The sequence below is a fragment of the Pongo pygmaeus genome, chromosome 10, assembly GCF_028885625.2.
Source record: "Pongo pygmaeus isolate AG05252 chromosome 10, NHGRI_mPonPyg2-v2.0_pri, whole genome shotgun sequence".
In the NCBI taxonomy this organism is placed as follows: Eukaryota; Metazoa; Chordata; class Mammalia; order Primates; family Hominidae; genus Pongo; species Pongo pygmaeus.
In genome coordinates this window covers 21,416,049-21,992,764 of record NC_072383.2, presented here as the reverse complement: position 1 = coordinate 21,992,764, position 576,716 = coordinate 21,416,049, and the positions used below count along the sequence as shown (strand labels likewise).

Here is a 576,716-nt window from a genome sequence, read left to right as displayed (position 1 = left end):
ATCCCTCACCTTTTTTTGAGACAGAGTCTCACTCTGTTGCCCAGGCTGGAAAGCAGTGATGCAATCATGGCCCACAGCAGCCTTGAACTCCTGGGCTCAAGCAATCCTCCTGCCTCAGCCTCAGCCTCCTGAATAACTAGGACTACAGATGCTTGCCACTATGCCCAGCTCATTTTAAAAATTTGTTTGTAGAGATGGTGCCTCGCTATGTTGCCCAGTCTGGTCTCAAACTCCTGACTTCAAGCCATCCCCCTACCGCAGCCTCCCAAATTGCTGGGATTACAGTTATGACCTGCCATACCTGGCCTCTATGGCCCTTTCCTAGCAACTTTGATGAGGTTGTTCCTCCTTAGACCCTGAAACCCTGATACAAGTCGCAGATGTCCAACCTCCCCTTTCAGCCACTGTGAGCAGCTGCTTCTTTTGTCCTTGGATCACATACAAGCTTTCTTTCAAATTCTTGCCTGCCTTTCTCTAAACCCAATCTTTCCTCCATTGTGTGGCCGGGGTTAAATGTTGAAAGGTCAGGGGTGGAAGGAGAAGACCTAGAGAGCAAAAAGCCCATCCCTTAAAGTATGCCATCAAGACCCTAAATAAACCAGGCACAGTGGCTCATGCCTGTAATCTGAGCACTTTGGGAGACCAAGCCAGGCGAATCACTTGAGGTCAGCAGTTCGAGACCAGCCTGGCCAACATGGTGAAACCCCATCTCTACTAAAAATACAAAAATTAGCCAGGCATGGTGGTGGGCACCTATAATCCCAGCTACTCTCTACACAGGAGGCTGAGGCTGGAGAAGTGCTTGAACCCAGGAGGCGGAGGTTGCAGTGAGCCAAGATTGCACCACTGCACTCCAGCCTGAGTGACAGAGCAAGACTCTGTCTCAAAAACAAACAAACAAACAAACAAAACCCTAAACAAATGTAATTGGAATTTGTAACATTCCCAATTCAGGTAAGGAATCGTAGCTTAATATATTAAAGATTCTAATCACCACTTTCAGCCCAAATAGAAATGAGGTTTATGAGATCAAAGGGAAGAAAATTAAGAGAAGCTTCTCCTTTAACAGCCACATAATTTAGGCTTCCGGGTTCTGCCAAAGATGAGCCATGCCATACTGAGCAAACATCTTGAACTCTCTGGTTGTGTTTGCTATAAATAACCACCACTAAAGCTTACCAGGGGCCAGGCACTGTGCTAAACCCTTCATACACATTAGCTCATCAAATCCTCCCATGAGGGTAATCTGTTAAACTCTGGAGTTAGAAAGACCTAGATTTGTAGAATCTTGTTTTCCTTACTGGTTAGCTGAGCTATCTTAAGCAAGTTGTTCAGACTCCATATGTGTAAAATAAAGCCAGTTATAATAACAGTATCTACTCTAAAGGGTTGTTATGAAGACTTAAGATAATGTCCACAAAGGGTTTAGCATCTCGCCAGGCAAAAGTGCCCAACAAACATGAGTTATTCTCATTAGCCCCGTTTCCCGGATGAGAAAGTGAGGTTTGAGGAGGTGCTGGAGATGATTTTTAAATTTGCCTATGACCTTCTATGATTCTAGTGGATTGAAAATTGAACTTGGTTTTCAAGAAAAATCTACTATATATCTACTCTTGGAATTACACGCTTGTGCCTAAAGTGTAAAACCCACCTGTTTGGATTCAAGCCCTGTGGAAAGGAGACAATTCCCTCCCACCCCCCACCCAAAAAAATCAAACCTCTGAATAAGAGGGGGTAGGAAAGAAGAATCCCACTTTTCTCCCAAATCCCTTCTCCTTAGGGCTTCTCCACTAGTTCTTCAATGGGTGAGGGACATGGTAGAGAAATCCCCAGGGCCAGGACCAACCGGGCTGCAGTGCAAGGCTGGGTAACCGACGAGGGGGCCGGGGATGGCCTCATGGAAAACGCTTCCGTAAATGGGCATGTTTGCCTCAATCTCTGCCCTCCCACGGAAAAGTAATGATAACAAATCCATAACAAATACCTTGTACGGAATAACACATCTATTTCGGACATGATAATACGAAAACACGGTGTTTACAAGGCAAGCCCGGCGGCTTCTCGGAAAAGACCCAGCTAGTTCATGTTCTGGACTCTCGGGATGGCAGCCCACCTAGGGTCACTGGTTTCAGCTAGGTCACCCCCCAATCAGGGGACAAACAGTGCCTTTATTTTAAATGTGCAAAAAGTCAGTTTATGTTTTCTTCAAAGGACATGGTGACAAACATTTACTTTGTTGGAAGCATTTAGTCCTACCAGAAACCTGACCCCAACAAGTTTGTGTCCATGGTAAAGAAGAAAGATAGTGGGGTCAAGGGTATGAACTTGGACTCAAACAGACCCGGGAATGGGTTCTACCACTTGCTGGCTGTGTGACACTTTACCTCTCTGAGCCTCAGCTGCCTTGTATACTAAACAGGCATCATAATGCCTTTCTTATGAAGTTGTTGCAAAGATTAAATGAGATAAATTAAGTTAAATGTTGCAACAGCGTGTGGCACTTCAGTGTTCCATCAACGGTAGCTATCTCAAAGGGAAAACATCAATTTCCTTCAAACAAAATTCCCTATCTTATTTCACACCCTGCCACCTAATGACTTTCAGTTCAGCGTCAAGTTCCCTCTCTAGACAATTCTAAAATAGTATCATTAAGTAAATCAAAGAAACAAAAAACTACACAAAGCAGTTTATTAATAGCCTGCCTTCTTTTTGCCAAACCCCGGACAGTTCACCATTTAATCTCTCAGTTCTTCACACTGCAACTAAACACTCCCGCCTTGGGTTTCTAAATGTTTTCTTTTACTTCTTGACAAGCATGGCTTTGGATGGTGCCTTTTCTCAAGTGGCAAAATCCCTACCAGACCCTGTGCTGGAAGAAAACTTACAACAGGCAGTAGCCACACTTTTTCTCTTTTTACTCATTTGGTTGGGCACGAGAGTGGCATTGACACAGGTGGCTCTGCGGGAAATTCTAGTGTAATCTTACCTAATGCACCTGCAGATCGTGGAAGCAAATGGAGACTTTGGAGCCCACCTGGGTATCTGGGGGCCCCTTTGGGGTCAGTCTGGGTGAGATTTTTTTTTTTTTAACTTGGAATAGATGAAAAAGTGGGCTGCAATAAACTAAATCACAACCAGCCTTATCTCCCAGGGGTTCTCAACATAGAACCTCCCCTAAACTGATTAAAAAAAAAAAAAAAAAACTCTCCTTTATGCTAAGCCTATGCCCATGTGTTTTTAACTGATTTAATGCATTATCAACACAACTGTACAATACGGTCAAATCCACAAGGAGCCTCACTTTGCCTGTCTGTGTGATAGCAAGTGACTTTTCAGTGAAGTTCAGCTGTACCTTTTTTGGTGCCTAGAATAAAAGTGAGATGCCTGATTGTCTGCACCGGACCTCTGAGATTTCCAAGGGAGCGTATCTCCTGGATTAGCCTCTTAACAAGAATCAGTCAGGACTGTTTTTTTAAGGCATTTTTTCTGGGGATTCTAGAGTTGGGAAATGGAGTTGGGTCCAGGCATTGATATCTTTAATAAGCACCCTGAAAATGGTACTTCTCACTGACGATCTTGAGAAATGCTGTTTGGGAAAAGTCTAGGATAATCTAAGATGATAGGGCAGAGAGAAATCTAAATCACAACTCTGCCCCCACCATGGTCCTTACGAGGTTGACAACAGGGACCCCTAAGCGCACCCCAGCCCCTATAGAATACCCTATAGGACTTTTAAACCCCACCCCCACCCCGCAATCTGCCCCCAGAAGGACAACTACTACTTACAGATCTCCAACTGGGGGGACTAGTGGAGAGGAAACTGGATGGCAAGCTCGGATCTGACGCACCTCCCAGGCCAGAGCGTCCAAATCTCCCTACGTGTCTCGGACGCCTCTGTTTATAGACCCGGAGCTGCCCGCGGCTGGGAAAGGGGAGGAGGCCGAAGGGGTGGAGTTGGGGAGGGTCCCTTGCGGCCCCCTCGCCGCGCCCCCTGCAGGGCGCACCCCCGGCGGGAGCGCAAGGAGCTGGGGCGCTCGGGACAAGGGCGCACGGAACAGGTGCGCACAGGGACGGGAGTCTCACCCCCGGCCCGAGGCGGTCGCAGACTCTCCGGATCCCTAGAGAAAGGGGGTCGAGCAGGCAGCGTCTGTGCGGGATGCTTGAGAACGTCTTCCCTGAGTCGGTTCCAGCCGCACAGGCTTTAACCTCTTCCTCCCCGTGTTGGGGCTGTGGTGGATCTGACTTGACATCTCCCACCCCACTTCCCATTTTATTGGTATCGCACTGTCTGGAAAGAGGGCCGGCTGTGCAGCGTGAAGGGTAGGGAAAGGGGATTTCTTGAACTTTGCAAAGTGCAAGACAGGAGGCCTCCACCCTTGCTGGGAACCCTGCAGGAAGGGGAAGTTTTTACTTTTCCCAACTTGCCATCTCCACCTCCACCCACACCACCACGACCAAAATACAAATAAAAATTAAAAATAAGCCCACTGTGATTATTTCAGCTGTCCCCCTCCCCTGTGTGCCACTCGCCAGCTGCGTGACCTTGGGCAAGTCACTTCACTTCTCTGAGCCTTGGTGTCCACAGCTGCAAAATGGGGGAAGGCGGTGGCAGTGATAATTACATAATTTACAAGGTGCAAGTGTCAAGATCCAAGGAGAAAGTGGGTGTGCCCCCAGAGTCTGCGAGTTCCCTTCAACAACTTCCCTTCCCCAAGGATTCTTCGCCTAAAATTGCATTCCCTGTCTCTCTCCATCACAGTCTCTCTCGCTCTGTCTCTGCCACTGTCTCTGCATGTCTGTCACTCTGATCATTGCTGTCTCTCGCTCTATCTTTTGTCTCTGTCCCTCTCGCTTCTCTAGATCTGTCGATGTCTCTGTCTCTCCCTCGTGTCTCACTCTGTCTCTGGTCTCTATGTCTCTTGCTCTCCATCTCTCCCGCGTGTCTCACTCCTATCTCTGCGCTCGCTCTCTCTCTGTTCCCCAGGCTCTCCGCTTCTCCCCGTCCCTCCCTCTCCCCTCCTGTCCACGCACGCACACACAGGCCATAAAAGGAAGTCGAGGCGGTGGGCTGGCCCCGCGCCAGGCCGGGGACCCGCGGGCAGCCCGGGCGCTCCGCTCCCCGCGCGACACCAGCTCCTCCGAGGTTCCCGGGCCGGGCCGGTCCCCCTACCCGGGCGCGGCGGGAGCGGCGGGCGGGAGACAACCCAAAAAGGGCAGGCGCGGACTCCTTCCTGCAGGAATTCCCAGCGCCGCATACCAACTCGGGGCTGCCGGCTCCCCCTGACTAAATATGGTGCCGAGCGGCCTTCCTGCTCCCCGGCGTCCGGGGAGGGGGCCCTTCACGTAGCCACCGGCCACCGTCGCCCCGCGGGGCTAGAAGGGGACCCCTCTGCTTGGGGCAGGCCCGGAAGGGGGCAGCCCCTAGTCCCACGTGGGTTTCTGCTGCTTCAGGCCAGAGGATTTGGAGAGAGGGTTAAAGTTGGGCAGACCCCTCCTGGGTTCTGTACTTGACGCAGGCCCTTAATCTACAACCACTCCTCTTGCAACCAGGTGGAGGGGCTGGGGGCCGGGGGTGGGGGTGGGGGGGGGTGCTTTATTAATACCCCCATTTTGCAGGTGAGAAAATTGAGTCCCTGCAGGGGTAAAGGGATTTGCCCAAGCTCTCACTAGGACAGTCATTGATTGGTGCTGGCACTGGAACCTTTCTGATGACACCATTCACTTCCAGAGAGGAGACATTAAAGGGAAATGCCCAGGCAAACTGGCCTTGAGGCCCAGGGCGTGTCTCTGAGAGTAGATGTCTGGCTTTTAATCTGCCAGTGCTGCTTTCTACCTATTTGACCATGGGCAGGTAACTTTGCCTTTCCATGCCTCAATTTCCCTACCTGTAAGATGGGAAGAACATCAGCTACTTCCTGGCCTTTTTGTAAGCAGTCCTTGAGATGATCCATGTAAAATGAATACGGTGCACGGCTTGATGTTAGCTGCTGTTATTCGCAACAAACATGAAACCAACTAGAGTTGCACCAGGCCTCGGGGATATAAAGAGAGGGCTCTTTCCCTGCAGGCTCCCAGGTCCCTCTGGAGAGCTCTGCATCTCAGATCCTCTTGGGTCCTTCTTCATCCTTCCAACATCAAGCTCACCTGATTTTCACCCTGGAAACTCCTGAGCCTGGCCTTTGTCCTGCAATGGGCCTAGACCAGAGAGTCAAGAACAGCCTGCATTTAGCTGGCTGGGGAAGTGAGGGGTAAAGCTCTGCAGAAAATGATGAATGAGCTGCTCCCCACATGCTTTTAACATCTATGCTGTAAAAGGAGTGGAAATCGTCCCTGCATCAGCGCAGAAGTGATGTGGAGCAGAGAAGTAATGGAAGGGGGAAAATTGAAGTCAATCATCCCCTTCCCATCCTGGAAAGGGAAGGCCATCGGAATCTAACTTGCTGGCCTCGAAGTAAAAAGTGGCATTAATACTAGAGGCATGAACACTGTATTTCCAAAGGGTTCCATTTGATTATTTAAATAACTTGTTGGTAACTTTTAAAAGAGAATAATTATAATGTGATTAACAATTGGAGACTTTGTAACAAACACTCAATTTTACTTCATTCTCTCACCTACGTCTTATATAACAACCCTTTATTAAAAATTAAAGTAGGCAGCCGGGCACGGTGGCTCTCGCCTGTAATCCCAGCACTTTGGGAGGTCAAAGTAGGCGGATCACTTGAAGTCAGAAGTTCAAGACCAGCCTAGCCAACATGGTGAAACCCCCATTTCTACTAAAAATACAAAAATTAGCTGGGCATGGTGGTGCACACCTGTGGTCCCAGCTACTTGGGAGGCTGAGGCAGGATAATTGCTTGAACCCAGGAGGCAGAGGTTGCAGTGAGCTGAGATTGTGTCACTCCATTCCAGCCTGGGAGCCTGGATAACAGAGCAAGACTCCAACTCAAAAAAACAAAAAACAAAAAACGAAAGTAGCCAAGGCCAGGCATGGTGGCTCACACTGGTAATCCTAGCACTTTGGGAGGCCAAGGCAGGAGGATTGCTTGAGCTTAGGAGTTTGAGACCAGCCTGGGCAACATAGCGAGACCCTGTCTCTACAAAAAATACAAAAATTAGTCATGTGTGGTGGTGGGCACCTGTAATCCCAGCTCCTTGGGAGGCTGAGGTGGGAAGATCACTTGAGCCTGGGAGGCAGAGGTTGCAGTGAGCTGAGACTGTGCCACTGTACTCCAGCCTGGGTGGCAGAGTGAGACCCTGTCTTGAAAAAAAATTTTTTTAAGTAGCCAGCCTGGGCTACATGGTGAGATCCAATCTAAATAGATAAATAAATAAATAGCAGCTGGGTGTAGTGTAGCCTGAAGTTCCAGCTACTAGGGAGGCTGAGGTAGAAGGATCTCTTGAGCTTGGAAGGTTGAACTCTTGAGCAGTGAACTATGATTGCACCACTGCACTCTAGCCTGGGCGACAGAGCAAGATGTTGTCTGTAAAAAATAAGGTATGTACTTTAATTCCCTCCCTACCCCCATTTTATTGTTGAGAATCTAGGTTTGGAGAGGTTAAATAACACAGCAGTGGTGGAACAGGAATTCCAACCCCAGTCTTTTTGACACAGGCCATAGTAGACAGAAGTCTGAGGTTTTAAACCCAGATCTCTTAAGCACCAACCAAGCACCTTTGGGATTGTCAGTAAACCTCTCTGAGCGCATTTTCTTAAGGAAAAGCAAAGATGATCAGATTCTTTGCCTCAAGTACCTTTCTGATTGTTAAATATGACAGCACATGTGAAGGCCTTTATGAACCATCTCAGACCTTTCTAGTACCCTCTGGAAGCAGGCAGGGACAGTATGTTCACCTAACAGTCATTCAATAGATATGTGTCCAATGCGTGAAGTTCCGATGTTTGAATCTTCAAAAGTGCATTGTTATCATTCGATCAGATGCCTCTGTTTTATTTCTCATGGCTCAAAAGGTCAGTTCTTTTAAGATGGAGGAGGCAATAGTATCTTTTTAAAATGTCACTTTGAGTGCTGTCAAGTAATTTTCCTTGGCATATCTTTTTTGTGACGGGCTGTTTAATGGGAGTTTCCATGAATTCATGAAACAAGACGGCCAAGGGGAAATTTCTCTTTTATAGTCTTTTTTTGCTGTTGGCTTAAAAAAGCTCCAAAGTGGCTGGGCATGCCTGTAATCCCGGCACTTTGAGAGGCCGCAGTGGAAGCATCGCTTGAGCCCAGGAGTTCGAAAACAGCCTGGGCAACATAGCAAGATCCCTGTCTCTACAAAATAATAATAATAATAATTAGTCGAGCACAGCAGTGTGTGCCTGTATTCCCAACTAGAGAGTGAAGTAGGAGGATTGTTTGAGCCCCAGAGTTTGAGGCTGCAGTGAACTGTGATCGTACCAGTGCATGCCAGCCTGGGCAATAGAGCAAGACCCTGTCTCAAAAAAACAAAACAAAACAAAACCATGAAGTGTGATCCCCTCCAATTTTTAGTAACATCGAAGATTGGGTCTGAGCATGGTTTACTCCTCCATGTGCCTCAAGATTTAATATTTTTTGGCCGGGCACAGTGGCTCACACCTGTAATTCCAGCACTTTGGGAGGCCAAGGTGGATGGAACACTTGAGGTCAGGAGTCCGAGACCAGCCTGGCCAACACGGTAAAACCCTGTCACTACTAAAAATACAAAAATTAGCTGGGTGTGGTTGTGCACGCCTGTAGTCCCAGCTACTCGGGAGGCTGAGACAGGAGAATCGCTTGAACCCGGGAGGTGGAGGTTGCAGTGAGCCAAGATCACACCGTTGCACTCCAGCCTGGGCTACAGAGAGAGGATCGATCTCAAAAAAAAGAAGAAGATTTAATAATTTTAAAGTGTTATCAACCTTGGTCTACTTGACTCATATAGAGTCAAGTAGATCTGGCCCCAGATCTGTGAATAAAGGAACATTGTTCCTGACCACAAGCAGGGCCATGCTCCAACTCTTGCACAAAAGCACTTTTGTTTCACTCATGGTGGCCCCCATGATAGACCTCATACTTCTCTCGATACTAGACTGCATTGCATAGTAACCTGCAATGCTCTTTCCTTCATCATCAGTTTCCAACTCTGATGTCACGATTTGGTTCATGACATTCCTGAAAGATTCTCTATGTCTATCAGGAAGGGTCCTAAAACTCTCAATAAAAGTAGTTCTACAGTTTTTTAAAAATGAAACACACTGGGCACGGTTGCTCACGCCTGTAATCCCAGCACTTTGGGAGGCTGAGGCAAGTGGATCTCCTGAGGTCAGGAGTTCGAGACCAGCCTGGCCAACATGGTGAAACCCCATCTGTACTAAAAGTACAAAAATTAGCCAGGCGTGGTCGTGGGCACCTGTAATCCCAGCTACTCAGGAGGCTGAGGTGGGAGAATCGCTTGAACCTAAGAGGCAGAGGTTGCAGTGAGCCAAGATCACACCATTGCACTCTAGCCTGGGGGACAAAAGTGAGACTCCGTCTCAATAAAACAAACAAACAAACAAACAGAAACAAAAACAAACATGCTCTTACCATATAATCCAGAAAATTCTTCTTAGGATTTGCCCAAAAGAGTTGAAAACTTTTGTCCATACAAAAACCTGCACGCACATGAAGCTTATAACAGCTTTACTCACTATCGCCAAAACTTGGAAGCAGCCAAGATGTCCCTCAGTAGGTGAATGGATACATAACAATGGAATATTACTCAGTGCTAAAAACAAATGAGCTATCAAGGCATGAAAAGACAAAGGAAAATTACAGCTGGGCATTGTGGCTCACGCCTGTAATCCCAGCACTTTGGGAGGTCAAGGCAGATGGATCAGCTGAGGTCAGGAGTTCGAGTTCAGCCTGGCCAACATGGTGAAACCCAGTCTCTGCTAAAAATACAAAAATTAACCAGGTGTGGTGGTGGGCACCTGTAATCTGAGCTACTCAGGAGGCTGAGGCAGGAGAATAGCTTGAATCAGGAGGATGGAGGTTGCCGTGAGCCGAGATCATACCACGGCACTCCAGCCTGGGTGACAGAGTGAGACTCTGTCTAAAAAAAAAAAAAAGACAGGAAGAAAACTTAAATGCCTGTTACTAAATGATAGATGCCAATCTGAAAAGGCCACGTACTGTACGATTCCAACTATACAACATTCTAGAAGAGACAGGAATAGGGGGAGTAGAGAGGATTTTTTAGGGCAGTGACACTCCTCTGCATGATACTAAAATGGTGAATACGTGTCACTAGACATCTGTCCAAAACCATGGAATGTGCAGGCAGTCCCCAACTTATAATGGTTAAACATGATTTTTCAACTTTATGAAGGTGGGAAAATGGTGCATTCAGTGAAACCGTACTTTGAATACCAACAAAACCACTTTCAATACAGTGGTTTTTTTCACTTTCAATACAGTATTCAATAAATTACATGAGATGGTCAACACTTTATTATAAAATAGGATTTGTGTTTGATAATTTTGCCCAACAGTAGGCTAATCTAAGTGACCTGAACACGTTAAGTAGGCTAGGCTAAGCTATGATGCTCTGTAGGTGAGGGGTATTAAATACATTTTGGGCTGGGCATGATGGCTCACATCTGTAATCCCAGTACTTTGTGAGGCTAAGATGGGCAGATCACTTGGATTCAAGAGTTCGAGGCCAGCCTGGGCAACATAGTGAGATCCTGTCTCTACAAAAAATACAAAAATTCACCAGGTGTGGTGGCATGTGCCTATAGTCCCAGCTATTTGGGAGACTGATGTGGAAGGATCGCTTGAGCCTTGGAGGTGGAGGTTGCAGTGAGCCCAGATGGCGCAACTGCACTGCACCCTGGGTGCCAGAGTGAGACCCTATCAAATAAATAAATAAATAAATGCATTTTGACTTATTTTTAACTTGTGATAGTTTTGAGATGTAACCCCATGAGTCAAAGAGCATCTGTACAATACCAAGAGTGAACCCTAATGTAACTATGGACTTTTTGTGATGATAATGTGTCAAAGTAGGTCCACCCATTGGAATACATGGGCCACTCGATGCCAGATCTTGACAGTGGGAGAAGCTAGACACACATGGGTGCAGGGGGCAGTCAGGAGCTCTGTGCTTCCAGTCCATTTAGCCATGAACCTAAAACTGCTCTAAAAAACGAAAGTCTACTTTTATAAAAGTAGTTTTTTGTTTTTGTTTTTGTTTTTTTTCCAGACAAGAGTCTCACTCTGTCACCCAGGCTGGAGTGCAATGGCATCATCTCAGCTCACTGCAACCTCCGCCTCCTGGGTTCAAGCGATTCTCCTGCCTCAGCCTCCCCAGTAGCTGGAATTACAGGCACATGCCACCACACCTAGCTAACTTTTGTATTTTTTGTAGAGATAAGGTTTTGCAATGTTGGCCAGGCTGCTCTCGAACTCCTGACCTCAGGTGATACGCCCGCCTTGGCCTCCCAAAGTGCTGGGATTACAGGCGTGAGCCACCGTGCCCAGCCTAAAGGTAGCCTTTTTTTTTTTTTTTTTTTTTTTTGAGACGGAATTTCGCTCGTTGCCCAGGCTGGAGTGTGACGGCGCGATCTTGGCTCACTGCAACCCCCGCCTCCAGGGTTCAAGTGATTCTCCTGTCTCAGCCTCCTGAGTAACTGGGATTACAAGCGCATGCCACCACGCCTGGTGAATTTTTTAATTTTTAGTAGAGACGGGGTTTCATCATATTGGTCAGGCTGGTCTCAAAACTCCTGAGCTCAGGTGATCCACCCACTTTGGCCTCCCAAAATGCTGGGATTACAGGCGTGAGTCACCAAGCCCGGCCAGTAGTTTTATTTCACTTTTATTTTAATAAGATTCCTGAACACCATACAATCCTCAAATCGTGGTTGTTACCAAAAAAATCAAGTACCAAGTGGCTGGGAAGCATTGTCCCAAATGCCTTTAAAGGCATATTCTCACAAATGTTCATCTTTCACGTACACTTGGCTTTAAAAGAACACATCAAATTTTACATAATCATAAAGGTATGTGAGTGATACACAAATGCGTTCTTGCACATCATTATAAGGCTATTAGTTTGTTCTAAGCAAGCATATATGCTAAGCTTAAATTTATCTTCTTCAAAAGCCACCTCTGCTCCTGCTATGAGGTTTTAGATCACCCAAGTTGTACATTTCCTAAATCCCTCTTCAGTTCCCATTCCCATCCTGTTTTTGTGCAAATCCAAGTTTTCTCCTAAAACTTCTCTAGCATCTCTAGAAGATAACTTCTCCCGACAATTCCAAGAAATCCACGAGTAAGGTACTTAACATAACACATTCATGAGAAGGGTTGGCTTGTCCTCTGTGCTTTTCCTTCCTTCCTATAAACATGTGCAGATGGCAGGAAAGTCCCCCCGCCTCCACCCCTCAACAGCGAAGCTTCTGAAGATCCCGACGGAAGGCCTGGCAGTCATCTCCAATCATTCTTCTGTTTTTGATGTGTGGCTTTTAATGAGAGAACAGTGATATGAACACCCTCTGCACCAAAGTGACTTGCTTATTTTTTTTATTAAATGATACACTGAAAGTATAAAAAGTTGCCTCAGTACAAACAAATTACAGAATAATGTACACAAAAGTGCTATGGACTACATGTGACAATTCTGTTTAACTTCCATCTTGATGATTTTATATCAGTATCCAAAATTATATACTCCAGCATTTTTTCCGAATATAGTCTTACATGATTGCAATTCCTGAGGTAAACTAAGTGTCCACTGCCAACATCCTTGGACAAAAACCAAGTCCCCCGGGAGAATTCAGATATTTATATTCACACATACAATACAATGGAATTCATCATTGTAATCAGATATTACAGATTTAAAAATGGAAAATGGACTCTTGCAATACTTCTGCATCCATATATAATTTTACCAGCAGGGACTCTCGAAATATTGTGTAAGTGTAGTTTAAATGCATTTCATTAATAAGTTTCTGCGTTTAGATAAAAATTCCTGGCTAATCTGTAAGAAGTGAACACTGACTAGCATCGCCAAATAGAAAATCAAAAGTTTCAACAATTTGCAAAGCAGCACAGAATTGACGCCCTGAAGAAGATGCCAATTTTGCTAACTACAGCTCTTACCACTCTTCTCCATGGAAGACCTTTAAGCTAAATGTTGTCAGTGTTTAGGTGTGCAGGCAAAATTTAATTCTGAATATACCATCGAACTTTTGCCAATCAGGAGCTGTCTACCATCACAGTCAGTTGTTTTCAATGAAATGAGCCTGTGGACACTACATTAAAAATACTTCTTTAATAAATATCAAAGTAGCGTATTAGAGATAGCACATACTATTTTTCTATCCCAAGAATAAAAATTGATATTTGATAAGAGTTTAGGAGCCCAAACAAGTAGGGGGCTGGCCCTCTTCTGGCTCATCTGTGATTGCACAACCGAGGGCCACACAGAGATTAAACAATGCCATCTTTGAAAAATCACTTTCTGGTATTTCTCCCAAAGCCTGTCTCTTCATGCTTACTTCACATTCTTTATCTAATAAAATAAACTCTTTATTTTATTTACAGAAAAATTATTACAGCAAATTTACTTCCCCTCTACCTTTTAATTAAATCTTCCAGTAAGCCAAAGTCTAAGGAAAGAAAAAGTACATTGTTGCCTATTGAAAAGGTAATACAAAGCCCTTTCATTTCCTTACAAACTTTAAGGGCCTTTACAATACTTCCTAAATGGCTGGGCTCAGTGGCTCACACCTGTAATCCCAGCACTTTGGGAGGCTGAGGCATGCAGATCACCTGAGGTTAGGAGTTCAAGACCAGCCTGGCCAGCATGATGAAACCTCATCTCTACTAAAAATACAAAAACTAGTCTGGTGTGGTGGCACAGGCCTGTTGTCCCAGCTACTTGGGAGGCTGAGGCAGGAGAATCACTTGAATCTGGGAGGTGGAGATTGCAGTGAGCCGAGATCGTGCCACTGCACTCCAGCCTGGGTGACAGAGCAAGACTCTGTCTCAAAAAAACAAAAAATACTTCCTAAAAACAATACTTTTTTTTTTCAAGTCAAATCCAATAAGCTAGATGACAGAGTTAGCGTTTATTCACAAATGTAGTTAAACATGAGGGGTATTTTGTAGAAACTCAAATTTCTACATACATTAGTGGTGCATTTTGGTAACACTGGGACAATAAAGAAGTTATTTAATAATACAATTTTAAGACAAAAGATACCCCAAACAAAGCATTATCTGTTGACTGCCTGAGAAACATGAAGCTCTTCAATGTTAGTACTTTTCTGCTCCTCCTTTCTTAGGTGCTCATCTGAAATGCATAGAAACCAATGTTAATACTTATCCCAAGTCAAAACATGCAGATAGGTAGACACAGCTACAAATATTTTAGGATGTTACATATTTAATATTCTATGAGTACTTTAGATGCTTTAGGACAATGAAAACAACTCATTATTTTTTAAACACTATTGAAGAAATCAGAGGCCAGGCATGGTGGCTCATGCCTGTAATCCCAGTACTTTGGGAGGCCGAGGTGGGCGGATCACCTGAGGTCAAGAGTTATAGACTAGTCTGGCCAACATGGTGAAACCCTGTCTCTCCTAAAAATACAAAAATTAGCCGGGCGTGGTGGCAGGTGCCTGTAATCCCAGCTACTCAGGAGGCTGAGGCAGGAGAATCGCTTGAACCCAGGAGGCAGAAGTTGCAGTGAGCCAAGATCATGCCATTGCACTCCAGCCTGGGCGACAAGAGTGAAACTCGGTCTCAAAAAAAAAAAAAAAAAGAAAGAAATCAGAAATGTCTGGCATTAGGGACTCTAATTATTCAAAAGAGTTTCTTGACTTTTTTTTTGAATAGCGTACAACCCACAGTAAACCCATGCATAAGTAGTTACAAACCTCTCTCTTACATGTAAGGAATGAAATTTGCAAGAAAGGACAAGGTGTTCAATCAGCATTTTGAGGGTTGCCAAAGCTCTTTAATTACAACACAATGAAAAGCACTTCAAATAGGATCACCTGAGGTCAGGAGTTAAAGACCCTGTCTCTACTAAAAATATAAAAATTAGCCAGGCGTGGTGGCAGGCACCTACAATCCCAGCTACTCAGGAGGCTGAGGCAGGAGAATCGTTTGAACCTAGGAAGTGGAGGTTGCAGTGAGCCGAGATCGTGCCACTGCACTCCAGCCTGGGCGACAGAGCAAGACTCCATCTCGAGAAGAAAAAAAAAAAAAAAAAAAGAACCTAGAGACTAAAAAAAGAACCTAGAGACTTAATATCCTAATGCAACAAAAATGTAATGCAAAAACTAGATTCTTGAGAATATATGAACCCCAAACACTTCCTACAACTGACAAAACATCTTTCTTGCAACAATTTTGATAATAGGAAAAAATATATACATAAATTTAGATAAGCTGCTAGAAAATGCAATTTTATCACTGGATTTTCTAATTCTACAATGTCATTATACACAGGCTTTATTAGTTCTCAGCTGCTTATTCTCAGTGCCAATACTACTTTAAGGGTCTGGAAAACAGATGGAAATCTCTCTCCCTTTATTTTAGGTAACTTTGCTGGACAGAAAAAAATTTAACAATTTCCTCAGAAGGCAACAATTTCAGGTCTTCTAGAAAAGTGTTACAAGAAATGAAGTCTATTATGCTTGATAGATGTGCAATAAAGTTAAGCTGATGATTGTCACCATTATAAAAATCTGGTCTTTCATTCACAATAAAAATCTTCACCAGGAATGTAGTCCCAGCTGTAGTCCCAGCTACTTGGGAGGCTGAGGTGGGAGGATCACCTGGGCCTGTGAGGTCAAGGCTGCAGAGAGCCATGATTGTGTCACTGCACTCCAGCCTGGGTGACAGAGTGAGACCTTCTCTTAAAAACAAACAAACAAAAAAGATTAAAAAATGTGTGTGTGTATATATATATATATATATATATATATATATATATATATATAATTGAATAGCAAAAACTACTTTGCCTTCAAGATTACAAGCACTAACAGCAGCAGTACAAATGCACTGGCTGTCATTTCAAAGGTGAGTGTGCCTACATAAACCCTCTTCATTTTTTTTCAGCACTGAAAACTTGGATGAGAGAAGCACTTTTTCATCTTGGCATGCTTTGGACTTACTTCTTTCTTTCCTTTTTTTCTTTTTTGAGACGGAGTCTCGCTCTGTCACCCAGGCTCGAGTGTAGTGGCGCAATCTCGGCTCACTGCAACCTCCGCCTCCTGGGTTCAAGTGATTTTCCTGCCTCGGCCTCCCGAGTAGCTGGGACTACAGGTGCACACCACCACACCCAGCTAATTTTTGTATTTTTAGTAGAGACGGGGTTTCACCGTGTTGGCTAGGCTGGTCTCGAACTCCTGACCTCAGGTGATCTGCCCACCTCGGCCTCCCAAGGTGCTGGGATTACAGGGGTGAGCTGCCGTGGCCCGGCCTGAACTTGTTTTCAAATAAAAGCCAATTTAGTTTCAGGGTTTGATATTTCTGTTGAATGAGCTTCTGTGGAGACAAGGTGCTGTGATGTAGAGAATAAGGATTTTAGTATCTTCACAACCTTTTCAATGCTGTCAAATAAGAGTTATGGAGACAATGAGCTAGAGTTGACGAAGTAAATGGAAAGCTTAAGTGTGTTACTGAAACATGACGCAATTCTGGCTGACAACTTTCAAGGCACTACACAAAGAGTTTGTGTCAAGAAAATTTTTGATGACCAAGAAAATAATTTGCAAAATCACTGTTCTTCCCCGATTCATTCAGCAGTCATCCTCATTTCTGAGATGTCTACAGAGCTTTCCACAGAACAGGCACCCAAGGTGGCTTTACTGACTTGAACTCGATTCTGATGTTCCTGGCAATTTAGTGGTGCAGGGGTCATGTGTCTAGGTGTCTCTTTCCCTCCCTCTCTCCATAAATACCTTTCTCTCTATGCTGTATGCGTAATCTACCGCTTTCATCTCAGAAGAACAGAAATTGGTTAGGAAATAGTGTTCCTTATAACTTTCTTACTAGTCATGAGCCGTGAGTATTAACAAGGCTGATTATGAAACTTACAAACCAGAAAGTTATTTCTCAAGCGGTTATTTTTCTTTATGGGACTGATAGTATCAATGACTTGGGGTTGCTGTGTTAAGAAGTGTTAAGGTGTACAATATCCACTGGTGACAACTGAACTCAGAAACCCATATTGTCATATATTCTTGGTAAGTGTATAGACTGATAAAGCCTTTTTGGAGGGGAATTAGACAATATCTACTATATTTTTAAATATGCATATCCTTTGAACCAACAACTCTACTTTAGGCATCCACACAAGAGAAACGTGTAGACAAAGATACAATGTTACATCACAATACTGTAATGTGTGGACAATACTTAAAAGTGTGGACAAAGATACAATGTTACATTACAATACTGTAATGTGTGGATAATACATAAACGTGTGGACAAAGATACCATGTTACATCACAATACTGTAATGTGTGGACAATACTTAAATGTGTGGACAAAGATACAATGTTACATCACAATACTGTAAAAGCAAAATATTTAAAACTACATAAGAGTGATTATAAGGTGGGAGACTAGCCTGGGCAACATGACAAGACCCTGACTGCAAAAAATTAAAAAATAAGCAAGGTGCGGTGGTGTACCCCTATAGTCCCGGCTACTTGGGATGCTGATGTGGAAAGACTGACCCCAGGAGTTTGAGGCTACAGTGAGCTATGATTGTGCCACTGCACTCCAACCTGGATGACAGAGTAAGACCTCATCTCTAAAATTAAAAAAAGGATGATTATAATAATAATCTGGAATATGAAACAAAGTTAAAAATGAGATCTACACGTATCAACAAGTGAAAAAAAGCAAACTGCAGGATAACGTGCACCATAACAATGCATATATATTTAAATACACAGAAATGAGTCCCAAAGGGGCTGGGCATGGCCAGATGCAGTGGCTCACGCCTGTAATCCCAGCACTTTGGGAGGCCAAGGCGGGCGGATTGCCTGAGGTCATGAGTTGGAGACCAGCCTGGCCAACACAGTGAAACCTCATCTCCACTAAAAATACAAAAATTAGGCAGGTGTGGTAGCACATGCCTGCAGTCCCAGCTACTTGGGAGGCAGGAGAATCGCTTGAACCTGGGAGGTGGAGGTTGCAGTGAGGTGAGATCGTGCCATTGCACTCCAGCCTGGGTGACAGAGTGACAGTCCATCTAAAATTTAAATAATAATAATACTAATAAAATAAATAAAATAAAATAGAAATGAGTCCCAAAGAATACCCTGCAAACTGCTAACAGGGATACCTTCTATGAACAGGGAGAAGAATTGAGGAGTTAGGGAGAGGCAAGAAGGAACAAAGGAAAGTTAAAGGGAACTTTTTACTATTTAAAAAATTTAGAGATTTACTCATGTACCTGCACAATTAATGTTTTATTTTGCTCGTTAAGTACTTGCCAATTAGTAGGCAGTAATGTCAGTTCCTTACCAATCCCTAAAAAGAGAATTTGGAAAACTTCTCCATAATCTATATATGGAAAGGTATACAGGAATAGCAATCAAATGTGCTGATTCTGCTACTAATTATCTGCTACAGGCCTCAGATGACTTACTTAACCTCTTAGTATTGGAACCTTCTTAAAGTTTTCTCAACTATAAAATAAGTAGGTGGGAATGACTTCTTTTCCAACGTTCCATCCAGTTCAGCATTCTAACATATATAAAAAGATATCTCCTAGTACAGTCAGAAACCACCTCCAAAAGAGGTTATCCTGATTCACTGTTTACTTTTAGACCTCAAGAGACACCAAGCATCTAACATGGTCACTACTGGTCACAGCAGTTTAGGAAACTACAAAGGCAATCCACATTTTAGGCGTTTCCTAAAAGTTTGTGTCAACATTCAAGATTTACATTTGTTCTGATAATTGAAAGCCTAAACTCCATCTTTAACTGTCCTTAAAAATTGACCAGCTCTTGGCTGGGCACGGTGGCTCAAGCCTGTAATCCCAGCACTTTGGGAGGCCAAGGCGGGCAGATCACGAGGTCAGGAGATCAAGACCATCCTGGCTAACACAGGGAAACCCTGTCTCCACTAAAAATACAAAAAATTAGCCGAGTGTGGTGATGGGTGCCTGTAGTCCCAGCTACTTGGGAGGCTGAGGCAGGGGAATGGCATGAACCCAGGAGGCAGGGGAATGGCATGAACCCAGGGGGCAGAGCTTACAGTGAGATGAGATCACACCACTACACTCTAGCCTGGGCGACAGAGCGAGACTCTGTCTCAAAAAAAAAAAAAATTGATTAGCTCTCTACCACAACTGCAAACACTGAGCTATAACCCACTCAATTCAAATGGTGAAAATGGGATCCCATTGCTGGGATAATCAAAATAACTGAGGGCCAGGTACAGGCTCGTGCCTGTACCCCAACACTCTGAGAGGCTGAGGTGGGAAATCACTTAAGACCGAGTTCACGACCAGCCTAGTGAACATAGTGAGACTTCCACGTCCATAAAAATTAAAAAATTAGCTGGGTGTGGTGCCTGAAGTCCTAGCTACTTGGGAAGCTGAGGCAAGAAGGTGAGAGGATTGCTTGAGCCCGGCAGTTCAAGGTTATGGTGAGCTACGATAGCACCACTGCACTCTAGTCAGGCAACAGAGTGAGACCCTGTCTCAAAAAAATACATAAAAATTTGAAAGCTACTAAAAGCTCATTTAAAAAACAGGCAGTCTGAAAGAAATGTGTGCCATTCTCCTAAGAATCTGTAACTTGTAGGTAACTTCCACTCTAACATAAACAGTATCCTAAAAATGCAAATGACTTCTCTATCTGTATTTAGCAATCTTACCTTTTATTTTGCAGTCATGGAGAAGAAAAAAAAAATCACTTAATAAAAAGCTATTTATTCAGTATACCAAGGATCTAAGCTGCTCCAAATACTCATAATTTACATGAAAATCGGAGTTTTCAGTATTTTTTAATTTTACTTTTTAAAAATTTAATTAATATAATTTTTCAATTAAAAAAAATAGAGATGGGGTTTCACCATGTCACTTAGGCTAGTCTCAAACTCCTGGCCTCAAGCGATCCACCTGCCTCGGCCTCCCAAAGTGCTGGGATTACAGGCATGAGCCACTGTGCCTGGCCTGGAGTTTTAAATACTTCTATAAAGAAATTACATCTAAGAATTCTGCCCAGGTATGCCTCCCACCCTTCCCTGTCCAAGATTCTTTCCAAAAAGCTTCTGTTTCTTGGAGTAACACAGGCTAGCCACATTAGATACAAGCAGAATTAAACTCTGACTCCAAAGCTCAGTAGAGACTCCAAAAGAAAAATTTAGAGGAAGAAAATATATTTGCTGGCAGCTAAATGATGAATCTTGGAAAACTCATACCCATTGGCTTTCTTCTACTAGGTTGTCTGCCAAGACTTGGGTCTGAAGGCTGAAGTGAAGGCCCTTTCAGAAATGCATTCTGGATGCCATCCTTAGTTCCATGCAAGAAATGGGCTAAAATCCCATATAAAAGAGGTCTATAGCAGGAAGAAAACAAAACAAAACTGAAAGCTAATAAATCTGCATAAACGGGAAAAGCTTAAAACATTTATTCTTTAAAAGGTAACCTCTGACATCAAAAAGACCAAGTGATTCACTAGACTCTAAAAAGCTGCATGATTATCCAAACTGCAAATTGTTCCTACTTTTAAATTTAAGAGTACCACTTAATTTCACGACAATTTTAAAACCCAGAGAAAACGTGTTAACAATTTAAACCTCATCTACACTGAAATATCATTTCTATCAATCCACAGGAATTTATCTTTTAAACTCCAAAGTCCAGTAGAATATTTCCCAATACCTAAACCCATCTAATACACAACAGGTATTCAATAAACACCTCTTGATTAATAAGTCCTTGCCCTGAAACGGTCTTAGGTCCTGAGAGCCAGGTGACCTGAGTTCAAATCCTGGCTTTGCCATTTGCTAGCTGTGGGACTCTGTGTAAGATTCTTAACCTCTCCAGCCTCATAAATGTTTCTTCCTTTATAAATTAGGATAAGCACCATCCCTCCCTTATAGGGCTGTTATGCACTAAATGAGTTAATAAATGTCAAGTGTTTTTTTACTGTGCCTGGCACATATGAAATGGTATATAAATGTTAGCTCCTGTGTAGCTAACATTTATTTAGATTAATATTTATATTACCTAATATTTTAAAATCTTCTTTATAGTTTACACAACGCATACCTCTTCTCATCGGATCCTCATCGTGTAATGTCAAAATCATCAACCGCGATTTATAAAGGAGAAAACCACAGCCAGGAGATTTGCTAGAGATTCTCTCAGAAAGTAAACAAAGTTTACACTTGAACCCCAAATCTCATATTGTTTTCCTTACAGTGTGCTGCCTGGGGATTTATATTAGTACTCTTGTATAAAGGAAAGCTGCTCTGCTGACAATAAAGAGTGGCACAACGGAAACATTTTCCTTTGTTTCCAATCTCAAATTTGAAAACACAATTGAAAGGATTTAATCTTTATTTTTAATTTTTGTGGGTACATAGTAGGTGTATATATTTGTGGGGAGGATTTATTTTTTGAGATATGTATCTATTTACTAGCTGGTATAATGGTTTACAGTACGACACTTCCTTCCAAAGATGGAATCTCATTGCCCTCTCTTTGAGTGTGAGCTGAACTCACTTCTAACTGGCAGAAAGCTGACTTCAGAGGCCACGTGGTAATGGCCCTGTGCCTTCCTCCTTGCTTTCTTTCTTGGATTGCTGCCTTTGGGAGAAGTCAGATGCCTCAGGACACTTCAGCAGCCCTGGAAAGTTACATGCAGTAAGGAATTGAGGCCGCCTGTCAGTATCATTATGAGTTTGGAAGCAGATAGTTCAGCCACATTCAAGGCTTCTGACTACAACCCTGTCTGGCATCTTGACTCCAACCTCACGGGGGAGCCTGAGCTAGACTTACGTGACTAAGCCGATCCCAAATCCCCAAATATTCCACAAATAATCTATGTTGTTGTTTTAAGCTACCAAATTCTGGAATAATATCATACTAATTTTTCCATGCCGCAGGGAAACCAGGAAAGTAAGTTTCTTTATTTAATAAGATGCCACAACTCTTATGAAAGCGTCACCTAGTAATATAAAACAGGTCTCTTTGTTTACTTTACAGTAATCTTCCCCGAAGTGTTAACTGGTTCAAGATGATTTTTAAATGTTAAAAGTTTTATTTTTTAAATTAATATTCAATAAAATTTACTTGTGATTAAAATTTTGGGTTGGACATGGGGGCTCAGGCCTGTAATCCTGGGACTTTGGGGGGCCAGCCTGGCCTCAAGCAGGAGTTTGAGACAGCCTGAATATAGCGAGTCCCCTAGCTCTACAGCAATTTTATTTTAAATTAGCCACACAAGGTAATATGCACCTGTGGTCCCAGCTACTTGGGAGGCTGAGGTGAGAGGATCGCTTGAGTGCAGAAGGGAGAGGCAACTTGCAAATTCATGGATTAAGGTTTATTTTTTAAAATAAGTTTCAAAAAGATAATTTAAAGAAAAGTGCAGCCTCACAATAACTTGCCTGTAATTCTGAAATGCAAAGTTCTGAAAACTGGATTCTCTTCATATATCTGGCAAAAAATCATCAGATGGCAAGGGTTGACCTAACAAGGCTATTACAGACTTTATCTTACTTTGTGTGAAAATATTAATGTGCCAGGTGTGGTGGCTCAAGCCTGTAATCCCAGCACTTTGGGAGGCCAAGGCAGGAGGGGATCACCTGAGGTCGGGAGTTCAAGACCAGCCTGACCAATATGGAGAAACCCCGTATCTACTAAAAATACAAAATTAGCCGGGCGTGGTGGCATGCGCCCGTAATCCCAGCTACTCAGGAGGCTGAGGCAGGAGAGTCACTTGAACCCAGGAGGCGGAGGTTGCAGTGAGCTGAAATCATGACATTGCTCTCAAAAAAAAAAAAAAAAAAAAAAAAGAAAAGAAAATAGTAATGTGATTGTGGAACACTACTTTAGGACTCCCTGGCACATATATGTAGTATTTGGTATATGTACCATATTACCTTTTTTTTTTTTTTTTTTTTAAAGAATTGAAGTCCCAGGCCAGGCGCAATGGCTCACACCTGTAATCCCAGCACTTTGGGAGGCCGAGGCAGGAGAATCATGAGGTCAGGAGATCGAGACCATCCTGGCTAACACGGTGAAACCCCGTCTCTATTAAAAGCACAAAAAATTAGCCGGGTGTGGTGGCACGCGTCTGTAGTTGCAGCTACTTGGGAGGCTGAGGCAGGAGAATCGCTTGAACCTGGGAGGCGGCGGTTGCTGTGAGCCGAGATCACGCCACTGCACTCCAGCCTGGAGGACAAGAGCGAGACTCCGTCTCAAAAAAAAAAAAAAAAAAGAATTGAACTCTCGCTGTGTGGCCCACACTGGAGCGCAGCAGCAAGATCATGGCTCAATGCAGCCTCAATCTCCTGGATTTAAGCAATCTTCTTGCCTCACCCTCCTAAGTAGCTAGGACTACAGGCATGTCATTTTAAAACCTGAAAACATTTGGATTTTTAAACATATATCTGGCCTCTGGTTTTAGATGCAGCACTGTAGATCTGTAAGTAAATAATATGAGTAATATGTGACTATGGCAAACTTTGTGAATGTCAATCACTGAAGCGTGAGAAGCAAGGGCTTAAAGAAGTTACCTAACTTTTAAAAAATAAAGCTGTTTCAGCAACTTTTTTTTTTTTGCTTCTTCATCCTCTCTCAAACTTACTTCTTTTTTTTTTTGAAACGGAGTCTCACTCTGTCGCCCAGGATGAGTGCAGTGGCGCGATCTCGGCTCACTGCAAGCTCCACCTCCCGATTTGATGCCCATTCTCCTGCCTCGGCCTCCCAAGTAGCTGGGACTACAGGCACCTGCCACCTTGCCCGGCTAATTTTTTGTATATTTAGCAGAGACGGGGTTTCACCGTGTTAGCCATGATGGTCTCCATCTCCCGACCTCGTGATCCGCCCGCCTCAGCCTCCCAAAGTGCTGAGATTACAGGCGTGAGCCAATGCGCCCGGCCTTCTTTTTTAAAAAAATATGAAACGTTTCATGAATTTGCATGTCATCCCTTTGCCAGGGCCATGCTAATCTCGGTACCACTCCAATTTTAGTATATGTGCTGTTAAAGTGAGCACAAACTTCTTAATACTTTCATCTGAAGTAGGTATCTCAAAAGCTACCAAGAAGCCAGTAAGAGTATAATCATTGCTTACTTCCATCAACTGCTAAATGTAAAATGATGTCTTGTATTAAATGATGTAATACCTCACTGCTCATCCTAAGTCACGCTTAGATTCCTCCAATTATTTTTCCCACTGTTCTCAATTATACAATTGTTATACTTTTCAAAACACTTGTTACCAGGTGCAGTGGCTCATGCCTGTAATCCCAACACTTTGGAAGGCCAAGGCAGGTGGATAACTTGAGCCGAGGAATTGGAGACCAGCCTGGCTAACATGGTAAAACACCATTTCTACAAAAAATACAAAAATCAGCCAGGCATGATGGTGCATGCCAGCGCATGCCTGTAATTCCAGCTACATGGGAGGCTGAGGCGGGAGAATCGCTTGAGCCCAGGAGTTCGAGGCTGCAGTGAGCCATGATCAAGCCGCTGCACTCTAGAGATCTGGGCAACAGACTGAAACCCTGCCTTGAAAAAACAAAAAAACCTCACAGCACTTAGGGAGGTGGAGGTGGGCAGATCACTTGAGGCCAGGAGTTCGAGACCAGCCTGGCCAACATGGTGAAACCCCATCTCTGCAAAAAAATATGAAAAAAAATTAGCTGGGCATGATGGTGCACACCTGTAATCCCAGCTACTCAGGAGGCTGAGGCAGAATCACTTGAACCCAGGAGGAGATTGCGGTGAGCTGAGATGGGACCACCGCACTCCAGCATGGGTGACAGACTGAGACCCTATCTCACAAAAAGGAAAAAAGAAAAGAAAAAGAAACACGGGAAGATGAGGGGAAGAGAAAGAGGAAAATGTCATAAAGGAGTTACTATCTGAACAGGGCCAATAGAAAGGAAAGATGCTCCAATAGAAGTTAAGAGGGAGAAAGGTGATCTAGGGCTTCTAGAATAAGGGAATGGTTTACAAGGCAAAGAAGCATAAAGTTGCAAAGTGTCTTCTGGGCACAATCAGAAATCAGGTGTGAGCAGATACAACAACAGACAGGGGTAGAAAGATAGAGGCGTAAAGTGCTATGTTAAGCAATTGGGACTTCACTATACACACAGTGACAAAGGTAGTAGATGATCCTGGAACATTAATTTTACACAAGGATTTGTGGGAGAGTTAAATTTAACTGGAATGTCATTTAAAACATTTGTATGGTAAAGCAAACAACTTTCAGAACTTTTTTTTTTTTTTGAGACAGGGTCTAGTTCTGTCACCTAGGCTAGAGTGCAGTGGTGCGATCTTGGCTCACTGCAACCTCCGCTGCCCAGGTTAAAGCGATTCTCATGCCTGAGCCTCCCAAGTAGCTGGGACTATAGGCGCACGCCACCATGCCTGGCTAACCTTTTTGTATTTTTAGTAGAGATGGGGTTTCGCCATGTTGACCAGGCTGGTCTCGAACTCCTGACCTCAGGTGATCCACCTACCTCAGCCTCTGAAGTGCTGGGACTACAGGCATGAGCCACCGCGTCTGGCTAGAGATGGGGTTTCCCCATGTTGTCCAGGCTGGTCTTGAACTCCTGAGCTCCAGTGATCCATCCACTTCAGCCTTCCAAAGTGCTGGCATTACAGGCACGAGATACCTCACCTGGCCTTAAGAACTTTTAGGATGAGAAAACGTAAGGCTTCAAAGAAAGTTCTAGATTTAAAAAAAGGCTGCTTTAAGCTATGCTCTCAGGTCTCCTATGTACTTTTTTTTTTTTGGCCATACAGGGACTCTCCAGAAAAAGTTTAAGCAACACTGAAATAGAAAAAAAAACGAAGAAAACTAGAAAGTGGTCATCCTCCTTTTCAAGAGCACAGTTGGTGAGAGGAGATACACAGAGGGCAAAGGAGAGAGTAATAGTAATGAAAGCTGTGGGCCGATTCAGTAATCTTGGTAGAAAAAGGAATTCAAGCAGAAGCTTGGGGTTGGAAGTTCATAGATTTTTTGTTTTTGTTTTTGTTTTTAGGAGAGGAGAGATCTGAGTACATTCCTAAGTTGAAGTGAAGGAAGAGTTAAATATGAAGAAAACAACTGACAAGGCAAAGCCTCAGAGGCCAGGCACGGGGGGCTCACACCTGTAACCCTAGCACTTTGCCTAGAGGCCAAGGCAGGAAGATCACTTGAGGTCAGGAGTTCAAGACCAGCCTGGGCAACAAAGTGAGGCCTTGTCTCTACAAAAATAATTTGAAAATACAAATAAAAGTTGAAATTATAAATTAAAAAAAAAAAAGAACAAAGCCTTAGAAGGACAAAGGATCAAGAAGTCAAAAGGTGCTAACCCCAGAAAGAAGATGTTTAGTCACTCTGAAGCCATGAAATTTTAGCTTCAGCAAACACAGATCTTATCTGACTTATTCACTGCTGCACACCCTGGATTTAGTACAATGCTTGACACACACTACATCTGAATAAATACTTGAATTAAAACGAAGTAAAACCACCATGGTGCAATTATGATTCTAATGCAATATTTGGAAACTTCTTTAAAAAAAATTCTTACATCGTATTATCCTTTGATTCTTCAAATGCATTTAGTTCATGGACGAGAAACTGTCTGTCCAATGGAACTACAGGTTGACCAGATTCTGGGAGAAATAAATTCATGAGAACACTGAGTCTATTAAACTAAAAAGCAAATAAGATTTTGAAAAGAATCACATTTACCAGACATACACTTTTCAGATTTTGGAAGAATGATGACAACACATACCAAGACAGATCAAATTGCCTGTGATTTTATGACTTTCGAAATATTGCTTTTGTTAAATGCATGTCTTAATACAGTTTAACATAAATTCACATTTTAAATTCCCCAGGGTTTGGTTGGAAAAATACCGTTTCTATATCCAAATTATAATACTAAATTTTAGAAGTCTGTTTATCAATAACTTATTTTTGAAAAGAATATCCATTTGGTGACAATAATTATAAATAAAAATTAAAGTTAACCTGAAGTGTGGGGCAACTGGAACTTTCACACTTTGCTGGTGGGAAAGCACAATGGTACAGCCACTTTGGAAAACAGTTGAGCAGTTTTCTTACAAAGGTGAGAGTGCACTTAACCACACAACCCAGCAATCTCCCTCTTAGCTTTTTAACCAAGATGAATGAAAACTTATGTTCTCACAAAAACCTGTATGTAAATGTTTATGGCAGCTTGATTCCTAATTGCTAAAACTAGAAACACCTCAATGCCCATCAACTGGTCATAGATGAGCAAACTCAATAGAACAGTGTTCAAAGGAAAAACAAACATGGCTGAATCTTGAATGTATTATACTAAGTGAAAAGAGGCAGACTCAAAAGGCTACATCCTGTATGGTTCCATCTACAGCAGGGGTCCCCAACCCCTGGGCCACAGATTAGAAACTGGGCCACACAGCAGGAGGTGAGCAGTGGGCAAGCAAGTGAGCAAAGCTTGATCTGTGTTTACAGCTGCTGCCCATCACTAGCATCACTGCCTGAGCTCTGCCTCCTGTTGGCAGAATTAGATTCTCATAGAAGCGTGAACCCTATTGTGAACTGCACATGTGAGGGATCTGGGTTGTGCACTCCTTATGAGAATCTAATGCCTGATATCTCTCACGGCCTCCCATCACCCCCAGATGGGACCATCTAGTTGCAGGAAAACAGGCTCAGGGCTCCCACTGATTCTACATTATGGTGAGTTATATAATTATTTCATTATATATTACAACATAATCATAGAAATAAAATGCACAATAAATGTAGTATGCTTGAATCATCCCGAACCATCCTCCCAGGTCCACGGAAAAATTGTCTTCCATGAAACTGGTCCCTGGTGCCAAAAAGGCTGGTGATATCTTCATTGTAATCTGGTAGTAATTATACAACTGCAGGCATTTGACTAAAGCTATAGAACTGTACAGTTTAAAAGGTAAATTTTATTATATGTAAATTACATCCCAGTTTTTTTAAAAAAGCCAAAACATTTAATATGAAAACTTGACTACTGTCACTATATTTCATTCTAGTGAAGCCTAAGTCCCCTAACTGAAATTTTCATAGTTTCTTCTTTTCTGGGTGTAACTGGTATCATACAGCCATCTATAACAAACAAAGGAAAGTAGAGATGCTGATATCAAAGATCCTTAAACCATAAAAATCATAAGTCTATGTAGTTAAGATGTATGTTTAATATTAAATAAAGGATCTGTAATGAAAAATTCTAACTTCACAAAGAATTCATTCTCTCTTGCAAAATCTACTTCCTGGCCTTGTTAATTCGCTGAGGCTCATCTCTGAGGCATAAAGTAGTCAAAGCAGAGATGGAACCTGAAACGAGGGAACCCGATGACACACAGTCAGGGTGCCTCGGACCAACCCCCAGCTGCATCCCCCACCCCACCAAGTCCAGGGGTAACCAGGATTCTGACTTGTTTATATCCAGTCTCTCCTCACTTTTTTGAGAGAAGACGTTTAAAAAGTCAGCAGAAGATATTAAAAATATTCTCACCACTCAATAACTGTTACACTTGAAGAGAAAACTTATTTCTTAAGAAATAAAATTCGACAGATAAAGGGAATTTATCTTTAACTGCCCACCCCAACCCCCAATATCATTCTCTGCCTCCTATCACTAGGATGAGTTTGGAGTTTCCCGCTGATAGAGTCTGGATATTTGTCTCTGCCCAAATCTCATGTTGCAATGCACTCCCCAGTGTTGGAAGTGGGACCTAGCGGGAGTTGTTTGGGTCATGGGGGTGGATCCCTCATGGCTTGGTGCTGTCCTTACCACAGTGAGTGGGTTCTCATGAGATCTGGTCATTTATAAGTATGTGGCACTAACCTTCCTCACCCTTGGCCCCTGCTTTCACCATGTAACGTGCTTGCCGCAGTGAGTAAAACTCCCCGAGGCCTCCCAGAAGCTAAGCAGATGCCAGTGCCATGCTTGTACAGTCTACAGAACCATGAGCCAAGTAAACCTCTTTTCTTCAACCGGGCGCGGTGGCTCATGCCTGTAATCCCAACATTTTGGGAGTCCGAGGCGGGCGGATCATGAGGTCAGGAGATTGAGACCAGCCTGGCTAACACGGTGAAATCCCATCTCTACTAAAAACACAAAAAATTAGCCAGGCATGGTGCCACGTGCCTGTAGTCTTAGCTACTTGGGAGGCTGAGGCAGAAGACTCGCTTGAACCCAATGAGGCAGAGGTTGCAGTGAGCCAAGATCACCCCACCGCACTCCAGCCTGGGTGACTGACGCAGGAAGACTGCTTGAGCCCGGGAGGTCAAAGTTGCAATAAGCCATGATCGCACCACTGCAGTCCAGCCTGTGCAACAGAGCGAGATTCTGTCTCTGGAAAAAGAAAAAAGAGACAGGGTCTCTCTCTGTTGCCCAGACTAGAGTGCAGTGATGCGATCATGGCTCACTAAAGCCCAGAGCACGTGGGCTCACATGATCACCCCCTCCCGGACCTCCGCTCAGCCTCAGCTAGGACTACAGACATGTGCTACCATGCATGGCTAATTTAAAAAATTTTTTTCCAGAGATGGGGTCTCCCTGTGTTGCCCAGGCTGGTCTCGAACTCCTTGGCTCAAGTAATCTAGCCTCGGCCTCCCAAAGCACTGAGATTACATGTGTGAGCCACCCACCCAGCCTATTTTTTAACAAATAATATATTTAATCTGCATATATTTTCAAAGCTTAATACACAGGAAAAAACTGGTGGCAAATAGGACAAAATGTCAACAATTGTTTATTCTCAGTTACAGGAATTATAGATGATTTTTCCAAGTATATGCCTAGTTTAAGTGATTATTTAGTTATGTATTTTCCCTTGTGAGAATCTGTTTAAGCTACAGAAAGAACCCATGTGATTTTTGTGTCCCAGTCACCCAGATGGCACTGTTTGGTAAGAGAATTAGATTTCTAGGATAAACAGTTTCTGAGAATTGGGGAAAGGGAAGAAACAGAGTTTATGTGATAAACAATAACCACTTACCTGCTATGAGGACAGATGCTGTATACTTATATTTGTTGAATTCTAAATACTCTCGAATTAATTCATTAATTAGAAGGTTTTCATGAGACAATGACGGCCGGGGTTCATGGTCATCATCTAGGGCATTGAAAACTTCAGCTCGGATCCTTGCTTTTAAATGCCCTAATACCCCCTTTTTTTCCAAGGTGTCCTTTAAAACTGTTCGATATAAAATATTAAGGCTTCAGTTACAGAGTAAATTTGTCATTCTTAGGCATACTTTGAAAAGAAATGTTGAAAAGGTAAATGGTACAAAAGCAGCTCTCAATCTAAACATTGTGACAAATTATTAAACAATTACGCTAACTACTAACAGCCATGTTTATACTAAAAAATACAGTTCTCATGTTGCAGTGATTTAGTCTTAATGTATTTGAGCAAATTCAAGTTTATTCCTACATCATCAGCACTGTCAGGGGCTGTAGTCTAATAAATATTCTTTTTTTTTTTTTGAGACAGAGTCTCGCTCTTTCGCCCAGGCTGGAGTTCAGTGGCACGATCTCAGCTCACTGAAACCCTGCCTCCCAGGTTCAAGCAATTCTCCTGCCTCAGCCTCCCAGGTAGTTGGGACTACAGGCACATGCCACCATGCCCAACTAATTCTTTTTTGTATTTTTAGTAGAGACAGGGTTTCACCATGTTGGCCAGGATGGTCTCGATCTCCTGACCTCGTGATCCACCCACCTCAGCCTCCCAAAGTGCTGGGATTACAGGCGTGAGCCACCGTGCCCGGCCAATACATAATTCTTTAGTGAGGGGAAAAGGCGGGGGATAGAATTATAGTTGCTTACTGCGACCTGAAGTTAAGCCCCAGTATCTCATATATTTTCAAGAGTGTCTGCCACTGAACACAGGTTCTGCTTGTCACTAACAACCTCTGGTCTAGAAAGATGATTAAAGAAAACAACTACATTCCATAAAAGAAGTCTGTTGGGTTACTGTGTAAAAACCTTTGATGGCAGGGCATGGTGGCTCATGCCTGTAACTCAGCACTTTGGGAGGCTGAGGCGGGCAGATCACGAGATCAGGAGATCAAGATCATCCTGGCTAACAAGGTGAAATCCCCGTCTCTACTAAAAACACAAAAAATTAGCCAGGTGTGGTGGCACGTGCCTGTAGTCCCAGCAACTTGGGAGGCTGAGGCAGAAGAATTGCTTGAACCTGGGAGGCAGAGGTTGTAGTGAGCAGAGATGGTGCCACTGCACTCTAGCCTGGGCAAAACAGTGAGACTCTGTCTAAAACAACCAACCAACCAACCAACCAACCAACCAACCAAAAAAAACACAAACATTTGATAATCCAGAACCCTTTAGGGAGTGAAAAGGTGTTTTGGGTTTTCGTTGTTGTTATTTTGAAACAATCTTGCTCTGTTGCCAGGTTGAAGTGCAGTGGCACGATCTCGGCTCGCTGCAATCTCCAGGCTCCCTGGTTCAAGCGATTCTCCTGCCTCAGCCTCCCGAATAGCTGGGATTACAGGTGTGCGACACCACAACCGGCTAATTTTTGTATTTTTAGTAGAGACAGGGTTTCACTATGTTGGCCAGGATGGTCTCCATCTCCTAACCTTGTGATCCACCCGCCTCAGCCTCCCAAAGTACTGGGATTACAGGCATGAGCCACTGCGCCCTCTGGCCTCGTTGTTTTAAAGACAACTATGAGTTAATTCCTTACAACAGTAGGATTCTGAAATTTTAAGCCTAGTTAGAAATCTACCACATGACTGTATCAATGCCATCTTAAGGAGTGAGGGATGCATATGCAGAATGTAAATCTAACTTATTGATTAGCCAGAGTCACCATGACAAAGCAGTTATGATCATGGGATTTGGCTGTACATATTTAGTATAGATAATGGGGATCTTAGGACTGAATTGGCACCATCCCTTGTAGTGATCTGGAACTTTCTATTTTCAAACAGTTCCTACTGGCTAAATGACAACTTCAGAGAATGAACACATCTCATCCACAGAGTCAAGAACATAGCAAGAGCTCAGTAGGTGTCACCTAGGAGGATTATAATACATTGCTGTATACTACTGGGAAATCAACGTAGTTTAAGAGTGTTCTGCACCCTGCCAAAGGCACCAAGTAAGCACACCGCAATAACAAAAATCCATAAAGACAGCCCAGGAGCTTTTCCAAGTCAGTATGGACATAAGATCTAAGCTTCAATAAATAACATCAACAACAACCCTGGATCATATGACTAAACGGATAGAATCTTCACTGACTTTTGACCTTTCTTTCCCCTCATTTTTAAAGCATCCCTTCAACCTTCTTGCAGATAGGTTAAGTACAGTTATCACCTGATCAGAGTTTGTAACAGGCCCATAAAAGGAAGGTACAGCCTTATTGTACTCTTAGAATCATAACTGAACCCCTATTCTCTAATTCCATCTTTGGAAATTAGATGGAGAGATTTTGTCACTGGCAAGGATCCTGTCCCAATTACTCTGTACTGCACACAGGACAGCCTCAGGCTGGACAGAGAAATGAGAATTAGTGACAGTGTAATGAGGAAAGCTAGCATGTCTCATCGGCACCCCAGTGGTGGATTACCAACCCATGCCTCAGTTGCCTTCTCTAAAATAATGAGCTCTACGTCTCAGAGACAGAACCAAGTAAGGAGGAAAAATATGATCGTGCTTAAAAAAGGTGAAGCCCATAAAATGTAAGGTAACTGGCTGGCAAACAAGTTTTCACCGGGTTTCTTTTGGAGGTCCATAGCATTTTACCTTTCCCTCTATTATGCTTAGAACACTGGGCCATCAAAACCTCTTCGGAAAGGTCTTAACCTTGCTTACATTTCAAGAGTACCTTTTTTATTTTATTTTATTTTTTAATTTGTATTTTTTTTGAGACAAGGTCTCATTTTGTTGCCCAGGCTGGAGTGCAGTGGTACCACTGTAGCTCATTGTCACCTCTATCTCCTGGGCTCAAGCGATCTTCCTGTTTCAGCCTGTGGGGTAGCTGGAACTACAGGCACAGGCCACTATGCCCGGCTCTTTTTTTTTTTTTTTAAATAAACATGGAGTCTCACTATGTTGGCCAGGCTGGTCTTAAACTCCTGGGCTCAAGCGATCCTCCCAAAGTGTTAGGTTTACAGGCATGAGCCACTGTGCTTGGCCCATTCCAACTGTACCTTTAAATCCTCTGAAAATGTATGCAATATTACATGTGATGTGTATTTCCCTGGGAACAGGATCTGTAGATTCATGTGAAGTCTGTTCTTGTGGACAGATGCATGCCTGTTCTGTTTTATAATTGTTCACCAGCCCTGTGCCCCAAATACACACTTTTATACAAGTCTCCTTTCTAAACTCTCTAAGAATTACTAGTTTAAACCCTGGGTTCCCCACAAACTGGAACTGGTTTTATTTATTGGACAGCAATATTGCTCAGTGATTAAGACCCGGCGTTCCAGTGCATCACAACTAGGTTCCCACGCTGTGTCTCTTTCTAGTGAAATCACTTTGGGCTATTTCACTTCTCAGTACCTCAGTTTCCCAATCTATGAAATGGGCATAGGGTTGTTATAATCAGGTAACACACAGGCTGAGTAGTGCCTGACACATGAGGCTCAATGATAACTATTATTACTATTATTTGTCTGGACATTTGCTTCAAAGTAAACAGTGTACAAACGTCATTAATGACTCACACATAACTAGCTTAGAGTATCTTTTCCTGAAAAGACAGGAGAATGGCCAGGCCAGCAAACTTTTTGCCTCTAGTTTCTTCCGATGAAAAAGGGGCCAGGCGCTCACGCCTGTAATCCCAGCACTTTGAGGGGCCAAGGCGGGAGGATAGCTTGAGACCAGGAGTTCGACATCAGCCTGGGCAATACAGCAAGACCCCGTGTCTACAAAAAATAGAAAAATTAGCCGGGCGTGGTGAAGAGCTCCTGTATTCCCACCTGCTCTGGAAGCTGAGCTGGGAGGATCGCTGGAGTCCCGGAGTTCGAAGCTGCAGTGAGCTGTGATCGCGCTACTGCACTCCAGCCTGGGCGACAAAGAGATTCTCTCTTTAAAAAAAAAAAAAAAAAAAAAGCAGGGAGGAGACGGCTACTTAACAGGTTGTTGTAAGGATCCAACAAGACAACCAAGCAAATTGTTTAGGGCAGTGTCTAACCCAACAGGGGTTGTGGGAATTGTAGTCATCAGCCCTGAGTGCCAAGCCTGGTCCAAGTCCTCCAGCCCCCAGCAGGGTCCAAGAACATGCGCCAGGGGCCCAAGATGCAGGCCTGTAGGCCTCTTAAGATGCTTGAAGATTATGTAACTCCTCCTTTAGCTCCAAACTGGCTTAAAACTCGCCAGTGGGCAACATCTTCCCCCATAAGAGCTCCCCGCGAACCAGCCGAGACAGCAGCCAGACGCTCCCCGCAGGCCCTCACGCTGAAGAATGACGCCTGTAAAAGCCAACCCATGTGTTCCGCGCGCTCTCCTCCCGTCCCATCCTCCCATCCTTTCCACAAGATGAAGGCCCGACGCTTCCCATGTGGAGGCCTCCCTGCTCGCACTCACCAGCCTTCAACTCCGCCACAGTCGCCATTTTTCAACGGCCGCCTGGGGCGCGCCTCGGCCCTGTGCACGCGCAGCTCCGCTCCACTCACCCTGCGGCGTGGTCTGTAGCCAATACGCGCACAGCTCTCGCCCCGCCTACTTCCGCCCCTCTCAGTTTACGCGCTCTGCGGTTGAGTGGGTGGTGAATGTCGACCAGAGACTCCACCAATCACCGAACGCTCTCGGAGGGCCCAGTTGAGTGAGACGGGAGTGGGGGCGGGGACTGAGGCAGTTGATAGCCCTGTGGGTGCTGCTGGCACCTTAGTGCTTAACTTTAGCCGGCTGAGTTTTTCATTGTCTCTGCAGCCTCAAGTACCAACTGCTAATAGTTACCACCTATTAACCCTATGGTTCTCAAACTTGAGCATGAATCCTCATCACTTCTATGACTTGTTTAAACAGATTGCTTGCTAGTCCTCCCCATAGAGTTTTTGATTCTGTAAATCTGGGGTGAGGCCCTAGAATTTGCTTTTCTATCGTGTTCCCAGGCGGTACTGGTGCTGCTGGGCGGTCTGGAGATCACACCTCGAGAACCACTGTATTAAGCACTTACTGTGACGCCTTAGCGCATTATTTCCTTATGAACACGCCGTTTTTACAAAGAAGGAAACAGAGTCCTCCATCGCTGAAGAGACTTAACCAAGGTCACCAGCCTGTCCTCTTCCACTCGCACTTACACAGTGCATGTAAGGAGTCCAGGAGCTTTTTATGGAACTAACTAATGAAGGAATAAGCTCTAACATCCCATGGAAGTAAAGGAAAAGGAACAGGGGAATAATGTACCCTAAACTGAGTGTGAGGTTGCAGGATTCCAGTTGTAATGCTGGGAAGATCCAAACACTTGGCTAAATAATAAACATCGATTAGACGTACACCTAAGAGTGGCCGGGCGCGGTGGCTCACGCCTGTAATCCCAGCACTTTGGGAGGCCGAGGCGGGCGGATCACGAAGTCATGAGATCGAGACCATCCTGGCTAACACGGTGAAACCCCGTCTCTACTAAAAATACAAAAAATTAGCCAAGCGTGGTGGCGGGCGCCTATAGTTGCAGCTACTCGGGAGGCTGAGGCAGGAGAATGGCGTGAACCCGGTAGGCGGAGCTTGCAGTGAGCGGAGATCGCGCCACTGCACTCCAGCCTGGGCGGCAGAGTGAGACTCCGTCTTAAAAAAAAAAAAAAAAAAAAAAAAAAAAAAAGTACACCTAAGAGCTGCCGGGCACGGTGGCTTACGCCTGGAATCCCAGCACTTTGGGAGGCTGAGGTAAGGAGTTCGAGAACAGCCTGGCCACTCTGGTGAAACCCCGTCTCTACTAAAAAAAAAAAAAAAACCGTCTCTACTAAAAGAAAAAATACAAAAATTAGCCGGGCGTGGTAGCAGGCGCCTGTAATCCCAGCTACTTGGGAGGCTGAGGCACGAGAATCGCTTGAACCTGGGAGGCAGAGGTTGCAGTGAGCTGACGACAGAGCGAGACACCGCCTCAAAACAAAACAAAACAAAACAAAAAAACAACACACCTAAGAGCAAGGAAACCTCTTTCCCAGGAACTTCCAGCATACTTTTGGTTCCATGTCTATTGTTTTTAAAATTGATACATTGGCCGGGTACGGTGGCTCATCCCTGTAATCCCAGCACTTTGGGAGGCCGAGGAGGGAGGATTGCTTAAGCTCAGGAGTTTGAGATCAGCCTGGGCAACGCAAGACTCCATCTCTCCAAAATAAGTAGAAAAAATTAGCCGGGCATGGTGGTGCATTCCTGCAGTCCCAGTTACTCCAGAGGCCGAGGATAGAGCATTGCTTGAGCTCAGGAGTTCTCAACCAAGCTGGGCAACATGAGACGCATTTCTACAAAAAAAAAAAAAAAAAAAAAAATTAGCCAGGTATGATGGTGCATGCCAGCTACTCCAGAGGCTGAGGAGGGAGGATCACTCGAGCCTGGACTGCTGATTGTACCACTGCACTCCTCTCTGGGCGACAGAGTGAGTCCCTTTCTCAAAAAAAAAAAAAAAAAGAGAGAAAGAAAAATTGATGTTATCACAATTATACATATTTTGGGGAGGGACATGATATTTTGATATACATATACAATGTGTAATTATCAAGTAAAGGCAATTGGGATAAACATCACCTCAAACATTCTTTGTGTTGGAAACATTACAAGTATTCTAGTTATTTTGAAATATACCATCACTAATTGTTAACTACTTTTTTTAAAGGGAGGGGAAACAGCCTGGGCAGCATAGGGAGAACCTGTCTTTAAAAACGAGCAAACAAGGCCAGGTGCGGTGGTTCACGCTTGTAATCCCAGCACTTTGGGAGGCCTGAGGCGCGCAGATCACGAGGTCAGGAATTTGAGACCAGCCTGGCCAACACAGTGAAACCCCATCTCTACTAAAAATACCAAAATTAGCCGGGCGTGGCGGCAGACACCTGTAATCCCAGCTATTCGTGAGGCTGAGGCAGGAAAATTGCTTGAACCCAGGAGGCAGAGGTTGCACTCCAGCCTGGGGAACAGAGTAAGATTCCGACTCAAAACAAAACAAAACAAAAAAAGAGCAAACAGCCAAGCGCGGTGGCTCATGCTTGTAATCCCAGCACTTTGGGAGGCCGAGGCGGGCGGATCACCTCAGGTCAGGAATTTGAGACCAGCCTGGCCAACATGGTGAAACCCTATCTCTACCAAAAATACAAAAATTAGCTGGGCATGGTGGCAGGCGCCTGTAATCCCAGCTACTCAGGAGGCTGAGGCAGAAGAATTGCTTGAACCTGGGAGGCGGAGGTTGCAGTGAGCCGAGATCACGCCACTGCGCTCTAGCCTGGGCGACAAGAGCGAAACTCAGTGTCAAAAAAAAAAAAAAAAAAAAAAAAAAATGAACAAGCAAACAAACAAGAAAACGAGCAAACAAAACAAAAAATTAGCCTGGCATGTGTCCCTGTAGTTCCAGCTACTTGGGAGGCTGAGGCAGGAGGATCGCTTGAGTCTAGGAGGCCGAGGCTACAGTGAGCCACTACCATGCCATTGCATTCCAGCCTGGTGACAAGGGGAGATGCCTTTTCTTTCTCTTTCTTCCTTCCTTCCTTCCTTCCCTCCCTCCTCTCTCTCTCCTTCCTTCCTTCTTCCCTCCCTCCCTCTCTCCTTCCTTCCTTCTTCCCTCCCTCCCTCTCTTTCCCTTTCTTTCTTTCCTTCTTCCTTCCTTACTTCCCTCCCTCCCTCTCTCTCTCTTTCTTTCTCTCTCTCTCTTTCCTCTTTCTCTCTTTCTTTTTCTTGAGACTTAAAAAAAAGGGGAGGCAGGCAGAGTATCTTGACCTAGATTCTAGGATAATGCTCTTTAAACTGCTGGTTAACCAAATAGTAGGTTTTGAAATCTATTCATTAGTAGATCCCCATGAGTACATTTTCAGTGAAATGGAATGTAACAAATAGAAAACATAGAAGTATGGTTTTCTAGAACTTTCCTTTCAGGTATACATGTGTGTTCTGGTACCTGTTGTATTTCTTAAAGTGATCAGCCATCAAAAAAGTTTGAAAGTGATTGTAACCTAGAGGAATCTCTTCCTATTCCAAACCAGATTAATTTTTGACTGGATTAATTTTTGATTGTGGGACACATATCTGTTCTGTAACCTTGAAAAGCTCCTATCTTGTTTCTCTACTCTGTAAAACCACAGTGACTGAATACCTAGCCAGCATTTCAAGAGATTTTTGGGGATTAACTAAATTCCATAGGTGGTATTTTTAAGTCCCTCAGAAAAAGCACTCCTGCGGTGTTATGATATAGGTATTGATTTTCGTCTCCACAATTCCTGGCATCTAACTCCCCTTGTCCTCATTATAATGTTGAGGCACCTTAGGCCTCAGGAAACAGAATCTCCCTCTCTGATCTTCTCCTGTCCACCTCTGACCTGCCCCAAGCAGGACTCTCATCTGACTGTGGGTCAAAAGGCCCTCATTCCAGAGAGGGTTCTGCCCGCTACCCTCAAGGAAGAAATGCTGCATAGAGAGGCCAAGAAAAGTCTCAGCAGACAGGCTTTGCTGGGTTTAGATCGTGCACCTTCTGTCCAATCAGATTTCTTTTTTTTCTTTTTTTTTTTTTTTTGAGACAGAGTCTTGCTCTGTCGCCCAGGCTGGAGTGCAGTGGTACAATCTCCGTTCACTGCAACCTCTCCCTCTTGGGTTCAAGCGATTCTCCTGTCTCAACCACCCAAGTAGCTGGAATTACAGGTGTGCACCACCATGCCTGGCTATTTTTTTTTTTTTTCAGACAGAGTTCCGCTCTTGTTGCCCAAGTTGGAGTGCAATGGCACGATCTCGGCTCACCGCAACCTCTGCCTCCTGGGCTCAAGCAATTCTCCTGCCTCAGCCTCCCGAGTAGCTGGGATTACAGGCATGTACAACCACACCCAGCTAATTTTGTATTTTTAGTAGAGATGGGGTTTCTCCATGTTGGTCAGGCTGGTCTCGAACTCCCGACCTCAGGTGATCTGCCCACCTCGGCCTCCCAAAGTGCTGGGAATACAGGCGTGAGTCACCGCGCCTGGCCTGTCCAATCACATTTCTATACGGTGTTCAATCACACCTATGTAATAAAGTGTCCCATAACAACCCAAGAGAACTGGGTTGGGAGAACTTCTGGATAACAGAACACGTGGATGTTCTTGAAGGGTGTTGCATTCAGGGAAAGCATGGAAGCTCCATGCCCCTTCCCTTATACTTTGCCCTATGTGTCACTTCATCTGTATAAACAAAATTAAGTGTTTCCCTGTATTTTTCAAGCCACTTCAGCAAATTAATGGAAACCAAAACGGGGGTTGTGGAAGCCCCAACTTGAAGGCGGTCCATCAGAAGTTTCAGAGGCCCAGACTTGCGACTGGTGTTTGAAGGAGGGCAGTCTTGGGGACTGAGCCCTCACCCTGTGGGAAATAACACTATTTTCAGGTCGAAGATGTCAGACTTAAATTGAAGGACACCCAGCTGGTGTCAGCTGCAGAACTGATTATTTGCTGGCCAGGTGCAATGGCTCAAGTCTGTAATCCCAGCATTTTGGGAGGCAGAGGTGGGTGGATCACTTGAGGTCAGGAGTTCCAGACCAGCCTGGTGACATGGTGAAACCTTGCCTCCACTAAAAATACAAAAAAATAGCTGGGTGTGGTGGCATGCACCTGTAATCCTAGTTACTCAGGAGGCTGAGCCAGGAGAATCACTTGAACCTGGGAGGCAGAGGTTGCAGTGAGCTGAGATCATGCTATGGGCATCAGAGTGAGGCTCAACCTAAAAAAAAAATTGTATCCTTGCTGGTGGGGGGATTTCCCCACATATTTTTGGGGTCCACAGAAGTATTCTGTGTTGATTATTGGTGTGTTGATGTGCGAGCAGAGAAAAAACTCGGTTTGAGAAAGTTTATATCCAAAAAACTCCTGAATATGTTGATGAGGAACTTGGAGAGGCAAATAATAATGTGATTGACTGATTGGCAGTGGTAATCATACAGTAACTAACATTCATTGTACTCTGTATGGCAAGGACCTGCTCTAAAAGCTTTACATTAAGTATTCACCAACAACCCTATGAGGTGGATACTTACTTGCAATTGTCTCAAGTAAAATTGTATTTAAAAACATACTGGCCAGGTGTGGTGGCTTACGGCTGTCATCCCAGCACTTTGGGAGGCCAAGACAGGCGGATTGCTTGAGGCCAGGAGGAGTTCAAGACCAGCTTGGTCAACATAGCAAAACCCTGTCTGTACTGAAAATACAAAAAATTATTTGGGGGTGGTGGCACACACCTGTAATCCCAGCTACTTGGGAGGCTGTGGCATGAGAATCACTTGAACCCGGGAGGCAGAGGTTTCAGTGAGCTGAGAATGTGCCACTGCACTCCAACCTGGGCGACAGAGAAAGACTCTGTCTCACAAACAAACAAAAAATATGTACTAATGACCAGGCACAGCAGTTCATGCCTGTAATCCCAGCACTTTGAGAGGCTGAAGTGAGAGGATCAGTTGAAGCCAGGAGTTTGAGACCAGCCTAGCCAACAAATCAAGAACCCATGTCTTAAAAAAAAAAAAAAAAAAGTAGCTGGGCATGGTGACACACGCCTGTAGCCCTGGCTGCTCAGGAGGCTGAGGCAGGCGGATTGCTTGAGCCCAGGAGTTCAAGGCTGTAGTGAGCTATGACTGCACCAGTGGACTCCAGCCTGGGCAGCAGAGCAAGACCCCATCTCTGAAAAAATAAATACCTATATACATACATTAAAAACATGCACTGACATTGAGTAGCACACTGAATTGCTGGGGATATGTCAAAACAGGCACTGCCATACATAGTTGGTAGGTAGGCAACTAACACCACCATCCAGAAGGCAGTTTGTCAATATCTAATCAGATTTTCACACCCTTTGACTCATCAAATCTACTTCTAAGAATGTATCTTACAGATATAATCACACCTACTTACAAAGGATATAAGAATATTCATTCACTGTTGATAGTAGAAAAAACTATGCACACCTTTCAGAAAGGCTAAAACAAAGACTACTGATGATATTGTTGGCAAACACACATATACTGCGGGTGGGAAGACAAAGTAGTATAGTCACTTTGGAAAGCAGTTTGGCAATTGCTTATTAAGTCATAGGTACACTTGGCCCAGTAATCCCAAAACTAGGTGTTTGCCCAAGTGAAGTAAAAACTTGTAGGCCGGGCGCAGTGGCTCACGTCTGTAATCCTAGCACTTTGGGAGGCCGAGGCGGGTGGATCACTTGAGGTCAGGAGTTTGAGATCAGCCTGAGCAACATGGTGAAACCCCGTTTCTACTAAAAATACAAAAATTAGCCAGGCATGATGGCGCATGCCTATAATCCCAGCTACCCAGGAAAATTAGCCAGGTGTGGTGGCACGTGCCTGTAATCCCAGCTACCCAGGAGGCTGAGGCAGGAGAATCACTTGAACCCGGGCAGCAGAGGTTGCAATGAGCTGAGATCATGTCATTGCACTCCAGCCTGGGCAACAAGAGCTAAACTCCATCTCAAAAAAAAAAAAGAAAGAAAGAAAGAAAAAAAATAAAAGAACTTGTAGCCGGGCACAATGGCTTACGTCTATAATCCCCACAGTTTATGAGGCCAAAGCGGGATGATTGCTTGAACACGGAAGTTTGAGACCGGCCTGGGCAACATGGTAAAACCCCATCTCTACACACACACACAAGAAATAACAAAATTTAGACAGGTGAGGTGGAGTGGACATGTAGTCCCAGCTACTCCAGAGTCTAAGGTGAGAGACCTCCAGAGCCTGGGAGGTCAAGGTTGCAGTGAGTTGTGATCACACCACTGTACTCCAGTCTGGGCAACATAGTGAAACTGTGTTTCAAAAAAATAAAAAATGTCCTCTGGGGAGGACTCGGTGATTGAGAGTCAGTGTTCAATGGAGACTTACTTTTTTTTTTTTTTTCTTTTTGAGACAGAGTCTCTCTCTGTTGCCCAGGCTGGAATGCAGTGGCACCATCATAGCTCACTAAAGCCTCGACCTCCAGGCTCAAGAGATCCTTCAGCCTCCCAAGTAGCTGGGACCACCGGCACGTGCCACCACCCCCAGCTATTTTTATTTTTTGTAGAGATGGGGTCTCACCGTGTTGTTCAAGCTGATCTCAAATTCTTGGGCTCAAGCAATCCTCCTGCCTCGAACTCCCAAAGGGTTGGGGTTGCAGGCATAAAACACCACACCCAGCCTTACTTTTCTCCATAGACTTATTTTAATTTATTAATTAAATTAAAATAATTTAATTTATTTTATTAATAAATTAATACTGCTCTGCTCCAAATAGAGCAAGAGACTGAGTCTTGTTCTATTGCCTAGGCTGGGGTGCAGTGGCACGATCTGGGCTCACTGCAACCTCCGCCTCCCAGGTTCAAGCAATTCTCGTGCCTCAGCCTCCTGAGTAGCTGGGATTACAGGTGCACACCATCATGCCTGGCTAATTTTTGTATTTTTAGTAGAGACAGGGTTTCACCATGTTGGCCAGGCTGGTTTCGAACTCCTGACCTCAAGTGATCCTCCTGTCTCAGCCTCCCAAAGTGCTGGGATTACAGGTGTGAGCCACCGTGCCCAGCCTAATTTAAAATTTTAACTATGTACATGCATTACTGTGCACAACCAGCTGTGGGCAAGTACAGCCCAATAGCTCCTCCTCTTCACTGCCTTGAGTATCTCTTGCTCGTTGTTGAGGGCCCGTCTAGCGCCATGCCCCATAGGCTGCCTGTAGGAGTCCTTTTGACCCTTCAGGCACCCACATGATTCCGGAAATGTGGCTGAACCAACAAATAGTGGGAGCCAGTGGTAATCCATGTGAGATGTGAGAGGTGCGCATTTTTCTCTCTCTCTTTTTTTTTTTCCATAGAAAAATAAAATGTTTGTAGAAATGTAAAATCTTTTGTTTTTCTTTTTTTTTATTTTTCCAGACACGGGCTAACTCTGTCGCCCAAGTTGGGCTGCAGTGGCACAGTCACAGCTCACTGCAGCCTCAACATCCCAGGCTAAGGGATCCTCCCACCTCAGCCTCCTGAGCAGCTGGGACTACAGGTGTGTGTCATCACACCTGGCTACTTCTTTTATTTTCTGTAGAAGCGGAGTCTCGCTATGTTGCCCAGGCTAGTCTTGAACTCCTGGTCTCAAACAAATTCTCCCACCTTAGCCTCTCAAATGCTGGGATTACAGGCATGAGGCACTATGCCCAGCCTGTAATCTTATTAGAACACAGCCATGCGCCTCCCCGCCAACTTTTTTTTTTTTTGACATGGACTCTTGCTCTGTCACCCAGGCTGGAGTGCAGTGGCATGGTAAGGGCTCACTGCAGCTTCAACCTCCCCTGGCTCAGGCGATCCTCCCATCTCATCCTCCCAAGTAGCTGGGACTACTTGTGTGTGCCACCATGCCCAGCTAATTTTTTGTATTTTTTGTAGAGATAGGGTTTCACCATGTTGCTGAGACTGGTCTTGAACTCCTAGATTCAAGCATTCTGCCCACCTCAGCCTCCCAAAGTGCTGGGATTACAGGCTTGAGCCACTGCATCTGGCCACCTGACTGTTTTTTAATGCATTGTCTGTGGATGCTTTTACATGGCAACAGAGGAATTGAGAAACTGCAACAGAACTCACTTAAAATATTTTACCCAGCACTTGAAGAAAACATTTGTCGACTCTTGAATTCTTTTTCATACTTTTTCTAGGCCACGGGTATATTATTAAGAGATCAACCGTTATTTTTTTTTCAGCTATAGCCAATAATAATAAAAAAGAGCAACTCACATTGATGGTGCCCTTATTGTGTGTGTGTCGTTTCATGGCATCCTGAAGACAGCTGAGAGACAGATGTGATCATCCCTGTTTTACAGATGAAGAAACTGAGGTTTGGAGGGTTGAAGTCGCTTCTGAGTAAATCGCTGAGTCAGTGCAACTCGACCCCAGGTCCACTCCACTCACCCAGCGTTGCTCAGCCATTTTCAGTTGTTTCAGTTCACTGCACAGGCACTTCTCTGTTCTCCCCCTGCCCTCCTTCTCTCCCCCAAACTCTCTCCTTTCCTTCTCCTCCTTCTCCTCCTTTCTCTTCTTCTGCTCCCCAATCCGCCTCCTCCTCTTCCATCTTCTTCCTCCTCCTCCTTCCTCCTCCCAGCCCTCCTCAACCTCCTCCCCTTCTATCTCCTCCCCCTCCTCCTCTTTCTTCTCCCTCCTCCTCCTCTCTTCTTTTCTCTCCCCCAACCCCCTCTCTACTGGGCCTTTGCATGTTCCTATCCCCCAGCCTGGAAACTTCCTCCTGCTCTGGTTAATTTCCGCTCATTCTCCAGGTCTCAGTCTACCTTTTTGTTGTTGTTGTTGTTGTTGTTGAGACAGAGTCTTGCTCTGTTGCCCAGGCTGGAGTGCAGTGGCGCCATCTCAGCTCACTGCAAGCCCCGCCTCCCAGGTTCACGCCATTCTCCTGCCTCAGCCTCCTGAGTATCTGGGACTACAGGAGTGGGCCACCGCACCCAGCTAATTTTTTGTATTTTTCATAGAGATGTGGTTTCACCATGTTGGCCAGGCTGGTCTCAAACTCCTGGGCTCAAGCGATCCACTTGCCTCAGCCTCCCAAAGTGCTGGGATTACAGGCATGAGCCACCGTGCCTGGTCTCCAGGTCTGTTTAAATGTCATTTCTTCCTAAAGCTTTCCTGGCTAATTCGATTCTTCTTCTCAAATGTATTTTGGGGGGTGGAAGGTCTGAGAAGAGGGAGGGGCATAGAGATAAAGGAAGCTTCCAACAGAGGTGCATCACCAGTGCCCTTCTCCCAGGTCCAAGATCATACCCCTTGCTCGAGGGGAGGCCACTTCTGATGCCTGGTCCATGCTGGGGTGTCAAGTTCCAGCCCTCTCACCCCAGTTTGGAACAATTCTGTAGGATCGCCTCAGTGGCAGAGCTTGCTGAGGGAGTAAGCTGAGGCCTTTGTAGGCCACAAGTTTGAGACCAGCCTGAGCAACATAGTAAGACCTTGTTTCTATGAAAACATTTTTTTTTAAAATGAAACTTCCCACATGACAATTTTTTTTTTGAGACAGAGTCTCACTCTGCCACCCAGGCTGGAGTGCAATGGTGCGATCTCAGCTCACTGCCATCTCCGCCTCCCAGGTTCGAGTGATTCTCATCTCAGCCTCTCGAGTAGCTGAGATTACAGGTGCCCACCACAACGCCTGGCTAATTTTTATATATTTTAGTAGAGATGGGGTCTCGCCATGTTGGCCAGGCTGGTCTTGAACTCCTGACTTCAAGTGATCTGCTCATCTCTGTCTCCCAAAGTGCTGGGATTACAGCCATGAGCCACAGCGCCCGGCTTCCCCAAGACAATTTTAAACATAAGAACTATGTACATGCCACAGTCTGGAACTTGGGATCTCAAATAATCTTGGATTCCTTGTTCTTAGTGCCCATATAGAAGGGAGGAAGGCTGGCCTTTAGACTCCCCCAAATCTGGGTTTGAATCCCAGCTCCACCACTGCAAGTCTGGTTGCTCTGGACCAGTTACTTAATGTTCTCTAAATGTCAGTTACATCCATGAGATAAGCTACCTTGCGGGACTTCATTCAGTCCTTCTTCAAATATTTGTAGAATATTTGTAGGCTGAGGCCTTTGCTGGGACTGCGGAGAAGCTCAACTTCCTCCTCCCTTTCCCCCACTTCCTAGGCTTTGATCCAGCCCAGGAGTCTTGATCGAATTGATCTCTCTTTCAAAGTCTTCCAGGGAGGCTATGACTCAATCCTAGAAACCAGGGGCAGGTTCAGGCTGCCTATGGTCTACTTGCTCCACTTCCTCAGGTGCTCAAGGGTAACTCATCACTCAGTAATTTCAGAGCAGAGGGCATCCTCCTCAGTGTGTGCCAGGAGCACAGCAGGAATGTAGGCACCCTCAGAGCTCCCCAGAATGCCCCGACCCTGGACCACGCTGTGGCATTGCAGCCTATGCAGGGCTGAGGCTCTGTTTCACATTGGGTGCCCAATGGACGGCTTTCCAGGACAGATGCCTTGTTATCCCACTCTGCTCTGGTAGGACAAACATTTGTAGAAGGACTGAATGAAGTCCTGCAAGATAGCTCATCTCACAGATGAAACTGACATTTAGAGAACTTTACATAATTGGCCCAGAGCAACCAGACTTAAAGTTGTGGAGCTGGGATTCAAACCCAGATTTGGGGGAGTCCAAAGGCCAGCCCTCCTCCTTTCTGTATGGGGACTGAGAACACGGAATCCATGACCATTTGAGATCCCAAGTTCCAGACTGGCATGTACATAGTTCTTATGATTAAAATTGTCACGTGAGAAGTTTCATTAAAAATTTTTTTTTTTTTTTTTTTTGTAGAGACAAGGTCTCACTATGTTGCCCAGACTGGTCTCAAACTCCTGAGCTCAAGCGATCCTCCTGCTTTGGCATCCCAAATTGCTGGGATTACAGGCATGAGCCACTGCACTTAGCCTCAAAGTAGAATGTTTTTGGTGGGTGGAAGGTGCTGGATATTACTGTCAGTCCTTTAGAGGAAGTAAAATAAATCCTCCAGGTACATTGACATTCTCAAGTCACTTCCAAAGGGATGAGCAATAAATTCATTCAATGCCTTCTTTACTAAAAGCATTAGAGATTAAGAAATTCTTGAAGTAAATCTTGCTGAAATGCATTTTGTCAGGGGAACTCAGTTGAACAAAAACTATAGGTTGAGTTCAGAAAAGGCAAACGTCTTTTACCAAGATTTAGCTGTTTTCTTCCAGGTAGATATGCCTTTTCTTAGGATCTGGAGTGACAGACTGTTGGAAAATAAGGGTTGGGGAAAGCCACAGATGGAATTTTACAAATTGGAGACAGCTACTTAATAGAAACGGCATCTCATCAGACAAGTCAAGGCAACTGTTGAAAATATGACATGCCTCTCTATCAGCCAGTCATGGCCCAGGACACTATGGCAACCAAATCCAAACTGCTGGTTCAAAGAGATTAGTCTGAATCCCAAAAGAATCCTAATTCTCTCCTGATTTATTAAGGAAGAAAACAACAACTGCCTTTATTTGCAATATTATTGCATTGCGTGCAATCCTAGGGAAAGGTGTGGCTGTTATTTTTGAAGAAGTACTCACCCTATACTAGATACAGTATGAAACATTATACATGCATCATTGCATTTATTTCTCACGCAATCTCAAGAGGTAGATGCTACTGTCATCCTGATTTTAAGATGAAGAAAGCAAGCCTTAGGGAGTTAAAGGGACCTGCCCAAGGTCAAACAGCTGGAAAGAGACTTGGCCAGATGCAAAAACAGTCTGATGCCCGGTTCAAGGTCCTTTAGTTTCATCTGTCCAGCAAGTAGACAGAGTATTTGATACTCGGGCTGGACTAGACAAATCTATGATGTGTAGTTGTTCTAATGAACTCACAGATCCTAGCGTGAAGAGTTTTTTGTTTTGTTTTGTTTTGTTTTGTTTTGTTTTTCTGCGATGCAGTTTCGCTCTTGTTGCCTAGGCTGGAGTGCAATGGCACGATCTTGGCTCACTGCAACCTCCGCCTTCCGGGTACAAGCGATTCTCCTGCCTCAGCCTCCTGAGTAGCTGGGACTACAGGCACCCACCACCACACCTGGCTAATTTTTTGTATTTTTAGTAGAGATGGGGTTTCACTACGTTGGTCAGGCTGGTCTCAAACTCCTGACCTCAAGTGATCCGCCCGCCTCAGCCTCTCAAAGTGCTGAGATTACAGGCATGAGCCACTGTGCCCGGCCTTTTTTTTTTTTTTAGACAGGGTCTTGCTCTGTCGCCCAGGCTAGAGTGCAGCAGTATAATCATAGCTCACTGCAGCCTTGAATTCCTGGGCTCAAGTGATTCTCCCACCTCAACCTCCCTGAGTGGCTAGGACTACAGGTGCACAGCATTACAACACTTGGCTAATTTTTTTTTTATTTTTTAATGTTTTGTAGAGACAAATTCTTGTTATGTTACCCAAGATGGTATTGAACTCCTGGCCTCAAGTGATCCTCCCACATTGGCCTCCCAAAGTTCTGAGATTATAGGTGTGAGCCACTGTGCTTAACCAAATGAAGACTTTTTCGGCTGGCTCACCCCTGTAATCCCAGCACTTTGGGAGGCCGAGGCGGGTGGATCACCTGAGGTCAGGAGTTCAACACCAGCATGGCCAACATGGCAAAACCCTGTCTCTACTGAAAATACAAAAATTAGCTGGGCATGGTGGTGGGTGCCTGTAGTCCCAGCTACTCAGGAGGCTGAGGCAGGAGAATTGCTGGAACCTTGGAGGCGGAGGCTGCAGTGAGCCGAGATCGCACCACTGCACTCCAGCCTGGGTGACAAAGCAAGACTCTGTCTCAAAAAAAAACCCCAAAACAAAAATCAAAACAAACAAAAAGCCCAAAGGAGGACTTTTTCATGCTGATAAAGAATGTAGGATAAACCTGATACCCTCTCCAAAATCTCTCCCAATTTTCCTAACCTCTGTACCAATGAGGACTTCCTTTCTTTCCTGACTTTCGATCAATGTAACAAAAATAAAATTGAAGCAGAGAAGGGTTAAGTATGTTGCTCAAGGTCTTGCAGGTGATTTGAGTTAGAGCCACTCTTGAACTCAGCCAGGTGAGGTGACACCTAGTTCCATGACTGGAACCTCCCTGCTGTACTGGTTCATGAGAAGATTCTTACACACATGTCCCTGATCTCTTTGAAGATTTGATTTTCCACCTAGAGCCCCACTGCAGCATCCTGGTTATCTGCACAAGCTCTCTTGTTACACTGAACTGGATGGTGAATCCTGGCTACTTGTGTGGCCTTGGGCAAATTGCTGCACCTCTCTGAGCTTCCATTTCTTTCATTCTTTCTTTCCCGCTCCCCACCCCTCCCCTCCCCTCCCTCCCTCCCTCCCTCCCTCTCTCCCTCTCTCCCTCCCTCTCTCTCTCTCTCTCTTTCTTTCTTTCTTTTGTTGGAGTCTCCGTCTGTTGTGCAGGCTGGAGTGTAGTGGCGCAATCTTGGCTCGCTGCAACCTCTGCCCCCTGGGTTCAAGTGATTCTCCTGCCTCGGCCCCCCGATGAGCTGTGATTACAGGCATGCACCACCATGCCCAGCTAATGCTTGTGTTTTTGTAGAGACGGCGTTTTGCCATGTTGGCCAGGCTGGTCTCAAACTTCTGACCTCAAGTAATACGCCCATCTTGGCCTCCCAAAGTGCTGGGATTACAGGTGTGAGTCACCACACACGTCCTTGAGCCTCCATTTCTACAGCTATTAAAAGGAGGCCATAATAGTAGCTAACTCCTGGGATATTATCGTGGCTAAAATGAACTAACAGGCCAGGTGCGGTGGCTCACATCTGTAATCCCAGTACTTTCGGAGGCCGAGGCAGATGGATTACCTGAGGTCAGGAGTTCGAGATCAGCCTGGCCAACATGGCGAAAGTCCATCTCTACTAAAAATACAAAAATTAGCCGAGTGTGATGGTGGTGTGCCTATAGTCCCAGCCACTCGGGAGTCTGGGGCAAGAGAATTGCTTGAACCCAGGAGGTGGAGGTTGCAGTGAGCTGAGATTGTGCCACTGCACTCCAGCCTGAGTGACAGAGCGAGACTCCATCTCAAAAACTAATAATAATAATAATAATAATAAGATGGGCCAGGCGCAGTGGCTCACACCTGTAATCCCAGCACTTTGGGAGGCTGAGGCAGGAAGATCACCTGAGGTCAGGAGTTCAAGACCAGCCTGGCCAATGTGGTGAAACTCCATCTCTACTAAAAATACAAAAATTAGCCAGGTGTGGTGGCGGGCACCTGTAATCCCAGCTACTTGGGAGGCTGAGGCAGGAGAATCACTTGAATCCGGGAGGCGGAGGTTGAAGTGAGCCAAGATGGCGCCATTGCACTCCAGCCTGGGAAACAGGAGCGAAACTCTGTCTCAAAAAAATTAAATAAATAAATAAATAAAATGAACTAATGCATGAAGAGCACTTAGCACAGTGCCTAGGACATGATAGGCACTCGATAAGTGGGCTGGGCATAGTGGCTCATGTCTGTAATCTGAGCACTTTGGGAGGCCAAGGCGGGCAGATCACCTGAGCTCAGGAGTTCAAGACCAGCCTGGGCAACATGGCGAAACCCCATCTGTACAAAAATTAGCTGAGCATGGTGATACCCACCTGTAGTTCCAGCTACTTGGGAGGCTGAGGTGGGAGGATCACTTGAGCCCAGGAGACTAAGGTTGCTGTGAGCCAAGATCATGCCACTACACTCCAGCCTGGGGGACAAAGCTAGACCCTGTCTCAAAAAAAAAAAAAAAGTGGCTATTTCCTCACCATTCCCCCCTTGGCAGGTCACAGCCCAGTCCACTCCACTCCTCCATGGTCTCCATTCTTGTCACCTGGGCACCAGATGGCCTGGATTAGGTGTGTAAGAACATATCTATGCTCCAGTTTTCTCTTGTCAAATTCCTCATCCTTCCTCTCCCCTTCCCAGATGTTCTCCATTCTCCACAAATCCTCTACCTCACCTCCATCCTCCGCCTGCTTTTTGGTCACTCTGTCTCCTACTCAAGTAGGAAGACCCTAGGAACCCTCCACTTGAACCCTAAATCTCTTTGCATTTTAACCTTTCATTCATGAATTCATTCATTCAAAAGATATTATTGAGCATCTACTATGTACCAGGCACTAAGGATACTACAGTAAATATAATAAACAGGATCCTGGCTGGGTGAGGTGGCTCATGCCTGTAATCTCAGCACTTTGGGAGGTAAAGATGGGTGGATCGCTTGAGGTCAGGAGTTCGAGAGCAGCCTGGCCAACATGACAAAACCCGTCTCTAGTAACAATACAAAAATCAGCTGGGCGTGGTGGCACATGCCTGTAGTCCTAGCAACTTGGGAGGCTGAGGCAGGAGAATCACTTGAACCCAGGAAGTGGAGGTTGCAGTGAGCTGAGATCACACCACTGCACTCTAGCCTGTGCAACAGAGCAAGACTTTGTCTCAAAAAAATAAACAGGGTCGCTACTCACATAGAGCTCACTGGCCAGGAGAAAGGGCAGCAATTCATCAAATATTTAATTACAAACTGAGATAAATACTATAATGAAAAATGCAGAGATTCTGAGACAGACAGGGGCCATAACCTAGCCTAGGTTGGTGGTTATGGAAGCCTTCCATATCAGCATGTGTTTCTTTCTTTCTTTTTCTTTTTTCTCTTTTTTTTTTTTTTTTTTTTGAGATGGTGTCTTGCTCTGTTGCCCAGGTTGGAGTGCAGTGGCACCATCTCATCTCACTGCAACTTCCACCTCCCAGGTTCAAGCAATTCTCATGCCTCAGCCTCCCAAGTAGCTGGGGTTACAGGCATGTGCCAACACACCAGGCTAATTTTTGTATTTTTAGTGGAGTGCGGTGGCACCATCTCGGCTCACTGCAACTTCTGCCTCCCAGGTTCAAGCGATTCTCATGCCTCAGCCTCCCAAGCAGCTGGGATTACAGGCGTGTGCCACCACACCTGGCTATTTTTTGTGTTTTTAGTAGAGATGAGGTTTCACAAAGTTAGCCAGGTTGGACAGCACGTGTTTCCATGCAACAAACTATCCTAAAACTTAGTGGCTTAAAATAACAACAATCATTGATTTCACCCCCAAATCTGCAATTTGGGCAGGATGTGGCCTGGACAGCAAGTCTGTGTTCCACATGGCCTGCTCAACATGGGGCAGCTTAACAGGGGCTGGAGGACCCACTTTTTTTTTGGTTGTCTCTGAGATATAATTCACATGCCATAAATTTCACCATGTTAAACCAAACAACTTAATGTTTTTTAGTATATTCACAGGGTTGTACAACTATTGCTATCTAATTCCACGATATTTCCTTTTCCCTAAAAAGAAATCCTATACTTATCTGGATGTAGTGGTGCACACCTGTGGTCCCAGCTACTTGGGAGGCTGAGGCAGGGGGATCGATTGAACCCAAGAGTTCCAGGCTGCAGTGAGCTATGATTGCACCATTGCACTCCAGCCTGGGTGACAGAATGAGACTCTGTTTCTAAACAACAACAACAACAACAACAACAACAAAACATATACCATTAGCAGTCTCTTCTATTCCCTCTTCCCCTAGTCCCTGGAAACACTCATCTATCTTCTGTCTTTACAGATCTGTCTGTTCTAGACACTTCAAATGGAATATATACTACATGGCCTATTGTGTCTGGCTTCTGTCACTGAGTACAATGTTATCAAGATTCTGGAAAACCCACTTTGTGGACGGCTCAGTCACATGGCTGGCAATTTGGTATTGGCTGTCAGGTGGGAACTCAGCCGGGCTGTGGGCAGGGATCCCAGTTCTTCTCTATGGGGGCCCCCTCCACGGGCTGCTTGAGCTTCCTTATGGCATGGTGGTTGGGTTCCAAGATGGAGCATCCTAAGAGAGCCAAGTGGGAGCTTTTCATCTCTTTTTTTTTTTTCAATTGAGACAGTCTTACTGTCACCCAGGCTGGTGTGCACTGGCATGATCTTGGCTCACTGCCACCTCCACCTCCTGGGTTCAAGTGATTCTTGTGCCTCAGCCTCCTGAGTAGCTGGGACTACAAGTGAGCACCACCACGCCTGGCTAATTATTGTATTTTTAGTAGAGGCTAGGTTTGCCATGTTGGCCAGGCTGGCATCTTTATTAAAAAAAAAAAAGAGAGACAGAGAGAGAGACAGGGTCTTGCTTGTTGCCCTTGGCAGGTCACAGCCCAGTCCACTCCACTCCTCCATGGTCTTGAACTCCTGGTCTCAAGTGATCCTCCTGCCTCATCCTTCCAAAGTGCTGAGATTACAGGTGTGAGCCACGATGTTCGGCCAGCTTTTCACCTTTTATGACCAGTTTCAGAAGTCACACCATGTCACTTCCACAGTAGCCTCAATCTCGTCTGGATTCAAGGGAAGGGAACACAGACCACCCTTCACGATAGGAGTGTCAAAGTCACCTTGTTTGCATTTTAACCTTTCATTCATGCATTCATTCATTCAAAAGATATTATTGGCCAGGTGCAGTGGCTCAAGCCTATAATCACAGCACCTTGGGAGGCTGAGGCGGATGGATCACCTGAGGTCTGGAGTTTGAGACCAGCCTGGCCAACATGGTGAAACCCCGTCTCTACTAAAAATACAAAAATTAGCTGGGTGTACTGGCATGCACCTGTAATCCTAGCTACTTGGGAGGCTGAGGCAGGAAAATCGCTTGAACCTGGGAGGTGGAGGTTGCAGTGAGCCGAGATTGCGTCATTGCACTCCAGCCTGGGTGACAAGAGTGAAACTCCATCTCAAAAAAAAAAGAAAGTCACACCATGTCATTTCCACAGTAGCCTCAAGCTCATCTGGATTCAACGGAAGGGAACACAGGCCACCCTTCTCAATAGGAGTGTAAGATCACTTTGTTTACATTTTAACCTTTTATTCATGCATGCATTCATTCAAAAGATATTATTGAGCATCTACTCATGAATGAATAATTGTGGCCACTTTTGGAAAATACAAGTGCTACAGCTTCCCTGAGAAGATGATGTTGGGGCTGACTGCTGAAGGATAAGCAGGTGTTACTTAGGCACAGGAATGGAAGAGCATTCAAAAAACACGGAACAACATGTTCAAAAGACCCGGGGGAACAATTAGCACACTGGAGGAACTTAAGGCGGCCTTGAGTGGCAGAGGCAGAGAGAAAGGCACTTGTCTGTTGTGTGCTTTCCACGACTGCTGTTTCCACTCAGCCTTCATTGTCCATTTTTTCAGAAACAGTACCCTAAATTCCCTTTGGGGAACCATTGACTCACCCGCCCTCAGCCCTCTCAGTGTGGCTGCAGGGGTGGGTGTTAAGACCCAGGTCTAGCCATTCAAGACAGTTCACCCAGCCTCGCCAGTCTCACTGACTGGTTCGGGTGTGGTCATGTGACCCTCAGAAGGGCCAGTGAGGCTCAAACCCAAGACACCTGCTGCAGCTATTGGACAAGACAGAGTGTTTTGCCTTGGGGTTGCTAGGTAGGATAGAGGCAGGAGTGTTGGGTGTCACCTTTGCCTCTGCCAGAGAATAACCTGTTGAAATGACACCAACAAAGAGAAAGTAGAACTAAGTGACACAGACCATTGAGCTCCTGGACTATGACCAAAGCCAGCTGTGCCACTGGACATTTTAGATTCATGGGCCAATACATGTTGGTTTAGGCTAATTTGAATTTCTGTCACCTGGAATCAAGAGCACTGTTTAAAGGCACCATCAGCGGGTGCAGTGGCTCATGCCTGTAATCCCAACAATTTGAGAGGCCGAGGCGGGTGGATCACCCGAGGTCAGGAGTTTGAGACCAGCTTGGCCAACATGGCGAAACCCCATCTCTACTAAAAATACAGAAATTAGCCGGGCATGGTGGCACATGCCTGTAATCCCAGCTACTAGAGGGGCTGAGGCAGGAGGATGGCTTGAACCTGGGAGGGAGAGGTTGCAGTAAGCCATGATTGTGCCACTGCACTCCAGCCTGGGCAACAGAGTGAGACTCCATCTCAAAAAACAAACAAACGAATAAATAAATAAGACACTACGGTTAGGATTTTTCTCTTCCTGTCCCTAACTGTACATTCTCCATTCCTGGTTCTTACGTACCACTTCAGAAGCCTCCAGCACTTCATCTGGCCTCTCTGCCTTCTCTCTCTCTTTCATTTCTTATTTTTTTTGGGACAGAGTCTTGATCTGTCACCCAGGCTGGAGTGCAGTGGCACAATCTTGGCTCACTGCAACCTCCACCTCCAAGGCTCAAGTGATCCTCCGGCCTCAGCCTCCTGAGTAGCTGGGATTACAGGCACACACCACCACTCCCAGCTAACTTTTTGTATTTTTAGTAGAGACTGGTTTTTGCCGTGTTGCCCAGGCTAGTCCCAAACTTCTGGCCCCAAACTTCTGGTGGATCAAGTGATCCACCTGCCTTGGCCTCCTAAAGTGCTGGGATTACAGGTGTGAGCCACTGTGCCTAGCCTTCTCTCTTTTTTTGTGATCAATAAATGTTTGTTTATTGCATCTTGGTCTGAACGTCATATTAAATTTGGGGTTCCAAAAAACTCTAGAAAACATTTATGAGAACTTGGGAGGTGGAGGTTGCAGTGAGCCGAGATCGCACCACTGCACTCCAGCCTGGGTGACAGATTGAGACTTCGTCTCACAAAAAAAAAAAAAAAAGAACTAAATGTCCCTGAATATAAAATGGTAGGTAAGAACAGCAATTGGCTTGTCGATCAATGATGAATCAAACAGAAAATGCATGACAGATTATGGGGCAGTTTAAAATATCCAAATATTATGTCCCAGAAGAATTTGTCTAGATAATAGATCTTCCTCAGTCCCTTTCAGGGGATGGATGGATACTGGACATACTTGGGCAGGTTTATTCAGGGTAAGCTGGAGGAATGTGTCAAATAGGTAGCTACCTGTCTGATTTATTTTCATCCTATTTTTTATGCTCTTAAAACAAAATAACCGGCCAGGCACGGTGGCTCACGCCTGCAATCCCAGCACTTTGGGAGGCTGAGGCGGGTGGATCACGAGGTCAGGAGATCGAGACCATCCTTGCTAACACAGTGAAACCCTGTCTCTACCAAAAATACAAAAAATTAGCCAGGCGAGGTGGCGGGTGCCTGTAGTCCCAGCTACTCGGGAGGCTGAGGCAGGAGAATCGCATGAACCCCGGAGGGAGGAGCCTGCAGTGAGCCGAGATCGCGCCACTGCACTCCAGCCTGGGCGACAGAGCAAGACTCTGTCTCAAAAAACAAAAAACCAAAATAACTTCCTATTGGTTAAACTTTGTTTTTTTGCTTGCAAATCAAACTGTCTTACTGGTTTCAAAATATCAGTTTCTTTTCTTTTTCTTTTTTTTTTTTTTTGAGACAGAGTCTCACTCTGTGACCCAGGCTGGAGTGCAATGTCGTGGTCTTGGCTCACTGCCACCTCCGCCTCGTGGGTTCAAGCGATTCTCCTGCGCCAGGCTCCTGAGTAGCTGGGACTAGAGGCGCGTGCCACCACACCCAGCTAATTTTTGTATTTTTAGTAGAGACGGGGTTTCACCATGTTGGCCAGGCTGGTCTCGAACTTCTGACCTCGTGATCTGCCCACCTTGGCCTCCCAAAGTGCTGGGATTACAGGCATGAGCCATCGCACCTAACCTTTTTTTCTTTTCTTTTTTTTTTTTTTAAGATGAAGTCCCTCTCTGTTGCACAGGCTGGAGTGCAGTAGCACGATCTTGGCTCACTGCAACTTCTGCCTCCTGGGTTCAAGCGATTCTCAGCCTCCTGAGTAGCTAGGACTATAGGCACGCGCCACCATGCCTGGCTAATTTTTGTATTTTTTTACAGAGGGGGTTTCACCATGTTGGCCAGGCTGGTCTCGAACTCCTGACCTGAAGTGATCCACCCACCTTGGCCTCCCAAAGCGCTGGGACTACGGGCATGAGTCACCATGCCTGGCCAAAAAAAAGATTAATCTTAAACATAACCAGAAGTCTAGATGTTTGACAGGTTTATTTATTTATTGAGACAAGGTCTAGCTCTGTTGCCCAGGCTGGAGTGCAGTGGCGTGATCTTGGGTCACTGCAACCTCCACCTGTGGGTTCAAGACACCCTCCCATCTCAGCCTCCTGAGAAGCTGGGACTACATGCCTGGCTAATTTTTGTATTTTTAGTAGAGACCAGGTTTCACCATGTTGCCCAGGCTGATCTCGAACTCCTGGCCTCAAGTGATCCAGCACCTGGCCTCCTAAAGTGCTGGGATTACAGGCGTTGACCACCGTGCCTGGTCAGTCTGGCAGGTTTAAGGGTTGACTTATGCCTGTGACTGTGACTATCTTTCTTTGTATTCTCATGGCTTACCCCAGGCTGGCCACTAGTAATATATGGTCATCTTAACCAAATTAGAAAAAGGTATTCCAGCTGACGTGGTGGCTCACGCCTGTAGTCTCAACACTTTGGGAGACCAAGATGGGTAGGTCTCTTGAGCCCAGGAGTTTGAGATCAGCCTGGGCAACATAACAAGACCTCGTCTCTACAAAAAATACAAAAATTAGCTGGGCATGATTGTGCATGCCTGTAGTCACAGCTACTTGAGAGGCTGAGGTGGAGCCCGGAAGGCGGAGGTTGCAGTGAGCCAAGATGGGACCACTGCACCCCAGCCTGGGCAACAGAGCCAACCTGTCTTAAAAAACAAAACAAAAAACCTGACATGGGACTTTGAATATTCTAGTATTGAATGAATGAGGAATAAAGAGATGGATGGGTAGATGGATGGATGGACAGATGAATGAATTGATAGATGGATGAGTGAATGGGTGATGGAAGGATGGATGGATGGACAGGTGGATGAATGGATGGATGGGTGGTGGATGAATGGATGGGCAACTGAATGAATGAATGAATGAATGAATAGGTTGACAAGTGGATGGGTGATGGGTGGAAGGATAGATGGTCAGATGGATGGGCCATGGATGGATGAACGGACAGATGGATGAAAGAGAGAGAGATTCATCTGGGCAGCAGACAATTTCCTTAAAAACAAAAAAAGTCTCCTTTTTCGGGAAGATACAACCACACACATGGGCTGAATGTCAGCCCCCAATCATCTACTCGGCACTTCCATAGCACAGGGCACAATTTTGGGCAAGTGCCCATTTTGTGAGGACCACAGACAGGCACCATTTTTTTAAGGGTTGGTGGGGATGATCACCACTGTTTGAGGCCTTGTATTCAAGGATTACAATGTTCAGAGGAGAAAACAGAACGACTTCCAGGATCTCTGCCAGAGCGCCAGGAAGAGCTTCCTCAGAAACATTGAACAAAACTCTCCTCGTATCTCATTAGCCTGATTTGAGTTACATTTCCTTTCTTTTTTTTTTCTTTTCTCTTTTCTTTTCTTTTTTTCTTTCTTTCTTTTCTTTCTTTCTTTCTTTCTTTCTCCTTCCTTCCTTCCTTCCTTCTTTCTTTCTTTTTCTTTCCTTCTTCCTTCCTTCCTTTTCTTTTTCTTCTTTTCTTTCATATCATGGCTAACTACAGCCTTGACCTCCCAGGTTGAAGTGATCCTCCCACCTCAGCCTCCCAAGTAGCTGGGACTACAGGTGTGCACCAGCACCCCTGGCTAATTTTTGTATTTTTTTGTAGAGACGTGCTGTTGCCATGGTGCCTGGGCCGGTCTGGAACTCCTGAGCTCAAGCAATCTACCCAACTTGGCCTCCCAAAGTGCTAGGATTACAGGTATGAGCCACTGCGCCTGACCAGGGTTCTTTATTGTAGCTTGATGTTTTCAAGATTCATCCCAGTTGTAGCATGCATCAGTATTTTCTTCTTTTCATGTCTGAATGATATTCCATTGCATAGATAGACTAAATATTATTTATCCAGTCATTAATTGATGGGCATTTGATTTGTTTCCACTTTATGGACTGTTACGGATAGTGCTGCTATGAGCATTTGTGTGCCAGTTAATGTTTGAACACCTGTATACTAGTATACACCTAGGCATTAAATTGCTGGGTCATATTGTAATTCTATGTTCAACTTTTTGAGGAACTGTCAAACTGTTTTCCATAGAGGCTGTACCATTTTACATTCCTAGCAGCAAGGTACAAGGCTTCCAGTTTCTCCACATCCCCATCATGCTTGTAATTTTCCTCTTTTTTTTTTTTTTTGACACAGAGTCTCACTCTGTCACCCTGGCTGGAGTGCAGTGGCGTGATCTTGGCTCATTGCAACCTCTGCCCCCCGGGTTCAAGGGATTCTCCTGCCTCAGCTTCCTGAGTAGCTGGGATTACAGGTGCCTGCCACTGCGCCCCGCTGATTTTTTTGTATTTGTTGTAGAGACGGGGTTTCACCATCTTGGCCAGGCTGGTCTTGAACTGCTGACCTCGTGAGCCATCGCGCCTGGCTGTAATTTTCCATTTTTTAAAATTATAAACATTCTATTGTGTGTGAAGTGGCATCTCTTTGTGGTTTTTATTTGCATTTCCCTAATGACGAATGATGTTGAGCATCTGTTCATGTGCTTGTTGGCCATTTGTATATCTTCTTTGGAGAGATGTTTATTCAAATCCGGGGCCCATTTTTAAAAACTGGGTGCTTTGTTTTTTTGTTGTTGAGTTGTAAAGTTCTTTACATATTCTGGATAGTAGAGCCTTATCAAATATGTGATTTGCAAATATTTTCTCTCATTCTGTGGACTGCCTTTTCACTCCGTTGATACTGTTCTTTGATGCATAAAAGGTTTTAATTTTGATGAAGTCTAGTTTCTCAACCTTTTCTGTTGTTACTTGTGTTTTTGGTGTCATATTTAAGAAACCATTGCCAAGCCAAAGATAATGAAGATTTCCCTCTAGGCTCTCTTTTAAGTATTTTATAGTTTTAACTTCTATAATTTAGATGTTAACATTATGGCGTGAGTTCAAAGTCCAATTTTATTCTTTTGCATGTGGATATCTCATTGTCACAGGGTCATTTGTTGAAGAGACTGTTCTATGAAATTATGTGTTTTAGGCTGGGCATGGTGGCTCATGCCTGTAATCCTAGCACTTTGGGAGGCCAAGGCCGGTGGATAACCAGAAGTCAGGAGTTCAAGACCAGCCTGGTCAACATGGTGAAACCCTGTCTCTACTAAAAGTATAAAAATTAGCCAGGCATGGTGTTGTGCGCCTGTAGTCCCAGCTACTCAGGAGGCTGAGACAGCAGAATTGCTTGAACCCGGGAGGTGGAGGTTGCGTAAGCCGAGATTATGTCACTGCACTCCAGCCTGGGTGACAGAACAAGACTGCATCTCAAAAAAAAGAAAAAAATAATAATAATATGTCTTTTTCAGCAACTTGGATGGAGCTTGAGGCCATTAATCTAGGTGAAGTAACTCAGGAATGGAAAACCAAATATTGTATGTTCTCACTTATAAGTAGGAGCTAAGCTATGAGTACCCAAAGGCATACAGAGTGATATAACGGACTTTGGAGTCTCAGAACGGGGAGGATGAGAGGAGGGTATGGATGAAAACTACATGTTGGGTACATGTGTAACTACTTGGGTGATGATGAGTGCATTAAAATCTCAAAATTTACCACTGTATAATTCATCTATGTAACCAAAACCCACTTGTACCTGAAAATCTATTGAAATTAAAAAAAAAAGAGAGAGAGGGAAACTGTTCTTTTGCCTATTGAATGGCCTTGGCACACTTGTCAAAAGCCAATTCACTGGCTGGGCATGGTGGCTCACACCTGTAATCCCAGCACTTTGAGAGGCTGAGGCGGGTGGATCACCTGAGGTCAGGAGTTCAAGATCAGACTGGCCAACATGGTGAAAGCCCGTCTGTACTAAAAATACAAAACTTAGCCAGGTGTGGTGGTGGGCGCCTGTACTCCCAGCTACTTGGGAGGCTGAGGCAGGAGAATTGCTTGAATCCTGGAGGTGGAGGTTGCAGTGAGCCAAGAATTCTACACTGCACTCCAGCCTGGGTGACAGAGCAAGACTCCATCTCAAAAACAAACAAACAAACAACAACAAAAAACCAATTGACCACACTGGGTGCAGTGGCTCACGCCTGTAATCTCAGCACTTTGGGAGGTCAAGGTGAGAGGACTGCTTGAGCCCAGGAGTTTGAGACCAGCCTGAGCAACATGGCGAGACTTCATCTCTACTAAAAATAAAAAACATTAGCCAGGTGTGGTGGCACATGCCTGTAGTCCCAGCTACTAGCTCTGTGGGAAGCTGAGGTGGGAGGATTGCTTGAGCCCAGGAGGTAGTGATTATAATGAACTGTGATTGCACCACTGCACTCCAGCCAGGGCAACAGAGCAAAATCCCATCTCAAAAGGAAAAATCAATTGACTATAGAAGTGTGGGTCATTTCCAGACTTTCAATTCTATTCCACTAATCTATATGCCTATCCTCATACCAGTATCACACCTTTTGATTATCGTGGCTTTGTAGTAAATTCTGAAATCACCAAGTGTGAGTCTTCCAACTTTGCTCATTTTTCAAGATTGGCTATTGGGTGCAATACCATGTGAATATTAGGTTTGAATTTTCCAGGTCTGCAAACAAGGACATTGGGATTTTCATAGGGATTATATCAAGTCTATAGATCACTTTGGGGTAGTATTATCATCTTAACAATATTAAGTCTTCTAATTCATAAACGCGTGTATTAGTCTGTTTTCGTGCTGCTGATAAAGACATACCCAAGACTGGGGAATTTACAAAAGAAAGAGGTTTAATGGTCTTACAGTACCACGTGGCGAGGGAGGCCTCACAATCATGGCAGAAGGTGAAAGGCATTTTTTACATGGCGGTGGCAGGAGAGAGAATAAGAGCCAAGAGAAACGTGTTTCCCCTTATAAAACCATCAGATCTTGTCAGACTTCTTTACTACCACAAGAACAGTATGGGAAAAACTGCCCCCATGATTCAATCATCTCCCACTGGGTCCCTTCCGCAACACGTGGTAATCATGGGAGTACAATTCAAGATGAGATTTGGGTGGGGACAAAGAGCCAAACCATATCAACATGTGATGTCTTTCTATTTATTTAGGTCTTCGTAATTGCTTTCAGCCACGTTTTGTAGTTTTCAGGGCACTAGTGTTACTCCTACTTGGTTAAATTTATTTATTTTTATTCTATTGGAAGTGAAATTGTTTTCTTAATTTTACTTTCTGATTGTTTATTGCTAGTTTATGGAAATGTGGCTGATGTTTGCGCATTGATCTTCTTCTTCTTCTTTTTTTTTTTTTTTTTGAGATGGAGTCTTGCTCTGTCGCCCAGGCTGGAGTGCAGTGGCATGCTCTTGGCTCACAGCAACCTCTGCCTCCTGGGTTCAAGTGATTCTCCTGCCTCAGCCTCCCAAGTAGCTGGGACTACAGGAGGTGCCCCCACCACGCCCAGCTAATTTTTGTATTTTTTTAGTAGAGACGGGCTTTCACCATGTTGGCCAGGCTGGTCTGGAACTCATGACCTCAAGTGATCCATCCACCTTGGCCTCCCAAGGTGCTGGGATTACAGGTGTGAGCAACCACGCCCAGCTGCAAACTATCTTTTCAATGACAGTTGTCTCCTAATTTGTTGGCCTCAGCATAGGTAAATAATAATAAAACCTACATTTAAAAACATTAAAGGGCAATGTTCAGCCGGGCACAGTGGCTCATGCCTGTAATTTCAGCACTTTGGGAAGCTGAGGTGGACAGATCACTTGAGGTGAGGAGTTCGAGACCAGCCTGGCCAACATGGTGAAACCCCATGTCTACTAAAAATACAAAAATTGCCTGGGCATGGTGGCCCACACCTGTAGTCCCAGCTACTTGGGAGGCTGAGGCAGGAGAATTGCTTGAACCCAGGAGGCAGAGGCCACAGTGAACCGAGATCATGCCACAGCATTCTAGCCTGGGTGACAGAGAGAGAATCGGTCTCCAAAAATAAATAAATAAAAATAGACGAGTCACTTCCAAGATGGCCAAACAGGAAAAACTCCGGTCTGCAGCTCTGAGCGAGATCAACGCAGAAGACAGGTGATTTCTGCATTTCCAACTGAGGTACTTGGTTCATCTCACTGGGACTGGTTGGACAGTGGGTGCAGCCCACAGAGGGCAAGCTGAAGCAGGGCAGGGCATCGCCTCACCCAGGAAGTGCAAGAGTTCAGGGGATTTCCCTTTCCTAGCCAAGGGAAGCCGTGACAGACTGCACCTGGAGGAATGGTACACTTCCATCCAAATACTGTGCTTTTCCCACGGTTTTAGCAACTGGCAGACCAGGAGATTCCCTCCCATTCCTGGCTCAGCAGGTCCCATGCCCACAGAGCCTTGCTCACTGCTAGCGAAGCAGTCCAAGATTGACCTGTGATGCTGCAGCCTGGTCAGCAACTATCATTAGAGTGAACAGGCAATCTACAGATTGGGAGAAAACTTTTGCAATCTGCCCATCTGACAAAGGGCTAGTATTCAGAATCTACAACGAACTTAAACAAATTTACGAGAAAAAAACAAACAACCCCATCAAAAAGTGGGCAAAGGATATGAACAGACACTTCTCAAAAGAAGAAATTTATGCAGCCAACAGACACATGAAAAAATACTCATCATCACTGGTCATCAGAGAAATGCAAATCAAAACCACAAGGAGATACCATCTCAAGCCAGTTCGAACAGCGATCATTAAAAAGTGAGGAAACAACAGATGCTGGAGAGGATGTGGAGAAATAGGAACGCTTTTACACTGTTGGTGGGACTGTAAATTAGTTCAACCATTCTGCTCAATAGCCACACACTGCGTGGCTATTCATCAAGGATCTAGAACCAGAAATACCATTTGACCCAGCAATCCCTTCACTGGGTATATACCCAAAGGATTATAAATCATGCTACTATAAAGACATATGCACACATCTGTTTATTGCGGCACTATTCACAATAGCAAAGACTTGGAGCCAACCCAAATGTCCATCAATGATAGACTGGATTAAGAGAATGTGGCACATATATACCATGGAATACTATGCAGCCATAAAAAAGGATGAATTCATGTCCTTTGCAGGGACATGGATGCAGCTGGAAACCATCATTCTCAGCAAACTATCACAAGGTCAGAAAACCAACCACCACATGTTCTCACTCATAGGTGGGAAATGAACAATGAAAACACATGGACACAGGGCAGGGAACTTCACACACTGGGGCCTGTTGGGGGTAGAGGGGGAGGGAGAGCATTAGGACAAATACCTAATGTAAATGTCGAATTGATGGGTGCAGCAAACCAACATAGCACATGTATACCTATGTAACAAACCTGCACGTCGTGCACATGTACCCTAGAACTTAAAGTATAATAAAAAAAGAAAAAAAATCCATTCATATATCAATAAAAAAATAGATCAATCAATCAATAAAACATTAAAGTGCAATGTTGACTAGAGGTGGTAAAAGCAGGCATCCTTGTGTTGTTCCTGGTCTTTGCGGGGAAATCTTTAAATTTGTAAGCCTTTCACTGTTGCATATGGTGTGAGTCTCTCTTTCTTTCTTTCTTTCTTTCTTTCTTTCTTTCTTTCTTTCTCTCTTTCTTTCTTTCTTTCTTTCTCTCTTTCTTTCTCTCTTTCTCTTTCTCTCTTCTTTTTCTTTCTTTCTATAAATAGAGACAGCAGGCAGGGCACGCTGGCTCAGCCTGTAATCCCAGCACTTTGGGAGGCCGAGGCAGGCGGATTACGAAGTCAGGAGATAGAGACCATCCTGGTTAACATGATGAAATCCCATCTCTACTAAAATACAAAAAAAAAAAAAATTAGCCAGGCGTGGTGGCAGGTGCCTGTAGTCCCAGATACTCTGGAGGCTGAGGCAGGAGAATGGCCTGAACCCAGGAGGCAGAGCTTGCAGTGAGACGAGATTGTGCCACCGCACTCCAGCCTGAGTGACAGAGCGAGACTCCGTCTCAAAAAAATAAATAAATAAATAGAGACAGCGTCTCACTATGTTGCCCAGGCTGGTCTCAAACTTCTAGGCTCAAGCAATCTTCCCAAAGTGCTGGGGTTACAGGAGTGAGTCACCATGCCTGTCCTGGTGTAAGTTTTTCATATATGCCCTTTATGCTGTTGAAGAAGTTCTCTTCTGATCTTTATTATTTCAGTATTCTTTGTTGTTGTTGTTGTTGTTGTTTTGTGTTTTTAAATCCTGAAAAGGTGTTGGGCTTTGTCAAAGGCTATTTTCTACATTATCCCTTAATTCTATTAATGTTGTGAATAATATTTATTTATTTATTTATTTTGAGATGGAGTCTCACTCAGTCTCCCAGGCTGGAGTGCAGTGGCATGATCTCGGCTCACTGCAACCTCCATCTCCTGGGTTCAAGCGATTTTCCTACCTCAGCCTCCCTAACACTTGACATTACAGGTGTGTATCACCACGCCCAGATAATTTATTTTTATTTTTTGTATTTTTAGTAGAGATGGGGTTTCACCATGTTGGCCAGGCTGATCTTGAACTCCTTACCTCAAATGGTCCACCTGCCTCGGCCTCCCAAAGTGCGGGGAGTACAGGTGTGAACCACCGTGCCCGGCTGAGTTTTTTCTTTTTTGAGACAGGGTCTCACTTTGTCACCCAGGCTGGGGTGCAGTGGTGCGAACATGGTTCACCGCAGCCTCAACCTCCCCAGCTCAAGCGATTCTCTCACCTCAGCCTGACAAGTAGCTGGGACTACAGTTGTGAGCCACCGCACCTTGCCCTGATTTTCTTATGATGAATCACCCTTACATTCTAGGGATAAGTCTCATCTGTTAACACATATGTATAATATGTTTCTATGCTGCTGGATTTGATTTGCTAGTATTTTCTTTAGGATTTCTGCATCTATATTTATAAGGGACATTGGTCTATAGTTTTCTTTTCCTGTAATGTCATTGTGTGACTTTGGTATCAGGGTAATGCTGGCCTCATAGAATGGGTCAGAAATGTTGCCTCCTCTTCTATTTTTGGGAAGAGTTTAATAAGAATTGGCCTTAATTATTCAAATGCCTGGTAGAAGTCACCAATGGAGCCATCGGTTCCTGAGCTTTGCCTTACGGAACTTTAGAAAATTGTTACCAATTCCATCTCTTTACTTGTTATAGATCTATTCCGACTTTCTAGTTTTTCTTGGGTTAGTCTTGGTAATTTGCATGTTTCTAGAAATTTGTGCATTTCCTCCAGGTGTATTCAATTAATTGACATATAATTGTTTATAGCATTATCTTCTAATCTTTTATTTTTGTAAGGTTTGTAGTAACCTTCAATTCCTGATTTTAGTAGGAGATGATTTTAGTCATCTCCATTCTTTTTTGGGGGTGGGGATCAGTATTTCTAAAAGTTTATCAATTTTGCTGATTTGTTAAAGAACCAGCTTTTGGTTTTGTTGACTCTATTGCTCTTATAGAATACTATATTTTATGTATCTTCACTGTAATTTTTATTTTTTTAATTTATTATTATTATTATTATTTTGCTGCTGCTTGCTTTGGGCATAGTTTGATTTTCTTCTAATCCTGTAAGGTGGAAGAATGTATTATTTATTTGAGATCTTTCTTTCTTTCTTTTCTTGAGACAAGGTCTTGCTCTGTTGTCCAAGCTGGAGTGTAGTGGTGCAATCATGGCTCACTGTAGCCTCAAACTCCTGGGCTCAAGTGATCCTCCTGCCTCAGCCTCCCAAGTAGCTGAGACCACAGGCATGTGCCATGATGCCTGGCTAAATTTTTTTATTTGTATTTTTCATACAGATAGGTTCTCACTATATTACCCAGGCTGCTCTCCTGGCCTCAAGTGTTCTTTCATTTTTTTTTTTTTTTTTGAGATGGAATTTCACTTTTGTTGCCTAGGCTGGAGTGCAATGGCACAATCTCGGCTCACCACAACCTCTGCCTCACGGGTTCAACTGATCCTCCTGCCTCAGCCTCCCGAGTAGCAATGACTACAGGCATGTGCCGCCATGCCCGGCTAATTTTGTCTTTTTAGTAGAGACGGGGTTTCTCCATGTTGGTCCGGCCGGTCTTGAACTCCCAACCTCAGGTGATCCACCCACCTTTGCCTCCCAACGTGCTGGGATTACAGGCATGAGCCACCGTACCCAGCGTCTTTCACTTTTGATGTACGTGTTTACAGCCATAAATTTCCCTCTGAGCATTGTCTTTGCTGCATCTTGTAAGTTTTGGTAAGTTGTATTGCTTTTTCATTCATCTCAAAATATTTTAAAAATTTTTTGTGATGTCTTCTTTTACCCAGTTTGTTTATGTTGTTTAATTTGTACATAATTGTACATTTGTGAATCTAAAAATTTTCTTTCTCTTGTTGATTTCTAGTTTTATTCCATTGTGGTTGAAGAAAGTACTTTGTATGATTTCAATTTTTTTTTTTTTTTTTTGAGCCTGTCGCTCAGGCTGGAGTACAGTGGCGTGATCTTGGCTCACTGCAACCTCCACCTTCTGGGTTCAAGCAATCCTCCTGCCTCAGCCTCCTGAGTAGCTGGGATTACAGGTGTCCACCACCATCCCGAGCAAATTATTGTATTTTTAGTAGAGATGGAGTTTCACCATGTTGGCCAGGCTGGTCTCGAACTCCTGACCTCAGGTGACCCACCTGCCTTGGCCTCCCAAACTGTTGGGATTACAGGCGTGAGCCACCATGCCCAGCCGATAACTCAAAAACTTTCAATAGACAAAGACTTATTTTTTAACAGACGGGAGACTCAGTTTTTTAAACAAGACCCAATAAAGACAGTATGAGGCTAACTGAATCTGTCTATCCTGCAAACAAAAACTTTTTTTACTATTTTTTAATATTACATGAAAATTTTGTTTAAAAGAGAAAACTAAATTTTCTCTTTGTATGTAAAATTGTTCCTTTAGTAGTTTTAATTACATATATTATAATGTTAACTCTTAGGCAGTCTCCGCCTCTCGGGTTCAAGCGATTCTCTTGCCTCAGCCTCCTGAGTAGCTCGGACTACAGGCGTGCACCACCACGCCCAGCTAATTTTTGTATTTTTTGCAGAGATGGGGTTTCGCCATGTTGGCCAGGCTGGTCTCAAACTCCTGACCTCAGGTGATCTGTCCGCCTTGGCCTCCCAAAGTGCTGGGATTACAGGTGTGAGCCACTGCACCCAGCCATGACTAACTTTTATTTTTAACGAAAAACTAAGGAGGTAGGGAATTTTAATTATGTACCAGGTATAGAGTCTAGGACAGTAATAACATATGTCAATAATATATGATTCTTTTTAAGATAGCCAGGGCCCATGGTTAACTCTACACATCCCCAGGCCTTATCTACAATCTAAGGGCTTTAAAATAGACAAGTCCAACAATTATTTAAAATATTATAGAAGGGCCAGGCACGGTGGCTTATGTTGTAATTCTAGCACTTTGGGAGCAGAGGCTGGGGGATGCCTTGAGCCTAGGAGTTAGAGACCAGCCTGGCCAACATGGTAAAACCTGATCTCCACTAAAAATACAAAAATGAGCCAGACGTGGTGGTACATGCTTATAGTCCCAACTACTTGGAAGGCTGAGGTGGAAGGATCACCTGAGCCCAGGGAGGTTGAGGCTGCAGTGAGCATGCCACTATACTCCAGCCTGGGCAACAGAGTGAGTCCCAGTCTAAGAAAAAAAATTTATAAAAGTAGTTTAGGACCTGAAAGTTCTTAGTAAAGACAATACCAGACTTGTCTAATTTACACCAAATATTCACGTTCTGAAGATGTTTTTATTTTACTAATAATTTAAAAACCGTCTTTATTTACTAAAGATTATTAAAGTCATGTGAACTAAAAGATATTTAAATTAAAGTTATTTTTTGATAAAATATTCAATTTAAGTGGTTAAGTCAACTGATTAGAGCTTTTAAAAATATGTTTCAGTAGTGACATATTATATATTCATGGCACATATAAACATAGACATAACAGACAGAAGTAGATCTTATAGACTTGTAAGACTTTTTGTCAATTTTAAAATTTTTATTAATTAATTAATTTATTAGAGACAAGGTCTCTGTCTGTCACCCAGACTGGAATGCAATGGTATAATCATAGCTCACTGTAGCCTCAAATTCCTGAGCTTAACTGATCCTCTCTCTTTAGCCTCCTGAGTTGCTGGGACTACAGGCATACACTACCATGCCCACCTAATTTTAAAAATTTTTTATAGAGGTGGTGTCTCACTTTGTTGCCCAGGCAGGACTCGAACTCCTGACCTCAAGTGATCCTCATACCTCAGCCTCCCAAAATGTTGGAATTACAGGCTTAAGCCACCACATCTGGCTGATTTTAATTATTAAACAATAACAAAAAAATTCATTTTCTAAAAAAAAAGAGTACTGTGGCATCTACACAAAAATAAAGAAAAACAATTTAGCATGCTGAAAACAAGATAGAGTCAATAATATTCAATTTGTATTTTTGAGACAGAGTCTTGCTCTGTTGCCCAGGCTTGAGTGTGGCTTGATCTCAGCTCACTGCAGCCTCCGCCCTCCTGGTTCAAGCGATTCTAGTGCCTCAGCCTCCGGAGTAGCTGGGACTAAAGGCGTGCACCACCATGCTTGGCTTATTTTTCTATTTTTAGTAGAGACAGGGTTTCACCATGTTGGCCAGGTTGCTCTTGAACTCCTGACCTCAAGTGATCCACCCGACTCAGCCTCCCAAAGTGTTGGGATTATAGGCGTGAGCCACCGCACCCAGCCAGTTATGTTAAATTACCTTTATTACTATGATTTTTATAAAAGTGGTTTCAAGCATATAAAGAATGTTTGCTATTACTATTATGTAATATTTTCTTTATCATGATACTTCAGGCAAAAGGAACTGCTTAGGACAGCTTGAATATGTCCCATAGTTACAGCCTGCAGGCCTTTTTCTTTGCTATGCCATGTGCCTGAGACACCATCCTTCGTTTGTGTGTGTCAAAACCCCACTAATCTGTCCTCTAATCCCAACACCAATGTCCTGGGTGCCAATAAAGGCTTTCCTCACCTCCAAATTGAGACTTTATTGACCTCTCTTGGGGTGCTTATACTGGCTTTGGGTTGAAATCTATTTTTTCTCCTCTCCCCTTGAAGAAGCACGTCTCTTTGCTTAAGGGAATGTAGGAGCCACAGCAGATCCTAGCAGATATCTGTTACCCTGAAGAAGAGGTCAGGGCCCAGGCACGGTGGCTCATGCCTGTAATCCCAGCATTTTGGGAGGTCGAGGTGGGCGGATCGCTTGAGCCCAGAAGTTCGAGACCAGCTTGGGCAATACGGCAAGACACCGCCCCCTGACTCTACAAAAAATACAAAAATTAGCCAGGCGTGGTGGTGTGTGTGTGTAGTACCAGCTACTTGAAAGGCTGAGTTGGGAGAATCAGCTGAGCCCAGGAAGTTGAGGCTGCAGTGAGCCGTGATTTCACCACTGCACTCCAGCCTGCGCGACGTGGTAAAACGAGAGTGGGGCCTTGTCTGGTTTTAAAAAGTAATAAGAGACCGAACACAGGCCTGTAATCCCAGCACTTTGGGAGGCCGAGGCAGCCAGATCACTTGAGGCCACAGAGCTGGAGACCAGCTTGGCCAACATGGCGAAACCCCGTCTCTACTAAAAATACGAAAATTAGCCGGACGTGGTGGTGGGCGCCTGTAATCCCAGCTACTGGGAGGCTGAGGCAGGAGAATCGCTTGAATCTGGGAGGCAGAGGTTGCAATGAGCAGAGATCGAGTCACTGCACTCCAGCCTGGGCCACAGAGCAAGACCCTGTCTCAAAAATAAATAAATAAATAAATAAATAAATAAATAAATAATTTAATAAATAAGAAGAAAGAGTCAGGGCCATTTTTAGAAGGCACTAGATAAGGCCAGCTTGGAATCAGGGAGCACGTGCAACTGATTTCTTTGAAGCCTCTTCTTGTTCTGTTTCCGTGACATTGAGAGGGACCAGCTCCCATGGTTCAGGAGCTGCTGAGGGTTAACATCCTGTCCTGGGAGGGATCTGACCACATCAATGGCTTTATCATTGCCTAATCTGGGAGGCCCTGTGGGGGATTTTTCAAGGACTGAGAGTGCAGAGGAGTCTCCCACATGCAGTTACCCTGATGGAAACACAATGGGTGGACTGCGACAGGGGCCAGCAGCCTTGCAGGCAAACAGGGCGCACAGGTGGGAACCTTCCCCTCTGACCAGATACTTTGATTCCTTTCTGGGGAGGCAGATAAAAACAGTTACCATAACCCAAACCCTGCCCAGTCTTCATTTGCAAACTGCAATACTCTTAGGCATCTTCCTTAGGTAAGCGCTTTGAGAGCTCATGTTCATTTCAGGACTAAAATGAACAATAATAGCAACTGTCCTTTGGAGCCTGCTGGATGCCAGGCCCCTCACAAGTGTCTCCCAGTGCTGGGTGCAGTGACTAACACCTGTAATCCCAGCACTTTGGGAGGCTGAGGTGGGTGGATCGCTTGAGCTCAGGAGATCAAGACCAGCCTGGGCAACATAGTGAGAACTCTGCCTCTAAAACAAAGAAAAAGGAAAAAAGTAACTCCTGGTGAATTTCCAACTTAGAACAAGAGTGGGAGGTGTCTTATTCATGATCTTTAATGCTTTGCTCAAATATCACCTTCTCTGTGAGGCCTACCCTGACCACTCTGCTTAAAATTGCAACCCTCCTTCACCTCCACCCCATGTCGCAAGTTCTTGTCACAGCATTTCCCACCTGCTACACACTCCATGATTTACTTATTAAGTATGTTTGTTAGGCCATGTGCAGTGGCTCATGCCTATAATCCCAGCACTTTGGGAGGCTGAAGCAGGTGGATCACCTGAGGTCAGGAGTTCAAGACCAGCCTGGCCAACGTGGCGAAACCCCGTCTTTACAAAAATACAAAAAAGTTAGCCAGGTGTGGTGGTGCGTGCCTGTAGTCCCAGCTACTCGGGAGGCTGAGGCAGGGGAATTGCTTGAAACTGGGAGGGAAGGTTGCGGTGAGCTGAGATCGCACCATTGTACGCCAGCCTGGGCAGTAGAGCAAGACTCCATTTAAAAATATATATATATATATCACTAAGTCAAAAAGTATAAACAGTCTAAATTTTTTTTTTTTTTTTTTTTTTTTTTGAGACAAAGTCTTGCTCTGTTGCCCAGGCTAGAGTGCAATGGCGTGGTTTCGGCTCACTGCAATCTCTGCCTCCTGGGTTCAAGCGATTCTCCTGCCTCAGCCTCCCGAGTAGCTGGGATTACAGGCATATGCCACCATGCCCTGTTAACTTTTTGTATTTTTAGTATAGATAGGGTTTCACCATGTTGGCCAGGCTGTTCTCGAACTCCTGACCTCGTGATCCACCCACCTTGGCCTCCCAAAGTGCTGGGACTACAGGCAAGAACCACCGTGCCCTGCCTGAACAGTCGAAATTTTTTTTTTTTTAAACAGTTTCACTCTGTTGCCCAGGCTGGAATGCAATGGCACATTCTCAGCCCACTACAACCTCCGCCTCCCAGGTTGTAGCCATTCTCCTGCCTCAGCCTCCCAGGTAGCTGGGATTATAGGCACCCACCACCACGCCTGGCTACATTTTGTAGTTTTTTTTTTCTTTTTGAGATGGAGTTTTGCTCTTGCTTCCCAGGCTGTAGTGCAATGGCACCATCTCTGCTCACCGCAACCTCCGCTTCCTGGATTCAGGTAATCCTCCTGCCTCAGCCTCCCGAATAGCTGGGATTACAGGTATGCGCCACCATGCCTGGCTAATTTTGTATTTTTAGTAGAGACGGGGTTTCTCCATGTTGGTCAGGCTGGTCTCGAACAACCCACCTCAGGTGATCTGCCCACCTCAGCCTCCCAAAGTGCTGGAATTACAGGTGTGAGCCACCATGCCTTGCTCTACTTTTTGTAGTTTTTAGAAGAGACAGAGTTTCATCATGTTGGTCAGGCTGGTCTCAAACTCCTGACCTTAGTTGATCTGCCCGCCTCAGCCTCCCAAAGTACTGGGATCACAGGTGTGAGCCACTGTGCCCGGCCCAGTCTAAATTTTAATAAATACTGCCAAATAACACTTTCAAAAAGAGTATCCATTCATACTCCCACCAATGGTACATAAAAAGGCTGAATAACAATTGGTAAAATTGGTTTGGCGGGGAGTTCAGCTCTACACTGCTGAGCTGCTGCTATTTGCAACCGTAGAATCTTTTTTTTTTTTCTTCTGAGACAAAGTCTCGCTTTGTCGCCCAGACTGGAGTGCAATGGTGCGATCAAGGCTCACTGCAACCCTTGCCTCCCAGCTTTAAGTGATCCTCCTGCCTCAGCTTCCCGACTAGCTGGGATTACAGGCATGCGCCACTATGCCCAGCTAATTTTGTATTTTTAGTAGAGACGGGGTTTCACCATGTTGGCCAGGATGGTCTCGAATTCCCGACCTCAGGTGATCTGCCCGCCTTGGCTTCCCAAAGTGCTGGGATTACAGGTGTGAGCCACTGTGCTGGGCCCTGCAAACATAGAATCTTAGAGTTGAAAGGGACATAAAAATTCATCGAATTCTTGTCCAACTCCCCTCCCAAGGCAGCAATCCCCTGCAATACAGCCTTGTTTATAATGCTTCTCTTGTCTGCGACTGGGGTCAAACTCCACATCTTTGATCTTAAGAATAAACCACCACTGACAGTGGGCTTATCACATCCAGTAAGTTTGTTATATCACTGGGCCAAAATCTACTTTCCTGGTGGGGTCCGGTGGCTCACGCCTGTGATCCCAGCACTTTGGGAGGCTGAGTAGGGTGGATCACCTAAGGTCAGGAGCCAGAGACCACCCTGGCCAACATTGCGAAACCCCATCTCTACTATAAATACAAAAACTAGCTGGGTGTGGTAGTGCATGCCTGTAGTCTCAGCTACTCGGGAGGCTGAGGCAGGAGAATCACTTGAACTCAGGAGGCAGAGGTTGCAGTGAGTGGCGATCACTCCACTCCAGTCTGGGTAACAGAGTGAGATTCCATCTCAAACACACACACACACACACACACACACACACAGAGTCTACTTTCCTGCAACACACCCCACCTATCCTAGCTCAGCTTTAGGGAGTAACACAAAAGAACTAATTCTTTTCCACATGACAGCCCTTAAAATATTTGAAGACTGTATCACATTTTCCCAGAGCCTTCTTTTTGTGGGGTACAACTTCCCAGTTGTGACCAAACATGTCCCTTCCATAGGAAAGTGCTGACTGGAGTCTCTTCAGCTGAGTGGCCCAGCATAAGAGCTAAAGAGTCACTAGGCTTGGGTTCAAGTCCATGTTCCCACCCTTTCCAGCCACCTGACCTGGGTTAAATCACTTCTCAGACTTTAGTTTCCTCCCTTGGATAAACTGCATAGCAATAGTACCCATGTCGTAGGGTTGCTGGTTTGGCCACATTATGATTTTTTTTCTTTTCTTTTTTTTTTTTTTTGAGACAGAGTTTCGCTCTTATTGCCCAGGCTGGAGTGCAGTGGCACAGTCTTGGTTCACTACAACCTCCACCTCCCGGGTTCAACTGATTTTTCCTGCTTCAGCCTCCCGAGAAGCTGGGATTACAGGCACCCACCACCATGCCCAGCTAATTTTTTGTATTTTTAGTAGAGTCGGGATTTCACCATGTTGGCCAGGCTGGTCTCGAACTCCTGACCTCAGGTGATCCACCCACCTTGGTCTCCCAAAGTGTTGGGATTACAGGCGTGAGCCACTGCTGGCCTTTTTTTTTTTTTTTTTTTTTTTTTGAGACAGAGTCTTACTCTGTCACCCAGGCTGAAGTGTGGTGGCATGATCTCGGCTCACTGCAACATCCGCCTCCTGGGTTCAAGTGATCTCCTGCCTCAGCCTCCTGGTAGCTGGGACTACAGGCACCCGGCACCACACTCGGTCACATGGATTTTTTTGGTGGGTTCCTTCCTCCATAAGAAAAAAGTGTTTGAAATCATATTTTATGACCGTGTTAGTATAAGGATGAATCTAACAAGGCCTGGTGCAGTGGCTCTTGCCTGAAATCCCAGCACTTTGGGAGGCCAAGGTGGGAGAATTACTTCATCCCAAGAGTTCAAGAACAGCCTGGGCAACATGGCAAGACCCTTTCTCTACAAAAAATTAAAAAAATAAAAATTAGCCGGAAGTGGTGGCATGTACCTGTGGTCCCAGCTCCTCGGGAGGCTGAGGTGGGAAGACTGCCTGAGCCCAGGGGGTCAAGGCTGCAGCGAGCCATGATTGTGCCACTGCACTCCAGCCTGGGCGCCAGAGCTCCTGCTCAAAAATACCAAAAACTAAAAACTAAAAATAATATATATACGTAATAAAGGCAGGGTTATGTTTATTTTTTCTTCCAATTTTAAAAGAAGTAAAACATTTTCATGGGGCCCTAAAAGTATTGTGGGCCTTAGGCACCATGCCTTCTGTAAGTTCATAGGCCCCGGCCGCTGGAAGGAGTAAAAAAGAGAAAACATGCCAAATATGTAAAGTGCTTAAGCCCAGCACTGGGCCTGGCTCTTTGTAACTTAATAAATGGTGATCAAAAATTAAAAAGGGGCAATGCAGGCCGGGTACAGTGGCTCATGCCTGCAATCTCAGCACTTTGGGAGGCCAGGTGGGTGGATCACAAGGTCAGGAGTTTGAGACCAGCCTGGCCAACATGGTGAAACCCTGTCTCTACTAAAAAATACAAAATTAACCAGGCATGGTGGCACACACCTGTAATCCCAGCTACTCAGGAGGCTGAGGCAGGAGAATTGCTTGAACCTGGGAGGTGGAGGTTGCGGTGAGCCGAGATCACACCATTTCAGCCTGGGCAACAAGAGTGAAACTCCATCTCAAAAAAAAAGACAAAAAAAAAGTTAGGGGTGCAGTGCGGAGAACAGAGTGTAACCCTGGAGAACTCTGCAGAGCTTTCCTTTTTTTTTTTTTTTTGAGATGGAGTCTCGCTCTGTCGCCCAGGCTAGCACAATCTCGACTCACTGAAACCTCTGCCTCCTGGGTTCAAGTGATTCTCCTGCCTCAGCCTCCTGAGTAGCTAGAATTACAGGTGCCAGCCACCACGCCCGGCTAATTTTTTGTATTTTTAGTAGAGACGTGGTTTCACCATATTGGCCAGGCTGGTCTCGAACTCCTGACCTCAGCTGATCTGCCCACCTTGACCTCCCAAAGTGGTGGGATTACAGGCATGGGCCACCACACCCAGCCTGCAGAGCTTTCTTTATTGGCATGCATTGGGACTTGCAGACTCAGCTTCAGCTGAATGCAAGGAACACAGTTTCTGGGTTCATGTTTTCTCACTGTGTCCACAAGAGTCTTGCAAGAGATTCTGCAAAAAGACACACAGTCTATGGCATTTATTTTGAGACAAGAGAAAGTATACATTTAGGGACATGTGGGTGAAGAATTCTGGAAGGATAAAGAAGATATTAATTTATAGCCATTACCTATTGAGAAGGAAGGATTGGGAATATTGTGAATAGGTCTAGGAGTGGGAGAGAGACTTCACTGTATGCCTACTTACAGTTTTGACGTGTAAACGATGACAATAGAGTGCTGATTCAAAAATCTTAATAATTTCTTTTTCTTTTTCTTTTTCTTTTTTTTTTTTTTTGCAATGGAGTCTCACTCTATCACCCAGGCTGGAGTGCAGTGGCACGATCTCAGCTCACTGCAACTCTCTGCCTCCCGGGTTCAAGCGGTTCTCCTGCCTCCACCACCTGAGTAGCTGGAATAACACTTGTGCACCACCACATCCAGCTAATTTTTGTATTTTTAGTAGAGGCAGGGTTTCGCCACGTTGGCCAGGCTCGTCTCGAACTCCTGACCTCCGGTGATCTGCGAGCTTCGGCCTCCCAAAATGCTGGGATTACAGGCTTGAGCCACTGCACCTGGCTCAAAAATCTTAGTAATTTTTTTGACTGTTCTAAATTGTTTATTAGGTATGAGTTTTACAAACTTTACTTATATTAGTGGTAAAAGTGGAGATTGAGAGTGTTGTGCCTTCTCCAAGCTGCCCGGCAAGAACCACCAATAGTGTGGTGGAACTTACAGCCCTTTCCAAGGCCATGGCTCTTTCGGCCTGCACATGCCAGCCCACGCATCTCCTTGTGCTTGTGGACTGGTTTGGTGATCCACTGGGTGTCAGGATTTCTTCCAATAGCTTTATGGAATGGATCAATGAGGATAACCTCAAAAAATTTTTGTGTGGAATCTTCACCCATCCAGTAACAATTCAGGACTCTTAGAGCCCCACAGTGGTGTCCAGCTCACTCCTCTGCAATCAACTGAAGGCTTCAGTTAATACCATGATGGACAGGCTTGCCATAAGTTGCACCCTTAGGAACTGAGCATTTTCGGCCATTACGGAGAATATGAATCCTATATATAACATAACCTTGCTTGATCTTGTAGCCCAGTTGGTGCACTTTATCGGGCCGGGTGCGGCGGGAGCCCTGTGGAGAGCAGAGAGCTGGTGGTACTGCCAGCAGCAGACCCTCAGAAGAAAGCTCATGACATCAGACTGCTTCTTCCTCCACAGCTCCTGGATATACTTGTATGCACCAATCTTGGCTTACCTGATTGCTGCCGCCAGACAGAAGGGCCAAAAATCTTAATAATTTTTATTTTGAAAAATATATGCATGTGGATAGAAACAACTTCAAACAGTTCAAAAGGGTGAAAAGCAACTCTCCCTCTTGTACCCAGGGAGTACCTGGTAAGATATAACATCTCATACAGGACTTACGGAACCTCTATGGAAACTATTGAAAAATTTTGTTGAGAGACAGTAAAGAAGACCTAAATAAATGGAGAGATATACATGTTCATTAATTGGAAGAGCCTAGATTTGAAGGCGCCAACTCTTGTATTGATTCATAGATCAAATGTAATCCCAAGAAAAGCTCAGCTTTTTTTTTTTTTTTTTTTTTTTTGTAGAACTTGACAATCTGATTCCAAAACTGATAGGGGAATAAAAGGGAGTCAAAATACCCAAGACACTCTTGGGAGGAAAAAACAAAACCAAAAATGAATTGTGGGCTGGGTGCAGTGGCTCATGCCTGTAATTCCAGCACTTTGGGAGGCCAAGGCAGGTGGATCATCTGAGATCAGGAGTTTGAGACCAGCCTGGCCAACATGGTGAAACCGCTTCTCTAATAAAAATACAAAAATTAGCTGGGCATGGTGGTGGGTGCCTGTAGTCCCAGCTACTCGGGAGGCTGAGGCAAGAGAATTGCTTGAACCCAGGAGGCAATTGTTGCAGTGAGCCGAGATTGTGCCACTGCACTCCAGCCTGGCAACAGAGCGAGACTCCGTATCAAAGAAAAAAAAAAAGCTAGACATGAAGTTAGGGAGAGGAAGGCAAACCAGAACCCACATTCCTTTTTGACGCTGTTGTTTATTTTTCGATTATAGACATTCTAGCACAATTAGAGTAATATCTTATTGTGGTCTGTTGAAATACTTTAAAGGAAGTTACAGAGATCATCATAGATTACTTTAAATGCCTTGCTATATATCTCTAAAAATACACATTTATGTATTAGAAGACTCAATATTGTTAAGATGGCAATACTACTCCAAAGTGGTCTATAGACGTGATATAATCTCTATGAAAATCCCGATGTCCTTGTTTGCAGACCTGGAAAATTCAAACCTAAAATTCACATGGTATTGCACCCAATAGCCAATCTTGAAAAATGAGCAGAGTTGGAAGACTCACACTTGATGACTTCAAAATTTACTACAAAGCAACAATAATCAAAAAGTTTGGTATTGGTAGGAGGATAGGCATATAGATTAGTGGAATAGAATTGAGGTTCTGGAAATAACCCATACATCTATGGTCAATTGTTTTGTTTGTTTTGTTTTTTTGACAGAGTCTCACTCTGTCACCCAGGCTGGAATGCAAAATTATCACACCTGTAAGTTCTGAAATTTTTTTCTCTTATTATTTCATCTACAGTTTTTTTTCCTGTGTTTTGTCAGTTTTATTTTTCTGAAATGCTTATTATTTAGATATGGGACCTTTTTGTGGGACCTTCTAATGTTCTCCATTTTCTCTGATCTCTGCAAGATTTCAGCAATTTTTTCTTCTTCTCTTTTCTTTTTTTACTTCTTGCTTTCTTAATTTCTGAGAGCTCCTTTTTGTTCCCTGAATGTTTCTTTTAAAAGATATACTGGTCGGGGGCAGTGGCTTACATTTGTAATACCAGCACTTTGGGAAGCCAATAGGAGGATCGTTAGAAGCCAGGAATTTCAGAGAAGAATTCTGCAATCTCCTCGTTGAAGGTTGTGGTAGTCATACCTGACCCTGTGAATAATTCTAACCAAGGCTGGGCATGGTAGCTTATGCTTGTAACCCCAGCACTTTGGGATGCTGAGGTAGGTGGATCACCTGAAGTCAGGAGTTTGAGACCAACCTGGCCAACATGGCAAAACCCCATCTCTACTAAAAACACAAAAATCAGCTGGGCATGGCAGTGCATGCCTGTAATCCTAGCTACTTGGGAGGCTGAGGGAGGAGAATCGCTTGAACCCAGAGCTGAGATCATGCCATTGCACTCCAGTCTGGGCAACAAGAGCGAAATTCCATCTCAAAAATAAAATAAAATAAAAATAAAAATAAAAAAATCTAACCAATGAGGTATGATTGAAAATGACACACATCTTTGTCAATCATACTTCATTGGTTAGAATTATAATTATTATTATTTGAGACTGAGTCTCACTCTGTTGCCCAGGCTGGAGTGCAGTGTTATGATCTCGGCTCACTGCAGCCTCTGCCTCCCTGGATCAAGTGATTCTTCTGTCTCGGCCTCCCAAGTAGCTGGGATTACAGGCATGCACCATCATGCCCAGTTAATTTTTTGTACTTTTAGTAGAAATGGGGCTTCACTATGTTGGCCAGGTTTGTCTTGGACTCCTCACCTCAGGTCATCCACCTGCCTTGGCCTCCCAAAGTGCTGGGATTACAGGCGTGAGCCAACATGCCTGGCCTGGTTAGAATTATTCAGAGAATAATTGAACAATTATTCTGTGAACAAACTGTAAAGAACAACCTGAAAATTAAACTAAGAAAAGAAAATTAAGACAATCCACTTGCAATAGCACCAAAAAGAATAAAAATACTTAGTAATAAATTTAACAAAAGATGTTCAAAACTTGTACACTGACAGCCATGAAACATTGCTGAAAGGCATTAAGGAAGACCTAAACAAATAGAAAAACATCCCATGTTCATGGATTAGAAGACTCAATATTGTTAAGATGTCAATACTACCCAAAGCAATCTACAGATTTAATGCAATTCCAATGGCCTTTTCTGCAGAAATGGAAAGGCTGATTCTCAAATTCATACGGAATTGTAAAAGACTCCAAATAGCCAAAACATTCTTGAAAAAGAAGAACAAAGTTGGAGGACTCACATTTCTTGATTTTAAAGCTTACTACAAAGCTACAGTAATCAAAACAGTGTGGTATTGGCTTAAGAACAGACATATAAACCAATGAAATAGAATTGAGAATCCACAAATAAACCTATACAATTATGGTCAGTTGATTTTTGACAGGTGTGCTAAGACAATTCAATGGGAGAAAGAATAGCCTTTTAAAAAAAATTGTCCTAGGACCACTGGATAAACATGTACAAAAAGATGAAGTTGGACCCTAACCTTGCAATTACCTTAAAAATTATTATAAATATAAGAACTAAAACTATAATGCTCTTAGAAGAAAACATAAGGATGAATTTTCATGATCTTGGACTTGGCAATGAATTCTTAGATATGACACCAAAAGTACAAGCCAAAAAAGAAAAATAGACAAATTAGACTTCATCAAATTAAAAACTTTTGTGCATTGAAGGATACTATTAAGAAAGTAAAAAGACAATGTACAAAATGGGAGAAAATATTTGCACACCATGTATCTGATAAAAGTCCATGTTTTAATGTAATTAAAACATAAAGTTAATTTGTGCAGCAGCAATAAAAAAGGGAAACAAATATGAACAAAGGACTTGAATAGACATTCCTAGAAGATACATAAATCGCCAACAGACACATTAAAAAGATGTTCAACATCATTAGTCTTTAGAGAAACACAGATAAAAACCACAATGAGGTCCCAATTCACACACACTAGGATAGCTACAATTTTTTTAAAAAGTGTGTGTGTTGGGGGGTGCAGCTGGGAACAGTGACTCATGCCAGCACTCTGGGATGCCAAGGCAGGAGGATCACTTAAGTCCGGGAGTTTGAGATCAGCCTGGGCGACATAGCAAGACTGCCATCTCTCCAAAAAATTAAAAAAATTAGCTGGGAGTGGTGGCACACACCTGTGGTTCTAGCTACTTGGGAAACTGAGTCGAGAGGATTGAACCGAGAAGTTTGAGGCTGTAGTGAGGTATGATCATGCCACTGCATTCTAGCCAGAGCAATAGGGTGAGAACTTATCTCTAAATTACATAAATAAATAAATAAGTAAATATGTAGCAAATAACAAATGCTGGATGCTGGCAGGAATGTGGAGATATTGGAACACTCATGCATTGCTGGAGGAAATGCAAAATGGTTCAGCTGCTGAGAAAAACTGTTTAATGATTCATCAAAAAGTTAAACACAGAATTACCATATATCTCAGCAATTCTACTCCTAGAATATTCACAAAATAAATGAAAACATGTACTCACATAGATGCACATACACACATGTTGACAGAGGCACTATTCACCATGCCGGTCCCAAAACATGTATTTTCTTAGGAACACCAGATAGCACTTCAGTGCTATGCTTGGGGGCCATTTCAAACAGCAAAATCAATAATAAATAGCATAGAAATATGAAAACTGTGGCACAGCAATGCTGCAAAAATGACATTTGTGGCCTGCTGCAGTGGCTCACGCCTGTAATCCCAGCACATTGGGAGACCGAGGTGGGTGGATCACCTGAGGTCAAGAGTTTAAGACCAGCCTGACCAATACGGTGAAACCCGTCACTACAAAAAATACAAAAATTAGCCGGGCATGGTGGTGGGCACGTGCAATCCCAGCCACCTGGGAGGCTGAGACAGGAGGATTGCTTGAACCCAGGAGGCAGAGGTTGCAGTGAGCTGAGATCAAGCCACTGCACTCCAGCCTGGAAGACAGAGTGAGATTCCATCTCAAAAAAAGAAAGAAAGAAAAAAGGACATTTACAATAGGACAGCTGAAACAAGAAGTCAGGGTGTGGCCTCATTCAACCTCAGATAGGAACATGTGTATCGAGCAACTCAAATTTTCTTCTTTTTCATTGGAGATGCAGCCTCGCTTTGTTGCCCAGGCCCAGGCTGTCCCAGGCCCAGGCTGTCCCAGGCCCAGGCAGTGACGTGATCTCGGCTCACTGCAACCTCTGCCTCCTGGGTTCAAGTGATTCTCCTGCTTCAGCCTCCTGAGTAGCTGGGATTACAGGCGCCCACCACTATGTCTGGCTAATTTTTGTATTTTTAGTAGAGACGGGGTTTCACCATGTTGGCCAGGCTGGTCTCGAACTCCTGATCTCAAGTGATCCGCCAGCCTCAGCCTCCCAAAGTGTTGGGGTTATAGGCATGAGCCACCACGCCCAGCCCTTTTTAATTTTTATTTTCATTTTTTTGAGACAGGGTTTTGCTCTGTCACCCAGAGTGGAGTGCAGTGGCGCCATCGTGGCTCACTGCAGCATCAACTTCCCAGGCTCAAGTGATCCTCCCAGCCTCCAAAGTAGCTGGGACCAAAGATGCGCACCACCACAGCCGGCTAATTTTTTTGTGTATTTTTGGTAGAGACGGGGTTTTGCTATGTTGCTCAGGCTGGTCTCCAACTGCTGAGCTCAAGCAACCCACCCACCTCAGCCTCTCAAAGTGCTGGGATTCCAGGTGTGAGCCATCACGACCAGCCAGGGATCTTACCATTCTTAAGTGCCCTCTTATTAAATTCTCCTGTTGACAGTTGCATTGATTACTCACTCCTTCTTCTACGCTGTCTCTTGCTACATCTGGACTCTCTGATTCATTTTCTCAAAGACATTCATCTAGAATGTCTAATTTTTGTGGTTGGGATCAATATAGTTCACTTGCTTTATGGGGTGGGAGGAGTGTAACTTTTCTTTAAACTGAATTCTAAGCAGTTTTCAGTTCTAACTCACTACAGTCTCCATGCTGTTTTCTGAATGTTTGTACCCCCCAAAATTCATATGTTGAAATCCTAACCCCCAAGGTGATGGTATTAGGAGGTGAGCCTTTGAGAGATGATTAGGTCTTGACAGTGGAGTTCTCATGACTGGGATTAGTGCCCTTATAAAAGGGACCCCAGGCGGGGTGTGGTGGCTCACGCCTGTAATGGTTCAGCTACCAAGGCCCCCAAAGTGTTGAGATCGCTTGAGCCCAGCGGTTCGAGACCAGCTTGGGCAACATAGTGAGACGCCATCTCCATTTAAAATTAAAATAATAATAAGTAAATAAAAGGGACCCCAGAGAGATCCCCTGCCACTTACCATAGGAAGGCACAGTGAAAAGACAGCCATCTAGAAAAACAGGTCCTCTCCAGACACTTGAATCTACCAGCACTTTGATCTTGGACTTCGGTACTGTGTTACAACAGCCATACATTGTGCTACTGATATTCCATATTTAATTGACATTTTCAGGGTTTTTTGTTTTGTTTTGTTTTGTTTGAGACAAAGTCTCGCTCTGTCACCCAGACTGGAGTGCAGTGGCATGATCTTGGCTCACTGCAACCTCCACCTCCCGGGTTCAAGTGATTATCCTGCCTCAGCCTGTTGAGTAGCTGGGACTACAGGCAAGCACCACCACGCGCAGCTAATTTTTGTATTTTTAGTAGAGATGGGGTTTTGCCATTTTGGCCAGGCTGGTCTTGAATGCCTGACCTCAAGTGATCTGCCCACCTTGGCCTCCCAAAGTGTTGGAGTTACAGGAGTGAGCCACCACTGCACCTGGTTTCTTTTCTATTCTTTTTGTTTTGTTTTGTTTTGTTTTTTAATAAAGACAGGGGTCTCCCTGTGTTGCCCAGGCTGGTCTGGAACTCCTGACCTCAAGTGATCTGCCTCCCTCACCCTCCCAACGTGCTGGGATTACAGGTATGAGGCACTGAAACTGGCAGAATTTGAAGGTGAGGATTTGGGTCGGGCAGGGAAAGTCCACGCAGAGCAGAGCTATGAGGAAGACTGAAGCCCAAGCCCAAGCCCAAGGTCTCTCAAGACAGTTAGGCCTTTTTTTGGTAAAAGATCTGAGAGTCTGAATTTGGGGATCCTGTAAATAAAACGTTCATGGATAGGGCTGAATCCAGGATGCAAATGAAGCCATCATGAGTCTGTTTCTCTCCCTTTCTTGACTTCTGCTTGCCCTGTGTTGGCCCCAGCCTCAGTCTTCATGTAGCAGGGACACGATGGATGTCATTCAGGTACCTGGGTCCCCTCAGACTTCCAGTGAGAGGAGTCAGAAGCAAGACTCTCTTTCCCCAAATTCTTTTTTTTTTAAAGACGAAGTCTCACTCTGTTGCCCCAGGCTGGAGTGCATTGACACCATCTGGGCTCGCTGCAACCTCTGCCTCCTAGATTCAAGCGATTCTCATGCCTCAGCCTCCCGAGTAGCTGGGATTATAGGCATGCGCTAGCACATCCGGCTATTTTTTGTATTTTTAATAGAGACGGGGTTTCATCATGTTGGCCAGGCTGGTCTGGAGCTCCTGACCTCAGGTGATCTGCTCGCCTTGGCCTCCCAAAGTGCTGGGATTACAGGCATGAGCCACCGCACCTGGCTTCTTTCCCCAGATTCTTAGCCCAAATTACATTGTGACTCTTGGGCTGTGACTAGGTCACATGCTCTCTTTGAACCAATCACTGTGTCCAGATAAATGCAATGTACTCATTGTCTAAGTCTGGGAACACATTTTGGGCACAGGGAATGGCCTTTCAAAACTGTACATCAAATCATGTCCCTTTCCAGTCTGAGGTCCTCTCCAGCAATGATTCTCAACCAGGTCGAGTTTGCCCTCCCAGGAGACATTTGGCAATGTAGGGAGGCATTTTTGGTTGTCACAACATCAGGGTGTGTATGCAGGTACATTCCTGGCATTTGGTGGGTAGCGGCCAGGAATGAGGCTAAAACATCCTGGGATGGGTCAGGTTTGTTGGCTCAAACCTGTAATTCTGGAGCTTTGGGAAGCCGAGGCAGGAGGATTGCTTGAGCCCAGGAGTTTGACACCAGCCTGGGCAAAATGACAAAACACCATATCTACAAAGAAAAATACACAAATTAGCTAGGCATGGTGGCACGTGCCTGTGGTCCCAGCTACTAGGAAAGTTGAGGCAAGAAGATCCCTTGATTCCAGGAGTCTGAGGCTGTCGTGAGCTCTGATCATGCCATGCCACTCCAGCCTGGGTGCCAGAGGGAAACCCTGTCTCAAACAAACAAACAAACAAACAGGCCAAGCATGGTGGCTCACAGCTGTAATCGCAGCACTTTGGAAGCCTGAGGCAGGCAGATGGCTTGAGCCAGGAGGATTGCTTGAACCCAGGAGTTCGAGGCTGCAGTGAGCTATGATCACACCACTGCACTCTGCACTCCAGCATGAGCAACAGAGCAAGACCTCCAGAAAAAAATAAAACTCCTCAAAACCAGATAAAGATATCTGCAAAGATAACAGGAAATAATATTTCTCCCAAGGACACTGCAGCAGTAAAGTGCCATGGTGACTTCCTACTGTGAACCATTGCTTTCCGACTTGCTGAGAAACTTTGTTCCATGAAATCATAGATAGATAATTTGCAGTTTGAAAATATATCAGTACAGGCCAGGTGCAGTGGCTCACACCTGTAATCCCAGCACTTTGGGAGGCCAAGGCAGGTGGATCACCTGAGGTCAGGAGTTCGAGATCAGCCTGACCAACATGGTGAAACCCCGTCTCTACTAAAAACACAAAATTAGCCAGGCATGGTGGCAGGTGCCTGTAATTGCAGCTACTTGGGAGGCTAAGGCAGGAGAATTGCTTGAACCTGGGAGGTAGAGTTTCCAGCGAACTGAGATCGTGCCGTTGTACTTCAGTCTGGGCGACAAGACCAAAACTCTGTCTCAAAAAAAAAAAAAAAAAAAAAAAAAAGAGAAAAGAGAAAAGAAAAGAAAAGAAAAGATGTCAGTACAAATGAAATTTTTTCCTCTTGCTTGGAGGATCTGGGCAGTTGGGGATACCCAGGCACAGCAATTCAGATAAGGGTTCCCTGAACAAAATGGTCCACATTTACTAAACTTTAGAAGTTAATTTTTGCCTTTGTTTGGTGAAGCAACCCATAGCTGCTCAGTTGCTCTGGTGTCCCTCTCCCTTATTATTATTATTTTTTTTTGAGACAGGGTCTCACTCTGTTGCCCAGGCTACAGTACAGTGGTGCAATCACAGGTCAGTAGAACCTCTACCTCCTGGGCTCAAGCAATCCTCCCACCTCAGCCTCCCGAGTAGCTGGGAATACACGCATGTACCACCACGCTTGGCTAATTTTTGTATTGTTTGTAGAGATGGGGTTTTGCCATGTTGCCCCGGCTGGTCTTGAACTCCTAGCTTCAAGTGATCCCCCAGCCTTGGCCTCCCAAAGTGCTGGGATTACAGGCGTGAGTCACCATCCAGCCTTTCCTTGTTTTTAATAAGTGAATAAACCTAACTTTTTCTCACTAAAGGTTAGTCCCTGGTGGCCAGGCTGGTCTCGAACTCCTGGGCTCAAGCAATCCTCACACCTTGGCCTCTCAAAGTGCTGGGATTATATGTGTGAGCCATCACACTCAGCCTCATTTATGTATTTGTTATGGCTGCCTTTGCACTCCCATGATAGATATAAGAAATGGTGGCAGACATTGCAGGGCCTGCAAAGCCTAAAAAATTTACAATCTGGCTCTTTACAGAAAGACTTTGCTGACCCCTGGTGTAAGTGCTCTGGGTACATAAGTGAGCAAAACATAGCTAAATCCCTCCATCATGGAGCTGAAATTCTAGTGGGAAAAAGAAAAAGATTTGCATACTTACAAGACACCATGAATACATCTAGTATATGACTTGTATATAACTTAGGGTAATTAAATGGTAAGAAAAGAAGTGGCCGGGCATGGTGGCTCATGCCTGTAATCCCAGCACTTTGGGGGGCCGAGGTGGGTGGATCACCTGAGGCCAGGAGTTCAAGACCAGCCTGGCCAACATGGCAAAACCCTATCTCTACTAAAAATACAAAAATTAGCTGGGCGTGGTGGTGCCAACCTGTAATCTCGCTGCTCGGGAAGCTAAGGTGGGAGGAAGCACCATGCCCGGCCTGCTTCCACTTTTTGGCTACTGTGAATAATGCTGCTGTGAACATGGGTGTACAAATACCTGTTAGAACCCCTGCTTTCATTACCTTTTTTTTTTTTTTTGAGACGGAGTTTCACTCTTGCCCAGGCTGGAATGCAATGGCGCAATCTTGGCTCACCACACCCTCTGCCTCCTGGGTTCAAGCGATTCTCCTGCCTCAGCCTCCTGAGTATCTGGGATTACAGGCACATGCCACTGTGCCTAGCTAATTTTATATTTTTAGTGGAGAGAGGATTTCTCCTTGTTGGTCAGGCTGGTCTCGAACTCATGACTTCAGGTAATCCACCTGCTTCGGGATCCCAAAGTGCTGGGATTACAGATGTGAGCCACTGTGCCCAGCCTCACTTATTTTGGTTATATACCTAGAAGTAGAATTGTATTTTTTTCCAGCAGGATTTTATACCAAGGACAAAGGGAGGCCATTGGAAGCTGCATGCAGGGTGCTTTACTAGGTCCCCTGGGGCTGCTGTGAGGGGTTCTGATTGTAGTGGGAAAGAAAGGAAGTGGGGAGACCAAGGAGGAGGTAGGTACAGAAGTTCAGGTCAGAGGTAGCAGCAGCTTCAAGGTCCCAGTCTGGGCCAGGCGCTCACGCCTGTAATCCTAGCACTTTGGGAGGCCAAGGCGGGCAGATCACTTGAGGTCAGGAGTTCAAGACTAGCCTGGCCAACATAGTGAAATCCCATCTCTACTAAAAATACAAAAATTGTCTGGGCGTGGTGGTGTGTGCCTGTAGTCCCAGCTACTTAAGAGATTGAGGCAGGAGAATTGCTTGAACCTGGGAGATGGAGGTTGCAGCGAGCCAAGATCCTGCCACTGCACTCCAGCCTAGGCGACAGAGCGAGACTCTATCTTAAAAAAAATAAAAAATAAAAAAAGTGCTCTCAGTCTGGCTGGGGAGGCCATATGGAGCAAATAAATAAATGAATGGTTACAAATAGTGAAAAGTACTCCTAAATAAACGAACAAGAACAGAGTGCTGTGATTACAGGAAATAAAAAGAGGAACTCTGGCATTCTCTATGCTACCTACCAGTTTAGTGATGCTTGAAATCCAAAATCCAAATCTTGCATTTTAATCATGAATCACTTTGCTGCCAGTTGAGTGGGTTTGATGCAGGGCCCAGAGTCTCTTGGTCTAAGGGTTTGTTACATTGTGAGAGCCCCTAATGGGGAGGAAGGGGCTTAGAAAGAAGGCAAAGGGGGTGGCTTGAGCCTGTGGCTGAAAGAGTTGCACAGAGAGGCTTGGTGGTTAGGAGCAGAGCTGAGCCTTATCTCTGCCACATCCCAGCTGCTGGATCTGGAACAAATTACTTCATCCCTCTAAACCCAGTTTCCGCTTTTGGAAAATGGCAGACTAATTCGTTTGGTCTATAATTACTTCCTTCTTTGTTTTGGTCACTCCTGTGTCTACAGCACCTAATACAGTATCCGGCACACAGTAGACTCGCAATAAATTTCTTTCTTGCTTTTCTTTCTTTCCTTTTCTTTCCCTCCTTCCCTCCCTCCCTTCTTTCTTTCTGTCCCTCTTTCTCTCTTTCTCTCTTTCTTTCTTTCTCTCTCTCTCCCTCTCTCTCTCTCTTTCTTTCCTTTCTTGATGGAGTCTCACTCTGTCTCTCAGACTGGAATACAGTGGCGCCATCTCAGTTCACCGCAACCTCCGCCTCCTGGGTTCAAGTGATTCTCCTGCCTCCACCTCCTGAGTAGTTTGGATTACAGGCATGCACCACCATGCCTGGCTAATTTTTGTATTTTTAGTAGAGGCGGTGTTTCACCATATTGGTCAGGCTGGTCTTGAACTCCTGACCTCAGGTGATCCACCCGCTTCGGCCTCCCAGAGTGTTGGGATTACAGGGGTGAGCCACCATGCCTGGTTCACATTTATTTATTTTCTATTTTACAATTTTTAATTGAGGCTGCACACAGTGGGTCATGCCTATAATCCCAGTGCTTTGGGAGGCTAAGGCAGGAGGGTATCCTGAGGCCAGGAGTTTGAGACCAACTTGGGTAACGTAGTGAGATCCCTTTTTACAAAAATATTACAAAAAATATTAGCCAGGCGTGGTGGTGTGTCCCATAGTCACAGCTACTTGGGAGGCTAAGGCAGGAGGATTGCTTGAGTCCAAGAATTTGAGGCTGCAGTGAGCACCACTGCTCTCTAGCCTGAGCAACAGAGCAAGAGCAAGATCATAGCTCAAAAAATTTGTTTTAATTGAGTTTAACTTTCATAGAGCAAAGTACAGCAACTTTAAATGTCCTCTTGATGATTTTTTTTTTTTTTTTTGTGACAGAGTCTCGCTCTGTTGTCCAGGCTGGAGTGCAGTGGCGTGATCTCGGCTCACTGCAACCTCTGCCTCCTGGGTTCAAGTGATTCTGCTGCAGCCTCCAGAGTAGCTGGCATTACAGGCGTGCACCAGGACACCTGACTAATTTATGTATTTTTAGTAGAGATGCAGTTTCACCATGTTGGCCAGGCTGGTCTTGAACTCCTGACCTTAAGTGATCCACCCACCTTGGCTTCCCAAAGTGATGGGTGGGATTACAGGTGTGAGCCACTGCACCCAGCCAAGCTCAATGAATTTTAAAATATAAATGTGTGTGTATGTGTGTGTGTATATATATATATATATATTTTTTAAAACCACATAACTACCACCAAATCAAGTTATAGAACATTTCCATCTCCCTAGGACATTTCTTCCTATTTTGACTTTGATCAACATGTTATTATTATTATTATTCGGAGACAGGGTCTACCTCAGTTGCCCAGGCTGGAGTGCAATGTTGCAATCGTACACAATTCACTGCAGTCTGGAACTCCGGGGCTCAAGCAATTCTCCTATCTCAGTTTCCTGAGTAGCTAGGACCACAGGTGTGTGCCAACATGCCCAGCTAACCTTTAAAATTGTTTTGTTGAGGCAGGTGCCACCGGTGACTCACGCCTGTAATCCCAGCACTTTGGGAGGCCGAGGCAGGCGGATCACAAGGTCAGGAGTTTGAGACCAACCCAGCCAACATGGTGAAACCCCGTCTCTACCAAAGATACAAAAAATTAGCCAGGCGTGGTGGCAAGCACCTGTAATCCCAGCTACTTGGGAAACTGGGGCAGGACAATCACTTGAACCCAGAAGGCAGAGGTTGCAGTGAGCCGAGATCATGCCTCCGCACTCCATCCTGGGCAAAAGGGTGAGAGTCTCTCTCAAAAAATAAAAAAAAAAAGAAATTTGTTTTGCAGAAATGAGATCTCACTATGTTGCCCAGGCTGGTCTCAAACTTCTGGCCTGAAGCAATCTTTCTGCCTGGGCCTCCCAGATTGCCGGTATTACAGACATGAGCCACAGTGCCTGGCTCTTGAATAATGTATATTAGTTTTGCCTATTGTTGAACATCGTGTAAATGAGATCATGGCAAATATGCTCTTTTGTGTCTGGCTTGTTTTGCTCCCTGTTATGTTTTGTGGGCTTCATACATATTGTTGCTATTATGAACATTTTTTGTAGATATGTTTTGGTGGATGTAAGCTCACCTTTCTTTTGGAGGCGAGTGGAATTTCTGTGTCACTATGTAATTGTATGTTTCACTTTAGCACAAATTGTTAGTTTTCTTTTTTTTTGGAGATGGAGTCTCGCTCTGTCACCCAGGCTGGAGTGAAGTGGTGCGATCTTGGCTCAGAGCAACCTGTGCCTCCTGGGTTCAAGTGAGTGTTGTGCCTCAGCTCCCCAAGTAGCTGGGACTATAGGCGTGTGCCACAATGCCCAGCTAATTTTATTTTATTTTATTTTATTTTTGAGACAGAGTCTCACTCTGTTGTCCAGGCTGGAGCGCAGTGGCGCAATCTCAGCTCACTGCAACCTCCGCCTCCCGGGTTCAAGCAATTCTCCTGCCTTAGCCTCCTGAGTAGCTTGGATTACAGGCATGTGCCACCATGCCTGGCTAATTTTTTTGTATTTTTAATAGAGATGGGGTTTCCTCATGTCAGCCAGGCTGGTCTTGAATTCCTGAGCTCAGGCAATCTGCCCACCTTGGCCCACCTTTTTGTATTTTTTGTAGAGATGGGGTTTCACCATGTTGCTCAGGCTGGTCTCAATCTCCTGAGCTCAAGAGATCTACCTGCCTTGGCCACCCAAAGTGCTGGGATTACAGGCATGAGCCACTGTACCCGGCCAAATTGTTAGTTTTCCAAAGTAGTTAAGCCAATTTATACACCTCCCAACAGAGCGTGCCTTTTCCAGTTAATCCATGTCTTTGTCTGCACTCGGAATTTTCAGTCTTTGTTTCCAGTCACTCTGATGGGTGTATGATGGTATTTTACTGGGGTTTTATTTGCATTTCCCTGATGACTAATGATGTTGAGCACGTTTTCATGTGCTTGCTCAATAAATATTTGTTGAAAGGATGAATAAAGAGTGAATGAATGAAACATGGAAAGAAATCCAACTCTGTCTTGTGCCCTGCCTAAAACCCACCAGTGGTTCCCACTGCCTCTCCCTTGGCCAACGGGTACCTGCCTGCCCTGGCTCCTTCTGACCCTTCCTACTCCGGATGGATTTCTTTTGCTTCCTTTTCTGGGTTCCTGCCACCCAGGCTGTCTTCAGTTTCCTCCAAGGACCCTCCCTGCTTCATAACTTTGCTATAAACTGTTTTCTTCTGCCCAGAACACAACCCAGGCCCAAGGAACCCAGATGCGTTCCTTGTATCTCAGTTTGAAAGCCTCTTCCTCCAGGAAGCCTTCTCTGACTTCCACCCCCCAGCAAGGGTGGTATAAATTGCTAACTTAGGCCCACTTCTGCCCACTTTTTTTGTTTTTGTTTTTGAGATGGAGTCACATTTTGTTGTCCAGCCTGGAGTGCAGTGGGGCCATCTCAACTCACTGCAACCTCCATCTCCTGGGTTCAAGTGATTCTCCTGCCTCAGCTTCCTGAATAGCTGGGATTACAGGCACCCACCGCCACGTCCAGCTAATTTTTGTATTTTTATTTTATTTATTTATTTATTTATTTGTTTGTTTATTTGAGACAGAGTATTGCTTTGTCGCCCAGGCTGGAGTGCAGTGGCATGATCTTGGCTTACTACAACCTCCGCCTCCCAGCTTCAAGGGATTCTCCTGCCTCAGCCTCCCGAGTAGCTAAGCTTGCAGGTGCTCGCCACCACACCCAGCTAATTTTTGTATTTTTAGTAGAGATGGGGTTTTACCATTGGTCAGACTGGTCTCGAACTCCTGACCTTAAGTGATCTGCCTGCCTTGGCCTCCCAAAGTGCTGGGATTACAGGCGTGAGCCACCATGCCCGGCCACCACTTTTTCTTTCTAGCTGTGACCATAGTTGTACATATCTCCCCTTCCCTGGCTTTTTTTTTTTTTTTTTTTTTTTTTTCTGAGACAGGATCTCGCTGTGTTACCCAGGCTGCAGTGCAGCGGTGCGATCATAGCTCACTGCAGCCTTGAACTCCTGGGCCAAATGAACCTCCCACCTTGGCCTCCCAAAGCACTGAGATTACAAGCGTGAGTCACCGCTTCTGGCCTGTAAATACCCTTTCGAAAATATAATATTTGATTAACATCTGCCATCTTACCATAAGAAACACTTAAAAAAATCCCAATCCAAAAAAATCCCAATCCTTTAAGCTGTATAAGAGTAGCAATTTTATCTTGTTCCTAGCAAGACATCTGGCATATAGTAAATGCTCAATAAATATTTGTTGACAGTATAAAGGTCAAGCAACAGCATAACTGGCATTGTTACATGAAAGTAATTATCCCTTAGAAACTCATTCACCCTTGGGGGACCTGAGCCAATAAAAAAATCACAGAAAACAATCCTATCTACCTTCCTCCTTCCTCCATCCCTCGCTAGGTCCTTTGATGTGGGGGGGGTCTCAAATGCGCACACTGTTTCTGTTTTATTTGGTGCAGCTGTTGTGTGCATGTGTTATGGAAACCCACATCAGGCAGGAGATTAAGGAGGAGAGGAGAAAAGAAAGGCATAGCTGGTATCACAGTGAAATTTACACTCTGCGGCCTCGCCCTAGCTCCTCTGTCTCTGCCTGTCTGCCTATGAAACAGTTCAAAAGCAATATGGCGCAATGGATGGTATTATAGACTTCCCACCTCCCTGGCCAGACTTCTTGGGTTCAAAGTTTGGCTTAGTCACTTACCATCTAAATAATCCCTGACAATTTACTCTGTCTTTCTGGGCCTTAGTCGCCTCATCTGCAAAATGGGGATAATACTACTTCTTACCTCATGGGGTTGTGAGGATTGCACAAGTTAATTTGTGTAAATTGCTAAGAACACAGCCTTAGGAAGCCTTGTCACTGTGAATGCATATTAATTATTTTATTATTATTATTTTTTGAGATGGAGTCTTGCTCTGTTGCCCAGGCTGGAGTGCAGCGGTGTGATCTAAGCTCATTTCAACCTCCGCCTCCCAGGTTCAAGTGATTCTCCTGTTTCAGCTTCTCAAGTAGCTGGGACTACAGGTGCCTGCCACTACACCCGGCTAATTTTTGTGTTTTTAGTAGAGACAGGGTTTTGCTATGTTGGCTAGGCTGGTCTTGAACCCCTGACCTCATGTGATCGGCCCGCCTCGGCTTCCCAAAGTGCTGGGATTACAAGCATGAGCCACCATGCCTGGCCTATGATTATCATGTCTCCAGGCTTCAGTTTCCTTACCTCTGAGGTGAGGATCAATAACCTGGTTATTTCTAAGTGATGCTTAAAGAGGTTGAGAAGAAGCAAAGGCACTCTGCACACAGGTGAGGTCAATAGCTGTTAGTGATGGAGACTGGCGCCGTCTGGGTCATCAGTGCTCTGGAATCAGGCTGCTCATGGGTTTGAATCTCACTTCCACTTTCACTCCTTGCTAACTGTGTGACCTCGGGCAAGTCACTTCGCCTCTCTGAACCTCAGTTTCCCCATCTGTAAAAGGTAGGTGAATAACAGTATCCACCTCCTTCTGTGTGAGTCAGCTTTGGAGTCAGCGGTCAGGGTTCAAATCCCAGCCCTGCAAGTGATTAGCCAGGTGACCCTGAGCAGAGGGAATCACTCAACCTCTCTGCACCTGGGTTTCTTCCTTCATGAAAGTGGAGACTTTACAGGATGAAATGAGGGCGCAGTTAAGGCGTCGGGCACACTCCAGGCAGGTAGGGGGCTCCATTCACGTTATTTTCCCCTGGTGACAGATACTGTCGTTAAACAGCATTTGAAAAGTGGTCGCAGGGTGTGTGGCCCCAAAGATTCCAGGCGCTTCCGGAAGGCGAGCCAACGCTCCCCAGGCCCGTCCCCGAGCGGGTGGGCCTAGGCCTTGGAGGATCTGGGGTGGGGGTGGTGCAGGGTCCAGGCCCGGGGCGCCGAGAGGTGGCGGGTCTGGCTGCCCACGCCCAGACGCTCGAGGTGAGCGGGCGCCGAGGCGGGGCGGGGCCGCCGCGTCCCCGTGAGGCGCGGGCTAACCAGGCGGCGCCGCGGCCCCGTCTCCCTGCGCCGCCGCCGCCCCGCCTCCCTGCGCCGCCGCCGCCGCCCCGCCTCCCTGCGCCGCCGCCCCGCCTCCCTGCGCCGCCGCCGCCGCCGCCCCGCCTCCCTGCGCCGCCGCCGCCGCCCCGCCTCCCTGCGCCGCCGCCGCGCCGCCGCCCACGCCAGCAGCCGGGCCCGATCACCTGCCGCCCGGTGCTTGTCGCCGCCCGCGCCACCCGCATGGCGCTCCGGGGCTTCTGCGGCGCGGATGGCTCCGACCCGCTCTGGGTAAGTGCGGGGGGCCGCGTGAGGCCGGCGGGACGGAGGGAAGGAGGGAGGCCGGCTGGGAGGGAAAGCACCGGGCCCGCAGCCTCCCGGGGCACCCCGCTCCCCGCTGTGCTGTCGGCCTGGGGGGCCCGGGACCCCCACGTCGCCCGCGGCCCAGCCCCTTTCGGGGGTGCAAGGCATGGGGGAAAACTTGGGTGACTCAGTTCCTGAGGAGCAGAGCGTGGGGGGCCGCGTGCCCAGCTCTGGGGTTTTGGAGGGGAGGGTCGGGTCAGAGCCTCCGTGAGGAGGCCTTCCTGTTTTGGGGTTCCCGTCTCTAATTAAAAACAACCTTTCAGGGAAGGGGACGTTAGAGATGGGGGGCGGGAAGAGGGGTGTCTCTCTGCTTTTGTTTTCCCTTCTTTTTTGTGGTTAGGGTCCCCCCTTTCACGAAAAATACTCCATGACCAACGGGGTGAGCTGGGGAGGGGCTTAGATTGTAGAAAGGGACTTTGATTGTCTCCCCAAAGTTGTACAAGCCACATTACTCTTCTGTGGTTACCTAGCTTTGTCTTTTTTGTCCTTTCTGCTTAAATACTGCGGGGGAAGTTTGGGGGAACCAGGGAAGAAGGGGGATGTTCACCCTTGACGTGCCCTACCTGACCCTCGGCTCGGGGCAGACTTGGGGTGCAGCTGAGGACTCCCAGGACCCTGGTAGCTGTGGTCCTGCCCTCCCTTCCCTGCAACACGTGGAGCTCCTCTCTGGGGATGCTCCTTAGATTTAACCCCAGCAAGTTTTCTTCTGTAACGTGGCCTGCGGAGCCTGACTGGGTGTCTGGAGTCCACTTTCTGTGGTTTAAGCCCCAGTCTTTTGGGCTTCAGCTTCTCCGTAATGCGATTTGCCTCTTTGTTCCAGGAAAGCACTTCTGTGTTGTGCTGTCTTGATTGTTGGTGAACGCAGTAGGCAAATCTGGACACGACTGTTTCTCTCCTCTTTTGTTTAGGAATCAGGAGAAACAGCCTTGGTTCTTAGGAGCTGGTGATCAGCATCCAAAAATACTTTCTTCTCCTGTTTTGTCGGCCTTTCCTTGAAGGCTGCATTTGGATTGTTGAAAAGTCATCCTCCGGGGCCCCATTGGAGGGTTTGGTTTTGTTTGTTTTTTTTTTTAGTAGGGTATCATTGTGTTTAATAACCTACCACACTTTGATATGTCTCCCATTTTAAGCCAGTGGGGTTGGAGAGTGACCCCAGGGGTGGAAATAGAACACAGACTTTGTCTTGACGGTCTGGGAGTGGTTGGAACCTCTTTGCAGATGGACTTTCTTTAGCAGAGGAAAACCTGTGGCTCCCTTGTTGCCAGGTGTAGTAACAGCAAGATTATTTTTTGCTAAGATTCACATGGTGATCTGGGTTCGTGTTGCTGTGAATTCCAGAATATTCTTTTGTTTATTTTCTTCTCCTGAATTGAGGAGGGGGCAAAACAGGGTGAACATCCATAAGGTTTTGTATCAGGACGTATTTTATTGATGGCAACTGGTAGTTGATGGCTAATGAGTATGTTTGGGGTGCGCTTTGTTTATCTTAAGAAACTCATTCACAAAGTCCAGTTGTAATATGTTTTTAAATTTTTATTTTGTTTTTTATTTTTATTTTTTCCTTCCTTAAGGACTTTCTGCCACAGAAATTGCCAGGTGGTTGGGTTTTGCTTGGGGGTAATTGTAGCTGATCTCTGTCTCTGGTAGGTACCCCATCCCGGTGTTTGACCTTGCATGTTTCTGCTGTCTGGATTCCAACACTTGTTGGAGGTGCCCTGGAACCAGAATTTGAGAGGAGGCAACTGGGGCCTGAGTGGGCAAATTGAAATATAATTAACCGAAAGCTAGAAAGTAGGTAGTTGTTGCTTTTTTCTTTATTATTTTTTTCTTTTTCTTTTTTGAGACAGAGTCTTGCTTTGTCACCCAGGCTGGAGTGCAGTGGAGCGATCTCAGCTTACTGCAATCTCTGCCTCGCCGGCTCAAGTGATCCTCCTAACTCAGCCTCGCAAGTACCTGGGACTATAGGCATGTGCCACACCATGCCCAGCTAATTTTTGTATTTTTTGTAGAGACAGGGTCACACTATATTGATCAGGCTGGTCTCATACTCCTGGGCTTAAGCGATCCTCCTGCCTCGGCCTCCAAAAGTGTTGAGATTATAGGCATGAGCCTCTGTGCCCAGCTGTTTTTGTGTTTTTCAAAGTAGCGTGTCCAAGGCCAGGAACGACTGGCCTCCCAGGCGGTCAGATAACTGTGTGACCTTGAGCAAGCCACTTTCCCTCTGTGTGCCTCACTTTCCTCATCTGTAACATGGGACAGGAGCCAAAAATGTGGCAGCCTTCTTGGGTTGTTGTGAAGAGTCATTGAGTCAATCTTGTAAGTGGCTCAGCTTGTGCCCTGCACGGAGATAAACAATGGTTAGTATTAAATATTATTTTTTCCAAAGATGAACTTGTGTGTTTCAAGCTCCTTGTTCTTCCTTTGGATTTCCCCTTTTCTTCAGCTGGTGGAGATGGGATTGGGCTGTGGAAAGGCAGTGAGGCACTCGTGCCTGGCTCCTGTTGTGACCAAGGTCATGTGCTTAGAAGTCAAGGTTAGTGGGCCTCGCGTGACTCTGTTAGAACTTTGTTTCTGGGCTACTGTCTGCCTCTGAGCCACAGGAAATGTCCAGAAAACCCAGAAGATGGAAATGGCCCATGATAAGGGTTCTGTTGACCTTTACTCAGACAGATGCTCTGGGAAGAGAAAAGGAGAACTTTGCTATCAAAACGGAAAATAGGGCCTGAGGACAGGGCACAGCAGCCCTTGGCTTTCTTTTCTCATGGGGCAGGTCTCTGGAGATGGGGGTGGGACTGGTAGGAGGTGCTGCTTTGTGGTTGATGTTGGAATGATGGTTGGAAAAATGGGCCTGGGCCTTTTTGTGAGTTCATTAAAAAAAAAAAAAAAAAAAAGGCCAGGCGCGGTGGCTCACGCCTGTAATCCCAGCACTTTGGGAGGCTGAGGCAGGCGGATCACTTGAGGTCAGGAGTTCGAGACCAGCCTGTGCGACATGGATTGACCCCATCTCTGCTAATAATACCAAAAAAAAAAAGTCAGGCATGGTGGTGCGGCACCTGTGGTCCCAGCTACCAGGGAGGCTGAGGCACGAGAATCACTTGAAGGCTGTGGGGGTGGAGGTTGCAATGAGCTGAGATCACGGTCACTGCACTCCAGTCTGGGCCACAGACTGAGACCCTGTCTCAAAAAAAAGAGGGCCAGGTGTAGTGGCTCATGCCTGGGAGGCCAAGGCAGGCGGATCACCTGAGGTCAGGGGTTCGAGACCAGCCTGACCAACATGGCAAAACCGCATCTCTACTAAAAATACAAAAATTAGCTGGGCCTGGTGATTCACGCCTGTAATTCCAGCTACTTGGGAGGCTGAGGCAGGAGAATTGCTTGAACCTGGGAAGAGGTTGCAGTGAGCTGAGATCACATCACTGCACTCCAGCCTGGGCTACAGAGGGACTGTCTCAAAAGAAAAAAAAAATTGTGTTTCAGGCCCTGTGTAGAAAAATTGGAAATTATGGAAAAGCAGAGAAAACAACTTGGTATGAAGCAGTATAGTGTGGTGGCTCAGAGCAAATTCGCCTCTGCTGCTGAGGCAGCATGCCTCAGTTTCCCTATGTGGGATAACATAGTACCTAGTGAATAGCGGTGACTTGAGGAATAAGTGAGTGAATCCTTAGCAAGGACTTAAAATGTTGCTGCTTGGCACACAGCACTCAGTAAAGATCAGTGGTTGTCACCACCTGGAATTCTCCAGTTAATTTTTGCTGTTGTACCGACTGCCACTGGAGAAGACCAGAAGGAAGCTGCAGCTGTGTGTCACCATCGATGGAGTGAGCTGGTCCCAGAGTTGATGTGCACCTCTGAGATGCTCTGTGGCATCCACCAACTCAGTAACCCCCTGAATATCTGACTTAGCCGCCAAGGAAGAATATCTTAGAAGCTATTAGAAATTCCTCTTGGGGCTAGGTCTGGGCCTTGGAGTCAGTCTGATCCCTGGTTTAATTCTTCCCCTTGGCTCAACAGCAGTCTACGAAGAGCCAATTTTTTCCTCTCCTCCAAGTGTGGCTTTGGTTTTCAAATCCATCCCTTAGCCTTCTCCTACTTCCTCTGTTTTCCCCTCCCCACCCTTTTTTTTTTTTTTTTTTTGAGATGGTGTCTTACTGTGTCGCCCAGGCTAGGGTGCAGTGGTGTGATCTCGGTTCCCTACAACCTCTGCCTGCTGCGTTCACATGATTCCCCTGCCTCAGGCTCCCGAGTAGCTGGGATTACAGGCACCCACCACCACGCCTGACTAATTATTGTATTTTTAATGGAGACGGGGTTTCATCATGTTGGCCAGGCTGGTCTTGAACTCCTGACCTCAAGTGGTCACCCTGCCTCAGCCTCCCAAAGTGTTGGGGATTACAGGCGTGAGCCACTGCGCTCAGCCTGTTTTCCCCCTTTTTGGCTGCCCCTCTTTCCAGACCCTTCCTCTCTCCCTTCCTTATGGAGTGTTAGAGTGGAAAGGGATGTCAGATCTTGGGGGGGGGCCATCGCCTCCACCCACCCCATTTCATGGATGTGGACACTGAGGTCCAGGATGGTGGCATGACAGGGTGCGAGGCGGCAAGGTGAATGGCTTTGGGAGGAGGTGAGGGTGACCCTGGAGAGACCTGGGCAGGAGTGGACTCAGGGTTCCTGGTCCAAATGGGTTCGTGATTCAGGCCAATCAGGAGCGGATTCAGGGTTACTTGGCCAAATGGAGCCACTGCACCACCAGGGGCCTTGCAGAAGGCAGCTGCAGCCCGTCCCTTTGGCCAAGACTCTCCTGAAGGGTCGTGTTCTCTTTCTCTGAGGACAAGCTCCGTTTGTGATAACCTGGAGGGGGTGTCTCGCCTTTGGGACCTGGTGGTAGATGGGGGGAAAAAAAGCCTTTTCTGTTTGTGGACACAACTTTTAGGAACTGATCTCTCTATGTGGGTGTCTCCCACTGACCATGTTCCTAAAGAACGTGAGCTTCCTCTTCCCATGTCAGTCTCCAGCTTTGACTTCTCTTTTTCTCCTCTCATTCCTATCACATCTGTCAGCAAATCGTGTCGCCCATTGCCTCAAACGGGCTGCTTCTCGTGGCTTCCCTGACTTCCACTCTGGCTGGAGTCATCGTTGGCCAATTTCTGGACTTGAACAGTCACTTCGGTCCAGGTGCCGTGGCTCACGCCTGTATCCTGGCACTTTGGGAGGCCAAGGCAGACGGATCATTTGAGGCCAGGAGTTTGAGACCAGTCTGGGCAAAATGGTGAAAACCTGTCTCAACTAAAAATACAAAAATTAGCCGAGCCTGGTGATGGGCGCCTGTAATCCCAGCTACTTGGGAGGCTGAGGCAGGAGAATCGCTTGAGCCCAGTGGGGTTGGAGGTTGCAGTGAGCCAAGAGTTCGCCACTGTGCTCCAGCCGGGTGACAGTGAGACTCTGTCTCAAAAAAAAAAAAAAAAAAGAAAACAGTCACCTCTTCGCTGCTGTGCCTACTCTGCCCTTGACCCCTACAGTCTAGTCTTGGCCCAGCTGTCCCTCTTCTACTAAAACCCTGCAGTAGTTCCCCATGTCCTTGAGGGTACAAGCCAAAGGGCTTACAGTGGCCTCGAAGGCTGGGCAGCATCTGTCCCCTTGGCCTCCCTGGCCCCTTCTCTGGCTTTTCTGTCTCACTCTCCTCCAGCCACACTTGTGGCCAGGCCTGCCTCAGGGCCTTTGCACTTGCTGTTTCTCTTACCTGCTATGTCCCTCACCTTCAAAGTTTGTTCAGGTGTCACCTCAGGCATCCCGTTCTTTCCCTCCGCTAGCAAATCTCTGTCCCCCATCTATACCCCCAGTAGCACTTACTGCCTTCTAATACATGTAATATTTTTCTTAAGTATTGTGCCTACTCTGTAAACTCCCACCAAAAGGTCAGCTCCATAGGGGCAGGGATTTTGGCCTGTGTTTGTTTATGGCTGTAATCCCAGCACCTAGAACTGTGCCTGGGGCTTAGTAAATAACAGTTGACCTTGGAACAATTCAGGGGTTAGGAGTGCTGATGCCCCATGTCGTTGAAAATTTAGGATGCAGTACAGTGGCTTACACCTGTAATCTCAGCACTTTGGGAGGCCGAGGCAGATGGATCACCTGAGGTCAGGAGTTCGAGACTAGTCTGGCCAACATGGTGAAAGCCCATCTCTACAAAAATTAGCCAGGTGTGGTGGCTCATGTCTGTAATCTCAGCACTTTGGGAGGCCAAGGAAGGCAGATCACTTGAGGTCAGGAGTTTGAGACAGGCCTAGCCAACATGGTAAAACCCTGTCTCTACAAAAATTAGCTGGGTGTGGTGGCGGGTGCGGGTGCCTGTAATCTACTTGAGAAGCTGTAATCTACTTGAGAAGCTGAGGCATGAAAATTGCGTGAACCTGGTAGGCGGACACTGCAGTGAGCCGAGATTGCGCCATTGCACTCCAGCTTGGGTGACAGAGCAAGACTGTCTAAAAAAAAAAAAATAAATAAAAATAAAAAATAAAGGAAAGAAAATTCAGGTCTAACTTTCAACTCCCTAAAAATGTAACTACTAACAGCTTACTGTTGACTGGAAGCCTTACCAAGAACATAAGCAGTTGATAACACTAATTTTGTCGTTGTTGTTGTTTTTTGATAGAGTTGGGGATCTTGATGTGTTGCCCAGGCTGGTCTCAAACTCCTGGTCTCAAGGTATTCACCTGCCTTGGCCTCCTAAAGTGCTGGGATTATAGGCGTGAGCCACTGCGCTTGGCCTAACTCATATCTTGTATATATATTATATACTGTATTGTTACAGTGAAGCAAGGTAGAGAAAAGAAAATGTTAAGATTAATTCATAAGAGAGATTTTTACTATTTATTAAGTGGAAGTGGATCATCATAAATGTCTTCATCTTCATTGTCTTCATGTTGAGGAGGCTGAGGAGGAGGATGAAGGGGAGGGGTTGGTCTTGCTGTCTCAGGGATGGCAGAGGCAGAAGCATAATCTGAGTATAAGTGGACCCGTGCAGTTTAAATGTGTCTTGTTCAAGGGTCAGCTGTTTGTTGAATGAATGAATGACCTGAAGCATTACAGTGGCTTTTGGGCGGTGTCGAAACTTCTTCGTAAGGATTTTAAGGATGAAATAATCACTTGTCTGGAATGGATACTCAGATAAACTGAGTCCTCCAGCTTTCTCATCAGATGGCTTATTTTTTAATTTTAATTTTATTTTTTTGAGACAGGGTCTTGCTCTGTCACCCAGGCTGGAGTGCAGTGGTGCGATCTCAGCTCACTGCAGCCTCAACCTCCTGGGCTCAAGCAATTCTCCCACTTCAGCTCCCCAGGTAGCTGGGACTACAGGCACACACCACCACGCCCAGCTAATTTTTGTATTTTTTGTAGAGATAGGGCTTCACCATGTTGCCCAGGTTGGTCGTGAACTCCTGAACTCAGGCGATCCGCCTGCCTTGGCCTCCCAAAGTGCTGGGATTATAGGTGTGAGCCACTGTGCCTGGAAAAACAGCTTCTGTTTCATCTTGGAAAGGTCAGAAGAAGGTTTTGTCCACCCCTCTTTTCCCAGGACTCAGTGTCTCACACACAGTGGGGGCTCAATCAACATTAGAATTTGAGTGTTTGAGGTATGAGTTCCAAGCTAAGGGTTAGATACAGCTCACCACTGTGCTGGTTTGGCTTGATTTTAATTATAGGAATGACTGTGATTTCCAATTTTGTTTATTTATTTATTTATTTATTTGAGAGGGAGTCTTGCTCTGTTGCCAGGCTGGAGTGCAGTGGCATGATCTTGGCTCACTGCAACCTCCGCCTCCTGGGTTCAAGCGATTCTCCTGCCTCAGCCTCCCCAGTAGCTGGGACTACAGGGGCACGCCACCACACCCAGCTAATTTTTGTGTTTTTGATAGAAACGGGGTTTCCAGTATGTTGGCCAGCATGGCCTCGATCTCTTGACCTCGTGATCCGCCCCCCTCAGCCTCCCAAAGTGCAGGGGTTATAGGCATGAGCCACTGTGGCCTGCCCTCCAGTATTTATTGATTGGCAGATTTCACAGAAACATCTGGATTTCTGGCTTCCCTTGAAAAATCAGAAGTTCTGCTAGCCCCAGGCCCACATTTATACATGGTAGTGGTCCGCTGAGGCTGTCCATTTCTGAGTTGCTCCAGTTTGCCGCAGTCCCCACCCCTCCCTGTTGTTGCTTTAATTTTAAGGCCAAATGTTTGTTGCCTTTATTTTATTTTATTTTTTTGAGACGAAGTCTTGCTCTGTCACCCAGGCTGGAGCGCAGTAGTGGAATCTCGGCTCGCTGCAACCTCTGCCTCCCAGGTTCCAGTGATTCTCCTGCCACAGCTTCCCGAGTAGCTGGGATTACAGGCCCGCACCACCACACTCGGCTTATTTTTGTATTTTTAGTAAAGGTGGGGTTTCTCCATATTGGCCAGGCTGGTCTCGAATTCCTGAACTCAAGTGGATCACTTGAGTTCCTCAACCTCCCAAAGTGCTGGGCTTACAGGCGTGAGCCACTATGCCTGGCCTGTTGCCTTTTTAAAATTGTGCTTCCTCACACCTGGTCTGCTTCTCTCATGGATGGAACCCACTTGGCACCTGTTCGTATCTGAGTTGGCATCTCCTGCTTTGCAGGCCAACCTTGAAGTAAGCATCTAATTGGTATGTTGGCTTCAGATTTTCATGGCAAAGTAAGGCCTAGCTTTGATGATCAGATCTTAGTGTGGTCAGTACAACTCCAGCTCATGAAAACTTGCCCAAACATTTTGCCAAAATTAATTAATGGCCAGACATCCTGAGGCAAGCTTCCCCCAGCTTAGCAAGAAAACTGGGATAGGGTAGTATCCCTGCGGGTGGAGTGGTGCTATGGACCTGCACTTACCTCTTAGAGGCTGAAAGGTTGAACGGGGCCTTTGAGGAAGCTGTATTTTGGGGGTGGGGACATGGAGCACAGTTGCTCAGTGTCGGCCCCATTGACATGTAGGCCACATCATTCTTTGTGGCCTGGTTGCCGTTCTGTGCAGCATAGTCTTAGCCCCAAACCTGGCCTCTACCCCCTAGTAGATGCTTGTAGCACCTCCCCTTGTTGTGACAACCGAAAATGTCTGTAGATGTTTCCATATGTCCCTTGGGGTGTGAAATCACACAGCCACTGGTGTGGAGGAATATGGGGGAGAAACGTGGAGCAAGACCTTCCTCCTCATCCTGCGTTTCCCTAGGAGGTTGTGGGCTGTTGAAATTCTAGTGTAATTGGCTTACTGGGGTTGCCTTGGAGAAGCTTAATGAGGTGTTAAGGAGGTTAAACTCCAATTAGCTAGAGAAGAAACTTGCAGCAGTTTCTTTTTTACTGAGGGCTGTGTCTTTTTACCTTTTTCCATTTTCCCAGTTGGAGTTGTGACAGTTCATTCTCCCCTGGGAAAACGAAAATGGCTTTCTTTTTCTTTTTCTTTCTTTTTTCTTTTGAGACAGGGTCTCCCTCTGTCACCCGGGCTGGAGTGCAGTGGCACAATCATAGCTCACTGCAGCCTCGACCTCCCGGGCTGAAGTAATCTTCCCATGTTCGCCTCCTAGGTAGCTGGGACCAGAGGTGCACACCACCATGCCTGGCTAATTTTTGTATTTTTTGTAGAGTCAAGGTCTCACCATGTTACCCAGGCTTGTCTCAAACTCCTGGGCTCAAGCGATCCTCCCGCCTCAGCCTCCCAAAGTGCTGGGATTACAGGCATGAGCCACCATGCCCAGCCGAAAATGGCTTTCTTGAGAGATCAGCTTTGAAGCTCTACTTCATTTTAAAGTGCCCCGGGAGTAGTGGATGATTACAAAGTTGAGATTCCACTTAAGTGTCCCCTTGGTTTAGCTGTGGGATTCATCTCTTGGGGAGGTTGCCAGGTTCTGGAAAGTGGGTGTTAATGACCAGGGAAGGTGGCCCTAGGCTAGCATCCTGTAACCCTCAGGTAGTAATTGAGATTTTTATGGAGCTTTTATCTTTCTCTCTATGAGTTTTCTCTCTGAGAAACCTCAGTCTACCTTTTACTGGCCTCCTAGGTAATACTTGTTTGGAGAATATGTGTGATGTCTAAGTCTTCCCAGTACGAGAAATTTGTGTGGTGTTTGATTGATTGATTGATGGATGGAGTCTTGTTCTGTCACCCTAGCTGATTGTGCCACTGCACTGCAGTCTCGACCTCCCAGGCCAAGTGACCCTCCCAACTCACCCTCCCAAGTAGCTGGGACTACAGGCATGCACCAGCACACCCAGCTAATTTTTGTATTTTTTTTTTTGTAGAGATGGGGTTTCACTATGTTGCCCAGTTCAGTCTTGAACTCCTGAGCTCAAGCAATCCTCCTGAGCTCAAGCGGTCTCCCAGAGTGCTGGGATTACAGGTATGAGCCACCACGCCCAGCCTTGTGTGGTCTTTGATACCCCTGGGTTCATTGTATTGTTCTTCCCACACTGGTTTTCATTCATTCATTTATTCAATCATTATTAATTGAGCAGCTACTATGTGCTGCTGCTGCTCTAGACACTGAGGATACAACAGTGAACAGGACAGACCAGGCCCATGTTCTCATGGGGTTTATACTGAGGGTGATGGAAATGATTTCAGATGCTGGCAAGTGCTGCAAAGACTTGAACTGGGAAGAACTGGGTGAGGTGCAAACTACTATGGAGGGATGTCCACAGAAGGCCTTTCGGAGGCGGTGAGGTTTGACCCCAGAGCTCAGTGGCAAAGCTGTCTATGCAAGGATGTGGGGGAAGGGAGTCCCAGAGTGGGAAGAGAATGTGCATAGGCCTTGAGGAGGATCATGGTGTGGTTAAAGTGTTGAGGAGTTTAACTCAAAGGAACTGCAGAGCCCATCTCATAAAAATCTCACCTGGAGCATTCGGCAAAATGCGTAAAGCACTAACACAATGGCTTGTGGTCCTGGAATTTCCAGGGAAGGCACTTACCAGCTCAGCAAGGAAGTAGAGCAATGCGTGGTCCCTGGCAGAAGCAAGAACCTTCTGATCTGTTTATGTTTGAATGAATCTCAGGGTTTTTTTTTTTTTTTTTTAATAGATGGGGTCTTGCTATGCTGCTCAGGCTGGTTTCGAACTCCTGGGCTCAAGCAGTCCACCCACCTTGGCCCTTCCAAGTACTGGGATTACAGGCATGAGGCGCTAAGCCCTGCTAAATCTCAGGTCTTAAAAATTAAGTTTATATTGTTTTATGAGTCTCTTCTCTTTCTCAGAACCTTAACTGAAATGTTTGCAATCAAGACCAACTTGGGTTTCCCCACTCCCCAGTTGCCTTTGATTCTCTGCCAAAGGCTTGTTAGTAAGATGATGAGGTATTTTTTTTCCTGTGGTTAAGAGGACTTTCTATAGGTTGCTAGAAAACTCTTCTTTTAAAACAAGATGTTGTTGAATTGATCTGGCTGATTGCAGGAGGAAGATCTTGTACTGCAACTTTGTTGATGATGCTAATACTTCAAGGTGAATATTCTAATAGAATATAAAGGGAAAAATAAAAGTTTTAGTATGTTCCCACCCTGCCCTTTGTTCCCAGAAGTAGCCATTGTTGATGATGGTTTCGTTGATGATAGTTTCTTGGGTGTTTTTCGAGAAAAGTTTCAAGTATATGCAAATATATATGCAAGAACATGTTCGTTTGTGTGTATATGTTTACATATTCATTTTTTCCCTCCCTAGTTGGGTATTTTAAATACTGTTTTCTCTCTGGTTCTCTTCACTTAACCAGCGTTGATTTTCTTGCCATTTTAAGCCCATGCAAATTGAAAGTAAAAGCCAATCAAATCCACTTTTTTTTTTTTTTTAAACAAGCCACCCATTTGCCTGTTAAATGGCTGAGCCATGTATTCACCCAGTCCCCTCTTGGTGGCTATCAAGGTCATTCCCAGTTCCTGGTTTCTTGCTGTGATAAGCAGTGCTGCACTGAAGGCACATGTATGCAAATATATGTAAATAATTCAGCAGAATAAATTTTCCCACAGGAAATTGCTAGGTTGACAGTACTTGCATTTTGAAATTTGATAGTTAATTGTCAGGTTACTGCAGCAGTTTATGCTCCCACTAATGGGCCCACCGGCACTTATTAAGCACCTGTTGTTTTCCTGCCGTATCAGAAAAATTGAACAAGCTGAGAAGTGACCAGGCCCATGTTGCTTGGCTGTGCGTGAGAGGGCTTTACCCAGTTAAGTTAAACCTTACATTCCAGAGGTCAGGAGATCAAAGCCGAAGTGTGCTTTGGTTTTGTTCAGTTTTTAAAAAGATGTGTTTAAATTTTAAACATTTTTGGACTTATTTTAAAAATTGCTTTTAAATCAATAATTTAACAATGTGTAAAAACATTACTGATAATCTCACCATGCTAATGTCACTCTGATTTTTACACCTAAACTAATTTAATTGCAGAGTTTTCTGATCACAAGTGACATGTGTTCCATATGACAGAACAAACAATACAAAGATATTTAAATAAAGCCTGAACATGGTACTGATATTAGTTTGTTCATGCTGCTATGAAAAAATACCTGAGACTGGGTAGTTTATAAAGGAAAGAGGTTTAATTGACTCACAGTTCTGCATGGCTGGGGAGGCCTCAGGAAACTTAAAATGATGGTGGAAAGGAAAGCAAACATGTCCTTCTTCACATGGTGGCAGGAGACAGAAGTGCAGAGTAAAGAGGAGAAAAGCCCGTATAAAACCATCAGATCTTCTGAGGACTCACTATCAGGAGAACAGCATGAGGGAACCGCTCCCATGGTCTAATCACCTCCCATGAGGTCCCTCCCCCAACACGTGGGGATTACAATTAAGATTACAATTCAAGATGAGATTTGTGTGGGGACACAGAGCCATACCATATCATTCTGCCCCTGGCCCCTCCGAAATCTCATCTTTCTCATATTTCAAAACACAATTATGCCTTCCCAACAGTTCCCCAAAGTCTTAACTCATTTCAGCATTAACTCAAAAGTCTACGTTCAAAATCTCATCTGAGACAAAATCTAGTCTCTTCCACCTATGAGCCTATAAAATCAAAAGAAGTTAGTTACTTCCTAAATACAATGGGGGTACAAGCATTGGGTAAATACACCCGTTTGAAATGGGAGAAATTGGCCAAAACAAAGGGGCTGCAGGCCCCATGCGAGTCTAAAATCCAATAGGCCAGTCATAAAACTTTCAAGTTCCATAATTATCTCCTTTGACTCCGTGTCTCACATCCAGGTCACACTGATGCAAGAGGTGGGCTTCCACGGCCTTGGGCAGCTCTGCCCCTGTGGCTTTGCAGGGTATAGCCCCCCTCCTGGCTGCTTTCATAGGTTGGCATTGAGTGTCTCCATCTTTTCCAGGCACACGGTGTAGCTGCAGGTGGATCTACTATTCTGGGTTCTGGATGGTGGCCCTCTTCTCACAGCTCCATTAGGCAGTACCCCAGTGGGGACTCTGTGTGAGGGCTCTGACCCCATATTTCCCTTCTTTACTGCATTAGTAGAGGTTCTCCATAAAGGCTCCACTCCTGCAGCAAACTTCTGGCTGGACATCCAGGCATTTGCATACATCCTCTGAAATCTAGGTGGAGGTTTCCAAACCTCAGTTTACTTCTATGCGCCCACAGGCTCAATACCACATGGAAGCTGCCAAGGTTTGGGGCTTGCACCCTCTGAAGGCACAGCCTGAGCTGTGTACCTTGGCCCCTCTTAGCCATGGCTGGAGTGGCTGGGCACCAAGTCCTAAGGCTGCACACATCAGGGGGCCCCTGGACCCAGCCCAGGAAACCGTTTTTCCCTCCTAGGCCTGTGATGGGAGGGGCTGCTGTAAAGGTTTGTGATATGCCCTGGAGACATTTTCCCCATTGTCTTGGAATTGGGCTCCTTGTTACTTTTGCAAGTTTCTGCAGCTGGCTTGAATTTCTCTTCAGAAAATGGGTTTTTCTTTTCACATTGTCAGACTGCAGATTTCCACACTTTTTTTTTTTCGAGATGGAGTCTCGCTCTGTTGCCCAGGCTGGAGTGCAATGGCATGATCTCGGCTCATTGCAACCTCTGCCTCCTGGGTTCAAGTAATTCTCCTGCCTCAGCCTCACCAGTAGCTGGGATTACAGGCACCCGCCATCATGCCTGGCTAATGTTTGTATTTTTGTAGAGACAGGATTTCACCATGTTGGCTAGACTGGTCTTGAATTCCTGACCTCAAGTGATCTGCCCACCTTGGCCTCCCAAAGTGCTGGGATTACAGGCGTGAGCCACTGCGCCCGGCCAACTTCCACACTTTTATGCTCTGCTTCCTCTTGAATGCTTTGCTGCTTAGTAATTTCTTCCCCTAGATGCCCTAAGTCATCTCTCTCAAGTTCAAAGTTCCACAGATCTCTAGGGCAGGGTCAAAATGCTGCCAGTCTCTTTGCTAAAGCATAGCAAGGATCAGGAGAACAGCATGGGGGAACCGTCCCCATGATCTAATCACCTCCCATGATGTCACTTCCCTAATATGTGGGGATTCCAATTCGGATTACAATTCAAGATGGGATTTAGGTGGGGACACAGAGCCAGACCATATCAGTAATCTCTTGGGCTAACCAATAACCAATGTATTCTTGTATTCTTTCTTTGAAATTATATAAATATTTATAAATTTAAATAACATATTTAAATCAAAGTGGATTATGTTGTAATCATTACTCAGCCATTTTTTTTTTTAATTTTTAAATTTATTTTTTGTAGAGACAGGATCTCCTCCCTATGTTACCCAGGCTGGTTTTGAACCCCTGGCCTGAATCGATCCTCCGGCTTTGGCCTCCCAAAGTGCTGGGATCAGAGTTTGTTAATTTGATAGCTAAAAAATATTTTCATCTGCATTTCAATTACAATTAGAAGCTATGCATCCTTAACATATTTTCCAGCAATTTGTGTATTTTCAGTGTGTCTTTCTGTGTCCTTTTTGGGTATGCCTGGACTAGTTTGTCTTTTTCCTGTTAGTTTGCAGGGGCTCTTGTTATTGTGGGACCTTTCCTCTTTGTCCATCATGTGTATTGTATAAATATTTTGTTATAGGCTATTGTTTTCCTATTGGTATGTTAACATTTGAGTCTTGTTCTTACTAGTATGTGGTTTTGCAAGGTTGCATTTGTAGCTTGCATACTATTTTGTCTCCTATGTTTTTATTTACTGTAATAAGAATTTTCCCATGTACCCACGTAACCTTTTTAATTAAACCTATAAATGTTCAATCAATAGTTACATGTGTTGGTGGGCTACAATCACATAATTATTATCTGTGGTTTGACATTTGGGTTGCTGTGTTTTCTTTCTCCCTTTTTTTTTATTATTATTATTTTTGAGACGGAGTCTCGTTCTGTCGCCCAGGCTGGAGGGCAGTGGTGCGACCTCGGCTTACTGCAAGCTCTGCCTCCCAGGTTCACACCATTCTCCTGCCTCAGCCTCCCAAGTAGCTGGGACTACAGGCGCCTGCCACCACGCCTGGCTAATTGTTTTGTGTTTTTAGTAGAGACGGGGTTTCACCGTGTTAGCCAGGATGGTCTCGATCTCCTGACCTTGTGATCTGCCCACTTTGGCCTCCCAAAGTGCTGGGATGACAGGCATGAGCCACCGCGCCCAGCCTTTCTCCCTTTTTTATTTTTTTGAGACAGCATCTCATACCATCACCCAGGCTGGAGTGCATTGTGCAATCTCGGCTCCCTGTGACCTCTGCCTCCTGGGTTCAGGTGATTCTCCTGCCTCAGCCACTGGAGTAGCTGGGATTACACATGTGTACCATGATGCCTGATTAATTTTTGTATTTTCGGTAGAGATGGGGTTTCACCATGTTGGCCAGGCTGTTCTCGAACTCCTGACCTCAGGTGATCTGCCTCCCAAAGTGCTGGGATTACAGGCGAGAGCCACCATACCCGGTCATTTTTATTTTTCTTTTAAAGAAAACACTGTCCCAAATACCACATGGGTAGAGTGTGTATTGGCTTATTTCCTTAGATGATGTTCTCAGGAGTGGAATGAATAACATGTGAAAAGGCTTCACTCTAGCCATTGTCTTATTTTCTAAAAGTAGGCTGGCCCAGCTCACCATTCTAGCAGGGTCTAAGGTTACTCACTGCTGTGGTTATTATTCAGAGTGGACGATGGTGCATTTTAATGTCAGGCACAGCAGGGCGCAGTGGCTCACGACTGTAATCCTAGCACTTTGGGAGGCCGAGGTGAGCGTATCACGAGGTCAGGAGTTGGAGACCAGCATGACCAACATGGTGAAACCCCATCTCTACTACAAATACAAAAATTAGCTGGGCGTGGTGGCAGGCGCCTGTAATCCCAGCTACTCGGGAGGCTGAGGCAGGAGAATTGCTTGAACCCAGGAGGCGGAGGTTGCAGTGAACTGAGATTGTGCCACTGCACTCCAGCCTGGGTGACAGAGAGAGACTTTATCTCAAAAAAAAAAAAAGGTCAGGCTTTTCTAGGGTTCCTCCATCAGCCTTGTAAGGGCTGGAGACCTGTGGCTAGGAAGAAAGTTAGAGCTGTCTGACATTGGGAAGGGTAACCCAGTAGTTACAATTAGTTGGCTTATTTGCGAGCCCTTTGATAAGGCTTCACTAATTTACTAACGCATGGTCACATGTGAGATCAGGATCTCTCTGAGTGCTGCAATTGTAGTTTGCTTTTCTCTCTCTTTTTTTTTTAAAGACAGAGACTCACTCTGTTGCCCAGACTGGAGTGCAGTGGTATGATCATGGCTCACTGCAGCCTTGAACTCCTGGCCTCAAGTGATCTTCTTGCCTTAGCCTCCTGAGCATCTTGGATTATAGATGCTTGTCAACATGCCCAGCTAATTTTTAATTTTTTTTAGAGATGAGGTCTTGCCCTGTCACCCAGGCTGGAGTGCAGTGGCATGAACATAGCTCACTGCAGCCTTAAACTTCTGGCCTCAAGCAATTCTCCTGCCTCAGCCTTCCAAAGTGCTGGGATTATGGGTGGGCACCACTGTGCCTGGCCTGCAGTGGTTTAATAGGGCTCTTTCATCTTTCATTTTGGTCCCCTGCCCCCTGAGATCTGTGGAGTGAGCTGTTTGACGCTTGGTACTTGGGACAAAGCTGGCCTATGTCCAGTTCTCTGCATACTTGGTAGGGGAGTGTTTGGAGAAAAGGCTCAACTCTGAGTCACACCCTCTATATTCTCCAAAGGGCCATGGGGATGGGGTGGAGGAGGCTGGGGTGAAGAGATGGTGTAGCTCCAAAGAAAGCCAGGGAGGTGTATGCCAGGTGAAGAGGCCAAGTTCAGGAGCCTAGGTTTGAAAATCAGTATAGACGATTCAGGTTAATTCACCCTGTTGTTAAAGAGCATCTGTCTGTAGGGTGCCCAGGTCTGGGTGAGTCTCTTGGACAAGAGGGGTATCAGGTTTCAGCTCTGAAATTGGACTGATGTATGGGGAGAGTCTTTCTGTAGTTTTATTTGTAGTTTAGGATTAAGAAAATTTGGACTGGGCACTGTTGCTGTCGTCTGATGCCAGCGCTTTGTGATGCTGAAGTGGGAGGATCACTTGAGCCCAGGAGTTTGAGACCAGCCTGGGCAAGAAAGACCCCATCACTACAAAATAATAATAATAATAGCAATAATTATTATTATTAGCTGGGCATGATGGCACATGCCTATAGTCCCAGCTACTCAGGTGGCTGAGGCGGGAGGATTGCTTGATCCTGGGAGGTTGAGCTGCAGTGAGCTATGATTGCACCACTGCACTCCAGCCTGGACAACAGCATGACACTGTCTCCAAAAAAATAAAAAAAAAAAGAAAGAAAACTCGTTTAACTACCTAAATCATAGCATTTGTGTGAAGCCAGACTATCGCAACTCTGAGAACTCCGTCACCCAGTCTGGAGTACAGTGGCACGATCTCAGCTCACTGAAACCTCCACTCCCAAGTTCAAGTGATTCTCCTGCCTCAGCCTACCGAGTAGCTGGGATTACAGGTGTGTACCATGCACCACCATGCCCAGCTAATTTTTGTATTTTTAGTAGAGACAGGGTTTGCTGGTCTAGAATTCCTGACCTCAGGTGATCTGCCCACCTCGGCCTCCCAAAGTACTGGGATTACCGGGGTGAGCCACCATGCCTGGCCTCTTCTAGAGGCAATCTTATTGGCAGGTTGATGTTTTTAATTTTCAGCCTCCCTTCTCCACAGATCCTAAAGATATAGTAATTTTTTTTTTTGAGACAGAGTCTTGCTCTGTTACCCAGGCTGGAGTGCAGTGATGTGATTTCTGCTCACTGCAGCCTCCACCTGCCGAGTAGCTAGGACTACAGGCATGCACCACTATGTCTAGCTAATTTTTGTATTTTTAGTAGAGATGGGGTTTTACCATTTTGGCCAGGCTGGTCTCAAACTCATGACCTCAAGTGATCACCTGCCTCAGCCTCCCAAAGTGCTGGGATTACAGGTCTGAGCCACCATGCCCAGCCTCCTGGGCATGTTTTTAAATGCCCAGGTATTTTAAAAACATGGTATTTTTAAAACATGGTATTTTTTAAAAACAAGGACAGGATTCTACAAAAACATATATATATATATGTATTTTGAGACAGGATCTCCTCTGTTGGTCAGGCTGTAGTGCAGGGGCATGGTCATGGCCCACTGCAGCCATGACCTCTCAGGCTCAAGCAATCCTCCCACCTTAGCCTCTGGAGTAGCTGGGACCACAGGTGCTCACCACCATGCCCAGCTAATATTTTTTCTTTTTTTTTTTTTGTATTGAAAGCAGTCAGCCAGGTGTGGTGGCTCACACCTGTAATCTCAGTACGTTGAGAGGCTGAGGTGGGCAGATCACTTGAGGTCAGTAGTTCAAGGCCAGGCTGTCCAACATGGTGAAACTCCATCTCTACTAAAAATACAAAAATTAACTGTGGTGGCACTTGCCTATAATCCCAGCTACTGGGAAGGGGGAGGCATGAGGATCACTTGAACCTGGGAGGAGGAGGTTGTAGAGAGCCAAGATGATGCCACTGCACTCCAGCCTGGGCAACAGAGCAAGACTCTGTCTCAGAAAAACAAAACAAAACATATAGTCTTTATTTTTTTGTTTGCATGGACTGGTGCATCTTGATTATGATGCATTTTTGTTAATTGATATTTAATTGCAGATGAAATGTAACATGGATCTGAGTATTTGCTGATAATTGTTTCCTCTTTAGGCAGCTGGTCATAGTCTTTTTTTTTTTTTTTTTTTTCCTTTTAAGAGAGTTTCTGTCTTGTTGCCCAGACTGGAGTGCAGTGGCGTGATCTCGGCTCACTGCAACCTCCTTCGCCAGGGTTCAAGTGATTCTCCTGCCTCAGCCCCCCGAGTAGCTGGGATTACAGGCATGTGCCACCACGCCCGGCTACTTTTTGTATTTTTAGTAGAGACAGGTTTTGCCATGTTGGCCAGGCTGGTCTCAAACTCCTGACGTCACGTGATCCACCTGCCTCGGCCTCCCAAAGTGGTGGTATTACAGGCGTGAGCCACTGTTCCCAGCCCATAGTGTTTTTTTTTTTTTTAACCTCTGTGTACAGGTGGGTCCTGGGGAAATTTGAGGCAAGACTTGGGTGAGTGGGTGTGTTAGACCCTCTTAGGAGCTCTTTGCAGGAGGTAGAATCTTCGAGGGTCAGTGCCCATGAATGGGTCCCATGGCCTGGCTGGTCCCATTCAGGTGACAGTCTCTGAGGGTCTTGCATAGCCCTTACCTGGGCTCCATGCTGGGAATCCAGTGGTGTACAGAGCATGGTTCCCTGCCTTCCTTGAGCCCCAGTCTTGTTCAGGAAATGGCCAAATAAATGAACAATCATCAGGAAGTGCTATGAAGGGGAGCTGCGTGGTGCCCGGTGAGTGCAATAGCGGGGTTTCATCTGGTTGGAGAGAAAAAAGGAGACTCCTTAAGTGGGGAACCCATTTGATGATACAGGTTTGGCTATGTGTGTTGAAGACCCCAAATATGGTGGGTTAAGATACAAGCTCATTTCTCTGTCATGTAAAAATCCCAGCTGGTGTGGCAGCTCTGTCCCCAAAATAATCAGGGTCCCAGGCCCCTTCCATCTTGTTGCTCTGCTGTCCTCATCTGCATGGATCAAGATGATGCATCTCCATGTCCACATGGCAGCCAGTAGGAAAGCAGAGTAAGGGCACAACCTTGAGGTTGCGCACGTCTCTTCTCATCACATCCCATTGGCTTGTACCTAGTCATGTGGTGTCTCTAGCTGCAAAGGAGGCTGGGAAATGTAGTTTCCTTTCTAAGCAGGATGTACCCAGCTGAAGATGTTACTCAGGGATGAGGGAGAGTTGATACTGGAGCACAGCTAGCGGTTTCTGCTATATAGGCAAAAACAGAAGGTAAGAATGTTCTGGGCAGTGGGAAATGCATGTGCAGAAGCACTGGCTTAATGAGGAAGGCCACGGTGGCTGGAGCTCAAAGAGTAGGGAGGAGAAAAGGAACCACAGGGAGGCTGAGAATTGGGCCTGTAGGACTTGGATCCTACCGGAAGCCTTGGTGGCTTCCTTTCTCCCCTCCTTGCTTAGGCATTAGCTCTAAGATAGGGATATTTACAACACAATTATTTCTTTAAAATTATATATATATTTTAATTTGTACAGATGAGGTCTCCCTGTGTTGTCCAGGTTGGTTTCAAACCCCTGGGCTCAAGCCATCCTCTTGCCTCGGCCTCCCAAAGTGTTGGGATTACAGGTGTGAGCCATTATACCTAGCCTTCAACTCAATCCCTAAAGACAACTCCTTCTCAAGTGTTGGAAAGAACCAATGACTAAATCACTTCTAGTCTGCCTTATCCCCGTCTTGCTTGTGTGACTTTGGTAAGAGTTTGTTTGTTTATTTATTTAAAGGAGCAGAGAGTTTAATAGGCAAGAAGGGGCAAGAAAGAAGGGAGAAGAAGATCCCCTGTATAGGACAGAGGGAGGGGGGCTCCAAAGCTGAGACAGGGAACCCCAGCTGCCACAGATAGCAGCTTGGTATATATACAGAAGCTGGAAGAGGCGGTGTCTGATTTGCATAGGCCTCAGGGGATTGGTTTGACTAGGCATGTCTTTCACTTAGCACATGAAAAAGCTGGCCCTCCTACCTAGCCTTTTAATATGCAAATGCAGGGTACAGTGATGTTCTGCATACTTGGGGATGCGTGGTGGCAGCCATGTTGCCAGGAACATGTGGGGAAAGGGCAAGAAGGCTGTGGGAATCACCATGTTTGGGTGGACCCAGTTTCTAATGGCTTACATATGCATATCAAAGGTTGCTGGCCTGGCTCTAAGAGCCGGGACTTTACAAGAAACTTTTCCGGAGTTGCTTTAAAAACCAAACATTTCCCAAGGACCCCTTTTCCTCTCCATTTGCCTAAAATAATTTCCTAACTCCTACAACATTACCCCCTGTGGAGATGCCACATTAACTGCTGTTAGGGGGTTTTGGGTGACTTATTCTGACTACTTCCTGGTGAAAAGGGGTGTCGAATGGGGAACAGCAGCTAGGGCTTCTCCTGGGGTGGATCTAAGGGTCCTCAGAAGAATGGCGTGTCCATGTGTGGTTCAGGTTACAGCACCATTTGGAGTTTGATTGCTTCAGTCTGATGAAATAATTTCCTTTCCTGGCCAACACACCAAAATGATACGGCTCTGATGAGTGGAGGAACACCAGGGTTCTTGGACCTCATGCCGGTTTAGATAAAATGACACAGACACACGTGGAGTGGTTTTAAGGAGTGGAGAGTTTAATAGGCAAGAAGGAAGGGAGAAGGAAGAAGGTCCCCTGTACAGAGACAGAGGGTGGTGGGGCTCCAAAGCTGAGAGAGGGAACCTCCAAGAGTCGATTTTATAAATAAAATAACATGCATTGAGGTTACTCTGTGTTGTGTGGTATGTCTAGCCCTCTCTGCACATACCTTGTTTCAGGCCCACAGTCATTCTGGGTGGTTGCTGTAATGACTTTTTATTTTAAATGGGAAATCTGTGGCACAGTTAAACATGCCCAGGATCATATCACTAGCAAGGGGTGGACACAGTATTCAAACCCAGCAGGTTGACTCAAAGCCTGCCCTTTCCCCAGCTGTTTTGCCCCTCAGTCATTTGAGTCTAGTCTTCAGGATTTTGACATCTATCTCTTACCTTCTATCTGTTAGGATTGCATTTGGCTTCAAGAAACAGCCCTACTTCAGCAGCCTAAGCAGAAAGGTATTTATTTGTTTATTTTTTTACATGTCAGGAATTCCAGTACCTCTTGGAGTTGCTGGCATTGGATTAGCGATGCAGGGTTGTTAGGACTGACATCTCTGCTGTTTTCATTGTCTTTTCCTCAAGGCCCCTAAATGGCTGCTACAGCCCTAGCCGATGTATCTGGGTTCAAGGTAGGAAGAGGGAAGGGTCACACCAGCCTCATGGGTTCCTTTCTATTCAGGAAAGTCCAAGCCTTCTTCAAAGGCTCTTCTGTCCACATTGCAGACTTCTGTCATGTCTCCTTGGCTGAAACTGGATTACATGACCACCTCTGGCTGCAAGGCAGGCAGGAAGAATGAGCATTTGGTTTTATGCTTCTCTAGGAGGAAACGGCAAGGGAGAAACTTTTGAGTAAGCCTGCCAATATTGTCCAACATGTACTTATTTTTTAACTTTTTTTTTTTTTTTTTTTCTGAGACAAGGTCTGGCTGGCTCTGTTGCCCAGGCTAGAGTATGGTGGCATGATCTCAGCTCGCTGCAACCTCTACCTCCTAGGCTGAAGCCATCCTCCCACCTTAGCCTCCAGAGTAGCTGGGACTACCACATGCACCACCATACCTGGCTAATTTTTGTATTTGTAGAGACGGGGTCTCACCATGTTGCCCAGGCTGCTCTTGAACTCGTGAGTTCAAGCCATCTGCCCACCTCAGCCTCCCGAAGTGCTGGGATGACTGGCATGAGCCATCGCACTCAGCTAATGTTTTTCTTTCAATCAATTCACTTTTTAAGCCTTAACAAAGTTATTGCAAAAGGAAGTTTCATATCACTTTAGAATGTCTTTGAAGTCACAGGTTGGTTATATTTATGTGCTTACTTAATAGCTATTAAAGTAAATATAGCACTACTAAGAAAAAAAGATATTCTTCAAATTGCCTATTATCAGTGGTTCTTAACTCTGGATGATTTTGTCTCCAGGGGACATTTGGCAATGTCTGGAAACATTTTTGGCTGTCGCGATGGGGCAGGGAGCACATGCCTAGAGTCCAGTGGGTAGAGGCCAGGGGATGTGCTAAATATCCTGCAATACAGGATGGGCTCCATAATGAAAAATCCTTTGGTCCCAAATGTCAATAGTGCTGCAGTTGAGAAACCCTGGGATGGATGCAATCCAACTGCTGCCAGGAGTTATATACAAGCCATGTTAGGGTAATGCTGCAATATGTCCATTGTGATTGTGTTTTCTCCTGGGTGACTATCAGCAACGCTGTAGCCTGCTTGTTGGTTTTCAAGGTCCATTCTCACAGATACTATCAGATCTCCAGCAATCCTGTGATGCAGTTTAAAATGTTCATGTGAGCTGGGCGTGGTGACTTATGCCTGTAATTCCAGCACTTTGGGAGGCCAAGGCTGGAGAATGACTTGAGCCCAGGAGTTTGAAACCAGCCTGGGCAACATAGCGAGACCCAGTCTCTACTCAAAATTAAAAAAAAAAAAATTAGCCAGGTATGATGGTGCATGGCCGTGGTTACAGCTACTCAGGAGGCAGAGGTGGGATGATCACGTGGGCCTGGGAGGTTGAGGCTGCGGTGAGCCACGATTGCACCACTGTATTCCAGCTTGGGCGACAGAGTGAGACCCTGTCTCAAAAAAAAAGAATGTGCATGTGAATTCAAGATATGTCCCTTATATAGACTGGTGAGGACACAGGTCATTGACCCTGAAGCTGAAGTGGTTGAAATGATAGCCCTCTCGCTAGGCAAATCCTATGTGAGTGCTTCTAAAAGAACACTGTGCCTTGCAGAGAGTATTCCTGGGACCTGGCAGGAATCAGGGCCTCTTGGTGACCACATGCTTTGGAAAAGGCTGTGCTTTGGCAAGTGGGAGATTTTCTTATTTCTTTTCTCCTGTCTGCCTCGATTTGGCAAAAACAAAGCTGGCCCGGGCATGGGCCTTGTGGAGACAAGAAGGCAGCTGGTAGGTAGAGATGATCAGAGATCAGGCTGCGGGCAGGTTTGCCTGAGCTGGCCTGGTCAGGTAGCTTGACAATGATGCTCACCCCCCATTAAAGTTAAGTGAGCTATTACAGAGTGGGAGTGGGGAGTGGGGAGTGGGGGGTGTGATGACTGCCTGTCTCCTTGAGTTGGCGTGGCTAAGAAGTAAGGGAATTTTTCAGCTTTTCCTTCTTAATTGTGGAAACTTAGAAAAAAGCCTCTCACCATCCCTTAATCAGTTAGAGAGACCAGGCTGTTGATATGGACATGCTGCATTTCATGGAATCCTAGAGGCCAGCATTTGTGACATGCATCCCAATTTCAGAGATGTTAGGATATAAAAACGTAGCCAGCAGTGTTTATAGGATGAGCTAATCGAGAGACACAGACAAATATCAAAGATAGCAAAATAGGAAGAAACAGAGTCTTAGAATCAATACAGTACAATAATAGCTTCTAGTTTCTTTCTTTTTTTCTTTTTTTTTTTGATACAGGGTCTCACTCTGTCGTCCAGGCTGGACTGCAGTGGCATGATCTCGGCTCACTGTATCCTCCGTCTCCTGGGTTCAAGTGATCCTCCCACCTCAGCCTCCAAGTCACTGGGATTACAAGTTGTTTGCCACCATGCCCAGCTAATTTTTGTATTTTTAATAGAGACAGGGTTTCACCATGTTGGCCAGGTTGGTCTTGAACGCCTGACCTCAAGTGATCCCCCTCGCCTTGGCTTCCCAAAGTACTGGGATGACAGGTGTGAGCCACCATGCCCAGCCTCCCCCTCACCCTTAAGCACAGCTCTTAGGCAGTTAGAGATGTTGCCTGCTGTATTTCTTGTTCTGCTTTTACACATGGTTTAAAAATCTTCGCCCAAGAATGTAAGCCCCATGGCCAGTGCTACCTACCACCTTTAGGGGTGGCCTCTCCTGGGGTGCAGGAGGTTGCACAGTTCGTTTTGTGACAGCAGGGTCATTTTTTAATCGGATCACCTGCCCCAGTTTGCTTGGCTCTTAGGTGCTTGGGAGTTCTCCTGGTTTTTTGCTGTTGTGAAATGGCCCAGCTTGTACACGTTGTTCCTTTTCTTGCTGGAGTTACTTCCTTTGGACTCCTGTCTGTAAAGTAGGATTGTTGGGTGAAAGTGGGGTATGCGTGGTGAGGCTTTCCTCTGCCTGCTTTCTGGGTTGCTCTTCAGATAGACTTAATCACCTTTTATTTGTGTTTTGTGGTGTTTTTGGGGTTTTTTTTTTTTTTTTTTTGGAGACAGTTTTGATGTTGTTGCCCAGGCTGGAGTGCAATGGTGGGATCTCAGCTCATAGCAACCTCTGCCTCCCGGGTTCAAGCGATTCTTCTTCCTCAGCCTCCTGAGTAGCTGGGATTACAGGCATGTGCCACCACGCCTGGCTAATCTTGTATTTTTATTACAAATGGGGTTTCCCCATGTTGGTCAAGCTGGTCCGGAACTCCCAACCTCAGGTGATGCACCCGCCTCAGCCTCCCAAGGTGCTGGGATTACAGGCGTGAACCACCACACCTGGCCACCTTTAATTTGTTGAATGCATATTTAATAAGCGTGTCCTATATGCACCAGGAGAACTAAATGGACATGGTCTCACTTTGGGGAAAATGACAGGTAGGAGAGAAAGAGACAGTTAGAACTCAACAGAGGCCAGGCGCGGTGGCTTACGCCTGTTATCCCAGCGCTTCAGGAGGCCGAGGTGGGTGGATCACCTGAGATCAGGAGTTTGAGACCAGCCTGGCCAACATAGTGAAATCCTGTCTCTACTAAAATATAAAATCAATCGGGCGTGGTGGTGGCGCATGCCTGTGATCCCAGCTACTCGGGAGGCTGAGGCAGGAGAATTGCTTGAACCCGGGAGGCGGAGGTTGCAGTGAGCCGAGATTGCACTACTGCACTCCAGCCTGGGCAACAAGAGCAAAACTCTGTCTCAAAAAAAAAAAAAAAGAAAAAGAAAAAAAACTCAACAGAGAAAAGGCGGATCATTAAGGCTTCTTTGGCACTTCCTAAGTGCCAAGAACTGTTGTTAATGCCTTTTAAGTGCTAATAAGGATTTAATCGTGACAAGTTCCCTGTGAAGCAGGGACTGTGATTGTTTCTACCTTATGGGTGGGGAAAGGAGGCAGAGAGAGATGAAGTCACCCAGCTAGTAAATGACAGGACTAGACTGAAACCCAGGCCGTCTGGCTCCAGGGCCTGGCCAGTACCCCATGCTCCATCTTGCCCCGTAAACACCCTGGGGTGGGCCAGAGAGGAGTCTTTTCCAACAGGCTGTGCCAGATGACTTTGGCTAATCTTGGAGGCTGGAGGATTAGTCAGTCTACTAAGGGGGCTTCAGCATTTTGGCACATGGCTTTATGAGCTGTTTACTCCCAACAGTGATGATGACAATAGTCGTAGTAGTGATAATACTATGGTAGAAGTAACTGCAGCAAACTCAACCCCTAATGCGTATTCTGTCTTCCCAACATTGTGTGCAATAGCCATGAGAGATGGGTGTTATTCTTTTAATTTGACACACGGGAACTGAAAGCCAGAGAGATTGGGTGGCTTCCCCCAGGCCACACAGCCTGGAAGTAGTAGGACCAGGACTCGAGCCCAGATCTGCTGCCCCAGAGCCCGTGCCCTTGACCACCAAGTCATGGTCACTCCCTTCAACCCTGCCTGCCCCTGGGCCCTCTGTGTCGTGATGCTGGCTGGCCAGGATGGGGAGTGAGGATTTCAGTTTGGCATAGAGCAGGGAGATGGGTGAGGCGCAGGACACTCCTTGAGATGGAAGGCTCTGGGGTGGTGGGAGAGGGAGTGGTGGAGACTGGGGTGTCTCCGGGGGAGTGTTTGAAGATGACAGTGGTTTTTCCAGTTTCCTGTTCTTAGCTATATTCAAGAAAAGGGTAAGCCAGAAAATTTCCTTCTGAGTTTCACAACTTCTGGGAGCTTTTGCAACGTCTGGGTGATGCAGCATTTTCCTGGTTTGAATCCTAAGTGAAGTTTCATTTTCCTTCACTTAACTCATTCTGGCTCTGGCCTGTCTTCCCAGCTGTATTGGTCATCTGGTCCTCTTCTGGCTCTTTGTCCCATTTATTATTATTTATTTTTTATTTTTAATAGATAATGTTGTCTCACTGTGTTGCCCAGTCTGTTCTGGAACTCCTGGACCCAAGTGATCCTCCTGCCTCGGTCTACCAAAATACTGGGATTATAGGCATGAGCCACTGTGGCAAGCTTATACCCCCTAAGCTTGTGACTGTCTTCTGTGTGTGTCCCTCTTGGAGTGAGGTTCCCTCCTGTCTCCGTGTTGGCAAATCTTAGCATCTTGGCCATTTGAGATGGAGGTCTGTGTTGCCTAGGCTGGTCCTGAACTCCTGGTCTCAAGTGATCCTCCCATCTTGGCCTTCCAAAGTGCTGGGATTACAGGTGTGAGCCACTGTGCCCCGCCAACCCTTCTTATATTTTACTCACTCCAAGAAGCCTGCTTTGACCTCTCAAGTGGAGATAACAACTTCCAGGAATAGAGTGGTCACTGGTCACCCATCTGTTGTCACATGAATGATTTTATCCATGTTAAGGAGTCAGTACATGCAGCAGCGAGCTAGCCTACCTGTGTTGAAGTTTTCTTTTTTTTTACAGGTTGTACAACCTTGGGCAAGTTGCTTTACTTCTCTGTGCCTTAGTCTCTTCCTCAGCAAAATGGAAAAAACACTACCCACTTCAAATGGGGTTAAAATGAAATAATATATAAGTCTCGTCTTCACAATGTCTCTGATGAAAAGCAGGTACTGGTTGCACGTGGTGCTCATGCCTGTAATCCCAGCACATTGGGAGGCCAAGCAGGGAGGATTGCTTGAGGCCAGGAGCTTGAGACCAGCCTGGGAACATGGCCAGACCACATTTCTTAAAAAAAATTTAGCTAGGTTTAGTGGCATGCACTTGTGGTTCTAACTAGTTTGGAGGGTGAGGTGGGAGGATCTCCTGAGCTCAGGAGATTGAGGCTGCAGTGAGCTATGATTGCGCACCACTGCTTTCCAGCCTGGGCAACAGAGTGAAACCCCATCTCAAACAAACAAACAAACAAAAAACAGGTATTATCCTTGCTGTATGAATGAGGAAACTGAGTTTTCCTTTTTGTTTTGTGAAACTCTTTTCTGGATATTTCTTGCCTTTTATGTGTATCTCTTTGGTGGTACTCTGTGCTTTTAAAATCTTTTGTAATGGCCATTTATGGACACATCCTACCTTATATTCAAGATTCTAAGCTATTTGAGGGCAAGATATAAATGTGGTTGTTTCTGGTTCAAGTCCTGATACAAGCAAAGCTCAGTAATTTTTTTAAATGAATGGGTGGGCCGGTGGTTGGGTCGTCAGAGTCACTAAATATTGGTGACGGGAGTGGGACCACACAGAAAAAAATATAAAGGCAGTGGATCTCAGTGAGGAGTGATCTGTCTCTCAGAGGACATTCAGTGATGTCTAGAGACATTTTTGTTGTCACAGTTTGGGATGGGGGTGCAGTTAGTGTCTATTGGGTTGGGATCAGGAATGCTATAAACATCCTATGATACGTGGGATGGACTTATCCAGCCTAAAACGTCAGTAGTGTTGAGGGTGAGAAACCCTAGGTTTATTAAGGCAACAAGCAACATATTAATAGCAACAGGAAAAGACATGCATTAAAATTTTTTTTTGGCCAGGCGTGATGGCTCACACCCATAGTCCCAGCACTTTGGGAGGCCGAGGCAGGCGGATCATGAGGTCAAGACATGGAGACCATCCTGGTGAACATAGTGAAACCGCATCTCAACTAAAAATACAAAAATTAGTCAGGCGTGGTGGTGCGTGCCTGTAGTCCCAGCTACTTGGGAGGCTGAGGCAGGAGAATCACTTGAACCTGGGAGGTGGAGGTTGCAGTGAGCTGAGATTGCACCACTGCACTCCAGCCTGGAGACAGAGCAAGACTCTGTCTCAAAAAAAAAAAAAATTTTTTTTTCTTTTTTCACAAACGCAAAGTAGTCTAGATGAGGTATGCACTTCCTGAGATGATAAAGTGAGGTCTAAGTGTATTTATTAATTCTTTTGAGGAGGGTGTTAGGTGTTAAAGGCAGCATGTGTAAGGTGAAAATTGCATATAGCCAAAATGACCCTGGGGCTTATTCTCTCTCTCTCTTTTTTTTAATAAACATCTTTGTTGAGATATAATTCACATACCATATGATGCACCTATAAAGTGTGCAACTCAATTTAGTACATTCAGAATTGTGCATGCCTCCTGTCTCCAGGTAGGCAAATCTTAGCACCTTGGCTCTTCTTAGATTTTATTTTTTAGAGATGGGGGTCTCACTGTGTTGCCGAGGCTGGTCTTGAACTTCTTGGCCTTCCTCCCATCTTGGCCTTCCAGAGTGACTATATTCAATATTCAAAGTGACTGTAGTCAACATGAGATATTTTTATCACCCTACTTATTTGTTTTTATTTAAGACCTGGTGTGGTGTGTGCCTGGCCTCGTGATCACAAATGCTAGTACACTGAATTGACATTTTGCTGAGACTCGTTCTGATGTCCATTCACAGATGCCCTAGGTACTTCTTGAGTGCTTGCCACACCCCAGGAATTCTGCACAGTGAATGGGGAGTGACATTTTGAGGGACAGCACCAGTACATTCACTGCGCTAAAGGAACAGTCTGGGGAGAGTGAGACATCGAAAAAATAACATATAAAATAAACATCTGATAGAGACATAGGAAGATGCCAACCTTCAACAATGTTTGACTTGGAGCAGGGGTTGGCATGCTTTTTCTGTGAAGGGTTAGGTAGTCCATATTTTAGGTCTCGCAGGCCCAGGGGCAAATAGTCTTTCTTATAATATGTATTTAAAAATTGGCCAGGCGTGGTGGCTTCTGTCTGTAATCTCAGCACTTTGACAGGCCAAGGTGGGAAGATTGCTTGAGCCCAGGAGTTTGAGACCAGCCTCAGCAACAAAGTGAGACTCTGTTTGTATTAGTCTGTTCCCACACTGCTATAAAGAACTGCAGAACACTAGGTAGTTTATAAAGGAAGGAGGTTTAATTGACTCACAATTCCACAGGGCTGGGGAGACCTCAGGAAACTTACGCTCACAGCAGAAAGGGAAGCAAACATGTCCTTATTCACATGGTGGCAGGAAGGAGAAGTGCTGAGCAAAAGGGGAAAAGCCCTTTATCAAACCATCAGATCTCGTGAGAACTCACTATCATCAGAACAGCATGTAGGTAACCGCCCCCATGGTTGAATTATCTCTCACCAGGTTCCTCCCATAACACGTGGGGATTCTGAGAACTACAATTCAAGATGAGATTTGGGTGGGGATACAACTGAACCATATAATTCCACAGCCAAATCATATCATTCTGCCCCTCCCAAATCTCATGTCCTCACATTTCAAAACACAATCATGCCTTTCCAACTGTCCCCCAGAGTCTTAGCTCATTCCAGCATTAACCCAAAAGTCCAATTCCAAAGTCTTATCTGAGACAAAGCAAGTCCCTTCTGCCTATTAGCCTGTAAAATTGAAAGCAAGTTAGTTATTTCCTAGATACAATAGGAGTACAAGCATTGGGTAAATACACTCATTCCAAATGGGAAAATTTGGCCAAAATGAAGGGGCTACAGGCCCCATGCAAGTCTGAAATCCAGTAGGGCAGTCAAATCTTAAAGCTCTGAAATGATCTACTTTGACTCCATGTCTCACATCCAGGTCATGCTTATGCAAGAGGTGGGCTCCTACGGCCTTGGGCAGCTCTTCCCCTGTGGCTTTGCAGGGTACAGCCCCCATTCAGGTGCTTTCACTGGTTTGTGTTGAGAGTCTGTGGCTTTTCCAGGTGCATGGTGCAAGCTGTCCATGGATCTACCATTCTGGAGTCTGGAGGATGGTGGCCTTCTTCTCACAGCTCTACTAGGTAGTGTCCCAGTAGGGACTCTGGGGTCTCTGGCCCCACATTTCCCTTCTGCACTACCCTAGCAGAGGTTCTCCATGAGGGCTCCACTGCTGCAGCAAACTTCTGCCTGGACACCCAGGCATTTCCATACATCCTCTGAAATCTAGGTGGAGGTTCCCAAACCTTGATTCTTGACTTTTGTCCACAGGCTCAATACTGCATGGAATCTCCTAAGGCTTTTGGGGCTTGCACCCTCTGAAGGCATGGCCCGAGCTGTATTTTGGCGCCTTTTAGCTGTGGTTGAAGCAACTGGGACAAAGTGCACTAAGTCCCTAGACAGCACACAGCAGGGGGGCCCTGGGCCTGGCCTATGAAATCATTTTTTCCTCCTAGACCTCTAGGCCTGTGATGGGAGGGGCTACTGTGAAGGTCTCTGACTTGACCTGGAGACATTTTCCCCATTGTCTTGGTGACTAACATTTGGTTCCTTGTTACTTATGCAAATTTCTGCAGCAGGCTTGAATTTTTCCCCAGAAAATGGGTTTTTCTTTTCTGTCAAATCATCAGCCTTCCAATTTTTCAAACTTTTATGCTCTGCTTCCTCTTAAACACTTTGTTGCTTAGAAATTTCTTCTGCCAATCATCTAACTCATCTCTCTCAAGTTCTAAGTTCCACAGATCTTTAGGGCAAAGGCAAAATGCTGCCACTCTTTTTGCTTAAGCATAGCAAGAGTCACCTTTGCTCCATTTCCCAAGAAGTTCCTCATCTCCATCTGAGACCAACTCAGCCTGGACTTCATTGTCCATATCACTATCAACATTTTGGTCAAAGCCATTCAATAAGTTCCTAGGAAGTTCCAAAGTTTCTTACATCTTCCTGTACTGTTCTGAGCCCTCCAAACTGTTCCAACGTCTGCCTGATACTCAGTTCCAAAGTTGCTTCCACATTTTTGGATATCTTTACAGCAGCACCCCACTCCCAGTACCAATTTACTGTATTAGTTTGTTCTCACGCTGCTATAAAGAACTGCCCAAGACTGGGTAGTTTATAAAGGAAACAGGTTTAACTGGCCCACAGTTCTGCAGGGCTGAGGAGGCCTCAGGAAGCTTACAATCATGGTAGAAGGGGAAGCAAACACATCCTTCTTCACATAGTGGCAGGAAGGAGAAGTGCTGAGCAAAAGGGCTTCTTTTGCTGAGAAGTGTTGAGCAAAATCAGATCTCGTGAGAATTCACTGTCTCAAGAACAGCATGGAGGTAACCACCCCCATGATTCAATTACCTCCCACTGGGTTTCTCCCACAACATGTAAGGATTATGGGAACTACAGTTCAAAATGAGATTTGGGTGGGGACACAGCCAAGCCATATCACTGTCTCTACAAAAAAAAAAAAAAAAAAAAAAAAAAAAAATTAGTCAGGTGTGGTGGCTCATGCCTGTATCCCAGCTACTCATGGGGCTGAGATGGGAGGACCTCTTAAGTCCAGGAGGTTGAGACTGCAGTCAGCTATGATCATACCACCACACTCCAGCCTGGGCAACAGAGTGAGATGCTATCAAAAAAAAAAAAAAAAAGAAATACATTCTTAGCCTGTGTGCTGTACAAAAGCAGGCAGCAGGCAGAATTTGGCCCACAGGCTGTGGTTCACCAACTCATGACCTATACAAATGGCAATTCGTATGGTTCATCCTAGTGATAACTGTACATGGTGTATTAGATACTATATAGCATGTTCATATCAAATGTCATATATAAATAAGGTAACAAACAGCATAAAATAGTATCTGAGAAATATTTAATGAAAAAATCTGATAAGTACTTAGCAGGCACAGTACAGGGTACCATGAAGTTGTTTAATGGGGGATCTGGTGTGTTCGAGAAAGGGGTGGGGAGATAGATGGGCCTCCCTCAAGAAGGAATGTTTCAACTGAGAGCTGAAGGATGCCCCTGCATTGCGTGTCAGGGCAGTGATGGGGAGAAAGACTCCAGGTAGAGGGAACCCACTCTGCAAAGGCCCTGAGTCATGAAGGGGTCCCTGGAACAGTGAGTTGGGGCTGAACCCACAGCTGCAGTTGTGGGGATCGTGATCCATCCTGAGAGCTCTGAGAACCTGGAATAGTTTTCAGCACAGTGTGACGGGACTGGGGCTGCGTTTTGAAGATATTCCCTGTCTGCAGTTGGGAGGGGAGTCAGGAAACCTATTTGGAGGCTGGGGTTTTCACCCAGGTCATGCAGATAAGATTTATTAGGTGTGGAATGAACTGAACAAATCACATGTCTTCTAATGGTACACCACACTTTTTTTTTTTTGGTTTTGAGACAGAGTCTTGCTCTGTCTCCCAGGCTGGAGAGCAGTGGCATGATCATGGCTCACTGCAGCGTTGACTTCCCAGGTTCAAGCAATCCTCCTGCCTCAGCTTCTGGAGTAGCTGGGACTACAGTTGCCCACTACCATGCCTGGCTAATTTTGGTATTTTTATAGGAGATGGGGTTTCATCATGTTGGCCAGGCTCCTCTCTAACTTCTGACCTCAAGTGATCCGCCTGCCTCAGCCTCCCAAAGTACTGGGATTACAGGTACAAGCCACCGCACCTGGCCTTCAGTGATATTTTAAAGACTAAATTCCCTTAGAGATGCCTGGGTCTGCATTTATTGCTACTGTTCTGTTTCTCACTGTGTCTTGAGGTTATCAAAAGTAACCTGGGCCTTTTCCCTTGTTTTCTGCCGCCTCTAGGCTTATGAGCCATTAAACAAAGCCGGATTGGTGTGTGGGTCAGGCTCTTCATGTTTTCTTTAGCTTAATAAGCAGTTTCTAAGGGAACTCATTGTGTCATTGTTTAGAATAGCAAAAGGTGGGCAGCCTCCCAAGTGGCAATCAGCAGGGGCTGGGTGAATACAGTGGGTTCTGCCCTTTCCATGGTGGGGTGGGATGCTTGCAGAAGGACATAAGATGAGGAAGCCCTTTGTGCACAGATGTGCGGCAGCCTCCACGGTCCAGTTTTTAAGTGAAAATGTGAAGATCCACTTGGTATATTTGGTATGTTACTTCTGGGTAAAAAAACAGACAAGTAAGAATTACGTAGTTATATTTGCTGTATTTGTAAGAAATTCCAGAGGGATAAATGAGAAACTAAAAGAGGCAATTGCATTTGGGCAGATTAACTTTTTATTGTTTACCTTGATATATACTTTTTTTTTTTTTTTTGAGATGGAGTCTGGAGTCTCGCCCTGTCAACAGGCTGGAGTGCAGTGGCGTGATCTCGGCTTACTGCATCCTCCACTTCCCAGGTTCAAGCGATTCTCCTGCCTCAGCCTCCTGAGTAGCTGAGACTACAGGTGCATGCGCCACCACGCTCAGCTAATTTTTGGTATCTTTAGTAGAGATGGGGTTTCACCACATTGGCCGGGCTTGTCTCGAACCCCTGACCTCGTGATCTGCCCCTCTTGGCCTCCCAAAGTGCTGGGATTACAGGCTTGAGCCACCGCACCCAGCCTATATATGTATTATATAAACATATGCACACACATGCATACATACACATATATATATTTTTTAAAAATTGAGTCATGGCCAGGTGCACTGTGGGTCACACCTGTAATCCCAGCACTTTGGCAGGCGAAGGTGGGAGCGCCTGAGCTCAGGAGTTTGAGACCAGCCTGGGCAACATGGAGAAACCCCTTCTCTACAAAAACCACAAAAATTGGCCGGGCGTGGTGGCATACACCTGTGGTCCCAGCTGCCCGGAAGGCTGAGGTGGGAGGATTGCTCGAGCCTGGTAGGTAGAGGCCGCAGTGAGCCATGATCACGCCACTGCACTCCAGCCTGGGTGACAGAGTGAGACTCTGTCTTAAAAGCAAAAACAGAGTCATATATTTCCTATTAAGGTGAAATTTAAAAAATAAATTCCTATATTCCATCATCCCCAGCTTCTGCCATTCTAAAGCATTTTCCTAAGCAGCTCCACCGTGGATGTAGCGGGTATTTCAGAAAGGCATTAGAAATGCCCTGGGAGGACAGAACCTGGGTCTTCACTGGAGGTACTGTTGGGCTCAGTCTGATGTCAAGGCAGGGGCATGGCAAGGGTATTGAGGCGTGAACAAGCATCACTCTGCAAGGTGACATGTGTTCATGCCTTGATACCCTTATTTCCCCACCAGCTCTATTTTTATTGCCTGCTCTATTGGTTTTTCTTTTTTTTTTTTTCTTTTGAGACTGAGTTTTGCTTTTGTTGCCCAGGCTGGAGTGCAATGGCATCATCTCGGCTCACTGCAACTTCCGCCTCCTGGGTTCAAATGATTCTCCTGCCCCAGCTTCCTGAGTAGCTGGGACTACAGGTGTGCACCACCATGCCCAGCTAATTTTTATATATTTAGTAGAGACGGGATTTCTTCATGTTGATCAGGCTGGTCTCGAACTCCTGACCTCAGGTGATCCTCCTGCTTTTGGCTCCCAAAGTGCTGGGATTACAGGTGTGAGCCACTGTGCCCAGTCTCTATTGGTTTCTTATTGCTGGTATTGCCATCAACTTGGTGACTGAGAACAACACACATCACACTAGTTCTCGGGAGTCAGAAGTCCAAAATGCATGGCTGGTGTTCTTTGCGGAAGCTCGCAGGGAGAATCCATGGCCTGGCCCTGTCCAGCATCAAGAGGCCACCTGTATTCTTCAATTTGTGGTTTCATGTCCCTCCACCCCTGCTTGTGTTGTCAAATGTCGTTTACTTTTTTTTTTTTATTTTTGAGACGGAATCTCAGCTCACTGCAGTCTCTGCCTCCCAGGTTCAAGTAATTCTCCTGCCTCAGCTTCCCGAGTAGCTGGGATTACAGGTGCATGTCACCACGCCTGGCTAATTTTTGTATTTTTAGTAGAGATAGGGTTTCACCATGTTGGACAGGCTGGTCTTGAACTCCTGACCCCGGGTGATCTACCCGCCTCAGCCTCCCAAAGTGGTGGGATTATAGGCATGAGCCACCACGCTCTGCCTCACATCTCCTTTTCTGACTCAGATATTCCCACCGTCCTCTTGTCCCTTATAATTCCCTGTGATTACATTGGGCCCACCTGGATCATCTAGGACAGGGGTCCCCAACTCCTGGGCCATGAACCAGTAGCGAGCGGTCCGTGGCCTGTTAGGAATTGAGTCATGCAAGAGGAGCTGAGTGGCGGGCAAGCCAGCGTTACCACCTGAATTCCACCTCCTGTCAGATCAGTGGCTGCACTGGATTCTCATAGGAGTGTGAACTCTAACGTGAACTGTGCATGCGAGGCACCTAGGCTGTGAGCTCCTTATGAGAATCTAATGCCTGATGATCTGAGGTGGAACAGTTTCATCCTGAAAGCCACCCCCCTCCATCCCTGGCAAAACTGTCTTCCATGAAATCCATCCCTGGTGCCAAAAAGTGTGGGGACCTCTGATCTGGGACATTCTCCCCATTCCAAAGTCCTTAATGATACCTGCAGAGTCCCTCTTGCCATGAAAGGTAAGAGACTCATAGGTTCTGGGGACGGGGATGTAGGCATCTTTATGGGCTGTTCTGTGTACTGCACCTGTTCAGCTTAGTTCCAGGCACATAGTAGGGGCTCAATACATCTTTGTTGGATGACACAATCAATCATTTGGTTAGGCTAGAGAATGTGGAAGGAGGCCGGGTGCAGTGGCTCACACCTGTAATCCTAAGGCTGAGGCAGGTGGATCACTTGAGCTCGGGAGTTTGAGACCAGCCTGGACAACATGGTGAAACCCCATCTCTCCTAAAAATGCAAAAATTAGCTGGGTGTGATAGTGTGTGTCTGTAGTCCCAGCTACTCCGGAGGCTGAGGTGGGAGGATCACTTGAGCCCAGAAGGTGGAGGTTGCAGTGAGCTGAGATCATGGCACTGCAGTCCGGTCTGGGCAACAAAACGAGACCCTGTGTCAGAAAAAGAGAGAATGTGGAGGGATATAACAAGAAGTGGATCTGGAAGTTTTAATAGTAGTGGTATTTATTGAGCACCTACTGTGTGCTCTGGCTCATGTTTAACAAAGTGCTTATTTGCATAATGTTAGTATTCCCATTTTACAGATGTGGAAACTGAGGTTAGGTGCTGGCCTAGTATTACAGGGTGAGGAGCTGAAGCCCCATCTGCCTGACGAGGGGTATGTTGGGGAGGTGGACTAGAAGCTTGGTCAGGGAGGGATTCTGTTGAAACAGGGCTGCTTAGCTTTGGAACTGTTGACATTTGGGGCCAGATATTTCCCGTCGTGGGGGCTGTCCTGTGCATTGTGGCCGTTAAGCAGTATCCCTGGCCTCTGTCCACAAAGTGCCAATAGCACTACCCTCTTCCCAACTTGTGACAACACGGGATGTTTCCAAATGTTGTCACATGTCCCCTGAGGGACAAACTTGTCCCCACTTGAGAACTGTGGTGTTAAAACATAGATGACGGCACATCAACTCCATGCTCCTCAGGTCACCCTGTGTGAAAGTCAAAATCCCTGTGGTGGCCTGTGTGTCCCGCACTGACTGTCTCCTCCCTGCCTTCTGCCTTCCTCGCTGTCTTCACTGCTTGTTATTCTTCAGACCTGTTGGCCTCTCTGCGGTTTCTCAGAAATGCCAGGCCTGGTCTGACCTCAGGACCTTTGCACTGGCTGTTTTCTCTGCTTGGTGTGCCCTTCCTCCAGATGGCCATTTGGTTTACTCCCTTGTTTCCTTCCATCCTGTATTTGTTTATTTATTTTTAATTGAGATGGAGTCTCGCTCTGTCACCCAGGCTGGAATGCAGTGGTGTGATCGTGGCTCACTGCAACCTCCACCACCCAGGTTCAAGGGATTCTCGTGCCTCAGCCTCCTGAGTAGCTGGGATTACAGGCATGCACTACCACGCCTGGCTAATTTTTTGTATTTTTGGTAGAGACAGGGTTTCGCTATGTTGGCCAGGCTGGTCTTGAACTCCTGGCCTCAAGTGATCCACTTGTCTTGGCCTCCCAAAGTGCTGGGATTATAGGCGTGAGCCACTGTGCCCGGCTCAATCCTGTATTTAAATACCCATCCTCAGCAAAGCCTGCCCTCTTCTCTGAGTCCTTTTCATCACACATGTCTTCATATTCTCTCCCTTCTAAACCATCTGTCTCTTCTCTTTAGTCTCTCAGTGCCAGGAGGGCCAGCCCTTGGTCCCCATTGTTCACTGCTGGGCCCTCAGCCCTAGGAACCGTGCTCTGTAAATGGATGAATGCTGTCTGTCCTGTTACTGCAATGTCCCCAGACATATCCCTATGCCCAGCACATGCCTGACCCCTCACAAGACCCTGGAACATGACTAAGGGATTTATTTGGTGAAGCACGAGAGTCTGATGAGAGGAAGTGGCTGGGGAGCAACCTTGCAAAGATAGCCAGGGTTGGATGGAGAAAATGAGGGTGAGTGTCAGCTTCATAGGACGGGCCTTCCACGAGAGGCCTCGTGGTGCTTGGGAGAGTTGGGGTGAAAGCAGGTTGGAACAGGATGCTTGCTGCTGACATTTGGGCACTGATGGGCAGCCTGACCTCTGCTTTCTTTTCAGTGCTTAACAGCACTGAAGCCCTGTTAAGAGAAGATTCTTAGGACTGGGCATAGTGGCTCATCCAGCACTTTGGGAGCCTTAGGTGGGAGGATCATTTGAGCCCCAGGAGTTCGAGGCCAGACTGGGCAACATAGCAAGACCCCATCTCTGGAAACAAATACAAAAATTAACCAGGCTTGGTGGTGTGCACCTCTAGTCCCAGCTACTTGAGAGGCTGAGGTGGGAGGATCACTTGAGCCTGGGAGTTCAAAGCTGTAATGAGCTATAATCACACCATTACACTCCAGCCGAGGAGACAGAGCAAGACTCTGTCTCAAAAAGAAAAAAAAAAAGAATTAGTTTTGCATGTAACTGTGTTCAGTTCTGTGTCTTGGACTTGAGGATTTGTGGTACCCGCCTGGATAGAGCAAGGATGGCCATGCCCCTGCCTTCCTGGGTGTTGAGGATAAGTCTGGAAATTGCCCCTGGGATGTTACTGGGCTTTATTCTTAGCTCTGCTGAGTTAGGGGGCAGGGTGGGGTGCAGCCCAGCCAGCAGCATGCCAGGGTGTGTCAGCGCCCACGCGATGCTGGCTCTGGCCACCTTCCTCTCACCCCATGTCCCTGCCAGCCGTGCTTGCCTCCTGCTGTGTTGGGGCCGGGAGACTTTAGCCTTTCTCCAGATCTTTTCAGGACTGTAGTGGGGAAATGAACGCCACATGCTGTCTCTCTAAACAGGATTAATGTTCAGAGGCCCAGCGGGTGCCCTGACCTAACCACGGGCCTCTTGCACTCCTTTTCTCAGCTTCCCTTGGCTTCTGAGCTACCCCTTTGCAGCATTGTTTCTGAGTGTGGCATTTAGGAGCAGCGTGTCGCCTTGCCTTTCGCCCCTCTAAGCCCCGTCTATTCCTTGGTTGGTTGTGCAGAAGAGTTGCTGGGGTTTGAATCCAGGACCCTCGAGGTCCTGCCCCTGTGACTCGCGGGCCATCTTCTCACCTGTTTGTCTCTGCGTTCCTCTCTGTAAAGTGGGAATCATTACAGTACCTTCCTCATAGATTGCTAGGGTGATAAAATGGAGCGATGTACATGAAACCTGAACACAGTGCCTGGTATGCAGTCTGTGCTTAGAAAGGGCTCTAGTTTTATTTTTATTTCTTTTTCTTTGGGACTTGGTCTCAATCTCTCACCCAGGCTGGAGTGCATTAGCATAATCACATCTCACTGCAGCTTCCCACTCCTGGGCTCAAGCGATCCTCCCACCTCAGCCTCCCAAGTAGGTGGGATTACAGGTGTGAGCCACTGCGCCCGGCCAGGATTTCTTTCCTTTTTAAGGCTGAGCGATATTCCATGGCATGTATAGATCACGTTTTCTTTGTCCACTTGACCACGGATAGACATTTAGTTGTCCCCATCTTGGTTGTTGTGAAAGATGCTCCAGTGAACACGGGAGTGCAGATATCTCTTCACAGCCCATGTGTGGCTGAGATTAGGAGATCACTGCTGTCGTCTCTAGTTCAGCAGTGCTAGTGCCTGCTGGCATTTAGCATCCAGCTCGAGAATGGAATTTGGGTGTCTCAGGGTCTAGGGCCACCTGTGCCTCTAAATCACAGGGAAAGCTTTGTGTGTGTGTTGGGGGGGGGGTGCAGGGGGCTATGGGTATGTGGTGGTGTGAATCTTATTTCTCCTTTCCCTTTTCTTAATTTTCCATTGGCAAAACAGAGCACCATTCCAGACCCCTTTCAGTCTTGCAATATACATGAAAAGTACAGGGCTTGTTCTGCAAAAGAAGAGTAGCCCCAGTGAGCTCAGGGTTGAGTGAAGTTCCGCAAGGATGGCACCTCTCGGCTCTTCTGGGGGCTTCAGGGCAGAGCTCGGTGTCGCCAAGCAGGACCCCCACTGCGGGCGGAGCTGCAGGGCCATCAACATTCATTAGGTGGATCAGTGAATGTAGACTCTGCAGTGCCACGAAGCAGCATCTGGTACTCACTGTGCATGTCTCGGGATGGAATCTAAGTCAGACATCCTTGCATCCCCACTTATGGGCCGTTCCTTCACCTTGCTGGTCCTCACCTTTCTCCTAGGGTTAAGGGGAGAAGTAAATGTGCTAACGCCATACACGCCGACTCAGCAGTCACCTTGAACCACGCTTCTCTGTCACCCCTTTTGCTGCCTTGATAATGGCTGCAGCCTCCTTGCACATCTCCCCTAGGATCTTCTAGGGTCTCTTAATACAGGGGTCCCCAATCCCCAGAGCATGGACTGGCACCAGTTCATGCATGCCCTGTTAGGAACCGGGCCACAGGCCACACAGCAGGAGATGAGCGGCAGGTGAGCGTGCGAGACTTCATCTGTATTTATAGCCGCTCCCCATCTTTTGCATCACTGCCTGAGCTCTGCCTCCTGTCAGATCTCCTGTGGCATTAGATTCTCATAGGAGCGCGAACCCTCCTGTGAACTGTGTGTGTGAGGGATTGAGGCTGTGTGCTTCTTTTGAGAGTCCAATGCCTGATGATCTGTCACTGTCTCCCATCACCCCTGAGATGGGACCATCTAGTTGCAGGAAAACGAACTCAGGGCTCCCACTGATTCTACATGATGGTGAGTTGTATAATTATTTCATTATAGATTACAATGTAATCATAGAAATAAAGTGCACAATAAATGTAATGCACTTGAATCATCCCCTACCCTGTCTGTGAAAAATCGTCTTCCACAAAACCCATCCTTGCTGCCAAAAAGGGGACAGCTGTCTTTTTTTCTTTTGAGATGGAGTCTTGCTCTGTTGCCCAGTCTGGAGTGCAGTGTCACAATCTTGGCTCACTGCAGCCTCCGCCTCCTGGATTCCAGCGATTCTCCTGGAGCCTCAGCCTCCTGGGTAGCTGGGATTATAGGCACATGGCACCATGCCTGGCTAATTTTAGTATTTTTAGTAGAGACGGGGTTTTACCATGTTGGCCAGGCTGCTCTCAAACTGCTAACTTCAGGTGATCCGCCCGCCTCGGCCTCCCAAAGTGCCGGGATTACAGGCGTGAGCCACTGTGCCTGGCCAGGGACCACTGTCTTAATATGCGAATTAGGCGATGCCATGCCCCTGCTTAATGCCCTCCCAGGGCCTCCTGTGAGAATTAGAACAAAAAATCCATGCTCTGTACCATGGCTCCAAGATTGGCTATGTGGTGGCCTTTGGTGACTTCTCCCGCCGCGTCTTGGGTCCTGGCTCATTGCTGCAGCCATATCCTCCCCGCACCCCACCCCACTGTGGCCTTTGCCTGTGCCATCTTTCTGCCTGGTCTGTGCTTCCCAAGATATTTGCACAGCGAGCTCTTCCTGACCCTTCCAGTCTGCTGGGATGTCATCTGCCCAGACCGCCACTCTGGTGCTTCCTGTCCTGACACCCCTGCTCTTTCCTTCACAGCAGGTACTGCTCTTTGTCATTATGTTCTTATCTGTGAGCTTTCATCTTTGATGGACTATGAGTCTTAAGAGGACAGAGATATCGTTTCTGATTTCCCCCCATGCCTGTGACTAGCCCAGATCTAGGCACATAGTAGGTGCTCAATAAACAGTCATCAAATGATAGAGTGAATGAATGAATGCATGACAGGAACCCTCCACTTGTGTGTGTTAATCCATCTCTTGGCTGCCGGGAACACCAGCTCCTGCAACCTGGCACTTGGGTCACCTGATTGAACCCTCCTGATAACTCTGTAATAGGTGGGTTCTAGAATTAGTCCCATTTCACAGATGAAGAAATCAAGGCCTGGTGAGGTGAACTGACTTGCTTTAGGGCAGTGGGGATGATTTTTGCCTCTCTGGAGATATTTGGCAATGTCTAGAGACAGTTTTGATTATCACAACTTGAGGAGGTGGGGAGTGCTACTATCATCTAGTGGCAGAGGTCAGCAACGCCACTCAGTATCTTACAATGCACAGGATGGCCCCCCACAACCAAGAATTATTTGGGCTCAAATATTGGCGGTTCTGAGGTTGAAGAAGCCCTGCCTGAGGGCACACATGTGTAAGTGGCGGAGATGGGAACCTGGCCCCTGAACCTTGTATTGTTAACCACTACCTTGCACTGCTCACATTCGGCGGGGGGGTGGGTGGAGTTGTAGAATGTTTCCATGTCTGAGTCAAAATCTTGCTTTTCCGCTCTGGAGAGATGAATTTGGAATCTGTGAGGCCTGAGGCCATTCACTTGATCTCCGGCCCTGGAGATCTTGCCTGCAAGCAACTTCAGGCTCCATCTGTCTGCCATGTACCTTGCAAACGCCTTAGAATTCTGGCCCGGCATGGTAGCTCACGCCTCTAATCCCCGCACTCTGGGAGGCCGAGGCGGGCAGACTGTTTGAGTTCAAGACCAGCCTGGGCAACATGGTAAAACCCTGAATCTACAAAAGATACAAAAATTAGCCAGGCATGGTGGTGCGTGCCAGGTGGTCCCAGCTACTTGGGAGGCTGAGGCAGGAGGATTGCTGGAGCCCAGGAGATCGAGGCTGCAGTGAGCTGTGATGGTGCCAGTGTACTCAAGCCTGGGCAACAGAGTGAGACCCTGTCTCAAAAAACAAAACCAGCCAACCAAACAAACCAAAAGGCCTTAGAGTTCAAGCACGTGGTTTAGAGGTGGTGGATCTCAGTGTCAGACTCTCCGTGGGTTCAAATCCTGGCCCTGTTTCTTCTAGGTTGATGAGCCCGAGCAATTTACATAAACTCTCTGGACCTCAGAGCCCGTGCCAGGAAGGGAGAGTTTTAATAGTCCTGACTTTGTAGGGCTGTTGGAAGCTTAAAGGGACTGTGCTTGGGAAGCACTTAATCACTGTGCCTGGCGTGGTCACTCTGGCTGTTATTATTGGCATCCAATAAATACATGCTTTCTCTTTGTTTCCAACTCAGCATTTAGAAATGTCCTATCCTTCAATTCCTGCTGCTATTTATTTATTCGAAGTGTGAACTAGCTTTCTTATTATTATTTTAGAAATCATGCAGAGGAGAAAATTCAAACAGTACGAAAGATAATAAAACAAAAAATAATAGTTGCCTTCCTCTCCCTGGTTTCAGGCCTACCCACTGCAGATTAATTAGCTTTTTTTCTTTTCTTTTTTTTGCAATATGAAGTCTTGCTCTGTTGCCCAGGCTGGGGTGCAATGGCGTGATTTTGACTCACTGCAACCTCCGCCTCCTGGGTTCAAGCAATTCTCCTGCCTCAGCCTCCCTAGTAGCTGGGATTAGGGCACATCATGAGGTCAGGAATGTGACAACAGCCTGGCCAACATGGTGAAACCCTGTCTCTACTAAAAATGCAAAAATTAGCCAGGCGTGGTAGCGGGCGCCTGTAATCCCACCTATTTGCGAGGCTGAGGCAGGAGAATTGCTTGAACTCGGGAGGCGGAGGTTGCAGTGAGCCGAGACCACACCATTGCACTCCAGCCTGGGCAACGAGAGCGAAACTCCGTCTCAAAAAAAACAAACAAGACATCAAATTCCTGACTGTGTATGCTGCTTGCAGGTTATATATGACCAGGCCTGGTTCTGTATTTGTAAAATGGGTTACGTTATAGTACCTGAGTCCTAGAGTTGTGTGTGAGGATGAAATGTAATGTGAAACACTTAGAGTGGTGCTTGGCTGATGCAACTAATGAATATTCCCTCTTACTCTTTCTATAGACAGAAGAAGGTGGCACAGGTTTCTTCATTGCTTTTCGCCCTTTGCTGAAATGTCATCTTGGCCCAGAGGCCCTTTCTGTCTGCCTGATAAAGAACTAGCACCTGCCCACCCACCATTATGCTTCACCCACTTTCTTCTTCTTCAAGCCATTTGCTTCCGCTGGGCATACATAGAGTTGTTTTTTTAGCTGTTGGTAGTTTTGGCCTCTTTCCATGCAGTGAAACTGTGAGAGTGGAGACTTGTTTTACTTCCGCGTGGCCTTGGCACATGGTAGTAGTCCCTGATAAATGTCCACTGAGCAATAGGAACCCGGCTGTTGCAAGTTATTTATTTATTTTTGAGACAGGTTCTCAACCTTTCACCTAGGCTGGAGTTCGGTGGTGCAGTCATAGCTCACTGCAGCCTCGAACTCCTGGGGTCAAGGGATCCTCCTTCGTCAGCCTCTTGAGTAGCTGGGACTAAAGGCAAATGTCATCACATCTGGCTACTTTTAAATTTTTTTATTTGTAGAAGATAGGGAGTCTCACTCCATTGCCACCTCTGGTCTTGAACTCCTGGGCTCAAGTGATCTTCCTGCCTCGGTCCCCCAAAGTGTTGGGATTACAGGTGTGCACCACCATGCCCAGCGAAGTTTTTTTTTTTTTTTTTTTTGAGATGCAGTCTCACTCTGTTGTCCAGGCTGGAGTGCAGTGGCGTGATCTCGGCTCCCCACAACCTCCACCTCCCGGGTTCAAGCGATTCTCCTGTCTCAGCCTCCTGAGTAGCTGGGACTACAGGTGAATGCCACCATGCCCGGCTAATTTTTGTACATTTAGTAGAGAGAGGGTTTCACTAAGTTGGCCAGGCTGGTCTTGAACTCCTGACCTCATGATCCGCCCGCCTCAGCCCCCCAAAGTGCTGGGATTACAGGCGTGAACCACTGCACCCGGCCAGCTAAGTTTTTAAATTTTTTTGTAGAGACACAGTCTCACTGTATTGCCCAAGCTGATCTGAAATTCCTGGCCTCAAAACTATCCTCCTGCCTCGGCCTCCTCAAGTGCTGGGATATATAGGCATGAGTCACTGCACCCAGCTGGTTGTGAGTTATTGAGATGGTTGAATTAGGAGTGGATGCTCAGGCCTCAGTGGAACTTGTGGTACACAGTAGGTCCTCATTACTTCTGTCAGTGGCAGTTGAGATTTGTAATCACTTTTTCTGCCTGTTGTCTGCCCCATCCTCTCTGTGGCCTTCTCTTCTGTCCTGGAGTTGGCTGGCTGGGTCCCTGGCAGGGCTGCATGCCTTATCCCTGCAGGCCTGCTTGCCTTATCCCTGCAGGCCCTGGTGGAGCATCCGTCCAGAACCTGTGCCATCCAGATGGGAGCAGTAAGGGTGTAGGGGAAAGTTAGTGAGCTGCCCGGTGCACGAGGACTTCCATGATAATCATGGCTGAACCAGGAAGGCAGGTCAAAGCCAGGGTCATGTACAGGAAGGAGGTCAGCACCAGGGTCTTGTATGGGAAGGCTTAGATCAATGCCTAGTGCCTTAGTCATCATCGTTCAGCCCAGAAAAGATGACGCTATACAACAGGAATTTTATGAACACACAAAGGTCAGGGGCCACTCGGACTTGGACGGGGTCTTCAGCTCCTTGAGTGTCAGGGCTGAGGGCATGGAGACACAAATTGACCAAGCTGGTGAAGTGTCCTGCAAGGAGAAGCCTCTGTTGGAGGGAGCTGGGAGCTGGGAAGGACATGCGCTTTCTCTTTTTTTTTTTTTGAGACGGAGTCTCGCTCTATCGCCCAGGCTGGCGTGCAGTGGTGCAATCTCGGCTCACTGCAACTTCTGCCTCCCGGGTTCAAGCGATTCTCCTGCATCAGCCTCCCAAGTAGCTGGGACTCAGGCCTGTGCCACCACACCTGGCAAATTTTTTTGTATTTTTAGTAGAGACAGGGTTTCACCATGTTAGCCAGGATGGTCTTGATCTCCTGACCTTGTGATCCACCTGCCTTGGCCTCCCAAAGTGCTGGGATTATAGGCGTGAGCCACCGTGCCCGGCCGACGTGCGCTTTCTCTGTAAAGATTTCTGTGGGCCAGGTTCCCCAAAGGGCAGGGCCTGGGCCAGTGCAGTGACCGGTGACCGTGTTCAGGACTCATCTCTTGTGGCTGAATTGCGTGTCTGGACAGTTAGGTCCTTCTGATTCTGCTCAGAGGGTGGTGGGCCTGGCTGGATTTCCCTAGATTAGGAAGCAGCCTCGGGTAGCTGTGATTCTTTGAGTTGGGAACAGCAAATGGCCTGCAGACTCCCAGGGAATCGTCCCTTCCTTGAGCCTTTAGGTATTGCCCAGTAGTCACCGTTTTTCCCAGAAGCCTTCAGTAGTGAGAGTCGCACTTCTTACCTCCTGGAGTTGTTAAAGTAAAGAAGGACACATTAGGGTTCCTGCCAGTAAGGAACACCCAGGGGGCCTTGATACTTTTTTTTTTTTTTTTTTTTGAGTCTGAGTCTCACTCTGTCACCCAGGCTGGAGGACAATGACCTGATCTCTGCTCACTGCAACCTCCACCTCCTGGGTTTAAGCGATTCTTTTGCCTCAGCCTCCCAACTAGCTGGGATTACAGGCATTTGCCACCATGGCCGGCTAATTTTTTTGCATTTTTTAGTAGAGATGGGGTTTCACTATGTTGGCCAGGCTGGTCTTGAACTCCTGGCCTCAAGTGATCTGCCCTCCTCAGCCTTCCAAAGTGCTGGGATTTCAGGTGTGACCCACTGCGCCCAGCCCCGATACTTTTTTTGTTTCTCTGAGACAGTCTCTTACACTGTCACCCAGGCTGGAGTGCAGTGGGATGATCAAAGCTCACTGCAGCCTCAACCCCCTAGGCTCAAAAGATCCTCCCACTTCAGCCTTCTGATTAGGTGGGACTACAGGCCTGCACTACCACGCCTGGATAATTTTTAAATTTTTTTGTGAAGACAGGCTCTTACTTTGTTGCCCAGGCTTTTCTTGAACTCCTGAGCTCAAGCAATCTTCCCGCCTCAGCCTCCCAAAGTGCTGGGTTTACAGGCATGAGCCACTGTGCTCATCACCGGTCCCCAGATGATCTTAGCTTTGTGACCTACGCTGTTGGCCGCTGTAGGGGCTGTGACGGAGGTGATGTGGGGGTGGATGGCAGGGGTGACCCGTGTTGGCTGCTTTCTGCAACAGTCATAGTTCATGGTCAGAGTCAGATTTCCTCTCGTCATGCCTTACTTCCCTTCCTTCCGCTCCCTCCCACAGCCGCCCTTTGGGTCTGGGCTGGCCATCTGGCTCTGAGCAGGAAGCTAGCGTGTGCTCTTCAATTTGCTTTCTGCAGAGGAAACACCTTCCTTTGCTCAGCGTTTCCTGACCTCTCCTTCCCTGGAGTTCCGGTGTCCTTAAATGCTCTCTGGTTTCTTCTGTAGCTTACTTTCTTGCTTGAAAGGACAACTTTTCTTTGTCCTTTAAACTTCTTATCTCTGGGCAATACAGTGGTGGTGGCAGTGGTGATTATTATTAACTATTAGTATCTTCTACTACGGTTTATTGTCTCTAGACTGTATCAGCACCTGTCACACATTGTCCCATTGAATCCTCTCCAGAAGTCTTCCAAATGATGTGTTTTCCTGACTTTTAAAAGAATTAAAAAAAAATTTTTTTTTGAGACAGGGTCTCGCTCTGTCTCCCAGGCTGCAGTGCAGTGCCGTGATCTCGGCTCACTGCAAGCTCCGCCTTCTGGGTTCATGCCATTCTCCTGCCTCAACCTCCCGAGTAGCTGGGACTACAGGCGCCTGCCACCACACCCGGCTAATTTGTTTTTTAATATTTTTAGTAGAGACAGGGTTTCACCGTGTTAGCCAGGATGGTCTTGATCTCCTAACCTCATGATCCGCCTGCCTTGGCCTCCCGAAGTGCTGGGATTACAGGTGTGAGCCACTGCGCCCAGCCAAAAATTTTTTTTTAAAGAAATGGGGTCTCACTGGGTGCGATGGGTCACGCCTGTAATCCCAGCACTTTGGGAGGCTGAGGTGGGCGGATCACCTGAGGTTGGGAGTTCCAGGACAGCCTGACCAACATGGAGAAACCCGATCTCTACTAAAAATACAAGATTAGCCAGGCGTGGTGGCAGGCGCCTATAGTCCCAGCTACTTGGGAAGCTGAGGCAGGAGAATCGTTTGAACCTGGGAAGCAGAGGTTGCAGTGAGCTGAAATCTCTCCATTGCACTCCAGCCTGGGCAACAAGAGCGAAACTCCGTCTCAAAAAAAAAAAAAAAAAATAGAAAAAAAAAAAAAAAGAAATGGGGTCTCACTGTGTTGCCCAGGCTGGTCTAGAATTCCTGGCCTCCAGCTGTCCTCCCATTTCAGTCTCCCAAATTGCTGGGATTAAACATGTGAGCCTCTGTACCCGGCCTTTTTTTTTCTTTTTTTCTTTCTTTTCTTTTCTTTTCTCTTCTCTTCTCTTCTCTTCTCTTTTCTCTTCTTTCTGCCTGAGTCTCGCTTTGTCACCAGGCTGGAGTGCAGTGGCATGATCTGGGCTCACTGCAACCTCCACTTCCCAGGTTCAAGTGATTTTTCTGCCTCAGCCTCCCGAGTAGCTGGGACTACAGGTGCATGCCACCATGCCTGGCTAATTTTTGTATTTTTAGTACAGATGGGGTTTCACCATATTGGCCAGGATGGTCTGAACTCCTGATCTCGTGGTCTGCCCGCCTCGGCCTCCCAAAGTGTTGGGATTACAGGCGTGAGCCACCGCATCTGGCCTTCCTTTTTTTTGAAACAGGTTCTCACTCTGTTGCTCAGGTTGGAGTGCAGTGGTGTGATTATATCTCACTGCAGTGTCTACCTTCCAAGGCTCAGGTGATCTCCTGCTTCAGCCCACTGAGTAGCTGGGATTATAGGCGAATTCATCATGCCTGGCTAATTTTTGCGTTTTTAGTAGAGACGGGTTTCGCCATGTTGTCCAGGCCAGTTTTGAACTCCTGGGCTCAAGCGATCCACCCGTGTCGGCTTCCCAAAGTGCCAGGATTACAGGCGTGAGCCACTGTGTCCAGCTTTTCTGACTCTTTTTACTGATCATGAGACTGAAGCTTGGAGAAACTAAGTGACTTGCCCAAGTTCACATGGGGTCAAGGCCTGAATTTGAATCTACATCTGCTCGATTAGGAAGTGAGTGGTCATAGCTAGTCTCTACCTGGATGGATTGTTATTTAATTGTTAAATTTTTTCAAAATAATTTTAAATTATTTTATTAAAAAAGAGGGTATCATTATGTTTCCCAGGCTGGTCTTGAACTCCTAGGCTCAAGTGATCCTCCTGCCTTCGCCTCCCAAAATGCTGAGGTTACAAGTGCAAACTACTGTGCCTAGCCAGGTTATTACTTAATAACCAAAACAACAATAACAAAACCAAAAGAAAGGAGGAAATTGATGGTGGACAAGTAAGAAGATCATTGCAAAGGTTGGGGGCAGGTTGTTTGGGGAGTGTGGAGGAAGCTTTTTAAATGAGGTACCTGAGTTGGATTGTGGAGGATGAATAGGGGTTTGTTAGGACAGAAAGACATTGCAGAGAGAGGATCTAGCAAGAGGTGACTGAAGAAACCATTTATTTGACCAGCAGCTGGGGAATGCCTTGAGGGCAGGAACCACAGCCTTTCTGAATCTCCAGTGCCTGGAACAGTGTCTAGAACATTATCTGACAACAAGCTTGGTAAATACTTCTTTAAGTAAATGCCTGAGTTGGCACATCTGGGAAACAGGGTGGGAGAAATTGTAGGAGAAGTAGATGGGACTTGAATGTAGAAGGAAGGTCTCATGGATCACTGCAAAGGTTGTTTTTTTTTTTTTTTTTTGAGATGGAGTCTCGCTTTGTCGCCCAGGCTGGAGTGCAGTGGCGCGATCTCAGCTCACTGCAAGCTCCGCCTCCCGGGTGCACGCCATTCTTCTGCCTCAGCCTCTCGGAGTAGCTGGGACTACAGGCGCCTGCCACCACGCCCGGCTAATGTTTTGTATTTTTATTAGAGACGGGGTTTCACTGTGGTCTTGATCTGCTGACCTCGTGATCCACCCGCCTCGGCCTCCCAAAGTGCTGGGATTACAAGTGTGAGCCACCGCGCCCAGCCAGGGTTGGTTCTTAAAAGCAATAGGGAGCTATGGGAAGTTGTTTCCCAGCAGAAGAGAGAAGGCCATTAGATCGCCCTATTTATTAATGCAAATATCTAAGTCTATGAATCTTTCTCTGAGCAGGAAAACGTGATTGCTTTTAAATCCATATGGAAAGACCCTCAGTTTTACTCTTGATGAAGAGAAAAGGAACTTAAACTATAGAGAGATATTTTTCACCTCAGATTGGCAGAGGTCAGAAACTTGTTATCTGCTGTGCTTTGTGAAGTAATTGCCTTTGTACCTTATCAGCTGGAGTATGAATTGATGTTCCCCATTTGGAGGGCAGTGTCTGTCTAAATGTTACTGTAGGCACCCTTTGACCTGGCAGGTTCCTTTTTTGAAAGTTTATATATATATATATATGTGAGACACAGTCTAATTATGTTGCCCAGGGTGGTCTCAAACTCCTGGGCTCATGGGATCCTCCCACCTGGGCCTCCCAAAGTGCTGGAGTTACAAATGGGAGCCACCACACCTGGCCAAGAAAGTGATCTTATCAACACTCTTGCTTGAGTGTGAAATAAGCCTCCTACCAAGCTGTTTATTCAATGCTGCATTGTTTGTAAGAGCAACACCAATGCCAAGTCCCCAGGAGACCGATGGAAGTCAAGTTCATCCCTACAATAGAATACAAAGCAGACATAACAAAGAGTGAGGAAACTGTTCATGTATACTGCGGGATGATCTTTAAAATCTGTGATTAAGAGAAAAAAGCAAAGTACAGAACATTATGCAATGTATGCTTCCTTCCATTTGATAACAGAAGAAGATATATATTTACTTTAGTTATTTTTGTATAAAATATTTTCTGAAAGAAGACATAAGAAACCTATGATCGTTGCCTCTAGAGAGAGGAACTGAGAGGAAGGGTTTAGGGAATGGAATGAGAAGACTTGTCCCTTTTACCTCTTTGTTTAAAAGAAATACAAAGATTAAAACACATCTATGTTACTGATAAAGATCAGTTTCCAAATGCTGTGTGCGGTGGTTCACACCTGTGATCCTGGCACTTTGGGAGGCCAAGGCGAGTGGATCGCTTGAGCTCAGGACTTTGATACCAGCCTGGGCAACGTGGCAAAACCCCATTTCTACTAAAAATACAAAATTAGCTGGGCTTGGTGGTGTGTGCCTGTGGTCCTAGCTACTCAGGAGGCTGAGGTGGGAGGATTGCTGGAGCCTGAGAGGTAGAGGCTGCATTGAGCTATGATTGCACCACTGCATTCCAGCCTGGGCAACAGAGTGAGACCTTGTCTCAAAAAAAAAAAAAAATTCAGTTTTTAATATTAGCTAAGTAAAAAAAAGCAAGATGTATAGAATAGAGTATTGTGGTGCCTTTTGCGGCAACAAAATAGGTCGTATTTGGAATATATCTGGAAGAATGTAAGATGTTAGCAATGGTAGCTTGCCTGTAGGGTAGGATTGGGGGGCTGTTAGTTTGGGTAGAAAGACATATTTTTCACTGTATACCTTTTTGAGTAATTTGAAAGAGTTTTAGCACACAAATATATTACCTATTAAAAATAATTACAAAGAGAGGGAGACATGGGTGCATGCATGGATGGATGGTTGGTTGGGTAGCTGGATACATAGACAGGTGGATGGATTGGTTGGTGGATGGATGGATGAACTGTTGGGTGGGTAGATGGATTGATGGGTGAATGAATTGGTAGGTAGGTAGGGTGGATGGATGAATTGGTGGATGGGTAGGTGGATGGATGAATGAATTGGTGGGTTGGTGGATGGGTGGATGAATTGGTAGGTGGGTGGATGGATGGATTGATGGGTGAATGAATTGGTAGGTGGGTAGGGTGGATGGGTGAATTGGTGGATGGGTAGGTGGATGGATAAATGAATTGGTGCGTGGGTGGATGGATGGATGAACTGGTGGATGGGTGGATGGATGGATGGGTGAATGAATTGGTAGGTGGGTAGGGTGGATGGGTGAATTGGTGGATGGGTAGATGGATGGATGAATGAATTGGTGGGTGGGTGGATGGGTGGATGAATTGGTAGGTGGGTAGCTGAATGGATGAATTGGTTGGGGGGTGGATGGATGAATTGGTGAGTGGGTAGGTGGATGGATGGATGCATTGGTGGGTGGGTGGATGGATGAATTGGTGGATGGGCAGATGGATGGATGGATGGGTTCATGGTTGGGTGATAAATATATCCATGGGTATACATATGGATGTGTACATAGATAATTCTCTGGCTGTGGTGGGGAGGACTGGCTGTGGTGGGGAGCACGGCTGTGGTGGGGAGGACTCAGTAGGACAAGGAGAGGCTGGAGGCAGGGAAGACTTAGGAAGCAATTACAATAGTCCTGGCAAGGAATAACTTGGGGCTAGGATCAGGTCAATTAAATGTTTAACATTGGAACTATGTCTCTTGTATACATAACTGCATATGTCAAGTCTTGGTATTGTTTTCTTTCTAGCAGGGCAAATTCCTTTGGAATGAGCTTTTACTGGCAACTGCTCAGAAGCTGTTCTGTATATAATGACCAACAACAGTTTAATCCTTTTTTCAGCCATCATCTTAGGAATTAACAATAGTATGAAATCAATTAAAATAATCAATCTTTGAGATGTCATGCCTTCTTCACGATCAACTTCTTCTTTACAAGGCTGTGTTCCAAATGTGCCAGGCCAAAAAGACGTGAACTTTGTCCTTTTTAGGGTTTGTGTCTTGATGTTTCCTAGCTAAATCTCTTTGTATGTGTTGGCCTTGTAAGGTTTACTTTTTTTTTTTTTTTTTTTTTTTTGAGATGGAGACTGTGTTGCCTAGGCTGGAGTGCAGTGGTGCAATCTCGGCTCACTGCACCCTCTGCCTCCTGGGTTCAGGTGATTCTCCTGCCTGAGCCTCCCGAGTAGCTGGGATTACAGACGTGCACTACCCTGCCTGGCTAATTTTTATGTTTTTAGTAAAACATAAAAATTATGTTTTTATGGGGTGGGGGGGTCTTGCCATGTTGGCCAGGCTTGTCTCAGACTCCTGACTGCCTGCCTAGGCCTCCCAAAGTGCTGGGATTACAGGCATGAGCCACCGCGCCCAACCTAATAACTAGATCTCTTTAATTATTGGAACATGTGTATTTTGATCAGATTGACACTTTTTTTTTTTTAAGTGAAGTGATCTTATTTCCCTCATTTCTCATTTTTAACTTTTTTTTTTTTTTGACATGGCTTTAAAGCTGTGTGGAGCTGTAAGGGTCTGGGTTCCTTGACATTCCATGGGGGTCTCAGGTGATCGTGGAAGGGCTGTTGGAATCAGAGCTATTTGGAGGGTGCATAGGCCGGTAGGATGGGAAGGCTGGGGGAGAAGTGGGCTTTTTGGGGACCGAAGCCAAATGGACAACTGGGCCTAATCTAAAGACTGGCCCCTCCCAGCTCCTACAGATGGTCATGTAGCAGGAATGGGGCCCAGCGCCACCAGATTTTCTAATTTTTTTTTTTTTTTTTTGAGACACAGCCTTGCTCTGTTGCCAGGCTGGAGTGCGGTGGCACGATATTGGCTCACTGCAACCTCCGCCTCCCGGGTTCAAGCGATTCCCCTGCCTCAGCCTCCCAAGTAGCTGAGACTACAGGCATGCGCTGCCATGCCTGGCTAATTTTTTGTATTTTAGTAGAATTGAGGTTTTACCATGTTGGCCAGGATGGTCTCGATCTCCTGAACTCGTGATCCTCCTGCCTCGGCCTCCCAAAGTGCTGGGATGACAGGCATGAGCCACCGCGCCCAGAAGATTTTCTGATTTTTAAAGTTACGCCAGAGACTGGGCGCGGTGGCTCACGCCTGTAATTCCAACACTTTGGGAGGCCAAGGTTGGCAGATCACCTGAGGTTTAGGACTTTGAGACTAGACTGGCCAATATGGTAAAACCTTGTCTCTACTAAAAATTCAAAAAAATTAGCCGAGCGGGGTGACTGCAGTCCCAGCTACTTAGGAGGTTGAGGCAGGAGAATTACTTGAACCCGGGAAGTAGAGATTGTAGTGAGCTGAGATCATGCCACTGCATTCCAGTCTGGGTGACAAAGCAAGACTCTGTCAAAAAAAAAAAAAATAAATAAATAAATAAAAATAAGCCAGAAATCAAATTTTAAATGTTGGGATCTAATCTAATTTTTTTTAAAAACAAAAAGTATGCCTAAAACAACAGCAATAACAACAAGCCATCTATGGGCCAAACTGTGGGTGGGGAAACCTATTTTGTACTTCTTATTTTATCTGATCGAATTGTGGTGGAGATAGGAAATTGAGACCCCAAAAAGGGTAGTAAGTTTTCCCAAAGTTGTTTAGTCAGTTGCCAGATTATGGCTTGAATTAAATTTAAATTCTTCAGCTGCGCATGGTGGTGCACACCTGTAGTATAGCTGCTTGGAGAGGCAGAGGTGGGAGGACTGCTTGAGCCCAAAAGTTCAAGGCACAGGAAGCTATGATCTTACCACCACGCTTCAGCCTGGGCAACAGAGCAAGACCTCATTTCAAAAAAGAAAAAAAAAAAAAAATTTAAATTCTTCATTACAGAACAGCTGATGGTGGAGGTTTATTCTTGGGCAGGTACGTCTGATCTATTTATGTATGTATCTATGAATTTGTCTATTTGGCATGGCTCTTTAACAAAATACAGGCTTTTTTTTTTTTTTTTTTAAGTAAAAGTAATTGAAACAAAATTTGTTTCCAAGGCTGGACAGCTCAGTGGCAAAATGCAGACTTGAACAACATTGCCTGAGTTTGAATTCAGCTCCAGAGCTTACCAGCTGTGTGATACTGGACACAGTATTTAACCCTTCTGTTCCTGAGTTTCACATCTGAAAAAGGAGATAATAAAAATAATTACAGAATGAAAGGAGATAATACACATGAGGTACTTAGAATAAAGCCTGGCACACAGAACTGCAATTTGGTTGTTATCCGTGGTGGTGATGATGGTGGTGGTGGTGGTGATGATGGTGACGGTGGTGGTGGTGGCGGCGGTGGTGATGGCAGTGATGATGGTGGTGGTGGTGGCGGATGTGGTGGTGATGGTGGCGATGGTGGTGGTGGTGGTGATGATGGTGGTGGTGATGGTGGTGGCGGTGGTGGCGGATGTGGTGATGGTGGCGATGGTGGTGGTGGTGGTGATGATGGTGGTGATGGTGGTGGCAGTGGTGGCGGATGTGGTGGCGATGGTGGCGATGGTGGTGGTGGTGGTGATGATGGTGGTGGTGATGGTGGTGGCAGTGGAGGTGATGGTGGTGGTGGTGATGGCAGTGATGATGGTGGTGGTGGATGTGGTGGTGATGGTGGCGATGGTGGTAGTGGTGGTGGTGGTGATGGTGGTGGCAGTGGAGGTGATGGTGGTGGTGGTGATGGCAGTAGTAGTGGTGGTGATGGCAGTGGTGGTGGTGGTGATGGCAGTGGTGGTGGTGGTGATGGCATTGATGGTGGCAGTGATATTGGTGGTGGTGATGGTGGTGGTGATGGTGGTGATGGTGATGATGGTGGTGGTGGTTATATTGGTGGTGATGGTGATGGTGGTGGTGGTGATGCTGGTGGTGATGGTGATGGCGGTGATGGTGATGGCAGTGATATTGGTGGTGGTGGTGATGGCAGTGATATTGGTGGTGGTGGTGATGGTGGTGGTGGTGATGGTGGTGGTGGTGATGATGGTGGTGGTGGTGGTGGTGATGGTGATGGCGGTGATGGTGTTGGCAGTGATATTGGTGGTGGTGGTGAGGGTGGTGGTGGTGGTGATGCTGGTGATGGTGATGGCGGTGATGGTGATGGCGGTGATGGTGTTGGCAGTGATATTGGTGGTGGTGATGGTCATAGTGGGGAAGGTGATGGTGATGAATGAAGATGATTAGAAAGTCCTCAGTTCACAAGGTCAGAGTGATCTAGATGACACAGGGTTCTTCGGTTACAAGAGAATATTCTTCACGGTTCCTTTAAATGGCTCTCTCCATCTTTTATACTACAGTGGGACTTGCCACAGGTTCTGGGGACTGTTAATGTGAGATGAGATGCTACATACCTTTTTGTTGTTGGTGAGGTTTTTTTGTGTGTATGCACTGTTGTGTGTGTGTGTGTGTGTGTGTGAGAGAGATAGGGTCTTGCTCTGTTGCCCAGGGTGTAGTATAGTGGCATGATCTCAGCTCGTTGCAACTTCCGCCTTCCAGGCTCAGGCAATCCTCCCACTTCAGCCTCCTGAGTGGCTGGGAATACAGGCACGTTCCATGCTCAGCCACTTTTTGTGTTTTTCATAGAGGCAGCATCTCACTATCTTGCCTAGGCTGGTCTCGAACTCCCGGCCTAAAGTGGTCTGCCCACTTGGCCTCCCAAAGTGCTGGGATTACAGGCATGAGCCACTGCACCTGACCTGTATGCTCCTGTTAAGAGAGCTTTATTTGTATTTATTTATTTTGAGACAGGGTCTCTGTTGCTCAGGTGGGAGTGCAGAAGACACCACGTACCTTTATCCCTTGTTCCTCATTTCTTAGTATTTCTGGCTACTGATCTTTTGAGTTTGCGTGTTCATCCTGAGAGGTCCTTGGATATATAGGAGCCTTGTCTGTTTCTTCAAACCCCATGGCAGCTGGTTTCATGCTCCAGGCGAGCTGCTGTCCTCTGGGGTGTGTCCTGCTGACCCCTCGCCTGTGTTTGTGTTCGCAGGACTGGAATGTCACGTGGTATACCAGCAACCCCGACTTCACCAAGTGCTTTCAGAGCACAGTCCTCATGTGGGTGCCTTGTTTTTACCTCTGGGCCTGTTTCCCCTTCTACTTCCTCTGTCTCTCCCGACATGACCGGGGCTACATTCAGATGACACTTCTCAACAAAACCAAAACTGTAAGTCACCGGGGGGTTTCATTGTGGGGGGTGGGAAGGTGCACCTGGACGGGGAGTGGTGGTTGGTGAGAACTGACATTTCTCTTCTACTTAGTTGGCCCTAAGTTCCTTCTTCTAGAAGGCAGAAGAATAATGTGGGAGGTGAAAACTGGAGCTCTGGAGACAAACGTGGGTACAAATCTTGGCTCTGCCACTTAGTATTTGGCCTTGAGCAAATTTTTTAACCTCCCCAAGCCTCAGTTTCCCTGTTTATGCAACAGTAATGATAGGATTGTTCTCAAGGCATTACTGGGAGATTATCAGCTCTTCCCCTCTTACTGAGGCGATCTCCTTTTTATTTAATTAAATATATGTATATAGATTTTTTCTGGCCAATTTTTAATTTATTTTTTATAGAGAGGGGGGTCTTGCTGTGTTGCCCAGGCTGGTCTTGAACACCTGGCCTCAAGCAGTCCTCCTGCCTTGGTCTCCCAAAGTACTGGGATTACAGGTGTGAACCACCATGCCTGGCCCCTAATTTTTTTTTTAAGTTGGCTTTTATTTTGAAATAATTTAAAGCTATAGGAAAATTGCAATAATGGGCCAGGCGTGGTGGCTCACGCCTGTAATCCCAGCACTTTGGGAGGCCAAGGCGGGCAGATCACAGGAGTTTGAGACCAGCCTGACCAACATGGTGAACCCTGTCTCTACTAAAAATACAAAAATGAGCTGGGTGTGGTGGCATGTGCCTGTAATCTTAGCTACTTGGGAGGCTGAGGTGGGAGGATCCCTTGAACCTGGGAGGCAGAGGTTGCAGCGAACTGAGATCATGCCACTGCACTCTAGCCTGTGCAACAGAGTGAGACTCCTTCTCAAAAAAAAAAAAAAAAAAAGTTGAGATAATGATACCAGGAACTGCTGCCTGATTTTCTCTATCCATCACTCATAGTCACTGTTTCCTGTTTTTTTTTTTTTTTTGACACAGGGTCTTGCTCTTTTGCCCAGGCTGGAGTGCAGTGGTATGATCACAGCATACTGCAAGCTCGAACTCCTGGTTCAAGTCATCCTCCTGCTTCAGCTTTTTGAGTAGCTGGTAGCTGGGACTGCAGGCGTATACCACCATGCCTGGCTAATTTAAAACAATTTTTTGTAGAGACAGGGTCTCGCCTTGTTGCCCAGGCTGTTGTCAAACTCCTGGCTTCCAGTGATCCTCCTGCCTCGGCCTCCCAAAGTGCTGGTATTACAGGCGTGAATCCGGCCTGTATTCACTGATTTTTTAATCTTTTGCTACATTTGTTTTATCATGAGCTTTTGCTCTCTCTCTCTCTATACGCATGCTATAATTTATTTTTTCTGAATCATTTGAGAATGGATGCACCTTGAAACGTATCCCACCCATAGAGGGCCCTCAGTAAGTACTGGTTGAATGAATGGTTGTCATGGAGGGCTTTCTTGTGCAGTGCGCCGGAGTTGCAGCTAGAGATGAGCTGTGAGCTGAGCTCTTGAGTGTTCAGGCACCGGGGAGCATGGTGACCAGACAAACAGTCCTGTTGGAGGTAGTGGGGTGTAGCAAGCTGGTTACAGACCATCACGTGCCGGCCTGGATGCCAGCTCACCCTACCGAGGACTTGTCCTTATCCCAGAGGATATGTGCCATGTCCTAGGACTGTGGCTGATCATTTGAAGGCTGGCTGGTTCCCCTATCCCTGGGGCTGAGCTGTTTGTGCAGGCCCTGGAGGAGGTTCCAGGGCTGTCTGTTGTAGAATATGTATGTGCTTCTCTTCCAGGCCTTGGGATTTTTGCTGTGGATCGTCTGCTGGGCAGACCTCTTCTACTCTTTCTGGGAAAGAAGTCGGGGCATATTCCTGGCCCCAGTGTTTCTGGTCAGCCCAACTCTCTTCAGCGTCACCATGGTAAGTAGGAGCTGGCTGTGACCCCTGGGCCATCTGCTGGGCTCAGTGGAGACCAAAAGTAGTAACTCGTAAGACTGGAATCATAGTTTTTTAAGGCAGTGATCAGCTGGAGCTGGGATATAAATGTAGCCTTTTTTTTTTTTTTTTTTTTTTTTTTAAGAGATGAGATCTCGCTTTCATCCAGGCTAGAGTGCAGTGGTACCATCATAGTTCACTGCAGCCTCAAACTTCTGGCCTCAAGCAATCCTCCTACCTCAGACTTATGAGTAGTTGGAACTACAGATGTGTGTCACCATGCCCAGCTTATTTTGGCTAATTTTAAAATTTTCTGTAGAAATGGGATCTCACCGTGTTATCTAGGCTGGTCTTAAACTCCTGGCCTCAAGTGATCCTTCCAGAGCACTGGCATTATAAGCATGAGCCACTGTTCCCAGCCCCAGCTGCAGTCTTTGGATGGGGCATGTGTTGTCCAGTTTGCCACAGTCCCCACCATGCCCTATTGTCTTCCCTGCCACTGATTCTGAGTGGCAGTTGCCACCTTTTGTTGTGTTTGCCATACTTTGCTCTTGTATTGGCTACTTTGGTCACTTATATACTAACTGCCTGGGGTCTAATGGCCTTGAGTTTTCACTATCTGGTGCAGGGGGTGGGTTGCTAAGCTAAATAGGAAACTGCTCTGTCCCAGGGGGATACACAACTTAGTGATAGAGACAAGGAAACAACTATTAATTACAGCTGACATGTATTGAGCACTTACTATGTATGTACCTGGCAGTATTCTTGGTGTTTTCACGTGTGTGTGAAGATTCATTGAATCTTCACAACAACCCTGTGAGATGGGTACTGCTTTGTTCCCATCTTACAGGTGAGGAAACAAGGCACAGAGAGGTTAAGTGTACTGCTCAAGGTCACACCGCTAATGTGCAGCTGAGTCAGGGGTGGGACCCCAGACACCATGCTTTTAGCTCCTGCAACCTGCAGCTTCTGAGCCCTGATCAGAGAGTTCTTGGAGAGTGTAGTCCTTGAGTATTGTAAAAAGAGGGGGGAGGCTGGGCATGGTGGCTCATGCCTGTAATCCCAGCACTTTGGGAGGCTGAGGCGGGAGAATCACTTGAGGTTGGGAGTTTGAGACCAGTGTAGCCAACATGGCAAAACCCCATCTCTACTAAAAATAAAAAAATTAGCTGGCGTGGTGGCACACGCCTGTAGTCCTAGCTACTCAAGAGGCTGAGGCAGGAGAATTGCTTGAACCCGGGAAGTGGAGGCTGCAGTAAGCCGAGATCACGCCACTGTGCTCCAGTCTGGGGGACAGAGTGAGACCTCATCTCAAAAAAGAAAAAAAAAAGGGAAAGAACAAGTTTAAGGCAGGACATTCTGAGCAGGGTGAACAGCGTGTCCAGGGAGGGGTGGAAGGTTAAGGGGACTATGCAGGCAGGGAGGACAAGGTGTTCGGTGAAGGAACACGGTGTGAAGGTTGAGGGGATAGAGTGGATGTGACAGAGGGGTCAGGAAAGACAACGTGGAGCCAGATTGCCAAGGACCATGAATCTTTATTTTTCTGAATTAATTTTTCATTTTTTAAATTTTAGAGTCAGAGTCATATTCTGTTGCCCAGGCTGGACTTCACTGGCGTGAGATCACAGCTCACTGCAGGCTTGAACTCCTGGGCTCAAATGATCCTTCTGCCTCAGCCTCCCAAGTAGCTGGGAGTGTAGACATGCACCAACATGCCCATCTAAATTTATTTTTTATTTTTTTATTTTTTTATTTTTCCCCCCGAGATGGAGTTTCGCTCGTTGCCCAGGCTGGAATGTAATGGCGTGATCTTGAGTTGCCGCAACCTCCGCCTCCTGAATTGAAGCGAGGCCTCAATTCTGCCTCAGCCTTCCGAGAAGCTGGGATTACAGGCATGCGCCACCATGCCCGGCTAATTTTGTATTTTTAGTAGAGACGGGATTTCACCATTTTGGCCAGGCTGGTCTCGAACTCCCGACCTCAGGTGATCCACCCACCTAGGCCCCCCAAAGTGCTGGGATTACAGGCATGAGCCACCACCCCCGGCCAATTTGTTATTTTTGTAGAGACAGGGTCTCCCTATGTTGCCCAGGCTGGCCTCAAACTCCTTGTCTCAAGTGATCCTCCTGCCTGGGCCCCCCAAACTGCTAAGATATAGGTGTGAGCCACCATGCCTGGCCCAGACCATGATTCTATATAGCACACATATGTGCTGTCCACTGTCTGCCAGGAACTGTCCTAATCCCTTTATTTATTAACCCTTTTACATTGTAAATAAGATAAACAAACTGGTACAGAGAGGAGAAGGACTGGCCCAAGGTCACCTGGTCAGTAAGTGGTAGGGCCAGCTTCCAGTCTAGGCCCCAGCGTGTGGCCTGGCACCTGTGGGGCTCTCTCTGCTTCATGCCTGGCTCTCCTGCTGGGTTTGATTCCCCTTTGTGTCCTCAGAGCCTGGCCCTGTGCCTGGCATGCAGTAAGCGTTCCATAAATGCATGGAGGGAATGAGAGAGTAAAGGGCTTTGCTTTGTCCTGAATTCGGGTCTTGGGCTCCGCGTCTGGCAGCGGGGTATTAGAGTGGATTTTTTTTTTTTTTTTTTTTTTTTTTTCCAATTTCACTATAAAAGAGACAGGGTCTTTCCATGTTGCCCAGGCTAGTCTTAAACTCCCGGGCCCAAGTGATCCCCCTCCCTTGGCCTCCTAAAGTGGTGGGATTACAGGCATGAGCCACCATATGTGGTCAGCTGTTTTGACTTGAGTAGGTCGTCCTCCCTTAACTTTCCTTGTTCCTGGTCTTTTTTTTTTTTCCTTTGAGGCAGAGTTTCGCTCTTTTTTCTCAGGCTGGTGCGCAATGGCGCGATCTTGGCGCACTGCAACCTCTGACTACCAGGTTCAAGTGATTCTCCTGCCTCAGCCTCCCCAATAACTGGGATTACAGGCACGCACCACCAAACCTGGCTAATTTTTGTATTTTTAGTAAAGACAGGGTTTCACCATGTTGGCCAGGCTGGTCTCAAACTCCTGACCTCAGGTGATCCACGTGCCTCGGCCTCCCAAAGTGCTGGTATTACAGGCGTGAGCCACTGTGCCTGGCCGTTCCTGGTCTTTTGATCGTTCATTTATGCCTCTGTCACCCTGGGGGAAACGGGGGTGATAGTCTGAGGGTTGGGGCTTTTGACCCCTCAGGGGACTCTGAGCTGGGCTGGCCAAGAGGTGAACTGGCCTATGAGATCCTCAGCCTCTCTTTATCCACCTGAGATCTCTGGGATGGAATGGAGGACCAGCTCAGCTGTGAATGTGTCAGAAACATTCTGACTATATCCCAGGGAACCAGAGTATGCAGGCACTGGGAATATGGGACAGGATGCAGCCAGCACATATATATATATATATATATTTTTTTTTTTTCCTTTAAGATGGAGTCTCACTCTGTTGCCCAGGCTGGAATGCAGTGGCGCAATCTCAGCTCACTGTAGCCTCCGCCTTCCAGGTTCAAGTGATTCTCCTGCCTCAGCTTCCCAGCTAGCTGTGACTAAAGGCTCACACCACCACGCCTGGCTAATTTTTGTATTTTTAGTACAGACAGGGTTTCACCATGTTGGCCAGGCTGGTCTCAAACTCCTGACCTCAAGTGCCCGCCTTGGCCTCCCAAAGTGCTGGGATTACAGGCATGAGCCACTGCACCCAGCTGATTTTTTCTTTTTTTTTTTTAAATTTTTTATCCCTACTCTGTATCAAGTGTTGGAGACACAAGCATATAGTCTAGCTGTGCAAACAGACATTAAATAAATGATTCCTCAAAAAGACAGAAAGTGTTTAAATGTCTGCAGAATGCTGTGTGAGGGTGAAGGTAGGGGAGCTTGCTTTGGTCTGGGGGATAGCCAGGCTTCTCTGAGGGAGGGATGGTGGAGCTGAAGCCTGAGAATGAGCAGGTTATTAAAAAGCTTAAGGGGCTGAGGGCAGAGGACCAGCTGGGGAGAAAAGCACATGTAAAGTCCTGGGGGTCACAGGGAAAACTTGAGAGTTCTGTGTGGCTGGAGCAGAGATGGCCGAGGTGGAGAGCAGGGGCGATGGGGCAGAGGCTGACCCTGGGAACGTTGAGCATCAGGGCAAGTAGGTTTTGTTTTTCATTCCGGGTACTCTGCCTGTTCTTTTAAATAAAGTTTTATTGGCATGAAGGCATGTCCATTCATTTACATCTTGTCTGTTGCCACTTTGACACTGCAGTGGCAAAGCTGAGTAGTTTTGATGTAGAGTCTATGGCCCATGAAGTCCGAAATACTTATTACGTGGTCCATTAAGAAATAATGTGGCTGGGAGCAGTGGCTCACACCTGTAATCCCAGCACCTTGGGAGGCCAAGGCAAGTGGATCACCCGAGGTCAGGAGTTTGAGACCAGCCTGGCCAACATGGTGAAACCCTGTCTCTACTAAAAATACAAAAATTAGCTAGGCGTGGTGGCGGGCTCCTGTAGTCCCAGCTACTTGGGAGGCTGAGGCAGGAGAATCACTTGAACCTGGGAGGCGGAGGTTGCAGTGAGCTGAGATTGGGCCACTGCACTCTAGCCTGGGTGACAAGAATGAAACTCTGTCTCAAAAAAATAAAATAAAATAAAATAACCAACAACTCCTGTCATGTGCTTCTCTCCTCAGCTGCTTGCTACCTTTTTAATTCAGCTGGAGAGGAGGAAGGGGGTTCAGTCTTCAGGGATCATGCTCACTTTCTGGCTGGTAGCCCTACTGTGTGCCCTAGCCATCCTGAGATCCAAAATTATGACAGCCTTAAAAGAGGTAAGTGGCGGTCTTGTTCCTCATCTTCCTTCAGTGGCCCAGGGGGGAGAGATGCTGGGTCCCTCTGGCTTGTGTAGAAGTCATGTGTTGCCATGGGAACCAGGGGATGGGTACCACATGCACCTAGCTTATCCCTTGGTGACTTGCCTACCCCACCAAATCCTCACTAAGTCAGCCTCAGCCTTTTTTCTAGCACCTCCTTTCCCCAGGGCCTGAGTTGTCTGTGTTGCTCCAAGGGGCTCCCATGGGACCTCCAAGGGCCGGAGCTGTGGGCCGATGCCAGGCTGGCCCCATCAGCAGGAAACAGCAAGACAGGCGGCTCCAAATTTTGCCAGGCTGGGATGGAGCTGAGCTGGGAATGGTGTTTGCAGAGTGACTGTTCCCCTGGGGGACCCTAGGCTTGTCCTCACATTACCTTTGTCCCATCAGTTGCTGCTCTGGCTGGAGAAGTTGTTTACATTGGCTGCCGTGTGCTGCTCCTAGGAATTCTGAGGAGTGTGCACTTTTTTTTTTTTTCTTTTTTTTTTTTTTTTTTGCTGTTGTTGTTGAGGTGGAGTCTTGCTGTGTCACCAGGCTGGAGTGCAGTGGCATGATCTAGGCTCACTGTAACTTCTACCTCCTGTGTTCAAGCGATTCTCCTGCCTCAGCCTCCCAAGTAGCTGGGACCACAGGCACGCACCACCATGCCCAGCTAATTTTTGTATTTTTAGTAGAGACAGGGTTTCACCATGTTGGCCAGGATGGTCTCGATCACTTGACCTCATGATCCACCCGCCTCGGCCTCGCAGAGTGTTGGGATTACAGGCATGAGCCACCACGCCTGACCTGGAGTGTGTGCTTTTAGAATAACCTGCTGTTCCTGCCGTCTTGGAGCTAATTAGAGACTGGCGTGAGGCAAAGGAAGGAAAAGAAGCTGAACATTTGACTATTGTGTGCCTACATATTACCTATCATGAGTGATAGCAGCTGATGCTGATTGAGTTCATGTTTTCAAAGTGCCTCACAGGGGACTGTGTATGTGTCACGAATAATCTTCCTGACCTTTTGCAGTGACTTGGACAGAATTTCTCAGCCTCAGCACTAATCGACATTTTGGATTGGAGACTCCTTGGTTGTAGGGGCTGTCCTGTGCTTTATAGACATTTAGGGGCGTCCCTGGCTTCCCCTGACTGGGTGCCATAACACTCCCAAGTTACGACAAACAAGATTTCCCAACACTGCCAGATGTTTCCTGGGAGGCAGAATCACCCCTGGTTAAGAACCACGGGTGGTTTATAGGTGGGGAAACTGAGGCACAGAAAGGTTAAATAAGTTGACAAGATCCCACAGCCAGTGTGAGAGAGCCAGGCCTTGATACAGCTTTGTTTCACTCCCAAGCCCTGTCTTCCTCCCATCAGGCAGCGGTGAGCAGTGAGACTACCGGTGATGGAGCCGGCTTTCTGCCGTTACATCCCGTGGGGAGCTGGGAGCCCCTGAGGAGCCTGCGATGTCCCTGTGGCTGAGTGGGTGCACCTTCCATGGTGCCGTTTGCCCTCTGGGTTTCTGCCACCTGCTCTCAGAATATGATCTTGTTTTTTTGTTTTTTTTTTCCCGAGATGGAGTTTCGCTCTGTCACACAGGCTGGAATGCAGTGGTGCGATTTTGGCTCACTGCAGCCTCTGCCTCCTGGGTTCAAGTGATTCTCCTGTCTCAGCCTCCTGAGTAGCTGGGATTACAGTTGCCCGCCACCACATCTGCCTAATTTTTGTATTTTCAGTAGAGATGGGGTTTCACCATGTTGACCAGGCTGGTCTCCAACTCTTGACCTCAGGTGATCCGCCTGTCTCGGCCTCCAAAAGTGCTAGGATTACAGGCATGAGCCACCACACCCAGCCACAGAATGTGATCTTTTTCCTCCTTCCTTCCCCACCACGCAGGATGCCCAGGTGGACCTGTTTCGTGACATCACTTTCTACGTCTACTTTTCCCTCTTACTCATTCAGCTCGTCTTGTCCTGTTTCTCAGATCGCTCACCCCTGTTCTCGGAAACCATCCACGACCCTGTAAGTGTGACCACAGACAAGTGTGTGTGCGTGTGTGTGTGAGTGTGAGAGAGATGCGTGACACAGTACCAGCTAACATTTCTTAGATCCATCCAGGATCTCGTTCCAGCCTCCCTCAACCCCTGATACAGGGAGTATCATCCCGCCTACTTTACAGATGGAAAAACTGAGGCTTAGATGTGACTGGGGGAGCTGAAGGAGAGAATCTGCTTTGTTGTTGATGAACTGCTATCTTCCAGGCCTGTAGGTTTCTCACTTGGCATGGTGATTTTGGAAAATGTGAGCAGATAATTACAAATCAGGTATTTTTTATGAATTCTAGCTGTCCAGATGTTCTGGAAAAGTGAAGTTCTGACAGATTAGGCTTATAATCCTACAGGGCAGAGCTGAGGAGTTGCTGGAGTCCCCACCACTCACTATTGTATTACACTGGCATGCTTTCCTTACTTGTGGCAAGCGCCTGGCCCCTGAGGGATTTGAGTTTGAGACCCTTGGTCTGTTTTGTCAGTTTCAGAGAAATTCTGTAAATATGGAAACTTATCAGTGAGGAGTGTAGAGATGGCCACCGTTTCTGCTAGTAGAACAAAAGGGAACACTTTATTAATTTCCCTTAATTCTTTTCTTTCTTCTTTTTTTGAGACAGAGTTTTGCTCTGTTGCCTAGGCTGGAGTGCAGTGGTGTGGTCTCGGCTCACTGTAGCCTTGACCTCCTGGGCTCAAGCAATCTTCCTACCTCAGCCTTCTGAGTAGCTGGAATTACAGGCACACACCACCATGCCTGGCTAATTTTTTTTCTTTCTTCAACTTTTATTTTAAGTTCCAGGGTACATATACAGGACGTGCAACTTTGTTACATAGGTAGATGTGTGCCATGGTGATTTGCTGCACAGATCAACCCATCATCTAAGAATCAAGCCCAGGTTCCATTAGCTATTCCTCCTGATGCTCTCCCTCCACCTGCTCCCCAACTTGGCTTACTTTTAATTAATTAATAATTAAAGATGGGGAGATGGGGTATTACTATGTTGCCCAAGCTGGTCTCAAACCCCTGGGCTCAAGCGATCCTCTCGCCTTGGCCTCTCAAAGTGCTGGGATTACAGGTGTGAGTCACCACGCCTGGACTATTTATTTTTTTTAATAGAGATGGGATCTTGCTGTGTTGCCCAGGCTCATGTGCAGCTTTTGATAAGAGAGATCTGGGAAGGCCTGACCAGAAAACTGCATGTAAGCAGAGACCTAGAGGGGTGAGGTAGTGGGTGGAGCAAACACCTGGAGGAAGAGTGTTCCAGGCAGAGGGGAACAAGTGCAAGGGCCCTGGGGTGGGGAGGTGTGGAGAGAACAGCAAGAAAAGCCAGCAGAGCCAGAGAAGGCTAAGAGACAGTGGGTGCCTGAGAAGTGGGAGAGTCCCCTTGTGAGCCAGATGAGCTGTTTGGGTTTTATTGTGAGTATGGCAGGGAGGCCTTGGAGCACCTATTTAATGCTGATTCATGGCTAGTCAGCTGGTATTGGGCAGATTGCAGTGGGAGCACTTTTCACCTCTGTGGTTCTGTTGGGTTTGGTCTAAACCTCTGTGAGGGGCAGAGGCTCACCTTGTGGGTGACAAAAGGGCTTGGTGGGCATCAGTATGGAGGAGGAGGTTGATGATAACTAAGAGATTTTAGAAACCTATGTCCCAGGCCGGGCGTGGTGGCTCACACCTGTAGTGCCAGCACTTTGGGAAGCTGAGGCAGGCAGATCAGTTGAGTTCAGGAGTTCGAGACCAGCTTAGACAACATGGTGAAATGCCATCTCTGCTAAAAATACAAAAATTAGCCAGGCGTGGTGGCGCATGCCTGTAATCCCAGCTAGTCAGGAGGCTGAGGCAGGAGAATCACTTAACCCTGGGAGGTGGAGGTTGCAGTGAGCAGAGATCACACCACTGCACTCCAACCAGGGTGACAGAATGAGACTCTGTCTCAAAAAAAAAAAGAAAAAAGAAATGCATGTCCCAGTGTATGTTCTGAGGAGTTCCGTGTTGGTATGTCCTTGCCCAAAGAGGAGCTGGGTTGGAGAAATGAGCAAGTGCACGCGTCTGTGTATGTATTCCTATGCATCTGTGTGTACGTGTATGTATGCATGCATGTGCTTGCTCGTGTGTCTCGGTAGTCATAGGCATGTATATGCGTGTATGTGCTTATATGTGAATGTGTGCTTGTGTGTTTATGTTCATGTATGTGTGTGTGTGTCTTTGTGTTGTGTGTGCTTGCATATGTATAAAGTTCACAAAGGCAATGGTGACTCATGCCTGTAATCCCAGCACTTTGAAAGGCCAAGGCTAGAGGATCGCTTGAGCCCAGGGGTCACCCCATTTTGGATCCCTGGCTGGTGCCTGACACAGAAGAGAGGGGCTCATGAGTCAGTGGCTGTTGTATGTATTGCGTATCAGTGTGTGTAAGAGTGTGGCAGTCGAGTGTCCCTGTTTGTCAAATGTTGGGCTATTCTTTTTTGTCTTTGGTTTGTTTGTTTTAGATGGATTCTTGCTCTTGTTGTCCAGGCTGGAATGCAGTGGCACGATCTCAGCCCACTGCAACCCTGCCTCCTGGGTTCAAGCAATTCTTCTGCTTCAGCCTCCTGAGTTGCCGGGATTACAGGCGCCCATCACCATGCTTGACTAATTTTTGTATTTTTAGTAGAGACGGGGCTTCACCATCTTGGCCAGGCTACTCTTGAACTCCCGACCTCGGGTGATCCACCCGCTTTGGCCTCCCAAAGTGTTGAGATTACAGGTGTGAGCCACCGCATCTGGCCGAGCCATTCTTTAGAACTGGGATTTATACAAAACAAGTCACACCTCACCTGGGTGGCTGCAGACCTTGGATTGCTCAGGGTAAACAGAGTCTGGTTGGGGCTGCCTGGCTGGCGTGGGGATCACCTGACCCATCGAGCTTCCTCTGGGAGCCTGGGAAGAGCTCTCTTGCCATGGATGGTTCTGGAAGCTTTTTGAAGGAGGGACTTTCTGATTTCTGATCTCCCTTGGGAATCTGGATAAATTCCCTTTCACTTCTCCCCTGGGCGTGTGTGTACCAGGGTGACTCACAGATCTGACTTGGACCTTTTTTTGTGCTTTCTGCGTTCCTGGCAGCCTGGGCCTGGGATTTGCTCTGCCACCCTGGGTGACATGAAGCTCTCAGCTCTGGCGGCTAAAAGGCTGCACTGTTGTGGGGCTGGGACACCCTGACTCTTCTCCCCAGTCATTGTTTTCTGTTTCTGTCTCATCTCCCCCGGCTCCTCCTGTGTCATTGCTGGTCTTCCAAGATGGTGGAAGACACTGTGGTTTGTCTCTTTGGAGTCTCGCTCTGTCGCCAAGGATGTAGTGCAGTGGCATGATCTTGGCTCTGCAGCCTCCGCCTCCAAGGTTCAAGCAATTCTCCTGCCTCAGCCTCGTGAGTAACTGGGACTACAGGCGCACACCACCACGCCCAGCTAGTTTTTGTATTTTTAGTAGAGATGGGGTTTCACCATGTTGGCCAGGATGGTCTCGATCTCCTGACTTCAAGCGATCCGCCCACTTTGGCCTCCCAAAGTGCTGGGATTACAGGCTTGAGCCACGGTGCCTGGCTGTGGTCTGCCTCTTGTGCAGTGAGATCCAGCAGGGTGTTAAATGTGGGTGTGCAGGCTGCTGCATTTCTGACATTTGTGCACCTGTCCGGGAGAGAACACTTTGATTGGCTGACACTCTCTGTCCAGGAAGCCTGAACTTCCCTTTGGGTTCCTGTTCAGGTACCCCATGGGGTTGCCATTTACCTTTTTGCAGATTAGAGTTTAGACCAGGAGTTAGCCAGTAGCCCATGGGCCGAATCTGGCCTGCTGCCTGTTTTTGTAAATAAAGTTTTATTGGAACACAGCCACTCGCGTTCATCACATAGTGTCTTCAGATGTCTGGAGCTGCAGCAGTGGAGTTGTGTAGTTGCTACAGAGACTGTAGCACCCGCAAAGTCTAAGATACCTACCATCTGGCCCTTTACAGAAGAAGTTTGTCCACCGCTGGTCTAAGAATTTCTTTAGCTCTGATGACTTTTTAGCTTCCTTTTTTGTCCCCTTTCCATTTTCAGGCATTCTTTCTTCCTATGGAAGGCAAGGACGGGAATCGACATTTATTAGATGCTTGCTGTTTACCAACTAGCACTATGCTAAGTTCTTTATATGCATGTCTCACTTGACTCTCACAGCAGTCCTGGTGAACTTGGTACTATTTTTCTCATTTTACAGACAAACTGAAGTGCAGACATAAGTGCCTTGCTCAATGTGAGTAGTAGAGCAGAGATTCAAACTCACGATTGGCTGTTCTGCACAATCATGTCACTTCTCTTGGTTGTAACTGCTGAACGGAAGGGTCTTGGCTAAATAATGGCTTTGTGTTAGGCTAGAGGCTTCACATGGCAGTATCCACCTTGTAACCTCAGTGCCTAAGACACAGCCAGGCACACGGTGGGCCTTTAGTGGTAATTTTAGTGTTGTGTTAAATGGGGAGGTGCTCAGTACATGTGGCACATATATTATGTCTTGCATGAGGGTGAAGTGTGCATGAGGCCTCACAGGACATGAGATTAAGCTGCTTCTCTGCCTTCATCCTGTTCAAGTATTACCAGCAGGAAAGAGGAAGGGGACTGATGTATGCACAGATGTTCTGAAGGCTTGGCATGGTGTCAAGAGCCTTATTTTCTTTTTTAAAATGTTGCATTTTGGGGGGTTAAATATATGTAACCTAAGATTTGCCATTTTAACCATTTTAAGTGTGCAATTCAGTGATGCTAAGTGCTTTTAAAAATCTTGTTCAAGGCCGGGTGTGGTGGCTCACACCTATAAACCCAGCACTTTGGGAGGCCGAGACAGGTAGATCACCTGAGGTCAGGAGTTTGAGACCAGCCCGACCAACATGGTGAAATCCCATCTCTACTAAAAATACAAAAATTAGCTGTGCATGGTGTTGAGCACCTGTGATCCCCGCTATTTAGGAGGCAGAGGCAGGAGAATTGCTTGTACCCGGGAGGCAGAGGTTGCAGTAAGCCGAGATCGCTCCAGTCTGGGCAACAGACTGAGACCCTGTCTCAAACAAACAAACATAATAACCACATAACTACCTAGCAACATAGCCTAGCAATTGAGATGGGGGCAAGGAAGGGTGGGAACCAGGTCCTGTGAGAATCAGCTAGACTCGTGGCTTTGGTCTCGGTGCTCTTCCTTTGGGGACCTCAGCAGCCCCTTCTTGAAAACGGTTTGCAACTCGATTTGTTGTTGGCTTCACCTCCTCTCTCTGTCCCAGACCTGAGCCCTGTGATCTGGGGAGGAGGACAACAGGACACCCTCTTTGCTTGTCTTCCCATCACTCTCGGGGATTGAATCACAGTGGAGCCAGGAAGATGGGGAGAGTCCAGGCTTGCTGCTCTCCCATCCTCAGAGCAGCAGCAGGCCATCCATCACCTGTCGCCTGTCCTCAGAGTGATCAGCCAAGGCCTGGGGCAGCTGGGGTCAGGTCAGGCGGGGCCTGGGTGGGAGCTGGCAGAGCCAGCTCCTCCAGGCCACTTTGTGCTGAGTCACTGAGTCGGCCAATCCTCCCCAGCTGGCCCTGCTCCCACTGCATGACTCGGATGTCTATTCCAGCCCTGGCTGCTTGGTGGGGCTCCTCCCATCTGTCCTTCTGGCTCTGGGGCTGCCGAGGCTTTTGGGAGCCTGGGCAGGGCTGACCAAGACTGCTAGGGCTCCGGCCGGACCCCAGTCTCCTGCCTTTTTTCTCTTTGGCACTGAGTCTGTGGTTTAGGTTTGGGGGAGGAGGATCTTGTAGATAAGGGGATCAAGGCCAAAGGAGATCATTTATTAGGTCCCAGCTGAAAGCAGAGGTCCTTGGACCAGTTGGAAGAGCTCGATATCCCCCGGAAGTTTGCTAGAAATGCTGGGTCTCAGGCCTCATCCCAAACCTACCAAGTCAAACTCATTTTAACAAGATCTCCAGGTAGTTCAGGGTTGCAAATCACTGGTTTGGAACATTCAGTGAAAGCTACTCAGCTCATTTGCCGTAAGAGGTATTTTTAGTCCTGTCTGTATAATATGTAATATTTTCCCCCCAGTATTTTACTATGAACGTTTTTAAACCTACAGAAAAGTTGAAAGAATTCTGCAGTGAGCAGTCGTATAGTTGGTACCTAGAACCACAGTTAACATTTTGCTAAACTTGCTTTGTCACATATCTGTCTGTCTAACCAGATAGCTTAATCAGCCAGCCAACCGGCTACTTTTGTTTTCTTTTTTGTTTTTGAGATAGGGTCTCACTCTGTCTCACAGACTAGAGTGCAGTGGTGCGATCATAGCTCACTGCAGCCTCCAACTCCTGGGCTCCAATGATCTTCCCACTTCTGCCTCCCAAGTAGATTGGACCCTACAGGTGCACACTACTGTGTTTGGCTAATTTTTTAATTTTTTATAGGCATGAGGGCTCCCTATGTTGCCCAGTCTGGTCTTGAACTCCTGGCCTCAAGCAATCCTCCCACCTCAGCCTCCCAAAGTACTGGGATTACAGGCTTGGGCCACTGAACCTAGTTTTTTTGATATCTGAAACTTCCTTCGAAATATATTAGTATTCTTTCACGCACCCACTTCCAAGTAAATCATTAGCTAGAGTTTAAGATCTGTTTACCGTTCTGAGTTTTTTGCTTACAATTTACATACAGTGAAATTGCTGATCTCAAGTTAGCATTTGATGAGTCTTGATAAAGGAATACTTTGAACCCCTGTCAAGATACAGAACATTGCAAGGACCCCAGGAAGTTCCCTTGTGCCCCTTCATGATCAGTCTCTGTTCCCACCCACCAAGGCCTGATCTTGGACCGTTGATTAAAGCGTTGAAACTCCATTTTCTTTCCATTTCTCCGTCATGCTTTCTGTCATTTAATAATCAGGTGTTGTGCCAGGGGCTGAGCTAGAAAGAAACAGACCTTGACCACTGACCTGGAGGAGAGATGGAAGGTGGGTGGCAGGCAGTTAAACCAACAACTGCAGGATGGACAGTGGGGGCTCTGAGGGAGGGAAGTGCTGGGAGTTGTGGGGGCTGGGAGAGTGGTCCCTGACTCAGCCTGGGGCTCCAGGGCTAGCATCCAGGGAGGAGAGGAGATGCTCAAGTCTAAGGAATGCGAGGCTCTGGCCAGGTGAATATGGTTGGAGGTGGTGGGGTGGGAGGGTGCTCCTGGTAGAGCAACTGGCATGTGCAAAGGGCCAGTTGAGGGAGCTTGTGGGTGTTTGGGAATCGCTTGGAATTTGGCTTGGCTAGGCTGGGTGCAGTGGCTCTTGCCTGTAATCCCAGCACTTTGGGAGGCTGAGGCAGGCAGATCACCTGAGACTAGGAGCTCAAGACCAGCCTGGCCAACGTGGTAAAACCCCGTCTCTACTGAAAATACAAAAATTAGCTGGGTGTGGTGGTGCATGCCTGTAATCCCAGCTACTTGAGAGGCTCAGGCAGGAGAATCGCTTGAACCCGGGAGGCGGAGGTTGTGGTGAGCCTAGATCGCGCCACTGTACTCCAGTCTGGGTGACAGAGCAAGACTCCATCTCAAAAGAAAGAAAGGAAAAAAGAATTCTGCTTGGCTAGATTGGAAGGGCTAGGATGTAAGTGAAAAGAGAGGCAAGAGTCAGGGAGCATCAGAGATCAAGGGTGCAATTATGTGTCACAATAAGGACTTGGAATTTTTTTTTTTTTTTTTTTGAGATGTAGTCTCACTCTGTCACCAAGGTTGGAGTGCGGTGGTGCCATCTCAGCTCACTGTACCCTCCACCTCCAGGGCTCAAGCGATCCTCCCACCTCAGCCTCGCAAGTAGCTGGGACCATAGTTGCGTGCCACCATGCCCAAGTAACTTTTTCTATTTTTGGTAGAGATGGGGTTTCTGTATGTTACTCAGGCTGGTCTTGAACTTCTGAGCTCAAGTGATGCCCCGCCTTGGCCTCCCAAAATGCTAGGATTACAGGGGTGGGTGAACCACCACATCCAGCCAGGGCTTGGAATTTTAACCCTACTGTGGTGGGAGCTGAGGAAAGGTTTTTCACCAGTGGAATGACACACTCAGGTTGGACAGGTTTTGGAAGATCCTCAGGCTGAAAGGAAGAGGATACACTGCACATGGGGGTGAGGTCGGTGGCACTTAAAAAGCCTTTGCAGGCACCCAGGCAGGTAGAGAGGGAGGCTGAGCCAGGACATTCATCTGTGCCCACTACAGCATCCAAAACCAGAAAAAGGGCCAGGTGCGGTGGCTCACACCTGTAGTCCTGGCACTTTGGGAGGCTTAGGGGGGAAGATTTCTTGAAGCCAAGAGTTTAAGACCAATTTGGTCAACATAGTGAGACCCCATCTCTTGAAACAAACAAACAAAGAAAACAGACAAGTTGATGGGCAAAGGGCATGGGAAAAGATTCCGGGGTGTGCTCCAGTAGAGGAAACGGAGGTCCTGGGCAGGGAGGCATTTTGCACAGTTGGTAAGCAACAGGGCAAACAAATCACCAATGTTTACGTTATACTGGCAAATCTCTTACTGCTGGACATTTAGTCTCTGTCTAATAATAAGGATAACAGCTGGGTGCACTGTATTATTTATTTAGTCCTCACAGTAGGACAGGATGATCTGTCTCCCCACTTGACAGATGAAGACATCGAGGGTCAGAGTGGTGATGTGTCAGGAACCCTCCCACTGGGTTCTCACGCTTGAAACACAGATTGCTGGTCCCCACCCACACAGTTTCTGATGTAGTAGGTCTGGGTGGGTCCCGAGCATCTGTGGTTCCCAAAAAGTTCCCAGGTGCCACCGATGCTGGTGATGGAGCCGCGTTTGAGGGCCACTGCTCTAAATCGTATTGCTGCTGCACGCATTACCTCCTGCTGGGTGCAGGGGTTGTGGGGGGCACTTTAGCAGTGCAGAGCAGAGGTAACCAGCAGAAAACCCATTAGAACTAAAAGCCGAGAGTGTTTCTGACAAACAGGTCAACATGCGGAAAGACCCAGACAAGGTCCTTAAACTACCCTGCGCTCCAAGAATCAGTGCCTGGGACTGCCGTACCTAATTGGTTCAAACCACAGGGTTTCTGGCCAGCTCATCTGGTACCAAACGTAGATGTCAGTATGGTGGATGCCAAAGAACACATCACTCTGTTTGGATGAATCAGGCTTTTCCTCCCTCTGCCTTCAGCCAGGACTTCTCTGAATTGTTTTCATTTCAAATGAAGGAGGGACCAGTTCACAAGCTGCTTTCATGCTATCTGGGACAGGAGTTGCTGTATTTCAGTGTCTGAGGCTGGGAAACCCCCTGGAGGTGGCTCTGTCTTTTGTACCTAGTGTATGATGTCAAAAGATTCTCCTTGGTTTGGGTTAAATGAGATGCTCCCTGGATTACAATCCAGTGCCCCATGATTTTTTTTCCTCCTTTTTTATTTCCTCCTTTTTTAATTTTTATTATATTTTATTGTCTGACCTACTTCAGAAGTTAGTTGTCTTTGTTGTCAAGTAAGGCCTTCCACGTCAGATAGAGGCTATTTCCAGGCTGGGCGCAGTGGCTCATGCCTGTAATCCCAGCACTTTGGGAGGCCGAGGTGGGTGGATCGCTTGAGGTCAGTCAGGAGTTCGAGACCAGCCTGGCCAACATGGTAAAACCCCGTCTGTACTACAAGTGCAAAAATTAGCCAGGCATGGTGGCGTGCACCTGTAATCCCTGCTATATGGCAGGATGAGGTAGGAGAACCACTTCAATGTGGGAAGCGGAGGCTGCAGTGAGCTGAGAACGCACCATTGTGCTGCAGCCTGGGCGATGAGAGTGAAACCGTCTCAGAAGAAAAAAAAAAAAAAAAAGAAGCTATTTCCTTTTTTTTTTTTTTTTTTTTTTTTTTTGCCAGCGAAGAGGGGACCCTGTGTTGGCCTCCCTACCTGTAACTTGAGATAATCTGAAAATCTGTATTTAGAGCCATACAAGAGAGGCAGCGTGAGGAGAAGAATTTGACAAAGCTCTTTGAATGTGCAAATTAGAAACAGCAATGGCTGGGCGCGGTGGCTGATGCCTGTAATCCCAGCACTTTGTGAGGCCAAGGCGGGCGAATCAATTGAGGTCAGGAGTTCGAGACCAGCCTAGCCAACATGGTGAAACTCCATCTCTATCAAAAAATCCAAAAATTAGCCGGGCGTGGTGGCAGGTGCCTATAATCCCAGCTACTCAGGAGGCTGAGGCAGGAGAATTGCTTGAACCTGGGAGGTGGAGGTTTCAGTGAGCCGAGATCAGGCCACTGTACTCCAGCCTGGGCGACAGAGTGAGACTCAGTCTCAAAACACAAAAAAACAAAAAACTGTGCAGTGTTCCATCTGTCAATGTCCTTGTTGCATTTGCAGGGCAGGTTTTTTACCAGTGGCTGGGGACTCAGTTTTACTGGGCTGAGGGAAGGTTAGGATTTGAGGGTCTTGTTAAGCTGGATATGGGCTGCATTTCAAGCCTCCCCTGGCTGTCTCTGTCCTGCGTGTTGATGCCAAAGCTGAAGAAGACTGGATTTGCAGGCAAAAGACTGTCATTTGAGGCCTGATTTCACCCCTTAATCACTGTGTCTTAGCATGTTGTGGGGGTTGAGGTAGGCAGAGGTTAGCCAACCTTTTCTGGAAAGGGCTGGCTGATAAATACTTTAGGCTTTGCATGCCATACACTGTCTGTGGCAACCCCTAACTCTGCTGTGTAGCTCAAAAGCTGCCATATTCATTTATAATACATAAATGAATGGGTGTGACTGTTCCAATGAAACTTTATTTATAAATAGCTGGCCTGTGGGCCATAGATGCTTCTGATATATAAAGCATCTGGTACAGTGGTGTATTGTGAACCCACTGGGTTTTTCCCCCACCAAACTCTTGAGCTTTATTGATGTATAGTGACAAATAAAAATGGTATATAGGTTGGGCACCGTGGTTCATGCCTGTAATCCCAGGACTTTGGGAGGCCGAGGCAGGTAGATCACTTGAGCTCAGGAGTTCGAGACTAGCTCAAGCAATAGAGTGAAATCCTGTCTCTACAAAAAATACAAAATTAGCTGGGTGTTGTGGTGTGCGTCTGTAGTCCCAGCTACCTGGGGGGCTGAGGTGGGAGGATCACTTGAACCTGGGAGGTCGAGGCTGCAATGAGCTATGATTACACTACCGTGCTCCAGCTTGGGTGACAGAGCGAGACCCTGTCTCGAAAATATATTTAAGGTGTACAGTTTGATGTTTCTATATACCAGAGGCTACTGTCACTGCTTCTATTATTATTACTGCTACCACTACTACTCATATTACCCTTTCTTTAGCTGTTACTCTGTGCCAGGTACTATTCTGAGTACTTAACATGTTTGATCTCATTTAATCTTCACCACCAAGGAACTGACCCAAGGTCCCACAGCTAGGAAATGGCAAGCTGGGATTGAGCCACGCCAGCTAGCCCCGTGCTATGCACTGCTTCACACAGAAGCTGCCCCTCCACCCCCGCCACCTTCTTTTTCCTTTGTTCCTTTGTTATCAGCTGGCCGTTTCCAGAAAAGGTTGGTTAACCTGCCTACCTCAACCCTCAGTGATTAAGGGGTGATATCAGGCCTCAAATGACTGACCTTTTTCCTTTGTTGCAGCTCTCACTGATTGTAATTCCGATTGTAATTATATACTTATTTGCACCGTGGTTTACTTACTGTCCATCTCCCCCAGGGCAGGAGGCTGAATGGGGCAGGGGTCTCGCTGTCTCGTTTGCAGCTCCGTCCGCAGCACTTCACCCACATCCTGGCCTATAAGCGAGTCCTGCCCTTGTATTTGACCAAGAAATAAATGAATCATTGACAGCCATGCCCCACCCCTTCCTCCTCTCTCTGCCAGCCAGCACCTCCGTCTTTCACAGTGGGTAGGGCTTGGGCTACAGGTGAAATGGATTTGCAATTCCCTGATAACCCACCCACCGACTGTGGGGGCGGGCAGGAAGGCGTCAGCTCTTCCAGATGAAAAACCAGCCTGCAATGCAGCATTTCTACCCAGCCTACAAAGCAAACACCACTACCTCCACGCCTTAGGTTGGAGAAATTCCGCTTTACGACACAGTCCCATGGGCCTCATGTCATTTGTCCCTCCTGGCAGTCCCGGGGGGTAGGTCGAGCAAGCAGTAGGACAAACGATTCCCATTTTCCAGGTATAAAAACTGAGGCTTGGAGGTGAAGGGACTTGCCCAAGGTCATCAGCTAGAATATAGCAGGGCTGGGATTAGAACCCAGGTCTGTCCGGGTCCATGGTCTGATCTGAACTCTGCTTCGGTTGGTCTGGAATGCATCGGCTGCATCTGATGATCTTGTTAAGGATCTGTGGCTGTCAGGGTCCTCCCCCTAGAGGTGCTGATTTAGTTGGTCTGGGGTGGGGCCCTAGGCACTTGGCACTTAACAAACTCCTTAGGTGATTCCAATGGACAGGCAGGGCTGGGAACTTCATCACCCCTCCGAGTCCCAGAGTGGAGCCTGATCCTTAGCCCTGGCTGTGTATTTGAATCACTGGAGGAGCTTTTTATTTAGCCTTTTATGATGGAAACATAAAGTAGACAGCATAGGATAATGAACTACCATGAGCTCTTTTTCTTTTCTTTTTATTTATTTTTGAGACAGGGTCTCACTATTACCCAGGCTGGAGTGCGATGGCACAATCTCAGCTTGCTGCAACCTCTGCCTCCCGGGTTCAAGCCATTCTCATGCCTCACCCTCTTGAGTAGCTGGGACTACAGGCACGTGCCACCATGTCCAGCCAATTTTTATATTTTTTGTAGAGACAGGGTCTTGCCTTGTTGCCCAGACTGGTCTCGAACTCAAAGCAATTCTCCCGCCTCAGCCTCCCAAAGTGTTGGGGTTACAAGTGTGAGCCACCGCACCCAGCTACCATGAGCTCTTTACCATGCATTGCATAGGTGAACGTTTTAATATGTATCTCCGAAGGACATGGATTTGTTTATTTTTAATGACTTTATTTCGCAATGGTTTGGCTCACAAAAAGTTGCAAAAATAACAGAGTTCCTGATGTTCATTGCTCAACTTTCTTTAATGATAACATCTAAAAGATAAGAATTTTAAAAACTGTAACTGTTGGGCTGCATGTGACGGCTCATGCCTGTAATTCCAGCACTTTGGGAAGCTGAGGCAGGAGGATCACTTCAGCCCAGGAGTTTGAGACCAGCCTGATCAATATAGCTAGACCTTGTCTTGACAAAAAAACATGTATATGTGACTGTAATACTAACTTTAATAAAAATTTATTAATATCAAATATCCCAGTAATCCATTGTGGTTGCACAATGGCTCATTCTTCTATGGTATCATTCTTTATGTTTTAGCTGGGATTTTTTTATGGAAAAGAGTTTCCCCTTCATTTCTTTGATCACTGATCACTCTGTAGTGATCGAATAAATGACTGTTTTCCTCAGGGAAGCCTTCTCCGACCCTGGTGAACCAAATGAGTACATTTGGGAAAGGTGGAGAAAATACTTGTTTCTTTCCGCTTTTTCTGTTTTCAAACAATGACCTGGTTCACTGACAACATCAGATGTTTCTCTTTATTTCCAGCATCAATATGAAACTTGTGTATATAAACTTGTAAGGCCGGGCGCAGTGGCTCAAGCCTGTAATCCCACCACTTTGGGAAGCCAAGGTGGGTAGATCACTTGAGTCAGGAGTTCGAGACCAGCCTGTTCACCAACATGGTGAAACCCCATCTCTACTAAAGATACAAACATTAGCCTAGTGTGGTGGCTGACGCTTATAATCCTAGCTACTTGGGAGGCCGAGGCGGGAGGATCACTTGAACCCAGGAGGCGGAGTTTGCAGTGAGCCAAGATCACGCCACTGGACTCCAGCCTGGGTGACAGAGCAAGACTCCATCTCAAAAAACAAAACAAAAAACAAAATAAAAACCTTGCATGGTATGTTTTAGCCAGTTGTACTTATTCTTGTCAAAGCTCAAATTGTCCCTCTTTTAGCCTGCAGCCGCCACTTCTGCTTGGCTCTTGAGCCTTTTAACAATCCTATTCATGCTTAGTTTCCTTGTTGTCCGGTGTGACAAGATGTTCTTGGCTTATCTTGCATATTTCTTGCCCAGCCACTTTTCCAAGAAAAATCTGGAAGTTTAAAACAAAAGCAAAGCTTCAGTGCCCCAGTCGCACCCAGAACCAGCTTAATGAGATTCCCTGGTGCGGGTAGGACCCGGATACAGTATTTTTTTTTATTTTAATTTTTATTTTTTTCGAAACAGGCTCCCTAGGCTGGAGTGCAGTGGCAAGATCTCAGCTTACTGCAACCTCCGCCTCATGGATTCAAGCAATTCTGCCTCAGCCTCCTGAGTAGCTGAGCTTGCAGGCACCCACCACCACATCCAGCTAATTTTTTGTATTTTTGGTAGAGACGGGGTTTCATCATGTTGCCTAGGCTGGTCTCAAACTCCTAACCTCGAACTCCTGACCTCAAGTGATCTGCCTGCCTTGGCCTCCCAAAGTACTGGGATTATATACGTGAGCCACCACACCCAGCCAGGATACAGTATTTTTTAAAAAGCATGCCCAGCCTTGAATGGAAAACCACTTGATGAGAGTATGCCACCTTATCGGGCTGTGTAAATGCCTTATATCTGCACAAGGCTGGAACTTTGAGTGGAGTCCTTGGCTAAAGCTGTCATTACTGCATGGTGACCTCTCTTCCCTCTGCTGCTAAATCTTGTGTTTCAGAATTTAGACCCGGCTGCATCCATGTTGAAAGCCAGGCTTTGTCCATCATCCCAGGAGCTCTGTGTCGGTCCCTTTCCTTGCCTGCATGTTGTTGACTTGGGGCTCATCTTCATTTCTCTGGGAAATAAGTTCTTTGATAGCTTGCTTAGAATCTCTCAGTACTTCCCATTGCCCTTAGAATGAAGACCAAAATATGTGGCCTGCAGTATAGACTGTGCACAGCCTCCAGTGTAGACTGCTCAGGCCCCTTCTTGGTTCCTGGAGTCTACCATGCTTTCTTCTACCACCGGGCCTTTGCACACACTGCTGTCTGCTGGGAATGCATTGCTTTTCCTCGTTACTTAGTTCTCCTCTACTCACCCTTCAGGTGCCAGCTTGACTGTCTTCCTCGGGGGAGCCTTCTCTGACCTTCGTACACCAGATCAGTCCCCATGTACTTACTTTGTCTCATTGGTAATATTTCTCTCCTTTCAGGACGCACATCAAGGCCCAGAAGTTGTAGTTTTGCATTTGTTCATGTGATCATTTGATGCATGTCTCTCTCTGGAGCCTGACTCTTTGGGGCTCACATCCTGACTCCACTGCTTTTAGCTGTGGGACCTTGAACAAATCTTTTCATCTCTGGGCCCCAGTTTTTAAATTTAATTTAATTTAATTTAATTTTTATTTTGAGACACTCTTGCTCTGTTGCCAGGCTGTAGTGCAGTTGTTCGATCATGGCTCACTGCAACCTCCGCCTCCCGGGTTCAAGCGATTGTCTTGCCTCAGCCTCCCAAGTAGCTGGGACTACAGGCTCCTGCCACCACATCCAGCTAATTTTTGTATTTTTAGGAGAGACAGGGTTTCACCATGTTGGCTAGGATGGTCTCGATCTCTTGACCTTGTGATCTGCCTGCCTCAGCCTCCCAAAGTGCTGGGATTACAGGCCCAGTTTCTTTTAGCTGCAAAACAGGGATGACATGATACTTTTATCTGTCTTGTGAGGCAAGGATGAAGATTAAGTAAGGTAGTTTGTGTAAAGCACTTAGAACTGAGCTAGCTATTAATAGTAGAGTATCTTGGCAGGTATTACTGATGATTACTGCAGTAGACCACAGGCTCCATACAGGCAGGAGTCATTTCTGTTTGTTTAGATTTGTATGCAGGGTGCTTGGTACAAGGGTTTTGCTCAGGAAATACTTGTTGGATAGATGAATGAATGAGGTGGAGATAATAGTAATACCATGTTTATAGAATTCCATGAGGGTATAAAATAATGCAAGTATATAAGCTCTTGGTAGAGTGTCTAGCACATAGTAGGTGGTCAATAAATATTCAGTGACTGAATGAGTAAAGTAGGGACAATAGTAATACCCGCTCATGAGGTTGTCGTGGGGATATAAGGCAACCCTGTAGTACCTTGTAGAATGCCTAGCACATAGTAGGTGCTCAGAAAATATTTGTTGAATGAATGAATGAAGTAGGGATGACGTTAACACCAGCTCCTAGGGTTGTTGCGGGGATAGAAGATAAGGCAGGTCTATAGCATGTTGTATTGTGGTTGTACATGGTAGACACTCCATTGATTGAAACTGGAAGAGCTGCCATGAGTTTCTTTCTCCTGGGGATTAGGAGAGGGTCCTTTTGGGGTGCAGAATGGTGTGGAGCTGACGCTAGTCCTCTGGAAGGAAGAGTGAGCAGCTGACTACTTGCTAAGCTCTGACCTGGATGAAAAGTCAAATCGTTCCTTTCTCTCTTCCTCCCAAACCTGTGCTTTCTTTCCACTAGAATCCTTGCCCAGAGTCCAGCGCCTCCTTCCTGTCCAGGATCACCTACTGGTGGATCACAGGGTAAGGCTGGGCCCCCCAGACCTCAGGGAGGTGGTGGGGAATGAATGAATGAACGAACATGCTCAGCTCCCGCCCCCCCCAGACTTCTCCCTCCTTCGCTCTTCTGCAGAGTTATCTTGAATCTGCCTGTGCTGGCCATGTGGTCTCAGAGACACCATCTCTGTCCGGCAGTTCCATGAACTTGAATGTGATAAACACATGAGCCGTGAGCAGCTTACACCTCTGCAGAAGGCTTTGCCTGGGACAGCCATATGCTGGACTGCTCTTGCTTTAGCTTCAGATTTGGGTTTTTAAAATATTAGGTATAGTTATTATTGACATTGTCCCCCTCCTCTCCCCCACTGCTTAGAAAAATAATACTGTCTCACCACAGGAAGTATGGATTAAAAAACCACACGTGCAGATCAGCAGTGTAGGAGACATCCAGAGGCAACCAGTGTCACCATTTTAGTATGCCTCCTTCTGGTCGTCTTTCTTTTTTTTTTGAGATGGAGTCTCGCTCTGTCAGTCTCAGCTCACTACAGTCTCCGCCTCCCAGGTTCAAGTGATTCTCCTGCCTCAGCCTCCCAGGTAGCTGGGATTAGAGGCTTGCACCACCATGCCTGGCTACTTTTTGTATTTTTAGTAGAGACAGAGTTTTGCCATGTTGGCCAGGCTTGTCTTGAAACTCCTGACCTCAGGTGATCCACCCCCATCGACCTCCCAAAGTGCTGGGATTACAGGTGTGAGCCACCATGCCCAGGTACCTTCTGATCCTCTTTTTCTGCCCATTGTTAACATCTTATTGGGGATTGTTTGAAGAATCTTTTTTTGCCCCTAATATGCATCATCTTTTTTTTTTTTTTTTTTTTTTTGAGACAGGCTTTCGCTCTGTCGCTGAGGCTGGAGTGCAGTGGCACAATTGTAGCTTACTGCAGTCCCAATCTACTGGGCTTAGGTGATGCTCCTGCCTCAGCCTCCTGAGTAGCTGGGACTACAGGCATGCTCCCCCATGCCCAGCAGATTTTTGTACTTTCTGTAGAGATGGGGTTTCATCATGTTGCCCAGGCTGGTCTCCAACTTCTGAGCTCAAGTGATTGTCCCACCTCAGCCTCACAGAGTGCTGGGATTACAGGCATGAGCCACCATGCCTGGTCTCATCCTTGTCTTAATGACAAACATCGTTTTTAAAAATTAGATGTTTTGAATAATTTCTTCAAATTACTATTAAAAAGCATCACTGGGACAGTTGATGTAATTTGTACATGACTACAGGACACCGGATGCATGCTGATCACGTTCATTCTTGTTTTGGAAAATTGTGCTCTAGTTACATAAGAGCATGTCCTGGATTGGAAGGGAATACCTCCAGTTTTTTTGGGGTAAAGGCATGTAGAGCCTATATGTTAACTTTTTTTTTTGAGATGGAGTCTCACTCTTTTGTCCAGGCTGGAGTGCAGCGGTAGGATCTGAGCTCACTGCAACCTCCGCCTCCTGGGTTCAAGAGATTGTCCTGTCTCAGCCTCCTGAGTAGCTGGGATTACAGGGACCTGCCACCACGTCCAGCTAATTTTTGTATTTTTAGTAGAGATGGGGTTTCACTGTGTTGTCCAAGCTGGTCTCAAACTCCTGACCTCAGGTGATCCACCCACCTCAGTCTCCCAAGGTGCAGGGATTACAGGTGTGAGCCACCGTGCCAGGCCTTTAACTGTTTAAATGGTTCAGAAAAAGATGATGTGTTTGCATGTGTGTGTGTGTTTGTGGGTGCACGTCCATGGATACAGAGAATGATACTGCAAATGTGGCAACATGTTAACAATGGTGAGTTGAGTGAATTCTTAGTATGATTTCAGTAATTTTTCTATAAGTTTGAAATTATTTGAGAGCAAAAGATGAAAGTATTTTACCTTTTATTATAAAAGTGTTTAGTCTGCTGGGCGCGGTGGCTCATGCCTGTAATGTTAGCACTTTCAGAGGCCGAGGTGGGTGGATCACCTGAGGTCAGGAGTTGACCAGCCTGGCCTACATGGTGAAACCCTGTCTCCACTAACAATACAAAAATTAGCTGGGCAGCACACATCTGTAATCCCAGCTACTTGGGAGCGTGAGGCAGGAGAATCGCTTGAATCCAGGAGGCAGAGGTTACAGTGAGCCGAGATGGCTCCATTACACTCCAGCCTGGATGGAGTCACATAGAAAGATTAATATAATAAAACTCAATAATCTCATCACCCAGATTTCATGCTTACTAATGCTTTGTCATGTCAACCTTTTTATTTTTTAATTTTTTCCTTCAACCTATTTTTTTTTTTTTTCTTTTTATAGGGTCTGATTCCATTGCCCAGGCTGGAGTGCAGAGACACAATCACAGCTCTCCGCGGCCGCCACCTCCTGGCCTTGAGCAGTCCTCCCACCTCAGCCTCCTGAGTAGCTGGGACTACAGGTGCGAGCCATCATGACTGGCTAATTTTTTTATTTCTACTTTTTGTAGAGATAGTCTCCCTATGTTGCCCAGGCTGGTCTTGAACTCCAGGGCTCACAAAGTCCTCCCACCTCGGCCTCCCAAAGTGCTAGGATTATAGGCATGAGCTACCGTGCCTGGCCCATATCAGCCTTTTTTAATTTAAAATTTTAAAAACTTGGCGGGGCACGGTGGCTCATGCCTATAATTCCAAGACTTCGGGAGGCCAAGGTGGGAGGGTTGCTTGAGCCTGGGGTTCAAGAACAGCTTGGGCAACATAGGGAGACTCTGTCTCTACAAAAATAAAAAATAAAAAAAATTTGCCAGTCATAATGGCTTGCACCCAAAGTCCCAGCTACTCAGAAGGCTGAAGTGGGGAGAATTGCTCTAGACCGGGAGCTGGAGGCTGCAGGGAGCTGCAGGGAGCTGCGATCGCACCACTGTACTCCATCCTGGGTGACACAGCAAGAACCTGTCTCCAAATGAATGAATGAATAATAAAAAATAAAAAATAAATTAGAGCCATCCTGATATTTCGCTCCTAAATCATCTTTCTTTCCCCTAAGTCTTTTGTATGCACCACTAAAAAAAAAAAAAAAAAAAAAAAAAAAAGCCATTTTTCCTGCATGACCCAACAGAATGAGCTGTAATTAGCTTGTAATATGTGCAAATGTCCAGCCACATTCTGACTTCCCCAGCTGCATGGCTGCCTTCATTTGCAGCGGGCAGCTGTTCTGCAGAGGGGAGCAGCATCAGCAGGCGTGTGGATTGAGTGAGCCCCGTCCTCCTCCTCCTCTCATTGACTCTCATTGCCTAACCCCCTTGTGTCTTGGCCCTAGGTTGATTGTGCGGGGCTACCGCCAGCCCCTGGTGGGCAGTGACCTCTGGTCCTTAAACAAGGAGGACACGTCGGAACAAGTCATGCCTGTTTTGGTAAAGAACTGGAAGAAGGAATGTGCCAAGACTAGGAAGTAAGTGTGAGTTTCCTTGTCCTCCAGGATGCCCCGGTCACCTCCTTTCCACTACTGTGGCCTGAATCCAGGATGGGGCCCTGGCAGTGCTGCCTGTTACTAGCTTTGTGGTTCTGAGCAAGATGCCTCACTTCTCCTCCTGGCCTCAGTTTGCTTTTCTGACAAATGGGGTAGAATCTCGCATGTCATTAAAGCAACTGGGTAGAGAAAAGAAGAAAGAAGCTGGGCGCGGTGGCTCTCATGTCTAATCCCAGCACTTTGGGAGGCCGAGGCAGGCGGATCCCTTGGTCGGGAGTTTGAGACCAGCCTGGCCAACATGGTGAAACCCCGTCTCTACTAAAAATACAAAAATTAGCTAGGTGTGGTGGCAGGTGCCTGTAATCCCAGCTACTCAGGAGGCTGAGGCAGGAGAATCACTTGAACCCAGGAGGCGGAGGTTGCAGTGAGCTGAGATTGTGCCACTGTATACTAGCCTGGGAGACAGAGTGAGATTCTGTATCAAAAAAAAAAAAGAAGAAGAAAGAAAAATATTGTCCAAATAGGCAGTTGATGCTGTTTGCCATGGCGCGTGACTATCCCTCCTTGAGTCAGTCTCACTTTTTTCTGTCTCTTTCTGAGCATCTGGCATCTTGCATGTTCTTGCTGTTTGAATGTTCTGTCCAACATGCCCAGCTGACCATGTAAGTCTGTTTAGCCAAAGAAGCCCCATTTGAGGGTGATTTTGGCTCTACTGGATTTTAGGCTCTACCCCCTATGTAAGGCGTGCCCCACTACCCCACCTCTGTCATTCTTTCGGGAATCAGGCCAGGGCCTCCCCTGCGCATACCTTAACTCATCAAATCTGAGACGCCATTAGTTGCACGATGCGTTATTATTCTATGTAACAGTAAGAAAGAAAAGCAGCTGCCAATTAAACAAGGACATGAGACGTGTCTCGAGCCTGGACGAGCTGGAACATGAACTTGCGGGTGACATGGGGGCAGTGGATTGCAGCCATGGATGGTAGTAGAATGGCTGTTTTTGTTCCTGTTGCCTGTTCCGGGGTAAGTTTACTACGATAAGCTGTGATGGGGCCAGTGTGGTGCATTGGATTCCCCACAGACCCATTGACCTTACAGGGAAAAACCCCAGACCGGGGTTCTGTTCCTCATTCTGTTCCGGGGATGCCCAGGATACAGGCCTTCAGTCAGACCCAGATGGTGGGTGGGAATCTGGACATCCATGGTGCCAGCCACTAGGACATCAGCAGAGGACCTTGTGACTCTGGTCGGAGGCTGTTTGGGTGGTCCAGGTGATGGGAGAAATTGTCTCGTGGGAGGCAGATAGAGCTTGGGCCTCTGTGACTGAGCATTGTAAGGAAATGGCCCATGTCCATGACCCAGTTGAAGGTTTTTGGCAGGCAAAGGTGGGGTCCCTGTTTATTACAGTTCTTCATGGAGACAGAACTAGTAGGATGGATGAATGGTTGGATGGATGGATGGATGGATGGATAGATGATAGATAGATAGATGGATGATAGATTGATAGATGATAGATGATAGGTAGATGATAGATGGATAGATAGTTGGTGGATGTATACATGGTAGGTGGATGGATAGATGATAGATGGATGATAGATGGATGATTGAGAGATGATGGATGGATAGATGGAGGAGGAGAGGGGATCTACTAGGGAAACTGGATCATGTGATTATGGAGGCTGAGAAGTCCCACCCTAGGTCATCTGCAACCTGGAGAACCCAGGAAGCTGGTAGCATGGCTCAGGACAAGTCCAAAAGTCTCAGACCCAGGGAAGCTGATGGTGGAATTCTCAGTCCACAGTCAAAGGCCTGAGAACCTGGAGTCATTGGGTAAGTCCCAGAGTCCAGAGGCCCAACATCCTGGAGTTCTGATGTTCAAGTGTGGGAGAGGATGACATCCCGGCTGCAGAAGAGAGAGCGCCTGCATTTGCCATTACTCTGACTTTTTGTTGTGTCCGGACCCTCTGCTGATTGGGCGGTGCCACCCACATGGGGCAAGGATGGATCTTCCTTAGTCAGTCTACTCATTCAAATGCCAGTCTCGTCTGGAAACACCCTCACAGACCCACCCAGAAATAACACTTTACCAGCCATCTGGGTATCCCTTAACCCAGTCAACTTGACCCCTAACATCACCCATCTCATCTGGATTCCTTCAGCCTCACCTGCAGCGTCCCCCACACTAAGCAGGCCACATTTGTAGCGTGGGCTTCAGCATTCGTCATCATCCACGCCTCTGCTGATCACCTGGCTTGGCTTCCTCTCATGGAAGAAGGATGCCCACCTTTGTGTCCCCTGGAGCTTGTCAGGAGAGCAGGTCACTGGAGACACCATGGGAGAGGCCAATATCACAGCCTTGGGAGGAGGATGGAGTTTGAATCAAGAAGCTCCTCCACTGGTCTGGCCCTTAATTCATTGAGCAGATGAAACTGACTGCTGCTTTTTGTGCTTAGTGATGTTTAGTCCCTGAGGGTTCAGAGAGTGGAACAAAAGAGACACACTCTAGTTGCGTGCCATCGACATTCTATATGGGAGACAGGACGTTGGTTGTGAAACATGCATTGAGAAGAAGCTTTGGAGAATGATAGTGTTGGGGTGAGATTAAAAATGAGGAAATGAGGGTGAGAGTAACCGAGGAAGCTTGTGTGTGTGTGTGTGTGTGCGCTTTTTTTTTTTTTTTTTTTGAGATGGAGTCTCACTCTGTTACCCAGGCTGGAATACAGTAGTGTGATCTCGGCTCACTGCAACCTCTGCTTCTCAGGTTCAAGCAATTCTTCTGCCCTGGCCTCCCAAAGTGCTGGGATTACAGGTGCACGCCACCATGCCTGACTAATTTTTTGTATTTTTAGTAGAGATGGGGTTTCACCCTGTTGGCCAGGCTGGTCTCGAACTTCTGACCTCAAGTGATCCTCCTGCCTCGGCCTCCCAAAGTGCTGGGATTACAGGCATGAGCTACCGTGCCCAGCTGAGGGAGCTGTTTTAGATACAGTGGTGAAAGTTCTACCCAGTGCGGCCATGACCCGTGGTGAGCATGTGCCTGTCCCTCCCTAAGTCTATCTCTGGCTCTTTCTGAGCCTCTGGCATCCTGACCGTTACTGCTTTTTGAAGTGTTTTTGTTCAACATGCCCAGCTGACCATGTATGTCTGTTTTGAGAAGGTCACATTTGAGCAGAGACTTGCATTGGAGGGAGTGAGCCTTGTGTGTATCTGGGGAAGGAAGGGCTTTCCAGGTAGAGGGAACAGCCAGTGCAAAGGCTCTGAGGAAGCTTGTGGTGCATCAGGGGGCTCGTGTGGCTTGAGGAAAGTGAGTGAGGGGGAGAAAGGGAGGAGATGAAGCAGGAAAAGGATTTGCAGGGGTCTCCTCTGAGCGTTAGGGTGGGATTCCAGGTGCAGTGAGAACACAGGGGCAGGTTTTCTGCAGGGCAGTGGTGTGACGTGAGTTCTGTTGTTTGTATGTATGTATGTATGTATGTATGTATGTATGTATGTATGTATGTATGTATGTGTTTATTTTAGAGACAGGGTCTTGCTCTGTTGCCCAGGCTGGATTGCAGTGGCATGATCACAGCTCATTGTGGCCTGGAAATTCCGGGCTCAAGCAATCCTCCCACCTCATCCTCCAGAGTAGCTGGGATTACAGGTGCGCACCACCATGCCTGGCTAATTAATTAATTAATTAATTTTATATTTTATATTTATTTTTTTGAGATGGAATTTTGCTCTTGTTGCCTAGGCTGGAGTGCAGTGGCGCTATCTTGGCTCACTGCAACCTCCACCTCCCAGGTTCAAGCGATTTTCCTGCCTCAGCCTCCCGAGTAGCTGGGATTACAGGAATGTACCACCACGCCTGGCTAATTTTGTATTTTTAGTAGAGATGGGGTTTCTCCATGTTGGTCAGGCTGGTCTCAAACTCCTGACCTCAGGTGATCTGCCTGCCTCGGCCTCCCAAAGTGCCGGGATTACAGGCGTGAGCCACTGCGCCTGGCCTTTTAAATTTTTTTTTTTTTTATAGAGACAGGTCTCACTGTGTTGCCCAGGCTGGTCTCCAACTCTTGGCTTCAAGCAGTCCTCCTGCCTCAGCCTCCCAAATAGCTGGGATTATAGGTGTGAGCCACCACACCCAGCTGAGTTCTGGTTCATAACAACCCAGGCTGCCCTGGGGAAGGTGGATATTTAGGGACAAGAGTGAAGGCAGGGATACCAGGGTGGGAACCTCAAGGGCTGTCCGTGAAGTCTCTTCATGCCTCACTGGGAGCCTCCATTTTATTTATTTTTTTATTTTTTGAGACAGGGTATTACTCTTTTGTCCAGGCTGGAGTGCAGTGGCACGATCTCGGCTCACTGCAACCTCCATCTCCTAGGCTGGAGTGATCCTCCCACCTCAGCCTCCCTAGTAGCTGGGACTACAGGCACGCACCACCACACCTGGCTAATTTTTTTTTTTTGTAGAGATGATGTCTCGCCATGTTGCCCAGGCCGTTCTCAAGCTCCTGAGCTCAAGCAATCCACCTACCTTGGCCTCCCAAAGTGTTGGGATTACAGGTGTGAGCTACTATGCCTGACTGGAGCTTCCATTTTTCACCCAGAGCATTTTCTGAGAATTCAGTGAGATGTGTGTCACGATAAGCTGTGCCCTAGCCCTGAGTACATGCTGGGCAGGTTTTAATTGTACGAGTTTTATTTATTCATCTACACTTCGATCTTGCCAGGGAGGATGTGGTGAGAACTGGGTCTTTAGGCTTGAAAGCGGGCCACCTGAGAAGGGTCTGGCTCTGTGAGTACCTTGGTGTTCAGAGATGCTCAGCATGGAGCCAGGGGATCATTTCCTTGGGACATTGGTAGACGGATCGCTTGCTTTATTCCCAGAGGCGTAAGCCAGATCTGGCACCTGTAACCCCTGTGAACCTGGAGAGAGTGAGAAGGAAAACCCTGTCCTAGGCTGGAATTTCTTGATGTGGCTCCTTACACTGAGATCCCTTTTGTTAACCAGAGAAAGGAATGCAGCCCGTGCAGCTCTGGGCTGCTGGGTGTCCTAGGCTCGGGGATCAGGTGATGGATGCCAGGGCTGGGGGATCTGCATGGCTTCCTGGATCCTTTTACCACCTCTCTTCACCCCTAAGTGACTCCTTCTCAAAAGTCAGGTGTGGCTGGGCATGGTGACTCATGCCTGTCATTGTGGTACTTTGGGAGGCTGAGGTGGGAGGCTCACCTGAGTTCATGAATTCGAGACCAGCCTGGCCAACATGATGAATCCCTGTCTCTGCTAACAATACAAAAATTAGCCGGGTGTGGTGGCGCTCACCTGTAATCCAGCTACAGCGGGGCTGAAGCATGAGAATTGCTTGAACCCAGGAAGTGGAGGTTGCAATGAGCCAAGATTGTGCCACTGCACTCTAGCCTGGGTGACAGAATGAGACTCTGTCTCAAAAAAAAAAAAAAAAAAAAAAAAGGCAGGTGTGAGTAATCTTCCTGCTCTAGCTTTGGATTTAAAAACCCAGTGCTTCATTGGTTTGTGTGTAGTGGTTTTATGTTCTCTTTTGTGTATGGCCACTCAGAGCTTAGGGCCAGTTTGGACTGTGGTTTCTGCTGGCCTGAATGCAAAATGCTTCTGTGACTCTGGAAGAGTTTGGCAGTTTTTTAAGTTAGACATAGTGAACATACCACCACTCACCCCCTTCCCAGGCATCCAGCCAACAGAGCTGAGAACATATGTTCATAAAAGGCTGGTACAGGAATGTTCTTAGCTACTTTGTGATAACCCAAACTGGAGGTAAGCCAGATATCTATTAGCAAGTGAACAGACAGATGCACCAGTTATGTACATCTGCACAACTGAATACTAAGTGATGTACAAGAACGAACTATTGGCTGGGCACAGTGGCTCATGCCCATAATCTCAGCACTTCGGGGGGCCAAGGCAGGCAGATCACTTGAGGTCAGGAGTTTGAGACCAGCTTGGCTAGCATGGTGAAACCCTGTCTCTAATAAAAACATAAAAATTAGCCGGGTGTGGTGGCGCACACCTGTAATGCCAGCTACTCGGGAGGCTGAGGCAGGAGAATCGCTTGAACCCAGGAGGCGGAGGTTGCAGTGAGTCGAGATCGTACCATTGCACTCCAGCCTGTGTGATAGAGCAAGACTCCATCTCAAAAAAAAAAAAAAAAAAATCCCTGTAAGATAAAGACTACTTTTTTGGTGACAGCTTTATTGAGATATTCATACACCGCACGATCCATGTATGCAGAACATACAATTCACTGATTTTTAGTGTGTTCACAGAGTTGTGCAGTCATCATCACAGTCAGTTTTATTTATTTGCTTTTTAAGACAGAGTCTTGCTGTGGCGCTGAGGCTGGAGTGCAGTGGCACAACCTCGGCTCATTGCAACCCCCTCCTCCTCCTGAGTTGAAGCGATTCTCCTTTCTCACCCTCCCAAGTAGCTGGGATTACAGGCAACTGCCACTATGCCTGGCTAATTTTTTGTATTTTTAGTAGAGATGAGGTTTTACCATGTTGGTCAGGCTGTTCTCAAACTCCTGACCTCGAGTGATCCACCCGCCTTGGCCTCCCAAAGTGCTGGCATTACAGGCATGAACCACTGCACCCAGTCAAAAAAAAAATTTTTTTTTTTAGAAATAGAGTCTTGCTATGTTGCTCTGGCTGGCTGGACTGTTTTTTTTTTTTTTTTTTTTTTTTTTTTTTGCATTGATCTATATATGCCTATCCCTTTACCTGTCTTGATGATTATTGTTCTTTTTTTGTTTGTTTTTGTTTTTGTTTTTGAGACCAAGTCTTTTTGCCCAGGCTGGAGTGCAATGGTGTGGTTTCAGCTCACCACAACCTCCGCCTCCTGGGTTCAAGTGATTCTCCTGCCTCAGCCTCCCAAGTAGCTGGGATTACAGGTATGCGCCACCATGCCGGCCTAATTTTGTATTTTTAGTAGAGATGAGGTTTCTCCATGTTGGTCAGGCTGGTCTTGAACCTCCCGACCTCAGGTGATCTGCCCACCTCGGCCTCCCATAGTGCTGGGATTACAGGCGTGAGCCACTGCGCCCAGCCTATTGTTGTTCTTTCTTTTTGAGATGGAGTTTTGCTCTGTCACCCAGGCTGGAGTGCAATGGCGTGATCTCGGCTCACGGCAACCTCCACCTCCCAGGTTCAAGTAATTCTCCTGCCTCAGCCTCCCAAGTAGCTGGGATTACAGGCACCTGCCACCATGCCTGGCTAATTTTTGTATTTTTAGTAGAGATGGAGTTTCACTATGTTGGTCAGGCTGGTCTCAAACTCCTGACCCCAAGTGATCCACCCGCCTTGGCCTCCCAAAGTGCTGGGATTACAGGTGTGAACCACCACTCCCAGCCATGATTGTTATTTTGTATTGTTTTGAAATCAGGAAGTGTGAATCCTCCAACTTAGTTCTTATTTTTCATGATTGTTCTGGCTGTTCTGGATCCTTGAGTTTCCATGTGAATTTTAGAGTTAGCTCATAATTTCTACCTGGCAGCCAGCTGGGCTTTTGGTGGGGATTGCCTTGACTCTAGATCAGTTTGGAGCCATCAGTTTTCTAAGCCTTTAACTTATTCAACTCGTTTAATCTTACCTACCTTAGAGGTAGGTCCTACTTTTATCCTCATTTCACAGAGGAGGAAACTGAGGCCCAGAGAGCTTAAGGACCTTGCCTGAAGCCACGCAGCTGGCCAGTGGCCAAGCCAGACCTTGAGCCGGTGGCTCTAGAGCCCGTGTTTGTAACCACTGTGCTGAGCTGCCTCTCTCCCTGGGCTTGTTGTCTTTGACTCTGCCTTCCCTGAAGGGTGACATTCCCTGGCCATGTCCCTGTGGTAGGGGGCTGCGTCTCTGGCAGACCCCACAACGGCTTCACCTCCTTGTGTTCCAGGCAGCCGGTGAAGGTGGTGTACTCCTCCAAGGATCCTGCCCAGCCAAAAGAGAGTTCCAAGGTGGATGCGAATGAGGAGGTGGAGGCTTTGATTGTCAAGTCCCCACAGAAGGAGTGGAACCCCTCCCTGTTTAAGGTGTTATACAAGATCTTTGGGCCCTACTTCCTCATGAGCTTCTTCTTTAAGGCCATCCACAACCTGATGATGTTTTCTGGGCCGCAGATCTTAAAGTAAGACCCCTTCTCTCCCAGGTGGGCTCCATTTTCCCTCCTTGGATTTGATCTTTCAGTTGCATCAGTCATAACCCTGGGGTCATGCTGTGTCCTGAAATGGGCTCATAGCCAGATGTCTCCATTTTTACTTTAACTTTTTTGAAAAAAATAGAGACAGGGTCTTGCTTTGTTGGTCAGGCTGGTCTCGAGCTCCTGACTTCAAGCGATCCTCCTGCCTCGGCCTCCGGAAGTGCTGGGATTGCAGATGTGAGCCACAATCACTGCCTAGCTTTGCTTTATGCTTTACTTAATTACCATATTAGTGAAGACCACTTCGTTTGCAAGTAACAGAAACCCAATAGGCTCCCCTGAAACCCAAATGGGGAGGATATGGCATTGTCTTGGGAAACCAACAGCAAGGAAATGCCCGCAGATCTTATGAAAAAACTGCAACCAGGGTTGGGCGCAGTGGCTCATGCCTGTAATCCCAGCACTTTGGGAGGCTGAGGTGGGAAGATCACCTGAGCTCAGGAGGTCAAGACCAGCCTGGCTAACATGACAAAACCATCTGCTAAAAATACAAAAATTAGCCGGGCGTGGTGGCACACACCTGTAATCCCAGCTACTCATGAGGCTGAGGCATAAAAATTGCTTGAACCCAGGAGGCAGAGGTTACAACAAGCTAAGATCGTATCACTGAGCTCCAGCCTTGGTGACAGAGCAAGACTTTGTCTCAAAAAAAAAAAAAAAAAAAAAAGAAAAAGCAAAGAATAAAAAAAACAAACAACAACAAAAACTGCAACCAGGAACCGGGGAGTCAGAAAGGAGTTTGCCTCGCTCCTCCCTGGCTCTCTGCTGCTCTGTGACTCGGGGGCTACACATTCATTGTCTTTTCCTCCCTACCTCTTTACCTCGTATTCCCTATGCAATTCCTTTGGGTGACTTGCTGGTGATGAGATAGAGCTAGAGCACTTAGTGCACAACCCCAAGGCAGAGGCCTCTTTTATGAGCAGTTTGGGCCACGTGCACAGCCAGATCACCACTGTGGACTTGTTTTTCTGTCTATGAAATTGAAGTGATAGTGTCTAGCTCATCTGGAATCAGGAGAAAGTTGCAGTGCCAACACTGAAGCCCCCACGTGTCACAAGTCATTCCAGGCCCTCTCTTTGCTCCTTTGCAGGTTGGTCATCAAGTTTGTGAATGACGCGAAGGCCCCAGACTGGCAGGGCTACTTCTACACCGTGCTGCTGTTCGTCACTGCCTGCCTGTAGACCCTCGTGCTGCACCAGTACTTCCACATCTGCTTCGTCAGTGGCATGAGGATCAAGACCGCTGTCATTGGGGCTGTCTATCGGAAGGTAGGGGGCGCTGTGCCATTGGCATGTGGCCTGACTTTGACATCTCCTCCTGCAGCCCTGGGTTACTCTGGGGCCAGCGTGGGGATTTCCAGCCCAGCTTCTGGAGCAGTAGGATGAGGGTAGCTTCCGTGACCTTAGGTGGCAGGAACAGTACGCATCAGGCATTGTACTTTAGGAAAGCTGATTTCAAGGGTTGGCGTGTCGATGTCCTTGTGTATCAGCTGTGGGTAATTGAGTTTCTTAGATGGATCCGTGGCCCTTGATGTGGGGAAATCCAAGTTTGGATCCTCATTCTGCTGTTAACATTCTGTGTTTCAGCTTGTTGTCACTCTTTTTTTTTTTTTTCATTTTTTTGAGACCAAGTCTCTCTCTCTCCCCCAGACTGGAGTGCAGTGGCATGATCTTGGCTCACTGCAACTTCCACCTCCTGAATTCAAGCGATTCTTCTGCCTCAGCCTCCTGAGTAGCTGGGACTACAGGCGCGTGCCACCACGACCGGCTAATTTTTGTATTTTTAGTAGAGACAGGGTTTCGCCATGTTGGCCAGGCTGATCTTGAACTGCTGACCTCAGGTGATCCGCCTGCCTCAGCCTCCCAAAGTGCTGGGATTACAGGCATGAGCCACCGCGCCCATCCTGTTGTCACTCTTAATTTGAACTGAGCAGGTGGCACATTCCTTGCATGATAAGAGTATGTAGCAGGCATTTGTGTACATCCAATTTCAAAGGAACCAAATTACCTTCTTGATCCCTATAAATTATTATTATTATTTTTTGTCTCGAGGTCAAGGAAACTGCTTGGCTCCTGGGTTAGGAAGAGACAGTCTTGCAGGTACTTGATGAACTAGAGGAGTGATTCTCAGGTCTGTCTGGGAATTAGACTCACTTGGGGAGCTTAAACTGATGAAGGCCCGGCGCTATAGCTCATGCCTGTAATCCCAGCAGTTTGGGAGATCAAGGTGGGGGAATCACTGGAGGCTGGAAGTTCAATGCCAGCCTGGTCAATATAGCAAGACTCTGGCTTTGCAGAAAATAAAAAAAAAATTAGCCAGGTATGGTGGTGCGCACCTGTAGTCCCATCTACTCAGGAGGTTGAGTTAAAAGAATCACTTCAGCCCCAGAGTTGGAAGCTGCAGTGATTCCTGATAGCATCCCTGCATTCCGGCCAGTGTGACAGAATGACACCCTGTCTCAAAAAACAAAAAAACTTCCTGACACCTAGGTTGCACCAGACCAGTGAAATTGCGATTGCTGTGGTTGCACCCAGGTGTCATTGCTTTTATTTTTTATTTATTTTTATTTTTTGAGATAGGGTCTCGCTCTGTCACCCAGGCTGGAGTGCAGTGGCACGATCTTGGCTCACTGCAGCCTCCACCTCCTGGGCTCAAACGATCCTGCCACCTCAGCCCGCCACGTAGCTGGGACCAGAGGCATGCACCACCACACCTGCTAATGTCTTAGTGTTTTTAAAACTCACCAGATGATAGTGTGCAACCATGTTTGAGGACTAGGGAGATTTTCCCCCACCAGGGCATGTTTGGCAATATCTGGGGGCATTTTTGGTTGTCCCAGCTGGGGGTGAGGGCATGTAGTGGGTCGAGGCCAGGGATTGCTGCTAAAACTCCTACAGTGCACAAGACAGCCCCGCAAAGAATTATCCAGCTCCAGATGTCAAGAATGCCAAGGCTTAGAGAACCTGGCCCAGACCCTCGGTCCTTCAGTGGGATCTGGGACCAGCAGCATTGGCACAGCCTGGAAGCGTAGAAATGCAGAATCCCAGGCCACACCCCAGACCTGCAGAATCCGAAACAACTCCCCCCACCCCCCACCACTCCCCCCAAAAAAACCCAGCCGCATGTGTGCACATTAAAGCATGCGAAGCCCTGGTTTTGAGGATACCTAGGGTCCCTTGCCAACTGATGAGTTCAAGGTTGGGAGGCATTGAGCACCATGGATAAGAATGTGGGCTTTGAGATGACACAGGCGTCCTGGGCAGACAGATAGGTCGGGAGGGGAGGAGCAGAGATCTGCAGCATTTCTGCCCTTGAGAGTCTCCTTCCTTTCTGTGGGTCTGGAGGGAGAGTCAGGCCTCTTCACCTGCCACACTCACCCACCTTCCTTCTCCTTTGTCCCACAGGCCCTGGTGATCACCAGCTCAGCCAGAAAATCCTCCACAGTCGAGGAGATCGTCAACCTCATGTCTGTGGACGCTCAGAGGTTCATGGACTTGGCCACATACATTAACATGATCTGGTCAGCCCCCCTGCAAGTCATCCTTGCTCTCTACCTCCTGTGGCTGGTGTGTGTTTGACACCGTTTCCCTTTGCATGCAGGGAGGGACTTCTACGTGTGGGCAGTGGGCTGAGGGAGTGGGTGTTGATGGTAATGGCATGTATAGCTCCCTGGCAGTTCCGGCTGTGGTTCATATTTTATTTTCCAGCCTGTTAACCAATTCCTTGGTATTTTGTTCCTTTCCTGAATTGTCAGGTTGATGTTCTCCTTGGTGGCATGGCGTTTTCATTTTCTCTTTCCTTGATAGTGTCAGTAATTAACTACCCTACAATGGACACATCACATTTCTCCCCTTGAATCCTCCCGAACGCTAACCAGACTCACTTATTCACTAGTCCCTAATTATGGTGGTCAAGATTCTCTCAATTGCAAGGGATATAAATCTATCTTAAAGTGGCCTAAGTGGCCGGTTGCGGAGGCTCACGCCTGTAATCCCAGCACTTTGGGAGGCCAAGGTGGGCAGATCACCTGAGGTCACGAGTTCGAGACCAGCCTCAACGTGGAGAAACCCCATCTCTACTAAAAATACAAAATGAGCTGGGCATGGTGGTACATGCCTGTAATCCCAGCTACTTGGGAGGCTGAGGCAGGAGAATTGCTTGAACCTGGGAGGCGGAGGTTGCAGTGTCTCGAGATCGTGCCATTGCACTCCAAGCCTGGGCAACCCAGAGCGAAACTCCGTCTCAAAAAAAAAAAAAAAAGTAGCCTAAGTAAATAAAGGGAACTTTGGGGCCGCCTGTACTCAGAAATCTGGGGACTAGCTTCAGGCGTGGATTGATCCAGGAGATCAGGCAATGTTGTCAGTACTCAGTTTCACCCACTCTTTCATCATTTCCTAGCCCTGTTGTCCTCTGAGTTAACATTCTCAGGGGTACTTCCCCACATGGCTCCATAGCTTTGGGCTGATAACATCCTGACAGATAAAGGTGCCAGAAAAAAGACAAGGCAGCATTTCTCTGCACAGCCAGAGTTCGTCTCAGAGAGACTAACAGAAAACCAACAATTTAATACAACCTCATGACTCAAAAGTGATACATGGAGCTAGGCACCGTGGTGCACACCTGTAGTCCCAGCTGCTGGGAGCCTGAGGCAGGAGGATGGCTTGAGTCAAGGAGTTCGAGGTCACCCTGAACAACATGGCGAGACCCTATGAAATAAAAGTGATATACAAATTCATCATTATAACTGGTGTGTCATACTTAGTTCACTCTTGAAGCCTGTAATCTACTTGGTAGACTGAGTTTTATTCTAAGAGGTATTTTAATTTGATTTATTGTTTTCATAATGTAAATGAAAGGAAAATGTCAAATTACTTATTTTTTGGCAACTGAAGCAAATCTGTCACGTCTTCATGGTTTGAATAGCAGGAAAAATAGCAAAAAAAGTAAGTAGCTGACTAAAATTTTCACAAGACATTAGCAGTTAATCTGGGATTAGTATCCCAGCCCAGCTTCCCTGAGACAAACTTATTTTTTTTCCTATTATAACCAGGAAACTGCACATAAGTAAACAGTACAACTCCCTTAAATATCCTTTGACCTGGATATAAATTTAACCAGGTTGCAAAAGAAAAGTATGGAGGAAGGATCACAGTGTGCCAATAACACGCCGAGATACTAATACTTTAAAACAGTCGCTCCTATTCGTAGCATGAATAATGCTGATGTGAAGCTAGGTGTGAAGTGCATTCTCAGCTCAGAACAGGAGGCAGGTCCTATAAAATCTCCTCATTCCAGGCCTACTGATGGAAACCAAAGGTTTTAAGGTTTAGTCTCCTAATTCCACAGAAGTTTTCCCAGGAGAGATACTCCCAGCAGCATCTGTAATTCTCAGCCTTAAGCCACTGACTAGGAGGATTCACACTTAGGAGTGCTACCACCCAGCATTCAAGACTAGTAACGTGCCAGGCACAGCTAAGTGCCATACCTTCACTGTCTGAAGCCTCCCAAATCCATAACGTCCGGCTTGGCAAGTTGGAATAGCTTGCTCAAGGTCATGTGGCAGTCAGCCAAGTGTGCCTCAAGGGCTCCTGCCTGCTCTAACCTCGACAGTGTCCAAGGCCCAGAGCCCCTCTCACTTGAAGGGCAGCACCTTGGGGACAATTGGTTTGGGGACAGTGTTTTGATGGAGCTTCCTTTTTTGAAAGAGGAAACATCTTTTTAGTCTATTCTCATTAACAGAGGAATAGCTTTACGTTATTCCTGTTGCAAGTTGCTTTGCCATTGCTTGCTACTTCAGCCATTCGAATTCTTTTCATAACTTTCCATCTCCTCATGTAATGAGCATTTCATAGCAACATATCTCGGATAGAAGTAAAATGTTTTTACACTCTAAGCAGATCTCAAGGTTCCCAGCTCAGGGAAGAGCTGGTAATAAATGAAGCTTGCATTGTTAAAGGCTGTTAGTCCAAACGGACAAGATCCCTAAGGAGGAAAATTCGATATACCAGTGGCATTGGAGTATTGTGTGACTGTCTAGCATTATCATATACTAAGGATGATTATATATTATATTTTATATATTTTATATATATTTTATATTTTATATAGTATATAATATATGAGTGCATATTATAATGTACTAAGGATGATTATATATTATATTTTATATTTTATATAATATGTAGTATATAATATACTTATATGAGTACATATTATAAGGACTTTTGGCTCTTATTACATGCTTATTAAATATTCTGTGTCTTGTACTCCAAGATTCAAATGAAATGTATAGAAATGTTGCTAGAGCAAGACTGGTGGCTGGGCGAGGTGGCTCAGGCCTGTAATCCCAGCACTTTTGGAGGCTGAGGCAGGAGGATTGCTTGAGCTCGGTGGTTTGAGACCAGGCTGGGCAACATGGCAAAACCATGTTTCTACCAAAAATGAAAAAACGGCTGGGCGTGGTGGCTCACTCCTGTAATCCCAGCACTTTGGGAGGCCAAGGACGGTGGATCACTTGAAGCCAGGAGTTGAAGACCAGTCTGGCCAACATGGTGAAACCCCATCTCTACTAAAAATACAAAAATTAGCCGAGCGTGGTGGTGCACGCTTGTAATCTCAGCTACTCAGGAGGCTGAGGCAGGAGGATCGCTTAAACCCGGGAGGCGGAGGTTGCAGTGAGCCCAGATTATGCCACTTCCCTACAGCTTGGGTGACAAAGTGAGACCCTGTCTCAAAAAAAAAAAAAAAAAATAAAAAGACTGGTGACATTTATTAAAATGAAACTCATAATTAGGTAGAAGATTTATTTAACCACAAGTAAGTTTATATCAGAATTCAGTTTATAATTTGAGCTTTGTTTTTCAAAAAGCATAAACTATATACCACGTTCTTTCTCTTATAGTTGCTTAAGAAAAAAAAAAACTTGAAGCAACACTAGTTGGATGAGGGAAGTAGCAGGAGAGTGGTGGGGGATGTGTGCTGTTCCCATCAGCCCATCAACTCTTTCTATTCTTCAGTGGACAAGATATGGTGAGCATCCTCCAGTTAGTTCAGAATCTGATGCATGGAGATGAAGATGAGGAGCCCCAGAGCCCCAGGTAATGAACCTGGCAGCTTCTCTTTTCAAGTGTATGTGTTCTTGATTTCAGTAGTGATTGCGCTCTGACAAGTTGCTCAAATAAGAAGCTATATTTCATCGAGTTACATATGATATTAAAATAGTCCTTTTTATTTTCAGAAAGACATTTATATGTAATATATATTTTGTGAAATGAAGGCATTTATTGAAATTAGATCCCATAGTTTTTATGGTGTCATGCCTTAGAGAGGCGCTGGCAGAAGGACTGAAGAGTGAGTGTCGTATGTCTTTCTGCTGCTGTGCTTCTGCTTCCTAAGAATTGCTGTACTTGTATTCATTAGGTATTTAGTTAGTTTTCTCTTTAATTATTTTAAGTTTAATGTTTTGAAATAAGTAAAGTTGTTCTCTTGGTTCAAAATTTATACAATAAAAAACGATATACAAAGGGAATTTTCCTTCCTACCTCTATCTTCCTACCGTGTTTCTTCTCTAGAGACAGACATTACCAGTTTCTTGTGTATTCTTCCAGAGAGATTTTATATGTGTTATATACCAGCAAAATGTCTATGCCCACCCTCTCTAATACATAATTACTACGCATGTGCTCTGCACCTTGCATTTTTTCACTTATGTCTTGGAGTTCACTGCATATTAATGCACAGGAACTTTCTCCTTTGTCAGAGCAATGTATTTTACTTTGAACAGATGAACCATATTTTATTTTATTGGTCCCCTGTCATGTTGCACTGTTACAAACATTGCTGCAGCAAACAACTTTTGACATGTGTCACTTCTCATAGAAGCAGGTGTCTGGAGGACAAAGTCCTGAAAGTGGAGTTGCTGTCTCAGACAGTGTGTGCCTTTGTAATTTTGATAGATCCTGCCAAATTTCCCTCCATGGAGTTGCGGCATTTAGCGGTCCCACCAGCAATGTGTGAGAGTACTTTATTTCCACACTTTCACCTGCAAAGGCGTTATCAGACTGAAGGATCGTTGATAAGTGATATTCTGATGAGAAATCTGATAAGTGAGAAATGGTGTTTCAGCATAATTTGAATTTGCAGGTTTTTAAATTATGAACCAAGTGACGTGTCTTTTTGTATGTTTTAAGACCCATTTCTATTTTTAGGAACTGTCTGTTGCCCATGATCCTATTAGGTTATTTGTCTTTTTCTTATTATTCACAGTTAACAATTGTAAACTTATTCCTTCTTTTTTACAGTTATTCTTTATAAGGGAAATTAGTTTTAATTCTATATAAAACATTTTATATAATCAATTTTAATTATATATAAAATAATACCTAGTCCCCCATGAATCTGCTGTATTATTGCAATAAATAATTCTTATTTGATGCATATACCTGAGATTTAATTCTTTTTTTTTGTTTTTTTTTTTTTTTTTTTGAGATGGAGTGTTACTCTGTCGCCCAGGCTGGAGTGCAGTGGTGCCATTTCAGCGCACTTCAAGCTCCGCCTCCCAGGTTCACTCCTTTCTCCTGCCTCGGCCTCCTGAGTAGCTGGGATTACAGGTGCCCACCACCAGGCCCGGCTAATTTTTTGTATTTTTAGTAGAGATGGCGTTTCACCGTGTTAGCCAGGATGGTCTCAATCTCCTGACCTCGTGATCCACCCGCCTTGGCCTCCCAAAGTTCTGGGATCACAGGCATGAGCCACTGTGCCTGGCCAGGATTTAGTTCTTTAAAAAATGCTTTCAGCTGATTTTACCTTAGCTCTACCCTCCACAATTCTTAAGGCTGGTATTTAATTTTTAAAATATTTTAATAGGAAATTATTTTAAAACAGTTTGTAGGTACTCAATTTAAAAAGGGATATTTACCTCCTGGAACTCAAATTATGAAAATATTTTTCTGGCCAGGAGTGGTGGCTCATCCCTGTAATCCCAGCACTTTGGGAGGCCGAGGCAGGTGGATCACCTGAAGTCAGGAGTTCAAGAGCAGCCTGGCCAACATGGTGAAACCCCATCTCTACTAAAAATACAAAAAATTAGCCGGGCTTGGTGGTGGGCACCTGTAATTCCAGCTACTTGGGAGGCTGAGACAGGAGAATCACATGAACCCAGGAGGTGGAGGTTGTAGTGAGCCGAGATCGCACCACTGCACCCCAGCCTGGGCATCAAGAGGGAGATTCAATCTCAGAAAAAAAAAAAATATATTTTTTTCTCCGTCTCAAAAAATAGAAAAAATTCTCACCAAACTATCACTACTGTTTATGCATTGATTTGCCTTCTGGGCCATTAAGTAGATTTCGAGTCTGACATATTTCTGTGGAATTCTGTGTCTCTAAGTTCTATGTCCTTTTTTATGGTTTGACTCTAATACTTTAAACTAATTTTGCTTAACAGAATCCAAAATATTGGAGAACAAGGTCATATGGCTTTGTTGGGACATAGCCTGGGAGCTTATATTTCAACTCTGGACAAAGAGAAGCTGAGAAAACTTACAACTAGGATACTTTCAGATACCACCTTATGGCTATGCAGAATTTTCAGGTAAAGACATGATGAGTTTCCAGTGAAGACTTTTTTGAGTCGGGCATAGACTGAAAGATCTTTTTTCTGGAGCTGTACTACTTGGGTTCAGATTTCTTTCTCCTTGAAAGGGGTGTTTAACCTCTCAATGCCTGTTTCATCGTCTGTTAGATGGGGATAGTATTAATGCCTATTTCATAGAAGCGTTGTGAGGATTAAATGAGCTAATGGACCAATACATGTGAAGGGTGGAGAATAGAAGTACATACGTGTTTGATAGGGTCAGCAGTTATTTATTTGTGGGGTATCTAATTGGCACATGTCAGTAGAAGATAGAGCAATGATCTAGATTCAAATACAGTTGTCCCTTATCCTTGAGTGTCCTTGGGGGATTGGTTCTTGACCTCCCATCCTCACCCTCTGGATAAAAAAATTCATGGATGCTCAAATTCCTTATACAAAATAGCACAGTATTCATGCAACTGAGGCACATCTTCCCATATACTTTAATCTCTTGATTACATATAATACCTAATATGATGTAAATGCTGTGTAAATAGTTGTTACACTGTATTGTTTAGGGAATAATGACAAGGAAAAAAGTCTGTAGATATTCAGTACAGAGGCACCCATCTTTTTAAATTTCTGAAGATTTTTTACTCATGTTTGGTTGAATCCACAGATGCAGAACCCACAGGTTTGGAGGGCCAGCTGTGCTTTGAAAATATTAGCTTGTGTTTTATTAGAAAACTCTGAGGCCAGGCGCGGTGGCTCATGCCTGTAATCCCAGCACTTTGGGAGGCTGAGGTGGGCGGATCACAAGGTGAGGAGATCGAGACCATTCTGGCTAACATGGTGAAACCCTGTCTCTACTAAAAATACAAAAAAATTAGCCTGGCGTGGTAGTGGGCACCTGTAGTCCCAGCTCCTCTGGAGGCTGAGGCACTGCACTCCAGCCTGGGTGACAGAGCAAGACTCTGTCTCAAAAAAAAAAAAAGAAAACTCTGTCATAAGGAAGATGAATATGTGCTATGAAATTGAAATTTGTTTTATTCTGTGATAATCCTGGCAGTACTAAGGAATTACAACAGATGAAGAATTCAGTAGGAGACATAGGACTAGTGGCATTGGGTTTATGCTATTACTTTTATGGAGAAGGAATGTTTGCCTAACTTGAGACATTTATCTTGAGAGACCCTCACTTTCAGTGTTGGGAAAGAACTTGGCCAAGCACGAGTATAAGTTTGCCCAGCTTTATTAAAGGAGCAGTGTTGTGTTGTTCTAGTAAAAATCTTATGCCTGTAATTGAAATTGTCCCTCCTCCTCTAGGAGATAGAGCCTCAGCAGATTTTAGTAAAACCAAAAGTTAGCCTGACTAGCTTTTTTATTTTATTGAGACGGAGTCTTGCTCTGTCGCCCAGGCTGGAGTGCAATGGCACAATCTCAGCTCACTGCACCCTCCACCTCCTGGGTTCAAGTGATTCTCCTGCCTCAGTCTCCCGAGTAGCTGGGACTACAGTCACTCACCACCACACCTGGCAATTAGTAGAGACAGTTGTTTCACCATGTTAGCCAGGCTAGTCTCAAAACTCCTGACGTCAGGTGATCCACCCTCGTTGGCCTCCCAAAGTGCTGAGATTACAGGCATGAGCCACCACACCCATCCTCTGGCTAGCATTTTTGACAGTTTTATTTACTTTGGATGTTTTAGGGCTGAAACTCTGCTATGAACTATGCCTGTGTTATCCAGTGCTGGCCTTAGTTCATAATAAGCCAGAACCATGATCTTCAGGCTTTTTATATCTGGGAATTCCTGGTCTCTACTTGTTTTCATAGTTTCTGCTCTTTATGGAATTGAGTATGGATGGAGGGTTATTGTCTCGCTGCTTGGTAACCTCAGCTGTAATGAGGTGTCAGCCATCTATGATGAGGATGTTTCACATTCCTGTCCTCTCTGCCTGATAAAAGTGACAATTCCTAGCTTGAGAAAAGAATTGTCTCCATGATTATAAGGTTGACTTATACAATCCTTAACTAGAAATAAGAGCATATTAATATGTATCTCTTAACAGATATGAAAATGGCTGTGCTTATTTCCACGAAGAGGAAAGAGAAGGACTTGCAAAGATATGTAGGCTTGCCATTCATTCTCGATATGAAGACTTCGTAGTGGATGGCTTCAGTGTGTTATATAACAAGAAGCCTGTCATATATCTTAGTGCTGCTGCTAGACCTGGCCTGGGCCAATACCTTTGTAATCAGGTAATGTGGTATTATGTGGCTATTTTAAAGAAATAATGTCTTATTTTGTTCTGAAAATTTTAAAGTTGACCTGTTTCTCTAGTTGCTGTTCTTGTTGAGTGAAAAGAAAGATGGTCTTACATTGCTTTTGTCATATTTGTAAAAATTACTGAATTTAGAAATAAGGAATATGTGATAGATTACCCAAGGGCATCCACAGTCAACATTTTCTCTTTTTTCCCAGGCTTTAATCGAAGGGGGTGTGTTTGTGTTTATATGATTGTATCTGGCTCTTTTCACTTACTGTTAAAACAGGAATATATCATTTTAATAATAATTTTTCAAAGTATAGTTTATTTTTAATGGCTTCATGGTATTTCTTCAAGTGAATATATAGTAATTAACTGTTGCCTTTTTGGACAATGAAGAGTGTTTGCATTCTCTTGCTTTCTGTGACCATTTTCAGGTAATGTTCTTTGTGTAGTGCTGTTAAGGACTTCTCTGTGCATAAAGCTCTTCCTGTATTTTATTTAGGGTTATGGTCCTCAGATGGATTTTCAGAGTCAGTCTAGAATTGCTGGATCAAAGAGCATGACTATTTTTTTGTTTTTGTTTTTGTTTTTTTTTTTTTTTTGAGACAGAGTCTTGCTCTGTCACCCAGGCTGGAGTGCAGTGGCGCGATCTCGGCTCACTGCAAGCTCCGCCTCCCAGATTCATGCCATTCTCCTTGCCTCAGCCTCCCAAGTAGCTGGGACTACAGGCGCCTGCCACCATACCCAGCTAATTTTTTTGTATTTTTTTTAGTAGAGATGGGGTTTCACCGTGTTCGCCAGGATGGTGTCGATCTCCTGACCTCGTGATCTGCCCACCTCAGCCTCCCAAAGTGCTGGGATTACAGACGTGAGCCACCACACCCAGCCGAGCATGACTATTTTTAAAGTTCATGGTGCTTCTAGCCCAACTGGGGGGACTACATCGAGATAAGACACTGTTAACCGTCTTTGCCAAGAACGTTTGAAAGTTAAACCCGTAGGGTTGGAGGGTTCCTCTTTTGTAAGCTGTAGGAGTCCCAGGGGGATGTATGGGAGACACTTAGTGACTTTTAAGTTGATTCTGAGCTGTGATCACTGGTGTTAAGAAATTATGTCCTCTTCTTGAGGGTGTACAAAAAGGGGGAATTTAATAATAATCCTCTGAAACGTGAAATGAATTAATGAATTACTTAGTGTCTACTGCAAGCCAGGCTCTTGCAGACACAAGGGTGTTTGGGGACAACAGTCTAACCTTCAAAAGATGTGTGAGAGTGTTCTGTTGGGAATGGCAGCTGGCAGAGCAGCATATATAAGATGGTTATGTTCATGTTTTTAAAAGTGTGTGTATCCTTTATACCTATGTTTTTGTACCTAGAAAAATACGTAAATTTATACCTAGAAAATATCTGAAAGTTTTTGTATTAAACTGTTAACGGGGTGGATTGGTGGCTTATAGGGTAGGGGGCTAGGCATTTTCACTTTTAATACCTGTATTTTTTTTGAGGATTTGTTTTACTTGGGTGTCACATTCATAATTTTTAATCCTTTAAGGAGAAAAATGTGCTTATTAAATTTTTGGTCTCTGAATGCTACCAAGTCTTAGTCACACAAAACAATATGCTGCAACTGTTTACACTTCCTAAAACTGTAAACTCCTCAAGGACTTGGAAGCTAAACATGAAGAATATAAAATCAAGTTGACAACCACTGTCTCTGTGCATAACACTGACTTCACTTCTCTTGAGAAATGTGCATCTGCTAATCCATATTTATTACTTTTTAGAGGTGGGTGAACCCATAAATAAGATACTGTTCTTTGAATGCCTTTAGCTGGTGTTATTTACCAGTAATGCTTGGAGAAAGAATCCAAAATTACCCCCACTAAAATGCTCACGACCCACTTGTTTCTGTGTTTGTCGAAGTGTTTCTGGTATATTCTAGAATATACCAAAGATAATTACTTGACTCATTTAGAAAATTTTACATTATATCCTCTTATAAGGCACTTGGAAATTCACCTTTTTTTTTTTTTTTTTTTTTGGCTTGGCTTTCTAAATGTACTTTAACATCAATTTATAATATTAAGAGTTCCTAAGGAGAGAGATTTCTTAGGAGAATAATCGTGGCTTGTCTTAGAGCCACAGCCTTTCACAATCTGAAGTGAATGGTGCAGAGAGCTTTCTTGTCAAGTGGTGTGTTTCTTCCTGCAGTTCGGCTTGCCCTTCCACTGCTTGTGCCATGTACCTTGTAACACTATGTTTAGATCCCAGCATCAGATGGTGAGTTCTACTTTTGGTTTGTAAAATCATGTGGGATTGTGTTTTGAAACTACCTTTCAAATGAAGTTCTGTTTGCTGGCCTCCAGATAATTAGTAACTTACTCATGTATTGCTTGGATCCTTGCATTGTGTAATATATGCTTCTGTTAATATGTGAATGTCCATGAAGGTTGGTTGGTATATAGGTCAGGAGCACCTGGCTTTCAAGGAGTCTTGTAATTACTGTATCACCTGCTTTAAGTAGAAACATTGCAGCTCAATTGAGCACCAGAAATTTCTTCTGAAGCTCCTACTTTTAATGAGTTAGCACTGTTGCCTGGATTTATGAATGGGCAGATTTTGAAAATGAGGTTCTTCATTGTCATCGTGGAATTGAGTTCTGCTTATTTTCAGACATGTAGGTGATAAATCTCTCCTTAATGATTCCAGAAGGAAAAGGAAGGGATGGATTTTAGAGTTTTTTATTTCTTTTGTCAAGGTAGTTTTATTTTCTAGTTCAGGTACATCAGTGAGTCATAGTAGAGATACATTCTTGGCTGTTTTAGGGGAGTTAAGAGAACATTTCATTTAAATGTAAATGTTTAAAATCAAAGAAATGTTCCTGCATATGTGCAGTTTTTACCTTTAATCTTGTTTAACTGATTTTTCTAGTCTTAAAGGAAAACTATTTGATTTTCACATCTATGATGAGAGAAAACAGAAAAATTGTCAAGAGTAAGAATTGATTTGACATTACTTTTGAGAGTTATCTGCTTCTTTTGTAAGTCATAATTTTTCATTTTATAGCTTTTATACTGGGCACCTCATTTTTTAATGGTTTGTTTTGGTTCCTGGATGTTGCCTTCCTGGAGAAAATGATTAAAGATGATATAGAGCGAGGAGGACTGCCCCTGTTGCTTGTCGCAAATGCAGGTAGGTAGCATGATGCTGAATCTACCATTTTGAATATATAGGAGCGAGGCTACGTCCTCAGCCTATAAAAGATAAAGTCTTAAGAAATGTGTGTGTACCACATGTTTAAGATAGCCCATATCCACATTGTAGCAAAAACTGTAATAGTAAGGTTGGCTCGTTAGATTTTTCTTTAATCGTTGGTTTGTTTTGGAAGTTATTTTATGTGTGTGTGTATACTTTTTCATTTAGATTGTAAATGCTTCTCTATCTTCTCCTTCATGTACTTCCTTTCTCTGTTCTAAACTGAATTTTATTTTATTTTTTTGAGACAGAGTCTCACTCTGTTGCCCAGGCTGGAGTGCAGTAGCACAATCTCACCTCACTGCAATCTCTGCCTCCCGGGTTCAAGTGTTTCTCCTGCCTCAACCTCCTGAATTGCTGGGATTACAGGTGTGTGCCACCACATCTGGCTAATTTCTTGTATTTTTAGTAGAGACAGGGTTTCACTATGTTGGCCAGGCTGGTCTCGAACTCCTGACCTCAGGTGATCTGCCTGCCTCAGCCTCCCAAATTGCTGGGTTTGTAGGCATGAGCCACTGTGCCTGGCCTGAATTTTTAAAGGACACATTTAAGCCAAGTGTGGTGGCAAATGCCTATAGTCCCCCTACTCAGGAGACAAGCAAGATGTTGGCTTAAGCCCAGAAGTTCAGTACCAGCCTGGGTAACATAGCAAGACCCCATCTCAATAAATAAATAAAAATAATTGTACTGAAATTGTAAGATTGTTGTAAAAATTAAACAAGAAAATTCATAAAATGTCATACTTAAATATCTACCTTATAGGCGGCAGAGCAACTACCACTTGCTGCTCCATTTATCTCATTCAGCATCATATTTGAAATCTAAGACAGTGCAATAAGGCAAAAAAAATAACTGACGGATTAGAAAGGAAGAAGTAAAACTTTGTTTGCAGGCATGATTGTATAGATAGAAAACTAAAGAAAAGCTCCTGGAACTAATGATCAAATCTAAACCACTTTCTGGATTTTTATGTACTAGCAAAGAAGAATTGGAAATTGAATTTTAAATGTCATTTATAATAGGATCAAAAAACATGAAAAATTTATGGATAAATTTAACAAAATGTATGCAAGATCTGTACATTGAAAACTAAGAATGTTACTGAGAGAAATTCAAGAAGACCCAAGAACGATATGCCATACACATGGGTTGGAAGACTAAGTATTAAGTCAGTTCTTCCCAAACTAATCTATAGATTCAACTCAATCCCTCTTAAAATCTCAACAGGCTACAATTTCTTATAGAAATTGATGAGCTAATTCTAAAGTTTGTATAGAAATACAAGGGATCTAGGAATAGCCCAAAGAATTTTGAAAAAGAAGAAAATTGGAAGACTTATCTTGTCATACTTCGAGACTCCTGTAAAGCAGCAAGTAAGACTGTGTGAGATTAACCAAAGAAAATAAGAGAATTCAGAAATAGACTTATGTGAAGTATATGGTCACTTCAGGTTTTTACAGATGCCCGGGTAATTCGAGGGAGAAAGGACAATCTTTTTCCATCAGTGGTCTTAGAGCTTGGATATCTATATGGAAAAAAACTGAATCTTAACCCTTATCTTATTCTCTGTATATATAAATATTAACTATAAATGGTTCATCAACCTAAGCATAGATCTAAGACAATAAAATGTCTCAAAGAAAATACAGGAGATCTTTGTGACTTTAGGTTACATTTCTTAGGATATAAAATGGTGAACCATAAATTGTACTTTATCAAAAATTAAAAGCATTAGCTGTTTGAAAGCCCCTATTAAGAAGATGAAGGGCAAGTTACAGACTGGGAGAAATATTTGCAAAACATTTTTTTCTTATTTCTTTTTTTTTTTGTCTTTTTTTATTTTTATTTTTTATTTTTTTGAGATGGAGTTTTGTTCTGCTGCCCAGGCTGGAGTGCAGTAGTGCGACCTTGGCTCACTGCAACCTCCACCTCCCAGGTTCAAGCGATTCGCCTGCCTCAGCCTCCCAAGTAGCTGGGATTACAGGCGCACACCACCATGCCAGGCTAATTTTTGTATTTTTAGTAGAGACAGGGTTTCACCATGTTGGCCAGGCTGGTCTCAAACTCCTGACCTCAGGTGGTCCACCTGCCTTGGCCTCCCAAAGTGATGGGATTACAGGCGTGAGCCACCACAGCCAGCCAGCCACTGTCCCAGGCCTGTCTTCTTTTAAAATTTCTTTTTCATTCTTTTCCCCAGAAGCTACAAAACATTTGTTTGACAAAGAACTTGTATCTAAAATATATAAAGAACTGTTACAACTCAATAAGGAGATGAGCAATACAATTTTTTTTTTTTGAGATGGAGTCTCATTCTGTTGCCCAGACTAGAGTGCAGTGGTGTGATCTTGGCTCACTGCAACCTCCGCCTCCCGGGTTCCAGTGATTCTTCTGCCTTAGCCTCCTGAGTAGCTGGGATTACAGGCATGTGCCACCACACCTAGCTAGTTTTTTTGTATTTTTAGTAGAGTTGGAGTTTCACCGTGTTGGCCTGGCTGGTCTTGAACTCCTGACCTCAGGTGATCTGCCTGCCTTGGCCTCCCAAAGTGCCGGGATTACAGGTGTGAGCCACAATGCAATTTTTTAAATGAACAACAGATTTGAGCAGATACTTCATCAAAGAAAATGAAAATGTATAGCACTTGAAAAGATGTTTAACATCATTAGTCATTAGTGAAATGCAAATTAAGATCACCATGAGACATTATTACATGTCTCTTAGAATGGAGAAATTACAGGTGGCTCATACTTGTAATCCCAACACTTGGGAAGGCTGAGACAGCGAGATCAATTGCCCTCAGGTGTTTGAGACCAGCCTGGGCAACATGGAGAAACCCCTAGGAAATCTCTACAAAAAGTACTAAACGTTAGCTAGGTGTGGTGGTGTGTACCTGTAGTCCCAGCTACTCCAGAGGCTTCAGTGGGAGGTTGGCTTGAACCCAGGAGAGAGAGGTTGCAGTGAGCCAAGATTGTGCTACCATACCCCAGCCTGGGTGATGGAGCGAGATCCTTTCTTAAAAAAAGAAAAAAAAAAAATTCTTTAAAATACAATGTCAGGCCAGGCACAGTGACTCAAGCCTGTAATCCTAGCACTTTGGGAGGCCGAGGCGGGCAGATTACGAGGTCAGGAGAGCAAAACATCCTGGCTAACACGGTGAAACCCCGTTTCCACTAAAAATACAAAAAAATAGCTGGGTGTGGTGCTGGGCGCCTGTAGTCCCAGCTACTTGGGAGGCTGAGGCAGGAGAATGGCGTGAACTCAGGAGGCGGAGGTTGCAGTGAGATGACATTGCACCACTGCACTCCAGCCTTGGTGACAGAGTGAGACTCCATCTCTATAAAGAATAAATAAGTAAATAAATAAATAAAATTTGCCGGGCGTGGTGGCGGGCACCTGTAGTCCCAGCTACTCGGGAGGCTGAGGCAGGAGAATCGCTTGAACCTCTGAGGTGGAGGCTGCAGTGAGCTGAGATCGTGCCACTGCACTCCAGCCTGGGCGACAGAGTGACACTCTGTCTCAAAAAATAAATATAAAAAATAAAAAGCTGGTATGCTCCATTAATTCCTGCAGGCCCGACAAAGGCAGCCTAGGTATTCTAGATCAATGGAATGAATACAACTTGCTAGAAATACATAGGAAATAAAATGACTATTCACAGAACCAAATAAAAGCTTTCCACTAGAAACTAAAAACAATAATAATAATAATAATGGTTTTATATATATGCATACACAAGGAAAGCCAGAAGAGAATAAATAGCAAATGAATGAAAATTAGAAGCAAAAACAAGTAACTAGGAAACCATCTCTACATTTTTTTTACTCAGTCTACCCTGAATGCTACAGCATTATCCAGGACCCCAGAAAACACACACAATACTTTATTCCTGATCAACAATTCAATGTCCTTAAGTCCACCAATATCACCACACATTCTGTGCAATCAAGAAATTTACTCAGCTGGGTGCAGTGGCTCACACCTGTAATTCCAGCACTTTGGGAGGCCAAGGCGGGTGGATCACCTGAGGTCAGGAGTTCTAAAACAGCTGGCCAACATGGCGAAACCCCATCTGTACTAAAAATACAAAAATTAGCCCAGTGTGGAGGCACACGCCCATAATCCCAGCTATTCGGGTAGCTGAGGCAAGAGAATTGCTTGAGCCTGAGAGGCAGAGGTTGCAGTGAGCCCAGATTGCGCAACTACACTCCAGCCTGGGTGACAGAGAGAGACTCCATCTCAAAGAAAAAAATAGTTTGTAGACCTAACGTTAACATTGGCATGTCCTTGATTATAGGAGGCCAGCAAATAATTTACTTATGAATGATCTATGGGGCGCAGCCCTTCCCAGATGCCTGAGGCCTTTTCTTGCTGAGTAGACATCTATCTGGCTGTTACATGATCTTAGGAACAGCTATTCATTTGGAAAATGGTGTTGCAATGACTTTCTCTTTTGCATAAGAAGATGGGGGGCTGGGATCCTGAGATTTTAAAGTTTCCTTTACAGTGTACCCATATGTGCTCAATATTGAAAAGAGATGACAATTGGCCAGGCATGATGGCTCACACCTGTAATCCCAGCACTTTGGGAGGATTAAGTGGGCAGATCAGAAGGTCAAGAGATCAAGACAATCCTAACCAAAATGGTGAAACCCTATGTCTACTAAAAATAAAAAAATTAGCTGGGCATGGTGGCATGTGCTTGTAGTCTCAGCTATTTGGGAGGCTAAGGCAGGAGAATCGCTTGAACCTGGGAGGCGGAGGTTGCAGTGAGCCGAGATCACACCACTGTATTCCAGCCTGGCAACAGAAGGAGACTCCATTTCAAAAAAAAAAAAAAAAGAAAAGAAACGAGATGACAATTGCAGTGCAAAATATCTGTTCCCTTTTGTTCCCCAGTGCCACTGCTACCCCATTCATCACCAATTTTTGTTGATGTCTCTTCCTGACTACTTTTATTTTTTATTTTTTTGGAGATAAAGTCTCAGTCTGATGCCCAGGCTGGAGTGCAGTGGTGTGATCTCAGCTCATTGCAACTTCTGCCTCCAGGTTCAAGCGATTCTCCTGCCTCAGACTCCCAAGTAGCTAGGACTGCAGGCATGTGCCACCACGCCCAGCTAGCTTTTGTATTTTTAGTAGAGATAGGATTTTACCATGTTGGCCAGGCTCGTCTTGAACTCCTGACCTCAGGTGATCCACCCGCCTTGGCCTCCCAAAGTGCTGGGATTACAGGTGTGAGCCACCGTGCCTGGCCTTTTATTTTTTTTGAGATGGGGTCTCCCTATGTTGCCCAGGCTAAGCTTGAATTTATTTTTATTTTATTTTTTCATTTATTTTATTTATTTATTTTTATTTTTTGAGATGGAGTTTTGCTCTTGTCGCCCAGGCTGCAGTGCAGTGCAGTGGCATGATTTCGGCTCACTGCAACCTCTGCCTCCCAGGTTGGGAGTAGCTGGGACTACAGCTGCCCGCCACTATGCCCAGCTACTTTTTGTATGTTTAGTAGAGCCGGGATTTCACCACGTTGGCCAGGCTGGTCTCAAACTCCTGACCTTGTGATCTGCCTGCCACAGCCTCCCAAAGTGCTGGGATTACAGGCATGAGCCACCGTGCCCAGCCAAATCTAGGGCTGGAGCATGGCTGCAGCATACAAATAGAATTGAATTCCATAGTTTTGTTAACCCTGTTTTTTGTTTGTTTCTTTGTTGTTGTTGCTGTTTTTGAGACAGTCTCGCTCTGTCGCCTAGGCTGGAGTGCAGTGGTGCAATCTCCGCTCACTGCAACCTCTGCCTCCCAGGTTCAAACTATTCTCCTGCCTCAGCCTCCCAAGTAGGTGGGACTACAGGCGCCCACCACCACACCCAGCTAATTTTTGTATTTTATTAGAGACATGGTTTCACCATATTGGCCAGGCTGGTCTGGAAGTCCTGGCCTTGTGATTGGCCCACCTCGGCCTCCCAAAGTGCTGGGATTACAGGCATGAGCCACCACACTCAGCCCGTTTTGTTTTTGTTTTGCTTGTTTCTTAGGGTTGTTTTTCTATTTATGGTAAAGGCATTGGCTTTCCATTTGTAACATCAGTAGAATATTTCCTGCTTACAGTAACCTTATGTCATAATAAATGGTAAAGGGATTTAAAGCAGTGGTTTTCAGCTGCCAGAGGCCTGAGTGAGTTTGGGCACACTCTGTGTGATCGGGCAGAAGAAGGCCTTTGGGAAGTTTAGCTGAGGACAGGGCCTGCAAAGGTGATGGATAGTGGGGTTCTGTCCTGGTCACCAGGCCCTGGGCCCTGCCCACCTGCTTGGTGCTCCCCACCTGCTTGGTGCTCCCCACCCATCACTCATGATGCTGCCAAGCCCTCTGGGTATTGTGGCCAAATACCCTAGGAGAGAAGCTGATGAACTTTGTTTCTTGAAATGCAGATTTCTTGGACATCCCTGAAAGGTCAATCATGAAAGTCAACTTGGTTTTCTCCCCCTCATTTGGGTTCAGAATTTAAAGTCCATGCACACAGGCAGTAAGATGATATAGATAAGTGACATCATCACTCTGTTTCGGATGTTAACATGTCTAGGTGGTTTAGGGGTGATGTGAGATCACACAACCTTGTGCCACAAAGTGGAATTCCCAGGCCAGAGGGAGACATTTTCTTGCCATGTTATGATCTTATCATTGAGTTTAAAGACAATCTTGTTTCATTTTGGATTCTTTCTTATGTTTATATCTTATAAGGGCACTTTGAATTTCCAAGCAAATAATAATTTTGAGTTAGCTTTTAATCATTGACTTCTAGCACAGTTATATAATCAGAAACATGCTGTGGTGATTTGATTGCTCTAAAATATATTGAGATTTGCTGGAACAAAATAAGTCAGGTTAATTTTTGTAAATGTACCATGCATGCTTAAAATGAGTGTATCTACAACATTTGTCCCTGAGATACAGGTTGATGGCCTGATGGCTATGTGGATGTGATGGAGATGGTTTACTATTGGGAACTTCTGCATCCTGCTGATGTTTTGTTGCTTAGAATATGAATGGCTGAGCGGGGGCTGTAAAACCTAGCACTCTGCTTGGGTATGAGGTTCTTCCTGCCATCCTGCCATCATTTGTTTTTTATGTTTTGTCACCGAGTGACCTTGAGGAATCCTGGGAGCTCAGGAAGGAAGGAGTGCCCAGAAGCAGGGACAGGGAGCTGGTTAAGGAGGACCAGAAATCAGGTTTCTGAAGGTTCCAGAGAGGACCTGTCCTTGGGAGGAGCATGGGGGGCTGAGATGGGGGAGGGGGCGTTGGAATGGCGGGGCACGCGCGGACCGTCCATTGTGAGGCAGCACCACCGGCATCAGGGATTGGTGGAGAGGGAGTATGAAATCCCAGGGTTGCTAAGAGACGGCCCAGACCGAAGAAGGTTTGGCAGTTGGGCGGAAAGCAGAACCTTGGTCTCCATCTAATTGCTCCTAAGCCTCACGGAGGCTCCCTTGCCCTGCGCGTCCTGTTGCTTCCCTGATTGACCTTCTCCGTGACCTGTAGCTAAACCTTCCACCAGCGCTTGAGAACTTAATTTGAACCGGATCCTTTCCCAGACCCCTTTCTCCTCCTCCTCTTCCACCTCCTCCTCCTCTTCCACCTCCAGGTGCCCAACAGCCCCCTTCTCCTCCTTTCCCTTCCCTTCCCTCCCCTCCCCTCCCCTCCCTCTTCCCTCCGCCTCCCCGCCCCCGACCCCTTTCCTCCCCCCGCCCTAAGCCACCCCGCCTCTGTCCTGGCCGCCTCAGGGCGCCCTGAGAGGACCAGGACATGTCGGTGTGGTGGTTGCTCTTTTGGCTCCTCCTGCTGGGATTTATCAGCCATCACCCCACCTATGTGAGTAGACGCTGGACCCGCGGGGTTTCTTCCTTGTTACCGGGCTGTGTCATGTGGCATGAAATTACACAGCTCAGGCCTGTAATCCCAGCACTTTAGGGGGCCGAGGTGGGCAGAGCACTTGAGTCCAGGAGTTGAAGACTAACCAGGGCATCATAGCGAAACCCCATCTCTACAAAAAATTCCAAAAAAGATTAGTCGGGCCTGGTGGTGCGTACCTGTTATCCCAGTTACCGGAGAGGCTGAGGTGGGAGGATCGCTTGGGCCTAAGAGCTGGAAGTTGCAGTGAGCCGAGATGGCCCCGCTGCACTCTTGTCTCAAACAAACAAAATGGACCAAAACAAAGTGAAATATCATTTGATTTGTGTCATCTGGTTTGACGACTTTTTTTTTTTTTTTTTTTTTTTTTTAAGACAGAGTCTCACTCTGTCACCCAGGCTGGAGTGCAGTGGCAAGATCTCAGCTCACTGCAACCTCCGCTTCTGGGGTTCAAGCAATTGTCCTGCCTCAGCCTCCTGAGTAGCTGGGATTACAAGCGCAGACCACCACGCCTGGTTAATTTTTGTATTTTTAGTATAGACGGGGTTTCACCATGTTCGCCAGGATAGTCTCTATCCCTCGACCTCGTGATCTGCCTGCCTCAGCCTCCCAAAGTGCTGGGATTGCAGGCGTGAGCCACCGCGCCCGGCCAAAATTTATAACCTTAAGTGTAAGTTTACTAACTTTGGGAAGTACGTACACCAGCATAACCCAGCCCCCGTTCAAGATCTACATTATTTTATTTTTATTATTTTTATTTTTATTTTATTATTATTATTTTTTTGAGACAGAGTTTTTCCCTTGTTGCCCAGGCTGGAGTGCAATGGCACAATATCCCTTGTTGCCCATTGGGGTGCAGTGGCACAATATCAGCTGACCGCAACCTCTGCTTCCCAGGTTCGAGCAATTCTCCTGCCTCAGCCTCCCGAGTGGCTGGGATTACAGCCGTATGCCACCACGGCCAGCTAATTTTGTATTTTTAGTAGAGTTAGGGTTTCTCCATGTTTGACCTTGAGGAACTCTGGGACCTCAGGAAGGAAGGAGTGCCCAGAAGCAGGGACAGGGAGCTGGTTGGGGAGGACCAGAAATCAGGTTTCTGAAGGTTCCAGAGAGGACCTGTCCTTGTGAGGAGCGTGGGGGGCTGAGATGGGGGAGGGGCGTTGGAATGGCGGGGCGCACGCGGACTGTCCATTGTGAGGCAGCACCACCGGCATCAGGGATTGGTGGAGAGGGAGTATGAAATCCCAGGGTTGCTAAGAGATGGCCCAGACCGAAGAAGGTTTGGCAGTTGGGCGGAAAGCAGAACCTTGGTCTCCATCTAATTGCTCCTAAGCCTCACGGAGGCTCCCTTGCCCTGCGCGTCCTGTTGCTTCCCTGATTGACCTTCTCCGTGACCTGTAGCTAAACCTTCCACCAGCGCTTGAGAACTTAATTTGAACCGGATCCTTTCCCAGACCCCTTCTCCTCCTCTTCCACCTCCAGGTGCCCAACAGCCCCCTTCTCCTCCTTTCCCTTCCCTTCCCTTCCCTCCCCTCCCCCTTCCCTCCGCCTCCCCGTCCCGTCCCCTTCCCCTTTCCTCCCCCCGCCCTAAGCCACCCCCGCCTCTGTCCTGGCCGCCTCAGGGCGCCCTGAGAGGACCAGGACATGTCGGTGTGGTGGCTGCTCTTTTGGCTCCTCCTGCTGGGATTTATCAGCCATCACCCCACCTATGTGAGTAGACGCTGGACCCACGGGGTTTCTTCCTTGTTACCGGGCTGTGTCATGTGGCATGAAATTACACAGCTCAGGCCTGTAATCCCAGCACTTTAGGGGGCCGAGGTGGGCAGAGCACTTGAGTCCAGGAGTTGAAGACTAGCCAGGGCATCATAGCGAAACCCCAACTCTACAAAAAATTCCAAAAAAGATTAGTCGGGCCTGGTGGTGCGTACCTGTTATCCCAGTTACCGGAGAGGCTGAGGTGGGAGGATCGCTTGGGCCTAAGAGCTGGAAGTTGCAGTGAGCCGAGATGGCCCCGCTGCACTCTTGTCTCAAACAAACAAAATGGACCAAAACAAAGTGAAATATCATTTGATTTGTGTCATCTGGTTTGATGACTTTTTTTTTTTTTTTTTTTTTTTTTTTTTAAAGACAGAGTCTCACTCTGTCACCCAGGCTGGAGTGCAGTGGCAAGACCTCAGCTCACTGCAACCTCCGCTTCCGGGGTTCAAGCCAATTGTCCTGCCTCAGCCTCCTGAGTAGCTGGGATTACAAGCGCAGACCACCACGCCTGGCTAATTTTTGTATTTTTAGTATAGATGGGGTTTCACCATGTTCGCCAGGATAGTCTCTATCTCTCGACCTCGTGATCCGCCTGCCTCAGCCTCCCAAAGTGCTGGGATTACAGTCGTGAGCCACCGCGCCCGGCCAAAATTTATAACCTTAAGTGTAAGTTTACTAACTTTGGGAAGTACGTACACCAGCATAACCCAGCCCCCGTTCAAGATCTACATTATTTTATTTTTATTATTTTTATTTTTATTTTATTATTATTATTTTTTTGAGACAGAGTTTCTCCCTTGTTGCCCAGGCTGGAGTGCAATGGCACAATATCCCTTGTTGCCCATTGGGGTGCAGTGGCGCAATATCAGCTGACCGCAACCTCTGCTTCCCAGGTTCGAGCAATTCTCCTGCCTCAGCCTCCCGAGTGGCTGGGATTACAGCCGTATGCCACCACGCCCAGCTAATTTTGTATTTTTAGTAGAGGTAGGGTTTCTCCATGTTGGTCAGGCTGGTTTTCAACTCCCGACCTCAGGCGATCCGCCCACCTCGGCCTCCGAAAGCGTTGGGATTACAGGTGTAAACCACCATGCCCAGCCAAGATCTAACTATTATGTCACCCCAGAAAGTGAACTCTCACTCTTCCCAGCCAGTCTCTTTCTTATCATGGGTTAGCTTGCTTATTCTGGAATTTCGCGTATACAGATGCATACCATTCCATAGGTACTCTTTTGTGTCTGCCTTATTTTGCTCAACACCATGTTTCTGAATCATTACCATTGTTGTATGGTTCTCTAACTCCATCATTTGCATTTCAGACTCAGCATATGCTGAGTTCACCCTGTTGAAGGGCTATCTCTGTTTAATTCACCATCTTGAAAGAAACATTTAAAATTGAGATGTTTTCAAAAATATATAGTTAAATCCTGAGGAATCGATGTAGAAACGCTATCACAAACTGTCTGAACTTACTCAGGGGAAGTCTTCATCTTCACTCACATAAGAGTCTAATGGAATGAATATCAACAATCTTAGAGAAATCCCACACTCTTCATGCCATTTTCATGATCTCCACCTTGGTATTTTTTTTTTCTTTTTTTTTTTTTGGAGACAGAGTCTCACTCTGTCATGCAGGCTGAGTGCAGTGGTGCAATCTCGGCTCACTGCAACCTCTGCCTCCCCGGTTCACGTGATTCGTCTGCCTCAGCCTCCCGAGTAGCTGGAACTATAGGCGCGTGCCACCAGGTCCTGCTAATTTTTTGTATTTTTAGTAGAGATGGGGTTTCACCATGTTAGCTAGGATGGTCTCAATCTCCTGATCTCGTGATCACCCACCTCGGCTTCCCAAATTGCTGGGATTACAAGCATGAGCCACCGCGCTCGGCCCACCTTATTAATTTTTAAGCACTAAAATTTGATACTTATTTGTGAATGAAGTAATCCCTTCATTGTATTTTTTTTTTTTTTTTTTTTTTTTTTACTTATGCTGAGCTTTAAATGACAAAGATTCACATAATCCAACAGAGAAGTAGTATTTAGAGGGATTCTTTTATCATGTGATATATAATAAATGCATCCAATGTTACACATCAATTTAAAAAACAAGTAAATAACTTTAAAGAAAAGATAACTACTGGCCAGGCGCAGTGGCTCACACCTGTATTCCCAGCACTTTGGGAGCCCGAGGCAGGTAGATCATGAGGTCAGGAGTTGGAGACCAGCCTGGCCAAGATGGTGAAACCTTGTCTCTACTAAAAATACAAAAATTAGCCAAGCATGGTGGCAGGCACCTGTAATCCCATTTGCTCAGTAGGCTGAGGCAGGAGAATCGCTTGAACCCGGGAGGCGGAGGTTGCAGTGACCTGAGATCATGCCACTGCAATCTAGCCTGGGTAACAGAGCAAGACTTTGTCTCAAAACAGAAAAGATAAGATAATTACTTTTTACTTAGCTTGTCTTACCCATGAGTGATGGGCTGCATGTGGCCCAGGACAGTTTTGAATGCAGTTCAACACAAACTTGTAAACTTTCTTAAAACATTATGAGATTTTGGCCAGGCGCAGTGGTTCTTGCCTGTAATCCCAGCACTTTGGGAGGCTGAGGCGGGCAGATTACCTGAGGTCAGGAGTTTGAGACCACCCTGGCCAACATGGCAAAACCCCATCTCCACAAAAAATACAAAAATTTGCTGAGTGCACTGTCAGGCACCTGTACTCCCAGCTACTCAGGAGGCTGAGGCAGGAGAATCACTTGAACCTGAGAGGCAGAGGTTGCAGTGAGCTGAGAGCACGCCACTGCACTCCAGCCTGGGTGACAGAGTGAGACCCCATCTCAAAAACAAACAACAAACAAGAACAAAAGCAAAAAGTGGCCAGGCACAGTGGCTCACACCTGTAATCCCAGCACTTTGGGAGGCTGAGGCAGGCAGATCGCCTGTCAGGAGTTCGAGACCAGCCTAGCCAACATGGTGAAACCTCATCTCTACTAAAAATACAAAAATTAGTCGGGCATGGTGGCAGAGACCTGTAATCTCAGCTACTTGGGAGGCTGAAGGAGGACGACTGAGCGGAGCGGAACTCTGTCTCCAAAAAAAAAAAAAAAAAAAAGAAAAGGAGCTTTTTTTTTTTTAGATCATCAGCTATTGTTAGTGTATGTTATGTGTGGCTCAAGACAACTTTGCTTTAATATAGCCAGGGAAGCCAAAAGATTGGATATCCCTGCTTTATACCAAGAAAGATGACACCCCACATTTGCAATGCCTAAAAACACTACCAGCCATCTGAAAAACATGAAACTTCTAACTTCTGTTCTTTTTTGTAGCAGTGGAATCCCACGGTGGTATCTGAGGGATGTGGTTACCTTTTGGAGGAGGTTGACAGTTTCTAAGGATGATTCTTTCTGAGTGAAATATTGTCAGTGTCATTGACCTTTTCATTATTTCAACTATTATTATTCCAGGTTATCAATTCTGTGCCTGATCATTTTCATCCTGGGACTGACTTTTGTGGAATTTCTTGGATAGTTATCATTATTTTGTTTCTGGGAATTTCTACACTTGCCATTTTCCTCTGGAAAACTAGCCTTTGTGTGAGTATACTAACTTTCTGTAGAGGTATACTTGTAATCACAAATAAGAAGAAATTATTTAAAACAATTCACGTTTCTGGACTTCATTATGAATATGTGGTTTTACCCAAAAAATCAGGAAAATGATTTATTAGCATAAGAATTATGAAAATATCTGCCATTTACATTATGAAAATTAAATAGGTTGGTGTTTGTTTAATAAAATGTCAACAGAGCTTTTGGTCAAAAATAACTTTTTTTAACCTTAGTGTTATTTATCAGAAATGGAGTATGAGGTTTCATCACTTAAATAGGAAATTCTTTCTAAACTCTTCTGCTTTATAGTTCTAGCATATGGGTGGAAGGAAAGCTTCCAGTCTCCTCTCTGAAGATTCACTGCAGAAATGAGCTGACAACAGACAGCTTAACAGGAGAAGAAAAACATAGAACAGTCATAAACATGGGAACCAGCTGAAAAATGAGACTGCTAGAAGGGCCGGATGGTTGATGCTTAAAGAGCACCCTCTTCTGAGGGGAGAGGGAGATAGATGGAGATGTAGGCCATTTAGAGGGGCAGCAAATGATTTTTAGGGGAAATGAAAGAGCTCAAGGAACAAACAATTGGCCTGAGATAAAGTTCCTCTGAGGTCATAGGGACGAGGTGACAAACTGCCAGAAGGTGAAGGGCAGAACTGTACTGCGTCTCATGATGCAGAGAAAGCCCCAGAGAATCTCTTAGAACTGCCCTCCAGAGAATCAATGAAAAGTGTATCTGGGCAGGGTAATTTTGAATGACATCATTCAAAGTGCATGTTCCCAGTTGCAACTGGAGAGAGATCAGTATGTCAAAAGTCTGTACTTGGTAAGAATTTGGCTGCTAAGTTCTGCCATAATTTGTCTTTTGAGCCTTTTTTCCATTGGGTAAGTTGAGCTCTACATTTTCTCTTGCCATTCATGGCAGTAAAAATGTGGTTGTGTGGGGGCTGAACCTCCTTCTGAACAATGATCCAAGATAAAAGTACTAATACCACAATGCTTTTTTATATTCAAGGGAAGAGGAAGTATGTTTCAGTTTTACCACCTAGATAATTACACGTCATTTGGCACTGCCTTTCAAGATATGTAGAAAACAGAAAATATATGAGTTATGAAGATGTCGAGGCACATTTAACATTCTCTATGCCACTTAGTCCTGAAGAGAGAATTTTCAGTATAAATTGGAGGCAGTTTTTTTTTTTTCCCCCCACCCCCGAGACGAGTCTCCCTCTGTTGCCCAGGCTGGAGTATAATGGTGTGATCTTGGCTCACTGCAACCTCCACCTCCTGGCTTCAAGCGATTCCCCTGCCTCAGCCTCTCAAGTAGCTGGGATTACAGGTGCCCAGCACCATGCCCAGCTAATTTTTGTATTTTTAGTAGAGTCGGGGTTTTACCATGTTGGCCAGGCTAGTCTCAAAACCTGGCCTCAAATGATCTGCCCGCCTCAGCCTCCCAAAGTGCTGGGATTACAAGCGTGAGCCACCACGGGAGCCGGGGGAAGTTTTTAAATTTACCACTTTTTAAAAATTCCATTGAGGAAGGTTCAGTTGGACTGTTTGACTTGGACAACTTTGCACCTTCTCATCTTTGTCCTTGTCATCTAGTCATCTATACCACTACCTCCTAAGCAGGGACATCGTGGGTGCCATGAAGCATTCATGCATGATGGCATTTCCTTGCTTCTCATTTCTTCATGTGTTTGACATTCCTCCTAGCTCCAAACTGGGCCAGCTACCTTTCCTATGAAATCTAGCGGTAGCTGTGGGATAGATGTGGTTGCTCTTTCATCTTTTTAGATTACCCATGCTTCTCTCGAAATCCTAGTACATGTTTTGTTTTTTATCCTATGTGCAGAAATCAGAAAAGAACAAATTCTAGGAAGAATTGGAAAGATATTATTTCAGGCCAGGTGTGGTGGCTCATGCCTGTAATCTCCCGGGTTCAAGCCTGTAATCTTTGGGAGGCTGAGGCAGGTGGATCACTTGAGGTCAGGAGTTCAAGACCAGATGGGCCAACATGGTGAAACCCCATCTCTACTAAAAAGACAAAAATTAGCCAGGCACAGTAGTGGGCACCTGTAATCCCAGCTACTTGGGAGGCTGAGGCACAAGAATTGTTTGAATCTGGGAGGTGGACGTTGCCGTGAGCCAAGGTAGCACCACTGCACTTCAGCATGGGTGAGAGTGACACTCCATCTCAAAAAAAAAAAATAGTTATTTCAATGACTACCTCAGGAGATTCATAGGTATCTGACCCACATCTGAGATGGGATTTGCATTGCATTTTAGCTATGATGAGAACAAATATTTAATATCTTAGAAGATTAAAAGCATACTGTGATAATATGGAAATCTTGGTGGGAATTCAGTCATTAGTGAGAATGTTTTGCGTTAGGTTCAAACCAGCCTCAATGAAGCTGATGTGAGGGAAGGGAAAGTGGACTCTGAGTAGAGCAGGGATAGAAGGAAGATGCTCCAGTGCAGATCAGGAAGGAGCAGGGGGTGAAATGTTACAAATTCTAGAACTCGGAGAGCTGAAGGTAATTACTCCTTTTCAAGTTGTGAAACATGTTAACCTGTGGTAAAATACTTATAACATGATAATTACCATCTAACCGTGTTGAAGTGTACAGTTCAGTTGTGTGAAGTATATTCATGTCTTTTTTTTTTTTTTTTTTTTTGAGACGGAGTCTCACTCTGTCACCAGGCTGGAGTGCAGTGGTGTGATCTCGGCTCACTGCCACCTCTGCCTCCCGGGTTCGAGCAGTTCTCTTGCCTCAGCCTCCCGAGTAGCTGGGACTACAGGCGTGCGCCACCATGCTCAGCTAATTTTTGCATTTTTAGTAGAGACGGGGTTTCACCATGTTGGTCAGGATGGTCTCCATCTCTTGACCTTGTGATTCACCTGCCTTGGCCTCCCAAAGTGCTGGGATTACAGGCGTGAGCTACCACACCTGGCCTATTTTTTTTTTTTTTTTTTTTTTGAGACAGAGTTTCAATCTTGTTGCCCAGGTTGGAGTGCAATGGCACAATCTCAGCTCACTACAACATTTTCCTCCTGGGTTCAAGTGATTCTCCTGCCTCAGCCTCCCGACTAGTTGGGATTACAGGCATGCACCACCTCCCAGTGATCTCGGCTCACTGCAACCTCCGCCTCCCAGCTTCAAATGGTTCTTTGCCTCAGCCTCCCGAGTAGCTCGGATTACAGGCGCCCGCAGCCATGCCTGGCTAATTTTTGTATTTTTAGTAGAGACGGGGTTTCACCATCTTGGCCAGGCTGGTCTTGAACTCCTGACCCCGTGATCCACCCGCCTCGGCCTCCCAAAGTGCTGGGATTATAAGCATGAGCCAGCATGCCCAGCCGTCATTCTTAAATTATTATTTCCTAGGTGTCTTTCCTCAAGACTGTCTTAAAGTCACAAAATGTACATGACGGATCCAAGGATGTACAGCGGAAAGCCTGGAGGTCCAATAGCCGTAGCCGGGAAGGTATGGCTCTGTTGGAGTCCCCATAGTGTGGAAATGAGTTTGCCCTGGAAGGGGAAAGAACAGCTTCTTGCCCTCAGGTTTCTCACCTTCTCCTCTCCTCACTCTCACCAAGGGCCGAGGTCCATTTGTATGCACACAAAGAAAAGGGTTTCTTCCTTTCCAGGAATTAAAATTGGCCTGGAAGACCTCTTTACTTCATGGAGACATATGGAAGCCAAAGTTCGAGCTGAAGTCCATAAGGTGACAAGGAAGGTCAACAGTCATTACAAAATCAATGGACAGAGGAAGACTGCCGAGGAAGAGTAAGATGTGCCTTGATACAAATACTGTTGTTATGAACCATGTGCCAATCAAAGTAGACAACTGTAAAGTCCTTGAGAATATTTTCTACAATATTTGTGGCAAATTCAGTGGGTTCAAAATTGAGTTTGTCCTTTCTGCTTGATTAGTTTAATCTGCATAATTCCTTTCCCTTCCTACATTCTTGTTTGTAATTTTTTCGGGGGAAGAGGAGGTGCTAGTACTGGCATTGGTTTTCCTTTCTCTCTTTTTTTTTTTTTTTCCTGAGACGGAGCTTTGCTCTTGTTGCCTAGGCTGTAGTGCAATGGCAGAATCTTGACTCACTGCCTTTTGGGTTCAAGCAATTCTCCTGCCTCAGCCTCCCAAGTAGCTTGGATTACAGGTGCCCACCACCATGCCCAGCTAATTTTTGTATTTTTACTAGAGATGGGGTTTCGCCATGTTGTCCAGGCTGGTCTCGAACTTCTGACCTCAGGTGATCCGCCCGCCTCAGCCTCCCAAAGTGCTGGATTAGAGGCGTGAGCCACCATACCCAGCCTTTTTTTTTTTTTTTTTTTTTTTTTTTCATTTTGAGATAGAGTCTCACTCTGTCACCCAGGCTGGAGTGCTATGGCGCAATATTGGCTCACTGCAACCTCTGCCTCCCAGGTTGAAGCAATTCTGCCTCAGCCTCCCGAGTAGCTTGGATTACAGGTGTGTGCCACCACAGTCAGCCAATTTTTTTTTGTTTTTGTTTTTTGAGACAGAGTCTCTGTCACCCAGGCTAGAGTGCAGTGGTGTGATCTTGGCTCACTGCAACCTCCACCTCCCAGGTTCAAGTGATTCTTATCCCTCAGCCTCTGAGTAGCTGGGACTACAGGCATATGCCACCATGCCCGGATAATTTTTGTATTTTCAGTAGAGGCGGGGTTTCACCATATTGGCCAGGCTGGTCTAGAACTCCTGACATCATGATCCGCACACCTTGGCCTGCCAATGTGCTGGGATTACAGGCGTGAGCCACCGTGCCCAGCCCAATTTTTGTATTTTTAGTAAAGACCGGGGTTCACCATGTTGGCCAGGCGAGTCTTGAACTCCTGACCTCAGGTGATCCGCCTGCGTCTGCCTCCCGGCGTGAGCCACCGCTCCCAGCCTGGATTGTTGAATTCAATGCTTGGGTCACCTCCAGATTCATTTTCACAGTCTTTCACGTTTTGGTCATATTACATTGTATTTTGCTGCCATATGACTGATCTTTTTTTGTTAAATGTGAGATACTTGTTAAAAAATATTTAGCAATGAATTGAGGCCTAGTAGCATGTTATCTTGCTGCAGAAGAAATGGGAGTCTACTTCTGGGGGATAGTGAGGGGTCCTCCATACAGGCTGCAATTGAGGTCGTCAGTGTAGGCTCAGTCCCTACAAAGGCCAGGGTATTTCCTATCCACCTCTGTTCTGATGTGTGACTCTTCTGGGTCTCAACCAGAGCCAGTGGACTTCAGTACGGGTCGCTTTCATTGGCAGACCCTCAATCCACTTGTTTTTCATCTAATCGCATGCAGGTGTGCAAAAGCTGCTCTGCTTCTTTGCATCTCAGTAGTCCCTTCTGGAATTCAGCAATGAAACTCAGGGAAATGGGTTCCAAATGCAAGGCTGACTTTCGTCCTGGGTTTCCTTCTTCTCCATCTTGACCTCATGTCTGTTTACTGCCATGTTAGCAATTTGATGTATTCAATCATGGGTTTTATATTCTGTTTGGTGTCCCCCATTGTTCTCATTGGAGATCGGAAGCTTCAGATGCACTATGTCAACTCAAGATTAGAATGCTTCCTTAGCTTCCCTCCAGAGTCAGGTTTTGTGTTTGTAGTTCCCAAGTGCACAGCAGGAGTAGTGAGGTCCTCACTGGCTTCTCATTTGCATTAATCTGTGAGCTCATTTAGCGTGGGGACAGGACCCTGCTCCCATTGCATTCTCAGCACTTCACCACACACTCCTTGTTTGAGGCCACTCCAGACAGCATGTGCTGAAGGATGCCCTGTGGTCAGAAACAAGTTCATTAACTTTCTCTTTGAAGTGTTTTTGTCCCTGTTTCCTAGCATTCTGGGAATTTTACACATCCTTCCTATAAAACCAAGTATCAGGTGAGGTCCTTAGGAGCAGGACCATGAATCAAGTGGTGTGAGGGCAACACAGCAAACTTACCTTTTTAGGCCATTTCCTTTTTCTGCCCTTACTCTCTGTGAACTGAACCTTGTTAAAGTCAGTCAACACCAGGGTGGATGGTTTGCAGTTGTCGTCTATTTTCAGGACATAACACCCTGACTTAGGAGCCATTCCGATCATTTCTAATTCAATAGATGCGCCCAGCATTCAGATTGCCTTTTCTCTCAACCAGGATCTTTAAAGTCGATGACAGGAGTTCCAGTCCTGAATCATGGCAAAGTGCAGTAGTGAACTGCAGGGTTAATGACACCATATTCTGGAAGGATCTCTCTATGGCTGATGGTCTCAGTTCCAGCATCAGCCACTGACTGAGAATCAGGTCTCCCACAGGAGGAGTCAGATGAGGAGCATTCCTCTGCTTCCGATGGAGTTAGTTGGGATGAGTTGGTGAGGTCTGGTTTTTCACACTGAACTAAAATGAGCTTTCGCTGTGTCAAGCACAAGACTGACCCCAGAGACACACATAGTGCACTTCATAGAAGCTTTTAATAGTCTTTATTTACTAAAGAATAGGACTAACTATAGAACTATGAAGATGAGCTGGAAATGACAGGTGACTTGCCAGCAGGCCAGAGTGTGATTTTTCTTTGTCCCTCAATGGGAGGTGTCAATTCTCCCTTTGGTTGTGAGAATCAGTTGGTTCATTTATGGGAAGGTTGCAGGGGGGATCTTTGAATCACAGCCTTCAGATGCCAGAAGGGCAGAGGGAATCCCACACGGGCTGGTGGATCATGTGTGTGCATTTCCCTCCCTTCTAATCTCAGGAAACAAAACATGAAAGAATGTGAGCAAGCAGAAAACAAGAGGCAGCTATCAGAGGCAGAGGAGAATGGGAAATTGGATATGAAAGAAATACACACCTACCTGTGAGTTCAGAAACAACCCCACCCTCTTGGGAAACCCCCATTGGAATGTTGTTTTTAACCTTTGTACAATGTTTAGACCCAGTAAATGCAGAAATAGAAACAAATGGTCAGAAGACATATCCAGAGAGAGAGAGAAAGAGTTGACAAAACAGAAAACAAAGTACCTTAAGATTTACCAGTGACCAAAAGATGTGAAGTAGCAAAACGTCTCCTGACCCCATTGCCAGCTAGACTGTGTGGAAACTTGGTTACCAGCCATTCTAGGGGTGGAGTGAGTTGTTGTCATCCTTAGGAAAGTGTGTTGTAGGATCAACCACATCCTTCAAAAGGACTATGCCTGTTTATAAGCCCAGCTGTTTCTGCCCTGTGAAACACGGCAAGGATATTAATACAAAGAGAATAGAGCTTTATGATAAAAGATGCTCAATGAAGGATGAATTAGGGATATATTGAGAATGGGGAAGGAAATTGTCAACTCAGAAGTCAGCAGGCAGTAAGCAAAAGAGGAGGAATCAACACAGCAACAGTTAGGATCAGACTGTACTGTTTTTGTTTTTGTTTTTGTTATTTTTTCTGAGGTGGAGTCTCGCTCTGTCACCCAGCCTGGAGTGCAGTGACGTGATCTTGGCTCACTGTAACCTCCGCCTCCCAGGTTCAAGTGATTCCCCTGCCTCAGCCTCCCGAGTAGCTGGGATTACAGGTGCCTGCCACCACGCCCGGCTAATTTTTTGTATTTTTAGTAGAGATGGGGTTTCACCGTATTAGCCACGATGTTCTCAATCTCCTGACCTGGTGATCCACCCACCTCGGCCTCCCAGAGTGCTGGGATTACAGGCGTCAGCCACCGCGACCGGCTCAGACTGTACTCTTATAGCCATCTGAAATACATTTTCTAGGTATAGATAGATTGTGTAAGGGTACAGTTGTGAGGATAACAGAAACATGGCAGATTATTTAAAATCATCCTGAAAGTGGTGCTTTATCTGATGAAAGTGATTGTAATCCATAGGAAACTGTTTCAACGCACGCAAGAGTTGCGGTGGCGGGCAGAGGACTACTACAGATGCAAAGTAAGGAGCTTCCTCCCCGCAGTTGCAGGATAGTTCAGTGCTGATGCAGATGATGCCACGGCCCTTAGACTCTCTCAACATTCAATTTCTCATGTGTTGGCTTTTTCAGATCGCCCCTTCTGCAAGAAAGCCTCTTGCCAACTCAGTAAGTTTGTTTGTTTTCCTTGCTTTGGGACATAGTCTGCCAGGTCAGGACATGGATGTATTTTTCTCCCCACAGCTCTGTGCTCAAGCCTTGCAAAGGGGGATGGCAGAGAGGAAGGCTGCCTACAAGCAGCACAGGTAGGTCATTGTGATGGACATTTTAAAGGATGTTTTTGTTTTGAGATAAAGCTTTGAGCATCTAGTAAAGAACTTGGTGTTTTAATTCTTCAAGTCAATTCTTTCTATGTCTTCTAGGTGTGAAATGAGGCAAAAGCAGAGAGTGCCAGAGAGACACATGAGTCAGGAGCCAGTCCAGGGACGACCGGGCCTAGAGAAACCTTTCTGGAGGGGTAGGAGCTCGCTGTGAAGGCAGCCGCTTAATTTCTGCTGCACAATCCACACACCTTGCTTCTCCTTTTGGGGATGAGGGCTCGGGTGGGGTGATTGTTATGTTTCCTGGAAACAATTCCAAGGACTTATAAAGAGAACAGTTGTCTCGCTGGGTGGCAGGACCCTATTTTTCTCAGGTGCCCAAGCTGAATGGCTCTTGGCTAGTCCCCTGTGAATGGTGGAGCTCAGGCCGCTCCACTGACTGTGGACGTTGCCCCACCCTGATGTCTTGGTTACTTTTAACTGAGGAGTTGAGCCTAGAAGGCAGATGGGCCAGCTCCCCTTTCCACCTTGATTCAGTGTGAAGGATTTATTTTTCTTTCACTTGAGAAAACAACAATAGCACTTTAGAATGGGAGCCACATGTGCTGATGGGAGCAGAGATTTTCTGGCCATGTCTTCATGGATCAATATTGTAGCTTGAGATCTGCTTTAAGAAAAGAAGCATTTATTTACACTTTTTGGAACTTCCTTCATTCTTTTTGTTTAAGTTGTTTATTGTCAACTATATAACTCCATTAGTAAGTTAAATTTCTATGTAATCCTACTCCTCTAACATTTGAAGTGTAACCCTAAAACTTTCCAGTTAATTTCTGTAGCTCTTACCTTTTCTCATGACTGTTCATCTCTTTATGTCCATTTCTGTTCATAAGTATTGATAATACCCGGCCAGGTATGAAAGTTAGATTAACTATGAATCCACAGAATTTTAAATGTCCCTATGGCTTGAAGAAGAGGAGCAGTGCTGTTCCTGTCCAGGGTTTATTGATATTCTTCCAACCATGGCTGTTCCTATTTTAATTTTGAGTCTGTGCTCACATGATGAGTGATTTCCTCTGATATGTACTGATTTAGAGCTCATTTCCAGCTGGTTAGAGCCCGACCTGTTCACAGCCTGTTGAGAGTTAAGAATACCCCTGGACCAGGGCTCTGTGGTATCTTCCTCAAGGATGAGGGTCCAGAGGGCTCCAGAGTCCTCTGAGGCATGTGGTCAATAAACCCTGTGCCTCTGGTAAGGGACCTGTGTGGCAGAGAGTGAGATGGCAGTGGAGGGTGTGGAGGGTTTCTTATTCTGCACAGAACATGCAAGCCAGATTTAGCCCCATTCCCTTCTCTGGCCCTTAGCAGATTCAGGACCTCATTCGGTTCCCATGAGGAACAGCAGCAGCATCCCAGCTGAAAACACAGAGAAGACAAAGGTAAATGCTGGGGACGTTTTCACTGTTCCTATATCAGGATGCTTTGGTCTTTTCCGACAACGCCCTTTCCTGGCCTGGCCTCTGCTCTGTGGGTTCTGTGGTGCCTTTTCTGTCTCGACTTCTTGAGAAGCAAAATCTTCTCCATGAGCTTTCAAGCTTCTCCATTCCCAGCTGATCATCATTGGTAGCACCTCCAGAATCCATAAAAGCTCAGGGACCGAGGGCTGAAGGGCTTTTACTGTTCTGTTTCCAGAAATAACACGAGGAGGCACCACTGACCTCCAGTACTGTAGGTCTCATGGCGCGGTGAACTCTGACTGATCCACCTTACCCAAGATGTTGTGGGGTCTCATTTCCGAAATATGTGGGATTTTCTTTTGCTGTGATTTTGTTTGCATTCTGCTATAATGTAGGTGATTAACGTTTGAAATATCTGCCGTATTCCCAGAAGTGAAAATAGTGAAAACGCATTAATCTAACATTAATTTGTGCTTTGTGCAATTTTGAATGCTCTTTGACAAGGCCAATTCCATAGTTCATCACAGTCCCATCCCTGTTGGTAACCATGTTGTGCAAAAACACCTTCATACCCACCCAGTGGGGCCCCTGATCTAATATTCTAAGTGTCAGAGGTTCCATATTTGTAATAGCAAATAGGCCCTGACTGTAAATTAGTGAAGAGTGAATGTAACTTATTACCTACAGGGACAATTCCAAATGAAGGCCTTAAATGATGCTCAGCTAAGCTGGTTCTTGTGTGGCCTCTGTACCTTGAAAAGCTGCCGAGTCCTATGATTACACATGATGGGACTTGTACACTTGAAGTGAAACACAGTTTTAAAACTTGCTTTGTTTAGAATTTCCACCTCATTTTTCCATGGACAAAAGTATTCTTTATGTCCTAGTGCACTTACAATTTGGTATTACCTGGGAGTGAAAAGAAATATTACAGCCATGTCTAACTGACTTCTTGAGGTAAGATTGTTCTGTCAGAAATCCCTCTCCCAGTTCCCCTGAAGCTCTTCAGGAATCCACATATCTCCAGAGCTCTTTGTTCTCATGGGTGGCACCTCCAGAGTGAAGAAGATCCTTTGTCCAGAAGGGAAACAGAGGGGAAATGAGAGGGTCCCGCAGGCAGAGCTGGAATCAACTTCCACTCTGCCTCCTGCAAGCTGTGTGACCCTGGGCACAATTTCTCCTTCCTCTGGAAACCTCTGTTTTCTTCGATTTGGAGCAGGGTGGTCACACTGACCTTGCAGAGTTCTGAGAATCAGAGACAGAACATAAAAGGCCTGGAAAACATTCTCCAAAAAGAAGCTGCAACATGTGTGGACAATGGGCTTTTCATGCCTCTGTTACTCTCTGTTGACCTGGTGCAAGAAACATGCTCTGGTGCTGGCTGTGAGGGAGGAATGAGGATAGACATAGACACTCTGTGTCTCAAACATGCTTCTTTATTGCTCTGTTCTGACTTGTCTTCCCTGGGGCAGGACCCCAGCCTGCCTACATTTGCAAACAGACACAGTGGCATGTGGAGACAACAGTGTGTCCCAGTGACTTTTCTTTACTCCCCAGCTGTGGGCAGTACTCAGTGGAAGGGTGATACTATGACACTGATACTGCTATTTTGAAACCTGGAGGATGGAAAGGTGCAAAAATCTATCACCAGCAACAGAAGGTGCAGCCTGTGTTGGTGGCGGTAATTTTGTCCATCAAATGAATATGTGTGAAAACATTTCCTCCTTCGGCCCTACAGGTCAGGATGGCGGCAGTGGAGCACCATCATTCCTCAGGGTTGCCCTACTGGCCCTACCTCATGGCTGAAACTTTAAGAAAAAGGATGGGCCGCAAGCTACCTCCTCCAACTCAGTGCGATCTGAGAGGTCAACCATGTCCATTAGTTAAAGGGTGTCTGAGACCTCTGAGTCTTTCTCGACTACAATGTCCACTAGGACCTCAACCACATTCTTCAACTGATGATTTTCTGAGAAGAGACACACCTCAAGACGAGTGTGCCCTGGGACCTGAACCACTTCCTCGAGCTGATGATTTTCCGAGACTCAAGACACCTCCCAAGGGTCTTTTCATACCAATTTCCCCTTCTCCAGTTGATGATTCGCTGAGCATCAAGACACCTCCCGAGTGTCTTCTGGTACCCCTTCCACCTTCTCCAGTTGATGATTTTCTGAGATCACAAACACCTCCCGTCCAGTGTCACCTGAGACCTGTACCATTTCATCGAGCTGATGATATCAGGAGACTCAAGAAACCTCCTGACTGTTTTTTCGCACACCTTCCACCTTCTCCAGTTGATGATTTTCTGACACCACAGACACCTCCAGTCGAGTGTCACCTGGGACCTCTACCGTTTCCTCGAGCTGATGATTTTAGGAGACTCAAGACACCTCCCGACTGTTTTTTTGTACCTCTTCCATCTTCTCCAGTAGATGATTCTCTGAGCCTCCAGACAGCCCCTGAGTGTCTTCTGGCACCTCTTCCACCTTCTCCAGTTGATGACTTTGTGAGACCACAGACAGCTGCTGTCCACTCTCGCCTGCGACCTGGACCATTTTCTAAAGCTCATGATATTCGGAGACTCAAGACTCCTCCCAACTGTCGTTTCGTACCTCTTCCACCTCCTCCAGTTGATGATTCTCTGAGCCTCAAGATACCCCTCGAGTGTCTTCTGGTACCTCTTCCACCTTCTCCAGTTGATTTTCTGACAGCACCGATACCTCCTGTCCACTCTCACCTGGGACCTGGACCATTTTCTCAATCTGATCATTTTCCGAGACTCGAGACACCTCCCGAGTGTTTTCCGTACCTCTTCCACCTTCTCCAGTCGATTCTGTGAGCCTCAGGATACCTCCTGAGTGTCCTCTGGTACCTCTTCCACCTTCTGAAGTTGATGATTTACTGACACCAGACTCCTCCCGTCCACTGTCACCTGGGACCTGTACCATTTCCTCGAGCTGATGATTTTAGTTGAAACAAGATACCTCCCGACTGTTTTTTCATACCTCTTCCACCTTCTCCAGTTGATGATTCTCTGAGCCTCAAGACACCTCCCGAGTGTCTTCTGCTACCTCTTCCACCTTCTCCAGTTCATGATATTCTCAGACCACAAACACATCCTGTCAACTCTCGCCTGGGACCTGGTCCATTTTCTCAAGCTGATGATTTTCCGAGACTGAAGACACCCCCTGAGTGTCTTTTCATACCTCTTCCACCTTCTCCAGTTGATGATTCTCTGAGCCTCAAGATACCTCTTGAGTGTCTTCTGGTACCTATTCCACCTTCTCCAGTTGATGATATTTTCAGACCACAGACACGTCCCATCCACTGTCGCCTGGGACCTGGTCCGTTTTCTCAAGCTGATGATTTTCTGAGACTGAAGACACCCCCACCGAGTGTCTTTTCATACCTCTTCCACCTTCTCCAGTTGATGATTCTCTCAACCTCAAGACATCTCCCGAGTGTCTTCTGGTACCTCTTCCACCTTCTCCAGTTGATGATTTTCTGAGAGAATAGACACCTCCCATCAACTGTCCCCTGGGACCACAATCATTTTCTCCAGCTGATGATTTTCTGAGATTGCAGACACCTCCTGAGCATCTTCTCATACCTTTCCCACCTTCTCCAGGTGATGATTTTCTGGGACCACAGACACCTCCTATCAAGTGTCGCCTAGGACCGGTACCATTTTCTCCAGCTGATGATTTTCTCAGACTCAAGACACTACTCAAGTGTCTTTTGGTTCCTCTTCCACATTCTCCAGTTGATGATTTTCTGAGACCACAGACATGTCCCCTCGAGTGTCTTCTGGCACCTCAACCACCGTCTCCAGCGGATGATTTTCTGAGACCACAGACACCTGCAGTTGACTTTCCCTTGGGACTCCTACCATTTTCTCAAGCTGATGATTTTCTGGCATCACAGACACCTCCCCTCAAGTGTCTTCTGGTACCTTTTCTTCCTCTCTAGCTGATGATTTTTTGAGATGACTGACATTTCCAGTCTCATGTCCCCTGGGACCTGTACCATTTTCTCTAGTTGATTATTTTCTCTCTGTTTTGTTGTTGTTGTTTTTATTTTTTTGTTTTAGTTAAAATACATAATTGTTTTATTTCATAATGCAGTAAAAGAAATTATCATCACATGCACAGAAGACTAGGAAAAGTGAAACTACTTACTTCTGAAAATCCAGTAATGTAAACCTATTTGTACTTGTCCATAGTACATGAAAGTAATGTTTAACATGTTTTGAATTAAATTTTACCTGTGGGGCTATACAATGTAATTCTCAGGAGTAATAGTTTCATTCATTTCCAGGTTAGATTACTGTATGATTCATTAACACAAGGCACAGTAGCCATCTTTGTCATTATGTTGCAACACTCATCACGTGCCTCTCTAAAATGGCTGATTTAACAAGATGATGGCAACACGAAGGGGAGACTTTGGATTGTCTATTGAAAATCTAGGCAATAAGTAATTAATAAAAACTCTCTGAAGTGTACTTTCACATACTTTCTGTTTATAATAAACAACAAACTTCCTAACTTTGTTGCAATAGGCTTGACTATCATTTCATTTTGCCAAATGCACTTTCCCCAGTAAACTTAAAATAACAACAAGAACAAAAATCCTTGTCCTTTCATATACTAAGAAAGAGGACCGGCCACTGAAACAGTTCATTGCAAGACGCACGAAGATGACATACTGTGGCATGAGTTATTTTTAATTTGTTATGCTGTTACTAAAGTTCTGAGGGCTGCAGTTAAAACATTCCAATTTCTCCCTTCCGTCTTTATTGATTCTCAAGGTTTTGCACAGAAAACTCTTTGGGGGCTAGAACAGCAGTAATTGCATCACACTGTTTTAAAGACTTCAAGTTTCAAAAGCAAATCTTTAAAAAATATATACACAGTTCCTGATTTGATTTAGATACAGGGACAAAAAAGTAGCACATGCTTGAAGGTTACATTGTCTACAAATTGTGGCAATATTTTCCTTGGGAGAGTAGTTCTCTTGGCATATATTTTTTAAATACTCAAAAGGCTCAACCTCAAGCAGTAATAAACTCAAGCAAAAGTGGTTTTACCCTTAAAATAAATATTCAGAAAAACCTCTCTGTACATACAAGTGAAAAAATTTGTAATGCTTTCACACAAAAAATATTATAATAATAATAAAGGATTTGTTCATATATGTAGCTGAAATGTGCTGTTCCAACCCTCATGTCCCCAATAAAGAAGCGAGGCACAGACACAGGTGACTACTGTGGTTCTCTATCTTACAGCCTTTTTGTACTGGGACACTATCTCCACCAAAAATTTATCCCCGTTGTTATATTTTTTAAAGGTTTTAAATTTTTTTCTTCCTTTTTTTGTTTCATTTTGTTTTGTTTTACAGCATGCCAAATCCTTTGGCATATGTGATGGCCCTCAACAATCTCTCTTTAAGTTTTTCCTTCCTTGAATATTCCGGAAGTAAAAGCACATTAAGGCAAGTATGAGATGTAGGTAACCTTTCTTGTCTGGGCCATTTTTGGGTATAATCATCTTTAATTTTCCTAGTCCTCCCACAGATGCTCTGTCTGTGCCCATTTTAAACTGCAAGAAGAGTCTTTTATGTTTGTCTGTAAATGAATTAACAATTTCCCAGAACTTCCTAATCAGATCAGAGTCCCTGGTATAGACACCGTCATATTCTGTAGTTTCTTCTAGTGCTTGGAAATGTAGATTCCGGTTTCCACATATAAACAATTCAATTTCTTCTGTTCTGAGTAAGTACTTTAAGGGAGATTCACTGGTCACCATATGAAAACCTCTCTGAAAAGCCTTGAACTGTTTTTCTACTGATTTATTGAGAATGTAGTCAGAATAAAGATTAACAAATTCCTTCCTGTTTTCATTTGTCATTGGAATTTTATCACCATTTTCCTTTGGTCATACGTCATTGGGTTACCAAAACTGTCTGTGATATCTGGAAAGTGCTCATCATGTCATCTTCCACATTCCCTTCATAATCCAATAAATCTTTAAAACTCTGATATAGAACTGGGTGAGAGTCTCCCAAGTCATGAAAAGTTCCTTCTTTCCCCATTAGCTTCTTGTAGACAACCATGGGAAAATGTACATCCAGTATACAGTTATTGTAAATAGCCAGACCCAGTACTATGCCAATCGAGTAAACTGACCCTCAGTTTCAAGAGAAGATGGATTAAACCAAAACAATTCTGTAGATTCATCATATGTGAACATACCAGTATCTGGATTGAAGATTTCCTCCACAATCAGCTGAAAAAATTCTTTGGAAACACCTCCCTCATCAACTCCTTGTTCTCATTCAAATTCCACATACAACTGCTTCTTCCAGTCTGCAGGATTTTCCATCACGATCAGCTCTAGCCAGACAAGTGCATCATCTATGATATGGTCACGTCTAACTTTGAGTCTCAAATATGGATTCAACTGCTGTCCTTGAACTAAGCTGTAGAGAATAGTGAGTCTTCGTTCACTGTACATGCGAATTCTATTTTCATAATATAATCCCGAATTCTTTGTGACAGCATTCAATATAAAGGGACATGTCATAAAAGAACTTGTTCTCTGTTTCTACTTTGAAAAAAGTATAATTTTTATCCATTTATAGAACCTCATTCAGTGGTTAATTAATAAACTCTTCAAAAGGGATAAGTGGTTTTTGACAATCCAGGGTTTTAACACCAAGTTCAGTTTCCAGGGGGCCCACTCGAGGACCTTTCTTGTTTCTTCTTTCTTCTCCCAAAAGCTCCTGAAGTGTCAGCTCACTAGACTCAGGGATGGGCTCCTCATCATCTTCTTCATTGTGATTTGTGTCCACTTCCCCTCCCACTGCATTTGCAAAGATTGGAAAATGTACAAATTTGTAGAAATTAAACAACATACTCTTAAACAACAAATAGAAAAGCTAAAAATTTTTAACAAAAATTAGAAAATACTTAGAGAAAAATGAAAACAAAAACAGAATATATAAAAATGTTTGAAATGCTGTGAAAGCAGTGCTAAGAGGAAAATTTATAGCTATAAATTCTCACATGAAAACATTTTAAATTAACAATCTAACTTTTCAACTTAAGAAATAAGAAAAGGAAAGAAACTAAACCCATAGTTAGAAGAAAAAAGAAAATAATAAAAATTAGAGCAGCAATAAATGAAATACATAATGGAAACACAATAGAGAAAATCAATGAAAGCAAAAGTTGATTCTTTGAGAATATCAACAAAAGTAATGCTTTAGCTAGATGGACAAAGAAAAACAGGGAGCAGACTCAAAGATTGCTAAAATCAGAAATGAAGGTGGAGACATTACTATTAATACTAATTCTACAGAAATAAAAAAGATTATAAGTACTATGAACAGTTGCACAGCAACAAATTGGATATTCTAGATGAAATGAATAAATTCCTAGAAAAACAAAACTTATCAAGACCAACTTATGAAGAAATAGAAAATGTGATTCAACCTATAAATAGTGAGGAGATTAAGTCAGTAATCAAAAATTTTTTAATGAAGAAAAACCCTGGACCTGATGGCATCACTGGTGTATTTTACCAAACATTTAAAGAACTAACATTAATCCTTCCAAAACTTTTCAAAAAAGTTTGAAGGAGAGAATACTTTCTAACTCATTCTATGAGACCAGTCTCACCCTGCTACCAAATCCAGACAAAAACACTACAAGCAAAGAAAACTAAAGACCAATGGCCTTTATGAACATTGAGGCAAAAATCTTCAACTAAATACTAGCAAACAAAATTTATCAGCATTTAATATTAAAATGATTAGAAACCATAACAAAGTGGAATTTATTTCTGGAATGCAAAGATAGTTCAACATATGAAAACTGATGGAAAAAAAACCACACCACATTAACAGAATGAAGGAAAAAAAACACATGAACATCTTAATTAATGCAGAAGAAAATATTTGACAACATTCAACATACTTTCACAATAAAGACATTCAACACACTAGAGAAAATGGAAACTACCTCAACATAATAAAAGCCATATATGAAAAGCCCATAGCAAACATCATGCTCAGTGGTGAAATACTGAAATCCTTTTCTCCAAGGTCGGCTACATGGAAAGGATGCCCACTTTTACTACATTTATTCAACATAGTGCTGAAAGTTTTAGCCAGAGCAATTAAACAAGAAAAAGAAATAAAGGCATCTAAGTTGGAAAGTAAGAAGTAAAATTATCTCTGTTCACAGATGATATTCTCTTTTATGTAGAAAACCATAAGAATTCTGGATGCAAAAATCTTCAACAAAATACTTGCAAATGGAATCCAGCAGCACATCAAAAAGTGTATCCACCACAATCAATTTGGCTTCATCCATGGGATGCAAGATTGGTTCAACATATGCAAATCAACAAAGGTGATTCATCATATAAACAGAACTAAAGACAAAACCACGTGATTATCTCAATAGAAGCAGAAAAGGCCTTTGATAAAATTCAACATCTCTTCATGTTAAGAACTCTCAATAAACTAGGTGTTGAAGGAACATACCTCAAAATAAGAGCCATCTATGACAAACATACAGCCAATATCATATTGAATGGGGAAAAGCTGGAAGCATTCTCTTTGAAAGCCAGCACAAGACAAGGATGCCCTCTCTCACCACTCCTATTGAACATAGTATTAGAATTAGAAGTATTGATTGCCAGGGCAATCAAGCAAGAGAAAGAAATAAAGGGTATTCAAATAGGAAGAAAGGAAGTCAAATAATCTTTGCTTGCAGATGACATGGTTCTTTATTTAGAAAACCCCATTGTCTCAGCCAAAAAGCTTCTTAAACTAATAAGCAACTTCAGCAAAGGCTCAGGATACAAAATCAATGTGCAAAAATCACTAGCATTCCTATACACCAACGACAGGCAAGCTGAGAGTCAAATCACGAATGAACTCCCATTCACAATTGCCACAAAAAACAATAAAATACGTAAGAATACAGCTAACAAGGGAAGTGAAGGACATCTTCAAGGAGAACTATAAACCACTGCTCAAAGAAATCAGAGAGGACACAAACAAATGAAAAGCTATTCCACGCTCATAGATAGAAAGAATCAATATTGTTAAAATGGCCATACTGCCCAAAGCAATTTATAGATTCAATGCTATTCCCATTAAACTGCCATTGACTCTCTTTACAGAATTAGAAAAAAAAATTGGAAAATTCATATGGAACCAAAAAGAGCCCAAATAGCCAAGGGAATCCTAAGCAGAAAGAACAAAGCTAGAGGCATCACATTTCCCAACTTCAAATTATATTACAAGGCTATAGTAACCAAAATAGAATAATACTGGTACAAAAATAGGCACATAGAACAACAGAACAGAATAAAGAACCAAGAAATAAGACTGCACACCTACACCCATCTGATCTTTGACAAACCTGACAAAAATAAGCAATGGGGAAAGGCTTTCCTATTTAATAAATGGTGCTGGGAGAACTGGCTAGCCATATGCAGAAAATTGAAACTGGACCTTTTCTTACACCTTATACAAAAATTAAGTCAAGACAGATTAATTATTTAAATATAAAACCCAAAACTATAAAAACCCTCAAAGAAAACCTGGGCAATACCATTCAAGACATAGGCACAGGGAAAGATTTCATAACGAAGATGCCAAAAGTGATCGCAGCAAAAGCAAAAATTGACAAATGGGATCTAATTAAACTAAAGAGCTTCTGCACAGCAAAAGAAACTATCAAAAGAGTAAGCATACAACCTGCAGAATGGGAGAAAATATTTGCAATCTATCCATCTGACAATGTTCTAATATCCGCATCTATAAGGAAGTTAAATTTACAAGAAAAAAGAAACCATTAAAAAGTGAGCAAAAGACATGAGCAGACACACCTTAAAAGCATATATACATGCAGCCAACAAAGGATACAAAAAAAGCCCAACATCACTGATCATTAGAGAAATGCAAATGAAAACCACAATGAGATACCATCTCACATCCATCAGAATAACTATTATCAAAAAGTCAAAAACTAACAAATGCTGCTGAGGTTGTGCAGAACAAGGGGGACTTTTACACTGTTGGCGAACGTGTAAATTAGTTCAACTGTGGTGATTTCTCAGAAACTTAGAGGCAGAAATGCCACTTGACCCAGCAATCCCATTATTGGGAAAATACCCAAAGAAATAGAAGTCATTCTATTGTAAAACACATAGATGTGTATGTTTACTGCAGCACTATTCATAATGGCAAAGACATGGGATCAACCTAAATGCCCATCAGTGATAGACTGGATAAAGTAAATGTGGTACATATACACTATGGAATACTATGCAGCCATGAAAAGGAGTGATATCATATCCTTTGCAGGGACATGGATGGAGTTGCAACCCATTATCCTCAGCAAACTAATGCAGGAACAGAAAACCAATACCACGTGTCCTCACTTATAAGTGGGAGCTGAATGATGAGAGCACATGGACACATGGGGAGAAACAACACACACGGGCCTGTCGGAGGGTTGTGGGTGGGAGGAGTGAGAGCATCAGGAAGAATAATGAACATATCAAAATATGTCACGTACTGCATAAATATATATGCCTACTATGTATCCATAAAAGTTAAAAATTTAAAACACTAATAAAAGAAATAAAACATTAGTAAATGGGAAAACATTTTGTGTTCCTGGATTGAAAGACTTAATATTGTTAAAAAAAAATCCATGCCGTCCAAAGCCGTGTGTAGATTTAACACAATTTGTATGAAAATTTCAATGACATTTTATATAAAGATAGGAAAACCCCATTTAAAATTTATATAAAATCCTAATACACCCTGAATGGCTAAAAAAAAAAAAAAAAAAAAAAAAACTTGAAGAATAACACAATTGGATGCTTCACATCTCTTGATTTCAAAACATACTGCAAAGCAACTAATTAAGATGGTGTTGTACTGGCATGAATATATATTTATGTAAACCAATGAAACAGAGAGCTCAGATATAATCTTTTGAATATACAGACAAACGATTTTCAACAAGGGTGCCAAGATTACACAATAGGGAAAGGAGAGTCTCTTCAACAAATGGTGTTAGGAAAATGGAATACCCACATGCAAAGCAATGAAGTTGGGCTCTTACCTTATACTATATGCAAAAATTAACTCAAAATGGATTAAATTCCTAAATGTAAGACCTTAAACTTCAGAATAAAATGAAGGAGAAAGTTTTAGGGCATTGAATTTGGCAATAACTTTTAAAATATGATACCAAAAACACAGGCAGTGAAATAAAAAGTACACAAATGGGACTACATAAAACTTAAAAATCCCAAAACAACAAAATGTAAAAAATAGAATTATTATATGCACCATTAATCCTTCTTCTGAGTGTATATTCAAAATAATTCAAAATGAGATCTTGAAGAGATATTTATTTGCACATTCATGTTCATTGCAGCATTATTTACAATAGGCAAGATGTAGAAGAAAACCAAATGGCTAGTGATGAATGAATAAAGAAAACATTATATATATATGTATGTATATATATATTTTAATATACATGGTGTGTGTGTATATATATATATATAGACAACGTACACACACACACACACACACACACACACGATAAAATATTATTCAGCCTTAAAAAAAACTTCCTGTTTGAGGGTCTTCACAAGCCAAACCCAGCCCTTATTTTTAGTCAATTTCTCAATTCACCTATAAGTACCTGCAGACTTACGGAAACAATGTTCCAAGAAAAAAGCTCTCTGCCCTCCTGTATGATTTTTCTCAAGCTGCAATGTCCTCCCTCCTCTCTAGGTCATAAGAGATGGTTTATTCCAAATAATATCATTTTGATATTTTCTCATATACCCCCACTTTAAATAATTTCTCCCACCCTGCTGTACCACTGGAGAATATATGTGTATAGTGATAACTGATAGCTCTTCTCTATATTTCCCCTAGTCTTCTAGATAACTATTCCACACCTCTCTTCTAGATCTTAGGATAAAATACTAAGGGCTCAGAACACAAGTGTGTAGAAAACACAGAACATAAAATATATATTTATCATGACCATCAAAACATTTCTCCCTGAAATTTGTAAACATTTTGTATATAAAAGAAATGTTGATACTACAGAATCTCAGTGGTTCTTAACCTGGATTTAGACATACTGACATTACAAAATCTCGCTAGTTCCTACCTGGATTTAGAACCTACAGCAACTGCAACAAGTCTATCGGTTTTCTGTTGTTAAAGTCTCTTTTTAAAGAGTTAGTATTTTTTTTTTATGAGTCCAATGATGATTACCCAATTAGGTCGTTGTACTAGGTAAACAAAAAACAGAATATTTAGCCAATTCCAGGAATTCACTCCAGGCTCCTATATTTTAAAAGTTATATTACTAATTTATCAGAATTAACATATCATTTTATGTTAATGTTAAAAATAAATTTTGTTTCTGGGAATGACTTGTATTATATTGTTTATTAAATTGTTATTGTTATTAAATTAAGTATAAAATTCTTTTTTCTTTAGAAATACAAATACAACAGATTATTCAAGGTATTTAAACTCTTCCAACTAGTAGAGAAGAATCAAATAGATGCAATAAAAAATGATAAAGGGGATATCACCACCGATTGCACAGAAATACAAACCACCATCAGAGAATATAAACACCTCTACACAAATAAACTAGAAAATCTAGAAGAAATATATAAATTCCTGGACACATACACTCTCTCAAGACTAAACCAGGAAGAAGTTGGATATCTGAACAGACCAATAACAGGTTCTGAAATTGAGGCAATAATTAATAGCCTACCAACCAAAAAAAGTCCAGACCAGACAGATTCACAGCCTAATTCTACCAGAGGTACAAAGAGGAGCTAGTACCATTCCTTCTGAAACTATTCTGATCAATAGAAAAAGAGAGATTCTTCCCTAACTTATTTTATGAGGCCAGCATTATCCTGATACCAAAGCCTGGCAGAGACACAACAAAAAAAGAGAATTTTAGGCCAATATCCCTGATGAACATCGATGCAAAAATCCTCAATAAAATACTGGCAAACCGAATCCCGAAGCACATCAAAAAGCTTATCCACCACGACCAAGTCAGCTTCATCCCTGGGATGCAAGTCTGGTTCAACATATGCAAATCAATAAATGAAATCCATCACATAAACAGTTGCAACAACAAAAACCACATGATTATCTCAATAGATGCAGAAAAGGCCTTTGACAAAATTCAACAGTCTTTCATGCTAAAAACTCTCAATAAACTGGGTAATGATGGAACATATCTCAAAATAATAAGAGCTATTTATGACAAACCCACAGGCAATATCCTACTGAATGGGCAAAAACTGGAAGCATTCCCTTTGAAAACTGGCACAAGACAGGGATGCCCCCTCTTACCACTCCTATTCAACGTAGTGTTGGAAGTTCTGGCCAGGGCAATCAGGCAAGAGAAAGAAATAAAGTGTATTAAATCAGGAAAACAGGAAGTCAAATTGTCTCTGTTTGCAGATGACATGATTGTATATTTAGAAAACCCCATTGTCTGAGCTCAGAATCTCCTTAAGCTGATAAGCAACTTTAGCAAAGTCTCAGGATACAAAATCAATATGCAAAAATCACAAGCATTCCTATACACCAATAACAGACAAACAGAGAGCCAAATCATGAGTGAACTCGCATTCACAATTGCTACAAAGAGAATAAAATACCTAGGAATCCAACTTACAAGGGATGCGAAGGACCTCTTCAAGGAGAACTACAAACCACTGCTCAACGAAATAAAAGAGGACACAAACAAATGGAAGAACATTTCCATGCTCATGGATAGGAAGGGCCTCGAACTCCTGACTTCGGGTGATTCATCCACCTTGGCCCCTCAGAGTGCTGGGATTACAGGCATGAGTCGCCGCACCCAGGCTAGCATAGGTAATCTTACCAAAATTTTAGGGACATGACAGTGGAGAGCTGTCCTTCAGATGGTGTCACTGAAGTATTCATGACTATTTTGTTCTTTTTTTTGTGTTGTGATGAATACTTTTATTTTGTCACCTAAAAATCATAGTGATCGATATATCAATTTTTTTTGAGATGGAGTATCGCTCTGCTTATATCACAATTTTAGTAATTCCATTTACTTTTAACGGTTTCAATTTTCTGAGACTGAGAAATCTTAGAATGACAATGAATTGAGGCCAGTGAATATGAAGAAAACTGGTACTAAGAAAATGGGTGAGAAATTTGTAGGTATCGAAAAATCACAGCCATCCTTAAAAACTGAAAAATATATGCCAACAATTTATTACTTCAATTTAAATACTTCTCATAACCCATTTTATAAATAACTTTTTCAGTTTAATACACTATAGGCCTTCCACAATTTACACATATATTGTATTCAAGACAATTATTTGTGAATTGGAAGTTTGGTGCTCTGTGTATTTTTCCCGTAGAAGCATTTAGAATCCGTTCTGCCATATACTGAGCACATCAAAATAGGATGCTCATAATTAGAACGGCAAAATTCATTTTTTTCTATTTTATATTGCCAAAAATATTGCTCCTACTATTATTTCCACATATCAGAAAGAGTGCTAACTACCCAGATTCTCTATTCAGCTTCTGTGGTCCAGGTGCTAGGAGTGAGGTAACTCCATTGAATCTGGAGGTAGAGAACTGCCAGGATACACAGAAGCTGGATTAGATTAGATTAGAGACACAGAAAAGAGAATACAAGGAAGAGAACCAATGGAACACTGCAGCATCTCCATCTTCTCCCTCCTATTCCCTTTATATTTCGTTCGTTCTTTTTTTTTTTTAAACCTTTGAGGATTTGTGATCTTCTCATCAAATATACTTCTTGGACAACTTATCCATTGTAATTTGGCCATCATAGCGTTATACTTTTTTCCTTTACTTGCAAAGTTTCCAGAAATCGACCCCTCCCATTTTCTTTTCCTTCTGATATCAAAGGTGCCAGGATCAGTCCTCTGCACCAATCCCTAGATGAATGATGCCCTTTTTCTACTTCTCAGGAATAAGCACATAACATTTACAGTTCTTACAAAGGTGCAATCACAAAGATTAGACTAGATATTACTTAACAGTAACAGGCACCAGTATGCTAAAAATGGTAAATGGCAACAAGAAAGATACTAATATCCTAAATATTTTTCTCACCTGTAAATATTTATAAACAAGCCTTTAGCCTCTAGAATCTACATTCTTACTCTTTGCCAAGTGAAACATGATCTCCTCCACTACTGCACTATAATTTCATTTCACTTGGTAGGTGTTATCACAGGGATGGTAGCGACTTTCATTAACTCACATGCACACACCCATGCATCGTTATCATGTAAGATGTTTACCATTGTAATGTGACTCCTGCTTTACATGTGATATTGAGCAGCTCTGTATTTTGATACAACTCTCACAGGATGAATTCATCACTAAAGCACCCTGTGAAGCTAAATGTGCTATTTCACTTAATTACTGAAGGATATATTCTTAATACAACAGATGTAATTTAAATTGATACTCTGTTGTTCTCATTAGTGACAATAACCCATCATGACCTGCTGTTTCTTGAGATGATTTTCAGTTAGATCTAATAAAAACCTATTAACAGGCAGTATAGATAGGGAATGCTTGTCTTACTGTTTGCAAAAGATTGACAAAAAGCTCTAAGTCATTTCAGAGCTGACCCAGATCATTGAAATGTAAATTTTTAAAAAGTTTTAAAACACTGCCCTCTTTAGGACTATTTAAGATTAACATTTTGTTAGTCATAAGCTTACATGATGCCCACATCTCTGTGAACAGCAAGATCCCAAGATTTGGGATGGAGCAACTCAAGCTAAGGGCCCACATACACGCTAAAAGGATGGAGTGGAGCTACCATAAAGTTATGCCTTATGCAAATAAGATGCCCACCCCTCATTTGTTTTTTTTATAAAAGCCTTTGCATTCAACTGTAAAAATGGCAACACTCTTCCAGGCCCCCTCTCCACAGTGGAGGGCCTTCCTCTTTAGCTTATTAAGCTTTCACTCCAACGTCACCCTTGGTGTCTGCACTCCTTAACTTTCCTGGTCCTGAGACAACTCCTGGGTACTACCTTAGGCAACAAGAGACTGCTACATTGTGGTGCATTGGCGAGACTGTAACAATGTGATTTTCAATGTTGCAGGTGGGGACTGGTTGGAGGTGATTAGATCATGGAATTTGATCTGTCATAAATAGATTAGCACCATCACTTAGTAATCAGTGAATTCTCACACAGTTAGTTTACATCAGATCTGGTTGCTTAACAGAATGGGATTTCCACTCTTCTCTCCCTTTTGCACCTGATCTCACCGTGTGACATGCAGGCTTCTTCTGTCACCTTCCACCATGATTGTAAGCTTCCTGAGGCCTCACTAGAAGCAGATGCCACTATCATGCTTTCTGTAAAGTCTGCAGAACCATGACCCAATTAAACCGCTTTTCGTCATAAATTACTTAGTGTCAGATATTTATTCATAGAAAAGCAATTACACTAATACTTGAAGTATGTTATTTCAATGAATAATTTCAACTGTAATGGGAATGGGAAGATCCAAGTTCTATTCCATCAGTCTGTTTTGTGCTTGTGGCTCTCTCACTTCCACTCACAGAATCATTATTGTCAATTATTTTCAATAGGAATTTTGGACATTCTTTCCAAGGAGTTGAGTCTCATGTAAATATTCTCAGAACCAGGCAAAATTTGAGATTATTTCCTTCTTAGGATTACTTAGACACTTCTAATCAATAAGATTGTGTTGTTTTTAATTATTTTATTTTATTTGTGGTTACATAGTAGACATATATTAATGGGGTATTTGAAATATTTTGATACAGGCACGCAATGTAAAATAGGCACATCATGGAGGATGTTTTATTTATTCCCTCAAACATTTGTCCTTTGGTTTATAAACAATCCAATTACACTCTTTTGGTTGTTTTAAAATGTAAAATTAAGTTATTATTGACTATAATCATCCTGTTGTGCTATAAAATATTAGTTCTTATTTATTCTTTCTGTTTTTGTTTGTATTCATTAACCATCCCCACCCACCCACTACTCCCACTACCTTTCCCAGCATTTGGTAAACATTCATCTACTGTCTGTGTCTGATTGTTTTGATTTTTAGATACCACAAATAAATAAGAACGTGATATATCTCTTTATATGCTTGGCTTATTTCACATAACACAATAATCTCCAGTTCCATCCATGTTGTTGCATATTACTGAATCTCATTTGTTTATGGCTGAATAGTAATCCATTGTGTACATGTACCACATTTTCTTTATTCATTCATCTGTTGATGGATACTTAGTTTGCTTTCAAATCTTAGCTATTGTAAACAGTGCTACAACAAACATAAAAGTGCAGATATCTCTTAGATGTACTGATTTCCACTCTTTTGGGTATACACCTAGCAGTGAGATTGCTGGATCGTATGGTAGCTCAATTTTTAATTTTTTGAGGAACCTCTAAACTGTTCTCCATAGTGATGGTACTAATTTACTTTCTCACCAATAGTGTACAAGTGTTCCCTTTACTCCACATCGTCACCTGCATTTGCTATTGCCTGTCTTTTGGATTTAAGCCATTTTAACTGGGATGAGATAATATCTCATTGTAATTCTCATTTGCATTTCTCTGATGATCAATGATGTTGAACACCTTTTTATATGTCTCTTTTCCATTTTTATGTCTTCTTTGAGAAATGTCTATTCAGAAATTTTGCCCATTTTTGGATTGGATTATTACACTTTCTCTTATAGTTGTTTGAGCTCTTTATATATTCTGGTTATTAATCTTTTGTCAGTGGGTAGTTTGCAAATATTTTTCTGCCATTCTGTGGATTGTCTTTTTGCTTTGTTGATTATATCCTTTGCTGTGCAGAAGCTTTTTAACTTGATGTGATCTCATTTGTCCCCTATTACTTTGGTTGCCTGTGCTTGTGTGGTGTTTCTCAAGAATTTTTTGCCCAGACAAATGTTCTGGAAACTTTAAATCTATGAATCTACAAAACTGAAATTATGATCCTCAAACTATGAAACTACAAAAAGTTGCATGACATGTCATGAAATAAAAAGTTTCATAGTTTGATGTCATAGATTTAAGTCTTTAATTCATTTTGATTTGATTTTAGTTAGTTGATACTGTGAGAAATAGGGATCTAGTTTCATTCTTCTGCATATAGATATCTAGTTTTCCTAATTCCTGAAGAGACTGTCTTTTCTGCAGTGTATGTTCTTGGCGTCTTTGTCAAAATCAATTCACTGTAGGTGTGCAGGTTTGTTTTTGAATTCTGTTTTATGTTCCATTTCTGTATGTGCCTATTGTTATGCCAGTGCCCTGCTGTTTTGCCTTCTACGTTCTGTAATATAATTTGAAGTCAAGTAACATGATTTCTCCTGTTTGTTGTTTTTGCTTAGGATGGCTTTGGCTCTTCTGAGTCTTTTGTGGTTTCAGATAAATTATAGGATTGTTTTTTCTATTTCTGTGAAGAACATTGTTGAGATTTTGACAGATTGCATTGGATGTGTATATTGCTTTGAGCAGCATAAATATTTAACAATATTGATTATTTTAATCTGTTAACATGGAATATTTTTCTTTATTTGGTATCCACTTCAATTTCTTTCATCAGTATTTTATATTTTTCAGTATACAGATCTTTTACTTTTATGGTTAAGTTATTCCTAGTATTTATATATATGTGTGGCTATTTTAAGTGGTATTACTTTAAAAATTTTTTTCACATTGTTTACTGTTGACATATGGAAATGTTAGTGATTTTTTATATGTTGATTTGTTATCCTATAACTTTACTGAATTTGTTTATCAGTTTTAACAATTTTCTTGTGGAGTCTTTACGTTTTTTTAAATATAAGATTTTGTCATCCGCAAACAAGTAAAATTTGACTTTTTTTCTTTCCAATTTGGATGTTCTTTATATCTTTCTTTTGTTTAATTGCTCTAGCTAGGACTTCCATTATTATGTTGAACAACAGTGAGGGAAAGTGGGTGTTCTTGTTATTTTCCAGATCTCAGAAAAAGAGACTTTCAGGTTTTCCCCATTCAGTATGATACTAGCTGTGGGTCTGTTGTATATGCCTTTTATTATGTTGAAATATGTTCCTTCTATAACAAGCTTTTTTTCAGAGCTTTTAATCATAAAAGAAATGTTTAATATTACCAAATGCTTTTTAATTATCAAGTGAAATAATCATATGTTTTTTATCTTTTATTCTGTTGATATGTTGTAATACATTGATTGATTTGTGTATGTTTAAACATCCTTACATCCCAGGGATACATTCTACTTGGTTATAATAAATGGATATTTCAAATCTATTGTTGAATTTGGTGTTCTAGTATTTAATTGAGAATTTTTGCATTAATATTTATCAGAGATATTGGCCTGCAGTTTTTGTTTTTGATGTGTCTTTGTCTCATTTTTGACATCAGTAATACTAGCTTTGTACAGTGAGCTTGGAAGTATTTTCTTCTCCTCTATTATATGAAATAATTTGAAGAGGATTGCTATTAATTATTCTTTAAACATTTGGTAGAATTCAGCAGTTAAACCATTGGATCCTGCACTTTTCTTTACTGGGAGATTTTGTTATGGCTTTGATCTCGTTACTTGTTATTGCCCTATTCAGTTTTTGGATTTCTTCTTGGTTCAGTCTTGGTAGGTTGTATGTATCTAGGAATTTGTCCATTTCTTCTAAATTTTCCAATTTATTGGCATATAGTTGCTCATAATAGCAAATAATGATCCTTTGAATTCCTGCAGTATCAGTTTTAATCTTTTTTCATTTCTCATTATATTTATTTAGATATTCTTTTTTTCTCTTAGTCTGTCTGAATGTCTGTCAATTTTGTTTAACTTCTCAAAAAATCAACTTTTTGTTTTATTTATCTTTTATATAATTTTTTTTTAATTTTCAATTTTATTTATTTCTGCTCTGACCTTTATTATCTTTTTTCTTCTTCTAATTTTGGGTGTAGTTTACTCTTGTTTTTCTAGTTGTTTAAGACGCATTGTTAAATAGTTTCTTTGAAGTTTTTTCTGCTGTGGTGTAGGCACTTATAACTATAAACTTCCCTGTTAGTACTGCTTTTCCTGTATCCCATAGATTTTGGTATGTTATGTTTCCATTACCATTTGTTTAAGAGTTTTTTTCAAGGTTATTTTTAATTCCTTCATTGCCCACTGGTCATACAGGAGCATATTGTTTAATTTCCATGTAATTTGTATTGTTTCCAAAATTTCTATTGTTGTTGATTTCTAGTTATTTTATTTTGTCCAGAGAAGACGCTTGACATTATTTCATGTTATTTCAATGTTTTAAGACTTGTTTTATGACTTAACATATGGTCTACCCTTGAGAATAATTCATGTGTTGAGAAAAAGAATGTATTCTGCAGCTCTGGGATAAAATTTTCTGTGAATATCTATTAGATTCATTTGGACTATAGTAGAGATTAAGTCTGATGTTGATTTTTTGTCTGGAAGATTTGTCCATAATGAAAGTGAGGTGTTGAAGTCTCCAACTATTATTGTATTAGGGCCTATATCTCTCTTTAGCTCTAATAATAGTTCCTTTATATATTGGAGTGCTCCAGTGTTGGGTGCGTATGTTTTCAAAATTCTTATATCTTCTTGCTGAGTTGGCCACTTTGTCATTATGTAATGACCTTGTTTTTGTCTCCTTACAGTGTTTGTCTTACAATCTATTTTGTCTGATATAATTATAGTGACTCCTGCTCTTTTTTAGTTTCCCTTTGCATGGAATATGTTTTCCCATCCCTTTATTTCTAGTCTGTGTGTGTCTTTATAAGCGAAGTGTGTTTCTTAAAGACAATAGATCATCCTATACAGCCTGTGAAACCATGAACCAATTAAACCTCTTTTCTTTATAAATTACCCCATCTTTGGTTCTTTTTTATAGCAGTGAGATAACTGAATAAAAAAAAAGAATTTAACCCATTTACATTTAGTGCTATTATTGATTAGTAGAGACATACTCCCACCATTTTGCTATTTGTTTTCTGGTTGTTCTGTGGTCTTTTCATCCTTCTTTTTTTCTTCCGGTCTTCTCAAGTGAAGGTGATTTTCTCTGGTGATATAACTTATTTTTTGCTTTTTATTTTTTGTGTATCTATTGTATGTTTTTTGGTTTGAGGTTACCATGAGGCTTGCAAATACTATCTTATAACTCATTATTTTTAACCTAGTAACAATGTAACACTACTTACATGAACAAACAAGCAAAAATCAAAGTAATGAAAAATCTACGCCTTAACTTTATCTCCATGCTTTTTCACTTTTTGTTGTTTCTATTTATAGCTTACTGTACCATGTCTTGAAAAGTTGTTGAAGTTATTATTTTTGATTGGTTCATCATTTAGTGTTTCTACTTAGAATAATAGTTCACATCCCACAGTTAAGATGTTATGACATTGTGTTATGCTGCATACTTACTATTACCAGTGAGTTTTGTACCTTTAGGTGGTTATTTATTGTTCAATAATGTTCTTTTCTTTCCATTTGAAGCACTTCCTTTAGCATGTCTTGTAGGATTGGTCTGGTATTGATGAAATTCCTTAGCTTTTGTTTGTCTTTCTAAGTCTCCATTTCTTCTTCATGTTTGAAAGATATTTTTCTTGGATATACTATTCTAGGGTAAAAGTGTTTATTGTTTTTTGTTTTTTTTTCCCTTCAGCACTTTAAATACGTCATGCCACTTGTGCCTGTAAGGTTTCCAGTAAAAATTCTGCTGCCAGAATTTTGGAGCACCACTCTGTCTTAATTGTTTCTATTATCTTGCTGCTTTTGGATCATTTTTTTAATTTTCACCTTTGAGAGTTTGATTATTAAATGCTTTGAGGTAGTTTTCTTTGGATTAAATCTGCTTGGTGTTCTATAACCTTCTTGTACTTGGATATATCTTTCTCTAAGTTTGAGAAGTACTCTGGTATTATCACTTTGAATATACTTTCTACCCCATCTCTTTCTCTACCTCCTCTTTAGGGCCCATAACAGATATGCTCTTTTGGGTCTATTTTCCACTTTCTGTCGGCTTGTTTTATTGTTTTATATTCTTTTTTTCATCTCCTCTGACTGTGCATTTTCAAAAAACCTGTCTTCAAGTTCACTAATTCTTTGTTTTGCTTGATAAATTCTGCTATTAAAGGATTCTTATTCGTTCTTCAGTACACCAATTGTATTTCTCAGCTACAGAATTTCTGCTTCATTCTTTTCAATTATTTCAATGTCCTTGTTAAATTTATCTGATAAAATTCTGAATTCCTCCTTTGTGTTATCTTGAATTTCTATGAGTTTCCTCAAAATAGCTATTTTGAATTCTCGGTTTGAAAGGTCACATATCTCTGTTTCTCCAGGAATGGTTCCTGGTGCCTTATTTAGTTCATTTGGTGAGGTCATGTTTTCCTGAATGGTGTTGATGTTAGTAGATATTTGTCTGTCTGGGCATTGAAGAGCAAAATATTTATTGTAGTCTTGGCCGTTTGGGCATATTTGCAGTCATCCTTCTTGGGAAGGGTTTCCAGGTATTTGAAAGAACTTGATTATTGTGATGTAAGCTGTGTCTCCTTTAGGGAGCACCCCAAGCCTAGTAATGCTAAGGTTTTTGCAGACTGGTAGAGGTACCGCCTTGATGGTCTTGTACAACATCCAGGAGAATTCTCTGGATTTCCAGGCAGATATTCTTGTTCTCTTTCTTAATTTCTCCCAAACATAGTCTGTCTCTCTGTTCTGAGCCAACTAAATCTAGGTTTGAAGTGGCATAAGCACCTCTGTGGCCTCCAGAACTATGACTACATTGGGTTACACCTGCAGCCAGCACATTTCTGAGTCTTGCCTAAGGTCTGCTATAATTACTCCCTGACTACTGCCTATGTTTGCTCAAGGTCATGGGGCTCTATAATCAGCAGGCAGCAAAGCCAGCAAGGCCTGTGTTCTTCCTTTCAGGGTGGTGAGGTCCCCCAGGCCCCATGTGGGTCCAGAGGTGCCATCCAGGAGTCAGAGACTAGAGCCAAAACTCATAAAGGCTACCTGGTGTTCTATCATATTGTGGCTGAGGTGACACTCAAACCACAAGACAGTCTTTCCCACTCTTCCCTCGCATTTCCAAATGTAGGGGAGACTCAACCCATAGCCACAACCACTTCAAGCCCACAGGGAGTACTGCCAGACTACTGCCAATGTTTCTTTAATGCCTAAGGGCACTTTAATCAGCTTCTATTGAATTCTGCCTGACCTGGGATTCAACCTTCAGGACAGTGGGCTCCCCTCTTGCCGAGGGCAGGTTCAGAAATGCTATCCAAGAGTCAAGTCGTGGAATCAGGGACCTCAAGAGTCTGCTTAGTGTGTTAACCCCTGTGATCTCTCTGGTATCTGAAGCCAGCAAGACTTGGAGGCTCATCCAAGGCTCTCAGTGTAGTACCTGGGCATGAGTATTATTGTTTGTTGTTGATTAATAAGAGACATACCGGTCTGATGATTGACTTTTAATTTTACCAAAGCCATTTATGCATAAAGTTGTAAAAATAAGATTATATCAAAAATCTCATATTGAAAATGAGTTTTTCTCTGCTTGTTATTACTGTTTTCCAGAGGGAAGCATTTACAACTCTTTTTAGCTATTTCTTCTATTTACCTCCGTATTTCTAATATTTTAAGTAGAGGTTGATCCTGTGATCCTGCTGGTTTTTATTCCTGGCATACTTCATTTTAGTGAACTTCACTTTATTGCACTTCCCATATTTTGGTGTTTTTTTTGTTTGTTTGTTTGTTTTTTCAAATTGAAAGTTTGTGGCAATCCTGCATCAAACAAGTCTATTGACATCATTTCTTCAAAAATATTTGCTCACTTTATGTCTCTGTGTCACATTTTGCTAATTCTCCCAATATTTCAGACTTATTCATTGTTATTGCATCTGTGATAGTGACCTGTGGTTAGTGATCTTTGATGTTACTACTGCAATTGATTTGACTTGCCACTATCCATGCCCATGTAATATGTGAAATTTAATCAGTAAAGTCGTGTGTGTTCTGAATGCTCCACCAACCAGCTATTGCTACATCTTTTTCCATCCCATTGGGCCTTCCTATGTCCTGAGACAGAACAACATAGAAAGTAAGCCAGTTAATAACCTTACAGTGACCTCTAGGTGTTTGAGTGAAATAAAGAGTCACACATCTCTCATTTTAAATCAAATTTTAGAAATGATTAAGTTTAGTGAGGAAGGCATATCAAGAGCCAAGGTAAGTCAAAACTAAGCATCTTGCATTCAGCAGTTAGCCAAGTTGTGAATGCAAAAAGAAAGTACTTGAAGATAATTAAGAGTCCTACTTCAGTGAACACACAAATAATAACAAAGTGAAACAGACTTATTGCCAATATGGAGAAAACTTCAGTAGTCTGGATAGAAGATCAAAGCAGCCACAATGTTCCCTTAGGCCAAATCTAATCTAGATCAAGGCCCTAACTCTCTGTCGTTCTATGATGACTTAGAGAGGTGGGAAAGCTGCAAAAGAAAAAAAGCTGTACAATTTGCTTCATGGGGTTTAAAAAAAGAAGCTGGTTTCATTGCCTAAGTACAAAGTGAAGAAGCAAGTGCTGATGTAGAAGGCGCAGCAAATGATCCAGGAAATCTAGCCAAGATAAGTATGAGAGTGGCTACATTAGTCAAAGTCAGTTTTTCCTAATACATTACCATGGGTCCACTGGAAACTTAACACACAATGTAATATGTTGTTTGACAATCACAGCTTACAAATATTGGAATGTCTTTATTTCTTCCACAATATTTAAATATATTCTAAATTTACTTAAACAAGATAATTGTTAATTATACATTGATAAAGTCTGTGAAATATATAATTTTATGTGAGTAACAGATATTACTGTAGCATACATCCAAGCTAGACTTCAGGCCTTAGTATTATAGTTCAAACTCTGTGTTTGTTTGTTTAATAAAATAGACACTAGACATTTCTCTTTACTTGGGATATGAATCTATCTCCTCCTTTTTAACCTCTACCTGTATGATACTCATTTGTTTTATTAAGAATTACAATTACCTGAACAAGTATTTTTTCTTTTATTACACAGTAACCACGTCTCTCACTTAAAATTTGTATAGATCATATAGTCTAACCTTAACCACAAATACGTAGCTATAATTTAACAATGAGTGCTCTCATTTTTTCTACATATAGTTTGTTTTATTATAAGTTCATAGGCTTATTTATACTTCCACCATAAAAGATGTGGAAATTCTTAGTGAAAGGACCAGGAACTCCTCAAAAATAACATCTTACTGAATCAATGCAATGCTGTTTGGAAACACAGAAGCAGAAGTGGCTTTTTTTTTTCTCCCCTTAATAATGTGTTTCACTATCGGCCCCAGCAGAAGCGACAAAATGTTTATTGTTATTTAAGGATTCTGAGTTTGCTTCATCCATGACACTTCCATTTTCTGATGCATTGATATCTTTCTCTTGATATTTTTTCTTCATGGCATAAATTAATATAATATATAAAACAAGTGATGAGACTCTTAACATTGAAGACAAGCCCAGGTAGACCCTTCTGTAGAAATAGAGAAAATAAAACAATAAATCATTTTAAATTGTGTGTAATAACTTACAACATTTTCTCCAGTATCCAGATCCTAAAGAAAAAAAATTGTAAATAAAATATTAAGACAATAATTCTAATAATTCTTTTTATTGGGGCATAATGATAGATATTTTATTATTGTAATAGGGTTATGAAGCCATAGAAACTATGCTCTAGTTGCCTCTGGCCTTCTTCATAGAACGAGAAAAATATACAACTCAAGCCCTGTTAAGCCGTCCTGCGCCACCTATAGCTGGGAGGAGAAACTGAGAAGTATGTTTGAAATTTGTAATCCAGAGGTTACTGGATTATAACTAAAATAATAAAACCTAAATATAGGCCTGTAGAATTCTGCCCCTTCTCCAGCACCTTACACCATATTATTAAAGGTTTATCAAAGCAGTTCCTTTTACCCAATGCATTATGCTTAACTGTAACGAAAAAAATTGCCAGTCATACCAAAAGTGAAAAAAAAAATACATTGAAAAGAATAAGTAAGCTTTAAACCAGACCTAGATATATCAGGGACATGGAAATTTTCAAAATGGAATTTAAAACAACTATGATTAATATGTTAAGTGTTCTAATCAATAAGGTAGACAGCATTCAATAACAGATGGACAATGTAAGTATAAAAATAAACATTTTAAGAACCCAAGAAAATGCTAAAAATAAAAAATTCTGTAGCAGAAATAAAGAATGCATTTGATGGGCTTATTAGTAGATAGAACACAACTGATGAAGACTCTCTAATTTGAGGATATATCAATGAAAACCTCCAAAACTGAAAAGCAAAGAGAAACAAGACTAAAAAGTAAATCAATTGAAATCATATAAAAATTTTGAGACAATTATATAAGTGTGTGTAATGGAAAGGTTACAAGGAAAACAAAGAGAAAAGGAGCAAAAGAAACATTTTTAAAAAATAATTACTGGCCAGGTGCAGTGGCTCACGCCTGTAATCCCAGCACTTTGGGAGGCTGAGGCAGGCAGATCACGAGGTCAGGAGTTAGAGATCAGCCTGACCAACATGATGAAACCCCGTCTATACTAAAAATACAAAAACTAGCCGGGCGTGGTGGCGGGTGCCTGTTATCCCAGCTACTCAGGAGGCTGAGGCAGGAGAATCACTTGAACTCGGAGGCGGGGGTTGCAGTGAGCCAAGATCATGCCATTGCACTCCAGCCTGGGCAACAGAGTGAGACTCCATCTCAAAAAAAAAAAAAAAAAAAAATTACCAAGAATTTCTCTTAAATTAATGTCAGACACTATATCACAGATTCAGGAAACTTGGAAAATGCTAAGGATTTGTCCTTTGAGTTACAAACAATTCAACTACATTTCCTAAATTACTTTTAAATATACAAATAAGTTATTATTGACCAGAAAAACTACATGTAGGTGTGTTATTTTCAAATTACAGAAAGTCAAAGATAAAGAAAACTTTATCCTGAAACTAACCAGAAGGAAAAACAAATTTTATCTATAGGAGAGAAAATATATCAGACTTCTCTTCAGAAATCATGCAAGCAAGAAGAGAGTGGAGTGAAATATTTAAAGTCTTAAGAGAAAAAAATCACCAACTTAAAATTCTGTACTCTGTGAAATTCTTTTAAAAGTAAAGTAGAAATAAACACATTCTCAGACAAACAACAATTGAAGAAATGTTTTTCCAGTACATCTTCCTTGTAAGAAATGTTAAGACAAGCTTTTTAGACAGACTCATATAGGTCAGAAACTTGATATACATAAAGAAAGGTAACATAAAAATTTATAATTATATAGTCATATAAAATCAGAGTCATATAGACTATTTAGTTAAGAACACAACAGAAGAAAAAAGAATAGAAGACAAAAATAGGATCAAAGAACAAGTATAACAAATAGAAAATAGTAAAATTATGATCAACATTAGTCTAACAACATCAGTAGTCACTTTTAATGTCAATGATCTAAATCCACCAATTAAAAGACTGAGTTTGTTAAAGGATTAAAAAGAAGAAACAAACTATATGTAGTCTCTAAGAGATCTACTTTAAAGATGTATAGATTAAAAGTAATTAGATGGAAGAAGATATATCATGCTACCACTGATTAAAAAAAAAGTCAAGTTATTTTCAAGATGACTGACCAGGGACATCAAATTACAGTTCTCCTCAGAAAGAAGATCAAAGTTACTGGTGAATAAGGAAGTTCCAAATGAAAAAGAGCCAGGAACTGTTATAGTGCTCATAAGAAGAAGCTGTGGTGTAGTAAAGAAAAGCAGTAAAAGCCTGGTAATAATCAACCCCCAGAGAACCCTGTGAAAATGTAGCTAAAATTGCTTCTCTGCTCCCCTCACATCTCTGATAATCTGCTGACCACCAAATTGTTGGGAATTTCCTCTGCCCCGTTGACACAGGGTAACGCTATTGGTGGCAATTTGGGAACTCCCCAGGGATAGACAACTAGGTGGCCAGCCTGCACAGGTACGGCTGCACCACCTTCCTATCTAAAGGAAGGATGTGCCACACTGTTTGTGCATCTATGGTATGCCACTGCCCTGCCACACTGTTTGTGCATCTATGGTATGCCACTGCCCTGCCTGAGGATGCTCCATCTTTGAGTCGCCACACCACCAAATTCCTGGCAAACATATTCAGCAAACTTCTCTGACTTTGGTAGGCACAGGGATTAGTGGACTTCGGGGAAACAGCAGGACCTCTGGAGATCTAACCCTCAATTTTTACTTCCCCTAAGAGAGTGGGGACTGTAGCCCACTATAGCTTCCCTTGGGACAAAAAGAACATGGGCACAGCACCAATTACTAAAGGAGGCAGTACCAACACTCAGGAATGAATCTGGATAGAGGGTAATTTCCCACCCTCTCCACCGTATACTGTTGTGGATGCAGCAGTGGTTCTTCCTGCTGAGGACTGGCATGTGTGCACTCAGATAAAGCGTCTTTTATGTTTTTTGCAGGAGTTGCAGCCCAGATAAAAGTGAGCCTGTGCTACTTGGGCTTACCTCCCTACACATAACAGTAGTATCCTGGCAATGGAGGACAAACAGATCGTGGAGTTGCCTGCTCTGGACTTGGGAAAGAGGCTCCACCCTGAATCCATTTTTATGATAGTCACTGGAGGAGCATGCCTGAAGCCTGCAGCTTCACTGCGGCCAGGAAACAGAGGACAAGGACTTTGTGGACTGAAGGTCATGAGCCCTGTAACAGGGGCATGAGAGTGAGGCAGATTATGTTTCTGCCAGCTGAGAATGAGAAACTGGTGAACCTCCCCAGCCCATTTCCACCGAATTTTACATACCCATACATGATTTCTTTATGCCACACCCCATCAGGGCCAGGGCAAGTGCTTCAGCTCAACTTCAGTCTAACTAAGGACAAATTGGCTTTTACTCTTAAGCACCATCTACTGGATTGCAGCCTGAACTGGCCACCAAATTAAAAATGTGCCACCAGAAGAACTTAGAGCTAGCCCCCAAGATAAGATTCCTAGGACCTCCATACCCTCAGCCCCATAAGAATTGGTGTGTCAGATCATATATCCAATACATCGTAACAAGAAGTAACATCTAAGAAAACCACTGCACAGAATCTATCCACAACCAAGGGACCCCTACTAAGCCTTGGCCTTATGAAACCCAGAAACGAGGCCAAACCATCATACGCAACATGCACCACAGTCATATCCTCAAGGGAAGAAATAATAAAAAATTTAAAATGTCCTATTCAAACAACAGAAAATTCAAAATAACAAGTGTCAGCTTCTTCAAATGAGAAGAAATCAGCACAAGACCTCGGCAGAACAAATAGCCAGAATATCTTGACAACTCCAGAGGGTCACACTAGCTCCCTAGCAATGGATATTAATCATATTGAAAAGTTTGAAGTGACAGATAAAGAATTCAAAATATAAATTTCAAGAAAACTTAATAAGATCCAAGAGAAAGTTGAAAACCAATAAATGAAACCAGAAAAACAATTTAGGATATGAGAGGTGAGATGGATATATTAAGAAAAAACCCAATAGAACTTCTGGAATTAAAAAATTTACCAAAAGAATTCCAAAATACAGTTGGAAACTTTGGCAGTAAATTAGACTAAGCATAAAAAATAATTAAAGATCTTCGTGATAGTTAATAATGAGTGTCAACTTGACTGTATTGAAGGATGCAAAGTATTGATTGTGGGTGTGTCTGTGAGGGTGTTGCCAAAGGAGATTAACAATTGAGTCAGTGGGCTGCGAAAGGCAGACCCACCATTAATCTGAGTGGGCACCATCTAATTAGCTGCCAGTGTGGCCAGAATATAAAGCAGGAAGAAAAACATGAAAAGACTAGACCGGCTTAGCCTCCCAGCCTACATCTTTCTCCCATGCTGGGTGCTTCCTGCCCTCAAACATCAAACTCCAAGTTTTTCAGCTTTGGGACTTGGACTGGCTTCCTTGCTTCTCAGCTTGCAGATGGCCTATTGTAAGACCTTGTGATCACGTGAGTTAATACTCCTTAATACACTTCCATGTATAATATATATATATATGATATATGTATGAGATATATAGATATATGATCATGTGAGTTAATACTCCTTAATGTGCTCCTATATATATAATCATTATATATATTTTATTAGTTCTATATATATAATATGATATATGGGATATATATAATCTAGATATATATCATTTTATATATAATCTCTATATAATATTATATATGTAATCTCTCTATATATCATATTATATATATATATATTAGTTCTATCCCTCTAGATAACCCTGACTAATACAATGTTGAAACTGGTCTTTCAAATTAACACAGTCATAAAAAAAATAAAGAAAACAGAAGGTAAAAAAAATGAGTGATGCCTTTGAGAAACATGGAGTTATTTAAAGCAACAAGACCTATGAATTATTAGCATTAATGAGAGAAAAGAAAAAGCAACTTAGAAAACACAGTTGTGGAAATAATTCAGAAATTAAAAAATAATCTTGCTACAGAGCTTCACATCCATATACAAGAAATTCAGAGAACACCTATGAGATACTATACAAAACAACCATTCTAGAGGAATATAGTCATCAGATTGCCTAAGTTCAACATGAATGAACAAATCTTAAAGGCAGCTAGAGAAAAGGGCCAAATTATTTATGAAGGAAATACCATTAGACTAAAGGTGAACTTCCCAGCAGACACATTACAAGCTAGAAGAGATTGGGGGCCTATTGTTAGACTTACAAAAGAAAAATAATAATAATGACAGCCAAGAACTTCATAACTTCCCAAATGAAGATCTGTAAATAAAGTAGAAATAAAGTATTTCCCAGACCAGTAAATGCTAAGGAAGTAAGTCACCACCAGATCAGTTTTAGAAAAAATGCTCAAAGGAGTTCAAAACAGGAAAAAAAAGACCAATACTTGCTACCATAAAAGCACACATAATTCCAAAGGCTACCTATCCTATTAAGTAACTATACAATTGCAAGTATAAAGCAACTAGCTAACAACAGTATGAGAGGTACAAAATCTCACAGATCAATATGAACTTTGAATGTAAATTGCCTAAATGCTCCATATAAGAGACAGAGTAGCAAAGTGGATTTAAAAAAAAAAAAAAAAAAGGCAACCTTTTGCTGCCCTTAAGGAATCCATCTCATATGTAAGGACACCCATAGACTTAAAGTAAAAGGATGAAGAAAGATCTATCTTTCAAATGGAAAACAAAAGTAAGATGAAATTCCTCTCTTCGTATCAAATAAAACAGACCTTAAACAAACAACCGTTAAAAAAAAACCCAAATAAGTGTATTACATAATGATAAAGCATTTAATTCAACAAAGACTTAACTAATCTAAATATATACACACTCAATACTGAAGCAATCATATTTATAAAATAAATACTACCAGACCTAAGCAAAGAGATAGACAGTAATACAATGAGTAATAAGCTTCCACACCAGACTGACAGCACTAGGCAGGCACATCATCAAGGCCAAAAGCTAAAAAAAAAAAAAAAAAAAGTTGGACTTGAACTAGACTCTTTACGAAGTGGCTCTAATAGATACCTAGAGAATACTTCACCCCAAAATCATAAAAAATGCATTTTTTATCTCTTCATAAAACATTCTCTAAAACTAACCACATTCTAAGTCATAAGTCACAATAAATTTTTTAAAAAATCAGAGTTATAACAAACATCTTCATGAATCACAATGGAATAAAAATAGAAATCAGTATCAAGAGCAACTCTCGAAACTACACAATTACAAGAAACCTATATAACTTGGTCCTGAATTACTTTTGCGTAAATAACAAAATTAGGGCAGAACACAATTTTTTTGTTTTAAACAAATGAAAATCGAGACAAAGTATTTAAAAACCTCTAGGACACAGCTTAAACAGCGTAAAGTGGAAAGTTTATTGCACTAAATGCTTAATGAAATTTTCACTGCAAAACTATAACCGAGACTAAAAGAGAGCTGACCTAACCAACTCCATCTTGCTTCTATCCTCCAAGCTGTTCTTGTTGATTTCTGGGTGTAAGCCAAACTAATTCTGGGAGAAATTTAGTTTATAGCCTTAAGTTTAAAACCAAGACAGTAACAGTCCTTTCCCAAAACAAACCAGCTTCTTGCCTGGGAAACAGACTACCTTTGTAGGACTAACAAATTAGCCAAAAGATTAGAAATTACGATTTAGGAGTAATGCATTTGGAGGCTACAAGATTCTGACTCTAACCAAATTGCTCCTGAGGATAACAGCACTATTGTAAAACCTAAGATCAATACCTGATAAATTTTGCAGATCCTGAACTTCACAGATGAGCTCACAACACCCAGATTGATAAACTGGTTTATCTCATCCTGTGGCCCCTTCCAGGAAGTGACTCAGCACAAGAGGACAGTATCAACTCCCTATGATTTCATCTCTGACCTGACCAATCAGAACTCTTGACTCACTGACCCCCTACCCACCAAATTATCTTTAAAAACTCCAGTCCTCAAATTCTCGGAGATACTGATTTGAGTAATAACAAAACTCTGGTATCCTGCACGGCTGGCTCTGCATGAATTACTCTTTATTGCAATTTCTCTGTTTTGATAAGTAAGCTCTTTCTTGATAAATAAGCTCTGTCTAGGCGGTGGGCAAGGTGAACCCGTTAGGTGGTTACACACTAGGGGTCTCATCCGGGATTGCCCTTGTGCCTACCTGCCCATGGTTCAGTAGCCCTGCTCTGGTGATGGATCCGGAGGCCAGCCCAAGAGGCTGCCTAGTTCTCTTGGACTGTGGGCTGACTCTGGCACTGTCTCTACTGGCAGGGTGCTGCTGACCCAATGTGCATGGATTTAATTGCAATGGAGAAATAGTTCCTGGAAATAATGTCTGTCTCTAAACTAATTTGGTGAGTATTCTAGGCACTGCCAACACTTCTTTCCTTCTCCCAGTTGGTTTGGCTCCTTTGGGGATCATGATTTGGATTCTTTAGAGGTCTTGGTTTGGCTCCTTTGGGGCTCTTGGTCTTTTTTGTTTGTTTTTTTTTTTGAGGTCTCAGTTCAGCTCCTTTGGAGGTGTTGGTTAGCTCTCTCTAATTAGTAGGAACAGTCTTGGTTCAGGAGATTTCTCTTCAATCAAGAAGATTTCAGGGAGATTTCTCAGGTGGAGAATAGAAGGTTCATTTGGGAGGAAGACTCAGAATTCTTGGTTAGAAGTCGTGGTTTGGAAGGCCTTCTGTCTTGTCTTTGTTGTGTGTATTTGTATATGTGGAGGTGACCTCTAAAGGAACTACTGATGGAAGTCTAGGACACCTAACTCAGAAAACCCTCATTTTTTGTCTGGTCGCGTTCAGTGAGTCCTGAAGGAAGCTCAAAAGGCCTGAGTCGGGGTGACTGTCCACTTCTGCATCTTGCCCAGAGACCTGAATTCTCAGTTGGAGGTTAGCACTCCAAATCTTGAGTGGATCATAGATGATAGGGATCAATGAAAGAAAGTTTGAGCCTCGCCAGGTCAATATTGGGTGCTGAATAAGGTGACAAATGTCTGTTTTGTTATGTGTATTTTGCTAGGCTGGGGTGGAAAATGTTAATTTGGTTCCTCATGCAGCCCATTGGGCAGCATCTTGCAAAAATGAGAAGCTTTTGCCTATGGTTTTATAAAACAGAAAAGGATAATTTTCTTTTGTAAAGTGGCTTGGCCTCGAAAGCTATGGTCCAATGAGCAAGGTCATCAAAAGCCACTTCATTCTTCTGGAAGCTGCAGAGAAAGGGAACCCGGAAACGTGGTATGCTGGCAAAAGGGGTAAGAATTTGTTACCAGCCAAGCTTCTGGTCTCTGTCTCTCTGTCTCTGTCTCTGTCTCTGTCTCTGTCTCTCTCTGTCTCTTTGTTTCTGTCTTTCTCTGTGTGTGTGTGTGGTCTGATTAATAGAAAAATGAATTTTTGAGGCTAGTCTTAGGCTTTAGCAAATCTGGTGTACTTTGTGCCAAGAATTTGTCTTTCAGTGTTGTTCTGTAATGGAGAAGGGTATCATAGGAAAGAATGTAGAAAGTAGGCTTAGGATTCCTATAAGCCTACTTTTTAAGCCAGCTTCTAGGGCTGGTCAGTTACAAACTTTGCTGTGTGTTCCTGAAACCTATACTGGATGCAGTTTCCCTCTCATCTTGTTTTATGTCCTTGGGAGCTTGATCTTGTAACCATGTGGCAGTACTTACTCTTGGTCTCTGCCATCTAGAGGACAGGAATTTTGTAGTTAATGTCATAGTTAGCTCTAAAAATTATCCTGAGCAGTTAAAAGCCTTTGCAAGCTTGAAATTGGTTGCACTGGAATCCTTCTGGGAAAGGTAATGAAGACTATCCAATGCTGTAGCTCAGAAGCTAAGGGTTTGTCTTTTCACAATGGTGGCCTGGGACTCAATTCTTGGCCCAGGGAATGAGTGCTTTCTGATTTGATATTCTTGTGGCTTTTTCCATTTGTTGATTCTCTGCTCCTCCATGACCAACTTCTGGCTTCCCTTCTTGAATTTTCGTTTCTCCGAGTTACCTTTGAAGATTCTAGATCTTGTAAAAACTGCTCACCACCTATTTGAAAATACCTCATACACTCATGCTTCAGTTACAACCTTAGTTAAGGCTTATTTATTTCACCTAGGAGATTACTATTTCTAAAGAAGTTCAAAAGCCAGAAATACTGGCTGTTTGGCCTTGCTAAAGTCAGATAATAAGAGATATAAAGGATTTTTTTTAAAGGGCAGTATAGCTAAAAGTCAGCTTAATTAAAAATGGATATCCAAGTGCTCTCCCATACTCTCTCTCTTGCTCTCCCTCTCTCTTTCTCTCTCTCGCTTTACAGACACACATATACGTTTGTGTGTATATATAGATACACATATATACATGTATATATAGCATATACATATATACACACATATATACATATATGTCTATATATGTGTGTGTCTGTGTGTGTGCGTGTGTATATATATATATATATATATATATATACACACAAGACCTTTGTGCTTTTTCTCTTCTTGGATCTTGTTTTTTTGAGAAGAAGTTTTTATTTATTTATTTTTCTCACTTGAGTGAATTATTTCCTCAGTCTGTCTTCTTGCCCCTCTTGATGACCACATGAAAAGAACTAAGTTAATTTCTAACAGACGAGGAGTCCTTGGGAAAAAATAGGAGGTACCATTTTTGGGAAAGAGCTCTGTTTTCCTCATGGAACCCTAGGCATTGAAGGAGGATAGAACTCTCTAAAAATGAATGAATATTTAATAACCTTCTAAAACAGAAAGCATCAAATTAAACTGAAAAGAACAGATACTATACTTGATCTTGGCCAAAAAGCCGAGTTTGTTTATTGCGGCACTATTCACAATAGCAAAGACTTGGAACCAACCCAAATGTCCATCAGTGATAGACTGGATTAAGAAAATGTGGCACATATAAACCATGGAATACTATGCAGCCATAAAAAAGGATGAGTTCATGTCCTTTGTAGGGACATGGATGAAACTGGAAAGCATCATTCTCAGCAAACTATCGCAATGACAAAAAAACCAAACACCACATGTTCTCACTCACAGGTGGGAATTGAACAGTGAGAACACTTAGACACAGGGAGGGGAACATCACACACCAGGGCCTGTTGTGGGGTGGGGGGAGGGGGGAGGGATAGCATTAGGAGATATACCTAATGTAAATGACTAGTTAATGGGTGCAGTACACCAACATGGCACATATATACACATGTAACAAACCTGCACATTGTGCACATGTATGCTAGAACTTAAAGTATAATAATAATAAAAAAAAGAAGGCATCAAATTAAGATAGGTTCATTGGCAAATTCCATCAGACACTTAAGTAAGAAATTATACCAAATCATTACAATCTTCTTCAGATGATAGCAGCAGCAGCAGTACTTCCTATTTCATTCTGTGAGGCTAGCATTATCCTAATACCAATATCAGACAAAGACATCACAAGAAAAGAATACTAAAGAGGGCCGGGCATGGTGACTCACACCTGCAATCCCAGCACTTTGAGAGGTCGAGGCACGTGGATCACCTGAGGTCAGGAGTTCGAGACCAGCCTGACCAACATGGAGAAACCCCATCTCTACTAAAAGTACAAAATTAGCCGGGTATGGTGGTGCCTGCCTGTAATCCCAGCTACTCAGGAGGCTGAGGCAGGAGAATCACTTGAACCTGGGAGGCAGAGGTTGCGGTGAGCCATGATCGCACCACTGCCCTCCAGCCTGGGTAACAAGAGCAAAACTATGTCTCAAAAAAGAAAAAAAAAAAAAAAAAGAATACTACAGAGCAACTTTTCTCATGAACATAGATGTGAAAATTCTCAAAAAATATCAGATTGAATCCAACACAATGTATAAATATAGTATACATCATGACTAAGTGGGATTTCCCTCAGGTTTCCAAGACTGGTTCAACATTCAAAATGAATTCTTACAGTTCATTACATTAACAGGCTAAAGAAGAATAATAAAATGACATGATCACATCAATAGATCTAGAAAAACAAATTTGCAAAATCAAACACTCATTTATAATAAAAACTCCCATTAAACTTGGAATAGGGGAGAACCTCCTCAACTTCGTCAAAAATATCTGCCAAAACCCTACATCTAACTTCATACTTAATAGTGAGAAACTCAAAGTCTTCCCACTGAGTTCAGGAACAAGTCAAAGACATCCCCTCTCACCACTGTTTTTCAACATGGTACTGGAAGTCGTAATTAATGTAATTTTAAAAAAGAAAAGAAAATGAAATGTATATAGATTGAAAAGAAAGAAATTGTCTTTGTTTGCAATATGACATAATTGTCTAAGTAGAAAGTTTAAGATAGACAAAAACACACTTGGAACTAATAAGCAATTATTGCAAGGTTTCAGGACATGGGAGCCAGGGTTAATATAACAAAATCAAACATCTTCATATATATCATCAGAGAAACATGAAACTTGGAAGCCATCAAGATGTCCTTCAGTAGGTGAATATATAAATAAACTGTTATACATTAGACAATGGAATATTATTCAGCAATAAAAAGAAATGAGCTATCAAGCAATTGAAACACCTGGAGGAAATTTAAATGCATGTGATTAAGTTAAATAAGCTAGTCTAAAAATGCTACATACTGTATGATTCTGGAAAAGGCAAAACTATGAAAGCAGTAAAAATCACAGTGGTCTCCACGGGTTTCAGAGGAGGAAGGAATGAAGAGGCAGAGCGGAGGATTTTTAGGGTAGAGAAACTACTTTGTATAATACTGTAATGGTGGATATATATCATTATACATTTGTCCAAACCCATAGAGAGTACAATGTCAAGAGCGAAACCTAATGTAAACTGTGGACTCTGGGAGATAAAGATGAGTTAAGGTTGTTTCATCATTTGTAACAACTGTATCACCCTTTGTTGGGAGACATTGATAGTAGGATAGGCTATGCATGTGTGGGGCAGGTGGTATGTGGGAAATCTCTGTAATTTCTCCTCAATTTTACTGTGATCCTTCAGCTGCTCTAAAAATAAGAGTTTATTTTAAAAATTCATAAGATAACAATTTAACTTTTTATGTATTCGTTGGTAAATGCACTGCTCTTTTTTTTTTTAAATTCCACTTTACACAATTAAGCAATGAACACAAGTGACCAAAAGGAAAGTGATAAGGGCCATGAGTTAGCTACAATGTGGTAAGTCCCAAAGATGGTTGGTCATTTCCAGCTGGCTGGAATGGTGCGAACTTTATGAAAGAAACGGGTGTGTGAGCTAAGCCCAGAGCATTTCCTGGCAGTTAGAAGCCTAATACTTGTCTTAGTTGGCTAAAATCAAGGTATCGGCAAGGCTGTGTTCCTTTCTGGGACCTCCAGGAAATAAGCTGTTCCTTTGCTTTTTCTCACTTCTAGAGGCCACCTACATTCTTCGGCTCCTGGCCCCTTTCTTCCATCTTCAAAGCCAGCAACAATAGACTGAGTCTTTTTCACATCACATCCTTCTGACCTCCTCTTTTTATTTTTTCGGATATTTGTGGTTACATTGGGCCCAACCAAATAATTTTCTTATCTTGAGTTCAGCTAATTAGCAAACTTATTCCATCTGCAACCTGAACATAGTGTAATTACAGATTCCAGGGATTAAGACAAGATATTTAAAGAATCCACAGAGAAGTGAGGTTACCTTAAAGGAACAAGAAAACAGACAACAGCTAACTTATCAAGAGTAAAATGGAACTTAGAAGACAATAGAATAATATCTTCAATCTGACAAGAGAAAATAATTGTCAGTTTAGAATTCTATACCTTGTACATTTCTTTTAAGTATACAGTTGAACTAAAGTTCTTTCCTGAGAAATTAAAATTGGCAATTTGCCACTAAAGAGCTCACTGAAAGACATTTTTAAAAATCGACCTTAATCAGAGGGAAAATGACCCTAGATGGAATCTGACATCCAAGAAGAAATCAGAGAAAAGAAAATGATAAATATGTGGGGATGTACAAAGACTGACCCTTTAAATCTTAATGTCTTGGGACAAGCATAAATTAAAGTACACAAGAATAACATATATATGTCTATCTTATATATGCATATATATGCATATTAAATATATATAGTACACATATACACTATATAATGTTATCACAATGGTCTTTGCAGTATATTAAAAATTTGGATACTATAACAGTTTTTCAACAAGAAGAATGCATTAATAAACCAATTAACATAAAATATTTTTAAATTCCATTTTAGTTCTAACTAAACCTTCACTGAACAAAAAGGAACTAGTATGGCTTAAAAATAGTTTTAGGGTCTTTTTATACTCAAACCATTATAAAGCCATCTCAAAATGTTACATTAATACTTGAAGTTGTGGTCGCTGCTTTGGGGAAATTCTGAGGAGCATCTTGCCAGGTGTCCTGGAAATACATGATGATTTCAATAAAAAATGAACACATTCTTAAATAAAGTCATTAAGACAAGTTTATGAAGTTTTCATTTGTAATTTCTTTTCATTTCTTTCTTCAATTTTGTGAGAAATTTTCTGTCATTAATATTTAAATAAATTTATGAGAATGCCTGTGGGGTGCAATTCTGGAAAAAGCTGGATCATTTTATCTGCTGGGGATTTTAGATAGCGAATTTACACATTAAATGGAAGAAAGTCTGTTTGGTAAATTTGATCCTAGGTCTTTACTCCAGAGATGTATCCTGAACTAATAAACTTGCTCCACTTTCATATAAATGATAGCATGCTCCATACACATTCTTCATGGTTCTTTTTTTTCATATAAAAATATGTCTTGAAGAAGGTTCCATATTAGTAAACAAATAATTTTTTATTCTGTTTTCAAGACATCAGACTATTCATTTTCCTGCAGGTAGAACTATTTATTTAATTACTCCCTTATCAAGAGATATTTAAGTTGCTTCCAATATTTTGCCATCATAAACAATGTTGCCATACACATGTATGTAATCTTATATATGTGCCATTTTATCTATTTGGGAGTATAGCTGTCTGTAGGATAAATTTCTAGAAGTTTGCTGCTGGCTCAAAGTTCTGTACTTTTGCCAAGACAATGTCTACTTAACATTTTTGATGGTTGACAATCTGGGTGAGTTCTAATTGCAATCCTGTCATTATCAATTAATTTGAGCATCTTTTTATATATTTAATAGCCATTAGTGATTTTTTCTTTGGGAGATATTTGATTTTTTTTAATAGAACCTACTTTTTACAGAAATTTTAGATTTACAGAAAAACTGTACAGAAAGTATGAAGAAGTACGTATACTCCTCGCCCCACACATACAGTGTCCCCTATCATTAACAGTTTCTATTAGTGTGGTAACTTTGTTACAATTGATGAACCAATATGAATGCATTATTATTAAATTCATATTTTAGATTAGAGTTTGCTTTTTATGTGGTTTGTATGTTGTATGGGTATGGGTCCATACGTTTGACAAATACATAACATCATGTATCCAACATTATAATATCATATAAAATCATTTCACCACCCTTAAAATGCCCTGTGCTCCACCTACTCATCCTTGTCTTCTCCCCACTGAGCTCCTAGCAACCACTGATCTTTCATTGTCTTCATAGTTTGGCCTTTTACAAAAGGTCATACGGTTAGAATAATATAGTCAGAAGCTTCTTTAATTTTTTTTTATTTTTCTGAGACAGAGTCTCGCTCTGTCAGCCAGGCTGGAGAGCAGTGCCATGATCTTGGCTTACTGCAACCTCCGCCTCCTGGGTTCAAGGGATTCTTGTGCTTTAGCCTCCCAAGTAGCTGAAATTACAGATGTGCACCACCGTGCCTGGCTAATTTTTGTATTTTCAGTAGAGACAGGGTTTTGCCATGTTGTCCAGGCTAGTCTTGAAATCCTGGCCTCATGAGTCCTCCCACCTCGGCCTCCCAAAGTGCCTGGATTACAGGCATGGGCCACCGCACCAGGCCCAGAAGCTTCTTTAGACTGCCTTCTTTCACTTAGCTATGTGCATTTAGTTCCTTTCTTGTCTTTTTGTAAGTTGATAGGTCACTTCTTTTTATTGCTGAATAATTTTCTATTGTATGAATGTACTCCAGTTTGGCTATCCATTCACCTATTGAAAGACATCTTGTTTGCTTCCATTTTTTCTTATGCAAGTGCAGGTTTCTGTGGGGTCATGTTTTCATCTAACTTAGGTAAATACCTAGATGCATGATTACTTAACCATATCATAAGCCCGTGTTTTCCTTTGTAAGAAACTTCCGGACTGTCTTCTACCATGGCTCTACTATTTTTTATATTTCCGCCAGCAATGAAAGAAAAATTAAAGGAAATTCCTGTTGTTCTGCATCCTTGCCAGCATTGGATGTTGTTTTTGCTGATGTTTAAGAGTTCCATATATATTCAGGATATTTGCCTGTGTCTGTGTTACAAGTTGCAAATTATTCTCCTAATTTATACTTTCACTTTGAAATTTCCTTTTCAAAGTTTAATGATGCAGATTTTATAAATATTTTGCCTTTTTTTCTATTGTGTTTTTGGGCATTTGGGTCATACATAGTTTCTGCTTTGTAGATAATTGAAAGAAATTATACTACGAGTTTTAATGTATGTAGTTTCACATTTCAAAGTGTATAATTTGTCAATATATGAATTTGAAATTAGTTTTTTTTAAAGAGGTAAAGTATAATTGTAGCTTTTTGTTTTTCCAGATGCCCATGCAATTATCTTCATGTCACTTATGGAATATCTCTCCCTGTGAATAGAGTAATATAGAAACATATTTTCCCTTTTTGTTCTTAATTGACATATGACCAGAGCCCCAGCTAGTCATTCTGTTTCTTTCTAGAGAAGTCAGAGGCAATCGAATACACACACACGCATATATATATGTGTGTGTTTATATTTACATGTGTATATTTATCCTTATATATACTAACATGAGGAGAGTTTTGGAAACAAAAAAGATTCTCATACAAATCCTAGCCATTTTCTATTATCTCTGATTTTTGACAAGTTGGTTATTATCCTTGAATCACAGTTTCTTCGTATATAACAGAATAGAAGAAAATATCCATTTCGTATAGTTTCTATGAGTACTAAAATGAGATACCAGATTGCTTGATACCATAGTGCATGCAAAGTCAGTTTTCATTAAATGGTGGCTATCATTATTAATATTATTATATAATGAAAATGATATTCTTTAGGAATTAATATAGTCAAAGAAAAAATAAATTAATGAAATCTATTTATGACAACTTACGAAAATAACGTGGAATTATATGTCCTACATGACCCACGTGTACCACAGTCGTTGGTGGACCACTTTATACATGTTGTATCAATCAGAGCCCCAAAATATATTGGAGCTAGAATTCCTCCTGTAATAGGAGAAGAGAAGATGTCAGTCCAGGGAACATATTTTAAATGTAACCGCATGATATTCCACATTGATACATTTTGATTAAATAAAAGTTTAAAAATTTGGAGGATTCATTTATTATTTTGTTCTGCATCTACCCAATAATAAAGATTATTAGAAATCTCAAAGACCCAAATCATGTAGTAATGTCATTAACACCTTTTACCTTCTCGTACCCTCCCTACATACATGCATATATACTCTGTTCTTCTTATGATAGCAATTAACTTAAGCCTGAATGGTAAAAAGGACAATGTTGTTAGTAAAACTTGGAAGTTATGTTGGTTAATATGGGATTTTTCTTAGGCAAAGAAACCTGAAATGGAGTAGAATTACAATTTTATGGGGAAAGGAAAAAGATCTTGGCTCAACTGCTGTAAAGGCAGATTTTTTTTTTTAAACACTATTTTAAGAGAATTTAAAAGTGAATGCTTCATCAGAGCTCCCTCCCCAGATAAGTATAGGCTGAGCTTCAGAGAGTGCTTAGCTTTTGGCAGGTTGTAATTTTTTCTGGGCTCAGACATCTACTTCCCACTTATTGATGTCATTAGAGCTCACAGTCCAGTGATTTTCTACTAATTGATTTTGTGCATTTGTAAATACCTCCTGAAGTAGCTTAGGCTAAGTTAGGGCTTGTGGTACTAAATTTTGTTTGTGTTAGTGTTCTGATCACAATGATGAGTAAGTTTTCAGTGGTCTTTTTCTTAGTTAATTTTTATTTGTAGCTCATGATTTTGCACAATGCAAGGCTTTTCACAGACAGATATGTTGTTTATATAATAAGTGTCCATCTGCCTCCACTGCTGTTTTAATGAACTCTGAGATTCACTCCTGGTTCTAGGCAAAGGTAATTTGATAAAGAATTTTAGGAACATGCCAGTAGAGAACTATCCTTAAGATGGTGCAACAAAAGTGTTCATAACTTTACTTTGTTCTTTTTTGTATTGTGGTGAATAATTTTCAGAATTTATTTTGCCATGGATAAAATGATAGTGATTGATATATCACAATTTTACTTATTCCATTTAGTTTTCATCAGTCTCAATTTTTTGAGAGTGAGAAATATTAAAATGACAGGAGACTGAGGCCAATGTATCTGAGAAAACCTGGTACTGAGGAAATGGGTGAGAAATTTTCAGGTTTCAAAAATCACAGCCACCCTTTGAAAAACAAAAAATATATGCTAACAATTTATTTTCCCCACATAATGCCACTGATTTGAACAAATGTAATGGATTGTTTTAAGTAACAAACTTTGTCCTAATCGCTACAATTTTAAAACTCATAAGCTATTTTCTAAATTACTTTTCCAGGTAAATACACTATATAGGCCTTCCACAATTGACACATTTCAAGACAATTGTTTGTGAATTGGAAGTTTTGTACTAAATGTGTATTTTTTCCATAGGTGCATTTAGGTTCCATCGTGCCACAGATTGGATACATCGAAATAGGATACTCAGAATGGTGAAACTCATTTTTTTTCCTATTTTCTACTGCTAAAAAAAATTTACTCCATTCTCATAGTCTCATTTCTACATATCAGAAGGAGTACTAACAACCTAGATGTTACTTTAAGCTTTTGTCACCCAGGTTCTAGCAGAGAGATATCTCCATTGAATCTGAAGGTAGAAACCTGCCAGGATGTACAGAGTCTGGGAGATTAGAGACACACAAAAGGGAATGGAGGGAAGAAAACCAATGGAATACTATAGCATCTCATTTCCTCTCTTCTACTCCCTTTATATTTCTTCTTTTTAACTTTGAGGATTTGTGACTTTATCATCAAATACGCTTCTTAGACAATTTCTTCATTGTAATTTGGCCATAGCCTGGCCAGATTCTCTGACCAGATTCTCACGCTTCCCAAGCTAGCTTTAGGCCTTGCTTAAATCATGCCTCAGTTTAGAAGTTAGGCCCTTCACTCTGCCTACTGGGAGGAAATATTCTTATTTTTCTGAAAAAAAGAAAAATTTGGAGGACCATCTATCTTTGTGTTTGAAACAGTGTAATACAAATATGATAATTCCTTAGTCTTAACAGATTGGCTTTACGTATAATTAACAATCGAATTCTCTTTTACATCACTCAATTTTACTCTGTCTCTTATTGTTTTTATCACAGAAATAGAAATGATACTAATTTTATTTACTATCATAATTAAGGATTCATTACATTCAGTCTTTAAGCCTTGACATTAATATTTATAACTTAAATTTAATATATGTGTGTATATATATATATTTTTTTTTCATCATACCTAGTGCTCGTATAACCATTGAGTGGAAACCCAGTGCAAGTGATTTCAATTCAGGTTGAACAATTCTGAAACAAGATAAAGGCAAAGAAACATTAAATATCATTAAAATATCAAAACGAAACAACATTAAAGCCTTCTCCTGTGTTGTTTTTCTTCATGATAAAATTAAGCTCACAGTTCAATGGCCCCATTATATTAAGTTATATTTTAATTGTTTTAAAAGGCAAACACTTGAGCAATAATAATAATTATTCCCTTATTTATTCGATGCATCATGATTTCAAGATGGCTTAAAAATATTTTCTCATATGGTACTTATGAAAATCCTACGAGGAAGTGGTTAGAACAGACTTTATTATGCCTCTGAAGATACTGATTTTTTGTGGTCTAGTCAGTGTTACAATAAGTGTGAAAGAGCATGAGTCTTTTTCATAAAATGATTTACTTTCCTTTTGGTAGATACCCAATAGTTGGATTGCTGGGTCAAATGGTACTTCTATTTTCAGATATTTGAAAAATCTCCACATTGTTTTTCATAAAGGTTGTACTAATTTATATTCTCAACAGTATATAAGCATTCCTTTTCCTCAACATTCTTACCAGTATCTTGCTTTTTGACTTTTTAGTAATGGCCGTTCTGACTGGTATAAAATGGAATCTCATTGTAGCTTTAATTTTCATTTCTCTGATGATTAGTGATATTGAGCATTTTGTCATATGTTTGTTGTTTGTTGACTGTCTTTTGAAAAATGTTTGTCATATCATTTACCCTATTTTTAATAATTTTTTTCTTGATGAGTTTTTTTGTATCTCTTATAGATTAAGGATATTAGCCCTTTGTCAGATGTATTGTTTGTAAATATTTTTTCCCATCCTGTAGGTTGTCTGTTTACTCTGTTGATTATTTCCATTGCTGTGCGGGAAATTTTTAGTTTAAGTCCCATTAGTCTATTTTTGTTGTTATTGTTGCATATCATCAGTGAACAGAGTTTATTTGAGTTCCTCTTTTCTAATTTGGATACCTTTTCTTTCTTTCTATTGCCTGATTGCTCTAGCTAGGACTTCCCATACTTTGTGCAGTAGGAATGGTGAAAATAGACACACTTGTCTTGTTTCAAGTCTCAGAAGAATGCTTTCAACTTTTTTCCTTTCAGTATGAAGTTGGCAGTGGGTTTGTCATATATAGCTTTTATTATTTTGAGGTATGTTCCTTTGATGCCCAGATTGTTGAGGATTTTTGTCATGAAAGATGTTAAATTTTATCAAATAATTTTTCTGCATCTATTGAGATGATCATATGGTTTTTGTTTTTAATTTTGTCTTATCAAATGGTTTTGGTTTTTAGTTTATTCTATGTGGCAAATCACATTTATTGATTTATGTATGTTGAACCAACCCTTCATCCCTAGAATAAAAACAACTTGATCATGTTATAAAATTTTTCTTATGTGCCGTCGGATTTGATTTGCTAGTGTTTTATTGATAATTTTTTCATATGTTCATCAGGGATACTGGTTTGTGGTTTTCTTTTCTGTTTTTTTTTTTTTTTTTTTTTTTTTTAAGACCAGTCTTGCTGTGTCTCCCAGGCTGGAGTGCAGTGGAGCGATCTTGGCTCACTGCAGCCTCCGCCTCCCAGGTTCAACTCCTGTGAACTCTCAGCAGCCCTTGACACAGTTGTTTATGCTCTTTTTGACATATGCTTTATTAGTTTGAGGACAACGCTCTTTCCTAGTTTTTCTCATGAAACCTCCTCAGTTTTCTTTATTGGTTTCTCCTATTAGTGATCTTTAAGTTAGAGTGATTGAGAACTGATCCTAGGATCTTGTTTCTATCTGTACTCAGTCCCTAGAAGATCTCATTAGTTCCATGGATTTTAATACCGCCTTGGGGGATTGCTTGAATCTAGGCATTCAAGGTTACAGTGAGCTATAATCATGCCATTATACTTCAGCCTGGACAACAAAATGAGACCTTGTCTCTAAATAAATAAATAAGTAAAAATAAAAATCAATACTATCTGTATGTTGCTGACTCTAAAATTTATGGCTCTGGCATCAAGGTTTCTCCTGTTGGATTGCATATATGACATTGCTAGATATTGAACAGGCTGCTCGGCTTTATAGAGATAGAGCAAATTCTTGCTTTTTCACTTTCCCAATCTACCCTTTCTTAGTCATTCCCATTTTGTTCAATAGTACCACCATCCTTCCAGAACTCAAGCCAGAACTTTGGGATTATCCTTAAATTATCTTTCTCACATGCCACATTCAATGTCTCAGCAAACCCTACTGGCTTTGCATTAAAAAATAAAACAAAGGCCAGGTGCTGTGGCTCAGGCCTGTAATCCCAGTACTTCGAGAGGCAGAGGCTGGCAGATCACTTGAGGTCAGGAGTTTGAGACCAGCCTGGCCAACGTGGTAAAACCAGGTCCTACTAAAAATACAAAAATTAGTCAGGCACGGTGGCATGCACCTGTAATTCCAGCTACTTAGGAGGTTGAGGCAGGAGCATCGCTTAAACCTGAGAGGTGGAGGTTGCAGCAATCCAAGATTGTGCTACTGCACTCCAGCCTGGGTGACAGAGCAAGACTGTCTCTCAAAAATAAATAAATAAATATAATAAAATAAAGCAAAACAACTGAGACTCATATTTGTTTCATTTACTCATTTCATTTACTTCATATTTTCCTACTATCAGCATTCTCAATCAAGCGTCCATCTTGAGAAGAACAATTCGAGCCTTCTGTTTTCCCTGACTTCACTGTTGTTTTCACAAAACACACTTTCCACCTACAGCCAGAGTGATCTTCTAGTTATGTAAGGCATCTTTGCAAATACTAATGCTTAAATCCCCTTGGGCTTTCAACACATTTAGAATATATTTCAAAGTCTTTCCTGTGACCCATAGGATCTGAACTAGGCTAGCTCTCTTGCTGCAACTTGTCACCTCTCTCTTCCTCACACACGTTTTTGGACCTTGTACATGTCAACTATACTTCACACCAGGACCCTGACCTTTCTTCTACCTTGCCTGGATTGTTCCTCCCCTGTCTCCATTTAGCATGGCTTGTACCTTTATTTTCTATCTCTTCATTCAGGTCTTTACTCAAAGGACTTCCAAAGCACAATATCTGAACTTCTATCTCTTACCTATTTTCTCATTTTTTTCTATTTTCTTAACTCTGATTTATTTATCTTTCTAGTGCTTCACACTTACTCTATTTTAGATATTTACTCACTTATTTGTTTACTGTTTTTTCTGCTACACACATTCATTCCTTCATTCCCCACCCACACTAAAAGCTAATAAAGTTCTATCACTTTTGTTCACAGTTGCATCCTCAGTGCATACAACTATGCCTGACATAAAAAATGAATACATATTGAATAAATGGATGTCCTTCTGCCTACTTAATCAAGTTTAAAAAATAGCTTCATAGTGTAAGCATTAGAAAATTATTAACAAACTGAAATTTATATTTTTATTCTATAGTTATATTCACAAAATGCTTATTTCAATAAAGTCAAAGGCTAGCGAGAGTTAAATATTTTTGACAAGTTGTAATGCTGATTTAATCAATTTCTGAAATAGATATGATATTGTTATCATCGATGATGGAACAGTGTTTTTTAAAACTCATGAGTTTAAAATAAAAAGCTAAAACCTGTTGATATGCAGACTATTATTTAATTTTAAGGTTATTTTTAATATGTCAATGAATTTAATTTGGCAAATATGAAAGACTTCTCCTTTTGAGTAGACAACATTTTATATTAAGATGGAGCTATATCTGTGAAATATTTAGTATAAATAATTTGATAAGATTTGCAGTCAGGGTCAAAATTAAACAACTGTAAATTTAATTTATAGGTTGATATTAACGTTAACAAATGTTAAAAATGCTTTTGTTTTTTTCATCTCTACCATGTCATGCTGTTGGCTGACAGTGAACTTGTGATCAACAATGTAGGTTTTAAAAGTACAATTGAATGTTAACCCAGGTCACTATACTTACACATGTATATTTTTAAGATCTAAGAGCAATTATTTACATGTTACCAGTTTTAGGTGATTGAATCAACTTGGCCAGTAGGGCATGCATTACCTGCACCCTTCCTAACTCTCCAATCTTATCATGTGTCACAACCTCTCATTCAGTATGTTTCAATCTGCCAGCTTCTTTTCATTTCTCAAACACACCAGCTCTTTCCTGTGTTAAGGCATCAGCACCCAGACCCTCTCCTGGAAACCCTTTCATTTGGCTTTTCCTTTAGACCTTTAGAATAAATGTTACTTATTTTGAGATGTACTCTGAATCCTCTTCTTCACAGCCCCCCACCTCAATCCTAAATTAACTTTCCTTTTGAATCTCTCTTTTTAGGGAAATCTTTTTCCTGATGAGGACTCAGAACAATTTATAAATATGTGCTTTGATTTTAAGATTATTTATCTTACACCAGTCTTTCCTGTAATTTTGAAAGCTGTATGACAACAAGTATCTTATTGGTTTCATTTACCATGTAATATTCATCAAGCATTGTATCTTTTTTTTTTTTTTTTGAGATGGAGTCTCGCTCTGCTGCCCAGGCTGGAGTGCAGTGGCATGATCTCAGCTCACTGCAAGCTCCGCCTCCCGGGTTCACGCCGTTCTCCTGCCTCAGCCTCGCGAGTAGCTGGGACTTACAGGCACCCGCCACCACACCCGGCTAAGTTTTTGTATATTTAGTAGAGACGGGGTTTCACAGTGTTAGCCAGGATGGTCTCGATCTGCTGACCTCATGATCCACCCGCCTTAGCCTCTCAAAGTGCTGGGATTACAGGCATGAGCCACGCGCCTGGCCAAGCATTGTATCTTTTCTAATGAGCCAAGAAAGGAATTAATTCTTCTTGTGTATTTTCTTATTTTTCTACAAGGGTATTATAAAAGTCATGATGTGAGTCAATTAAAAGTTTTGGAATGTTATTATCAAATGGAGCATATTTTATATCTAGTTTTCAAATGCTTTATTTTAGTGAAATCAATAGATTTACCCTGAGAGACCCATTAGGATGCAAGGCAACTCAAAATTCAAAAGGTTCTTTTAGAATCCTAGGGAGATTCTTTTACAACTGAAAGAATTGTCAGTCTGTGTCTTCAGATTCTTAGTAAGAGAAGAAACGTACGGAATCTGGACTTCTTAATGGAAGAATTAGAGGCAAAATTATTAATTACGGCCTTGAGAGTTCATAGTAATTTTAATAAATGAATTCTCAGAAAATTAAAATTTGACAAAATAGGAATTTGAATTCCCAGCATATTATGTAAAAATATGCATATCATTAGGTGTGTTTATAGTCTCATGCATAAGAAGATGTTTTTAAAAGTCATACTTACTTAACAATCAGCATGACATATGAGGTGCCTCCAAGTGCAGAGAAGAATAAATTAAAGACTTGTATTGCAACAAAAAAGTAAAATTTCCTTGTACAAGCATCATCTCGTGGGCATTCACCCAAATGGGCTGAGTAATTTCCGTTCTGGAGACCAGTTACTTCCAAACAACTGCAGTTGTAAAACACCTTAAACATTGTGTATAAAATATGACATAAGAAATTTGCAAGACCTAACAGTACTGCAAATACATTGCATTATATTTAGTGAAGTCTCACTTGTTCAAACTAATATATTTACAGTTTAAGAAGATTCTAAAAATACAGTTGCTTAACAGATAAAAGGTAAAATAGTTTTCTGGATTTCTTTCTATACAAGACAATGTAATTCATGATTGACATTTAGTTCATTCTTCATTTTAAAATTAAGCAACAAAGAAATTAGTGCCTAGAATTCTGTATATATACAATTTTCTCATCACTATAGATTCTCTTTAATAATTATTTTCCATTCCCTTTTACCCTCTGCAGAACACATACTCTTTTGGACAATCTCTAAGTTTCAGAGACATGCCCTGAAGAGGAATTATCCAAAGAATTCAGATAATTTAGCAGTTTGGGAGTAATCAAAATTTAACTGGAGTCACCCATGAAAATGGCACTGAGTCCAGGAAAAATAGAGACAGGTAGAGATGCTAAAATTTTAATTTAGCAGGCATAAACAAAATCCAAGGATACAATGACGGATGATATTATTACCAGAAAGGTTAAACACAACAGAATGCCCCACTAGTGTTTAGAGCACAGAAGTGGAAAATGTAGAAACAAGTGATTTCAGATTTTTAATCAGTTGGACAGTTTATATAGATAGGTGGCTTTAATAATTTAGCCTGTTCTAAATCTAGGCTAAAGTTTAAGGAAAGCTCACATTGAATCTATTAATGCTAAAGACCAATTATTGAAGGAAGAATTGTAGAAGAATTTAAATCTATACATCTACGGTTCTGCCAAACTTACAGTTCTTACTATTTTTTTTCACTAGGAATAATATAGAAGAATTGTTTACGAAACAAGGGTATTGGTCAATTAAACTAAGCTTTGGTACAAAGAACACTATTTTAAGAAGTGATGGTTCATTATGAGGATTCAGTAATAAATAAAATATACAAATAAATAAATAATAAAAACTTTGCAGTAGCCACCAAATGGCATAGTCATTGCCAGTATAATGAAGATTATGTCTTGTGGTAGACAGAGTTCTTTTTAGGGTTCTAATATTATGTCACTTTCAGGCCTTCGCTAGTGTGCAAAGAGGGAGCATGTATTAACTGGGTCATTCTTATCCAACCATCCAAAACGAACCATCCAACAACCATCCAAGATGAACAAAGAAGTAATTGAAACCCTGAACACTAATATAGAGTTCCAAATTGGAATCAGTACTGAAAACACCTGCCTATCAATAAAAGCCCTGGACCAAATGCATTCATAGCCAAATTCTACTGGAAATACAGAAAAGAGCAAATACCCACTGTACTGAATTATTCTGAAAAATTGAGGAAGAAGGACTCTTTCTTAACTCATTTTTTTGAAGCCAGAATCATCCTGGTACCAAAATCTAGCAAGACACAACAACAACAATAACAACAACACCACCAACAACAAACCAACAGGCCAATATCCCTGGTGAATATAGATGAATATAGATGCATATAGATGCAAAATTCCTCAACAAAACACTAGCAAACTGAATCCAGCAGCACATGAAAAAGTTAATTCATCATGACCAAGTAGGCTTTATTTTTGAGATGTAAGGATGGTTCAGTATACACAATCAATAAATGTGATTCACTGCATAAATGGAATTTAGGACAAACAGTATATGAGCATTTCAATAGATGCAGAAAAAGCTTTCAATAAAATCCACCATCCCTTTATAATAAAGTTCTTCAACAGACTGGGCATTGAAGGAACATAGCTCAAAATAATAAGAGCCATCTATGATAAAACAACAGCCAACATCATATATAATGTGCAAAAGCTGGAAGCATTCTTCTTAAGAGCAGGAGCAAGGCACGAATGCCCACTCTCACCACTCCTATTCAACATAGTACTGGAAATCCTAGACAGATCAATCAGGAAAGATACAGAAATAAAACACAGACAAACAGGAAATGAACTCACATTATCTCTCTGCACTATGATATGATTCTATATCTCAAAAACCCTAAATACTCTGCCAAAAGCCTCCTAGAACTGACAACATACTTTAATAAAGTTTCAGAATACAAAATAAATGGAAAAAAATTAGTAGCATTTCTATACACCAATAGCAGTTAAACTGATACCCAAATCAATAATGCAATTCCATTTAGAATTACTACAATAAATTAAATACCTAGGAATACATTTAAACAAAGGAAGTGAAAGATCTCTACTAGGATAAATACAAACCCTGATGAAAGAAATTATAGGTGACACAAACAAGTGGAAAAACATTCTACTCTCATGGATTGGTAGAAAAACTATCATTAAACTGTCTATACTGCCCAAAGCAATCTACAGATTCAATGGTATTCTTATCAAACAACCGGCATGATTTTTCATTGAATTAGAATAAAACTATTGTAAAATTCAATATGAAAAAAGAGACTGAAGAGTCAAAGCAATCCTAAGCATAAAGAACAAAGTGAGAGGCATCCCATTACCTGATATCAAACTATACTGCAAGGCTGCAGTAACCAAATAGCATAGTACTGGTTCAAAAACAGACTCAGACTAAAGGAACAGAATAGAGAACCCAGAAGCAAAGCCACACACCTAAAACCATCTGATCTTCAATGAAGTTAGCAAAAAAATGCAAAAGGGGAAAGTACTCATTATTCAATAAATGGTGCTGGAATAACTGGCTAACTGTATGCAGAGAAATGAAACCGGACCCCTTCTTTTCATATAAAAAATTTAATCAAAATGTATTACAGACTGAAATGTAAAACCTAAAATTATAAAAACCATTGAAGAAAACATAGAAAATATTCTGGATATTGGCCTCGACAAAAAATTTGTGACTAAGTTCTCAAAAGCAATTGCAACCTAAAAAATGGACAAGTGGGATATAATTAAACTAATGAGCTTCTGCACAACAAAAGAAATAATCAACAGAGTGAACAGACAATCTATGGAATAGGAGAAAACCTTTGCAAACCATGCATGTAACACAGGACTAATATCCAGAATCTATAAGAAACTTGAACAATTCAACAAGCAAAAAACAAAAACAATATTAAAAAATAGACAAATGACATGAACAGACACTTCTCAAAAGAAGACGTACAGGCAGCCAACAAACAGATAAAAATGTTTACATCACTAATCATCAGAAAAATGCAAATCAAAATCCCAAGGAGATACCATCTCACACCAGTCAGAAGGGCTATTATTAAAACCTTAAAAAAAAAAAAAACTGATGCTGGCAAGGCCGCAGAAGAAAGGGAATGCATATCCTATGTTGGTAGGAATGTAAATTAGTTCAGTCACTGTGTAAAGTAGTTTTGAGATTTCTCAAAGAACTTAGACAGAACTACCATTCAACTCAGCAATCCCACTACTGGGTATATACTCAAAGGAAAATAAATTCTTCTACCAAAAACACATCTACTTATATACTTATATGATCATCACAGCTCTATTCACAATAGCAAAGACATGGTCTCAACCTGGGTGCCCATCAACAGTGAATTGGATAAAGAAATGTGGTACATATAGACAATGGAATACTACATGGCCAAAAAAAAGGATGAAATAATGTCCCTTGCAGCAACCTGAATGAAGCTGGAGGTCATTATCTTAAGTGAATTAACATAGGAACAGAAAACCAGATGCCACATGTTCTCACTTATAAATGGAAGCTAATCACTGGGTCCACACGAATATAAAGACGGGAAAAATACATATTACAGACTACTAGAGTGGAGAGATAAAAAAAAGAGCAAGTACTAAAAAACTACTTATTGGGTATTATGCTCACTCCCTGGGGGATGGGACTGATTGTACCCTAAACCTTAGCTTATCACAATATACCCATCTAACACAACTTCATTTGTATCCCCTTTACCTAAAATAAGAGTTGAATTATTTTTTTAAAAAATAGCAAAATAAAAATAAACAGCAAAGGAAAAGGAAACAACTGCACAAAAGATTCATTATTGCCATGACTAAGATGTGGGCTTTTAAGTAGTCTTCAGGCCATATTTGTGCAAGTTTATTAAAGTTGTGGCCTGTCTTCAAAAAGTCCAGGATGCTTTATTCTTTAAAGTTCTACATGCCCTTCCTTATTACAATTAGTAGGTAGGTCCATGGGCAAGAGTAGATGGAGAATGTTTAAAAATCAAACACAGAAGGGTGTGGCAGAGAGCAATAATTATAGCTGACTTTTCAGTAATGTTGGTAATAGTAAAAGTTCCTAGGAAAACATTACAAAACTTTGTGAGATGTTGAGTAGATTGTAGGTATGGGAAACACCATAACCCATTCCCAATGATAGGGAGCTACCCAGGAGATTAGAGAAAAACCATAGTTCACATGGAAAGAAAGGTTTTGCGAGAACAAAGAAATGACAGGTCTATGGGACATATTGACAGTAGGTGAGCAGGATACTACATTATCTTGGGTAGAAGTGCCAGCTTTAGAAAAATCAAAATAGAAAATCAAGAATAGGGCAGTTAAGTGAGCACAAAGCCTTGATTAATTTCTTAGAAAGTAAAAAGGGTAGTGATCCCAGAGCTAAACAGATCAGAATCTGTATATAACATTGCATATTGATTGTTGTCTTAGTAAGATAGGAAATGCTGACAACGGGTTAACTCAGGACATTTTCCTGAATTCTGAGGGATAAAGTAATTCCAACTTAATGAAAATTATAGGCTTCAGTCAAATGAGGTGCTTCTTAGATATTCTAAATGCATTCAAATTCTAAAAGGTCATAGTCTTATAATCTCAAAAGAAAAAAGTGGGGTGATCTCCACTTAGAATTCACGTAACAGAAAAACCCGATTGTGCCCTAAGCAGACTTTTATATAAAACTTTGTTTATACAACATCACACCCATCACAATAACACATAATACTGGAAACTTTCTCTTTTATCTTTTAAATGGAGTCCTTAGTTACAGAAATATTTGGTAAAAAATTGTTCAATCTAATCTGTGCTTTTGAATAAGGAAAAGAAAGTAAAAACTAATACTCACTATAGGCTTTTTATTGCCACTTGAAGATTTGCAACCTGCTAAACAAGGTGAGATGTAAGTTATTCCATTGTTTCCACAGACTGGTTCCCATTGACTTTCATCACAATTGCAGTCTGAGTTGCAATAAGAAAGTGGTACATCTCTATGAGATGTCACTGGATTATTTCTGGAAATATATGATAGACATATATCAAAAAGAGAGAGAGAGAGAAGAAAAAGACAAAGAACGGGAGGAGAAGGAAGAAGTAAAGTGAAAGCAAAGAAAGAGGTAGAAGAAAAAGAGAAGATAAATAATTTTTCTTTATATGAAGAAATTTGCTTTGATGATGATGAAATGGCAAAGTTTTTTTAATGCTTGTTTTATGCTCTCCATCTTTGCCAATGCATGACTTGTGACCTAGGAAAAGCAAAATGTAAAAATAAACCAAAGATGTTAAGACTTAGACAAGAAGTTGTTATAATTCTATTAAGAAATTTCACATTAGATAAGTTACATCTTTTTTCTGAGACTGAGTTTCTCTTCAGTAAGGTGATGACATTAGACTGACATTCCTTTCAGCTCACTGTAAAGTCTTGTGAGTCTATGAATGCTATATAACTAGGTTGCATTTAAAAATCTCTATTTTAATATATAAGAAAAAAACAGACATGCTTAAAGCAGAACCTCTACAAAATGAAAAATCAAGAATAATAGAATCAGTTGAAAAAGGCTAGAAAAGCTCAGTATATTTTTGAAATAAAACTATAGTACACTTTATACTGATTTCCTTTATGAAATGGTTATAAATTATAAAATATGATTATACCATAGCTAAAATTATAAGATATATTTTTTGTATAATTCATTTCTGCTTAAACATTTAAAAAATTGTTTTCTTTCAAATGTTTAATTTGATAATAATTGAGGATTGATGTGTTATCTTTGAATGAGCACATAATTTAAATGAAAAACTAAGATTCATACTTCAGAAACTACATTATCAATAATTTTATTAAAAAGCATATTCTGCTTGAGGAAATACTACTTGGAGTGGTTAAGCAGAATGGTTTATGACTACTATAGTCAGAATGTTTGCGGCCCCCAAATTCATAGATTGAAAACTAATCTCGTATATGAAGACTTTATGACGTCAGGCCTCTAAAAAGTGATAAGGTCATGAGGATGAGTACTCATGAATGGAATTACTGACCCTTTGCCTGCCCCATCCACCATGCCTGGACACAATGAGAAGGTACCATCTATGAATTAAGGAATGGGCCCCCCCCTAGACACCAAATGTGCCATCACCTTGGTCTTACATGTTCCAGCCTTTAGAATCTTGAAAAATTAATTTCTGTGTCTTAATAAGCTACCTAGAATTTTGCAGCCTGAATGGACTAAGACAATGACCCAGTCCAGATATTGCAATCAGTCACATCTATGTTTATATTAGTTCTGGCACTTGTTTCTAAAATCAGTTTTGCCATTTGTAAGTCATAGATAATAATGTCAACCTCACACGGTTTTTTTTTTTTTTTTTTTTTTGGAAAAAAAATTGGTTCTCAGAAGCCCTTCACACTCTTATAAAAGATTGGGGGCCTGTTCCAAAGGGATTTTGTTAAATTAAGTTGTACCTCTTGACATGTACTATATTGGAAAGTAATACTAAGAAAATTTTAATACACAAAAGTACATAAGCACACATATTTTAGCAGTCAGATTGATGAATTAATAACATACCTTGGAGCGTTAGAAAATATCACTATACTGTCAGGATAGCGTGAGAATAAAAAGGCAAATAATGTCTTAGTATTATTATAAAAATAGTTTTGAAGTTGTGCACCGCTTGATAAAGTCTCAGGGATCCTTAGAGATATTCAGAACATATTCTGAGAACTCTGCAATAATTCATACTTTAAAAAAAACTTATCCCAGTAGCAGGATTTTATGAATGTTGAATCCATTAATTATATTATTTATCATTAGATTATGAGTCCCATGAGGGAACTGATGTATCCTACAAATATCCTTAATATTTATCTTTAAGGAAGGGCTTAATAAAATTTTATTAAATGAAACAAATTCTGTTTAACTCTGCTGCCATCTTTTGTATACTTGGTACAGTGACTAACCTTGTTGTCAAGAAACTGGCCTGTCCTTGCAACCAGGAAGACTTTTGAACTAAGGGTGTGACATAGGATCAGTCTAGAGTCTAGAGACATTGTGTGACTTCAACATGTTACATTTTTTCTGACTCTTCAATTATAAAGGAAAATATAATACAAGGGTTGGATTGCATCATCTCTAAGGTTCTTTTGCCTCTAAAATTCAGTATTCTAGGACAATGTATTTTAATTTACTACAGTAGGCGATGGTGGATAGGAAATACCAATAACAGTTCAGAATTAGCAGTGTGCAGGGAAACAATTTCAGATAAGCTTGGCAAGCCTTCAAGAATAGCACAATGTTTAGAGAAGAAAATGTGGGAATATTTGACAAGTTAAAACCAACACCTCATTGGTTCCAGACTTTGAAAGCTCAGTGCCAGTAGTAAGCAGCACTAAAGAACATGGTTACTGAATTGTGATCTGAGCATCTCTGCTTGTTGCCTGAATGTGAATCTTCCTAAGCTTAAATTGTTGGCTATATTCAGGAAATTATCAGAAAACTGCATAGGATTCTTGCCCTTGATTTGAGGTGGAGACTGTTGCACTAAAAATACTTTGCTATACATGGTAATCATGGAAAAGTAAAGATTCTTCAATGTCTAATATGCACTTATATATAGAGTATTTCTTAATGCTACTTCCAATGTAGATAATATCAGAAAAAAACAATATTAGCTTGCAAAAAAGAAAATTCAGTACAACATTAAAAGTGTTCTTTTGTTAAGATAGTTGTTAAACATCCATATGAACTGTAGACAAAAGTTGGTTAGTCACTTTTGGATAATGCCGTTTATGTGACTCTTATGATCCATCCAAGATTACAGTGGTGGTTAAGACTAAGAGTTTTGGACTTATAAAACCCAAATTTGAGTTAGAATCTTAACAATGCTAGCTGTGTCATCCATGTATTTCTCTAAGCCTTACTTTTCCCATTCGTAAAATAAGGATAAAAGTACCCACTACTAATGGCAAGTACCACATAAATAATAGTTATTATTATTACAACCTATGTTGCTTCTCTTTAATGGAGGAATAAAAGAATGTGTTTGAGGCCTTAAGAAACAGATATTTTAAAAATTTTAAAATTGAAATTTCTCTTAACATAAAGAAAGTTTAGTTAAAATTGTTTTCTGCCTTATATTACTTATACAGAGACCCTTAATTAGATGATTAACATATTATGCAATTGATATAGTGATATATACAAACCCATCATAGGTCATGGTTAGGCCGGCAACTGATTTATTTTCACAGATTATGAAAAAATATGATAGGTAAAAGGACAATGACATTACAGCAGTAAAAAATGAGAATTTGGCAATTCCAACGGTGTTCAATTTGAATTTTTTAATGATATATCCTCCTAAAAACATTCCACTTGCAAAAATAGGTATGGTTATGACTCCTAGAATAAAAAGAAAAAAAGTTGTAATCACATATGAGTTTTCTTATATGTCTTTATAGATGAAACACAGTGTATGTCAATCAAATTTATTCAATATTATTGCTTCTTTTTAAAATTTTACTTTAAGTTCTGGGATACATGTGCAGAATGTGCATGTCTGTTACATACATATACATGTGCCATGGTGTTTTGCTGCACCTATCAACCTGTCATCTAGGTTTTAACCCCTGGATGCATTAGGTATTTGTCCTAATGCTCTTCCTCCCCTTGCCCCGCACCCCCCAACAGGCTCCGGTGTGTAATGTTTCCCTCCCTGTGTCCATGTGTTCTCATTGTTCAACTCTCGCTTATGAGTGAGAACATGCAGTGTTTGGTTTTTCTGTTCCTGTGTTAGTTTCCTGAGAATAATGGTTTCCAGCTTCATCCATGTCCCTGCAAAGGACACAAACTCATTCTTTTTTATGGCTGCATAGTATTCCATGGTATATATGTGCCACATTTTCTTTATCCAGTCTATCATTGGTGGTCATTTGGGTTGGTTCCAAGTCTTTGCTATTGTAAATAGTGCTGCAATAAACATATGTGTGTATGTGTCTTTATAGTAGAATGCCAATCTTATTACTTTTTAAAAAGAAGAATGACATAGCAGCATGGTGGTAGGGGATCCATGTAATTTGTTCCTGCCAGTGATGACAGTTTGGTTTCCTCAATAGCAAAAGGCAGTGTGGCTGAGGATATTTGTTTGCTGGAGCAGATAATTTCTATGATGCAATTTTGTTTTTCGGGAAATCGACAACAACAAAACACCATCTTTCTGCCTATGGAACTTCATCTAGAGCCTTTTGCCTCCCTCAGATAGAGTTCTAACCCTCAGTAACTCACACTAAATCTACCCAGAGCTTAACAACATAAAAATTAATATATCTTTGTCATTTATTAAAAAACATATAGAACCTGAATTGACATATAGGTCTACATACAGGATTAATAATGTTTAATCCCTCCTATAACTTTTCCATATCTTTGTCTAGTAGGAGTTATTAAAGATGAAGTCTTCTCTAGGAAAAAGCTCAGGCTAGGTTACTGGGAGTCAAAACATTATCTTTAGATTTTAAACTTTTATCTTAAGATCAACAAAGAGATTATCTGGAAGCTTGGTCTCCTGCTTCAGTACATTCATTTTCTTGTTTGCTTATGACCTAGTTACATACCACATGATAAGTTGTTTAATTCATCATATATTTATTGAATTTCTATAATGTGTCTACAATACTAGAGTTGTGGGAAGAATAATACAAGGAAACTTTCCTTAATAAGCACATCTAAATATGTCGTTGAAAATAGATATTGTAGCAAAAAAATACTGTGTAAAATATATTTGTTTTGAATTATGCATATTTTGATGTATTTAAATTGATACTCTTTTTGGAACTATTAGTGTCATATTTTTGTAAGTAACTGAGTCTTGATTTCAAAGTCCATAAATTATAGAATTATAATGATTATAATTACAAAAGGGTTTGTCTCAGGATCTCAGCACTAAATTATAAGATCCAATTATACAGATACTACCTCTAAATTTTCCATTTATTTGTAACATTTTCTTCAGGAACTCATCTAAAATAAGATGCAACTTCAAATGCAGAGCAGTAGTGACATCACAGTTTTATACGTTTAATAACATTTGAGAAAGAATACAAGAAAATTATACTTATCTTGTATTACTAAAATACAAAATCACTTTCACAATAAAATGTCACTTGGAATACAGTATTTAGTAGTATTTCACTTATTAAGCACACAAGTAAAAAATATGTCTTACCCAATAAGATGTTAGCCTTAGATGAAGGCTGACCATACTGTTGCTCTACATATTTGAAGACATAAGTAAAAGCACCAATATAGCTGCTTACTTGTAACAACGTCAAAAGCACAAATATAACATACAGGGGATTAGTAAGGATGCTTTTAAAAGACTGGAAAAAACCTATAAAATTGTAAAAATAAAGAAAATATTTGAATGCAACTTAAATATACATTTATATCTAAAATTTGTGAACGTAAGTCATGTAAGATTTAAAATTCTATAAACACACAACACAAAGAGTGAGAATAGCCTGCAATACCACAGGCTGTTCACAGTTTTTAGATATATTCTTTCAATATTTTCCATATGAATATTAATATTTATTAGTTTAGTTTATTTTACCCTCAAATAGGGTCATACGTAAGTGCTGTTTTGTAACTTGCTTTCTTCACTTAATATTTGGTTATCCTGGGTACTTTACAATACTATTGCAAACATATTAATTCACTTATTCATTCATTCAACAAATGTTAGGTTTTCAACTGGGTATGAGACAATATGCTAATTGTTCAGAAAACAAAAGTGAAGGCCGGGCACAGTGGCTCACTCCTGTAATCCTAGCACTTTGGGAGGCTGAGGCAGATGGATCACCTGGGGTCAGGAGTTCGAGACCAGCCTGGCCAACACAGTGAAACTCCATCTCTACTAAAAATCCAAAAATTGGCCAGCATGATGGCACACACCTGTAATCTTAGCTACTCAGGAGGCTGAGGCAGGAGAATTGCTTGAACTAGGGAAGCGAAGGTTGCAGTGAGCTGAGACGGTGACACTGCACTCCAGCCTAGGCAATAAAGCAACAAGACTCCATCTCAAAAACAAACAAAAAGTGAGTAAGACATATGATGTTTCTTATTTATTAGTACTTAATGATATAAGTATTATATTAAAAATATAACTATTAAATGGAAATGTAAAGACAACATAATTCAAAACTCACAGAAATAAGAGCATTGAGGTTCAAAATTCTTAAAGATTAATTTAGTATGAGGACTCAGACCTCTTGTTTCTCTAGTATACAGCTTTTCTACCATAACATACTTTCTCAGTAAATTTGGCAATATTATTAACTCTCTGTCTTAAGATACAAGGAAAGCTGCCAGGGGATAATGTTGTGTCCCAAGTAGTATTATAATAGTAATAATACAACTACCTATCCCTACAAACAGCTGTGGTAACAAATTTATAACTTCTGTTCATGGTAGAAATTATGTCATTTGGATCTGTGATCACCAGGTCAACTAGCTGTAATAGGAGTTAAAAGTAGAAGGAACTACTTAGAAAAACAGTAGGAAGTATCAGAGTTCATCAAAACAGAGCCAAGATATGGTTACTGAGAGATGGATGATACGGCCTTTGAAATATTTTTCTCTATTTAAATCTCTAAAGATTTTCATTAGATATGGTCAGAACTAAGACATCCATCTAATGTCAGCTACAAAACAGTTGCATCTGCTTAAAATAAGGAGTAAAGGGAGTTAGAGAAAAGACACAGAAAAGAAAAAAAGAAGAGATAAGAAAAGGTATAGTGGGAATAAACAACATTTAAAATTCTTGGGCAAAAGTGCCACGTTTCTCTCCACAGGTCTCCCCAGTCATGAAGAACCGTCCCTGATTTGTAAGTATTATAAGTGAGTTGTGGCCTTTCTTCAACAGAAATGGAGTATATACATTCACACAAGCATTGCATTTTTGAGGATGAGAAATTCAATGTCATCCTGTGTAAACTTCTGTACAGTCATGATCTACTATATATCATTAATAAGTGGATCAATAAACAACTTAAGTGGCATTAAACTGAGTACCTCAGGAAGCAATTTGCTCCACTTTTGAAAAGTTCTCATTGTTTACACACTGTTTTTGTAATGAACTGAAATCATCTTTTCATTCTAATCAGTTTTAGTTCTATTCAAGAGCATATGGAATAAATTCAATATTTTTTCTGACTATATAGTCTTATTTTATCCATTCCTAATAGATACATACTTAAGATCCTCTTTATTAGGGTCACACCTACAAAAACTGTTCATAATATAGATTATGTCTACAATTGTCCTATTTTTACAACTTCATTATCCTGTCTGTTCTTTTTGGATCACAGTCAACCCTGCTCATTATAGGTTTAGACAACCTAATATTTTTTAAAGATTTGATTTGGTAGAGTAGAAACATCATATACAAAATGAAAATTATTGGTATAGTACTTTTAGTGTGAATGTTAAATTTTAAAAACATAAATGTTTAACATCTGATTCTTGGGAAAACAAACTTCTACTTGTAGTATATCCCAATTTCCATGGTAATAAATCATGGTAATTCTCTTGCCATGAACAATTTCAGCCTACCAATGTAGCTGAAACTTAACAGTCCTCTGCTATGAGCCAATATAAAGAGTACCAGAACACCACTGCTCTTGGGTTAGTGTGATAGAAAGGAGAAAATAGCAATAAAGTAATAAGTAAAAGACCTGATGAAAGGAAGAACGTAGGCTACACTGGATAATTTGTCATCTTGCTTTAAAGAAAACTTGAGAAAGATGCCAAAGGTTTAGGTGTTGCATTGCTTTGGCTATTTCACCATTTCTCCCTAATCTGAAAACTGCTGTTAACACCTCAGTGATTCACATATCTTGCTCTGGCTACTACCAAGTCATTCTCTTTGTTTATTGACTCTCAATGGTTCTCCATTAGTCCCAGGGCTTATATTCAAAAGAGGAGGCATTATCAAATGCTGATGCATCCTAATTTACATTACTTACTCTAATTATGTTAACTACCACCCTTGCTTCCAGTTTATTTTGAATATTTAGATAAGATAGATAGATAGATACCAAAAGAAATATTACTCTAATTATGTAGGGAGAAAATTCTCCCGACTTCCTTCTCCTTAATCCATCTCTACACCTGAGAATAGTTAAGTTTAATTTCACCATAATACTTAAGGCACTATATTGCTATTGTCTATATATTTCTCAGTATCACCCACTAGGTTCTTGAAAAATAGAGGTAATGTTTTATTACCAGGGCATAGTACAGTTCCTGGTACTACTTGTTGAATAAATAAAGGAATGAAATATTATAATTATTTGAACTCTCCCAGTTTAGACCATATAATATTAAAATTAATATTTACTATTTGGCTCATAAAAAATGGATGTTTGTAAACTTTTATTGGTTTCTCCCTGCTAAAAAGTACAAACCTAATTCTCTTCCACTTGTTACGTGCTCAGGACATATATGTTAACTTTAATAGGAGTTTTAGAAAAATAATTTATCTAAATTTAGTGCAAAAGAAAGCCAACTCCAGATGAATTGGGTATGCTTTATTATTTTGGAATACTCATTCTTCCTTTTCATTGAGATTAACAACTTCAAAATGACAATGAATGTAAAATACTTACCAGTCACATTTTTGGTCATATTTTTTCCTTGATTGGTCAAATTAGCTGTTTGATTCTTTTCATCATTTGTTTCCAGCACATGCAAAGATAGTGAAGCTTTTCTTTCTTTTTGTGGTTTATTTGGAGTTTGGGGCAAGAAAAAGAATGGTATGGAAGAAATAATGGAGAATAGTCCAGACACAAGGAAATTAAGCCACCAAGCTCCAACCCATCGAGAATCAGTAGGAGTTATCCTGACAGTGCCTAAAATAAATAATTAAAGAAGCCAGTCAAAAATCATTTTGAAATACAGTAGGTTCAGGGAAATAATGGTATGAAGAAAGTAAACTACATTTCCTCAATTCCAAGACACGATTTTTTTCTTTTAATTTTTTGTCATCTCTGAGACTAGGATCAGTCTAACATTTGATGACACAGTGCAACAGATACTGTCTAGGAATCAGTCATGATATCGTTATCATTGCCTGAGCTTGTGTGCACTTGATGGCTTTTCTGATTACATGACTGGACAATTTCTATCACTGGACATTTAAGCTTGCAGACCCATTTAATAACTACCTGTGGAAGAACTGTGACGTCTCATTGTTGTCTGAAAATGTCTATTGGCACAAGCTAATCAAATCAAGAAAGGGTCAGCAATGAAATTTTAGCAGTTTGCAAGAAATCCATTGAGCCAATAAAGGGGCTTCCCACCGTGCCTGAAATAAGCATTTCCAACTCTCTTGACAGCACAGAGGATAAGAAAATACAGTGAAAATATGAGTTTAAAAGTAACCCTGAAGAGTTAGACTCTAAAAGTTAAGGATAATTTAACCATTTTATTTCATTCATATTTTTCTTTAAATCATGAATAAGAGTATTATGTAAATGCTATATCTGAAGTATAAATGCACTCTTTTAACAGGTATAAAATAAATAAGTAATAAAAAAGCCAATATGAGTTATCAGCAAGATAGCCTAATAGGAAGGACTGGACCCTTTTTTCTTTCAACAATATTTTATTCAACAATAATACACCGATCAATTCCATTAGTGGAAAATCCAGAAACTAGTTGACAGGCCATTGAACCCCAGGAAAGTGCAATATTAGCTACATTGACACTTTTAAGAAAATTGGAGACACCTCTTTGCTGTTCCTCTCCTCATTATAATACCATGCATTCAAGAGGAACTAGAAGTTTGCAAGTGCATATGAACACTTGCAATAGCTCTATTCCCTGGCTCAACATAGACTGAATGTAAGAAAACCGCATCTCCAGCTTATCCCTGTGGAGAGACAGAGTGAGACTGCGCATCCAAAATTGTAACTTTTCAGGTACTACCCTTGCAACTGTCTTCTATATCACCTATCTTGAAGTGTTGGCAGGACCCAGCATATACCAGACCTTTGGAGGCTACAGAAAACAAAGAAGGCAGCTTGAACTAGTGTGTAAGCATTCCCATAGCTCCTGGCCTATAGCTTAGGGCAGAGTGACCAAGTTAAAAAAAATTAGAAACAAAAACTTAACTCCAGCTTCTCTATGGGGAGGGAAGTATTTCGACCACAAACCTAACATTTCATCTTTTCTGTGTCCAGCTCCAGCAGCTGGTCATTGTTTTGCCTATCTTGGGGCTAGGCATATGCTTGCTTCCAATGGGCTACAAAGAACACAAAAATGGTGGCTTAAATTAGCACATGAGCACTTGCTACAGCTCCTCCCTGCTCCCAGATCTATGCAGAGTGAGGAGGTAAAAAAGAAAAGAAAAACAAACAAACAAACAAAAAAAGAAAACACCTCAGTTTTCAAATTCTCCTTGGGAAGGCAAAAAATTGGATAGCATGTGAAATATTCAAAATTTTCTGAGAGTTGACCAAGTGACGGGCTTCTCTGTCCACTATCTAAAAGTGCTCATGAGACCCTACATACTCTAGATTCTGGAAGTTCCTAAGAAAAAGACAGCAGTTTAAAAAAGAATCAGAATTTAAGAGGCCCACAGACGCTCTGCTTGGGTTGAATGAAGAAAGCTTTCTCCTATACAATACCAGGCCATGAAGACTTGGAGGCTGATATGGTTTGAGTATTTGTCCTGTTCAAATCTCATGCTGAAATGTAATATCCAGTGTTGGAGGTAGGGCTTGTTGGGAGGTGTTTGGGTCATGGGGGTTGATCCTTCATTGCTTGGTGCTGTCCTTGCAATTGTGAATGAGTTCTCAGGAGATCTGATTGCTTAAAAAGTGTGTGGCACCTTGCCTCCCTCTTTCTCTCAACATGTGATGTGCCTGCTCCTGCTTTAACTTCTGCCAGGAGTAAAAGCTCCTTGAGGTCTCCTCAGAATCGGAGAGAATGCCAGTGCCATGCTTGTACAGCTTGCAGAATCATGAGCCAATTAAACCTCTTTACTTGATAAATTAGCCAGTCTCACGCATTCTTGTATAAGAATGCCAGAATGGCCTAACACAGAAAGTTGTTACCAAGAAGTGGGACATTGCTATAAGGATACCTGAAAATGTGGACTTGACTTTGGAACTAGGTAATGAGCAGAGCTTACAAGAGTTTGGAGGACTCAGAAGAAGATAAGAAGATGAAGGAAAGTTTGAAACTTCTTGGAAACTGGATAAATGATTATGACCAAAATGCAGATCGTGACATGGACAATGAAGTTCATGCTGACAAGGTCTCAAATGGAAATGACAGTTATTGGGAGCTGGAGAAAAGTCACTCTTGTTATGCCTTAGCAGAGTACTTGGCTGCATTGTGTTCATACCCTAGGGGATCTGTGGAAGTTTGAACTAAAGAGTGATGACTTGGCCGGGCACGGTGGCTCACGCCTGTAATCCCAACACTTTGGGAGGCCGAGGTGGGTGGATCACAAGGTCAGGAGATCGAGACCATCCTGGCTAACACAGTGAAACCCCATCTCTACTAAAAATACAAAAAAATTAGCCAGGCATTGTGGTGGGCACCTGTAGTCCCAGCTACTCGGGAGGCTGAGGCAGCAGAACGGTGTGAACCTGGGAGGCAGAGCTTGTAGTGAGCTGAGATCGCGCCACTGCACTCCAGCCTGGGCCACAGAGTGAGACTTCATCTCCAAAAAAAAAGAGTGATGACTTAGAACATCTGATGGAAGAAATTTCTAAGCAGTAAAGCATTAAAGATATAGGTTGGCTGCTTCTAACATGCAATGCTCAGATATGAGAGCAAAGAAATGACCTAAAGTTGAAAGTTATATTTAAAGGGGAAGCAAAGCATAAAAGTTTGGAAAATTTGCAACCTAACTATTCGTCAAAGAAAGAAAAAGAGTTTAAGTAAAAAACCGTCTCAAGTTGCAAAAAGGACATTATAAAATGATTTTTTAAGTTAATTCACCAGGAATATACAGCCCAATATATTCACCCAATCTCAAAGACCCAAAAGCTATAAAGCAAACATAGACAGAACTGAAGAGAGAAATATAGAGAAATACAATACAGTCATCTCTTGGTATCTGTGAACAATGGTTCTAGGACTCCCTGTGGATACCAAAATCCAAGGATGCTCCAGTCTCTTATATAAAATAGTGTATTACAGTTAGCCCTCCATAGTAGGCTGACTTCATAATATCTCACTTTCAATTATAAATAGAATGACTAGAGAGAAAATCAATGAGGAAAGAGAGGACTTCAACAACATTATAGACTAATTGAACTTAACAGACACATAGAGAGAGAATACTTCACTCAATAAAAACAGAATGTATATTCTTTTCAAATAGAAATGGAACATTTTCTAAGATAGACCACATGTTACATCATGCAACAGGTCTTGATAAATTTAAAATTAAAATCATACCAATTATCTTTTCTAACTACAATGGAATAAAACTGGAAATTAGTATCAAAAAGAAAAGCAGAAAATTTTAAAAATATGGATACTAACAAACTTTTCAATAATTAAATTGTCAAAGAAATCAAAAGGGAAATTAGAAAATATTTAGATACGAAGAGAATCAAAAACAAAACATTCTAAAATGTGAGATGCAGCAAGAACAGTAGTAAGAGGAAGTGTTCAGTAATAAATATCTACATTTGTAGGGTAAATTTCATTTCCATATTCAAAAAACAGAGGTTATTTCTCTAATTTATGGTCACTAGCAGCATCTGGCATTATTTGCTCTCAATACACACTGATAAATATCACATAATTATGCTAGTAAAAAGTAAAGAATTATCATAAACTAACAACCTATTTTACACCTCACAAAATTATCAAAAGAAAAACAAACTAAGGCCAAAGTTAGCAGAAGAAAAAAAAGATTAGAGAAGAAATAAATAAAATAAAGAATATGGAAAAAAAACCATTAGAAAAAATATCAACACAACTAAGTGTTGATCTTTTTGAAAGATAGGCAAAATTGACAAACTTTAAACTAGACTAAGCAAAAGAGAAAAGACTCAAACAAACAAAATAAGAGCTGAATGTGGCGACATTTAATTGATGCTAGAAAAATAAAACAATCATAAGAGATTACTATGAGAAATTATACATCAAAAATTAGATAAGAAAGAAAAAATAAATTCCTGGAGACATAAAACACAGAAAATATAGAAAACATAAAGAGATTTACAACCAGTAAAAATATTGAATTAATAATCAAATACCTCTCAACAAAAAACGTAGGACCAGATGGCTTTACTGGTGCATGTTACTAAATAGCTAAAGAAAATATTAATGGCAATCCATTCCAATCTCTTGCCAAAAATTGAAGAGAAGAGAACATCTTCAAACTAATTTTATGACGCCAGCATTATTCTGATACCAAAGCCAGACAAAGACACCAAAAGGAAGAAAACTACAAACCAATATATCTGATGAAGACAGAAGAAAAAATCCTCAAACAATACTAGTAAACTGAATTTAATAGCATATAAAAAGGATACTACACTATATTCACGGGGGATTTATACCTGAAATGCTAAGTTTAACAAATATCACCAAGTGTAATGTAACACATTAACAAAAAAAGGACAAAATCTACATGATCATATATGCAGATGTTAAATAGCATTTGTTAAAATCCAACGTTTTGTGAAAAAAACTTTCAACAAGCTAGGAATAGATAAAAATTGCCTCAGCAAAATGAAGTGCATATTTAAAAAGCCCACAGCTAGCATTAAATTCAACAGTGAAAAACTGAAAGCTTTCAGGAACAAAGGAAGAATGGCCACTCTCATCACTTCTATTCAACATAGTCCTGCCATTTTATGCCAGAGCAATTAACCAAGAAAAAGAAATAAAAGACATTCAAACTTGAAAGAAAGAAGTAAAATTGCCTCTACTTGCAGATGGCATGATTTTGTATATAGAAAACCCTAAAGATGATGCATGCACACACACACACACACACCTGTTAGAATTGAATAAACACATTCTGTAAAGTTGCAGGATACAAAATAATTATAAGATATTACTTATATTTCTATGAATTAACCAAGTACTATTTGAAAAGACATTAGGCAAGCAATTCCATTTACACTAAAATCATAAAGAATAAAACACAAAAATAAATTTAAGAAGGTGAAAGACTTGTGCATGAAATACTTCAAGACACTGAGGAAAGAAATTAAAGAAGCCATAAATAATTAGAAAGACATTCTGTGTTAATTAATTGAAGGACTTATTAATATTAAATGTCCATACTATCCAAATATATGTAAAGATTTGATACAATACCTATCAAAAGCCCAATAGTATTTTTACAAAAATATAACAAACAATTCTAAAATGCATATGGAACCACGAAGGACATCAAATAGCCAAAAAAGCATTGAGAAAGAATAAAGCTGCCTCATATTTCCTAATTACAAAATGTATTCTAAAGCTATAGTAATTAATACAATATGGTACCAGCATAAAGACAGAAATATAGACCAATGGAACAGAACAGAGACAGTAAATGGGGCAAAAAAGAAACATGCAGAATAAAATAAAATATCATAAATCATTTATATATGAAAAGGGGTTAATTTCTAAAGCACACAAGGAAATCCTACAACTCAATAGCAAAAAAATAATAACGATTAAAAATTTTGCAGCAACTTGGATGGAACTGGAGGACGTTATTCTAAGTGAAGTAACTCAGGAATGGAAAACCAAATACTGTATGTTCTCACTTATCACTGGGAGCTAAGCCATGAAGATACAAAGACATACAGATTGATGTGATTGATTTAGGAGGCTCAGAAGGGGAAAGATGGAAGGGGACTGAGGGATAAAAGACTACATATTGGGTACAATGTACATTACTCAGGTAAGGATGCACTAAAATATCAACATTTATCATAGAATTCACCTATGTAACGAAAAACAACATCTACCCCAAAAGCTATTGAAATAAAAATTAATTAATTATTAGTGAGTAGAATGGTGGCTACCAGAAGCCAGGTGGTTGGGAGAAGAGTGGCGTTGAGGATGCTGGGTTCATCCTGCAGACCCTGGCCTACGAACGGATGAAAGGAGTACTCAGACACAGGTACGCGGTGAAAGAGTGGCTAGGGGACTGCCAAAGAGTGAGTAGCAGTCCCAATAAGCTGGAGCTGCTCACTTTTATTTAGTACAGACATAATGCCGAAAGCCTGGAGCCAACACAATCTGTGTGTAATTAACATTATTGTTCCCCCTTACTGGGAACAGTCACGTGTACGGATGGTCAAAGGTCAGTTTCTGGACAACATGGGTAGACAAGCCTATTTAGATAAATTCCCCTATACTTCGTTATACCTATTTCTTGCGCTCTGCCTCAGGGTAAGAGAACAGCCATCTTCAGCTTATTCTCCCCTGAAGTTTTTCAGAGCCTTCTCACCTTTCAAAAGGCCTGCTTCCTTCTCTATAGCTTCTTCCACCACTCTGACTGATCTCCCACATGAGGAGATATTGGTCAAAGCATACATAATTACAATTAGGAGGAAAAAATTGCAGAGATTTATTGTGCAGCAGGGTGACTATTCTTAACCACAATATGTTGTATTTTTGAAATATGCTGAGAGAGTAGATGTTAAGTGTTTCCACTACAAAAGTAACTATGTAAGATAATGCATTTGTTAATTAGCTAAATTTAACTATTCCACGTATATATGTATTTCAAAACATTAGAGTGTACATGATAAAAATACAATTTTATATATGTCAGTGGGTGGCTGATACCTGTAATCCCAGCACTTTGGGAGGCCAAGACAAATTGGATCACCTGAGGTCAGGAGTTTGAGACCAGCCAGGCCAACATGGTGAAATCCCAGCTCTACTAAAAATACAAAAATTAGCCAGGTGTGGTGGAGGCACTTGTAATCCCAGATACTCTGGAGGCTGAGGCTGGAGAATCACTGGAACCTGGGAGGCAGAGATTGCAGTGAGCTGAGATCACACAACTGCACTCCAGCCTGGGGGACAGAATGAGACTGACTCAAAAAAAAAAAAAAAAAGTAAATTTGAAAAAACAATTAGGCTACATACCTGAATAGAAATTTCTCCAAAGAAGACACACAAATGAACAACAGGTCAATAAAAAGATTTGCAACATCACATATTGGAGAAATGCAAATCAAAAGCACAACTCCACTCTTCTCCTACACCTTACACCTGTAGAATAGCTATCATTTAACAAAGAAAGTGTCTGCAAGAATGTGGAGATATTTGAACATGGTACACTGCTGGTAGAATACAAAAAGGTACAGCCAGTATAAAAGGTACTATAAAGATTCCTCAAAAATTAAATACAGAACTCTCATATGACCCAGCAATCCCACTTCTGGGTACATATATAAAAGAATTGAAATCATTATCTTGAAGAGACATTTGCATTTGCACGTTCATTGCAGCACTGTTCATAATAGCTAGCTGTAAAAACAACCTCATGTCTGCTGAGGGATAAATGGATAAAGAAAATATTGTATAGACATACAATGGAATATAATTCAGTCTTTAAAAAGAAGGATATTCTGCAATATGTGATAACTTGGATGAACTTTGAGGACATTAGGCAAAATGAACCAGTTACAGAAGGTCATATACTACACGATTACATTCATGTGAGAAACATAAAACAGTAACACTCACAGAAGCAAAGAGTAGAATGGTTATTGCCAGTGATTAAATGGAATGGAAGCAGGGAGTTGTTAGTCAGTGGGTATAAAGTTTCACTTATGCAGTTCTGCAGCCTCTACAGGAAGAAGAGAGGGGGGAGGTGTTACACACTTTTGAGCAAATAAATCTCATGAGAATTCACTCAGTATCATGAGATCAACATCAAGGGGGATGGTGTTAAACTATTCATGAGAAACTACCTTTATTACTCAATCACCTCCCACCAGGCCCCACCTCCATCACTGGGGATTACAATTCTACATGATTTTGGCAGGAACACAGATCCAAATCATATCAGCTACTGTTGATCAGAATCCTTACCAATAACATAAACAGTTGATTAACACATCTTTTGTATGTTACATGTATTATATATAGTATTCTTAATATAAAGTAAGCTAGAGAAAAAATGTTATAAAGAAAATCACAGGGAAGATAAAACATATTTACTATTGAGTTGAAGTGGAACATCATAAGATCTTTCTCATCTCTTCACATTGAGTAGGCTGAGGAGAAGAAGGAATGGGAGGCACTGGTCTTGCTTTCACTAGGGTAGCAGAGGTAGAAGAGGTGGAGGAGGTAGAAGGGAAGGCAAAAGAGGCAAGTAGATTCAGTAACTATTTCAGAAATACATCATAATTTCTATTTGACTTTGTGGTTTTGTCATTTCTCTAAAAAGTTTTCCAAATGGAACTAATCCTTCTTCCAATATATGCTTTAGTTTCAGTGCTCACATTAGAGAAGAGTCCCTGTTATAAAAGAAGCCAAAAACAGCCTTTAATTATCAGAATCCTTCTGCTAGATTGCCTAATAACAATTTGTTTCTGGCACTGCTGCTTCTGTGTCTCCTTCCCCATCATCTGACGCTAGTTTGCAGGCACTCATCTCCATCAAGTCATCCTCTGTTAACTTCCCTGATGAGCTGTGAATTAGCTCTTGAATTTCTCCAATACCTATATCTTGAAATTCTTTACTCCCCACCTTTTCTTCCATATCCATAATCTCTTTCATAATTTTCTTGATTGGCCATGTTATTAATCCTATGAATTTACGCACAACATCTGAACAAAATTTTCTCTGGTAGAAATGCAGTTTTGCACTTAATGACTTTCACTTTTTTTTTTTTCCTATAACAACAATAGCATCTTAAGTGGTGTAATTCTTCTAGTCTTTTATGATGTTCTGCCTATCAGGATTTTCTTTGATAGCACTGATAATCGTTTCCTTAGAGTATCATCTGTAATGATCCTTTAAAATTTCTTATGACTCCATGATCTAGAGGCTGAATTGGAGATGTTGTGGTGGAACAAACAGATCACTACAATGCCTTTGGTGTCGAACTTATGGGGTTCTAGGTGACCAGGGGCATCGACTGATGTGAAAAGGACTGTAAAGGCAGTCCCTTATTGTCAAGCTACTTCCTGTCTTCAGGAACAAGGCATTGATGGAAACAATTCTGAAAAAGAGTACTAATTGTTCAGGCCTTCCTTTTGTATGACTAGAAGACTAGCAGTTGATTTTTATCTTTTCCCTTCAAGGTTTGGGAATTATCAGCTTTGTAGATACTAGCAGTTTTGATAATAAGCCTGACCTTATTGCACAGAATAGTAGACTTACCCTATCCCTTCCTGCCTCAAATCCTGGTGCTCACTTCTCTTCTTTATTAATAAACGTCCTTTTTGGCTTTTTTATTTCCCCAGGATAGGACACTTTCATCTGCATTAAAAACCTGCTCATGCAGATATCCTTTCTCAATGATCTTCTTAGTGGAATCTGAAAACTTGTTCACTTTCTCTCATTTGGCAGAAGCTGCTTCTTCTGTTATTTTGAAAATTTTTAAACCCAAATCATTTTCTAAAATTATCAAACCATCCTTTGCTTGCATTAGTTTCTCCAGCTTTAGATCCCTCACCTTCCTTTGCTTTAAATGGTCATATAATAACTTCACATTTTCTCAAATCACATTAAAGTCTGTGGTTATGCCTTTCTTATAAAAGTTTGCAGCCATATAACAATTTCATTTTCAATATGAGATAAGATGGTATATTACTAAAAGTGCAAGATTTTGTGCCTGCTGGCATAGACTCAGCAATGCCATCATGAATTTCCTTTTTTTCCCCTTTTTTGTTTTTTTTTCAATGATCTTTATGCTGGATTCATTTGTATTGAAACAATGGGCAGCTGAAGACTTCAATCTGCATTATATGTCAAGCAATACAACTTTTTCTTGTAATGTCGTGACTTTTCTCAGTTTCTTAGGAGCAGTTTCAGCATCACTAGTGGCAATTCATATGGCTCCAACGGTGTTATTCAAAGTTGGCAGTATTGCACTAAACAGTGTAAAAACACACAAGAATCACAAACAATCAGATTTTGCTGCAATCCACAATTTATTGGAGAGAGGAACTGTTCATGTGGAGGTAATTAGTGTCACATGGTGTTTTAAGCAGGTGCTTTCAACACAACCTTATTACTACAATTACAGGAGGTGCTATGAAATTATTACAGCAGTAAAGTATGTACTACAGTCAATTTTATAAAGTTATGCTTTAATAGTACATCTTCACATTTGTTTTCACTTCTCTTGACTGTAGATGACATAATATGAGGTATGTATGTGTTTCCGTGCTTAAATTTAAAAAACAAACTTTGATGTTAGAATAAAATTAGAATTAGTAGAATTTGGCTGAGAATCCATCTGGTCCAGGGCTTTTTTTCGTCAGTAGGTTTTTTATTACCAATTCATTTTGATAACTTGTTATCGGTCTGTTCAGGTTTTCACTTTTTTTCTGGTTTAATCTTCGGAGGTTGTTTCCAAGAATGACTCTATTTCCTCTAGATTTTCTAATTTGTGTGCAGAGGGGCGTTCGTAATGCATTTCTATGGGAGTTGTTGTAATGTGATCTTTGTCATTTCTGATTGTGCTTAATTGGGTCTCCTTTTTTTTCTTTGTTAATCTAGTTAACAGTCTATTAATCTTTTTATATTCTTTCGAATAGCAAACTCTTGGTTTTATTTATCTTTTGTATACATTTTGCATCACAATTTCATTCTGATTTTAGTTATTTATTTTGAGTTTGCTTTGGGGTTCTCCTTTTTTTTTCTAGTTAGTGTAAGTGCAATGTTAAATTGTTAATTTGAAATCTCTCTGCCTTCTTGATGAAGGCCTTTAGCATTGTAAACTTCCTCTTAACACTGCTTTAGATAGATCCCAAAGATTTTAGTGAGGTGTGTCTCTATTTTATTTAATGTCACAAAACGGTTTTAATTTCATTCTTAAACCAAGAATTAATCAGGAAAAGTTGTTGAATTACCATGCTTTTGGGTGGTTTTAAGAAATGTTTTTGGTATTGATTTCTATTTTTATTGCACTTTTGTTCAAGAATGTACTCAAAATCTTTTAATTTTTTGAATGTATTGACACTTTATAACTGAGCATGTGATTGATTATAGAATACAATCTATATGCAGATGAGGAGAAAGCATATTCTGTTAGTGTTGGGTGGAGTATTCTGTAGGATGTTTTTGGATCCAGTTGCTTGAGAGTTGAGTTTAAGTCCAAAATTTACATTTTAATTTTCTGCTTCGATACCTGTCTAACACTGTCAGTGAGTTGTTGAAGTCTTCCACTATTATGGTGTGGCTGTCTGTTTTTAGTTTCCTTAGGTCTCTAAGAAATTTTTTTGTAAATCTGGGCCCTCCACTTTTGACTGCATATATATTTAGAATAGTTAAGTCTTCTTGTTAAATTTAACACTTTATCCTTATGTAATACCCTTCTTTATCCTTCTTGACTGTTTTTGGTTTAATGTCTGTTTTATCTGATGTAAAAATAGTGATTACTGCCCTGTTTTGTTTTCTGTTTGCATGGATAGATCTCTTTCCGTCCCTTTACTTTGATCCTGTGGGTATTGTACATGTAAGATGTGTCTCTTAAAGATAACAGAAGGCTAATTTTTGTCTTCTTATGAAGCTTGTCACTCAGTGTCTTTTAATTGGGGCATTTAGCCTGTTTACATTCAGGGTTATTATTGATACGTGAGATTTTGATCATGGCATCATGTTTTTAGCTGGTTGTTTCATAGACTTTGTTGTATAGTTGCTTTATGTGTCTGGGCTATGTATTTTAAGTGTGTTTTTGTTGCGGCAAGTATTATCTTTTGTTTCCATGTTTAGCACTCTTCTAGAGACCTGTTATAAGGCTGGTTTAGTGATAAGAAATTTCCTCAATGTTTGCTTGTATGAGAAGGAGTTTAGTTCCCTTTCACTTATAAAATTAATTTGGTGGGATATGAAATTGTTGGTTGAAATTTCTTTTCTTTAAGGGTGCTGAAAATAGGCCCCCAATCTCTTCTGGCTTGTATGGTTTTTGCTCAAAGGCATTCTGCAAGACTGATGGGGTTCCCCTTGACAGTGACTTGATCCATCTCTCTAGCTGCCCCCCAAAAAAATCTTAAAATATTTATTTCTTTCATGTGGACTTTGGGGAACTAATGAGTAGATGCCTTGGGGATTGTCATCTTTATAGCATCTCAGAGGGGTTCTCTGTAATTTATGAATTTGCATATCAATCTCTCTAGCAAGTTTGAGGATATTTTCATGGACTATATCCGCAAATTTGTTTTACAAGTTGCTTACTCTCTCTTTTTCTCTCTCAGGAATTCCAATGAATCATAGTTTGGTTTCTTGACAGAAAGAAACCAAATTCCTAGAAGTTTTCTTCATTTTTAAGATTTTTTTTTTCTTTCTTTTTGTCTGATAGAGTTGATTATAAAAACTGGTTTTTAAGCTCTGAGATTCTTTTCTCTCTTTGGTATGTTCTGCTGCTAAAGGTCTGAATGTATTATAAAATTCATGTAGTATTTTTTTTTAATTCCAGAAGTAGTATTTTTTTAATGGCTATTTTGTCTTTCAGCTTTTGGATCATTCTACTGGAATTATTGAATTCCTTAAATTGTGTTTCAGCATTTTCCTGAATCTCAATGAGCTTTCTTGCCATCCAGATTCCGAATTGCCTGTCTGTCATTTTAGTCATTCCAATGTGGTTAAGAACCATCGCTGGAGAGCTCAAATGCACCCATTTGAAGGTTAAGGTACATTCTTCCTTTTTGAATTGCCAGATTTCTTGTTGATTTTTTTTCATCTTGAAGGACTGGTGTTCCTTTAACTGTGGTATAAGTTGAGTATGGTCAGTTAGGTTAATTTCTGGGATAAGACTCTGCACAATATTTTTATTTGCAGTTAGATTCTTCCTCTCAGTTTCATATGCAATGTATACTGACAAACTATTTTTGAAGTCAGGCACAGTGGCTGAAGCCTGTAATTCCAGGACTTTGCGAGGCTAAGGTGGCAGGATCACTTGAGGCCAGAAGTTTGAGATCAGCCTGGGCAACATGGAAAACCCTGTCTCTACAGAAAATAACAAATATTAGCCAAGCGTAGTGGTGTGTGCCTGTAGTCCCAGCTACTTAGAAGGCTGAGGTGGGAGAATGGCTTAAGCCAAGGAGCTTGAGGCTGCAGTGAGCTATGATTGCTTCTCTGCACTCTAGCCTGGGTGACAGAGTGAGATACAGTCTCAAATATATAGATAGATGTTTTAAATTGAGCTGTGATCCAGTAAATGGTGCTTAAGAGTAATGGCTGGCAGATAAGCTGTTACTCAGGGACATAACTCTTTTGTTTTTCAGTGTGTTTACAACAGTGCTTGCGGCAGTGGGCCAGAGAGATGACCCCATTAACAGGCCCACGCCTGGGCCTTAGGGGACACCCCCTCACCCTCCCGCTCTGGTCACTGGTGCCACACTTGCATTTCTTTTGTTAGGAAACTGTTCTGAGCCATGGAGCTCCTTTAGGCAGAGGCAGCAGCTGGCAGACAGGACACAGCCTTCCTGGACTAGGCATATGAAAAGAGATATGTCTCGTTCTGCACTGGCCCATGAACCCATGCATCTCACCCCTCTCAGTATTCTGAGATTGGGGGTTCCTCCTCTGCTTGAGTGCTGGGCACCAATCTCAGCTCACACTCCCAAGCTATGCACTGCAGCCCTGGGGTTTTGGGACTAGCCTGTGGCTCTATTGTCTGGCCCCTCTGGTTCAGGCAGTAGCTACACTGGGGGATCTGAAGTGCCCCAAGGATACTGAGGAAGTACTCAGGTGGGGGTCCTTGAAAAAACCCTCAGGCTGAGCAGTGGAGGCTGTGCTGTGCACATATTCTTGCAGGTGTGGCCAGGCAGGAGTACTGGGAGGGACTGGAGGGCAGAAGGGCCTACAGTGCAGATGTGTCCCAGCTCACAGGAAAGTTGGCCCCGCTGTCTCTTCGCTCAGCAGTCAGGTGAGTTGAGAGCTACTTGGTGGAAGAAAGAGAGCCTTGGATGTTGGGCGCCTATGGCTGCATTCTGCTGCAGCTACCCAACATGCAAAACCCCCTGGGTTCAATGCTGGCTGTAGTTCTGTTTCTGCCTACTCTCTGGGCAGATGCCCCTGCCTGTTCCAATGTCTCTGGGGGTCATGGATTCTCTTGTAGGTAGGTTCCCAGATGTCAACAGTGAGAGTAGGCTGTCCCACTGCCACTTGACTCACCTCTTAGCTAGGAGCCATTCAGGGCTGGAAACTATCTCTGGTGTTCAACAATCCTGCACTGGGTTTCCAGCTTTCTCTCTCTTCAGCCTCAGTGTCTGTGTTACCTCTCTATTGACTTTCAGTGTTTTCTCTCAAAAGATATGCTCGAAGTATGTTAGTTTATTCAATATTTTGGGCTTCCTCAGCGGAAGTGGTGCTTCCTGAGTGTGTCTAGTTGGCCATCTTGTACCCTATAATAAATTTAATTTCTTATAGTAGATTTGTGTATATTTTATGGTAGTAAATGATAAAATAGTTGAGTATCTAAATATATTTTATGCATTCATGATATACCTTTTTCTTAGGGTTTCCTTTACTTCTACACTATGCAATTCATCTATAAATTTTCTCAAATTTTCACAAATCTCCCCAAATTTTTTCAATATATTTATTGAAAAAAGTCTGTGCATAAGTGGACGAGCATAATTTAAACCTATTGTTCATGGGTCCACTGTATGTTTCAAAACCTGTTAAGAAGGTAGATTTCATTTTAATTGTTCTTACCACAATAAAAGAAAAATAATAAGAAATAAAAAAGCATATGCATACAGAAACACATACCACAGAAGTTTGTGGCACGATTAAATGGTGCCATTACTCTAATCTATAAGAAAAGTCACTAATATAAGATAACATTGACTTGATTACAAACTATCTAGAAATAATTATTTTCGAGGATGCACAGATCTGGGTTTAAATTTGATTTATATGATCGAATTGTGTCATAATCAACAACTCAGACTTCAGGAAATGATTGGTTAAATCAGTGACTCCATCTATATGCAAAGTATTTATTCATCACCTGTGACAAATGTAATTTTGATGACTTTTTTTTCTGTTCTTTCACTGTTCTACTAACTAAGGGTCATAATCTCGCTAGACAGGACCTGAGAAAAAGTTTTTCTTGGCTCACTCCGTCTTAAAAATTGAAAAATTCTACGCAAAAATTTTGGTGTTTGGATTTTCTTGGAAACCAATCAGAAGTCCTTGCCAATGCAGGGCCTAAATTTGTGCATTAAAAGAATAGACCAGAGCTGAGGAACACAAGTGCTTTTGGATGTGTGGGGAGAGCAGTTCACAACCAAAAGAATTCTCCTATTCTAACCATCACACCCTAAATTCCTGTTCCTGGCACTCTTTACTCATTTATTTTTACGTCTTCAGCTCCTTTAGGCATTGGAGTTTGCCAAAGTATACTTTGTAAGTGAAGCTCATACTCATCACTGAATAAGAGAAGATATAATAATATCTGAACATTCAATGTTAGAAATTGTATCGTGACAGATTCTCAAATAATGTAATAGTTTCTTATTAGAGAGCTTATAAAATAATTAACCTAAGGACATTTACCACTTATTTCTGTATTCTTCTTGATAAAGCAGCGATGAAACTGGAGATGAATGAGTAGAAATAATGTACATAATGTGTAGCTACTCTAAGGCATATGTCTAAAATTGAACATGTAAAACATTTTATCAAATATTTTCTTTATAGTTTTAGATTAGCAAACACTTTCAAGTTTTTGGCTGTTGTTGGCCCACTGTGATGTCTATCCCATCTTGGAAATGAATCCTTTGAGCTCTTTGGAATGATCTATTGAAGGCCTAGTGAGATAGAAAATTGTATTTATTTATTCACAAACATAACTAATTATTATTTGCTAAGAACATGCCATTCTGTCATGTGGTAAAGAGATGGCAGGTAAGCACACAAATATTAATAGCTGATTGTGAGAAGGGTTACAATAAAGGCATGCTCTTGGCTATTAATTTGGGACTAATGGAAAGCGATGAAGTAAGGCTTCTCTAAGAGGAGCCACATTTTGGAAGAGACTTCAAGAACTATGCAAATGAAAAAGAGGAAAAAGTTTTACCAAGTGTAAATGCAGAGAAATGTGAGATTACAGGGCACAGTAACTCAGTCAGTAATTGAATAAGGTATGGATATTCATCAAGAGGAGGAATATAGGGAATAAAGTGGGTTTGGAGGTAAGGTGATGAGATCAGATTTTGACATATTGTGCTTTAGGTATTAATAAGATATCTAAGAAGGGAAAACATGAAGAAGCACTGGAAATATCAATTAACACAAATGATAGAAATATACCGATTTACTAATCTATAGTAAAGTAGGTAGAAATTGATTGTGTTTCACTAATAACAGAAGCAGATTATACTGGATTTAGAAGTGGATGGGCGGTGAGAAGGTGAGATATCTTAGCTAATTTAGTTAATGTTTTCCTAGGTGCTTGGCTCTAAAGAGGAATAAAAAAAAGATTCAGCTAGAAAGTTGTGTGGGGGTATAAAACACTAGCTATGTATAAAGATGGGAAATACTTGGGTGTGTTTGCTAAATAAAAGAGAAGATGGAGACAAAGAAGTGGGAAGGGAGAATCTAAGCTCCAGCTAGATCTATCAACATTGGATATAGATGTATATATTTTCCACTGAGTTGCAAAAAAGAAAAAGAATATATAGATATGGTGCAAGAATATTTTTTAAGGAAAAGGGCCTGAAATTGAGACAGTTTTTATAACATGGCATCTCTTTCATCTATAAGAAGGAAAGTATGCTGTGAGAATGAAGAAGAAAATGATACATTTTATTTATGTGTCCTCTGTTTTATTCCTTTGTTCAACAAGTACTTACTGAATATTGCCATATGCCAAGCCCTCTGCTAGGACTAAGGAAAATGACCAAAAAATACACAGTGAAGTCTCTCAAATGACTCTAGCCATAAATCAATGCAGCAGCCACAAGAAGACTTTAGCAAAGCAAACTTTAAGTTCTACACATCAACATCCAAGCCACCATCAACTGAAAAATAAAATTTACTTGACTGGACAGTCAGTTTGGGAGGGAGACTTTTTACATACGGTTATTTTGGACCAAGCTCATGAAAATAACTTTGTTTACATTCTCTTATTTTACACTCAGTTGTAAAAGATAGTATAAATAGGAGCTGAATTTTATATTTATTCTGATTAGTAATGCATTTATTTCCTACTTGTAACCTTCTAATTATATTAAGCAAAGGACTATTGAAAGAGAGAATTCAGTTATTTGAAAAAATGCTTTTTTTCTGTGTGCTTAGAAAGACATTATCATGGTACCTTGTTCTGGTTGTACTTACTTAGATCGACATATCCAATATCCACGTACATTTTAGAAAACAGAGATCCGAGGGTGAAGCCAATGATTGGACCAATCATTGCTATTGCATTCAATATACCTGAAAATATTATAAAGCAACTTTACTAGATGCCAAGAATGCATGGTTCTTATTCACCATGTTTTTAAAAGAAATATGATACCATACATATACCCAAATATATGTTCTAATAGGTAAAATAATAAGTTTAGTAACTCTACTATTTCAAAAGTAGACAAAGGGAAAGTGGTCATACAATTTAATATTTTGTGTACATTACCTAAATACAAAGAAGAATGTCCTTCTTTAGCAAAATCATCAATGTAAGAAAGCCCCAGTGGTACTATGGGAGTCTCCCCTATTCCACGAAGCATATTACCCATGAACACATATATCCACATGTATGACCCAGATTCCTTTAAACAACCTATGTAGATAAGAGAGTGTTTCATTTTAAACATTAATTTTAGCATTTCTATTACAAATTTAACTACTTGTAAACTCTTAATTATTCTACTCATTTTTTTAAATTTACAAGTACAGGTAATCTATATTCACTTTGCAAACTTTGACAATATGGTGTATTAGTCCATTCTTATGCTGCTAATAAATACATACCTGAGACTGGGTAATTTATAAAGGAAAAAGGTCTAATGGACTCATAGTTCCTCATGGCTGGGGGGCCTCACAATCACGGCGGAAGATGAAGGAAGAGCAAAGACATGTCTTACATGGTGGCAGGCAAGAGAGCTTTTGCAGGGGAACTCTCATTTATAAAATCATCAGATCTTGTGAGACTTATTTATTACCATGAGAACAGTATGGGGGAAACCGCCCCCATGATTCAATTATCTCTACGTGGCCCCACTCTTGGCATGTGGAGATTATTACAATCAAGGTGATATTTGAGTGGGGACATAGTCAAGCCATATCATACAGAAAAGCACAAACAGGTAAAAATTATCTGTAATCACATTACACACACGATCACCTCAAGCGTTTTTACATATCTTCTAGATTTGCACTAAATATATGCATTATATTCATTATGTCCATTATATATTTAAAAATCCAGTTCATATTATTAAGTGGTATATACAGTTAACACCATATTATAACAATTGTTCCATGTTGTTAAGATTTCTTTAATATCAAAACTTTAATGACTGGACATTAATGTGCTGAATAAGTTTCCAAATGTGTTTATTCAATATCTTATTTTTTAATTTCTTTTTTGTTGTTTTATTCTATTAGGTTTATCATGACTATAACTGTAAATAATTCCTTTTGCAGTTTCCTGGTTATTTCTTTAAGATTAATCAATAATAGCAGAATTTCAGACTAAGTAGGTAAGTATATTTTTGTTCTTAACATATATTGATAATGAATCTCCAGAAAGATTTACAAATGTATATACTTCCAGCAATATATACAATGTGAAATCCTTTTTTGCCTCTACCTCATTTCTATATATTTTTAGTCTTTTTCTATTTAATAGGTTAAAAAAATCTTTAGCAGTACAATTTGCAATTATAATTTATAATTTGTGTTATAATAGGCAAAAAGTCTTTAAATGATATAGTAGTTTGCCTTTTGCGTTGAAAGCAAAGTTATATTATTTACATATTTATACCATTTCCTTCTGTTTTATTTTAATGCATATATTCTTTGTCAATTTCCTGTTGAAAATATTCTCTTTTCTGATCTACTTCTAAATGCTTTTACATATAATACAGTCATCCCTTGGTATATTAAGGAATTTGTTACAGGGCTGCCTGTGTATTCTCAAATTCATGCACACTTAAGTTCTGCAGTTGGCCCTGTTCAATCCAAATATAGAAAATGTCAGATATTCTTATCGGCAGGTTTATCATCCAGTTCAGATGGAAAAAATTTGCATAGAAGTGAAAACGCATAGTTTAAACCTGTGTTGTTACAGGGTGAACTGTGTATATTAACACTATAATTATGTCTGTAAGAGTCGAATGTTTTTCCTATTCATTCTTAATTAAATTTTGCTAATGAATATCACAACAATTTTTAGAGATGTAATTAAATTTATACATTTTAGAAGACTTTTTACTGTCAATATTAATTCTTACCTTTTCCCACTATCTCAGGTGATGTTCTATTGAGTGATAAAATTTGATTAATTAAACAGGTGGATAAGGTTGATGTTGAATTTTCTGATGAATCGATATTAGTTTCTTCAGAATACCTGTAACTGTAAGAACATCACTGAATTAAACATTTTGCTTATCTACTGAATATTTTCACTTTTCCTAGAAATACAGAGAAATATTCCCCTTTATTTGCACCATTATCTTCCCCAAATTACCAGAGTACTTTCTGTCAATTTCCCAGCATGTGTTTTAAGAGATGTGATGGGTGAAAGTGAAATGGAAGTGTCCAGTAAGAAAGATAATTCAATACACCCCAGGCTAAGTGGGTTATCACCTTGCTATTATCCTAGGAGTGGTTATATCTTGGTCAAGATATGAAATATCCTGGTTTCACCTTTTTTAAAAGTAATTATTAATTGTATGTAACCATTCATCCTTTTGAATTATCTTCAAAGATGATCAGTCTGTCAGATTTTCTTTCATGGACACAGATTCACACACACGCTCTAATGCATGACTTTTCAAAATGTAGTAAAAATAAAATCTAATCCATTTCAACTACATGAGAGAAAACTTGATAGGAATAACAGAGATGTTAATATCCATAATTAGGTACCATGTGAGCTCTAAAGGTAGCCTACTGTATTCCAGGCATTATGCTCAGCTTCAAGAGCTAGAAATAAAACACACAGTTTTTGTACTTAGGGAATTTCACACTAGTATAAACATAGATGATAAAAGTTATAATAAGTTTAATATATAAGGTCCTGAGTTGTCACAAAGACAAAGGATATGATCAACTTTGCTTGGAGGTTGTGGGAATAGATCAGAGAAGACATCAAAATGAGAATGACAGGTAAAACGAATCTGGAAGATGAATAGAAGGGTAGACAAAGAAGCAAAGGTATTCAAGGCTGTAGAAATACCAGGTGCAAAGGCATCACATATTATGGCATATTTAGAGCAATGCTGATCTAGATTGTGGTCCTTAATTTTAGGGTAGAATGGAAGATGAAGCTGTCATACTTACCTTTAAGGTTTATTTTCCATACAACTCATGAAGAATAATAAATAAAGATTAAAAAGGGAATTAGGGGACTCCGACGGTATGGTGTCAAAAGCAGGGGAAAAAAAATGGACATGATGAAGAAGACACAAAGATAGAAAATGAATCAAGAGAGTGCAGTATGATGAAAACAAGCTAGAGCAGTACCACTAAGAAGAAACTTCCTATAAGGGCCAAATATGGCAGGGGAATGGAATTAATATGGTGAGCAAATGATGTCATTGCTGGATTTGGCAATGAGTAAGTAATTGGTGTCTCTAACAGAAACTGCTCATTGTCTCCCAATATCCTCTCTTCTTTCCTTCCACAGTAATTATAGTTGGGATTTTTAACTGGGAACATGGTATCTTGGAATAATGTCTATTTTTTTCAGCATTTATATATCTATGCTTGAAATGTAACTAACATCTGGCAAATGTAAAGTCAGTAGAGATATTTTGCTTCTGAAAATGCTTCTTAAGCCTCAGCCTGTGTGGACTGTTTGTTTCTTCTTTTCTTCTTCTATCTTGTTGCCTGGAAATACATTGCCACAATTTGGATCATGAGGCCAAGACCATGCGAGGCATAGCACTATGATGGAAAGAGGTAGAATCGTATCATCCTTGAACTGGCTACATTAACCGCAATGTGAAAAATAAGTTTCTCCCTCATGTGCCGTTTTAACTTTTCTCAGGAGCATCTGACTGTAATTATAACTACACAGTGACCTTAGGAATAACAGCTTCAGTGAAATGATGGGAACAACTATACTTCAGTGGGTATAGGTATAAGTGTTGAAGTCTTATCAAAAATAATCAAAATCTTATAGGCAAAGACGTACAGTATATATGTTATACTAAAAACTCATAAAAAGCCTATTTATTTCATTTGAAACTCTGCAGTTTAGTCTTTTTGTTATTTCAAAGTCTATGAAAGCTATGATAAATAAAGTGATTATTTAGACAAATAGACACTATTTCTATACACACTTAGTGGGTATTCTCAAAATGTAACTGCCTATTTAAAGGGTTAATAATAAAATTCTACTCCTAATTTACAAGGTACTGATAGTTAGTGGCACAGAGATTTTTTTTTTTTTAAACACTTACTATCCCATGAAGAAATGTGGTAAAGCAGTCAAAACACCTCCAATTCCCATAATGAAACAACCGATTCCAATTAACTTTGGTCTGTGTAGTTTGGATCCAAAGTAACTCACAAATACAATCACAAGCAAATTTCCTAGAAAGGGAACAAAATTATGTTGATACAACTTAGTTCAGTTTTGAATTGAAAACCCCAGAATGAATGCAAATAGAGTCCAAGACATAGTGCCTTCCCTCAAAGATGATGTAATTTAATCGAGAAGGTGAATTCACCTACATTAGACCATTCATTGAAAAGTTGTTTTAAATACAAAAAAAAAAAGCACTTGAATTACTTGGCAATATTAGTGAAGTAAACTTTTACTGAAAAATTTGGAGTTGACTGGATTATATTGGAATGAAGAAAAATGGAGTTGAATCTTCCTGATGAGGGTAAGGTGCTCCTTCATGCATTTCTTTATTTATTCTTAATATTATTTAAATTTCTAACATGTACCTGACATGAAGCTCAGAGCCAGAAATAAGAAAGTTACTTGAAAAAGAATAAACCATGGCATCTGTCTTCAAGAAGTTTCATACTAATGATAAAAACAGAGGGACAGAGGTGCTATTAAATCACAGAAAGGGGGAACTTAATTAAGAGCTTCCAGAGGCCAGGCGTGGTGGCTCACGCCTGTCATCCCAGCACTTTAGGAGGCCAAGGCGGGTGGATCACGAGGTCAGGAAATCGAGACCATCTTGGCTAACACAGTGAAATCCCGTCTCTACTAAAAATACAAAAAATTAGCCGGGCGTGGTGGCGGGTGCCTGTAGTCCCAGCTACTCGGGAGGCTGAAGCAGGAGAATGGTGTGAACCCGGGAGGCGGAGCTTGCAGTGAGGAGAGATCGCACCACTGCACTCCAGCCTGGGCGACAGAGCGAGACTCCGTCTCAAAAAAAAAAAAAAAAAGCTTCCAGAAAGTCTCCTGGAGGAGAAATCACTTGAGATTTAATGTCGTGTATGAGTCATTTATATTAAATAATATACACAGAGCATATCAAGTGAAAAGAGTCATGACCACTTCTAATCCATCTGGAGCCTCATGCATAACAATAAACAAATAGCAGTTAGGGATTACTGAGCACTTATGAAAAAAATAGCATAAAAATAATTTGGAAGAAAAGCACCGAAAGGAATGAGTAAATTTTTTACTTTATAAAAAATTTAGTACCTTTAGGGGTACAAGGGCACATTGCATCCATAAAATCAGAACTGGCAGCCTAAAAATAATAAGGGAATAATAAAGTGCTGTTGTAAATATAAAATACAGATAAATATACAAATTAGAACTTGATATGGTAAGATGGATGATGGCATCAAAGATTAATGAAACATAAAGAAAAACAATGGAAATTTAGAAGAAAAAAATTTAAAGAGAAAAATTCCCAGAAAATTTAATATTCACCTTATAAATGATCTAGAAGAAAATTACTAATAGGGAAAAACACAAATATGAACCAGAGAATGTTTTCCCTGAGCTGTTATTGGAGAAATCCAACATAAAATGAAGACAACAAAATATCTTCAATATTTCAAAGGAAAGATTTTTGTGTGCTCAGTGAAACAATAGAGGTCTAATGTAGGTTGCTCTGAAAAGATTCCTTTCTCCTTAAGAATAACAGTCCTCTCCCAAAGTTTCTTCATCTTGAGAGAGGGGAGGTAAAGTATGACATGGCATTAGTTTGCAAAAAATGAATTTGTGTAGAATCAGGGTTTCTGAACATCCTCACTATCAACATTTTCAGTTACATCATTCTTTGCGCATTATAGAATATTTAGCAGTACCCTGACCTCCACCTTTAGATACCAGTAGCACCTCCCTTGCCCCCCAATCCCTGTCCAGTTATGACAACCAAAAATGTTTTTAGTTATTGCCAAATTGCCTGTGAGAGATAAATTTACCCCAGTTGATAACCAGTGGTGTAAAGCATGTTTTTTGTTTTTTAACTTTGCAAGTTTGGTTATTAAAATAGAAAATAAATGTTACCAATTTCAAAGCTTCCGTCAATAAAACCAACAAGAGAAGAGGATATCTCAAATCTCCTTTCTATATGAATGATGGAACTTTTCATAACAATTGCACCTAGTGCCTTAGCAATAAAGCTGAGTGACAGAGCTGCCAAGAACATCTAAGAAAAATCAGAAAGAAAGGGAAAAAATGGTTAATCAAAGGACTATAAAATGTAAATAGGCACATGGAATTATAATAGCTTTTCTTCTTTACTTAAAAACATTATTTGTATCTTAAAAGCCATACTTAGTTTTCCCTTTTACCAGGTACTACTACTCAGCCATTTAAATGTTATTATCACTACACTGATAAAGCATCATTTCTAATTTGGTTATAATATCAAAATATTAAAGCATTACAGTTAAGGTTGATATTTTAAAATTAATCTCATTAACTGATTTATAGAAAGCTACATCATGTTCTCAGATGGCCATGATGGTGAGCTGTTCTTTATTTCCACGTGAATAGCATTGGCTAACTGGGAGGGGAGTGGCAGTACATTCTCAAAGGTAGCATTTCCAGGAAGCCAGCTGAAAAATAGAACTTTGCAGAGGCAAAGAAAAATTCTATGACCAACACAAGTGACTGGCATCCAGTGTAAGATGCAGTGGTTATAGATGTTTTATTTGTCAATTTCATGTTAATAAAATGTATCGATTAATCATTTCTATTACAGCTCACATTTATATCCATAAACACATTTCTTTGGGCTCTCTACTATTAATATTTACCCTGTTATATATTACATGTTTATATCCCCTACCTCAAATTTATATGTTGAAACTCTAATTTCCAGTGTGTTGATGTTTGGTGATAGGGTCTTTCTGAGGCAATTAGGTCATGAGAATGGAGCCCTCTTGATAAGATCAGTGCCCTTATAAGACAAGAAATTAGAGATTTCCTCTATTTCTCTTTCTTTCTCTCTCTCTCTCTCTCTCTCTCTCTCTTTCTCTCTCCTCTACCCCCAAGTGATGACACAACGAGGATATGGTCTTCTGGAAACCAGGAATAGGGCCCTTATCAGAACTCAATTATGCCAGAACCCTGATATCAGAATTCTCAGCCTCTGGAAATGTGAGAGATAACTATTTGTTGTTTAAGTCACCAAGTCTATGCTATTCTGTCAGCCTGAACTGACCAAAGGACCTCTTCTAATTACCTCCTTATTTCCCAGTGGTTTCCACCACCATGCCTAGCTTCAATTATTGCAAGAGCCTCTGAGCCATGTTTCTACTTCTGTGCACATCTGCCTAGCAGTCTCTTCTCAACAAAGTAGCTAAAGAAGTCCTTTATAAATCAGAACTAGACCATGCTGCCACTCTGTCTTCCCATGTGACTTACAGTAATATCAAGTTTTTCCAGTAACCTATGAGACCATAAACAACCTATCCTCTTTTTTACACCCACCTCCCCACAAATATTCCTCTTTATCTTTCTAATCTTATACTTTGTTACTCTTGTCCTTGGTCATTCCTCTCCAGCTACATTAGTCCTTCTTGCTGTATATTGAGCATTCCAGATTCATAGTATTGCTCCAGGCTTTTTGTTCTTGCTTTTCACTTGACATGAAGGGCTCTTCCCCGTAGTCGTATTTCTATCATTCATTCCTTTACACCCTTAAGAGTTTTGCTCAGTGGAACTTTCACAGTGAGGTTTTCCTTGACCAATCTCTTTAAAATTGCACCCCTTTCTGCTCACAATACATTTATTCCTTTATGAGTTTATTTTATATTGCCACAGCAGAATATTAGCCCCATCAAGTCATAGGTTTTTGTCTGTTTTGTTCATTGCTCCATCCCCAGTGATTAGGACAGTGCCTGTCACAAAGATGCTTAAGAAATAATGAATGAACATTTATATAACCAAAACCTACTCTGTGTCTGGCCCTAGGCCATGTTTGGGGGACAGAGATAAAAGGCCCAACAAAACTCTTTGATAGCCGACAAAATGTGGGTGTGTTCCGTTCTGCATAAGAAACTGTCAAACGATATATGTTATCAATGAAGATAAAAGGAATTCAAAAGATTTATTAAATGATACAACTTATAGAGATAACTAAAAGTTTTAAAATAAAATATAAAAAGTTATCTAAGGAACAGCATAAAAGGCAGAAGAGTATCAAAACTAGTTGTATTAAGTTGATGATGGGAAGAATAAAACAGGAGAAAGGGGCAACAGAGTTAGACAAAAATTATGAAGATTTTCTTCAAAGATAGTCAATTCTAACATCTTGTAAAAATGTATGCAGTCTTTGTGCCATAGAATAGTGATGAAAATTGTTCAGGTCCTAATCATTAAAAAATCATTTTATTAAAAAGGACTAAAAAATGTGGAAGAGAGTGACATCAGCAAGAGAGCAGAACAGCCCTGGAACCTCAACAGCAAGACACAATTTTAACAACATATGTACTAAATGCCTCTGTGAGAACTTCAGAAACCAATTACAAGGTTTCTGTACCTCCAGGCTATCGTGAAAACAACCTGGCAAGAAAAATCATGATTGTTTCCAGTCTCTCTCACTAGAGTCTTTCTCACTCCACACTGTGCAATGCAATTGGAAGGAAACATTTAAATCCCCTATGTTCAATATGTTGACTTTTAGGGAGGTTGCCCAAGGACTGGCTTCTGACTTGCCTATATTCAAGTACTAATAAAAATGCGGTCTTTGCAAGCAAAGGCAACCAAAGGGACACCAAAAACTGCAGTTCCAGACAGAGACAGGAGGTGGAGCACCAGTACAACAATTTAATGCAGCCCCAGAAAGGCCACTGTACCTCAAGCCCCAGGGGAGGGTCTTCCATAGAAACCAACAAACCTTTTCAAACAGATCACACACACAAGCCTAAAGGAGAAAGAAAGGAATGCATACTAGAAAAAAAGCATGAGTAGGCCACAGAATCTCTATCCAGAATTAGTGAGGAGAGTTCTCCTTATGGAAAAGCATCTCACAAAATCTGGGACAGTTGACTGATTTTTTAAATGTTACAATCTCAACAACAAAAGAATACAAAGTATAAAAAGAAAGAATTCTCACACATTAAAAGGAAAAAAAAATTACATCTCCAGAAACTGACCGAAAACAAATGAAGATATAGGAATTGCCAGACATAGAACTTGAAATTAGTCAAGTATGTGCAATGAATTAAAAGAGAATATGAACAGACAACTAAATGAAATGAGGAATATAACAAATAAACAAAATAGGAATATTAACAGAGTATAAACTATGAAGAACCAAATAGAAATTCTGGAGTTGAAGTATAAAATAACTGAACTGAAAAATTCACTAGAAAGACTCAACAGGTAACTTGGCTAGGCAGAAGAAAAAATCAGCAAAATCAAAGACAGACTTCTAAAATTAGAGTCACAGGAGCAAAAAGAAAAGAACAATGAAGAGCCTAAAGAAATTATGGGACTCCATCCAGCAGGGCAACATATGCATTATGGGAATACCAGAAGAGAAGTAAATGAGAAAGTTCTGAAAACTTGTAAATTATGGCCCCCAATTTTTTAAATCTTAAGAGATAAAGGAACCTAAACATTTAAGAAGCTCAAATAATTCCAAATAAGATAAATCTAAAAAACTCTGTACCGAGACGCAGTATAATCAAACTGTCAAAAGTTACACACAAACAGAGAATCTTAAAAGCAGCAGCAAAACACCATTCATTTAGTACAAGGAAGTGGACAGCCTCTTCAAATGATGTTTGGCAAACTGGATACCCACATGCAAAGAAATGAAGTTGGGCCCTTACCCTATACTATATGCAAAAATTAACTCAAAATGAACTAAATACCTAAATGTAAGACCTTAAACTTCCAGAAAAAAATAAAAGAAAAGCTTCAGGACATTGAATTTGGCAGTTTTTTAAATGTGATACAAAAAGCACAGGCAACAAAATTAAAAATACACAAATCAGACTATATCAAACTTAAATCATCTGCACATAAAGGAAAACAACAGGTGAAAGATAACCTATGGAATGGCACAGAATAAATGCAAATAATATAAGTGATGAGGAGTTAATATCTAGAATATATGGACTTTTCCAAGGAAACAACAACAAAGAACAAACCAATTTAAAAATGGGTCAAGGACTTACATAGACATTTCTGCAAAGAAGATATACAAACAGCCAATAAGCACATTAAAAGATGCTCAACTTTCTAATTATCAGGGAAATGCAAATTAAAACCACAATGAGATATCACCCCACAACCATCAGAAAAGCCACTATTTCAAGAATAGAAAATAATGAGTAAGAGAAGTTAGGAACTTCATGTTTGTTGATGGAAATATAAAATGGTTCGGCTCTCATGAAAAAGAGTTTGGAGGTTCCACAAATACTAAACAATAGAATCACCATACGAGCCATTAATTCTTCTTCTGGGTATATAGTCAAAGTAATTCAAAACAGGATCTAGCAGAGATATTTGTACATGCATATTCATTGCAGCATTATTAACAACAGCCAAGATGTAGAAGCAACCCAAATGTCTATTGATGAATGAAGAAAATGTGGTACATATACACAATGGAATATTATGCAGACTTAAAAAATAAGTAAATTACATCATGTGCTACAATATGAATGAACCTCAAGGACATTATGCTAAGCTAAATAAGCCAGTCACAAAAGGAGAGATAGTGTATAATTCTACTCATATGAAATATTTAAAGTAGGCCGGGCGTAGTGGCTCACCTGTAATCCCAACACTTTCAGAGGCCAAGGTGGGGGGATCACGATGTCAGGAGTTTGAGACCAGCCTAGCCAACATAGTGAAATCTCATCTCTACTAAAAATACAAAAAAAAAAAATTACCTGGGCATGGTGGTAGGTGCCTGTAATCCCAGCTACTTGGGAGGCTGAGGCAGGAGAATCGCTTGAACCCAGGAGGCAGCAGTTGCAGTGAGACGAAATCACACCACTGCACTCCAACCTGGGTGACAGTGTGAGACTCCATCTCAAAAAAAAAGAAAAGAAAAGAAAGAAATATTTAAAGTAGTCAAAAAATTAGAAACAGAAAGTGGAAAGGTACTTACTTAGGACTGAGGAGAAGATAGTTTAGTGGATACAAAGTTTCAGCAATGGAAAATGAAAAAGTTCAAGAGATCTGTTGTTCATCAATGTGAGTGTGTACTTTACACTTTTTAATTGTATACTTAAATATTGGTTGAAAAGGTACATTTAATGTTATGTGTTTTTTACCAGCATGACAAAACGATGCATTATTTTATAGGGAGAAAAAAGTAATGTGAGTGGTCTCCTGCTGAGAGAATTAATCTCTCCTACTGGATATGTTTAAAGTGCCAGGGTGGCTGCAGATACTAATAAGAGTTCTACAACATTTTCATTTGCTTTACAATTGCTCTTCACCATGCTGTGATGCACTAATTTATGAAGCTCTGTACTGATGTAGAACTTCTTGATAAACTTCCCCTCCCCCATTCCTCTCTCACCGTCTACTAATTTAGGTTCTTTCATACTCAGTTAAATTTTCATTGTCACATTTTATTAGATTTCATTAATTTGTAAATAAAATGTCATATCCTTGAATGTAAACTGTCAAGATTTCTTATGATATAATCTTTATCAAGAGGATTATTATAAAAAACTATAAAGATGATCTCCACCATGTTTTTTGTATGTTTTTTGGTGGCATTCAAACATTTTTAGAATTAACTTTTGTGGTAAAGCATTTAGAAAATAAAATTTGTCATATAGTTGGAATCATATAGTAGGTAACATTTTAATATTGGGTTCTTTTACTTATAAATATACTTTTAATGTTTTATGTCTTTTCATTGGTTATGTCTCATTTCTTGTTAATCACTAAAAATATTCTTATTCTATTGCATGAAATGTACCATGGTCGCTTTACCCATTCACATATTGAAGGACACATTGGTTGCTTCTAACTTATGGTAATTATCAATAAGGCTGCTATAAACACCTGTTTGCAGGCTGTTGTGTAGATATGCTTCCCCCTTGGTATTTATTTCGGTAAATACTAAGGACTACAAATGCTTGATTGTATGGTAAGCCTATCTTTAAATTTGTAAGAAACTATTAGAATATTTTCCAAAGTGGCTGTACTATTTTGCATTCTCACTGGCAATAAATAAGGGTTCTTGTTGCTCCCCATTCTTGCCAGTATTTGGTATTTTTTTGTGTGTTTGGAATTTTAGTCCTTTTGACAAGTATATAGTGATATAGCTTATTGTTTAGTTTACAATTCCCTAATGACGTGATGTGGAGCATTTTTCCACATGCTCATTTGTTGTCTCTATATCTTCTTCAGTGAGGCATCTGTTCAGATCTCATCCTCATTTTATCATTGGGTTATTTTTCTAATTATTGAGTTTTAGGTGTTCTTTGCATACTTTTGAATATCACTTCTTTATTGGATATATCATTTCAATGTCTTCTGGTCTCTGATGAGAAATCAGTTGTTAATCTTATTAAGGAACTCTTGCCCATGATTATTTCCCACTCTTGTTCCTGTCAAGATTCTGTATTTATTTTTATTTTTTGGCCTTTGATAGTTGGATCATAATATGCCTCAAAGTGGATCTCTGAGTTTATTTGGATTTTCTTATGCTTCTACGATGTTGAGATCATATATTTTATCAAATTTGGGACGTTCTCAGCCACTTTTTTTCAAATATTATTTCTTCCCTTTTCTCTGTCTCTTCTCTTTCTGGAACTACTGTAATTTTTATGCTGGTTCACCTGATAGTGTCCCACAGTTCGTAAGTTTTGTTAATTTTTCTTCAGTTTTTTTTTCTTTCTGCTTCTCAGACTAATCATTTCAATGGTCTTATCTTCAAGTTTGCGGATTCTGTGTTCTAACTGCTCAAATTTGCTATTGAACCTTTGCCTAAGTCAGTTCAGACTGCTTTCACAAATTATGATGGAATGGATGGCTTAAACAACAAACATTTATTTTTCACAGTTCTGAAGGGTGAGAAGTCTGAGATAAGGGTGCCAGCATGGTCAATTTCTGGTGAGGGCCCTCTCCTAGGCTGCAAACAGCTAACTTCTCTTTGTATTCTCACATGGAGGAAAAAAAATCTAGTGAGCTCTCCAGCATTTTCTTGTAAGGCACTACTCACATTATAAGAGCAAATTTCTCATGATCTGTTTAGCTCCAAAAGACCCCCAAATACTATCACACTGGATTTTGAAATTCAATATACAATTTTGGGGAGAGGGGAACAAATATTTAGTCCATAACACCTTCTTGTAAATTTTTTATCTCCTTTGTATTTTTTATCTCCTTTGACCTTTCACTTGCCTTGTTCTAAGCTTGGAGATTAGCATTAGGTAAAAGGATACAATCTTCTCAGATATTTTATGAGCATATGTCTTGCCTTGGACATATGTGTGGCTCCCTAAATACCTCTGTGTATATGCAGTGCTAGCTACATAATAACCTTGATAAATGTCTATTTTCATCATCAGTGTGAGCTACCATCTCCAGCTATGTTCTAAATTTATTCAAATAAAAACCAAACAGAGATATAATTGTGCACAATCATCAAATAAAATGTGCTTTGGCAGAAAGAGACAACTGACATTGAGATAAGAAATAAAGTCTCTACTTGCCTGCAATCATGGCAGATCGGTCATTAATTTATTACGGCAATAGTTCTAAAATTAAAGTCAGAAGACAGTTCCAAGCTTCTAATTTGTCAAATGCACAACTTGGATTAGCTTTGGAACTCAACTGATTTACTCAAGAAACATTCATTGAGCAACTGCAATACAGCAGTTACTCTGCTAAGCTATGTAGTTGAGGCAGGTATAGAGGAACAGGAACAAGGGCAGTAAAAACAAATAAGACATAATCAATGGACTAAAAATTATAATCTTCAGTGGCAATAAACCAATAATGACAGTATAATATGTATTGAGTTCTATAATTGCCATAAGTTTATAATGTTATGAGCAGATAGGGAAAAGGGACTATTCTGACCTTACAGGTTAAAGTTCTTAAAGATGTGTTGACACTGGGGCTAAGTCTTCAGTTGATAATAGAAGCTTAGATATTGAAGACACAAAATACTTAAAACAAAATAGTAAGCACATGAAAAGCCCCTAAGAAGTTAAATAACACGGATTATTTGAAAAACAGAAATAATATTTGTGTAGGTGAAGTGTAAGGATAGAAATATGTTCGACACTGAGGAGTCAATATGCATTTTAAAATGTTACATAACAAAATTAAATTTTACAGGGTTAATTCTGGCAGCCATGAAGAAGAAGAACTTACAAAAAAGACATCTGTTAGAAAGCTGACTTCAGGAAAAACAAAGAGTAGTGATGAAAAGTGGATAACAAGCTTACAGACACACAAGGAGAAGTTTAAGAGGAGAACCAACAGGAGGTGGGGAAAATAGAAAATGTAAATTCTGATTTTGTTTTCTAGTTTGGATAACTGTATGTTTGTTTTCTAGTTTCTAGTTTGAATAACTGTTATTTGGTGTGAAAAATATGGGGAAAAAAGAAGACAGCATTAAAGACAATATAATCAACTTTTCACAAGTCGAATTTGACATGCCTAAAAATAAACAAGTACCCAGTAGACACAACTAAGGCAGGCCTGTTGCATAAGAGATTTGCCTGGATGCAGTTTTGAAATTTACTAAGGAATGATTGTACAATTAATCCATATTAGTTTATTTTATTAGAAAAAACTGATCTGCCCCCACCAAATGCTCTCTTTTTCATAACTCTGTCTCTCACGTCTTTTCCAGTAAAAATTTAAAGAGTTTTCTTGCATGACTCAAATCTTATTTTTTGCATAATTCCTCCCAAGTATCCTTAGATCATGTTATTCTGGCTGTTACATTTTTTTTTTTTTCAGTGATTTGTTTCACACGGTCTTCTCTTCTTACTCTACATACTCTTGCTGGACAAACCCATTCATTGTCTTTGCTTTGATTACCATCTGTCATGGAATGAATGTTTGTGTCCCTCTCAAATGTGCATGTCAAATCCTAATCCCAATGTGATGGTATCAGGAGGTGAAGCTTTTGGGGGGTGGTGAGATAATGGCTGTGGAACCCCTATGAATGACATTTGCACCCTTTTAAGAAGAGAACTTACTTCCATTCTTTTTCTCTTTTAGCCATGTCAGGAAAGCAAGAAGAGAACTGTCACCTGAAGCTAACCATACTGGCACCCTGATCTGGGTCTCCCAGCCTACTGAACTGTGAGAAATAAATGTTTGTTGTTTAAGCTACCCAGTCTGTGGTATTTTTGTCATAGCAGCCTGAATTGACTAAAACACCAAGAGACAGAGTTTGCAATTTCAAGCCAACAAGTTAGTTACTTTGTAAAACATATGAACACACAAATAACACACTTTGAAATAATATAACAGTGTTCAAAATTACCCATTTATGAAGTTCATGAAAAATGACAATCAACCAATACTAAGTCATAGATTGTACACACGTTGTAGTCCTTTAATGAAGTATTTTAAAATAACTGTTCCAACTACTCCCTTGTTAGAATAGTTAGTTCTCTTCATGACTATTGATATAAAGAAAACAATGTCATAGTGAATGAAAATATAGGAAATGTCACTAAAAGAAAGAAAGTACAAAAATAAGAAAAATTTGCAATATCTGAAGTAAATAAGTATAACTAAAATATTGGCTTATACCACATCTTCTGGACAGGTATTGTGTATATACTGTCTTTGTAATCTATGCCTTTCTATGATGCATATTGTGGCCATTCTTCTAATTTTCCTAGTTAATTTATTCACAAAAAGCATTAATGAGAAATATAGCTTTTGAAAAATATTTGATAACATAGATAAAGGAGAAGGATTACATTAGATATCCCACAAAAATAACTTCACACCACTTTCCTGCACTTCACATATTTCTTTCTAAATAATACAGAAAGAGCATAAGCATAAATCATGTTATTATGCGGAACCTACTATTTTTCAGGAAATATTCCAACTATTTTGTGTATATTATTTCTAGTGTCTGCAAAATCTTTGCTTGGCATAAGTTACTCTCTTCATTATACAAATAAGAATAATAAAGTTTAGAGATGCAAAGTTATTTAACTAGAGAAACAAAACTGAAATGGAGCATAAAGGGAATTGGAACAAAAGTATTATACATAAAAAAGTATTATACATCTCCTTATTATCTTGAGCCAAACCTGTATTATGTCTCACTTCATTTATCTGTGGTACACTGCTGCTTCTCTCCATTTGAAGCAATGGGAATTCTGCATGAATTTTAAAGCCCAGCATAATGCCACCTCCTTACTGAAGCTTTATTTCCCCTAGTAGGAATTTGTTTTGTATCTCTCATACAACAAATGTATCTTGTGGAATGGAAATTTTCTAGAGCAAAATACGTGATAAAAATAAGGAAGTTAAAAAATTTTTTGAAATGTTTATCAATGAATATCTTTGTAATACAGCTTTATTTACATTTTTCTCTATTTAAGCTATTTAAAATATGTGTTAAAATTGTTTCCAAATAAAAAAATATAGTCAATTAAATTGAAGAAAATATTTTTAAGTGTTTCTTTTATTGCTTACTTTAATATTATAAAATAATGGATATGATTATTCTTGGATATATTAGTGTATTTTCATGCACATCAATAAGTACACATGTATATTCATATATTTTATGCATTTCTTAAGAGTATCTGTATTATCATATGACTTATTTTTCTGATTTTAAAAAATTGCTCCTAGAAATTTTAGTTTATTTATAATATTATTTAAAATCTTTTTTATTTTATATTTATTTTTTGAGGCAGAGTCTCACTTTGTCACCCAGGCTAAAGTGCACTGTTGTGATCTCGGCTCACTGCAACCTCTGCCTCCCAGGTTCCAGAGATTTTCCTGCCTCAGCCTCCTGAATAGCCAGGACTACAGGCACATGCCATCACACCTGGCTAATTTTTATATTTTCAGTAGAGACAGGGTTTCACCATGTTGGCCAGGCTGGTCTCAAACCCCTGACCTCAAGTGATTCGCCCACCTCGGCATCCCAAAGTGCTATGATTATAGGTGTGAGTCACTTACTTCAGCCTAAAATCTTTTTTTTTTTTAATTTGACATTTATGATTACTAAATTTAAAGTTGTTAATATTTTCTTTCTAACTTTTATTTTAGGTTCAGAGGTACATGCGAAGGTTTGTTGTACAGGTAAACATGTGTCACGGGGGTTTGTGGTACAGATTATTTCATCATCCAGGTATTAAGCTTAGTACTCAATAGCTATTTTTTCTGCTTCTCTCTCTCCTCCCACCCTCCACCCTCCAACCTCACCTAGACCCCAGTGTTTGTCATTCCCTTTTTTGTGTTTATGAGTTCTCATCATTTAGCTCCCACTTATAAGTGAGAACATGAAGTATTTGGTTTTCTCTTCCTGCGTTAGTTTGCTAAAGATGATAGCTTCCAGCTCCATCCATGTTTCCATAAAAGACATGATCTTGTTCTTTTTATGGCTGCATAGTATTCCATAGTACGTACCACATTTTCTTTATCCAATCTGTCACTGATGGGCATACAGTTTAATTCCATGTCTTTCTTTGCTATTGTGAATAATGTTGCAATGAACATTCACATGCATGTGTCTTTGTAGTAGAATGATTTATATTCCTCTGGGTGTATATACACAGTGATGAGGTTGCTGGGTTGAATGGTAGTTCTGGTTTTAGCTTTTTGAAGAATTGCCACACTGCTTTGCACATGGTTGAACTAATTTACACTCCCACCAACAGTGTATAAGTGTTCACTTTTCTCCACAACCTTGCCAGGCATCTGTTAGTTTTTTATTTTTTAATAATAGTCATTCTGACTAGTGTGAGATAATGTCTCATTGTGGTTTTGATTTGAATTTCTCTAATGATCAGTAATATTGGCCTTTTTTTCAAGTGCTTGTTGGCCATGTGCATGTCTTCTTTTGAAAAGTGTCTGTTCATACCCTTTGCCTACTTTTTAATGAGGCCGTTTGTTTTTCTCTTGTAAATTTAAGTTTCTTATAGATGCTGGATATTAGACCTTTGTTAGATGCATAGTTTGTAAATATTTTCTCCCATTCTGTAGGATGTCTGTTTATGCTGTTGACAGTTTCTTTTTCTGTGCAGAAGCTCTTAAGTTTAATTATATCTCATTTGTCAATATTTGCTTTTGTTTTGAGTGCTTTTGGTGTCATTTGTCATGAAATCTTTGCCGTTCCTATGTCCAGGATGATATTGTCTAGGTTGTCTTCCAGGGTTTTTGTAGTTTGAGGTTTTAGGCAGGTTAAAGTCTTTAGTCTGCCTGGAGTTGACTTTTTTTTCTTTTTTTATAATTTGAATTTTTAGAATTTTTATGTATGGTGTAAGGAAGGGGTCCAATTTCAATTTTCTGTGTATGACCAGCTAGTTATCCCAGAACCACTTATTGAACAGGGTTTTTTTCCCCATTGCTTGTTTTTGTCAGCTTTGTTGAAGATCAAATGTTTATAGGCATGCGGCCTAATTTCTGGGCTCTCTATTTTGTTCCATCGGTTTATGTGTCTGTTTTTCTACTACTACCATGCTGTTTTGGTTATTATAGTCCTGTAGTATAGTTTGAAATCAGACGGCATGATGTCTCTAGCTTTATTCTTTTTGCTTAGGATTGTCTTCGCTATTTAACCATTTTGGTTCTGTATGAATTTCAAAATAGTTTTTTTTTTTTTTTTTTAGTTCTGTGAAGAATATTGTTGGTAATTTAATAGGAATAGCATTGACCCTGTAAATTGCTTTGGGCAGTATGTCCATTTTAATTATATTGATTCTTCGTATCTATGAGCATGAGATGTTTTTCTCTTTGTTTCATCTCTAATTTCTTTGAGCAGTGTTTCATAATTCTCATTGTAGAGATTTTTCACCTCCCTAGTTAGCTATATTTCTAAGTATTTTATTCTTTTTGTGTCAATTGTGAATGGGATTGCCTTCCCGATTTGGCTGTTATTGGTGTACAGGAATGCTAGTGATTTTTGTACATTGATTTTGTGTCCTGTAACTTTGCTGAAGTTGTTTATCAGCTGAAGGAGCTTTTGGGGTTTTCTAGATATAGAATCATGTCACCTGCAAACAGGGAGAGTTTGACTTACTTTTTGACCATAGACCATTGTTTTTAAAATGGAGAAAAACATTATCTTGGTAAACTCACAGCAAATAATGCCAAATAGGAATTTTCTCAATTTACTTTTATCTACATTAAACTATGTAAATGTTTCACTTTAAACTATCATATTTTGTCTTCAGTTTCCCCTTTTCACAAATATTTATGTAAGAAAAATTTGAATTTTTTATCATTTGCCATTTTTTATTGCTGCAAAGTCATAGGTATTTTCAATTACTTTTTATTCAGGTATAGAATATAAGTTTATCTAATTCAAATGAGACCTGTATTAAAATAATTTTTCTACCTGTCATGATTTTCTAAAATACAATTTTAGAATTTCCAAATTATTATTTTATGCTATTTAAACTCTAATAAACTAATTTGGTCAGCTCTTTTTCTTATATCTATTGGCAAGTTTTATTTTTAGTAATGAAAATATGCTAAACTGTTCAAAAACAGTTTTGGCTCTCTGTTGATTACTTTGACTACAGAACTTCAATGTATTTTGAGAAAATGCAATAAAACTTTATAGAATTAATTTATGCATATGTTTACTATCACAGAGGGACTTTTTAAATTCAGATCTCATAACTTTTATAGTTCAATTATTCATATATATGTAAATGTTGGCAAGTACTGCTTCAATTCAGTTAGTAGAATATCAAGTATTAGACAGAATTATGGATTATGTGTACATTGTTGTAAAATATAGCTTTGCTCTATTAATTTCTTTTTACTTTGGAAAAGAAGAACATTATTTTCTCATATTAAGGTATGATGACAAAATTCTATGTATTTAAGGTATACATTCTTTTTTTTGTTTTAGTAAATTGTTTTTTACAACACCCAAGATCCAGTAAAATGTGTATTTGTATGAGCATCAGAAAAAAATAATTTATTATGAATCTTGAATTTATGTTAGCTATTGTAATAGTATTTACAATAATGTGAGAATTTTTTTTTTTTCTTGAGACAGACTCTTACTCTCTCCCCAAGGCTGGAGCGCAATGGCGTGGTCTTGGCTCACTGCAACCTCTGCCTCCTGGGTTCAAGCGATTCTCTCACCTCAGCCTCCTGAGTAGCTGGGACTAAAGGCATGCACCAGCACACCTGGCTAATTTTTGTATTTTTAGTAGAGATGGGGTTTCACTATGTTGGCCAGGCTCGTCTCGAACTCCTGAGCTCGTGATCCGCCCACCTTGGCCTCCCAAAGTGCTGGGATTACAGGCGTGAGCCACGCACCTAGCCTAATGTGAGAAATTTTTACCTTTGAAAAATACATTTTGAAAAACTATGTTTTTATTCTATGGATTTAGTTTCAAAAATTTATTGAATTAATTATTTTTTGAATTGTAAACATGTAATAACAGGGATATAAAACTGTCATCACTTAATCATTTGCAAAGTTATTTTTCTGCTAATGACGTCAACATATTAATAGCTATTACTTTACTTAGTATACTTAGGAATGATAAGAAGTTGGATAAAACTGGAACATAGGATGTGTATACACTTGTTAAATGTTTGTTGAAATTTAAATAATCTTACTTGCACATATTATCTTAGAGAATTTAGTTTTTAAAATTTTTTTACTCTTCACATCAATTTGATGACAAAGGGCATTCCTTAGCTTGTTTTATTGAAATTCAAAACTATTTCAGTTGAATAACACAAATTATGTGACCTCTCTTTCTTTATCTTCCAATTCATCTTGAAAAATTACCACTACATTTTCCCTCCCCTTCAGGAACAAATTATACAGTCTTGGCCAGGCACGGTGGCTCACGCCTGTAATCCCAGCACTTTGGGAGGCTGAGGTGGGCAGATCACAAGGTCAGGAGATCGAGACCATCCTGGCTAACATGATGAAACCCTGTCTCTACTAAAAATACAAAAAATTAGCAGGCGTGGTGGTGGGCGCCTGTAGTCCCAGCTACTTGGGAGGCTGAGGCGGGAGAATGGCATGAACCTGGGAGGCAGAGCTTGCAGTGAGCCAAGATCACGCCACTGTACTCCAGCCTGGGTGACAGAGTGAGACCCTGACTCAAAAAAAAAAAAAAAAATTATACAGTCTTAATTAATCTTAATTTCTGAACATTTGTGATTATTTCTTCTTATCTGAATTTTACAATTGCTTAGAAGATTTTCTGGTTAGAATGTTGTGTATATCATTTTATTACTAGCTCTCAGTTTCCATAGTTTTAGTTAAATTTTGAATTGAATGTATGATTATAAACTTAATACGCAAGATAGGAGTGCATTTTACTGGTGCATTTCAGAAAGAGTAGGCTCTCTTTATTTCATTTTATTTCATGTAGGTTTCTATACCTAATATTTTCCTTCTTTTTTCTTCTACTTTACACTCACTTTACTATATTCTTGGCTAAATCAGGAACGCATCTGTGGCCTGAGATCTTATGTGATACAATAGAAGAGAATGTACTTTAAAGTCAGATCTGGGCCAAGTTTTTGTTTTTTGTTTATTTTGTTGTTTTTTATTTGTTTGTTTTTGCTTGCTAACCTTACAAAGATGAAAAAGTTACACAATTCACAGAAATGTAGTTTCCTCATAAATAGTAGTATAATATAGACTATTTAGCTTACTTATTTTAGAAGATCATGGTAAGATTCAAAAGAAATTATGTTCATGTGTTCATGAAGATGTTTGTGAATACCATTGCATTGTACATGTATCATATTTGGAAGACTATCGATTTATCCTTCTTTCTCTCTATTAATATAAATTTTATTTCTGAAACAAATTCATTCACAGTTCATTTACACAAATTATTTTGGCAGTAGGAGAAGAGCAGGAAGAGAGTTGAGCACCAAGTTGCTTGTTATTACCTCGTAAAATACATTTCAGATGAGCTTAAAATATGAATTACAGAGTGAAAAATTATAAAACACTTTTCTCATGCATAAATTGGATGATGTACCCCAGCTCAAGATATAAAATTATATTAAGCATCAGTATTATGCTTTTCTAAAGCTTCTTATTTATAAACCTACATTGTTTTGCTTTAATTTTATATAATTTTAATAGATTAAGACAGCACATTTTAAAATTTCTGATATTTTTTCTGTTATTAACTAACATTAGGCAACTCTATCTTTAACAATAGTTACTTTAGCCAAATAAACTTCTTATGATTAATTCCTTTTACATTTTACAGTGTTTGTCATCTGTTTGTGCATTTCTGTGCTGATTTGATTAATTTCAGGCAAATTTTATAAATTCACTATTACAATCCCATTCTTTTGTGATATCCTAGCAATTGCCTATGTCATTAGAGTTAGTTGCTTACAAATTTTAAAGTTTTTTACTTAAAAGATGAACATTTGTCATAAATTCTTTGTTTAATATCATTATTTTAATATAATATTTTCAAATATGGTAGAGTTTCAAAATCATAGACTTTGACATAATTTTTTAATCACTTACCTAATGTTGTTCTTTACAAAGGGAGGGGGTAGCTCCTAGCATTCAAAGGTCTCTGTTATGAAATCACAAACCTATCTATCTTCAAATTTACCTTTATCTCTCGGTCACAATACTTCTTGTATTGATTTTGTTTTTTCTTTTCAATTACTATATACTTTCCCTATTAAAATACATGGCTATTTTATTATTTTTTGTTGCCTTCAATACAGTTGCATGATTCAGATCAGCCTCTAGTAATCAGTGCTTTCTACCTCAATGCAGGGATTGAGTATGACTGTTCAGACATTGGTTGCATGTGTCCTCCAGAGTAAAATCAGAGTAGCTCTGAAGTCCTGCTCAACAGAGGAGCTGAGAAGAGGAGGAAAGGCTGACTAGCCTTGAGCATTCCCTTGTACAGTTAATCCCCTCAGTATTTCTGCAGTACTAGTTAACAATCTCTTCAAAGCAATTTCGCATTCAAGGGACTGAGGGAGCCATGGGTAAAGAAATATTTGTCAAAGTGCAGAGTGACATGTGATTTATTGGTTATTGGTCTTCACCTCGAGGCTCATCTCCCTCCCCTTTCTCTGAGCTTTGGGGGTTCACAATGACAGAGTTCTATGCTTTAGCTCTTCCCCTGTGCAATTACTATAAAAAAGAAACCATCATAACTAGGTAAATGTGACTTCGGGGCAAAATAGTGATGTCTTTGAGAAAACATTTCAAAAGAGAAAGAAAGAAGCAAACTGGTTTGAAGACACCATAAGGAGTAATTGTTTTAGAAAACACTTAACAGGAGTGTAAAGTAAGCATTACAAATACACAAGATATATAAGAAAAGAAAATTAGCAAAATGAAACAAAAGCAAAATAAGATAACAAAAAAGAACAAGTAGAAAATATGGAGAACAAGACTTATAAGAGTTTAAAATAATATATGGGCTTAAAACAATAAAGAATTGGAAAATAAAATTGGTTATTTCATTTAAAATAGTGAAAGCATATATAGGTAAAAGGTTAAGATATACATAGTTTTTAACTAAAATTGAGAATAATTTAATTATTAATGCCTTAAAATGAGAAAAAAGTTGAAGAGGAGAAATATTTAAAGAAATAATAAATGAAAATTTTCCAATAATTTACTAAGATTAAAAAAAAAACAAAAAAATGCAGGTTGAGAGTGCCCATTGAATGCTCAACACAAGAGATAAGTAAGAACACAGACATATTTGGAAGAAGTATATTAAAATTTATGAATATCAAAGACAAGAAAAAAAATTGAGGCCTTTCAGGAAAGAAAGTATATCACTTTCTAACAGCCAAAGTGTTTATACAAAAGACAAAGAAATATATTTTTTAAGTATTGAAGTAAAAGAACATTGAACCCATAATTTTATATTGAGCTAAATAGCCACTCAACTATAAAGATATAAATGCTCAAGCATATAAGGCCTCAAAAATACTGCAACAAAACACACACTGGAAACAATTTTGGAAGAATTGCTTAAATAAAAGAAGAATCCAATTCTGAAGATGTTGCATGAGATTTGTAAAGCAAAGTGAATAAAATACTTGATAAATTTTCTCAATGTCTTAAAAAAAAAACTAAAAACAGGAAAGGGGGTAAAATAGTCATAGTATCTAGAATTTAAAAGTTTAGATTGAAAATCCAGACAGGGTCGTATTGTATAGAAGGTAAAGAGGCATATAAAAGAGTATGTGAACATATGTCTCAGTCTGTTTGGGGTGCTGTAAGAAAATATAGCAAAATATAGCATATAAGAAAACTGTGTACTTTATAAACAATAGAAATTTACTTTTTGCAGCTCTGGAGCCTGGGAAATCTGAGATCAAGACACCAACACATTTGGTATTTGGTGAGAACCATGTTCTTACTGTAACCTCACATGTTAGAAGAGGCAAGGAAGCTCTATTGGGTCTCTTTCATAAGGACACTAATTTTGTTCATGAGGACTCTACCTTCATGAACTAATCACTTTCCAAAGTCTCCACCTTCTAATAGAATCACCTTGGTGATTATGACTCGACATACAAATTTGGGGGAAAACAAACATTCAGATCATAGAATCATGCTGGAATGTTTGTCTTGTTATGAGACAGATAGGCATATACACTCAAAAAGTATAAGAAATAATTTTAAGGGAGCATTAAAAAAGGGGAAAATCGGCATAATAATCTAGGATAGTAAAAACAAGTCTAACTATATCAACAGATACAATAAACATAAGTGGACAAAATTGCTAGTTTAAAGATAGATAATTTTTAGTTTGGATTTTTCTTCAAAATTTACCTCTGTGCTTTTTATAAGAGATACTCCTAAATCATGAAGAAATTCTGATGATAGTAAAATGATAAGAAAACACAACCACTAAGAGAAAATTTTATAGGTGTATAAATAATAGCCCAAATAGACATAGAAACATCATTAAGGATAGAGAAGTCCTCCACATATTGAATTATATCATCCTAAAAGATAAAACGGTTATACAATAATGCACTTATTAGTTGCAAAATATACAAGCAAAAATCAATACAACTTCTTTTGTAAGAAAAAATTCAACATCTTTCTTTCAATCATGATAAGTGAAATAGTTAAAATATTAGCAAGGACATAGAAGATCTGAATAACACAATTAACAAGACTGACCTCTCAGACACATATAAAATAATACATCCAGCAATTGAAAGAATATGGAATATGCATTTTTATTAAGTACATCAGGGAGACTTACAAACATCAGTGATGTACTAGGACATAGAGAAGTCTCAATTAATTTCAAAAATTAGTTGTCATAGCTTCCACAATGCAATTAGGACAAATATTAGTGGCAAAAAATTTATTAAGAAAAATCTCCAAATATTTGAAGAAAATGTTATTTTTAAATAACTTGTGTATTAATCAAGAAATCACAATGAAATCTTAAGTAAAATGTAGAACTGTAAGACACGAGATAAGAAAATACAATAAAAAATATATGCTGGTATTTCTGGTTCCTAGGCTTTGGAAAACTTCAAAGAGCTTGGAGCTTGCCATTTTATAGTAACAACAAGAAAAACACTGAACCAATTTAAAATGCAACACCACTTTATGGATCCATAAAAGAGGTGAGGACCAATGGCAAACGACTGCCTTCAAGATTGGAGAGACAAATAGGTCATTACAAAGATTCACAGCTTATAGCAGTAGAGACTCATGAACAGAAACTGCACAGGAACCAGTGCCAAGGTAGAAATACCTTCATTATAATTGATAAACTGCTATAGTCTCACTCAGTGTGGTTAAGTCTGAGCACTAAACCCTCCAAGGGAACCCAGTCGGTGACCTTCACATTTTGAGTTTTCCCTCCAGGAGCTTGACCAGGTTCTTTTAGTAAGTGTTGGAGAAAAATTATCTTGTTCTTTCAGTAGCACGAGGGGACAAGACTCATTTTGGAAATAGACCAGAGCCCTCTGTTTTTAATAGGACTTGTAGTGCTTGCCCTTAGGCAGAACTAGTTTATCAGAGCCTCGTAAGATGGTGTGTTATTAAAGCCTAACTGACCCGAGGGAAAGGAAATACCCAGCTCCAGCCAATTCTACTCTTCATGTGACAGAAGGAAAATACGAAAACCCATCTCACTCTACCAAACCCATTCTCACTAAGAAGGAAAAAAAATACTAAAAAACACTTGTGAAGGTTACAGTCCAGAGGCAAAAAAAAAAAAAAAAAAAAAAAGCCTCTCCTCTCCCACACCTTAGTAACAATTATTAAAGGCCTATGTATAGCAGGTTTTACAAAACTCAATACATTATGTCTGGATATCCAGAATATATTACAAGTCATCTAAAATAAAAATATATATATAATTTTGAAGAGACAGAGCAAGAATCAGAACCAAACTCAGATATAGAAAGGATGTTGGATTTATTGAACTGAGAATTTAAAACAACTGTGATTAATATGCTAAGCATTCTAGTGGTAAAACAAAGAAGCGTGCAAGAACAGAGCAATGTAAGCAGACACAAATTTCATTAAAAAATATGATAATGTCAAAACACTGTAGCAGAAATGAAGAATGCCTTTGGTAAACACATCAGTATACTGCACATGACTGAAAAGAGGATATCTGAGATTCAGAATATATGAATTAAAATCTGCAAAACTAAAAAGCAAATAAAAATAACAAAGACAAAAAATCAGAACAAAGTATCAAAAAACTGTGGGCCAACTAAAAAAGGTATAACATATACATAATGGAATCACTAGAAGGAGAAATAGAAAGAGACAGAAGAAATATTTGAAACAATAACAACTGAGAATTTCCCCAAATTAATATCAGACAACAAACCAGAGATCCTGGCAGTCCATAGAATAACAAGTTGTATAAATGCCCAAAAAGTTGTTACACCTAGTCATGTCATTTTAAAACTATAGAAAATCACAGACAAAGGAAAAAAATCCCAAAAGAATACAGAGGAAAAAATACCTTCCCCATACCGTGTATATTTATCCATCTAACATGAAAGAGAAATAAAACTTCCTCTGAGAAATGAAAATGAAAGAAATGTTTTGCCTTTAGACCAGCCTTGCAAGATGTTAAAAGGAGTTCTTTACAGAAAGATAAAATAATATAAATCAGAAACTCAGATCTACTTAAAGCGAGGAAAACATTGGAGGAGAAATAAGTGAGCATAAAATATAAATTATTACTTTTCTTATTCTTAATCTAAGACATAACTTTTAAAAATAATATCTATAATGTATTTGATTATGTATACTGACACAAAATTGAAATGAATGATAACAATACAAGAAATGGAAGGAAAGCATTAGAAATAATTTGCTATTATCAGGTACTCACACTACCCATGAAGCGGTGTGATGTCATGTGTAAGTGGACTTGAATTATTTGTAAATTTATCTTGCAAACACCCAGGCAACCACTATGGTAGATATTAATCTAACTACAGTCACACACGTCATAATGACATTTAAGTCAATGTTGGATAGCACATACAATGCTACTGTCCCATAAGATTATAATACCATATTTTTACTTTATCTTTTCTATGCTCAGATATGTTTAGATAGACCAGTATCACTGTGTTGTAATTCTTACAGTATTTAGTAAACTACAATAATGTACAGGTTTTGGTAGCATCAAAGTAATAGCCTATACCATAAGCTTAGGTGTATAATAGGCTATAATATCTAGGTTTGTGTATGTACACGCTAAGTTGTTTGCACAATGACAAAATTATCTAACAATGCATTTCTCATAATGTATTCCTGTTGTTAAATGACACATGACTATATCAGTAATCACTTTTAACACAAATGATCTAAATATATTAATTAAAAGACTCAAATTGACACAGTAGATCAAATAACAAGAACCAACTATATGTTGTCTACATGAAACCCACTTTAAATATATAAACATATATAGATTAAAGGTAAACATGATCCTTTGGAGGAGACAAGGCATTCCAGTTTTTGGAATTTTCAGCCTTTTTGCACTAGTTTTTTCCTCATCTTTGTGGATTTATCTACCTTTGGTCTTGGATGTTGGTGACTTTCAGATGGGGTTTTTGTGTGGACATCCTTTTGTTGATGTTTATCCTATTCCTTTCTGTTTGTTAGTTTTCCTTCTAACAGTCAGGCCCTTCAGCTGCAGGTCTGCTGGAGTTTGCTAGAGGTCCACTCCAGACCCTGTTTGCCTAGGTATCACCAGTGGAGGCTGCAGAACAGCAAACATTGCCACCCGTTCCTTCCTCTGGAAGCTTCATTCCAGAGGGGCACCCGCCAGATGCCAGCCAGAGCTCTCCTGCGTGAGGTGTCTGTTGACTCCTGCTGTGAGATGTCTCCCAGTCAGGAGGCACAGGGGTTAGGGAGCCACTTAAGGAGGCAGTCTGTCCCTTAGCAGAGCTTGAGAATGGTGCTAGGAGATCCACTGCTCTCTTCAGAGCCAGCAGGCAGGAGAGTTTAAGTCTGCTGAAGCTGCGCCCACAGCCACCCCTTCTCCCGGGCGCTCTGTCCCAGATAGAGGGAATTTTATATATAAGCCCGTGACTGGGGCTGCTGCCTTTCTTTAAGAGATGCCCTGCCCAGAGAGGAGGAATCTAGAGAGGCAGTCTGACTATAGGGGCTTTGTGGAGCTGCGGTGGGCTCCACCCATTTCAAACTTCCTAGTGGCTTTGTTTACATTGTGAGGGAAAAGCACCTACTCAAGACTCAGTAATGGGAGACACCCCTCCTCCTACCAAGTTCGAGCATCCCAGGTTGACTTCGGACTGCAGTGCTGGCAAGGAGAATTTCAAGCCAGTGGATCTCAGCTTGCTGGGCTCTGTGGGGGTGGTATCCACTCAATTAGACCACTTGGCTCCCTGGCTTCAGCCCCTTTTCCAGGGGACTGAAGGGTTCTGTCTCGCTGGTGTCCCAGGCACCACTGGGGTTTAAAAAGAAAATCCTGCAGCTATCTCAGTGTCTGCCCAAACAGCCACCCAGTTTTGTGCTTGCAACCCAGGGCCCTGGTGGCGTAGGCACCTGAGGGAATCTCCTGGTCTGCAGGTGGCAAAGACTGTGGGAAAAGCATAGTGTCTGGACCAGAATGCACTGTTCCTCATGGGGCTTCCCTTGGCTAGGGGAGGAAGTTTCCTGACCACTTGCACTTCCCAGGTGAGGTGACGCCCCACCCTGTTTCGGCTTGCCCTCTGTTGGCTGCACCCACTGTCTAACCAGTACCAGTGAGATGAGCTGGGTACCTCAGTTGGAAATGCAGAAATCACGCACCGTCTGTGTTGATCTTGTTGGGAGCTGCACACTGGAGCTGTGCTAAAATCTCTCAATAAACTAAGTACTGATGGAACATATCTCAAAATAATAAGAGCTATTTATGACAAACCCACAGCCAATATCATACTGAATGGGCGAAAGCTGGAAGCATTCCCTTTGAAAACAAGCACAAGACAAGGATTCCCTCTCTCACCACTCCTATTCAACATAGCATTGGAAGTTCTGGCCAGGGCAATCAGGCAAGAGAAAGAAATAAAAGATATTCAAATAAGAAGAGAGGAAGTCAAATTGTCTTTGTTTGCAGATGATATGATTGTATATTTAGAAAACCCTATCGTCTGAACCCAAAATCTCCTTAAGCTGATAAGCAACTTCAGCAAAGTCTCAGGACAAAAAATCAATGTGTAAAAATCACAAGCATTCCTATACACCAATAATAGACAGAGAGCCAAATCATGAGTGAAGTCCCATTTACAATTGCTACAAAGAAAATAAAATACCCAGGAATACAACTTACAAGGGATGTGAAGGACCTCTTCAAGGAGAACTACAAACCACTGCTCAAGGAAATAAGAGAGGACAGAAACAAATGGAAAAACATTTCATGCTCGTGGGTAGGAAGAATCAATATTGTGAAAATGACCATACTGCCCAAAGTAATTTACAGATTCAATGCCAACCCCATCAAGCTACCACTGACTTTCTTCACAGAATTAGATAAAAACTACTTTAAATTTCATATGGAACCAAAAAAAAAAAAAAAACCAAAAACAAAAAAACAAAAAAAAAACAAGCCCGTAGAGCCAAGACAATCCTAAGCAAAAAGAACAAAGCTGGAGGCATCACACTTCCTGACTTCAAATGATACTACAAGGCTCCAGTAACCAAAACAGCATGGTACTTTTACCAAAACAGATATATAGACCAATTGAACAGAAGAGAGGCCTCAGAAATAACACCACATATCTGCAACAATCTGATCTTTGACAAATCTGACCAAAAAAAGGAATGAAAAAAGGATTTCCTATTTAATATATGGTGTTGGGAAAACTGGCTAGCCATATGCAGAAAACTGAAACTGGACTCCTTTCTTATACCTTATTCAAAAATTAACTCAAGCTGGATTAAAGACTTAAATGTAAGACCTAACACCATAAAAACCCCAGAAGAAAACCTAGGCAATAGCATTCAGGACATAGGCATAGACAAATACTTCATGACTAAAACACAAAAAGCAATGGCAGCAAAAGCCCAAATTGACAAACGGGATCTAATTAAACTAAAAAGCTTCTGCACAGCAAAAGAAACTATCATCAGAGTGAACAGGCAACCTACAGAATGGGAGAAGATTTTTACCATCTATGTATCTGACAAAGAGCTAATATCCAGAATCTACAATGAACTTAAACAAATTTAGAAGAAGAAAACAAACAATGCCATCAAAAAGTGGGTAAAAGATATGAACAGACACTTCTCAAAATAAGACATCTATGCGGCCAACAAACATATAAAAAAAGCTCATCATTACTGGTCATTAGAGAATGCAAATCAAAACCACAATGAGATACCATCTCATGCCAGTTGTAATGGCGATCACTAAAAAGTCAGGAAACAGATATTGGAGATGATGTGGAGAAATAGGAATGCTTTTACCCTGTTGGTGGGAGTGTAAATTAATTCAACCATTGTGGAAGACAGTGTGGCAATTCCTTAAGGATCTAGAACCAGAAATACCATTTGACCCAGTAAACCCATTACTGGGTATATATCCATAGGATTATAAATCATTCTACCATAAAGACACATGCACATGTATGTTTATTGCAGCACTGTTCACAATAGCAAAGACTTGGAACCATCCCAAATGCCCATCAATAATTGACTGGATAAATAAAATGTGGCACATATACACCATGGAATACTATGCAGCCACAAGAAAGAATGAGTTTATGTCCTTTGCAGGGACATGGATGAAGCTGGAAACCATCATTCTCAGTAAACTAATATAGGAGCAGAAATCCAAACACTGCATGTTCCCACTCATAAGTGGGAGCTGAACAATGAGAACACATGGACACAGGGAGGGGAACATTACACACCAGCACCTGTTGGGGGTTGGGGGCTAGGGAGTAGCATTAGGAGAAATTCCTAATGTAGATGACGAGTTGATGGGTGCAGCAAACCACCATGGCATGTGTTTACCTATGTAACAAATGTGCACGTTCTGCACATGTATCCCAGAACTTAAAGTGTGATTTTTTAAAAAAGTAAAGAAGTGGAGAAAAACATTCCATGGTAACAAGTAACCAAAACAAAGCAAGACAATCTAAATTAAGTTTGGACACAGCAGACTCTAAAGCAAGGAAATTAACAGAGGTAAAAAAGGGGCATTACAAAATGATAAAGAGGTCAATTCTTAAGAAAACATAATACTTCTTAACATGGAGGCACCAAACAACAGAGCTGCAAACTGTCTGAAGTAAAAGTCAGTAGAAATACAAGGAGAAATAAATGAATACACTATGGTACTTGGAGACTCTACACCTCTCTAGAAATGGAAAGATCCAGCTGGTAAAAACAGGAAGAACATGATTGACCTTAACAACATCATCAATCAACTGGATATAATAAACATCTATATGTTATTTCATCCAACAACAGCAGAATACACATTCTTCTTAAGCTTACATGGAATATTCACCAAAATATACCACAGCCTAAGCCATAAAACACACCTGAACACATTTAAACTAATAGTGTCTTCTCTTAGACGACAATGAAATTAAGCTAGAATATAACAGAAAGAAAACTGGAAAAATATCAAAATATGTGGAGATTAACTACCACACTTTTAAGTAACTTATGAGTCAAAAGAAATCTGAAGAAAAATTTGAAAACATCTTGAAGAAAATAAAATTAAACATACGAATGATCAAAATTTGTGAAAGGTAGCAAAATAAAGACTTAGAGATTTATTGCACTGAATGCATATGTTAGATAATAAGAAAACTCTAAAATCAATATCCATGTTTCCACCTTGGGAAAATCAAAAAGAAAAGCAAATTAAATTTTAAGTAAGCACAAGAAAAAATAGAATAAAAATTGGACATGAAATCAATTAAATTATAAACAGGAAATCAATAGAGAAAATTGACAAAACCACAGGTTAATACTCTAGAAAGATTAATAAAATTGACCCAGCCAGGTTACCTAAGAAAATGAGGGAAGACACAAATTACTAATAACAGAAATAAAGGTGGGGACATAACTACAGATCCAATATACATGAAAAGGATAATAAAGAAATACTATAAGCAACACTCTGCCTACAACTATAATAACCTATATAAAATAGACCAATATATTGAAAGACACGATCTACCCAAATTTGTACAAGAATAAATAGACAATATTAAAAGGACTATTTCTGTTTAAGAAGTTGAACTGATTTTAATAACTTTCCAAAACAGAAAGAAACAGGCCTACATGGTTTCACTGTTGAATTCTACCAAACACTTAAGAATTAATTTATATCAATTCTCTACAGTTTTTTTCCAGAGGTTAGAAGCAGAAAAAAACACTTCGTATCTCATTTATTGAGGCCAACATTACCCTAATACCAAGACCAGACAAAGATATTACAAATAAGTCCTTAAACTGATAAAATATATTTCAAAAATAAACGTACTAAAACTTGGAAATAGGCAAATGTAACCAGCACCGCTTGCATTCAGCAATGGATTTCACAATAATATAATATTTATAAGAATCAAGGAGCACAAACAAATACCAAAATAAAAGTACCATTTTATGTCTACTTAAATTGCAAAAATCTAGAAGTCACATAATTCCAAATATTGGAGTGAATGTATTCTCAAATTTTCATTTACGTATTACTCATGATCAAGTAAATTAATGTAGTCACTTTAAAAAGAAACAGCTTCCAGATGTGATGGCTCATACTTGTAATTCCAGCACTTTAGGAGGCCAAGGCGGGCAGATTGCTTGAGCCTAGGAGTTTAAGACCAGCCTGGCAACAAGGTAAAACCTCATCTCTACTAAAAATACAAAAAAAAAAAAAAAAAATGCTGGGTGAAGTGGCATGTGCCTGTAATTCCAGCTACTCAGGAGGTGGGAGAATCACTTGAGCCTGGGAGGTGGAGTTTGCAGTGAGCCAAGATTATGCCACTGCACTCCAGCCTGGGTGACAGAGGCCCTGTTTCAAAAAAAGTGCAGCAACTATAATGCTACTATGTTGGAACTTTCCAATTTATTGAGTTTCTATGTAACACTGTGCTAAGCACCTTATAAATATCCTGACAACTCTGAGATAAATATTATTTCAATTTATTCATTTTCTAGCTTATGGATGTCATGACATGTGAGTCGGATCTCTTGAAGACAACAGAATGGTTGGGTCTTGCTTCTTTATCCAACTTGCTATTCTATGCCTTTTAAGTGTAGGCATTTAACCCATTTACATTCAAGATTAATATTGATATGTGAGGATTTGATTCTGTCATAATGTTATTAGCTGGTTATTATGTTGACTTGATTGCATAATTGCTTTATAACGTCAGTGGGCTCTGTAGTTAAGTCTATTTTTGTGGTGACAGGTATCATTCTTTCCATGTTTAGGACTCCCTTAAGCATCTCTTGTAAGGCAGGTCTAATGGTAACAAATTCTGTAGCATTTGCTTGACTGAAAATAATATTTTTTCTTTACTGATGAAGCTTAGTTTGGCAGAATATAAAATTCTTAGTTGAAATTTCTTTAAGGATGGTGAAAATAGGTCCCCAATCTCTTCTAGTTTGTAAGCTTTCTGCTGAAAGATCTATTGTTAGACTGAGGGGGCTCCTTTTGTAAGTGACCTGCCCCTTCTCTCTAGCTGCCTTTAAGGTTTTTTTCTTTCATGTTTACCTTGGAGAATCTGATGATTATATGTCTTGTGGATGGCCATCTTTTATAGTATCTTGAAGGGATTCTTTGAATTTTTTGAATTTGCATATTGACCTCTCTAGCAAAACTGGGAAATTTTTCACGGACTTTATCCTCGAAGACGTTTTCCAAGTTGCTTACTCTTTCTCCTCTTTCAGGAATGCCAATGAGTCACAGGTTTGGTCTCTTTACATAATCCCTTTTTCTCAGAGGTTTTGTTCATTAATATTTTTCCTTTAATTTTGTCTGCTTGTGTTGATTCAAAGGGGTAATCTTCAAACTCTGAGATTCTTTCTTAAGCTTGGTCTATTTTGTTGTTAACTACTATAATTGTATTATGAAATTCCTGTGGTAAAATATTTAATTTCAGAAGTTAATTTTGATTCTTTCTTAAAATGACTATGTCATCTTTAAACTCTTGAATTGTTTTCCTGTTTTCTTTGGATTGTGTTTAAATCTTCTCCTGTATCTTGTTGAGTATAAATTTGAAGAGAAGAAATGACGAGTGTAATGATGAAGCATATACTAGCAGGTTCTATGTAATGTATTTAGTTCAGTACAAAAATTGAGGAGAAGGGGTAGAAAAGAATCCAAATATTTGATTTCTCAAAGTATTGTTTGTATTTACATGGACACATTATCAATTTGCACTTATACATTGCCACCTGCTGAGTCTGTATATGTAAGTCAGTAACAACATGTATATTTGGGTGTGTGCATATATGTTAGCAAGTGTTAGAATCCATGGTTGCTTGACACTCAATAATTTAACCTTAAGATAATTTTTTAGAAGTATGGAATGAGGAAAGTTATTGAAGAGACCACTTATAAAACCCTGCTTGCCATAACATCTTGAGGGTACTAATATTACAAAAATCCACATTTATTTTAGCAACATGGAATAGAGTTGAGAGCATAGGATTTGGAATCAGATTACCTGAGTTCAGACCTTCAGTGTACCAATTACCAACTTTGAGACCTAGGAGAAGACATTTGCCCTGTATATATCTAGGTTTTCTCATCTGAAAAGGGGAGATAATAGCATCCAGTTGATAGAATTGTGGTAAGGAAAAAATCTGTTAGCAAAAGTAAAACACTAAACCAATGTCTGGCATATAGTAAATGCTTGATAAATGTTAGCTACTATTATTAAGGTTTCTCTCATCTTTTTTTATGCTCCTGAATTACATTTGTTTTACTATTGTGTTTTCATTATCTTTCTATCTATAGAGATATCTCTAAATCATAATATTTCAAATACAGAAAATTAAGAAATTAGATGATAAAATGTAATTTAATGGAAGTAAAAGTCAATATATTTTCAGCAACTTTTGTTAATACTTTGAAGTCCCAAACTTCATAAAAAATTAAAATACCCTTTATTTAAAAAATTTTCTCCCATTATGTTTTCATTCCTCATGAATAAAAAGTAAGCTCAGAAATGCAACAAACTTCAACTACAGGCAGACAAGTCTTTACAGAATTATTGTAAAATGATTGTTGAGTTTAATATTCTTTCTCAACAACATATCAATGTTAACAATTTAAGTTAGTGAAAATATTATTTTAAATATCACTTGTAGACATGATTAACCAATTTAGCGATGTTTCTGAAATACCAGCATTAGTGATGCCAATCTTATCCCAGTATCTTCCTCCAGCTCTGGTCTTCTTTATTGGGCTGCAGTTAATGTCCTTTCCATACACTGCTAATTCCCTAACTCCCAGCTTCTCCAGATATGCTGTAAGGGATCACTCTGGAAATTTTATTGCTTCAGGCAGTTTGCTGCCATTTTGCTATGCACATGTCAGTGAAATTACTGTAACACTCAGTATTTAAAAATGAAAGCAATTCAGTACATTATATTACCCTTAGAATATAGAACATAATTCACTTGCATTAACCAATACTTTTTCCTTATGACTGCCATTCGGCCTAAATATTACTCAAATATTTCATCAGAGAAGGCTTTATCAGTAATCTCAGAAAACAAACAAATTTTATGTCCCCTGGAAGAAGCTAAAAGGAACCTTTTATAACATTATTATAATTGACTCTAATCTTGGTGGTCTTTATTCAGCTGTATAAGACTACAAATTTGACTACATAAAAAATTTAAAACATTGATAAAAGGTGACCCTGATTTATTTCTTGATTTCCTCAAGACTTCCGTATGGGGATTTAAATGCTTTGACTTGGGTTCCAGGGCTTTCAATTCACAACGTCGATGACTTCAGGTAAATTTCTTAACTTTTCTGAGTCTTGGCTTCCCATTTAGCATTGTGCTTACGAGTACTCACTCCTGTTTATAAAAATGCCAGCATCACTTAATACCTCAACTGCATCATTTAATACAGTTCGTGTCAAAAGCAAAAGGCAGAATAATTACTTTTACCAGCTTGCAAATGAAAAAATTAAATGGCTTTTCTAAATCATCAAACAGGTCTTTTGGCCAGGTTTTTGACTATCGTAGACCTCTGTTCCATGAGCCTAAATTACTTATCAGAACTTTTTTAAATGCTGTTTTTTGTTTTTAAAAAAAGAATTTTTAAATAAGTCAGTATCACAAAGTGAGTCCCAAGACATTAATATTCTAAGTTTATAAGTGAATTCTAAGAATTTTAACATATTATTCATTATGCATTTTTTATTTTAATCACATTCATAAATATCTTGTGATCAATCCAAAACCAAAGAGAAGCTATCAAAGTATTTCTCTATTTTCTACATTGATAAACTATTAGGTATCAAAAATTTCACCAAAGAAATACTTAATCAGATTAAAAGACTGGTTTAAATCAAGGTATGAATCATTATGTTAATATTTCAATATATGCTTCAATTGAAAATTATAATTTGAAATATAATGTTCTTTTTAACAACCTGCCTTTCTATACATTAAAGTTTCTTATTTACTTATTTTAGCTCAAAAACATAAAACTTATTCTACCTTTAATCCATTGCAGTATCTTGTTTTCTTATTCTCTGAAGATTGTGCCTCTGCTGTTTTATTCAAATGTTGATTTTGGTCCATGATTGAAATATAGATATCAAACAAATGTTTTTAATTTTTGTTGATGCTTAGTTTGAAACAACCACCTATAAAAGAAGAAAAAGTATAGTTTATTTTATTTTTACAATATATAATTTAGAAATAAGAAAAGCCACAAGATCATCAATCAATCAATCAACCATTCAATAACATTCATTCAGGGTCTACTATGTCTTGACCACTCTGCTAGGTCAATGCTGGACACAAAAGTAGGAAAGACAGACACAAATTCTAGCCTAAGGAGATTATAATTTAATAGAAAAATAAATTTGTGGAGAGAAATTTGAAACAAGTAAGTAATATAGAATCACACACCAGATTACTTGAACATTTTAAATTATAGAAATTTAAATTATTATCTCTTCTATACACCTATATTGTGAAATTTATAAAAGCAAATACATGTTTTCTTTATCCTTCTAGTTTTAAAATGTGCCTATTAGCCCCTTGCACAGAGTAGATATTCAAAACGGATACAAAAATAATATAAAGAATTAAATTAGAGTGGCCTCAGTTTTACAAAGGAGACACCACTGCAATCAGGCTCAAAAAGCAGACAGAATTTGGATTTGTTAAAAAGAGCAAAGTGTACTCCAAGTACTTCTCAGAGCAACTCTGGTATTGCTTGACCTTACCACCATCATGATGTTACTTTATTTTGATTTTGTTCATTTCTTTTCCAAGAGAAAATGCATTTAGTTGAAAATGCAAATTAAAAAAATAAAACAAAGATTCTTCCTCTAACTCTTGTCCCATTATCCAGAAATATAATGTGGATTTTTCATTAAGTACATAATATTTTCCTTTTCAATGCAAATGGTAGTATACCTTAAACATCATTCTCTACCTTTTTATCTTCTCTATATACTTAACCTTATATTAATAAGTCTTTCTCATTTTTCTTATGGTAGCAGGGTATTAAGTTGTCCATAATATATGTAACTGGTTCTATATTCATCAGCATTTAGGTTGTATCTAATCATTTCATATTAAAGATGTTCTTAATATATCATCATATGCCATTTTGGTTTTATGTGGCCATATCTGTAGAATAAATTCAACAACTAAAGTTTTGGAGTCAATGTATAAGAGAAATTGTTATTTTGAGAGTCATTAAAGTCCTACTTTAAAGACTAGCAAAATGAGTTAACATTTTACTTCAACTGACTGTTTTATATAGAATATAATGTGTTCTTCATGGAGTTTTAGAAATACATTCTTGTTCCTATGTATGTAAACAATACATATTTATGTATCTAAGATATCTATATAAGCAGACACAGCATAGATACATGATTTTTAATAGGGCACTAATTATACAATATGTCTAATATATATTATATGTACAGTTGATACTCACTTGTTGCAGTAGTTATGTTTTATAAAGTTGCTGGGAACACTGAATTAGCAAATATTGAGCCATTGTTCCTTGGAGAGATGTGGGGTTAGTTATGTGCCTGTGTGCCTCTGGTCACAATATTTTTGTAAATTGTTCAATATAGAACTCTGTTTTATGTATGTTTTGTTTGAAGACACTTTATTTAATACATACTATTGATTCATTAACATTGAATTAGTTGTCAACAACACTGTAGTTCAGGCCTGGAGGAAGCTTATACAGCATATGTATCTTTTCCCTCGGATACTCTCATGCACCGGACAGCACTTCAGCACTATCTTTGGGGCCCATTCGAAACATTCAACTCAGAAACACAAAACACAAAAATGCCAAAAATGTGGCGATGAATACAGTGTGAAAAGGATATTTGTTTATCATATGTGGGCAGAAACAAGAAGACAGAGCTTCACTTTGTTCAACCTCAGTTGGGAACACGGCAGCTCAAATTTTTCACCACTTTGCACCTGCGTGTGAATGCCCCCGAAAGTCCAGCAGTATTGATTTTGGTGTCACAAAGGAATTTTAGTGCGTAGACAAATTTGCTTATATAGAATCTGTGAATAATGAAGCTCAACTCTATATTTTATTCACTAATTTATTCAACAAGGGCTTATTGATGCTGAATAATATAAATATATATAATACATATTTAGGGGATAGTGCATAAATGTGGAAGTAATAAATAGGATATTATCACTTACGTATATGTGAGTATATATCAACATATGGTTGAATGCAGAAACCCATACGTGTGTACCTCTAAGTGAACTCCAATTATTACATTTTGTGTGTGTATGTGTTTTATGAATGCCTGTACCTAGATATGTCGGGTTTCTGGGTTCAGTGAGGTGAGAAAAGAGTCAATAGCTGTTTAGTCTCAAGGTAATAAGCTGCCCTTTGATAAATTTCACCCCATTTTTTTCCATGAATATCTGTTTCTATTTCTTTCTTCATAATTTAAATATTAGGAAATCTTTTTTTTTAATTATATAATAGCAAATATCTTTGTATGACTTGCAAGGTGGATAGTCTTCCCTTAGTTTTAGGCTTTGATTTTCTTTCTACTAACAAATATTCTTGAAGTCTTGAAGGCTATTGTCCCACCACTCCAAACCTGGTTTATTTCAATTGATTAACTTCTGTTTGTCCTGTCTCCTACCTTTCTTTCTATCCTATGCATATCATATTTATCCTAGGAATCTTTCAAAGATTTCTTTAATGACACAAAATAAAATTCATAGTTTCTATTTGAGGGTCTTCACAACCTAAACCAAGCCCCTGTTTTTGGAACCATTCTCAATATACACAGAAATACAAACTACCATCAGAGAATATTATAAACACCTCTACACAAATAAACTAGAAAATCTAGAAGAAATGGATAAATTCCTCGACACATACATCCTCCAAAGGCTAAACCAGGAAGATGTTGAATCTCTGAATACACCAATAACAGGCTCTGAAATTGAGGCAATAATCAATAGCTTACCAACCAAAAAAAGTCCAGGACCAGATGGATTCACAGCCGAATTCTACCAGAGGTACAAACAGGAACTGGTACCAATCCTTCTGAAACTATTCCAATCAATAGAAAAAGAGGGAATCCTCCCTAACTCATTTTATGAGGCCAGCATCATCCTGATACCAAAGCCTGGCAGAGACACAACCAAAAAAGAGAATTTTAGACCGATATCCTTGATGAACATTGATACAAAAATCCTCAATAAAATACTGGCAAACCGAATCCAGCAGCATATCAAAAAGCTTATCCACCATGATCAAGTGGGCTTCATCCCTGGGATGCAAGGCTGGTTCAACATACAAAAATCAATAAATGTAATCCAGCATATAAACAGAACGAAAGACAAAACCACATGATTATCTCAATAGACGCAGAAAAGGCCTTTGACAAAATTCAACAATGCTTCATGCTAAAAACTCTCAGTAAATTAGGTATTGATGGGATGTATCTCAAAATAATAAGAGCTATCTATGACAGACCCACAGCCAATATCATACTGAATGGGCAAAAACTAGAAGCATTCCCTTTGAAAACAGGCACAAGACAGGGATGCCCTCTCTCACCACTCCTATTCAACATAGTGTTGGAAATTCTGGCCAGGGCCATCAAGCAGGAGAAGGAAATCAAGGGTATTCAATTAGGAAAAGAGGAAGTCAAGTTGTCCCTGTTTGCAGATGACATGATTGTATGTCTAGAAAACCCCATCGTCTCAGACCAAAGTCTCCTCAAGCTGATGAGCAACTTCAGCAAAGTCTCAGGATACAAAATCAATGTGCAAAAATCACAAGCATTCTTATACACCAATAACTGACAAACAGAGAGCCAAATCATAAGTGAACTTCCATTTACAATTGCTTCAAAGAGAATAAAATACTTAGGAATCCAACTTACAAGGGATGTGAAGGACGTCTTCAAGGAGAACTACAAACCTCTGCTTAATGAAATAAGAGGATACAAACAAATGGAAGAACATTCCATGCTTATGGGTAGGAAGAATCAATATCAAGAAAATGGCCATACTGCCCAAGGTAATTTATAGATTCAATGCCATCCCCATCAAGCTACCAACGACTTTCTTCACAGAATTGGAAAAAAACTACTTTAAAGTTTTTATGGAACCAAAAAAGAGCCCGCATCGCCAAGTCAATCCTAAGCCAAAAGAACAAAGCTGGAGGCATCACGCTACCTGACTTCAAACTATACTATAAGGCTACAGTAACCAAAACAGCATGGTACTGGTACCAAAACAGAGATATAGACCAATGGAACAGAACAGAGGCTTCAGAAATAATGCCATGTATCTACAACTATCTGATCTTTGACAAACCTGACAAAAACAAGCAATGGGGAAAGGATTCTCTATTTGATAAATGGTGCTGGGAAAACCGGCTAGCCATATGTAGAAAGCTGAAACTGGATCCCTTCCTTACACCTTATGCAAAAATTAATTCAAGATGGATTAAAGACTTAAATGTTAGACCTAAAACCATAAAAACCCTAGAAGAAAACCTAGGCAATACCATTCAGGACAGAGGCATGGGCAAGGACTTCATGTCTAAAACACCAAAAGCAATGGCAACAGAAGCCAAAATTGACAAATGGGATCTAATTAAACTAAAGATCTTCTGCACAGCAAAAGAAACTACCATCAGAGTGAACAGGAAACCTACAGAATGGGAGAAAATTTTTGCAATCTGCTCATCTGACAGAGGGCTAATATCCAGAATCTACAATGAACTCAAACAAATTTACAAGAAAAAATCTAACAACCCATCAAAAAGTGGGTGAAGGATATGAGCAGACACTTCTCAAAAGAAGACATTTACGCAGCCAAAAAACACATGAAAAAATGCTCATCATCACTGGTCATCAGAGAAATGCAAATCAAAACCACAATGAGATACCATCTCACACCAGTTAGAATGGCGATCATTAAAAAGTCAAGAAACAACAGATGCTGGAGAGGATGTGGAGAAATAGGAACACTTTTACACTGTTGGTGGGACTGTAAACTAGTTCAACCATTGTGGAAGTCGGTGTGGCAATTCCTCAGGGATCTAGAACTAGAAATACCATTTGACCCAGCCATCCCATTACTGGGTATATACCCAAAGGATTATAAATCATGCTGCTATAAAGACATATGCACACGTATGTTTATAGCGGCACTATTCACGATAGCAAAAACTTGGAACCAACCTAAATGTCCAACAATGATAGACTGGATTAAGAAAATGTGGCACATATACACCATGGAATACTATGCAGCCATAAAAAATGATGAGTTCATGTCCTTTGTAGGGACATGGATGAAACTGGAAACCATCATTCTCAGCAAACTATCGCAAGGACAAAAAACCGAACACTGCATGTTCTCACTCATAGATGGGAATTGAACAATGAGAACACATGGACACAGGAAGGGGAACATCACATACCGGGGACTATTGTGGGGTGGGGGTGGGGGGAGGGATAGCATTAGGAGATATACCTAATGTTAAATGATGAGTTAATGGGTGCAGCACACCAACATGGCACATGTATACATATGTAACAAACTTGCACGTTGTGCACATGTACCCTAAAATTTAAAGTATAATAATAATAAAATAAAATAAACTGTGCTGAGAAGACTTTTTGCTTATTTAATTGGAGATAAATTATCTAGAAAATATATTTCCCTTCACCCTGTATCAAACTTGAGTTGAAACAAGGAAATTGAGGTGGTTATGTGACTTTGAGACACCTGTTTTTTTATGTTTGCCAATTAACTCTTCCCTCTACTCCCACCCTTGGCTGCCTTCATGCAGTTAAGAAGACATCAAAGAAATAAGGAGTCTAGTGTGATCAGTCAATGTAGTTGATAAAAATAATTATCCTGTAGCATATTTTAAGAAGGTAACTAGAGCTTCATTTTTGAGACTTGATTTTTATTTGTTTAGAAATTAGTAAGACCAAGATTTGAAACTTTATATTTAAATATATAAAGTTATTATTTTCTCTACTTTATTTTTAGCAGTATACAAACCTGAGGCTCTTCTACTCCCAGAAGGAATATTTACTATGTTTTGAGGGCTCAGAATGTAAGCATGTGGAAGACACAGAGCATACCATTTGTAATATTTATCAAGACCATCAAGATCTCTTTCTGTGAAAATTTCTTACATAAAATATATGTTAAAATTAGAGAATCTCAATGGTTCTTACCTGGACTTAGAATCCTACAGCAACTGCAACAAGTCCACCCTTTATTCCTCTTAAAGTAGTTGGCTTTTTGAAAACAAGTCCAGTGATGATTAACCACCTTATTATGTCATTGCTCTAGTCAAACAGACAAAACCTAGTTAGTTTTAACAGTTCGCTCCAGTTGCCAATATTTAAAGATTATATTTCTCAGAATTCTCACATTATTTTTTGTTAATCTTAACAAGTAAACTTTACTTTTGGGAATGGCTTTTACTTGTTTATTCAATTAAGTTGGTGGCATAAGATTTTTTTCTTTAAAAATATGAGTACAATAAATTATTCCAGATATTTAAAACTTCCAAATAGGAAATAATTTAAGACAGATAAAAAATATGCCTACGGTTACATTGGCATTTAAAAATTAAAATATACCCTCTTTGCTTGGTACATAGGTATAGTTCTAATATGGTATGTATGGAGACTGGATATACCATCTGGAATAGGAAAGTCCCAATTAACTGCAAGACCATTTTTCTGAATGATGAAAATTAAGACTGCTTTGTGCAATAGATTCTTTACATCAAAACCTGAAAGAATTATTAATATCACAGTTTCCTTTTATTGACTTGACTTTTGGAGAAAGGAAGAGCTTAACTCAGTTAAAAGTTTTCTTGAGTAGAGATGAAGTTTAATTAACTGAATAACTCAAACATTTTAGACTCTCAATTATACCTCGGACATTAAGCTCTCTTCTGAAATAAAGTACAGACCCTTCTCTCACATAAATATATATATTTCAGAAAAGTGTGAAGATACATGTGTGTATATACACACAAACATACATGTATACATATATACACACATTTACCTGTATACACATATGCACATATATACATGTGGTAATGTGAGGATGCACATATGAGAATATGGTTACCCCTTATCATTCACGGGACATTTGTTGATATGGTTGCAGCAAAATGTATTTGATGTCTGTGTCATAGTTATCTGATTGATTAGTTCTATTCTTGGTTTAATTATTGAGAGTATTGGAGTCATGAGACAAACTAAAGAGTGTAGAGGGGAAGAATGACTGTGCAGAACTGAGAAATGTAGACCCAAGGCCAAAAAATTAGAGTAAGGCTTCCAAATACTCTGCTGAGTAAGAATCTACTGGCGAGTTGTCAAAATAGCAATCCAGTCCCATACCCAGCAGATTCTGGCTCAGGAAACCAAAGATTATGCCTTTTAAATAAGCATTTTGAAAAATTTTCATGTGCTGCCAGATTTTGATATCATAGCAGGAATGCAGAACATTTTCCATCATTTCCTTTTATTCACAATGGGAATACAGTTTGGGTTTTCTCAGGCTAATGGTTTTCTCCTCAGACATCTATTTCATTGAAACACATCAACATGTTTGGAGACTAATATATATATTACATACAATGAAGATAAAACAGTACAAACTAACAACCTTTATAATCCTAAGCTAAAGGTGCCAGTTATAAAATTCTTCAATATTTTCACAGGTCAAAGAGCATTCTCTGTGCCACTTTTCTCTTCCTAATTGTGTAAATAATTAGACTGCTCATTTTGTGGGATCGTGGAAAAACAAGAGTACACCAGGGGAAAGATGTTGCAAAACATCTTTCAAGATCAATATTATGCTAACAGCCACACATCAATTAGATGACAAAAATTGATTTGAAGAATCAGCTGATATTTTTTTCAGGAACAGCTATCACAGCTCTGATGAAATATCATGGCCTTTGAAGTCTGAAAGACTTAAATGCCAATATGTCTCTGCTACCTGCCAGCAGTATAAACATCAGTAGGTTATTTACCATTTCTGAGCATCAGTGCGCTCATCTATAAAATAGGAAATCTATATTTGGAATAAAGATTTAATGTATGTAAAGTGCCTTACATAATGCTTGGCACATTATAGATTCAATACCTAATTAGATTAATTGTATGATATTTGCATATTATAAATTTTAAAACCATTAATTTATATTAAATGAGTACAAATAAAATCTCTGAGATCTGTATCCTGTAGATCTGTAAAACCTATGCCCAATAGGTTTTAGCCCCAGAGTTCTCAGGTGTGTACCACAGGCACACCTCAAGAGGGAACCATCAGGCTCCTAGCAGATCTGCCATTACCCGAACATTTCACTTCTGTTGGTGCTGATTAAGAGACAGCTCCAGAAAGCTACACTCTCCTGGAAAGAACCCCTGTTCTACATAGTATTCTCCAAACATGTTTCTATACCCACCAATGCTCAAAGCTCTGGCATCATCAATACTAATATCACCATGGCAATTATCTCTCTTACGGTAGTGACCACCATAAGAAGGTAAGGATTCCCTGATGACTCATCACCTCTTCTCTAATCCCCAAAGAGCTCTGCACATTCCTATGTTTGTCCCCATCTTCTCTCTTTCTCCCAATCCTGGACTGAAATTCTTCTCTTGAGTTTTCTGGAACCCATCACTAGTCATGACTGAAACTCCCCTTACCTTTACCTCTTCTCCGAGTTATTCTGCTTCACTTCTGCCTTGAACTTAAAAATTGGTCTTCTCTGAGACACTCCCTCTCCTGCAGCAGTGATACATAGGGGTTGCCTTATCCCCCATATTGCTGCCAACCAGATGGGCTGGTTTCCAATGTGCCTCACTTTGCTAGTTTCTTTACATTTCCCCACCCTCTACACTCATAATCCACAGTTTTGGATCTCATATTGAAAGACTCTATCACTTATTCCTCTTGTTGAAATCATCTATCAACCCTCAGTCACTCCCACTTATTTCATGACAATTTTAGCTCTCGATCCAAAGCCATTCTCTCAAAATTCTACTACTATTTTAATTATTCATGATGGTAATGACCATGAAGAGAATCTTTTTAATTCTCTGTTTTTTTTTTTTAATTTTTTTTATTTTTTAGTCTTCTCCTCAATGATCTTGGCTTCTACCTACTACTATGGGCATATCCTATACTTTTCACACCACTGTAATCTCTCCATAATATCAAAGATTGGAGCACCACTCTTTATCATTCCTAGCTCACACTCAGTAACACCCTAGATCCACATGCTTCCACTGACCAGGATGTATAATCTATAATTTGATTTTGCCAGAGATTTCAGTCTTCCTTATCTATACATCTGGGTTAATTTAATGATCACGGTAATCACTATCTTCTATATAACTTCATATAATTTTGACTGTTTTGCTTTATTTTAATTGCATGTCAAAGCCACAATCTTGATTAAATTTAACTCTCAAATAACTCTGCGCATTTCCCTCATGAAGCTAAATGTAACTGAGGAAAATCTCTCAACCATGCTGATTTTAAACGTATGATTAGGAAGCCCAAATGGACCTTTCATTTTGCCAAGAAATCATTCATGTCATTTTGCATTCTGAGCATTTTGTGCCTTCATCTTTTTTCTTTTGGAATTCTAATACATCCCTTCCCCACCTTCAGCTGATGACCTATTTTACTGAAAAAATAAATAAATAAAGAAGAAACTTCAAAAGCTCCCTTGACCACACTTATCTATGTAAAGCCCCAGTACCACATGGTCTACCTTAGTGAACTACCCAAGTTTAAGCTAAGGCCAATCTCCACTTGCATATAACATTGACTCCTCCCGTTGTGTTTTTAAGGATATCACTATCCTCTTTTTAAAGAAATGTTTCCATCAGCATGTAAGCATTCTGTCACTTTTTCATCTTCCAAAAATCTCTCTTTTGATCCCATTTTTTCCTAATATTGCCCTATTTCTGTGCTATTTTTACAGAGAAATAGCTTGTTTAATTATTGCATTCAATCTCTCTCTCTACATTCTCTCTTGAGCACACTCTTATCAGGTTTTCGCCCCCAAATTTCCACTGAAACTACTTTTCCCAAGTCATAAATTACCTAAATGCTACATCTAATAGTCCTTATCTGACCCGAACTATTAGCAGCATTTTTCAGAACTGAGAATTCCCTCGCTAAACAAAACTTCGCAGGACACTACCCTCTGTGGTTTGCTTTCTAACTCACTGACTTACTTATTTACACTTCATTTACTCTAAATTCTTTATCTTTGTCTTCTAAATTGAAGCATATCAGACAATAACATTACTGTGTGTGTTTGTGACCTCATCTATTCTCATGTCTTTAAATCTTATCCATATGTTGATAATTCCAAAATTTTTTCTCTAGCCAAGTTACTCATGAACTCTAGATTTATCCATTGACTTCTCACCATCTTCCTATATATCTCTAACAGGCATCTTACACTTAATATTTTCTAACATGGTATCTTTGTCTTCCCTTCCCAAACCTCTCCTCTTGTAATAATCCCCATTTCCAGGGATTATTGTCCAGGGAAGACAATAATCCCCATACATTGTAATTCTGTCATTCCAGTTGCACACGTGCGTGCACATGCACACCCACACACAATATTAGAATCATTCTTCTCTATTTCTCACACTCACATTAGGCTCTAATTTCCAAATATACCCAGAATCTAATGATTTCTCACCTCCTCCACAACTTTCAGGCTGGTCCTGAATTATTGCAATACCCTCATACTTGCATCTCAGCTTTCCTCCTGACCACTCACAGCCCCTCTTCCCCAACCTCATTCCCCTGTGTAAATATTAACATATAAGTGAGGGTCATACCATGTCATAGCTCTGCTCAAATCCCCTATTGGCTTCACATATCACTCAAAAATCCAAAGAACAGCTTTAAGGCCTTATAAGTTACAGATCCTCTACTGAGGATCTTTGTTCCTATTCTTCTTTCTGTCTGGAATGTTCTTTCCCTATAGCTGCATAGCTTACTCCCTCACCATATTCTAGTACCCACACAAATGGCACTTTCCCAGCGAAGTCTTCTCTAACAATTTTTTAATATTACTCCCTTTGACACTCAATTATTATTCTCTCACCATCATATTATAAATTTTACTCACATATTTTGTTTACTGCCAGCCTTCCTTTGCCTCAACAACCATAAAGTTACACTGCAGAGGAATCTCCAGAAGAACAAGGATAGGATTTTGTTTTCTTTGTTCAGTGCTGTATACTCAGTTCCAAGAATAGTGTCTCATACTTAGAAGATACTCAATAAATATTTTTAAATAAATAAATGAAATATCTATTTTAAAAATGCATACCAATGAACTGATGTTAAAAACAAAGACTTAATCTGCAATAGTATTTTAAAATGGTAAGAAAGATGACTGTAATTGTATGTAAAGCAGTTATTCAATCATCAATACATGTGAAAAAATTGGAAGAAGTCAACAATTTATTTTGTTTAAAGAGTCAAACTTGACCATGAAGCAAGCTACATGATTCTTCCTTCTACTTGAAATGTTTTATCTACAGACGTCCACTTTTTGTTTCAATTGTTTTTCTGCTCAATTATTACTGCTTTGCCGATGCTTGCCCTGACCTGCTTAAAAATGTAACATTTGTAAATTTCTCTCTCTTGCCCTACCCCCATATCTCTTAAAATTACATGATTTTATGAAATATGTTTGTATACTGTCTTTTCTCCAGTAAATATGATCAACAAAACATCAGGAACTTCATCTTTTTGATCAGTCATCAGATTCTAGTATAGTGCTTGGCATATTATCAGAAAGAATAAATCATTATACATAGAAAATTATTATTATAATAACTTAATATTAAAATAAGATACTTTATTAAAGGAATTTAACCTTTATTAATATTAATTTATTATGATAAATGAAGCCTTATTATAATAAAGTTCATTATAACAATATTATAATAAATTATTATTATAGAAAATAAATACATTGAATAAATCAATCAACTATGCCTTCAAAAGTCTCTCCATTATCGACTTCATGAATTCTGAACATGTCTGGCACACAGAAAGAGATCTGGCATCTCATCTTCTATCTTAGCTATTAATCCTCTATCCCAGTGGCCTTCAATGTGAGATATTCACTCAGAAATATGAGAAGGCTTTCCAAAGGATGGGAAAACACAGATAATGGTTTTCAAAAAATTCAGTTTTATCTTTTCAAATAACCAGGTTTTTGTTTCATGTGTCTTTTGTATATCTTTTGTTTCAATTTCATTTAGTTCTGCTCTGATCTTTGTTATTTCTTTTCTTCCACTGGTCTTGGGTTTGGTTTGTCCTTGTTTCTCTAGTACCTTGAGGTGTGATGTTATATTGTCTATTCGTGCTCTTTCAGACTTTTTGATGTAGGCATTTAATGCTATGTGCTTTCCTCTTAACACCACTTTTGCTGTATTCCAGAGGTTTTGTTAGGTTGCATCACTATTATTATTCAGTTCAAAGAATTTTTAAATTTCCATCTTAACTTCATTGTTGACCCAAAGATTATTCAGGAGCAGATTATTTAATTTCCATGTATGTGCATGGCTTTGAGAGTTCATTTTGGAGTTGATTTAGAATTGCATTCCACTGTGACCTGAGAGAGTACTTGATATAATTTTGATTTTTCTAAATTTATTGAGACTTTCTTTGTGTCCTATCATATTGTCTATTTTGGAGAATGTTCCATGTGCAGATGAATAAAATGTATATTCTGCAGTTGTTGTGTAGAATGTTCTCTAAATATCTGTTAAGTCCGGTTTTTAGGTGTGGTCATTTGACATAAATATTTGTTCTAGGGTATAGTTTGAGTCCCTTGTTTCTTTGCTGATTTTCTGTCTTGATGACCTGTCTAGTGCTGTCGGTGAAGTACTGAAATCTCCCAATATTATTGTATTGCTGTCCATCTCATTTCTTAGGTCTAGTAGTAATTCTTTGATAATTTTGGAAGTTCCAGTATTAGGTGAATACATACTTCTGATTGTAATATTTTCCTGTTGGACTATTTCTTTTATCATTATATAATGTCCCTCTTTGTCTTTTTTTAACTGCAGCTGCTTTAAAGTCTGTCTTGTCTGATATAAGAATAGGGACCTCTGCTCACTTTTGGTGTCCATTTGCATGGAACATCTCTTTTCACCCTTTTACCTTAAGTTTATGTGAGTCCTTATGTGTTAGGTGAGTCTCTTGAAGACAGCAGATGCTTGGTTGGTGAATTGTTATCCATCCTGCCATTCTGCATCTTTTAAGTAGAGCATTTAGGTCATTTACATTCAACATTAGTATTAAGACGTGAGTTACTATTCTATTCATCATGCTAGTTGCTGCCTGAATACCTTATTTTTCCTTTATTGTGTATTGTTGTATAGACCCTGTGAGATTTATGCTTTAAATAGGTTCTGTTTTGGTGTATTTTGAGGGTTTGTTTCAAGATTTAAAACATCTTATTGACATTTCTTGTAGAAATGGCTTGGTAGTAGCAGATTCTGTCAGCATTTGTTTGTCTAGATAAGACTTTATCTTTTCTTTATTTATAGAGCTTAGTTTTGCGGGATACAAAATTCTAGGCTGATAATTATTTTGTTTAAAGAAGCTAAAGATAGAATCCCAATCCCTTCTAGCTTGTAGGGCTTCTGCTAAGAAATACGCCATTAATCTGATAGGTCTTTCATTATAGGTTACCTGACGCTTTTACCTCATGGTTCTTGAGATTCTTTCCTTTGTCTTCACTTTATGTAACCTGATGACTGTGTGCCTAGGTGATGATATTTTTGTGATACATTTCCAAGGTGTTCTTTGAGCTTTTTGTATTTGGATGTCTGGGTCTCTATCAAGGCCAGGAAAGTTTTCCACAATTATTTCCTCAAATAAATTTTCAAAACATTTAGATTTTCCTTCTTCCTCAGGAACACTTACTATTTTTAGGTTTGGTCATTTAACATAATGCCAAACTTCTTGAGGGCTGTTCATTTTTTAAAATTCTTTTTTATTTGTCTTTATCAGATTGGGTTAATTCAAAAGTCTTATTTTCAAGCTCTAAAGTTCCTTCTTTTACTTGTTTAGTTCTATTGTTGAAACTTTCCAGTGTATTTTGCATTTCCCTAACTGTGTCCTTAATTTTCAGATGTTGAGATTGTTTTTTAATTTATGTTATCTATTTCTCTAGAGAGTTTTTCATCCATATCTTATAATTTTTTAAATTTTTTTAAGTTGATTTACATCTTTCTCTGGTGCCTCCTTGAGTAGCTTAATAATCAACCTTCTGAATTCTTTTTCTGGCAATTCACATTTGCTTGCTTTGGATGCTGGTGAGCTAGTGTGATCTTTGGGGTTGTTATAAAAACTTGTTTTTTATATTTAATGTGTTATAAAAATTATTAGGCAGCTATAGATAGCCAGTGTGTCCAAGAGGATCTCAGAAGGCTTACAGTCCACAGAACAGGGAACACATTTTTAGAGGTCTAAGGCAGATGAGCAAGATGATCCAAGCAGGTCACAACTGGAATTTCAGGAGACACTTAATTAGCAGGAGTTGAGGACAGGAGAATGCTGTTGCTCCAAAGAAAATCTGAGGTATTGTGATTGGTCTTTGTTATATCATGTGAGAATATATGACTTCAGAATTCTATGAGAAAGTTGAAATTTTCAGAAAACAATCTCTTTATCTTGTTTTCTATATTATTGAGCATATATCGAAAACTGAGAACTAATTAGGATTTCTATTAGAGTAAACAAATGTCACATTGGTGCTATTCAAGAGGACACACATTTTTTTAGCCATTGAGTATAAAAAATATTATTCCAGACTTGAGCCCAAGAGAACTAGAAAGAGTTGAGAAAAGAAAAGTTTCTATCATGCAAAATATTTTAGAGGACTCTGTCATAAATTCCTGTCAAATTAGCATAAATGCCATCTATAATCAGATATATAAAAAATGAATAAAGAGTGAGATACCGCTTTGGAATAAATTATTGAATATTGAAAAAACCCTATGTCTGATAAATATGAATAAGCAGGGGCAATCTGTCTGGAAAAACTATTTTTGGTAAAATCTTTTTGAAAAGAAACTTGAAAAGTGAACTTCAAAAAGTTTAAATTCTTTGATTCAGTAATTTTGGTTCCAAGATGATTTACTGTAGAAAACTACAGATGTATTCAAATAATTACATACAAAGATGTTTATTACAGTATTGTCTATACTTTGATAAAAACTATTATGACAGATACAATGCGTTGAATGATTATAATGTTTCTGACATTGTGCTTAGTGATTGAGCCTGAGAAGGGGAAATAAAGGGGAGAGAAAAGAGGGGGAAAACATAATATAACAGAACAGAAGTAATAGAGCATTGCCTACTCCATTTCCTAAAAGCCTGATGATTTGGTACTTCAGGATTTGAGAAAAGCTAGTTTAAAAGTGAAAGAGGCTGGGCACGGAGGCTCATGCCTGTAATCCCAGCACTTTGAGAGGCCGAGGTGGGCAGATCACGAGGTCAAGAGTTTGAGACCAGCCTGGCCAATATGGTGAAACCTCGTCACTACTAAAAATACAAAAATTATCTGTGTGTGGTGGTGACGCCTGTAGTCCCAGCTACTTGGGAGGCTGAGGCAGAAGAATTGCTTGAACCCAGGAGTCGGAGGTTGCAGTGAGCCAAGATCATGCCACGGCACTCCAGCCTGGGTGACAGAGCGAGATTCCGTCTCAGAAAAAAAAAAAAAAAAAAGTAGAACAACCTGATAAATAATTCAATAATTACATATTGAAATATTTTCTATCTCAAATAAGAATAATTGGTACAATATGTTTTTAAAATTCCACAGGGACATATTTATGTTCAAAGACAATATAAACATTGTCCTTGACATCTGGTTTTCCAGAAGCTAAACAGAAACATAAAGGAGTAAACAGAACTGAATTCACAGGCTGAATGCACAGGCTCTAAGTCTATAAATGGGCAATGGTTTCTGGGATATCAGTTTCCAAAGGGAAAATAACGTATCTATATGGAATGAATAGATTAATCCAGATTCATAATTTCAATCTAATTAATGAGATAGAACACCTTGTACTGTGTTGAGTCGTGTTCCTCAAAATATTCATATTCATTCAGAAGTTCATGATATTACCTTATTTGAAAATAAGGTCTTTGCAAATGGAATTAGTTAAGTTAAAAGTTAAAATGAGGTTATGTTGGATTATAGTATGACTTAACTCTAATCACCAATGTCTTTTCTATATTACAGAAATGATTCATAATAAAATTGTAAAAATAGCAGAATTTAATAAATAGACTATGTACAACAGAGGTAACAAAAAATAAAACACTATGTTTTTGAAAAGGTAAAACATAATAACAATAAAAATAATCTAGAAAGGCAAGTAAAGAAAGAGAGGAAGCACAAATAAACACTATTAAAATTAAAAAGGCAGGGAGGGGCCAAGATGGCCGAATAGAAACAGCTTTGGTCTGCAGCTCCCAGTGAGACCAGTGCAGAAGGCAGGTGATCTCTGTATTTCCAACCGAAGTACCCAGTTCATCTCATTGCAACTGGTTGGGCAGTGGATGAAACTCATGGAGAGCAAGCAGAAGCAGGGTGGGGTGCCGCTTCACTGGGAAGTGCACAGAGCTGGGGACCTCTCTCTCCCAGCCAAGGAAGTGGTTAGGGACAGTGCTACCCACCCTGGATAATATGCTTTTCCCACGGATTTTTGCAATCCGCAGATCAGGAGATTCCCTCATGAGCCTACACCACCAGGGCCCTGAGTTTCAAGCACAAAACTGGGTGGCCGTTTGGACAGGCACTGAGCTGCGGGAGTTTTTTTGTACTCCAGGGGCACCTGGAACTCCAGTGAGACAGGAGAACCATCCACTCTCTTGGAAAGGGGGCTCAAGCCAGAGAGCCAAGTGGTCTCACTCAGCAGGTTCCACTCCTGCTTAGCCAGCAAGCTAAGAACCACTAGCTTAAAATTCTCACTTCCAGCATAGCAGTCTGGAGACACCTGGGATGATAAAGCTTGGTTGAGAGTGGGGTGACCATCATTACTGTGGGTTTAGTAGGTAGTTTTTCCCTGACAGTGCTAAGCAAACTGGGCAGTTCGGACTGGGCAGAATTTACCACAGCATAGCAAAGCAGTGGTGGCCAGACTGCTTCTCTAGCTTCCTCCTCACAGGGCAGGGCATCTCTGCAAGAAACGCAGCAGCTGCAGTCAGGGGCTTACAGATAAAAAATTAATCTTTCCTGCCTGCCAGCTCTGATCCTGACAAGGGGAATTCTCCCAGCACAGTGCATCAGCTCTACTAACAGACAGACAGCCTCCTCAAGTGGGTCCCTGATGTCCGTGCCCCCTGAATGGGAGAGACCTACCAACAGGGATTGCCAGATACCTCATACAGAAGAGTTCTGGCTGGCATCAGGCCAGTAGTGCCCCTCTAGGATGAAGCTTCTGGAGGAAGTAGCAGGCAACAATCTTTGCCGTTCTGCAACCTCCACTGGTGATACCCAGGTGAACAGGGTCTGGAGTGGACCTCCACCAAACTTCAGGAGACCTGTAGAAGAGGGGCCTGACTGTTAGAAGAAAAACTAAAAAACAGAAAGCAACAACAACATCTACAAAAAAGACCTGGCCACAAAAACCCCATCCAAAGGTCAACAGCCTCAAAGATCAAAGCTAAATAAATCCATGAAGATGAGGAAAAACCAGTGAAAAAACACTGAAAATTCCAAAAGCCAGATGCTTCTTCTCCAAAGGATTGCAACACTGCTCCAGCAAGGACACAAATCTGGATGAAGAATGAGATTGATGAATTGACAGAAGTAGGCCACAAAAGGTGGATAATAAAAAACTCTTCTGAGCTAAAGGAGTATGTTCTAATCCCATTCAAGAAAGCTAAGAACCTTAATAAAAAGTTACATGAAATTCCAACTAGAATAACCAGTTTAGAAAGGAATATAAATGACCTGATCTAGCTGAAAAGCACAGCAAGAGAGCTTCGTGAAGCATATACAAGCATCAATACTGAATTGATCAAGCAGAAGAAAGGATAACTGAGATTGAGGACTGCCTTGCAGAAATAAGGCACACAGACAAGATTAAAGAAGAAAGAATGAAAGGAATGAGCAAATCCTCCAAAAAATATAAGACTATGTGAAAAGACCAAACCTATGATTGATTGGTGTATCTGAAAGTGATGGGGAGAATGGAACCAAGCTGGAAAACACACTTTAGGATATTATCCAGAAGAACTCCCCCAACCTAGCAAGACAGGCCAATGTTCAAATTCAGGAAAGAGAAAGAACACCACTAAGATACTCCATGAGAAGATCAACCCCAAGACACATAATCCTCAGATTCTCCAAGGTCAAAATAAAGGAAAAAATGTTAAGGGCAGCCAGAGAGAAAGGTCAGGTCACCTACAAAGAGAAGCCCATCAGACTAACAGTGAATGTCTCAGCAGAAGCCCTACAAGCCAGAAGAGAGTGGGGGCCAATATCCAACATTCTTAAAGAAAACAATTTTCTACCCAGAATTTCATATAAAGCCAAACTAAGCTTCATAAGCAAAGGAGAAATAAAATCCTTTCCACACAAGTAAATGCTAAGGAATTGTGTTACCACCTGGCCTGCCTTGCAAGAGCTCTTGAAAGAAGCACTAAATATGGAAAAGAAACTGGTACCAGCCACTGCAAAAACACACCAAACATAATGGCTAATGACACCATGAATAAACCGCATCAACTAGTGTGCAAAATAATCAGCTATCATCATGACGACAGGATCAAATTCACACATAACAACATTAACCTTAAATGTAGATGGGCTAAATGTCCCAATTAAAAGACACAGGCTGGCAAATTGGATAGAGTCAAGACCAATCAGTGTGCTGTATTCAGAAGGCCCATCTCACATGCAAAGACACACATAGGTTCAAAATAAAGGAATGGAAAAATTTTTACCAAGCAAATAAAAAGCAAAAAGCAAACAGGAAAAAAAAAAAAAAAAAAAGAAAGCAGGGGTTACAATCCTAGCCCCTGAAAAAACAGCCTTTAAACCAACTAAGATCAAAAAAGACAAAGAAAGGCATTACATGATGGTAAAGAGATCAACTGAACAAGAAGAGCTAACTATTCTAAATATATATGCACCCAATACAGGAGCACCCAGATTCACAAATCAAGTTCTTAGAAACCTACAAAGAGACTTAGACAAACACACAATAATAGTGAGAGACTTTAACACCCCACTGCCAATATTAGACAGATTAACAAAACAGAAAATTAACAAGAATATTCAGGACTTGAACTCAGCTCTGGAGCAAGTGGATCTAATAGAGATCTACAGAACTCTGCAACCCAAATTAACAGAATATACATTCTTCTCAGAGCCATGTGGCACTTATTCTAAAATCGGCCGCATAATTGGAAGTAAAACACTCCTTAGCAATGAAAAAGAACTGAAATCCGACAAACAGTCTCTCAGAACACAAGGCAATCAAGTTAGAACTCAGGATTAAGAAGCTCCCTGAAAACTGTACAACTGCATGGAAATTTAACAACCTGCTTCTGATTGACTCCTGGCTAAATAGCATAATTAAGGCAGAAATCAAAAAGTTCTTTGAAACCAATGAGAACAAAGAGACAACAAACCAGAATCTCTGAGACACAGCTAAAGCAATGTTCAGAGGGAAATTTATAGCACTAAATGCCCACCTCAGAAAGCTGGAAAGATCTCAGATCAACACCCTAATATCACAATTAAAAGAACTAGAGAAGTGAGAATGAGAGCAAACAAATTCAAAAGCTAGCAGAAGACAAGAAATAACTTAGATCAGAGTAGAACTGAAGGAAATAGAGGCATGAAAAACCCTTCAAAAAATCATTGAATACAGGAGCTGGTTTTTTGAAAAAATTAACAAAACAGACCTCTAGCTAGTCTAACAAAAGAAGAAAAGAGAGAGGAATCAAATGGGCACAATAAAAAATGATAAAGGGGATATCACCACTGACCACACAGAAATACAAACTACCATTAGAGAATACTACAAACACCTCTACCCAAATAAACCAGAAAAATCTAGAAGAAATGGATGAATTCCTTAACACATACACTTTCCCAAGACTATATCAGGAAGAAATTGAATCTCTGAATAGACCAATATCAAATTCTGAAATTGAGGTGGTAATTAATAGCCTACTAACCAAAAAAAGCCCAGGACCAGACAGATTCACAGCCGAATTCTACCAGAGGTACCAAGAGGAGCTGGACCCATTCCTTCTGAAACTATTCCAAACAATGGAAAAAGAAGGACTCCTCCATAACTCATTTTAATGAGGCCTTTACCATCCTGATGCCAAAACCTGGCAGAGACACAAGAAAAAAAGAAAACTTCAGGCCAATATCCCTGATGAACACTGGATGCAAAAATCCCAATAAAATACTGGCAAACTGAGTCCAGCAGCACATCAAAAGCTTACCCACCATGATCCACCATGATCAAGTCAGCTTCATCCCTGGGATGCAAGGCTGGTTGAACATATGCAAATCAATAAATGTATTCCATCATATAAACAACCAATGTCAAAAACCACATGATTATCTCAATAGATGCAGAAAAGGCCTTTGATAACATTCAACATCCCCTCATGTTAAAAACTTTCAGTGAACTAGGTATTGATGGGATATATCTCAAAATAACAAGAGCTATTTATGACAAACCCATAGCCAATATCATACTGATATTGCTCATGGATACATAGAATCAATATCGTGAAAATTGCCATACTGCCCAAAGTAGTTTATAGATTCAATGCTATTCCTATCAAACTACCCTTGACTTTCTTCACAGAATTAGAGAAAACTACTTTAAAGTTTATATGGAAACAAAAAGAGCCCATATAGTCAAGACAATCCTAAACAAAATGAACAAAGCTGGAGACATCATGCTATCTGACTTCACACTATACTGCAAGGCTACAATAACCAAAACAGCATGGTACTGGTACTAAAACAGACATAGAGACCAATGGAACAGAATAGAGACCTCAGAAATAACACCACACATCTACAACCATCTGACCTTTGACAAACCTGACAAAAAACAAGCAATGCGGAAAAGATTCCCTATTTGATAAATGGTGCTGGGAAAACTGGCTAGCCATATGCAGAAAACTGAAACTGGACCCCTTCCTTACACCTTATACAAAAACTGACTCAAGATGGATTAAAGACTTAAATGTAAAACCCAAAACCCTAGGAAAAAAACCTAGGCCATGTCATTCAGGACATAGGCATGGGCAAAGACTTGGTGACCAAAACACCAAAAGCAATTACAACAAAAGCCAAAGTCGACAAATGGGATCTAATTAAACTGAAATGCTTCTGCACAGAAAAAAATAAATCCTATCATTAGAGTGTACAGGCAACCCACAGAATGGGAGAAAAATTTTGCAATCTACCCATCTGACGAAGGTCTAATATCCAGAATTTACAAGGAACTGAAACAAATTTACAAGAGAAAAAACAACCCCATCAAAAAGTGGGCAAAGGATATGAACGGAGACTTCTCAAAAGAAGACATTCATGCGACCAAGAAACATATGAAAAAAGCTAATCATCACCAATTATTTGAGAAATGCAAACCAAAACCACAATGAGATACCATCTCATGCCAGTCAGAATCATGATTATTAAAAAGTCAGGAAACAGTAGATGCTGGCAAGGCTATGGAGGAATAAGAACTCTTTTATGCTGTTGGTGAGAATGTAAATTATTTCAACCATTGTGGAAGACAGTGACAGTGTGGCAGTTCCTTAACAATCTAGAACCAGAAATACCATTTGACCCAGTAATCCCATTACTGGATATATACCCAAAGGAATATAAGTCATTTTACTATAAAGACACATGCACATGTATGTTTATTGCAGCACCATTTACAATAGCAAAGACACGGAACCAACCCAAATGCCCATCAATGATAGATTGGAGAAAGAAAATGTTGTATATATACACCATGTAATACGATGCAGTCGTAAAAAAGAATGAGATCATGTCCTTTGCAGGGACATGGATGAAGCTGGAAGCCATCATCTTCAGCAAACTAATATAGGAACAGAAAACCACACACCACATGTTCTCACTCATAAGTGGGAGTTGAACAATGAGAACACATGGACACAGGGAGGGGAACAACACACATTGGGTCCTGTTGGGGGGTGAGAGGAAGGGTGAGGGTGGGACTTAGGGCAAATACCTAATGCATGTGGGGCCTAAAATCTACATGATGGATTGATAGGTGTAGCAAATCATCATGGCATATGTATACCTATGGAACAAACCTGCACATTCTGCACATGTATTTTGGAACTTAATGTAAAAAAAAAAAAAATGAAAAGGGAGTATAAGTACAGATGCTTATAATAGTTATATAGGGATTTCAGATATAACAATGTGGAAACATTATATTAAGTGGAGAATTTTCTAGACAAATATATATTGCCAATTTTTACTATAACATATAGAAATGATTGTTTTCATTGTTATTTAAACATGTAAACCTGTCAAAAATGTCCATCTCCCAAGGACACCAAGTCCATATGTTTTTAAGGCAAGTTATATCATATCTACAATGGAATGATGATTCCTATATTACACAAGTTCTTCCAAGAAATAAAAAACAAAATTCTAATTTATTTTACAAAGATAATATGATGTCAATAATCACACTGGACAAGTTCACATATAAAAATTATAGGCTGATTTTACACATATACATGAAAAATTTTTACATAAAAATCAATGAATTGAATCTAACAATGTGTAAAAATGACTAACAAGGTTTATTTTAAGCATGCAAAGATGTTCTAACATCAGAAAAAATCTATTGGTGTATTATGTTTTATTAACACAATGAAAGTGAAAAATATTGGATATTCTTTCAACTACATGCATAAAAGTGATTTGGTGATACTACGCAAATTTCTCATAAATACTTTAAGAAATTTCAGAGTAAAAATAATATCTTCTTTAACCTATTAAGGTTATCAAAAACCCAGAAAAGCATATATCATAATTAATAGTGATTTGTTGCAAGCATTCTTATTAAGTACTGGAATGTAACTGCTATTATTGTCAGTATTAAATTTAAGGTAAAGGTACTATTCTGTGCAGAAAATAATAAAAATAATAAAAAATATTAGAAAATATGAAAATAAATTTAGATTTTTCTCAATAGAAAATGTTTTTAAACCTAAACACATTTTAACAAACATTGGAATAAGAAAGTTCAGCAAAGGAGCTTAAACAAGATCAACGTATAAAAGTATTAGCTGTGTATTCCTTATGGGAATTAAATGTTATAAAAGTATGCAAAGTTAGTTTGCACTAACCACATGGTTTACGTAAGATTAAATGTTTTAACATTATAAAAAATAGATACTTCTACCTTGGATTGTCAGCAGCACTAAGAAGATCAAGTTTTATTCCAGTCTTATTGATCCTAATTCTTTTGAGAAAATGTCACCTACCTGGTGAAAATGTCTCTTCAGTAACTGAAGTTGTAGAGACAAAAATCACAGGGAAGTAAAATGAGTACAGCAAAATTCCGTAGTTTTGAACGATGATGAATTGACAATTAAACTGTAATGCCCTATTATATTACTCTTCTCAGAACTGGAAAACACAGTGCAACTTAATTTTTTCTTAAAATCAACAGAAATACTGCAGGTAAGTTTTTTTGTCTTTAAGAACCTCATTTTTTTTTAACTCAAGATAAACCTGTTCACCAATGGTATTTCTGAGGTATCAATGGCAGTTGAGATTTTGATAGGAGGAACATTTGAAACAACCCCCTAAAAAAAGTTTTGAGCCAGCTTCATTTTTATGTTAAACAGCAATTTCTTTTAATTCATGTAATGTAAGGGTATGTTTCCTACATTTTGTTTTCCAAACACTTCTAAAAATGTTTTGTTATTAAAATCTATTTAATTTCATTGAATTTGTACTTTGGTATTAGGATTATTCAGAGACTGAAATGCTCCTCTGCTTATGTGGATATTTAAATAGTTTATTCAAATTTATCAATTGCATGTGAAAGAAGCCTATGGCTCCTTATTCTATTTAGAAATTGCTCTTTAACTCTTCCTATTCATCCCAGACATGATTCTTATATAATAGATTACTCATTAATATGCCATCTCATGCTTTCAATTTTTTATTAGTCATGTCATATTTACTTATTTTTTCACAGCACTGACCAACTTAATCAGATTATTAAAAATCATGTGGCAGAGGTGGTTAATTTTTTTTTCCAGCAAGTCAAACCTGGCCACTGAAGTCTTTCTTAAAAACAAGTGTGTGTGTGAGGAGATGGAATAAGATGACCAAATAGGAGTCCTCACTGATTGACTTCTCCACAAGAGCAAATTTAAAAACTATCAAAAAAAAAAAAAAGCACCTTCATAAGCAACAAAAAAATACCATAGGTACCAGCTTGGCTATAATGAGGTAGAGCACCAAGCAGGCCCTTGGTTGGAGGCTTTGGTTTGTGGATAGCATTTCTGGGCCTGCCCTTAGCCAAAGGAGAGCCAACTTATCTTAAGGGAATGTCCCAGGCTGGGCAGCATTCACCACAAGCTGACTGAAAAGCCCTTATTCTTGGAGTGAACACTGGTGGTAGCCAGGTGATACTTGCTGTAGGCCTGAGATGGTGGTAGCCATGAGAAAAGAAAGGGGAGGAAGAGCAGAAATAATTTTGTCTTGTGGCTTGAGTGTCAGCTCAGCTGCAGTGGAGTAGGGAAACAGGTAGATTTTGAAGACTTCTGACTTCAGACCCAGGTTTCTGGCTAGTATCTCTGGACCTGTCTGTGGCCACAGTAAACTCATGGCCCTAAAAGGAAGTATACAAGCTAGGCTGGCTTTGCCACATGCTGACTGCAGAGCCCAAGGGCCTTGAGAAAACACAGGTAGTAGCCAGGTAGTTGTTAGTGTGGGTATTGGGCAAGACCTAGGGCTGCGCTGGTTTGAGTTCTGATTTAGCACAGTCCTAATGGTAGTGGACACAGGGGCACTTGTGTTACCCATCTCCCAGCTCCAAGCAGCTTAGCACACAGGAGAGACTCCATTTGTTAGGGAGAAAGTAAGATGAGAGAATAAGAATCTCTCTGGTAATCCAGATAATTCTTCCAGATATTGTCCAAGACCACCAAAATGGTACCTCTATGACACTATGAGAGCCACAGTATTACTGAGCTTGGGGTGCCTACTAATGATTTTATGGCTGAAATGACCAAAAATTTAGATCCCAACACCCAAGACAGACTGTGAAAAGTACAATAAATACCTAACTCTTCAATGCCAAGATACTAGCAAATATCCACAAGCATCAAGCCCATTCAGGAAAACATTATCTCATCAAATGAACTAAGGCACCAAAGACAAATCCCAGAGAGACAGAGATATGTGATGTTTCAGACAGAGAATTCAAAACAGCTGTTTTGAAGAAACTCAACAAAATTTAAGATAACACAGATAATAAATTCAGAATCCTATCAGGTAAATTCTTAATAGAAGTTGAAATAATTAAACATAATCAAGCAGAAATTCTGAAGTTGAAAAATCTAATTGACATATTGAAGAATGTGTCAGAGTCTCTTGACAGCAGAACTATTCAAACAGAAGAGACAATTAGTGAGCTTGAAGACAGGCTATTTGAAAATATATAGTCAGAGGAGACAAAAGAAAAAAGAATAAAAAATGTGAAATATATCTACAAGATATAGAAAATAGCCTCAAAAAGGCACACGTAAGAGTTATTGGGCTTAAAGAGGAGGTAGAGAAAGACAGTGTTAGAAAGTTTATTCAAAGGGAAAAAACAGAGAACTTTCCAAACCTAAGGAAATATATCACATCAAAGTACAAGAAAGTTATAGAGCACCAAGAAAATTTAACCCAGTGAAGAATACTCCAAGGCATTTAATAGTCAAACTCCCAAAAATCAAGGATGAAGAAAGGCTCTTAAAAGCAGCAAGATAAAAGAAATAAGACAACAATGGCACACCAATATATCTGGCATCAGACTCTTCAGTGGAAACCATACTTCAAATATGGTACTTCAGGAAAGTAACATATTTAAAGTGCTAAAGGAAAAAAAAACTTTACACTAGAATAGTATCTTTGGTGAAAATATTCTTCAAACCTGAAGAACAAATAAGGATGTTCTCAGACAAACAAAAGCTGAGGAATTTCAACATGAGACCTGTCCTACAAGGAATGGCAAAGTGAGTTATTCAATCTGAAAAAAAAAAACCATTAATGAGCAATAATAAATCATCTGAAGGCACAAAACTCACTGGTAATAATAAGTAAACAGAAAATCACAGAATATTATAACACTGTAATTGTAGTGCATAAACTAATATCTTATATAGAAAAATTAAGAGATGAACTGATCAGAAATAATAACTATAACAACTTTTCAAGACATAGATGGTACAATCAGATATAAAAAGAGACAACATGTGCCATGGTGGCTTGCTGCCAGAACTTAAAGTAAAATAAAAAAATAGAGAAAACAAAAATGTAAAAGTGGGAGATAAAGTTAATGTGTAAAGCTTTTATTAGTTTTCTTTTTCCATATTTATTTGTTTTTGCAATCAATGTTAAGGTATCATCAGTTTAAAATATTGGGTTATAAGATATTATTTGCAAGCCTCACAGTAACCTCAAATAAAAAAAAATATAATGAATACACAAGAAATAAAAAGCAAGAAATTAAAACATACCACTAGAAAAATCAATTCATTAAAAGCAAGACAGTAAGGAAGGAACAAAGGAGGATAAGATGACAGAACAAGCAGAAAACAAATCACAAAATGGCAGGAGTAAGTATTTTCTTATTAATAATAACTTTGAATGAAGCTGTACTAAACTCTGCAATCAAAAGTCATACAGTGTCTCCATGAATGAAAAAAATGAGGCCCAATGATTTGTTGCCTATAAGAAACACTTCACCTATAAAGACTCATACAGACTGAAAAATGAAGGGTTGGAAAAAGATATTCCATGCAAATGAAAACCAAAAAAAAAAAAAAAAAGAGAGAAGGAGCAGTAGAAGCTATTCTCTGCACTATAGACCAAATGGGCATAATAAATATTTACAGAAGATTTCATACCATGGCTGCAGAATACACATTCTTCTCCTTGGCATATGAACAATTCTCAAGAATGAACCATATGTTAGGTCACAAAACAGGTCTTAAAACATACAAATTTTGAAATTGTATCAAGTGTCTTCTCAACACAATAGAATAAAACTAGAAATAAATAAGAGGAATTTTGAAAAATATATAAACACATGGAAATTAAACAATATGGTCCTGAATGAGCAGAAAGTCAATGAAGAAATGTGAAGAAAATTGAAAAATTTCTTAAAGCAAATAGTAATGAAAATGGAACACACCAACACATGTGGGTTATAGTGAAAGCAATACTAAGAGGGAAGCAACTACATTAAAAAAGTAGAAGAAATTTAAATAAACAACCTAATGATACATCTTAAAGAATTAAAAAAGTAAGAGCAAATCAAAGGCAAAATTAGTAAAAGAAATAAATAACAATATCAGAGAAGAAATAAATAAAATTGAACTGAAGAAAACAATACAAAAGATCAACCATATGAAACTGGTTTTAAAAAAGATTAAAAAAAACTGACAAAGTTTTAGCCAGACTAAGATAAAGAAAAGATCCAAATAAACAAAATCAGAGATGAAAAAGGAGACGTTACAAATGATATTGCAGAAAGCCAAAAGATCATTAGGGGCAGCTATGAGCAAATATATGCCAATAAATTGGAAAATCTAAAATAAACAAATGCATTTCTAGACACATACAACCTACCAAGATTGAACCTTGAAAAAATCCAAAATCTGAACAGATTAATAAGAAGTAAGAGATTGAAGCCATAATAAAATCTCCCAGCAAAGAAAAGCCTAAGACTCAATGGCTTCACTGATGGATTTTACCAAACATTTTTTTAAAATCACTCCTACTCAAACTACTCCAAAAATATACAGCAGTAGCGAATATTTTCAAAATCATTCTGTGAGGCCAGTATTATCCTGATAACCAAACCAGACAAAGACACATTAAAAAAGGAAACTATAAGCCAATATCCCTGATGATCATTGATGCAAAAATGCTCAACCAAGTAACAGAAGATCGAATTCAACAATACATTAAAAATATTCATCATAACCAAGTGGGATTTACTTCAGAGATGCAAGGATGGTTCGATATGTGCAAATTAATCAATGTGATATATCACATAAAGAGAACGAAGAACAAAAACATATGATCATTTCAATTCATGCTGAAAACACATTTGATAAAATTCAACATCCCTTCATGATAAAAACTTTAAAAAAGAGTATAGGAAGAATATAGTTCAACACAATAAAAGCTGTATACCAAAGCTGTGTACCACAGATTCACAGCTAATATCATACCAAATTGGGCAAAACTGAAAGCCTTTTCTCTGAGATATGAAACATGAGAAGGATAATCACTTTCACCACTGCTATTAGACATAATATTAGAAGTCCTGTCTAGAACAGTCAGACAAGAGAAAGTAATAAAGGTCATGAAAGTTGGAAGAGAAGAAATCAAATTATCATTGCTTGTAGATGATATGATCTATTTTTAAAAACCCGAAGATTCAACCAGAAAAACTATTAGAACAGATAAACAAATTCAGTGAGGTTTCAGGATACAAAATTAACATGCAAACATCAGTATTATTTTTACAATCCAACAATAAAAATCTGTAAGAGAAATTTTAAAAATGTCATTTACAATAGCTATAAGTAAAATTAAATATCTAGGAATTAACTTCACCAAATAAGTGAAGTGTCTTTACAATTGAAACTATAAGACACTGAAGAAAACAATTGAAGAGGATACCAAAAAAATAAAAAATAGTCAAGGATTGGATGGATCAATATTGTTAAAATTTCTATATTACCCAAAGCAATCTACAGATTCAATGTAATCCTTATCAAAATACCAACGACATTCTTCACCAAAATAGAAAAAACCATCCTAAAATTTATATGAAACCACAAAAGACCCAGAAGAGCCAAAGATATTCTGAGTAAAAAGAATGAAACTGAAGGAATCACATTACTGACTTCAAGTTATACTAGAGCTACAGTAACCGAAACAGTATGGTACTGGCCTAAAAACATACATATAGACCAATGCCACAAAATAGAGAACCCAGAAACAAATCCCTACATCTACAGTGAACTCATTTTCAATGAAGTTTCCAAGAACATACATTGGAAAGGAAAGGAGATAGTCTCTTCAGTAAATGGTGCTTGGAAAACTGGATATCCATATGCAGAAGTGTGAAACTAGACTCCTGTCTCTTGACCTCTACAAAAATGAAATAAAAATACATTCAGAAATTAAATCTAAGACCTCAAACTATGAAATTACTACAAGAAAACATCATAGAAACTCTCCAGGACATTGGAGTGGTCAAAGATTTTTTGAATAGTACTCCAGAAGTACAGCCAAAGTAAAAATGGACAAATGGGATCACATCAAGTTCAAGGACTTCCATACAGGAAAAAAAGACAAAAAAACTGTAGAAACAACCAATTAAAAGGAAGAAAATATTTGCAAACTATCCATCTGACAAGGGATTAATAACAAGAGTATGAGGACATTAAATAACTCTACAGGAAAAAAATGTAACAACCTAATTAAATAATGGGCAAAATATCTGAATAGACGTTTCTCAAAAGAAGACATACAAATGGCAAATGGGCATACAAAAAAGTGCTCAACCTCACTGATCATCAGAGAAATGCACATCAAAAGTACAATGAGATATCATTTCACCCCAGTGAAAATGGCTGTTATCCAAAAGACAAGCAATAACAAATGCTGGCAAAGATGTGGAGAAAAGGGAACCTTCATATAGTGGTGGAAATGTAAATTAGTACAACCACCATGGAGAACAGTTTGGAGGGTCTTCATAAAATTAAAAATAGAGCTACCATAAAATCCAGCAATTCCACTGCTGAGTATACACCCAAAAGAAAGCAGATCTGTATATTGAAGAGATATCTATACTTCCATGCTTGTTGCAGCACTATTTGCAATAGTTAAGATTTGGAAGCAACCTAAGTGTTCAGCAACAGACTAATCGTTAAAGAAAATGTGGTACTTATACACAATAGAGTACTATTCAACTGTATAAAAGAATGAGATCCTGTCTTTTGCAACAACATGGGTGGAACTGGAGGTCATCGTGTTAAGTGAAGTGAATGAGGCACAGAAAGACAAACTTTGTATGTCGTCACTTATTTGTGGGAGGGAAAATTTAAAAAAAAATTGAACTCTCAAAATAGAGAGGATAGTTACCAAAAGCTTGAGAGGTTAGTGGGGTGCCACTAAGGGGATGTGGGGATGGCTATTGGTCACAAAAAGATAGACAGAATAAGACCTAGCACTTTGTAGAAGAATGGAGTTACCATAGTAAGCAGTAATTTATTGTATATTTTAAAATAACTAAAAGAGTAAACCTGAATTGTTTGTAACACAAAAAGGATAAATGCTTGAAGTGATGTCTACCCCACATTCTCTGATGTGATTGTTATGTGTGGTATGCCTGTATCAAAATATCTCATGTACTCCATAAGTATATATACAACTACTATGTACCTATGCAAATTTAACATAAAAGTGTTTATTTTTAAAATAGACAGATGTCTACATCAAAGCATATAAGAACAATATTAGAAAAACTCTAGTCTTTAAAGGCTGTTTGTAGTGTCAGATATTGCCAAAGGACCACTTTCCCTGGTTCAGGAGAGGCCTTAAGACCAATGTTTACACCACCCATTGTGTCTTAATTTAGAACACAAACATTACATTTCCAAAAACAATCTCAGAGAATGAAACTTTTAAAAAGTAGCTTCTATGATAAAACTGGGTTTAATAAAGGTCGAGGTACATATTAAAAACTAAATCTACTCATATTATTTAGTAACATATGGATAAAATTAAAAAGGAAAGGATTTTAGAGCTAGAAGAGGACTTACTGATTAATATAGGGCTTCTGGTACAAGAGGGTAGAATGAACAGACATATTTCTATTTACTCCTGCTTCTCCCTCCTATTGAAATGACAGTCAATATATACAAATGATGGAAATCCCTAATGCTGAATAGAATGGAGGAAGGAAGGGTGGGGAAAGTGGGTGTCAATACACTATGTTTATTTATGTGTTCTATAAGCAGGGGGTCCCCAAAGGCCACAGACTGGTACCGGTCAGTGGCCTGTTAGGAACGGGGCCACACAGCAGGAGGTGAGTCGCCTGAAAGCAAGCATTACCTCCTGAGCGCTGCTCCTGTCAGATCAGTGGCAGCATTAGATTCTCATAGGAGCACGAATCCTATTGTGAACTGCACATGTGCAGGATCTAGGTTGTGTGCTCCTTAGTAGAATATATCTAATGCCTGATGAACTGAGGTGAAACAGTTTCAACTTGAAACCATCCTCCCAACCACCCACGGTGTGTGGAAAAATTGGTGCCAAAAAGATTGGGGACTGCTGCTATAAAGGGAGTGAGAGTGTCTGAAGGGATACAACAGAGTGGAGGAAGCTAGAAATACAGAATGCGCTTAGAAGGAGCCTGGATTGGAGGTGGAAAACTGAGTTGCCAGTTCAGAGTGTGAGTTGGCAGCTGGGTAGAAAGCAGGCCAGTTAATTGAAGGACTTTGTAGAGATTCTTTACAGGCTAATATGATATCCCAAATGACTGGATGCATTATCTATAAAAGAAAGCAACTGAGATGAAAAACAATGTGTAGAACAGGCTTAGGGGGAAGAATTATGGGTTAAGTTTTAAGTTCATGAAGTTTGAAACTTTATCTCTGAATGTATTAAAAATAATCAAGATTCAAGATGAGGGTAGCCTTGAAACAAGGGAGAGGAGCTCAAATCATTGGAAAAGCGGAATGTAACTTTGACGTAGGTATAGTATTAAGGTCTAAGGACATGAAATGTGAAGCTGCTTTTTGTTGGGGGCAAGGAGGGAGCAAGAATAATGTTCTGGAAGCTAAAGTGAGAAGCAAGGTCTTGCCCTTTATCCACAGAGTTGTAAGACAAAGTAAACACCCATTGTATGATAAGGTTTCAGAGGAAGCAGATTCACACTCATTTGCTGAGTGTGCAGTGGTGAACAGAATGCTCATTTATGAACTGTAAGCTGGGAGAAAAGGTGGAATATAGGAGGTATATGGAGGTTAGAGTTATGGAAATTATAAAAGAATGAAAACTAACTTGCAATTCTGGAGCTTTTCAGGTGACTGACATAAATGGGAGCAAAGGACATAATGAGATTAATTCTTATGGATTCAAGGCAGTCAGTATTGGTGAGACGGTGAGTGTCAATATTAGGGTAAGTATGCCTGGACTACTTGGCAACCCCTTGCCATGGAGGCAAATTGGAGAAGTAGTAACTCATTCAAGCACCTGTGGCCCTTTTATTGACCACTATTGATAGGTTTGAGGTGATTGGAGAAAGCTGAGTCTTTCTCTGTGCATAATTCACCCGCTTAAACTCCTCCCTCAATGCAGCAATGTAGGCCCAGAGGGACATGATTGTGGACTTAGTACTGTGAGCTCACTCTTATTCCCCCATGGGGGAGGTGGTATTTTACTCTGAAAGCATAGGTTTCTCCTTTGACACTTCTTTGTGGGGGAAAGCAGATCAGAGAAAGTGGGTGTTGGAGCATTTTTGGATCCCTTATGATCTCTGTCATTGGCATCCATGAGGTCTGGGAGTTCAGTTCTTATTCTGAGCACTGGCACTACCCTCATGAAGGAGGAGATAATAACAGCAGACAAATGCAGAAGAGAGAAACAAAACAGGTGGTGAGAAGCTAAGGGTCAGTTTTTTTTAAAAATTTGATATCGTGAGAAGTCTCAAGTTAATGACATTAAAAACTGTGGTTTAACATATTATTTATATTTCCAAATGCAATCAATATTTACAGTAATTTAAAAACTACTTCAAAAAATGAAAATTGGGAAAATACAAATAGAAGGAGAGGAATAATGATATCTAATACTTTATGGCATGGAGTTAAAAGGTGTTTTAAACTTGGTAAATTAAGATTTAGTAGTATACATATATTAGATTTATGGAGTTCACTACTAGTGGAACTAAAAACAAAACTGCTTAAAAGTGTTTGTCTGTGGGTCATTGGACTAGTCATAAGGAGGGTCACAGGACAATACATTTGTGTTTCAATTCAATTCCTTTTGTGTCATTTGATTTTTTTTTCTAGTACAGAAAAAAACATGATTGAAAAATAACACCTTGGCCAGATATGGTGGCTCATGTGTGTAATCTCAGCACTTTGGGAGGCCAAGGTGGGAGAATTTCTTGAGCCCAGTTGAGTCCAGGAGTTCAAGACTAGCCTGGGCAACATAATGAGACCTTATAGTTTCAGCTACTTGGAAGGCTGAGGTGAGACGATTGCTTGAGCCTAGGAGACTGAGACAACAGTGAGCCATGATTGTGCCTCTGCACTCTGGCTTGGGCTAAAGAGCAATACCCTGTCTCTAATAATAATAATAATAATAACCATGTTTATAAAGAACCTCACATCAGTAAAAATAATAATAATAAATGAAATAATGCATTTTATCAAAGGGGAAGAAACTGAGTCCCCAAATTATAAGAGTTATTGAAGATCCCCAATAGATGTTTATGGAACAATTGATTTCTCATTTCATTTCATTTCATTTCTTTATTGTAGAGGATGTTGGTGTGGGTATGGGAGGCAGGTGGTAACTTATTAAGTTGTAAGATATAGAATTCAAGTTGATATCTTTTTATTAGGATGAATAAATATACACAGAAAAGAATTACAGAACAACAAGTAAAAGTACTAGTTAATTTCAAATCCTATGGAAATGCGGTAAGTCACTAACTAGAGTTTTTTGCCTATGCTTTTAATGCAGGTCCTGGTGAGAAATGATGACTGCAGATTGATGAAGAGGAATAACAAAATCCAGTCCTTACTGATGTAATAATAGTAGCAAATATAAGAATGTCTCCTTTGCTACTGGCTACAGTTCAGTGGTTACCCCTTAGGCCAATGAGATATTGGCAGAGGCTTGCTAATTAGGAAGGAATTTCCTTCTGAAATAAACCAACAAAGCTTTCTGAGAAGACATTTTTCTTCTTCTCTTCTGAACTGGGGATACTAGCCATGGGGAGCTGTAGCCACCTTCCAGTCATGAGGAAATAAGCCTAGGGAAGAAAGACAACACAGGAAGGGCAGCGGAGCTGGGAGGCTGCTGGAGGGTCATTACCCAAAGCAGCACTGAATATTTACACCAACAGGGATAGGGGTAGGTGTTGTGGAGTTTTACGCTTCTAGGTTTTTTTTTCTTTTTCTTTTAGAGACAAGGTCTCTCTCTTGCACCAAGGCTAGAGTGCAGTGGTATGATCATAGTTTATCGTAGCCTTGAACTCCTGTGCTCATAAGATTATAAAATTTAAGGGAAGGCCTTTATAAGAAAATAATCCAAGATTATAAATAAAAATGAGCATATGAAGGAAATATTTACTTAGACTGAGAAAAAACTTACAATGAATTCCATGTGATATGCTTCGGGATATGATCATGACTTTAAAAAAAGCAAACAAATCCTACAGCAACCATTATATTAAAATGGGAAATATTAAAAGCTTTCCTGTTGATGTCATGAGTGAGAAGATAATGTCTGCTATCACCATTTCCATTAAACATTATCCTGGATGTTCTAGTCAGAGAAATGGCAAGAAAAAGAATTTAAATTTAAGAACAAGAAAAGAAAAAAATAAAATGTCAGTGACATATGGTATACGTAGATAATTTAAAAGTTACTACATATAAACTCTCAAAATTAATGTTAATTTTTACAAGTTATCTGGATAGAGTAAAATATACACAATCAAATGTAGTGATTTATCCATTAGAAGCAGTAGAAAATAATATTAGTAAAGTACACTACTTAGTGTAGTTTTAAAAAAATTGAAACCCAAGGAATCGATTTCATAATGAATGCCCCAGACCACTACTCCCAAACTACAAAACATTATTTAAAGACATTAAAACCTATATCATGCTCATTAGTTGAAAAACAATATTGTAAAAATGTTGGCTCTCCAAAGATACATCTACAGTTTCAGTGAAATATCAAACAAAATCCCAGTAGTCTTTGAAATGTGGAAATTGATGAGATAATGTTAACCTTTCCCTTAAAATGTAAAAGGCCAAGAATAATGAAAGCAATCTTGAGGAAGAATGAAGGTGGAGGAAGCCAGCATCAGATATTAATTCCTATAAAGCCAAAGTAACTGAGTCAATGTGGGACTGACAACTCATCTGTTATCTTTTCCCCTGCTGATCTCTTCTTCACCTCACTTGGGATTCCACACTAGGAACTGGGCTACTCTCCTATCTAACCACTAGTCTAACCTTACTAAGTTTCTAACACTTCATATCAGACCTCTCCCCTGTTCACCCCCCACCACAGTGATGTCTTCCTCATCCTATTCAGGTATTAACACCCATGCTAGGATGCTCCATGTATAGATATTCTCCTTGTTCTCTGTGATTTATGTCTCCACTCGGCTGAGCCAGGGTACCCAGATTTTTGGTCAAACATCATTCTAGATGTTTCTGTGAATGTATATTTAGAAGATATTAACATTTAAATCAATAGACTTTGAGTAAAACATATTACCTTTCCTATTAAAAGTCTTAATAGGAAAAGATTAACCTTTCCCGAAGAAATCCTGCCAGCCTACTACCTCTGGACTTGAATTACAGCATCAATTCTTTTCTGGGTCTCTAGTTTGCAGGACTGCTTTGTCTCTCTCTGTCTGTATGTGTGTGTGTGTGTGTGTGTCTGTGTCTGTGTGTGTACAGCTGACCCTTGCACAACACAGGTTTCAACTTCACAGGTCCACTTATATGTGGATTTCTTCAATAAAAGTAACACCAAGTGTGCCTGCTTCTCCTAAGCCCTCCTCCACCTCCTTCACTTCTTCTACCTCTGCCACTCCTGAGACAGCAAGAGTGGCCTATTCAATGTGAAGAAACAGGAATAAAGATCTTTATGATGATCCACTTCCACTTAATGAATAGTAAATATATTTTCTCTTCCTTATGATTTTCTTAATAACATTTTCTTTTCTCTAACTTTGTTGAATGAATACAGTACATAATACATACAACATACAAAATGCATGCTAATCAAATGTTAATGGTACTGGTAAGGATTCCAGTCAACAGCAGGCAATTAGTACATAAGTTGTGGTGAGTCAAAAACTAGATGTGGATTTTCAACTGTGAGGTTGGCATTTCTAACACTCATGTAGTTCAAGGGACAACTACAAGTATACACAGATACAAACACACACATACAGACTCATGCATATGTATTAAGATATACATAGAAATGTTCTTTTTCTCTGGTGAACCCTAATTGCTTTTAGTTAGTTCAGTGGGTTCTGACACACCACTGAATTCTCACTCTCCTTGGACACTCTTCTAACACCACTTAGGCCCTTGGGCTCTGACACCACACTCAGGTGTTTATAGTTTCTCTTAGAGAACCACCCCCTTTCTTACCTGATATACAGTCCCACTTGCTAGGTCCCATCTAATAGGTCAAGTTCAAATTATTCAGAAAGAAAAATGGAAAAGATGAAAAAAGGAAAAAGAAAGGGAAAGGAATGGAATGGAATGGAGAAGAAGAAAAAAACAGAATATTTAATAAGTTTTGAAAGTGAATATTATAATGGATGACCCACGCCTAGAGAATAGATACATACATCTACTTATGTCTCACCCTTAGCTCAATTATGCCTAGGACTGGATTAACAAATGCCATTACACAATATCATGGCTTTAAAACTTAAATTCATTACACGTTTTCTCCTGCTCTAGGATGAATAGAAAGAAATACTTTGTTTATAATAATGGTCTATCTAAAATGTTTTCCAGTTTGTTCATACGGGCACAAGAAATGTTGGAAATAATTTTTAAATGTATGGTCATTTATCTAGTTTTAAAAGATATCACTCAAGTAATTTTTAGATTCAACAAATAACTATCTGAGTAGATTATTTTTATGTTTTTGAACAATGTAGCTACGTTGCTTTTATTTTTTCTAGACATACAGGACACAAATTACAGAAATGGTCCATGTGGTGAGGCAGCTGTTATTTCATATCCCAGCAAAAGATCTCAGAGCTTTGTTAAAAACAATTGTTAATAAAGTAAAGCTTCATGATGATAAAAGCAAAGTGGAAAACCTTTCTATAGTTGGTCCTAAGAAAAATGTAAGAAAAATTTATGAAAAACAAAATCAAATTAAAGACTATCACAGGACTTTTCTAGCCCTCAGATGTTTATCATTACTGTTGAAGTCAATTATTGAATAAAATACTACTTCAACCTATCTTGATAACATGAAAAATTTGAAAAATTCAAGATACCCTTCAACAACATCATTTTTGATGACTAAATGACTGCACTAGAAGTTGAAAGAGATACATTCTTTCTGTTAGTAAAGATACACTGTGCTACCTTTTTGGAATAGCTAATATGGCAGAAAGTTATATAGGTCTTTAATATGAGTTGAAAATCTTATTGTTTAATATTCTGCATGTTTTCTTAAGGCCTATGAGAAAAGTCACTTGCAGATCTAGTGTAGTATATACCTAATAACATCTAACAAGTTTGCCACCCTGGAAATGTTCTTGCAGTTATTCAAAATATCAGATATATTTGCAAAATTACACTTTTTCTTCCACCTTCAGTATTAATGGCATCATTTTATTTTTCTTTTTCAGTTGTTTAGAGACCTTATATTAATGAAAAGATTAGATTAAGAGTATGAGAGATACTGTGAGGGGAACATCACTAAAAATCTGAATGGAGAGATGTGAGGGATCAATCTTTTGGTAAAATAATCCAGGGTTACTTAAACTCTGATTGATCCTGTCTGTTTCAGTAAACTCTTTGTTTACAGAATGCATAATGTACGAATTATTAGAGACTCTATTAAGAAAAATCAGGTGAGGGAAAGGAAGAGAGGTACTCTCATATAATTCAAATTGGTTTTGAAAATTTATGAAGGCAATAGAAACATATTTCCCTTTATACTAAAGGAATAAAAATGAGACTTTCACTTTCCATCAGAGATGCAGGGAGCAGGAGTGTCTCACCTACATCCTTATGATAGGAAAAAAAGATGAATAAAATATGAATAAAATGCAAATCATAACTTTTCTTGAACCCATTAGTCATTTGAGCTTACGGGTAAACAGCTAACTTAAAATCTCGAGAGTGATGGGCTCCTGTAGGAAGAAACAGGATTTGAACACTTGTTTACCTGGGGCAGAAGTCACCCAATGCTGTATAAATAAGTATAATGAATCAGCTAGAAAATTTTAAGAAGTTGCTAAAACCAAGGATGGGTTGACAAGAGAAAGTGAAGGCCCTGAAGGCTGCAGACATAAGGGGCTTTATGCCTCTTGCAGCTGATTTCTTTAGTAGCCTCACTATGTACTCTATATGAAGATTAGAGATAATCTTTAGAGAGCCCCATCGGTACTGACTGGGGCATGAGAACAGCAACTATTCTTCAAGCCCTATTCAAGACCAATCTCTCCTTTCTCCCTTAAAGAATAAAAGTCCTTATCTTCAATAGGGAACAACAACAAAAACTATGATTTGAGGTACTGGTGAAAACGCTTGCAGCTGGGAAAGGAAGCCAGGAGAAAACTCCACTCCTCAGAAAGGAATAGATCATCCTCAAGGCCAAGATTTACAGAGCTTGCCTAATATTGAGCTTCATGGGAACATCACCCTAATGCTAATGAGTATCTAGTAAAAATCAGAGTGGAATATAGCTGGGACAGCTGCAAGATACAGATTGTTTCTGGGTAATACAGCAAAAGGGGAAACCAAATCTAGACAGGGGGGCAGATTCTATATACATATTTTTCCTAAAATATTTAAAGCTTTTGATATTCCCAGGGTAATCATAGCAACAACAAACTTGAAACTCAGCCCTATTATTGACACAACCCCCTACAATACATGCCTAGCAGAAGGAAAGATGTGATTATCTCCATGTAAAATAAATATTTACTTCAGTATTGACATTCCTATACTCCATTTGTGGATTTCAACCAAAAATTCTGAGACATCAAAAGGCAATAAACACACATACTAAACAGATATAGCAATCATCAGAACCAAACTGCAATATGACACAGATGTTGGAATTATCAGACAAAGGTAGATTTATTTTTAATGCATGTGAATCAAAGAAACATTTTTTGTAGAGAATTTAAATGTATATAATATTTTTTTGGTAAGATCAGTCCTAAACCAACTGGTGAACAGACAATTTTTTTTTGTATTTACAATCTCACTTTTCTGCTCTTTTCTCTCAGTTTGTGCATATCCTCATGTTCTATTTTCACTCCTGTCAAAAACCTGCTTCTTAAAAAAGAAATATATCACTCACAATACACAGTGAATGAAAACATTTCTTTTCCAACCTTGTTGGAGATTAAGTCTTAATTCAGAGGCATAAATTTATAATGATGGAACTTGGGACATCATCAAAGTTTGCAGTGCCAATTGGCTGGTGGTTAGAGTTGTGTATGTGGATATTAAGAAGATGTTGTCTCCATGTAGACAGAGCTCTCTTGAGGATTCTGATATCATGTCACTTTAAGGCCTTCACCAGTGGGCAGAATGGAACCATGAATTAGATGGGAGAATTCTTGCTTTCCTGGAAACACACAACCTCCCAAGTTTGCACCAGGAAGAAATTGAAACCCTAAACAGATCAATATTGAGTCTTAATTTGAATCAGTGCTAGAAACCCATCCAACCAAAAAAGCCCTTGGCTGATGGATTCACAGCCAAACTTTACATATATATAGAGAGAAGTGCTGGTACAAATTCTTTTAAAACTATTCAAAAAAAGTTAAAGAGGAGGGACTCCTCCCCAATTCATTATTGAAACAAGCATCATCCTGATACCAGAATCTGACAAAGGACACAGGGAAAAAAGAAAACCGCTGGCTAATATCCCTGATAAACATAGATGCAAAAATCCGCAACGAAACACTAGCAAATCAAATTTGACTGTATAACACAAAATTAATTCACCATAATAAAGTGGGCTATATTCTTATGATGCAAGAGTGTTCAACATACACAAATAAATAAAGGTAATTCAGCACATAAACAAAATTAAAAACAAAACCCATAGGATTACCTCAATAGACACAGAGAAAGCATTTGATAAAATACAACATCTCTTCATGAAAAAACCCACCCACAACTAGGCGTTGAAGGAACATACCTCAACATAATAAGTATCATCTATGACAAACCACAGGCAATATCATACGGAATGGGCAAAAAGCTGGAAGCATTCCCCTTAAGTACTGAAATAAGAGAAAGCTGTCTTACTCTCACCACTCCTGTTAAACTTAGTACTGAAAGTTCTAGCCTGAGCAATCAGGCAAGATAAAGAAATAAAAGTCATTCAAATAGGAAAACAGGGAGTCAAATTATCTTTTTTGCTGATGATAGGATTCTATACCTCAAAAACACTAAAAATTCTGCCAAAAGACATTTGTACCTGATAAAAAACTTCAGCAAAGTCTCAGGAAGCAAAACCAACATACAAAAATCAGTAGCATTCTATATACCAATAATATTCAAGCTCAGAACCAAATCAAGAACTCAATCCCATTTACAATAACCATATAAAAATACCTAGGAGTAAACCTAATCAAGGACGTGCAAGACCTCCATGAGGAGAACAACATAACAATGTTGCAAGAAATAAAAGATGATACAAACAAGTGAAAAAACATTTGGTCCTCATGGATGGGAAGAATAATATCATTAAAATGTCCATTCAGCCCAAAGCAATCTAAATTGCATTGAATACGCTACTCCTATCAAACTACGAACATTATTTTTCACAGAATATAAAAAAACTATTCCAAAATTCATACGGAATCAACAAAGAGCCCAAATAGTAAATGCAAAAAAAACAAAGAAAGAGACATCACACTACATGACTTCATACTACACTCTAAGAATATGGTAATCAAGACAGCATGGTACTGGTACAAAATAAACACATAGACCAATGGAACAGAACAGAGATGCCTGAAATAAACCTGCTTGTCTACAACAAATTCATCTCTGAAAAAGTTGACAAAAATCAACAGTGGAGAAAGGACACCATATTCAATAAATGGTGCTGGGAAAATTGGCTAATCAGATGCAAAAGAATAGTATTGGACCCCTACCTCTCAGTGTATATAAAAGTAAACTCAAGATGAATTAAATAATTAAATGTAAGACCTCAAACCAAAAATATTCTAGAAGAAAACCTAGGAAATATTTATCTAGATACTGGATAGGAAAATAATTTATGATAAAGATCCCAAAAGCAAGTGCAACAAAATCAAAAATAAACAATTAGAATTTAAGCCAAAGAGCTCCTAAACAGTAAAAGAAACTGTAAATGGAGCAAACAGGCAACCCACAAGACACGCAAAAAAAATCTCCATACTACACATCCAACAAAGGACTAATATTCAGTGTTTATTAGCAACTTAAATAAATCACAACACAAAAACCCAGCTGAAAAGTGAGTAAAGGATATGAGCAGACATTTTTCTAAGAAGACATAGAAGCAGCCACTGAAAATAAAAAAATAAAAAATTATAACTAATCATCAGAGAGATGAAAATCACAACCACAAGGAGATATCACTTCACACCTGTCAGAACTGTTATTATTTAAAAGTCAAAAAATATCAAGCTTTGGTGAGGTTATGGGAGAAGGGAATACTTACACATTGTTGTTGGGATTGCAAATTAGTGCAGCCTCTGTGGAAAGCAGATTGACTATTTCTCAATTGACCCAGTAATCCCATTACTAGGTATATATTCAATGGAAAATAAATCATTCTATCAAAAAGACACAGGCACTCATGTTCCTTGCAGAACTATTCACAATAGCAGAGAATGCAATGAACTTAGGTGTCCATCAATGGTGGATTGGATAAAGAAAATGTGGTATGAATACATTATGGAATACTACACGACATAAGAAAGAATAAAATCATGTACTGAGTAGCAATATGGGTGCAGCTGGAGGCTATTATCCTAAGCAAACTAAGTAAGAAACACATGTTTCCACTTATAAGTGGGAGCTAAATCTTACATTTCCACAGACATAAACATGAGAAAAATAGACAATGGGGACTCCAAACAGAGGGAGAGAGAGATGGGGACAAGGGACAAAAAAATCTTCCTTTGGGATAATATTTTCTTTATCTGGGTGACAGAATCTATAGAAGCCCAACCCTCAGCACCACACAATACGCTCTTGTAGCAAACCTACACATGTACCTCCGAATCTAAAATTTCAAAAGGAAATTAAAATAAATAAATTTCATCATAAATAAATGGTCCTACTAGATATTTACAGAAAACTTTACCCAATAGTTGAAGAATGCATATTCTTTTAATCAGTGCATGGAAAAAATCTCCAGGATAGAAATATGTTAGGACACAAAACAAGTCTCAAAAATTACAAAAAATCAAATTCATGTTAGGTATCTTATCTGACCATATAAAATAAAACTAACATTATAACAAGAGTAACATTAAAAACTATACAATAAGTGGAAAGTAAACAGCATGTTCTTGAATGACCAATGAGTGAAGAAATTAATAAAATTTTAAAAATTCTTTAAAACAAATGAAAATAGAAACACAATATACCAAAATCTATGAGACACAGTACAATCGGCATTAAAAGGCAAGTTGCAATAAAGGCCTACATCAAAAACCTAGAAAGATTTCAAATAAAAACCTGAGTGTACACCTCAATCAACTCAAAAAAATCCAATCACACCCAAAATTAATAGAAGAAAAGAAATAATTAAGATCAGAGCAGAACTAATTGACGAAGAGTGTAAAAAAAATAGAAAAGATCAACATAAAAATGCTGGTTCTATAAAAAGAAAATGAAAATTGACAAACCATTAACTAGATTAAGAAAAAAAGACCCAAATAAATAAAATCAGAAATAAACAAGGAAACTTTACAACAGCTACCATAGAAATATGAAGAATCATTAGAAGATGCTCTGAAGCACTATTTATTTCCAATAAATTTGAAAACCCAGAGAAAACTGATAAATTTTTGACTCACAACCTATCATGATTGAATGAAGAAGGAATAGAAAATCTGACAGGCCAAAAGCAAGTAACATGGTTGAATTAGTAATAAAAAGAGTTTCAACAAATACAAGTTGAGGACTGTATATCTTCACTGTTGAATTCTACTGGTTTCTACTGGTACCATTCTTTTTAAGAAGAATTAACTCATTATTCTCAAACTATTATAAAACTGTGAAGCAGAAGGAATTTTTCCTAACTCATTCTACAAGGTCAGCATAACACTGTAATCAAAACCCAATCAGGACACCAGGAAATAAGGAAACTACAGGCTAGTATTCCTGATAAACATAGATGCAGAAATACTCAATAAAATACTAGAAAACTTAATTCAACAACACATCGAAAAATAATATACAATGACTGTGTGAGATTTATCAAAGGAATGCAAGGATGATTCAAAATATGTGAATCAATAAGGTCTTATCAGTAGAATGAAAATCATGTGATCATCTTAATAGACACAGAAAATGCTGTTGACTAAATTCAATATTCCTTCATGATAAAAAATTCCTAATAAATTATGTGTGGAAGAAAAATACATCAATATACTAAAGGTCATATATGAAAAACCCACATCTAACTATTTCCTAAGTAATAGAAATCTGGGAGATTTTTCTCTAAGAAATAGAACAAGTGTGTCCACTCTCACCATTCTTAATCAACACAATACTGGAATTTCTAGCCAGAGCAAATAAGCAAAAAAAAAAAAAAAAAAGAAGGGCATTTAAATTGGAAGACAGGAAGTCAGGTTGTCCAGTTTTGCAGATGACCTGATCTCATATATAGACAATCTAGAGACGCTACACAAAATTAATATACAAAAAATTAGTGGCATTTCTATACATGAATAATGAACTAGCTGAAAAAGAAATAAAAAAGATAAACCTATTTACTGTAGCTCAAAAAAAGACCTACGAATAAATTTTCCAAAGAAGTGAAAACCTCTACAGGAAAAAGTGCAAAATACTGATGAAAAATATTGAAGAGGATACAAATAAATAGACATTCTGTGTTCAAAAATCAGAAGAATCAATATTGTTAAAATGACACTACTACCCAAAGCAGTCTTCAGATTAATGCAATTTATATCAAAATACCAACAACATTCTTCACAGAAATGGAAGAAATTTCCAAAATTTTTACAGAATCACAAAGTCCTCAAATCACCAAAGCAGTATTGCACAAAAAGTACAAAGCTAGAGTCATTAAACTATCATACCTCAAAATACACTATAAGGCTGTGGTAATCAAAACAGCATGATACACAGGCCAGTGAAACGAATACAAAATCTAGAAATTAATTCACATATTTAAAGCCAACTGTTTTTTTTTACAAAGATGCCAAGAACATTCATTGGGGCAAGATTAGTCTGCTAGATAATAGTGCTGATAAAACTGAATATACATATGCAGAATAATGAAACAGGGCTCCCATCTCTTACTTTATACAAAAATCAATTAAGAATGGGTCATAGTACTAAATGTTATACCTGAAGCAACAAAACTACTATAAGAAATCATGGGGGAAATTTTTCAGGACATTGGTCTGGGAAAGATTTTATGAGTAAGACTTTTAAAGCACAGGCAACAAAAGCAAAAATGAATAAATGAGATTATAACAAACTGAAAAGCTTCTATACAGCAAACAAAATAATCAACAGGGTAAAGAGCCAGTCTACAGAATGTGAGAAAATATTTTCAAGCTACTGATTCAACAGGTGGTTAATATCCAGAGTATACAAGGAACTCAAACAGCTCAACAGCACAGAGAAGCAATTTAATTTTAAAAAGGGGGCAAAGAGTTTGTACAGACATTGCTCAAAAGAAGACATACAAATGGCTAACAAATATATCTTTTAAATGATCAACATCACTACTTAAAAGGGATGTGCAAATAAAAAACACCCTGAGGTAATATCTCACTCTAGTTAGAATGGCTATCATAAAAAAAAAACACGCAAAAAAAAAAAATGCTGGCAAGTATGCAGAGTAAAGAGAGTTCTTACACACTGTTCATAGAAATGTAAACTAGTACAGCCACAAACGGAACAGTATGGAGGTTACTCAATAAACTACAACGGAAAAACCTTATGATCTAGCAACCCCCCTACTGGGAATTTATCCAAAGAAAATGAAATCACAATATTGAGGAGACATCTGCACCTTGATATTTATCTTATTCCTATTCATAATAGCCAAAATATGGCATTAACCTCAGTGTTTGACAGTAGATGAACAGATAAAGAAAATGTAAGATAGAAAGAAAGAAAGGAAGGAAAGAAAGAAAGAAAAAGAAAGAAAGAGAAAGAAAGAAAAGAATGTTCTTCCATTTGTTTGGGTCCTCTTTCATTTCATTGAGCAGTGGTTTGTAGTCTTCCTTGAAGAGGTCCTTCACATCCCTTGTAAGTTGGATTCCTAGGTATTTTATTCTCTTTGAAGCAATTGTGAATGAGAGTTCACTCATAATTTGGCTCTCTGTTTGTCTGTTATTGTGTACAAGAATGCTTGTGATTTTTGCACATTGATTTTGTATCCTGAGACTTTGCTGAAGTTGCTTATCAGCTTAAGGAGATTTTGGGCTGAGACAATGGGGTTTTCTAGATATACAATCATGTCATCTGCAAACAGAGACAATTTGACTTCCTCTTTTCCTAATTGAATGCCCTTTATTTCTTTCTCCTAACTGATTGCCCTGGCCAGAACTTCCAACACTATGTTGAATAGGAGTGGTGAGATGGGGCATCCCTGTCTTGTGCCAGTTTTCAAAGGGAATGCTTCCAGTTTTTGCCCATTCAGTATGATATTGGCTGTGGGTTTGTCATAAATAGCTCCTATTATTTTGAGATACGTCCCACCAATACCTAATTTATTGAGCGTTTTTAGCATGAAGGGCTGTTGAATTTTGTCGAAGGCCTTTTCTGCATCTATTGAGATAATCATGTGGTTTTTGTCTTTGGTTCTGTTTATATGCTGGATTACGCTTATTGATTTGCGTATGTTGAACCAGCCTTGCATCCCACGGATGGGAAGAATCAATATCGTGAAAATGGCCATACTGCCCAAGGTAATTTATAGATTCAATGCCATCCCCATCAAGCTACCAATGACTTTCTTCACAGAATTGGAAAAAACTACTTTAAAGTTCATATGGAACCAAAAAGCCCACATTGCCAAGTCAATCCTAAGCCAAAAGAAAAAAGCTGGAGGCATCATGCTACCCAACTTCAAACTATACTACAAGGCTACAGTAACCAAAACAGCATGGTACTGGTGCCAAAACAGAGATATAGTCCAATGGAACAGAACAGAGCCCTCAGAAATACTACTACACATCTACAACTATCTGATCTTTGACAAACGTGACAAAAGCAATGGGGAAAGGATTCCATATTTAACAAATGGTACTGGGAAAACTGGCTAGCCATATGTAGAAAGCTGAAACTGGATCCCTTCCTTACCCCTTATACAAAAATTAATTCAAGATGGATTAAAGACTTACATGTTAGACCTAAAATCATAAAAACTCTAGAAGAAAACCTAGGCAGTGCTATTCAGGACATAGGCATGGGCAAGGACTTCATGTCTAAAACACCAAAGCAATGGCAACAAAAGCCAAAATTGACAAATGGGATCTAATTAAACTAAACAGCTTCTGCACAGCAAAAGAAACTACTATCAGGGTGAACAGGCAACCTACAGGATGGGAGAAAATTTTGGCAATCTATTCATCTGACAAAGGTCTAATATCCAGAATCTATAAAGAACTCAAACAAATTGACAAGAAAAAAACAAACAACCCTATCAACAAGTGGGCAAAGGATATGAACAGACACTTCTCAAAAGAAGACATTTATGCAGCACAGACACATGAAAAAATGCTCATCATCACTGGCCATCAGAGAAATGCAAATCAAAACCACAACGAGATATCATCTCACACCAGTTAGAATGGTGATCATTAAAAAGTCAGGAAACAACAGGTGCTGGAGAGGATATGGAGAAATAGGAACACTTTTACACTGTTGGTGGGACTGTAAATTAGTTCAACCATTGTGGAAGACAGTGTGGCAATTCCTCAGGGATCTAGAACTAGAAATACCATTTGACCCAGCCATCCCATTACTGGGTATATACCCAAAGGAATATAAATCATGCTGCTATAAAGACACATGCACATGTATGTTTATTGTGGCACTATTCACAATAGCAAAGACTTGGAACCAACCCAAATATCCATCAATGATAGACTGGATTAAGAAAATGTGGCACATATACACCGTGGAATACTATGCAGCCATAAAAAATGATGAGTTCATGTCCTTTGTAGGGACATGGATGAAGCTGGAAACCATCATTCTCAGCAAACTATTGCAAAGACAAGAAACCAAACACTGCATGTTCTCACTCATAGGTGGGAATTGAACAATGAGAACACTTGGACATGGGAAGGGGAACATCACACACCGGTGCGTGTTGTGGGGTGGGGTGAGTGGGGAGGGATAGCATTAGGAGATATACCTAATGTAACTGACGAGTTAATGGGTGCAGCACACCAACACGGCACATGTATACATATGTAAGAAACCTGCACTTTGTGCATATGTACCCTAGAACTTAAAGCATAATAAATATATACATATATAAAGAAAGAAGGAAGGAAGGAAGAAAGAAAGAAAGAGAAAAAATATGCATATTTAGAGAGATGTAGAGAATACTATTTAGCTATAATAAAGAATGAAATCTTGTCATTCACAGCAACACAAATGGAATTGGACAACATTGTATTAAATGAAGTAAGCCAGGAGCAGAATGTTTTGCACCACATGTTTTTACTCATATGTAAAAGCTTAAAAAAGTTGATCTCATAAAAGTAAAAAGTAAAAAAGAGGATACTAGACTGGAAAGGGTAAGGGGAAGGGAGGAATAGGAAGAGATTTATTAAAATATACAAAATTACAGCTCAAAAAGGAGCAGCAAAATGGCAGTAGTAAGGTCTTACTTTCAATAATCACATTGAATATATATAGACTGAATTCTGCAGTTGAAAGACATAAATTTGATGGAGTGGATAAAAATAACAAGGCTCAACTATATTTTGCCTACAAGAGACTCATTTCACCTGTACAGACATGCATATACTGAAAGTGAATGAGTGAAAAAAAGATACTCATACAAATAAAAACCAAAACAAAGCAAGAGTAGCTATACTTATAACAGATAAAATAAATCTCAAGTAAAAAATACATAAAGAGACAAACAAGGCTACTATATAATGATAAAAGGATTAATAAAAGAGCATATAACAATCATGAATATATACACAACCAACATCCATCAAAGCATTTAAATACATGGAGGATACATTAATCAATCTAAAGGGAGAGACACACAGTAATACAATAACAGTAGGGAATTTCAACACCCTGCTTTCTGCAATGGACAGATGATTTACAGAAAACCAAGAAGAAAACATCAGATTTAAACTGCACTCTAGACCAAATGGACCTAACAGATATTAACAGAACATTCCATCCAACAGCTGAAGAATACACATTCTTCTACACTGGATGTGGTATTTTCTACAGGACAGATCATATGTTAGTCTACCAAAAAAGTCTTAACAAATTCAAAAAATTAAAATCATATCAAGTATCATTTTTCATGAAAATGAAGTAAACGAGGAATTAACAATAGGAGGAGCTCTGAAATGCTACATATACATGGAAATTAAACAACATGCTTCTAAACAACCATAAATTGATAAACAAATTAAAAGAAAAATTTTAAAAATTTCTAGAGACAAAAGAAAATAAAAACACAAAATACTAAAACTTATGAAATACATCAAAAGCAGTCATTAGAAGGAGGTCTATAGCAATAGATATCTACATCAAGAAAAGAAAAAAGCTCTCAAATGAACCACTAAATGAGGGATCTCAAGGATAGAAAAGCAAGAATAGACTACACTCACAATTAGGAGAAGAAAAGATATAATAAAGATCAGAGTAAAATAGAGACTTAAAAACAATAGAAAAGATAAATAAAATAGAAAGCTGATTTTATGAAAAGATAAGTGAAATTGACAAACTTTTAGCAAGACTAACCAAGAAAAAAAGAGAGGAGCAAAATAAATAAAAGCAGAAATAAAAAAGAAGGCATTACATCTGATACCACAGAAATACAAAAGATCATAAGAAACTACTATGATATGTCAACAATATGAGTAATCTAGAAGAAATGAATAAGTTCCTAATCACAAAAACCTACTAAGGGTGGGGCAGGTTGGGAGGAGGGGTGAGGGATAAAGACTACATATTGCTTACAGTATATACCACTCAGGTGACAGGTACATGAAAATCTCAGAACTCATCACTAAAGAAATTATCCATGTAACCAAAATCTGTCTGTAACCCAAAAACTATAGAAATACAAGCAATTTATCAAACCTGCCAAGATTGTATTAAGAAGTAGAAAATATGAACCAACAAATAATGAGTAATGAGATTTGAAGCAGTAATAAACTCTTCCATTAAAGAAAGTCCAGGACATGATGGCGTCATTGCTGAATTCTAGAAAATATTTTTAAAAGAACTAATACAATTTTTCACAAACTATTCCAAAAAAATTGAAAAGGAGGGAACTCTTTCAAACTTATTATATGAAGCCATAGTTACACTGATACCAAAACCAGAGAAAGACATAGAAGCAATACAAGTACTTGACGTCAATATCCCTGATGAACTTAAATGTAGAAATTGCCAACAAAATACTAGTAAACCAAGTTTAACAACATATTAAAAAAATTCAGTGGGATTCATATCAGGGATGCCATGATATTTCAACATATGTAAATCAATAAGCATGATACATTACATCAATAGAATCAGATAAAAATTTTATGATCATTTCAATAAATGCAGATGCATTTAACAAAATTTAACACATCTTCATAATAAAAACTCTCAACCAATTAGGTATAGAAATAACATACTTCAACATAGCAAAGGCCATATATGACAAATCCACAGGCAGCATAATGCTGAATGAGGAATTGTTGAAAGCTTTTCCTCTAAGATCGGGAACAATATGAAGCTCCCCACTCTTACCAGACCTATTCAACATATTATGGAGGTCCACAAAGGACTCTGAATAACTAAAGTAATTCTGAGCAAAAGGACAAAGCTAGAGACATCACACTACTTGCCTTAAAAATATACTACAAAGCTATAGTAATCAAAACAGCATTGCATTGCCCCCCCCCCCCAAAATTAGAAAAGACAAAAAGATCAATGGAACCAAACAGAGATCCCAGAAATAAATTAATGCATTTACAACCAAAAGATTCAAAAAAGATGCCAAGAACACAAATTGAAGAAAGCTCGGTCTCTTCAATAAATGGTGTTAGGAAAACTGAATATCCACATACAATAGAATAAAGCTAGACCTCTATTTCTCACCACATACAAAATTCCATTCAAAATAGACTAAAGAGTTAAATGTAAGATCTGAAACTATGAAAGTACTAGAATAATGCAAGAAGAAATGCTACATAACTTTGGTCTGGGCAAGGATTTATTAGGTGAGATCTCAAAAACACAGGCAACAAAAGCAAAAATAGAGTAATTACATCAAACTAAAAAATTTCTGCATGGTAAAAGAAGCAATCAACAGACTAAGGAGAAATCCTACAGAATGGGAGAAAATATTTGCAAATTTATATCTGACAAGAGATTAATATCAAGAATTTATAAGGAACTCAAACAATTCAATAGGAAAAACCTAATTTAAAAATGGGCAAAGACATTTCTCCAAGGAAGATATAGAAATGGCCAACAGTTATATGAAAAAAATGCTCAATATCACTAACAATCAGCGAAATGCAAACAGAAGCCAAAATGAGATATCGCCTCACCCCAGATAGAATGGATATCATCAAAAAGGCAAAAAAAAAAAAAAAAAAATGCTGGCAATACTGTGGAAAATGGGAAAGTTTTATACACTGTTGGTAATGTAAATTAGTACAGGGGTTATGAAAAACAGTATGGAAGTTCCTCAAAAATTTAAAAATAGATCTATCATATGATCCAGCAATCCCACTACTGGGTATAGGGCCAAAGGAAAGGAAATAAATATGTTGAAGAGTCATTCTGCACTTTCATGTTTATTGCAGCACTATTCATATTATCCAAGGCATGGAATCAACCTAAATGCCATCAACAGAGAAAAGGATAAAGAAAATGTGATGTAGATATACATAATGAACTCCCTTCAGCCACAAAAAGAGATGAAATCCTGTCATTTTCAATAAAATAGTTGAGCCTGGTGAACATTATGTTAAGGGAAATAAGCTAGGTACAGAAAGAAAAACACTGCATGATATCATTCATGTGAAGAATCTAAACAAACTGATCTCAAAGGCATTGAGAATGGAATAGTGGTTACCAAAGATGGGAAAAACAAGGGAAGTGGAAGATGGGGAGAGGTTTGTTAATGGGTAAAAAGTTAAAGTTAGGTAGGAGGAATAAGTTGCTGTATAGTAGGGTGACTATAGCTAACAATAATGTACCTTTCAAAAAGCTAGAAGAGAGGATTTTGAACGTACTCACAGTAAAGAAATGATAAATGTGTAAGGTGATCAATATGCTAATTACCATGATTTGATCATTACACAATGTATACATGTACTGAAACATCACATTGTATTCCATAAATATGTAAGATTTTATGTGTATGTGTGTTTATGTGTGCATGTGTATGATCCCATCAAATTTGTTATATGACACCTACAAACCTGGCAAATGTGTGGTTTTCCTCAAATTTCTGTTTGTGTGATTAATGTATCTTTTCTCTAGTTTACAGACTGGGGAAACATTAGTACATATATTAATTATATATAAATACTTTTTTATATATGTGTGTATGTATATGTGTGCATGTATATATACATATACACACACACTGGAAGTTATTTATATATGTGTATGTGTATATATGTGTGTTTATATATATGAAGTTACGTGTGTGTATATATATATAGGAAATTATATATATAGGTATTTGTGTATGTATATATATAACTTTCAGGCCATTTCCCAGATTCTAGTAATATTTATTTTGTGTGACTTTGCTACACTCAGATATACCTTGTTTTATCATATGGCTTTCTGTCTATCAAGGAATACTAGCATCATGCGGAATTTTTTAAAGATGTCCAAGCTATATCACAAATGCTTGAATTTGGAATCTCTAAAGTAGGTCTATAATTATATTTGTTGAAAATATATTTTTACACTTGACTCTGATACAAAAAAAATTTTTAAATCAATTAAGAATAAGAAACTACAACCTCTAGCATTCATTACAGTAGAGTTGTTCCTACTAGAAGATTCAATATTTAAATATTTGATCTCATTTTCCCTATTTCTTGCCTGGCTTGTAGAGATGTGGAAGATATCTTTTTGTGTATGATGAACCAACAAACAAGTATGCAAGAGAGTGACACAGATTTTATTTCTCTCAGAGAACAGACAGATGCAATGAAGACATACCTTATCAATGGGTTTTGTTTCTCAAGTCAAAGTCAGCTTTTCTTAAACCATTTCCTTATACAAGAAGATGGGGAGCTGAATGTGGAAAAATGCTATTCTAACAAATAATTCAATAATTGCCAATGAAGAGTGTTCTTTCTTCTCACTACAGATGAAATATAAGAGATGTATCTAAGACCAGAGCTTTTACTTTCTCTAACTGGAGTGAAATTAAAATTGATGGATATTTTGTTTTTATTTTTATTTTTATTTTTTTCTTCTTTTTTTTCCTTCTGATTGTCTTGTTTATGTTAGCCACTTAAGTACATAAAAAAAAAAAAACAGGCAACACTTCCTCAAAGTGAATAAAAATGGAATCAAAAATAAAAAAAAAACCCATTTCCATAGACCTAGCAGAAACTTAACACATGCTATAATATGTTGCCTGACAATTATACCTTGCAAATATTTGACTATTTCTATTTTTTTAGTAGTATCTTAATGGGAGGTTGGAAGAAAATACATCAAGGTGGCTAGCAAACACAATTTCAAATTATAAAGTAATGATATTTATAATTTCTGAGTAATGTACAATTTAACATGAAAAATAGATATCATTATAGCATAAATCCAGGCTAGATTTTAGGCCTAAGTAAAATGTCTAAACGGTTTTGTTTTGTTTTAAAAAAGGCATAAGGCTTTTCTCCTTATTTAGGCTATTAATCTATCTCCGCCTTTTTACTTCCACTTGTATTCTAGTCATTGGTTTTATTAAGAGTTACAACTACCTGAGCAAGTACTTTTTCTTCTATTACATCTTAACTATTCCTCTCACTTTAAATTTTTATGAATTATCTACTCTAAACTACAAATGCTTGTGTAGCTATGTCCTAACCATGGGTACCATTTTTTATAGTTTGTTTCATTATAAATTCACAGGCTTATTCATTGTTGCATCATAAGTGAAGAATGTGGGAATTCTCAGTGAAAAGACCCAGAACACCACAAAAATAACGTCTTACTGAATCAATACATTAGTTGGAAACAGCAGCAAAATTACTTTTTTTTCCTCCTCTTAATTACATGCTTTACTGTTCTTCAGCAGAAGGTACAAAATGTTCACTGTCATATAAGAATTCTAAGTTTGCTTCATCCATTACTTGTCTTTCATTTTCTGATACTTTGGTATCCTTTCCATGGAATTTTTTCTTTACAACAAAAATAAATACAATAAGTAAAACAAGTACTGGGAATAGTAGGGCTACCTTCAAGCCGAAGAAGGCTCTTCTGTGAAAAGAGAATAAAGAAAATAGATTATTAAATTGTGTAAAATATTTTACATTTTTTTCTCCCCAGTTTGCAGACCTTAAAAGAAAAAAAAAACAGAAGTTATACATACAAATATTAAGAAAGCAATTCTGTTTATTCTTTTCATTGGGGAATAAAAAACTTCCCTATTTTTATTTTTATTTTTAAATATGAAGCTAAAGAAACTAAACTCCGGCTTTCTCTGGCCTTCCTCTGGGAGGGAGAAAAATATACATCTCCATTCCCCTCAAACCATCTCATTCTACCTAAGGGCAAGAGAGAGAAACTGAGAAGCAAGTTCGAAGTTCACAATCCACAGGTACAGGCTCACTAAAAGATTGAGACCTTATCATAGAACTGTTGAATGCTACTTTTTCTCCAGCACCTTACACCACATTAATAAACCCTTATATACAGCTGTTCCTTTTGCCCAGTACCTTTTGTCTGGCTGTCAAGAAAAAATTGCAAGTCTCATACTAAAAGGCAATAAACCCAGTCTGAAAAGAATAAGACTTAAAGCCAGATCCAGGTATATAAGGGATGTTGGAATTATCAAAATGGAAATTTAAAACAACTATTATTAATTTGCTAAGGGCTCTAACGAATAATGTAGACAGCATGCAAGAACAGGTGAGCAATGTAAGCAAGGAGATAAAAATTCTAAGAACCAAAAAGAATCACTAAAGATTAAAAAATACTGTAACAGATATGACAAATACCTTAATTTTTTTATTATTAGATAGATCACAGCTGAGGAAACTATCTCTAAGTGTATCCCAATACAAACCTCCAAAATTAAAAGCAAAGAAAAGTAAGACTAGGGAAAAAAAAAAAAGTGATAGCCAAGAACTTTGTGATAACGACGTGTGTATAATGGAAATACTTGAAGGGGAAAAAGGAAGGAAAAAAAGAAATATTTGAACGAATAAGCACTGAAAATTTTTCTTGAATGAATGTCAGACACTAAGCTACAGACCCAGGAGGCTCAGAAAACACTAAGAAGAAAAATTGCCAGAAAAATTATGCATAGGTTTGTTGTTTTCAGACTGTAGAAAAGCAAAGATGAAGAAAATATCCTGTAAGAAGCCAGAAAAAAAAACAAACCTTATGTATAGAGGAGCAAAAGATTACATCAGACTTCTCTTCAGAAACCATGCACTCCAGAAGAGAGTGGACTGAAATATTTAGTGTTAAGAGAAAAACACCTCCAACTTAAAATTCTGTACCCCGTGTAATTATCTCTCAAAAGTCACATTGAAATAAACACATTGTCACACAATAAAAAACTGAGGGACTGTTTTGCCAGTACATCTGTCTTTCAAGAAATGTTAAAAGAAGTTTGTAAGAGAGAAGGAAAACGATATAGGTCAGAAACTTGGATATACATAAAGAAGGAAGAACATCAGAGAAGAAATCAGTTAAGGTCAAATAAAAACATTTTTATTCTAAATTGATTTAATAGAAAACAGTTTGTTCCAAACAATAATGGCAACAATGTGTTTAATAGTATTTAATTTACATGCTTATTCATATGTTTATGTATGATTACACAGAAGTGGAGTAAATGACAGCAATGACACAATGGATAGGAAGGAAGAATGAGGGTTATTTTGGTATTATTAGGTACTCTTATTATCTGTGAATTTATAAAGTGTTATTTAAACGTAAACTTGGATTTGTTCTAAATATATGTTGCAAACTCTAGGAAAACCAGTAAATGTTTTAATTAAAACGGTACAACTAATAAACTAAAAAATAAGATAAAATAAAATTATATAAAATGCTGAAATAAAACAACAGGAAGACAAAAAGTGGAAGAAAAAAATAGGAACAAATAACAAGGGCAGCAAATAGAAAATAGTAACAAATATGATAATATTCATTCAATTGCACTGGGAATCACTTTTAATGTCAATGATCAAAATGCATCAATTAAAAGACCAAAATTAGCTGGGCATGCGGCTGATGTCTGTAATCCTAACATTTTGGGAGGCCAAGAAAGGAAGATTGTATGAGTTCAGGAATTTGAAACCAGACTGCGCAACAAAGTCAGACCCCATCTTTACAAAAATTCAAGTATTAGCCAGGCATGGTGGTGCACACCTGTGGTCCCAGCTACATGGGAGGCTGAGGCAGGAGGATCCCTTGAGCCCAGCAGGTTGAGGCTACAGTGAGTCATGTTCAAGCCACTGCTTTCCAGCTTGGGTGGCAGAGTGAGACCCTGTCTCAAAAAATATTAATAATAAGATTGTTGGTGGATTAAAACAAAGAACCAAATGATATAGTTCATAAAAAACTCACTTTAAATATGAGGATATATAGGTTAAAAATAATTAGACTGAGGAATTAATACTAACATTAATCAAAAGAAAGTGGGAATTACTATATTAATTTAAAACAGAGCAGTCTTCAAAGCAAGAAAATTGATCAAGGATTAAAAAAAGGCATTACGTAATAACAAAGAGATCAATTCTCTTATTGTCCCTTGAAAAATATAACAATTCTTAATATGTAAGCTTGTAAGAATGGAGTGTCAAAATATGTTAGGAAAAAATAATAGAACTGCAAAAAGAAATGAAGTCCTCAACATCGTCAGCAGGTTCCTGGAAACTAGTAAATTTAAGTGAAATTTTGTATTGTATAATGAAACCAATTTTACCACAGATAATTGGTGTAAACAAGAGTTAAGTTCCTATGGCATACGGTATATTGTTTTGCTTATTGTCAGTTTCTAGGAACCTACTGACAATAAGTAGAGAATTAATGTAAATGAATCCATAATTGTGTTTGGAGACTTCAAAATGCCTCTATCAGAAATGGACAGATCTAGCAGGCAAAAATCCAGTAAGGACATAGTTTAACTCAATGACACTATCAATCAACAGCATGTAATGAACATCTGTAGACTACTCCATCAAACAGCAACAGACTACAAAGTCTTCCCAAGCTCACATAGATTATTCATTGAGATAGACCACATTCTGAGCTATAAAACTTATCTTACAAAATTTAAAAGAATGGAAATCATGCAGTGTCTTTCCTCAGACCACAATGGAATTAAACCAGAGATCAATAACAGAAAGATAACTGAAAAATCATAATATATGTGAAGATTAAACAATACACTTCTAAGAAACATATGAGTCAAGGTGAAATCTCATGAGAAATTTAAAAAATATTTGAATTAAGAGAAAATAAAGTTATAGTATCAAAAGTTATGGGATGCCACAAAAACAGGCTTAGAGAAAAATTTGTAGCATTAATGCATACATTTAAAATGAAGGAATATCTGAAATCTAGGGCTTAATCTTTTACCTTAACAAAGTAGAAAAAGAAGAGTAAATTAAATTCAAAGTAAGCAGAACAAAAGAAATAATAAAAAGCAGAGCACATATCAATGAAATTTAAAACAGAACACGAACAGAGAAAAATCAACAGAAACAAAAGCTATTCCACTGAAAAAAAAAAAAAAGTAGTAAAATTGATGAGCCCCTTGCCAGGCTAATTGAGATAGAAAGGAAAATAAGATTTACTAATATCAGAATTGAAAGAGGGAACATCACTGGAGATCCCATTTACCTTAAAAGGATAAAAAAAGGAATATCATGAACCGCCCTATAGCCCTAATTTTAATAACTTCAATGAAATGGACCAATTCCTTGATAGATATGATCTACCTAAATTCACACAAGAAGAAATAGACCATCTGAATAGGCCTATATATGTTAAAGAAATGAATCAATAATTAATAACCTTCTAAAATAGAAATCACCAAACCAAGATGGGCTCATGGGTGAGTTCTATCAAACAGTCATATAAGAATTCACACCAATTCATTATAATCTCCTTCACAGGATAGAAGCAGCAGGAATAGTTCCTGTCTCATCCCATGAGGTCAGCATTATCCTAATACAGAAAGCAGACAAACATATTACAAGAAAAGAAAACTACAGAGCAATACATCTCACAAATATAGATGCAAAGAGTCTCAAAAATAGCTAATTTAATCCAACATTATATAAAAAATTATATGCAACAACAAAGTGGAATATATCTCAGGTTTACAAGACTGGTTCAACTTCAAAAACGAATTATATAATTCGTTATAGTAACAGGCTAAAGATGAAAAAAATCACATGATCACATGAGAAAATGCAGAAATGCATTTGACAAAACCAAACACACATTTGTGACTAAAACTCTCATTAAATTAGGAATAGAGAACTTTATCAACCTGATTAAAAAAAACTGCCAAAATCCTACACTTATCATACTTAATGTCAAAGAACCCAAAGATTTCCTGTCAAGGCCAGGAACAAGGCAAGGATGTCGCCTCCCACGACTGATTTTCAAGATGGTACCAGAAATCCTAGCTAATATGATTTAAAAAAAAAAATGAAAAGGGAATGAAATGTATACAGGTTAAAAGGAAATGTATACAGGTTGAAATGTATACTAGTACTGGAAATCCTAGCTAATGTGATTTAAAAAAAATTGAAAAGGGAATGAAATGTATACAAGTTGAAGGGAAGAAACAAAACTGTCTTTTTTTTACATATGTGTATGTAGAAAGTCTCAAATAATAGACAAAAATGCTCCTGGAACTAATAAGCTATTATAGTAAGGTTGCAGGATACAAGATTAATATAACAAAATGAAAATTTTTCCTATATATTATCAATGACCAAGTGGAATTTGAAATTAAAAACACATTACCATTTACATTGGCACCCCTGAATATGAAACATGAGGTAAAAATTTAATAAAATACATATAAAAGCTGCATGCAGAACACTATAAAATTCTGATTACATAAATCAAAGAAGAACTAAAAAAAGAAGTGATATTGCATGTTCACGTACAGTACAGACTCAATATTGTCAAGATGTCAGTTCATCCCAGCTTGATATACAGATTCAATGCAATCCCACTCAAAATCTTCATTAATTATGTTGTGGATATTGACAAACTAATTCTAAAGTTTATATGAAGAGGTAAAAGATACTGAACAGCCAAGACAATACTCAAGGAGAAGAACAAAATAATAGTGTTGATACTACCTGACCTCAAGACTCATTATAAAGCTGCAGTAATCAAGACAGTGTAATTTTGGTAAAATAATAAAAAATATATCAGTGGAAAGAACAAATAGCCCAGAAATAGACCCACTTAAATATAGTCAACTGATCTTTAATAAAGAACAAAGGCAATACAATAAAGGGTTAATATTTTCAATAAATGGTGCTGGAATAACTAGATATCCACATGCAAAACAGTGAATTTACGCTTCACAAAAATTAACTCAAAATGACAAATGTAAAATGTAAAACTATAAAAATGTAAAATGTAAAACTATAAAACTTCTACGAGGTAACACAAGAGAAAACAACCTAGGATTTGTTTATGACTTTTTAGATGCAACAGCAAAAGCACAATTCATTAAATAAATCATTGATAAGCAGGACTTCATCAAAATTAAAACCTTCTGAATAGAACAGTTATCCAGGCATGTATCTCAGGTTTGCAAGACTGATTCAACATTTAAATATGAATTTGTCTTGGCTATTCAGTATTCAACTGTCTTGGCTATTCAGTATTCAAATATCCATCATATAATTCATTATATTAATAAGCTAATAAGATAAACAATCACGTAATTACATCAATAGGAAGCTAAGACAGGAGGATCGCTTGAGCCCAGGAGTTCAAGACTACAGTGAGCCAAGAAGGTGCCACTGCACTCCTGTTTGGGCAACAGAGCAAGACCCATTTCTGAAAAAAAAAACAAAACAAATTCTTCTGAGTAAGTGAGAAATACGCTGTCAAGATGATAAAATGAGAGGCAGAGGACACAGACTGACAGAAAATATTCACAAAATACATCCAAATAAATGTTTTCTAAAATATACAAAGAACTCTTAAAACCAAACAATAAAAAAAAACCCAGTTAAAAAATGGGCCAAAGACCTTAACAGATACTTCTCCAAAGAAAATGTAGAGGTGGTAAATAAGCATATAAGAAGATGCTTCACATCTTATGTCATCAAGGAAATGCAAATTTAATGCAAATTTAAACAACAATGAAATACTACTATATACCTATTAGAATGGCCAAAATCCAGAACACTAAACATTAAATGTGGATAAGGAAGTGGAGCAGCAGAAACTCTCATTCATTGTTGGTGAAAATGCAAAATGATACTGACACTTTTGAAGCCAGTCTGGCATTTTTTAATAAAATATACATATTTTTGCCATATGATCAAGTAATTGCACTTTGGTGTTGATCCAAAGAGCTGAAATCTGTATCTACACAAAAACCTGCACACAGATATCTATAGAACTTTTCATTATAATTGCCAAAACCTGGAAGCAATCAAGATGTCCCTCAGTAGACAAAACTGTGGTGTATCTAGACAATAAATTATTGTTCAGTGCTAAAAAGAAATAACCTATCAAGCAAACACCTGGAGGAAACTTCAATGCATATTACTGAGTAGAGAAGCTACTCTGAAAAGGCTACATAGTGTATGATTTACTACTATGTGATCTGAAACAGACAAAACTATGGAACAGTGAAAAGGCTAGTGGTTTCCAGAGATTAGAGGGAAAGGAGGGATGAATTGGCAGAGCACAAAGGGTTTTTAGGGCAGCAAAACTATTTTTTATGATAGTGTAATGGTGGATTATATATCATTATACAGTCATGCAAACCCACTGAAAGTTCCACAACAAAAGTGAAACCTGATGTAAACTATGGATCATGAGTGATAAAGATATGTCAATATGGGTTGTCAATTGTAACAAATCTACCACCCTGATGGGAGATGTTGATAACAGGCAAGGCTATGCATGTGTGGGAGCAGGCAGGATATGGGAAATCTCCGTGCTTTTTTCTCAATTGTACTGCGATTCTAAAACTATTCTAAAAAATAAAGTCCTTTAATAATCATAAGATAATCATTTAACTGTGTATTAATTGGGAAATAACTGCTCTTTTAAAAATTTCCACTTTAAACAATCCAGCAGTGAACACAGGTGACTAAAATAAAAGTAGTAAGGGCCATGTGTCAGCTACAATATGCCAGGAGAGTTGTAAAGAGGGATGGTTATTTCTAGCTGGCTGAAGTGGTGCAAACTTTTGAAGAAAGGGTGTATGAGATAAGCTTGAAGTATGCACTGGATGTCAGAAGCCTAACACTTGCCTTAATTGGCTAAAATCAAGGTATTGGTAGAGCTGCATCTTTTCATTTTATTTTATTATTTATTTATTTTTGAGATGGAGTCTTATTCTGTTGCCCATGCTAGAGTACAGTGGCAAGATCTTGGCTCACTGCTACGTCCACCTCCCAGGTTCCAGTGATTCTCCTACCTCAGCATCCTGAGTAGTTGGGATTACAGGCACCTGCCACCATGCCAGGCTAATTTTTGTATTTTTTAGTAGAGACGGGGTCTCACCATGTTGGCCAAGCTGGTCTCTAACTCCTGACCTCAAGTGATCCACCTTCCTTGGCCTCCCAAAGTGCTGGGATTACAGGCATAAGCCACCGCACCTAGCCCTGCATTTTTTTTTTTCTGTAAGCTCTACAATCTGTATCCTTGTCTTTTCACACTTCTAGAGGCGACCTACATTCCTTGGCTTCTGGGCCCTTTCCTCCAACTTCAAAACTGGCAACAATACGCATAGTCGTTCTCACATCACATCCCTCTGACCTCTTCTGTTGCTTCCCACTTACATACACACATACATATATATGTGGGGGTGTACACAACACACACACACACACACACACATTTCCTTTTAGTTCTACCAAAACCTTCACTAAAGGAAAAGAAACTAATATGGGTTTTTAAAAAAATTGTTTTAGAGGTCTTTTCATACTGAAACGAAAGTAACTAAAGTAATGCTATCCTAAAATGTGATGTTAATGTTTGGACTTGGTGATCATTGCTTTGGGGAGATTCTGAGGAGCACCTTGCCAGTTGTCCTAAAATGAGTTATAATTCCAATTAAAAATAAACACTTTTGGCCAGGCACAGTGGCTCACCCCTGTAATTCCAGCACTTTAGGAGGCCGAGGCGGGTGTATCATGAGGTCAGGAGATTGAGACCATCCTGGCTAACACGGTGAAATCCCGTCTCTACTAAAAATACAAAAAATTAGCCGGGCCTGGTGGCGGGTGCCTGTAGTCCCAGCTACTCAGGAGGCTTAGGCCGGAGAATGGTGTGAACCCTGGAGGCAGAGCTTGCAGTGAGCCGAGATTGCGCCACTGCACTCCAACCTGGCCAACAGAGCGAGACTCCGTCTCAAAAAACAAACAAACAAACAAGCAAAAATAAACACTTTCTTAAAATAATGTCATTAAAGTAAATTTAGTAAGTGTTGCTTTTTTATTTCTTTCCATACTTTTATTCATGGAAATAAAATCTACCATTTAGGAAGGCATTTTATATAATAAGACTTAAAGTTAGGAGAATGTGGGGTAGTGAATGCTGCTTTACTAGAATTCCAGGAAAAGCTGGATCATTACTTGTTGGGAATGTTGGATGTGAATTTACACATTAAGTGAGAGAAAGTTCTAGTAGATTTGACCCAGGGAGTTTTCTCCAGGGATTTAACCTGAACTAAGAAACATTCTCCACTTTACATAAATAATAGCATGCTCCACGTATTCTTCATGCTTTGTCTTTTTTTTTAATGTAACAATATATTGTGAATAGGGTCCATATTAGAAAATACATATCTCCTTTCTTCTTTTTTTAAGAACTCAGAATATTCATTTGTCTGCATATGTCATTATTTGATACCTTATTGATTGATATTTACATTGTTTTCAGTATTTTGGGAATATAGCTTGCTAGAGGATAAATTCCTAGAAGTACTCCCACTGGCTCAAAGTCATTTACTTTCCAATCAACACCTTTGTTGACAATCTGGGTGACTTTTAATTGCAATTCTCTTATTGTCAATGAATAAAAAAATGATGTTCATATTTTCATGTTTCATAACCTCTAGTGACTTTTTTGGAAAATGTTTGATGATTTTTTTTCTTTACTAGTTCCTATATCTTTTGGCAATTTTAGTTTTACAGAAAAACTGTACAGAAAGTATGGAGGGCTCCCTGCCCAACATACGCACAGTTTCTCCTATCATTAACCCCTTGTATTAGTACAGCACATTTGTTCCAAATGATGAAAGAATACCGATACATTATTAAGTCCATATTTTACATTAGAGTTCACTTTTTATGTTGTAAATTTCCAAAGGTTTGGCAAATGCATATTATGATGCAACATTATAATATCATATAGAATAGTTTCACTAGCCCAAAAAATGTCTTGTGTCAGACCTATTCATCCATCCCTTCTCCCCACTGAGCCCCAAGAAACAACTGATCTTTTCATTGCCCATTGTTTTGCCTTTTCTACCAAGTTATACAGTTAAAATTATACAATCTGAAGCTTTGTAGGCTGCCTTCTTTTATTTACACATTTAATTTTCCTTTCTTTCTTTTTGTAGATTAATAGCTCATTTTTTTTAATTGACTGATGTGATTTGGATTTGTGTCTCTGCCCAAATATCATGTCAAATTGAAGGAGGGGCCTGGTGGGAGATGACTGGATTATGGGGGTGGATTTCACCCTTTCTGGTCTCAAGATAGTGAGTGAGTTATGAGATCTGATGGTTTAGAAGTGTGTGGTACTTCCACTTTTGCGCGCTCTCTCTCTCTCTCTCTCCTGTTGCCATGAGAAGATATGCTTTGTTTCCCCTTTGCCTTCTGCCATGATTGTAAGTTTCCTGAGGCCTCCCAGTCATGCTTCCTCTAAAGCCTGTTGAACTGTGAGTGAATTAATCCTGTTTTCTTCATAAATTACCCAGTCTCAGGTAGTTCTTTATAGCAACCTGAGAATGGACTAATACATTGATGACTAATATTCCATTGTATGAATGTACCACAGTTCAATTATTTGTTTACCTATTAAAGGACATCTTAAATGCTTCCACTTTTTAACATTCAAATGCAGGTTTTTGTTTGTGGACATGTTTCCAGTTAATTTAGCTAAATATCTGGGAGCATGATTGCTTAATCATACAGTAAATGTATCTTTTGCTTTGTAAAAAACTTTGACTCTGTCTTCCAACATGGCTGTACCATTTTATATTACCTCCAGCAATGAAAGAAAATTCCTGTTATCTCATTCTTGCCAGCATTTGGTGGTGTTTTTTTAATTTTTAAGAGCTTTTTATATACATAGGACATTTGTCTGTGTCTGACTTAGAAATTCTTCTAATTTATCTTTTGTTGTTGAATTTCACTTAAAATAAGTTTTGGTGATGCAGTTTTTAAAATATTTTATTATTTGTTCCTTTTCTTTATCTGTTTTGTTTTAATATTTATTTTAGGTTCACGGGTACATGTGCAGGTTTGTTATATAGGTAAATTGTATGCTATGCAGGTTTGGTGTACAGACTTGTTGTCACCCAGGTAATAATCATAGTCACTTATAGGTAGCTTTGTATCTTCACCCTCCTCTCACCCTCCACCCACAAGTAGACCCCAGTGTCTCTTGTTCCCTTATTTGTGTCCATATGTACTCAATGTTTAGTCCCACTTAAAAGGGAGAACATGTGGTATTTGATTTTCTGAATCATAGGCTCACTTATGATTCAATATCACTAATTATTAGAGAAATACAAATCAAAACTACAATGAGATACCATCTCACACCAGCTAGAATGGCTATTGTTAGCAAGTAAAAAAATAACAGATACTGACAAGGTGGTGAAAAAAAGGGCACACTTATACATTACTGGTGGGATTGTAAATTAGTTCTGCCATTGTAGAAAGCAGTCTGGTGATTTATCAGAGAATGTAAAACAAAATTACCATTCAGCCCATTAATTGTATTACTGGGTATAATCCAAAGCAATAAAAATCCTTCCACCATTTTTTTTTAAATTATAATTTGGGGCACTTGGGTCATACTTAGTGTTATGGGTTGGTTGTGTCCTCATACGAATCTCATCTTAAACTATAGTTCCCATCATCCCCAAATGTCATGGAAGGGACCCAGTGAGAGGTAACTGAATTATGGGAATGGTTACCTCCACACTGTTCTCGTAGTGAGTGAGTTCTCATGAGATCTGATGGTTTTATAAGGTGTTTTTCTCCCTCTTTGCTTGGCACTTCTTGCTGCTGCCATGTGAAGAAGGATGTGTTTGCTTTCCCTTCTGCTGTGATTTTAAGTTTCCCGAGGCCTCCCCAGCCCTCCAGAACTGCAAGTCAATTAAACCTCTTTCCCTTATAAATTACCCAGTCTTGAGTATGTCTTTATTAGCAGTGTGAGTATGGACTACTACAGTAAATAGGTACCAGGTAAGGGGGCACTGCTGTAAAGATATCCCAAAATGGGGAAGCAACCTTGGAATTTGGTAACAGGCAGAGGTTGGAATTGTTTGGATGGCTCAGAAGAAGACAGAAAAATGTGGGAAACTTTGGAACTTCCTAGAGACTTGGAGGGTTCAGAAAATAGGAAAATGTGGGAAAGTTTGAAACTTCCAAGAGTCTTGTCGAATAGCTTTGAACAAAATGCTGATAGTGATATGGATGATAAAGTCCAGGCTGACGTGGTCTCAGATGGAGATGAGGAACTTGTTGGGAGCTGGAGTAAAGGTCACTGTTGCTATACAAAGAGTTGGGTGACATTTTGCCCCTACCCTGGAGATCTGTGGAACTTTGAACTTGAGAAAGATAATTTAGGGTATCTGGTGGAAGAAATTTCTAAGTGGCAAAGTGTTGAAGAAGAAGCGGAGCATAAAAGTTTGAAAAATTTGCAGCCTGATGATGCAGTAGAAAAGAAACCCATATTGTGGGGTGAAATTCAAGCCAGCTGCAGAAATTTACATAAGTAATGAGAAGACAAATGTTAATTGCCAAGATAATGGGGAGAATGTCTCCAGGGCATGTCAGAGATCTTTGCGGCAGCCCCTCCCATCACAAAACAAGAGGCCTAAGAGAAGTACTGGTTTTGTGGGCTGGTCCCAGGGACCCCTGCTGTGTGTAGCCCAGAAACTTGGTGCTACAAGTCCCAGCCACTCCAGCGATTTTTAAAAGAGGCCATGGTACAGTTTGGCCCATGGCTTTAGAGGTTGCAAGCCCCAAGCGTTGGCAGCTTCCATGTGGTGTTGAACCTGTAGATGCACAGAAGTAAAGAAACGAGGTTTGGGAACCTCCACTAAGATTTCAGAACATGTATGGAACTGCCTGGATTTCTAGGCAGAAGCTTGCTGCAGGGATGGGGCCCTTATGCAGAACCTCTGCTAGGACAGTGTGGAAGGGAAATGTGGGGTTGGAACCCCCACACAGAGTCCCCACTGGGGCACTGCATAGTGTGGCTGTTGGAAGATGCTCACCATCCTCTATACCCCAGAATGGTAGACCTACCACCACCTTGCTTTGTGTGTGTGAAAAAGCTGCAGACACAATGCCAGCCCTTAAAAGCAGCCTGAAGGGAAGCTGTACCCTGCAAAGCCACAGTGGTAGAGCTGCACAAGACCATGGGAGCCCACCTCTTGCATCTGTGTAACCTGGGCGTGAGACATGGAGCCAAAGGAGGTCATTTTGGAACAATAAGGTGTAAAGACTGCCCTATTAGATTTTCAGCTTGCATGGGGCCTGTAGCCCCTTTGTTTTGGCTAATTTCTCCCATTTGGAATGGGTGTATTAACCCAATGCCTGTACTCCCCATTGTACCTAGGAAGAAACTTATCTGCTTTGACTTTACCAGCTCATAGGCAGAAGGTACTTGCTTTGTCTCAAATGAGACTTTGGACTTGGACTTTTGAGTTAATGCTGAAATGAGTTAAGACTTTAGGGGCCTGGTGGGAAGGCATAACTGCGTTTTGAAATGTGAGGACATGAGATTTGAGAGGGGCCAGGGACAGAATGATATGGTTTGGCTGTGTCCTCACCCAAATCTCATCTTGAACTGCAGTTCCCATAATCCCCATGTGTTGTGGCAGGGACCCATTGGGAGGTAAGTGAATCATGGAGATGGTTACCTCCATGCTCTTCTCATGAAAGTGAATGAGTTCTCATGAGATCTGATGGTTTTATAAGGGGCTCTTCTTTTCCTTCACTCTGCACTTCTCCTTGCTGCTGCCATGTAAAGAAAGATGTGTTGGCTTCCCTTTCTGCCATAATTGTAAGTTTCCTGAGGCCTCCCCAGACCTAAGGAACTGTCAGTCAATTAAATCTCTTTCCTTCATAAATTATCCAGTCTCAGGTATGTCTTTATTAGCAGTGTGAGAATCAACTAATACACTTAGAAACACATTTTTTTCTTCCTAGATAATTAAAAGAAATCCTATGTGAGTAATTCTAATACTTATAATTTCACATGAAACATTTGTGTATTTGGTCAATATATAAATTTCAAATTAATGTTTCTATAATTGGTAAGGTAAAATTGCAGCAGCTTCTTTTCTTCCAGATGATCATCCAGTTATCTTAATGTCACTAAGAGAATACCTTTGCCTATGAAGAGTATTGAAACACTTTTTTCCCATATTTTCCTCAATGACCATATAACCAGAGCCCAGCTGGTCATTCTATGTCTTCCTGGAGAAGCCAGAGGAGAAGAATTTTGTAATAAAAAGGGATTCAAGTACAGATCCCAGCTGTATTTCTTTTAGTTGTGCTATTTTGGACAAGTTATTCATTATTCTTGAAACTTATTTTCTTCATATTTAAAGAAGGAGAAAATAGCGATTCTCTACAGTTTCTATGATTATTAAAATGAGATACCAGAATGCCTGAAACGATACTAAATACAAAGCAAGTGTTCACTATATGGTAGCTATCATTATTAATATTATAATAAACTAAAATGATAGACTTAGGAATTAACATAGTCAAAGAAAAAATCTATTAATAAAATGTATTTACGACAACTTACCCCAAATACGTGGAATTATATATCCTACAAGCCCCTCGTGCTCCACAGCTGTTGGTGGACCACTTCATACATGTTGTATCAATCAGAGCCCCAAAATATATTGGAACTAGAATACCTCCTGCAACATGAGATAAGAAGATATCAATCCAAGGAAAATGTTTCAAATATAACTGGGTGATATTCTACATTGATATATTTTGAGTTAAAAAAAGTTTAAAATTTTGGAAAATTATTCCATTGTTTTGGCCTACATCTACCCAAGAATCAAAATTATTAGGAAGCTCAAAAGCTTAAGTCATATGGTAATGTCATAGACATAGTTGATCTACTCTTCCCTCCCTATATTCATAGGGAAGAAGGAGGATTATATACCTATATACTCTGTTCTTCCTATAATGTTGATTAACTTAAACCTGACTGGTAAAAGGGGAATGTTATTAGTAAAACATGGAAATCATGTTGATTCATATACAATTTTTCTTAGGCAAGAAAGACTGGATTACTGGGAGTCAAATTACAACCTTATGGGAAAAGGAAAAAGCTCTCACCTCAACTGCTGTAAAGTCAAAGATTTTTAATACTATTTTAAGAAAATTAAAAAGTGAATGCTTACATCAGGATTCCCTCCCCCAGAGATGTTCAGGCCTAGTTTCAAAGAGTGCTCAGCTATTGGCCAGTTTTACTTCTTTCTGGGCTCAGAACCCCATTTCCTCCTTCTTGGTGCTCTTAAAGACCACAGTCCAGCATTTTCTTTCCATTGATTTAATGCTTTTCTTGATATCTCCTAAAGCAGCTTAGGCTGTACAGGTTAGGGTTGCTGCTAAATTTTGTTTCTGTTAGTGGTCTTATCACAACGGTGCATACATTTCAGTGGTCTGTCCCTAAGTCAATTTTTATTTGTAGTGCCTGGTTTCACAGAAAGTACAGCATTCCAGGAATACATAAGTTGTTTATAGGAGAGGTATACATTTTGAGATTAAGTCTTAGTTTTAAACATAGGTAATTTGGTCAAAATTTTGAAGGACATCATAGTAGAGAGCTATCCTTCAGATGTTAGAACTGAAGCATACAAGATTTTACTTTGTTCTTGTTCTATTTTGTGACTCATACTTTTCAGATTTTATTTTATCACAAAACATGACAGTGATTTATATATGGCAGTTTACTGATTCTGCTTATTTTTAATCATTCTCAATTTCTGAGAGTAAGAAATATTAGAATCACAAGGGAATGGTTTCTGAGGCCAATGTATCTGAAGCAATCTAATGCTGACAAAATGGGTGAGAAATTCTCAGATTTCAAAAACCCAGGAGCACCTTTGAAAAATAAAAAATAGATGCCAACAATTTATTTTCTTCACATTATGCCACTGGTTTAAACAAACTTTATGAAGTAAATGTGTTAACTAACACTTAATTACTGGAATTAAAAACCTCTGATGACCTATTTTCTAAATAACTTTTTCAATTTAATACACTATATATTATAATAGGCCTTCCACAATTTACACACATATCATATTTAAGACGATTGTTTGTGAATTGGAAGTTTGGTACTAAGTGTGGATTTTTCCCATAGAGGCATTTGAGCTTCATTGTGGCATATGGTGGACACATCGAAATTGGATGTTCACTATTAGGATGGCCAGATTTTTTTTTTTCTATTTTATGTTGCTAAAATAATTTCTATTTTCATAGTCTCATTTCAACCCATCAAAAGAAATACTAACTACCCAGAACTATTTTCAGCCTCTGTGTTCAAGTTCCAGGAGTGAGGTATCTTCATTGAATCTGAAGGTAGAGAACTGCCAACATTATAGAGGCTGGAAGATTAGGGACACAGAAAGGGAATACTGGGAAGAGAACTGATGTAACCCTGCAGCATCTCCATCTTCTCTCTCCTATTCCCTTTGCACTTGTTTTTACCTTTCAGGATCTGTGACCTTCTCACCAAATACACTTCATGACAACTCCATTGTAATTTGGCCATACCTTTTTCTTTGCTTGCAAGGGTCCCGGAAACTGACCCCTCCCACTTCCTTTTCCTTCTGCCATCAGTGGTTACCTATGGGCCATAATCAGTCCTTTGCACCAATCCCTAGATGAATGACGCCCTCTTGCTACCTCCCAGGAATAAGCATATAAGATTTACAGTTCTTATGAAGGAGCACTCACAGGGGTTAGGCTAGACATTGTTTAACAACAGGCATCTGTGCAGTAAAAAAGGCAAATGGCAACAAGGGAGAAAGGGTAATTTTCTAAATCTTTTCTAATCAACTTTGAATATTTAAAATATAGGCCTCTAAAAGGTGGCAGATAGGAGGCAGGACTAGCTTGCAGCTCTCACTTGGACAAACAGAGCAGCATGTGGAGACTCACATTGTGAACTTTTTCTCCAAGAACTACCACAGCAACATAGTGGGAAAGCTGAGAGAATCCACAAACCCTTTGAAGAAACTGTATCACCAGCTGCAGGCTCCCTGAGATGCCAAAAAACTGAGTCAGCTTCCTTTCTCAGCAGGGAGGCTGGTGGTTAGGGGCAAGTTTTTAGCCTTCGTCACCAAATACCTGGTAATAGACTCAGTGCTGTTGGGGGTCACAGTGGCAGTGAGATCAGCCTGTAGGACTGCATGCTAGATAGGAGCAGGGTAAGGCCTGTTACTGCTGGTCCTCCCACGCCCCCCTGCCACTCACCTGGCCCCCCACCACTTCTTTTGAAACCTGTGTGACTCAGCAGAGGCAGCCATAATTCCCTTGGGAACATAACTTCATTGGCCTGGGAACCACACCCTCATCCCCCACAGCAGCCACAGGAAGCCCTACCCAACGAGAGTCTGAGCTCAGACATGCCTATCTCTGCCCCCACCTGATGATCTTTCTCTACCTGCTCTGGTTGCCCATGACAAGAACATAATCTCTTAGGAGCTCTATGGCCCTGCCCACCAACTGAGAAACCTGAATACTTAACCAGGTGACCCTAGGGCAAGTTTGCTTCCTCTCTATAGTACCGCAGCTGATGTACTCTTGAAAGCACCACCGCCTGGCTGGAGGCCAACCAACACAAAACCAGTGAACTAAACAAAAATACAACCAAGGACCCTCACACAGTCCACTTCACTCTCCTGCTACCTCTGCCAAGTAAATGCTGGTATCTATGGCTGAAAGACCTGAAGATGGATCACATCACAGGGACTCTTTGCAGACACTCCCTAGTACCAATCCAGAGCCCAGTAGCTCCACTGGGTGGCTAGACCCAAAAGAGTAAAAACAACCACTGCAGTTCAACTATCAGGAAGCCCCACCCCTAGGGGAATGGGGAGCATGCCACATCAAAGGAGCACCCTATGGGACAAAAAAATCTGAACAGCAGCCCTTGAGCCCCAGATCTTCTCTCTGTCATAATCTACAAAATGAGCAGGAACAATAAAAACAATTCTGATAATATAACAAAACAAAGTTATTTAACACCCTCAAGAGTCACACCAGTTCACTAGCAATGGATCTAAACCAGACAAAACCTCTGAATTGCCAGGAAAATAATTCGGGAGGTCCATTATTAAGCTAGTCAATGAGGCGCCAGAGAAAGGTGAAGTCCAACTTAAGGAAATAAAAAACAGGATACAAGATATGAAAGGAAAATTTCTCAGTGAAATAGATAAGATAAATCAAAAACAATCACAACTTCTGGAAGTCAAGGACACACTTAGAGAAATGCAAAATGCACTGGAAAGTCTCAGCAATAGAATCAAACAAGCAGAAGAAAGACCTTCAGAGCTGGAAGACAAGGCTTTCAAACCAAATCAATTCATCAAAGAGAAAGAAAAAAGAATTTTTAAAAATAAACAAAGCCTCCAGGAAGTTTGAGACTAGGTTAAGCATCCAAACCTAAGAATAATTGGTGTTCCCAAGGAAGAAGAGCAATCTAAAAATCTGGAAAGCATATTTAAGGGAATAATCAAGGAAAACTTTCCCAGCCTTGCTACAGATCCAGACATCCAAATACAAGAAGCTCAAAGAACACCTGGGAAATTCATCACAAAAAGATTATCACCTAGGCATGTATTCATCAAGTTATTTAAAGTCAAGATGAAGGAAAGAATCTTAGGATCTGTGAGGCAAAAACATCAGCATCAGGTAACCTATAAAGGAAAACCTATCAGAATCCCAGCAGATTTCTCAGCAGAAACTGTGCAAGCCAGGAGGGATTGAGTTCTTATTTTTAGCCTCCTTAAAGAAGAAAGTTATCAGGCAAGAATTTTGTCTCCAGCAAAACTAAGCTTCATAAATGAAGGAAAGATACAGTATTTTCCAGACACACAAATGCTGAGAGAATTTGCCACTACCAAGCCAGCACTAAAAGAACTGCTAAAAGAGCTTTAAATCTTGAAATAAATCCTCAAAAGACACCAAAATGGAACTTCCTTAAAGCATAAATCTCACAGGACCTGTATAACAATAACACACACACACACACACACACACACACACACAAAACCCAAGGTATTCTGGCAACTAGCACGATGAATAGAATAGTACCTAATATCTCAATACTAATGTTGAATGCAACTGACCTAAATGCCCCACTTAAAATATATAGAATGGCAGAATGGATAAGAATTCACCAACCAAGTTTCTGCTGTCTTCAGGAGAGACTCACCTAACACATAAGGATTCACATAAACTTAAAGGAGTGGAAATAGGTATTCCACATAAATGGACACTAGAAGTGAGCAAAAGTAGCTATTCTTATATTAGACAAAACAGACTTTAAAGCAAGGGCAGTTTAAAAAGACAAAGGGGCACATTATATAATGATAAAAGAACTAGTCCTATAGGAACATATCAGAATCTTAGATATATATGCACCTAACCCTGGAGCTCCCAAATTTATATAAAAAATTACTACTAGACCTAAGAAATGAGATAGACAGCAACTCAATAATAGTGGGGGACTTTAATACTCCACTCACAGTGCTAGACAGGTCATCAAGAGAGAAAGTCAGCAAAGAAACAATAGACTTAAACTATACCCTAGAATAAATGAGCTTAACAGATACTTACTGAACATTCTACCCAATGACTGCAGAATATACATTCTATTCATCAGCACATGGAACATTTTCCAAGATAGACCATATGGTAGGCCACAAAACATGTTTCAGTGAATTTAAGAAAGTGGAAATTATATCAAGTACTCTCTCAGACCACAGTGAAAGAAAATTGGAAATCAACAGGAAAAGGAACACCAAAAACCATGCAAATACATGGAAATTATATAACCATCTCCTGAATGATTGTTGGGTCAACAATGAAATCAAAATGGAAATTTAAAAAAGTTTTGAATGGAACAAAAATGTGAAAAAACTTATCAGAATTTCTGGGATACAGCAAAAGTGGTGCTAAGAGGAAAGTTCATAGCTTTAAATGCCTACATCAAAAAGTCTGAAAGAGCACAAATAGACAACATAAGATCACATCTTATGGAACTAGAGAAATAAGAACAATCCAAACCCAAAGCCAACTGAAGAAAAGAAATAACAAAGATCAGGGCAGAACTAAGTGAAATTGAAACAACAACAACAAAAAAATATAAAATATAAATGAAACAAAAATCTGGTTCTTTGAAATGATAAATGAAATTGATAGACCATTAGCAAGCTTAACCAAGAAAAGAAGACAGAAGATCAAAATAAGCTCAATTAGAAGCTAAATGGGAGATATTACTACTGATACCACAGAAATACAAAAGATTATTCAAGGCTACTATGAACAGCTTTAAGTGCATAAACTAGAAAATCTAAAGGTGATGGATAAATTCCTGGATATAAACAACCAGGAATAAATAGAAACTCTGAACAGACCAATAAAAACCAGTGAGATTGAAATGGTAATCTAAAAACTGCCAACAACAACAACAAAAAGTCCAGAAGCAGACAGATTCACAGCTGGATTCTATGAGGAATTCAAAGAAGAATTGTTACCAATCCTATTGACACTATTCCACAGGATAGAGAAGGAAGGTATTCCTCCTAAATTTTCTATAGAGCCAGTATCTCCCTAATACCCAAACCAAGAAAGGACATAACAAAAAGAAAACTACAGACCGATATCCCTGATGAACATAGAAGCAAAAACCCTCAACAAAATACTAGCTAACTCAATCTAACAGAAGATCAAAAAGATAATACACCATGATCAAGTGGGGTTCATATCAGGGATGTAGGGATGATTTAACATCCACCAGTCAATACATCATGATACACCACAAAAACAGAATTAAAAACAAAAATCACATGATCATCTCAATAGATGCAGAAAAAGCATTTGACAAAATCGGGCATCATTTTATGATTAAAACTCTCAGTAAAATTGACATAGAAGAGACACGCCTTAAGGTAACAAAAGCCACCTATGGCAAACCCACAGCTAACATTTTATTGAATGAGGAAAAGTTGAAAGCATTCCCCCTGGAAACTGAAACAAGATAAGGATGCCTACTTTCACCACTTCCATTAAACGTAGTACTGGAAGTCCTAGCCAGAGCAATCAGACAAGAGAAAAAAATCAAGGGCATCCAAATTGGTAAAAAGGAAGCCAAACTGTCACTGGTGATGATATGATTGTAAACATAGAAAGCCCTAAGGACTCATCCAAAAAGCTCCTAGAGCTGGTGAATGAATTCAGCAAAGTTTCAGGATACAAAAATCAATGTATACAAATCAGTAGCTCTGCTATACACCAACAGTGACTAAGTGGAGAATCAAATCAAGAACTCAACCCCTTTCACAATAGCTGCAAAAATATAAAATGATTCTTAGGAATATACCTAACAAAGGAGGTGAAAGACCTTTAAAAGAAAAACTACAAAACACTGCTGAAAGAAATCATAGATGACAAAAACAAATTGAAACACATCCCATGCTCATGGATGGGTAGAATCAATATTGTGAAAATGACCATACTGCCACAAGCAACCTACAAATTCAATGCAATTCCTGTCAAAATACCACCATCATTCTTCATAGAACTAGAAAAAGTAATCTTAAAATTCACATGGAACCACATAAGAGCCTGCATAGCCAAAGCAACACTAAGCAAAATGAAAATATCTGGAGGCATCACATTACCTGACTTCAAACTATACTGTAAGGCCATAGTCACTAAAACAGCATGGTACTGGTATAAAAATAGGCACATAGAGCAATAGAACAAAATAGAGAACCCAGATATAAAGCCAAATACTAACAGCCAACTGATCTTTGACAAAGCAAACAAAAATATAAAGTGGAGAAAGAATACCCTAATCAACAAATTGTGCTGGGATAATTGGCAAGTCCCATGTAGAAGAATGAAACTGGATCCTCATCTCTCACCTTATATGAAAATCAACTCAAGATGAATCAAAGACTTAAATACAAGACCTGAAATCATAAAAGTTCTGGAAGATAACATCAGAAAAACCATTCTAGACATTGGCTTCGGCAAAGACTTCATGACCAAGAACCCGAAAACAAATACAACAAAAACAAAGATAAATAGATGGGACTTAATTAAACTTAAAAGCTTTTGCACAGCAAAAGAAATAATTAGCAGAGTTAATAGCCAATCCACAGAATAGCAGAAAATCTTCACAATCTATACATCTGACAAAGGACTAATATTCTGAACCTACAAACAACTCAAACAAATCAGCAAGACAAAAACCAAACAATCTCATCAAAAAGTGGGCTAAGGACATGCATAGACAATTCTCAAAAGAAGATACATAAATGGCCAACGAGCATTTGAAAAAATGCTCAGCATCACTAATTATTAGGGAAATGCAAATCAAAACCACAATGCGATACCACCTCACTCCTCCAAGAATGGCCATAATCAAAAAATTAAAAAATAATAAATGTTGATGTGGATATGGTGAAAAGGGAACACCTTTACACTGTTTGAGGGAAGGCACACTAGTACAACCACTATGGAAAACAGTGTGGAGATTTCTTAAAGAAATAAAAGTAGATCTACCATTTGATCCAGCAATCCCATACTAGGTATATAGCCAGAGAAAAAGAAGTAATTATATGAAAAAGATACTTGCACATGCATGTTTATAGTAGCACAATTTGCAATTGCAAAAATATGGAGCCAGCCCAAATGCCCATCAATCAATGAGTGGCTAAAGGAAATGTGGTCTGTATATATCATGGAACACTACCCAGCCATAAAAATGAATGAAATAATGGTATTCACAGCAACCTGGATGGAATTGGACACTACTATGCTAAGAGAAGTAACTCAGGAATGGAAAACCAAACATCACATGTTCACACTCATAATTGGGAGATATGTTATGAGGATGCAAAGGCATAAGAATGATACAATAGACTTAGGGGACTCAGGGGAAAGGGTGGGATGTGGGTAAGTGATAAACGACTACACATTGGGTACGGTGCACACTTTGGTTGATGGGTGCACCAAAATCTCAGAAATCACTACTGAGAATTTATTCATGTAAGCAAACATCGCCTATTTTCCAACAACCTACTGAAATAACAAAAAATAAATTTAAAAACAATTTAAAAAGGCCTTTAGCCTCTGGAGTCTATAATCTTACTCTTCACCAATAATAAACCACAATTTTCTGATCTTTCTTTTATTCAGAGCATGCTCTTAATCTAAGATGCCCAATTCTAGAGTCTGAATTCTCATTCCTTTTTGCATTAACTTCTGCTACTGTTTAGCTGCTCAGCCTTACAGGACCAGGTAGTGGGAAGTGGCACAGTTAATGTTATCTCCTGTTGTTTTATACAACTTCAGCCTGACCAGATTCCTAGGACTCCTAAGCTAATTGAGGCCTGTCCTAAATAATGCCTCCATTTAGAAGGAAGACTCTCCACTCTGCCTACACCTGGAAGAAATATTCTTATTTTTCTGAAAGAAGGAAAATTTCAAATACTACCTATCTTTCTGTTAGAAAAAGTATAATATAAATACAATGATTCCTTGCTCTTAACAGATTGGCTTTAATGAGAATTAACAATCAAATTCTCTGCTAGGCCACTCAATTTTCCTCTTATTATTTTCATTTATCACAACAATGGAAATGATTCTTACTTATTCCTTTTTTATACATTCTCATAGTTGAAAATTAATTACATTGTCTTTAAGCCTTAACATGAATATTTACATGTTAAATTTCTAATCTGTATATTTATCATACCTAGCGATCGCATAATCATTGAATGGAAGCCGATTGCAAGTGCTTTCAATTCAGGTTGAACAATCCTGTAATATGATTAAAGCAAAGAAACAATACACATCATTAAAATATCAAACTGAGCTAATATCAAAACATTTATCAGTATCGTTTTTCTTCATGATCAAATGAGAACCCTTAAGTGAATGGCCTACATTAAATATAGTTATATTTTCAATTGTTTTAAAAGGCAAACACCTGGGTGGTAATAATAATTATTTTTATTTCTTATTTATTCTATGCTTTATTCTATTTATTCTATCTTATTTATTCTATGCTTTATGATTTCAGGACAGTTTAACAAATATTTCATATTTGATCCTTATGAAAATCCAATAAAAAGGTGATGAACAGACTTGTTATGTTTATGAAGAAAATGATTTTGTGTGGACTATTTAGTTAAGGTAGCTCATATGAAAATATTATATACCTTTATCCAAAAGTAATTCTTAGCAGTTCTCTTTTTGCCATCTTATTTCTGTCATCAGTGTTAACAGAGTAGTTTACTAATATGATTCATAAATTATATAACACAACCAGAAGGGTCAAAAACTTTTCTGTATTCTAGTGTCTTGTGTATTTAACTGTCATATTAAAGGTAAAGACTATACTTCTATCCTCACTTAGAAACTAACTCACTCTTGCATTTCCCCAATTTCATTTTTATGTGTTCAATAAACTGATTACACTACCAGCCCTGTGATAACTTAGTATATATCAAGTGAAATAAAATTATTTTGCATTAGTGGAGGGGGTGGATTGGGATAAAGGAGGGTGACTGCAGCTCAAAAAACCCAGTTTTACTGAAAGAGTATATTAATTGATGAAAAAGGTGTTTTTATCTTGAACTCTTGGATGGTTATTCTTTCAGAGAGCTATGTAGCTGTCATCAATCAACAAACATTCACTGAGCACCTAGTAAGAGATACTATGCTAGTTAATGTTCCTGGGAGTAAACAGACAAATTATGCTTCTTCTCATCTAAGTGACTTGGATAAGTATATCACTTAATTTCTCTTAGCCTTAGTTTCCTTGTTGGTTAAGTGAGGATAATAATGCTTATCTCATGTTATAAGAATCCAATAAAATGAGCTAGCACTCTAAACTTCAACTTAATTTACACATAATCACCTCTATACTTTACAGAACAGCTACCATTTATTGAGATTCTGAAAAGAATTCAACAGAATTTGTAAACTTTTAAAAGGCAAAAGTTAAATTAAACATAATATATTAAAAGTTAAACATAAGATAGTTATATATTAGGAGAGACAATAAATGGAAAGTGTGTTTTGGCTCGCCTTTCACCAAGTACAGCAATACTTTGTTAGCCCAGTTGAGGGCACAACACCACACTGAGGACAATGAATCCATGCCTGCTATATAAGGAGGAAATTTATTTCATAAAGAGATGGTCAGGAGAAAATCACCAGGAAGGGTAGGTTAGCTTTTCTATGGAGATGTTACTCTCAAATATCAGATTTCTCAAAGGAGATTTGGGGAAGGGAGAGATTGCACTTCACCCCTGGTTGAGTTCTCTGACAATTGCCTGACAGGCATTTTTCACTGTAATTCATTTTCAAAAGTTGCAGTTTGTATACTATACGCACAAGGCAAACTGACATTTGTTATCAACTTGTATTTTCCCAGGGAAAGGGTTAGCATGCAGGAGAACTGGGGGACTTGCAGATAGGGTGAATATTTTCCCAAGAGTGGGCCTGAAATCTTCAATTCAGTGGAAATGATGGATGTGCGTGATATAGTAACATACATATACAATAACAATCATACACACTCACTCCTACATTTCCATGCATGCACACTCACACTGCTCCTTGCTCATGCTCGCTTGCGTGTACACACTCACACACTGTTATCGTGAAAGATATTTTTCACTGTAGATTGATGTTTTGTTTTTATCAGCTTACATCATGCCTCACACTGTTGTCACCAGCAGAATGCCAAGATTTTTAGATCTTCTCTGGTACCAAGACTCTCATTCCACATGGTTTAATACACATTCTTTAATCCAACTCACTCTCCTCTTTTCCCATCACTCAAACCCTGTTATTTTGCCCATGGAAACTCTTGTTTCTTACCAGCAAAATGTTTACTTTTTTTTTTTTTCAGATGGAGTCTCGCTCTGTGGCCCAGGTTGGAGTGCAGTGCTGTGACCTCAGCTCACTGCAACCTCCACCTCCTGGGTTCAAGCAATTCTCCTGCCTCAGCCTCCCCAGTAGTTGGGGTTACAGGTGCCCACCACCACAACTAGCTAATTTTTTTGTATTTTTAGTAGAGATGGGGCTTCACCATGTTGGCCAGGCTGGTTTTGAACTCCTGACCTCAAGTGATCTGCCTGCTTCGGCTTCCCAAAGTGTTAGAATTATAGGTGTGAGCCACCGTGCCTGGCCAACTTCCTACATTCTTTTTAGCTCCTTTACTTTCTTGTTCTAAATGAAATCTAACTCCCATTAACACTCTTTCCTTGCAACTCTATCAAGTTTTCCTTCCACCGCCTCCATATCAATGGGCCTGAAATGTGGAAGTCCTTATTGATCTTTTGTTTTTACCACTTCCATACCTGAGTCTCTCCTCTGAAAGACCTCTAGATCCCAGTAAGAGGTGCACCACCCTAAAATACTATCCTCTACCTTCCTTGTTGAAGTTAGCTGTAGACTGGCACAGCACAACTCTCATCATTTCTTGACCATTTTCACTCTAGGGTCTCTGTCATTTTCATCAAAATGATTTCTGCCCCTTTTCCTAGTTATTTTAATATTCATATAGATTATACTCCCAATGCTCTGCCCTTCCAGTTTCTTGGCCTTTTCTCTGGAAAGTCATATTTCTTTCACCCACAATCAGTTCATCAGTACCCACTTTTAAAATTCTCCATTTTGAGCATCCCACTCCTCGTAACCACCTCTAAAATTTTAAAATTACTCCCTTTCATACATCTGCTGGACTATACCCCAGCCCTAGCTCTTTAGGCTTATGACTCCTCTGACCTCTTCACAGGCCATCTCTAGTTTCACCTCTTCATGTCCTCTCTCATCATGATCTTTTGTTATAATCAATCCTTTGCATATATCTTGAACATTTTGTCTATCTCATCCTTTATGGTATTGGACAAGCAAAAATGCTTTTATCTAAACCTCTGCCTTCTCTACATCTATGTACAGTGTGCTGCATGGATGGAGGAAATAATTCAACCATGCTGGTTGGGCTCACTTTAAATTCACAAGCCAAAATATTCAGGGGACCTCCAGTGCAATTGTCCAATATTTTACTAGTCCATTTTGCCAGTCAGTATATTTCTCCAATCTTCAAGATTACTAGGTAACATTTTCTGATATGAACACTCTTTCTTTTCTTTATCTTCCTTCCCATCTGATTACATTGCTTTTTTATAACAGAGAAAGTAGAATTAGATAAAAAAAAGTTTAATACTCTTCATCACTACAGGTAGACATTTACCGGCTTTTTACTCATATAGACAATTTTCCCTTCTACAGAGAAAAACTCTGTGTCCTTGTTAACATCTCTTTTCACCTTCCTCTGTAATTACTTTCCCTCTCTCCTGCATTATCAGTTTCCTTCATCTGTACTGCTAATTTTCATTAGTATGCAAGCATGGTATGATTTCTAGCATTGAACACAAACAGAACTCTTGATGACACAATCATGCTAACTACCACATCTTTTCTCTGCTTCTTCTTATAACACTTCACCTGAAAAGAACTTTCCATACTGACTGTTACACTTTCCTTTCTAGCATTTTTTCTTGATCCTCTTCAATATAGACTTTCAGATTCTATGCAGCACACATTACAGTCACATTTTCAAAGGGAGAAAAATCCTGTTAAAACAAAATAAATTCAAAATAAGGAGAGATAGCTTATCTAAATGAGGAAGAACCAGATAAACAATTTTGGAAGTATAAAGAAGAAAGAGTTTCACAACATCTCCAAAGGACCACACTAACCTCCAGCAGTGAATTCTAAAAAAAATAAAATCTTTTATATAGTCAATGAAGAGCACACACCTGTAGTCCCAGCTACTCAGGAGGCTGAGGTAGGAGAATTGCTTGAAGCCAGGAGGTGGAGGTTGCAGTGAGCCGAGATTGTGCCACTGCACTCCAGCCTGGTGACAGAGTGAGACTCCAACTCAAAAAAAAAAAAAAATCCAAAATATTGATTCTAAAGAATTCTAAAGAAGCCTCCAAGAAATAAAGCCTTTAAGAAATACAGGATTATGTAAAGGTTGAGATCCAAAGTTGAAAGCCATCACAAATACACCAGAAAAATGATGTAGCATATAAAAGAAAATATAGATTTTATTGAGAAAAACAGACCGACTTTTGAAAATGAAAAATATTTTGATGGAATTGCAAAATGGTTTTGAAAGCTTTAACAACAGGCTGAACAAGCAGCATAAATGATTTAAGAGCTGGAAAACAGGTCTTTTAATTAAACCCAGTAAGACAAATATAGAAAAATAAATTGTGAAACTTAACAAAGCCTTCAAGCACTTTGTTATCATGTAAAGGTTATCATGTAAAGCATCCAAACCTATGAATTATAGGTATTCCAGGGGGAGAAGAACAGAAAGTAAAAAGTGTGGGTAACTTGTTTGAATAAATAACTCAGGAAAACTTCCCTGGTCTTGCTGCAGACCTAGACATCCAGATATAAAAATCTCAGATGATTCCTGGGATATGTATTTCAAGAATAACCTAAGAAAAACATATAGTCCTCAGACTATCCAAAGTCAACATAAAAGAGGCAAGGGAGAAGTGTCTAATCATCTACAAAAGAAATCTCATCAAACTCATACCAGAGTTTGCAGGAACCTTGTAAGCAGGAACCTTAACAAGCCAAAAGAAACTGGGGTCCTATTTTGAGTCTTCTTACAAAATAAGGCCAGACAAGAATTTTTTTATCCCCCTCAACTAAGATTCGTAATTCAAAGAGAAATAAGGTATTTCCTAGATAATAAGCAAACACTAAACATATTTGTCACAGACTGGCACTACAAGAAATACTTAAAGGTGTTCTAAACACAGAAATGAAAGAGCAATACTAATCATTATGGAACACACAAAAGCATAAAACACACAGATCTTATAAAGAAATTACCTAATTGATGCCCCAAAGCAATTAAGAACTAATTAACAATATTATGGAAACAAAACCTCAAAAATCAATACTGACCTTAAATGTAAACAGACTAAATCCTCCACTTAAAAAAATATAGGCTGACAGAATGTTTAAAAAAAAAAGATCCAACTTTATGCTACATACAAGAAACCCACCTAACTAAACTAACCGGTATAGACACTTTCAGAGTCAAAGTAAAGGGGTGCAAAAAGATATCCCATGATAACATAAACCAACTATAGCTATACTTGTGTTAGATCAAACAAATTTCCAATCAAAAATGGTCAAAAAATGAAAAAGGTTATTATATTTTATAAAGGTTCAATTCAACAAGAAGATATAACAATTCAAACATTGTAGCACTCAGATTCATAAAATAAATACTACTCGACTGAAGAAAAGAGAGAAATGCCAATACAACATTAGTAGGGTCCATAAATAACCCACTGACAGCAACAGGAAATCATGGAGGCTAAAAATCAGCAAAGAAAGCTGGTAAATTGAACACTAGACCGAATGAACCTAACAAATATTTGCAGAACATCTTATATTACTACCACAGAATATAGATTCTTCACAGCTGCACATGAAACATGCTAAAAAATTGACCATATGCCATGCCACAGGCAAGAGTGAATACTTTTTTTAAAAATCAAAGTTACATCAAGTACCTTTTCAGAACACAGTGAAATAAAAATAGAAATTAGTACATAGAGGAATTCTCGACACTATACAAATACACGGTAATTAAATAACTTGTTCCTGAACAATTATTGGGTCAATGATGAAGTCAAGGCAGAATTATTTTTAAAAATCAAAATGAATGAAAACAAAGACAGCATGTCAAAACCTCTGAGATGCAGCAAATCAGTGCTAAGAGGGAAGTTTGTAGCATTAAATGGCTATCTAATATTATGCATTATGGAACTAGAAAATCAAGAAGAACCCATACCCTAAACTGGCAGAATAAAGTAATAACAAAGAACAAAATTAAATGAAATGTGGGCAAAAAAGTTTACAAAGGATCAGTGGAAAAAAAAAAAGTTGGTTATCTGAAAATATAAACAAGATTGCTAGACTGCTAGTAGATTAACCATTAAAAGGAAGAAGATTCATATAAGCACAATCAGAAATGATAAAGGTGACATTAAAACTATTACCACAGAAATACAAAAGATCATTAGAGACTACTATGTACATCTCTACATACACAAACTAGAAAACCTAGAGAAAATTGATAAATTCCTGGAAACAGACAACCTCCCGAATTTGAACCAAGAAAAAATAGAAATACGGAACAAATAATGAGTAATGAAATTGAATCAGTAATAAAAAAGAAATCTCCTAACAACAATAAAAACTGCAAGAATAGTTGGCATCACAGCCAAATTCTACCAAAGAAACAAGGAGAAATGATACCAATTCTACTAAAACTGTTCCAAAAAATCAGGAAGGAAGGAATCTTCCCTAACTCATTCTATGAAGTCAGCATCACCCTGACACCAAAACTAGGCAAGTAAACAATAAATAAAAAAAAAAACTACAGATCAATATTCCTGATCAACATAGATAAAAATATCCTCAACAAAACAGTAGAAAATTAAATTTGGTAGCACATCAAAAGGTTCATCACAAGAATGAAGTGGTCTTTATTCCTGAAATGCAAAGATGGTTCAACATATGCAAATCAATATATGTGATTCATCAAATTAACATAATTAAAACCAAAAAGCATATAAAATCAACTGATACAAAAAAAAGCACTTCATAAAATCGAGCATTCTTTTATGATAAAAACCATTACTAAACTAGGCATAGAAGAAATATACCTCAAAATAATGAAAGCCATAAAATGCAAAGCACAGCCAACAACATACTGAGGGAGGGAAAATTGTAAGCATTACTTCTAAGAATGGGAACAAAGTGAGGATGCCTACTTTCACCACTCCTGTTCAACATAGTATTGGAAGTTCTATCTAGAGCAATCAGATGAAAAAAAGGAATAAAAGGTATCCAAATTGGAAAACAAGTGTTCAAATTATTTCTGTTTATTTATGATATAATCTTATACCTAGAAAATCCTAAAGACTCCTCTGAAAGTCTCCTAGACTTGACAAACTACTTCGGTAAAGTTTCAGGATATAAAACCAATGTTCAAAAACGAGTATAATTTCCATACACCAATAATGATATAGCTGAGAACCAAATCAACAAATGAATCCCAATACAGTTATCTATCTGATAGATAACTGATAGATAATATAGTTGTCTATAACAAGATTTTTTTTACTGATATATATAATAGATAAAAAATAAAATACATAGGAATACATTTAACCTAAGAGGTAAAAAATCTCTACAAAAAGAACTGATGAAAAAAGTCATATATGACAAAATCGAATGGAAAAACTTTCCACACTCATAAATTGAAATAACTAATATTATGTAAAATGACCATCCTGCCCAAAGCAACCTATATTCAATGCAATTTCCATTAAATTATCAATATCATTTTTTATAGAATTAGAAAAAAAAATCCTAAAATTCATATGGAACCAAAAAAGATCCTGAAGAGCAAATTCATCCTAAGCAAAAAATAAGCTAAAGTTATTACCTTACCTGACTTTATATTATACTTCAAGTCTATAAGCCAATATAAATAGTAATAGTATAAAAATAAATGCATAGATTAATGGAACAGACTACAGAAGCTAGAGATAAAACCACATACCTACAACATACTGATCTTTGACAAAGGCAAAAAAAATATATACACTGAGGAAAGGACACCCTATTCAATAAACGGTGCTGGGAAAATTGGAGAGTCATATATGCAGACATAAAATTGAATCTCTATCTCTCACCATATATAAAAATTAACTCAAAATTGGTTAAAGACTTAAATGTAGGGCCTGAAACTATAAAAACTCTTAGGGGAAAACCTAGGAAAAACTCTCCTGGACATTGGTCTAGGCAAAGGATTTATGATTACGTCCTCAAAAGGAAATACAACAGCAACAACAAATATACACCAATGGAACTTAATTAAACTTAAAAACTTCTGCTAAGTAAAAGAAATAATCAACAGAGGACACAGACAACCCACTGAATGGGAGAAAATATTTGTAAACAATGGCTCTGATAAAGTGCTAATATCCATAATATATGAGGAACTCAACTCAATGAAAAAAAAAAAGAAAGAACCTCATTAAAAAGTGGGCAAAGGACATGAACAGACATTTTTCAAAGGAAGACATACAAGTGTTCAATAAACATATAAAAAATCCCCAACATCACTAATCATCAGAGATATTAAAATCATAGTATCATCTTATATCCTTATGATAGCTATTATTACAAAGTCAAAAAAACAAGAGATGTTGGTGAAGATGAGGAGAAAAGAGAATGCTTATACACTGTAGGTGGGAATGTAAATTAGTACAACCTCTATGGAAAACAGTATAGAGATTTACCAATGACCTAAAAATTGAACTACCATTCAATCCAGCAATCCCAGTACTGGATGTACACCTAAAGAAAAAGAAATGATTTTATTAAAAAGACAACCTGTGGCTGAGTGAAGTGGCTCATGCCTGCAATCCCAGCACTTCAGGAGGCCAAGGCAGGCAGATCACCTGAAGTTAAGAGTTTGAGACCAGTTTGGTTGACATGGTGAAACCCCATCTCCACTAAAAATAAAATAATAAAATAAAATAAAATAAACTATAAAATAAAATAAAATAAAATAAATAAAATAAAATATAAAATAAAATAAAATAAAATACAAAAAAAATCAGCCAGGTATGGTGGTGGGTGACTGAAATCCCAGCTACTCAGAAGGCTGAGGCAGGAGAATTGCTTGAACCTGGGAGGCGGAGGTGGCAGTGAGACAAGATCCTGCCACTGCACTCCAGTCTTGGCAAAAAAAGTGAGACTCTGTCTCAAAACAAAAACAAACAAACAAGCAAAAAATACCTGCACTTGTATGCTTATCACAGCTCTAATGACAAAAGCAAAGTCGTAGAATTAATCTAAAGGTCCATTAACTGACAGTTAGATTAAGAATTTGATATATATGTATATGCCATGGAATACTAGTCAGCCATAAGAAATGAAGTCATTTGCAGCATTATGGGTAGAACTGCAGGCCATTATCCTTAGTGAAATGAGTCAGAAACAGAAAGTTAAAAAATGCATGTACTTACTTTGATGTGAGAGCTAAATAGTGAGTACACAAGGACATACAGAGTGAAATACTAGACTATTAGAGACTCTAAAGTGTGGGAGTTGGGAGAGGGTGGCAGGGATGGGATGGGAGGGTGGGAGGGATGAAATACTATCTATCAGATACAATGTACACTATTCAGATGATGAGAACACAAAACCCCATACTTCACTGCACAATATATCCATGTTTCACAACTGCACTTGTACCCCTAAATCCATTAAAATGAAACACTTTTTAATAACCAAAACAGCCTTATTTTTCCCTTTCTTCTTCATGCACCAGTTTTGTTTGGGCTAACAGTGATGAGCATATAATGAAATCCAATGGTCACTTTCTAGTACCTAATTCTTGTGAACGGTCAGCGGCCCTTGACATAGTTGCTTTACTCACTACTTCATATATTCTTCATTATGCTTCAAGAACATGATCTTTTCTCAGTTTTTCTCATAACTCATGGGACTTCCTCAATTTCCTTCACTGGCTTCTTCTATCATTGATCTCTAAAGTTAGAGTGCTAGGTGTTGGTCCTAGGATCTAGTTTCTATATATACTGAGTCCCTAGAATATCTCAATAGTGCATAGAATTTAAATAGCATCTGTATGTTGCTAACTCTAAAATTTATGTTTCTAACTTTAGTGTTTCTCCTAAATAGTGGATTCTGCATATGACATTGTTGGTAGATATCTAACAGGCAGCTCAGTTTTAGAGACACAAGAAGTCTTACTTGTCCACTTTCCCAAAACTACTCTTCCTTAGTCTTTCCCATTTTGTTCGATAGTACTATCATTTTTCTAGAACTCAGACCAGAACTTTCAGATCATCCTTAAATTCTCTCTCTCGCCTGCCGTATTCAGTTGAGCAGCAAATCATATTGGCTTTGCCTTAAAAACAAAACAAAGACTGAGAAAGACTGAGACTCAAGTCGCTTCCCACTTCCTTTATCATAACCATGCTCAATCAAGACCCCATCTTGTGAAGAATGATTATAGCCTTATGTTTTCCATGATTTCATTCTTGTCTTCCAAAAACACACTCCATCTCCATGCACAGTTAGAGTGTTCTTCTCGTTAGGTAAGCCATAAGCATTAGGTAATACTAATGCTTAAACCCTCTAGGGCATCTGAACACGTTTAGAATAAGTTCCAAAGACTTTCCTGGAACAATATAATCTGTATCATGCTAGCTCTGTCACTGTACTTCATACCTCTCTCTTTCTCACACACTTTTTTCTGACCATGTATATGTTAAGTATGTTCCACACCAGGGCCTTTACCTTTGCTCTACCTGCCTAGATTGTTCCTTCCCTGTCCCCATTTAGCATGGCTTGTAGTTTCACTCTTCATCTCTTCATTTAGGTCTCTTATCATACAATTTCCAATGCACAATGTCTGAACTAGTGTCTCTTACCTATCCCTACTTTTTCTATTTTCTTACTCTGATTCTTCTTTCTAGTGTTGCACACTTACCCTATTTTACATATTTACTTGCGTATTTGTTTATTAGTTCTTCTCCTATGCCAATCCACCCCCCATTCCCCATCCCCACTGGATGCCAATGAAGTTTTATCACTTTCATTCACATTTCCATCCTCATTGCATGGACCTGTGGCTGACACACATAATAAATATGTACTGGATGAGTAAATGCCTACACTCCTGCTTAGTCTAGTTTTAGCAATAGTCTTATGATATAAACTTTAGAAAATCATTAATAGAATGAAGTTCATATTTTATATTTGTATTCTCTAGTCAGCTTCACAAAACATTTCTTCAAAGAAAATCAAAGGCTGGTGAGAGATTAATAAATGCTTTTGACAAGTGGTAATGTTGATTTCATAACTTTCTTAATTAGATAAATCATAACTATCATCAAGGATGAAACAGTATTTTTAAAACTCTCCTTATGAAAAAGTTTCAATTAAGAAGCTGAAACATGTTGAGATGTAAACTGGTATGATATTTTGAGGTGAATTTTTATGTTAATGAATCTGTAATTTAGCAAATATATGCTTCTCCCTCTGAGTAGACATTTTATATTGAAGATGAAGATATATTTGTGGAATATTTACTATAAATAATTTGATAAAACTTGCAGTCAGAGTCAAAATTTAACAACTGTAAATTTAGTTTACAGGTTTATTTTCATGTTAACAAAACTTAAAAACACATTTTTTTTTTCTACCACGTCATGCTGTTGGCTGACCATGCTGTTGGCTGACCACAGTCAACATGCTGTTTTTAAACATATTTTAACATCTACATGCTAGATGTTAAATATTTTAAACATATTTTTAACATCTACATGCCTGTCTTTACATGTTTACAGTTTTAGGTGATTGAATTATTATATTGGCCAGTAGGGCACACATTATCTGCTTCCTCCCTAATTTTCCAAACTTATCTTATGCCACACCCCTCTCACTCAGTATGTTCCAATGAACTGGATTCTTTTTAGTCTTCAAACACACTAGCGCTTTCCTGTCTTAAGGAAGCAACACTTAGACCCTCTCCCTGAAAGCCCTTCATTTGGCTTTTTCTGTATGCCCTTAGATAAAATATCACTTCTTTTAAGATGCGCTTTGTAAATCCTTTCCCTCATATACCCTCATTTCACTCCCAAATTTTGTTTCTCTTTTTATTCCCTTTATTAGCAGTCTTTTTCCTTATTAAGACTAAGAGCAATTTGTAATTATGTGTTTATTTTTAAACTTATTTGTCTCACGTCACTTGTCGTTTTTCAAAGCTATGAGACAACAAGTACCTTATTGGTTTTATTTACCAAGAAATATTCTTCATTAAGCATCACATGCTGTCTAAATATCTGTTTAACGAGTGAAGAAAGGAATGAATTCTTTACATATACTTTTCTTCCGTCTGCAATCGTATTAAGGGATACTAGGTCAGAAGCCATGCTGTGGGTGAATTTACAGCATTAGAATTTCATTACACACTGAAGTTTATATTTATATCTTGTTGGCAAAACTTTTTCTGTCAATGAAGTCAACAGATGATTTTCTCTAACTGGCCCATTAGGATCCAAGGCAACTCAAAATTAAAAGTTCTTTTTGAATCATATAGAGATTCTTTTACAATTGAGGCAATTGTCAATCAGTGTGTGTGTCTTAAGATTCTTAATAAAAGAAGAATGTATAGAGCCTAGATTTCACAATGGAAGTATTAGAGACAAAATTATATTATTAATGATAGCATTGAAATATCATAATAATTCTAAGAAAATGAATTCCCAGAAAATTAAAATGTAACAACATATGAATTTGAGCTAAATACGGAAATATGTATATCATTGGGTGTGCTTTTAGTTTAATATACATGATAATGTTTTAAAACATCATACTTACCTAATCACCAGCACGGAATATGAGGTAAGTCCAATTGCACAGAGGAAAGCATCTAAGACTTGAATTACAAAATAAACGTAAGATTTCCTTGTACAAGCATCATCTCTTGGGCATTCACCCAAGTGCGCTGAGTAATTTTTGTTCTGGATACCAGTTACTTCCACACAGCTACAGTTATAAAACACCTAAAAATAATTTTTGAAATATTACCAAATACATTTGCCACACGCAACTGGGCTATGAATTCATTCCATTATATTTAAAGAAGTCTCAAACTAAAATATTTACAGTTTTAAAAATATTATGAAAATACAGTTGCTTAATAATGAAAGGCAAAATTGCTTCCTGAATTACTTTCTGTGTAAGATAATGGAATTGAATATTAACATTTAATAAATTCTTAATTTTAAAATTGGGAAATAATTTAAGAAATTAGTGTATGAAAGTGTATATAATTTTCTCATTAATATAAATTGTTTTCAATATTGCTCTTTCACCCACACTTACTTCCTAAAATATGCATTTTTACTTACTTTGACAATCTCTACTAAGTATTAGGGACATGCCTTGGGGAAGGATTATCCCAAAACTTCAGAAAATACAGCAGTTTGAAAGGGGCCAAAATCTGGAACTAGAGCCACTCTTGAAAATAGGACAGAGTACAGAAGAAATAGAGATGGTCATGGATGCCAGAATTCTATTTAAGCAGGCGAAAGCAGCATTCAAGACCATAATGACAGATAATAAAATAGATAATATTATTGCTAGAGAGGTCCAACACAACAGAATGTCCTGACTAATGGTAAGAGTACAGAAGGGGAACATTAGGATCAAATGATTTGAGACATTTAATCAGGCAGTGTTTTGTTTTTTTTTTTCTTTTATTATTATTATTATTATTATTATTATACTTTAGGTTTTATGGTACATGTGCGCAATGTGCAGGTAAGTTACATATGTATACATGTGCCATGCTGGTGCGCTGCACCCACCAACTCGTCATCTAGCATTAGGTATATCTCCCAATGCTATCCCTCCCTACTCCCCCCACCCCATAACAGTCCCCGAAGTGTGATGTTCCCCTTCCTGTCTCCATGTGTTCTCATTGTTCAATTCCCACCTATGAGTGAGAATATGCGGTGTTTGGTTTTTTGTTCTTGTGATAGTTTACTGAGAATGATGATTTCCAATTTCATCCATGTCCCTACAAAGGACATGAACTCATCATTTTTTATGGCTGCATAGTATTCCATGGTGTATATGTGCCACATTTTCTTAATCCAGTCTATCATTGTTGGACATTTGGGTTGGTTCCAAGTCTTTGCTATGGTGAATAATGCCACAATAAACATACGTGTGCATGTGTCTTTATAGCAGCATGATTTATAGTCCTTTGGGTATATACCCAGTAATGGGATGGCTGGGTCGAATGGAATTTCTAGTTCTAGATCCCTGAGGAATCGCCACACTGACTTCCACAAGGGTTGAACTAGTTTACAGTCCCACCAACAGTGTAAAAGTGTTCCTATTTCTCCACATCCTCTCCAGCACCTGTTGTTTCCTGACTTTTTAATGATTGCCATTCTAACTGGTGTGAGATGGTATCTCATTGTGGTTTTGATTTGCATTTCTCTGATGGCCAGTGATGGTGAGCATTTTTTCATGTGTTTTTTGGCTGCATCAATGTCTTCTTTTGAGAAGTGTCTGTTCATGTCCTTCGCCCACTTTTTGATGGGGTTGTTTGTTTTTTTCTTGTAAATTTGTTGGAGTTCATTGTAGATTCTGGATATTAGCCCTTTGTCAGATGAGTAGGTTGCGAAAATTTTCTCCCATTTTGTAGGTTGCCTGTTCACTCTGATGGTAGTTTCTTTTGCTGTGCAGAAGATCTTGAGTTTAATTAGATCCCATTTGTCAATTTTGGCTTTTGTTGCCATTGCTTTTGGTGTTTTAGACATGAAGTCCTTGCCCATGCCTATGTCCTGAATGGTAATGCCTAGGTTTTCTTCTAGAGTTTTTATGGTTTTAGGTCTAACATGTAAGTCTTTAATCCATCTTGAATTGATTTTTGTATAAGGTGTAAGGAAGGGATCCAGTTTCAGCTTTCTACATATGGCTAGCCAGTTTTCCCAGCACCATTTATTAAATAGGGAATCCTTTCCCCATTGCTTGTTTTTGTCAGGTTTGTCAAAGATCAGATACTTGTAGATATGTGGAATTATTTCTGACGGCTCTGTTCTGTTCCATTGATCTATATCTCTGTTTTTGTACCAGTACCATGCTGTTTTGGTTACTGTAGCCTTGTAGTATAGTTTGAAGTCAGGTAGTGTGATGCCTCCAGCTTTGTTCTTTTGGCTTAGGATTGACTTGGCGATGCGGGCTCTTTTTTGGTTCCATATGAACTTTAAAGTAGTTTTTTCCAATTCTGTGAAGAAAGTCATTGGTAGCTTGATGGGGATGGCATTGAATCTGTAAATTACCTTGGGAAGGGTGGCCATTTTCATGATATTGATTCTTCCTACCCATGAGCATGGAATGTTCTTCCATTTGTTTGTATCCTCTTTTATTTCCTTGAGCAGTGGTTTGTAGTTCTCCTTGAAGAGGTCTTTCACATCCCTTGTAAGTTGGATTCCTAGGTATTTTATTCTCTTTGAAGCAATTGTGAATGGGAGTTCACTTATGATTTGGCTCTCTGTTTGCCTGTTATTGATGTATAAGAATGCTTGTGATTTTTGCACATTGATTTTGTATCCTGAGGCTTTGCTGAAGTTGCTTATCAGCTTAAGGAGATTTTGGGCTGAGACAATGGGGTTTTCTAGATATACTATCATGTCATCTGCAAACAGGGACAATTTGACTTCCTCTTTTCCTAATTGAATACCCTTGATTTCCTTCTCTTGCCTAATTGCCCTGGCCAGAACTTCCAACACTATGTTGAATAGAAGTGGTGAGAGAGGGCATCCCTGTCTTGTGCCAGTTTTCAAAGGGAATGCTTCCAGTTTTTGCCCATTCAGTATGATATTGGCTGTGGGTTTCTCATAAATAGCTCTTATTATTTTGAGATACATCCCATCAATTCCTAATTTATTGAGAGTTTTTAGCATGAAGGGTTGTTGAATTTTGTCAAAGGCCTTTTCTGCATCTATTGAGATAATCATGTGGTTTTTGTCTTTGGTTCTGTTTATATGCTGGATTACATTTATTGATTTGCATATATTGAACCAGCCTTGCATCTCAGGGATGAAGCCCACTTGATCATGGTGGATAAGCTTTTTGATGTGCTGCTGGATTCTGTTTGCCAGTATTTTATTGAGGATTTTTGCATCAATGTTCATCAAGGATATTGGTCTAAAATTCTCTTTTTTTGTTGTGTCTCTGCCAGGCTTTGGTATCAGGATGATGCTGGCCTCATAAAATGAGTTAGGGAGGATTCCCTCTTTTTCTATTGACTGGAATAGTTTCAGAAGGAATGGTACCAGCTCCTCCTTGTACCTCTGGTAGAATTTGGCTGTGAACCCATCTGGTCCTGGACTTTTTTTGGTTGGTAAGCTATTGATTATTGCCACAATTTCAGAGTCTGTTATTGGTCTATTCAGAGATTCAACTTCTTCCTGGTTTAGTCTTGGGAGGGTGTAAGTGTTGAGGAATTTATCCATTTCTTCTAGATTTTCTAGTTTATTTGCATAGAGGTGTTTGTAATATTCTCTGATGGTAGTTTGTATTTCTGTGGGATTGGTGGTGATATCCCCTTTATCATTTTTTATTGCATCTATTTGATTCTTCTCTCTTTTTTTCTTTATTAATCTTGCTAGCGGTCTATCAATTTTGTTGATCCTTTCAAAAAACCAGCTCCTGGATTCATTTATTTTTTGAAGGGTTTTTTGTGTCTCTATTTCCTTCAGTTCTGCTCTGATTTTAGTTATTTCTTGCCTTCTGCTAGCTTTCGAATGTGTTTGCTCTTGCTTTTCTAGTTCTTTTAATTGTGATGTTAGGGTGTCAATTTTGGATCTTTCCTGCTTTCTCTTGTGGGCATTTAGTGCTATAAATTTCCCTCTACACACTGCTTTGAATGCATCCCAGAGATTCTGGTATGTTGTGTCTTGGTTCTCGTTGGTTTCAAAGAACATCTTTATTTCTGCCTTCATTTCGTTATGTACCCAGTAGTCATTCAGGAGCAGGTTGTTCAGTTTCCACGTAGTTGAGCGGTTTTGAGTGAGATTCTTAATCCTGAGTTCTAGCTTGATTGCACTGTGATCTGAGAGACAGTTTGTTACAATTTCTGTTCTTTTACATTTATTGAGGAGAGCTTTACTTCCAAGTATATGGTCAAGTTTGGAATAGGTGTGGTGTGGTGCTGAAAAAAATGTATATTCTGTTGATTTGGGGTGGAGAGTTCTGTAGATGTCTATTAGGTCCACTTGGTGCAGAGCTGAGTTCAATTCCTGGGTATCCTTGTTGACTTTCTGTCTCGCTGATCTGTCTAATGTTGACAGTGGGGTGTTAAAGTCTCCCATTATTAATGTGTGGGAGTCTAAGTCTCTTTGTAGGTCACTCAGGACTTGCTTTATGAATCTGGGTGCTCCTGTATTGGGTGCATATATATTTAGGATAGTTAGCTCTTCTTGTTGAATTAATCCCTTTACCATTATGTAATGGCCTTCTTTGTCTCTTTTGATCTTTGTTGGTTTAAAGTCTGTTTTATCAGAGACTAGGATTGCAACCCCTGCCTTTTTTTGTTTTCCATTTGCTTGGTAGATCTTCCTCCATCCTTTTATTTTGAGCCTATGTGTGTCTCTGCACGTGAGATGGGTTTCCTGAATACAGCACACTGATGGGTCTTGAGTCTTTATCCAATTTGCCAGTCTGTGTCTTTTAATTGGAGCATTTAGTCCATTTACATTTAAAGTTAATATTGTTATGTGTGAATTTGATCCTGTCATTATGATGTTAGCTGGATATTTTGCTCGTTAGTTGATGCAGTCTCTTCCTAGTCTCGATGTTCTTTACATTTTGGTATGATTTTGCAGTGGCTGGTACCGGTTGTGCCTTTCCATGTTTAGCGCTTCCTTCAGGAGCTCTTTTAGGGCAGGCCTGGTGGTGACAAAATCTCTCAGCATTTGCTTGTCTGTAAAGTATTTTATTTCTCCTTCACTTATGAAGCTTAGTTTGGCTGGATATGAAATTCTGGGTTGAAAATTCTTTTCTTTAAGAATGTTGAATATTGGCCCCCACTCTCTTCTGGCTTGTAGGGTTTCTGCTGAGAGATCCGCTGTTAGTCTGATGGGCTTCCCTTTGATGGTAACCCGACCTTTCTCTCTGGCTGCCCTTAACATTTTTTCCTTCATTTCAACTTTGGTGAATCTGACAATTATGTGTCTTGGAGTTGCTCTTCTCGAGGAGTATCTTTGTGGCGTTCTCTGTATTTCCTGAATCTGAATGTTGGCCTGCCTTGCTAGATTGGGGAAGTTCTCCTGGATAATATCCTGCAGAGTGTTTTCCAACTTGTTTCCATTCTCCCTGTCACTTTCAGGTACACCAATCAGACGTAGATTTGGTCTTTTCACATAGTCCCACATTTCTTGGAGGCTTTGCTCGTTTCTTTTTATTCTTTTTTCTCTAAACTTCCCTTCTCGCTTCATTTCATTCATTTCATCTTCCAGGGCTGATACCCTTTCTTCCATTTGATCGCATCGGCTCCTGAGGCTTCTGCATTCTTCACGTAGTTCTCGAGCCTTGGTTTTCAGCTCCATCAGCTCCTTTAAGAACTTCTCTGTATTGGTTATTCTAGTTATACATTCTTCTAAATTTTTTTCAAAGTTTTCAACTTCTTTGCCTTTGGTTTGAATATCCTCCTGTAGCTCAGAGTAATTTGATCGTCTGAAGCCTTCTTCTCTCAGCTCGTCAAAGTCATTCTCCGTCCAGCTTTGTTCCGTTGCTGGTGAGGAACTGCGTTCCTTTGGAGGAGGAGAGGTACTCTGGTTTTTAGAGTTTCCAGTTTTTCTGCTCTGTTTTTTCCCCATCTTTGTGGTTTTATCTACTTTTGGTCTTTGATGATGGTGATGTACAGATGGGTTTTTGGTGTGGATGTCCTTTCTGTTAGTTTTCCTTCTAACAGACAGAACCCTCAGCTGCAGGTCTGTTGGAGTACCTGGCCGGCCGTGTGAGGTGTCAGTCTGCCCCTGCTGGGGGGTGCCTCCCAGTTAGGCTGCTCGGGGGTCAGGGGTCAGGGACCCACTTGAGGAGGCAGTCAGCCCGTTCTCAGATCTCCAGCTGCGTGCTGGGAGAACCACTGCTCTCCTCACAGCTGTCAGACAGGGACATTTAAGTCTGCAGAGGTTACTGCTGTCTTCTTGTTTGTCTGTGCCCTGCCCCCAGAGGTGGAGCCTACAGAGGCAGGCAGGCCTCCTTGAGCTGTGGTGGGCTCCACCCAGTTCAAGCTTCCAGGGTGCTTTGTTTACCTAAGTGAGCCTGGGCAATGGCAGGTGCCCCTCCCCCAGCCTCGCTGCCGACTTGCTGTTTGATCTCAGACTGCTGTGCTAGCAATCAGCAAGACTCCGTGGGCGTAGGACCCTCTGAGCCCGGTGCGGGCTATACTCTCCTGGAGCACCGTTTCCTAAGCCCGTCGGAAAAGCACAGTATTCGGGTGGGAGTGGCCCGATTTTCCAGGTGCCGTCTGTCACCCCTGGAAGGGGAACTCCCTGACCCCTTGCACTTCCCGAGTGAGGCAATGCTTCGCCCCTGCTTTGGCTGGCGCACGGTGCACTCACCCACTGACCTGCGCCCACTGTCTGGCACTCCCTAGTGAGATGAACACGGTACCTCAGATGGAAATGCAGAAATCACCCGTCTTCTGCGTCGCTCGCGCTGGGAGCTGTAGACCGGAGCTGTTCCTATTTGGCCATCTTGGCTCCTCCCCCCTCAGGCAGTGTTTGTAGGTAGGTGGCTTTTAAAAAAATCTATTCTGATTCTAGGCTAAACAAAAGTTTAAGGGAAGTTCGCCTTTAACCTGCTAGTGCTAAAGACTAATTATTGAAGGAAGAATTTTAAAATAATTTAAATCTATACTTTTATGGTTCCACCAAGCTTCCTTTTATCCTTCTTTTTTCACTAAGAATAATATGGAGCAATCTTTTATGGAGAAAGCACACCGGCCAATAAAACCAAACTTTGATACAGAGAACATCATTTTAAAAAGAGATTTCTTTTTTTACTGAGGATTTAGTAAAGGAATTTTGCAGTAGCCCCCAGATGGTATAGCCATTGTTCATATTAAGAAGATGTCTCCATGTAGACAGAGCTCTTTTTAGGATTCCAATATTACGTTTCTTTCAGATCTTCACTACTGGGCAAAGTGAAACCAGGGATTAAATGAGGGCACCCTTACTGAAGGATATTATAGCAGATGAATATGAGATGTGGGCTTTTAAGTATAGTCTGTGGGCCATATATGTTGTACAAGTTTATTAAAGTTATGGCCTATCTTCAAGGAACCTAGGATGCTTTATTCGTCAAATTTCTCCATGCCTTTCCATAATATATCGGTATGACAATGGGCAAGGGAAAGATGAAAAAGGTTTAAAAATGAAACATAGAAGAGTGTGGTAGAGAGTAGTCATCATAGCTGACTATGTTGCTAATGTTGATAATAGGAAAATGGCCTGAAAAATGAATACACAACTTTGTGAGATGTTGAGTGAATGGTAGGTATGGGGAATAGCATACCCAATTTCCAACTATTGGGAGTTACCCAGGATATTAGGAAAAACCCATGGCTCACATGGAAAAAAACCCATTTGAGTGAAGAAAAAAATGGAATTTCAAATGGATATGTTGGGAATAAGTGGGCAGGATACTAAATTATCCTGAGTAAGAGAAGTGCCAGTTGTGAGGAAATCAACATAGGAAATCGAGAATCTGGCAGTCAAGTAAGCATGAATCCTTGATTAATTTATTGGAAAGTCAAAAGCCCCAGTGAGCCCCTAGCTAAACTCACCAGGATGTATATATAAAAATGCACATAGATTGTTGTCCTAGTAAAGTAGGTAGTTCTGACAACAGGTTAATCAGGACTTTCCCCTAACTTCTGATGGATAAATTAATTCCAAATTAATTGAAATCATGTGCTTCAGTCAAATCAGATGCTTCTTAGAAATCCTAAGTGGATTAAATTCTAATAGGTCATATTTCTACACTCTCAAGAAAAAAGTGGGGTAATCTCAAAATTCAAATAACAGAAAAACTTGGTTGTGTCCTAAGCAGGACTTTATACGAAGCTTTGTTTATACTTCACAGCCATCACAATGACAGATAATATTGGAATCTTTTATCTTTATACTGGATACCTTAGCTATAGGAAGATGTGATAAGCAATTATTAAAAAATCAAATCTGTGATTTTGATTAAGGAGAGAAGGAAAAACAAAAACAAATACTCACTATGGGCTCTTTATTACCACTTGAAGATTTGCATCCTGCTAGACAAGGTGACAGGTAAGTTATTCCATTGTTTCCACAGACTGGTTCCCATTGACTTTCATCACAATTGCACTCTGAGTTGCAATAAGAAAGTGGTACATCTACATGAGATCTTACTGGACTATTTCTGAAAATATATGATAGACATATATCAAAAAGAGAGAAAGAGAAGAGAGAGGAAGAAAAGAAGGAAGAGGAGGAGAGAGACAAGGGGGAAGTAGAGGGGAAATAAAGGAGGAGGGAAGGTGAGGGAAAGAAAAGAGAAATGAAATAAAGGATTTTCTTCAATTAGATCAAGAAATTTGATCTGATGATGCCAAAATAGGTTTTTAAAAATGCTTTTAATTTTTTTAATGCTTGTAACTCTCTTTCTTTACCAAGACATGATTTGTTACTTAGAAAAAGTAAAACTTAAAAAAGAAATAAGAGATTAGATAAGACTTAGACAAGAGGTTGTTATGATTCCATCAATAAGGTTCACATTAGAAAAGTAACTTTATTTTTCTAGACTCAGTTTTTTTTTGGTGAGGTAATGGCGTTAGATTGAAGTTCCTCTCAGGTCACTATAAAGTTCTGTGAATCTATGGATGCTAGTTAATGTGGTTGAAGTTTAAAATCTGTATCTTAACTACGTAAAATAAGAATTCATTGTGGTTAGAGCCGAACCTCTGAAGAATGAAAAGCAAAAAATAATAGAATCAGTTGAAAAGGGCTAAAAAAGTTCTGTATATTTTTTAAGTGACACTACAATGTTTTTAAACTGATTTACTTTATAATATGGCTATAAATTATTAAATATAATTTTAATCATGGCTAAAATTATAAAGCATATTATTTGTATAAATTTTCTGCTTCAAGATTTTAAAAGCTATTTTGTTTTGCAAAAATTTGTTAATGATTGAGGATTGATGAAGTACCTTTGAATGAGTATGTCACTTAAATTAAGAAAAAAGTAGATCGGTAATTTAGAAAACACATTATTAATAATTTTATTTAAAGTCATCTAATTCTTTATTCTGCTTGAGGACATCCTACTGGGAGTAGTTATGGAGAATGGTTTATGATTACTATGGTCTAAATATTTGTGCACCCCCAAATTCATAGATTGAAATCTAATCTCCTATGTGAAGGTATTAAGAGATAGGGCTGTCAGGATGTGATCTGGTCATGAGGATGAACCCTCCTGAATGGAGTTAATGACCCCTTGCATATTCCACCATGACTAAACACAGCTTGAAGGCACAATCTAAGAACTAGGAAGTGTGCTTTTACCAGATACCAAATCTCCCAGCACCTTGATCTTGTATGTTCCAGCCTCCAGAACTGTGAGAGATATATTTCTGTGTATTTACAAACTACACAATATTTTGTTATAGCAGCTCAAATGGACTAAGATAATGACCCAGTCCAGAAATTGCAATCAGTTCCTCCTGTGTTCAGATTAGTTCTGCCATAGCTTACCAATGTGACTACTCTTTGTAAAAAATGTCAACCTCATAGGGACTTTTGGGGAAAAATAATTTTGGGACAGTTTTCACACATATTTTTTCTTAGGAGTCCTTCAGAGTCTTAAAAAGCATTGAAGGACCCAAAGTTTTTTGTTTTAATTAGTTATATCTATAGACAGTCTATTAGAAATTAATATTAATACATTTTAATACATAAGCACACATATTTTTAACTGTCAGACCGGTGGCATCAACACATATCATATAGTCTTAAAAATATCACTATATCTTCATAAGATAATGTGAATAAAAAAGGCAAAGTCTTTGTATCATTATAAAAGTAGGTTAGAATTTGTGGACCCCTTGGTAAAGTCTCAAGGACCCTTAATCAGGGATAACTCGGAGACCTCTGCACTAATTTTACTTACAAAACAAGTCCTAGTGACTAAGATTTCACAAATGTTGAATACATTGATTTTATTATTTGCTATCATTAGATTATGAGTTCCATGAGGGAATTGATGTTTCCCACAAATAATCACCTTTCAGGAAGGACTCAGTAAATTTAATTAAATTGAACAAATCCTGTATAACTCTTGCTTCCATCTTTTCAGTAGATGGCACAGTTACTATACTTGTTTTCAGGAAACTAGCTTTATGCTAAAGCCTGCCCTGAAAAACAGGAATCCTTTGAAACTAATGGTGTGATATAAGATCAATAGGGAGTCGTTGTGTGACTTTAAGCAAGTCATAATTCTGTAGGTCTCATATAATAAAGGAAGTGATATATGAAAGTTGGGCTGCATGATCTCTAAGGTTCTCTTACCTCTAAAATCCAGTGTTCTAGGTACAATGTGTATTGACTTACCAAAGTAGGTGATAGTTGATAGGAAAGATCAAAAACAATTTAGATGTAGAAGCATGCAGGAAAATAATTCATGATTAGTTTAACAAGCCTCCAAGAACAGGATGTTATTTAGATAAGAAAATGAGAATATTTGACAAATTAAAATCAACACCTCATAGAATCCAGATTTTGAAAGCTCAGAGCCAATAGTAACAGCACTAAAGAACATGGTTATTGAACTGTAATCTGAGTATCTTTGCTTGTTGCTTGACGACAAACCTTCCTAAACTTACATTGTTGGCTATATTTAAGTGATTATTAAAAGTCTGTGTAGGAATCTTGCTCTTGATTTGGGGTAGAGACTGTAGTACTAAAAATATTTGACAAAACATGATAATAATGGAAAAGAAAAGATATCCCAAGGTCTAACATACAATTATAAACAGAATATATCTTAATGCTATTTCCATTGTAGACTACCAGAGGAAAAAAATATTAGTTTGCAAAAAAGGAGAATTAAGTACAATATGAAAAAGTGTTATTTAATAAAGACAGTTGTTAATATCAAAAAGAACTGTAGATTAAGGTTATTCAGTCACTTTTGGAGAAGGTAATTTATATTACTATTATGATCCATCCAAAATGTTAATGGTTAAGACTAAGAGTTTTAGAGTCAAAACCCCCAAATTTGAGTCAGAATCTTAATATTACTAGCCATATAATTTATCTATTTCTCTAAATTTTACTTTCTCATTTATAAAATGCAGGTAAAAGTACCCACCACTCATTATAATTACCCATAAATTGTAGGTATTATTACTTCAACATATGTTGCTTTTCTTTAATGAAGGAACAAAATAACTTTAAGGTCTTAAGGAGTGAACATTTTAAGAATTTCAAAAATGAAATTTCTCTCAATGAAAAGAAAGCTTAATTACAATTGTTTTCTACCCTATTTTCCTTACACATAGTCTTTTAATTGGATAGTTAACATATTATGCAATTATATATACAAACCCATCATAGGTCAAGGTTAGGCCGGCAACTGATTTGCTTTCACAGATTAGAAAGAAATGTAAAACTTGAGATAAGAGATGCACTGTTGCAGAACAAAATGCCAATTTGGCAAGTCCAACTAAAGACAATTTGAATTTTTTAATGATATATCCTCCTGAAAACATGCCAATTGCAACAGCAGGTAAGGCGAGGATTCCTAGAAATAAAAGAAGAGAAAAAAGCTGTAAATATGTATATACACCCACACACACACACACACACACACACATATTTAAATATATATATTTAAATATATATACACACATATTTAAATATATAGATATATATGCATATTTAAATATATTTAAATAAATGTATATATAAATATATATTTTTTTGGATATGTGTTTTTATATGAAACACAGTATGAGGTTGGGTAAACCAAATTTATCCCATCTTCTCACTTCTTTAAGAGGAGGGTGGCAGACTAAAGTAGAGGTAGGGGACCAGTGTATCATGTAAGAGAGACAAAAATAATTTCTTCCTCCCAGTTATGAGGGTTTGGTTTCTTCAAGAGCAAAAGGCAATGGCTAAGAATATTTGTATGTCTGAACAGATTATTTCTATGAAGCATGTTCTTTTTTTCTGGAAATCAACAACAACAAAACAAAATCTTTTTTCCTATGAGATTTTGAGCCTGCCATCTAAAATCCTTTACATCTCTCACAGTAGAGTTCCAACCCTCAGTAGCTTACTTCAAATTTTCCCAGAAATTTAGAATTGAATTCCTGAAGTAATATCTCATCCTTATTCATCAAAACATATATACCCTGCTATAATAAAAAAAGATCAACATACAGGATTAAAAATGGTTAATTCCTCCTATAATTTTACCATTTCATTGTCCTGTAAGAGTTATTAAAGATGAAGTTTCCTCTAACAAAAAATTCAGATCAAGTTATCGGGAGCCAAAATTTAACTTTTAAGTTTAAACTTTTAGGTTCAACAGGGAGATCATCCAGGTGCCTGGTCTAGTGCTTCTGTACATTCATTTTCTAATTATTATTTTCTCATGTACTCATGACCTAGTCACATACCACTTGATAAATTTTTTAACTCATCACATATTGATCAAATTTCTACAATGTTTCTACAAATTGATAGATAGTTTTGTACAATAGATAGATTTGTAGAATAGTTACTACAAAGTGTTATAACTTCTTCTTAATGGCAGGTCTTAATATGACACTGAAAATAGATACTGTAGCAAAAAAATTGTCTCTAAAGTATGATGTTTTTGAATCATGCATATTTTGTGAGGCATTTAAATGGATTCTTTTTTAAAAAACGTCAATATCCTATGTTTTGTCAGTGGCTGAGGCCTTATTTCAGTCCATGAATTGTAGGTTTATAATGGTTATATTACAAAAGGGTTTGTCTCAGGATCTCAGCACTATAAGATCCAATTATGCAGATACTACCTCTAAATGTTTTATTCAAAAGCAACTTTGGTTTTAGAACTCATCTAACATGAGATGCAACTTCAAATGCAGAACAATGGTTATATCACAATATTGACAAATGTTACGAAGTTAGAGAGATAATAAAAGTATATTTAGTAAAATGTGAAATCACCTTCACAATAAAATATGTCTTTTAACACAAATACCAGTAATGTTGCATTTATCAAGTAAACACGTAAAAAGTATGTCTTACCCAACAAAAAGTTAGTCTTAGATGCAGACCAACCATACTGTTGCTCCACCATTTTAATGATATAAGTAATAGAAGCAATGTAGCTACTCATGTGTAACAATGTAAAAATTACAAATATAACATACAGGGGATTGGTAAGGATGCTTTTCAAAGACTGGAAAAAGCCTGTAGAATTATAAAAGTAAACAAAATATTTCAATGTAATTAAAATACACTAATATCTGAATTTTGAAAATATAAGTTTTATAAGATTAAAAATTACAAAACTACACACAGAAAGAGCACCCTTCAATCCTACTATTAACAGTTTAACTATATTCCTTCAATATTTTTCATATGCATATTATTATTTATTGGTTTAGTTCATTTTACTTCCAAATAGGATCATGCGTAAATGCTGTTTTGTAACTTACTTTGTTCACTTAACATTTTATTATCCTTGGCACTCTACCATACTATTACATATAGATTAATTAACTTATTTATTCATTCCACAAATGTTTGGTTTTCAATTGGGTACTAGGCAATACACTAAGCGTCCCAGAAAAAAAAAAAAATGGAATCAGAAATGTGATGTTCACAGGGCGCAGTGGCTAATGTCTGTAATCCCTACACTTTGAGTGGCAGAGGCATGCAGATTGCTTGAGCCCGGGATTTAGACACCAGACTGGGCAACATGGCAAAATCACCCCTCTACAAAATATACAAAAATTAGACTGGCATGGTGGCATGCTCCCATCACTTCAGCTACTTGGAGGGCTGATGAGGGAGAATAACTTGAGCCTGGGAAATCGAGGCTGCAGCAAATCATATACATGCCACTGCATTTTAGCCTAGGGGACAGAGCCAGACCCTGTCACAGTGAAGGAGAAGAAGAGGAAGAGGAAGAGGAAGAAGGAAAAGGAGAAGGAGAAGAAGCAAGAAGGATAAGGAGGAGGAGGGGAAGAAGAAGAAAAGAAATGTGATGTCCCTTGTGTATTAGCACTTAATAATATAATTATTATATTAAAATAAAATTGTTAAATATAAATTTAAATTAAAGACAGCATAATCTGAGATACAGAAATAAAATCTCTGATGTTCAAAAATTTTAAAGACAAAATTAGTATGAGGGCTCAGACTTATTTTTTCCCTGGTATACAGCTTTTGTACCATAAAATACTGCCTCAGTAAATCTGGCAGTATTATAAATCACCTGTGTTAAGATGCAAGAAAGAGAGGCAGGGGATAAAAATGTTGGTCCCACGGGACATTATGACAGTAATAGCACAATAACCTATGCCTACAAATAGGTGTGATAACAAATTTCTAACTTCTGCCCATGGCAGAAATTTTATATTCTGGGTCTGTGATTGCCAGGTCAATCAACTATAATAGAAGTTAAAAGTGGAAGGTACTACTTAGAACAAAAGGAAGTTTTAGAGTACAGCAAGACAGGCCCGGAAATGGTTATTGAGAGATGGATGATATGGGCTTTGAAAGATCTTGTTCTCTATAGACCTCTAAAGATTTTCATTAGATATGAACAATACTAACAGTAGTTTCTTTAAAAAATAGTTTCCTTTGATTATAATAGTACAAAATACATTTTGGGAAATGGCACAGAACAGTAAAGAGGTAAGAAAATATATAGTAAGAATAAACAATATTTAAAATTGTTAGGCCAAAGTGCTAAACTTCCCTCTATTGGTCTCCCCTGTGAGTAAGAACCACCACTGATTTGTGAGGCATTCTAAGAGAGTCGTGATCTTTGGTCAAAATGAATGAAATGTGTAGATTAACCAAACTGTTACATTTTTGTGGCAGATAGCAATTTGGATGTCATCTGGTCTGAACTTCTACACAATTGTGACTTATTACTTATTTTTAATAAACAGATCAATAAACAACTCAAGTGACATGAAGCTGACTACCTGAGAGCAATTTGCTCAACTTTTGAACAGTTCTCATTGTTTAAAAATTGTCTTTGTAATGAACTGAAATTTTCCTTTCTTTCTAACCAATTAGTCTTAGTTTTCATCAAGAACATAGAGAATAAATCCAATATGTCTTTTCTCCTGACTATAGGTATTTAGGTATGTTATCCATTCCTAACAGGCACTTATTAATAATTAAGATTCTCTTTACTATTCACGTCACTAGCCCCCCACCCCGCCCCGCAGAAAACCAGCTCCTAATATAGACAATGTTACTATTGTACCATTTTTGTATCTTCATTATCCTCTTGATTATTTCTGGATTCACAGTCAACTCTGACTCTTATAGGTTTGAAAATCCATTAATTATTATGGATTTGATTAGATAAAGCAGAAACATGGCATACACAAAATAAAAATTCCTTGATATGCTATTTTTAGTAAGCTTATTAAAAAACTTTTAAAACAGTGGTGTGCTGGTAAATGTTTAAGAACAGATTTGTTGGTTGGGAAACCTGATTTGTAGGATTTCTCAATTTCCATGGTAACGTATGGTGGTAAATTCTCCTACCATGGACAATTTCAAGCTACCAGTGCAGCTGAAATTGAACAATCCACTCTCATGAGTGAATACACAAGGCTCCAGCATCCATCCCATTGCTCTTGGGTTAGTGTGGTGGAGAGGAGAAAATAATAACAACAAATGGGAAGTGAAAGAACTGATGAGAAGGAGAGCGTGGGTTACCTTGGGAAATTTGTAACCTTACTTCAATAAAAACTTGAAACATTTGCCAAGAGTTTAGGTGTTGGTTGCACTACTTCAGGTTTTACGATTTCACCATTTTGTCCCAATCTGAAAACCACTGTCAATGCCTTACCATTTCAAATATTTTGCTCTGACTGCTGTCAGATCATTCTCTCAATTACTGCTTCTCTGTGGTTCTCCATTAGCCCTCCAGGGCTCATATTCAAAAGAGGAGTCACTATCAAATGGTAAAGGATCCTAATTCACATTACGGACTTCAATTACTTTAATTACAGCTATTGCTTCCACTTCATTTTTGAATACTTAGGTAAGCTATAATTATATATATTAAAATTATATATATAATCTTATTAAAATTATATATAATCTTATTAAAATTATATATAATTTTAATTACCAAGAAAAATAATCTTATTCCAATTACCCACAGAGAAACTTCTCCTGAATTCCTTCTCCTTATTCTATCTCTACACTTGAAAATAGTTAAGTATAACCTTACCACTATTTAAGATACTTTACTACAATGATCTATATACTTCTCAATATTATCCACTAGGTTTTTGGAAAATAAAAGTGATGTTCTGTCACCAGGGCATAGTGTGGTGGCTGGTACCTTTTGTTGAATAAGTGAATAAATGAAATATTATAATCTTTTTAACCTTCACAGTTTACACTATATAATGTTAAAATGAATACATACTCTTTGGCTTATGAGGAACAAATGTTTTATTTGTAGCCTTTGATTGGTTTCTGCCTGCTAAAGAGCAAAATCCTAATCCACTTCTGCTTGTTATGTGCTCAAGAAATATTTGTTAACTTTAGTATGACTTTTAGAAAAATAATTCAGCTACATTTAGTGCAGAAGAAAGCTAACTCTTGATGATTTGAGTATGCTTTATTATTTCAGAATACTCATCACTCCCTTTCATTGAAATTAACAACTCCAAGTTGACAATGAATGTAAAATACTTACCAGTCACATTTTTGGTAATATATTTTCTTTGGTTGGTCAAATTAACTATTTGATTCCTTTTATCATTTGTTTTTAGCACGTGCAAAAATAGTGAAACTTTCCTTTCTTTCTGTGGTTTGTTTGGATTTAGAGGCAAGAAAAAGAATGGTATAGAAGAAATAATGGATACTATTCCAGACACAAGGAAACCAAGCCACCAAGCTCCAACCCAACGAGAGTCCTTAGGAGTTATCCTGATAGTGCCTAGAATAAAAGAAGCCAGTCAAAAGTCATTTTGAAGTACAGTAGGTTCTGGGAAATAATGATTGCAGTCCTCCACAGACGAATAAAGTAAAGTATATGTCATAAATTCTAAGACACTATTTTCTTCTTTTCATATTTTGTTATCTCTGAAACTAGAATCAGTCTAACATTTGATGACATCTTGCAGTTGCTGTAGGCCAGAAATCAGTCATGACGTTGTTCTCATTTCTGGAGCTTGTGTGCACTTGGTGGCTTTTCAGATTTCATGACTGGACAGCTGTCATCATTGGAGTCTTAACCCCATGGACCATTTAATAACTATTCATGGAAAAAATATGAATCCTCATTGTTGTCTGAAAATGTGGTGGGCACAAGGGTGCTTGCATCATTGAACTTCAAGTTCTAGGTAGCTCAGTACAGAAAGAGAGAGATTCCATTGTTTTGGAGAATGTAGGGCAAAAGAACAAGAGTCTTTGTCTAGTAATCGAGAAAATTCTTCTGGATCTTATCTGAGGCCACCAAGGCAGTACCTCTATAACACTGCACAAACCACAGTATTAATCATCATGGGGCCTAAGTCACTTCAAACAACTAGGAAGCATATTCAAGATTGATGGGTAGAAGCAAACCCAGACTGCAAAAACTACAATAAATATCTAGCTCATCAAGGCCCAGACAACAATGAACATTTATTAGTGCCAAGGTCAGCCAGGAAAACATGACCTCACCAAATAAATTAAATAAGGCACTAGGAACCAATCCTGGTGAAACAGACATCTGTGTTCTTTCAGACAGATTTCAACATAGCTGTTCTGAGGAAACTGAAAGAAATTCAAGATGACACAGAGAATGAATTCAGAATTCTATCAGATGAATTTAACAAAGAGAATAAAATAATGAATACCAACACTACTCAAACTATTCCAAAAAATAGAGGAAGAGGGAATACTTCGAAATTCATTCTATGAGGCCAGTATCACCCTCATACCATGACCAGACAGACACACATCAAGAAAGGAAAACTACAGGCCAATATCTCTGATGAGTAATTATGCAAAAATCCTCAACAAAATCCTAACAAACCAAATTCAACAATATATTAGAATGATCATTCACCATGATCAAGTGGGATTTATCCCAGGAAGGCAAGGATGTTTCAATATATGGAAATAAATAAACTGAACACATTGTATCAATGGAATAAAATATAAAAATCATGTGGTCATTTCAATTGATGATGAAAAAACATTTGATAAAATTTAACATTCCTCCATAATAAAAAAAACTTTAAAAAACTGGGGATAGAAGAAACATAGCTCAACATAATAAAAGCCATATATGACAGACCTACAGCTAGTATCATACTGAAAGGCAAAAACTGAAAGCCTTTTCTCTATAATCTGTAACACTACCAGGATGTCCATTGTCACCATTTTTATTCAACATAGTACTGGAAGTCCTAGCTAGAGCAATCAGACAATGAAGATATAAAAGGCATCCAAATTGGAAAGGAAGAAGTCAAATTATAGTTGTTTGTATATGATATGATCTAATATGTAGAAAAACCTAAAGATGCTACAAGGAACCTACTCAACCTGATAAACAAATTTAGTTAAGTTGCACAGTGCAAAAACAACATAGAAACCAGTACCATTTCTATATGCTAACAGTGAACAATTTGAAAAAGAAATAAAAAAGTAATCCCATTTACAATAGCCGCAAATACCTTGGAATTAACTTAACAAAAGAAGTGAAAGATCTCTATAATGAAAATTTTAAAACATTGATGAAAGAAATTGAGGAGGGCAACAAAAATTGAAAAAATATTCTATGTCCATGGATTGGAAGATTAATGTTGTTTCAATGTCCATACTACCCAAAGCAATCTACTGATTCAATGCAATCTCTATCAAAATAACAATAATATTCTTCATAGAAATAGAAAAATCAAACCAGAAGTTCATATGCAACACAATGACACAGAATAGCCAAAGCTATCCTAAGGAAAAAAAAAAAAAAAAAAAAAAAAAAAAAGCTGGAGGAATCCTATTACCTGACTTCAAATTTTACTACAGAGCTATAGAGACCAAAACAACATGCAGTATGCTATGGGCATAAAAACAGACACATAGACCAATGGAACAAAATAGAGAACCCAGAATCCATACAACTACAGTGAACTCATTTTAGACAAAGGTGCCAAAAGCATGCACTGAGGAAAAGACAGTGTGTTTAATAAATGGTGCTGAGAAAACGGGATATCCATATGCAGAAGAATAAAACCAGGCCCCTGTCTCTCACTGTATGCAAAAATCAAATCAAAAGTGATTAAAGACATACATCTAAGACTTCAAACTATGAAACTACTACAAGAAAATATTGGTGAAAATCATCAGGACATTAGTCTGCGTGGAAAAAAAATATTGAGCAATACCTGACAAACACAAGCAACCAAAGTAAAAATACACAAATGGGATCACATCAAGTTAAAAAGCTTCACACAGCAAAAGATACAATCAGCAAAGTGAGGAGACAACTTATGCAATGGGAGAAAGTATTTCCAAACTCCCCCTCTGACAACAGATTAATAACCTGAATATATAAAGAGCTCAAACAACTCTATAGAAAAAAATCTAATAATCTGATCAAAACAAGGGCAAAGCACTTGAATAGACATTTCCCAAAAGGAGACAAACAAATGACAAACATGCAAATGAAAAGGTGCTCAACATCGTTAATCATTAGAGAAATGCAATTCAAAACTACAATGAGATATCTGATGAATGATATATCTCACCCCTGTTAAAATGGCTTTTATCCCAAAGGTAAGCAATAACAAATGCTGGTGAGAACACAGAGAAAAGGAAATGAACTTTCATACACTGTTGGTGTGAATGTAAACTAGTGCAACCACTATGGATAACAGTTTGGAGTTTCCTCAAAATACCCAAAATTGAGTTACCATATGATTTAACAATCCCACTGCTGGGCATATACCCAAAAGAAAGGGAATCAGTATACTTAAGACATATCTGCACTCCTATGTTTGTTGTAGCACTGTTTACAATAGCTGTGATTGGGAAGGAACCTAAGTGTCCATCAACAGATGAATTCATAAAAAAGATTTGGTATATATGAAATACTATACAGCCATAAAAAAGAATGAGATCCAGTCATTTGCATCAACATGGAGAGAACTGGAGATTATCATGTTAAGTGAAGTAAGCCAGGTACAGAAAGACAAACATCACATGTTCTCACTTATTTGGGGGATCTAAAAATCAAATCAATTGAACTTGTAGGCGTAATGAGAAGAAGGATGTTGCCAGAGGCTGGGAAGGGTAGCAGAGGATTGGAGGTGGGAGGTGGGGACAGTTAATGGGTACAAAAAAAAATAGAAAGAATAAGACCTACTATTTGATAGTACAATAGGATGACTATAGTAAATAATAAATTAATCGTATATTTTAAAATACCTTAAAGAATGTAATTAGATTATTTGTATCTCAAAGAATAAATGCTTGAGGGGTTAATACCCCATTATCCATGATGTGTTTATTTCATATTGCATGCCTGTATCAAAACATCTTATGTACCCCATAAATACATACACCTATTATATACTCATAAAAATTAAAAATAAAAAAACTTAAAAACAAAGCAAAGAGACTAAAACTATTAAAATCCATCAAGCAGAAATTTAAGAGTTGAAAAATTCAGCTGACATACTAAAGAATGCTTCAGAGTCTCTTACGAGCAGAACTGATCAAGCAAAAGAAAGAATAATGTGCTTGAAGATAGGCTGTTTGAAATTGCACAGTCACAAGAGACAAAAGAACAAAGAATGATGCACACCTAAAAGATACAGAAAATAACCTCAAAAGGGCAAAACTAAGAGTTATTTGCCTTAAAAGGGAGATAGAGAAAGGTAGAAAGTTTATTCAAAGGGATAATATTACAGAACTTTTCAAACCTAGAGAAAATATCAACATTCAAGTACAAGAATGTTAATGAAAACCAAGCAAATATAACCCGAAGAAGAGTACCTCAAGGCACTTAATAACCCAACTCTCAAAGGTGAAGGATAAAGAAAGAAAAAAACTTTTACCCTAGAATATTATGTCCAGTAAAAATATAATTCAAAGATAAATAAGAAATAAAGACCTTCCCAGATTAAAAAAAAAAAAAAAACTGGGGGATTTTATTTACACCAGGACAGTCCTATAAGAAATGCTAAGGGGAGTTCTAAAATCTGAAAGAAAATAACGTTACTGAGCAAGAAGAAATCATCCAAAGTTAAAAAAACTCAGTGTCAATAGTAGGCACACAGAAAAATACCGAATATTATAATGCTGTAATTATGGTGTGCAAACTACTCTTAAGTAGAAAGATTAAATGATGAAACAATAAAAAATAATAACTGCAATAACTTTTTGAGACATACTCAGTAAATAAGATATAAAGGGAAAAAATATTTAAACATAAGAGGATGATGTTGCAGTATAGAGGTTTTATCAGTTTTCTTTTCTTTTCTTTCTTCTTCTTTTTTTTTTTTTTTTTTTGAGACATAGTCTTGCTCTTATCACCCAGGATAGAGTACAGTGGCACGATCTCAGCTCACTGCAACCTCCACCTTCACAAGATTCTCCTGACTCAGCCTCCTGAGTAGCTGGGACTACAGGTGCCTGCCACCACACTTGGCTAATTTTGGTATTTTTAGTAGAGATGAGATTTCACCATGTTGGCAAGGCTGGTCTTGAACTTTTGACCTCTGGTCACCCGCCTGCCTCTGCCTCCCAAAGTGCTGGGATTACAGGCATGAGCCACTGTGCCCAGCCTGTTAGTTTTCTTTTTGCATATTTATTTTTTATGCAATCATTTTAAGCTGTTACCAGTTTAAAATAGTGGGTTATAAGTAAGTGTGTGCAAGCCTCATGGCAATCTCAAATCAAAATACATATGACAGACCAAAAACTAAAAAATAAAAGGAAGAAATTAAATTATTCCATTAGAGAAAATGACCTTCACTAAAAGACAGACAAGAAGGGAGAAGAGAAGACCCCAAAATCACAAGAAAACAAATAACAACATGGCAGGAGTAAGTCACTACCTGTTAATAACATTGAATGTAAATCAACTACAGTCTCCAATCAAAAGAAATAGAGTGTCTGAATGGGTGATCAAACAAGACCTAATGATCTGTTGCCTACAAGAAATGCAATTCACCATAAAAATAAACACAGGCTGAAAATGAAGGGATGGCAAAAGATATTATTACATGCCAATGAAACCAAAAGGAGTTACTATACTTACAACAGACAAAATAGATTTCAAGACAAAAACTGAAAGAAGAGACAAATAATGTCATTATGTAATAACAAATGGTTCAATTCGGCAAGGGAATAAAAGGATTGTGAATATATTTGCACCAACACTGAAGCACCAAGAAATATAAAGCAAATATTATTAGAGTGAAAAAGAGAGACAGACTTCAATACAATAATAGCTGGAAATATCAACAACTCACTTTCAGCATTGAAAAAACCTATTAGACAGAAAATCAAGAAAGAGACAGACTTAACCTGAGCTATGGAACAAGTGGACCTAATATATATTTACAGAATATTTTATTCAAGGGCTCCAGAATAAACATTTTCTCTCATCAGCATATGAATCATTCTTAAAGACAGATGATATATTAGGTCACAAAAGAACTCTTAAAACATTAAGAAAAAAAAGAAATCACATCAAGCATCTTCTCTGGCCACAATGGAATAAAACTAGAAATCAATAACAAGAGGAATTTTGGAAACTATCCAAACACATGGAAATTAAACAATATGCCCCTGAATGACCAGTGGGTCAATGAACAAATTAGAAAGCAAATTGAAAATTTTCCTGAAAAGAATGAAAATAGAAGCACATACCAAAACCTATGAGATAAGATACGGTAAAAGTAGTACCAAGAGGGAAATTCATAGCTTTAAGTGCTCACATCGAAAAGAAGAAAAACTTCAAGTAAGTAATCTAATGATACATTTTAAAGAACTAGACAAACAAGAGCAAACTAAACCCAAAATTAGTAGAAGAAAATAAATAATAAAGATGAAAGAATAAATAAATAAATCTGAGATAAAACAGTGCAAAAGATGAATAATACAAACAATCTGTTTTTTGAAAACATAAATACAATGGACAGAAATTTATCCAAACTAATGTGAAGAGGAAAGACCCAGATATGTAAAATCAGAGATGAAAAAGAATACATTACAAATGATATTGCTGAAATTTAAAGGTCCACTAGAGGCTACTATGAGCAAACATATGTCAATAAATTGGAAAATCAAGAGGAAATGAATAAATTCCTAAATATATAAAACCTATTAAGATTGAACTGAGATCCAAGACCTGAACAGACCAATAACAAGTAATGAAATTGAAGCTGTAATTAAAAGTCTCCCAGGAAAGAAAAGCCAAGGACCTGCTGGGTTCACTGCTGAATTCTACCAAACATTTAAAGAAGAATTAATATCAATCTTGCTCAAACTATTCTAAAATATAGATAAGGAGAAAATATTTCTAAACTCATTCTATTAGGTTGGTGCAAAAGTAATTGCAGTATTTGCCATTGGTTTTAATGGCAAAACCAACCTAAGACAAGGTCGGAATTACCCTGCTATGAAAACCAGACAAACATACATCAAAAGAAGAAAACTACAAGCCAGTATCTCTGATGAATATTGATTCAGAAGTCTTCAACGTAGTACTAGCAAACCAAATTAAATAAAACATTAAAAAGATCACTCATCATAACCAAGTTGGATTTATCCCAGGGACATAAGAATGGTTTAACACGTGCAAATCAATCACGACACAGATATCAACAGAATGAAGGATAAAATCCATATAATCATTTCAATTACAGCTAAAAAAATCATTTGATAAAATTCAACAATGCTTCATGGTAAAAACCATCAAAAAGCTGGGTATACAAGGAATATACCCAAATGTAATAAAAGTCACATATAACAGGCCCACAGAGCTAGTAGCATACTGAGTGGGCAAAAACTGAAATCTTTTTTCTAATATCTGGAATATGACCAGGACACCCAGTTTCACCACTGTTATTCAACATAGTAGTGGAAGACCTAGCTAGAGCAATTAGACAAGTGAAAGATATAAAGGGCATCCAAAAGGAAAGAAAGTCAAATTGTCCTTGTTTACAGGTGATATAATCATATATTCAGAAAAACCTAAGACCCCACCAAACAGAAGAAAACTATTAGAACTGTTAAACAAATTTAGTCAAATTGCAGGATACAAAATCAACATATAAAAACTAGTACCATTTCTATATGTCAATTGTGAACAATCTGAATAAAACAATTAAATCCCATTTACAATGACCACAAAAAAATTAAATGTGTGGAGGTCAACTTAACTAAAGAAGGGAAAGATCTCAATAATGAAAGCTTTAAAACACTGAGGATAGAAATTGAAATCAAGACACAAAAATGGAATTATATTCCATGTTCATGGATTGGAAGATTCAATGTGGTTAAAATGTCCATACTACCCAAAACAATCTACAAACTCAATGCAATCTCTATTATAATGTTGATGACATTCTTCACAGAAACAGAAAAAGAAAATCTTAAAATTTGCATGGAATCACAAAAGACACAGAATAGGCAAAGCTATCTTGAGCAGAAAAGAACAAAACTGAAGGAATCATATTATCTCACTTCAAATTATTCTACAGAGCTACACTAACCAAAACAGCATGGTACTGGCCATAAAAACAGATACATAGACCAATGGAAAAGAATAGAGAACCCGGAAACAAATCCAGACACGTAGAGCAAACTCATTTTTGACAAAGGTGCCAAAGAACATACACTGGGGAAAAGATAGGCTCTTCAATAATGGTGCTAGGAAAACTGCATATCTATATGCAGAAGAATGAAACTAAACCCCTATTTCTTGCCATATAAAAAAATCAAATCAAAATGCGTTAAAGATGTAAATCTAAGACCTCAAACTGTGAAACTATTATAAGAAAATCTTAAGGACAATCTTCAGAACATTAGGCTGGGCAAAACATTTTTGAGTAATACTTCACAAGCACAGGAAATACAAGCAAAAATGGCCAAATGGGATTCTATCTAGTTAAAAGCATCTGTAAAGCAAAGAAAACTATCAATAAAGTAAAGAGACAACCCACAGAATAAGAAAAAATATTTGTACACTACCCATTTGGCAAGAGATTAATCACCAGAATATATAAGAAGTTCAAACAACGCTATAGGAAAAAATCTAATAATCCATTTAAAAAATGGGCCAATGGTTTGAATGGACATTTCTCAAAAGAAGGCATACAAATGATAAACAAACATACGAAAAGGTACTAAACATCATTATCATCAGATAAATGAAAATTAAAACTGCAATAAGATATCTCACAGAAGTTAAAATGGCTTATATCCAAAAGAAAGGCAATAATAACTGCTGATGAGCATGTGGAAAAAAGGCACACTGTTGGTGGGAATGTAAATTAGTACAACCATGCTGGAGAAGTGTTTGGAGGTTCCTCAAAAAACTAAAAATAAAGCTACCATACAATCCAGCAACTCCGTTGCTTAGAATATACCCCAAAGAAAATAAATTAATATATTGGAGAGATATCTGCACTCCTACATTTGGTTTAGCACTATTTACAATAGCCAAGATTTGGAAGCAACCTGCATCTAACACCAGATGAAGTGAAAATATTATACATACACACAATGGAGTGCTATTCAGCCATAAATATGAATGAGATCCAGTCATTTGCAACACAATGGATGGAACTAGAGGTCATTACATTAAGTAAAATATGCCAGGGACAGAAAAATCAAATATCACACTTTCTCACTTATTTGTGGGATCTAAACATCAAAACAATTCAACTCATGGAGATAGAAAGTAGAAGAATGGTTACCAGAGGGTGGTAAGTGCAGTAGGGGTTTGGGGGGAAAGTGGGGATGGTTAATGGGTACAAAAATAGTATTTAGAATGAATGAATAAGATTTATTGATGGCACAGCTGGGTGACTATAGTTAACAATAATTTAATTGTACATATTAAAATAACCAAAAGAATATAACTGAATTGTTTATAACACAAAGATAAAATGCTTGAGGGGATGGATATCCCATTTTATGTGATGTGATTATTACACATTACATGTCTTAATCAAAATATCTCATGTGCCCATAAATATGTACACCTACTATGTACCCACGAAAATTAAGAATTTAAAATTTAAAAAATAAACAAAAACAATATGTACCTGTGCAATAAAAAAGAAAGAGACATAAAAGCCCCAGACAAACAAAAGTTGACGGAATACTAAACCCATAAACCTGTGTAAAAAATAATAAATAAAATAAAGGAAAATTTTCTACTTAATACAAAATGATGGCAAATAGCAATATAATAGCATTAAAAGGACAAAAGTCATTGGTAAATGCAAATACATAGACAACTACAGATTAATATATATCAATTGTGGGTAAGTTATTTTAATTAAATTATAAAAATTTAAGTGACAAAAGCATTAAAATAAGTATATCTAAAATATATTTATGGATACACAATATAAACAGATGTAAACTGTGACTTCATTAAGATAAAGTGAGAGCAGGCTAATCAGTGTAGAATTTTTCTATGTAATGGAAGTTAATTTATTATCAGCTTAAAAGAGACATTTATATTTTATGTAAGTCCCATGATACCCAGAAAACGTTTATAGAAGTAGCAAAAAAGGAAAAATAAATAAACATATGATTACAAAAATCAACAAACCATAAAGAAAAACAGCACCACAGGAAAAGAGGGGAAAATCACTGCAAGACACAGGAAAACAGCTTAAAAATAGCAAAGTTAATCCTTATCAATAATGACCCTAAATATAAATGGATTAAATTCTCCAAACAAAAGATACAGAGTTGCTAATTGGATAAAACTACCTGCTGTCTATAAGAGACTCACTTTAGATCTAATAACACACATAGGCTGAAAATGAAGAGTTGGAAACAGGTATTCAATACAAATGGTAACCAAAATAAAACAAGGGTAGGTATACATATATTAGACAAAATAAACTTTACATCAAAACTGTCTCAAGAGACAAAAAATGACATTATAAAATGATTTTTAAAAGTTCATTCACCAAGAAGATACAATTATGGATATATTATAGACTCAACCTCAGAGAATATAAATATATGAAGCAAACATAGACAGAATTGAAGGAAAAAATATAGAGGAATAAAATACAGTCATCTCTTGGCACCTGCGGGGGATTGGTTCCAGTACTCTCCATGGATACCAAAACACAAAGACGCTCACATCCCTTATAAAAAATGGTGACATGCAGTGGCCCTCCATAATAGGCTGACTGTAATAGTAGGGGACCTTAATATCTGCACTTTTAGTTATAATAGAACAACCAGAGAGAATATCAATGAGGAAACGGAGAATATTACAGATCAACTGGACCCAATTGTCAGTGAGCACTTTATTCGTTAACAGTAGAATACATATTCTTCTCAAACAGAAATGGAACAATTTTTAAGATAGATCACATGTTACAACACACAACAAGTATTAACAAATTTCAGATTAAAATCATACTAATTATCTTTTGCAACCACAATGGAATAAAACTAGAAATCAATAGAAGAAGCAAAACTGGAAAGTTCACATGAATGTGCATATTAAACACAAATCTTTGAAAAATTGATTGTTCAAATCAACCAAAAGTGTATTTAGAAAATATTTTGAGACAAACGAGACTGAAAACAGAGTATTAGAAAACATGAGATGCAACAAGAGCAGCAGTAAGAGGGAAGTTTATAATGATAAATCCTACGTTAATAGGCTGAGTTTTATTCCTGTAGACTATAATCAGAGGTTAACTTCTCAAATTTCTGGTCACTAGAAGCATCTGGGAAATTGTTTATTGTCAATAAACACCAATAAATTTTACATAATTATAGCAGTAAGAAAAGAATGATGTCAAATAAACATAACTTTACACTTCAAGAAAATATAAAAAGCAAACCAAATTTAGCCCAAAGTTAGCAGAAAGAAAAGGTTAGAAAACAAACAAATAAAATGAAGAATAGAAAAAAATCAACACAACTAAGAGTTGAGATGTTTTTCGAAAAGTGAACAAAATTGATGAACTTTAATCTAGACTAAGAAAAAGAGAGAAGTTTCAACTAAAGTAAGAAAAGAAAGTAGAGAAATTATAACTAATACCACAGAAATAAAATAATCATAAGAGATTACTATGCACAATTATACATAAAAAGTTAAATAACTGGGAAGGAATGAATAAATTCCTAGATACAAAAAAAAAAAACGCACCATGACTAACCCATGAAGAAAGTCTGAATAGACCCACAAACAGTAAAAAGATGAAATCACTAATCAACAACCTCTAAACAACAAAGAGCTGAGGACCAGATGGCTTTACTGGTGTTAGAAAACTTTTAAAGAAAAAATTAATGACAATCCTTCTCAACCTCTTGCCAAAAATTGAAGAGGAAGGAACAGCTTCAAACTCATTTTATGAGACCAGCATTACACTGATATAAAAACCAGACAAAATCATCAAAAGAAAACTACAAGCCAATATCCCTGATGAATACAGATGCAAAGAATCCTCAACAAAATACTACCAAACATAATTTAAGAGCACATTAAAAAGATATTATGCCATAACCAAGTGGGATTTATACCTGAAATGCAAAGTTCAACATACAAAAATCAATCAGTGTAATAAACCACATTAACAAAAGACAAAATTACACAATCATATCAGTAAATTTCAAAAAAGCACTTGATAAAATTCAACACTCTCATGATAAAAACTTCCAACAAGCTACAAATAGAGGGAAATTTGCTCAACATAATCATGGCCACACATGAGAAACCCACAGCGAACATCAAATTCAAGAGTGAAAAAAGGAAAGCTTTTAGGAAAAAGGAAAGGATGACTATTCTCACCAATTACATTCAACATAGCCCTGGAATTGTATGCCAGAGCTATTAGTCAAGAAAAAATAATAATAAAGTGCATCAAACTAGAAAGGAAGAAGTAAAATTATCTCCATTTGCAGATGACATGACTTTATACATAGAAAACCCTAGACTTCACACACACACACACACACACACACACACACACACACACACACACACACGCACACACACACACACACATCTGTTAAAATTAAATAAACAAGTTCTGGAAAGTTGCAGGATAAAAAGTTCATAAGAAATGTTTGCCTTTCTATTCACTAACAAATAACTATCTGAAAAGGCAATTGGGAAAACAATCCCATTCACAATTAAATAAGAAGAAATAAAACACGATAAATTTCACTAAGCAGGTGAAGACTTGTACACTGAATACTTCAAAACATTGATGAAACAAATCAAAGAAGCCACAAACAGTTAGATATATCCTGTGTCCATGGATTAATGAATCAAATAATGTTAAATGTCCATACTACCTAAATATAGCTACAGATTCAATGCAATACCTATCAAAATCCCAATGACACCTTTACAAAAATATAAAAAATAATCCTAACGTTCATATAAACCAAAAAATGACATCAAATAGCCAAGCAACCTTGAGAAGGAAGAAAGCTGATAGCTCACATTTCCTGATTATAAATATTTTCCAAAGCTAAAGTAATTAATACACTATGGTACTGACACGAAGCTGGATATAGAAACCAGTAGAATAGAAGAGAGAGCTCACATAAATATATAAAATCATCTGATCTTTGTCAAGGGGCTACAATGGTGAAAAGATTGTTTCTCCAACAAATGGTGTTGAGAAAATTGGATATTCACATGAAGTTATACTATTATCTTACATATAACAAAAAAATTAACTCAGACTGTTTTGAAGACCAAAATTTAAAACCAGAAACTTTAAAACTCCTGGAATAAAATCTAGGGAAAGTGCTTCATTAAATTGGTCATGACAATAATTTCATGGATATAACACCAAAAGCACAGGCAACAGAGGCAAAATTAAACTAATGGAACTCCATCAAACTAAAAAGCTTCTGCCCAGCAAAAGAAACAATCAATAGAGTGAAAAGGCATACAGAATACATGAAAATTTATTTGTAAAGCATTTATGTGATAAGGGGTTAATTTCTAAAAGATACAAGACATGCTTATAACTCCATAGCAAAAAAATTAAAATAATCTGATTTAAGAATAGGCTAAAGACCTGAATAGAAATTTCTCCCAAGAAGACACAGAAATAACAACAGGTATATGAAAAGATGTTCAACATCACTTATTATCATGACAATGAAAATCAAAAACACAATTAGATATCCCCATACACCCGTTAGGATAGGTGTTATCAAAAAAAAAGAATAAGAAAAATGTTGGCATGAATGTGGAAATATTTGAACACTTACAAACTGTTGGTAGAATGCAAAATGATGCACCTAGTATAAAAAACAGTATGAAGATTCCTGAAAAAATTAAATATAGAACTACCACATGATGCAGCAACCTCACTTCTGGGTGTAGAATTAATTCAAAAGAATGAAAATCAGGATCTCAGAGATATTTGCACTTGCATGTTCATTGCAACACTCTTCACGATAGCCTTGATGTGAAAACAACCTAATGACTACTGAAAGACGAATAAATTAAGAAAATATGATAAATATGAACAATGGAATACTATTCAGTCTTAAAAAGAAAAGAAATTCTGCAACATGTGATAACATGTATGAACTTTGCTGACATTATGCTAAGTGAAATAAGCCCATCACAGAAGAATAAATACTGAGTGATTACATTTATGTGAGGCATATAAAAGAGTCAAACTCATGAAAGCAGAAAGTAGAATGGTGATTTACAGTGGTTGAGTAACAGGGGAAATAGGGAGTTGCTAGTCAATGGGTATAAAGTTTCAGTTATACAAAATGAATAAGTTCTAGAGATCTGCTGTACAACATTGTGCCTATAGTTAATAATACTGTATTGTACAGTTGACCTTCGAATAACATGAGATTTAGGGTGGCTGACCCCTCACACAGTTGACAATCTATGTATAACTTTTGGTTCCCCCAAAACATAACTACTGATAGCCTACCGTTGACCAGAAACCTTACCAATAGCATAAACGGTCAACATATATTTTCCATGTTATATGTATTATAGACTATATTCTTACTATAAAGTAAGCTAGAGAAAATGATATTTAGAAAATCACAAGGAAATATATTTACTATTCATTAAATAGAAGTGGGTCTCATAAAGTTTTTCATCCTCATCTCTTCACATTGAGTAGGTGGAGGAGGGAGGGAAGGCATTGTTCTTGCTTTCTGTAGGGTAGTAGAGGTGGAGGCAATGGATGGGGTAAAAAGGAAGACAGGAAAGGCAGGTACACACAGTGCACCTTTACAGAAATACATCAAAATTCCTATTTGACTTTGATGTTTAATCACTTCTCTAAAAATGTTTCTATATGATACCAATCCTTCTTCCACTGTTTGCTTTTGTTTCAGTGCCCACATTACAGAAAGTTCCACGTTGTAAAATACATCGAAACAGTCTTGAATAATCAGAACGCTTCTGCCAGATTGTCTAATGTCAATTTGTTTCTGACACTGATTCTTCTATGTTTTTTCCTCATCATCTGAGATTGGTTCAGCACTTATCTTCATCAAGTTGTCTTCTGCTGACTCCTCTGATGTGGTGCCAATTAGCTCTTGAATGTCTCCAAGATCCATATTTTGAAATTCTTCACATCTTTGTTTGCCATATCTGCAATCTCTTTGTAATTTCCTTGAATGACCATGTTGCAAATCCTATGAAGTTATGCACTACATCAGGACAGTTTTCTCCAGTAGAAATTTGTTTCCTGCTTGATGGCTTTTTGTGGCTTTTTCTGTAAAGATGATGGCAACTTCAATGGTGTAATCCTTTCAGACTTTTATAATGTTCTTTCTATAGGGGTTCTCTTCTACAGTATTGACAATCCTTTCTTTTGTTTTTTTTTTTTTGGTGGTTTACATAAAACAAACTGCATTTTTTTATTTTTTTATTTTATTATTATTATACTTTAATGACAATCCTTTCTATAGCATAACGTGTAATGAGCCTTAAATGTCCTTATAACCTCAGATCTATGGGCTGAATTAGAGACATTGGGATAAAGCAGACCACTTCAGCACCTTCAGTATTCAATTCATGGAGTTCTGGATGACCAACAGCATTGTCTATTACCAAAACAACTTTAAAAAAGCAAACCCTTTCTGCCACCATATTCCTTATACCATATACTTGGGGAACAAAGTATCAATGGAAACTGTCAGAACTTTTTAGTAAAAAAATGTTCTTATTGTTCAGTCCTTCTTGTTGTACAACCAAAACACTAAAAAGTGTTTTTTATCTTTCCCCTTCAAGGCTTAGGGATTAGCAGTTGTATAGGTAAGAACAGTTCTGATCCTAAACCCCACTGCATTTGCGTAGGACATCAGAGTTAGCCTATCCCTTCCTGCCTTAAATCCTGGTGCTCACGTGTCTTCCTTATTAATAAGCGTACTTTGTGGCATTTTTTTCCAGAATAGGGAACTTTCATCTAATTAAAAACCTGTTCGGGTAGATGTCCTTTCTTCTCAGTGATTTTCTTAATGCTATCTAGAACACTATTTCTGTTGCCTCCTGATTAGCAGAAGCTGCTTCTCCAGTTATCTTGACACTTTTCTGAGGCAAATCTCTTTCTAAAATTTTCAAATTATCCTTTAGTGACATTAAATTCTCCAGCTTTAAATCCTTCATTTTCCTTTTGCTTTAAGTTGTCATATAACGACTTCACTTTTTCTCAAATCATGTTTGAGTCTTACAGGTATACTTTTTAAAAATTTTTTATTTAATTTAAGTTCCAGGATACATGGGCAGGGTGTGCAGATTTGTTACATAGGTAAACGTGTGCCAGGGTGGTTTGCTGCACCTATCAACCCATCACCTACGTATTACTCCCAACATGCATCAGCTATTTTTCCTGATGCTCTCCCTCCTGCTGTGCCCACTCCCTGACAGGCCTCAGTATGTGTTGTTCCCCTCCCTGTGTCCACATATTCTCATTTTTCAGTACCCACTTATGAGTGAGAACATGTAGTGTTTGGTTTTCTGTTCCTGTTAGTTTGTTGAGGATAATGGCTTCCAGCTTCATCCACATCCCTGCAAAGGACATGATCTCATTCCTTTTTATAGCTGCATAGTATTCCATGGTGTATATATAGCACATTTTCTTTATCCAGTCTATCCTTGATCTGCATTTGGGATGATTCCTTGTCTCTAATTTAATAGCAGTGTTGCACCTACATAAAAGCTGCATTTTCAATATGAGATAAAAACTATTTCACTAAAAGCACAGGTTTTGTGCCCACTGGTGTAGCTGCAGTGAGGCTTCATGTTGCTCCATTTCTCTCTCTCTCTCTATCTTTGTGTGTGTGCGTGTGTGTTTACAATGGTCCTTCTACTGGGTACACTTATATTGAAACAGTGGCCAGCTGCAGAGCTCAAACTACAGTACATATTAAACAATTTGACTTTTTCTTGTAATGTCATGTCTTTTCTGTGCTTCTGGGAGCACTTCCAGCACTTCATATGGCTCACACAGTGTTATTTAAGGTTGATGGTATTGCACTAAACAAAATGAAAAATACACAGGAACCACAGGAGTTCACTTTTTAAAGTGATTCATCACTTACTGGAGAGTGATGAAAACCACTCACATGGAGATGATGAATGACACGTGATATTTTAAGTAAATACTCTCAACACTTGAGCTAACTGCAATAACAACAGGAGATGGTTACATAATTTTTATGGCAGTAAAATATGCACTACAGTTAATTTTATTCAGTTATGACTTAATACTGTATTGTTATGTTTGGTTGCATTTCTCTTGACTGCAAATGGCATCATGTAAAATCTATAAGAGTTTTTCTGTGTAAAGTTTAAAAGTTTTAACTTTTAATAATAGATTTGTGCATATTTTGTTGTAGTAAATTATAAAGTAGTTTAGCATCTATATATGTTTTATTTATTCACGATATATCTGTATCTTAACATTTTCTAATTTCTAAGCTTTGTAGTTTATCTGTAGGTTTCTTCATATTGTCACAAATCTCAAAAAATGTTTCCAATACATTTATTGAAAGATCTATGTATAAGTGGATCTGCACAGTTCAAACCTGTGCTGTGCAAAGGTCAACTCTACTTTTAAAAATCTGTTAAGAAGGTAGATTTTAATTTAGTTGTTCTTACCACAATAAAATAATAAAATAATAAGAATTGAGAAAACACACACACGGAAAAACACACACCATAGAACTTCGAAGCACGATTAAATGATGCCATTACTCTGATCTATAAGGAAACTCATTGACATAAGAAAATACTGACATAATAAAATATTGACTTGATTTAAAACTATTTAGAAATAAATTATTTTCCATGATGAATCTGTCTTTAAAATTGATTTATGTGATCATATTGTTTTATAATTATATTGTTTTATAATCAACAACACAGACTGAATTCAGGAAATGATTGGTTAAATCAGTAACTCCATATACATGCGAAGTATTTATTTATCGCCTGTCAGAAATGTAATTTTGAGGACTTTTTTGGTTTTTTCACTGGTCTTTGTATAGGAACTAAAGAACATAACCTAGCTAGATATTGTCTGACAGTGTTTCCCTTGGGTAACATACCATGTTAAAATGTGGAAAATTCTACCAAAAAAAAAAAAATCTTAGTTTCTGGATGTTCTAGAAAACCAACCAGAAGGTCTTTTCAATGCTGCGTCCAAAATTCTGCATGAAAAGTGCAGGCCAGAGCTGGGTGGCGCCCGAGCTTTTGGGTGTGTGGTGATAGCAGTTTACCAACAGCAACCCTTCCCATTCTAACCATCAAACCCTAATTTCCGGTCTTTGACACTCTTTACTCATTTGTGTTATCCCTTTGGCTTGTGTAGGAATTGAAGTTTGCCAAAGTATACTTTATAATAAGTGCACTTCATGCTTCTCACTGAGTAGAGAAGATGTGATAATATTTGAACAGACAGGAGTAGAAATTGAATAACCGTGAATTCTAAAATGCTGTAATTATTTCTGAATAGAGTAGAGAGACTGCAAAACTATTACCCTAAAGACCTAAAGCCCTTCACCACTTATTTTGTACTCAGTGATAAAAGCAATTATGAAACTGGAATCAAATGACTAAATATAATATATAATGTGTAGCTACAGTAAGTCACATTTCTAAAATGGAAGATATAAATCATCATCAAGTATTTGCTTTTGTTTTACATTAGAAAGCACTCTCAAATTTGTTGGCCTACTGTGATGTCTATTCCTCTCAGAATGAATCCTTTGGTCTCATTGGAGTGATCTATTTAAGTCCTGGTGAGATAGAAAATCATATTCGTTTATTCACAAACACTAATCAGTTATTATTTGTTAAGACAGACACCATTCTGTCATGTTCTCAAAGAGATGGTGGGTAAGTACACACATATTTACAGATTGTTGTGAGAAGGGCTACAATAAAGACATGCTCTTGGTCATTAATAGGGGCACCGAATTGGAGACCAATGGAAAATGATTAAGTAAGGGTTATCTGAGGAAAGCTACATGTTGAAAGAGACTTTAAGAGCTATGAAAATAAAAGAGATAAAAGTTTTTCCAATTTTAAATAAAGGGGAGTGTGAGATTACAGGGTACAGAAATTCAGTCAATCATTGAATTAAGGTACAGATACTCAGCAAGAGAGGGAATATAGGGAACAAAGTGGGTTTGGAAATAAGATGATGAGACCAGCATTTGACAGGTTGAGTTTTAGGTAGTTATTTAAAAAAATCTAAGAAAAAAATTAATAAATAGTAGAAATATATATTTAAACAAATTATAGAAAAAATCCATTACAATTAGTAAATTACATAGAATTTTTTTGTGTTTCATTAGTGTAAGAAGCAGATTATAGTAGATGAGAAGTACATGGGAGATGAGACGATGAGGCACTTAGATGATTTTTTTCTAGGTACTTGACCTTGAAGATGAATTGAGAAACAGTTAATCAACTGGAAAGTCATTTGGGGATATAAAAAATGTACATGTGTAAATAGATGGGAGAGACTTGAGAGTGTTTGCTGAGGAAAAGAGAGGATGCAGATGAAGAAGAGGCAGAAAGATGAAATCTAAACCCCAGTTGGATCGATTAATATTAGTTAAAGATAGATACTTTTTCATAAGTATGGGTAAAACAAGATAAATATTAATATAGTACAGGTACATCTGTAGAAAGGAGGGCATGAAGTCGAGGCAGATATTACAACATGGGCTCTCATTCTTCTATGAGAGAAGAAATAAAGCCTCCGAGAGTGAAGACAAAAGTCATAAATTTTATTTATGTGTCCTCTCCTTCATTCATTTGTTCTACAAGCACTCATTAAATGTTGCCATAGGCCAAGCCCTCAGTGAGAGCCAGGAAAAATGACCATAACCAAAGCGCACTCTGTTGTCTCTTAAGCCACCCACACCATAAGCCAATGAAGCAGCCACAAGGAGATGTTAGCAAAGCAAACTCTGAATTCTACACATCCACCAAGTCACCATCAACTGAAAAATAAAATGTACTGGACTTGGCAGTCAGTTTTCAGAGAGGGACATTTTAAGTAATCTAAAATAAGTTTGTTAAAAATCTCTATTTACACATAGTTTTATAAGCAAAGTATAAAAAGGAGCTGAATTTCATTTTTATTCTGATTATTAATGCATTTATTTCCTACCTGTAACTTTTGGAAAATAGTAAGCAAAGTACTATTGAAAAAGTAAATTTAATTATTTGGAAGAATGGTGTCCTGCACTTAAAAGGCACTATCATGATACCTTGTTCCGATTGTACTTACTCAGATCCACATATCCGATATCCACATACATTTTAGCAAACAGAGATCCCAGCATAAAGGCAAAAACTAGACCAGTCATTCCCATTGCATTCACAGTACCTGTCAGTATTACAAAACAATTTAATCAGATACCGCAAATACTTGGTTTTTATTCAACATGTTTTTAAAAGTAATATTACACAATACATTTCTCCAAATATTTTTTCTAATAAAGAATACAATTAATGATACTATTATTTCAAAGGTAGACCTAGGGATTAACCATGCAATTTAATATTTTCTGTTTATTACCTAAATACAAGGAAGAATGTCCTTCTTTTGCAAAATCATCAATGTAAGAAATCCCCAATGGTACTATGGGGGTTTCCCCTATACCACGGAGCATATTCCCCATGAAGACATAGATCCACATGTGTGACCCAGATTTCTTCACACAACCTATCGAGACAAGAGAGTGTTTTATTTTAAACATTATTTTTAACATTCCTATTAGAAATGTAACTACTTTAAACCCTTTGCTATTCTATTTTTTTTCTAATTACAAGTGATTCATATTCACTTTGCAAAGTTTGAAAATAAGGAAGGGCACAAAGAAAACAAGTAAAAAATATCTATAATCACACTACACACAGAAGATCATTGCAAATGTTACTCTAGATCTTCTACACTTTTGGTGCACAAAATATGCATAATATTCATTATGTACAATATATAAATATCTAGGTTATTTTTAAGCTGCATACATAGTTATCGCTATATTATCACAATTTCCCCATGTTGTTAAGATTTCTTCTATGTGAAAATGTTAATGACTGTATAGTAGTGCGTTGAATAACAGTTCCCTCATTTGTTTAAACAATCTCCTTTTTTAGTTACAAAATATTTACATTTTTTATTCTGTTAAACACAGATGTCATGGCTATAATTGTAAATAAGTCCTTGTGCACATTCCTGATTATTTTCTTAAGATTTATCACTAAAGTAGGTAAGTATATTTTTGTTCTTTAATATATATTAAAAATTAATCTCCAGAAAAAGTTATAAATTTTCAAACTTCCAGAAGTATATAAAATGTGAAATCTTATATTTCCTCCTTTCCATTTCTTTTCATTAAACTTTTGGGTTATAATTATAAATTATTATTTGTGTTATAATGGCACAAAATCTTCAAATGCTATAATATTTTGCATTTTTTATGAAGAGCAAAGTTACATTATTCACATATTTCTGTCACTTCCTGCTTTTTAAATTTTAAACGTGTACCTTTTTTGCCAGTTACCGACTAAATTTGTTCTCTTTCCTCATCTACTTATAAATATCCTTCATATATATTACAGTCACCCCTTGACATGTATAGAAGGATGTTTGTTTCAGGACAACTCATGTGTACCCAAATTCATGCATACTTAATTCCTCTGGTTGGCCCTGTGGAAACTACCTATAGAAGTAAGATCTCCATATGGGTGGGTTTCTCCTTCTGTTTGGTTGGATAAAAGCCACATATAAGTGAACAGGTGCAACTGCAATCTATGTTGTTCATGGGTCAACTGTGTATATTAACAGTATGATTTTGTCTGTATGTAAGGGTTAAATATTTTTCCTATTTGTTCTTAAATCAATTTTGCTAAAAAATCACATTTTATAGATGTAATTCGATATATAAATTTTATACTTTTTAACTGTCAGTATTAATTCTTACCTCTTTCTATTATCTCAGGTGGTGTTCTATTGAGTGATAACATTTGATTAATTAAACAGTTTGGTAAGTTTGATGTTGAATTTTCTGATGGATCAATATTGATTTCTTTAGAATACCTGTAACTATAAGAGTAACACTGGATTGAACATTTTGCTTATCTGCTGAATATTTTCACCTTTCCCAAAAATGCAGAAAAATTTTCCCCTTTGTTGACACTGTCTTCGAATTACCAGACTTCTCTTTGTCAATTTCCCAGCATGTATGTCAGAAGAGATGATAAGTGGGGGTGGGGGTGGGGCGGGAATGGGAGTATCTACTAAGACAGATAATTCAACACACCATGGATAAAGTGGGTTATCACTTTTCTATAATCCTAGAAATGCTTATATTCTGGTCAAGATGTAAAATATCCTGTTTCACCTGTTTTTTTTTTTAATCTGTTAAATATATCTATTTATCCCTTTGAGTTATCACCAAAGATAGTAAGTCTGTCTGATTTTCTTTCATGGACACACACACACTAATACTTGACTCTTCAAAACTCAATTAAAAATTTCTAACCTATTTTAACTTTATGAGGAAGAACTTAATAAGAACAAAAGAGATGGTGCTGAATTAGAGACAGATGCTGATATCCAAAAGTACTAAGGAGCTCTGTGAGCTCTGAGGGCAGCACATAGTGTGCCAGGTATTATGTTCAGCTTCAATGAACTAGAAATAAAGCTCAATTTTTGTACTTTAGAGATTTCACACTCTCTGAGATAAAAGCATATGATCAAAGACACAATAAGTTTAATATGTAAGGTCCCAAGTTGTCACATACACACACAAAAGAGATGATCAGCTTTGCTTGGAGGTGGTGGGTAGATCAAAGAAGACTTTGCAATGTGCGTGACAGATAAAATGAATATTGAAGATGGATAGAAGTTTAACTGGTAGACAAAGGAAGAAAAGTATTCATGGCTGTAGAAACAACAGGTGCAAAGAGATGACATACTCTGGCACATTTAGAGAACTGTAAGCCTGGAATGTGGTCCTCAAATGTGGGGAGCAATGGAAGATGAAGCTGTGATGGTTGCATCTAAGCATGTTCTCCATAAAAATCATGAAGAATAAGATAGTAAGAAGATTAGAAGGAATTATGGGACACTGAAATTATGGTGTCAGAAGTAGAGAAAAAGGACGGGCATGATGAAGAGGCCACAAAGGTAGAAAAATGAATCAAGATTATGGACTATGATGAGTATTAGAGCAGTACCATTAAGAAGAAAGTTCTTATAAGGGTCAAATGTAGGAAAAGAACAGAATTAATATGATGACCAAAAGGCATGATTGCTGGATATGGCAATGAGTAAGTAATTGTTGTCTCTAACAGGGACTGCTCATTGTCGCTCAGTATCCTTTTTTTTCTCCTTCTATAGTAACAGAAGTTGGGATTTGTAGCTGGAAACCACGTCCTGGAATAAAGTCTTTCCCCCCCCAGTATCTATATACCTATGTGCAAAATGTAACCAATTTCTGGTAAATGTGAAGCCAGTGGAAACATTTTGCTTCTGAAAATGCTCCTTAAGCCTCAGTCTGTGTGCATTTTTGGTTCTTCTCCTCGTTCTTCTTCCCTTCTTCTATCCTGCTGCCAGAAAATACATTGCCACAATTTGTACCATGAGGCCAAGGCCATGCAAGGCATAGCACTATGATGAAAAGAATAGAATCATATTATCCTTGGACTAACTACATTAACTTTTATGTAAAAAATAAGCGCTGTCTTTTTTAAGTTTTAGCTATTTCCAGTTTTCTCTTATGAACACCTTACACTAACCATAACTACGCAGTTACTTTAGAAAGAACAACTTTGGTGTAATGCTGTTGGGAAAACTTATATGCAGCAGGTGAAGCTGTGAAGTCTTACTGAGTATTATTAAAATCTTACAGGCAAAGACATGAAGTACACGTGTTATACTTCGTGTAATAAATAGCTTATTTATTTCATTTGAAACTTTACATCTTATGTAATATTATTCTTATTTCAAAGTCTATGAAAGCCATAATGAATAAAGCAATACATTAACTATCATATAAAAGAAATATACTCCATTTCTAGACATACTTAGTGAATATTCTCAAAAGACAACTATTTAAAGGATAAAAATAAAATTCTACTGCTAATTTACAAGTTGCTGATAATGAATGGCTCAGTGCTGTTTAACACTTACTATCCCATGAAGAAATGTGGTAAAGCCATCAAAATACTTCCAGTGCCCATAAGAAGACAACCAATTCCAATTAACTTTGGTCTGTGTAGTTTAGATCCAAAGTAACTTACAAATACAATCACGAACAAATTTCCTAGAAAGAGAACAAAATTATGTTGACATGACTTAGTTCAATTTTGTATCTGATAGAACTGAATGCCCCAGAATGACTGCAAATAAAGCCCAAGACATCATACCTTCCCTCAAAGACCATGTAATTTAATTGTGAAGATCAGCTCTCCTGCATTAAACCACTAATTGAAATTTGTATAGTACTAATGATAAGTAGAATAGGTTTTATATGCAAACAAAACACTTAGGTAATTTGGCAATATGAGAGAAGCAAAATGTTATTGAAAGTTTGGAGTTTACTGCATTGTGTTGGGATGGAAAAATGTCTTCCTAATCTGAGAAATCTTTTTATCATCATTCATGCATTATTAAAATTTATTTCCAGCATTCTTTAAGTTTATACTATATACCTACCACGGTGCTCAGAGTCAGAAATATAAAAAAAGAATAAACCATGGTACCCGTTCTCTAGACACACATTAGTAATAAAATAAAACAGATGAATAGAGGTACTATTAGGTTACGGAAATAGCTTAAATTATGGGCTTTGTGAAAATCTCCTGGAGGAGACGTCATTTGAGATTTAATGTTGAGTATAAATTATTTAGATTAAAACGTGGAAGAAGAGCAATCAGAGCAGACCAATTCGGATTTATCTGTAGCCTGATATATAACAATTAACAGACAACAATTAATAATTATTGGACATTGATGAAAAATAGTAGCATGAAAGAAGAGCATCAAAACAGACCAGCAGATAAAGCAACATAAGCATAAGTACTTAAACAAGATTAAACTAAAAACAATAAAAACATTTTTTTAAAAATTCTGTTAGCATATTTAGAGGTACAAGGGCATGTAGCATCCATAAAATCAGAATGGCAGACTAAAAGTAACAAAAGAATGATAAAGTATTGTTATAAATTTAAAATATTATTAAAAATTTACAAATTAGAACTTGATATAATAAGATGACATTAGAGAAGATTGATGAAACATAAGGAAAATAGGTAGAAATTTAGAAGAAAATAATTTAAAAGCAAAAATATCCAGAAAATATATTATTTATATCATATATGTTACAGAATAATAATAGAAAAAAACAAATAGAAAACAGAAAATAAACTCGCTGGCCGGGTGAGATGGCTAACGCCTATAATCCCAGCACTTTGGGAGGCCAAGGCGGGTGGATAATCTGAGGTCAGGAGTTCGAGACCACCCTGGACAACATGGTGAAACCCCGTCTCTACTAAAAATACAAAATTAACCGACATGCTGGTGCATGCCTGTAATTCCAGCTACTTGGGAGACTGAGGCAAGAGAATCTCTTGAACCCGGGAGGCGGAGGTTGTAGTGAGCTGAGATCATGCCATTGCACTGCAGCCTGGATAGCAAGAATGAAAAACTGTTTCCCCTCCTCCCCCCGCAAAAAAAAAGAAAAGAAAGAAAATATTGGGAGGCCAAGGCTGGTGGATCACGAGGTTAGGAGGTCGAGACCATGGTGAAACCCCGTCTCTACTAAAAATACAACAACAACAACAACAAAATTAGCTGTGCGTGGTGGCGGGCACCTGTAGTCCCAGCTACTCGGGAGGCTGAGGCAGGAGAATGGCGTGAACCAGGGAGGCGAGCTTGCAGTGAGCCGAGATCGCACCACTGCACTCCAGCCTGGGCGACAGAGCGAGACTCCGTCTCAAAAAAAAAAAAAAAGAAAAGAAAAGAAAGAAAAAGAGAAGAAATTCACTGTGTTAGAGGAAGACTTAAGATGAAAGTTTCTGCTTTTATCCAGCAGAATTAATATAGAAAGAGACAGTCTCAGATATATGCTGGTATATTTTCAGAGATTTAGAGATAAAAAAGAGATTCATAGTGCATAAAAATTACAATGGCATTAATTTCTTATATACAACACTGAATGTTATGAAACAGTAGATAAATAATTTAAACGTTTTGAGAAAAAGGGATTTTGAATGTTTAATTCCATATCCAGACAAATTATCACTTAAATATGCTAGTCAAATAAGCACATTTTCCAAGAAAATATGCTACATTTTAAATTCTTCCTAAAAAAATAATTACAGTCATCCCTTAGTGTCCATGGGTTATTGCTTCTAGGATGCTCTGTAGATACCAAGATTTGTGGATATTCAAGTTCCTTAAGTAAAAAGGTGTAATATTGCATAAAACCTATCCCCTATCCATACCCTCTTGTATACTTTATATCATATCTAGATAATGTCTAATACTTAATATAATGTAAATACTATGTAAATAGTTGTTATTCTGTTGTTATTTGTATTATTTTTACAATTGTATTGCTACTTTTTAATTTTTATATTTTTTGAGTATATCTTGCATCCACGGTTGGTTGAATCCATGGATGTGGGAACTGTGTATACAGAAGGTCATCTATACATGAAGCTACATTCCAGAAAGACTAAAGATGAGATTTGAAGTCACAAGATTCAAGAAACAGAGGAAAGCAAAGAAACAAAACTGATAATGATGTTCAAATAAGTGCTGTAAACAGCTTCAAAGTTTAACAAAAATACAAAGGATCAATTTCTTAACAAAAGGAGACATTCAGTGAATTAAACTTTAAAACTAATAACATTCTAATTCTAAAATCCTTGATGATTTCATTGAACCTGAGAGGTGAAAGAGTGAAGGACATGTAGAGCGTAATATCTTTGAATCACAAATATTTTGAATTGATTTAAAGAGATGTCTTCTTTTGACAATTACTTTTAAAATATTATTTAGTTAAGCATATTGTAAATACAGTTACATGAGAAACAAAAATTATATACAATATTTGCAGTTTATATAATACACAATTGGGAGGTCCCTCTAAATAATTAGAAAGTGAAAAGAAGAGGGAAATTTAGCAGAGACTGTGAGCTAGCAATACATAAGAAAAAAATTTCAATTATTATTTAAAACTTCACTATTGTTGCAGAAATACAAATTAAAATGAAGGCAACAAAGCAATATCTTCAATGTTCCCCCAAAAAGACTTTAACCCCTCAATTGTGTACCCCGTTAGACACTAGAATCTAGTGTAGGTTGCTCCTATACAGTCCCTCCCTCCTAAAACCATAAGAATTATAGTCCTCCCCCAGACTTTCTTCACACTGGGGCACCTTGAGGCAAGGGAGGTAAAGCTTCACAAGGCATTAATTTGCAAACAATGAGTTTGTGTAGGATTAGAGTTTTTCAACATCATCACTATAAACATTTTGGGAAGGATTGTTCTTTGTTGGTAAGTCTGTCCTGTGCATTGCACAATGTTTAGCAGCATCCCTGGCCTCTACCCCTGGGTACCAGTAGCATCCTCCCTTCCTCAGCTTATTTATGGCAACTAAAAATGTCTTCAGATATTGTCAAATCACTCATGAGGGACAAATTTACACCTGGCTGAGAGCCAAGTGTTAAAAACGGTTTGTTTTTTTAACATATGCAAGTATGGTTATTAAAATAGAAAAAAAAAAGCTACCTATTTCGAAGCTTCCATCAATTAAACCAGCAAGAGAAGAGGATATCTCAAATCTCCTTTCTATTTGAGTGCTTGATATTTTCATAAAAATTCCAGCTAGTGCTTTAGCAACATAGCTGAATGACAGGAGTGTCAAGAAGATCTGAAAAACAGCAGAAAGAGAAAATTGATTAATTAAAGAACTGTATAATGTTTATAGGTATGTGGAATTAAAATAGTTTTTTTCTTTACTTACAAACATTATTTTTATCTTAAAAAGCATACTCATCTTTTTTCCTATACAAGTTGGAACTTGTCAGCCCTATAACTTTTTTTTTAGTGATTTTTTTTTATTTCATGAGTTTTGGGGGTACAGGTGGTTTTGGTTACATGGAGAGGTTCTTTAGTGGTGATTTCTGAGATTTTAGTACACCTGTCACCCAAGCAGTGTACACTGTACCCCATAGTCTCACCCTCATTCACCTCCCAACCATTCCCCTGAGTCCCCAGAGTCCATTATACCACTGTTATGCCTTTGCATCCTCATTGCTTAGCTCCCTCTTATAAGTGAGAACATACAATATTTGGTTTCCCATTCCTGAGTTACTTCACTTAGAATAATGGTCTCCAGTTCCATCCAAGTTGCTGCAAAAGACATTATGTCATTCCTTTTTATGGCTGAGTAGTATTCCAAGGTGTATATATGCCACATTTTCTTTTATTGTTTTTATTTTTATTATTTATTTTTTATTTTACTTTAAGTTCCAGGATACATGTGCAGAAAATGCAGGTTTGTTACATAGGTATATGTGTTCCATGGTGGTTTGCTGCACCTATTGACCCATCCTCTCAGTTCTCTCCCCTTGCCCCCCAACTCCCAGCAGGCTCTGGTATGTGTTGTTCCCTCACTGTGTTCATGTGTTCTCACTGCTCACCTCCTGCTTACGAGTGAGAATATGTGGTGTTTGGTTTTCTCTTCCTGTGTTAGTTTGCTGAGGATGGTGGCTTCCAGCTTCATCCATGTCCCTGCAAAGGACATGATCTCATTCCTTTTTATGGCTGTGTAGTATTCCATGATGTATATGTACCACATTTTCTTTATCCAGTCTAACATCGATGAGCAATTTGGGTTGGTTCCATGACTTTGCCATTGTAAATAGTGTTGTAATAAGCATACTTGTACATGTGTCTTTAGAGTAGAATGATTTATAATCCTTTGGGTATATACTCAGTAATAGGATTGCTGGGTCAAATGGTATTTCTGATTCTAGATCCTTGAGGAATTGTCATACTGTCTCCCACAATGATGGAAGTAATTTACTTTCCTATCAACAGTGTAAAAGCGTTCCTATTTCTCCACAGCCTCACCAGCATCTTTTGTTTCTTGACTTTTTAATAATCACCATTCTGACTGGCATGAAATGGCATCTCATTGTGGTTTTGATATACATTTCTCTAATGATCAGTGATGTTGAGCTTTTTATCATGTTTGTTGGCCATATAAATGTTTTCTTTTGAGAAGTGTCTTTCATATTCTTTGCTCACTTTTTGATGGGTTTTTTATTTTTTTCTTGTACATTTTTGCAATCTATCCATCTGACAAAAGTCTAATATACTATAACAGTATTATCACTACACTAGTAAAGCATGATTTTCTAACTTGGTTGCAATATTCGATTGTTAGAGGAGTATAATCAGGGTTGTTATTTTTAAATTAATATTGTTAACTGATTTATAGGAAGCTAGACACTGTTCTCAGATGGCCACAATGGTGAGCTATTTTTTATTTCCATGTGAATAGCGTAGGCTAACTGGGAGGAGGGTGGTGGTACATTCGCAAAGACAGCATTTCCAGGAGCCAGCTAAAATATTGAACTTTGTGGAGGCAAAGAGGAATTTTATGACCAACAGAAATGACTGTATCAATGTGAGATGTAGTGGTTATAGATGTTTTAATTTCCAATTTTACTTTAACAAAATGCATTGATTCATCCTTTCTCTTAAAGCTCACATCTACATCCTTAAGCTATTCCTTTAGCCCCACTATTAAAATATTACCCGCTTCTGAACTGCAGGTTTGTGTTCCCCCCAAATTTTTATGTTGAAACCCAAATTTCCAGTGTGGTGATAATTGGAGATGGAGCCTTTTAGGGGTACTTGGTCACAAGAGTAGAACACCCTAATAATAAAAGAAATGAGAGATTCTCTCCCTCTCTCTATGCCATATGAGGACACAGTGAGAAGATAGCCATCTGCAAACCAGAAAGAAGCCCTCATCAGAACTCAGTTATGCTGGCACCCTGATCTCAGACTTCTCAGACTTCAGAAATGTGAGAAATAAAGTTCTGTTCTTTAGTTAGCAATCTTTGCTATTCTACCATTCTAAACTAACTAGGAGACCCCTTCTTACCACCTTCTATATTCCCAGTGGTCTGCACCACCACGTCTTGCCTCAATTACTGCAATAGCCTCTTGCTACATCTTTCTAGTTCTGCACAAGTCTGCCCAAAGGCATCTTCTCAAAACGGTAGCTAGAGAAATCCTTTCAAAATAATTTAAAAATAAATAGATCATGCTGCCACTCAGTGTCTTCCCATGTGCCTTACAGCAATATCAAGCCTTTCCAATAACCTACAAGACCATGAATAATCTATCTTCTCATCTGAGAGGAGTCAACTCTGACAGCTTGTACATACAGAAGTACATACAGTCTTTGTGTCAGAGAATAGTAATGAAAATTGTTCAATCATAATCATTTCAGAGACTATTATGGGCACCTCTTTTCACACAAACTAGAAAACCAAAAAAAAAAACAGATGGATTCCTGGAAATATACAACATCCCAACATTAAACCAGAAATAAATTGAAATCCTTTTTTTTTTTTTTTTTTTTTTGAGATGGGGTCTCACTCTGTTGCCCAGGCTGGAGTGCAATGGTGCAATCTCAGCTCTTGAAACCTCCGCCTCCTGGGTTCGAGCAATTCTCCTGCCTCAGCCTCCTGAGTAGCTGGGATTATAGGCATGCACCACCATGCCCGTCTAGTTTTTGTATTTTTAGTAGAGATGGGGTTTCACCTTATTAGACAGGCTAGTCTTGAACTTCTGACCTCATGATCTGCCTGCCTCGGCCTCCCAAAGTAATGGGATTACAGGGATGAGCCACCACGCCTGGCCCTGAAATATTAAATAAGACTGATAGACATCTAGCTAGATTAATTAAAAAAAAAAAGAGGGAAGATCCAAATAAACACAATAGGAATGACAAATGACACCAACCCCAGAGAAAAACAAAAAAGCCTCAGAGACTATTATGAGCACCTCTTTTCACACAAACTAGAAAACCACAGGAGGAACACCTCCAGGCACAGGTTTGCACAAGAGGTAGAGTCACAATTCTTCTCTATGTGGAACATCAACATTCTTGCAGACAAGATGTACCTGTCTGATATAAATAGCCAGAACACTGGGTCAAGGGTGTGTCTGGAATGGGAATAGCTTTCCTGTAGACCTGACAGAGCTGCTGAGGTGGATATGGTCCTTCTCTCTGTTAAGATCTCAGTGAGTTTCACTGAGATCACCCTCATCCACCTTTGTCAAGAATAGGACCTCTGCCCACCATCGGGTATTGCAATTACCCACCCAATTTAGCCACAGCTGGTTTTTAAACATGGACACCTCCCACACTGGACTAAAGCCTGAACTATTTAACCCAGTAACTAAAATAAATAGGAAAAAATAAACAAAAAAGTGCACACCAGAGTGGAATGAGATAAGCTTCAAGAGACCTCTGTCATTCCAACTCTATAGGAGATTGTGAACTTGCTTACACACTGAGCACATTGCTACTACAACTAGCATCAGAGAAAGCCATCATACAAAGACTCTCTATAACCAAGGAATTCATACAGTTTTTCCCCATTAAAGTACAAAGAGCCAAATTAAGCTACAATAAACTATAAACATTAAAATCACATACTTGGGGGGGAGAAATTAAATAAATACAACAGTCAAATTAAAAATGAATTTAAGAATAATTAGGCTGGGTGCAGTGGCTCACACTTGTAGTTCCAGCACTTTGGGAGGCCAAGATGGGCGGATCATGAAGTCAGGAGATCGAAACCATCCTGGCCAACATGGTGAAACCCCGCCTCCACTGAAAATAGAAAAATTAGCTGGGCGTGGTGGCAAACGCCTGTAATCCCAGCTACTTGGGAGGCTGAGGTAGGAGAATCACTTGAACCCAGGAGGCAGATGTTGCAGTAAGCCGACATCGTGCCACTGCACTTTAGCCTGGTGACAGAGCAAAACTCTGGAAAAAAAAAAAAAAGAAGCATTAGAAGAAATACTCTACCCAAATAAGAGAAAAACAAACAGAAAGACAATTTTGTTAATATGACAAAATAGGGTTCTGTAACACCTCAAAAGATTATACTAGCACTCTAGCAATTGATCCAAACCTAGATGAAATCTTTGGAATACAAAATAAAGAATTTAATAGGTTGATTATAAAGCTACTCAAAGAGATACTTGAAAAAGGTGAAAACCTACATTAAGAAATGAAAAAAAAATTCAGGATATGAAGGAAACATTTTATAAAGTGATAGATATCTTAAAGATAAACCAATCAGAACTTTTGGAAATGAAAGACAAATTTAGAAATTACAAAATGCAGTGAAAAGTTTCCACAATAGACTAGAACAAATAGAAGAAAAAAATCAAAGCTCAAAGACTAGGCTTTTAAATTTACCCAAACAGACAAAAATAAAGGAAAAGAATAAAAATAAATGAAGTTTTCAAGATCTATGGGATTATGGAAAAGGGCCAAACCTAAGAATAATTGGTGTTCCTGAGGGAGAAAATAAAAAGTCTTGGAAGCATATTTCAGGGAACAATTGAGGAAAATTTCCTGGCCTTGCAATAAATTTAGATATTCAAATATGAGAAGCTCAAACAATTCCTGGAGATTCACTGCAAAAAGGTCATCACCAAGGTATGTAGTCATCAGGCTACATAAAGTCTGTATGAAAAATGACTTCTGAGAGCTCTAAGTCAAAAGCATTAGGTAACATATAAAGGAAAACCTATAAGACTAACAGCAGACTTCTCAGCACAAACCTTACTAGCCAGAAGGGATGAGGGTCCTATCTTCAGGCTCCTTAAACAGAATAACTGTCAGGCAGAAATTTTGTATCTGGTAAAACTAAGTTATATAAATGAAGGAGAAATAAAGTCATTTTTAGACAAACAAATAATGAGGGAATTTGTTACTACCAGACCAGCCTTACAAAAAATTCTGAAAAGGGTTTTAAATCTTGAAATAAAAGCTTGATATGCACCAAAACAGAATTTGAAAGCATAAAACTCAAAGGGCCTCTAAAAGAATTACACAATTTAAAAAAATATCTAAGTAACCATTCAAATGATGAGCAGGAAAATACCTTATATCTAAATATTAATGTTGAATGTAAGTGTCCAAAATGCTTCACTTAAGAGATACTGATCAACAGAACGTATAAAGAATCACAAACCAAATATCAACTTTCTTCACATGACTCACATAATACATAAGGATTCATAAAACTCAAGGTAAAGGGGTGAAAAAAGATATTGCATGGAAATGGAAAACAAAAGTCAGCAGAAGTAGCTATTCTTATATCAAATAAATCAGACTTTAAAACAACAGCAGTAAAAAAAAGACATAGAACATAATTATATAATGAAAGAAGGATCAATCCAACAAGAAGATATTAATTTTATATGCACCAAACAAATGGAGCACCTAGATTCATAAAACAATTACTACTGGACCTAAGAAATGAGATAGACAGCAATACAATAATAGTGGATGGCTTGAAGACATCACTGACAGCACTAGACAGATTATCTAGCCAGAAAAGCAATAAAAAATGGACTTAAACTACATTGTAGAACAAATGAGCCTAACAGATACACATGAATTTTACAAAACATTTTGTCCAAGAACTGCGGAATAACATTCTTGTCATCAGCACTTAGAACATTCTGCAACATAGATAATACAGTAAGACAGAAAACAAGTCTCAATAAATATTTGGAAACTCAAAATCATAAATATTTTCTCAGACCACAGTGGAATAAAACTGGAAATGAACTCCATAAGGAATCCCCCAAATTATACAAATACATGAAAATTGGACAATATGCTCTGGAATAATTTTTGGGTTAACAATGAAATCAAGATGGAAATTAAACTTCTTTGAAATAAATGATAATACTGACACAAGTTATCAAAACCCCTTGGATACAGCAAAAGAAGCTCTAATAGAAAAGTTTATAATACTACATTCCTATATTAAAAGTATGAAAGATCACAAACTGGCTGGCGCAGTGACTCTCCCCTGTTAATCCCAGCACTATGGGAGGCTGAGGCAGGTGGATCACTTGAGACCGGGAGTTTGAGACAAGCCTGGCCAACATGGTAAAACCCTGTATCTACTCAAAATACAAAAGTTAGTCCGGTGAGGTGGCAGATGCCTGTAATCCCAGGTAATCAGGAGGCTGAGGCAGGAGAATTGCTTGAATCAAAGAGGCATACATTGCGGTGAGCCAAGATGGTGCCAGTGCACTCCAGTCTGAGCAATGGAGTGAGTCTCTGACTCAATAAATAAATAAGAATAAAAATAAAAATAAAAAAATCACAAAAAGACAACCTAATGTCACACCTCAAGGAACTACAGAAACAAGAACAAACTGAACCCAAAGCTAGCAAAAGAAAAAAAAAAAAAACAAAAACAAAGATAAAAGCAGGACTAAATAAAATGGAAACAAAAAAATAAAAAAGATCAGTGAAACGAAAGATGGTTCTTTGAAAAGATAAACAAATTTGATAGAACATCAACTGGATTAAACAAGAAAGGAAGACAGAAGATTCAAATTAGCTCTATTAGAAGTGAAACTGGAGACATTACAATCAATACCACAGAAATACAAAAGATCATGCAAGGCTACTATAAGCACCTCAATGCACACAAACTAGAAAACCTAGAGAAAATGGACAAATTCCAGAAAAAATACAACCATCCTAGATTAAATCAGGATAAAATACAAACCCTGAACACATTAATAACAAGCAGCAAGATAGAATCAGTAATTTAAAAAATTAGCAACAAAAAAAGACCAGGGCCAGATAAATTCACAGCTGAATTCTACCAGATATTCAAATAAGGATTGGTATAAACCCTACTGAAACAATTTCAAAAGATTAAGAAAGAAGAATTTCTCCTTAAATCATTCTGTGAAGCCAGTGTCACCCTTACACCAAAATCAGGAAATTATATAATGAAAAAAGAAAACTACATACCAGTATCCCTGATGAATATAGATGTAAAAATCCTCAACAAAATACTAGCTAACTGGAAGCAACAGAAGATCAAAAAGATAATACACCATGATTATGTAGGTTTTATCCCAGAAATGCAGTGATGATTTAACACACCAAGTCAGTAAATGTGATACATCACATTAACTGAATTAAAAATAAATATCATATAATTTATCTCAATAGATGCAGAAAGAGCATTTGATAAAATTCACCATTCCTTTATGATAAAAACCCTAGACAAACTATGTGTAGAAGGGACTTGCCTCAAAATAATAAAATTCATATATCACAAACCAATAGCCAACATTGTATTGAATGGGGAAAATTCAAAACTTTCCCCCTAACAAGAGAAAGACAACAAGGATGCCCACAATCACCAATCCTATTCAACATATTTCTGAAAGTCCTAGCCAGAGCAATTAGGCCAGAGAAAGAAATAAAGAACAACCAGGTTGGAAAAGAGGAAGTCAAACTATCACTCTTCACTGATGATATGATTGTATACCTAGGAAAACTCTAAAGACTCCTCCAAAAAACCCCCAGACTTGATAAAACAATTCAGTCAAGTCTCAGGTTACAAAATCAATGTATGCAAACCGGTAGCAGTGCTATACATCAACAAGGACTAAGCTGAGAGTCAAAGCAAGAAATTAATCACTTTTACAACAGCTGCAAATATATATATATATACACACACATATACATAGTGTGTGTATATATATATATACACATATATACACACAGATATATATATATATAATCTAAGAATATACTTAACCAAGGAAGTAAAGATCTCTACAAGGATAACTATAAAACACTTCTGAAAGAAATCATAGATGACACATATACATTCCATGCTCATGGATTAGAAGAATCAGTATTCTAAAAATAACCTTACTGCCCAAAGCAATCTGCAGATTCAGTGCAGTTCCCAAGAAAATGCCAGCATCATTTTTCACAGAATTAGAAAAAGCAATCTCAAAATTCACATGGAACCAAAAAAGAGCTCAAATAGCCAAGGCGATCCTAAGCAAACAGAAGAAATCTGGAGGCATCATATTACCAGACTTCAAGTTATACTACAAGTCGGTAATTACTGAAACAGCTTGACACTGGTATAAAAGTAAGCCTATAGAAAATGGAACAGAATAGAGAACCCAGAAATAAAGTCAAATACTTAATATCAACTGATCTTCAACAAAGCATACAAACACATATATTGGTGAAAGTACACCCTATTTAATAAATGATGCTAGGAGAACTGGCTAGCCACATGTAGAAGAATAAAACCAGATCCCTATTCCTTACCCCACACAAACATCAACACAAGAAAAATTAGAGACTTAAATCTAAGACCTGACTCCATAAAAATTCTAGAAGATAACTTCAGGAAACTCTTCCAGATATTGGTCTAAGTGAAGAATTCATGACTATAACCCCTAAAGTAAATGCAACAAAAACAATAATTAAATGAGACCTAATTAAACTAAAATGCTTCTGCACAAGAAAAAAAATTCATCAGAGTAAACAGACAACCTACCAAAATGGAACAAAATATTTACAAACTATGCATCTGACAAAGGACTAGTATTCACAATCTATAAGGAACTCAAACAAATAAATAAGAAAACACCAAATAATCCCATTGAAAAGTGGGAAAATGACATGAATAGGCATTTCTCAAAAAAATATGCAAATGGAGAACAAACATGAAAAAATGCTCAAAATCACTAATCCTGAGGGAAATGCAAATTAAATCCCAATGAAATACAACGTTACTACTGCAAGAATGTCCATTATTAAAAAATCAAAAAACAATACATGTCAATGTGGATGTCATGAAAGGGGAATGCTTATATACTGGTGAGGATGTAAATTATTACAACCTCTATGGAAAACAGTGTGCAGATTCCTTTAAAAACTAAAAGGATATCTATTATTTGATCCAGCAATCCCACTATTGGGTATACACCCAAAAGAAAAGAGGTCATTATTTGAAAAACACACATGAACACATATGTTTATAGCAACACAATTCATAGTTGCAAAGATGTGGAAACAATATAAGTGCTCATAGACTAATGAATGAATAAAGAAAATGTGGTATATATACACCATGTAATACTACTCAGCCCTTAAAAGGAACAAGATAATATCTTTTTGCAGCAACTTGAATGGAGCTGGAGGCTGTTAATCTAAGTGAAGTAACTCACAAATGAAAAACCAGACACCATACATTCTCATTTATATCTGGGAGATGCAGGCATTAATACACAATGTCAGGCAGAGTTAGATAATAAACTTTAGAGACTGAAAAGGGCGAGGTTGGAAGGGGAGGGTACAACTAGTGTAAAATGTACACTAGTTGGTGGGCAAGTGCACCGAAACCTCGGAATTTACCACTATATAATTCATCCATGTAACAACAACAAAAAAAACACTTGTACCCCAGAAGCTATTGAAATTTTAAAAATCTTAAAAATAAATTAAAATTCACAGCTATTAGACTATTTTTTGTTGCCTTCAATACAGTTACATGATCCAGGTCAGCCTCTGGTAATCACTGCTTTCTATCTCAATGTATGGATTTGGGATAACCGTTCAGCCTTCCATTCCATGTGTCCTCCAGTGTAAAGTTAGAGAAGCTCCAAAGTCCTGCTCAACAAAGCATCTGAGTAAAAAAGGTAGAGCTTATTAGCCTTGGGCATTCTCTTCCACAGGTAATTCCCTCAATATCCCTGCAGTACTGGATCATAATCTCCCCCTAAATCAGTTTCTCATTCAGGGGCTGAGGAAGTCATGGATTAAAAAAATGTTTGGCAAACCACAGAGCAATATGGTTTACTGGTAGCTGGTTTTCATTTTCAGGTTCATCTTCTTCCCCTCTTTCTGACCTTCTGGGGTTTACAATAACTGAGATTTGTAAGGACGCAAAGGCAGGCAGTCTTCCCCTGTGCTCACTACTATAAAGAGTGAGTATCACAACTAGGTAAATGTGAACACACAGGACAAAATATCAAGAATATTGAGGAAAATAAATCCCTTCAAAAGAGAGAGACAGAGAGAAAATAACTGGTATGCAGACATCATAGAAGTAGATGTTTTAGAAGACAACAGGAATTTAAAGTAAATATAATAAATACATAAAATATATAAGGAAAAATATTAGCAAAATGAAATAAACTCAAAATAAGATTTAAAATGTACAAGTGTAAAACATGAAGTACAAAATATGTAATAGTTTAAAATAATATATGGATAAAAACAAGAAAGTATGAGTTAGAAAATGAAACAGAATTTTACTTTAAAAATTTGGAAATACATACATATACATGAAAGTGTAAAGTATATAAAGATTTTAATTAAAATTAACAATAAATTAATAATGAATTCCTTAAAAAGAAACAAATTAATTAAAGAAGATAAATATTTAAAGAAATAATAATTGCTAATTTCCCAATATTGAACAAAAATGTAAAAACCTCAGGATGAGATTGCCCATTGAAAACCCAGTGAAAGACGTAAGTAAGAACACATACATATATGGAGAAAGTTTAGTAAAACATAAGAATATCAATGGCAATAAAAAAATGTTGAAATCTTTGAGGAAAGAAAGCATTTTACTTTTTAACAGCAAGTGTGGATATACAAAATATTAATAATACTTTTACAGTGTTGAAGTAAGAGAACATGAAATCCATAATTTTGTATTTAGCCAAATAGTCATTCAACTATAAGAAAACATATTATTCAAGCATATAAGGTCTCAAAAGTTTGGCAGGAAAAGATTCACACTGAAATCCACTTTGGAAGAAATACTTAAATGAAACAAGAATCAAATACAGATGATATTGTGTGAGATTTGTAAAACAAGGTGAATAAAATACTTGGTAATTTTGTTATTGTCTTTAAAAAAATAAGACCAAAAATAGAAAAGAAGGGAAAATAGGTATAGTATCCAAAATTTAAAATTTTAGATTGAAAATCCAGATAGTATTAGAGAGTATAGCGGTTAAGAAGGCATACCAAAGAACTTGAGAACTTATGTTTTAGTCTGTTTGGGACTTCTACTGAAAACAGCAAAATATGGCATATAACGAAACTGGGAATGTTATAAACAGCAGCAATTTACTTGTCACATTTTTAGAGGCTGAAAAGTCTGTGATCATGGCACCACCAGATTTGGTAGCTGGGGAGAGGGTCATCTGCTCACTGTAATCTCACATGCTGGAAGGGGAAAAAGAGCTCTCTGGGGCCTCTTTTATAATGACACTAAGCCGATTAATGAGGGGTCTTCTTTCATGACCTAATCAATTGCCAATATCCCTACATTTGAATGGTGGGAGGGCACAATATTCAGACCATAGCAATATGCTACAGTTTGCCTTGTTATAAAAATAGGTATATCAATTCAAGCAGCATAAGAAAATGTTTTTTTGTTTGTTTTTTTCTGATCACCTTTTATTTTTTATTTTTTTTTTCTTTTTATTATTATTGTTATACTTTAGGTTTTATGGTACATGTGCGCAATGTGCAGGTAAGTTACATAAGTATACATGTGCCATGCTGGTGCGCTGCACCCACTAACTCATCATCTAGCATTAGGTATATCTCCCAATGCTATCCCTCCCCCCTCCCCCCACCCCACAACAGTCCCCAAAGTGTGATGTTCCCCTTCCTGTGTCCATGTGTTCTCATTGTTAAAAGTCAACTCAGAAGGGAGTAAATTGGCATAATATTCCAAGATAGTAGAAAAAAATCTGACTATATAAAATATAATAAATGTAAATGGACAAAATTGCTAGTTTAAAGCTAGAGATTTTTCAGTTTGAATATTTTCCAAAAAATCTAAATATGTGCTCTTTATAAGAGGTAATTCTAAATTGTGAGGAAGTGTTGATGATGCTAAAGGAATAAGAAATGTAACAATTAAAAGAAAATCTTATAGCTGTATAAATAATAGCCCAGACTTATAGAAACATCATAATGGATAGAGTTGTCTACATATTGATATATGTAAATCACCCTGAAAGATAAAATGATTATAAAATAATCGACTTAACAGCTGCAAAATATTAAACAAAAATCAACAGAATTATTGTAATTAGAGGAAATTTCAATGTATCTGTTTTCTCAATTATAATAGGTCACTAGTCAAAATATTAGCAAGGACATAGAAGACCTAAATAACACAATTAACAAGACTGACATCTTAGACACATATAAAATTCTACATCCAACAATTCAAAAGACATGCATTTTTCTCAAGTACATAAGGGAGAATTACAAAAACTGATGATATATTTAGACATAAAAAAGTCTCAACAGTACACATGGACACAAAGAAGTGAACAATAGATGCCGAGGCCTACTTAAGGGTGGAAGATACAGGGAGGGTGAGAACTGATCAAGTACCTATTGGTTACTATGCATATTACCTGAGTATTAAAGTAATCTGTCCACCAAACTCTCATGACACACAATTTACCTATGCAACAAACCTGCACATGTACCCGCTGAACCTAAAATAAAAGTTAGAAAAAAAGAATTTCAACAAATTTCAAAAAGTAGGTGTCATACAGACAATATCTGCCACAATGCAACTATGGCAGACACTAGTAGAAAACACTTCTAAAGAAAAATCCCCATATATTTGAAGGAAAATCTTATTTTTAAATAATTTGTGTATTAATGAAGAAATTATAATAAAATTTTAAGTAAAAGTTTAGAAACAATAAGGCATGAGATGTGAATACTATTTAAAAAAATATGTTGGGACTTCTGGTTTCCAGTTCTGCAGACAAGGAAGTTGGAGGGTGCCATTTTATCCTAACAACAAGAAAAAACACTAAACTGACTGAAAAGAAACAATTCTTCCTGGATCCATAAAAGAGGTGACGACATGTAGCAAACTACTGTCTCCAAGATTGAAGAGACCAACCACATACAGGGAGTTATAAGCTGACTTCCTGGAGCAGAAACTCATAAACAGAAACAACAAAGTAAACAATGCCAAGGCAAAAAAAAAAAAAGAAATTTCTGCACTATAATTGAATTGCTGATTGCTGGAGTCTCAGTTGTGAACAAGTCTGACTAAACACTCCAGGGGGACTCAGTCGAGGACTCCACTTTTTATGAATGTTCTCCCCAAAACCCCAACCTGGATCCTATAGTAAATATTGGAGAAAAAATTCTCTCGTTCCATCAGTGTGAAGGCAAGAGCGTTCGGTTGTTAACAGGGATTATAGGACTTGCCTTCAGGAGAAATTAGTTAATTGGAATCTCATAAGCTCTGGTGTTGTCTGAGCCTAAGTGACCTGAGGTAAAGGAAATATCCAACTTCAGCCAGTCCTAGGCTTCCATATGAGAGAGAAAAATACTCAGTTCCAGCCCACTATAGCCATTCTGTTCTGCCTAGGAAGGAAAAATTAAAACAAACTAACAAAAAAACCCACGAGAAGCACTTGTGAAATTTACAGTCCAAAGGTACAGGTTTATTCAAATATTGATACCAAAGCACAGAATTATAGGATGCCTCCTCTCCTGACCATGCCTTACCAAGACATTATTAAAGGCCTATGCATATTAGGTTTTTAAAACCCAATACATTCTGGCTCGCTATCAAGAGAATATTACAAGTCACCTGAAAGGCAAATAACACAATTAGAAGAGAGAGAGCAAGAATCAGGACCAAACTCAGGCATGGCAGAGAGGTTGGAATTATCAGACTGGGATTTTAAGACAACTGTGAGCAATATGCTAAGGGCTGTAACAGTAAAAAAAAAAAAAAAAAAAAAAAAAGAAAAAAAAGAAAAAAGACAGTATGTAAGAACAGTTAAGCAATTTAAGCAGAGATAAGATAAAATTTCTAAAAAAAGAACTGGAAACAAATGCTAGAGACCTAAACATTGTGGCAGAAATGAAGAATTCCTTTGATAAGCATACTAGTATACTTGACATGCCTCACAAAAGAATATATGAACTTCAGGATATATCAATTAAACTCTTCAAAACTAAAAAGCAAAAAGAATAAAGACAGAAAATAATCCAAGCAAAATATCCAAAAGCTGAGGGATAACTATTAAAGGAGCAACGTACATATAATGGGCACACTCAGTAAAGAAAAAAGAAAACAGGAAACAGAAGAAATAATTGATTCAATAATAACTGATTATTTCCCCAAATTTATGTCAGACATAATAAACTACAGATCATGGAAGTTCATAGAAAAACAAGCAGGATAAATGTCCAAACATAATCTGCCTATTAATATCATTTTCAAACTACAGAAAATAAGCAGACAAAGGAAAAAAATCCAAATAAAGCTAGAGGGGAAGCAATGCCTGCCTATATAAGAACAAATATAAGAAACTGCATCTGACTTCTCAGGAGCCATGGCCACACAAAAAGTGGAATAAAATATGTAAAGCATCGATAGAAAAGAAAAAATTACAAACCCTGTGTAATTATCCTCTAACATGAAGGAGAAATAAGGATTTCTCAGGCAACAAAAATTAAAGAAGTTTTTTGTCAGTTTATTTGCCTGGCAAGATGTTGAAAGATTTTTTTTAGAGAAAGAAAATACTATAGATCAAAAACTCAGAACTTCATAAATAAAGGGAGATATGGCAGAAAAATAAGTTAAGGTAAAATAAAAAGTATTATTCTTATATGTAATTGATCTAAGGAATAGTTATTTAAAATAATAATTCTACAATGTGTTTGATTATGCATGCTTACACATACATTTAAAAAATGTAACAATGATACAATAAATGGGAGAGAAGAATAGAAGAATAGAACCCTTTTTTTGTTTGTTTTTTTGAGACAGAATCTGTTACCCAGGCTGGAGTTTTGTGGCATGATCTTGGCTCACTGAAAACTCTGCCTTCTGGGTTCTAGCAATTCTTATGCCTCAACTTCCTGAGTAGCTGAGATTACAGGCCTGTACCTCCATACCTGGCTAATTTTTGTATTTTTAGTGGACCACGCTGGTCTCAAACTCCTGGCCTCAAGTAATCCACCCATCTCAGCCTCATAACGTGCTGAGATTAAAGGTGTGAGGTACCACATCTGGTTAATAATTTGTTTTTATAAGCTACTCACACTATCCATGAAGCAGTATGGTGTTATGTGAAAGTAGACTTGAATTAGTTGTAAATGTATATTGCAAACATCAGGGCAACTACTATACAAGTCAAAGAAATGTAATGAATATGCCAAGAAAGGAGAAAATATAGTATCATATAAAATGCTCCTTTAAAACCACAAAAAGCACAAAAAGAGTTGAAGACAAATACAGAAACAAAGATCAAGAACAGATAAAAATACAGTAAGAAATATGGCGGCTATTAATTCAACTACAGTCAAGCACCACATAATGACATTTTAGTCATCAATGGACTGCATATATGATAGTGGTCCCATTAGTTTATAACACTATATTTTACTATACCTTTTCTATGTTTAGATACAAAAATACATACCATTGTGTTACAATTCCTGCAGTATTTAGTACAGTAACGTGCTGTACAGGTTTTTAGCCTCAAAGCAATGGGCTATGCCATATAGCCTAATTGTGTAGTAAGATATACTTACTAGGTTTATGTAAGTACACTCTATGATGTGTGAAAAATTGAAAAATAAAGACTAACAATGCACTTCTCGGAATGCATTTCTGTCATTAAATGTTACATGACTATGTATTAGAAATGAATGTTAACATCAATGATCTGAATGCAGCAATTTAAAGATTGAGAGCATCACAGAAGATCAAATAACAAGAGCCTACTATATGTTGTGTACATGACACTCACTTTGAATATAAAAACACATATAGATTAAAAGTACATAGATGGAGAAGAATATTCCATGCTAACAATAGTCACAGGAAATCAGAAGCAGCAAAATTAATTTCAGATATAGCAAACCTCAAAGCAAGAAAAGTTATAAGAAGTTAAAAAAAGGGGGTGGGAGGTATTACATTATGATAAGATCAGTTCTCAAAAAATATACAATACTCCTTAACATATATGCATCTAACAATAGATCATCAAACTCTAGGAAGTAGAACTGCAAGGAGAAATGGATGAATACACTATCATGGTTGGAGACATCAACACTCCTCTAAGAGAAATGGGCAGATCCAGCAGGCAGAAACAGATAGAACATAGTTGACTTTAACAACACCTTTAATCAACTGGATATAATACACATCTGTATATTACTTCAGTAACAGCAGTAGAATAGATATTCTTCTTAAGCTTACATGGAAGGTTCACCAAAAGAGACCACACTCTAAGCCATAAAATACATCTTATTAAAAAAAAAAAAGATGTGATAACATTTGTTCTCAGACCACAATGGAATTAAACTAGAATCAGTAACAGAAGGATAACTGGAAAATCCACAAATATGTGGAGATTAAAAAACACATTTTTAAATAACACATAGGTCAAAGGAAATCTCAAGAGACATTTTTAAATATTCTGACTAAATAAAAATAAAAACACAATTCATCAAAATGTGTGAGAGGTTGCTAAAGCAATGCTTAGAGGGAAGTTTACCGCACTGAATGCATATATGAGAAAAGAGGAAAGATCTGAAATCACTATCTAAGTTTCTATCTTAGGAAACTTGAAAAAGAAGACCAAATGAAATTCAAAGCAAGAAGTAAAGAAATAATAAAAATTAGAACACAAATCAATGACATCAAAAACCGGAATTCAAGGGGTGGGTGTGGTGGCTCACGCCTATAATCCCAGCACTTTGGGAGGCCGAAGCCGGTGGATTACGAGGTCAGGAGATTGAGACCATCCTGGCTAACACAGTGAAACCCCGTCTCTACTAAAAATACAAAAAATTAGCCGGGCATGGTGGCGGGCGCCTGTAGTCCCAGCGACTCGGGAGGCTGAGGCAGGAGAATGGTGTGAACCTGGGAGATGGAGCTTGCAGTGAGCCAAGATCATGCCACTGCACTCCAGCCTGGGTGACAGAGCGAGACTCTGTCTCAAAAAAAAACAAAAACAAACAAAACCAAAAACAACAACAACAACAACAAAACAGGAATTCAATAGAGAAAATATACACAACTGAAGACTGGTTCTTTACAAAGATCCATAAAATTGCTAGGCTTCTAACCAGGTTAACCAAGGAAAAAAGAGAGAAAAAACACTAATTACTATTATTAGAAATAACAGAGGGGATACTACTACAAATTCCACAGACATTAAAATGAAGGAAAGAATATTAAGAGCTGTGAGACAAAAGCCCCAGGCAATCTATAAAGGAAAACCTATCTTATTAACAGCAGATTTCTCAGCAGAAACCCTATAAGCTAGAAAGAATTAGAGTCTTATTTTAGCCTCCTCAAATAAAACGATTATCAGCCAGGAATTTTGTATCCAGTGAACCTAACCATTATATATGAGGGAAAGATACAGTCTTTTACAGACAAACAAATGCTGAGAAAATTCACCAGTGCCAGATCACCACTACCGGGTCACCACTACAATAACTGCTAAAAGGAGCTCTAAATCTTGAAACAAATTCTGGAGACACATCAAAACAGAACCTCTTCAAAGCATAAATCTCAGAGAACCTATAAAACAAAAATACAATTTAAAAAGAAAAAACAAAAACAAAAAACAAAGGTACACAGGCAATAAACAGCACAATGAATGGAATGGTACCTCACATCTCAATACTAACATTGAATGTAAATGGCCAAAATGCTCCACTTAAAAGATACAGAGCTGCAGAATGTATAAGAATTCACAGACAAAGTATCTACTGCCTTCAAGAGACTCACTTAACATAAGAACTCATATAAACTTAAAGCTAAGGGGTGGAAAAAGGCATTTCATGCAAATAGGCACCAAAAGCAAGCAGAGATAGCTATTTTTTTTCTTTTTTTTCTGAGACAAAGTCTCACTCTGTCACCCAGACTGGATCTCCTGCCTCAGCCTCCTGAGTAGCTGGGACTACAGGCGCCCGCCACCATGCCCAGCTAATTTTTTGCATTTTTAGTGGAGACAGGGTTTCACCGTGTTAGCCAGGATGGTCTCAATCTCCTGACCTCGTGATCCACCCACCTTGGCCTCCCAAAGTGCTGGGATTACAGGCGTGAGCCACAGCGCCCAGCCAGAGATAGCTATTTTTATATAAGACAGAACAAACCTTAAAGCAACAGCCATTAAGAAAGACAAACAGAGATATTATATAATGGTAAAGGGCATTGTCCAACAGCATAATGTCATAATCCTAAACATATATGCACCTAACACTGGAGCCCCCAAATCTATTAAACAACTACTAATAGACCTAAGAAATGAGATATACAGCAACACAATAATAGTGGGAGACTTCAATACTCCACTGACAGCACTAGTCAGGTCATCAGGACAGAAAGTCAACAAAGAAACAATGGATTCAAACTATAGCTTGGAACAAATGGACTTAACAGATATGAACAGAACATTTCATCCAACAACTGCAGAATAAACATTCTACTCAACAGTGCATAGAATTTTTTCCAAGATAGACCATATGATAGGCCACACAACAAGCCTCAATAAATTTAAGAAAATTGAAATTATATCAAGCACTCTCTGAGACCACAGTAGGATAAAACTGGAAATCAACTCCAAAAGGAACCCACAAAACCATGCAAATGTATAGAAATTAAATAACCTGATCCTGAATAATCATTGGGTCAAAAACGAAATAAAGATGTAAATTAAAAAGTTCTTCAAGCTGAATGACAATAGTGACACAACCTATCAAAACCTCTGGGATACATCAAAGGTGGTGCTAAGAGGAAAGTTCACAGCCCTAAACACCTACATCAAAGAAACTGAAAGAACACAAACTGACATTCTAAGGTCATACCTCAATGAACTAGAGAAACAAGAACAAACCAAACCGAAACCAGCAGAAGAAAGGAAATAACCAAGATCAGAGCAGAACTAAATGAAATTGAAACAAAAACAAAAGAGAAATGAAACAAAAACTGGTTCTTTGAAAACATAAATAAAATTGATTGACCATTAGCAAGATTAACCATGAAAAGAAGAGAGAAAATCCAAATAACCTCAATAAGAAATGAAATTGGATATATTACAACTGACACCACAGAAATACAAAAGATCATTCAAGGCTGCTATGAACATATTTATGTACATAAACTAGAAAACCCAGAAGAGAATGATAAATTCCTGAAAATGTACAACCCTCCTAGTTTAAATCAGGAATAATTAGATACCCTGAACAGAACAATAACAAGCAGTGAGTTTGAAATGGTAATTTTAAAATTACTCACAAAAAAAGTTCAGGACCAGATGGATTCACAGCAGAATTCTACCAGATATTCAAAGAAGAATTGGTACCAATTCTTTTGACACTAGTCTACAAGACAGAGAAAAGGGAAACCTCCCTAATTCATTTTATGAAGCCAGCATCATCCTAATACAAAACCAGGAAAGGACAAAAAAGAAAACTACAGACCAATATCCCTGATAAACACAGACACTAACATCCTTACCAAAATACTTACAAACCAAATCTAACAATATATCAAAAAGATAATCCACCATGATCAAGTGGGTTTCATACAGGAGATACAGGGATGGTTTACCATACACAAGTCAATAAATGTGATACACCACATAAACAGAATTTTTAAAAAATCACATGATTATCTCAATAGATGCAGAAAAAGCATTCAGTGAAATCTAGCATCCTTTAATGATTAAAACTCTCAGCAAAATCAGCATACAAGGGACATACCTTAATGTAATAAAATCCATCTATGACAAACCCACAGCAAACATAATACTGATTGGGGTAAATTTGAAAGTATTCCCTCTGAGAACTGGAACAACACAAGGATGCCAACTCTCACCATTCCTCTTCAACATAGTACTGGAAGTCCTAGCCACAGCAATCAGACAAGACACAAGAGAAAGAAATAAAGAGCTTCCAAATTGGTAAAGAGGATGTCAAACTGTCACTGTTTGCTAACAATACAATTGTTTACCTCAAAAACTTTAAAGACTCCTCCAGAAAGCTCCTAGAACTGATGAAATAATTCAGCAAAGTTTCCAAATACAAGATTAATGTAGACAAATCAGCTCTTCTACACACCAAAGGTGACCAAGCTGAAAATCAAATCAACAACTCAACCCCTTTTACAATAGATGCAAAAAAAATACTTAGATATGTACCTAACCCAGGAGGTGAAAGACACCTACAAGAAAAACTACAAAACACTGCTGAAAGAAATTGTAGATGACAAAAACAAATGTAAACACATCCCATGCTCATGGATGGGTAGAATCAATATTGAAAAATGACCATACTTTCAAAAGCAATCTACAAATCCAATGCAACCCCATCAAAATACCACCATCATTCTTCAAAGAATTAGAAAAAAACAATTTTAAAATTGATATGGAACCAAAAAAGAACCTGCATAGCAAAAGCAAGACTAAGTAAAAAGAACAAATTTGGCATCATCACACTACCTGATTTCAAACTACACTATAAGGCCATAGTCACCAAAACAGCATGGTACTGGTATAAAAATAGGCTCACAGATCAATGGAACAGAATAGAGAAACCAGAAATAAATCCAAATACTTACAGCCTACCTGTCTTTGACAATGCAAACAAAAACACAAGTGGGGAAGGGACACCCTTCTCAAAAAATGGTGCTGAGATAATTGGTTTGCCATATGTAGGAGAACAAAACTGGAGCCTCATCTCTCACCTTATAAAAAATCAACACAAGATAACATTGGAAAAACGCTTCTAGGCATTGGTTTAGGCAGTGATTTTATGACCAAGAACCCCAAAGCAAATGCAATAAAAACAAAGATAAATAGCTGGGACTTTATTAATCTAAAGAGCACTTACATGGCAAAAGGAACAGTCAGCAGAGTAAACAGATAACCCACAGAGTGGGAGAAAATCTTCACAATCTATATATCTGTCAAATGACTAATATCCAGAATCTACAGTGAACTCAAACAAATCAGCAAGAAAAAAAAATCCCATCAAAAAGTGGGCTAAGGAAATGAATAGAAAATTCTCAAATGAAGATATACAAATGGCTGACAAACATGAAAAAATGCTCAACGTCATTAATGATCAGGGAACTGCAAATCAAAACCACAATGTGATACCACCTTACTCCTGCAAGAATGGCCATAATCAAAAAATCAAAACACAGTTGGCATACATGCAGTGATCAGGGGACACTTCTATACTGCTGGTGGGAATGTAAACTAGTACAACCACTATGGAAAACAGTGTGGAGATTTCTCAAAGAACTAAAAGTAGAACTACCATTTGATCCATCAACCCCACTACTAGGTATCTCTCCAGAAAAAAAATTTAATAGCAGCACAATTTACAATTGCAAAATCATGGAACCAACACAAATACCCATCAACCAATGAGTGTATAAAGAAACTGTGGTATATATATGTAAGATGGAATAGTACTCAGCCACAAAAAGGAATAAATTAAGGGCATTCTCAGTGACCTGGATTAGTTTGAAGACTATTGTTCTATGTGAAATAACTCAGAAATGGAAATGTATATTCTCACTGATATGTGGGAGCTAAGCTATGAAGATGCAAAGGCATAAGAACAATACAATGGACTTTGGGAACTTAGGGGGAAGAATGGGAGGGAAGCAAGGGATAAAAGACTACAAATAGGGTGCAGTGTATACTGCTCAGTGATGGGTGCACCAAAATTTCATAAATCACTACCAAAGAACTAACTCATGTAACCAAACACCACCTGTATGCCAATAACCTATGGAACAATAAAAATAAAAATTGTAGAAACAGACAAGTATGCATGCACAAAGGGGCACACACACACACACACACACACACACACACACACACAGAGTTATATAAATGAGCCAAAGATTAAAAAACAAAATAAACTCAATATTAGGCATATAGGAGAATATCTTCAAACTGATAAAATATGTTTCAAAAATAAGCATACTAAAATCTGGAACTAAGCAAATGTAATGACCATCACATGCATTCAACACACGCATGTTTTATGAAACATGAATTTTACAAAACATTTTACAAAACATAACATTTTACAAAAACTTAATATTTATAAGGATTTAAATGTATTAATTATGACTATAATTTTCAAATTATATATCTACCATCTTATGTTGTCAAACTCTTAAAGGACTACAAATTATTAGAAATTGGAGAGTTCAGCAAGGTTACTGGATATATGATATACATTTCATGATATGTCTTCTTTTTTTTTTTTTTGGAGATGGAGTCTCACTCTGTTACCCAGGCTGAAGTGCAATGGTGTAATCTCAGCTCACTGCAACCTCTGCCTCGCAGGTTCAAGTGATTCTCCTGCCTCAGACTCCCGAGTAGTAGGGATTATAGCATTCACCACCGTGTCTGGCTAATTTTGTATTTTTAGTGGAGACACAGTTTCACCATGTTGTTCAGGCTGGTCTCAAACTCCTGACCTAATGAGCCACTTGCCTTGGCCTCCCAAAGTGCTGGGATTACAGGTGTGAGCCCCTGTGCCCATTCTACATTTAATTATAATTCTATATGCCACTAAAAAACACCAGACAACATGATTTAAAAAGAATATATTGGGGCACATTCCAAGATGGCCGAATAGGAAGAGCTCTGGTCTGCAGCTCCCAGTGTGATCAATGCAGAAGATGGATGATTTCTGCATTTCTAACTGAGGTATCTGGTTCATCTCATTGGGACTGGTTGGACAGTGGGTGCAGCCCATGGAGGGCCAGCTGAAGCAGGGCAGGGCATCACCTCACCCAGGAAGCACAAGAGGTCAGGAGATTTCCCTTTCCTGGCCAAGGGAAGCTGTGACAGACTGTACCTGGAAAAACAGGACACTCCCACCCAAATACTACACTTTTCCCAAGGTCTTAGCAAACAGCAGACAAAGAGACTCTCTCCCATGCCTGGCTCAGCAGGTCCCATAACCATGTAGCCTTGCTCATTGCTAGTGCAGCAGTCTGAGATCGAACTGCAAGGCAGAAGCCTGGCTGGGGGAGGGGCATCCACCATTGCTGAGGCTTGAGTAGGTAAACAAAGTGGCCAGGAGGTTCAAACTGGCTGGAGCCCACCATAGTTCAACAAGGCCTACTGCCTCTAGACTCTACCTCTGTGGGCAGGGCATAGCTGAACAAAAGGCATCAGACAACTTCTGCAGACTTAAATGTCCCTGTCTGACAGCTCTGAAGAGAGCAATGGTTCTCCCAGCACAGCATTTGAGCTCTGAGAATGGACAGACTGCCTCCTCAAGTGGGTCCCTGAACCCTGTGTAGCCTAACTGGGAGACACCTCCCAGGAGGGGCTGACAGACACCTCATGTAGGTGGCTGACTCTCTGGGAAGAAGTTTCCAGAGGAAGGATCAGGCAGCAATATTTGCTGTTCTGCAGCCTCCACTGGTGATACCCAGGAAAAAAGGGTCTGGACTCCAACAGACCTGTAGCTGAGGGACCTGACTGTTAGAAGGAAAACTAGTGAACAGGAGAATATCATCAACCTCAACAAAAAGTTCATCTACACCCAAAACCCTATTTGTAGGTCACCAAATCAAAGACCAAAAGTAGATAAAACCACAAAGATGGGGAGAAAACAGAGCAGAAAAGCTGGAAATTCTAAATATCAGAGAGTCTCTTCTCCTCCAAAGGATTGCAGCTCCTTGCCAGCAGTGGAACAAAGCTGGATGGAGAGTGACTTTGACAAGTTGACAGAAGTGGGCTTCAGAAGTTCATTCATAACAAACTTCTCCAAGCTAAAGGAGCATGTTTGAACACATCACAAAGAATATAAAACCTTGAAAAAAAGATTAGACAAATGGTTAACTAGAATAAACAGTGCAGCAAAGACCTTAAATGACCTGATGGAGCTGAAATCCATGGCACAAGAATTTTGTGATGCATGCACAAGCTTCAATAGCTGATTCAATCAAGTGGAAGAAAGGGTATCAGTGATTGAAGATCAAATTAATAAAATAAAGTGAGAAGACAGGTTAGAGAAAAAAGAGTAAAAAGAAAGGAACAAAGCCTCCAAGAAATATGGGACTATGTGAAAAGGCCAAATCTACATTTGATTAGTGTACCTGAAAGTGATGAGGAGAATGGAACCAAATTAGAAAACACTCTTCAGGATACTATCCAGGAGAATTTCCCCAACCTACCAATGCAGGCCAACATTCAAATTCAGGAAATACAGAGAACACCAAAAAGATACTCCTCGAGAAGAGCAACCCCAAGACACATAATTGTCAGATTCACCAAGGTTGAAATGAAGGAAAAAATGTTAAGGGCATCCAGAGAGAAAGGTCGAGTTACCTACAAAAGGAAGCCCATCAGACTAACAGGAGATCGCTCTGCAGAAACCCTACAAGCTAGAAGAGAGTGGGGGCTAATATTCAACATTCTTAAAGTAAAGAATTTTCAATCCAGAATTTCATATCCAGTCAAACTAAGCTTCATAAGTGAAGGAGAAATAAAACCCTTTACAGGCAAGCAAATGCTGAGAGATTTTTGTCACCACCAGGCCTGCCCTAAAAGAGCTCCTGAAGGAAGCACTAAACATGGAAAGAAACAATCACTACCAGCCACTGAAAAAACATGCAAAATTTTAAAGACCATCAATGCTATGAAGAAATTGCATCAATTAACAGGTAAAATAAACAGCTAACATTATAACGACAGGATCAAATTTGCACATAATTATATTAACCCTAAATGTAAATGGGCTAAATGCCCCAATTAAAAGACAGAGGCTGGCAAATTGGATAAAGAGTCAAGACCCATCAGTGTGCTGTATTCAGGAGACCCATCTCATGTGCAAAGACACACATAAGCCCAAAATAAAGGGATGGAAGAAGATCTACCAAGCAAATGGAAAGCCAAAAAAAAAAAAAAAAAAAGCAGGGGTTGCAATCCTAGTCTCTGATAAAACAGACTTTAAACCAACAAAGATCAAAAGAGACAAAGAAGGCCATTACATAATGGTAACAGGATCAATTCAACAAGAAGAGCTAACTATCCTAAATATATATGCACCCAATACAGAAGCACCCAGATTCATAAAGCAAGTCCTTAGAGACCTACAAAGAGACTTAGACTCCTACATTTTAATAATGGGAGAATTTAACACCCCACTGTCAATATTAGACAGATGGATGAGACAGAAAATTAACAAGGACATCCAGGACTTGAACTCAGCTCTGCACCAAGCAGACCTAATAGATGTCTACAGAACTCTCCACCCCAAATCAACAGACTATACATTCTTCTCAGCACCACATTGCACTTATTCTAAAATTGACCACATAATTGGAAGTAAAGCACTGCTCAGCAAATGTAAAACAACAGATACCATAACAAACTGTCTCTCAGACCACAGTGCAATCAAATTAGAACTCGGGATTAAGAAACTCACTCAAAACCACACACAACTACATGGAAACTGAACAACCGGCTCCTGAATGACTACTGGGTAAATAATAAAATGAAGGCAGAAATAAAGATGTTCTTTGAAACCAATGAGAACAAAGACACAATGTATCAGAATTTCTGGGACACAGCTAGAGCAGTTCGTATAGGGAAATTTATAGCACTAAATGCCCACAAGAGAAAGCAGGAAACATGTAAAAGTGACACTGTAACATCACAATTAAAAGAATTAAAGAAACACGGGCAAACAAATTCAAAAGCTAGCAGAAGGCAAGAAATAACTAAGATTGGAGCAGAACTGAAAGAGATAGAGACAAAAAAACTCTTCAAAAAAATCAATGAATCCAGGAGCTGGTTTTTTTCTTTAAAGATCAACAAAATTGGTAGACTTCTAGCAAGACTAATAAACAGGAAAAGGGAAAAGAATCAAATAGATGCAATAAAAAATGATAAAGGGGATATCACCACCGATCCCACAGAAATACAAACTACCATTAGAGCATACTATAAACACCTCTATGTGAATAAACTAGAAAATCTAGACAAAGTGGATAAATTCCTGGACACATACACCCTCCCAAGACTAATCCAGGAAGAAGTTGAATCTCTGAATAGACCAATAATGCTCTGAAATTGAGGCAATAATTAATAGCCTACCAACCAAAAAAAGTCCAGGAACAGACAGATTCACAGCTCAATTCTACCAGAGGTACAAAGAGGAACTGGTACCATTCCTTCTCAAACTATTCCAATTAACAGAATAAGAGGGACTCCTCCCTAACTCATTTTATGAGGCCAACATCAGCCTCATACCAAATCCAGGCAGAGACACAACAAAAACAGAATTTTTGACCAATATCCCTGATGAACATCAATATGAAAATCCTCAATAAAATACTGGCAAACTGAATCCAGCAGCTTATCCACCATGATCAAGTCAGCTTCATCCCTGGGATGCAAGGCTGGTTCAACATATGCAAAACAGTAAACGTAATCCATCACATAAACAGAACCAAAGACAAAAACCACATGATTATCTCAATAGATGCAGAGAAGGCCTTTGACAAAATTCAACAGCCATTCATGCTAAAAACTCTCAATAAGCTAGGTATTGATGGAACGTATCTTAAAATAATAAGAGCTATTTATGACAAACCCACAGCCAATATCATACTGAATGGGCAAAAACTGGAAGCATTCCCTTTGAAAGCAAGCAGAAGACAAGGATGCCCTCTCTCATCACTCCTATTTAACATAGTGTTGGAAGTTCTGGCTAGGGCAATCAGGCAAGAGAAAGAAATAAAGGGTATTCAGTTAGGAAATGAGGAAGTCAAATTGTCCCTTTTTGCAGATGACATGATTGTATATCTAGAAAACCCCATCGTCTCAGCCCAAAATCTCTTTAAACTGATAAGCAACTTCAGCAAAGTCTCAGGATACAAAATCAATGTGCAAAAATCACAAGCATTCCTATACACTAACAACAGACAAATAGAGAGCCAGATCATGAGTGAACTCCCATTCACAATTGCTTCAAAGAGAATAAAATACCCAGAAATCCAACTTACAAGGGATGGGAAGGACCTCTTCAAGGAGAACTACATACCACTGCTCAACGAAATAAAGGAGGACACAAACAAATGGAAGAATATTCCATGCTCATGGATAGGAAGAATCAATATTGTGAAAATGGCCATACTGCCCAAAATAATTTATAGATTCAATGCCATCCCCATCAAGCTACCAATGACTTTCTTCACAGAACTGGAAAAGCCTACTTTAAATTTCATATGGAACCGAAAAATAGCCCGCATTGCCAAGACAATCCTAAGGAAAAAGAACAAAGCTGGAGGCATCATGCTACCTGACTTCACACTATACTACAAGGCCACAGTAACCAAAACAACATGGTACTGGTAGCAAAACAGATATATAGACCAATGCAACAGAACAGAGGCCTAAGAAATAACATCACACATCTACAACCATCTGAACCTTGACAAACCTGACAAAAACAAGCAATGGGGAAAGGATTCCCTATTTAATAAATGGTGCTGGGAAAGCTAGCTAGCCATATGTAGAAAGCAGAAACAAGATCCCTTCCTTACACCTTATACAAAAATTAATTCAAGATGGATTAAAGACTTAAATGTTAAGTCCTAAAACCATAAAACTGTAAAAACCCTAGAAGAAAACCCAGGCAATACCATTCAGGACATAGTCTCCAACTAGGACTTATTTATTTTTTATTATACTTTAAGTTCTAGGGTACATGTGCACAATGTGCAGGTTTGATAAATAGGTATACATGTGTCATGTTGGTTTGCTGCACCCATCAACTCGTCATTTACATTAGGTATTTCTCCTAATGCCATCTGCCCTACCATTTGCTTCATTAGTACTTCATGACTAAAACATCAAAAGCAATGGCAACAAAAGCCAAAATAAACAAATGGGATCTAATTAAACTAAAGAGCTTCTGCATGGTAAAAGAAACTACCATCAGAGTGAACAGGTAACCTACAAAATGGGAGAAAATTTTTGCAATCTACCCATCTGACAAAGGGCTAATATGCAGAATCTAGAAGAACTCAAACGAACAACCCCATTAAAAAGTGGGCAAAGGATATGAACAGACACTTCTCAAAAGAAGACATCTATGCAGCCAACAGACACATGAAATAATGCTCGTCATCACTGGTCATCAGAGAAACGCAAATCAAAACCAAAATGAGGTGCCATCTCACACCAGGTAGAATGGTGATCATTAAAAAGTCAGGAAACAACAGGTGCTGGAGAGGATGTGGAGAAAAAGGAACACTTTTATGCTGTTGGTGGGAGTGTAAATTAGTTCAAACATTGTGGAAGACAGTGTGGTGACTCCTCAAGGATCTAGAACTAGAAATACCATTTGACCCAGCCATCCCATTACTGGGTATATACCCAAAGGATTATAAATCATGCTGCTATAAAGACACATGCATGCATACGCTTATTGTGGCACTATACAGAATAGCAAAGACTTGTAACCAACCCAAATATCCATCAATGATAGACTGGATTAAGAAAATGTGGCACATATACACCATGGAATACTATGCAGCCATAAAAAAGGATGAGTTCATGTCCTTTGCAGGGACATGGATGAAGCTGGAAACCAACATCCTCAGCAAACTATCACAAGGATAGAAAACCAAACACTGCATGTTCTCACTCATAGGTGGGAATTGAACAATGAGATCACTTGGACACAGGGCACAGAACATCACACACTGGAGCCTGTTGGGGAGTGGGGGGCCTGGGGGGGACAGCATTAGGAGAAATATCTAATGTAAATGATGAGTTGATGGGTGCAGCAAACCAACATGACACATGTATACCTATGTATCAAACCTGCACGTTGATACTTTATACTTAAAGTATAATAAAAAATAAAAATAAATAAATATAAAGAATATATTGGCCAGGTGCAGTGGCTCATGCCTGTAATCTCAGCACTTTGGGAGGCCGAGGTGGGTGTATCACAAGGTCAGGAGATCAAGACCATCCTGGCCAACATGGTGAAACCCCATCTCTACTAAAAATACAAAAAATTAGCTGGGCGTGGTGACACGTGCCTGTAATCCCAGTTACTTGCAAGGCTGAGGCAGGAGAATCACTTGAACCAGGGAGTTGGCAGATGCAGTGAGCTGAGATCACATCACTGCACTCCAGCCTGGTGACAGAGTGAGACTCTGTCTGAAAAAGAAAAGAAAAAAAAAGAATGCATTATTTACAATAGTCTTAAATAACATCAAGTATTTAGAAATAAATCTAACAAAAATATATAAATCTTTACATGGATAATTCTAAAACATTTTTAGTGACTTTTTTTTTTTTTTTTTTGAGATGGAGTCTTGCTCTGTCACCCAGGCTAGAGTGCAGTGGCACCATCTCGGCTCACTGCTCGCTCTGCCTCCTGGGTTCATGCCATTCTCCTGCCTCAGCCTCCCGAGTAGCTGGGACTACAGGTGCCCGCCACCACACCCGGCTAAGTTTTTGTATTTTTAGTAGAGACAGGGTTTCACTGTGTTAGCCAGGATGGTCTCAATCTCCTGACCTCATGATCCGCCTGCCTCGGCCTCCGAAAGTGCTGGGATTATAGGCATGAGCCACCTCTCCCGGCCGACGTTTTATAAAATCTAAATAACTGGAGAGTTACATCATATTCATGGGCAATAGACTTAATATTTAAAAAGTTTGAATTATTTCCAAATCAATCTATGAATTCAATGTGTTTAATCAAAATCTTAACAAGGTTTTCATCAAACTTAATAAGCTTATTTGAAAAGTCTATTAAAAATTTTAAAAACACCAAGAATACTGAAGTCATATCTGAAGAAAAGTAAAAAGAGATTACCTACTCTACCAAACATAATGCTTAATATGAAGCTTTAGGCAATATTAGGCAATATCTATCCTTGCCACAGGAATAAGTTAATGGCCAAATGAATAGGTAATAGAGCTCCAAACAGACTGATATATACAAACAGATTCATACCACTTTGATACAGAATAGAAGGCTCAACAGATAAATTGGAAAAATAGGGGCTAGTCAACAAACAGAGCTTAAAATAGTTATCCATACGGGGGAATGTTGGAATTAAATTTCTGCTTCATATTCCACATAAAAATTAACTTCATATAAATCAAAGATTTTAATTTCAAAAGCAACATGTGTAGATATAAATCTTTCTCACTTTGGAAGAACAAGATATTCATTAAAAAAACTTATTACTTGTGTAAATCCTCAATTATAAAATTATAGACAGGCTCAAATATGTTAAAATTAAAGACTTTTTTGTAAAAAGTTCATTAAGAAAATGAAAAACCATTTAAAAGCCTACAAGATGTTCTTCTCACATATAATAATGAATTCATATTACAATATTTTCTTCGTATAAATAACTCATATAAACAAAAAAGGACAAATAATCTAATATAAACATAGGCAAATATATGCACAGGTTTTCATAGAAGAGAAAACATATATGGATAATAAACATGTGGAATGATGTTCGAACTCACTAGATATCAAGGAATACAAAGCAAGACAAAAATGAAATATTGCTTATTTAAATTGCAAGAATCAAGAAGTCAGAAAACACAAAGTGTTGGAGAGGACATACGCTTATATTTTCACTTCTATGTTGCTGGTGATCAAGTAAATTCATGTAGCCACTTTAAAAAGAAACAGCATTATCTCCTAAAATTGAACATTTATACACTTCATGTTCTAGCAATTTTGGTTGTAAGTATTATCAAGAAAAACTCTTGGTACAAGGTAAAACAATGCATTAGTCCATTTAAAAGAAAGGAGGTTAAATAACTTATTTAACTGTGTTCTGTGTTCTGTGAGTTGTATGAGTGTGTGTTCTGTGAGTGTTCTGTGAGCTGTACAGGCTTCTGCCTCTGGGGAGATGTCAGAAAACTTACAATCATGGTGGAAGGTGAAGGGGAAGCAGGCATGTATTCCTACGGCTGGCAGAAGAGAGAATGAGAGAGGAAGGAGGTACTACACACTTAAACAGATCATAGGAGAACACTGTCAAAGAACAGCAAGGAAGAAGTCCGCCCACATGATTTAAACATCTCTCACCAGGCCCTTCCTCCAACATTGAGGATTACTTGAGATTCTGGTAGACACCAGAGAGCCAAACCATATTCCACCCTAGTCTCTTCCAAATCTCATGACATTCTCAAATTTCAAAACACAATCATGCCTTCTCAGCAGTCTCCCAAAGTTTTAACTCATTACAGCATTAACTAAAATGTCCAAATCCCAAGTTTTATCTGAGACAAGGCAAGTCCCTTCCACCTACGAGCCTGTAAAATAAAAAACAAGTTATTTACTTCCAAGATACATTGGGGGTACAGGTAAACACTCCCATTCTAAAAGGAAGAGATTGGCCAAAACAAAGGGGCTACAGGTGCCATGAGAAACCCAACAGGGTTAAATCTTAAAGCTTAAATCTTATAGCTTAAGTCTAAAATCTTATAGCTCCAAAACAATCTCCTTTTACTCCATGTTTCACATACAGGCCACACTGAACGTAGGGTTGGGCTCCCAAGGACGTTGGCAGCTCTGTATCTGTGGCTCTGCCGGGCTCAGCTTCCAATGTTGCTCTTAAGGGCTGGCATTGAGTGCCTGTGGCTTTTCCAGGTGCATGGTGCAAGCTGTTGATGGATCTACCATTCTGGAGTCTGGAGAACAGTGGCCCTCTTCTCACAGCTCCACTAGGCAATGCCCCAGTGGAAACTCCCTATAGGGCCAGCAACCCCACATTTCCCCTGTACATGGCAATAGTACAGGTTCTTCTTTAGGGCTCTGCCCCTCCAGTAGACTTCTGCCTGGACACCCAGGCATTTTCATACATCCTCTGAAATCTAGGCAGAGGTTTCCAAGCCTCAACCTTTGCCCTCCGCATACCTGCAGGCTTAACAACATGTGGAAGCCTCCAAGGCTGGGGACTTGCACCCTATGAATCAGCAGCCTTAGACATATCCGGGGCCATTTTAGCCATGGCTGAAGCTAGAGTGGTGAGGATGCCAGGTGTCATGTGCCAGGCTGCAAAGAGCAGTGGCGCCCTTGAGCTTGGCCCACAACCATTTTTCTCTCCTATGCCTCCAGGCCTCTGATTGAAGGGGTTCCCATGAAGTTCTCTGAAATGCCTTGGAAGCATTTTCCCCATTGTCTTAGCAGCATTCTGCTTCTCTTTATTTATGCAAATTTCTTCAGCCAGCTTGAATTCTTTCCCAGAAAATGGGTTTTTCTTTTCTACTACATGGTCAGGCTGCAAATTTTTCAAACTTTAATTCTCTGCTTCCTTTTTAAATATCAGTTCCAGTTTCAGATCATCTATTTGTGAACACATATGCTGTTGGAAGCAGCCAGGTCATATATTGAATGCCGTACTGCTTAGAAATTTTTTCTACCAGATACCCTAAATCATCTCTCTCAAGTTCAAAATTCTACAAATCCTTAGAGCCGAGGCACAATGCTGCTAGCCCGTTTTGCTAAAACATAGTAAGTGTGACCTTTACTCCAGTTTTCAATAAGTTTCTCATCTCCATCTGAGACCTCCTCAGCCTGGACTTCATTGTTCATATCACTATCAGCCTTTTGGTCACAACCATTCAACAAGTTTCTAGGGAGCTCCAAACTTTCCCTCATCTTTCTATCTTTTTCTGAGCCTTTCAAACTGTTCTAGCTTCTACTCATCACCCAGTTCCAAAGTTGCTTGCACATTTTCTGGTATCTTTATAGCAATGCCCCACTTCTATGTACCAATTTTCTGTATTAGTCCATTCTCAAACTGCTATAAAGAACTACCTGAGACTGACTAATTTATTAAAAAAAAAAAAACAGGTTTAATCTGCTCATGGTTTTGCAGGCTGTACAGGCATCTACTTCTGGGGAGGCCTCAGGAAACTTATACTCATGGTGGAAGGCAAAGAGGAAGCAGGCAAATCTTCACATGGTAGGCAGAAGGTGGGGGAGGTGCTGCATACTTTTAAACAAGCAGAACTCAGGATAACTCTATCACAAGAACAGAAAAGGGGATGCTTGCACCAATGATTCAATCACCTCCCACCAGGATCCTCCTCCAGCATTGAGGATTAAAATTCAACATGAGATTTGGGTGGGGATACAGGGCCAAACCATATAAATCAGAAAATATGAATGAAAATATTTACAACAAAAGTATTTAGAATAAAAAAACTCTAAAAGCAATCCAAAAAAGAAACTCAACGTGAGTAGAGAAATAAATTAAACTATATTAGTACAATAAAATTTTATATAGCCTTTAAAATGCATAAAGTACTATATGAAATACTATTGATGAATCTTAACATTAAAATAACGAGTAAAAATGTAACTTGATAAGCACCAAGATAGCCCTTTATGTAGCTAAAACAATTAAACAATCTAAGTTTTAAAGGAATGCATATAGATATTACCAATTTACATTAAAAAATGGTGAAACAATCATCAACACATATTTAAGTTAGTCTTCATCTCAGATGAGAAGCAGCAGAATCCAGGAAAGTAAAAAACAATGTAGGCAGATATAAATTTCTGTCTTGTTTTAGTTTGTGCTAAGTAGTAATTTCATGGGTGTTTGTTATGTTATTACAAATATATAAATTCATAAATGAATATATAATAAAGAAATACATTAACATGGCTCAGTCAGTACATCAGTGATTAAAATTGGTCATAAATCAATACTCTGGTGTCTAATGAGAAAAAATTAAATACAAAAGAACGTACAATAGGCTTTTTAAAAATTTCTTTTCCCTTTTAAAAATATTGAGTGCAGATTTGATTCACTCATTTTCATGACATGTATTAAATACATAGTAATTATACCAAAGTAATATTAACACAAGTATGAAAAGGGAAAAAGGAAGAAAAAGGAAAGGGAGAAGCAGCAGCAGTGGCAGACATTTCCACCAACTTGGAACAGGGTATTGAGCACAAAAATATTTATTCATCTACCCTTTCAGTCATTCAGCTAATATAAACTGACACTCATAATGTTTGACACAGAAGGCAATGAATCAAACACCTATGTTTTCATGGAGCTTATGTTATAGTACAGAGAGATGGATAATAAATAAATTACATATATATGTAATATATCATATACATATACATACATATAATATAAATTATATATATGTAATATGTAATATACATACATATATAATTTATTGTCTATCTGTACTAGAGAGAATATATGTATTCTTTATGTATATAAAAATATATTTACATATACATTTATATAAATATATATATTAGGGTTCTCTAGAGGAACAGAACTAATACGATCAATGTATATAGGAAAGGGAGTTTATTAAGGAGAATTGACTCACACGGTTACCACATGATAGGCCTTTTACAAGCTAAGGAGCAGGGAAGCCAGTCTGAGTCCCAAAACCTCAAAAGAAGGAAAGCTGACATTGCAAATTTCAGCCTATGGCTGAAGGCCCAAGAGTCCTTGGCAAAACACTGGTGTAAGTCCAAAAGACCAAAAACTGAATAACTTGGAGTCTGATTTTCAAGGGCAGGAAGCATTCAGCATGAGAGAAAGATGAAGACCAGAAGACTCAGCAAGTCAGGTCCTTCCACTTTCTTCTGCCTGCTTTATTCCAGCACTGCTAGCAGCTGATTAGATGGTGCCCACCCAGATTGAGGGTGGGTCTGCCTCTCCCAATCCACTGACTCAAATTTTAATCTTTATTGGCAACACTTTCACAGACACACCCAGGAACAATACTTTGAATCTTTCAGTCCAATAAAGTTGACACCCAATATTAATCATATATATATATATACAGTTATATATGATATAACATATATATAATTATATATGGTGTTATATATAATATAATGTATATATAGTGTTGCATATAATATAACATTAGGCAGAATAATGACTCTTAAAGACATCCAGGTCCTAATCTCCACAACTTGTGAATATATTAGGTAACATGGCAAGGGGGTATTAATGTTGCAGATGGAATTAAAGTTGCTAAACAGATAACCTTAAAATAAAGAGATTGATTTATCTGGCCTAGTGAATCCAATGTAATTACAAAGTTCCTTTAAATGTGGAAAAGGGAAGCAAAAGAGTTAGTGTCCATGTGATGTGGACATTACTAGCTTTGAACATGGAAAAGGGCCATGAGCCAAGGAATTTGGACAGCCTCTAGAAATTGGAGAAGGTAAAGAAACATATTGTCCCAAACATTTCCAGAAAGAAACACGGTCTTGCCAACACCCTAAGTTTAGTTCATTGACACCCATTTCAGACTTTTGAATTTCAGATCTCTGAGATAATAAATTTGTTAAGATTCCTTAAGAAAAGAGAGGTTCCCTCCCAGACTCCTTTTTGGGAGAAACCTCTGTTTTTCATTATGGAACACTAAGAGTATAACCAGACAAATTTCTCACATCTTAAACTGCTTGCTTTTGTATTGTGTTACCCAATTTTTTTTTTTTTACTAAAATAGTTATTACAACAGGTGCTACTCTTGGGTGTGTAAAATACAAAAGGGTGTGGTTTAGACATGTAGAGAAACATCTTTGTAACAAAGTGCACTGTAAAAGCATTACCTGGCCTACTCTTAGGATACCTCTCTCTTTCTGGAGACCTAGGGTACAGTGTGGGCTCTGTGAAGAGCTCAGAGATCCAGTTAAAAAATAGAAACTAAATTTAAAACTACCTATCTAAATACAATTGGTCTCCTAAACAATTCTATGGTACATTTCTACAATTTTATGTTTGACTTGGCATCCATTTTTAATCTTCCTCTAGCACACCAGACTCTCTCTCTGTACCTTGAGATGTAAATTTTGCTATCTGATTTTCACTTGAGTTGTTCCTTTAGTATGCAAATTTAACACTATCTAGCTAACAATTGCCTAGGGTAATGAAACAGTTTATAAGAAATTGAAAGTCTAAAATATCTAAATTGGAAGTTTAAAATATCTAAAATATGAATCTGTAAGTTCTACTTTTATCTGCATGACTAATACATCTATGTATTTATTTGTTATGTATATAATGCTTGCTACTGTTAACTACTGAAAATATATGAGTTCTAACCAATAGGATTTTAAAAAGCACTTAAATCAAATACTTTATCAGAAAACTAGAAAATAGAAAAGCCCAAATGCTTTTTCCAAGTTCATGTGACTTCAGCAAATCCTTAATAAATAATGTGTTTTTAAATTGTTGGTAAAATAAAATTAGAAATGTGTTAGAATTGTCAACACACATTATTGTTTAGATTTCTTGGCCACACAGTTTAATATTTATCTCTGCTAGATATTATAAGGTGGCCAAATTTGCCATGAAGGTTATAAAGCTTGCAGCCCAAAAGAAAATTATCTTTGTTTGTATATATTTTTGTATACATAAGGCTTTGAATATTGTTGGTTTAATAAAACGGCTAACTTTTGAGTTAATGGCAAAACAAACAGACAAAAACATTTATCTAACCTTAAGGTTCTTGCTTAGGTAAACACCAGAGATCACAGCCTATGCAAATGATTAACAGATAAATAACATTAAATATTGACTATCACAGTTTTCTTGAGTAAACTAGGTAAACTATACTTTTAAAAAAATTAGTGAATTAGGTAAATGTAATGGAATAAATGCTTATAAATAAACTTGTCATATGATTTGTAATCAAAAGTTATGATATTAAATAATAAATATTAATTAAATATCTAAGTCATTTCTAATTTTTTTTTAAATTTTAGGAAAATATTTTTCTAGAAAATGTGTTCTTATTTAAAGGAAAGTTATTTTTGACTAATGCAAAGATTATTTAAAGTTTATGAAACCAAGTAATAGGAACTAGTATAGAAGAGAAATGTTTAAAAAGTTGTAGATATAAAGAGGTATTTTTGATAAGAAAAGTTAATGAGAAAATAATTTTATATGAGAAATCTCATATGATTATTTTTTTCTAAAATAAAATGAGAGAGATGTTTATGAAAAAACAGAGAGGGATATTTAAAATAAAATAAAATAAAATAAGAGGGATGTTTAAGATAAAACAGAAAGTCCAAGCATGTCATAAATTATTTGTACAAGTTGTAATAAAATTTGTAAAAAGAGGATTTATGAGAAAAAAGCTACATGTTATCATGTTTTCTGTAATTCAAAGGCAATTATTTATAATAGTGATTCTAGAGATTGGGCTTTGATATACAAAAATTAATATACTAAAGAATTGGTTAGAACAACAAAATTTTCTTAAAGTATTGACTTACTCTTAATAAAATTGTGAGATATTTTAATTTTTTAAACCCAAAAGTTTGACTTTTATTGTGTCTCACTGTTTTCAGTTTTCTCTTCCCTTTGAGAAGGACTGAGATAACTGTCTTCTTGAAATTTTATCAGCTTCTGTAATTTTTTTCCCTCAGATTCTACTGCTATTGTGGCCTAATGCTAAAAAATGTGTAAATGAAATGTTTTCTTCTAATCTAACATTCTGTGCTCTTGGCTTTAAATTGTTCTGTGAAACAAAAAATTTTCATTTATGACACAGGACACATTCTTTCTATGTCTAAGTAATTCAAGTACAGTTTACATTGGTTGACTTGCAGGTTTTTTAAATGGACTCCTCATAGGGAAAAGCAAGCATACTGCAGAAGGTCTTTCATTTATTTATTTATTTATTTATTTATTTATCTATTTTTTGTCTTTTGGTAACTGACCTAACAAACAGATTTCACATTTTATTAAAAAAAAGCCTATGTCATTGTTATTAAGTTTTGACTTGCTTAGAAAAACAGATTTTTTTTTAATTAAGGTGGTTACATCCATGTAACTTCCTGTATTTTTTTTTTTAAGTCTTTATTCTATTAAGTAGCAGGGCTTTTAATTCTGGGTCTAAAAGGGACACCAAGTCCTGCTAAATTTTAAACCCTAACAGCAGTTAAACCTTCATCTTCAGATGCAGGAAAAGATGACAATCAAAATCAACTGCATTCATTAGACACAGGGCCAGAAATTAAAGCTGTTAAACACCTCTGGGCTCAGCAACTGTCACAGAAGACATGGGTGTGTGAGATTGTAAGGGTCAATTTTGAGAGAGATAAACTTAGTTCAGAGTTTCTCTATAAATTAAACATTAATATTACAGGCACACTGATGAAAGACCAGCATCAGGGCCCATGTGTCTGATTTGTTATAACAAGTTTCTTGGGGCATTAACCCATTTTTTAATATAAAAAATTAGAAGATTATAAAAAAGTGTATGAAAATTATTTCTTATGGTCAACATGATTAAAATTTAATAGATTTGTTTATAAGACCTGAGAAACACATTTAACTGGTCTCATGCTGTCTTTAGTAGGTCTTATTGTTTGGGAAATTAAGTCTTCTTAGTTAAACAATAAAGATTTTTGCCTTTATTTTTTAGATCTTTGAGTTATCACTTTGGCTAAATGAATGACTCATTTTACCATAACTTGCAATTCTATTTTGTGATACTAAGTATTTTAAACTTTTAATATTTGACAGACTTTCCAAAATCAAATTCTAAAATTAGTACTTTTGACTTCATTAATTTATTGATATTAGGTCTCCTGAAGTCCAGAAGAGATATATTTGGCTTGTTTGATATAATAAAGTTATACAGAAAACATTGTCAAATAAGAAATGGTGTTTAACCTTCTTTGAATTATATTATATTTATATAAATGTGTTATTAGAATGTGTTCCAAAAATGTGTGATATTCCTGTGATTCTGATATGTCTTAGTGTTATCAGTAGTCATTATGATTATTATGTAAAATTGCTGTATGCCACAAAGGTAATCAAATTTATTTGTCAATTTTGTCTTTAACCATGGCTGTTCTAAGACTTTTGTCATCCACAACTGTTTTATTTTCATTCTTTTAAAGGGCAGTTTAAATCAGCTATAGAACTCTGAGGACTATTCTTAAATATAGGTTTCTAATAAATTTAGATATTGTGCCATTGAAATAGAGAGAAAAATTTCCAGGACTTTCATGGAAAACTGATGTATTCATAAAGTTTGGTGATTCAATATTGAATGGAACATGGAGTTAATTGCATGAACAAAAATAATAGAAGACTGAAATAATCCTTTATGATTTTTGTTTAAAATATTTGCTGATTGCTTTTGTTTTATTTTTCAGAGTCAGGAAAACTTTCCTTTTAAGCTACTTACAGCTTTAACAGTTTAGTAAAGTATACTCTTAAGAACAAAATTTAGAATATAATTCCTTTGTCTAAACTTGGTTACTCCAAAATTTGGAAACTATTTTGTAAGTATCCTTAATTTATGAGGATATTTGCATACATTTACTGAGAATCTGTTTTCTTTTATTACTGGGAATAACTGAAGATGGTTATTTTATCAAGGCTTTCACTGAAATAACATTTTCAGATTGCCTTGAGAAAATGAGGCTGATCTGTGGAGCCAATGAAAGCCCCTTGTATAAACTAGCCCCATATCTTGTTCTTTACAGGGTCATGACCTGTGGTAATTAAATAATGTAACTTTCTGACAGGCCCAGGAACCCCAAGTTTCCTTGGGACCTCAGAAAGAGAAGAATTCACACAGCTATTTGCAGGGACAGAGAAATCCTTGGCTAGGCTTCAAGATTTTACAAAAGTCTAATCTTAGATTTCTTGTGAAAAAGATTCCAACAAAGCCAATTTTACAAAAAAAGAGAGACAGCCTATATGCCAAATGATTATTCTTGTTGCACTTTATGCAAATTATCAAACCAAGTGTAATAGTACTAAAAATTATTTTACAAATAAATTGGTCCTACTATAATTTTGTCTTTAATAAAACTGGAGAATTGAAGAGAGAAAAATTATTGTTTTATAAACTATAGTATGCCTGTTATTCAATTCTATTCTTCCCTGGTTTATCAATTTTTATTATTTTCTACAATTTGAACTAAATTTTAAAATTATTTCTTGCTACAAGTCTCCAAAATAATGTTTTTAATTGTTTTCCCTCTTTATTTTTCTTTTTTCTCTCATGTTTCCAATTTGAAATTACTAAATATTAAGCTGTGATTTCTATTAAAGCCCTGTGGATGCAAACTAGACAACTTAAACTTCAGAAGAAAATAACAAGACCCTATTTATACACATAAATCACCTTCTAACTGCCTACTGACAATAGAATTCAGAGTAATATTGCCTATATCAGTTTACCAAGATTGTTCTCCATTTTGTTGTTTGTTTTTTTCCTCTCTTCCTCCTCCTATTTTTTCTTCTAAAATGCTTTTTTTTATATTTGTTTACAGAAAAGGGAGCAGAAACATAAAGAAAAATAAAAACTTGGGACTCCAATTCACTACGCCCGCAGAAACAAAATTAAGCTAAAAGCTGAGTCCTGCAAGAAGCAGTCTTCCTTTTGTTCCTAAGCATATAGCTACAGATAAAAGGTTAAATATTTCCACAGGTAGCTACTCTATGTTCACCTTTCTTTGTGTAAAGTGCCGATTTACTGAGCCCAAGGCAAATAAATGATTGACTATTCATGCCCTTACCTACTCCTTTTTCTGTGGCAACACGTGGATTCAGTAATGTGACCATACATTCCTACTTTTGCATCCAGCCTGCTTTTCTCGTTTAAACATTGAAGCCTTCAAAATCATCTTTGGAGAAATGCCCAGGTCTGTCTCCCAGGTGCATCCATAACCTGGGTAAGGTAAATTTCTAAATTGATTGAGACTCAGCCTCAGGTACTTTTTGGTTTACAATTCAATCTCTGTCGTCTTTATTAAACTAGATAGGACTACAACTGTGACTAAATAAAAATATATATCTTGAGGAAATCAACTAATTTCTTGATTTCCTCAAGACTCTCCTATGGAGATTTAAAGGCTTTGACTTCAGTTCCAGGGTTTTCAATTCACAATGTAGGTTACTTCAGGCAAATTTCTCAAATTGGCTGAGTATTGGCTTCCCCATTTAGCACTGTGCTTAGGAGTACTTGCTCCTGTTTATAAAATTACCAGTATAATTTAATACCTCACAGTTTTGTGTCAAAAGCAAAAGGTAGAATTATTACATTCACCAACTTGTAAATGGAAAAATTAAGTGGCTTTTCTACATTATCAACTAGATTTTTGTCCCAGGTCTTTGACTATTATAGATCTCTCTTTCATCAACCTAAATTACTTAACAGAATTATTTAAAATACTGGGTTTTTTTTAAAGGAATATTTAAATAGGTCAGTATCAGAATGTAATTTTGGCAAAACATTAATATTCTATGTTTATAGGTTAATTCTAAGTATTTTTAACATATTCCTTGCACATTTTTTAGTTTAATCACATTCATAAGTCTCTTTTGATCTATCCAAAAACAAGACAAGCTATCAAAATATTTCTAAGTTTTTCACATTGATAAACAACAAAGCATCAAAAATTTCACCAAATAAATTCTTTATCAGATTAAAAGACTGATTTAATTCAAGATATGGATCATTTCATTAATATTTGAATATATGCTTCCATTAAAAATTATAATTTGAAATATAATATTCTTTCTAGCAACTTGCCTATCTATAAAGTTCCCCATCTACTTATTTTATTTCAAAAACACAAAACTTTTCACCTTGAACCCATCACAGTGTCTTGTTTTCTTATTCTCTCAAGATTGTACCTCTGCTGTCTTATTCAAATGTTGATTTTAGTCCAGGTTTGAACTACAGATATCAATGAATGTTTTTAATTGTTTTTGTTGCTTACTTTGAAACAATCACTTAATCAGCATGAAAAACTATATTTTATTTTATTTTTACAATACATAATCTAGAAATAAGAAAAGCCACAAGGTCATCATCAATCAATCAGCCATTCACTAATATTAATTCAGGGTCTACTATGTTCTGACTATTGGGCTAGGTCAATGCTGGACACAAAAGGAGAAAAGAGAGACACAAACTCTGAGCCTAAGAACCTTATAATTAAATAGAGAAATAAATTTATGGAGATGTTTGAACAAGAATCACACACTAGATTACATGAACAAACATTTAATAGTTTTAAAAAGTGCCAATTAGTCCCTTGCACATAGTAGATACTCAAATAGGTAGAAAAATAATGTAAAGAATTAAATTAGAATAACCTCAGAGAGTTTTATAAAGGAAATACCTCTGGAATCAGACTGAAAAAACAGATAGAATTTGGATTTGTTAAAGCACGCAAAGTGTGCTCCAAGTACCTCTCAGAGCAATTCTGGTGATGCTTGACCTTGACACCATGATGATCTTGTTTTATTTTGATGTTGTTCATTTCTTTTTCAAGAGAAAATGCATGCAGTTGAAATGTAAATTTAAAAAAAGCAAAGATTTTTTCTTTAACCATTGTCCCCTTATCCAGAAATATAATACATATTTTAATTAAGTACATAATATTGTCTTTTTTTTAACACAAATAGCATACTATTAACACTATTCTCTATCTTTGTATTAATAAAAGTCCTCCTTATTTTTCTTATGGTAGCAGGATATTAATTTGTCTATAATATATGTTACTAGTTCTATATTGATAAGCATTTAGGTTGTATCTAATTATTTCATATTAGAAAATGTTTTTTTTAATTATTTTAAGTTCTGAGATACATGTGCAGGACATGCAGTTTTGTTACATAGACAAACATTCCATGTGGGTTGCTACACCTATCAACTCATCACCTAGGTATTAGACCCCACATGGATTAGCTATTTATCCTGATGCTCTCTCTTCCCTGTTCCCTGACAGATCCCAGGGTGTGTTGTTCTCCTCTGTGTGCCCATGCATTCTCATTGTTCGGTTCCCACTTACAGTGAGAACATGTGGGATTTGGTTTTCTGCTCCTGTTTCAGTTTTCTGAGGATTATGGCTTCCAGCTCCATTCATGTCCCTTCAAATGACATAATCTCATTCATTTTTATGGTGGCATAGTATTCCATGGTATGTATCCACCACATTTTCTTTATCCAATCTATCTTTGGTGGGCACTGGGGTTGATTACATCTTTGCTATTATGAACAGTGCTGCAATGAACATACATGAGCATGTGTCTTTGTAATAGAATGATTTATATTCCTTTGGGTATACACCCAGTAATGGGACTGCTGGATCAAATGGTATTTCTGGTTCTAGGTCTTTGAGGAATTGCCACACAGTCTTTCACAATGGTTGAACTAATTTACATTCTCCTCAACAGTGTTTAACCATTCCTATTTCTCCACAGCCTCGTCAGCATCTGTTATTTCTCAGCTTTTTAATAATTGCCATTCTGACTGGTGTGAGATGGTATCTCATTGTGGTTTTGATTTGCATATCTCTAATGATCAGTGATATTGGATTTTTTTTCATGTTTGTTGGCTGCATAAAGTTTTCTTTTGAGAAGTGTCTGTTCATGTCCTTTGCCCAATTTTTTTTTTGTCTCACTCTGTTGCCCAGGCTGGAGTGGAGTGCGGTGGTGAGCTCTTGGCTCACTGCAAACTCTGCCTCCCAGGTTCACGCCATTCTCCTGCCTCAGCCTCCTGAGTAGCTGGGACTACAGGTGCCCACCACCACACCCAGCTAATTTTTTTTTTTTTTTTTTTTTTTTTAGTAGAGACAGGGTTTCACCATGTTAGCCAGAGTGGTCTCGATCTCCTGACCTCGTGATCCACCCACCTCAGCCTCCCAGAGTGCTGGGATTACAGGTGTGAGCCACTGCAACCAGCCTCCTTTGCCCAATTTTTAATGGGGTTGTTTGTTTCTTTCTTTTAAATTTGTTTAAGTTCCTTGTCGATTCCGGATATTTGATTTTTTTCAGATGGATAGATTGCAAAAATTTTCTCCCATTCTGTAGATTGTCTCTTCACTCTGATGATAGTTTCTTTTCTTGTGCAGAAACTCTTTAGTTTAATTAGATTCCATTTGTCAATGTTTGCTTTTGTTGCAATTACTTTTAATTTTTTTTTGTCATGAAACCTTTGCCCATGCCCATTGCCTGAATTGTATTGCCTAGATTTTCTTCCAGGGTTTTTATAGTTTTGGGTTTTACATTTAAGTCTTTAATTTATCTTGAGTTAATTTTTGTATAAGGTTTAAGGAAGAGGTCCAGTTTCAATATTCTGCATATGGATAGTTCTCCCAGCACAATTTATTAAACAGGGAATCCTTTCCCCATTTCTTGGTTTTGTCAGGTTTGTTGAAGATTAGATGGTCATAGATGTGTGGTCTTATATCTGAGATCTCTATTCTGTTCCACTGGTCTGTGTTTCTGTTTCTGTACCAGTACCATGTTGTTTGGGTTACTGTAGCCTTGATATACTTTGACGTCAGATAGTGTGTTGCCTCCAGTTTTGTTTTTTTGCTTAGGATTGTCTTGGCTATACGGACTCTTTTTTTGGTTTCATATGAATTTTAAAGTAGTTTTTTTCTAATTCTGTGAAGAATGTCAATGGTAGTTTAATGGGAATAGCATTAAATCTCTAAATTACCTTGGGCAGTATGACCATTTTCATGCTATTGATTCTTCCTGTCCGTAAGTATAGAATGTTTTTCTATTTGTTTGTGTCCTCTCTTATTTCCTTCTGCAATGGTTTGTAGTTATCCTTGAAGTGATCCTTCACTTCCCCTGTTAGCTGCATTCCTAGGTATTTTATTCTCTTTATAGCAATTCTGAATGAGGGTTTATTTATGATTTTGCTCTCTGCTTGTCTATTCTTGGTGTATAGGAATGCTTGTGATTTTTGCACATTAATTTTGTATCCTGAGACCTTGCTAAAATTGCCTATCAGCTTAAGGAGCTTTTGGGCTAAAACGATGGGGTTTTTCAGATACAGGATTATGTCATCTGCAGGCAGACAGTTTGACTTCCTCTCTTCCTATTTGAATAATCTTATTCATTTCTCTTGCCTGATTGGGCCAGAACTTCCCGTACGATGTTAAATAGGAGTGGTGAGAGAAGGCATACTTGTCTTGTGCTGGTTCAAAAGAAATGCTTCTAGATTTCATCTATTCAGTATGATATTGGCTGTGGGTTTTTCATAAATGGCTCTTATTATTTTGACATATGTTCCATCAATACCTAGTTTATTGAGAGTTTTTAACATGAAGCGATGTTGAATTTTATCAAAGGCCTTTTTTGCATCTAGTGAGATAATCATGTGGTCTTTGTCTTTAGATCTCTTTATGTGATGAATTACATTTATTGATGTTCATATGTAGAAACAGACTTTCATCCCAGGGATGAAGCCATCTTGACCATGGAGGATAAACCATGGAGGATAGGCTGTGTGTGTGTGTGTGTGTGTGTGTGTGTACAAAGCTTTATTTCCTTCTAGTGTTTAAAAAAAGTCACTGTTAATAAAAGATAAATACCATTTCCACAATTTACAGTACTTGGCTTCTGGATTCACTTTGCCTACATTTTATTGATGATTTTTGCATCAATATTTATCAGAAATATTAGCCTGAAGTTTTGTTGTTGTTGTTGTTGTGTCTTTGCCAGGTTTTCGTATCAGGATGATTCTGGCCTCATAAAATGAGTTAGGGAGGAGACTCTCCTTTTCAATTGTTTGAAATAGTTTGAATTCAGCTTTAAACGCATCTGTTCTTTGGCTTTTTTTGGCTTGTAGGCTATTTATTACTGCCTCAAATTGAGAACTTGTTATTGGTCTATTCAGGGATTCAACTTCTTTCAGATTTAGTCTTAGGAGGGCGTTATGTGCCCAGGAATTCATCCATTTCTTCTAGAATTTCTAGTTTATTTTCATAGAGGTGTTTATAGTATTCTCTGATGGTTTTTTGTATTACTGTGGGGTCACTGGTGATATACCCTTTATTACTTTTATTGGGCCTATTTGATTATTCCCTCTTTACTTCTTTATTAGTCTATCTAACAACCTATCTAGTTTATTATTTTTTTCTCAAAAAACAGCTCCTGGATTTATTAATTTTTTGAATTATTTTTGGTGTTTCTATCTCCATTTCTACTGTGATCTTGGATATTTCTTGTCCTCTGCTAGCTTTTGGGTTTGTTTGCTCTTAGTTCTGTGGTTCTTTTAGTTGTGATATTAGACTGTCAATTTGAGATCTTTCTAGCTTTTTCATGTGGGCATTTAGTGGTATAAATTTCCCTTTTAACACTGCTTTAGCTGCATCCCAGAGATTCTGGTACCTTGTCTCTTTGTTCTCATTGGTTTCAGAGAACTTCTTGATTCTGCCTTAATTTCACTACTTACTCAGGAGTTCTTCAGAAGCAGGTTGTTCAATTTCCATGTAGTCATGTGGTTTTGAGTGAGTTTCTTAATCTTGAGTTCTAATTTGATTGCACTGTGGTCTGAGAGAATTTGGTATGATTTCAGTGCTTTTGCATTTACTGAGGAGTGTTTTAGTTCTGATTATGATATTGATTTTAGAGTAAGTGCCATGTAGTGCTGAGAGGAATGTATATTCTGTTATTTTGGGGTGAAAAGTTCTGTAGATATCAATCATGTCCACTTGATCCTGAATATCCATGTTAATTTTCTGTCTCAAAGATCTGTCTAATATTGATAGTTGAGTGTTAAGGTCTCTATTATTGTGTGGAATTTTAAGTCTGTTTGTAGGTCTCTAATAATTTATTTTATGAATATGCATGCTCTTGTATTGGGTGCATAGATATTTAGGATAGTTAACTCTTCTTGTTGAATTGATCCCTTTCCCATTATGTAATGCCCATTTTTTTGTCTTTTTGACTTTTGTTGATTTAAAGCCTGTCTTGTAAGAAACCAGAATTGAAACCTCTGCTGTTTTCTGTTCTTCATTTGCTTGATAAATTTTCCTCTATTTCTTTATTTTGAGCTTACTTCTGTCTTTGCATGTGAGATGTGTCTCTTGAATACAGGACACCAATGGGCTTCACTCTTTATCCAGTTTTTCATTCTGTCTTTTAATTGGGGTATTTAGCCCATTTACATTTAAGGTTAATATCCTTATGTGTTAATTTAATCCTGTCATCATGATGCTAGCTGATTATTTTGCAGACTTGTTGATGTAGTTGCTTCATACTATCATTGGTCTTTGCACTTCAGTGTGTTTTGGCAGTGGCTGGTAATTTTTTTTTAACACATATAGACCTTTGTGTTTTATGTCTAATAAAACTAAAACTACATGATGTTAGAATTAGGGAGTTAATCTCATACAGCCCCATAGATCATATTTTTAAAATCAATTTTTAAAAATATATAGCATTTTTAAAAATTTTTTTACTGTACTTTAAGTTCTAGGATAAATATGTAGAATGTGCAGGTTTGTTACATAGGTATACACGCACAATGGTGGTTTGCTGCACCCATCAACCCGTCATCTACATTAGGCATTTCTCCTAATACTGTCTCTCCCCTAGCCCCTCACCCCCCAACAGGCCCCAGTGTGTGATGCCCCCCTCCCTGTGTCCAGGTGTTCTCATTGTTCAACTCCCCGTTGTGAGTGAGAACATGTGGTGTTTGGTTTTCTGTTCTTGTGTTAGTTTGCTGAGAATGATGGTTTCCAGTTTCATCCATGTCCCTGCAAAGGACATGAACTCATTGTTTTTTATGGTGGCATAGTACTCCATGGTGTATATGTGCCACATTTTCTTCATCCAGTCTATCATTGATGGGCATTTGAGTTGGTTCCAAGTCTTTGCTATTGCAAACAGTGCTGCAATAAACATACATGTGCATGTGTCTTTATAGTAGAATGATTTATAATCCTTTGGGTATATACCCAGTAATGGGATTGCTGGGTGAAATGGTATTTCTGTTTCTAGATCCCTGAAGAATTGACACACTGTCTTCCACAATGGTTGAACTAATTTACACTCCCACCAACAATGTAAAAGCATTCCTATTTCTCCACATCCTCTCCAGCATCTGTTGTTTCCTGACTTTTTACTGATCACCATTCTAACTGGCATGAGATGGTATCTCATTGTGCTTTTGATTTGCATTTCTCTAATGACCAGTGATAATGAGCTCTTTTTCATGTTTGTTGGGTGCATAAATGTCTTCTTTTGAGAAGTGTCTGTTCATATCCTTCATCCACTTTTTGATAGGGTTGTTTGTTTTTGTCTTGTAAATTTGTTAAAGTTCTTTGTAGATTCTGGATATTAGCCCTTTGTCAGATGGATAGATTGCAAAAATTTTCTCCCATTCTGTAGATTTCCTGTTCACTCTGATGATAGTTTCTTTTGCTGTGCAGAAGCTCTTTAGTTTAATTAGATTCCATTTGTCTATTTTGGCTTTTGTTGCCATTGCTTTTAGTGTTTTAGTCATGAAATCTTTGCCCACGGCTATGTCCTGAATGGTATTGCCTAAGTTTTCTTCTAGGGTTTTTATGGTTTTAGGTCTAACATTTAAGTCTTAAATCAATCTTGAGTTAATTTTTGTATAAGGTGTAAGGAAGGGGTCCAGTTTCTGTTCTCTGCATATGGCTAGCCAGTTTTCCCAACACCACTTATTAAATAGGGAATCTTTTCCCTATTGCTTGTTTTTGTCCGGTTTGTCAAAGATCAGATGGCTGCAGATGTATGACATTATTTCTGAGGCCTTTGTTCAGCTCCATTGGTTTATATATCTGTTTTGGTACCAGTACCATGCTGTTTTGATTACTGTAGCCTTGTAGTATAGTTTGAAGTCAGGTAGCATGATGCCTCCAGCTTTGTTCTTTTTGCTTTATTCTTCTTGGCTATGTGGGCTCTTTTTTGGTCCCATATTAAATTTAAAGTAGTTTTTTCTAATTGTGTGAAGAAAGTCAATGGTAGCTTGCTGGGGATAGCATCAAGTCTATAAATTACTTTGGGCAGTATGGCCATTTTCATGATATTGATTCTTCTTATCCATGAGCATGGAATGTTTTTCCATTTCTTTGTGTCCTCTCTTATTGCCTTGAGCAGTGGTTCGTAGTTCTCCCTGAAGAGGTCTTTCATATCCCTTGCAAGTTGTATTCCTAGGTATTTTATTAACTTTGTAGCAATTGTGAATGGAAGTTACTCATGATTTGGCTCTCTGTCTATTATTGGTGTATAAGATTGCTTGTGATTTTTGCACAATGGTTTTTTATCCTGAGAGTTTGCTGAAGTTGCTTATCAGCTTAAGGAGATTTTGGGCTGAGACAAGGGAGTTTGCTAAATATAAAATCATGTCATCTGCAAATAGAGACAATTTGACTTTCTCTCTTCCTATTTGAGTATGCTTTCTTTCTTTCTCTTCTCTGATTACCCTGGCAAGAACTTCCAATACTATGTTGAATAGGAGTGGTGAGAGAGGTCATCCTTGTCTTGTGCTGGTTTTCAAAGGGAATGCTTCCAGCTTTTGTTCATTCAGTATGATATTGTCTGTAGGTTTGTCATAAATAGCTCTTATTATTTTGAGATACATTCTATCAATACCTACCTTACTGACAGCTTTTAGCATGAAGGGGTGTTAAATTTTGTCGAAGGCCTTTTCTGCATCTATTGAGATAATCATGTGGTTTTTGTCATTGGTTCTGTTTATGTGATGGATTACATTTAGTGATGTGCATATATTGAACAAGCCTTGCATCCCAGGGATGAAGCCGACTTGATCGTGGTGGATAAGCTTTTTGATGTGCTGCTGGATTTGGTTTGCCAGCATTTTATTGAGGAGTTTCGCACCAATATTCATCAGGGATATTGGCCTGAAATTTTCTTTTTTGTTGTGTATCTGCCATGTTTTGGCATCAGGATGATGCTGGCCTCATAAAATGAGTTAGGGAGGAGTCCCTCTTTTCTATTGTTTAGAATAGTTTCAGAAGGAATGGTACCAGCTCCTTTTTGTACCTCTGATAGAATTCAGCTGTGAATCCATCTGGTCCTGGGCTTTTTTTGGTTGGTAGACTATTGATTACTTCTTCAATTTCAGAACATATTATTGTTCTACTCAGAGATTTGACTTCTTCCTGGTTTAGACTTGGGAGGGTGCCTGTGTCCAGGAATATATCCATTTCTTCTAGATTTTCTAGTTTATTTGTGTAGAGGTGTTTATAGTATTCTCTCATGGTAGTTTGTATTTCTGTGAGATCAGTGGTGATATCCCCTTTATCATTTTTTAATGTGTCTATTTGATTCTTCTCTTTTTTCATGTTTATTAGTCTGGCTACTGGTCTATCTGTTTTGTTGATCTTTTCAAAAACCAACTCCTGGATTCACTGAGTTTTTGAAGGGTTTTTCATGTTTCTATCTCCTTCAGTTTTGCTCTGATCTTAGTTATTTCTTGTCTTCTGCTAGCTTTTGAATTTGTTTGCTCTTGCTTCTTTAGTTCTTTTAATTGTGGTGTTAGGGTGTGAATTTTAGATCTTTCCTGCTTTCCCTTGTGGGCATTTAGTGCGATTAATTTTCCTCCAAACACTGCTTTAGCTGTGTCCCAAGGGTTCTGGTACCTTGTATCTTTCTTCTCCTTGGTTTCAAATAACTTATTTATTTCAGCCTTCATTTTGTTATTTTCCCAAAAGTCATTTAGGAACATGTTGTTCAGTTTCCATGTAGTTGTGTGCTTTTGAGTGAGTTTCTTAATACTGAGTTCTAATTTGTTTGCACTGTGGTCTGAGATACTGTTTGTTATGATTTCCATTCTTTTATATTTGCTGAGGAGTGTTTTACTTCCAATTATGTGGTCAATTTTAGACTAAGTGCAATGTGGTGCTTAGAAGAATGTACATTCTGTTGATTTGGGGTGGACAGTTCTGTAGATGTCTATTAGGGCCACTTGGTCCAGAGCTGAGTTCAAGTCCTGAATATCCTTGTTAATTTTCTGTATTGTTGATCTGTCTAATATTGACAGTGGAGTGTTAATGTCTCCCACTATTATTGTGTGGGAGTCTAAGTCTCTTGGTAGTTCTCTAAGAACTTGCTTTATGAATCTGGGTGCTCCTGTATTGGGTGCATATATATATTTAGGATAGTTAGCTCTTCTTTTGCATTGATTCCTTTACCATTATGTAATGCTGTTCTTTGTCTCTTTTGATCTTTCTTGGTTTAAAGTCTATTTTATCAGAAACTAGGATTGCAACCCCTGCTTTTTTTGCTTTCCATTTGCTTGGTAGATCTTCCTCCATCCCTTTATTCTCAGCCTATGTGTGTCTTTGCATGTGAGATGATTCTCCTGAATACAGCACACCAATGGGTCTTGACTCTTTATCCAATTTGCCAGTCTATGTCTTTTAATTGGGGCATTTAGCCAATTTACATTTAAGGTTAATATTGTTATGTGTGAATTTGATTCTGTCATTATGATGCTAACTTGTTCTTTTGCCTGTTAGCTGATGCAGTTTCTTCATAGTGTTGATGGTTTTTACAATTTGGTATGTTTTTTCAGTGGCTGGTGCTTGTTTTTCCTTTAAATACTTAGTGCTTCCTTCAAGATTTCTTCTAAGACAGGCCTGGTGGTAACAAAATCTCTCAGCATTTGCTTGTCTGTAAAGAATTTTATTTATCCTTTGCTTCTGAAGCTTAGTCTGGATATAAAATTATGGGTTGAAAATTCTTTTCTTTAAAAATGTTGAATAGTGGCCCCCACTCTCTTCTGGCTTGTAGGGTTTCTGCAGAAAGATCCACTGTTAGTCTGATGGGCTTCCCTTTGTGGGTAACCCGACCTTTCTCTCTGGCTGCCCTTAACATTTTTTCCTTCATTTCAATCTTGGTGAATCTCAAGATTATACGTCTTGGGGTTGTTCTTCTCAAGCAGTATCTTTGTTGTGTTCTCTGTATTTCCTGAATTTGAATGTTGGCCTGTCTTGCTAGATTGGGGAAGTTCTCCTGGATAATATCCTGAAGAGTGTTTTCCAACTTGGTTCCATTCTCCCAATCACTTTCAGGTGCACCAATCAAATGTAGGTTTGGTCTTTTCACATAGTCCCATATTTCTTGGAGGCTTTGTTCATTCTTTTTTATTCTTTTATCTCTAATCTTGTCTTCATGCTTTATTTCATTGTTGATCTTCAATCTCTGATATCCTTTCTGCCACTTGATTGATTCAGCTATTGAATCAATAGCTTCACAAAGTTCTTGTATATGTTTCACAAAGTTCTTATGCTGTGTTTTTCAGCTTCATCTGGTCATTTATGTTCTGTAAACTGGCTATTCTAGTTAGCAATTCCTCTAACCTTTTTTCAAGGTCTTAGCTTTTTTGCCATGGGTTAGAACATGCTCCTTTAGCTTGGAGAAGTTTGTTATTACCCAACTTCTGAAGCCTACTTCTGTCAATTTGTCAAACTTATTCTTTGTCCAGTTTTGTTCACTCGCTGGTGAGGAGTTGTGATTCTTTGGAGAAGAAGAGGCATTCTGGCTTTTGGAATTTTCAGCCACTTTGCACTGATTTTTCAGCAACTTCGTGGATTTAACTACCTTTGGTCTTTGACATTGGTGACTTTCAGATGGAGTTTCTGAGTGGATGTCCTTTTTGTTGATGTTGATGCTATTTCCTTCTGTTTGTTAGTTTTCCTTCTAACAGTCAGGCCCCTCTTCTGCATGTTTGCTAGAGTTTGCTGGAGGTCTACTCCAGATCCTGTTTGCCTGGGTATCGCCAGTGGAGGCTGCAGAACAGCCAAGATTGCTGCCTGTTCCTTCCTCTGGAAGCTTCATCCCAGAGGGGCACCCACCAGATGCCAGCTGAAGCTCTCCTGTATGAGCTGTCTGTCAACACCTGCAGGGAGGTGTCTCCCAGTCAGAGGGCATGGGGATCAGGGACCTGCTTGAGGAGGCAGTCTGTCCCTTAGCAGAGCTCGAGTACTGTTCTGGGAGATCTGCTGCTCTCTTCAGAGCTGGCAGGCAGGGATGTTTAAGTCTGCTGAAGCTGCACCCACAGCCACCCCTTCCCCAAGGTGTCTGTCCCAGGGAGATGGGAGTTTTATCTATAAGCCCCTGACTGGCTGCTGCCTTTCTTTCAGAGATTCCCTGCCCTGAGAGGAAGAATCTAGAGAGGCAGTCTGGCTACAGCAGCTTTGCTGAGCTGCGCTATCTGCCCAGTTCAAACTTCCCTTAGGAAAAGCGTAGTATCTGGGCCTGAGCGCACCGTTCCTCATGGCACAGTCCCTCACGGCTTCCCTTAGCTAGGGGAGGGAATTCCCCAACTGATTGTGCTTTCTGGCTGAGGCGATGCCCCATCCTGCTTTGGCCCACCATCTGTGGGCTGCAACCACTGTCTAACCAGTCCCAATGAGAGGAGCCAGGTACCTCAGTTGGAAATGCAGAAATCATCCACCTTCTACGTTGATCTCGCTGGGAGCTGCAGTCCAGAGCTGTTTCTATTTGGCCATCTTTCCAGCCACTGTCCATGGTTTTTCCTTTCCATGTTTAGTGTTTTCTTCAGGAGCTCTTTCAAGGCAGGCCTTGTGCATTTGCTCGTGTGAAAAGGATTTTTCTCCTTTCTTTATGAAGTTTAGTTTGGCTGGATATGGAACTCTGGGCTGGAAATTCTTTTATTTAAGAATGTTGACTATTGACCCCCAATCTTTTCTGCTTTGTAATGTTCCTGCTGAGAGGTTTGCTGTTAGTCAACCCAGAACAATCCCTTTATTAAGTGGCCTCTCCCAAATACAACTGTTACATAGTCTTTCCCAATATCTATCTATCAGGGAGCCACACAGATCACACAAGACTAAAAAGTCAAAGGGAAATCACCAGTGGAGGACTAGAGATGCATTAGTAAGCATTACTAATACCATCACTTAGTTCCTCTAGATCCATGGCTAAGGGTCATGCCTGCATCCATGGAAAACACCTTTAATGGATGTGAGGGCTCAGGGAACCAAGAAGAGAAAACAGTCAGGGGCACGCCCCCACTATCTTGCCCTCTACACTGGGCTATTCCAAAGGAAAGGAAGGAGACAAAAAGGATGCCTTATTCTCACTTCTCTTTCTAGATGAGTAACAGACCATCTTTGTCCTCCACTCCTCTGGAGTGCATTTGAAGGACTGGGACTCCTTTGACCCTGAGACTCTGAATAAAAAGTGACTCATTTTCTTTTGTACATGGGTTTGGCCTTCTTACCATCTTAAACAAATCTGGCCTGTGTAGGGAAGCCTTGGTTTAAATACGATCCAACAATTAGATTTTTTCTGTAGATAGAAGGGTAGATGGTCTGAGGTCTCTTATATACAGGCTTTCTTTGTCCTGTGAGACAAACTAGACCTTTGCAAGTATTGCACAATTAACCCAGGCCTTTTAGGAATCATATCAGGCAGGTCCAAATGGAATAATTCCACAAAACTAGAACAGTAACTTCCAGGGGTACCATCTGATGCAGCAATTGAGGGTCCTGGCCCTTCTTTTCCTTCTTATTTGGGGCTTCCTCCAACCACGCCATCAACTCCTCCAGCTCCACCATCTCTAAAACTTTCCACTTACCCAATTTCATTCTTACCCCTACAGGAAATGCCCAATGGAGATGATGCCACTAGGGTTCAAGTTTCCTTCTAATTATAGGACCTTATGCAAATAAAGGGAGACTTGGGTCAATATTCTGAGGACCCCTATAGGGATATCTAAGTTTTTTAAAATTTAACTAAGGTGTTTTACCTCACATGGAGGGATGTTATGCTGTTTCTAAGCCAAATGCTAACAGCTGGTGGAAAAAAAAAAGGTAGCTGTGCAGGCAGCAGAGAAGTTTGGAGATGAGCAATATGTCTTCCAGAGCAGGCCAAAAAGGAAAAGAGAAAATAGGAAGGGCAAAGAAATACAGGAATCACCATTTCCAATAAGAAAAGAGGTGGTACCTCTTGGCAACCCCAATTGGAACTCCAGTGACTGCACAAGTGAATGGAAAAACAAAACAAAACAAAACAAAAAAACCCTTTTTAACGTGCATATTAAAGGGCCTATGAAGAACTAGGGCCAAACCTCTTAATTACTCTAAACTGTCTATGGTAGACCGAAGTCAAATGAGAATCCCCTAGCATTTATGGGAAGACTGAGAGAGGCACTAATAAAACACAGCTGTTTGTCTCCTGATTAATTCAAGGAATGCTCATCCTAAAGGACTTTTATTACATGGGCAGCTTGTAGTATTAGAAAGAAACTACAGAAGCAGGCTACAGGATTAGACAGCACCTTGGGAAACCTCTTGAAGGTGGCCACCTTGGTCTTTTATAATAGAGACCAGGAGGAGACCCAAGAGATTAAAAAGGAAACACAAGAGAGGGACAGAGGCTCCAGTAGCTGCTTTCAAGCTTGCAAATTCCAGCATCTCCAAGGTGCATCTGCTAGTTGATATGAATATGGCAACTCAGGGCACTTTAAAAAAGATTGCACAGGCAGCAAGATGAAGGCACCTTGATCCCGTCCATCCTGTGGGGGTGGAAAACTGGAGATCAGACTGCCCCTGGAGATGGAGGTCACCAAGTCTAGAACTGATCATCTGACAGATGGTCCAACAGTACTGATGAGGTCACATGGCTCAAAACCCTGACTCCAGTTGTTCAAACTGCTATTACAGCTCAGGAGCCCTGGGTTATTTTGGAAATTGAAGGAATGAGGATGGACCTCCTTCTGAACACTGGAACCAGTTTCACTCTTCTCTCAAATCCAGACCTCCCATCTTCCCATAGCATGACTGTGATGGGCATCTCAGAAAAGTTTCTAAATCAATATTTTTCTCAACAATGTAGTTGTAGTTTGAGGGCCCTATTATTTATGCATTCCTTTTAAATCATGTCTGAAAGTCCCACTCCTTTATTAGGTAGAGATATTTTAGCTCACATAAAGGCCAGCATCCTTATTGCCCTGGGACAATCTCTTTGTCGTCCTCTGGTGGAAGCTAATATTAATTCAGAAGCATGTGCAACTCAAGGAAGAATAAGTCAGGCTGTAACTGCTAGGCCAGTCTGGATCCACCTTAAGGATCCCACTTCTTTATCTAACCAGAGACAATATCCCCTAAATCCAGAGACTAGGAAAGGGTTAGAAGCCAATGTTAATAATCTAAAGATGCAGGGCCTCCTCAAACCCTGTAACATTTCCTGCAACACCCCAATATTAGGAGTGCAAAGACCTAATAGGGAATGGAGACTAGTTCAGGACCTCTGCCTCATTAATGAGGCCATAGTCCCAGTTCATCTGATTGTCCCTAATCCCTATACCTTGCTGACTCAAATACCTGAGAAAACTAAATGGTTCATGGTCCTAGATCTAAAGGATGCCTGTTTCTGTATATCGTTACATCCTGACTCTCAATACTTGTTTGCCTTATAAGAGCCCTACAGCCAAATCATTCAGTTAACATGGACTATGCTGCCTCAGGGATTTCAAGACAGTCCTCACTTGTTTGGACAGGCACTGTCAAAGGACTTCTCTGAGTTTTTCCATCTGCAGGCCATGGTCTTGTAATATGGAGATGACATACTGTTCTGTGCCCCACCTGAGAAACCTTCTCAGGAAGGCACTGAAGCTCTTCTTAATTTCTTAGCCAACAGAGGATATAAAGTTTCAAAATAGAAGGCCCAACTTTGCCAAACCTCAGTGAAGTGCCTGAGTTAGTGTCGTGTGAAGGGACAGAGCATTAGGAGAAGAAAGGATTAAGCCCGTTTTCTCATTTCCCCTTCCTAAAACCCTCAAGCAACTAAGAGGATTTTTAGGCATTACAAGATTTTGCAGACCATGGATACCTGGGTATGGGCAGATAGCTGACACCTTATATCACCTCATAAAAGCTACTCAAGTGGTTAAAACTTATTTCCCAACCTGGGAACATGAAGCTCAAAAAGCTTTTAACTAGCTAAAACAAGCCTTACTTAAGGTACCAGCCCTCATCCTTCTTGTAGGGAGGGCCTGAAATCTTTATGTATCAGAAAGAAAGGGAATGGCCTTGGGAATTTTAACTGAAGCTCAAGGACCAGCTCAAAAGCCAGTGGGATACCTGAGTAAGAAAATTGATTTTGGTGGCTAAAAGATGGCCAGCATGCCTCCAAGCCATTGCTGCAGTGACTGTACTGGTACCAGAGGCCACCAAATTAACCCTGAGATATGGCTTAACTGTTTATACCCCCACATAATGTAGCAGAATTGCTGTTTTCTAGGAAAAGGTTTTGGCTAATAGCTGGCTTTTTAAATATCAGGCTTTGCTGTTAGAAGGGTCTACAATCCAGTTCTCACCTAAACCCAGCCACTTTCCTCCCCAAGGAGACTGGAGAACCTGAAAATGACTGTGAACAAGTTATGGTACAGACCTATGGAGCCAGGGAAAATCTCAGGGAAACTCTCCTAGGAAATTCAGACTGAACATTCTTCATGGATGGAAGTTCCTTTGTAGAGCAAGGAGTCCATAAAGCAGGATATACAGTAGTCACTCTGAATGATGTTATTGAAAGTGTGCCCCTCTCACCAGGCACAAGCACTCAACTAGCTGAACTCATAGCTATTATGGAAGCACTTGAATTAAGCAAGGGAAAGGTAGCTAACATTTACACTGACTCTGGGTGGGCTTTCTTAGTCCTCTATGCTCATGCTGCCATTTGGAAGGAAAGACACTATCTTACCACTAATGGATCTCCTATAAAATACCATTATGAAATTAACAGATTATAATCCTCAGTTTTCCTCCCATGAGAGGTTGCAGTGATGCATTGTAAGGGACATCAGAAAGGAACAGATGAAGTCATCAAAGGAAACAAGTTAGCTAATCAGGCAGACAAGTAAGGGGCAAGGAAGCCTCAGGGCCTCAACACACTTAAAGCCCCTCTAACCTGGGAAGGCTCCATAAGAGAAAGTAAACCTCAGTACTCCTTTGTAGAGATAGAATGGGACATCTCTTGAGAGTACACTTTTCTGTACTCAAGATGGCTCTAATCAGAGGATGGCAATCTCCACTTGCCAGCCTCCAGCCAGTTGAAAGTCCTTAAGATTCTTCACCAACCTCCAAACTTTTCACTTATTCAAGGATAAAACTTACCAGTGTTCTCAGAGATTGTTTTAAGGAAAGAACTTATTAAAAACAGTCAAACAGGTTGTTAATGCTTGTGAAATCTGTCTTAAAAATAATACCCTCAACAGGTGGCTTTTTCTGCCTCAAACCCAAAGGATGGGAAGCTATCCAGGGGAGGACTAGCAGATAAACTTCACCCACATGTCAACAACAGAGGTCATCCAATACATCCTGGTATGGGTAGACACTTTCAATAACTGGGTAGAAGCCTTTCCATGACATACTGAAAAGGGCTTTGAGGTAATAAAATTGTTAGTTAATGAAATAACTCCCTGATTTGCTCTAACTAAGTACCTCCAAAGTAGCAATGGCTCATCTTTTAAGGCAACCATCATGCAGGGTATCTCAAAGGCACTAGGCATACAGTATCATCTCTATTGTGCTTGGAGAGCCTGGTCCTCAGGAAAGGTAGAGAAGGCAAATGATATTATTGAAAGACACCTCAGAATACTATCCCAAGAAACTCACCTTACTTCTGTTACTCTTTTTCCCATGGCTTTACTGCAGGTAAGAAATATCCCTTCAAAGTTAGGTCTGAGTCCTTTTAAAATGCTGTTTGGATGGCCTTTCCTTACAAATGATTTTCTATCAGACCAAGAGGCTGACTTTTGAAGTGGTAAACATGTAACCTCCCTAGCTCACTTCCAACCCAAATTAACACAATTAGCAAAAGCCCAACCCAAGAAATAGGACAACCTTTATTTAACCCAGGAGATTTGGTATCGGTAAAGGCTTTCTCCTCTCTCTCTCCTTTCCTAAATCCCAACCTTGAAAGGGCGCTACACTGTTCTTCTTTCAACCACCTCAGTGGTAAAAGTTACAGGAATCAGCTCCTGAATACATCACACTTGAGTCAAAACCTGGAAAGCTGACAGAGCAACTCCTGATGTCTCAAAGGAATGTTCTGGATATCAGTGTGAAGAGATAGGAGATCTTAAGCTGAAATCATAAAAATTAAGTAAATGAGTGAGGGCCATTCATCCTACTCGGTCCTACCTCTACCTTACTAGATACTTTCAATCATTTCTCCCTTTCCTCTAGAGATTCTCTGCCAGTTATTAGAACTTCTTTTTGATGCATATTTGCAGGGAGATTTTGATTACCCATGGGATTACATTTGTAACATCATATACCCTTAAAAGGAAACTCTATATCTTGGCAAGTAAAATTTTAGATGAAAATTATTTATTATGTAACTTTTGCAGAAATTGCTATACTCACTCTACTATTTGCAATAGGTAGGACTATACACTGTGGCACCCACAATTTGGAATTCTGGATGAAAAATTCTAATTGCTGTAATATTCTGCCTAATTTTCATCTTTATAACAGAATTAATAATTACAGGAAAGATTTAGCCAAAATTAACACTAAAGTTACTCTAGCCGCTCAATCCAATACCGCTTACATTGGATTTACATTGGAAAAATGGTGCTTCTTCATTAACGCGTCTACTAAAGTACAGCGACACCTGGTGGAGGCAAACCAGTATTACAACCCATCAAAATGGATAACAGGTACCAAACAAACCCTGTCGTGGTTGTGGCCTCTAATGCCCCCACTAATAATGGTTATCTTAATACTCACACCCAAACTCTGTATTCTAAACCTTCTTGTAAAATTTATCTCTTCTGACCTAGAAGCTATTAAATTCCAAATGTTGTTACAGATGAAACCATTCATGGACCCACCTTTCTTCCAAGGACCCTTAGATCTTCAGGAGGACCCTCAACTGCTGTTCCCCACATGACGCCCCTCTCCAGCAGGAAATAGCCAGAAGAGTAGTCATACAACACCTGCTAAGAGCAGTTAAGGTTTTCACTCCTGAGTGGGAAGATGATACCGGACATAGAAAGAAATTATTTAGGCAGATACTGAGGGCAACAGAGTCTTGGAAGAGTTTCCCTTCTAAGAAAAAAGCAGCCCCCCAAATCATTTTTAATGAACAGGAGCCTGGGAATTGAGCTGCAAACACAGATAAGCAAGTTGGAAGCTTGCACAGGGAAATGCCAGCAGCTGTGCCAATCAAAAAGGGCTACCTGCAAGCCAGGCATGTCCAAGTGGAGGCTTCATATTCTTTTTTATTGTTGTTGTTACCACGTGTACAGTAACAGAGGAGTGGGCAACATGGTGCAGCTCAGGCAGAGAACTCGCTTGCACAATTAAAGAATAGGTTGGGGGCTACCAAAAATTTGCAACCCATGCAAATGGCACACCTGGTCTAAACAGTGTTTTGCACCCTGTGTAAATCAGGCATTGTCTCCTCATAATATCATCTATAAAACTCCCTACATTTCACTGTGCATCAGCAACCCATTTTTCTGGGACCCCTCTCTGCAGCACAGAGCTATTCTCTTTCTTTTCCCTATTAAACTTCTACTCTCAACCTCACTCTTTGTGTGTCCATGTCCTTGTTCTCCTTGGCCAAGGAGACAATGAACCTCACATGTTACTTCTGACAATGAGACCATTTCATTATCATTCATGGGACATTTGTTGATACAGTTGCCCCAAAATATATTTGATTTATGTGTCACAGTTATTTCATAGATTCAGTTTTTACGGGTTTTTTTTTTCTCTCATTTGGGTAGACAATGTTACAGGGAAGATCAGTGACTTAAGGGCTGCTATTCATATCCTTTTGTCCCATGGATTGCTTCCTTGATGTGGTGCTCTCCTGTTTCTCCTAGAAAGGGAGCTTCTTGAGAGACACCCTGCCTCCACTGTTATTTCTCATTTTGATCTAGACACTTAGAAGAGCTACTAGGCTCTGGGCTGGTACTAGGGAGTGTCTACAAAGAGTCGTGTGGAGTGATCCATCTTCAGGTCTCTCAGCCATGGATACCAGCACCTGCTCCAGTGAAGGAAGCAGGGTGGTGAAGTGAACTCTGAGGGTCCTTGGTTGTATTTGTACTAAGTGTGCTGATTTTGTGTTGCTTTGTGTCCAGCCAGGTGGTGGTGCTTTTAAGAGCGCATCAGTTGTGTTTGTATAGGGAGGATACAAACTTGCCCTAAGGTCACCTTTGAATTAATATTTGAGATTCTCAGGCAGCGGGCATGGCCATAGAGCTCCCAGGGGATTACGCCATTTGTCTTTGGCTACCAGGCTGGGTAGAGAAAAACCATAATGATGGGGAAGGGTTAGGAATTTCTGAGCTGAGACTCTCCATGGGCATGGCTTGCTGTGGCTGCTGTGGGGGATGGAAGTGTGGTTCCCAAGCCAATGGAGTTATATTTCTAGGGGTAGGCTTGCTATTTTTAAACAATTTGAATTTCTCTCATTATTACTTTCTTACATTCTAATTTTTGTACATAATTCCTGGATTCCAGAAATTGGTATTCTTATCAATGCCAAGTAAGGATAAGTGCTGGAGAAAAGTTTAGAACATTTATAATTTATAAGCTATTAAAATTTTGTGCTTCTGAGAAATTGTGAAGTACTATGTTAAAGATAGTCAGAGGAGAAAAATAATATTCTTCAGTAAAATTTAAATGCCTTATTTTCTGTATTAAATGAAATTACGTAACTAAGAGGGTCTAGGTCTCTTGGCTTTTCTATTTCTTTCTAAGTGGAATTAAGGGAGGAGACCACCTCTCATATTGTCTTATGCCCAATTTCTGCCTCCAAAGAAAGAAGAAGTAAAAACTAAAAGGCAGAAATGAAATCCACAGGCAGACAGCCTGGTGCTACACCTTGGGCCTGCTTAAAGATCGACCCCTGACCTAACCGGTTATGTTATCTACAGATTCCAGACATTGTATGGAAAAGCATTGTGAAAATCCCTGTCCTGTTCTGCTCTGATGATTGGTGCAGGCATTCCCCAGTCACATACCTCCTACTTGCTCAATTGATCACGACCCTCTCATGCGGACCCCATTACAGTTGTAAGTCCTTAAAGGGGACAGGAATTGCTCACTTGGGGAGCTCAGTTTTTACAGACATGAGTCTTGCTGAAGCTCCCAGCCGAATAAGGTCCTTCCTTCTAGAACTTGGTGTCTGAGGGATTTTGTCTGCAGCTTGTCCTGCTACATTTCTTGGTTCCCTGACCAGGAAGCGAGGTGATTAATGGACAGATGGTTGAGGCAGCCCCTTAGGTGGCTTAGGCCTGCCCTGTGGAGCATCCTTGCAGGGGACTCTGGCCAGCTTGAGGGATGTGGATCCTGAGAGCACTCTTGGGTAGGCAATTGCCCCAGTGGAATGCCTTGTCAGAGCGGTGCACAGCAGGCCCCCATGGATGATCAACTCAGTGGCTGAACACCGGGAAGGAACTGGCACTTGGAGTCTGAACATCTGAAACTTGGTAAGACTGGTCTTTGGAACTTGCCCACTCCATTCGAATGGAAGCATGGCCTGATCATCCACAACATGCCTGTACCGGTACTTTGGTTTTTGTTTTTGACTTGACTTGGATTGCTTGATACTTTTTGTGTTGGTTTTGACCTGGCTGGATTTCTTGATACTCTGATTTTGGTTTTGATTCTGGTTTGGTGTAAACTGTAAATGTGTGTGTGCCCTTTTTACTGGTTCTTTGTTTTGTGGTGTGCATGTGATATGAGTGTGGTGTTTTGTCTCGAGGACACATGGGTCAGGCACAAAGTAAGCCCACCCAACTAGGAACTATGTTGAAAAATTTCAGGAAAGGTCCCCTTACGGTGTTACTATGACACCAGGAAAACTTAGAACTTTGTGTGAAATGGACTGGCCAGCATTAGAGGTGGGTTGGCCATCAGAAGGAAGCCTGGACAGGTCCCTTTTTCAAAGGTATGGCACAAGGTAACCTGTAAGCCAGGGCACCCAGAACAGTTCTCATACATAGCCACTTGGTTACAGCTGGTTTTAGACCCACCCCCCACCACAGTGGTTGAGAGAACAGCAGCATAAGCAGCTGGCAGAGGCAAGGAAAGACCAGCAGAGAGAGAGAGGAAAGAGACAGAGAGAAAAAGAGACAAAGAGGGAGAGGAAGGGACAGACAGATAAACAGGGAGTGAAGGAGAGAAAGAAAGAAAGAGAGAGAGAAAGAGATACACAAGTAGTTAAGAAAAAAACAGTGTACCCTATTTCTTTAAAAGCCAAGGTAAATTAAAAACCTATAATTGATAATTAAAGGTATTCTCCATTACCCTATAACACTCCAATACCACTTTGTTGTCAGTGTAAACAAGGGCATATCCTGAAAGCACTGAAGCCTTCCTATCAAAAATCCTTAACCCAGTAACCTGTGGATGGCCCAAATGCATTCAATCTGTAGTGGCAACTGCTTTGCTAACAGAAGAAAGTAGAAAAATAACTGTTAAAGGAAACCTCATTGTGAGCACACCTCACCAGTTCAGAAGTATCCAAAAGAAAAAAAAAAGATGATTTAACATTAACCACTGAAAATTCCCTTAACTCAGCAGGTTTCCTAACAGGGGATCTAAATCTTAATTACCATACAAAGGTCTAACCAGACCTAGGAGGAACTCCCTTCATGAAAGGACGATAGATGGTTCCTCCTGGGTAATTGAAGGAAAAACAAAAGCCATCTATACCAACTCTAAGTTAATTTGGACTAAACAAGGTCTTATTATAGCAAAGGATAATTGAAATCCAAAACTTAGAAGGTTTTCAACAAAAGTAAAGTTTGCTAAAAGTTAACAGTGTAACATGTATTATAGTAATTTCTAATCTTGTGGCCTTGGACAGTCTAGTCCACAGACATAAAGGAAGTTCACTGTGGAAAAGAATGGTTATCATCTTCAAAAAAAAAAAAAAGGGGGGAAAAAAGGGGGAACAGAATTTATGTAAAAAGAATGTTATATGGTAAATTCTTGTCCTGAAACAAATTAACTGGTTGTTTAAAGAAAGAAATGTTTGTAATAAGTCAGAAAGTTGAGGCATGTCGAAGAATTGTCTGTGAAAGTTGTGAAAGAGAAAAAAAAGTTAGAAAAAGAACTTATGCAAGAAATGTTGCATAATTTAAAAGTAAGTAGGCCTCCTGAGTACTACTGAAGGAACAGTTTATGTGCAAGGTGTATAAGGAAAGTAAAATATACCTTTGGTAAAAGGGTTATAAGGAGGCATAAGAATGTAACATTTTACCAATATTAAAAGGTTAAAAATTTTTGTTTTGAAGATTTAAGCAAGTTTTAAGAAGTTAATTGTAAAGAAAATTCTGTGTAATATGTGTAAACATATTAGCTAAAGTTGAAGGGGTATCATCCAGTTTTTCTGTGAACTGGACATTAAAGTAAAAACACAACAGGTTTTTCTTAAAGGGCTAACCTGCTCTTTAACAAAAGATTATAAAAGGTTAAAAAGATTATAAAAGGTTATAAAAGGTTACAAAGAGTCTACAAAAATCTTACCTTATGGTCTGACATTAAAAATTGAACAAATATGTCTACAAATTTTATTAAAACTAAGTTTAACATTAATTACACACTAATATAAAGGTGAAATTTAGCTTATCTGGTATAAAAATCATACAGGAAGCATTGTCAGATATAAAATGGTGTTTGGCTTCTTTGGTCTAAAAACTAATAAAAATAGGTGCTAAAGGAAATTTCCCAGTAGAAAGGCATGTCTGTCTGGAGGGGGGTGGCACTTTCTTGAGTCAGGTGTGATGAGTCCATCCTTTTTTTGCTGTGCAAACAGCAGTGATTAGCAGCACAAGGTAGGGCCCTTCCTAGACTGGCTTGAGTCCCCACATTTAAAACAAAAGGTCAGTTTCTTAAAAATTGTGCACTTGGCTCATCTTCCACTTTCCTTTCCCTCAAAACTAAAAGTCTTTTAGCACATGTACCACCCCTAGAATTTCCAGTAAATCAGCACAAGCCTGAAGATCACGTTCTCATCAAAGAGTGAAAAGAAGGGAAACTTGAGCTAGCCTAGGAAGGACCCTACCATGTGCTGCTAATCACTGCTGTTCACACAGCAAAAAAATGATGGACTTATCACAACCAAGTCAAGAAAGCGCCACCCCCCTCCAGAGTTGTGGAAAGGGTTTTCTCCAGGGGAAAACTCTACCAAACTAAAGCTAAGAAAAATTTAATTCTTTCGTCTATTCTATTACTCTTTCTTTCCTCAGTCTATTGCTGACCATCTAGTTATTAACATAACCAAGTCAATTTCACCTCAAACTATTGCATTTAATGCTTGCCTTGTTATACCCTGTGGGGACTTGCCAAGTCAAAGACAGCTCTCTACTTCAGAAAAGTACCTCTGTCCCTCTTGACTCTTCTCAGACTGGGAATTAGTAAATTGGGACCATTTAATCCAGGGAGATTTCGATAAAGACCCCAGTGACAACCAGGAGTCTTGCCCCCCAATGTAGAGTGTTTATGCCATAGTTGGTCCAATGTTCTGTGGACACTAAAGAGCATGGATGGACTGCCCCAACCAGTTTTTGTAATTTCCTAAAATCATATACATTCACTGTACTAGAGGATCATAGAAGTTAAAGACTTAAAACAAACTTTGGCAATTAAGATAGGATACCAAGATGCAAATGCCTGGTTGGAATGGGTCAAATATTCCATCCACAATTAAACAAAAGCAATTGTTATGCTTGTGCACATGGCAGGCCAGAGGCCCAGATTGTCCCCTTTCTGCTAAGGTGGTCCTCCAGTCGACTAGGCATGGGCTGCGTGGTAGCTCTTTTCCAGGATTCTACAGCCTGGAGTAATAAGTCATGCCAAGCTCTCTCTCTGCTATATCCCAAAAGTCTGGCACTCTGTGGTTCAGCCCCCGAGGGCCATCCAGCTTCTGTCTCTCACTTCATGTCTCTTACAACAGGGAGGAAACTTAGCGCTCCTTGGAGACCTGAAGGGATGCAGTGAGCTTAAGAATTTTCAAGAGCTTATGAATCAGTCAGCCCTTGTTCATACCCGAGTGGATGTGTGGTGGTATTGTGGTGGATCTTTACTGGGCACTCTGCCAAATAATTGGAGTGGCACTTGTACTTTAGTCCAATTGGCTATGCCTTTCACCCTGGCATTTCATCAACCAGAGGGAGGAAAAATAAGACATCATAAAGTGAGAGAAGCCCCTTATGGGTCTTTCAACTCTCACATCTATTTAGACACAATTGAGGTCCCACAGGGAATACCAGATCAATTTAAAACCTGAAATCAAATAGCTGCAAGATTTGAGTCAATATTTTGGTAGATGACAGTTAATAAAAATGTAGATTGGATAAACTACATCTATTACAACCAACAGCAACAACCTTTTCATGAGTTAAAAGAAAAACTCATGTCAGCCCCAGCCCTGGGACTACCTGACTTGACAAAACCCTTTACACTCTGTGTGTCAGAAAGAGAAAAAATGGCAGTTGGAGTTTTTACCCAGACTGTGGGGCCCTGGCCAAGGCCAGTGGCCTATCTCTCAAAATAACTAGATGGGGTTTCCAAAGTCTGGCCCCCATGTCTAGGGGCCCTGGCAGAAATGGCCCTGTTAGCACAAGAAGTAGATAAACTAACCCTTGGGCAAAACCTGAATATAAAGGCCCCCCATGCTGTGGTAACTTTGATGAATACCAAAGGACATCATTGGCTAACAAATGCTAGATTAACCAAGTACCAAAGCTTGCTATATGAAAATCCCTGCATAACCATTTACGTTTGCAACATCCTAAACAATGCCACCTTGCCCCCAGTATCAGAGAGCCCAGTTAAACATAACTGTGTAAAGGTATTGGACTCAGCTTATTCTAGTGGGCCCAACCTCTGAGACCATCCTTGAACATCAGTAGACTTGTGAGCTGTACGTGGATGGGAGCACCTTTGCCAACCCCTGCAAAGTGACTCTGAAGAAGACGACAAATCTTGCTCCCGTCACACCCGGAAGCTGACCGGTCCATGCGTGGCCGAAGCATGAGAAAACTCATCGCGGGACTAATTTTCCTTAAAATTTGGACTTGTACAGTAAGGACTTCAAATGACCTTCCTCAGACTGACATCAAATCACTGAGGTAGGACAAAAAGTTGCTACAGTCTTATTATTTTATGGTTATTATAAGTGTACTGGGACTCTAAAAAGAACTTGTTTGTATAATAATATTCTATACAAGGTAGGTAGCCCAGGAAATGACCAACCTGATGTGTGTTATGATCCATCTGAGCCTCCCATGACCACAGTTTTTGAAATAAGATTAAGGACTGAGGACTGGTCCCCACCAGTCCTCATAAACAATACGAGTAAAGTGTTAGCCAAAACAGAAGAAAAAGGGGTGCCCAAACAAGTCACCTTGAAATGTGATACCTGTGCTATCATTAATAGTAATAAGTTAGGAACAGGATGTGGGTTCTCTTAATTAGGAAAGAGGCTATATGGCAGAAAATAAGTACATTTGTCATGAATTAGGACTATGTGGAAATGAATGTGTATACTGGTCTTGTGTCATTTAGGCCACTTGGATAAAAAATGAAAAGAATTCTGTCCACCTTCAGAAAGGGAAAAGTGGCCCTTCCTCTACCAGTGGTCAGTGTAACCCCTTAGAGCTAGTAATAACCAACCCCCTTGATCCTTGCTGGAAAAAAGGGGAGCGTGTAACCCTAGGAATCGATGGGGCTGGACTGGATCCTCAAGTAAATATCGTAGTTTAAGGAGAAGTTTATAAATGCTCTCCTGAGCCAGTATGATGAACTGAATGTGCCAGTACCAGAAATTCCAGGAAAAACAAGAAATTCATTTTTGCAATTAGCTAAGCATGTAGCCCAGTCTCTCAATGTCACTTCATGTTATGTACGTGGAAGAACTTAATGGGAGATCAATGGCCATGGGAAGCCCAAGAATTAGTACCTACAGACCCAGTTTCTGATGAATTCCCAGCTCAAAAGAATCAGCCTGATAACTTCTGGGTCCTGAAAGCCTCAATCATTAGACAATACTGTATAGCAAGTGTAGGGAAGGACTTCACCCTTCCTGTGGGAAGACTCAGCTGCCTTAGGCAAAAACTGTATAATAATACCACAAAAACAGACACCTAGTGGAGTTCAAACCACCCTAAAAAAAATCCATTTAGTAAATTCCCAAAGTTAAAAAACCGTGTGGACCCACATGGGGTCCCACCGGGACTGGATAGCCCCCACTGGATTATACTGGATATGTGGGCATAGAGCTTATGCCAAATTCCCCGACCAGTGGGCAGGTAGTTGTGTTATTGGTACTATTAAACCATTTTTCTTCCTACTGCCCATAAAGACAGGTGAACTCCTAGGCTTCCCTGTCTGTGCTTCCTGCGAAAAGAGAAGCTTAGGTATAGGAAATTGGGAAGATGGCCGAATAGGAACAGCTCCGGTCTACAGCTCCCAGCGCGAGCGACGCAGAAGACGGGTGATTTCTGCATTTCCATCTGAGGTACCATGTTCATCTCACTAGGGAGTGCCAGACAGTGGGCGCAGGTCAGTGGGTGAGCGCACCATGCGCCAGCCGAAGCAGGGGCGAGGCATTGCCTCACTTGGGAAGCACAAGGGGTCAGGGAGTTCCCCTTCCAGGGGTGACAGACGGCACCTGGAAAATCGGGCCACTCCCACCCGAATACTGTGCTTTTCCGACGGGCTTAGGAAACGGTGCCCCAGGAGAGTATAGCCCGCACCTGGCTCAGAGGGTCCTACGCCCACGGAGTCTTGCTGATTGCTAGCACAGCAGTCTGAGATCAAACAGCAAGTCGGCAGCGAGGCTGGGGGAGGGGCGCCCGCCATTGCCCAGGCTCGCTTAGGTAAACAAAGCAGCCTGGAAGCTTGAACTGGGTGGAGCCCACCACAGCTCAAGGAGGCCTGCCTGCCTCTGTAGGCTCCACCTCTGGGGGCAGGACACACACAAACAAAAAGACAGCAGTCACCTCTCCCAGCACGCAGCTGGGGATCTGAGAACGGGCTGACTGCCTCAAGTGGGTCCCTGACCCCTGACCCCCGAGCAGCCTAACTGGGAGGCACCCCCCAGCAGGGGCAGACTGACACCTCACACGGCCGGCCAGGTACTCCAACAGACCTGCAGCTGAGGGTTCTGTCTGTTAGAAGGAAAACTAACAGAAAGGACATCCACACCAAAAACCCATCTGTACCTCACCATCATCAAAGACCAAAAGTAGATAAAACCACAAAGATGGGGAAAAAACAGAGCAGAAAAACTGGAAACTCTAAAAACCAGAGTACCTCTCCTCCTCCAAAGGAACACAGTTCCTCACCAGCAACGGAACAAAGCTGGACGGAGAATGACTTTGACGAGCTGAGAGAAGAAGGCTTCAGACGATCAAATTACTCCGAGCTACGGGAGGATATTCAAACCAAAGGCAAAGAAGTTGAAAACTTTGAAAAAAATTTAGAAGAATGTATAACTAGAATAACCAATACAGAGAAGTGCTTAAAGGAGCTGATGGAGCTGAAAACCAAGCCTCGAGAACTACGTGAAGAATGCAGAAGCCTCAGGAGCCGATGCGATCAAATGGAAGAAAGGGTATCAGCCCTGGAAGATGAAATGAATGAAATGAAGCGAGAAGGGAAGTTTAGAGAAAAAAGAATAAAAAGAAATGAGCAAAGCCTCCAAGAAATGTGGGACTATGTGAAAAGACCAAATCTACGTCTGATTGGTGTACCTGAAAGTGACGGGGAGAATGGAAACAAGTTGGAAAACACTCTGCAGGATATTATCCAGGAGAACTTCCCCAATCTAGCAAGGCAGGCCAACATTCAGATTCAGGAAATACGGAGGAAATTGGAAAGATGATGAATGGCCCCCTGAGAGACTCATACAATATTATGGGGCTGCTACTTGGGCACAAGACAGCTCAAGGGAATACCGGACCCCCATTTACATGATCAACCGCATCATACGGTTACAAGCTGTCTTAGAAATAATCACTAATAAGACCAGCAGAGTCTTGACTATTCTGGCCAGGCAAGAAACTCAGATGAGAAATGCTATCTATCAAAATAGATTGGCTCTTGACTACTTGCTAGCAGCTGAAGGAGGGGTCTGCGGGAAATTTAACCTTACTAATTGCTGTCTACACACAGATGATCAAGAGCAAGTAGTTGAAGACATAGTTAGAGATATGACAAAACTGGCACATGTGCCCATGCAAGTGTGGCATGGGTTTGATCCTGGGGCCATGTTTGGAAAATGGCTCCCAGCACTAGAAGGATTTAAAACTCTTATAATAGAAGTTATAATAATAATAATAGGAACCTGCCTACTGCTCCCTTGTTTGCTACCCGTACTTCTTCAAATGATAAAAAGCTTCAATGCTGCCTTAATTCATCAAAATTCTTCAGCACAAGTGCACTACATGAATCACTATCAATCTGTCTTGCAAGAAGACATGGGTAGTAAGAATGAAAGTGAGAACTCTGACTAATGAGTGAGGCTCTCAAAGTTGGGTGAGGGGAAAGGGAGGAGACCACCCCTCATATTGTCTTATGCCCAATTTCTGCCTCCAAAGAAAGAAGAAGTAAAAACTAAAAGGCAGAAATGAAATCCACAGGCAGACAGCCCGGTGCCACACCCTGGGCCTGGTTAAAGATTGACCCCTGACCTAACCGGTTATGTTATCTATAGATTCCAGACATTGTATGGAAAAGCATTGTGAAAATCCCTGTCCTGTTCTGTTCCATTCTGATTACCAGTGCATGCATCCCCCAGTCACGTACCCCCTGCTTGCTCAATCGATCACAATCCTATCATGTGGACCCCATTAGAGTTGAAAGCCCTTAAAAGCGACAGGAATTGCTCACTTGTGGAGTTTGGTTGTTGGAGACATGAGTCTTGCCAAAGCTCCCAGATGAATAAAGCCCTTCCTTCTTTAACTTGGTGTCTGAGGGGTTTTGTCTGTGGCTTGTCCTGCTACAGAATTATTGATGATGTCTAATTAACCTCTCTGTCAGATAGAGTCTGAATCAACTCTGTCTAATTTTATTAGGTTGTAGAATTATTCCAGTAAAATATAGTACCAAGAAAATGCAATAGAATGTAGTTTTGCAAAAAAAAAAAAAAAAAAAAAAAAAATACTGCATTCTTATGTGAAGAAAGCTGCTTTTATTTTTCAAGTTTGAATTAATCAGGGATGGGAAGGGAGTAGAGAGGAATTCTTAAAGAGAATTTTTCAAGCTGATGCTGAAGTGATTGGGACACCAAAAAGCACAATAGAAATATTACATTCTTCATTTCTTCTTATAGGAACACTAGGAAACAGTGAAAAGGTCAGGAAATTTTTGGAAAAAATGAAAATCTCTGTACAACTTTTGCAATTATACCAAATCACTTAAAATTTATTTGGTTAATTTTGTATCAATTCCTTTTGAAATTGTTTATTCTTTTCTTCCTTTCCTCTTTACATTTACTTATGTAACTTCTTAGGTTTCCTATATTTTATTAACATGAATAATCTGAATAGAATTATGGGTGCATTGTTTGCTTTAGGTTAAAGGTTTAACTATTAGAATCAAGAACTACTACTATCAATAGGAGGATAGGCAGTCTCAGGTAAATGCTGTCATGGAGTAGGTTTGCACCAAAGTTGAGGCATTCTAAGGGTCACTATTGCAAGTTGAACTTGTCCTGCTGCTTAGATTCTGGTTAATAGTAACCTTAATTAAATGCTGCTTGAGACACACTAAATAGATTTGGTACCATTCTCTGACAGTCAGATTAATTAGACTAGTCAATGAAGTGGTGTATTTATGAGAAAATTTTCCAAAAGCTAAAATATTGTAGAAATGAGGGGTAGATATTATTGATAGACAATTCTCCATGAGCCCCTACATTTCTGTGTATCTTGTTAGCAGACAAAGTGACAGCTTTTGTTCTGGCCTATTTTCTCAAGAATGTTGGAATAGTAAAATAACCATGAAAGATATACATATCTCTCTGTGAAGCAGAGGGCAGGTAGTTTGTTGTTTAGGATGATAAGGAAATATCTCCCTGTGGGGAAAAGTCTAGGAAGATTTTCTTGCAACCTATTTAAAATATTGGAATTTCCTTGGCCATGATCATATACTAGTTAGTATTTTGCATTGTGGGATTTTCTAAACTCAGGATTTCTTAGCTGTAATCCAAACCCATTGTATGCCCAATGTTTGCTTGGGTCTCCCTCTGTGTAAACACCTTTGGGTTTAAATACCTTTGGGACTTGGAGAATAAGAAAAATTACCCTAAACATGAAGCTTGTGCTGACTGCTATGCTGTGAGTAAAAACGTCCTGTTTTTTGATCCAGGAGCATTGTAGTTTGTCAGAATCCATGAAACTATGGCAGGCTAACCTGTTAGCTTACAGACCAGATAAAATCTCGGATTCTTTTACAGTTCTTGAGAACAAACTACTGTGTACCTTTAAATTTTGCCAAAAATATAAAGACGGTCACTGACATTTATTCCAACCTAATAAAAGGGGAGAAAATTATTAAGGAAAATGCAATGGAAGTAGAAAAGAAGAAAACAAAGACAAAAATAAGTTGAAAAAAATAAGCCTAAGTGGTTTTACAATAAATTCAAACAGATGAAAATTGCTTCTCAAAAGACAATGGTTTTCATATTAGACGCTTCCAAATTTCAGCTGTATCTTGTTTACAAGAGACAGACCAAAAATGTAATGCAAGGAAAGACTGAAGATAAAGGTTAGGAAAGATGTATCAGACACATATTAAATCAACTTCTGTATAGTTATAACAATGACTATGAGATAAAATATAATTTAAAGGAGAAAGAATTAATAGGGTTAGAGGGTAATATTAATTAATGATAAAAAATTCTGCCAAGAATACATAACAATTATGCACCCATGTAAATCTATTATTGTAACTTCACATACATAAAACAAAAATTTACAAAATAACCAGAAGAAATCTACAATGAGAGTGGGAAATTTCAACACACTTGTCCTACAGATAAGTGTTAAATACAGACAAAAATTAGTAAAGATGCTGAAGATTCGAAAAATTAAATTGTACAAGAGTAATCTAATGGATATATAGATATCTGAGAAATACATAGATATCTCATAGATAGTTGTTAGCCCTAATATCAGGACCTAGACCACTAAGAAAGTTTAAAACAATAATAAAGTGTTAATGACATATAAATACTGTTGGCTGTCCACAATGCAATACAGTTAGAAATCTACAATGAAAGAGTGCTAAAAATCTCAAATGTTTGAAAGGAAAAAAATGCATTCTTAAATTACTCATAGGTAGAAGAATATGTTGGAATAAAATAATTAAATAACCAGAACTGTATATCAATGAAAACACTGAATAGGTAAACTTGTGAGATGATGCTAAAACAACCAATAATCAAAGGGATTTTTAGAGCTTTAAATGTGTGTGTGTGTGTGCGTGTGTGTATTTAAAACACATTACTTAATGATTTAAAACAAACACACACACACACAAACACATGAAAATTAATGAACTCATATTTAGAAAAGGACAGAAACTAAGTAAAAATAAAGTAGAACAACCTGATAAATAAATAACTTACATATTGATGTATTTCCTATCTCAAATAAGAATAATTTGTACAATATGATTTTAAAATTCCACAGGGACATATCTATTTTCAAAGACAATATAAACATTGCTCTTAACATCTGGTTTTCCCAAAATTAAACAGAAACATAAATCAGTAAACAAAATTGAATTCACAGGCTGAATGCACAGGCTCTAAGTCTAGAAATGGCAGTGGTTTCTGGGATATTAGTTTCCAAAAGGAAAATGAGGTACTTATCAGGAGTGAAAAGATTAGATCTAGAATTAGTGTTTTAATCTGACTAATTGAAGAACTCACTTTGGCACTATTCTAGGGTAAATTTTTTTGTTTGTTTTGTTTTGAGACAGAGTCTCGCTCTGTCATCCAGGCTGGAGTGTAGTGGTGTAATCTCAGCTCACTGCAAGCTCTGCCTCTTGGGTTCATGCCGTTCTCCTGCCTCAGTCTCCAGAGTAGCTGGGACTACAGGTACCCACCACCATGCCTGGTTAATTTTTTTTTTTTTTTTAGTACAGACAGGGTTTCACCGTGTTAGCCAGGATGGTCTCGATCTCCTGACCTCATGATCTGCCCGCCTCAGCCTCCCAAAGTGGGTAAAGGTTTTTTACCTACAGTAAAAATATTCTTCAAACCTGAAGAACAAATAAAGACGTTCTCACACAAACAAAAGCTGAACAATTTCATCGACATGAGACCTGTCCTACAAGGAGTGCCAAAGTGAGTTCCTCAATCTGAAAGATAAGACATTCATAAGCAATAAGAAATCATCCGAAGGCACAAAATTTCTGGTACCAGTAAGTACACAGACAAACACAGAAAATTATAACACTGTAATTGTGGTGTGTATATTGTGCATATTTTAAGTAGAAAAACTAAAAGATGAATCAATCAAAGATAATAACTATAACAACCCTTCAAGACGTAGGACAATGAAAAATTCATATAAATAGAGACAACAAAAATGTTAAAGTGAAGAGATGAAGTTAAAGTGTAGAGCTTTTATTAGTTTTCTTTTTACATATTTGTTTATGCAATCAGTGTTAAGCTATCACCAGTTTAAATATTGGGTTATAAGATACTATTTGTAAGCCTCATGGTAATCTCAGATCAAAACACATGTAACAGAGCTGGGCGTGGTGACTCATGCCTGTAATCCCAGCACTTTGGGAGGTGGAGACGGGTGGACTACAAGGTCAGGAGTTCGAGACCAGCCTGACCAACATGGTGAAACCCTGTCTCTACTAAAAATACAAACATCAGCCGGGCATGGTGGCGGGTGCCTGTAGTCCCAGCTACTCAGTAGGCTGAGGCTGGAGAATCACTTGAACCCAGGAGACGGAGGTTGCAGTGAGCCGAGATTTTGCCATTGCACTCCAGCCTGGGCAATAGAGCAAGATTTTGACTCTGTCTCAAAAAAAGTAACAGATACACAAAAAATAAAAAGCAAATAATTAAAATATACCACCACAAAAAAATCACTTGATTAAAAGAGAGACAGTAAGGAAGGAACAAAAGAGGAGAGGATGACAGAACAAGCAAGAAATACACTTCATCTATAAAGAAACATACAGATTGAAAACGAAGGGGTGATAAAAGTTATTCTATGCAAATGGAAACCAATAAAGAGCAGTAGACTCTATAGTCTGCACTATAGATCAAATGGGGATAATAAATATTTACAGAAGTTTTTATCATATGGCTGCAGAATACATATTCTTCTTCTTGGCATACAAATCATTCTTAAGGAAGGACCATACGTTAGGTCACAAAAAAAGTCTTAAACATTCAAAATTTGAAATCATATCAAGTATATCCTTTGAATACAATAGAATAAAGCTAGAAATCAACAAGAGGAATTTTGAAAGATACATAAACACATGGAAGTTAAACAATATGCTCCTGAATGAGCAGAGGGTCAATGAAGAAATATGAAGAAAATTAAAAAATTTCTTGAAACAAATAATAGTGGAAACAGAACATACCATTACCTATGGGATATAGTGAAAGCAGTACTAAGAAGGAAGATTATAGCTACAAAATGACTACATCAAAAAAGTAGAAAAGTTTAAATAAACGATCTAATGATGCATCTTTAATTAGAAAAGTGAGAGCAAACCAAAGCCAAAATTAGTAGAGGAAAAGAAAGAATAAAGATCAGAGCAGAAATAAATGATATTGAAATGAAGAAAATAATACAAAAGAACAACCGAATGAAAAGCTGGTTTTTGAAAAGATAAACAAATTGACAAAGCTTTGACCAAACTAAGAAAAAAGAGACAGCCCAAATAAACAAATTGGAGATAAAAAGAAGACATTACAACTGATACTGCAGAAAGCCGAAGGATCATTGGTGGCTACTATGAGCAAATATATGCCAATAAATTGGGAAAGCTAAAATAAACAAGTAAATTCCTAAACACAACAGTCCCCGAAGTGTGATGTTCCCCTTCCTGTGTCCATGTGTTCTCATTGTTCACTTCCCACCTATGAGTGAGAATATGCGGTGTTTGGTTTTTTGTTCTTGCGATAGTTTACTGAGAATGATGATTTCCAATTTCATCCATGTCCCTACAAAGGACATGAACTCATCATTTTTTATGGCTGCATAGTATTCCATGGTGTATATGTGCCACATTTTCTTGTGGGGTGGGGGGAGGGGGGACGGATAGCATTGGGAGATATACCTAATGCTAGATGACGAGTTGGTGGGTGCAGCGCACCAGCATGGCACATGTATACATATGTAACTTACCTGCACATTGCGCACATGTACCATAAAACCTAAAGTATAATAATAATAATAATGATAATAATAATAAAAGAAAAAAAAAATTCCTAAACACATACAACTTACCAAGATTGAACCATGAAGCAATCCAAAACCTGAACGGATCAATAAGAAGTAATGAGATTGAAGCCATAATAAAAAGTCTCCCAGCAAAGAAAACTCTTAGACTCAATGGCTTCATTGCTGTATTTTACCAAACACTCAAAGAAAAATATCAATTCCACTTAAACTATTCCAAAAAATAGAGCAAAAGGGAACACTTTCATACTCATTCTATGAGGCCAGTATTAATCCTGAGAACAAAACCAGAAAAAGACATATCAAAAGAAGAAAAGCATAGGCCAATATCCCTGATGAATATTGATTCAAAAATGCTCAACTAAATAACAGGAAATCAAATTCAACAGTACATTAAAAAGATCATTCATCATGACCAAGTGGGATTTACTTTAGCAATGGAAGGATGGTTCAATGTGTGCAAATAAATAAATGTAAAACATAATATCAACAGAATGAAGGACAAAAACCATATAATTTCAATTGATGCTAAAAAAGCATTTGATACAATTCAACATCCCTTCATGATAAAACTTTAAAAAGTAGAAGTATAGAAGGAACATAGCTTAACACAATGAAAGCTATATACGACAGGCTCACAGCTAATATCATACCAAATTGGGCAAAACTAAAAGGCTTTTCTCTAAGATATGGAACATGAGAAAGATAATCAGTTTCACCACTGCTATTAAACATAATATTGGAAGCCCTGGCTGTAACAATCAGACAAGGGAAAGTAATAAAGGACATACAAGTTGGAAAAGAAGATACCAAATTATCATTACTTGCAGATGATAGAATCTTCTATTTGGAAAAACCTAAAGACTCCATCCAAAAAAAAAAACTATTAGAACAGATAAATTTAGTAAAGTTCAAGAATATAAAATCAACATGCAAATATCAGAACTATTTTTATAAGCCAACAATGAAAATCTGAAAACAAAATTTTAAAAATCCCATTTACAATAGCTGTAAATAAAATTAAATATCTAGGGATTAACTTGACCAAGTAAGTAAAAGATCTCTACAATTGAAACTATAAAACATTGATGAAAGAAATTCAAGAGGACACCAAAAAATGAAAAATGATCAAGAATTAGATGGATCAATATTGTTAAAATGTCTATACTACCCAAAGCAATCTACAGATTCAATGCAATCTCTATCAAAATACCAATGACATTCTTCACCAAAATAGAAAAAATTCTAAAATTTATATGGAACACAAAAGACCCGGAAAAGCCAAAGCTATTCTGAGAAAAAAGAATGAAACTGAAGGAATCACATTGCCTGACTTCAAATTATGCTAGAGCTACAGTAACCAAAACCGCCTGGTACTGGCATAAAAATAGACATAGAGACCAATGGAACAAAATAAAGAACCCAGAAACATATCCATACGGCTATAATGAACTCACTTTCAACAAAGTTTTGAAGAACATACATTGGGGAAATAAGAGTCTCTTTTCAATAAATGGTCCTGAGAAAACTGGCTATCCATATGCAGACGTGTGAAACTAGACTCCTATATCTTGACATTTACAAAAATGCAATAAAAATAGATTAAAGACCTAAATCTAAGACCTCAAACTGTGAAACTACTAGAAATACAATAAAACATCAGGGAAACTATCCAGGACATTGGAGTGGGCAAAGATTTCTTGAGTAATAACCCAGAAGTACAATCAACTAAAGCAAAAATGGACAAATGAGATTACATCAAGATAAAGAGCTTCTGCACAGCAAAGAAAGCGGACAAAATAGAAGAAAATATTTGCAAACTATCAATCTGCAAGGGATTAATAACCAGAATATATAAGAACCTCAAAAACTCTATAAGAAAAAAAAATGACCTAATTAAATAATGGGTAAAAGATCTGAAAAGATATTTCTCAAAAGAAGACATGCAAATGGCAAACAGGCATTCCAAAGGTACTCCACATTATTGTTTATCACAGGCGTACAAATCAAAACTACAATGAGATATCATCTCACCCAGTTAAAATGGCTTTTATCCAATAGACAGGCAATAACAAATGCTGGCAAGAATATGTAGAAAAGATAACCTTCACATGTGTTGGTGAGGATGTAAAGTAGTATAACCGCTATAGATAACAGTTTGGAGGTTCTTCATAAAACTAAAAATAGAGCTACCGTTCAATCCAGCCATCCTACTGCTGAGTATATAACCAAAGAAATCAGATATTTGCACTCCCATGCACTCCCATGTTGTAGATTGTTTCAATACTATCTACAACAGCCAAGATTTGGAAGCAACCTAAGCATCTACGAAAAGATGAATGGATAAAGAAAATGTGATACTTATACACAATGGAGTACTATGCAGTCATAAAAAAGAATGAGGTCCTGGCTTTTGCAACAACATGGACAGAACTGGAGGTCATTATGTTAAGTGAATTTAGTGAGGCACGCAAACTTCATATGTTCTCATTTATGGGAGATACAAATCAAAACAATTGCACTCATATATAGAGAGAGTAGAAGGATGGTTACCAGAGGCTAGGAATGGTTGTGGGGTGATGGTAGGGAAATGTGGGGATGGTTACTGGATACAAAAAATAGTTACAAGTAATAAATAAGACCTAGAATTTGATAGCATAAGAGGGTTACCATAGTCAGCAGTAATTTACTGAATATTTAAAAATAGCTGAAAGAGTAAAATGGAATTGTGTTTAATACAAGGAAAGGATAAATGCTTGTAGTGATTATACCCCACATTTCCTGGTATGATTATTATGTATGATATGCCTCTATCAAAATGTCTTCTGTACTCCATAAATATATATACACTTACTATGTGCCAAGAAAAATTAAACATAAAAATATTTACTTAAAAAGAAGACAAGTGTCTGCATCAAAGGATAAGAGAACAATGTTCGAAAAACTCATCTTCAAAGGGCATTTGTAGTGTCACATATTGTCAAAAGACTGCTTCCCAGATTCAGGAGGACTCTTTAGACCGTTTATGCCACCCATTGTGTCCTATTAGAACACAAACACTGAATTTCCAAAAATAATCTCAGAGAATGAAACGTTTAAAAAGTAGCTTCTGTAATGAAACTGGGTTTCATGAAGGTCATCAAGGTATACATTAAAAACTAAATATACTCATATTATTTGTAACAAGGATAAAATAAAAAAGGAAAGGATTTTAGAGGTAGAAGAGGACTTACTAATTAACATAGGGCTTCTAGTACAAGAGAGTAAATGGACAGACATATTTTTATTTGTCTTTTTATTCTGTCTCCTATTGAAATGACAGTCAATATATAAAAATAATGTAAATAAATTATATAAAATTATATAAAATAAATTATATAAATATATAATGTAAATAAATTATATAAAATAAATTATATAAAATAAATTATATAAAAAATATATAAAAAATATATAAAAATATATATTTTTTATATATATTATATATATTTTATATATTTATAAAATATATATAATATATATTTTATATATTTATAAAAATATATTTTATATATTTATAAAAATATATATATAAAAAATATATATTTTTTATATATTTTTTATATATAAAATATATATAAAAAATATATATATATAAAAATAATGTAAATCTCTAATGGTAAAGAGAAGAGAGGAAGGAAAGGTAGGGAAACTGGGTGTAAAAACACTACGGTTATTTATGTGTACTATAAGCAGTTGTCCCCAACCCTGGGCCACAGACTGGTACTGGTTGGTGGCCTGCTAGGAACTTGGCCACACAGCAGGAGGTGAGTGGCCTGTGAGCAAGCATTACCTCCTGAGCACTGCTCCTGTCAGATCACTGGCAGCATTAGATTCTCACAAGAGCACAAATCCTCTTGTGAACTGCACATGTGAGCGATCTAGGTTGTGCATTCCTTAGGAGAATCTAACTAATGCCTGATGATCTGAGGTGTAACAGCTTCAATCCGAAACCATTCCCCCCACCACCCCTGGTCTGTGGAAAAATCAGTGCCAAAAAGGTTGGGGACTGCTGCTATAAAGGGAGTGAGTGTGTCTGCAGGGATATAACAGAGTGGAGGAAGCTGGAATACAGAATGCACTTAGAAGGAGGCTGGATTGGAGGTGGAAAACTGAGTTGCCAGTTCAGAGTGTGAGTTGGTAGCTGGGCAGAAAGCAGGCTAGTTAATTGAAGGACTTTGTATAGATTCTTTACAGGCTAATATGATTTCCCAAATGATTGGATGCATCATATAAAAAAGAAAGCAACTGAGAAGAGAAAGACTGTGTAGAACAGGTTTAGGGGGAAGAATTATGGATTAAGTTTTAGGTACATGAAGTTTGGAATTTTATCTCTGAGTGTATTAAAAATAACCAAAATTCAAGATGAGGGTAGCCTTGAAACAAGAGAGAAGAGCTCAAATCATTGGAAAAGAGGAGTGTAACTTTGACATAGGTATGACTGCAGCAGTGAGGGCAGCAAAGAAAAGTACTAAGTAATTTCTAACCCTATCCATATGTGATGAGTCACTAATCAGAGTTGTGTGCCTAAGCTTCTAATGCAGGTCTTGGTGAGAAATGATGACTCTAGATTGATAAAGAGGAAGAACAAAATCCCGTCCTTACTGGTGGAATAATAGAAGCAAATATAAGAATGTCTCCTTTGCTACTGGCTATACTTCAGTGGTTACAGCTTAGGCCAATGAGATATTGGCAGAGGCTTGCAAGTTGGGAAGAGATTTCTTTCTGAAATAAAACAACAAAGCTTTCTGAGAAGACATTTTCTTCTTCTTTTCTGAACTGTGGATATTAGCCCTGGGGAGCAGTAGCCACCTTGCAACCATGAGGGAAAAAGTCTAGGGAAGAAAGACAACACAGGAAAGGTGGCAGAGCTGGGAGACTGCTGGAGGGTTGTTACCCAAGGGAGCACTTAATATATCCACCAATTGAACAATGAGAACACTTGGACACAGGGTGGGGAACATCACACACTGGGGCCTGTCATGGGGTTGGGGGGCGGGGAGGGATAGCATTAGGAGATATACCTAACGTAAATGACAAGTTAATGGGTGCAGCACACCAACATGGCACATGTATACATATGTAACAAACGTGCATGTTGTGCACATGTACCCTAGAACTTAAAGTATAATAAAAAGAAAGAAAGAAAAGAAAAGAAAAAGAAATATCTCCACCAACAGGGATAGGGATATGTGCTGTGGATTTTTAAGCTTATATATATTTTTTCTTTTGGAGACAAGGTCTCTCTCTAGCACCCAGATAGGAGTGCAGTGGTATGATCACAGGTTTTTGTAACCTCCAACTCCTGGGCTCATAACATTATAAAACTTAAATGGAATGCTTATATAAGAAAATAATTCAAAATCATAAATACAAAATGAATGAGGGATCAATCTTTTGACAAAATAGTCCAGAGTTACTTACACTCTGGATTAAACTATTTGTTTTGGTAAACTATTTGTTTACTAGATATATAATGTATGAATTATTAGAAAATCTATTAAGAAAAATCAGATAAGGGAAATAGGTACTCTCACAATATTCAAATTGGTCTTGAAAATTTATAAAGGTAATTGAAGCACATTTTCCTTTATATCAAAGAAATAAAAATGAGACTTCCACTTTCCATCAGAGATGCAGGGAGCAGGAATGTCTCACCCACACCCTTACGATAGAAAAAGATGGATAAAATGCAAATCATAACTTTTCTTGAACCCATCAGGAGTTGAGCTTACCAGGCAAACAGCTAACTGGAAATCTAGAGAGAGATGGGCTCCTGTAAGAAGACATAGGATTTGAACACTTGTTTACTTGAAGCAGAAGTCAACCAGTGCTGTATAAGTAAGTAAAATGATTCAGCTAGAAATGTTTAATGAGTTGCTAAATACCAAATGTGGCTGCACAAAAGAAAGTGTGAATTCCCTGAAGTCTGCACACATAAGGGGCTTTATGCTTCTTGCAGCTGATTCTTTCAGTAGCCCCACTATGCACTCTATATGAAGATTACAGATAATCTCTAGACAGCTCCATTGGTCCTGGCTGGGGTATGAGAATAGCAACTACTGTTCAAGGCCTGCTCAAGATCAATCTCTCATTTCACCTTTAAAGAATAAAAGTCTTTATCTCCAAAAGGGTAGGGCAAAAAAAACTATGGTTTGAGAGTACTGGTGAAAACCCTTGCAGCTGGGAAGGGAAACTAGGAGAAAAGCTCCACTCCTTGGAGAGGAACAGGTCATAATCAAGACCAAGACTTACAGAGCTTGCCTAATATTGAGCTTCATGGTGACATCATCCCCTTGCTAATCAGTATCTAGTAACAATAAGAGTGGGAAGATGGCCGAATAGGAACAGCTCAGGTCTACAGCTCCCAGCATGAGCGATGCAGAATATGGGTGATTTCTGCATTTCCATCTGAGGTACCCGGTTCATCTCACTAGGGAGTGCCAGACAGTGGGTGCAGGACAGTGGGTGCAGCGCACCATGCACGAGCCAAAGCAGGGTGAGGCATTGCCTCACTCAGGAAGCGCAAGGGATCAGGGAGTTCCCTTTCCTAGTCAAAGAAAGGGGTGACAGACGGCACCTGGAAAATCGGGTCACTCCCACCCTAATACTGCGCTTTTCCAATGGGCTTAAAAAACGTCACACCAGGAGATTACATCCCGCACCTGGCTTGGAGGGTCCTACGCCCACGGAGTCTCGCTGATTGCTAGCACAGCAGTCTGAGATCAAACTGCAAGGCAGCAGCAAGGCTGGGGGAGGGGCGCCTGCCATTGCCCAGGCTTGATTAGGTAAACAAAGCAGCCTGGAAGCTCGAACTGGGTGGAGCCCACCACAGCTCAAGGAGGCCTTCCTGCCTCTGTAGGCTCCACCTTGGGGACAGGGCACAAACAAAAAGCAGTAACCTCTGCAGACTTAAATGCCCCTGTCTGACAGTTTTGAAGAGAGTAGTGGTTCTCCCAGCATGCAGCTGGAGATCTCAGAACAGGCAGACTGCCTCCTCAAGTGAGTCCCTGACCCCACAGCAGCCTAACTGGGAGGCACCCCCCAGTAGGGGCAGACTGACACCTCACACGGCCGGGTACTCCTCTGAGACAAAATTTCCAGAGAAACGATCAGGCAGCAGCATTTGTGGTTCACCAAAATCCGCTGTTCTACAGCCACCGCTGTTCTGCAGCCACCGCTGCTGATACTCAGGCAAACAGGGTCTAGAGTGTATCTCTAGCAAACTCCAACAGACCTGCAGCTGAGGGTCCTGTCTGTTAGAAGGAAAACTAACAGAAAGGACATCCACACCAAAAACCCATCTGTATGTCACCATCATCAAAGACCAAAAGTAGATAAAACCACAAAGATGGGGAAAAACCAGAGCAGAAAAACTGGAAACTCTAAAAAGCAGAGCGCCTCTCCTCCTCCAAAGGAACGCAGCTCTTCACCAGCAATGGAACCAAGCTGGACGGAGAATGACTTTGACAAGTTCAGAGAAGAAGGCTTCAGACGATCAAACTACTCTGAGCTACAGGAGGAAATTCAAACCAACGGCAAAGAAGTTAAAAACTTTGGAAAAAAAATAGATGAATGGATATCTAGAATAACAAATGCAGAGAAGTCCTTAAAGGAGCTGATGGAGCTGAAAGCCAAGGTTTGAGAACTACGTGAAGAATGCAGAAGCCTCAGGAGCCGATGCGATCAACTGGAAGAAAGGGTATCAGTGATGGAAGATGAAATGAATGAAATGAAGTGAGAAGGGAAGTTTAGAGAAAAAAGAATAAAAAGAAACAAACAAAGCCTCCAAGAAATATGGGACTATGTGAAAAGACCAAATCTACGTCTGATTGGTGCACATGAAAGTGACAGGGAGAATGGAACCAAGTTGGAAAACACTCTGCAGGATATTATCCAGGAGAACCTCCCCAATCTAGCAAGGCAGGCCAACATTCAGATTCAGGAAATACAAAGAATGCCACAAAGATACTCCTCAAGAAGAGCAACTCCAAGACACATAATTGTCAGAGTCAACAAAGTTGAAATGAAGGAAAAAATGTTAAGGGCATCCAGAGAGAAAGGTCGGGTTACCCACAAAGGGAAGCCCATCAGACTAACAGTGGATCTCTCGGCAGAAACTCTACAAGCCAGAAGAGAGTGGGGGCCAATATTCAATATTCTTAAAGAAAAGAATTTTCAACCCAGAATTTCATATCCAGCCAAACTAAGCTTCATAAGTGAAGGAGAAATAAAATACTTTACAGACAAGCAAATGCTGAGAGATTCTGTCACCACCAGGCCTGCCCTAAAAGAGCTCCTGAAGGAAGCACTAAACATGGAAAGGAACAATTGGTACCAGCCACTGCAACAGCATGCCAAAATGTAAAAACCGTCAAGGCTAGGAAGAAACTGCATCAACTAACAAGCAAAATAACCAGCTAACATCATAATGACATAACATTATTAACTTTAAATGTAAATGGGCTAAATGTTCCAATTAAAAGGCACAGACTGGTAAATTGGATAAAGAGTCAAGACCCATCAGTGTGCTGTATTCGGGAAACCCATCTCATGTGCAGAGACACATATAGGCTCAAAATACAGGGATGGAGGAAGATCTACCAAGTAAATGGAAAACAAAAAAAGGCAGGGGTTGCAATCCTAGTCTCTGATAAAATAGACCTTAAACCAACAAAGATCAAAAGAGACAAAGAAGGCCATTACATAATGGTAAAGGGATCAATTCAACAAGAAGAGCTAACTATCCTAAATATATATGCACCCAATACAGGAGCACCCAGATTCATAAGCAAGTCCTTAGTGACCTATAAAGAGACTTAGACTCCCACTCAATAATAATGGGAGACTTTAACACCCCCCTGTCAACATTAGACAGATCAACGAGACAGAAACTTAACAAGGATACCCAGGAATTGAACTCAGCTCTGCACCAAGCAGACCTAATAGACATCTACAGAACTCTCCACCCCAAATCAATAGAATATACATTTTTTTCAGCACCACACCACACCTACTCCAAAACTGACCACATAGTTGGAAGTAAAGCACTCCTCAGCAAATGTAAAAGAACAGAAATTATAACAAACTGTCTGTCAGACCACAGTGCAATCAAACTAGAACTCAGGATTAAGAAACTCACTCAAAACCACTCAACTACATGGAAACTGAACAACCTGCTCCTGAATGACTGCTGGGTAAATAATGAAATGAACGCAGAAATAAAGATATTCCTTGAAACCAACGAGAACAAAGACACAACATACCAGAATCTCTGGGACACATTCAAAGCAGTGTGTACAGGGAAATTTGCAGCACTAAATGCCCACAAGAGAAAGCAGGAAAGATCTAAAATTGACACCCTAACATCACAATTAAAAGAACTAGAAAAGCAAGAGCAAACACATTCAAAAACTAGCAGAAGGCAAGAAATAACTAAGATCGGAGCAGAACTGAAGGAAATAGAGACACAAAAAAACCCTTCAAAAAATTAATGAATCCAGGAGCTGGTTTTTTGAAAAGATCAAAAAACTTGATAGACTGCTAGCGAGACTAATTAAGAAGAAAAGAGAGAAGAATCAAATAGATGCAATAAAAAATGATAAAGGGGATATCACCACCGATCCCACAGAAATACAAATTACCATCAGAGAATACTACAAACACCTCTATGCAAATAAACTAGAAAATCTAGAAGAAATGGATAAATTCCTCAACACATACACCCTCCCAAGACTAAACCGGGAAGAAGTGGAATCTCTGAATAGACCAATAACTGGCTCTGCAATTGTTGCAATAATCAATACCTTATCAACCAAAAAAAGTCCAGGACCAGACGGATTCACAGCCAAATTCTACCAGAGGTACAAGGAGGAGCTGGTACCATTCCTTCTGAAACTATTCCAATCAATACAAAAAGAGGGAATCCTCCCTAACTCATTTTATGAGGCCAGCATCATCCTGATACCAAAGGCTGGCAGAGACACAACCAAAAAAGAGAATTTTAGACCAATATCCTTGATAAACATTGATGCAAAAATCCTCAATAAAATACTGGCAAACCGAATCCAGCAACACATCCAAAAGCTTATCCACCATGAGCAAGTGGGCTTCATCCCTGGGATGCAAGGCTGGTTCAATATATGCAAATCAATGAATGTAATCCAGCATGTAAACAGAACCAAAGACAAAAACCACATGATTATCTCAATAGATGCAGAAAAGGCCTTTGACAAAATTCAACAACCCTCCATGCTAAAAACTCTCAATAAATTAGGTATTGATGGGACGTATCTCAAAATAATAAGAGCTATCTATGACAAACCCACAGCCAATATCATACTGAATGGGCAAAAACTGAAAGCATTCCCTTTGAAAACTGGCACAAGACAGGGATGCCCTCTCTCACCACTCCTATTCAACATAGTGTTGGAAGTTCTGGCCAGGGCAATTAGGCAGGAGAAGGAAATAAAAGGTATTCAATTAGGAAAAGAGGAAGTCAAATTGTCCCTGTTTGCAAATGACATGATTATATATCTAGAAAACCCCATCGTCTCAGCCCAAAATCTCCTTAAGCTGATAAGCAACTTCAGCAAAGTCTCAGGATACAAAATCAATGTGCAAAAATCACAAACATTCTTATACACCAATAACAGACAAACAGAGAGCTAAATCATGAGTGAACTCCCATTCACAATTGCTTCAAAGAGAATAAAATACCTAGGAATCCAACTTACAAGGGATGGGAAGGACCTCTTCAAGGAGAACTACAAACCACTGCTCAATGAAATAAAAGAGGATACAAACAAATGGAAGATCATTCCATGCTCATGGGTAGGAAGAATCAATATCGTGAAAATGGCCATACTGCCCAAGGTAATTTATAGATTCAATGCCATCCCCATCAAGCTACCAATGACTTTCTTCACAGAATTGGAAAAAACTACTTTAAAGTTCATATGGAAACAAAAAAGAGCCCACATTGCCAAGTCAATCCTAAGCCAAAAGAACAAAGCCGGAGGCATCATGCTACCTGACTTCAAACTATACTACAAGGCTACAGTAACCAAAACCGCATGGTACTGGTACCAAAACAGAGATATAGATCAATGGAACAGAACAGAGCCCTCAGAAATAATGCTGCGTATCTACAACCATCTGATCTTTGGCAAACCTGACACAAACAAGCAATGGGGAAAGGATTCCCTATTTAATAAATGGTGCTGGGAAATTGGCTAGCCATATGGAGAAAGCTGAAACTGGATCCCTTCCTTACACCTTATGCAAAAATTAATTCAAGATGGATTAAAGACTTACATGTTAGACCTAAAACCATAAACACCCTAGAAAAAAACCTAGGCAATACCATTCAGGACAGAGGCATGGGCAAGGACTTCATGTCTAAAACACCAAAAGCAATGGCAACAAAACCCAAAATTGACAAATGGGATCTAATTACACTAAAGAGCTTCTGCACGGCAAAAGAAACTACCATCAGAGTGAACAGGCAACCTACAGAATGGGAGAAAATTTTCGCAACCTACTCATCTGACAAAGGGCTAATATCCAGAGTCTACAATGAACTCAAACAAATTTACAAGAAAAAAACAAACAACCTCATCAAAAAGTAGGCGAAGGATATGAACAGACACTTCTCAAAAGAAGACATTTATGCAGCCAAAAAACACATGAAAAAATGCTCACCATCACTGGCCATCAGAGAAATGCAAATCAAAACCACAATGAGATAGCACCTCACACCAGTTAGAATGGCGATCATTAAAAAGTCAGGAAACAACAGGTGCTGGAGAGGATGTGGAGAAATAGGAACACTTTTACACTGTTGGTGGGACTGTAAACTAGTTCAACCCTGTGGAAGTCAGTGTGGTGATTCCTCAGGGATCTAGAACTAGAAATACCATTTGACCCAGCCATCCCATTACTGGGTATATACCCAAAGGACTATAAATCATGCTGCTATAAAGACACATGCACACGTATGTTTATTGCGGCACTATTCACAATAGCAAAGCCTTGGAACCAACCCAAATGTCCAACAACAATAGACTGGATTAAGAAAATGTGGCACATATACACCATGGAACACTATGCAGCCATAAAAAATGATGAGTTCATGTCCTTTGTAGGGACATGGATGAAACTGGAAACCATCATTCTCAGCAAACTATGGCAAGGACAAAAAACCAAATACTGCATGTTCTCACTCATAGGTGGGAATTGAACAATGAGAACACATGGACACAGGAAGGGGAACATCACGCTCCAGGGACTGTTGTGGGGTGGGGGGAGGCGGGAGGGATAGCATTTGGAGATATACCTAATGCTAAATGATGAGTTAATGGTTGCAGCACACCAGCATGGCACATGTATACATATGTAACAAACCTGCACATTGTGCACATGTACCCTAAAACTTAAAGTATAATAATAACAAAATAAAAAAAGAAAACAGTAAGAGTGGAATACAGCTGGGAGAGCTGCAAGAGACTGTTTCTGAGTAATACAGCAAAAGGGGAAACCAAATATACTCAGAGGGCAGAATTTATATACAAATTTTTACTAAGATATTTAATGCTTTTGATGTTCTCAGGGTAATGAAAGCAACAAAAAACTTCAAGCCCAGTCCTGTTACTGACAACCCCCCACAATATATGCCTAATGGCAGGAAAGATGTTATTATCTCCATGTAAAATAAATATTTACTTCAGTGTTGACATTCCTATACTACATTTATGGATTTCAACAAAAAATTCTGAGACATCAAAAGGCAATGAAAACACACACTGAACAGATATAGCAATCATCAAAACCAAACCACAATAAGACACAGATGTTGGTATTGTCAGACAAACGAAAATTAATTTTTAATTCAAGTGACTCAAAGACACATTTTTGTAGAGAATATAAACAATATAATCTTCATTGATAAGATCTGTCCTAAACAAACTGATGGATAGACAATTTTGTCTGTATTTATACTCTCACTTTTCCACTATCTCTGTTTATAAATTTCTTATATTCTCTATTTTCACTACTATCAAAAGCCTGCTTCTTAAAAAAGAAGTGTATTGCTCACAATGTAGTGAAGGAAAAAAATTCTCTTCCAATTTTGCTGGAGATCAAGTCTTAATTCACAGGCATAAACTTATATTGATAGAAGTTAGGACAAGTTCAAATTATACAGTGGAGATTTGTTGGTGGTTAGAGTTGTGTATAGGGATATGAAGAAGATGATGTCTCCATGTAGACAGCACTTTCTTTAGGATTCTGAAATCATGCCACTTTCAGGCCTTCACTAGTGGTCAAAGTGGAACCATGAATTAAATGGAGCATCCTTACTTTCTTCCTGGAAACACACAATCTCCCAAGTTTGAACCAGGAAGAAATCAAAACCCTAAATAGATCGATATCAAATTCTTGAATCAGTGCTAGAAACCCATCCAACCAAAAAAATCCTTGAGCTGGATGGATTCACAGCCAAACTTTAACAGATATACAGAGAAGAGCCGGTAGCAATTCTATTAAAACTATTCAAAGCAAAGTCAAAGAGGAGGGACTCCTCCCTAATTCATCTATGAAACAAGCATCACCCTGATAACCAGAATCTGACAAGACACAGTGAATACAGCGAACTACAAGCCAATATCTCTAATAAACATAGAGGCAAAAATCCTCAACAAAACACTAGCAAATCAGTTCTTACAGCACATCAAATGTTAATTCACCATGATAAAGTGGGCTTTATTCCTGGGATGCAAGGATGTTTCAACATACACTAATCAATAAAGGTAATTCAGCACATAAACAAAAGTAAAAACAAAACCCATATAATCATCTCAATAGATACAGAAAAAGCAGTTGATAAAAAATACAACATCCCTTCATGATAAAAACCCTCAAGAATCTAGGCATTGAAAAAACTTACCTCAAAATAACAAGTGCCATCTATGACAAACCCACAGGTAACATCATACTGAATGGGCAAAAGCTGAAAACATTCCCTTTAATAACTGGAATAAGACAAGAATGTCTAACTTTCACCAACCTTATTAAAGACAGTACTTGAAGCCCTAGCCAGAGAAATCAGGCAAGAGAAAGAAATAAAAGTCATCCAAATAGGAAAACAGGGAGTAAAGTTATCTTTTTTGCTGATTATATGATTGTATACCTTGAAAATGCTAAAATTTCTGCCAAAAGACACTTTACCTTGATAAACGACTTCAGCAAACTCTCAGGATACAAAATCAACATACAAAAATTAGTGACATTTCTATATACCAATAATATTCAAGCTCAGAACAAAATCAAGAACTCAATCCCACTTACAATAAGCATATAAAAATACCTAGGAATAAGCCTAATCAAGGAGGGGCGAGATCTCTATAAGAACAATAAAACAATGTTGAAATAAATAAAAGCTGGCACAAACAAATGAAAAAACATTTGGTGCTCATGGGTGGAAAGAATCAATATTATTAAAGTGCTTATTCTGCCCAAGGCAACCTATAGATTAAATGCCATTCCTATCAAACTGTCAATGTTATTTTTCACATAATTAGAAAAAACACTGTTCCAAAATTCATATGCAACCAAAAAAAGAGCCCAAATGGTTAATGCAATCCTGAGCAAAAGAACAAAGAAAGAGACATCACTCTAAATGACTTCAAACTGTAAGAATACAGTAATCAAAAAGCATGGTACTGCTAAATATTAGACACATAGACCAATAGAATGGAACAGAGAACCCTGAAATAAAGCTGCACACTTACAACAAACTCATCTTTGAAAAAATTGGCAAAAATAAACAATGGGAAAAGGACACTATATTCAACAAATGGTGCTGGGAAAATTGGCTAACCATATGCAAAAGAACAAAACTGGAACCTTACCTCTCACAATGTGTAGAAATTAACTCAAGACAGATTAAATTTTTAAATGTAAGATCTCAAGCACAAATATTCTTGATAAAACCTAGGAAGTAGTCATCTAGACGCTGGCCTAGGAAAAGAATTTATGATGAAGATCCCAGAAGCAAATGCAACAAAATGAAAAATAGACAATTAGAACTTGAGTAAACTAAAGAGCTTCTACACAATAAAAGAAACTGTGATCAGAACAGACAACCTACAAGATGTGAAAAAAAAATTGCAAACTATGGAATTTTGGATTGCATCGTTTGGATGCAAACTATGCATCCAACAAAGGACTAACATTCAGTGTCTATTAAGAACTTAAATAAATCAAGAGTAAGCCACAACCCAAGTGAAATGTGAGCAAAGGACATGAGCAAACATTTTTCAAAAGAAGACATACAAGCAGCCAATATAAATTAAAAGATTTCTCAGCATAGCTAATCATCAGAGAAGTGAAAATCACAACCACAAGGAGATACCATCATCTCACACCCACCAGAATGGTTATTATTAAATAGTCAAAAAATAACAGATGTTGACATTATGGAGAAAAAGGAATTCTTATACACTGTTTGTAGGATTGCAAATTAGTGCAGAGTCTGTGCAAAGCAGTTAGAACATTTCTTGAAGAATTAAAAACAGAACTACCAATTGACCCAGTAATCCCATTAATATGTGGATACTCAAAGGAGAATAAATCATTCTATCAAAAAGTCACATGCATTCGTATGTTTATGGCAGAACTATTCACAATAGCAGAGAATGGAATCAACTTAGGTGCCCATCAATGGTTGACTGTATAAAGAAAATGTGGTACATATATACCATGGAATACTACTCAGTCATAAGAAAGAATAAAATCATGTCTTTTGCAGCAACATGGATGCAGCTGGAGGCCATTATCCTAAGCAAACTATGTAAGAAACAGAAAGCCTAATATCACATGTTTTAACTTGTAAGTGGGAGGTAAATCTTGCATTACCATAGATGTAACAATGAGAACAACAGATACTGGAAACTCCAAACAAAGGGAAAGAGAGATGAAAACAAGGGACTAAAAAAAGTCTTATTGGATATTATTTCTACTATTGGGTGACAGGATGAATAGAAGCCCAACACTCAGCACTATGCAATACACCCTTATAATAAACTACACATGTACCCTCTGAATCTAAAGTTTAAAAAAGGAAATCAAAATAAAAAAATAACCTTCACTACAGATGAAGTGGACCTAATGGATATCTAAGGAACACTTCACCCAACAGTTGCTGAATGCACATACTTTTCATTAGCATGTGGAACAATCACCAGGATAGACCATATGTTAGGACACAAAACAGGTCTCAAAAATTATTTTTAAAAAATCAAATACATGTCAGGTATCTTAACTGGCCACACAAAATAAAACTAGACATAATAACAAGAGTAACATTCAAAACTATATGAATACACGGAAATTAAACAACATATTCTTAAATGACCAACGAGTGAAGAAAGACATTAAGAATAAAATTTCAAAAATTATCTGAAAAACATGAAAATACAAATGCAATATGCCAAAACCTGTGAGACACAGCAAAAGAAGTATTAAGAAGCAAGTTTATAGCAAGAGGCCTATATCAAAAAAACCTAGAAAATTTAAAAATAACCTGAACATGTACATCAATTAACACATAAAAATTTTCAAACCTAACCCAAAATTAGTAGATAAAAGAAATAAGATCATGGCAAAACTAAATGACAAAGAGTAAAAAAAAAAATACAAAAGATCAACAAACCAAAATGCTAGTTTTTTGAAAAGATTAACAAAATTGACAAACCATTAGCTAGACTAAGAAAAAAAAAGACCCAACTAAATAAAATCAGAAATTAACAGGAAATTTCACAACAGCTACTACAGAAATACAAAGGATCATTAGGAGATACTCTGAACACTATTTTAAATTTGAAAACCTACAGAAAATTGATAAATTCCTGACACAAAATCTATCATGATTAAATAAAGAAGAAATAGAAAATCTGACAGACCAATAACAAGTAACATGGTTGAATCAGTAACAAAAAGTCTTCCAACAAATACAAGTTGAGGACTGTATGGCTTCACTGTTGAATTCTATGGGTATAATTCTACTGGTACAATTCTTTTCAACAAGAATTAAAACTCATTATTCTGAAACGATTCTAAAAATGTGAAACCAAGGTAATTTTCTTAACTCATTCTACAAGGCCAGCAAAACACTGCAATTAAAACCCAATTAGAACATGAGGAAATAAAAAAGAAAAAACTACAGGCAAGTATTTCTGATAAATATAGACACAAAAATACCCAACAAAATAATAGCAAACTAATCCAACAACATACCAAGAAATAATACCATGATTGAGTGAGATTTATCCAAGGAATGCAAGAATGGTTCAAAATACGTGAATCAGTAGGGTCATGCATCACATCAGTAGAATGAAAGTTATGTGACCATCTTAGTAGACACAGGAAATGCTTTTGAATAAATTCGAATATCTCTTCCTGATAAAAACTTTCAGTAAATTAGGTATAAAAGAAAAATGCATCAACATATTAAAGGTCGTATATGAAAAACACACATCTAACTATTTTCTGAATGGGGAAAATCACAGAGCTTTTGCCCTAAGAAACAGATCAAGTTTGTCTAATCTCATCATTCTTAACATAGTTCTGAATTTCTAGCCAGGTCAAATAAGAAAGAGAAATAAAGAAGAGCATTTAAATTGGAAAGGAGAAAGTCAATTTGTCCATTTTTTCAGATGACCTGATCTTATATATAGAAAAATCTAGAGACTTACAAAAAAAAATTAGAAATGGTAAATGATTTCAAGATGCTGGATGCAAAATTAATATACAAAAATCAGTAGTGTTTCTATAAATAAACAATGAATTAGCTAAAAAAAATCAGAAGGACAAACCTATTTACAAGAGCTCCAAAAAAAAAAAGACCTAGGAATAAATTTTGCCAACGAGGTAAAAACTTCTCCAAGAAAATGTACAAAATGCTGATGAAAAATACTGAAGAAGATATGAATATGTAGAAAGAAATCCTATGTTTATGAATCAGAAAAATCAATATTGTTTAAATGACACTACTATCCAAATCAATCCACAAATTCGTGCAATTCATATCAAAATACCAATGACACTCTTCACTGAAAATTTCTACAGAACCACAAAAGTCCTCAAATCACCAGAGCAGTTCTTATCAAATAGACCAAAGCCAGATTCATTACACTACCAGAGGTAAGAATATACTACAAAGCTACAGTAACCAAAACAGCATGATACTAGCATAAAAACAGACACACAGACTAGTTGAACAGAATAGAAAACCCAGAAATTAATCCATATATGTATAGCCAACTGTTTTTTTGACAAAAAT

At 39.6% G+C, this 576,716-nt stretch overlaps 5 protein-coding genes, 2 non-coding genes and 2 pseudogenes across 32 annotated transcripts; 2 read left to right on the top strand and 7 right to left on the bottom strand.

The window, feature by feature from the left end:
- Positions 1–12,519: 12,519 nt before the first annotated feature.
- On the bottom strand, positions 12,520–35,340 carry LOC129009329 (centrosomal protein 20). 6 transcript variants are annotated; one of them, XM_054442074.2, is made up of 6 exons: positions 34,790–34,903; positions 34,183–34,290; positions 30,228–30,425; positions 26,762–26,846; positions 20,424–20,560; positions 12,520–14,313 (listed from the first exon to the last, which is right to left on the bottom strand). In XM_054442074.2, exons 1-6 carry the CDS (start codon positions 34,815–34,817, stop codon positions 14,237–14,239), a joined length of 633 nt encoding a protein of 210 aa, XP_054298049.1. In that variant the 5' UTR covers positions 34,818–34,903; the 3' UTR covers positions 12,520–14,236. The 6 variants fall into 6 exon arrangements, 5 of the variants coding, with proteins under 5 accessions (XP_054298049.1, XP_054298052.1, XP_054298053.1 ...); XR_008492749.2 differs by lacking the exon at positions 12,520–14,313 and adding an exon at positions 25,703–25,876 and having other exon boundaries at positions 34,790–34,907; XM_054442077.2 differs by lacking the exon at positions 34,183–34,290 and having other exon boundaries at positions 34,790–35,340.
- LOC129011006 (U6 spliceosomal RNA) lies at positions 24,128–24,231 on the bottom strand. Its single transcript, XR_008493152.1, has one exon. It is a non-coding gene; the product is annotated as a U6 spliceosomal RNA (small nuclear RNA).
- A 41,464-nt stretch (positions 35,341–76,804) lies between the features above and the next one.
- On the bottom strand, positions 76,805–83,459 carry LOC129010676 (large ribosomal subunit protein eL15-like; annotated as a pseudogene).
- Positions 83,460–93,276: 9,817 nt separating this feature from the next.
- On the top strand, positions 93,277–193,319 carry LOC129009443 (multidrug resistance-associated protein 1-like). Its single transcript, XM_063647227.1, has 11 exons — positions 93,277–93,283; positions 94,392–94,930; positions 152,099–152,275; positions 154,042–154,167; positions 158,832–158,969; positions 160,886–161,011; positions 177,538–177,599; positions 180,879–181,010; positions 188,925–189,155; positions 190,318–190,495; positions 192,632–193,319. The coding sequence occupies exons 1-10, from the start codon at positions 93,277–93,279 to the stop codon at positions 190,406–190,408; spliced, it is 1,629 nt and encodes a 542-aa protein (XP_063503297.1). The 3' UTR covers positions 190,409–190,495; positions 192,632–193,319.
- Positions 192,657–231,795, top strand: LOC129009439 (nuclear pore complex-interacting protein family member A7). 19 transcript variants are annotated; one of them, XM_054442342.2, is made up of 14 exons: positions 192,657–192,793; positions 196,244–196,324; positions 198,670–198,816; positions 200,868–201,057; positions 217,431–217,559; positions 220,964–221,063; positions 221,227–221,365; positions 224,329–224,430; positions 225,440–225,500; positions 225,610–225,645; positions 225,721–225,782; positions 225,900–225,994; positions 227,163–227,233; positions 228,990–231,795. In XM_054442342.2, the coding sequence occupies exons 2-14, from the start codon at positions 196,254–196,256 to the stop codon at positions 230,085–230,087; spliced, it is 2,301 nt and encodes a 766-aa protein (XP_054298317.1). In that variant the 5' UTR covers positions 192,657–192,793; positions 196,244–196,253; the 3' UTR covers positions 230,088–231,795. The 19 variants fall into 19 exon arrangements, with proteins under 19 accessions (XP_054298317.1, XP_054298315.1, XP_063528562.1 ...); XM_054442340.2 differs by having other exon boundaries at positions 227,160–227,233; XM_063672492.1 differs by having other exon boundaries at positions 225,610–225,782.
- An 847-nt stretch (positions 231,796–232,642) lies between these two features.
- On the bottom strand, positions 232,643–244,486 carry LOC129009442 (ubiquitin-protein ligase E3A-like; annotated as a pseudogene).
- A 7,563-nt stretch (positions 244,487–252,049) lies between these two features.
- SLCO1B1 (solute carrier organic anion transporter family member 1B1) lies at positions 252,050–352,858 on the bottom strand. Its single transcript, XM_054442349.2, has 15 exons — positions 352,797–352,858; positions 346,567–346,715; positions 315,285–315,426; positions 313,261–313,393; positions 311,086–311,207; positions 309,264–309,410; positions 308,966–309,064; positions 291,120–291,362; positions 287,678–287,842; positions 285,660–285,855; positions 282,303–282,468; positions 277,062–277,246; positions 271,688–271,752; positions 269,269–269,386; positions 252,050–252,956 (listed from the first exon to the last, which is right to left on the bottom strand). Exons 2-15 carry the CDS (start codon positions 346,648–346,650, stop codon positions 252,746–252,748), a joined length of 2,076 nt encoding a protein of 691 aa, XP_054298324.1. The 5' UTR covers positions 346,651–346,715; positions 352,797–352,858; the 3' UTR covers positions 252,050–252,745.
- On the bottom strand, positions 262,642–262,841 carry LOC129011117 (U2 spliceosomal RNA). The gene has a single exon (XR_008493236.1). It is a non-coding gene; the product is annotated as a U2 spliceosomal RNA (small nuclear RNA).
- Positions 352,859–399,532: 46,674 nt separating the features above from the next.
- On the bottom strand, positions 399,533–513,093 carry LOC129009441 (putative solute carrier organic anion transporter family member 1B7). Of its 3 annotated transcripts, XM_054442350.1 has the most exons (14): positions 513,044–513,093; positions 481,724–481,865; positions 478,117–478,249; positions 475,904–476,025; positions 474,496–474,642; positions 474,205–474,303; positions 453,948–454,190; positions 450,293–450,457; positions 448,598–448,793; positions 445,247–445,412; positions 436,815–436,999; positions 424,033–424,097; positions 414,823–414,940; positions 399,533–400,842 (listed from the first exon to the last, which is right to left on the bottom strand). In XM_054442350.1, exons 1-14 carry the CDS (start codon positions 513,074–513,076, stop codon positions 400,644–400,646), a joined length of 2,013 nt encoding a protein of 670 aa, XP_054298325.1. In that variant the 5' UTR covers positions 513,077–513,093; the 3' UTR covers positions 399,533–400,643. The 3 variants fall into 3 exon arrangements, 2 of the variants coding, with proteins under 2 accessions (XP_054298325.1, XP_054298326.1); XM_054442351.1 differs by lacking the exon at positions 453,948–454,190 and having other exon boundaries at positions 399,539–400,842; XR_008492771.1 differs by lacking the exon at positions 424,033–424,097 and having other exon boundaries at positions 400,737–400,842.
- Between the last annotated feature and the right edge of the window lie 63,623 nt (positions 513,094–576,716).

What these genes read in the sequence shown, in the direction of transcription:
- LOC129009329 (XM_054442074.2), bottom strand. Translation starts at nt 34,817, where the DNA reads ATGGCGACTGTGGCGGAGTTGAAGGCTG. An exon ending in AGCATCTGTCCTCATAGCAG is followed by an intron (nt 26,847 to 30,227) that starts GTAAGTGGTTAT and finishes TATTTCTCCCAG; the next exon opens with AATCTGGTCAACCTGTAGTT. An exon ending in TAGTAGAAGAAAGCCAATGG is followed by an intron (nt 14,314 to 20,423) that starts GTATGAGTTTTC and finishes TATGCATTTCAG; the next exon opens with ATGAGCACCTAAGAAAGGAG.
- SLCO1B1 (XM_054442349.2), bottom strand. Translation starts at nt 346,650, where the DNA reads ATGGACCAAAATCAACATTTGAATAAAACAGCAGAGGCACAATCTTCA. An exon ending in ACATTCTTCTTTGTATTTAG is followed by an intron (nt 309,065 to 309,263) that starts GTAATGTACACA and finishes TAATATTTTCAG; the next exon opens with GTATATTGAATGCAATAGCA. An exon ending in CTAACCATGACCTATGATGG is followed by an intron (nt 282,469 to 285,659) that starts GTTTGTATATAT and finishes ATATATTTCCAG; the next exon opens with AAATAATCCAGTGACATCTC.
- LOC129009439 (XM_063672490.1), top strand. Translation starts at nt 196,254, where the DNA reads ATGGTGAGCATCCTCCAGTTAGTTCAGAATCTGATGCATGGAGATGAA. An exon ending in AAAGAAATACACACCTACCT is followed by an intron (nt 224,431 to 225,439) that starts GTGAGTTCAGAA and finishes TGTAATCCATAG; the next exon opens with GAAACTGTTTCAACGCACGC. An exon ending in GCTGCCTACAAGCAGCACAG is followed by an intron (nt 225,783 to 225,899) that starts GTAGGTCATTGT and finishes TATGTCTTCTAG; the next exon opens with GTGTGAAATGAGGCAAAAGC.
- LOC129009441 (XM_054442350.1), bottom strand. Translation starts at nt 513,076, where the DNA reads ATGCCTGCTTCCCCTTCACCTTCCACCATGATT. An exon ending in TGATGGAAGCTTCGAAATAG is followed by an intron (nt 478,250 to 481,723) that starts GTAGCTTTTTTT and finishes TTCTCTTTCTAG; the next exon opens with GAAATTTGTTCGTGATTGTA. An exon ending in TATAATTCCACGTATTTGGG is followed by an intron (nt 400,843 to 414,822) that starts GTAAGTTGTCGT and finishes CTCTTTTCACAG; the next exon opens with AAGAGCCTTCTTCGGCTTGA.
- LOC129009443 (XM_063647227.1), top strand. An exon ending in CTCTCTTCAGCGTCACCATG is followed by an intron (nt 154,168 to 158,831) that starts GTAAGTAGGAGC and finishes TTCTCTCCTCAG; the next exon opens with CTGCTTGCTACCTTTTTAAT. An exon ending in TTATGACAGCCTTAAAAGAG is followed by an intron (nt 158,970 to 160,885) that starts GTAAGTGGCGGT and finishes CCCACCACGCAG; the next exon opens with GATGCCCAGGTGGACCTGTT.